Source organism: Schistocerca serialis, chromosome 6 (assembly GCF_023864345.2).
Source record: "Schistocerca serialis cubense isolate TAMUIC-IGC-003099 chromosome 6, iqSchSeri2.2, whole genome shotgun sequence".
NCBI classification, from domain to species: Eukaryota; Metazoa; Arthropoda; class Insecta; order Orthoptera; family Acrididae; genus Schistocerca; species Schistocerca serialis.
Window position 1 is genome coordinate 403053027 of NC_064643.1, and position 576716 is coordinate 403629742.

A 576716-nucleotide genomic window follows, 5' to 3' on the forward strand; every position below is an offset into this window, starting at 1 on the left:
TTACCGTGGCGTGCATGTTAACAGCGAGCTCCTGGACTAACATTAAATGGTGAGGCATTTTGTGGTGAAACTTTTGGATGTGATTGCTCCGTGTAGCCACTTTGATTTTCGCTAGTCATTCCTTAAACCACTTGGACGTGGGTCCGGGATGCTTGGTACTGCAAGTCCATGTAACTGCGCTGTGCCCTGGCCACATTGCATTTATCTTGAATTACAACTGTGGCCGGTATTCGGCGATTCCTTTTGTTATTATTGTTGTTAATATGTTAAGTGGTCAATTTTATGAATCAAAGTTTATTCCCTGTATAAAACTTCAGCCGCTATTTTAAACTGGAATTCCAACTTCTTCCTTGTTGGCAACTATATTAGCAACAATTTTGCACCGTCAAACGGTGCTTTGGTATTTAAGGTTGTGTGCGGATTGTCTGGTCATTACCACCTTGAGCTAGCTATGGTTTACAAACTTTATGAAGTGAAATTTCACGTCAATGGAGATTGTTTAATGAACTATTGCCTTAATAGTAACTGCGGTTGTCACACTACAACGTTTACCATGTCTTCCTGCAGTTGGCGCTACCCAGTGCTTGGCTGTTGGTTTTAGTATTTTAGTGAACTGTGTATTAATATTGGATTTATGTGTTCTAGAAGCCGTTAATGGTGTGCGCAGCACCTCCTGCCTCTTGTCACTTGAGCCCCGAGCACGGAATTCAGACGCTCGGCCGATGTGAACGCCAAACGCCGAGAATGTGCTGATTGCTGCGAAGATCTTTCAGGCTATCATAACATCATATTGCCGAATGTTTTCCATAGTAGTTAAGTCACGTATTTATGAAATCTTACTATTTGAGTATTTTTGAAACCTAATAGCTTTTACAAATTGTTATTTTTCATATTCACAAGGCCTGATAATTGACTTAATTTGACCACAGATCTGCAGTTATGTTAAAGTTATATTTGTGTGAAGTAATTTTTTATTAATTTAAAGTTGGCGCCATAAGGCTGTTTTACTTTTAAAATTTTTTGGATTATTCTCATTGCTTTTATACACTGAATAAAGGTGTAGATCACCGCAATTTGCAAATGCTAATTTATTATTGTGTTGTTACCAGTGCTTTGTTGTAATTAACGTGGTGAAAATAAATTTTTGTATCCTCAAATGGGGTCAGCATACCACTCCAGCAGCCCATTTGCCCTGGTTACCAATCCTATAACTTGTGTTGTATGGAACTGGGGACCTAGAAACGACGGAGAGGTTTCGTCCGCGCCGTAGCCCTCAGTGGTTCACAACCCCACAAGAGGCAACAGCACTCCACTCACCCCACCGCCGCCCCACACTGAACCCAGGGTTAGTGTGCGGTTTGGCATCCAGTGGACTTGTACCAGGAGAACGGTCTACCCGGCGGGAGGCCCTAGCCACACGGCATTTCCATTTCCACTTGAATGATAGTGGATTAAAGCACATGGACTGCAGGATAGGATGAAAATGTCAGTCTGCTTGTAATAATGTATTATTTTCTATGATGACTAATGGACTATTTGAAATTTCATCTACTGGAGCAATCACGTCAGCTGTGTCCATAAGATGGATGTAGCAGCGATATGAAATTAATTTTTTTTGCCAGTGATTCCAAAAGCAGAACGATCCCTGTCGCGCGTTAATTTCTAATTTCAAACTTGGAAATTTTCCTGTGCTGCCCAAGCTCTGATTTGTTATATTTCTCGATAAGAGTAGCAACAGTCTGGGCTTTTCTCTGGGCGCCGATTTCGGACTTATACTTTTTCCACGATGTGGGATATCTGTTTTCTGCTTTTAGTAGCATTATGTAGTGCATATGAACGCTGGTCGTGCTATTATATCGATTCCTCTTAAGGGATGTCACAACAGAGAAGAAAGTTTTAAACTGAATTCTCATTTATTACGTAGTGGTTAATTATTTACAGAAACTGAAAATTACTAGAGTGATTTACAAGTAATAGGTTGCAAATGTGGGCAAAGACGATAGGTATTCTTAAAATTAGAGCTCTGACGTGATAATTTGGTACACTCTTAGACGGCCAGTCGACTCTAAAACACTCATGTTGGTCTAGTACCACTGTAGTATCGGCAGTGTGCGTCAGTGAATGTATGTAGTGGAGAACAGATCAATGGAGTGGCCTCATTCGTGAATAAAACTGGAATGAAATTCTGAGTAGTAGTTTAGATGCAAAGGAACACAGATACTCTGCTCGTGGACATAGTCTAGGAATCACACACATATTGAACGGCTTTAACAACATGTTGAATGCTTTAGGCATTTGTAAAAAGATATGGTTCTAGTAAACGAGTCCGAGGACGCAGGAAACCGTCCAATGAAAAACTCTCTATGAAAGAAAAGTTCAATCCTCATGCGAGGAAAAGTACACCAGAGAACGATTTTACCTGAAGGAAAAACTAGCTGGAAAATCATTATGATGACTGTCTATATACGAGTAGTTCACCGTGTTTTAGTGAGATGTGGAATGAAAACAGAGCATTAATTAACGACATCATCCACTGAAACATATGCATTAATGCACTGCGCACCGTATGGTGGCTTTAGGAGTATGCATGTTCTCGTAAGTGTAGATCAGACCGTCATCTTTTGCTGTGGCATGTGAAATGAACTCAGCAAATCAGATTAGGTGAGGAATCTTCGAGTAGATCTGATCTGCTCCAGTATCCTCAAGATAGCATGTACTTCAGTGTCAGATGCGGTAAATACATACGGTTAGTGGAACTTGCGAATGTAGTTGCAGCAACCCACAGCACAATGAGAGCTTTCCCCCGGCTTAGATCCATCCATTTAAATTTGCACATAATTTTAGTTTGATGGAACTCTCCACGTTACTCCATCCTGTGCAAGCCGCCTCATCTCAGAATAACTACTGCAACCCACATTCATTTGAACCTGTTTATTGTGCTCGTCTCTGGCCTCCTCTGCTTTTTGTACCCCACAATTTCCTCCAATACTAAACAGATGAGTCCTTGAAGTCTCAGAATGTGTCCTATCAACCGCTCTTTTAGTCGCGTTGTGCCACAAAATTCTATCCCTCCTCAATTCCATTCGGTACCTCTTCATTATTTACACGGTCCACCCATCTAATCCTCAACATCCTTCCATAGCATCACAGTTCAAAAGCTTGTACTCTCTTCTTGAATGAACTATTTGCCGTCTAAGTTTCACTTACATACAAGGCCCCACTCCAGACAAATGCATTCAGAAAATATTTCCTAACACTTAAATTTATATTCACTGTTAACAAATTTTTCTTCTTCAGAATTACTTTTCTTGTCATTGCCATTCTAAATTTTATATTCTTTCTAATTCGTCCTTTGTAAGTTATTTTACTGCCCAAATAGCAAAACAGATCTACTACTTTCAGTGTCTCATTTCCTAGCCTAAATTACTCAGTAACGTCGATTAATTCTGCTACTTTCCATTATCACGGTTTTGTTTTTGTTGACGTTCATCTTATAATATCTTTCCAAGACACTATTCAGTCAGTTCAATTGCTCTTCCAAACCATTTGCTGTCTCTGACGGGATTGCACGCCATCAGCAAACCAAATCGTTTTTATTCCTTCTCCCTGAACTTTAATTCTTTCTCCAGATATCTCCTAGGTTCCCTTCCCTGCTTGGTCAATTGCATAGTGAATAACGTTGGCGATAGCGTATAACTGAGTCTCACTCCCTTCTCAACCACTGCTTCCCTTGCATGCCCTTTGGCTCTTGTAACTGCCGTCTGATTTCTGTACAAGCTGCAAATAACGTCCTGCTCTCTGGATTTTAATCCTGCTACTTTCAGAAATTTAAAACTTGTGTTCCAGTCAGCACTATCGAAAGCTTTCACCAAACCAACAGATGCCATAAACGTGGGATTGCCTTTCCTTATACTGTCCTCTGAGATTAGTCGTAGAACCAGTACTGCCTAGCATGTTCCAGCATTCCTCCGGAACCCAGTCTGACCTTTCCCGGCTTCTGGCAGTTTTTCCATTCTTCCGCAAATAATTCGTGCCAGTATTTTGCAACCGTGAGTTATTAAACTGATAGCTCGGTAGTAGCCACACCTGTGATCATCTACAGCCTTAGGAATTGGAATTATTACATTCTTCTTGAAGTCTCAGGGTATTTCCGCTACCTCATAGTTTAGTCATAGATGGCTCGCACAAGGAATTCAGTAGTTCTGAGGAAATGGCGTCTATTCCAGGGGCCTTGTTTCGGCTTAGATCTTTCAGGGCTCTGCCACATTCTTCTCGTAGTATCATATCTCCCATTTCATCTTCATCTACTTCCCCTCTCATCCTCTTTTTTATAATACTGCCTTCTATTTCATTTCCTTCGTACAGCTCCTGTATATATTCCTTCACTATTTCATTTCTCAAATATATCCATTCGTCTTCTACTGTACTCCTTTTCTCTGTTTCAGTTAACCATTGCCTAGTAGTCCCTCTGAAAGTTTTAACAACCTCAGATTCTTTCAGCTTCCCCAGGTTTCATATCCGTAATTTCTTATTTTTTGCAAATTCTTCAGTTTTAATCCACAGTTCATAACCAATAAATTACGGCCAGAGTCCATATTTGCTGCCGGAAATACCTTATTATTTAAAATCTGGTTCCTAAAACTCTGTCTAACCATTATATAACCAATCTGAAACCCTCACGTATCTCCAGATCTGTTCCACGTACACAATTTTCTTTCATGATTCTTCACCCAAATGTTAGCGATAATTAAATTATGCTCTGCACAAAATTCTACCACCCAGCTTCCTCTTTCATTCCTTTCCCCCAGACCACTATTTATACTTCTCTCCCTCTTCCTGCTACCGAATCCCAGCCACCCGTCACAAATAAGTTTTCCTCTCCGTTAACTAACTGAATAATTTCTTTTATCTCATCGTACATTCCTTCAATCTCTACATCTCCTGTAGAGCTAGTTAGCAAGTAAACTTGTATTACTGTGACGGGTGTTGACTTTGTGTCTGTCTTGGTTACGATGATGCGTTCACTATACTGCTCATAGTAGCTGACCCAAATTCATATAACCCCATTCATTATTAGACCTACTCCTGGATTGCCTCTATTTGATTTTGTATTTACAACCCGGTACTGACCTGGTCATCCTGCCACAGAGATTCGTTTTATTCCCAGTATGTGTAACTTTTACGCTTATAGCGTTTGTAGACTTAGAGAGAGCTTTTGATAATGTTGACTGGAATGCTCTCTTTCAAATTCCAAGGGTGACACAGGTAAAATACAGGAAACTAAAGGCTATTAACAATTTGTACAGAAAGCATATGGCAGTTATAAGAGTCAAGGGGCACGAAAAGGAAGCAGTGGTTGAGAAGGGAGTGAGACAGGGTTGTAGCCAATCCCCTACGTTATTCAATTTATTCATTGAGAACGCAGTAAAGGAAAGAGAAGAAAAATTTGGAGTAGGAATTAAAATCCAGGGAGAAGAAATAAAAACTCTGAGGTTTGCTGATAACATTGAAATTCTGTCAGAGACAGCAAAGGACTTGGAAGAGCAATTGAATGGAGTAGACAGTGTCTTGAAAAGAGGATATAAGATTAACATCAACAAAAGCAAAACGAGGATAATGGAATGTAGTCGAATTAAATCAGGTGATGCTGAGGGAATTAGATTAGGAAACGAGACACTTAGAGTAGTAGATGAGGTTTGCTATTTGGGAGGCAAAATAACTGATAATGGTCGAAGTAGGAAGGATATAAAATACAGACTGACAGTGGCAAGGACTATAGATTTAAGTGTCAGGAAGCCCTTTCTGAAAGTATTTATATGGAATGTAGCCATGTATGGAAGTGTAACATGGACAATAAACACCTTAGGCAAGAAGAGAATAGAAGCCTTTGAAATGTGGTGCCACAGAAGAATGCTCAAGATTAGATGAGTAAATCACGTAACTAATGGCGAGGTACTGAACAGAAATGGGGAGAAGAGAAATTCGTGGCACAACCTGACTAGAAAAAGTGATCGGTTGGTAGTAAATTATGAGGCATCAAGGCATCGCCAGAATAGCAGTTGAGGGAAGCGTGTGGAGTAAAAACCGTAGAGGGAGGCCAAGAGATAAATGCAGTAAGCAGGTTCAGAAGGATGTAGGGTGCAGAAGTCACTCCAAGACGAAGAGGCTTGCATAGAATATAGTAGTGTGGAGAGCTCCATCAAACCAGTCTTTGGACTGAAGACCACAACATGAGTAACTTCAACTTATTCATTTCCCTTTTCAATTTTTCTAGCGTACTTTTCTAATTAAAGGATCTAACGTTCAGCGCTCCGATCCCTAGGATGTCAGTGTTTTTCCTGCTGACATCCTCTTTACGAGTCCCCGTTCGAAGATCCGAATGTGGGACTACTTTAGCTCAGGAATATTTTCCCCATGAGGATACCATCATCATTTAACTATATATTAGAGCTGCGTGTATTCGGGAAAAGTAACGACTGTAGTTTCCCCTTGCTTTCAGTTGTTTACAGTACCAGCAGATCGGTCGATCATCAAGATTGTTGCCCGTGCAACTATTGAAAAGGATCCTGCCCGTCTTAAGGAACCACAGATACTCATCCCTTGCCGTTGCACCTACTTTACGACCACCTGTATCGTTGACGCACGCAAGCGACTCCACCTCGGCAATGTCTGTAGGTGATTGGGCAGAGCGCAAGCATAAGATATTATTATACAGAAACTAGATATAAAGCTCGTCTTATTGGCAACTGTAACCAGATAAATCTCTGTGTGGTGAATAGTATCCAGGAAGGTGTGAAGATCATATTGTGCCTTGAGGGACGTTGCATTCACATCCCGCAAAGAGCGAAAAAACTGTAAATTCTACAATGTATTTAGATGTGCACTTGCTGCATAAGTCGATTAAGCTGTTCGGTTTATCTGTGGATATGTACACAAGGCAGCCGTCATTTCGTACAGTGGTCACATTTCGTAAACCAGTACATGCTCTGCACTTCATGACAAGCGAGGTGGCGCACTGCTAAGTCGCAGGGGTCTTACTCTGGTGGCTAGCAGTTCAAATCATCATCCGGCTAAGATTTCATTTTCCGTAATTTCCCTGCTTCGCTTAAGTCGGAAGCTGAGGTAATTCCCTTGAAACGACACAGCCGATCACTTCCCCCGTCCTTCCCCAATCTGAACATGTGTTCCAGCCCTATTAATCTTGTCACCGACGAAATGCTAAATTCTAACTTTTTCTTCTTCTTCTTCTTCTTCTTCTTCTTCTCCTTCTCCTCTTCGTTCCTAGGCTCCATATACCCATCGCTGTTGTATCTGCATGGTTCTGGTGTGCTACTGGTCATTTTCTCTCACTGGATCTCGCTAACGTACTGATCTTGCATCCACTTCATCGGACGACTCTTTACTGTGTGACAATGGCGTAATATTGCACACTCAGGTCACCAAAGACAGGATACTACCCCATCCACGTGGGTGGTATTTCAGATCGGTGTAATATTACTTATTACTGAGTCACTGTTCTTAATATCCTCCAAATTCGTGTAATTCGTATCCCCATTCTGTATGGCGCAAGTTTTACAAACGATAACCAGCAACTGGGATGTGGCAGACGCCCCATAGGTAGCCCACAAACAACTCTTTCCTCTGAAATGAAATGTCGTGTGGCTGGGTCTCCCGTTGGGTGGACCGTTTGCCTGGTGCAAGTCTTTTGAGTTGACGCCACTTCGGCGACTTGCGTGGAGATGAGGATGAGGTGATGATGGTGATGATGGTGATGATGATGACAACACAACACCCAGTTCCTGAGCGGAGAAAATCTCCGACCCAGCTGGGAATCAAACCCGGACCCCTTTGCATGACATTCCGTCGCGCTGACCACTCAGCCACCGGAGCGGACACTCTTCCCTCTGTACACCTTGTAGCGTGTCGACAGATGGGCAGGCATGAAGAAGGGAGAGAATGCGTCTCTTTTTATAAGGGGCCCGTGGGAGAGGACAGAATCCATCGCTTGTTTGGTTTGTAGATCAACGGGGACAATGCGCGACAGGAACCACACGATATACCACCAAACAAGACGTGAAGTTTGAAAATTGTGAGAGAGATATTGGTAAACTACTTGTTATTTGCTAACGCTTTTGGAAGAAACGTTTTTGCAAAATGTATGTTAATTGGAGAGGGAATATCAGACATTACATATTACTCAAAGGTAACGTGATAACTAATGTTCAGGAAAATGACCCAGAGATTCGCCTGAATATAATGCAACGACATTGTTTTATTTATAACGTTTGCGAGTGATGAAAGATGTTAAATTGTTTGAGAAGAAGTTATTTAATAAGTTTCTAAAGGGTAACTAAAATCAGTTGGCTGTGGGCCAGAATAAGATAAATTTTGTAGAAACAAAGCACTAATAATGTGGTTCAATTACATTAATAGAGCTTTCAATAGAGCTGGCACACGTAATCTGTTTGTTTTTTATTGGATGAAAATGTCACACTTACGTTCATTTCTTATACTTAATAAGTGTAATTAACATAAATTATCTATCCAAATGGGTAACACGAATTCTTCATCACCGTATAATCAGCTTCCCAACGGGGGTAGCAGAAGTGTCTCTACATAAAAGTCGTTCTCAATATTAAATGTCCATATTTTGGTATGATATATTTCGGTAGTGTCAGAAATTTGATTCAAATTAAGTTCTTCATTATAGCGAAGAGGCAAGACGTGCGGTTACCAGAAAACCTACCCACAGTCTGCCTATGCGTACGTTGTTCACAGTTTACTTGTGCATGTGATCTCAAACATTGCTTGAACTGTGTTTTTTTTTCTTTTTGGTCATTCTGCGTCATTTGTGTCACCTTGTCGTCGCAGTGTTGAGCTGAAGTTGTCTTACTTTGGAAGAAACTACGGGTAGTGCTTTTATTTAATTGTTAGGAGATTACAGCGAACGTCGATGTCAAACGTAACTCTCGATTTTGAGGTCAAAGACAGCAATCAACAGAAATGCAGGTGAGGAAATTAGTACGCCTGTGGGAAGTAAGGATATACAAAACCCGACAGTTGGCTTGATAAAACGTATTGATAACAGAGGTATAAATCATTGGGCCACGAATCAAATGTGGAGTGGTATGATAACTCAGCTTTTGTCGACGGTAACTCAAACGCTAGATCAACAGCTAACAGAGAAGTTAGATGCCATGAATTTTATGTTCAGTGTCATCAGTTCCGAGACCGAGAACGCGGGGTCGCAGTTGGCTGAAGCACTGAAGAACACGAATTGGCAAATAGAACATACAAGTTTCCAAGTTATGGATATGCGAGAAGTTTTGGCAAGGACGTAAACGATTTCCGGACAAAAACTGATGAGAAGTTACCACAATTAGAAAGCAACGCAAAACGCAAAATACGCTGCGTGTCGCAATTTCACACAAGAAGTGAAGGAAAACAGGCAACAAGTAAGAGAGCGCATCTATGCAGTAAAATATCAAGTACAAGGTAATGAGAGAAGCGTAACTGAAGTTCAGAAAAAAATAGCTATGGAGCAAAGCGGCGAGGCCTCATCACGTGAGATCAGTGCATCATAAAGATACCATGGGGCATTATCAATTAAAATAGCATTATCCCTTCAAACCTAATCTGATTTGCTGAGTGCACTTCGAGCTGCTCAGTTGATGTAACTTATTGCAGAATCACTCCAGTTCGTCTAGGACACCGTCCTTTGTCTATGAATTCTATCGAAAGAGATTTTATCTTAATGGGTATCAAGGCGTGCAGGTATCTGTTGCAACGATTTGAAGGAAGCATCAGCGAAGGATGCCTGCGCAATGTCTACCATAGCACATTTTACAAACCCCCTACACGCAGTGACCTCAACGTCATGTATCATTCACACGAAGAAAAGCCATTTGCTTGACTGTGGTGTAGTTCCACCCAGCTTACAGGAGGGGACAAAGAGCTCTTGACGGTGGACAGGACACTGCTCTTTAGCACATGGTTATCTTCCCTGGGGAGAGAACCCATCAGTGACTTATGCTACTAATGTGTGATTAAGTGCGCAACATTCTGGAGGACTGTATTCAGGTTGCTAACGATAAAGTAAACCATGTTTTGACTGGAGCTTTCCTTCTTGTCACGTACGATGCGCAGACTGTCAAACATCTAGTAAATTTTTGTTCATCTTCCGTGTTTTGTATAGAATGTTACTGGTTGTCAAACTGATTTAAATCAACAAACCAGTTCCAACTTGGAGGTCTGTAGAGTTTTTAAACTTCTCGGACATTTCACTTTTTACAGTTTTGACTAACTATGTATTATGCTGACAAATTTTAATTTGTTGTACGGTATGATAATTTGAGCAATCAGTTGCCGTGTTCCTAATCCTAACAACAAAAGAGTGTAACGTTCCCTGGGTACGACGCTTTCAGTGTTGCTTCAGTATCGAAATACAAATATCAAGATGATTAATCCATTTGTTTTACAAGTCTGAAACGTCAGTGCTGTTTGACATTGTTGTATACAGACAAATCTTAACAAGTTCACGTGTTTTTGATAAATAAACGTGTGGTCCCACAAAAAAAGGTTGATAAATGCACCTGTTAATTGACTACTGCAGTGAATATAATGAAAACTTGAAAGGTGTGACACGCTATTTGACATTGTAGAAATCATATACTGCATTTAGATATGCCAGTGTTCTCTTAATCGGCATATGAAGTTATTGTGGCTGGGCTGGGTGGCGAGGAATAGAAAAGAGAGAGAGAGAGGCGGGGAGGGGGGGGGGGGGAGAGAGATGCATCTGCGTTATTCCATATTAGCAGGTGGGTGAAGGCCGGATTCCATGATCATCGTTATAGCACGAGTTCCTTACGGGTACCGCAATAATAAACAATAATAAGTGTTTCAACACCGTACGGAAGAGTAGATGGACGACATCAGATGTAATAACTGAAGGACATGCTGTGGATCGTTCGTTAATATCATCTTTAGCGTTATAGAAGGCACTGCATGGATATTCTGTGAGGTGTGTTTGATGGGGTGGTTTGTTTCAAAATTGTCCCAAGCTAGGAATGATGTCAAAATGTCCGAGAATTCTTGCAAGATCCACAACAAAAGTATGTTCGTCAATTGCTGCTGCGAACATTTATATGGTTTAATCCATTATCATCTTCTGAAAACGCTCATCTTGTGATGCGTCTTCTACGTGACGGTGTGGGACTAGCGCTCTATTCTGCACTGAAACGGCAAACTTCTTAAGAACCATGACTGGCAGTGTCGTTGTTGCAAAGTTGTGAGAGGTGCCGTTGTCACACTGTCCGATAGCAATAACAAAACAATAAGGTTAAAATTTCTCTAGTGCATGTTGCGTTTTCAGAGCTGACATTATACAAAGAAAAAGTCTCGTGTGATATCGGAGATTATTAACAACACTGAATTTTTATGTACTTTTCAGTCGTTTTGCCACTTGGCTCAACTAAAAAAAAAAATATTTCTTGTAACAAATATTATAAGCAACGAGTAATAAAGTCTTAGGAACACGTAAGATACTTCAGAATAGCCGAAGTTTAAAATTTTGTGGCCACTTTTAGGAAAGTCAACATACTCCCTATAAAATGACTTTTATCTTAATAATATGAATATTTATGTATGCGTTTGGAAAGAGAGATTGATTTTTGATTGAGACTTTACTTTAAGTCGTATCTGGTACCTGAATTTTGGTTGCGGCCTCCTTAAATGATCAGCTTCTGCACCAGTTGGTGACGTATTATAATTTGGAGGAAGTTATTGTTCTTTAAGATTTAAAGGACGACTATGTTGGTTACTTGGCCGTATTTTGGATAGCTTTGAGCCCACGTTTTCGTAGCTTTTCATACCTATGGGACCACTGTTGTAAATAAATAAAGATCAAACAGCACTCTCCTTTCCGTGAGAAATGGAGATTGCTTGGCACACAAACTTCCTTCAAACTACATGTCCTGTTGCAGCAAAATTGGTCAATGGAGTTCAGCACCATACTATTATTCAATAACACAATTGAATTACTGTAATTAAGTAATTATGAGACGTTGTTATGTATGGAATGAAAACTATAGAGAATGCATTTCCTTTCCAGTATTTTAGTGAACTTTGTACACTTACAATTATGTCCATTGATAGCCAGCGACGACAGTGAAGTTCACCTACTTTTCCAAAAACAAGATATTTCTATTCTTCACTTCCAGAAAATTTGTATACATAAATGTTTGGCAACTCTTACACATACTTTACTCGGTTTTATCACTAAAATAGCAAATTTCATTAAATGTAACAGTGCGTTCTGAGCGACGGCCTCGTAACACGCCCTCTTTCCACAAGATACAGATTAACAGTCCTCTTTTTTTTTTTTTTTTTTTTTTTTTTAATAAATCAGTTGGTTTTTTAGAGTCCATACCCAAACATTCACAACTACTATCGTTGCGGGGATTGCGCGCTAAAGAGTTTCTTGCTGTCCAGCTGCGCTTCACTTGGTATTTACATACATTACTGAGCGTCTCAGAATAAAATTAGGCACAAATTAGTTAAGAAAAGGGCAGTGAGGGTCACGTAACGTTACATCCCTCATAAATGTGGAATCTGAATCGAATTATTATCGGTAACTACAAAGCCGGAAAATTACAGAAAAATCAGAGTCTCCTGTGTTGTGAAAGTATCGCTGTCACTCTTTGTACTTGTGTTGCATTCGAAGTTATTAGAGCCACGAGAAAGTCTGAGAACTATCGATAAATATTACTAATACACATTCCCGTATATCCTTTACTGTTCGTTCTTCCTTGTTCTGAGGATTCTACATCACGAAAGATTACTGGAGGCCTCTCGACGGAAACTGAATGCTACAATTTGTTCCGTAAGCTTGAATTCAAGAGCAATACGGGGAGTGGGTCTAGTTTCTTGTTTGCAGGGAGTCCACAGTTACCTGGCAGTCAGAAGTCAGGAGGAAAGTTGACCAGCGTCTGGGGGCTCTATACCCCCTCCTCAATAAAAATTCGACGCTCTCAAGTGAGAATGGCCTCAAGATTTACCGACTATTCATCCGCCCCATTATAGAGTACGCCAGCGTTGTATCGGGAAATGCAGCCACAAAACATCTCTCCAGACTTCAAGCACTGCAGAACAAGGCCTTAAGAAGAATAATGCACGTGCACTCGCAGTTTCCAACGAGGTTTCTGCGTGACATAACACCTGAGCCAGAGATATTACCACGTTTCCAAGAAGTTGCCTCCCGCTTTTATGCGACGAAGGAAGAAGCCGGAAATCCCCTGATCCGGAACCTGGGAGCCCCTGATGAAGAAAGGGCTGTATATCAACGACCCGCAGCCCTGCTGCATAGATGAAAGCCCCAGCAGGCCACACCAATCACCAAACAGATGACAGATACACCCCACAAATAAAGATGCCACACCTCCTAACCAGATGTTTCAAATGGTTCAAATGGCTCTGAGTACTATGCGACTTAACTTCTGAGGTCATTAGTCGCCTAGAACTTAGAACCACTTAAACCTAACTAACCTAAGGACATCGTACACATTCATGCCCGAGGCAGGATTCGAACCTGCGACCGTAGCGGTCGCTCGGTTCCAGACTGTAGCGCCTAGAAACGCACGGCCACTCCGGCCGGCCCAGATGTTTCCTCTCCCGTAACAAACACAGAAGAAGTAGGGAATGCCCACAGGTAAACCCTACCTTACAAACAACGGAAGGATAGTAGTTAAGAAGAAGTGGGTAGGAGCAGCTGGCGAGAGCAGCAGGCAGGCGGGCCCTCAGCCTTGCACGCCTGCAGCAGCCGCCGCGCAGCGCAGCTGCGCCGGGTCTCCCGGGCTGCGTCTGACCTCTGGCATCTCCTGTCTCGGCCAGGGTGCGCAGCGGTTGCACGGAGCACGGTGTCCTCGTCGTGTGCAGAATACAGTACAAAAGGAAACCTCATGGGTGGCGGAGAGCTTCCTCTCAAGCTGGAGCGGCCATCATCAGTTACATAAATTTTTTTTATTCGTCTGGTTTTGATTTAGCCGCAAAAAAAAAAAAAAAAAAAAAAACAAAAAACAACTTAAATGAAAGTTATGAATTCTGAATTTAAGCTACGGCATCTGGAAATGAAACGAGTTGTGCTCCGTAGCTGATGTACGAATTGGGATTTCTCCCTTTCTATCACATCCTCTAATTTCATTCTGTTTAGTAGACTTACTTCAGCCCTCAACACGTTGAAATCATTTCTGAGAGCCAGCGTCGAAGCAAGAAACTGTGCATCAATTCTACTGAATACTACACTCTTTTCATAAATTTAAGATCAGTTGCAACCTCTCGAACTATAGGGATTGGACAAAAATATGGAAACACTGCGATAAATGCATGCTAGAACATAAATACAGATGCTAGCCAAGCTTGCTGGTTGCGCTGGTCACTAGCGACACCTGGCAATGTCCTCAATACGTTGCAAGTTTTAATCGTGGTCAGAACAGTGTTACGTGTAGTTGTGAGTGCATTATGTCGGAACTAAGTGAATTCGTGCGAGGGCAAATTGTTGGTGCTCGTATGCTGGGTGCTTCCGTAACCAAGGCAGCCGAAGTGTTTGGAGTGTCAAGAGGCACCGTATCAAAGATCTATACCGCATATAGGGGAAGCGGAAAAACGTCGTCCAACAGGTCCCAACGCGGACCAAAGGGTGTGATGACTGACCCTAACGGACGGTCACTGAAGAGGATTGTGACGGAAAATACGAGGACGACAGCTGCAAAAGCCACTGCAGAGCTGAATGTCGCACTCGCGAAGCCTGTCAACACCAAAACAACACGAATGGAGCTGCATAACGCAGGAAATTCTATGGAGTGCTGAAATTCCAAAATCACTCATCAGTGATTCAAATACCCATAACAGAAAAATATGGTGTCGAAGTCATAAAACTCGGACTATGGAGCAGTGGAAGAATTTGGTCGGATAAGTCTTGTTCAACACTGTTTCAAATATCTGGCTGTGTTTACGTCCCAAAGCCGCACGGGCTAGCAGCGCGGTCTGGGGCGCCTTGCCACGGTTGGTACAGCTCCCCCCCCCACCCCCCCACCCCCCCACCCCCCGTCGGAGGTTCGAATCCTCCCTCTCCAACATGGGTGGGTGTGTTGTCCTTAGTGTAAGTTAGATTAAGTAGCGTGTATGCATACGCACCGATGACCTCACTCAGCAGTTTGGTCCCATAGGAACTTATAACCAACTTGATGTCCCAAGGACGAAACATGGCCTGTGTTCGCTAATGATTTGGCAGCCCTATCGTTTTTTCCATTGGGCTTATGGATACTCTGGGAGGGCGCATTACTGTCAAGGATTATGTGACCATCTCGTGGTACAACGTTTGTTCCGTAGTGGTGGTCTGTGTTCCAAGGTGACAGGGCTCTTGTTTATATAGCTCGCATCGTGTAGGACTGATTTTGTCAGCACGAAGATGAACTGTCACACCTCCAATGGCCACCAGAGTCACCAGATCTCAATATTATTGAGCTTTCGTGGTTTATTTCGGGGAGAAGGGTGGTTGATCGCTATCTACCCCCATCATCTTTAGCTGAACTTGTCTCTATTTTGTAGGAAGAACGCTATAGGGCTCCCTTAAAAACCATAAGGAACCCATATTTATCCATTGCGAAGCGACTGGAAGCTGTTTTGAATGTCAACGGTCTTATGTACCGTATTAGGCTCTGAGCACTATGCGACTTAACTTCTGAAGTCATCAGTCGCCTATAACTTAGAACTAATTAAACCTAACTAACCTAAGGACATCACACACATCCATGCCCGAGGTAGGACTCAAACCTGCGACCGTAGCGGTCGCTCGGCTCCAGACTGTAGCGCCTAGAACCGCACGGCCACTCCGGCCGGCACCGTATTAGGAATGATAATGTGTTGTGTTCTTGGTGTTTCCATATTTTTGCCCACCACCTGCATATTTTTACGACTGCTTCAGAGAAAAGACCTTGACATAATTTTTAGCGCAATAAAATCTGGTTCTGATGCCGATTTTCGACTGAAAGATAAAATTTCTTCAAAGTGTTAGTTGGTTGGTTGGTTGGTTGTTTGGGGAAGAAGACCAGACAGCGTGGTCATCGGTCTCATCGGATTAGGGAAGGATGGGGAAGGAAGTCGGCCGTGCCCTTTCAGAGGAACCATCCCTGCATTTGCCTGGAGTGATTTAGGGAAATCACGGAAAACCTAAATCAGGATGGCCGGACGCGGGATTGAACCGTCGTCCTCCCGAATGCGAGTCCAGTGTCGAACCAAGTGTTAGTTGTCGTAAGTAGTACCTTGAAGTGTATGGTGTAGGCAGCTTAATTCACTGAAGTGAAGTAGCACAACATCGATTCCAGCTTCCAAGGGCGTAGAGATTGTGGCAAGTTTTTCGGTGATTTTGACTTGGTAGTGGCCCAAGTTGATGCCTTGATATTCTACGTCGAGGCAGCAGCAAGATGTCAGCACCAATGTCAAAATTGATTCAGAGATGGTCTGAAGATACACGTTGCTTGTTGAGGCATAAATTTGCTGTTGTATGCCTTTAATGATGGCGACATGGATGACTTCAGGTTGAACTCTGTTGCTGGGGAACATGGTATGGTCGTATGGCCCAACCACTAAAGCCTCATGTTGTTCTGCGACGCTCAGTAGACGTCGTCTACTGGCATTTGTAAATCTTGAGTGCCATGCGACATGCTTGGCGTTTAGGTTGGCTACGATGGAAATCCTATCGCGTAAGTTCAGCGAGGCTTCGAAATCATTGGGATATGAATACTGCGATAAACGTGATACGTACTACTGACGTATGGTCGACGATACAAGTAGCCTCATGCTTTGCCAACGGTGGGAAATGAACTGGGTACCTCTGTACCACCACCTGCCCTTGGTCTATCCGTGTTGAAACGTGTGTAGTTTAGCGCCATAAACACATACTTCGTGTTTTAAACGTCTTTGACTCACCAGGCTAATGTCAATAACTTCTTCTCTGACCAACTGACGAAGTTCGCCAGCTTGAGTGCGGACATCATTGGCATTCCACGCACCTATTTTCAGTCCATTAATGTTGTCCATAATGCAGCCGTTGTGGTTTAGATCCCCTGATTGCTTGCATAGCTTATAGCACTGCAGCACTAATTCGCTGCTGAAGCAGCTCTATCAACTTTGTTATGCTGATCACCAGGGCAGTCACCTGCGCAGTTAAGCTCTTGAGATCGTTTTGTGTAGCATTTGTTGTGACACTGGAGCTAGCATTATTTTCCTGCGCTTTTCGGTGGCGGCACTCGCGGATGGGCGAACTACAGTTGTGCGTTTCTTCTGATGTTCATTCCTTTTATGTGGAGACTCAGCGCTGGGCTGCAACGGTGAGGTGTCAAAAGTAAATTGTTGGTGGTACGAAGACGTGGCTGTATCTTCAGCGACTGCGGTTTTCTTGTGTGACGGGCTCGGGCATTGCTGGACAGATGCTTCTGCATTGGTTGGCATCGTCGACAAGGCATCTGCGGCGTAATATACGCCAGGTCGTGTATTGGCCTTCTTTTGTTGCAGCTCAGTGGTTAGTCCACGTTGGCGAGCTACAGCGCGCTACCATGCGGTGCAGCTGCAGTAGCTAGCCACACGTGTTTTCTCGTTGCAGAGTGTGCATAGCGCGCATCGCGGCGTCGAAGCACATGGGAGAGGGCAACCACGGCGTGTGTGGCTGCAGCACGCTTGACGCTCGTGTGTGGCACGAACAGTGCCGGTCAACGTCACTGATGCCCTGGCACAGGTAGTATGGCGCTGGGCATCGTTTAGCTCTTAGGCTTCCTACTCCCACTGTGAGATTAGTAAGACAAGTCAGTTGGAAAAGTCTCCTTTTTATCGGTTTGTCAGCTGCTACAACTGGAAATAGCGCCATATTCTCTATTGCCCTCGGAGTTCTGAACTTACGCCAATCCTTACAGAGAAGTCCAGAGCTTCCGGTTCTTCCTTTACATGATCGAGATCCATATCGAAGGACAGATAGCGGTGTACCACTTCGAGCACTTTGCCAGGTGTAGGCTCGTGGGTATAGTAGGGTAGCTTTCTTTTCGACTTTTGTTGTGTCACTCGTCGGAAATCTTAAACCACAGGCATTCCGGTTGGCCATCTTCACGTTGAACACAGTGATTGCGCAGCTTCGAAGAAGTTCCTGAAGCTTCCTGCAGTTCTCTTGAAATTGAGGTACTACGGGTGGAGGTGGTGATTCAGATTTTGGCGCTATGGAAACGCCTTTTGGGTCGTCTTGGAGCTTTGAGAGCAGTGCCAATGCGTTAGTGGTATCTGCTGAGGGTATGGTTCATAATTTTAGTGGTCGAGCAGTTCTTCTGACAGAGACATCGGCGATGGGTACTGGTGTTTTCCTCGCTTTCTTCCCCTTTGATTAGCTTCGTATATTGGCGGTGATAACAGGATCTCTCCTTTTGTTTCTCACGGCAGTTCCAGTTGGTGAAAGCCTAATAGGTTGTTCATCTTTCGAACCTGGGAGAATTATTGCCGAGGCGGTCTTGTCTAAGTCGTATTCAGTTGCACTGTCCATTGTCAGGTCTAGGTTCGTCATACTTGGAGGGGTCGCCAGGCGGGTTAGACTCACAGGCCGGCGATTGGCCGACTCCGCGTTCGCGTTGGCCCGTGTAGTTTTCCACATCGCTAACTCGGATGGTCCATGATAGCAATATTTTCTCTCTGACCTTTTTATAGCGGTATCATGCCCCGAAAAACATTCTTTCTTCCTTATCCGATGAGACGCCTCCCTTTACTTGGGTATTAAATCACAAACGTCCGCAGAAGACAGCAACTGGTTTTACATTCAGATAAATTCCAAATTGTAAATACTGTTATTACTAAGAAACTAGTAAACGGATTTTGGTGAGTGAAACCATTCTAATTCGTGTCTTCTGTAACTATGACTGTGCCAACAGAAATTACTATATTTCCATTTGAAAAGAAAGGGAAGTTGATATGAATACCTCTGTAATTAATATAGCTATGAAGAGAGACTGTAAATCGTTTAGTGAAGACTTTCTCACATTTCATTTGGGTAAAAATAGAATTTCGATATCCTAAACGGTTTCAGAAATATTTGTAGCTGGATCACTCAAAATGGCTCTGAGCACTACGGGACTTAACATCTATGGTCATCAGTCCCCTAGAACTTAGATCTACTTAAACCTAACTAACCTAAGGACATCACACAACACACAGTCATCACGAGGCAGAGACAACCCCTGACCCCGCCGGGAATCGAACCCGGGAACCCGGGCGCGAGAACGCTACCGCACGACCACGAGCTACGGACGGATCACTCTGTATATACAGTTTGGTCAGAAACAGTCTGAAAGGCTTGTAAGGGTGTTGCAGGGTAGTTTGTGCTGGGAAATAATTGTTAAGAAAAAAATTCGATACATTGTGCCATTTCTGAGTTTGCTAGCATCGAAGTTAGCCAATGAGGTCGCTACGCTCCCAGATTCAAGCTACCCGCCAGATACAAGTCGTGTCAGTTCTCACAGCGTAGGTGCCAGTGCACGAGATAGCTCCGGTTCTATCCTTACGACCATCCCATGAACAGTTTATGTGTTACTCTCTTGTTCGGTTTTAGGAAACCAGCCGAACACGCCTGGCGACACGATCTCTGGCGGGCCTCTCGAATTTGCGCGCGCAACAGCCTGACTGGCTGACTTTGGTGCTAATTAACTCGGAAACGGCGCAACATACCGAATTTTTTCTTAACAATTATTTCTCAGCACCACCTACCATACAACACTCTTACCAGATTTGCAGACTGTTTTTGTGTATTTTTAGCATTTGTATCCGTATAACAGGCCATTTCAGTCAGTAGATTATCGACATGACTTGCATACGAACATAACCACCAGTCTGTGAAGGTCCTTGAATTCAGTTTTGATCCACTTAATCATACTGAAAATTCCCTACCGGTGTCATTTGAAATTGTACATACGTTAACCAGAATGGAAAATGCTCCTATCACAGAACAAAAATGGCGAATATGTTCTGGGCAGAGTTAGGGACGTAAAAGAAGGGAACTTTTCGACTTACTTGGCAGCTTCAAAGACATTTAAATAAAAAATCTTGATATATTCGTGTTAGTACCCATGTCATGTAATGAAATGCACCGTCTCAAGTGAAGTAACATGATGAATGATATCGTACCGTATAACATGACACATGCCATCATGTCATCCAACATGGCATTTTTCATCTCGTGCAATATGACAAAACATGTCACTAAAGTTTAGGATGCATAAATTGTAAGATGCAGGTGTGCCAACGCCTTGTAGCTAAAAGAGTTCACTGCGCTGGAAAGTAGACTTAACTCGTAAAGGAGCGCCAATATGTCAAGATGTTTTGATATAAATGTCTTCGAAGCTGCCAGGTAAGTCGAAAGGCTACTTCGCTTCTTTTACATCCCTAACTCCGCCTACAACACATTCGCCTTCTTTGTGCTACGACAGGAGCATTTTTCATTTAGGTTCCCAATTTTTACTCTACCATAAGTATGACAATAGACCGCCATAGCCTGGCAACCGATGTAGACTTTTATTGACTCGGGCGACGACTAGTCCGGTACAGAATTTTTTTAGTCTTTCGAATCATGATGCTTATATCGTGGCGATAAATAAAGCTTTCATAAGACAACAGGACGACCATTAATTACTTCTATTTATCGAACTTCTTAGAAAATTTGAATCGGTTCTCACATGTTTGCAACATAGAAATGGCGCATGTAAAAAAACTCACAAAAGCGAGTTTTCAGTTTTATCGCAAGAATGCATTTTTTATTTATTCGATTCACTTCAAACTGTACGTGCTACATTTAGCTCGCCTTTAAACTATTGTATCTCGACAACGAATAAAGTTTATTGGTTAAAAAATTTCGTTTTGACTTTACCCATTTAGCTATATTAGAGCAAAGTTTGAAGCGGTTCGTACAAGTTTAAGGTATAGAAGTGGCGTGTTTCAAAAATATCCCATAAAAACTTGTTTTTTGCGCATAAAATCCAAACGAAGAAACATTTTTTTCAAACGTGTCTTCGAATAACGTCCGATACATCGGTGGTCCAAATCTGAACCATCAGTCTCGCTGCATTAGGAAGTTATCTAGGGGTGACTGTTTTTGCAAGTAAATTTCGAACGAGGGTGACTGTTTTTGGTCGTAAAATCTGCAAGGGACACATACAAATTGTGCCATTAGCTATTAATTCCAGCCCAATTAAAATCTTTTGCAAAAATAATTAATCGATTCGTATAAATTTGCTGGGGCACCAGCTCCGGTTCGTTGTTCAAACCTTGCTTAATACACTACTGGCCATTAAAATTGCTACACCACTAAGATGACGTGCTACAGACGCGAAATTTAACCGACAGGAAGACGATGCTGTGATATGCATATGATTAGCTTTTCAGAGCATTCACACAGGGTTGGCGCCGGTGGCAGCACCTACAACGTGCTGACATGAGGAAAGTTTCCAACCGATTTCTCATACACAAACAGCAGTTGACCGGCGTTGGTTGGTGATACGTTGTTGTGATGCCTCGTGTAAGGAGGACAAATGCGTACCATCACGTTTCCGACTTTGATAAAGGTCGTAATGTAGCCTATCGTGATTGCGGTTTATCGTATCGCGACATCGCTGCTCGCGTTGGTCGAGATCCAATGACTGTTAGCAAAATATGGAATCAGTGGGTTCAGCAGGGTAACACGGAACGCCGTGCTGGATCCCAAGGGCCTCGTATCACTAGCAGTCGAGATCACAGGTATTTTATCCGCATGGCTGTAACGGATCGTGCAGCCACGTCTCGATCCCTGAGTCAACAGATGGGGACGTTTGCAAGACAACAACCATCTGCACGAACAGTTCGACGACGTTTGCAGCAGCACGGACTATCAGCTCGGAGACCGTGGCTGGGGTTACCCTTGACGCTGCATCACAGACAGGAGCGCCTGCGACGGTGTACTCGACGACAAACCTGGGTGCACGAATGGCAAAACGTCATTTTTTCGGATGAATCCAGGTTCTGTTTATACCAGCATGATGGTCGCATCCGTATGTGGCGACATCGCGGTGCACGCACATTGGAAGCGTGTATTCGTCATCGCCATACTGGCGTGTCACCCGGCGTGATGGTATGAGTTGCCATTGGTTACACGTCTCGGTCCCCTCTTGTTCGCATTGACGGCATTTTGAACAGCGGACGTTACATTTCAGATGTGTTACGACCCGTGGCTCTACCCTTCATTCGATCCCTGCGAAACCGTACATTTCAGCAGGATAATGCACGGCCGCGTGTTGCAGGTCCTGTACGGGCCTTTATGGATACAGAAAATGTTCGACTACTGCCCTGACCAGCACATTCTCCACATTTCTCACCAATTGAAAACGTCTGGTCAATGGTGGCCGAGCAACTGGCTCGTCATAAGACGCCAGTCACTACTGTTGATGAACTGTGGTATCGTGTTGAAGCTGCATGTGCAGCTGTACTTGTACACGCCATCCACTCAATGCCCAGGCGTCTCAAGGCCGTTATTATGGCCAGAGGTGGTTGTTCTGGGTACTAATTTCTCAGGATCTATGCACCCAAATTGCGTGAAAATGTAACCACGTGTCAGTTCTAGTATAATATATTTGTCCAATGAATATCCATTTATCATCTGCATTTCTTCTTGCTGTAGCAATTTTAATGGCCAGTAGTGTATGTTTTAACATAGCTATGGTAAAACAGAAGCTCGAATCACTGTACAAAATGCCGCTGTTCCGAACTAATCCAAATACCTTTCACCCCATCATTTCCTAGCTCAAATAGGAACTGAGCACCAAAACTCCTCCGGCCCCTTCCCTCCCCATCCCTCCCCCCCTCCCCCCCTCCCCCCCGCCAGTTCCCTAAAACCGTGATTCTGCTTATGGCCCTTTCTTACATATTTGTTACAGCGTTTCCGCGCTGTAACGATTTGACTCGTATGACATTGCGCAGTTCTGACATAGGAATTGGCTGACCCCCATAAGAATGACGTCAAAACAAACATTAATAAAGGAAGCTGCAAAGTGTATAGCTGTGGGCAGTGCTGGAGAGTTTTCAGTGACTTACACCAGTTGCTAGCAGAGTAATGGACGGGACAGTTTCAGATGATTCTATTCTAAAGAAAGTATGGTGTCAACATTGAAGAGGCCATATTGAAATGGAGCAATATGATTTTATTTTGTGCCGAATAATAATAAACGACCATCATGCAAAGTTTTTGTTTGTTATTTATATTTTTAAAATCACCATATCCATTATGTGGAGCTGTAAGCCTGCAACCTTGGACAAACGAAACGACCAAGAGATAAATACACTCCTGGAAATTGAAATAAGAACACCGTGAATTCATTGTCCCAGGAAGGGGAAACTTTATTGACACATTCCTGGGGTCAGATACATCACATGATCACACTGACAGAACCACAGGCACATAGACACAGGCAACAGAGCATGCACAATGTCGGCACTAGTACAGTGTATATCCACCTTTCGCAGCAATGCAGGCTGCTATTCTCCCATGGAGACGATCGTAGAGATGCTGGATGGAGTCCTGTGGAACGGCTTGCCATGCCATTTCCACCTGGCGCCTCAGTTGGACCAGCGTTCGTGCTGGACGTGCAGACCGCGTGAGACGACGCTTCATCCAGTCCCAAACATGCTCAATGGGGGACAGATCCGGAGATCTTGCTGGCCAGGGTAGTTGACTTACACCTTCTAGAGCACGTTGGGTGGCACGGGATACATGCGGACGTGCATTGTCCTGTTGGAACAGCAAGTTCCCTTGCCGGTCTAGGAATGGTAGAACGATGGGTTCGATGACGGTTTGGATGTACCGTGCACTATTCAGTGTCCCCTCGACGATCACCAGTGGTGTACGGCCAGTGTAGGAGATCGCTCCCCACACCATGATGCCGGGTGTTGGCCCTGTGTGCCTCGGTCGTATGCAGTCCTGATTGTGGCGCTCACCTGCACGGCGCCAAACACGCATACGACCATCATTGGCACCAAGGCAGAAGCGACTCTCATCGCTGAAGACGACACGTCTCCATTCGTCCCTCCATTCACGCCTGTCGCGACACCACTGGAGGCGGGCTGCACGATGTTGGGGCGTGAGCGGAAGACGGCCTAACGGTGTGCGGGACCGTGGCCCAGCTTCATGGAGACGGTTGCGAATGGTCCTCGCCGATACCCCAGGAGCAACAGAGTCCCTAATTTGCTGGGAAGTGGCGGTGCGGTCCCCTACGGCACTGCGTAGGATCCTACGGTCTTGGCGTGCATCCGTGCGTCGCTGCGGTCCGGTCCCAGGTCGACGGGCACGTGCACCTTCCGCCGACCACTGGCGACAACATCGATGTACTGTGGAGACCTCACGCCCCACGTGTTGAGCAATTCGGCGGTACGTCCACCCGGCCTCCCGCATGCCCACTATACGCCCTCGCTCAAAGTCCGTCAACTGCACATACGGTTCACGTCCACGCTGTCGCGGCATGTTACCAGTGTTAAAGACTGCGATGGAGCTCCGTATGCCACGGCAAACTGGCTGACACTGACGGCGGCGGTGCACAAATGCTGCGCAGCTAGCGCCATTCGACGACCAACACCGCGGTTCCTGGTGTGTCCGCTGTGCCGTGCGTGTGATCATTGCTTGTACAGCCCTCTCGCAGTGTCCGGAGCAAGTATGGTGGGTCTGACACACCGGTGTCAATGTGTTCTTTTTTCCATTTCCAGGAGTGTATATACACCCGAGTTGTAAATAAGTGAGTCTATAAATAGGAGCTCGCCTGATACGTCAAAATAATACATAGTTCTGAAAACTTGTGTCATAGAAGCAATTTCTGTGGCATTTAATCTAGTTCCAGAATCAGAGCTCTTTCTTTTTTGCGTTCCTTCATGTCATTGTAGTCGATCTATGATGGTTATGTTAACTTGATTCTGTCAGCTCTGTCATCCTAAATTCCATTTTTGGCCAGTACTTTTGTCATTCACCATGTCATAAAAAGGACTGCCCACTGTATAGTTTAGGTGATTCAGCTGCGTTTACTGCAGTTTACCAATGCATCTACAGGTCTTTAATGGCAGAGTGAAGAGAATATTAAAACAATTGCAATTCTTCAGTATCAGATACAAGTTTCTGTAGTGAAAATATCTGTTCGTTTTTCTACATTTGTATGTGATGCTGACAGACAAAAAGTGGACGTCATATTTCTAAACAAAATTCTCTTTTTATGATTACGCAAGGTGTTTACTTCAAAGTCACTTTTGTTGGGTTAAAGTACGAGGTCATTTTTCATGTAGAAGGTGCAGGGTAGCTTCATTAACACAACAGAGAAAGTTTCGGAATGATAGCAATTACGAGCGGTGCTAGGTGCTACAGTCTGGAGCCGCGCGACCGCTACGGTCGCATGTTCGAATCCTGCCTCGTACATGGATGTGTGTGATGTCCTCAGGTTAGTTAGGTTTAAGTAGTTCTAAGTTCTATGGGAGTGATGACCTCAGCAGTTAAGTCCCATAGTGCTCAGAGCCATTTTTGATAGTTTGACAGTAACGAGATGGAAGATCCTTATTTGTATCAATGGGAATGGCAATCCTTATTTAAAAATGACCATGCAGTTCTATCAGTTAAGAATTACTTTTATTATTCGCTGTTAAGTGGCAGTGCCATACAGATCCACTTCTTCGTTGACAAAATGGGAGATAAGATTATAATTAGTTTATTTCACCTTAATTTCGTTATATATGGACTATCTACTTTTAAGATTTCTTGGAAGATGGTGAGCAAGAAATGTAAGCGTCCTATTGGAAGACAATGCAGGGTTGTTATGGTATGCATAATTAATTGAATTCTGTGTATTGTATGTGATTCCTGTGTACATTTATTTTATTAATTACGGTTTTTATACGATATCTGCACCTTGGAAGCTAACATTGGCCATGTTTCTCATTTTATGAACCGTGCAAGCAGATCAGCAGAAAGTTAATGGGTGCACTGTGGCTTTCTCGCTTTTCTGCTGAAGGACTAACACCCACGACCGTTGCCACTAGGCCCAGCGATGGTAGTGGCTTATCACCGTAGAGTCTATTTGATAGTTGTGCTAAACGTGCGATAGCGGTACTGCTCGGCATTCACCTTTCAGAAATTCATGATATGAAAACAAAGAGGCCCCTCTACATGTTAGTGAGTTGTATCAATCCTGTAAGTGCATTGTTGGCTACTCCGAGCGGAAAATGTGCTTTGTTGGTGGTGACCAACTTCCACAGTTTTGACTGAGACAAACTAACGCTACAGTTTTCATCTCCGTCACGCCAGTGCGGAAGTTGTCACAGAATCAATATCCATGAAACTCACATGCTAATTTCCGTATAAAAGGCGAATTTTACTTTGTGTGAGATTGCGAATACTACATTCGTGTGCCGATTCGGAATTCTAGTTCCTGATACTTTATTCTGCGCATCACTTTGACATCATCTTTCTTGAGTGCGACAATACTCGTGCGTACACTGATATATTGCGAAATTTCGAGCTTTTGTAAGTGCCGCGATAAACACATACTATTATCGTCAATTGAAGACCTAACTTAAATTGTGCTCTTTCAGCAATTTTTGGAAAAAAGTTGGGGTATCGTCGTTCAAAATAGTCGTTCGATAATTTCATTGCACAATTACATGGGAAACAGGTTTGTTTTTGGAATTTTCGGACGCTTAAAAAGGCACATTTTGAAAAATTTCATGGCGTCCGAGGCGTCCGAGCGGTTCTAGGCGCTACAGTCTGGAACCGCGCGACCGCTACTGTGCATGGATGTGTGTGATGTCCTTAGGTTAGATTGGTTTAAGTAGTTCTAAGTTCTAGGGGACTGATGACCTCAGAAGTTAAGTCCCATAGTGCTCAGAGCCATTTGAACCATTTGAACAATTTCATAAGGTACGAGTGCAGTGGCTCAAAAATGGCTCTGAGCACTATGGGACTCAACTGCTGAGGTCATTAGTCCCCTAGAACTTAGAACTAGTTAAACCTAACTAACCTAAGGACATCACAAACATCCATGCCCGAGGCAGGATTCGAACCTGCGACCGCAGCGGTCTTGCGGTTCCAGACTGCAGCGCCTTTAACCGCACGGCCACTTCGGCCGGCACGAGTGTAGTGGATAATTTATTTCGTAGCATATGAAACTTTGTTATTTGCAGTTACTGTCACACAAGAGTAATTCGCTTCGAATTTCAGAGTATATTAACGTGAATAAACGTAAATTTTTTCGGAATTTTCGGACGTTACCATTGTCTTTTGAATAAGGTATTTCGTAGTAAGTCGGCGTTGGTAATTTAGTTACTGTAACACACACTAAAACAAATGTATAGTGTTAAATCTAGTTTCCCCTTTCAAGGGGGCTATGTTATTGTTGTTGTGGACTTCAGTCCTGAGACTGGTTTGATGCAGCTCTCCATGCTACTCTATCCTGTACAAGCTTCTTCATCTCCCAGTAACTACTGCAACCTACATCCTTCTGAATCTGCTTAGTGTATTCATCTCTTGTTCTCCCTCTACTATTTTTACTCTCCACGCTGCCCTCCAATACTAAATTGGTGATCCCTTGATGCCTCAGAACATGTCCTACCAACCGATCGCTTCTTCTAGTCAAGTTGTGCCACAAATATCTCTTCTCCCCAATCCTATTCAATACCTCCTCATTAGTTATGTGACCTACCCATCTAATCTTCAGTATTCTTCTGTAGCACCACATTTCAAAAGCTTCTATTCTCTTCTTGTCTAAACTATTTGTCGTCCATGTTTCACTTCCATTCATGGCTACACTCCATACAAATACTTTCAGAAACGACTTCCTGACACTTAAATCTATACTCGATGTTAACAAATTTCTCTTCTTCAGAAACGCTTTCCTTGCTGTTGCCAGTCTACATTTTATATCCTCTCTACTCCGACCATCATCAGTTAATTTGCTCCCCAAATACCAAAACTCCTTTACTACTTTAAGTGTCTCATTTCCTAATCTAATTCCCTCAGCATCACCCGTCTTAATTCGACTACATTCCATGATCCTCGTTTTGCTTTTGTTGATGTTCATCTTATATCCTTCTTTCAAGAAACTATCCATTCCGTTCAACTGCTCCTCCAAGTCCTTTGCTGTCTCTGACAGAATTACAATGTCATCGGTGAACCTCAAAGTTTTTATTTCTTCTCCATGGCTTTTAATACCTACTCTGAATTTTTCTTTTGTTTCCTTCACTGCTTGCCCAATATACAGATTGAATAAAATCGGGAATAGGCTACAACCCTGTCTCACTCCCTTCGCAATCACTGCTTCCCTTTCGTGCCTCTCGACTCTTATAACTGCCATCTGGTTTCTGTACAAATTGCAAATAGCGTTTCGCTCCCTGTATTTTACCCCTTCCACCTTCAGAATTTGAAAGAGAGTATTCCAGTCAACATTGTCAAAAGCTTTCTCTAAGTCAACAAATGCTAGAAACGTAGGTTTGCCTTTCCTTAATCTAGCTTCTACGATAAGTCGTAGGGTCAGTATTACCTTACGTGTTCCAATATTTCTATGGAATCCACACTGATCTTCCCCGAGGTCGGCTTCTACTAGTTTTTCCATTCGTCTGTAAAGAATTCGCGTTAGTATTTTGCAGCCGTGACTTATTAAACTGATAGTTCGGTAATTTTCACATCTGTGAACACCTGCTTTCCTTGGGATTGGAATTGTTATAGTCTTCTTGAAGTCTGAGGGTATTTTGCCTGTCTCATATATCTTGCTCACCAGATGGTAGAGTTTTGTCAGAACTGGCTCTCCCAAGGCTGTCAGTAGTTCTAATGGAATGTTGTCTACTCCCGGGGCCTTGTTTCGACTCAGGTCTTTCAGTGCTCTGTCAAACTCTTTACGCAGTATCATATTTCCCATTTCATATTCACCTACATACTCTTCCATATCCATAATATTGTCCTCAAGTACATCGCCCTTGTGTAGACCTTCTATATACTCCTTCCACCTTTCTGCTTTCCCTTCTTTGAACTGGGTTTCCATCTGAGCTCTTGATATTCATACAAGTGGTTCTCTTTTCTCCAAAGGTCCCTTTAATATTCCTGTAGGCAGTATATATCTTACCCCTCGTGAGATAAGCCACTACATCCTTACATTTGTCCTCTAGCTATTCCTGCTTAGCCATTTTGCACTTCCTGTCGATATCATTTTTGAGACATTTGTATTCTTTTTTGCCTGCTTCATTTACTCCATTTTTGTATTTTCTCCTTTCATCAATTAAATTCATTATCTCTTCTGTTACCCAAGGATTTCTAGCAGCCCTCGTCATTTTACTTACTTTATCCTCTGATGCCTTCACTACTTCATCCCTCAAAGCTACCCATTCTTCTTCCACTGTATTTCTTTCCCCAATTCCTGTCAATTGTTCCCTTATGCTCTCCTTGAAACTCTGTACAACCTCTGGTTCTTTCAGTTTATCCAGGTCCCATCTCCTTAAATTCCCACCTTTTTGCAGTTTCTTCAGTTTTAATCTACAGTTCATAGCCAATAGATTGTGGTCAGAGTCCACATCTTCCCCTGAAAATGTCTTACAATTTGAAACCTGGTTCCTAAGTCTCTGTCTTACCATTATATAATCTATCTGAAACCTGTCAGTATCCCAAGGCTTCTTCCATGTATACAACCTTCTTTTATGATTCTTGAATCAAGTGTTAGCTATGATTAAGCTGTGCTCTGTGCAAAATTCTACCAAGCAGGTTCCTCTTTAATTTCTTCCCCCCAATCCACATTCACCTACTACGTTTCCTTCTCTCCTTTTGCCTACTACCGAATTCCAGTCACCCATGACTATTAAATTTTCATCTCCCTTCACTATCTGAATAATTTCTTTTATTTCATCATACATTTCTTCAACTTCTTCGTCATCTGCAGAGCTAGTTGGCATATAAACTTGTACTACTGTGGTAGGCGTGGGGGTCGTGTCTATCTTGGCCACAATAATGCGTTTACTATGCTGTTTGTAGTAGCTTACCCGCACTCCTATTTTTTTTATTCATTATTAAACCTACTCCTGCATTACCCCTATTTGATTTTGTATTTATAACCCTGTATTCGCCTGACCAAAAGTCTTGTTCCTCCTGCCACCGAACTTCACTAATTTCCACTATATTTAACTTTAACCTATCCATTTTCCTTTTTAAATTTTCTAACCCACCTGCCCGATTAAGGGATCTGACATTCCACGCTCCGATCCGTAGAACGCCAGTTTTCTTTCTCCTGATAACGACGTCCTCCTGAGTACTCCCCGCCCGGACATCCGAAAGGGGGACTATTTTACCTCCGGAATAGTTTACCCAAGAGGACGCCATCATCATTTTACCATACAGTAAAGCTGCATGCCCTCCGGAAAAATTACGGCCGTAGTTTTCCCTTGCTTTCAGCTGTTCGCAGTACCAGCACAGCAAGGCTGTTTTGGTTTGTGTTACAAGGCCAGATCAGTCAATCATCCAGACTGTTGCCCCTGCAATTACTGAAAAGGCCGCTACCACTCTTCAGGAACCACACGTTTGTCTGGACTGTCAACAGATACCCCTCCGTTGTGGTTGCACCTACGGTATGGCTATCTGTATCGCTGAGGCACGCAAGCCTCCCCACCGACGGCAAGGTCCATGGTTCATGGGGGGAGGAAGAGGGTATATATTATCTAAATTTATTGTGAGTTAACACTGTCCTAGATTTTGTTAGCAAAAAGTTAGGAAACTATTAACGATTGCACAGGTTTTTCCATTGCCTGGATAGAAATCTAGTTTGATGTACTAATTGCTTCAGTTCTTAAAGGGAATTAGTAATACTTTTAGCTCAACAGATTAAAAGCTAACAAAACTGTACTTTTTTCTATAACTGTTATGAAACAGGTCGACTTTAAGTTTTCGGGTGTGCAGATAGCGAAAATATTAATGAAAATGCAGGATTAGTTCTAGTTTTGAAGTTATGGTAACTTTACGTTATTGCCTTTATAAGCTTATGCGTGTATTTACTTAGGTGTTATCCCTTTGAGGAAGAGCCCTGAAGCCGCAACCGCCTTGCCTGGCTTTTGTAGTTTTCTGCTGGTGATTCCCTGATTAGTAACCAGCAGTAAGCGGCTAACATTGATGCACTCCAATTTCCCTGGTATGTCATTTACATGTCCGAAATTTACTGATGGAAGCGTTCTCAGTGCACCACAGTTGTCAGGAAAGAAGTCGAAGTGGGAATCTAGGAAATGTAGCTTTAAGGATATGTTGCATCTCAGTCTACTGTAGCAGTGCAGGAGATTTACCACAAGATCCTTATACTTTTCTGCCTGTTGACACTTGAACAAAGGCATCCCAAGCCAACTTTACATCACCTGTCAAGATGTTGTCGAAATTCTCTTTTTTTTTACAGTTTGCGTATCTGGGGACCCACGAAAATTCCGTCTTTTATATTCGTCTCATTAAGACGTGAAAATTTCTCGCGGGAATAGAGAAATGCTTCCCCAGCTTTGTGCACGACCTCAATGACGTTTTCCATTAGGCCCAATTTTGTATGAAGACATGGGGAATTATGTTCTTGGATTCGAGAAATGCTGTGTGCATAACGTTGTGAGATACTGGTTCAAATAACTGACCCTTAGGCCAATCTTTCTTTTTATAATGAAGTGCTTTGGCGCGACTGTCACAGAGGTAAAGTAAGCAACAGAATTTGGTGTAACCGTGTTGTGGTCCAAGTAATATGCCTATGACTTTCAGATCCACGGAAATCTGCCATTTAAACCTGTCATAGTTCAGTCGCAATAAGAGTTGTTTCACATTATCATATGTTCCTTTCACTTAAGGTGCATACCCAGTCGGAATGGTTGGTAACAACTTGGTATTATATAGTAGCACACACTTGAGACTTACTTTGGAGGAGTCAGTGAACACACTCTACTGATCACTTTTCTAGTCAATGCCCGTAGCCGCCATTAGTCCCTATGCATCACTAAAAAATACCAAATTCTTTTCACTTCCGAAAAATGGAAGAAATGGGATATGATGGTTACGCAACGAAATCACATTTACGGCCTTATCAAGACGATTCCAACTGTTATTGACAGTTCAGCTTTACCCTTCGGCAGCTCCAGATCTCTCACTAGGGCGTTAAGTTCACACTGCGTTATTTCGTGAATCTCTGTACACTCATTGTCACACACAAAATCAGGAGCATTCGAAGAACTGGATTTTGAAGCTGATGGTGCTGCCCTAGTTTCACTACTGCCCTCTCCATTATCACAATAACACAATCACGTAGGACAGGTCAGTCACTGACCGCATGGCTGACGGTATGTTAGGGTATGTGAAGGGAGACTTTTTATCTTGAAATTACATTGTATTAATGGAGTTGTCATGCAGAAGTAACAATCACTCTCATGGTTTGATAGTTCTCGCCATATCATGGGTATAGCAAAAGCCAGGGAATATCTTTTACGATTCAACCACGAATGAAGACTCGAGACACAAGATACGCAAGCAAAACACACGAGGAGCCCAGGGCTTGTCCTGGTCTCGATTTCACAGCCAAAGTACAGGCTGTAGGCCTTCCTAATATATGGCGCTATTCGCCTTCTTTGCGAATTCAATGTAGCCTTTCCGCAAGCGTAGCAAAAATTCTCAGCAATATTTATGTATTTGCGAGACGTATTGTATCACAGGAATTACAGTGACTACACACACCAGCTACACTTGACTACACGCACTGAGTACACTTCAGTAACACGTTCTTACAGCACAAGAACAGAACACAGCTTGAAACAGACTGAAACTACACTAAAATGAAACATGTTCCGCTCCTCCTTTCCTCTTCCCCTTTCCCCTGTTGCTACGAGCCCGGGCAAAAAATAGCTACAAAATGGGCACAGATATTGATGCTTGAAACTTGATCACTCTGCCTAACACCAGAGGGATTTCGGAGCCTATATGGGAAGACCGAGCGATGTGGTGCAGTGATTAGCACACTGGACTAGCATTCTGGAGGACAGCGGTTCAAACCCGCTTTCGGCCATCCTGATTTAGGTTTTCCGTGATTTCCCTAAATCGCTTCAGGCAAATGCCAGGATGGTTCCTTTCAAAGAGGACGCCGCTTTCCTTCCCCATCCTGTCATAATCCGAACTTGTGCTCCGTCTCTAATGACCTCGTTGTCGACGGGACGTTAATATCCTCCTCCTCCTGTATGGGAAGAGATTGACAGTGTATGCTAATAAAATACAATTGTAATTAAATGCACCATCTTTAACTTTTCGTTATCAGCGTGGTCGATATAGCTAACAAACACACTTATGTATTCACACTGTTGGTTAGTGTAATCAGCAGGCTTAGTTTAAGGTTATTTGTTTACTGTCCAATAAAATATTGCACCAGCCACCATGCAGCCACATAGTGAACACAGTTCTCAAATACAGATTAGTTAGTTGATGTTCGTAATTAGCTGGAAATTGCCCTGACTGCTGTCAAACAATTGGGAACTACTACGAACTGGTGCGTTGGGAGAGCTCTCGAGATTCACGTACTAGAGGCAGTAAAGGCATCTCGAGTACATCCCTCTCTTGTCAATCCTTTATCTTCTGCTGGATGTATGGGATGTGTCATTACTCGTCCACTTGACCGCGAGTGGCGTGTCAGTGGTAGGTCTAGGTGTCCCGTACAGAGTAGAAATGGATCAGGGAGATCTCAAAGTGTCCACCTAAGCAACAGGTTCGAAGTGCTCATTTCCACTGGAACCGAAACTGAGCCAACGGGAATCACTTCCGCTGTTGGGAAATCTGCCTTATCCTGTGTCAAGAGGAGGCAAACGCCTGAGGGTGTAGGTCGATTAATCGTCGACTCTTCAAAAATAGGACGAATTATAGTACCGCCTAGGGAAACGGCAGCAAGGGACAGGAAGGAACACCAGGTTCACTCTGTTGGTGTGCTTGGGGGCTTCCTTTAGCAGAGGATATTGTGGCAGCTATTGAGGGAACAAGACACAACCAACTGCAGATTGTAACGCCAGTTAGAACAGACAATGGCTTTTGCCTGGGCTCCTAGGTCATTCTAGGATCTTTGCAGCAACTGGCAGAGTAGGTTGCCGCCTTGCGCGCTGAGTTTCAATGAAGGTCACAAACTGCAGCATTGTTCCCAGAACTGATCATAGCACTTGGTTCTCAGTCGAGTGGAAGGATTGAACCAGAGACTTCGAAGGTTCAGTGACGAGCTAGCCTGTGACTTCCTGGAATTGCGCCGTGTGGTTGAGAACTACAGGTTCCCCAGAAGTGGGTCTGGATGCACTACACATCAGAGGTTGCTACACATGTAGCTGACTGTGTATGGGGTGCATACAGTTTTTTTTTAATTATTTAGTGACTCTCCATCCAGTCCAGATGACGACAACTGTGGAAGCTGCAGAAGTATTAGTGTAAGATCCGAAGGAATGCTCCCCCGCCCCTCCCCCAGAGGCGAGAATGTTAAAATCCTAGTAGTTAACTGTCGAATCTTTCTCAACAAAGTGCTAGAGTTTGAAGCGCACCTGAAAAGCAGCGAAGCTCACATAATACTCGGTGCAGAATGCTTGTTGAAACCTGAAGTTGACAGCAGTGAGATTTCTGGAGAAAATTTAGTTTATTTCGAAAGGATAGGCAAGTGGGAAATGGAAGTGGTATATTTGTCGCAGTAGACAAAAAAATGAAATCCAAAAAAATCAAATGTGTTTGAAATCTTATGGGACTTAACTGCTAAGGTCATCATTCCCTAAGCCTACACACTACTTAACCTAAATTATCCTAAGGACAAACACACACACCCATGCCCGAGGGAGGACTCGAACCTTCGCCGGGACCAGCCGACTCAAATCCACAGAGACAGAAATTGACGCTGCTTGCGGGAGTTTTTTGGGTGAGAGTCAGTATCAGGGGCGGGCATAAAATTGTAGTTGGAACCTTCTATCGATCACCAGACTCATCCCCTGATGTAATCGAAAACTGTAGAGAAAACTTCAGTTCTACTTGTATGTAAGTTCCCCAATTATACTGCGTTCATCGATGAAGACTTAAAACAACGATCAATCAATTGCATAAATCACAGATTTGTTAGTGTTGAGCATGACAAGACATCCTGTGAAATATAACTAAAGGCTTCTCTGGAAACTATTTAGAAAAGAAGGTATTTCGGAGTCCTATTCATGATGAAAATATATTAGATATAATGGCAACAGACAGACCTCATCTCTTTAAGGCTGAGGAACTCGAAACTTTAGCACAGGACCGGGGCATGTAGAGGAAATATGCTTCAAGTTTAAAAGAATAGTTGAATGCTTGACTATGCACTGGATAGATATGTACCCAGAAGAACAGTTCATAATGAGAGGAATCCTTCACGGTATACAGTCACTATAAAGAAACTTCTAGAGAAACAGACTATTGCATGATAGGTGTAAAAACAAAGCATTGGGCTATCGATAGATGCCGAATGGAACGCGTTTTGCTGTTAATAGCACCAAAGTTAGTGCTCAACCAATCGCAGATGATGCAGGAGTTGAAATTGAGGGTAGAAAAGCAAAAGCGGAAATACTTAACTCCGTTATCAAACATTCGTTGACATAGGAAAACCAAGGATAACTACCCAGATTCACTCTTCATATCAATGAAAAGAAGAATGATATAAGCGCTGGTGACAGTGTAGTTGAGAAACAGCTGAGACCATTAATAATTGGCAACCAATGCTGTACAATCGCAATAAAGTCATGAGAAGTTCAATTGACTCTTTTATTAGAACATGTTACGCGTTTCTTGATTACACCCATCTTCAGACATCACAAACTTCAACTCTTTCCTAATCAACCAGGCGTACAGCCTTGACAACTCAAAGTGTCCAATAACATATCAACATCTACATCCATAGTCCGCAAGCCATCTGATGGCGTGTGGCGAAGGGTACCTTGAGTAACTCTATCGGTTCTCCTTTCTATTCCAGTCTCGTATTGTTCGTGGAAAGAAGGATTGTCGGCGTGCCTCTGTGTGGGCTCAAATCTCTCTGATTTTATCCTCATGGTCTCTTCGCGAGATATACGTAGGGGGGAGCAATATACTGATCGACTCCTCGGTGAACGTATGTTTTCGAAACTTCAACAAAAGCCCGTACCGAGCTACTGAGCGTCTCTCCTGCAGAATCTTCCACTGGAGTTTATCTATCATCTCCGTAACGCTTTCGCGATTACTAAATGATCCTATAACGAAGCGCGCTACTCTCCGTTTGATCTTCTCTATCTCTTCTATCAACCCTATCTGGTACGGATCCCACACTGCTGAGCAGTATTCAAGCAGTAGGAGAACAAGCGTACTGTAACCTACTTCCTTTGTTTTCGGATTGCATTTCCTTATGATTCTTCCAATGAATCTCAGTCTGGCATCTGCTTTACCGACGATCAACTTTATATGATCATTCCATTTTAAATCACTCCTAATGCGTACTCCCAGATAATTTATGGAATTAACTGCTTCCAGTTGCTGACCTGCTATATTGTAGCTAAATGATAAGGGATCTATCTTTCTATGTATCTGCAGCACATTATACTTGTCTACATTGAGATTCAATTGCCATTCCCTGCACCATGCGTCAATTCGCTGCAGATCCTCCGGCATTTCAGTACAATTTACCATTGTTACAACCTCTCGATATACTACAGCATCATCCGCAAAAAGCGTCAGTGAACTTCCGATGTTATCCACAAGGTCATTTATGTATATGACTATAACTGCAACACAAACAGTTACAATCATACGTTATTGGACACTTTCTTTGAGTTGTCAAGGCTGTACGCCTGGTTGATAAGGAAGGAGTTGAAGTTTGTGAAGTCTGAAGATGGGTGTAATCCCGAAACGCGTAACATGTTCTAATAAAAGAGTCAATTGAACATCTCATGGCTTTATTGCGATAATACAGCATTGGTTGCCAATTATTAACATAAAATTTATCACAGGCCACAGACGGGATTTTATGTCCTGTATATCTGAAATTATTCAAATTGAACGAAGCTCCAGGATTACCTTCTATACTGAATTTGTAGTTGAGTTAGCTCCTCTTTTAACTATAATCTGTCGTAGATCCCGCGAGCAAAAAAAAAAAAAAAAAAAAAAAAAAAAAAAAAAAAAAAAAAAAAAAAAAAAAAAAAAAAAAAGGTGCCTAGTAGTTGGAAGAACACACGTCATACCCGTTTACAAGATGGGTAGTAGGAGTGATTTCGACCAATAACCTTGATATCGTTCTGCTGTAGAATCTTAGAATATATTCTGAGCATGGGTCACGTGAGACCCAACTCGAACTTTTCTCAAAAAACATATTGAAAGCGTTGGATCAAGGCAGACTGTTAGGGACGAAAAGCGTTTGACTCAGTACCACACCTACGCTTATTATTAAAAGTACAGTAGTATAGGGTATCAAGTGAAGTTCGTGAGCCGGCCGGAGCGGCCGATCAGTTCTAGGCGCTACAGTCTGGTAGCGCGCGACCGCTACGGTCGCAGGTTCGAATCCTGGCTCGGGCATGGATGTGTGTGATGTCCTTAGGTTAGTTAGGTTTAAGCAGTTCTAAGTTCTAGGTGACTGATGATTTCAGAAGTTAAGTCCCATAGTGTTCAGAGCCATTTGAACCATTTGAAGTTCGTGACTCGATTGATAGGGAGGACGCAACAAGTTATCTTGGATAGAGAGTTATCGTCAGATGTAGAAGTAACTTGGAGTGTGCCCCAGGGAAGTGTGTTGGGACCATTGCTGTTCACATTGAATATTAATGACTCTGCAGACAGTATTAGTAGTAACCTCAGACCTTTTGCAGATGATGCAGTTATCTGTAATGAAGTACTGTCTGAAAGAAGAATATTCAGTCAGATCTTGATAAGATTTCAAAGAGCTGAAAAGATTTCAAAGAGCTGAAAAGATTGGCAGCTTTCCAGAAATGATCAGCAGTATAAAACTGTACACTTTATAGAACGAAAAACGTATTATCCTTAGACTATAACATTGTGTAACATAATTTTTGTCTTTGGGGAGTAAATGCTATTTTCTGGATTATTATGTCCGAAGAGTTGGGAAACATATAATTATTTATGTCAAACTTTGTTTTCGTGAGTAGGATTTTGATATCTGTGAAATTAACATCAATTTATTTAGAATAGTGTCCAATTTGTCATTTCTTTCATTTATAACTAACAAACAAAGAAATATTATGTTGAATGCAAATAAAATTGATGGAAATTCATGGAACATAGTAAAAACATAGTAGCTAGTCAGTGAGAAGCAGCAGGCCTAGACAAAAGCAGCAACACGGAAGTAACCGATTTAGTCACATTTTACAAGTTCATAGCCAGGAGCGAATTTCATAGTTTCATCTGTGCGCTTTGGTAGTTTAGTTCCTTGACTTTCTGCATGTTAATTTAAGTTTTAATAGACACGTGTGCTGGAAAATAAACCGATTTTGTGACATATTACAAATTCCTAATCAGGAGTGGATTATTTAGTCTCACCAGAGTGCTTTGGTAGTTTAGTTTTTTAATCTCTGCACGTTAATTTAATTTATTAGACACAGTTTTTACGTTTTCGTCAATGTTTTATTGTAGAGTTCTGTAGTACGTGTTGATAGTGCTTTGTTTTTTGTCCGTGTGATGTAGTTCTCCACAGTATTTCGTATGGATAGGGACTGTGATGCTGTGTGTGGATGCAAACCGGGTTGGTGACACTTTGCTCTCAGCTCCAGATTGTGATGACTTCGGTTACACAACTTGAGGCGTCAGTGGATGGGCATCACTGTTGTGGGCTAGTCGTGGGAATCCAGCAAACATTCAGCATGGCACTTGAGTCCGCCGATCGGGTCTGCACCAGTGGCCAGCCCAGTTACTGTTTGCACTGAGGTTTACCGCCTCATCCATGGTCGAATGGGAAGGTCACTTCGGGACGTGGCAGGTGGCGAAAGGCTTCCCAGGGGACGGAACGTAAGGCCTCCCAGGTTAGTCTGACAAACGGGTTCCAGGTGCTGTCTGTGGCTGACACTGTCCCTCAGTCAGATGCAGTCACTTGTTCCGTCTCAGACGAAACCTCTCAGCCTGCAAGATCTGAGAAACCACAGAGGGTCAGATTATTGGTAGTTGGAGCTCCAATGTGAGGTGCATTATAGGACTCCTTACGGACAGCGCTGCCAAGAAGGGGAAGAAAGCCAATAAGCACTCTGTATGTATACGGGGTGGTGTCATTCCAGATGCTGAACGGTTCCTTCCAGATGCCATGAAGAGCACATGGTGCAGCCAACTGCAGGTGGTGGCTCATGTCGATACCAATGATGTGTTTTGTTTTGGGTTGGAAGAGATTCTCTCTGGTTTCGAGCGGCTGTCAGAAATGGTAAAGGCTGCCACTGTTGCTTGCGAGATGAAAGCAGAGCTCATCATTTGCAGCATAGTCGACAGGACGGATTGGGATTTCTCTGGTACAGAGCCGAGTGGAGGGTACGAATCAGAGGCTCAGACTGTTCTGCGACTGTGTAGGCTGCAGTTTATCTTGTAGCGGAATTGGAGTAGATAGTTACTGTGTGTTGATATCGGTAGAGGTCATTCTCGGCAAACGGAATAAAATAATAAATGGATCATTTTGCCGATCTTGTAGTTCAAATGATACAATTGCTGAAAGGTTCAGAGAAAACTTTAATCTAATTTCAAACACACACCCAGCTCATACAATTATAGTTAGTGGAAACTTCAGTTTTACCTCGATGTTTTGAGGAAAATATATATTTAAATCCGGAGGTACGCATAAAACGTCACCCGAAATTGCGCTAAATGCATTGTCTGAAAATTATTTCGAGCAGTTAGTTCATGAGCCCATTCGAAAAGTAAACGGTTGTGAAAAACACTTCACCTCTGAGCTAATAACGAGCATCAAAACGGGTACAGGAGTTAGTGAACACAGGGTTTCCTAGCGAAATTGAATACCGTAACTCCCAAATCCTCCAAAAATAAACAAAATATGTACCTATTCAGAAAAGATAAAAATTCGCTTGTCACCTTCCTGAGAGACAGTCTCCACTCCTTCCAAATTAACAATGCACGTGTAGACCACATGTGGCTTGAATTCAAAGAAATAGTATGGACAGCAGTTGTGAGATTTATACCAAATAAATTAACAAACGACGGAGCTGATCCTCCTTGGTACACAAAACGGGTCAGAATACTGTTGCAGAAATAACGAAAACAGCATGCCAAATTTAAACGAACGCAAGATCTGCAAGATTGACAATCTTTAACAGAATCTCGAACTTTAGAGCGGACATCAATGCGAGATGCTTAAAAATGTTTCCACAACGAAACCTTGCCTCGAAACCTGGCAGGAAATCCAAAGAGATTATGATCGTATCTAATGTACGTTAGCGGCAAAGAAACCAGCAATGCCTACTCTGTGCGATAGCAATGGAATAACTATCGAGGACAGTGCTGCTAAAGTAGAGTTACTAAACACAGCCTTCCGAGATTCCTTCACTAAAGGAGACGAAGTAAATATTTCAGAATTCGAATCAACAACAGTTGTCAACATGAGTAACTTAGAAGTAGATATCCTCAGAGAAGTGAGGCAACTTCAATCACTTAATAAAAGAAAGTCTTCCGATCCAGGCTCTATACTAATTAGGTTCCTTTCAGAGTATGCTGATGCAATAGCTCCATACTTAACAATCATATACAACCACTCGGTCGACGATAGATCTATACCCAAAGACTGAAAAGTTGCATAGGTCACACCAACATTCAGGAAAGGCAATAGCAGTAATCCAAAAAGACAAAAAGTTGTATAGGTCACAGCAGTATTTAGGAAAGGCAATAGCAGTAATCCACTAAATTACTGAATTAACGTATATTCGCAGCAGGATTTAAGAACATATATTATTTTCGGACATAATGAATTACCTCGAAGAGAACGGTAGATTGACACACAGTCAACACGGTTTTAGAAAATATCGTTCTTGTGAAACACAACTAGCTTCTTACTCACACGAAATGTTGTGTTCTATTGACAAAGGATTTCAAGTTTATTTCGTATTTCTAGATTTCCAGAAGATTTTTAACAGTGTACCTCACAAGCGGGTTGTAGTGAAATTGCGTGCATATGGACTATCATCTCAGTTACGCGAGTGGACTCGTGATTTCTTGTCAGAGATGTCAGAGTTAGTGGTGACTAACGGAAAGTCATCGAGTACAGAAGTGATTTCTGGTGTTTCCCAAAGTAGTGTTAAAGATCCTCTATTTATATAAACGATTTAGGAGACAATCTGAGTAGCCGTCTGAGGTTATCTGCAGATGACGCTGTCGTTTATCGTCTAATAACATCAGAAGATAAAAACCAATTGCAAAACGATTTAGAAAAGATATCTGTATGGCGCGAAAATTGGCAATTGACCCTAAATAATGGAAAGCTTGAGGTCATCCACATGAGTGCTAAATTGAATCCATTAAACTTCGGTTACACGATAAATCAATCACACCTAGAGGCTGTAAATTTTACTAAATACCTAGGAATTACTATTGTATTGTATTGTATGGGACTGGGGACGAAGAATCGACGGAAGGGCCTCGTCCTCGTCGTAACCCTCAGTGGTACACAACCCCACAACAGGCGACAGCAGTCCACTCACCCCACCGCCGCCCCACACCGAACCCAGGGTTATTGTGCGGTTCGGCCCCCAGACCCATCTGAAAACCCACGGTCTTGAGGACTCCGATAACTTCAAATTCATACTAGTCATGCTTCAATACTTGGAGTAAAATCTTGATACTGCTGTAATTCTCTTTGAGATGCACTGAGTGAGCCATAAGAAGAGATGGATACTTGTTCCCATTAACTAGTAGAACAGGTTTGAGGTTCTTTGATGAGCTGTCCATGCAGAGCTGACACTCAATTGGATTCGAGATTATTCCAGTTTCACCAAACAAACTGCTAATATCATGGCAAAAACAGAAACTGTTTTGATAGGAAAAAATCTGAGACAGTTTCATGTAATTTCCTCTCAGCTGTGATCTTCACACTTGCATCCAGCGGGTCCCTTTGCTTCAACCTTAATTTAAGCAGCTCAGCATTTGACTTTGTCAGGCAAAGACCTCAGACCAAATCATTTATGTCATTCTGATTAGGACAGTATGGATTCCTCTTGACTACAAAATCGGGATCTGCAACGTTAGCATGATCTCCTGAATCAGAACTTTGTTGCTTCCTCTCGGATCAAATGGGCACATGGAGGTCTGGACCAAGTGACACTGGGCAATGAATGAAGGAAGAGCTGGATAAACGGTACCAGGAGCATTCATGGCAGCTCTTTGTTTCGAAGGGTCCACGGTAAAGAGGTAACAATTGCTTAATGATCAGTACGCTCCCTCCAAATCATCAGTATACCAAACTTCACCCACCTCTTTTCCCCTCTGTACCGTCCTGAGGAATAGAACAGAATATTAAGTTGATCGTGGAATTTATTGTGTTCATTTCAATCCACATTTTTCAAAATAATGTGTTCTGATCTTCCAAAGTTCATTTACAGTTTTGACAGGCGAAATGAGACGTTTTGATCCCAAACAGGCATACCGAAATACGCTTAGTAGGCATCACAAATTTTATATGACGCTTGTACAGAGTACACTGCTCAACAAAAGTTTGTAATACTATAATAAAATTCCGTCTACGACACTGGAAGGCCCATTGATCTAGACACTTCATGCATTATCCAATTAGAACCCTTATATTGGACAGTGTTTACTACTGGAATGCTTTGTGGCCGTTCCCTAGTCGTGTGGACATACCGCTACCGCAGCGGTGCGCAACGAGCAGTCCAGTATCAACAACAGCGCCATTCAATTTGTGTTCAGGACAGTGACTTTACTTTCAACAGGTCATACACAGCAAGATGTTGGCGATCGGTTACGTGTCAGTCAGTTACGCATTCCACGATCAGTCTCCGGTGACCGCTATGATGCGGAACGTGTCAAGTGCATATGAAATGCACAGATGAATCAAGGTTCTTTTTTTTTAAGCTTAAAATTTTTATTACCTACCCCATTCCCCTAAACGGCACAAAATGCATATTTTATACCTATAGATTTATTTACTCCTATTTAAGAATTCATCTGTGGTTTAGGAGGAGTTGCCAAGGAGGTATGCTTTCAGTTTATTTTTGAAACTATTACTGCTGTCTGTCAGACATTTTATTTCATCTGGTAATTTATCGAAAAGTTTTACAGTAGCATATTTTACCCCTTTCTATGCCAAAGATAGGTTAAGTAGAAGATAGTGTAAGTATTTTTTTCTTTTGGTATTATAATCATGAATGTCACTGTTGTTTTCAAACTGGCCCATGTTACTGAGAAAAAAATCCATTACTGAGTAAATGTACTGTGAGGCTTTTGTAAGAATTGCTAAACTTTTAAACATATGCCTACAAGATGTGCGACTATGAACCCCACACATTATTCTAACCACTCTCTTCTGACCAGTGAATACTTTTTGCTTAAGTGTCGAGTTATCCCAAAAAATTATTCCATATGACATCAGAGAGTGAAAGTATGCAAAGTATGTTAGCTAACTGGTTTCTATATCCTCAAAATCGGCAATTATTTTGCAAATGTTGGTGAACCCAGTCGCCTTAGGAGATCCAAAATATGAATTTTCCAATTAAGATTCTTATTTATATGTACGCCCAAAAACTTAGTATGCTCTACCCTGGCTACTGATTTCTCTTAATGTGTTACATTTCTTGAAGAAACTGTACTTCCTACAGCAGAAAATTGGATGTACTGTGTTTTTTCAAAGTTCAGAGCAAGCCCACTCGCAGAAAACCAATTAATAACTTCCCAAAAACATTATTTGCATCATTTTCTATTGTGGTTTCTATTACTGAATTAATAATGATGCTTGTATCATTAGCAAACAATGTCAATTTAGCTTCTTGTTTCAGATAGGAAGGGAGGTCATTTACATATATCAAGAACAGAAAGGAGCCTATGATCGAACCCTGTGGAACACCTAACGTAATTTCATCCCAGTCAGATGAAGTGGCAAACTTTCTTAAATTGCCTGAACCAAATAAAGAAAATTTTTGCTTCCTGTTCTGTAGATATGCTGTTCCATTTATACCATAGAATTGTAACTTCTGTAACTTAATGTCAAGGTTCATACAATCAAATGCTTTGGATAAGTCACAGAAAATTCCTATTCGTGACATTTTACTATTTAAAGACTCTATTATGTGGACAGTGAAATTGTATATTACTGTCTCAGAGGAATCCGAACTGTGATTCACTAAGCATCCCATTACTGTTGAGATGGCTAACCACTCTTGAGTACATTACTTTTTAGACGATTTTTGAAAATGCTTTAAGGAAGGATACTGGCTGGTAATTATTGGCATATGCGTGTCCCATTTTCTGTAGAGAGGCTTGACAATGACATATTTTAATGTCTGGGCAATAATCTTGAGTTAGTGGTGCATTACATCTGTGACTCAGAACATCAGCTGCAACTGCTCCAACATTGTTTTATTATCTTGTTACAGATGTCATCTACTCCAACAGGACATTTATTTTTCAAAGATTTAATGATTTTCTTTATTTTAAAAGAGGTTGTTAGGTGAAAATTAACCTGACCAAGATTTCTCAAAACTGACGCTTCCATGTACTGTTTGGCTTTTTCTTTTGAACTATTGTCACCAATTTTTTCACCTAAACGTAAGAAATGGTTGTTAAAAATATTAGCTACTTGTGTACTGTTGGTTAGGTTGGTCTCATTCTCTTTAGTAGTAATGCTACCTACCTCAGTGGCTACTTTTCCTGTGTCCCTTCTAACAACATTACATGTTCTTTGATTTTCCTGCCCGAGTCGTTAATTTCAACTCTAACATACGAGTACATACTTCTTGATTTTCTGACAACTTTTCTCTGTATGTTAAAATAATTTTTGTAGTGCAAAATAACTTCTGGGACTTTACTAATTCTTGCTGTCTCATACAGCTTTATTTTTCTTTCTGAAGGCATTTAATACCTGTAGTAATCCAAGGTTTCTTTGAAAGCTGTTTGGTGCTACATTTGGAAAATTTGTTGGGCAATAATGTTCAAAAAGGGATATAAATTTATCAAGAAATATGTTGCATTTGTCGTTAGCATCTGGCTCATTATATACATGCCTCCAATTAACATTTCCTAAACTTTCTCTGAAGTGCTCTATAGATACCAGGTTCAGCAACCTTACATTTTTATCTAATGATATCTGAACAGTACCCCCTGCTAGGTTTTATAGGGCAATCAATTGTGCATCTTGGTCTGATAATCCATTTATCACACAGAAAGCATGTGTTACTTTTACATTCCCTTGCTGTACAAATACATTATCTGTTAGAGTGCTACTGTCTTGAGATATACTGTACTTTTAGGGAAAATGATCACTGATTCTAATTAATATGTCATTAATAACACGTCTAGTTCACTTTTGCTATCAGAATCGCTTAGGAAGTTTATATTGATGTCACTACAGATTAATAACTTCTTTTTTTGTCTGACAGACAGCATAATAGGGAGTCAAAGTCGTTGATGAATAGCCCCTAATCTCCTAATGGGGACCTGTACACTGTTGCTAATATCAACACTCCATTATCTAGCTGTGTTTCACATGCAAAAACTTCATAGTGCTGAAAATTTGCTTACCTCTACAGTTTTGCTTTCGTACCCTTGTTTTGTATAAAAGGCAAAGTTTCACTCAAAGCGATGTGTCTAAGGTGTGGAGGAAGTACTGAGAGACGGGAAATGTGAACGATAGACCTCACAGCGGTCGTCCTTGTATGACAACGTCAATGCAGGATCGTTTCCTCCAACTGTTGGCTCGCAGGAGCCCTGCATCAACTGCCAGGAATATTGGAAATTACTTCTCTCGGGTAATAGGGGTTCGTATCTCAGACCAAACAGTTCGCACAAGATTGCATCAGAATGGCCTTCTTTCCAGAATACCAATGAGGAGTCTTGCACCGAACCAATGGAACGGACGCCATCGAAGGACCTGGTCTCTTGCGCATCGACATTGGACCATTGCAGAAGGGAGAAACGTCATGTTTGCTGATGAGACCAGGATTGGTTTGCAACCGGACACTAGACGGGTTAAGGTTTGAAGAAGCGCTAGACGACACCAAAACGCCGATATCTTCAGTAAGTCCATTCGTTTGCAGATAGAAGTGTAATGTTCTGGACGCAATAATAACAGTGGATACCTCTAATTTTCATCTGTGGCAGTTTGACTGGTCCCCAATACCTCCAAGAGGTCCTACAAACGATTGTAAGGATCTACAGACGTGAAGTCGGTGACAACTTCATCCTAGTCGATGAGAATGCAGTCTAGTAGTGTCTGGGCGTCTTCAAAGGTGCAACATCAACCGAATGCACTGGCCAGCACAGTAACCAGACATGAATGCGATTGAGCTTGCACGGGACCTGTTGAAGGTGGCCAGAGCACAGTGTCCAATTCCACCTGACAATCTTCAGGATCTCACTGCAGCTGCTCTTGAGGAGTGGGAGCTCATACTCCAAGATAAACTTGGTAGTATCATCCACAGCACGCCTCACAGAGTGGAAGAACTCATCTGTGTGCGGGGCACATACTGACTACTAAAGATTAATAATGGTCATCAAGAGGTAAAGATCTTCACAGTTTTTGTTTACAAGATGAACAATTCTTCGTTTTGTAATGACTTTTTCTTGCAACAAACAAAAATCATTCTTGTTTCTCAGGCCGCAGATATAAGGAAAAGCATCTGCCAGATATTTGCAAGATCTCGATGCCATCTCTGCAACGTCCATTATTATTTTTAGAGTTTTAAAATCGATATATAATACACTAAAGCAGTTTGAAGCAATGCTTTAGCCACAAGAAGCAGTCGTATATCTAAACTTGAAAAGAAAAATCAACATCATATAACCAAAGTTTATGGAACGTAACAGGTATTTTTAATACTTTTGGCGCTGACAGTATCAGGAAATGGCACGTTCAACGCAAGGATAAACAAAAAATAAAATTTTTTATGTAGTGTAATATCAGTGAGTGTCAATTGGAACCGGTCAACTCATAAAAATACCTGGGTGAAACTTCTGTGGGGAAATGAAGTGGAATGAGCACATAGGTTCAGTCGTGGGTAAAGCAGATGGTAGAATTTGCTTTATTGGTAGAATGCTGCGGGAATTCAATCAGTCTACAAAGGCGATCACTTACAAATCACACATGCGGCCCATTCTAGAATATTGCTCAAGTGTGTGGAAACCGTACCAAACAAGACTGACGGTGGACACTGAACATATATAGAGAAGGACAGTAGGATTGATCACAGGTATGTTTGATCCATGGGAAATCGTCACAGAGATGTTGAAGAAACTGAACTGGAAGACTCTTGAAGATAGACATAAACGGTCCCGAGAAAGCGTACTTACAAAGTTTCAAGACCTAGCTTTAAATGAAGACTCTAGAAATGTACTACAACCCGCTACTTAACGCTCCCGTAGGAATCTTGAGGAGAAGATTAGATACATTACAGCACGTACGGAGGCATTTAAACGATCATTCTTTCCGTGCTCGACACGACTTGACATTTAACGCACTTTCAGCCACGAACTTTACAGTGTTTTTCAGAGTATAGATGCTGATGTAGATGTAATATACCATCTACTTCTGGATAACGTAGCTCTTCGTTTTGCATTGTTCTCAGAATGTTAAACTTGTTATGGTACATACAGATGTATATGTTGCTATGTTCTCGAAATATTATAGTTCAACTGCAAATACTTTGAAGTTAAATGAGCTGCAGACGGTAATGGTTTTGCCGTGAATTTGAGACTCAGAATATTCGCCCAGTATCCGAATAACAGAGGCGAAAACATTTTCGATGTCAGTGACGTGTACTTGACGACAGCCTGACAGTTTGTCGGCGGTGAGCGTACAGCACAACCCAGCAAGAGGAAAAAGAATGTATGACAGGGAACTCGGTGCGACGCGCAGTTATCGAGAGCACTTGTCAGAGGCAGCGTAAACTCTGCTCTGAAAGCTGCGAGCAGACGCTGCCTGCTAGAGGAAAACGTTCCGTCATGGAAGAGTTGCGTTAATTTTCCAGTCCTAACGAGAATGGGGAGGATGTAAAATGCCCCAAGCCAAATCGTCCGCAATCCTAATGGGCTAAACATAACTTTTTTTCGTGTTTTCTAGAGGTTCAAACGGGCTTTACACGGTCAAAACATGAGTTACAATTTTAGAAAATATTTATTCAGTGCCTCACCTTTATTAAATGTCTCTTCGATCTTCTTTATAATTATACACTACCACTACTACTGTTACTACTACTACCACTCTCTCACGACCGGTGATCTCAGCAGTTTGGTCTTTTAGGAACTCACACACACACACACACACACACACACACACACACATACACACTACTCTCTGATGATGATGATCTATGGTGGAGGGCGCTAAACAGCTAAGTCCTCAGCGCCCTTGCGTTAATGTTATACCGAAGAAGATTTTCATAATCTATGGAAGGAGATCAATAAACTGGTTCAAATGGTTCAAATGGCTCTGAGAACTATGGGACTCAACTTCTGAGGTCATTAGCCCCCTAGAACTTAGAACTAGTTAAACCTAACTAACCTAAGGACATCACACACATCCATGCCCGAGGCAAGGTTCGAACATGCGACCGTCGCGGTCTCGCGGTTCCAGACTGCAGCGCCTAGAACCGCAAGATCACTTCGGCCGGCAATAAACTGGAAAACTACGTTTGTTCCCACCACAGGAAACGTAAAGCAACACCAGGTAGGTAAGGTTCAGAAAAGCCTGTAATAAAACCCCAGTGAGACACAGCGGGATAACTAAACGAAATCATGGAGAAAGTACCTGCAAAGATGCTGTTAAGAAAGGGACAAATAAGCGTGGCTGGATGACGACTTAGAAATAATACGTCACCCAGCCACTCTGTGATACATTAAGATGGCACACCAAGTATTTTGGGATGAATTCCTGACACCGCGCATAATTTTAAGACACGAACAACACTCGCCTCGTTATCAGTTAAAATAGAGGGAAGATCCTGTGGGAGACCCAGTTCAACCCTCAGGTCGTCAAATAGAACACACTCGGTTAAAAGATGTCGTACTGACAGCTGTGTCCAGCACCTCTGACATACTGCAGGCTCCTACCGACGTAAGAGGAAGCCGTGTGTCAGTGGGCAATGTCCCACTCTAAGCCGAGAAAGGGCTACTTCTTCACACCGTCGCGGGTGGATGGAGGTGACCCACGGTCGCACTGAAGTTTTGATGGAACGTAGTTTATTGTTCCTCGATCCAGCCACTGGGACTCCCACCAACATATGGCCTTCCTGGTCACAAATGAAGTGACAGCCCACAGAGGGACCGAACAGCTGGCAGGAGGAGGAAGGGAGCAAGCCTCCTTAGCAGCAGCAGCAGCGAGTTCGTTTCCCTGGATGCCTATGTGCCCTGGAACCCAGCAAATATGATTTCCTTGTTTTGCCTGTGCAAGAGAAGGAGAGCGCCCTGCACTTGTTGCACCATCCGATCTGCTCGGTAAGTCTGTCCAACAGCGAGAAGGGCACTTTGAGAATCGGAGCAGATGATAATTTTTTTGTCACAGTGCCGTCTCATCTGCTCCATTGCCCTCAGGATAGCAAACAATTCCGTTTAATAAACTGAAAACTGCTCTTGGCGCCCTATCCTGAGGACAGTGTCGGGGAACACGACAGAACAACCAAAAACATCTTCCTTCCGGGGGCCAACAGTGTAAACTGGAATAAAATCTGGGTGGTTACGTAAAATTTCATTAAATTTAATTTTAAAAACACTGTCTGGGATACAATGCTTCTTGTAAGCAGTCAGTTCTAAAAGCAATCTAGGCCTTGGTAGTAGCCAGGGGGATGCCCTACTCCACCCCTGGCTTTGGACCTTAATGCCCACCCACCTGTAATGATTCAAGGCTCTCCCTTGCACGGATCCCAAATGGCCGTGTTGCTTGTGGTCGATGATCGAACAGCCGTTCCAGTGGCGGCTGAACAACGTAACTGGATGCCGCCGATGTGGGAACGGACAAAGCCCTATATTCTTGGCGTACCACGAGAAGAAGACGTCGAATAGACAGCGGAGGCTCACCAGCCTCTGCACACAAACTAATAACAGGGCTCGAGCGATAGGCCCCTGTTGACAGCCTAATATCCTCGTGGTGAACTGCACTTTAAGGTATGAAGGCCTTGCTGACCCATAAATCTGGCATCCATATTCAAACCGGGATCGCACGAAGGCCTTGTAAAGTTGGAGCAGACGTGCTCTGTCGGCTCCCCAAGACCTATGACTAACATATTTAAGGTTTTGAGACATCTCAGTTTCAGTTTTTTAAGGCGTGGCAACCATGTTAATTTATCGTCAAAGATAAGACCCAGATACTTCACCTTTTCTTTAAAAGTGAGATCGGTGTCCCCCAGTTTTGAAATGGACAATTTAAACAGCGTGCGGGAACGATTAAAAGCAACAAAAGCTGTTTTCTCTAATGAGAATTTCAAACCTGTGGTGCGAGACCATTCCACCAACAGTCTGATCGTCAGCTGCAATTGCCGAGTAGCCGTGGCGAGGCTGGAGGATGCACACAAGATGGAGAAGTCGTCCACAAATAAGGAACATAGTATTGGACGTCACACTGTTGTAATATTATTGATTGCGATGGCGAAATTCGTGTCACCTAAAACACTCCCTTCAGGGACACCATTCTCCCGCCCAGAACGGTCAGACAAGACATTCCCAACCTTGTATCTAGAATATCTGTCCGAGAGAAAGAACCGTATGAAGGTCGGTAGACGTCCACGGAATCCCCATTGACGGAGCTGAGACAAAATATTATGCCTCCAGGTAGTATCGTAGGCCTTTTCCAAATCGAAGAAAACACCGATAAAGTGTTGCTTACGAAGGAAAACTTGTTGAATTGCAGCTTCGAGCATGGCAGTTTATAGAGTGTGAAGCGATACTTCCTGAACCCGCACTGGGAGGGACTGAGTAGGGACCTGGTTTCCAGAACCCACACTAGGCGTCGATTGACCATACGCTCCAATGTCTTTCCTACGCAGCTTGTCAGGCTACTACGATAACTACCAGGTTCTGTCCGATCCTTTTCTGGTTTTAAAATTGGAATTAAAATAGATTCCTTCCACGAAGTGGGACAGTCGCCAGTTATCCAAATTTTATTGAAGAGTTGAAGGAGGACTTCCTTCGACCGTCTGTCCAACTGTTGTAAGATGCTGTAGGTTATCTGGTCGTTTCCAAGGGTCCTACCAGAAGCAACTGACAATGCAGAATCCAGCTCCCACAGAGAGAATGGTTGGTTGTATTCTTCCATGTTGGTGGAACGGAAATCAAGATCAGCCTTCTCCTGTGCCTCCCGATATTGACAGAAGGTGGGATCCTGGCTAGAATCGACCGTAATGGACTTATATCATTCAGCCATTGTCTGAGGTATATCCGTTGTCAATGTTGCAAGAAACTCCTGTATTCGTACAGCTGCTATCGGCGGTCGAGAGTTGTGCCTTGAAATCCTCCTAATGGCATCCCATACTTTGCATGTGGGTGTGGACCTATTGATGGAGTTCAGAAACTCTTGCCAAAACCTCTGATTACTCTCCTGAATTATTCTCCTCGCCTTAGCACGCGCCATTCGCAAGTTTGCAAGATTCTCATCTGTAGGGCATCGATAGATTCTGCGCATTGCTGCCTTCCTGTTCCTGACTGCAAAGCGATACTCGTCATACCACCAAGTGACAGGTCGCCTCCTAGGCACTTCCGCAGACTTTGGGATGAGTGCATCAGCAGCATAGTGAATCACAGCTATAATGTGATCCACCCAGTCCGTCACATGCCGGCACATTGCTCGAAAACAGCTAACTGCCTGTAAAGCATCCAGTTAGCCTTCTTGAATAACCATCTCGGTGGCTTTCTTTCAGGATCTGCTCCATTATGCAGATGGTTCAAAATGGTTCAAATGGCTCTGAGCACTATGGGACTTAACATCTGAGATCATCAGTCCACCAGAACTTAGAACTACTTAAACCTAACTAACCTAAGGACATAACACACATCCATGCCCGAGGCAGGATTCGGACCTGCAACTGTAGCTGTCGCGTGGTTCCAGACTGAAGCGCCTGGAACCGCTCGGCCACACCGGCCGGCCATGCAGATGGATCCAGACTGGGAATGGTCACTACCATGAAGGTTATCGTCCACCGCCCACTAAGCAGTGTCCCCAAGAACATGCGAGCAGAAGGAGAGGTCTATGGCTTTAGACGAACCTGTGGCGGTGCTAAAATGTGTGGCTTGACCCATGTTCAGCAGTATAAGATCTGTTGCGTGTAGCATATCCTCAAGTACCCGACTCTTGGGGCATGTGGTGTTAGAACCCCATAGTGCACTGTGCGCACTGAAGTTCTCCAAAAGGAGAAAGGGTCGGGGTAGTTCATCAAGAAGATGAGTGAGGACCCCACTATAAAGAGGCTCGTGGGGTGGTAAGTACACATAGTTCAAATGATTCAAATGGCTCTGAGCACTATGGGACTTAACTTCTGAGGTCATCAGTCTCCTAGAACTTAGAACCACTTAAACCTAACTAACCTAAGGACATCACACAAATCCATGCCCGAGGCAAGATTCGAACCTACTACCGTAGCAGTCCCGTGGTTCCGGACTGAAGCGCTTAGAACCGCTCGGCCACCGCGGCCGGCTACACAGCGTACACTGTGATGTCAACATGGGCCACTATCCGAACAGCAACCGCTAGTAGAGTTTTTGTTAAGGGAATAGGTGAGGAGTGAAAAGTGTCCTTTACGAACACTGCAACCCCACCTTTTGCCCTGTCACCAGTAAGCTCGTCGTTTCTATAAAGGTGATAATCTCAAATTACAGGCGTGACAGTCTCTTTAAAGTGAGTCTCTTGAAGGCAGAGGCAAAAGGGTCTGCCCTGGACAAGGAGTCTCAATTCCGCCAGATGAGTCCTGTATCCATATATATTCCATTGAAGTATGGGAGCCATTACGTCACTGCGGTCTTGATTTACCCCTGTCTTTGTGCCAAGGTGGTGAGGCGCTTGTAGATTGAGGCGGGGTTTTGGGGCTTTGGGGCATCAAAATCCATGGTGTTCTCACCATCAGTCAGATGTGCCAGAATGACGCCTGATGGCCCCCGGGGTTGCTTTCGACCCGTATGTTGGGATCCTTTCCCTGCTCCCTTCCCCAGCAAGGATGAGGGTAAAAGGGTGAGGTAAGAGCCACTTTTCTTTGAAGAAACTTGGCGTTGACTGACACTCAAATTTTAGAGTGCCTTCGGGCTGTGAACTATGGAGGCATTACTGTGTGTGTGTGTGTGTGTGTGTGTGTGTGTGTGTGTGTGTGTGTGTGTGTGTGTGGTGTAGTTCATCCATCCTGAGAATCTAGAATCTCGACGATTTTTGCCTATAACCCATATCGACACTGGCAGGTGCCGGGAATTCCAAGACTCTCAAGAATTTCATGCTTTCTATAGTAATTCCTAAAAAAAAGTAAAAAAGTAAAAAAAGTCTTAACAAACGGACAGACTGGCATACTGACAAAAAGTATTTTTTCATGCAATAAAATTAAAATTTAACAAATTTCTGAGTTTTCCCTTACTTTTTCTGTGTAACCGTGCTTCTTTCCAAATTTCAAGTTTCCAGCTCAATGGGAAGTACGCCATAGGATTTAGTGAGTGACATTATTAACGGCTACAATGTCTGTGTCTATTCAGTGCCCATATCTTCGCATTACTATGACACTGTTCTGTCATTTTGTGGATTTGGACTGATGTCAGCTGATTGCGATACAGGAAATTCGTGCTTGACCGTGTCTCGAAACCGGATTTCCCACTTATCGCTAGCATCGTCTTAACCATTTCGACTGTCCGACCACATCTCCAGGACCGATACAATCTTCCATATGTCAAGGTGCCCACAACCCTTAAGCTCGCACAGGGAGAGAGAAATATATTGCAGCCATTTATCCCGTCGAGGCATGCCACCTTCCCCGTGTTACCTGGAAATGGCGCGTGGGACGAATGGCAGTCGGTAAGCCTCTGTATTAGCTCTAATTTCTCGTAATGCGCATTTCGCGAGATATATGTGGGAGGAAGTAATATGTTGCCCGACTCTTCCAGAAAATTCTTCTCTCGTAATTTCGACAGTAAACTTCTCCGTGATGCACAACGTCTCTCTTGTAACGTCTGCCACTAGAATTCGTTGAGCATCTCTGCAACTCTCTCGCGGTGACTCAGCGATCCAGTGACAAAACGCGCCGCTCTTCGTTGGATCTTCTCTACCTCCTCTATCAGTCCTATCTGGTAAGGGTACCATATTCATGAACAGTACCCAGGAATCCTTCGAATAAGCACCTTATAAGCCACTTCCTACGTGAATGAGTTACATTTTCTTAACATCATTCTTATGAATCTCAGTCTGGCATCTCTCGTGTTTATTTATGTTCAGGGTCAACTGCCAGAGCCTGCACTATTCGCCATCCTCTGCACTTAATTCTGCTGATCGATACTGTCAACTGGCGTTACTGCTAACTTATAGACAACCACATCATCTGCGAACAATCAAAAGACATTCCGACGCTTTCTACTAGATCATTTATATAAATTGTAAACAGTAACGTCCTATTAGATTTCCTTGGGATAATCTGGAAACTATTTTTACATCTGTCAGTTTTGTTCCGTTAAGGGCACGTGATGAGTTCTATCCGCGAAGAAGTCTTCAATCCAGTCGCAACTCTGATCCGATACTGGATAACCTCGAATTTTTATCACTAAACGGCAGTGCGGGACGGTGTCAAATGATTTCCTGAAGTCAAAGAAAATGACATTAATTTGAGCATCGTTGTCTACAGCCCTATGGATCTCTTGGAGGAACAGAGCGAGCTGAGTTCCCACAAAATCTCTGCGTAATCCATTTTGATTTTTAGAACAAATTTTTGTTCTCCAAAAACGCCATAGTTCTTGAGTATGAGACATGTTCCATAATTCTACAACAGACCGACATCAACAATGTTGTTGTTGTGATCTTCAGTCCAGAGACTGGTTAGATGCAGCTCTCCATGCTACTCTATCCTGTGCAAGCTTCTTCATCTCCCAGTACCTACTGCAACCTACATCCTTCTGAATCCCTTTAGTGTATTCATCTCTTGGTCTCCCTCTACGATTTTTACCCTCCGCGCTGCCCTCCAGTACTAAATTGGTGATCCCTTGATGCCTCAAAATATGTCCTACCAAGCGATCCCTTCTTCTAGTCAAGTTGTGCCACAAATTTCTCTTCTCCCCATTTCTATTCAATACCTTCTCATTAGTTATGTGATCTACCCATTTAACCTTCAGCATTTTCTGTAGCACCACATTTCGAAAGCTTCTATTCTCTTTTTGTCTAAACTATTTATCGTCCACGTTTCATTTCCATACATAGCTACACTCCATACAAATACTTTCAGAAACGACTTTCTGACACTTAAATTATAATCGAAATCAACAAATTTCTCTTCTTCAGAAATGCTTTTCCTGCCATTGCCTGTCTACATTTAATATCCTCTCTACTTCGACCGTCATCAGTTATTTTGCTCCCCAAATAGCAAAACTCCTTTACTACTCTAAGTGTCTCATTTCCTAATCTAATATCCTCAGCATCAACCGACTTAATTCGACTACATTCCTTTATCCTCGTTTTGCTTTTGTTGATGTTAATCTTATATCCTTCTTTCAAGACACTTTCCATTCTATTCAGCTGCTCTTCCAGGTCCTTTGCTGTTTCTGACACAATTACAGTGTTGTCGGCGAACCTCAAAGTTTTAATTTCTTCTCCATGGATTTTAATTCCTACTCCGAATTTTTCTTTTGTTTCCTTTACTGCTTGCACTCCGTGTATTTTACCCCTGCCACCTTCAGAATTTGAAACAGAGTATTCGAGACAAAATTGTCAATAGCTTTCTCTAAGTCTACAATTGCTAGAAACGTAGGTTTGCTTTCCTTAATCTATTTCCTAAGATAAGTCGTATGGTCAGTATTGCCTCACGTGTTCCAACATTTCTTCGGAATCCAAACTGATCTTCCCCGAGGTCGGCTTTTACCAGTTTTTCCATTCGTCTGTAAAGAATTCGTGTTAGTATTTTGCAGCCGTGGCTTATTAACTAATAGTTCGGTAATTCTCACATCTGTCAACCCTTGCTTTCTTTGGGATTGGAATTATTATATTCTTTTTGAAGTCTGAGGGCATTTCGCCTGTCTCATACATCTTGCACACCAGATGGTAGAGTTTTGTCAGGGCTGGCTCTCCCAAGGCTATCAGTAGTTCTAATCGAATGCTGTCTACTCCCGGGGCCATGTTTCGACTTAGGTCTTTCAGTGCTCTGTCAAACTTTTCACGCAGTATCGTATCTCCCATTTCATCTTCATCTACATCCTCTTCCATTTCCATAATAGTATCCTTAAAAACATCTCCCTTGTATAGACCCTCTATATACTCCCTCCACCTATCTGCTTTCCCTTCTTTGCTCAGAACTGGGTTTCCATCTGAGCTCTTTATATTCATACAAGTGGTTCTCTTTTCTCCAAAGGTCTCTTTAATTTTCCTGTAGGCAGTATCTGTCTTACCCCTCGTGAGATACGCCTCTACATCCTTACATTTGTCCTCTAGCCATCCCTGCTTAGCCAATTTGCACTTCCTGTCGATCTCATTTTTGAGATGTTTGTATTCCTTTTTGCCTGCTTCATTTACTGCATTTTTATATTTTATTCTTTCATCAATTAAATTCAATATCTCATCTGTTACCCAAGGTTTTCTATTAACCCTCGTCTTTTTACCTACTATGTCCTCTGCTGCCTTCATTATTTCATCTCTCAAAGCTACCCATTCTTCTTCTACTGTATTTCTTTCCCCCATTCTTGTCAATCGTTCCCTAATGGTCTCCCTGAAGCTCTCTGGAACCTCCGGTTTAGTCAGTTTATCCAGGTCCCATCTCCTCAAATTCCCACCTTTTTGCAGTTTCTTCAATTTTAATCTACAGTTTATAAACAATAGATTGTGGTTAGAGTCCACATCTGCCCCTGGAAATGACTTACAATTTAAAACCTGGTTCCTGAATCTCTGTCTTACCATTATATAATCTATCTGAGACCTTCCAGTATATCCAGGCTTCTTCCATGTGTACAACCTTCTTTTATGATTCTTGAACCAAGTGTTAGCTGTGATTAAGTTATGCTCTGTGCAAAATTCCACCAGGCGGATTCCTCTTTCATTCCTCGCCCCCATTCCATATTCAGCTACTACGTTTCCTTCTCTTTCTTTTCCTAGTATCGAATTCCAGTCACCAATGGCTATTAAATTTTCGTCTCCCTTCACTGTCTGAATAACTTCTTTTATCTCATCATACATTTCATCAATCCCTTCATCATCTGCGGAGCTAGTCGTCATATAAACTTGTACTACTGTGGTAGGCGTAGGTTTCGTATCTATCTTGGCTACAATAATGCGTTCAGTTTGCTGTTTATAGTAACTTACCCGCATTCCTATTTTTTGTTCACTATTAAACCTACTCCTGCACTACCCCTATTTGATTTTGTATTTATAATCCCGTATTCACCTGAGCAGAAGTCTTGTTCCTCCTGCCACTGAACTTCACTAATTCCCACTACATCTAACTTTAACCTATCCATTTCCCTTTTTAAATTTTCTAACCTACCTGCCCGATTAAGGGATCTGACATTCCACGCTCCGACCCGTAGAACGCTAGTTGTCTCTCTCCTGATAACAACTTCCTCCTGAGTAGTCCCCGCCCGGAGATCCGAATGGAGTACTATTTTATCTCCAGAATATTTTACCCAAGAGGACGCCATCATCATTTAACCATACAGTAAAGCTGCATGCCCTCGGGAAAAATTATGGCTGTAGTTTCCCCTTGCTTTCAGCCGTTTGCAGTACCTGCACAGCAAGGCCGTTTTGGTTAGTGTTACAAGGCCAGATCAGTCAATCATCCAGACTGCTGCCCCTGCAGCTACTGAAAAGGCTACTGCCCCTCTTCAGGAACCACTTCTTTGTCTGGCCTCTCAACAGATACCCCTCCGTTGTGCGTGCACCTACGGTACGGCTATCTGTATCGTTGAGGCACCCAACCCCCAAGCCTCCCCATCAACGGCAAGGTCCATGGTTGATGGGGTGGGGGGGGGGGGGGGGAGTGCTCAACAATATCGGCGTATAATTATGTGCATTTGTTCTACGGTTCTTCTTGAAAATGAAAATGACCTGTGCTTCTTTCCAGTCCGCTGTTACCCTTCATTGCTCCAGCGATCTACTACAATCTTCCGCTCGAAGGGGTGTAAGTTCTTTCCCATAATATTTGTAAATTTTTATTTTTAGGAGTTGGAATTTGTTTACAGTATCTCTTCACATGAACTACTTTCCTACATAGTCTTCATAACTCTGTATGGTCTACGACAGCGTTGTGTTAGGACAAGCTATTGTCCTCTGCTTGCAGTCGTGTTTTCGCTGCACGAATTACACTTCCACTGTCTTCAAAGTGTGTCCCACGTAGAGACTGATTAAGTAGCGTGAACAGATGAAAGACTGTGGGTATCGGGCCTGGACTGAAGGGAGTGTGTACCATTGGTGTCCAAGTCAATTTGACGATATGTTCCCGGACTGTGAGACTCATGCGTGGGAATGGATTGTTGTGTCGGAGTAATATTTCTTTTAGGTTATTCTCAGACCCCGTACATCAGAAACGGATCTTATATTCGTTCTGATAACCTCACATGTGCCTCTGAATTAATGGTTGACCCTTTTGACAAAACATGTATGACTACGATCACTATTCCAAAAACTGTCATCATGATTTGGCCAGACCAGGGGGCTGTTTTAAATTCTTTGTTTCTGATCGCAGTAAGTGCCTCACCAGTGACTACATTTTTGTTTGCAGCTGAAAGTATTACACACAGGTTTGGTCACCTGTAACGATCCGTGACAGAAACGCTTCTCCGTTGACCTCGAACAGCCCCAACAGTGCAAATGAAATGACTTGTTATTGAATCTTGTAGCCTGTTATGAGCATTCATTCTAAAGCATACCTTTGAATGTCCAAGAGTCTCAGCCACTGCACACGCACTTCCAATCTTTACCGTTAGCCTTAAAGGCAATTGTCAGGTTGTGATGTGCCCGTCTGTACGAATAACAGCATCTGCACGTCACCATATCGGAAGTAGTGGCTCTGACAGGACTTCCCGAACGTGGCCGATGACGGAGCTCAGTTTCTACATTTCCTCATGCTTTAACTCTTTTACCCATTACCCAATAGTACTCCCATCTGCTGCATCATTACAATACACGGCACACAAATGCTTATGGATGTTCACCACGGTTTCTATTTCGTAACCATGAATCCAAATATAAACGTTGCTTGTAACGAGTGTCTGGCACAGACATCAATTTGGCGGTTCACTATGGCTCTGCCGTTTGTTGTAATTGTTCGAAACACCGCCCACGAGCAGAAGAAGTATCAATTTTGAGCCCCTAAACTGAAGTTTTCCCTTGTAACGAGTGTCTTGCACAGATATCAATATGGCGGTTCACTATGGCTCTGTAATCTCTTGGAATTGTTCTAAACATCGCCCACGAGCAAAAGAAATATCAATTTTGAGCCCCTAAACTGACGTTTTCCCTACATCTGCCAAAATCCTGTAAAGACAAAGCCTTTTGCCCGTAACGTATTTAACGACGCTCGAAAATGTTGGATTGCTCTCTAACCGTAATTATATGATTAACAATATACACAATAAAAAAAATTACTGCGAGAGAAATACTTCCCAAAGTGAAGGCTAGTGACAATTACTTGACTATTAATGTAGATAAGCTAGACGTACACTACAAGTAGACCAAATGACGCCTACTACAGACAAGTGTTACATTATAGCTTCTCCGGAATAGTGTATTACATAGGCTAGAAGGGCAGATCTTTTGATGTCCGCCTTAGACAACGTGCTTGGTAATAAAACAGGTTCTCATCTTCACAAAAAAAGAACGTAAAGTGTGACGTATAGGTCAAAGTCTTGACATACGCTATTATTTTACGAAGGGATTGCCACTTGGATAGACTTGGAGAGTTTGAAATTTTTATTAAATTAAAACAAATATCCACAACGGTTATTAAATGAAGGAAGATAATTCCAGGAAAATGCTTTTTCGAAGTATTTTCTGATTTGTTATGATGTCTCTTCTGCTTGCTTTTTGCCTTTTTCTTTGTTGGTGTTTATTTTCTACCGGCTTGAACTTGTCTACTAGTGGTTTGATGTAACAATGTCTCACACATTTTAAATCTTACAGCTGTATACTGTTGCGTAGTCACATGTAATCTTCAGTTCCAACAGTCAGCCTGGCGGCAAGTACACACGGTGAGTGCCTCTCCAGCACGTTCGCGTGTCGAGTTAATAAATAATGTATTAAAGTGCGTACAGTTGGGTATAAAAGTTAGTCTGATTTCCAACATAGTTTTCTAGTTTTTTGCTGCCCCAATTTATTTTTCTTTTTCAACGTATCATCTGATAGTGACCTCGCAGAAAAGCAAAACAGTATGATGAGTCACCTTGGACTGAAACACAACAAAAAGCTTGTTGATACGTTTCAGTAGTAACGTTGGTAGGTGCTTTCTTATAGCTGAGAAAGGATTTATTTTTACCTTATTCTTCCTCAGAAAGAAACATCAGTAGGTAGAAGTCTATATCGTGTAAGAGAATACTTTGGTATCTCTGCTAGAAATGGGAGAGTAAATAACATCTAATCGTGTGAAGGCTGCGAAAACCAACTGAACAAGTAACAGAACTTCAGTCGAGCATGTGTGAAGTCGTAAAACGTTTCAACGTAGGTAGGCTCACACGTTTAAAATTGAGGGGCGGCTCTGGCCCCCGGCTCGGGTTCTCCGCCGAGGCGCGACCGCGCGCATGTCATACACGCGCTAGGCGCTGTCGCCGCTGGGATCGAGTGGCGGGCACCTCCACGCTCCGCTGGCCAGACGCCACAGCGTTGCCGGAGCTCAGCGGCCCGCAGCATCCCGAGCCCCGCCCGTCGCCATGGTGACGGCCGGGAGAGTGACGTCAGAAGCGGGCGGGGTATCGATTGGCCGCGTGCGCCTCGTCGCCCCCCGCAACGCTGCCGGCGCGTGCCAAAGCGCGAGCCGCTTCCCAGAACCCTTCGCGCCACCCTTTATTTCAAATTATTTTCTTTCTTTTTTTCATCGACGCTATCTGCTCCGCTGACAACAGTCTCGTAAGTCTGCGTGCGCCCCTCCCACCAGTCACCCTCGCCCTGCTCCGGTAGATAGAGCCACCGGCGACAGCCCGCCCAGACGGGCTGCACGGTCAAGCGTCTGTGGAATTCCATTTTGCTAGCGCTGTTCGGTTTGTGGCAGTCTTTCTCCTGCGTTCGCCATCACTTACCAGATGCCCAGCGGACGGCACAAGGCGCCAATGATTTTCAGTAGCTGCACATTTAAGATGGAAGGTTGCCTTGGAAGTGGGAATCCACAGAATAAAAAAGAAATGTAAACATTTCCAGAGACGTCAGAAAATAAAGTGTGAAAGGACGGAAGATTCGGTTTCAACGTGGTAATCAGTAACGTAGCACAAGTTCGGACTGGACTAGCATAGGGACGGAAATCGGCCGTGTCTCTTTCAAGATTTAATGGAGGAACACAGTCAGGGAATTAAGACCAAAATAAATTTGAACTGAATGGGGCAAAGCCAACTCGGCTTTTGTGTTCAGTGATTTAGGGGGTCCACGAAGCACCTAAATCTGAATGACTAGATGCTACAAACCGCGTCATCTCATTCGGTAATGAACTTCAACGACTCGCAACGGGATTCTCTCATGTCCTACATCAAATTGCTTTCTTTATTTCTCCTGCACTGTAAGTAAACAGTTCTTCGAATACTGCCGAAAGTGGAACTCTCTCCAAATGACAGGATATACCAGGAGAGATCAGACCATCTTACACCAACGGAGTACACCGTCCATACTCTATTGTTATATGCCAGTTTCTACTTACTTCCACGCGTTGACTCTTTAACAGCTTTGGAAATATGGTATGTAGGGCATAAACAGAACTTAGAACATCCGGAGAATCGAAACCAAAATTTATGGACAAAAATACTTATTTTTACTTCCGAAAAAGTCAGCCGTTTGTTATTTGTAACCATTTGAAGTGATCGTATTCTTCATTGTGAACGATTTCCCGACGAGAAAGTATTGCAATATGATCACAGCAAGCGAAACGAACTTGCGTAGATAAATGAAAGTTAATCTTTTGAATCTCATTTTAGCTACCGGTCTGACAGCGTTACTGAATACTTGTTTCTGAATTTAATGCATAGAATACAGCTGCATGTGTTTCTTGAGCCCATAAATAATATCTTTATCAATTACGTTTTGGTACAATTGCTTTTTTTGTGATGACGCATCGCGTGAAATAAATTACGGGCAATTATTTTTGTTGAAGAGACATTACGCCTGTCATCAGCAAATATTTAACGTAATATTTATCTCTTACAAACAGTTGACACGAAGAAGACATTGTTAATGTAAGTGAGAAAGAAAATAAATAGAATAACTAGTCGGCAGTCAACCGAGACTAAGGATTTTTAAGCAGGAACATTATTCGCGTTAACTGGAACAGAGTTTAATTAATATCTGAAGGAAGCATCACATTACAGCTGCAGACATGAATGTATGGAATTTCTCACATTTATACTGTCAGACTAAAAGTGAAGAAATTGCAAAAAAGGAGGAATCAGGGACCAGGAAAAATGGAAGGCACCAGAGATTGTGAAGAGTTTAAGGGGGAGTATTAAGCAACGATTGATTGAAACAGCGGAAAATTAACTGGTAGCTTTGGGAATTGATATAGTGAAGGCATATGAGGATGAAGCTTGTAAAAAGATAAGGCCAAATAGAAATCTTTGGCTAACATAGGGGATATTAAATGGTGTTTGACATAGGAGAAAATGTAAAAGTATCGTAAATGAAGCAGGTAACAGGGAATATAGACGTCCAAAAAAATGAGAATGACAGTGCCAAATGGCTAAGCAGGAAAGGCTTCGAGACAAATGAAAGGCTGTAGAAGGATGCATAACTAGGCGAAAATCGATACTGGTTGCAGGAAAATCAAAGACACCTTTGCAGAAAAAGACAGCCACACAGACATCAAGAGCTCAGTACTAAGCAAAGAAGGGAACGTTGAAAGATGTAACACGTATGTAGAAGTGCCAAGCAAGGGAAATGATCTTCAAGTAGATGAAGACGAGTTGGGGGATGTGATTCTGCGACAGGAATTTGACTTAGTGCTGAATGGAGACAAGGCTCCTGGAGTAGGTGATACGCCATTTGAATTACTGAGATCAGCGAGAGTGCCAATCATGACAAAAATATACTACGTGCCGTGCGGGATATATGAGAGAGACTTCAGAGTTCAGAAAGAATGTGATAATTACAAATCGAAGGAAAACAAGTGCCGACAATTGTGAATATTACTGAGGCATCAGCTTAGTAAACCACGGTTACAAAGTGTTGATACGAATTAATTACAGAACAATGGAAAAACTGATAGAAATGAACTAAGGGGGAGATTAGTTTGCGTTTCGGAGAAATGTGCAAACACGCTAGGCAAATCTGACTCAACGATTTAGCTTTACTTCAGACTTTGTACATTTGTAGTAGTCCATTAGGACAACATAATACGCAGGCAGTAAGACGTATTACTTAGGTGATTTCGAGAAAATCGCCAGGGAAGTTTTACGTATCAGTGATGTAGCGGTGCGTTGCAAGCTTGAGCACGAGATGGCAGCGGTCATGTGCTTAATGTTCAAGCTCTTGTTTTAATTTATATTTTTTTCAACACTAGTCACATTATTTCATGCATATCACATTTGGAAGATAATACGATGAAGAGATACTTGTACTTGCATGAAATTTTATTGAATTTATAATGTTATTTGACTGTTCGCTAATTTTATTATCATAATAAATATTACATTTATAACTATCGGCAAGTAAACGGCCAAACACATAGTTTTTCTGAAAATGTGTGCCAGTCATCATTTGCGAAATCCACTACACCTGGAGTCTGGAAGGTACAATGAGACGTTTTGTATCTGGACAATTCGAACTACAGACGAAGGTACTGAAGAACGAGGGACAGGCCAGGCACGCACGAGTCAAACATCGATAAAAAAAGGTGCAAATAACTTTATTCAATAATGCAGTGAGTTGTAATATGCAAGAATATGAGGGTAATGTACGATTAATCGTCGAATGTGCTTTCGACATTACAAGTTGCAGGATGATATTTTTCACACACACACATAGGAAACATAACGCAAAACGCCATACACCACACCGAATGAATGCAATTTTCCCACATGGCAACCCTAGAGCCTCTAATGAATTACAATACTTGCTGGCATTTTGAAAAACTTCTCTTTCTTCTGATAATTTGGACGCAGATCATGCGTAAGGCAATATTTTCGTAGATATCGGCTCCGGAAATTGGCGATGTACGATTGAATTTTTTTTAATTGTATCTTCATGAGAAGCAATTTCTCGTTCGCTGTGAATCAAATATAAACAGGTCTGAAGGAGCTTGATAGAATTTTTAAATTGCCCACAAAATTAAAAGAAACATAATATTTGTTGTGATAATAAAAATTAATAAACAGCCAAATAACGTTGGAAATTCAATAAAGGTTTTGTAAATACACGTGTCTTTTCATCATAGTACCTTTCAAATGTAATAAATACGAAATAATATGATTACTATTGAAAGAAATACAATTTTTTTTTAAAAAGATGAGTGGGACTCGATCCAACGATTCATCAATTAACGTAGTTTGGACGCTAACAACATGGCCGCCGCCAGCTCAGGCTCAGTGTCCCAAAGCACTGGTACATTACTGACACATAAAATTTCTCTTGCGATTTTCTCGAAGTCGCCTAAGTAATACGCCTTATTACTTGGGCATTATGTTGTCCTAATGGGCTATTAAAATGTACGAAATTTGCAGTAAATCAGTGATCCCAACGCCTTGCCTTCCAGTTGTTAGAAGATAGGTTAAAGAAAAGCAAACCTACATTTATAACAACCTTACATTAAAAGAAAGCTTTTCACAACACTGACAGGTATTACACTCAATGAAATTATGAACGTATCATGCATAAAATACAGGGACGTGATAGAGAGACGGTAAAGAAGTTGGAAGAATAACTGGACGGAAGTAAAAAAAGGCAATGGAATGTAGCCGAATTGAATTAGCTAATACTGAGGGAATTAGAGTAGGAAACGAGACGCTGAAAGCAATAGGCCAGTTTTGCTCTTTGGGCAATGAAACAACTGATAATTACCGAACTAGAGAGGATATGAAAGGTGGACTGGCTATAGAGACTTATCTGAAAAAAAAAGGAATTTGTTAGCATCAAATACAAATCCAAGCGTTAGGCTTTTATCTGGGGTATATCCTTGCACTGAAGTGAAATGTTGACGGTAAGTGGTTCAGAAAAGAAGAGAACAGAAGATTTTGAAACGTGGGACTGCATGAGACTGATGAAAACTAAAATGCGTGGATCGAGTAAGTAATGAGGAGGTACTGAATCGAACTGAGAAACAAAAATACATTTATAGCACATATCCCGAGGCGTCAGGAGGGTAAAAATCGTTGAGGGAATCGTAGGCTTGAATACAGTACGCAGATTCAAATGGATGTAGGCCGAAGAGGCTTGCACAGGATAGAGTAGCGTGAAGAGCTGCATCAAACCAGTCTTCGAACTGAAGACCACAACAACAGTAACAACTGCCGAGTGCTTGAACCAATATATTATGTGTTTATATCTCTGTGATGCCTCAAAGGCCTTCTTAACGTAAAGAAATAAAACTCTACACATTGTAGATGGAAAACAAAGCTTCTTTATTTCAGCTTATGAATCAATATAATGTTTAACATTTTTTTTTCTAAGGCTTTCTTTCATTTCGTCTATTTCAGATATTCCGAAGGCAACCTTTCTGTCATTCAGCCCACATGCGTCGCGCTCCGGAAAAAGAATACTATTGTTAAACTGTATCTTTCTCCTTCATCAGAAGCATAGTAAAATTTCTAAACTGTAGGTTGTGGAAAGTACCTCTGAAACAGTGAAACGCTCGCTGTTGGAAGTTGTTCAGGTTATAGGAACTGGAATGTTCGTGTGTCCATTTTAAAATTTATATACAAATTTGTCTATTCTTTTTGCTCCACTGGTTCTGCTGAAGATGGAGACGTAGGAATGCCCAGTAATTTCACGTGTTCTATCATACAGCAGAACGAAGAATTACAAAATGGAGAGGGGCACGACGAAAAGAAGCTGCTTGAATTTTTAGTAACACTAATTTATGTATTAAAATCAACAAATTACACAGTTTAATGATTTTTAGAGATGTATTAACTTTAGTTAGCAGTACCTAGTGCCACACGAGGAAATATTACTTGAAAATCTAAAAATATTACTGGAATCCATTGGGAATAAAGCACTCGTTATAACTTAAAGTCATAATTCTCTTTAAGGTCATCGACATTTCTGTTTACGATACATCTGCAACCATTTTTCTGCGCTATTTGTAAGACAGCTATTTGTTTGTATTGATTTTCTTCATAACATTTATTTATCTTTAAATTAGAATATTTGTTTCTACTGACTAGCTGTAGATTACTGTTATGTATTCCACTATTTATTCCTGCTCGTTGCTGATACCTCGATATCCATAAATTTAATGGAAAAACATCCCTCCAAAACATGCACAACACATCTCAAAATTGGCCTATCGTGCCCTTTTTCCCATGTCTAAATTATCTAACATGTCTGACTACATTTCCCGGTCATGAAATGACTCTTCTGATAATATATTCGTTATAACGACTTTCCTCTTCGCAAGAACGACATTCCACATAGGCTGAGTTAGGTCTACGCACAAATTTATCGTTAAGTTGTAAGCCAAGTGTTTTGTGAGCACTGTATGAAACTAATATTCTATTAAAACGGATGCTTATATAGTTATCAGCCACTGTTAAACGGTAGTATGGGCGTCACACTTGCATGATTGCCTTTTACGTGGCTACTTCAGAACGTAAATGCTAAAACCATTGCGAAACAAGAGAGGCGCATTGTCAGAAGAGAGTACACGTTCCGCGTTTCCTGTAGATATAATTCTGCTGCTGTAGGGATAAGAGATGTATCAGAGGGTGGGAGTGAAATGGCGCGGAAACCTGAAACGCATTCCAAAGCTGAAGTATGTGAGGCAGTGCGGTTCTGGTTGGTAAAACGTCTAAATTGCTCACAGATTAACCGTGCAATTCTGGTGGTACAGGACCAACGCAATGACGTGTCTATCCGCAGTGAAATGGTGCCAGCAATATGACTAAGGCCGAACAGACGTGGATGTTGCTGATCAGGAAGGAAGGTCGTCGGCCGGCCGGAGTGACCGAGCGATTCTAGGCGCTACAGTCTGGAGCCGCGCGACCGCTACGGTCGCAGGTTTGAATCCTGCCTCGGGCATGGGTGTGTGTGATGTCTTTAGGTTAGTTAGGTTTAAGTGGTTCTAAGTTCTAGGGGACTGATGACCTCAGAAGTTAAGTCCCATAGTGCTCAGAGCCATTTGAACCAGCCATTTGAAGGCAGTCGGCGTCGACCACAGAAGACAATGTCCAGGCAATCGAAAAAGAACATCTAGAGGGGAAAGAGATTTTCCAAGGAAGAGGACGTTCACACAGTAGTTCTCAAATGGCTCCGTGACAAAGGAGTCGATTTCTTTCGCCGAGGATTTGAAGATTGGTAAAACGTTCCGATAGTTGCTTATGGGGACTATGTTGAATAGCAGTTCCGTGTATCAGTCTCACTCTGAAGCGTAGTGCAGCATTAAATAGAAGTGATTTGGCATGCCATAATAATGTGCAACTTACTTTTTGAAGTCCCCTCATATCTGCTCCCAACAAACCAACCAGATTTAAGGGCCGGTATTAGTCATGTGTGCAATAGTCCCTCACCCTAAGCTTAAGAGATCCGCACGGGTAGAAAAGGGAGGAAAATAATACGATAATAGCAAGGCTCCCGTTCTTCAGTGGAATATGAACACAGGTAGGATTCATATTGGAGAGCTAAACGTCTTATCACAGGATCACCCTATGTGCATATTTTTACAGAAGACACACTTCCAAGTTCTTGATGCTTAAGTGATGTGAGTTAATAGCCTTTACATGAAAGACAACCATAATGGACAATCACCCAAGTGTGGAACAACTGTTCGTCAGTAAAACAATCTCACCTGTCACCCACGCAATCGCTTTACAAAAGCCTCCTGTTGCTGGATACGCGACATTTTTATTAACAGTTCTGTGTGTGTATTTCAGAACAAGAACCTCTTGACAAAAGGTTGACAATAGAGCTCTTACCGACGTTCTGAAAGGACACTGTAGACCAGTTCTTTTACTTGGAGGCATCAATATGCACAATGTGCTATGGATGAGCTCCATTGTCCGCACCAGAGGTTCAGTGATTGAGAGACTGTTACTGTCACAGGACATTTGAATTCTTAATGGCGGGGGAATGACGCATTTACGATTCACTATACGGTCGGCATCATCTTGGGTAAAATATTCTGGAGGTAAAATAGTTCCCCATTCGGTTCTACGGGCGGGGACTACTCAGGAAGATGTTATCAAGTTAAGCAAATGTAGCATTCTAAGGATTGGGGCGTGTAAAATTAGCTCCCTTAATCAGGTAGGTAAGTTGGAGAATTTTAAAAGGAAAATGAATAGAGCCAATTAGCGAAGTGTAGTGGCTGGAAGAAAAGGACATCTGATCAGGCCAGTACGGGGCTATAAACACAAAATCAAATAGGGCTAATGCAGGCGTAGGTCTAATAACTAACAAGAAAGTAGGTAAGCCACTATGTTGGTTGGCTGGTTGATTTGGGGGGAAGGGACGAAACAGCGAAGTCATCGGTCCCATCGGATTAAGGAAAGATGGTGAAGGAAGTCAGCCGTGCCCATTCAAAGCGACCGTTCCAGCATTTGCCTGAAACGATTTAGGGAAATCACAGAAGACCTAAATCAGGATGGCAGAGACGCGAGTTTGAACCGTCGTTCTGCAAAATGCGAGTCCAGTGTGCTAACCAGTGGGCCACTTGGCTCGGTAGCTACTGTGTACAGGATAGTAAACACAAAACGGTAGCCGAGGTAGACACGAAGCCAACACTCGCCTCAGCATTACGAGTTTATACACCACCTAGGTCTGGAGATGATGAAGAATTTCAAATAATGTGTGATAAAACCATGGAAAACTAACAGAAGAATACGGACTGGGAAAAAGAGATGAAAGAGTGAGCAACCTGGTAGACCTTTACACAGAGAATCATCTGATCATCGCTAACACGTGATTTAAGAATCATGAAAGCAGGTTATAGACGTAGAGGAGACCTGCGGACACTGGAAGGTTTCAGATCGATTATACAACGGTAATACAGAGACGTTTCAAGCAGGGATGTGGATTTGATCATTATTTATTGTTCATGAACTGCGGATTAAAACCGAAAAAAGTGCAAACATTTAGGAAATTAAAGAGATGGACCTGGATAAATTCAAGGATAACTTGAGAATTTCAGAGGGAGCATTAGGCTACGTTTGACTGAGGGGGAAAGGAATACAATAGAACTGCGTTCGAAATTATAAATTACCTCGAAGAAAATGGCCAGTTGTTACATAGCACGGATTCAGAAAATATCGTTCTTGTGAAACAAAACTAGCTATTTTTTCACGTGAAGTAATGAGTGCTATCGACAGGACATTTCAAAAATATTCCGTATTTTTAGGTTTCCAGAAGGCTCTTGACATCGTCCCTCACAAGAGACTTCTACTCAAATTGGGTACCTATCCAGTATCGTCTCAATTATCCGATTGGATTCGTGATTTCCTGTTCGAAAGAGCACAGTACATAGTAATCGAGAGAAGGTCATCGAGTAAAACGAAGTGATATCTGGTGTTCCCAAAGGACGTGTTACAGGCCCTCTGCAATTCCTAATCTATATAAACAATTTATGAGACAATCTCAGTATTCCTCTTGGATTGACTGGAATGAAGTTGACATCATCGTCTAGAAGTCATCAGAAGATCAAAGCCAACTGGAAAATGACTTAGACAAGAAATCTGTATCGTGCTAAAAGTGCAATGGACTACAAGTAAGGAGAAGTGTGAGGTCACCTACAAAGTACTGAAAGAAACCCGTTATATTTCGGTTACACGATAAATCACACGATTCTAAAGACTGACAAATTAACGAAATACCTAGTAATTACAATTACGAACAACTGAAACTGCAACGATGACATAGATAATAATGTGAGGAAGGCGAAGCAAGGACTGCATTTTAGTGGGAGAACGCTTGGAAGATGCGATTGATCTACTAGAGAGACTGCCTACTTCAGCCTTGTCCATCCTCTGCTAGAATATTGCTGTGCAGTATGGTATGATTATCAGATAGGATAGACGGAGGATATCGAAAGTCCAAGGCTGGTTGGTTAGTTAATTAGTTTCATGTACCATGGTTTATTTGTACGATAAATCGTAAGGATGTGGAACGAGTCATTTTACATTCACATCACAAATAAACTTGTAAATAGAGCTATATGCTGAACATTAATAAGTTTTTTAAAATAAAATCTATATACAGATGTGAGTTAGCAATTTCACCCTGCATCTTTTATACATTACAGTACTAGAGATTCTTATATGGAACAGGAGAAGTTGCCAATGAGACACTTTTTCAGTGTTTTCCAATTTTACTTTGGTTTTGTCAGACATTTTATATCACTGGGAAAGTGGTAAAAAATTTGAATTGTAGATTGTACATCCCTTTTTGTGCTAAAAGCTATCTTCATGTGGAGTTATTTTTCTATCGCTTGCGTGTTGTCCCGCGTTGTGCGAGGGTTGGTGTGGTTACATCGGATTTGGCATGTCAATTTGAAGGGGTAGCCGGATGCCCTTCCTGCCGCCATCCGTTACCCCCCCCCCCCCCACCCCCCCCCCCCCCCCCCCCCCCGCGGACGGAATCAGAGTACCCAATCTGTCTGCATCTAGTGTAAATCGTGGAAAAGTGCGGGTGTGTGTCAAATGTCTGTGAGTCATGTAACTGAGGCGGGACATGGGGACGAGCCCGATATTCACCTAGAGGGATGTGGAAAACCGCCTAAAAACCACATCCAGGCTGGCCGGCACGCCGGCCCTCGTCGTTAATCCGGCGGGCGGATTCGATCTGGGGCCGGCGTGCCTACCTGAGTCCAGGAAGCAGCGCATTAGCGCTCTCGGCTGACCTGGCGGGTTATCTTCATGTGGAGTAATGAATGTAATTTGTCTTCTGGTACTGTAATGATGCATTTCATTGTTCCTTTAAACTACAGTGGATTAATTACAAAATACTTCATGTGGGAATAAATGTAATGGGAAAAGGTAGTCAAAGTGACCAAGTCTTGAACAGATGTGTATAAGGATGATCGTCCGTAATCCCCGCGTGGTATTCTTATAGTACTTTTCTGAGCAACGAAGACTTTCTTTCTTGAACATCATTTACCCCAGAACGTTATTGAATGAAAATGTGCCAAATATGTGAATTTACTGATTTGTCTCTTGACAAGATTTGCAGTGAATCTAAGTGCAGATGTGGCTGAAGTAAGCTATCTTAGGAGCTCCAAAATGTGCTTTTACCAGTCACAGTTCTCATCAATACGAACACCTAAAAATTTTGAAGTTTCCACCTTATGTATTATTCCATTATCATGCATTACACTTATCATTGGTGTAGTACCTTTAGATGTGCAGAACTAAATATGTTGTATCTTTTAAAAATTGAAAGTGAGACCATTCGCAGAAAACCAGCCAATGACACTTTTGAGAAACTTGTTTCTGTATGTATGTTTAGACTGATTGCAGTACTAGTGTCACCCGCAAAAAGAACTGACACTGCTTGTTGTACAAAGGGCGTTCAAAAAGTTTTGCACTGTCGTCTCTAATTTTTTTATTTTTTGCAGGAGGAGAATGAAATTCTTTGTGATCATACTTGGAACATTTAGCTGTAAGCTGGTGTATAAATGTATTTTCTTTTATTTACAAGTGAGCCACAGTGGACCGTGAAGTAGATGGCAGGTCGCGACAACGATCGGTGTTGGAGTTCCTCTTCAAGACCGGCGATGACTGTCACATCGATTCACAGGAAGTTGTTCCCTGTTTATGGGGAGGACACAGCAGTATACAACGGTGGTTGCAGAGGTTTAAAGAAGGTAATATCTCTCTACTGAACAATCCACGATGCGGTAGACCGTCGACGGCAGTGAGTGATGCGAATAAGGAGACTATTGATCAAATCATCCAAACTGATAGATGTGTGACTAGACGACAGCTTGGTGAAATGACTCGTTTGTCATTGGGTAGTGTGGTATCACTGTTACAGTCACTAGGGTACAGAAAAATCTGTGCACGTTGGGTGCCTAGATTATTGACAAGAGAAATGAAAATGATGAGGAAGAATGTATTCGAGGGTCTCATGAAGACCTTTAATGAAGAGTGGAAACAGTGTTTTGGCGTTGTCGTTACCCAGGATGAAACATGGTTGTTTTTGTCCGAACCTGAGAGCAAAACCGAATCCATGGAGTGGCGTCATCCGGATTCCCCTCGGAAGAAGAAACCAAGACGTTCACGAACAGCAGGACGAAAGGTGATGGCCTCCTTCTTCTGGGACCAGTGTGGTGTCATTTTCATTGACTTTTTGGAACCTGGCTCCACAATTAATCGGAACCGTTACTGTTTGTCATTGGACAAGCTGCGCCGTGCCATCAAGACACACAGACCACAGCTTCAGGGTCAGCTAATTAGACTACACCACGACAATGCCAAACCCCAAACAGCCCTTACGACGCAGGAGAAAATCAGGAAAATGGGTTGGAAAATTGTTCCTCACTCTCCCTACATTCCCGACTTGGCTCAGTCTGATATTTACCTCTTTGATCATCTGAAGGCCCATCTGTGCGGTAAAACATTTCATAGTGAGGAAGACCTTATTTCCTGTGTCAAGCGATGGTGTAAAAGTCAATCCCCAGAATTTTATCAAAGTGCATTTACATCATGGAAAGAATGTTGGCCCAGATGCGTCACAGCTTATGGAGGCTACATTGAGTAGACTCAATGTATAGCTAAATGTTTCAAGTGTGTTCACAAAAAATTTCATACTCCACCTGCAAGAAATTAAAAAAAATAGAGACGACTGTGCAAAACTTTTTGAACGCCCTTTGTATATTAGACAGAAGGTCGTTTACAAATATGAGAAACAATGGCAGAGCTAAGACTGAGCCCTACATCCTTCTGAATCTGTTTAGTGTATTCATCTCTTGGTCTCCCTCTACGATTTTTACCCTCCACTCTGCCCTCCAAGACTAAATTGGTGATCCTTGATGCCTCAGAACATGTCCTACCAACCTATCCCTTCTTCTAGTTACGTTGTGCCACAAACTTCTCTTCTCCCCAATCCTATTCAATACCTCCTCATTAGTTATATGATCTACCCATCTAATCTTCAGCATTCTTCTGTAGCACCACATTTCGAAAGCTTCTATTCTCTTCTTGTCCAAACTAGTTATCGTCCATGTTTCACTTACATACATGGCTACGCTCCACACAAATACTTTCAGAAACGGCTTCCTGACACCTAAATTAATACTCGATGTTAACAAATTTCTCTTCTTCGGAAACGCTTTCCTTGCCACTGCCAGTCTACATTTAATATCCTCTCTACTTCGACCATCATCAGTTATTTTGCTCCGCAAATACCAAAACTCCTTTACTACTTTAAGTGTCTCATTTCCTAATCTATTTCCCTCAGCATCACCCGTCTTAATTCGACTACATTCCATGATCCTCGTTTTGCTTTTGTTGATGTTCATCTTATACCCTCCTTTCATGACACTGTCCATTCCGTTCAACTGCTCTTCCAAGTCCTTTGCTGTCTCTGACAGAATTACAATGTCATCGGCGAACCTCAAAGTTTTTATTTCTTCTCCATGGATTTTAATACCTACTCTGAATTTTTCTTTTGTTTCCTTCACTGCTTGCTCAATATAATTGAATAACATCGGGGATAGGCTACAACCCTGTCTCACTCCCTTCCCAACCACTACTTCCCTTTCGTGCCCCTCGACTCTTATAACTGCCATCTGGTTTCTGTACAAATTGTAAATAGCGTTTCGATCCCTGTATTTTACCCCTGCCACCTTCAGAATTTGAAAGAGAGTATTCCAGCCAACATTGTCAAAAGCTTTCTCTAAGCCTACAAATGCTTTTCCTTAATCTAGCTTCTAAGATAAGTCGTAGGGTCAGTATTGCCTCACGTGTTCCAACATTTCTACGGAATCCAAACTGATCTTCCCCGAGGTCAGCTTTTAGCAGTTTTTCCATTCGTCTGTAGAGAATACGCGTTAATATTTTGCATCCGTGACTTATTAGACTGATTGTTCGGTAATTTTCACACCTGTCAGCACCTGCTTTCTTTGGGATCGGAATTATTATATTCTTTCTTGAAGTCTGAGGGTATTTCGCCTGTCTTATACATCTTGCTCACCAGATGGTAGAGTTTTGTCAGGACTGGCTCTCCCAAGGCCGTCAGTAGTTCTAATGGAATGTTGTCTACTCCCGGGGCCTTGTTTCGACTCATGTCTTTCAGTGCTCTGTCAAACTCTTCACGCAGTATCGTATCTCCCATTTCATCTTCATCTATATCCTCTTCCATTTTCATCTATCTTACCCCTAGTGAGATAACTCTCTACATCCTTACATTTGTCCTCTAGCCATCCCTGCTTAGCCATTTTGCACTTCCTGTCGATCTTGTTTTTGAGACGTTTGTATTCCTTTTTGCCTGCTTCATTTACTGCATTTTTATATTTTCTCCTTTCATCAATTAAATTCAGTATTTCTTCTGTTACCCAAGGATTTCTACTAGCCCTCGTCTTTTTACCTACTATGTCCTCTGCTGCCTTCACTACTTCATCTCTCAAAGCTACCCATTCTTCTTGTACTGTATTACTTTCCCCAATTCCTGTCAATTGTTCCCTTATGCTCTCCCTGAAACTCCGTACAACCTCTGGTTCTTTCAGTTTATCCAGGTCCCATCTCCTTAAATTCCCACCTTTTTGCAGTTTCTTCAGTTTTAATCTACAGTTCATAACCAATAGATTGTGATCAGAGTCCACATCTGCCCCTGGAAATGTCTTACAATTTAAAACCTGGTTCCTAAATCTCTGTCTTACCATTATATAACCTATCTGAAACATTTCAGTATCTCCAGGCTTCTTCCACGTATACAACCTTCTTTTATGATTCTTGAAGCAAGTGTTAGCTATGATTAAGTTGTGCTCTGTGCAAAATTCTATCAGGTGGCTTCCTCTTTCATTTCTTAGCCCCAATCCACATTCACCTACTAAGTTTCTTTCTCTCCCTTTTCCTACTACCGAATTCCAGTCACCCATGACTATTAAATTTTCGTCTCCCTTCACTATATGAATAATTTCTTTTATTTCATCATACATTCTGTAAAAACGTTCTGTAAAAACATTCTGTAAAAACTCATTTATGTAGGAAAATATTGTAATTCACGCAGCCAGATGCCTTAGATAGATCACAGAAAACATCAACCGCTGCTATTTTGTTATTCAATGCTTGTACATTTGGTGATTGAGTATATAAATGGCATTCTCAACAGAGCGAGTCTTCTGATATCCAGACTGTGACTTACCGAGGATATTATTTTTGCTTTGGTGGAATACTATTCTACAATACATTACCTTCTCAAAAATTTTGGAAAACGATGTCAGTAGTGAAACAGTTCAGTAGTTATTGTCATATCTTCTACCACTTTTCTTATAGAGAGATTTAGCAATGCCACATTTTAGTCTTTTTGGAAAAATGCCTTGTGTTAGTGATGCATCACATATTTCAGATACGTCATAGCTTATTGTATGAGAACAAATCTTTAGAAATCTTTTGAAAACATCATCAAATCCAGATGAGCATTTATTTTTAAGGTAATATACAATTTTACTAAATTTCAGAGGGAGAAGTCGGCGATACAGTCATACGACTAATTTTCTGAGAGTTGCTTTTTCAACATACTGCTGTTAGTTTTCTCTTGGAGTGTTTGCCTCTGTATTTTCTACTATAGTTAAAGAATGATTATTAAACAAGCCTGATACCCGTGACCAATCATTTATAGCCCTTCAATTTAATTCAATAATGATGATAGCCTATTCTTCGGCCATTTGTCCTGTCTCTTGTTTCACTGCATTCCATATGACCTTAAGACTGTTGTCGGAATTCCTGATTTCTGTCATAATGTGCGTGTTTCTTTATTGTTAATAACTGTTTTTAGTAATTTTGAGTAGGTTTTACTGTGTGCAAGTACAGTAGCAGTTCACTTTTTCTCGCCAACAGATACAACTTCCTTTTCTGTTCACAAGATACTTCAGTCCCTTTAGTGAACCGTTATATTTTACTTGGCTGCCGAATGGCATTCCTGAGTAGCTTATGCAGAGTGCTATTTTCAAATAATTATATGAATTTATGATGGAATAAATTAAATTTTATGTCGGCATTCGGTTCATTATAAATGTCATCCCATGTCACCTCTTGTAAACTCTTTTTAAAAACATTTGTTCCGCTGAGGAGTATCAATATTGTAAGGCACTATCTTGTTTATCCTAACTGCGTATCATGATGAGAGAGACAGCATTTGTTACTGAGTATACATTCATTTTTTTGCTTTGAGTTTTATTAAAGAAAATATTGTCGGTTAGGTTCCTCCGGTCACTATCCACTCATATTGGGAAGTTAATTACTGAAATTAAATTGTAAGATCGAAGTAAGGTTCCCAGATCATTTATTCTATTAGTTTTCTTTAGAAAGCTTACATTGAAATCACCGCAGACTATTAACTGCTTGCTGCTGTCTGACAGATAGCACAGCAAGGAAACAGAGCTTCTCATAAACAGTTAAAAGTTTCCCAGTGGAGGTCTGTATACAGTTACAATTAAAAGGGAACCATTTTTCAGTATCAATACACAAAATCTACGTGTCTCAATGGCTTTGAAATCGTGTTCTGTCTTAAAACATGGATCAGTCCTCCGTTTCCCGTATTAGTTCTAAACGAGTCAGATGCTGGAGTGCAATCTTTTGTATTTAACTTATCTAACCCCCTTGGTTGCTCAGACAAGCACAGGATGTCTATCTTTTTAGAGCTCTCTAAATTTTCCAAACAGGCAACAAGCTCTCCTACCTTTTTACTCTGTCCTCTAATATTCTGATGAAATGCATTCCTAAGCATTTTGTGGGGCTCTTCTGTTAATTTTACTTCTATCATAATAGAATGCCCGAATCCTGATTTTAACCTGAAGAAGGTACCTCTCTGACAGCAGTAGCTGCAGGGATCTTGCTTTGTGTGAGGGTGGCCCCCTGTTCATTTTCTGCAAGACGCTCAGCCAACCTACCTCTCTCTCTCTCCTATTCAGGTGTAGACCATGTCTAGTATATCTCAATCTCCAAATTGTCGCTACAGGCACTACTCTCATGTTTAATTTCATTTCAGGCACTAGCAGCCTGCTGAACTTAGCATTCACACACCGCTCACAGCAGTGGCTACGTAGAGCTGGCCACTGTGCTGTAGGACCTCCACAAAACACACGCTTGTGTGCGTAGTTGCTACTGCTCTTTCATCCAGATGACCCCTAATGCTTCAGTTTTTGTCTATAGCCAGCTGTTCCCTGCTCCACTTCTTTGTCAAATCTTTACACAAATGTCCTAGGCCCTTTGTCACCTGGCTAAGGGTAGCACGTGGCTTCACAATACTTGTGACCTGGTACCTAATTTGTCCTGTGCCACCTAGCCTACAACGCTCACATGGCTAATACCTAGCAACAAGCTACTTGTCTTCTTGCTCTCTTTTCGTACCGGCCTACATTTAACTGCTTTGCTAGAGTTTGATGCGCCCTAATGAGACCTCAAGTTGAATGAGGCTCTTCCTCTCCTACGTCAGGTAACAAACCGAACTTATTAGGTACTATAAGCTCAAATGTAGGTGAAGTTGCAGAGCTGTTCCCATTTCCCGCATTACTTGTTACCTTTACCAAATTCAAACGATGGTTTTCCTCCTTCAACGTATCTAGTTCAAATTTCGCATTATCTAATTCAGCCTGAAGGGTACAAATAGTTGCCTCCTGTTCAAAAATCCCATGTCTTTGTTTTTTCTTGCCGCCTCTTTCATGCAGATCACCCCTAATGCTTCAGTTTTTGTCTATAGCCAGCTGTTCCCTGCTCCACCTCGTGGAGTTCACCATTCAGTTCCACACTACAGTCGCCCCAATGGGGCATCAACGACTCTTCTCATGCACTGCAATACAGATTAAAGACTTAAACATAGAATTAAATACCTTAACATACATTGCGCTTCAAGAATTTTCATAATTTACGAGCCACAAAAAATTGTCCCGCAGGTTAGCGATTCAGGTGAATGCTATAGCGTAAAAATTTAGTTATTTCCGCTTCAAACAAGCCCAGCACTCATTTATCTGTTGATCAACTTATTCACAGTAAAATTAATCTTTTAATCGCTACTTATCACGCGTGTTACTTGATAATAGGCAATGTTTACTGTCGACAGAGATAATTTAAAAACAAAAACTCGGATCATAATAACGAAAAAAACTGGTGAAAGCTGATCTAGGGGAAGATTACTTTTAGTTCCGGAGGTGTATAGGAACACACAAGGCAATACTACTTATCCTAGAAGATAGGTTGAAGAAAAGCTAACCTACGTTTGTAGCACTTGTATATTTAGAGAAAGCTTTTGAAAGGATTGACTGGACTATACTCTATGAAATTTTGAAGATGGTGGGGATAAAATACATGGAGCGAAAGGCTGTTTATAACTCGTACAGAAATCAGATGGTCGTTATAAGAGTCGGCGGAGAGGACATAGATCGAACATCAGCTTCGTCATTCCGTATTAAGGTAAAATATTTTGGATTACGAAAGCAGCCTTTTCACACCACATACTTAATTTCTTGGTTATTCGAAACGTGAAACAAAAAGGAAGTTATGTTAACAAGACCAAGTGTGTCGCATTACTAGATCAAAAATGTTTTTAAGAACAGGAAAACTTCTGAAAATGTTTTCCTTACACTGTGTCATTCACGAAAGCACTGTAATATTTACTGTTCAAAACAACTGTTGTGTGGCCACGACAGAAATGAAGAACGAGAAGTAATTGTAAGTAATAGTCCGCTAATGTTACTTACGCTACCCACGCCGAAAGCGTGTTCATTTGAGACCATTCAAGGAATACAAAGCCGAACATAATCATAATAAAAGTTCACAGTGCAACTCAAAGCAACTCAGAGTTCACTTGGATTTCATTGAGGCACAGCTCATGTCATCGGCCCATACAAATAAGTCAGCTTGACGATGAGCAATTTAACCTTAAGTGGCACTGCAGAGTTTAACTCAGCCAACCACACACAACAGCTGTAAGGTAATACTTAAAACAATAAAACGCAGCGGATTTATGAATCACGTCCTCTCGAAAGTGTACCGGCCTCCCTCGGCGTAATTCGACTGTCAGCTCGAATAGTACACACCTCTTTTACTGCAGTCAGTACAAGTCTTGCATATGTTCCACGACGCTAAACTCTGACAGGATAGGGTGTTAGACCAGAGTTCGTGGACCCCACAACAGTTTCTTCCACATTCAGCAGAAATAAATGTCTCCCAATTAGCAACAACACATTATTGAGAAAATACTCAGGCAAGAGGATAATCCAGTTTCTAAATCCACGATATTAGTTGCACAGGAGACCACAGTAAACCACATTCAAAACTATGCAACGGTGGCATTGCGGTCGATACCACAGGAAATCATGCCTGAATGACCTGAGCCATTATTAGGGAAGCGCCAGACGGTATATCACATCGTCCTGCTGCAACCAACAGCACCATAGAAAGGCTGCCACTCGATATCTTTCTAGGTAACCTCCTGTCTCGCCGGCACCAGTTAAAAACAAGCTATCAACCGAGTATCGAAAGCAAGCTCTGCATTGTTGAAAGCCACGAGAGGAAAGACCCCATCCTCCGCTGCCATTGGACTCAGGTCACGACATCAGATGTGAAGTTACACCACTTCCAAGGATAGCGCACCACGCTGGAAACTGCGAATTTTCAAATTTCCCAAGATATGCGAAAAGTAGGCTCAATACAGCGAACTTTCTCCCAAACGCACATCGTTTGAAGTGCTTTACTGCCCAGGCTATACCCATTCTATCGTATTCCCTCTTCACTCCACTTCATTAAGCATTATGGAAGCACAGACGACTGGTAGATCATTTCTCACTTTGCCTTGGCTCTGTATGACTCCTAATACATTTTGGGCTGTGTCAGTGATGATAATGAACTCTTCTGTGAAGTCCAGACACTGCCGTATGTGAGAATTTATTGTCTACTCTTCTAACGTCATAAACACATCTTTATCCTTGTTGCCCCACTCAGATTTTTTTTCCCTTCTTCAACAGTTCATGCAACCAACTAGCCGTCATGCTGAAATCATTTATGAACTGTCGGTAATACTCGATTAACTCGACAAACGATTTAATTGTTTCGTGGCATGTGATTATGGGTACTCTCTCACATAATTTAGAAACAAAAAACTGAAGCACCCAGAAAGGGAGGAGGAAACAAAAAGAAATTTCTTAGTTTGAGAGGGTAAGTAATGTTATTTCAGCGATTACAACGAAATTTACAAAGAATTTAGCAGTGTGATCCCACTTATCATTACGACGTTGCACCCGTTCTGGCTTTGATGCAAGTAAGCGGCTGGTAAGGGTGCCGTTGTATCTTTTCCTGAGGCAAGCCGGCCCACAACTGCTATGGCTGGTCGTTGATATCCTGGGTACTGGTGCTGGGATAGATTTGACGTCAGAAACTGCTCCAACAATGTTCTGTCAGGAATGGATCTGAAGAGCTTGCTCGCCACAGGAATATCTTAATATCATGCAGACAGTTCATAGAGATATGTGGTATGTCCTGATGAACATTAGCCTGTTGAGAAATCGCACCATGATACTGTCGCATGAGAGGTAACACGTGAGGATTTAGGATGTCCGTGACAGTTTCTTTGTGTCGCCTGCGTTCCCTCAATTACTACTGAAGTCATACCCAATGGTTCTTTACACCAAGACGCCGGAAGTAAAATCGTTATTCCTGTCCAAAACCTTGGCAAAATGAGACTTCTTCCCAGGTAGCTGCCATACTCGGCGACAGTGGTAGTCTAGTGTAGTGCAGAGCAGTTTAATGCAGGGTCAGTCATCGACAGTCCATGCTTCCTGGTCATGGTACCACTCGAAAATCAGCCATTTGTATCGTGGTGCATTCGTATACTCCAGCCTACGCATGGGACAGCAATTACCCCGTGCAGCTGTTGCTAGTCTCTAACCAATGGTGGGGGAAGACACACAGTGTTGTTTCCAGAATGAAATTTTTTCTCTTCAGGGGAGCGTTGTCTGCTATTAAACTTCGGGGCAGATTAAAACTGTGTGCCAGACAGAGACTCGAACTCGAGACCTCCGGCTTTCGCGGGCAAGTGCTCTTCAAACTGAGCTACCCAAGCACAGCTCAGGACCCCTCCTCACAGCTTCAATTCTGCCAGTACCTCGTCTCCTACCTTCCAAACTTCACACACAGTTTTAATCTACCAGGATGTTTCGTATCAGCGCACCCTCCGCTGCAGAGTGAAAATCTCACTCTGGAAACATCCCCCAGGCTGTGGCTAAGCCATGTCTCCGCAGTATCCTTTCTTTCAGGAGTGCTAGTTTTGCAAGGTTCGCAGAAGAGCTTCTGTGAAGTTTGAAAGGTAGGAGACGAGGTACTGGCAGAACTGAAGCTGTGAGGACGGGTCGCTCAGTTGGTAGCGAACTTGCCCGCGAAAGGCAAAGGTCCCGAGTCCGAGTCTCGGTCCAGCACACAGTTTTAATCTGCCAGGAAGTTCCGTTACTTGTCGTCCACCTACTAAAGACTTCAGTTAAATGTCATGCGAATGCATACCGCCGATCAAACATTTATTGGTTGTAAATGTTGTGTCTTTGTGTGGCGTCAAAAGTGAATTCTAAGTGAGCTGTTTCATCATTATTATTAAAAACACTTTTAATAGGTTTAGTAAATTTTAAATTCACTCACCAACGAGTTTTATTAGAATTTTGTGATTATGTAATGTAGGATGTTTAAGAGCTTGATCAATTTATTGTTGTACTGTCTACATTTGTAAGGGCCCAATGAGCCAGGCAGTTACGCTGATAGTCCTTGAAACCTAGCATGATAATCATTTCGGTTTCTGTTGCAGAGCGAAGTTGTTTCTGTTTTCAATTGCTCCTGGCCCAAGCGCTCCGACAGTCGCACCTTTCCCGTCACGGACGTCGCGTGTCCGAGCAGCAACGATGTCCGGCGTGTGGTGTCTGGTTTCCTTCGAGGGACGACGCCGGGTCGAGATCTGGAATTTGGAATCCTTCCGTAATCGGAATTTTGAAAATACAAAATTAGGAAAGAAAGGAATTAATAAACGAATTCTGAGTCAGCACAACCTGCTCGCAGTAGAAAATCTCCAGTACTCCACTCCCAAATTCATTGGTTCAAATAGTTCAAATGGTTCTGAGCACTATGGGACTCAACGTAGAACTACTTAAACCTAACTAACCTAAGGACATCACACACATCCATGTCCGAGGCAGGATTCGAACCCAAATTCATTATGCTGGATTATGGGGGAAAGTGTATGGATAATAAGCGAATAAAATGGATAGCAAGTTTGTCACATCCATCCTCCCACCTAATGAACTTCAGACTTCAACCCGAAGAATTCAGTTACGAGATTGTGTACAACAGTGGAGAAAATAGCAGAGTAGCTAATGCACTGTGACGTATAAGGGAGGTACAGACTGTGGAAGAAGACAATGAACACATCGCCTGTTCTGGAGAGACACGTGTGGAACCAGAAGCAACTAAGGAAGAGAAACAAAGAATTTTCCAGTAATTTCATGACTCGCCACTAGATGGTCACTAAGGAATGAGCTGCACAGATGAAAGCGTAAAGAAATACCGAATGTGATCAGGTATGATGCGTGGTATTGTAGAATATATCCGAAAGGGCCAGAGCTGCCAGAAAAACAAAGTCACGCAGCACAACATGAAGATACCGTTAGAAGTAACAACTGCATCTGAGCAAGTATTCGAGAGACGCAAAACCGGCATGGTATGGGCACTGAATTAGACGAACAAAGACCATCGGTATATCCCTACAATCCAATATGCATTGATTAAATTCAAATGAAAAGGTCCTTTGGAGAAAAGAGACGCAGCTGTATGAATATTTCGAGCTCAGATGGAAATCCAGTATTAAGTAAATAACAGAAAGCTGTAAGTTCGAAGGAGTATGTAGGGATATCAACTTGGAAACAACATTATAGAAAGGGAAGAGAACGTAGGAAAGACAGATAGGAGATGTGATACTACGAGGAGAACTTGAAAGAGAACTGAAAGACCAAAGTCGAAACAAGGCCCCTGGAGTAGATGACATTTCCTGGGAGCTACAGATATTCCCGGAAGAGCCAATTATGACAAAACTATTTCACTTTGTAAGGGGTCCGTAGGCCCTTACTGTAAGTTTGCACTCGGCACAGGTCGAAAGGGCAAACAATCGATAGTGTTGGGTTGCGAGAGCGAGTGTGAGTTGAAGTCAGTTCCCAGGTTGCGGGCCGAGCGGTGTGGAGGCCGGTTGATGTATGCAAGGCTGACCGACAAAGGGAGTGGCCATCGCCACGGTTTAACCCCTTTGTGTTAGAATAATACGGGAAAGTGAAGAAGTATAATTACTAGAGTGATCAGTGATATTTCTGTGCCGATATTTTTGGTTTCGCGTCTACCGCGCCGGCATCATTTGGATTGCAGTGTTGGATTGCAGTGATTGAATTTGCGTGTGACAATAATGAATAACGAAGAGGCCTGTGCTGAGATAAGCCGTAATTAATTATGTATGACGAAGGCAGTGGCTGTCTCCTTTTTCTTGTGTTTTAGAGATGAATATAGGTTCTTGATTAATGAAGCTGTGTTGGCGTTCTTCTTGTCACCAGACATTTCATTATTACAGCATTTGAGAAGGACAAAATGGAATGTAACAACTCCGTAGCAGTCAAATCCGATTGCCAGCCCCATTAGGTACACAGTCACATTAATTAATATTTTCTTGGGCTGCTATTCAGATCCCGATTGAGCGGCATACATAAATCGGAGGTGTTACACCCTTGGCTTACCGTGAAAGGACAAGTGCAATTTTCGGACGAATCGTAAAGAACAATAGGTAATTTTACCTTGCTTACAGCGAGAAAATATTTTTCAATTTTGGATCGAGACAGAGCATAAACTTTGAAATCGCGACAAGAAACAGTGCATTTTGAACAATACGAAGTAATAGCATCTTACGATTGTGACTAAACTTTTTCCTTGCCATATTAGATAAGAATAATAGTGTCAATAAACTGTGTTATAATGTGCAAATGCGTAAATCCGCCTGAAAAACTGTGAAAAGTGAACACTAAAGAACGACAAGTGTGAACATTAAAATAGCAAAACGAGCCAAGAATTCGTCACGAAAGTTTTAAAGAAGTGTTTAGTGGTAATATTTTGACTGAAATTGCTCTTTGAATAGTGAAAATCGGACAGCTTCTTGTGGACTCATAAACTGATATGCGGACGACAATGTATTGTGGCGACGCAATTGTTGAGTGACGTCACGCAGACCCGTGTAGCAGTTGCGCCAAAGAGCTTCGATCTGCGAGGTGATTTCACACGTCATCCCAACTACCTGTGCAAGGAGTAGTTCAAGCACAGACGCACTACACCGACGCTCTTCAGCGCGACTTCGAGACACCGAGCGCCGACCCGGCATCTAGCGGCCGAACTACAAACTACGCCCGCCTGCAGCGCCACGGAGCAGCCGACGGAGAACTACGACGACTCGCCACAGATCTTCAGCGTGACTTCACGCAGCTCCGGCGGCAATAAAGCGCCACGCCCACTTCAAACGTCAAAACATCGCGACTCGTGGTAACGTCAGTTGGTGGGTGAAGACGACTGGTTGACATAACATTTAATTGCAGTGTGCAGTCTTTGCGGTAAATAAACATTTGTAAACTGAGTTTCGCGTTAGGAAAAGTGCCCAATTACAGTAATTTCCGAAAAGTTTGCGAAACATACTCTGAAATATAGCATACTTATTTATGCATACTGCGCAGTCTAAATGGTGATTATACAAATACGCTTATTGTTTTTGGGGATTTTACACTTATAGATTTAATGAGTGGTGTGATTTATCTTATTTAGAACATTTTACATAAACTGTGTATGTGGAAATCGTTATTTGAAATTATTAGGTTTTGAGGGTTGTTATGTTCGGTACTCATGCATATGGTATCAATTTGGGATTAACTGAAGGTACTGCAGATACTGTTTGATTAGTTTCATGGTAATTAAGAGTGTTTTGGGTTACTAGAGGTTATTCTGTGTTACTTGCCTGTGCATTAAAAGTAAACCAAACATGTCTATTGAAGATAAGCAGGTTTGTGAGGCAGTAGTTGAAAGGAAAGGGATAGGACAGGAAGACAGAGATGATTCGGGAATCAGTGATTATGGATTGTCGTTAGATAGCCCATCAGCACATTCAACTAGTTATCCTGAGACACCGGGACAAACGACGAGAGATAAGTCAATTTCAGAAGATGCAGGTAAGTGGTCAATGTTGGTAAACTTGATAAAGGAAAATAACGCATCACTATAGGAAGATTTACGAGAATCATTAAAGAAAGGTTTACAGGAAAATAACGCATCATTAGAGAAGGGTTTACAAGAAACAAGAGAATCACTAAAGGGTTTACAAGAAAATAACGCATCATTAGAGAAAGGTTTACAAGAAACTAGAGAAAGCTTAGAAAGGTCATTTAAGGAAACTCTAACACAAGAGCTCAAAACACTGGAAAGGAAGATAGAATATAATCTGAAGAAGGAAATACAGGAATTAGAAGAACGACTGAAGATGGACATCAACGAGAGAGAGAGAGTAAGCTACAGAAGAATATAGACCAAGTCCAGGGAGATGTGGAGAAGATGGAAGGAAAGTTAACAGAAAAGATAGAAGACGATACTGAAGAAATGAAAGCCGAATTGGGAGAAAGAATCAACGAAGTGGAAACAAATTGCAATCATCGAATCGCCGAGGTCACGCAGATGCAGAAACAATGCAATGATGTGGTTAAGGGGATAGGAGATAGGCAAAACCAACTGGCTGTCAATCTGAGAAATGCTATAGCCGTGCAACGAGAAGAGGATAACAAGAGGGTTGCAATGGAGGTCAGGCAATTACAACAGGGAGTGCAGCAATTGGAGAGCAAGACAGAAGAAATTGATAAACGAATTAGCAATGCCACTTTAACCGTTGGGGAAGGTAGAGTCGTTACCTTGATGAGCAGTGATAATTGGTACGTCCAAAATAATACAGGGCAGAAATTTAGACCGAAAGGAGGGTTGCACCCAATGATATTTATGAAATGGTTAAAAGGAGTTTTCCCAGCAGATCTTAAAGACTCAGACAAGATTCAATTTGCAATAGATAGAATGGAAGGTGAGGCCTTCACTTGGGGAGTCAGGAAGAAGGAAGGGACTACCAGTTATGATCAGTTTGAAGAGGAATTCTTGAAGAAATACTGGTCCAAAAGTCATCAATGTGCAGCAAGTGAGGACATACTCCACCACAAGTCACTTAGTACATGGAGAGGAACGTTGAGAGAGTTTGCCGAACATTTGTGGGAATTGAACGAGACCTTGGAACAACCCCTGAGTGATGATGTAATGATATCAGCGATAAAAAGAAGAATGAGCCGGAGAGTGCAAGAAACTGTATCCGGGAGCCTAATTAAAGATAGGGAGGCCTTGATGGAAATACTGGAACAGTTGGAATCTGTTCGATCACAGGAACACAATCAAGCTAATGATCAAATGACCCAAGGAATCATTTTGGTAATTCGTCTAATTATAGAGGAAGAGGTGGTGGCCATAGGTACAGGAACCATGGTGGTGAACGGCAATGGAGAAATGATTGGAGAAGGAGTGAAGAACCAAGAGATCATGAGAGAGGATGGGATAGGCGAATGAATGACACAGTGCATATAGAAGAGGCGGAGAGACCGGAAACCTGAATGACACTCCAGATGAGGTCCGGTCAGGAGTGAGAACTACAAGGACCAGAGTAAACCTACTAAGACACGACAATGGTGGAGATCTGAGAGAAGATCTACTGGAGGAAAGAAGTAGGATTCCCAAAGAACCCATACTACCTATGATAAGGATCAAGCTATGTGGACTGAATATCGAGGCATTAGTCGATACAGGGAGTGAAGCATGTGCAGTATCCAAGAGGTTATATGAACAGGTACTAAAAGCAAATATTAGCTTGCCTAGTTTCCCGGTGAGTGGAGTGAGAATTGTGAATGCGTTGGGTGCAAGGAGTAAACCTATTAAAGAACAAGTGTTGATTACCTTCAAGATAGAGGGAGAAGAATACGAAGCAACATTTTTGGTGGTGGCCGGATTGAACACATCAATTATTTTAGGGATAGATTCGTTGAATGAAGTTGATGCAGTAGTGAGTTTTGATGAAGGTACTATCAAGGTCAAAGGAAGAAAGGGAGAAGAGAAGAGATTAAAGTTTGCTGAGGGGAGTGCAATCGAAGAAGAGGAGGAATTCAGAAGGATAAGTTTGTGTCATGAAGAGGAACCCACCATGGGATACGGGGAAGAGGAACTAGAAGAAGAAGTGTTGATATACCTTGAGGGATTAGCATGAGAGGATAGACATAAAGAGGATAAGATCAGTAAAAAGTTGGAGGAGATGACACACCTAGATGAGGGGACTAAGAGGAAATTAGCCACAGTATTATACATGCGTTGTAAGGTATTTTCTCAACGGCCAGGTATCATGAAAGGGGTGGAGTGTAAGCTAAAGATAAAGAACCATAAACCGTTCAATATAAAACAGTATTCCATTCCCCAGGCGAAACGAAGAGCAGTAGATGAAGAGATACAGAGGATGATGGACCTTGGTGTTATACAAAGGGCCAACAGTCAATATAACAACCCCCTATTTGTTGTTGATAAGAAGGATGGAAAGGTGAGGATAGTCTTGGATGCACGAACAGTGAACAAAATCATCGAGCCGGAGCGGGACAAACCTGAGACTATAGAAGAACTGATTCAAAAATTCCGAGGAGCAAAGGTGCTTAGTAGTATCGACTTAACTGCTGGTTACTGGCAAATACCATTGGCCACAGAGTCCCGCCAGTATACAGCATTTACTTATGGAGGGAGGTGCTATCAATTTAGAGTGTTGCCATTTGGGCTTAATGTGTCAGTATCTGAATTCATAAGAGCGATGGATAAGATACTAGGCGAGGAGTTACTTAGAAAGATCACTGTCTACGTGGATGACCTCTTGATAGCAAGCGAATCATGGGAAGAACATTTGAATAGATTGGTTGCAATCTTGGCAGCTTTTGAAACCGCAGGGGTATCTGTAAACCTGGACAAGTCGGAATTTGGCAAATCAAAGATAAAAATTCCTAGGCCATATAATATCAGAGGAGGGTATCTATCCTGATCCTAGTAAAATGGAGGCTATTAGAAATTTTCCGACCCCCCATAGTAAGAAGCAGTTGCGAGCATTCTTTGGGGTTTGTGAGTTTTATAGAAAATTTGTCAAAGGATCTGTACTTAATGCCCCGAGTATGAGAGAATTGACCAAGGCGAGGATGCCGTGGCATTGGAGTGCAGAGTGCCAAACCGAGTTTGAGAATATCAAGGAAGCACTATATAGTGCAGACATATTGTACCATCTGGATTTTTCCAAGGATTTTTATTTAGGAGCAGACAGCTCTGACTATGGACTAGGAATACATTTGTACCAAATGGAAAGGAGCGGAAATGGTGAGAGTGTAAGAACAATAGCGTTCGGTAGCAGAAGTTTAAATGCTTGGGAGAGGAAATATTCGATTACTGAAAGGGAGGCATTGGCAATTGTGTGGGGGTTTAAGCGTTTCCGGTATTATTTGGCCGGGAGGCATGTGAAAGTAGTGACTGACCAGAAGGCCCTTACATTTCTGACTACAAGCAAGTTGAGGCATAGCAGACTAACGCGATGGGCCCTGGCATTACAGGACTATGACTTCGAGATAATTTATGAACCAGGAGCAACACATATAATACCTGATGCTTTGTCAAGATTACCAGCTGACTCGAGAGGAATGTTGGTGGACAGGCCAGAAGGAGAAGGAGTTAGAATTAACCTGATGAAGGGAGTACAATATGAAGAATTCATAAGGAAATTCCTAAAGAATGTGCGCAGGGAACAAAACGAGGACGAGAAATTAAAGACAATTAAAAACAAATACAGGTGTGCAGGAGAGCAAAGAATTCGCACATTTTATTATATTCATAATGGGATACTTTACAAAAGGAACAAGGAGAGTGAGGAGAACTGGAAACTCTGTGTGCCTGAGCATGTGGTAGAAAAATTAATTTGGTATACGCACTATAGTAATGCGCATTATGGACCGAAGAAGTGTCTGGAAAAGTTGAAGTTAGATTGTGCATTCAACAACATGGGAAAGCGTATATGTAAGATACTGAGTACATGTGACACCTTTCAAAAATCTAAAACGACTACAGTACAGCACAAAGGATATATGCATCCAATTGTACCAACAGCAATTAAGGACATAGTTGCAGTGGATCTCTTTGGGCCACTTCCTGCCTCACGAGGGAATTACACACAAATCTTAGTAGTGGAAGAACTGGTTTCCAAGTACATAAAATTTTACCCGTTAAAGAAAGCTACTAGTAGAGCCATCATTAAACATTTTAAGAAAGACTATTTTCAAAAGGTGTGTATTCGTAAGCGAATTTTGAGTGATAATGGGTCACAATTTAGGTCAAAGGAGTGGACAGAGATGCTAAATGAGCACAGGATAGAACAAATTGCCATTTATAGGTATAGGCCAGCTTCTAATCCGGCAGAACGGACAATGAAGGAATTGAACCTTTTATGCCGAACATACTGACATAGGAAGCATGGTTCATGGAAAGAATATCTGGAAGAATTTGAGCGGGTCAGGAATCACCTCCCACATGATTCTACAGGGTTTGCACCATGTGAAGTATTGCTCAATCAAGAACCCGACAGTATTTTTCGTGAGTTGCTAGTCTACCCACCAGGAAGTTCATTGACTTGGGAAAGGAAATTGGAGCTAGTGGAATTAAGTATGAAGGAGAAGGCTAGGAAAAGACAGGAAAGACACGACAAGCTAGTGAAACCGATAACTTACCGAGTGGGAGACTTGGTACTAGTAAAGGTTCATGCAAAATCAAAGAAAATAAACTCTGAAATACATAAATTCAACCACGTTTATAAGGGACCGTACAGGATTATAAAAATTGCTCATCCTAACACTGTGGAGTTGGAATATGCACGGACAAAGAGAGTGCATGGTAAAGAACATGTGGAAAACATAAAAAGGTACTACTCACACGAGAACAGGGATAACCCAGATGAGGAAAGGCAACTCGATTAGGGCGAATGTCTGAAATGAGAGTGTTCAAGCTCCTTGATGTAGTTGGGTAAGATGTATATTTAGGACATTTAGTTGTTAAACGGACATTTGAAAAAGGGGAATGTTAATTTGCATTGTATTTTCTGATGTATTGTAACTAGAACTTCATATTTCATATCGACGATTACCTGAGAATGGATGTAAAAACCTGTAACAACTAATTTGTAGTATAATAATTCATATGTCATGCGTTCAAGTAATAATTTTTGATTGTATGTTGTGTGTTTCATTCAATATTGGACTATAGAGGACTATTGCTGTTTGATATAAAAAATTGTAATTTGGACAATGCCATGTTTATGAGATGTAATAACCTTTTGTAGAATATTATTGTGGAGGCAGCCCACTACCGGAGTCGAGGGATTATTTGGTGAATTGTAATTTCATTAATTATTTACACTATGTGTTTTGTTCAGATGTAGCAATGTCTAATTCCCTTGCCGATTCTTTTACGCCAGTGGCTCCAAAGAAGTTTTCTAGGGCGGGGATGTAAGGGGTCCGTAGGCCCTTACTGTAAGTTTGCACTCGGCACAGGTCGAAAGGGCAAACAATCGATAGTGTCGGGTTGCGAGAGCGAGTGTGAGTTGAAGTCAGTTCCCAGGTTGCGGGCCGAGCGGTGTGGAGGGCGGTTGATGTATGCAAGGCTGACCGACAAAGGGAGTGGCCATCGCCGCGGTTTAATCCCTTTTTGTTAGAATAATACGGGAAAGTGAAGAAGTATAATTACTAGAGTGATCAGTGATATTTCTGTGCCGGTATTTTTGGTTTCGCGTCTACCGCGCCGGCATCATTTGGATTGCAGTGTTGGATTGCAGTGATTGAATTTGCGTGTGACAATAATGAATAACGAAGAGGCCTGTGCTGAGATAAGCCGTAATTAATTATGTATGACGAAGGCAGTGGCTGTCTCCTTTTTCTTGTGTTTTAGAGATGAATATAGGTTCTTGATTAATGAAGCTGTGTTGGCGTTCTTCTTGTCACCAGACATTTCATTATTACAGCATTTGAGAAGGACAAAATGGAATGTAACAACTCCGTAGCAGTCAAATCCGATTGCCAGCCCCATTAGGTACACAGTCACATTAATTAATATTTATTTGGGCTGCTATTCAGATCCCGGGATACATAAATCGGAGGTGTTACAACTTGATGTACAACATGTGTGAGACAGGCGAAATATCCTCAGACTTCAAGAAGAATGTAATAATTCCAATTCCTAAGAAAGCAGGTGCTCACCGGTATGAATACTAGCCAACCATCAGTTCAATAAGTGACGGTTGCAAAATACTAACACGAATTATTTACGGAAGAATGGAAAAACTAGGAGAAGATCAATTTGGAATCAGAAAAAAATTTAGGAATACGCGAGGCAATACTGACCTTACGACTTCTCTTAGAAGACAGGCTATGGAAAGGCAATCCTACAATTATAGGATTTGTGAAGTTTGAGAGATCTTTTGACAATATTGACTGGAATGCACTCGTAGAAGTTCTGAAGAAAGCAGGAGTAAAACACAGGAAGGGAAAGGATATTTATAAGTTGTACGTAACCAGACGGGAATAATAATAGTCGAAGGGCACGAAAGGGAAGCAGTGGTTGAAAAGGTAGTGAGAATGGGAGGCAGCCTATCCTAGATGTTACTCAATCTGAATAACGGTCAAGCAGCAGAGGACACCAAACGAAAATTTGGAAGAGGAATTAAAGTTTAGAACTCTGAGGTTTACCGATGACATGGTAATTTTGTCAGAGACAGCGAAGAACTTGGAAGAGAAGTTGAATGGAATAATAGACAGTGTCTTGAAGGAGGATATAAGATCAACGTCAACAAAAGCAAGACACAGGTAATGGAAAGTAGTTGAATTAAATCAGATGAGGTTGAGAGAATTAGATTAGGAAATGAGGTACTTAGTAGAAGAGTTTTGCTTTGTGCAATAGATGACGATGACTAAAGTAGATATTAATGTAGATGGGAATGGCAAGAAAAGCGTTTCTGACGAAGAGAAATTTTTTAACATATATTTGTCTCGAGTGTAGCCATGTATGGAAGTGAAATATGGACGATAACGCAGTTTAGACAAGAAGATAATAAAAGCTTTCGAAATGTGGTGCTATAGAATAATGCTGAAAATTAAATGGGCAGAGACCGTGCCTATTGAGAAGGTACTGAACAGAACTGGGAAGAAAATAAATTTGTGGCAAATGCTGACTAAAAGAAAGGATCGGTTGATAGGACACATCCTGAAGCATCAGCGAATCATGAATTTAGTATTGGAGAGAAGTGTGGGGGTTAAAAAGCGTAGAGGGAGACAAAGAGATGAATACAGCAAGCAGATTCAAATGGATGTAGGTTGCAGTAGTTATTTGGTTCAAATGTGTGTGAATTCATAAGGGAGCGAACTGTTGAGGTCATCGGTCCCTAGACTTACACGCTACTTAAACTAACTTAACGCTAAGGACAACTCTCACACCCATACCCGAGGGAGGGCTCGAACCTCCGGCGGGAGGACCCGCACGATTAGTGACATGGCACCTCTAACCGCGCGGCCACTCCGCGCGGCAGAAGTTATTTGGAAATAAAGAATTTTGCACGGAATTGACTATCATGTAGAGCTGCATCAAATCAGTCTTCCGACTGAAGACCACAACAGCAACAACAACAAAAGCACAATTTCGTGCTTGAATTAAAAGAAAAATGCAACAGATACATCAACGTGCAAGGGAATTCATGGAAGTAATGAAAATTAGAAAGTAAGTAATATTACGATCGAACACAAAATCCGAAGCAATTTATGGATGGAGATAAAGTGTCGTTGTACTATGAGTACACGCAAACGGTCACATTGAAGAAAATAGTTATGGGGAGAACTTTTTATGATCGTGCTAACAAAGTTGCCAAATATAGTCTTTAGCATTAAGAAAAATAAATACCTGACGATTCATAGAAATAGACTAAAGGAGTTTTTCTAAATTTCAGACATTTGTGGAAAATCATGTATTCAGTGTGTGTGGAATGCATCGTTACTGGCAGAAATCGAGGCATCAAAAGATTTATTTATGTATGTATCTCCAGTCTTCGTTATCATGGATCAAGCTACATGACAGTATGCTAACTTAGGAACAGAACAATTACAGTGTAAGGGAACTGACAAAAACAATAGAATTTGTAAACACACCCTTGTGCAATTTCAACATACGACGAAAAACTTGTGTGTCATAATGTTACAACCCGTACATGAAATTCCAACAGGCTATGCACGGAAGTTTTGCACATTGAATAAGAGCATTTGTATGTGTCTGGATAATAATGAGTGTTTGTTTGTAGCACCTACGAATGAAGGTCTTATTGTTTTTACAATGATAACAAACCAGTAAAATTACATTAATCCAAGGTACAGGTAAGCTGAAATCTATAGAAAAATGCAGGGGCTATGGAATACGTGTTTTCATTCATTGGAACAAATAATTATCTTAAATGTAACGAGTGAAGATACCGTACCTGACTTCAATATAGACATAGATTGTTTTACCATAGACCAGGAGAAAAATAACATTTCCTGGATGAAACTGCATTTGGCAGTAAAGCCTAATGTAAGACAATTAGACGATCTTAAGGTAGCAGGGCACAAAGTAAATGAAACTGAAGAGGAAGCAGGATCCCAAGCAACACACAATTCTGCATACATTTCCTTCTCACCCCATTCCTTATCAACCTATATTGGAGTCTTAATTGTTGTTATAGTGGTAACGTGTTGGTTAGGAAAACACTGCAAGTGCTGTTCAGAGTTTTCTGGATTTTTTTGGATCACATGCCAGACGACTGTAGTGGCCAAGTAGGTATGAACGATGTAGAAACGACAGGGAGGACGTGTATCCGTTACATTATTGTAAGCTGTCGGTTTTAAGATTTATTTTTGGCGGTGTTTTCAAAATATGAATCTTTAATTGAATATATTGAAATGACCCTGTATATATGACATGATTAAATCGTTTTAAATCGTTCACCCACGGAAACTTTGACAGGGGAGCAGGGATATGATTTAAATGAATGCGTATCTGGATAGTGCATTTACATTTGCGGAAACCGTACCGTTATTGCTGAAGGTTAGTGCAAAAGGATAGAGAGTACTACCAAGGGGGAAGTTTTTGCATCTATGGCTGGAGTTGCAAGCATGTCGAACCACTAACTGCAAACGAGTCTTGAAAGTGAAGACTGGAATTACTGAACATCGATAAAAATGAATCGACTTTTCCAGCAGTACGCCTCGCGGTTGCAACTGGATCTCACCATACTCACAATCTGCTGGTGGCAGCAGAATTGTCTGTAGAATCAGTAATTGGGCTCTGTGCCAGCAACTTACTTCTAAGTTAAGCTCCACCGGATGAGAGCCTCTCACCGCCAAAGTGAAGTCTGTCCAAGGTGGAGCCTGGCTGTAGGGCAATTTTCTGCCTGTCAAGACAATGAAAAAGAAGTAACTTCCTTCAGTGCGCTTCTGCAAGGAAGATTACTTCATATTATTTTACATTTTCTTACAACAGCCCCGAGTCTGGATGTCATGTCTCTGCTCATTTCTTATTCTTCTTATTCTCTAAATATCTTGACAATGAAATGTGGTGATTTCCGATTGATTTGCGCCTTTGTAGAGTCTCTAATTCTACAATGTTGTGATGTACAATTTTCCACGCTGTAAGGTCCACAAAATACATAAAAATTTGCTGATAAGTGTCGACTCTTCTTTGATCACTTCCTTGATAGTAATAAAACTTTGTCGCCCACAGTGATTTTCTTCTTACTTATTGGTCCTTTCTGATTTTCCTCTTGCCCCGTTGCTTTTCTCATTCTACTCAATTCCTTGTAGTAGCAACTTCGAACATTTCCAAACGTATAAAACGTCCTCACTCTCTCTCATGCCCTTTTCCTCTTCTGGTGCGTTCAACAGAGCATCAACAAATTCCGTCAAGTTAAAATTGGATAATCCTCTCCTGTTATGTTAAAGCGTGTGTATTATGTTTCTTTCTCTTCTAATCCGCTCGTCTACTCATTTTCCCGTTCTACGTCATCTTCATAGTCTTCTAAATCATCTGTTTTCTTCAAAACTGCGCCTGAAGCTAGAATCACATCTTCCATGATATCACCTGTTGTAGATTCTGGGCTAGCTTCGCCCAGTGCGTCTCCTACTTGTTCCACTTTGTTTTCTAACGCTATTCCTTCTTTGTTTTCAGTAATAATTAGGCCTAACGAGTAACTTCCTTCTATCAATATTTCAGCATTATCTACGAATTTTAATTTGGTTTTTTCATCCTTCAAATTCACGAGTCGAAACCTCTCCTTCAAATGTAACACAGAGTGGTGATGTTATAGAAAATCAAATGCTAATATGATTTTCACCAATAAATTTTCACAATCAAAAAGTTTGCACTGAATACGAGCAACTGGCACTCAAAATCTGCTCTCAATTGCTCCTTAACCTCTGCACAATTACCGTTTACTGCACCTCGTATTATAATATCCCACATTTTAAATAATGGTCACTTCTCCCTGTAATATAATTCATAGAGTTCCTTGTCCAACACTGACACCTGATTACCTGAAATGAGTATGCATTGCACTTCTTTTTCTCCCACGCTCACACTTATGACCGGATATGCAATGTCCCTTGTCCTACAGGCAAATTTCTTAATTCTTGGTACTAACATTTCCTTTAATTCCTTCAATTCGTTGCACTTTATAAACAGTGCTCCTGGTAGACTGGTCATAACTGACTGTGATGCTAGAGCATCCATTGCTAGTCAGCTTCTTGGTATGTTCCCTCGTTCTTCATCCCTCTGGTTATGTACTGGGCCAGGTCCACGAACTTCCACAATTTCGACTCCTCCATATTGCCTGTTGTCACGTTTCTAGTTATCTCGCTGCCCGTCATGTGCCCAGTTATTTCTCCTGCCATCTGGCCAGTACTGTAGTCTCAATCATCTGTTTTCATTTCGTCAGTCCTACCTATTTTCATTTCTTCACTGCAGGTATCTCGCTCTCTAGTTTTGGTTATCTAATTGCTGATTTTCAGATGGAAAGTGTGTCTGAATAATGTACATAGGTTCCATCACTTCGCTACTTCGATTGTAACCTAACTTTTGCAGTAAACTCTGGAATCCATGTACACTTGACAGCAAAAAAGTGGGTCACTGCCGAATACAACCAACATAACGTAGCTGTGTTGCAGGTCCTCTAAACACCAAAACCCCGTGGGGTACAGTCGTTTGACTATACACAATGGGGACCCCAAGAGACTACTAACAGACACAAGGTCTTTATGGCAGTCAGTCTAAGCGTCAACTAATATCGTCATACAAAACATATTAGAAAACACGGTCTTAGCGATGAGACACCCCATAACACTCATAAACTAACCTTAATTACAACAAGTGACATTCCAAAAGTTCTGAGAAAACGGATTATTTTACATATATCGTACAGTACTCCTTAGTTAAAATTAAATACTTGAGACAATATATTGAGTTACAAAGCTGTACGGCAATTGGAAAAAAGTTTTTCGCTCTCTAATAGGTTTTCCATCCCCGTGCTGAAGGTCGCTCAACGGCGAGTGGCTCTGGAAACTGGCTATTGGACGAACCAGTAGAAAAACGCGATTAACGGATTAAGAAAATCTCAACATTAACAGCGAATCACCAGTAATATCATTGTTCTCGTAACACATCAACAGCTACGTGTACACAAATTTGAACTTTAAATGACATGATCAACGTCGTCGTTCTGGACCTGGATTCAAACCCAGCACCGATAGCCATTGCTAACTAAGGTAAGCTTTGTTAGTGCCTTATTGAGACCGGATCACTAGGCATAAAGAGACGTCAAGTATAGACGTTTGCACCAGTATCAGTTATCAGTTCAGATCCTAAGTGCGGTAGCGTTCTCGCTTCCCACGCCCGGGTTCCCGGGTTCGATTCCCGGCGGGGTCAGGGATTTTCTCTGCCTCGTGATGGCTGGGTGTTGTGTGCTGTCCTTAGGTTAGTTAGGTTTAAGTAGTTCTAAGTTCTAGGGGACTTATGACCACAGCAGTTGAGTCCCATAGTGCTCAGAGCCATTTGAACCATTCAGATCCTGAAAATAAATGACGAAAATGTTTGCACTGAACTGGGAATCCTGTCATAACAGTCACCGTCCTGGGAACTACCCCCAACGACGTTTAATATGGTGTCGTTCACAAGGAACAAGGTATGCTCATGTTTAAAATTGAAATGCCATCATATCAAGCTTGTGACAGGGATGCGAGCCCAGCACCTAATCGGTTTGTTAACGAAGTACAGTCATGCTCAAAAATATCCGAACGACCTGGATTGCATTTTGCCTGATTCCCATGCAACCCACATAACGCAGCTGTCTAGCAGGTCCTCTAATCGCTCCTTGATGCAGTCGTTTGACTATTGAAAATGGTTCCAACAAGTCATCATTAGAAAACACTGCTCTGTATCGCAATAACTCAGGATGTAAAGTAATACCACGATACTAAATATATCAGGGAACACAGATAAGACTGTCCTTACGGCTTGTAAGCTAGCATTTATTGCAATAACTGACATACCTGAAATGTTAGCACTCTCATTATTACCTCAGATAGGTAATGCACGTAGTAAGTTCGTCGTATTCATGATTTCATCTTCAAAGTAACATACCATACTTGTTATTTAACACAGAATATCATTAAAAATTTACGTTATTCACGATCAGCTAGTTCAGAATATGTATGAACTTCAAATGACGCGACGAACCGACTCGATCTGCATATGGATTCAAACCCAGGTCATGCAAACTAAGGTCCGCAGCTCGTGGTCGTGGGTAGTGTTCTCGCTTCCCGCGCACGGGTTCCCGGGTTCGATTCCCGGCGAGGTCAGGGATTTTCTCTGCCTCGTGATGACTGGGTGTTGTGTGCTGTCCTTAGGTTAATTAGGTTTAAGTAGTTCTAAGTTCTAGGGGACTGATGACCATAGATGTTAAGTCCCATAGTGCTCAGAGCCATTTGAACCATTTTTTTGCAAATTAAGATTTCGTGACTGACGGAACTTAACAGTCATTCCTGACTAGGCATAAATAGAGTGATATACCTCGATTTGTTTCAGTTAACAAATATCAACTTTAAATTACATAACGTAAACATTTTTAACGGTCGCGAATTCCTACCCAGCATCTATTGTCCCTGTTAACGAACTACGAGAGATGTTAAATACTGCTTCTTCACAAGTAACTTACTTGAAATGCAGTGAGGTAAAGCTTTGTGTTGGACAGGGATCCGACCCCAGAACCTAATCGGATTATTATCGAAGTACAATCAACTTTGACATATCGGATTTTCTCGGCAGTAGCTAGATGTTTTAACTGAAATGACGAGACGAAACATTAATTTTTTCCTTCTCAGGACTCTAACCCGGCACGTATCGCTGTTATATTCTAGATAAAAGGAACGTTAAGTATGGGTTTGTTACACCAGCAGCGACATGTGAGCATGTTTGAACTAGAAATAATATGACGAAGCGTTTAGTGCTGACTGAGAATCGAACCCCAAACATATCGTTGTTGACTACACACAAAGAGACGTCAGCTACCGAATTTTTCTCCACCAGCAGCTCGGAATAACATCCTTGAACTTACAGTGATCTCGCAAATAGTTCTGTGCCTCACTGGGAGTCAAAACGTCAGATATCGTTAGTGTTGACAATGGATGAAAATGCGTCAAAAATAAAAATTATTATCCACCAAGAGATAGGTGTTCTCATGCTAGAGCTTGATAATATATAGTGAAAAGTTTAGTGCTGGGCCAGGATTCCAACCCATTCACGCGCAATATGTGGAGATGTTGAGGAATCTGCAGTTTTGAACAAACAACAAGTTGTAGTCGAGCTGTATTGTCACGAAGGGATCAAATTCCGCGTTAAGGGTAGTCTGTGTTGCATTCCCAGTTCAGAACCAATTTTATCGACATACAGAAGCTCAAATAAAAGACGGAATAAGTGTCCTGTGACCATACACAGGGTTTGTTTCGTCACTAGAAATAAATAATTAGTATAAGAAAGGTTACTGGTGATAGAGTTTCTACATGTCGCCACTCCTTACTTTATTGTGGTTCCACCTAACGTCTAATTGGTAGAGAAGGAATATCATGTTTAATGTGATTTTCAGAGCACAATGCCATTATACCTTCTTCACTTGGCGTAGCTAGAAGAGAATAGAACCTGCCTCTCCCTATCAAAAAACATATGCAGAAGCTCGAATCGAACCGAGACCAGCAGCATATGAAACTATCATCAGTCCAATAGACCACCAAACCCTCTGCTCTACGACCCATTTCCCTATCATAACACAGTTGCGGCACACAAGATGAGAATTCTGACACACAGGATCCCTGTAGTGGTTTGCAGGATGTTCAGTACATTCATTTACTTGGTTGACCGAATCGCCATGAACTAGCTGCCTTGGCTACGCAGTGCATACATTGGACTCTGTTTCGTAATCACCGAAATAAAATAACGTGACTGCCACCTACACAGAACTGCCAACAGTGTAGGATGCAGAAATAAAAATAGGAAGTGTTACTTTTCATTTGAGCTACTCTATTGCGGTATCTGTTTTTTGAACCCATCATGCAGTGCAAAAGAAATGCTGTAACTGTCTGTCTCTCAGAAGTCCACATCCGGCCATATGCATTATCTCATAGCGCTGTGGAATGCCTAAGTTCTGGAGGAACTGTTGTTCACTTTCAGTGGTGCTCTAGCTACGTCACAGCTAGTAGCGTAACGGTAAGCGTCGCGCATTGTTGATAAGACGTCACGTGTTCTATTACATTCGCTACTACATTTTTTTTTAAACGCAATTCTGCTGTCTGCTGAAGTTAACAAATTAGTGGAACTTTGAACATAATTCTCTTCACTTCTCAACCCAAAATAGTCACATGTGGAAAAAAGGCTAACTTCTGCCTCATTTCGTTCTTTTCAGGTTTAATAGACGGACAGCAGCAGATGCGCTCGAAGCTTTTGTATTATGTATGGGGAGAGCGCATCGTGCCAAAATAGTCAGAAAAGTATTTTCTACATTAGCTGTCGTCTGGTAGTGGCATTTTATTCTTCTTCAAACCTTGTTTGACAGCTTTAACTCAGAACAAGTTTTCTACATGCATGTAATCAATAAACTGCATGTGCATTGTCAGACTGTTATAGATAACATCAGAGAATTCGCATATATCGTTGATGATTAATTTCTCTCTCATGTTTAGCATTGTTTTAACAACACTAAAAGAAACCTTACGAAAACTGTGCACTGTATTGTAAGAAATGAAATAAAACTACCCACGATAATCGTGCGACGAAAGTCTGTTTTAACAAACTGAGTACCTGTACACAAGTGTGCCTCTATCTGCACGAATTAGTAAAACACTATTCACTTAGATTTCGATTGGGTCTGTGTTTAAATGGTATTCTGTGTCATACTCAACAGGTATGCAAACGTGGAATTTCATAAATAACGTTACGCATTCCTAGGAACCCAAAATTTGCTTGTCAGCAGCGGAAAGAGGCGTTACCTGTTGTGCAGCGTTGTAAGTTTTTCACCATTGCACTATGAGTTGAAAGTATTTTCTTACGATTTGCTTATCGATGTGTGATCTGCTTGCAGCTCTTACACAGAAGGGATAAAAACCTTACATTCAGCGAGGCTGTAACCGCGAACCATAACAGTCTCGTTTCCACAGGTCAGCACGTCAACGCAGAGCTAGCGAATAGATATGGTTTGTGCCTTCCTCTGACGAGGCCAATAGTGGCTAGATCTCGTAAACCGCTATTTACAGGACGAGATTAGTTGTGATTGCCACTTTCAATTACTTTGCTGGGCTGAAAACCGTAAATTTACAATCTTCTGTTACACCTCAAGCGATAACAACTCAGGTTATTCAATGGAAATGATACGAGAAATCAAGTGAACTTTGAGGCTTAATTCCGTGCACACCAGGAAGTAACTCGTCGATCACAGAGTTGCCAAACATACCTTGCGTTGTTACCAAATCTCAGTTACATTACCAGCAGGAAGAAGGCGCACCGATGTGATCCTACAGCGGGCTGGGAAGTGACCATAGCTGGCCCCTCAAAGACGCGGCTGCTACGGCCTGGAATACGTAATGCGTCTGATTCTGTAACTAGGTTTAGGGACTGGGGCTTAGTTGCTAATAATACTCAGAGCTGACTGCTACTAAGCGTCATAAATAAGTAACTCTCATAGTTGTTTTTATATTTCTTTCGTAGCTATACTCAAAACTAAGAAACTCAATCACGGACGTTTTCGTGCCTCGCCGATAGTCGAGCACAACAAACAAATAAAAATAAAAAGAGAATGTGTGTGTGTGTGTGTGTGTGTGTGTGTGTGTGTGTGTGAGAGAGAGAGAGAGAGAGAGAGAGAGAGAGAGAGAAAGAAATTGAATACTGGTATGTAAAGAAATCTTTCATTAAAATGACTCGTTCCACATCATTACGAAATGTCGTATTCATGATCTATAGAACAAGTATTAATCTAATCTAATCTAATCGTATCATATTGCTGACTATCCATGAAGAGTCATGAAGTACCAAAATTTTCGCCTATATCAGTAATCAAATCTAAACTTGAACATGAAAGACGACAGTTTTTGTAATAAACCGGGACTCCTGTCAAGACCCTTTCATCCCTGTTAACTAACCATGAAAGATATCTGATATACCTCAATAGAGAAGTAACGAAGTGTGTATGAATTTAAAGATGAAGCGCATGATGTGAAGTTCTGCGACGGTGATACGAACCCTAGACATAATCGGATTGTTAACTAAGTAAAATCAAATGTTACGTATCGGTTTTTCTTGCCAGCTGCTAGGTCATTAATCTAAAATAAGAACACAAATTTTTATGCCTGAGCGACAATCGAACCGCACTCCTATCGTTCTTCTTTATTGTCCACGAATATTGCTGAAGTATCAATTGCATACTCAGCAACAGTAAGATGTGTGCGTGTCTGTCCAGAAATTGTTGGCAACATGAACAGACATTAAAAATGCACGTTAATTTTCACTAGCAGGCCGGTGTGCACGTGATAGGGCTTGAAATGAAATTATGAATATTTTTGTGTTGGATCAGGATTCGGACCCACATATTTTCCTTTGGAGGAGACCTAGAGAAGACTGCAGTCTTGGGAAAAGGAATGAAATAATTGAACTACACTGTTCCGAGGGATTCAGATTCTCGAAAGAGAAGATACGAATTCGAATCACAGTCCAGCACCAAATTTTTCAACGTCTCTAGTTCAATCAAGTACAGTAAAATAAGAGTCCTGTTCCTTTAGACGGCTATCAGATCATCAAATAAAATAAAATTTTCTAATGTAAGTAAGTTTACTGGTGACAGTATTTCTGTTTACCATGACCTCCACCTATGTCATTTTCCAACGTAAACCGGCTCTGCCCATTTTGGAACGAAGAAACGTGATGTTTAATGCGGATTCTGGATTATAACAGCTTTCTCTTGAGGTTACCACAGGTAAAATAAATCTGTTTGTGCCTCTTAAAAGTAAATGCCTGAACCCACGCATTGCACTTGTGATAGTTCGTTCCACCAGACCATTGTGGCCACATTTCCCAGCCCAAAGAGTGTGCTGTAATGGATGATGTGCTTAGCTTACTAAACTAGTCACGGTGGAAAAAAACGCGAGTCTATTAAATGGTTAAGTAGAAGCAAGCTTCTGACGTGGAGATTATGCTATTCTCATGTCAGCAGGATGTAAAGACTCTTCTAGGCGTCATAGCCTCGATTTGAAGCCATTTTGAAATTTTCACTAATTCAGGAAATTTCTTAGTTCGAGAAAATCCACTGTGAAGTGTGAAGTTACCGGATAATTCGATTATCACCGTCATTATTACTATCATTTTCTTCATACCGCTGCTGGAGGAGGAGGAGGTAGTTAGTGTTTAACGTCCCGTCGACAACGAGGTCACTAGAGACGGAGCGCAAGCTCGGGTTAGGGAAGGATTGGGAAGGAAATCGGCCGTGCCCATTCAAAGGAACCATCCCGGCATTTGCCTGAAACGATTTAGGGAAATCACGGAAAACCTAAATCAGGATGGCCGGAGACCGGATTGAACCGTCGTCCTCTCGAATGCAAGTCCAGTGTGCTAACCACTGCGCCACCTCGCTCGGTGCTGCTGGAACACATGTGCTTGAAGATCATTTAAGTCCTTTTGGTCATTATAGAAGTATTTGCCCAAGAACAAGTTCTTTCCCTGTCTACGGAATCCTTTTTATGTTAATATCAAACATCAGCAATTACTCGTAGATCACATTAAAACTAAAGTAATTGATGAAGACGTTACTTGATAACGAAAACGCGCTGCGTTTCTTCATTTAATTGCGCCTAGAAATGGCTGTCGAATACTGCCAAACCAAAAGCCAGGGGGTCTTACTGCCTTCCAATATACGTCGCTGTCCTGTTCTTCCATATGATTTGGAAGACGTGACCTGTTTCAAGTTGTCTATGACACAGAATGTTTTAGAAAATCAATTGTTTTCCTTTGCAATAAACAGAAAGATTTTCATTCTAAGCTATCCAAGTCCAAAATTTTTGCAATATTAGTTCAAATTCAATATTCGCTTCCATAATGTAAGGAAAATATTTCACACTTGCAAAACCCGCATCCGACTCAGTGTCCTTATACTTAGTCGCTGGCCATAAATTCTAGCTCAAAGCGACGCCAGTTTAAGTAACCTAATGTAGCGAAGACTGTTTGCCAGTGCTCTTTCTCACCGGAAAATATGCAATTCACTCATTGGGCTCCATAAGTACACTGTATCAGTAACTTCTGTGTGTATGTAATGCATACGGATTGTAGAATTTAGTGGTGCTCTCTCTTCCACTTCTGTGTACAATATGCCAGATAAACGGGTCCTTTATCATTACAGGGCCTGGGCGGTGCAACATCGTATTGACAACAGTAATGTGCTTATACTGACAACCTCATTGATCGTTTTACCCGATTTCGTAATCATTTAAGTAAAACAACATGACCTTCGAGTGGGAGACATTTCGTCCCCCTTTTCCTTCTGTGAAATTTGTCAGTAAGCTTTTTACCTTCGAACCAGCGAAATGCGGCAGAGTACGGCTGGTAAACGATTTACAACCCACGATTTAGTGCCGATAACACGATTTCTTTAAACATTGGCGTAGCTGAAGGAATTTAGTTTCTTCTTAAATCGTCTTATGCAGCAACGTTCACAGATATCTCAAATAGGAAAAGCTCTTTATCCAGGTAAGAAGGTTGTAAAACAAACTTCCCACAGTTTGTGTCAGGTTGATCTTTTCGTCTGATAGCACTGCGTAAGTATTTTGTGTAAGAGGTATTAAAGTAGTGTTCCTGTAGCTGTGGGAATCATTGGTAGAAAACGAGTTTCACAGCAATGGGTACAGTACTGATAAATATTCAAAATGATTACCAACCTAAGTCTGCGTTCATCCACAAACAGAGGCGTATTTGTAATATTGAAGCTAGACTAGGTATCCTTGTCTTCTTTTAGTGGGCACTGGAAGGCGTTTACACACACGTATACGAGGGTAATCCCAAAGGCAAGGTCTCCTAAGGGACACGCAAGTGCCAACGCAGGCACAAACGAGAGATCCTTAATTTTAATGTCAAGCAGAAACCACAGTGTTGGCTGCATGGTGGCAACGTGATAAAGAGCAAGACTATGGATACGAAGGTCTCAGGTTCGATCCCTCACCAGTCACACGATTTTTATGTGCCGTTTTACACATTTTTCCCCTGGGGCAGTGTTTGTTGATGTGAAAAATGCGAGTTGCACTGTGGTCCGAAAGCCACGTAAAACTGTAGGTTCCCCTATTAATTGGCTAGGTAAGTCAACTCAAAGGTCGGATGAAAGCAACAGCATACCATCTCCAACAAGTCCGTGCCTATTAAAGCACTGTGGTGTTCAAACCACTCTTGCGACTGATGACTGCTTGACTTTCTATGGGTTCCAAAACTAATGATCTTCAGGTTATTAACATTTTTGTGTTTTCATGCTGTAGCTTTGATACCAGTAAACGTAAGTAACCGGCCGAGCACTGTCACCGTTCGATTTGTCAAGGTGGTAGACGACCATGCTGTCGACACCAGTTACAATTTTGGTCATGGCTATGTTTCAGTCGAATACCTCTATGGGCCTTTCTACGTATTTCAAGATATTCTTTTATACACTTGGTACGCTTCCAAATTGATATCTGATAGAGCTGTATTTAGCAACATGAATCAGATATGTTTTCCATGCAATATATCGGACAACACGTCAGTGCAGCGAGATTTCGTTTATGTGTTGCGCATGGTGCAAGAAATATTTATATTTTGCTTGCTTCTGTGATAGGTTTCACCCCACTGAATGCGAACAAGCCCACGAATAGACTGTCAATAACTGGAATTACGCAATAACACACTTAAAAGTTGTAGTTTTGCATTATGTATCCCGATGAAAATAACTGTGAACAGGTTATATGCCTACTTGCTTATTATCGCGCTTCTCGATGCTTTCCTCAAAAAATTAAAATAAAAATAAAAAGAGAGAGAGAGACAGAGAGAGAAAACAGAAATGTATTTCAAATATCAGCTCAGTGACGCCATGTTCGTCTCGTGACGTAAAACAAGGATAGTTGATAGGTAATATCTCGTTGTACTAGCGATATGTATGGCTACAGGGTTCTTTGTTTTCTCTCTGCAAACAACTAGAACAGAATTCAGTAACAAACTGGTAAGAACACCTACTCAGTGCGCCAATTAAACACTCAGCAATTCTTGGTTATTTTGTTAATCGTCTGTAATGCAGTAAACATCCTTGATTATTGATTTGTAATTACTACCATTGTTATTGTTATTCGTTACCCCACAACAGCTTTCCTATCACTCATTGCCGCCGTTGCACGTAACGAATGGATCAGGATGAATGGAATGTGGGATGTTTCGTCACGTAGAATATACACATTTATCTCGGCGTCTTGTATCAGTGTAATATGAAAATCTCAATAAGAGAAGACGACAATAACACCCAACAATTTCTGTCCACTTAACACCAAGACGACAGATAAATTGGTGTTTCACTGTATTTTGATTATAATTCGTTAGCCTTTTTGCGACCTCATTTTAATACCTCGTGGGAGAAGGCATAATATTTTGTGTTTTTAAAAAACAGAACAATAACACACAAAGATAGTAGATGGAAGGATACAAAGAAAAAATCAGACTCAGGGGTGTGGATCCAGTTCATCATAAGAAGACTAAACAAGAGGGAAACATTACGAAAGCAATGAATACGCTGGTTAGTATACATTATTTGTATAGATCTGAAGATGAAAAAGCGCAGATCTGCACAGTGTCCGCATCTGCACTTTGGTTTCTGTCTTTAGTTTCTTCTCTTCTGAATTATCAAATGAATTGATTATTACGTGGTACAGAATAATTAGGTAACTGTGTTTCTTACAGCTTCCATTCGCACCAACATTTTTCTACATTCTCGTGCAATTCATGAAATTCTACTTGTATGATCACAAGACTGCACATAGATGCAATCGATTTCGAGGTGCAAAGTGTTTGTTATCTTACTTTTCGTGACAGGTTGGCAAAGCTGATTTCCAAAGACTTTTTATTGTACTGAAATAATCTTTCGTAACAAAGTAACAAGGTAAGTGTTTTATTCGTATATATTTTGTGGGGAACTGTAATCGTGATGGAAGATTACACACCTGAATGTTTGACACAGCTGGTAGGAGAAAACGCTGCATGTTAACCAAACCCCGCGCCTCCTCTCCATATCCTCCTATGACACGAGCACAGGATTCTCCTCCTAATAACGCTACAGAGCTGTTCCTAGCACAGCTGAGAATCGGCAACATCGTCACAAACATTTGGCAACACTGTGACAGTGCAATCACTTCCGCGTACGGTACTGAACTGACTCGCTAAATTTACTTGATATTCCATTTCCATTTGAATGACTCGTGGTATATAATCCTCACGTAAACTAAGACACTGAGACAGAAATTTCAATTTTTTGGCTAAAGAAATGCTATTCTTCACATAAGTGACAACTTTTAATATCTTTCACGATGCGTTATGAGGCTGAGCGACCAATACCATGACGAGAGTGGCGTGCTGGCAGCAGTGTGTCCGTAGCCCCGTGGTACGTCTCGTGTTCCAACGGTTAAGAAAATCGTCAGTTCTAACCGTGGTAGGGGCAGCGTGTGCGAGCTTTTTTTTGTGTATTATTTCATGGAGCTACGAATTCCCAGAAAAAATTCAGTAACAAAATCAGAAGAAAACCTTTACACATCAAATCCTCTTGGCAGCTAGACTCAGTAAGTTGTGTTAATGGTCGTAGATCTCGGCTTTCTGACTGCCAAGCTGCTATACAATACAAGCGTCTCTGAAGAAATTCAAATCGACCGTCAACGATACGAAATTCAATGATGTTCTTCACTTAAGACTCCCATGAAAGGGTGATAAGTATGAAGGCAATAAATTGATTAGCAAATCGCAAGAAAATACTTTCAGCTGAAAGTGCAATGGAGAAAAACTTACAATGCTGCACAACAGGTAACGCCTCTTTCCGCTGCTGACAAGCAAATTTTGGGTTTCTAGGAATGCGTAACGTTATTTATGAAATGCCACGTTTGCATACCTGTAGAGTATGACACAGAATACCATTTAAACACAGACCCAATCGAAATCTAAGTGAATAGTGTTTTACTAATTCGTGCAGATAGAGGCACACTTGTGTACAGATACTCAGTTTTGTTAAAACAGACTTTCGTCGTAAGGTTATCGTGGGTAGTTTTATTTCATTTCTTACAATACAGTGCACAGTTTTCGTAAGGTTTCTTTTAGTGTTGTTAAAACAATGCTAAACATGAGAGAGAAATTAATCATCAACGATATATGCGAATTCTCTGATGTTATCTATAACAGTCTGACAATGCACATGCAGTTTATTGATTACATGCATGTAGAAAACTTGTTCTGAGTTAAAGCTGTCAAACAAGGTTTGAAGAAGAATAAAATGCCACTACCAGACGACAGCTAATGTAGAAAATACTTTTCTGACTATTTTGGCACGATGCGCTCTCCCCATACATAATACAAAAGCTTCGAGCGCATCTGCTGCTGTCCGTCTATTAAACCTGAAAAGAACGAAATGAGGCAGAAGTTAGCCTTTTTTCCACATGTGACTATTTTGGGTTGAGAAGTGAAGAGAATTATGTTCAAAGATCCACTCAATTGTTAACTTCAGCAGACAGCAGAATTGCGTTTAAAAAAAATGTAGTAGCGAATGTAATAGAACACGCAACATCTCATCAACAGTGCACGACGCTTACCGTTACGCTACTAGCTGTGACGTAGCTAGAGCACCACTGAAAGTGAACAACAGTTCCTCCAGAACTTAGGCATTCCACAGTGCAGTGAGATAATGCATATGGCCGGATGTAGACTTCTGAGAGACAGACAGTTACAGCATTTCTTTTGCACTGCACAATGGTTACAACAAACAGATAGCGCAATAGAGTAGCTCAAATGGAAAGGAACACTTCCTACTTAAATTTCTGCATCCTACACTGTTGGCTGTTCTGTGTAGGTGGCAGTTACGTTATTTTATTTCGGTGATTACAAAATAGAGTCGAATGCACTGGGTAGCCAAGGCAGCTAGTTCATGGCGATTCGGTCAACCAAGTAGATGAATGTACTGAACATCCTGCAAACCACTACAGGGATCCTGGGTGTCAGAATTCTCATCTTGTGTGCTGCAACGGTGTTATGATAGAGAAACGAGTCGTAGAGCAGAGGGTTTGGTGGTCTATTGGACTGATTATAGTTTCATAAGTTGCTGGTCTCGGTTCGATTCCAACTCCTGCATATGTTTTTTGATAGGGAGAGGCAGGTTCTATTCTTATCTGGATACGCCAAGTGAAGAAGGTATAATAGCATTGTGCTCTGAAAATCACATTAAACATGATATTCCTTCTCTACCAACTACACGTTAGTTGGAACCACAATAAAGTAAGGAGTGGCGACATGTAGAAACTCTATCACCAGTAACCTTTCTTATACTAATTATTTATTTCTAGTGACGAAACAAACCCTGTGTATGGTCACAGGACACTTATTCCGTCTTTTATTTGAGCTTCTGTATGTCGATAAAATTGGTTCTGAACTGGGAATGCAACACAGACTACCCTTAACGCGGAATTTGATCCCTTCGTGACAATACAGCTCGACTACAACTTGTTGTTTGTTCAAAACTGCAGATTCCTCAACATCTCCACATATTGCGCGTGAATGGGTTGGAATCCTGGCCCAGCACTAAACTTTTCACTATATATTATCAAGCTCTAGCATGAGAACACCTATCTCTTGGTGGATAATAATTTTTATTTTTAACGCATTTTCATCCATTGTCAACACTAACGATATCTGACGTTTTGTCTCCCAGTGAGGCACAGAACTATTTGCGAGATCACTGTAAGTTCAAGGATGTTATTCCGAGCTGCTGGTGGAGAAAAATTCGGTAGCTGACGTCTCTTTGTGTGTAGTCAACAACGATATGTTTGGGGTTCGATTCTCAGTCAGCACTAAACGCTTCGTCATATTATTTCTAGTTCAAACATGCTCACATGTCGCTGCTGGTGTAACAAACCCATACTTAACGTTCCTTTTATCTAGAATATAACAGCGATACGTGCCGGGTTGGAGTCCTGGGAAGGAAAAAATTAATGTTTCGTCTCGTCATTTCAGTTAAAACATCTAGCTACTGCCGAGAAAATCCGATATGTCAAAGTTGATTGTATTTCGATAACAATCCGATTAGGTTCTGGGGTCGGATCCCTGTCCAACACAAAGCTTTACCTCACTGCATTTCAAGTAAGTTACTTGTGAAGAAGCAGTATTTAACATCTCTCGTAGTTCGTTAACAGGGGCAATATATGCTTGGTAGGAATTCGCAACCGTTAAAAATGTTTACGTTACGTAATTTAAAGTTGATATTTGTTAACTGATACAAATCGAATTATATCACTCTATTTATGCCTAGTCAGGAATGACTGTTAATTTCCGTCAGTCACGAAATCTTAGTTTGCATGACCTGTTTTTGAATCCATATACAGAGCGCGTCGGTTTCGTCGTATCATTTGAAGTTCATACATATTCTGAACTAGCTGATCGTGAATAACGTAAATTTTTAATGACATTCTGTGTTAAATAACAAGTATGGTATGTTACTTTGAAGAGGAAATCATGAATACGACGAACTTACTACGTGCATTACCTATCTGAGGTAATAATGAGAGTGCTAACATTTCAGGTATGTCAGTTATTGCAATAAATGCTAGCTTACAAGCCGTAAGGACAGTCTTATCTGTGTTCCCTGATATTTTTAGTATCGTGGTATTACTTTACATCCTGAGTTATTGCGATACAGAGCAGTATTTTCTAATGGTGACTTGTTGGAACCATTTTCAATAGTCAAACGACTGTATCAAGGAGCGATTAGAGGACCTGCTAGACAGTTGCGTTATGTGGGTTGCATGGGAATCAGGCGAAATGCAATCCAGGTCGTTCGGAAATTTTTGAGCATGACTGTACTTCGTTAACAATCCGATTAGGTGCTGGGTTCTCATCCCTGTCACAAGCTTGATATGATGGCATTTCCATTTTAAACATGAGCATACCTTGTTCCTTGTGAATGACACCATATTAAACGTCGTTGGGGGTAGTTCCCAGGACGGTGACTGTTATGACCGGATTCCCAGTTCAGTGCAAACATTTTCGTCATTTATTTTCAGGATCTGAATTGATAGCTGATACTGGTGCAAACGCCTATACTTCACGTCTCTTTATGCCTAGTGATCCGGTCTTAATAAGGCACAAACAATCGTGGAGGGCCGCTGCTGAACAGATGCAGACTTGTGAATGGGAGAATGGTCCTCTTCCAATGTGACGTCCGCTTCTGCGTACAGCATTCGCACTGACGGAAGCATCACATTTTCCAATATGTGGGCATACTGTGCGCTGTCCAGAGTTCCTTCTATCCTGTGAAGAGTTCCCGCCCCTCTCGCAGAATTCCAACCCCAGCAGGTAACAGATAGCCGGCCACTTCTTCTCGTCGTGGTTACATATTCGCGTCGATGGCGAGTCCCTTGCGGCCTGTAAACGATTCGTGGACCGTCGTTATTGGTGGAAAACACCTTCTCATCAGTGAAAATGACGTTGTCCCACGACGCCCTCAGATGGAGAACCGCAAATGATAGCCGGTATAAAACGTTGTCTTCTCTGAGCTCTTGTTTCACGGTGGATCGTCTTGCATGCAGTCCAGCGTCCCTCAGCCTTCGGCGAATCGTGTCACTGGAGCCGGGGAAGCTGGTCTCCCGCCACAACTGCTTCGCGTTCAGAAAGGGATTTCTCTGCTCCAAACACTAGGTCCCTGTCTTCCTGCTGTGAGATCACTCTCTTCCTGCCTGATCCAGGAGCCATGTTGGTGGTGCCTCTTTCAGGGCAGATCCTCGACCATCTCGTTGCCGTGGTATGTGGTACGCCATACCGTCTGCCAGCTTCTCTGATGGAACATCCTCCTTCCTCAATGAGAGCGACGACTCTACCTCGGCCGGCCTGAGTGGCCGAGCGGTTCTAGGCGCTTCAGTCTGGAACCGCGCGACCGCTAAGTCGCAGGTTCGAATCCTGCCTCGGGCATGGATGCGTGTGATGTCCTTAGGTTAGTTAGGTTTAAGTAGTTCTAAGTTCTAGGGGACTGATGACCTCAGATGTTAAGTCCCATAGTGCTCAGAGCCATTTGAACCATTTTTTGACCTCTTCCAGTGAGCCATTACGGCAGACAGCCTGATGTGTACTTTTTTTTTCCTTTATTGAGTTTCGATTCCCCCTGAAGGGGGCGGGCTGGCAGCAGCTTATTACACCGCTCTTCAGCCTACAGAATTTGTTTTAAAAAGATGAAGATAATAAAAAATAACAGTTGGCGATAAAATCGGTGACTTAAAGGTAAAATGGCAGAAAATTCTGGAACTTAAAACATAAAACACAGGGTTGATGATGCTAATAAAATACACAGGAAGCAGAAAAATAATAGACAGACAATTAAAAAAGTCGGCGACAGTCTGGTTTCTGTTCGCAAGAGATATAAAATGCACACCCAGAGACAGCATGATTTCTGTTCGCAACACTGTGGAAAGACGCACAACACTGAACACTCACTTAAACACTGCACTAAGAAGTTGGCACAAATATGACATACCACAGCCAAGAGCGGTTGGGGGAAACTGGACAGATGACGGGAAAAAAAGGGGGGGAAGGAGAAGAAAAGTGAAGGGGGGAGGGGGGAAAGGAGCCAATGGAAGATGAGGATCCACAAGAGGGGTGGGGGGTGCTGAGCAGACGTGCCAGGGAGTGGGAAAGGCAGAGGAGGGGAATACAAAAGGACTTGGGGGGGGGGGAGAAAGGAGATAGGGAGAGGTTAGGTGGGGAGAAAACACAGGATGGAAGGGGGGAGGAAGAGGGAGCCCAGGGAAAGGATGGAGGAAAGGAGGGGGGTGAGGATCAGAGTTGATAGGAGGGATAAATGGAGGGAAAGAGGGCATCAACCGGGAGGGGGAGTTGATGGAAGCCACCTTGGGAAAGGAGATGTAGGGTGTAGAGATGGAGGGTAGGGGGGATACAACAGTGAAGACGTGGAAGGGGGCAGGGAGGGGAGAGGAGAGGAGCAATACAGGGTGAGGGGGTTCAAAGCGGCGGGAGGTGTAGAGGATGCGGATATGTTCGAGGAATAGGAGCAGATGGGGGAAAGGAATGAGATCATAGAGGATCCGTGTGGGGGACGGGAGGCGTATACAGAAGGCGAGGCGAAGTGCATGACGCTCAAGGATCTGGAGGGACTTATAGAATTTGGGGGGCGGGTATCCAAGCAGGACTGGCATAACAGAGGATGGGACGGATTAAGGATTTGTAGGTGTGGAGGATGGTAGAGGGGTGCAACCCCCATGTCCGGCCAGAGAGGAGTTTGAGGAGTCGGAGGCGGTTGTGGGCTTTGGATTGGATGGAGCGGAGATGAGGGATCCAAGTGAGGTGACAGTCAATGGTGAGGCCAAGGTAGGTGAGGGTGGGGGTGAGGCGGACAGGACAGGCGCAGACAGTAAGGGAGAAATCCAGGAGCCGGAAGGAGCGAGTGGTACGGCCTATGATGATTGCCTGGGTCTTGGAAGGATTGATTTTCAGGAGCCACTGGTTACACCATGCAGCAAAAAGGTCAAGGTGATTCTGGAGAAGGCGTTGGGACCATTGGAGGGTAGGAGCGAGGGCGAGGAATGCGGTGTCATCAGCAAATTGCAAGAGGTGTACTGGAGGGAGGGGGGGGGGGTTGGGGCATATCTGCCGTGTACAGGAGGTAGAGGAGAGGGGAGAGGACAGAGCCCTGTGGCACACCTGCAGAGGGGTAGAAGGTGTGGGAATTGGCATTATGGATGGTAACAAAGGAGGGGCGGCAGGAGAGGAAGGAGGCCATCAGACGGATGTAGTTGGTAGGAAGGGCGTAGCTTTGGAGTTTATACAGGAGACCGGGATGCCAGACATGGTCGTAGGCCTTTTCGAGGCCAAGGGAGACAAAAATGGCGGAGCGACGGGAGTTAAGCTGGAGGGAGAGGAGATGAGTGAGGCGGAGGAGTTGGTCATCAGCAGAGAAGGTAGGTCGAAAGCCACATTGGGTGTTGGGGAGGAGGTGGTTTTGGCGGAGGTGGTGATGGATGCGCCGGGAAAGGATGGATTCCAAGAGCATGCTGAACACCGATGTGAGACAGATAGGACGATAGGAAGAGGCATCAGATGGAGGCTTGTTGGGTTTGGAGAACATCGGGATACGGGAGGTTTTCCACAGGTCGGGATAGAAGCCAGTGGCAAGGTTGACATTGAAGAGGGTGGCAAGGATTGAAAGGAAGGAGGGAAGGCAGTGTTTGAGATGGCAGTAGGTAATGCAGTCGTGGCCGGGAGCAGTGTTGCGTTTAGTGCGGAGTGTGAGGCTGATGTCCTGTGTAGTGATGGGAGTATTAAGTTCAGATGGTGGTGTGTGGCCCAAGTACTGGAAGCTAGGAGCAAGGGAAGGAACAGAGGCATTCGTACGGTCCATGACGTCAGGGAAGAGGGAATAATCAAAGTGGGGATCATCTGGGATGGCCTGATGTATACTTCTGCTTGCCGCTCTTATACTGATTCCAGGAGAGGAGGTAAACATACACTCCTGGAAATGGAAAAAAGAACACATTGACACTGGTGTGTCAGACCCACCATACTTGCTCCGGACACTGCGAGAGGGCTGTACAAGCAATGACCACACGCACGGCACAGCGGACACACCAGGAACCGCGGTGTTGGCCGTCGAATGGCGCAGCATTTGTGCACCGCGGCCGTCAGTGTCAGCCAGTTTGCCGTGGCATACGGAGCTCCATCGCAGTCTTTAACACTGGTAGCATGCCGCGACAGCGTGGACGTGAACCGTATGTGCAGTTGACGGACTTTGAGCGAGGGCGTATAGTGGGCATGCGGGAGGCCGGGTGGACGTACCGCCGAATTGCTCAACACGTGGGGCGTGAGGTCTCCACAGTACATCGATGTTGTCGCCAGTGGTCGGCGGAAGGTGCACGTGCCCGTCGACCTGGGACCGGACCGCAGCGACGCACGGATGCACGCCAAGACCGTAGGATCCTACGCAGTGCCGTAGGGGGCCGCACCGCCACTTCCCAGCAAATTAGGGACACTGTTGCTCCTGGGGTATCGGCGAGGACCATTCGAAACCGTCTCCATGAAGCTGGGCTACGGTCCCGCACACCGTTAGGCCGTCTTCCGCTCACGCCCCAACATCGTGCAGCCCGCCTCCAGTGGTGTCACGACAGGCATGAATGGAGGGACGAATGGAGACGTGTCGTCTTCAGCGATGAGAGCCGCTTCTGCCTTGGTGCCAATGATGGTCGTATGCGTGTTTGGCGCCGTGCAGGTGAGCGCCACAATCAGGACTGCATACGACCGAGGCACACAGGGCCAACACCCGGCATCATGGTGTGGGGAGCGATCTCCTACACTGGCCGTACACCACTGGTGATCGTCGAGGTGACACTGAATAGTGCACGGTACATCCAAACCGTCATCGAACCCATCGTTCTACCATTCCTAGACCGGCAAGGGAACTTGCTGTTCCAACAGGACAATGCACATCCGCATGTATCCCGTGCCACCCAACGTGCTCTAGAAGGTGTAAGTCAACTACCCTGGCCAGCAAGATCTCCGGATCTGTCCCCCATTGAGCATGTTTGGGACTGGATGAAGCGTCGTCTCACGCGGTCTGCACGTCCAGCACGAACGCTGGTCCAACTGAGGCGCCAGGTGGAAATGGCATGGCAAGCCGTTCCACAGGACTACATCCAGCATCTCTACGATCGTCTCCATGGGAGAATAACAGCCTGCATTGCTGCGAAAGGTGGATATACACTGTACTAGTGCCGACATTGTGCATGCTCTGTTGCCTGTGTCTATGTGCCTGTGGTTCTGTCAGTGTGATCATGTGATGTATCTGACCCCAGGAATGTGTCAATAAAGTTTCCCCTTCCTGGGACAATGAATTCACGGTGATCTTATTTCAATTTCCAGGAGTGTATTTACGTCAAACGGAGCGGCAGAGGCAGAGGCATGCGGCGCAGCCGTGCTGGCTCGTCCCGGCCAGCTCGCTCACTTGCGTCTCGCCTCGGCCAGCCTGGCTGGCCCGTAGCTCGCGAGCCGCGGCTAGTACAGACCCGGGCCGCATGGCCACGATCACCCCTTGAAGGATCAAAAGTTATACCTAGCCTTCCCAAGTCTGTAGTACAAACTAACGCAGCTACAGCTATTATGCTATAACATGTGCAGGCACACCTACAGTTGACGATTTATTCATATATTTGACGAACAATACTTTCAAAAATACATTATTTTAAACATAGCTACCAAAAAATATTTCACCTAGCTAGCAATAGCATGGCGCAGGAAACAATATTTTCTTGTAAGCGCTGTGCATTAGAAAATGGTTCAAATGGCTCTGAGCACTATGGGACTTAACTACTGTGGTCATCAGTCCCCTAGAACTTAGAACTACTTAAACCTAACTAACCTAAGGACATCACACACATCCATGCCCGAGGCAGGATTCGAACCTGCGACCGTAGCAGTGGCGCGGTTCCAGACTGCGCGCCTAGAACCGCTAGACCACCGCGGCCGGCACTGTGCATTAGACGTAGCCTTAAGAAAACCTGTATTCAACCACGACAACTAAGCGGAATGTAAAAGTAAACAGGTTTGGCGGCAGATTGTCCAAATAAGAGTATATACTTAGTATATAATACACGTTTTGTGCACTTATAACATGCACTCAGTGTCTCTGAAACAATACGTGCTGCACGACGGAAATTACTTTCTGCTGAGGCACTTCATTTACATCTCAATGATACACGACTACTAGAGAACATTGCTCTTTGCGGCAGTCAATCCACTTGTAAATTAACGACATGATATCGCAGATATTAGGCAACACGTTACTAGGGATGAGTAAGGCCTTAAGGTTTGCAACTGAACATGCTACTCCTAGCTACTACTGCATATGAAGTTGATTGTTAACGTGTCTTCATAACCATGTGTGCGGCGTTCGACTCTCAGTCAGCATAGACGTTTTCGTCACCTTATTTCTAGTTAAACGTGTGCAGATCTCGCTGATGGTGGACCAACGTTGGACATTTCTCGTCTGTTCCTGGTTAGACAACGACGGTGGTAGGCGCTGGGTTCGAATCCCGGTGAGGCAATACAACTTCAGTCGTCATTTAAGGTTCCAACCCCACTACTAGTGACAAACTGTGATATCTACATTCTGATTTTAGATACTTATTCAACAATCCGATTAGGTGCTGGGTTCGCATCCTTGTCCCCAGCATTACATGATGGCATTTCAGTTTTAAACATGTGCATCCTTTATTCCTTGACAATGCAACACTATGCAAAGTCTTTCGAGGTTAATTACCAAGAAGGTAATTGTCATGTTAGGGTTCCTGCTTTCGTACAAACATTATCGTCATTTACGTTCAAGTTGAGAATTGATAACTGATGTGCAAAAGTCAATATTTGACGTCTCTTTCTGCCTAGTGATCGAGTCTCGACAAGGCACAAAGCTTTGCTTGGTTAACAATGGCTTTACGTTCTGGGTTTGCATCCAGATCCAGAGCGAAGACGTTGGTCATGTCATTTAAAGTACAACTTCCTGTACAAGTAACTGTTGGTGAATAATGCGAACAATGATATTACTTGTGATTCGCTGTTAATGTTGGGATTTCCGTCGAGTGGTTGCCACCGTTAATCACGTTTTCTTTTGACTGCTTAGTATTACATAAAGTTGATGCGAAACCACTCCCCGTTGAACGTTGAACGATGTTCAGCATGTGTTCAGTAAACCTTTTAGACAGCAAAGAACTTGTTTCCAATTGCCATACAACTTTATAAATCCATATACTGTCTCAAATAGCCCGCATCTCGTGGTCGTGCGGTAGCGTTCTCGCTTCCCACGCCCGGGTTCCTGGGTTCGATTCCCGGCGGGGTCAGGGATTTTCTCTGCCTCGTGATGGCTGGGTGTTGTGTGCTGTCCTTAGGTTAGTTAGGTTTAAGTAGTTCTAAGTTCTAGGGGACTGATGACCATAGCTGTTAAGTCCCATAGTGCTCAGAGCCATTTGAACCATTTTTGTCTCAAATATTTAATTGTGCCTAAGGATTACTGAACGATTTATGTGACAAAACTAGTTGTCCCATAACATTTGAAATGTCACTTATTGTAATTAAGTTTAGTTTACAAACGTTAAGGACTGTCTGATCTCTTCTGTTCTATTGTGGTGTTACTTTACATCTGGACCGACTGTTATAAAGACCGGTGTACTCTAGTAGTCTCTAGCGGTACCCATTGTGTATCTTACAACGACTGTACTGTGGAGGGTTGCGACTATGTACAACACAGATATGCTATGTTGGTTGCATACATTTAGGTGCCGCCTATACATTGGAACTCAGGGGTGACCCACTTTTTTTGCTGTCGAGTGTACATAGTGCAAGTTCCTGCATCCAATTATAACTCTCTCTGTATTTGACACGAAAGTATCATCAAACAAATAAGTACGGGTTCTGCTGACTCTTAAGTACATCCAAGAACTTATTTCTGTCGACCAGCTCCTTGAAATACGGCATGGGGTCCTGCATCCTCGAATATGCATAATTTTTCGTCATCAGTATTACTAGTTTCATTTTAGCTTATTTTCCCTTTGATCAATTTTCACGAAGTAAAATAGCATTAGAATTCTTCATACGTCTGACACGCCCTGCAACCACTCTCATTCTCGCTGCTGGCTCTTCTCTAAAGTGTATGAAAATTAATCTTCAGAACATGTGACCACGATCTAAGCAAAGCCTGTCGGAACTGCTCAGTCCAAATCTTTGGATGTGACTGATTGCTGCATTTGGAAACAACGAATATTTTGGCATTGGCACAAATGGTGTTTTGATTTCTTCTTCATCTACGCCACGTCATATGGCTCTGACGGTTGCGATGATGATTGCCGGTGAAGCTGAATGTGCCAGTACTTCCCTGAGGCAACACAACATCCCTGTTAGCTCTCTTAATTCTTCATCTACTTAGTTCTTCTCCTCCTCGCTTTAGTTCATCACATTTTTTCTTCCATTGCTGCTCAAAATTCTATTGGTCTCCTTCTGCTTCATTAGTACAGCTAATATTTCTCTGGTCTTCCAGCCAATGTGGTCTGTGTCTCCTTAAACTATAGCAGATATCTTATTTGTTTGTTCTTGCACAAGTTCACTGGTGGTGTCCTATCAGATATGGTTTCGTTGCGTGTCGACAATCATTCTGCGGCAGTAGTTAATACTTCGAATTGATTTATTACTTGCCCAAGTGTATTCTTCTGTGAGCTTTCATATTCTTCCTACCCTGACCTGATTGTTTCAGTATCTTTTCTAATTTGTCTGTAGTCCCATTTGTATGGTGTGTCAACGTATCAACCTTTGTATTAAAGTCTATCCGTTTCCGTACCTCGGCAACCTTGCTGTCAATCTTCTTGTCTAAGGATTTAAAATGCTCTTCGCAGGTCTTCATATGTTATCAAGTTTCTTGTTCACAGCCTCGACTTATATGCCTATCTTTTCATGCAGGATTTTAAAACGCTTCTCGTGCGTCCCTTTTCTCTCATTTTCTATAATAAATATTCAATTTTGTCAAATCGTTTATTCATTTTCTTGAACCGCAATCATATTTCTCTTCCCTTTTCTTTAATGTCTCTTCATTCTTCTTGAGTGAACTTCCGCTTTTCTTGAAATGTTCAACGAGAAAACTCTGCAGATCGTAGGCTGCACATTGTTGCGGGGTGGGCTCATGAGTCGCATCACTCTGAGCTGCGTGTTCGTGGCCTGCTATGTCGAATGTCTCCGCTACATATGACATTTCTCTATCATCGTTTCTTCTAAAATCAACTTCTGACATTTCATCGGTAACGTTTTCCTGACTTTGCTCATTTTCCACATTTGTTTCATTTTGCTCTTCTTCTCCCTCAGCATACTAAAATTTATATTCTGAATATTCTCCTGCTACATCTACACGTCTCAATTAACTAGAAGTTCTCTCTGTACCTGACTCATAGTTACTAAACTTCTAGCTCATGTCCTTGTATATTTCGGCGTGCCATAACAGTAACTCTAAGCTTCAACACTCTTAACACTTGAATGAAAACCACGGATCTTATATTAAACTGCTCATATCCCACGTACACACTATGATTCAATGTTCTCAAATCACAACACATGTAAAGGACACAAGAAACAATAAGAGTCCCCTCCAAAAGATCCACGATGGTCTTCAGGTGGACAACGATGGACATGTGCCAGCCTTAACTTACTGAAATAAACGCATGGAGTGGTTATGCATCGGCAGTTTAAAATAATTTATTTTCGTTAATTTAATGATTATTGAGATAGAAAACACAAATCACTTAAAGTTTAAATTGCAAAAAAATCTCCAGATATTGCTGTGAAGTCAGAAGTTCGCAAGTAAATGTATCCTGAGTAGAATTACCAAATTGTAAGCTGTTCGTTTTAGGATTTATGGCAGTGATCGTTTAAAAGTGTGAATCTTTATTTGGATATACTAGAATGACCCTTTATGTATGAGATGTTTAAATCATTAACTTATCAAAACAATGATCAAAGAAATCGGTACCTACAAAATTTAACAAAGATCTCAGTTAACTCAGTTTATTACATGAAAACGCGGAAGAAGTTGTTTGACAATAATTGACAATAACAAGGCAATGTCGTGGCAAAACCTGGACACGCGATCGGGGATGTGATTCAAATGAACGCGTCTTTGGAAAAAAACATTAACATTCGCGGACGCTACATCGTGATTGCTGAAGGTTAGTGTAAAACAATAGAGGACACTACCAAACAGTATGCGTTTGCATCTGCGATCGGAGTTGAAAGCATATTGACCTCTAACTGCAAGAAAGTCTGCAAAATGGAGACCGGAGTTACTGAACTTGTTAAAAATGACTCCACTTACCCCACATTTCATCTCGTAAGTTACGGCTGGATCTCAGCATACTCATACTCAGCAAGAAGTGGCTGAAGCGGCTGCAAAATCAATCGTTGGCTCTGTACCAAAAACTTGCGTCTGAGTTCAGCTTCGCTGGGTGAGAGCCTCTCGCTGCCAAAGTGAAATCCGCCCACACTGTTCTCTGCGTTTTTCTAGCGTCACGGAATTCTTATTTCTGAACGATAAATATTGCGAGCGCCACGAGTAAGAAATTGTCTAAAAAGGTACTGTTCTTCCTCCCTTACTCTCATTTCAGGTGGTTAGGCAGTTACAAAATTAGTTATATTTGGTGCTGCAAAATTGTCCCCTACTCTCTCCCCCTCTCTGTCTGCGTTTGTGTGTCAAAGTACAGCTGTTCTTCCTACTCCCACTTCTAAATTATTTAGGTTAAACAGTGGCAGCTGTTTTTACATTCGTTAAACATTCTCTCTTGGAGGACCTAAGCACAGTGGTGGTGTCTCACAATCGTCAAATGCGCCACAAACTTACAAACTTTTCTGTGTCGGTTCTACTCTCTAAGATAGTACCTTAACGGCCTATGTATTTCGGCGAATTCTCATTGCTTGTCGGACCTCGCACGACAGGTCTTCCAGGAGTCTGCCAAAATAGCATGCGTCCTCAGACCACACAGAGCTCGCTAAAAACAGTCTCCATTGTCCTCGCGCAATCTAGAGTAGTATTAGATTACTTTAGAGAGAATTTGGAGAATATTTTTAATACTTGTCGTGATCGTTTCGTTGCAATAGGGGGTGACTTCAACTTGCCGGGTGTAGACAGGGAGAATCATGCTACCGACATGTGAATGTCTAGTGCGAAAATTACTTCGAACAAATAACTAGAGAACAGTGTCGTGAAGGTAATTCTTAGACCTTCTGGCAACAAACATACCTGAAATTATTGAATCAGTTAACGAAGAGGTAGGTATCAGTGATCATAAGGTCGTGATAGCAACTGTGACTACGGGTATTATAAGGAATGTTAAGAAAGGTAGGAAAATATTTTTGCTTAGCAAGAATGACAAGATACAAATTGCAGAATATCTGAGTGGTAAACATCAAATACCTAGTCCTGAGGACGAAGATATGAAGCACAAATGGAAAAAATTCAAAACCGTCATTCAATACGCTTTACAAAAATACATTCCGAGCAAAGTCTTAAGAGATGGGAAGAATCCACCACGATTTAATAGCCATGTTAGAAAACTATTACGTAAACGAAGAGAGCTTCATCATAGATTCAAGAGAAGTCAAAACCTAGCTGACAAACAAAAGCTGAACGAAATGAAAATGCGTGTAAGGAGAGAGCTTTACTTTGAAAGCAAAATTTTATAAGACGATATGACTAAAAATCGTAAGAAGTTGGTCTTTCGTAAAACCAGTAAGTGGTTCGAAATCATCTGTCAGTGACTCTTTGACCATACTGACACCAAAACGGAAGGTAACAGAGAGAAAGCCTAAATACTGAACTCGGTCATCCGAAACTGTTTCACGGCTGAAGATCGTAATACAGTCCCTTCTTTCAATCACCGTACGACTGTCTAAGTGGCAGATATTGAGATAACCGATCACGGAATAGAAAAGCAACTATAATCGCTTAGTATTGGAAAGGGGTCAGGACCAGATGAGATATCTGTAAGATTCTACAAAGATCATGAGAAATAACTTGCTCCCTTCCAACAGCAGTTTATCGTTGTTCGCTGGAACAACGAAGGGTATGTAGTGAAAGGAAAAAAGCGCAAGTCATTTCCGTTTTCAAGAAGAGCCGTGGAACAGATGCACATAATTATAAGACTGCGTCACTGACGTCAGTCTGTTGTAGAATCATAGAACATATTTTATGCTCAAGAATTATGAGGTTCTTAGAGAAGGATAATCTCTTCTACAAAAATCAACATGGATTCCGCAAACAGAGTTCCTACGAAACTCAGCTGGCTCTATTCCTCCACGAGATACTCAGTGCCGTAGACAATGGTGCTCAAGTTGATGCCGTGTTCTTTGACTTCAGGAAGGCATTTGACACCGTCCCGCACTGCCGTTTAATGAAAAAAAGAAAAAAAAGAGCTTATCGAGTATCGGAGCAGATTTGCGACTGGATTCAAGACTTCCTTGCAGACAGAACCCAACTCGCCGCTCTTTACGGAACAAAATCGACAGATGTAAAGGTAATTTCCGATGTACAACAAGGAAATGTGATAGGACCGTTATTGTTTATAGCGTATATAAATGATCTAGTAGAAAGCGTCGGCTGCTGTCTAAGGCTGTTCGCAGATGATGCGGTTGTCTGTAACAAAGTAGCAACGCCAGATGACAGTATCAGTTTTCTAAATGACCTACAGAGGATTGATGAATGGGCTCTGACAATTGACCCTGAACGTAAATAAATCTAACATATTGCTCATACACAGGCAATGAAATCCACTGCTGTACAACTACATTATTGATGACAAAATACTGGAAACACTATCTACAGCAAAATATCTAGCAGTAAATATCGAGAGCAGCCTTAGGTAGAATGACTGTACAAACAGAAATAGTTGTAAAACCAGATGGCAGACTGAGATTCATAGGAAGACTCTTAAGAAAATGTAACTCATCCATGAAAGAAGTGGACTACATGGCGCTTCGTCGACCGATTCTCGAGTATTGTTCATCAATCTGAAACCCTTACCGGGTAGAACCGATAGAAGAGATAGAAAAAATCCAACAAAGAGCGCGAGTTTATTCGCGAGATAGTTCGGTCGGAGGGAGGGCGTTACAGAGATGCTCAAAAAACTCCAGTGGCAGACGTTACAAGAGAGGCGCTGTGCATAACGAATATGTTTATAGTTGGAATTTCAAGAGAGTACTTTTCGGCGAGGGTCGGGCTATATACACAATATGTTATATTTAAAGCTAAAATTTATGAAACGAAATTACTTTATTTTCGTTGTTACGATCGATATGTAGTAGCTCTGAATGTACAGTTAAAATTGTTTTTTAGAAACATTTGAAATTACGAAATATTTGGTACACTTAAAATTTCTATTATTAATTACGCAATCTAGTACCGTTTATTATGTTTATTTCTGGATTCATTTATGAAATAATAATTGAACTTAATAGAAACTCATTTGTCAAAAAAAAATTGTAGACACTTTGGAATAGTGTTGTTACCGCAGACTGAAGTAGTAGTAACATGCCTCTGATGTGCTCGGAAGTATTTCTGTATTATGGGCGAACAATGTAATTTCGGCTTCGTTAATGTGAAAGTTCAAAAGACTGTGATATAGTAAAATGTAACATAAGAAATCAACGTAAAAAAATTCTGCAACGACATTCTTCAAAATCATTTAGATCAATTGAACCGTGAGAACCTAAAAGGTGAGAATTTCAGCTACAAGAGTCAGACCCCTTTTAATGAAGGACTGGAACCAACTGTGCAAGAAAAGATACGTAAACTAAAAAGTTTATTGTGATCTTACTCCTGTCAAATCTTCAGAAAAAACTCTACCTCAGTGGAAAGTAAGAGCAACTGAGAAAGAGGGAGATTTCAACCGTCAAGAACCGCAGTGACTTCAGCGCAATTATGGACTTTGAAGAAAAGTATCATTTCGAGTCACTGCGTATTCCTTTCTGTTATCTTCTGTACTGTAGTTACTGTGTTGTAATGCACAAGACTTTTCCACGTGTAGTCCACGCTTCGTTGAGGTTTGTTGCTTAGCAGTTAGACATCACGCGAAACTTACTTTTGTTCTTAAGTTTGCACTCCAGTGTGTATGTCCCGAATCTCTTGTCGAGTCTTCTGTGAGACCTTTTCTACTCCTGCAGGTTCGTGCGTTTGCCTAGACGTATGAAATGTACAATTCTGTTCATCTTGCCGCATTTTGTGTCTAATTTTTGTATGTTTAATTTTGAGGCCTGGTCGTCTGCCAAAGCTAGGTTTGATATTTCTATGTTGCTCAGGGATTGTCCTAGTCGTGATGGTTTCAATTTTCTTGGATTTTCAGTTCTTTTTTCCCATTTTCTCATTACGACGACCAATAGTGGAGATCATGAATAGATTTCATCCATGAATTTAGCTTTCGATGGTGTGTCAGCCAATGTATAGCTTATTAGTCGTAGTGGTTTTGGGTTGAACCCCTGTTCTTCTAAGATGCTGAACAAGGATTGTCGGTCAATAGAATCGTATGTATGCTTTCTTAAAACGTATGAAAGTGCATTCCACATACATCTCGCGAAATGACCACGGCAAGAAAATTCGAGAAATTAGAGCTTATAAAAAGGCTTACCGACAAGAATTCTTCCAAAACGCCATTCGTGAGTGGAACACGGAAGGGGTTAGTGGTACCCTCCGCCACACACCGTCAAGTGGCTTGCTGAGTATCAATGTTCTGCTGTGTGACCTTCAATGTGTCCAGCACCAAGTCTGCTTTCCTTAAAGCACGATTCATTCTGATCACCCGGGGAGAGGGGAAATGGGGAGGGGGGGGGGAGTTGTGTGGGTTGGGGAGGGGGGGAGGAAAACCATTTTTAAACAAGTCCTTTGTTTTTATATTTAATAAAACTATGAATCTATGGTCCACATCTCCTCCTAAACCACTGGATAGTTTTTAACCAAACTCGGTACACGTGTTACATACTATATGGAAAGAAATACTGCGGGGGTAAGAAGCACCAACTTTCTGTTGGGGTGGTGATGACATCGTGGAAAGAGAAGGGGGGAGGAGGAGATGGACTGACAGAGGGGGAAGGAGCAGATGGACTAACAGAAGATCGGAATAAATACATAACTGAGCAACACCACATACTCAGATGATATATAATGATAGTTTGCCTACAGTGCGCAAAAAAGATATACACCATGATCAACACACATGTCCCCTGAACGGAGATAAGAAAACAGGCCTCAAATAAACATAGAAATTCTTGGCAAAATTAGAGACAGGGATGGCCGAGATTCCCAAAGAGACATAGATAGCCAAAGTACGCAAAGATGACCTAAAATTTTATTATGTGGTTTCAACGCACACACTGGCAGGGAAGAAAGTCACCCGAGGACTATGGGATGGTTACTCCTGCACAAATATACCAACAAAAATCGCCTGAGATTCATCAGACAACGCCTGCATAACAAACTGACAATTATATGAACATCCCTCAGGATATTCCCACAGAAACAGAAAACACTAAGGTCATCTATACAGTAGATGGGAGAATTCAAAATAAACCATGTAGCGATTTCCTACCCAGCCCATAAGAAGATTCTTGACGTTCAAGTCCGCATAGGTGTGAATGCTGATTCAGACTACAACCTAACCTGAATCAGAATCAAATTTACACCAAAGAAATTCCTTCAGAAAGGAACACATCTACAGATATTGGACACGAAATAGATTCAACATAAAGCAGGAATGAGAAAGACAACAAGGAAACACATCAGAAGAATTTTATACACTGATGACGCAAGACAGCAAAATAACTGATACTACGGAAGTGAACGTTAAAAACAATGGTGGGATTCTGAATGTGAAAATGCTGTAGAGAGATGCAAACAAATTTTTCAGGAATGTAGCAGTAAAATATCACCAGAAAGCCTATGTCGTTTTAACAAGTCAGAAAACAGGCTGCAAAACTTAACACGCAAACCAAGAGAAATTACATGAAGGAGAAACTAGATACTGTAGACGATAGCTTCCGCAACCACAACAAGAGAGGCTTCTACAGGACTTTCGCGTGGAAGATCCGTGGCTACACAACTGAAAACTTATTCTTACGTGGCAGGTTTTGTGTTAAACTCTCACGCAACATATTGCAGAATCTTATATGCACAGCCCCTTGATTTATGCAGTCACTCTCTTACGCTGCTTCACAGTCACAGATCAAATTTAGTACTACCAGTGATTATCCTGTTGATTGCCTTATTTTATCTTCTTAGTACAGTGAAGGAACTGCAGAACTAAGAGCCTACGAGCTGGCTAGCAAAAGACCAGACTCCTCTTAAAAGCAACAGGTTTGACCATTAAAATGTTCAGAGTCCAAGGCTGGGTCTCAGCCCAAGTAACAGACACGACATTCAGTTCCCCCAATCCAGCATTGCAGGCGATCGATGAGACAGCTGTTTCCAAAAGAAAAATACAGCACTTTTTTAAGAAGTCTTTTTGAAAGATATAGAATCTAGCCAGGTATTGCTTTCCAAAGCCCAGCCCGAGAACCGCCATTTGCTCAAGCGGCCATGCTGTGGAATAACGTTCTGTGTAAGTTACAGTAATAAGCGTTGTTACTGTTTCATAGCGTTGTTTTCCGGAGAGCACATGCTTCTTCATATGTGGTTAAGTGGGAGCTCTCTTATTTGTCAGCTTCAGAATCGTATCATTTGGTCGTAGAAGCCTCCTGGCTTTCTCACGCCACCACACTATTGGTTAATAATAACGAACTCTGCAAGAGTAGGAGTTTGTGTAACCTTACTACTAAAATTTTGCTAGACGAAACTCACAATGTCTGTTTCTATTGGTTGGCGAGATTCCTGCACTGATAGAAACAGAAAAGTCTCAGAGCAGTAAGACAGAGCGTACATGCTACTGAGAGATCACGGAATTGTTGTGTCTTGCTGTCGGATGACTGACGAGATGGGCCTTGCTGTCGTACAGAAGGACGTCTCCACCTGAGTACTGAGAACAGAGAGGAAGCTGAGAGCAGTCTCCAGCTGGTAACGCCACTGTCGTCTGCATTCACGCTACGAGTTTGATACGATGCGCCAGCGTCGCAAGCACCGATGTGACGGGGACACGAAGTTCGTTCACTCCCTGCAGGAGCCAGTTGTACAGTTTTAATGTTTCGCAGCCAGCTAGTTGCTCTCGTTACGTACTTTGGTGAGCATTCTGGTGTTTGTACCTATTGTTCCTCGTTCTTTATGCAATCAGCTAATCATTCTTGCAGTCATTGTTAGTATCCGTGCAATATTCTCATAATTATTCTTTTATTGTATTTATTTATTTAATTTGTGACGCGTTTCACTCTCACAGGAGCATCATCAGACATTTGGAGGAAAAAGAAGTTTCTTCAGTACAAATTTATGAGCCAGGAATCAGCTATGAAACTACATTGTCATTTAAAGAAAGCAACTGGGAAACCACGACCTGTGTTGTGAAAAGAGCATAACCAAGGTCAAATTCACCGAGTAAAAACACTCGAGGACCACTGGCAAGTGCACAGAAAGTTCCGCAATCACTAGAAATGGCACGTCATCGAGTAAAATTTACAGGACACATCCATCGGGTAAAATTATGACTTATGCATGTTTATTTGTATTATCACTTAAACATTATGTGTTCACACTACTCAAAAAAAAAATAAATAAATAAAAATAAATAAATAAATAAATAAATAAATAAAAATAAAATAAATGCATACTGTACGCACAGAACGCAATGTTTAAGCGTTAATATAAACAAATGTGATTAAGTGATAAATCGATATTTCGTTATGTTTCCTTTCAAATTGTTACCTAATAACTGTACTGCCTCACTCCTAATTCAATTCCTCAAGCAGGAGTGAATGAGGTAAACATCAGAACTGAAACCGTCATAGAATGGAAATGGTACGTTACCGGATATGTGTTCCTATTCCAAATAACATGTACGCACTCTTCTCTGCAAGTCATAGAAGTTTGTAACGGGAATTTCCGAACACACTGTAAACTTCTGGCAGCTAGAAATGTAATAGCACGACTAATTATCAAGCTTGTAAGAAAAAGTGATGGCTTGTATCCTTCGTATACATTCTAACAATACGAAGTTTCTGTAAAAGTGGTAAAGAAATAAGCCAGTTACCTAGGATGAAAAAAATTTGCTAACACAAAAAGTAGCATTCACAGACTTCTTCTCAAGGGGGGAGGGCAACTGTTCAGCTGCCAGTGTTAATGTTCGAGAAATCAAAAACAATTTTGCCTCTGCTGGTCACATCGAGACTTCCAGTGACAAAGATATATCATGTTCGCTGTAAGCACGAGGCTGCTAGCAACTCGTAACCCAGCAATCTTGCAGGCTTGGGAACGCTGAGCAAGGGAATTCAAGCTGGGGTTTCTCATTCCCCGAAAGAAGAAATGAAAAAGTCATCTCAGGCCCAACAAACGTCGTACCGGCGACAACTGTTTATATTATTTGCGCTAATAACGGCAAGGAACCGTTCCTCGCGGCGTTGCATGAAAGGAGATGAGCACACTTCGGCTAGTTCTGCGATGCGCCACACGGGATTGCTCATCTGTACCCACCTCAGAGGAACATGGAGAAGAGAGTTTGGAGCCTATAAAAATGTTCAAATGTGTGTGAATTTCTAAGAGGCCAAACTGCTGAGGTCATCGGTCCTTAGACTTACACACTACTTAAACTAACTTATGCTAGGAACAACACACACACCCATGCCCGAGGGAGGACTCAAACCTTCGGCGGGAGGGGCCGCTCAATGCGTGATATGGCGCCTCTAACCGCGCGGCCACTCCGCGTGTGCCTATAAAACCACACTTTATTTTCGAAAAGACATTTCTCTCAGCATCAGTCAAAGGTGTATCGAATTTCTGACGGTCGATTTCCACCAGTGACGCTGAACTTAGCATTTTCACGTCTCGCCTCACTGTAGTTAACACTGACAGTACTGTGCATCTGGTTGGTTGGTTTGTGGAGGTTGAACGGACTAGAGTACAAAGGCCTTCGGTCCCTATTGTACATCTCCTAGGACTTGAATTAGGACTTGAATTTTTGAGCAGTTCCTCTGCTAACTAATGAACTTCATTGTTGGTTCCTTGGGAGTTTGCTTTTCCAAAGATTTCTTTCATTTAGCGAAGTTCAATACAGCTATCTCTATCATAGGACACATAGCCACCTCAGTTTTCATCTTTAACCTTACAGCCAACGGTTAAAGGGACACACTGACCTTCCAGTTACAACAACTGCAAAGGACTTGGATGAGCGGTTTAACGGAATCGATAGTTTTTTAAAAGCACGTTATAAGACGAATCTCAACAAAAATAAACAAGGTAATGGAGTATAGTGAAATTAGGAAATGAGACACCAATAGTAACGAATGAATTTTGCTATTTGTACAGAAAAATAACTTTATATGTCCAATGTAGAGAGGATGAAATGCAGACCAACAACAGCAAGAAAAGTATTTTAGCAACCTGCACCCTAAACAGTTCAGACAAGAAAAGAAGTTTTCGAATTGTGGTGTGACAGAAGAATGTTCAAGATTAGATGGGTAGATAAAATAATTAATGAAGAGGAACTGAAACGAATTGGGCAGAAAAGAAGTTTCTGGTGTAAATTGTCTAAAAGAAGGGGTTAGTTGATGGGACGCCTACTGAGACATCAAGACATCGTCAATTTAGTAATGCTGAGAAGTGTAGGGGCCAAAACTTGTAGAAGGGTACCGTGGCTCGAATACAGTAAGGAGGGTTAATTGATGCAGGTTGCTGTAGTTGAGCACAGATGGAGAAAACTGCACGGTATATACTACAATGGAGAGCTACATCAAACCAGACCTCAGGCTGGACATAACAACAACGACGTCATGGATATTATTATCAGAAACCAAGTCCCTGTACACTACTGAAGTCATGAATGGCTGAAAGAATCCTCGGCGATGGTGCGTCTGGTGATGAGTGAAGGGTTTTGGCGTGTGGTGCCCGGAACTGGAACGTAATCCTGTCACACAGTGTCATTAGGTAGTAGGACTACTGGCTGGTAGACCCCACACATGTGTAATCCTGTTGGGCCTACCCGAAAGATTTCCTCTATGGAAGTCTCTTTGTGGTGTAGGCGCCACTGCAGAATTTGATGTCCTTGATTGTGGCGACGCAGCTGGGCTAGTCATCTGCTGGTGACTGACAGTGCTGTCAAAAGGATATTCTTCAGTGATATTGTTGTAAGTTATGTGGTCGTGGTTACTGTGGCTGGGGGGCAGGGGGGGGGGGGGGGGGACCATGGCCTGCTGTGGACCTGGTGAGTCCGCAGGGCGCCCTTGCTGGTGACTGTGGTGTACTTCTTCTAGCCATGGCTGGATTACAATAGGGTCAGAGATCAAGCCATTCATCTGTCAAGAATGGCTGGGTGCTGAACACGAAATGAGAGGTACATCTGTTGTGTGAGGGAGTGTATGGGGGTGAGGGGCACGCGATCTGTAGTAAAGTTTCTGGTTGTCTTCCGTGTAATATATCTGCTGAGATCCTGTTATCTGGTATATTATAGGGAATAGGTTCAATGCTTCTTCTGTTTGTGTTTCTCTCACTGATTGACCCATTTGAGGCTTGAACGTTCTCATCAGTCTCTCTGTTTCTCTATTACTCAGTGGGAGGAACGGTGTTAAAAGTACATATTCAGTACCATTATTGGTACAGAACTCTTTGAAATGATTTGATGCAATCTTTGGTGTGCTGTCTATAATGATCAAAGTAAGATTGACTTGGATTATGATGTCCTTAGTGGTAGAATGCATGTTAACAGAGTGCAGTAAATTAGGAAATGTGGCTATCACGACTAATCATGTGGGTTTTTAAAATGGCTACGTGACGTCCATATGTAAGTGTTTCCAGAGATGTCTAGGTATGGGATATGAGCAAATTTTGTTGGTGGTGATAGCTGATGGTGTGTGCGTTTAGAATATGTGTTTAAAACCTTTTCCATGAATTTTGCACATATAAGCGAACAAAGATGTTACCTAGCCCCCTGTTTCATCCAGGTCTCTATGTGATAGTGATGAGATGCATTGTTGCAGTTCTTCTGTAATGACAACAGAATGATGTTGTAGATTTGGTGACATTATCAACACTGCATTAATTAATATAGTGTTGCTGTGCAAAGAATGACCAAAGTGCTGGCTCCACAGGTTCATGTCGGGTCGCTCTTAACACAACGTTCCAGCCACTGTCACTCAGATATGATATTTTATGAAGTCCAGAGCCACTTTCTAATGAGCTACGGCAAAGTTCTCTATTGCTTCTTGCAGTTCTGAGTCTAATTTGAAATGTACAGTCTCTTTTTTTGTCACAAGCTCGAACATGTCTTTTTGGAAGTCTAAATAAAGCTTCAGCATTAAGATACCATCTATAGTACCTTTGCATAGGGAGCAATCCGTTTGGAGGAGTTTGGGAATCATTTATTAGTAACAGTGAATTGTAAAATTTTCTGTTCCTTCTCTCGTCCTGGAAGCTGTGCATGTTCATTGGATTGGTCCTCTGACTCCAGCTCTGGAAGATGCCTATGTTGCTGGCAAAGCCTAGTTTTCACATCTGGATACTGCTCACATGGAACGCTATAAAGCATTACCTGTAGCAAGCCAGCGATAGAAAACATGGAGGAGGTCACGCGGGGTTCCAGAGAATGCTGCTAGAGCGTGCATTCCAGAACTGTTTCGCTCTTTGTGCCTTCAGCCTCCACCTGACAACATGCAACCTTCCCTCACTTCTCTATAATTCGGTCAATAGGGTTCCTCCAAGGCGCTGGCAGCCTGAACACCTTTCTTAGTCGCGCCCTATGGACCACATATCCTGAATTACAAAATGTTATCTAGTTAGCAAATAGTCCGGTTCTTGTTTGAAAGTACCCCTTGGATGCTCACACCTAAGTTCACAATCGCCCAATTGAACACATTATTGCGTGGTTCGAATATGTCTTTTAATGACATGCATTGCATTACAAAAAGACTGTTGCTATAGAAATGTGTATGGAACTTCTTGATTACATATTCCATAGCCTGTGTCTCTTTTTTATTTTGTGAGTAATTAGACGATGATATGCTGAGCATCTTAAATGCAAACGCCAATTGTCATTCGGTGGTGTGCATATTACATTGTGAAAGTACTGTGCCTATTCCATATTGTGAGGTACCTGAAGCCTCTACCAGGTACACAATTGGCTAAACTATGCACTCAGTGCACCTTGCTCTCAGTAGTTTGGAAACATTGATTATATGCTGAAGCACATTCAAAGTTTACATTTTTGTGTCCAATTGTTGCACATGCTAGGTCTGGTGCAAACAGCAAAAGCTCACTGCAAAGGTGATCTAAGGTCTCGAAAGATATATCGTTTGAATAAAGGTTACTGTGCTTCAGTACCAAACATACATCGAATCAGATGGTGCTTTGTCAAGAAGCTTTATTTCTGAAATGTCTCCATACTGTTTAACGTGACTGCCACTTCGGTATCTAAAATTTTACGTATTTCTGATTTATGATGAGCGTTACTGAAAATTTTCAGAGGTTACTTATTCCTGAATGGCACTGCAAGCGAAGTACGTTCATTTTCATGTGCTACTGATCAGACAATTAAACGTTTACTGCTTTATTTACTACAGCAGGCACTTGTTATGTGGCAACTTTTGCAACAGTGATTCCACGCAGACGCGACAAATGAGCAGGTTTGCGTAGAATCACTTCTGAAACAGTCTAGACATAATGAAAGTGCTTATTTATATCCAGGGTCTTGTACATGCCTCTGAGTTTGCTGGTGTCGAGTTGATTGTGTTGTTATATTGTGACTGGACAGACTTTTTTCCTAATGCAGCTTAGGCTGGCTTGGAAGCAGCAATAAATGCCGTCGATTACTATGCTGCGTAATTTTTAACAAAACTTCGCAGGATTATGACGATAGCGATGCTTGGCCGGTTTCTGCTGAATTTACTACTGCAGTTTCAGTTTGTTTTTACGACTAGGTATGTCATGCTTTTGGCACCTCTATTTCTTACGGTATTTTCGGAAGTTCTTCCAATGATGAGCCTATTACCTTTATCGTCTCACATTAAACTTCCTGCTCACTACTACACTACTACATCACGTACTTATGAGTCAACTCACGATAGGTGACAGTTCTGACTTGTAACATTATATCTGAGTAGTTGGCCTGTGCAGACGTGCCACGCACACATTATGTGGCTGCTCTGGCTGCTTTCATGGAATTTCTGTCAGGGTGCTGTTAAAACTGTCTTTCTCAGAAAATAAAAGTAATATATTGCAGATTTTTTGGCATGTTAACAAAAATGAGTCTGATAACAGGACAGGATTCCTAAGCCACTGATACATTTCAGTATCAGACCACAAGAGAAAAAATGCATAGCGATTCCAAGATTCCTTTCGTTCAAATGCTTCAAAGTGCTAATTTAATAACTTTGTTTGATTACAAATCCTCTTTTGTTGTCTGGAGTAACAGAAATACTGGAGGCGGCGACACCCATGATGTGAACTGTGGTTGCGGTGTTACTGTGGCCTCTGGTGCTTGTTTCTGCTGAAGTAGTAACTGGAAGAATAGTTCTTGTCATGGTCCCTATAGTTTAAAGTAACCTGTAACGGCAGCTTCACGTCTTTAGTATACACTACAGAGGGTGTCCCATCTCCTCGTCGACTTTTTATAGTATGCTGACATTTATTGATTAATAAACGTTACTACACTTCTTTGAAAGAACAGTTTTACAAGTCCCAGACCTAATTGTGTGAGCAGGTTGTGATTCACTCCATCTAGGTATCAAAGAGCAAGGAGAAAGCTAAAGTATAAAATCAGTAAGCACAATAACAAGTTTTATAAGATTACAGGTGACATCGGTGGTACACTGGGGTTGACAGCAAGACGAGCAGACTATGGAGTACCTGAAGCACTTAGTGTCTGCAAAGGTAAAGAAACGGCGGTTTTCGTTCAGCGCCAGCACTATATCCTGGTGTCAGTGACGGGCCCACATCATGCAGGACAACTCACAGGAATTGCACTGCCGTCGTCTTCGGCGTTGGAGCGCCCTCTCGAGCAAAGCACCCTCCAGCTCTAATAGCATCTCTGGTCCTCCAAGGTTGGCTCTAAGCGCTATGGCACTTAACATCTGAGGTCATCAGTCCCCTAGACTTAGAACTACTTAAACCTAACTAACCTAAGGACATCACACACATCCATGCCCGAGGCAGGATTCGAACCTGCGACCGTGGCAGCAGCGCGGCTCCGGACTGAAGCGCCTAGAACCGTTCGGCCACAGCGGCCGGCAAGGATAGCATTATCGGACATCAGACATATGAAGGATAGAAGCGAGGTCGGTATCTCTATCAGTGTTATAGGGAATATAGACTAGGGTGTTTGGGAAGCGCGTCCACTATGATTAATGGGAGCAATGGAAGTAGGGGGCGCGAGAAAACTGGACAGCCAATTCTTGGAAGTCCAGCCGTCGTCCAGAACGCCTGTGAACAACGTGTTTGCGACTTTCGATGCTGCCTTTATGATATAATTCTCTTGAACTCACCTCGCTTTCCATAAATCTGAAATCGATTGCTGTGCGACCGATCGATCTATTTCAAGTCGATTGCTGCAGATGCAAACTGTGTTGTTCGTCATAATCTAAATTCTGCGTAATAAAAGTTGTTTCTGATATAACATAGAAGACATTTTCCACCCAACCCCCCCTCAAACCGTGGAGTCCATTCTACAGTGTGTACTCTGGTGCTACTTCATCGCTTGTGGTACTGGCCAGAGGACGGCTGACAGTGTCTGGTCCTACTGATTATGTAGCAGCTAAACTGCCACTCTACAGCGACAGGATTTATATACACCTATAAAGCTTGGTAATACACCCATCACTGGAAGAAATTCAGAAAATAGCGCAAGCGTTCGAGGTACTAAAAGCATTACGCAAATATTCGCATTCTCCAGGGCTTCACTTACTTGGATTTCATTCTTTTGGCTTCTCTGTTGCGAAATGAATGGGAAGATGGCGCACCGATGAGTTCTAATCTATTCCTCTGACGTAAGTCTGGAAAAATGGAAATGATTAACTGAAGAACATTGCCAAACACAATGCTTCTAGGTCCTCCAACAATGATGAATGTATGGGGGCGTTCAATAAGTATCGCGACACATTTCTTTTCGCGAGCGATTTCGCTCTGAAAAACACGGAATTTTTTTTAGTGTGGAATATTCCTGCTTGAGATCCTATAGTTTCACGGAGATCCGATAAGTGGCGACTCTATACGTTGCCTTCGAAATGACATTTGTAACAAACCTGTCTGGTCTCCCACGTGAAGGCCGGTCACACACAGCTGTGATTCCTGCAGCGTTGGAACGTGTGGACACTCTCATTCAAGGTGATCGACGGTTAATAATCGAACACCTCGCAGCTCAATTGGTCTCTGTCGGTAGTGCTGACACACTTGTCCACCAGTTGGAGTACTTCTCAAAGGTGTATGCCCGCTGGCTACTTTGCAGCCTAAGGAGCCATAAAGAGCAATGAAAGACCATCTGTGTGACTTCCATCGGTTTGGCCCAAATGAGGATGCACTCCGCGGGAAGCAGTACATTGCATCTCTGCATTAGTTACTGAACGCTGTGTCTGTAGAGAAAGTGATTTGCACCATGTCACTGGAAACAGTAATTGCTGTAAAATACCTAGCTGTAAGTATTTAGAGCGACTTAAAGTAAAATGACCACACATAACAATTAGTAGGAAGAGTAGATAACAAATTGAGTCTCATTAGGAGAATATTAGGAAAGCGTAATTCATCCATGAAACACTCGTTCGATCGATTCTTGAGTATTATTCATCAGTCAAAAGCTCCAACAAAGAACGGCAAGTTTCATCACAATATCGTTTACTCAGTGCGAGAGTGTTACAGAGATGCTCAGCAAACTGCATTGGCAGACGCTGCAAGAGAGGCGATATGCATCACAGAGAAGTTTTCTGTAGAAATTTAGAGAGCCTTCGTTCCAAAAAGAGTAGGGCAACGTATTATTTCCCCCCGCATGCATCCTGCGAACTGTCTACGACGAGAAAATTGGAGAAACTATAAGTCACACGGAGTTTTACCAACAGTCATTTTTCCTACACTCCATTCACGAATGGAACAGGAAAAGGGTGAAAAGTTAGCGGTACGTACAGCACCCTCCACCACACACCGTAATGTGGTTTGTAGGGTCTACACACAGATGCCGATGTACAGGGAACTCGACGTAAAGTCTGCAGCGTAGAGGTTTGTCGTGCTTCATGAGGGACCGAAAAAAAGGCTGTGTACATCCAATCGTATGGCTGCTGGGGTTTTTCCCTTGGTAGAAACTTTAATGGTATGCTACTGAACAACTGTGGACCACATTTTCAGTGTTCTCGGCCACTACATGCATATACTGTTCGGCCAGTTAGTTCATCTGAAACATGCTCCACTGGTGTCTCTGTAAAGACTCTAGACGTGGTAAGACCAACCTGTGTTCTTTTTTGTATAGTCAATAGAATGGTCGATGACACATGAGAAGAATAGATTTTAAGTACTGGGGGATGTCGTCTGAGTGATACTGTACCCAAACTGTTAGCATGTCGTCGCTGCTGAGAGAAGCAGTGAGTTGTTGTTCAGGTGACTATGCTGAGGGTGATGGGGGATTCTGCCGAGGATAATCTATATCTTGGAGTCTAACTGAGTTCGCGTTTTTTCCTCATGTGTGAAAATTAGAGCCCAGCCTGACAGCTATGCAAGTTTGTGCGTGTTATTGTGTGCTGACTTGTTGAGCTCCAGTGAATTTTGTAACTAGAGTCAGTAAGAAAGTTTAGCTGGGTTCATGATGAGCCAGGGTAGACAGAGAGACGTGAGGCAGTGATTGGATATCCAGTTGAGTGTTGAGTCCTCTCCCCCCTTCCCCTGTCCTTTCTCCCTAGGAGTTTGAGCTCGCTTTTAAGAGAAAGACAGGGTATAGGCGAAGTGTCCACTCAACGGCAGGTACACAGACACCTACGAATCGCAGTCCCGCAGTTTTTTTTTGCTTAATGTACCATACGCAATAAGTGACCCGGACCTCTATTCAAAGAAGTCGTATAAAGTATCGTGACGAGCACGTGTGTTAGTGCAGTATCTCGGCTTTTACAATATGTGAGATCTAGTCAAAATAAATTTCAAAAGAACTTCGTTTTTCGCTGTTGGGTCGCCTTCCTAGAACTCTGTGGAGGAGGCTGTCAGCCACAGAGACAGATCTCTGTGTTCTGTGAGAAACACTGGAGCTGCGCTGTATTCAGGAATTATTTTCTGTCTTTGTAAAAGAATGGGCCGACTTTTTGGTGCCGTTTTATGCGGTATCAACACACTCTCTTCTAAAAAATTCAAAAATTGTAAGAGAGATTCTGATTGGTTAATCTTAAAAAAAAAAAAAAACAGCAGAGGAGGGGTAGTCAGGAAGACAGTTTCCGAGGAAATCGGACATGGAGATTAGCATACTGGCTGAAGTGCAAGACTTAGCTGAAGATCATGACTGTAATAGAACTGTTTGAAAACTGCCTAAGTGGAAGTTACGTAATTGGTTAACACTTTAAAACTCTTGTTTGGTGAAGAATAGTTATTCTGTTAACAACAACAACATTGCCCAACATGTTCCAGAGCCGGTTTCATTGGTGCATGGAAATAGCATGAAGTTGTAATGAGAAGTCCGTTTTGGCAGAGAACATCTTGCTTGGTTGGTCCGGGCATTGTGAAGAGAGCACCTCAGGCGGGGATTCTGAAGAGAATACATCATCTGGAAATCTTAAAGGAGGTGCTAGCGATATACGAGTACTTCGCCCGCATATGTAGGGAACGGATGTTTTGGCAAACGGAAGCTGATGTGTTGCAGAATGCAACAGATCATGGTGCTCACAATTTTCCACGCTACTGAGCGCAGAATACGGTGAGAAATTGCAGCTTAGGCAAGCAGTATATGAGACTATCCGAACTTTTGTAGATGTATTGTTAGGATCAAGTAGATTCTGTGACTCTTATACTTTTCCGCAGTGATTTAAGGGTCATTTATGAATCAATCAGTGATGTTACTTGAATGTCGTAGTTTTTCATTCTTTTGGCGCAATCATGCAATCAATTGTCTTTCCGTAACTCGATTTGTAACCATCATCCTGATTGAGTCCCATTCACCTAAACTATCTAGTCTTTGCAGGTTAGTTAAATGTTACATTAGAACGAGTCTTCTCGATAATTGTTAGTTTTAGTGTTCTCTGAATTTTTCAAGATCGAATGGATCCTGTGATAACTTCTTGTTCATTTTTATGTTAATAGGGAACTTTATAACAAGTAGGGGTTTTCCTTTTATAGTTAGACTAGCTTGGTGCTTGCTGCTTCGCTAGCCTAGGCTTTATGGCCTGCGCAGTCTTTCGATTTTCTTTAATCGAATTTTTATGTTGTTCACAAATTGCAACATCTTCTAAATTTTTCACGCTAACTGACTCCGTAGAAGCATGGTCTTTTTCGAATGCCCTTCTGACCAAAAAGCGATCCTGGTAGCTGGAGTCGGAGGTCTCTGTTAATCCTGCCTTTTCAGTTCTTGTGGTGGTATTTCCATAAAAACTCTCATTCCGTAACACATATTTCTTTATAAGGCAAATACTAGTTTTCACAGATACAGCTTTAGATATGTTTTAACATAACACAATATTTTCATAAAAATTTTCATGCCCTATTACACCCTCTTATCGGTTGAATTTCTAAAAACCACTCTAACCGAGAAACGGAACACAAATTTTCAGGGATATAGTTTAAAATTGCTTTCGTAATAAAATGTTTCCATAAAAACTTTCATCACCTGTTTTGGCCCCTTAGGGGTTGAATTTCCAATTTTTATTTCTAACCGGGAAGCCAAATACAAATTGTCTTAGATTTAACTTTGTCTTCAAAATGAAATATTTTCATAAAAATTTTGAGAAGCTTTTTTTTAAAAATAAACTGTCACCTGCTGTTATATTGATTGAATATCCATAAATGCTGAAGTATGTATTTTTTTATTTCTGACCGAGAAACCAAATACCAATTTTCGTAAACCTAACTTACAAATTTCCTTAATAGCGACATAGTTAAAAAAAGATTTCATCCCCTACATCACCCTCTTGGGGATGGTAATTCGAACAATCGCTTACTAGACGATTAATGCGGTATAATGTCAACACCCTCTCCAAATTTCAAGTTTCCGTCTATAGCAGTTTGGGTAGGGCGATGATCAGTAAGTGAATCAGGCCCCATTTTACCTCTTTAGGGGATGAATTCCTAAAAATACTGAAATACGTAAGTTTTTATTTCTAACTGAGAAGCCAAATTCAAATGTTCATAAATTTAGGTTCAAAAATTATTTCATAATGATATATCTTCCTGAAACATTTCATCTTCTATTTCACCGCTTTAGGGACTGTATCTCCAAAAACATATTTGTTTTGGTTTGTAATTGAGAAGTCAAATACCAATTGTCATACATGTAAATTTAGAATCCTTTGACAGCTGTTTAATAATGATTTATTTTCAAATAAAAGTTTCACCCACTATTTCATCCCCATGAGGGTTAAATTTCCAAGGATGCTGAAACACGCATTTCTTTATTTGTGACAGAGAAACTAAATACCAGTTTTCGTAGTTCTAGCTTCACAATTATCTTAATAGCAACATATTTTCAAAAAACCTTTCATTCCCTATTTCACTTTCTTAGGGATGAATTTCCGAAAAATCCATCCTTAAGCGACGCCTATAGTATAAGTTCAACACAATCTCCAAATTATAATTTCGATCCTGAGCGGTTCGGGGTGGGCGGTTGTGAGTCAGTCAGTCAGTCTATCACTCGGTCATTCTATGTATTATATGTAGAATTGGTCCACCTGTTTATTACCTTTTGTGAGGTACAACACCAACTGTCACGTATGCTAGGGCCGCCATTGCATGTTAGTTATCTGCTGCGCTACAGTTGTATTAAAGCCTATGAACCCTTGGGGAGTCTTCTGACAATTGCCCTGTCCAATAGATGCAGATCTTTGTGGCATCCACAGTGGTATGTCAAAATCACAGTTGACCCCCCTTACACTTTGTCTTTTAAATAGTCAGTGGGCATAACTGAACACCTTTACTGCATACATGAACTCAAACGCAGATAAAGTTGAAGACAAGCATATGGATTTTGAATTTCTCTTTCACAAATGCGTGTCCTTTCGAAATATACCTGCGTCTTTTATCAAGCTTACTTTGTTGATACGAAATTTGTACTGGCACAGGGATGGATGAATTTACCATAATAGTTAATTTGGTATTAAGTTCTCTCAAGTTAACGGATTCTGCTAAGTTATCAATGACCTCCAGAAGTGTTTGTTGAGTATAGCTCGCATCTACTCAATACATGACCAAGATACATTACTTCGCTGCAGTCTGTACAGTTGACAGGTGTTGAACAATGTTTCAAAACTCTGCATACGTTGTTTCGTCGTGGTTCCGGTGAAAATAAAACAATCGAGGCAGCTGACGCAGTGAGGATCGACGTGAATAAGCCGTTATACGAATCGTTGAAAGTGGTTGGGGCACTCGCTGGTCCGATGGAAACTGTGCTCGAAACACAACATTGCTTTACTGGTCATGGTCTTATTGGAAGTAGTGGCAACTTACGCGGTGGAGCCGTTTCTGGATTGACAGTAGATACAACGCTGTCTTGTGGGGTACATGTCAATGTATTAGGTAAGAGATAATTTCCACGACTGATTTCCGTAAGTATTCCATGTAACGAAAGCGCTGTCAGTCCAATCCTCGCAGTTGCCTTTTATAGGCACCGAAAGATAGAGCTCCAGAAGAACTGCAGATGCTGTAGAAGGAATTATCAGAAAAAACAGGCACTGCACTCCTGATAGAACAAATGCCAAAAGTCAGAATACGTCTGGGCGTTCTCGTCAGAAGATAAAAGCCTGCTAGATTGGCAAAAATCAGCTTTTCATATCGCTACAGGGAACCGAAAAATCAAAAGATGTTTCTACAGATGTGTTATACGTAACGGAACATCATTAAGAAGTCAGAGAAATGGAGCGTCTACAAGATAGAGGCACTGACATTGTACAATCCCTTCAAGGGGAAATGTTTTAAACTTCACCAGGCAATTAGAGATAGTACTAATAAAATTTAGTAAAAGCAACTGGGTAAGATTTTTGTTGAATATATCAGTACTAATTTTATCTCGGGCGTCTGCAGCTCGTGGTCTTGCTGTAGCGTTCTCGCTTCCCGCGCACGGGGTCCCAGGTTCGATTCCCGGCGGGGTCAGGGATTTTCCCTGCCTCGAGATGAGTGGGTGTTGTTGTGTCGTCTTCATCATCATCATTCATCCCCATTACGGTTGGAAGAAGGCAATGGCAAACCACCTCCGCTAGGACCTTGCCTAGTACGCCGGTGCGAGTTTCCCGCATCGTCCACTACGTTCCTCGGCGTATGGGACCTCATCATCATCATTATCTCGGGCAATAATGATCGAAGGCATCTAGCGTTACTGACATCCATCTTAGTTTTTTTCCACAGGTACATGTCCAACAAAAGCAGAAAGACACATAGCAACATCGGTTCATAAGTAATATGAAAATCAAACTGTTTTCATGAAGCAAATGTTAGGCTAATAATAAAACATTTCCATTAACCAGTTAGTAAGGGAAAAAAGTGTTCCACAGAGTCATAAATGTTACTTCGTCACCCAGTTAAGAGGGAATTAATAGGACGAACAATGCGAAGTAGTTTACCGAGAGTGAAAATAGATGAGAACTCCCTCATGGTATTTAAGTTTAATAACACGAAGTGTGTAATTCACAATCATGATACTAGAAGTAGAAATAAGAATTTAAGGCCCTATCTAGACTTCAGAGTGGAACTTTATATTCTGGTGAAAAAGTCTTAAACAGGTTGTCAGCAGAGAATAGGCAGGAAATAGGAAAGCTCCAGATTTTCAAAATCAAAACAAGACAGTAGCTTATTAGCTACACCTTCTGTAATTTGTCCATGAATAAGCCATTTCTCCGTGATATCCTTACATGTAGGACTGCTAGTACAGCAAGTGAAGTTTTCTTCCCTGCACCTAGTTCCCATTTAACCGATCCACACAGACTTACTAACACAAGAATCACAATGCGACCTGTTAACAAGCCGCTCAACATCTGTATTACTCTGCGAAGGTCCAGTAAGAAGCACACAATTAACAGAGTGAAGAGAAGTCCGAGGTGTTATTGTAAGAGTACTTTAAGTTATCGACAGTGACACCACAGAGAGACTGTCTATCAAGTCCTCTTCTGACGTCATACAGGACACAGTGCGGATACAACAATAACTACATTTTTGTAAAGTTGCGTTATAAGTTGCGATTGATGGTGTATTTACCTCGGGCGCATACACTGCGTCTCTGCATCGTTCAGAGTGGGTTAGTACGCATTCTGTCTCACTCACGAGTGGCGAAGCGTTCAAAGTGCTGGACTCTAATATAATCCTACAACGAGAAGCATAGTTCCTGGAGTCACGACATGTATTGGGTGGAGTAAACAAAAGTGGCCCGGAGAACAGAGTTCCAGGGTACAAATAAACACAGCAGAGGAAAGGAGAAACAGTACTGATCATAGTAGATGTTGAAAGTGACCAGTTTCTGACGAACTGCAGCCACATTTTCTGGCGTCGGACACGTTTAGGAATGTTTTTTGACTTTTTGAAAACAGATCCTGTCTGGCGCCATTTTCAGAGTAAGCGTTGGCACGGCACTCTTTGCTAATACTTTGACACCATTAAATTTCTCAGCAAACAACTGACCACACAGCTTCCACGAATTTGTTGTCACGTAACTTTTCACAACGAACACCCGCTGCTCCACTATGAGAACCATCGTACCTTTGCACCGCTCCAATCACACTGACGCAGCCCACACAACGCTCTGAACTGGTGTGGATTATGTGGCGCGTACACGTGATGTGCGCATCAAGGGATGTGGTTATATGCTTAAATTCACGTCCAATCGATTCCACTCATCCGGGCCACTTTTATTTGCTCCATCCTGTGTTATGCACATATAAACCAGATGTTTAGCGGGATAATGCAGGATTTATACAACAAGAATGCCAAAATTACGTTTGTATATTTTCTTCTTGATGTAAACGTATCCAAGTGCGATTTTAACAAAGGGTAAGACAGGAAATTCATATCTTCAACCAAAGCGGATTACTGATTGATCGTAGGCTGGTAATATATCTTTTTTTCGTGGGCTCGCACTGATTCTAATCTGCAGCCTAAGTACTTTAGTATGTTGTGTTACATTTATGATTAAAATCTATAACTGATTATACGCAGTTGTACATTAAAATAGAAAATGATTAGCGTTTTGATACAACCACACAACAAAGGTAAGAGTAACTTTGTCTGGATTCCGTGTGTCAGAAAAGATTATGCAGCAGATATCTCATTCAGAAATCGCAATTGATGTTTTTCGTTTGTGCGATGATCACAAGTCGAAATTCGACAATGGCGGGATCGTAGACTATCGAAATTGCGGTTCATTGTTATACAATATTGTGACCCACATTGAACGAGATCCTACGACTGACATTTGAATACGAAATCGTTGGGTCCTGGAGGGCCGTACTTAACCCCAAGCAAAACCAAAACAGCCCGCGCGACCAACGGCACATAGGGGCGAGATACTCGTGTTGTTACCTCGTCCATGCGGAACGGAACAGCGACACTAAGTTCCTTGAGTCAGGGAACGAGCTTGTCTGCAGCAAGAAAAGTATCCGTGAGGACATTACGACAACGTCCGGACCACCGGCGACTGTCATCACGCTGATCTTTGGTGTGACGTCATAAATGCGTGACTGCGTGTGAGATCGCTCTCTAAGTTTTCATATATTTTTAGGTTTCAGATACATATTTTAACGGTTTTTGTGATAATATTTATTATATAAGTGACTTATTAGTGGTTTCTTCATTAACCTCTGCCTTTCTTGTGTTGTGACCTGATATTTGTGAGTGTTTCGTATCGAGCAACTTAACCTCTTACCTGTGTTTACATTCCGCGCTGACCAGTTGCAGCTGTAGTGGCACATCGAAAGATAAGTACTAATTAATTGTTTGTGTATTGTGGTTTATTTAGGACCTTTAGTAGTCTTCAGCCGGTGTTCTTGGTGTTTTCTGGTGAAATAATTTCAGAGGAAATTTTTGGGAACTGCTTTCAGTTTCGTTACTTTGTCATTAGATGTTTGGTTTTATTTCTGTGTTAGTCTTTTGTTGTATTCTCATTTGCTGTTGATTAATACTGCTAATAACAGTAGTTACTTCCCTTTTAGAGTAAGTTTGTGATTATTGTAGTCAGTTTTTAACATCTTCTTATTGTACTAGCGGAACTTAGAAAAAGTAGTTTTCTTGTTTCAATAACAGTAAAATTTTACCATGAGTGAGAAGTGTAGGCTTTGTCGTAGGTTCGTGAGTAGTGGATTGCGGTGTGAGACTTGTTCGAAGTTTTTTCATTGGGGGGAATGTAGTGGGGAAGCCAGTGGGCATTCTGGTGAGATCCTCTCCTGCAACTGCAGATTATGTAGCAAGAGTAAGTTGATAGAGGAGCAGGAGCGTAAGATCTGTGCCCTTCAGCTGCAGTTGAAAAACGCACAGGAGGAGCTAGATAGGATGAGGAGGGAGAAGGGGGTTGGGGAATGGGAGCTGGCTGTTGGCAAGATATCTGCTAGGAGAAGGAGATTTTCAGATAGTTTTAATATCTGTGTTAGCAATAGATATGACCAACTGTCAGAGTCTAGTGGAGAGGAATCTCTAGTAGATGTAGATGTAGGAAGTATGCAGCAGACCTCAGCAATTATGGTGGCTAGGACAGTTGCAAAGTCTAAGAGAAAGAAGAAGGTTCTGCTGCTAGGTAGTTCTCATGGCAGAGGTGTAGGCCAGAGTTGCAGGAAGTGCTGCGGAGTGAGTACCAGGTCACCAGCATTGTGAAGCCTAATGCAGGGATGGCTCAGGTGACTGTTAACATAGGGGGGTTATGTAGGGATTTTACTAAAGAGGATCAGGTAGTGATTGTGGGTGGGGCTGGTAATAGTATTGATAGGGATGGGGAGTATAACATAGATGGTGACCTGGAAAAGATAGCCACTCAGACTGGCAACACGAATGTGCATTTCGTGGAACTGTTTCAGCGTCACGATCGGCCTCATCTTAATACAGCCGTCAGGCGTAATAACATGAGACTTGGGGGTGCGCTGATGACAGAAAGCATGGGTCACATTTCAGTGGTGTCGGTGGAGTCTATCAGCAGGACGGGTTCCACTAGACATTGGCCTGCACCTCATCAGGTATGGGAAGGGGAGGTTGGCGAAGCTTATAGGTGACAGCATAGGTGGGGTTGGTGGGATCACTCATGGGAAAATTTCTGCAGTAGTGGGTGTTAGAGCTGCACCTTTATTAGATTGAAGTCAGCTGATAGGTATTCCTGCTTAAAGGAAGTCTCTCTGACAAGGGAATCACTTTTGACAAAGCTTAGGTATCCGAGTAATGAGGGAATTAGTATATTTCATCAAAATATACAAGGTATTAGAGATAAAGTTAGTGAACTGCTTATAGATGTTGACTCTGAAATTATTGGTATATCTGAACACTTCTTAAATAAGCAGATAATTCAGAGGCTTCCTTTACCAGGATACAGGTTGGCTGGAAGCTTTTCTAGGAGCTCTTTGCAGTGTGGGGGAGTAGCCATGTATGTGAAGAACGGTATCCCATTTGAGTCAATTGATGTTTCAAAGTACTGCACTTAAAAGGTGTTTGAATGTTGTGCAGGTGTGGTTAAATTTAGTGGAGTTAAACTTCTAACTGTCGTTATTTATAGATCCCCAGACTCCAGTTTCACAACATTTTTGCTAAAGCTAGAGGAGGTTCTTGGTTCACTTTATAGGAAATACAAAAAGTTAGTTTTATGTGGTGACTTCAATATTAATTGTATAAGTGATTGTGCAATGAAAAGGAGGGTGGTAGACCTCCTTAATTCACATAATCTTATGCAAACCGTATTCTTTCCAACGAGAGTGCAAGGGAACAGTAGAACAACCGTAGAAAACATTTTTGTTCATTCCTCACTACTAGAAGGGCATTCTGTTAGCAAAAAAGTGAATGGCCTTTCAGATCATGATGCACAAGTTTTAACTCTAGAAGATTTTTGTGCTGCAACACATGTTAAATATAGTTATCAACTTTTTAGGAAAGGCGATCCAGTTGCTGTAGAGACCTTTGTAAACCTTATGAAGGAGCAAGAGTGGCAAGATGTTTATAGTGCCGATACAGTAGACGATAAATATAATGCTTTCCTCAAGACTTTTCTCGTGCTCTTTGAAAGTTTCTTTCCGTTAGAACGTTCAAAACAGGGTACTAGCACAAATAGGCAGCCTGGGTGGCTGACTAGAGGGATAAGAATATCCTGTAGAACAAAGTGGCAATTATATCAAAACGTTAGAAACAGTCAAAATCTAAATGCAGCAGCCCATTACAAACAGTATTGTAACGTGCTTAAAAAAGTTATTAGGAAGGCAAAAAGTATGTGGTATGCAGATGGAATAGCTAAGTCTCAGGATAAAATTAAAACCATATGGTCAGTCGTAAAGGAGGTGGCTGGTCTACAGAGACAGGTCGAGAATATAGAATCAGTGTGTAGTGATAAGTCGCATGTATGTACAGTATTTAATTACCACTTTCTGAATATAGCAGGTGAACTAAATAGAAATCTAGTCCCAACAGGAAATCATATAGTGCTCGTAGGAAAAAGTGTTCCGAGACTCTTACCTGAAATGCTCCTCCATGATACTGACAAGAGGGAGATTGAGTTAATAATTAAATCACTAAAGACCAAGAACTCTCATGGATATGACGGGGTATCTAGCAGAATACTGAAGTAGTGTTCTCTGTATGTTCCTTTAGGAGTGGTCGGTTTCCTGACCGATTAAAGTACTCGGTAGTGAAGCCACTTTATAAAAAGGGAGACAGGGATAATGTTGACAATTATAGACCTATTTCTATGCCATCGGTGTTTGCTAAAGTTATCGAGAAGGTTGTATATACAAGGTTACTGGAGCATTTCAATTCACATCATTTGCAGTCAAATGTACAGCTTGGTTTTAGAAATGGTTTAACAACTGAAAATGCTATATTCTCTTTTCTCTGTGAGGTTTTGGACGGATTAAATAGAAGGTTGCGACCGCTAGGTGTTTTCTTTGATTTAACGAAGGCTTTTGACTGTGTTGACCACAAAATATTACCGCAGAAGTTGGACCATTATGGAATAAGGGGAGTAGCTTACAATTAGTTCGCCTCTTACTTTAAGAACAGAAAGCAGAAGGTAATTCTCCGCAATATTGAGAGTGGTAGTGATGTTCAGAAACTAAATGCTGCTTTATTTACCATTAGAAAAGTATCTGAAATAAGTGACAGTTCAACAAGAAAAGTAGTCTACTTCGCATATTTTCATACGCTTATGTCATAAGGTATTATTTTTTGGGGTAAGTCTTCTGATTCAAAAAGGGTATTTTTGGCTCAAAAACGGGCTGTTCGAGCTATATGTGGTGTAGGTTCGAGAACCTCTTGTCAACCCCTATTCAATAGCCTGGGAATTATGACATTGCCCTCACAGTATATATTTTCTTTAATGTCGTTTGTTGTTAGCAATATTAGCTTATTCCCAAGAGTTAGCAGCCTTCACTCAGTTAATATTAGGCAGAAATCAAATCTGCATGTGGAATGCACTTCCTTGGCTCTTGTGCAGAAAGGAGTGCACTATTCTGCTGCATCCATTTTCAATAAGCTACCACAAGAACTCAAAAATCTTAGCAGTAGCCCAAACGCTTTTAAGTCTAAACTGAAGAGTTTCCTCATGGCTCACTCCTTCTATTCCGTCGAGGAGCTCCTGGAAGAGCTGAAAAATTAAGCAAATTCCAGTGTTACATTGTTGATTTTCTTTATTTAAACTTACGAATTGTCGCCTGAATACGTTTCTTATATTTAATTTTATCTGTTTCTACTATCGTGTTATAATTTCATGCATTGACTCGTTCCATGACTATGGAGACTTCTCCTAAATTTGGTCCCACGGAACAATAAATAAATAAAAAAAATAATACCATTGTTGTGAATTCCCCAGATGCGGTAGCAGAGAGATGGTTGCCGACAGTGGTGCGTCCGACAACTCTGCACACAACAGTGGCGCCACGTCGTCTGTTCTCACACGTGTCGGGTCTGCGCACAGCATTACGATAGACGTATCTATCTGTGCAGGCTCCGAGGAGAGCGAAAGTTGTCAGTTTGCATCCGTCATCATCTTACGACCCCAACGTCAAGCGAGAAGGTTTGGGGTGCTATTGGGTACACAACACACATCCGGTTGACGTACCTAGTAATTTCTGCAACAGCCGTTGCATTTATAACGCGCTAGAGTGAGTGGACGTGACCTATCTTCGAGGTCCCTGTGAGGTTGTTTTCGGCAACATAAAACAAGACCGCATGTGCCTATGCTGTCCTGACTTACCTCGATACAGAGAGTGTTCGAATGTTGCTCCGATCAGCACATCTCCGTACCCCTCACCCATTGGGAACGTGTGCTCATGGGCTGCACGCCACCGCTGGCCAACCACTGCCATTTATGAGCTCTGGCACAGAGCTGAGGCAGCTTGTAATAACGTAAACATAACTGCCATCCAAGGTCGTTTGAACTCGATGGACAGCCTAGTTAGAGCCACGGCGCCACCAATGTGTACTAAATTTCGCACTTTGTTTTCTTCCTACTGTACTGTACAAGAAAAATGTGTAAAATTTCGTTATTTCCTGTCGTTCCTGGTGTTGCAGTTTTAATTGTCAGCACAATACATATCTTGAGGACTTAACACGATGATAATACTATCCACCTACGTTATGTTAGTGAGTCAGTATACCATAGCTACACGTCGAATGTTAGTAAGTTATAACGGAGAACTTCAATTTGATATGTAACTGTTATTAGTATATTTCAAATGGCGGATGCGCTGTTATATAAACAGTTTAAAGAAGTTTGGATGTTATGCGTATTTGAGAATGTGTTTAGGTTTGGATTCAAGGGGAGCAAGAAATGAATGAGTGATCCATACGAAACTAAAAAAATCACTTTACTCAGAAATTACACTGAAAAAATAGCCAAAATCGAGGCAACCTGTATTTTTGCACATCTGTAAAATAAAAACTGCGGTTGGATAAAATTCAGTAACATGTTGTACCAACCTGTGCAGTGCAACTATCAATGTTGGATCCTCTTTGACAAGTTGTACACAAACTAGTGGAGACGCTGTACCGCATCTTGTCACAGTCTTCGATGGCGGCTCTTCGATGGTGGCCTTACTGAAACTATCCAGTATGTGACGTAGATTCCTGCGTAGAAGCGGTGAGAGGTGTCCCACACATGTACATGATATCCACTCTAAATATAATCGAGCCACCTCCCTGCTGAACCCGTGGACCTGCATGCTTGAGAGATACATTGGTGCTTAGCCTCCTTCACCGTCTTATACGACGACCACCAAGCGTCAGACAAATCCTTCACCTGTCTGTCAAGAGAAAGTGACCCACTGATCCATATCACGACCACAGAGGTCAGCAAGACCTATCAGGTATAAACTAACTTACTCCCCGGATGTTCTCATGCTCACCTAACGTACAGCAACACAATCATGGAACATTGTATTGTTGTTCGTAATGGTCGCCTAGAGGCGTAATTGATACAATAGATATCGATGCGTATTATCTGCGTCGACATGATCCTCCCAATTGCTTCCAAAACGGTAGTGTTAAGTTCTGTTGCATTCTACTCGGGGTAACTACGAACTTCAATGTGTAGGCAGCGTTCATCAGCTGATGTTGTTGACTGCAGGCGTCCACTAAGCGGCAGACCTTCAATATTTAGAGTCTTTCGATAGCAGCTGAATGTTCGGATGACGTCGCTGTACCGCGTGCCAATTACGCGGGCAACTTCGCGTTCTGACAATCGTTATTCTAAACTTGGGATGATGCTTCGAGGCACGCTGAGAGACTGAACAGGGAACGTAAGCCGCATCGTCCTTTTCACGACAGGAGGCACAGATCTCTCAACTCTGAATGAAGGGCTACCTGTCTGTATGTAGCCATTGCCTACGGTCTAAATAGAGTTAAGAAAGGGGTTTCTGATAAGAAGAAAGTTGTTAAAACTAGTCATAATGATGTTACAAAACTTTTGTGCTGTTTATACTAATGAATTTTTAATAAATGTGTTACGTTTATTATCTAGTATTGTTAGATAAAATTATTATGATTCTGTGATCAAGACCCAAAAATGACAGTCTACAGTGAATCAGTTTCCTGTTTTTTCTTTGATTACTGTGTATTCGGGACCTTCTGGGTAATGGATTGACTCAGCGTCTTGACATACAATCCGTTAGCAGTGTCAGAAGTGAGCAGCCACACTGAAGCATACATATCTACAGCAGCGGAATATTCACATAAGAAACTTAACTGCTGATGTCATGCGAATGTTCGATTTTTAGTAAGTGCGATCTCAACCGAGATTGTTGCTGACCTACTGCAAAAGGCACTCGCGTTGAAGAGACAACTTACGAGCTCACTAAGCAAAAACAAGCTCGCAGGTAGAAAAATAAGAAACATTTTACTGGCAGTAGCATAAAAGACACTTCTCATCAAGCCTTAGAGGTTGCAGTTTATGTAGTCCACGTAAAACAGCTAGAGCTCTTGGATAAATCTGAAAATTGTTAAATTGTTCCGACAGTAGTACAATCACTGATAAATCTGTAAGTAGAGTTTCGTAGGTAAAGACTATCACTGGGAACCAAAACGCGTAATAATGTGCCCAGCCGGACTACAGTTTGGACGGCTCTCCACAATGCAATATCACACAATAGAGTCAAAGGCCATGGATACCAGACCCTGGAGCAAGAGTCCGATGAGCCAAGGTAGAAGAGCGTAATTTGTGTAGGCCTGTTGGCGAGTCGTTTGACGGCGTCATTGGCGAAGACGTCCATGGTGGTGCTTCGGATGCAACGGACCGGCGGTGGACGTACGGTGTCCTAAATACAGGGGCGGCAGATTGATAGAGCCCGAAATGCTTGCGGCCCCGTGATATTACGGACGCAAGTAGGACCATGATAGCAGCGTCTCCTAATGGCGAAGTGGACGTCACCTATTGGGGAAGCGAGATACCTCGGTTGTTGTGGCGACTGCCAGAGTTCCCACAACACGTCTTTCTTGTTGCCGCCTTTCCCAACATATGTTTTCGATTTACTATACCGAGGCACCTACCATGTCTATCTACGACCACCTGTCTCACGTGTCTGTTATGCTGGTAGACTACACATCTTGGCGTAGCACTTCACAGGCGAATATCAGGAGAAACAAAACTGGCATTGTACGGAGTGGAGCGTGAAATGTTAGGTGCCTTAATTAGGTAAGTAGATTAGAAAATTTATAATGGGGAATGGATAGGATAAAGTCAGATATAGTGAGAATTAGTGAAGTTCCGTGTCAGACGGAAGAGGACTTCTGATCAGGTGAATACAGAGCTGTACGTACAAAATCAAACTGGCGTAAAGCGGGAATATGTTTAATAATGAATAATAAAATAGGAATGCGGGAAAGCTACAACGAACAGTATACTGGACGGATTATTATGGCGAAGATAGATACAAAGCCCACACCCACTATAGTAGTACAAATTTATATGTCAGCTAGCTCCGCAGAGGATGAAGAGATTGAAGAAATGTATGATGAGGTAAGAGAAATTACTCAGATAGTTAAGGTAAACGAAAATTTAATTGTGATAGGGGACTGAAAGTCGATGGTAGGAAAAGGAAGAGAAGAAAAAATATCAGGTGAATATGAACTAGGGGAAAGTAATGAAAGAGGAAGCCGCTTGGTAGAATTTTTCACAGAGCATGATTTAATTGTCACTAGCACTTGGTTTAAGGGGAATGAAAGAAGGCTGCATTCGTAGAAGAAACCGGGAGACACCGAAAGATTTCATACTGATTATATAATGGTAAGACAGAGATTTTGGACTTAGATTTTGAATTTTAAGATATTTGCAGCAGCAGATGTGGACTCTGACCAAACTTTTTTGGTTATGAAATGTAGATTAAAACTGAAGAAATTCCAAAGAGCAGGAAATTAAGGACATGACTGGATAAGTTGAAAGAATCAGAGATTGTTGAGAGTATCACAGGGATCATCAGACAAGGACTAGAACAGGGGAGAGGACTATAGCAGAAGATGGGTGGATAGCTCCGAGAGATGAAATAGTGAAGGTAACACAGGATCAAATAGGTTTAAAGACAAGATCTAGTAGAAATCCTTGGATAACGCAGGAGATAATGAATTTGACTGATGAAAGGAGAAAATATAAAAACGCAGCAAATGAAGCAGATTGAGAAGTATATAAACGACTAAAAAACCAGTTTGCCAGGATGTGCAAAATGTCTAAGCAGGAATGACTAGAGGACAAATGTAAGGATTTAAAATCATAAATTATATCGCTAGGGGAAAGTTAAATAACACCTACAGGAAAATAAAGAGGCCTTTACAGAAAAGAGTAGCAACTGTATGAATACGAAGAGCTCAGATGGAAAACCAATCCTAAGAAAAGAAATGAAAGGTGAAAGGTGTTCAAAAAATGGCTCTAAGCACTATGGGACTTAACATCTGAGGTCATCAGTCCCCTAGACTTAGAACTACTTATACCTAACTAATCTAAGAAAATCACACACATCCATGCCCGAAGCAGGATTCGAACCTGCGACAGCAGCAGCAGCGCGATTCCGGACTGAAGCGCCTAAAACCGCTCTGCCACAGAGGCCGGCGGATATCAATGATAAGATGGCGTTTACATTGCTGTTCTCAGTGAAAACGCGGAGGAGTTACAGGACTTGTTGATTGGAATGAACGGTCTGATGAGAACAGCGTAAACGGAGCGTCTCAGGAGGAATGGTCAATTTTCTGGGATATGACAGAAACGATCATTAACGATCATTCGAAGCAAAATAGTCTGGTAATCACCGGTTTTAAAATGAAAGTCTTAAGAGCTATGAGCACTTCCTCGTATTCGATACTATGAAACAAATCTATCGCAAGCTCTTTGCTTTCCACATCATGGGAGGAGGTAGTTTTGGCCAAAACAAGAAAAATCTGTCCGGTAAACATCGGTTCTAAAATGCGTACCTTAAGAGCTATGAGCCCTTCTACAACAGAAGACATGTATTTCACGATAGCGAAGATGAAAAAGTGCTCATAACTCTTAAGGTACGCATTTCAGAGCCCATGTTTACTAGACTCTTTTGCTTCGAACGATCGTTCCCGTGACGTCCCTGAATATTGACCATTCCTCCTGGGCCCCCCTTGGTTTGAGAGTAAACCGGAAAAGAGGAAGGTAATGATGAGCCGGAAAAGTGAGATTAGCGATAAGTGTAACATCAATTTAAGGACCACAAAGTAGACGAAGCGAAGGAATTCCGCTACTTTGGCAGACGACGAACGAAGCAAGGAGGAGAAAAAACACAGACTAGCACAGGTAAAGGGTGCATTTCTGGCTAAAACAAGTCTACTGGTATCAAATATAGATCTTAATTCGAGGAAGATATTTCTGAAAATATACGAAGAAACTGTAGTGAATCATAGACTGTGGGAACGCCAGAAAAGAAATGAATCGAAGCGTCTGAATTACTGTTCTGTAGAAGAACGTTGAAAATTAGGTGGACTGATGAGGTAAGAAATGAAGAGTTAACCAACGGAAAAGGCAAAGAAAGCGAATATGTCGAAAATTTAGACAAGAATAAGAATCTTGGTGATACGACACTTTTTTAGACATCAGGAAATAACTTCCATTGTATAGAGGGAACTGTCGGGAGTAAAAACTGTATGGGATGACAGAGATTAAAATATATCGAACAATTAAGTTAGGGCGTTGGGTGTTAAGTGCTACTCTGAGATGAAGACGTTGGTACAGGAGAGGAAGTCGTGGCGGGCGGCATCAAACCAATCAGAAGACTGATGACGCCCACTCACCATGATGAATTCTAGATGACATTCTGGCCCCTCATCTACTGGATATTAACAGTATCGAAAATATATGAGAGTTAATAGATCACTGCTGACACAAAACTCAGCAAAACGCCTCTTCGCGATCAACAGAAACGGCATGGCCTTTGTGTGAACGTCTCGTGTCATCATCTTGCTGCGTGCCAAGGGCATGGAGGTACCATGTTACGACGAGCTGCAGAAATTTTGAGCAGCAAAAGTGAATTTCATGCGACCAGGCGAGTAGTGATAATGTTCTGGTAATCAACGGGAGCGTGACATAACATGAAAGTCGTAAAAAGTTGGTTGTGAGCAGGGAGGAGATATAGAAATCTATAATAGCAGCACCTAAAGAATTTTGTGTTCGGAGGAATACTAGCGGGAACTGAGATTGCGTTTCGGGCTGCACTAGCAGATGTACCACTGATTTATGGGGAAATACCACAGGAAACTGTTACAAGATAGCCGAATCACCCGCCCGAGCTAGTAAAGGGAAAGCGAGAAGCGTTAGCGGCACCGTACCTCTCTTATCGTGGCTGAAAGCAGAGCGAGCGCTGGTGGTACTCAGGCAGCGAACTAAAGGCGTCTGCAAACGGTGGCTCTTGGCGCCGCTCCGAAGCGCGCTCGCTTATCGAAGAGCGCTGCAGGAGGGGGCGGAGGCGGCCGTAGCCGTGCAGAATGGATGCTCTGCCAGCCATATGAAAGCTGCCGCTGCAAAGCAATGGCAAAGAAGAGTGACAAGCGTATGCTGCACCATCATGATGTTTACAGTATTGTTTTTGCAAGTCTAACGAATTACACGCCTCAGATGTATTTCAGTGTTTTTTTTTATTGTAACAGTAAAATAATATCACACCTTCTAGTAGAGGGTCGAGATGATTCCTTGACCGTTTGACTTGTATACTCATTTTCATCATTATCCTTTTTATTGCCTTCAATGTACTTGGTACAGATTAAGCAGTTCTTGTAAGCAGATAATACATTCTTATTTCATTTATGTCCTTAACGTCCCCGCTGCTTTGGCACCGAAAAACTGCCATCATTGCACGGTATGTTCTATCAAACTCAGCGTAAGAAAGCGAACTGAAGATGAGTATGGGTCGAAAAATATATATTACAGTGGTCGTTAAATTACGATTCCTTTTGGTCAAAAACTGCCTATATAAATTAAGTAAACAGCTGTTGTTTCAGTAGAGCAGTCACCTATGGCCTCACAAAACAAAAATTTGTTTCGTTGACTTATAAAACGTAGGACCAGATAATTAAACATACCTATTACAGTTAATTACATGTAACATCCACACTCCTCAGACCACCATGAAGCGCTTAGCCGAGGGAACTTCTCGTTGCACCTCATATTAAGTTTTTTATTGTTCCGTTTGGTTTTGGAGCGCATCAAGAATGTCGGATTAAATGTCTCAGTGCGCACTGTAATTAATCTAATCTAGCGTTCGCAGTCGCTACAGAAGCTGAACATATTGGCTGAAGCGTATTCCTGAATTTCTCGTTAATACTGGTTTCTGTAATTTGCAAACCCTTCGCCGTATAGTTGACATCTATCTCCACGTGTCTGTCAGCTCAGGTTTTCAGCATTTCCGTGACGCTCTCCCATGAGGCAAAGATATTTGGGAAAATATCTACTGGCATTATTTCTACACGTGCAACATCCGCTGTTAATCCTGTTCACTTGAGTCAGCATGTTATAGCATGGGCTCCAAGAGAGTTTTATAGGCAGTCTCCTATGACTGACTGCGTTTTCCAATTACCTTAGCACTAAGCCGAAACCCCTGTAGGGTGTAGAGTATTAACTGTATTCTGGAACGAGCAAAACGACCGTAGCTAAGCTTCTTAAACTATTTTTTTTTCTGGAGATGATCGTCTATTATAGTTGTAATGGAACTGATCAATAGGATCTCTTTCGCTACGTACAGTACTTGTCAATATAATTAAGGAAAGGGGCAATTCGATGCACTTTATAAATACCTTATACGATACAGACAGGATTATAACTGTAATTTTACATTTAGTATAATTTAATGATATCAGTAAAATAGTTTTGTACACTTGTATATAACATATTTATTCAGTTTATATATTGGATATAAATAATATTAATTTCAATTATTGTAAAAAAACTTAGTTATTTTCTTAATATATTGGATTAATTTCAAAATTTCGTTATTCAGTTTTATTTCCATTTAAAGTCAGTGACGTTAAAAATTTTAGTTATAAACTTCAAAAATAACTTAAATAAAAAGAATATTGATAAATAATTCATTTGTTACGTAAAAGAATTTCTTTAATGCATGTATGATCTTTGTTCTTCTTGGTAAGTACCTGGAAGTCGTATGTTGGCGGGAAGTAGATGAAGTTGTTAGCGCGTACTGTCATGTTGAACAGTTCTAATTTCATGACTTTACTCTTGGAAGTTAAATAAATGGTTTCGTATGATGAAAATTGCGAGTGTAATTACTTATTTATGTATCGTTTAACTTTCTTAAACCTTTTATCGAACAGGAAGTGTGTGTTTTGATTCGTGGAGCAATTACCATTTACCATAGTGAAAATGTTCTAAATTTGAAGACAATGTGGAATATGAAAACTACTGCATGTGAAATGAAGGCAATAAATCAACAGATGAATGGATCTTAACCACACATTGTTTTTACCTAGAAACCAAAACCTGGATCAATTTGTTCTTTCAGTGACCCACGTTTTCGTCTTCGTCAGTTGAGTATTAAAATTTTTATTGGGCGACTTTCTTTCTCAGACGTTTTGGCTGCACTTTACTAGCGTTGCCACTGCCAAAAAAGTGCATTAAATTTAAACGAGAATTAAACACATTTCAGAAGTTTGTATAGTTCTTTGTTTTATGCCTCAATTGAGGAGAGGGCCGTCGAAAGGGACATACGGTGACCTCTGTCGACTTTGGAAAAAATAGTGGGAAGTGAGCCATGGTTGAATAACGCAGCTAGCAAAGTTATGGCGTTGAAGAGTCTATCTTAAAATTACGCTGCTTCATACAGCGGAATATCAAGTATCACATCAGTACACACTAGATTTTAGAGTAAAAGTTTATTTCCGGACATGCGTAAAAGTTGCATCCATCAAACAACTTCAGAAATTTGCAAAATATAATAAACCAGTTGTTAAATGCCGTACTGCCGATAATTCACTACGAGTATTGCAGATGAATATCACTATGTTTGGTAAAATTAATGTCGTATAAAGCAGATCACACAGACAATTTACCATGAATCCAGCCTAAGAATCATGACTTCATGGACGTCATCAAATGGTTGTTCGTCGTGAGACAAGTTCCATAACTGTCCAATACGTTGAAAGAACAATTCAGTGCCACAGGAAACTCTCAGTTTCAGTATTTGAATACTGTTTTGATAAATTTAGTGTGTAGCCAATCTACTCAACAAATAATCCAAAACAGGGTAGCAACGTAAATGCTTGTGCTTCTTGGGCTGTACTTACAGGGAGAGAATCCAGTCTCAATGAATAAGATTTCTATCAAAAGAGGATATAAAAGAATAAGGACTTACTAGAAAATTTAGAAACAAGCATATAAATAGAAAGCTTTATGGAATCAGTTGCTTAGCTAGTTGTCTGTGTGACACCTCTGCCTTTCTCTCAGTTTCACTAGTGAAACAATGGCTCATCGATCTTTTCACTAAGACATTGTGCCTTTGTTCACTGTAAGACAAAACGTTAACTTGAACTAAATTCCTGAAAACGTAAGAAACGTCATACCAAGACTGAAAAATTTGTTTTTTATACTGACATGAGCGCAAAAAACCTCATAAGATACACAAACCAGTTTTTAAGAAGCGTAAGTCCCTTATTACTAATTTAAAGTCAAATATCGCATCCGTGTACTTTCGGTAATTTATATGTGTAGCGCATCTAGTTATTACGGAAAAAGGCTATGTCATCAACAGACAAATTCGTCTCTGTGTATCCTGACTCATATTCTGAAGCAGTTGATAAGAACAAAAACATGTACAGATACCATGTGCGTATTTCATTTATGAAACCGACGCATTTGGCCTCAGGTCTCTATTATTATAGTGCTGTGCGGCTTTACGCTTGCAATTATTTGTTGTTCTGTCGTAACGTATTATTAAAGATAAGAACTTACTTTTTGAGTAAGTGCTACGTGAAAATTTAAAGTCTTTAGTAATGGACTTATAATTTTAAAACGTTTCGGATTTAATGTAGTAAATTAGCATGCAATGACTGGAGACGGGAAAGAGTTCACCATTAACTCCAACAGGTCAATGACATTTACATCTGTTATAAAACGAATGACAAAGAAGCAAAGAGTGTAAAGGTCCAGCTACATAGTTTTTCATTTCCTAGTGAAATATTAATTTAAAATGTAAAAGAGAAGATAATGAATCTTATACTGTTACAGAGTAATAAAAAATAAATTTTTGAAAATTTTGTTGCATGTATACTGTGAAGAACGTCCGAGCCGCCAGCCACCTTAATTTTTTGAGCAATGAATAGTCTGCGGGACTACCGTGAATGCAGTAGAGGCGCGAAAAGGTGATTTAAGGACAAGAGGCACTGCATCCACAACCAACCGTTGGTTTTTCAGGAATCACGGCTTATATCTGTACAGGATGTATAAAAAAGAATCATCCTATTTGATTATGCTTATCCATTACGGATATTTTAGAACCGTGACTGTATATTGAATGTAAATAAATCATATGGAACTGCAACCAGTCTTTTTTTTTGAGTAATAATGCTTTATTCCATGAACCGGTTTTCGAACCTATTCAGTTTTATCTTCAGATGGTTTCGGGAGGATCCGGGAAGTTACATCATTACTGGTAGTAGCATAATGCTGGGTGATGGTTCTATGGCAGAAAGATGGGTCACAATTTCACGTATAGCCATGACTTATCTGTCGATATGGATGTAAATTTATTTTTTACTCACTGTGACAGTATAGGCGGCTTTTTTCGGTTAGTGTCCATCTGTATGCCTCCACTTTGGTGTCCAGAACACTTTCACACAAACTATATTAATTTATACTTTGACAGTGACACTTTTCCAGCATCCAGCATGCGCTTTACAATTGTTGCTTGTAACAAAGATCTTGACAGAAAGATATGGCGTAGGCTTACTTTGTGCAGAGATGTAATTTGTTGTTCTTTACATGAATTAAAGTCGATATAAGGGCAAGTATTTTAATCAGAATGGCGATAACATGAGAGCACAAGATAAAATAAATAAATAAATTACTACAAGAACAAACTTCAGGTGATCTGATATCTTATTTCTACTTGTATATTACAGGGAGTTTATAGTAATTTTTTTATAGCAATTATCATGTTTGGCATTAACATGAATCCCAAGGAATCAATAATACAGAGTTATTGTATCTGCAGTGACATGCAGCTGTCTGTGTGACTAGGACCTGTATATTTAAATTAATAACAAATCTTCAGATGAACTGTTGGCTTATTTCTGTTGTTACGTTAACATGATCTGGGGTATTATCAAGAGCAGATTCTGTTTATTTTAGCTAAAGGTATATATATAAGAGTTATAGTGATTGTAACGGACTAAAGCTGTTTGTATGGCTGTATATTTAATATTTAAAAAATCATGAACAAAAATTCTTTGACTGTTGACTTATTTTTATTCTAACATTAGGGTGATCTGGTATGTTGGTAAAGGTGTCTTCTGTTTGTACCAGCTAGAATTAATATGTGTAAAGTATTGTTTTATGTTAGCAATGGAGGGCTTTAACATTTAGAGATAAGATACAGGTTTTATTCTGTGGTAGTATATTACATTGACACCAGTGTGGTTAGGATGTAAGGAGAGGGAAGGTGTGGGTCATTGGGGGGGGGGGGGGGTTGTGGAGCCAGTGTAGGGTTCGTTGGGTGATTACTTGTTTTGAACTAGAAGATCTTCAAAGTTCTGAAGGAAAAATTTGATTCTCAGTTCAGTTTGATCATTGAGTAGGTAGTCAGGTGCTGTATTTGTGTAGATAAATATTTCATTTTCTTCAAGAAGGTCAAGTATTGTGCCTTTGTTGGCAAAATGTAGTATTCGGAGATTCTGTTCCATGTTGTTTGCAGAATGATTGTGTTGGGCAAGATGTGAGGCAAAGCTGAACTTGTTCAGGTTGTTAAGACGGAGTGAATCTATGTGTTCTTTAAATCTTGTTGTGAAGCTTCTGCCAGTTTATCCAATGTAGAAGCTTGGACATGAGTTGCAAGTGAGCTTGTACACACCTGACTTTTGATACTGTTGTATAGTGATTTTGGTGCTGTGTATGATTTTATTTTGTATTTTGTTGTTGGTGAAGAAACTTATTTTTATGTTGCATGCCTTGAAGAGGTTGGCAGTTTGGTGAGAAATCTTCCCTAGGAAAGGCAGGCTAAAAAATGTGGTTTTCTTGTTTGTGGGTGGTTGTTCAGCAGTTGGTTGATTTAGTTTTGCTGTATGGATTAGATTAACTATTATTGCAGGTTTGTACCCATTGGTGGAGGCAATTGATTTAATAATTTCTGTTTCATTTTGTCTTTCACTTGTGTCCATTGGGATTTTAAGCTTGTGATTAACCATTGTTCTGAAGAATGCTTTTTTATGTTGGTCTGGATGGCAAGAGGATTTGTGTATGGTAACATTGCTGGTTGTTGGATTTCTGAAAATTTGAAATTTATGCTTCTGATTTTTATTTGAGATTGTTAGATCAAGATACTTAATGCCTTCTGGTGTTTCATGTTCTACTGTGAATTGGATTTTATTGTGTATTTTATTAAATTCTTTGGCTAGATTATCTATTTCTTCTGTTGTTCCATTGAACAGAATGAGTGTGTCATCAACATAGCGTTTGTAATAAAGCAGCTTATCTTTTAGTTGGGTTTGGTACCTAAAAAAGTTATTTTCAAGGTTATTGATATATATGTCTGCTAGCAAGCCTGCAAGACTACTACCCATTGCCAGTCCATCTTCCTGAATGTAAAACTTGTTGTTGAACAGGAAGTAGTTGGGTGACAATATAAGTTCCAGGATCTCTATGAGTTCATAGATTTCAGCTCTCCCCGTTGTCCCATGTTTGAGTAAGTTATTCCTTATTAAACTAATTGTTTCCTTGACAGGTATGTTTGAATATAGGTTTACTATGTCAAGAGATGCAAATTTAGCTGTGACTGGAATGGGGATATCTTTTATACTATTGATGAGCTCATAACTGTTTGGTTGCAGTTCTATATAACTTATTTTCATCCTATTTGGCACGTCTATATTTATGGAACTAATAAACACATGCAATGAATTTTGTTTTTCGTTAAAAGGGAAACTCAAAAAGATTTTTTCATATCTTTTCATAGGTATTCAAAAAACCCAGCTTGAGATGCACGGCATATGTCAATGTGGTATTCAAATTGTTCCCACACTGCAGTGCGCATGTCTTGAGTTACAGCTTCCACAGCTGCTGTTATTCGACGTCTAAGTTCAATCATTTTCGTTGGTAACGGAGGCATATAAACAAAGTCTTCTATAACCCCCACAGGAAATAATGACATACCATCAGATCCAGCGATCTTGGAGGCCAGTAATGTAAGGCTGAATCATTTGGTCCAGTGCCATCGATCTATCGTTCAATAATCCTTTGATTTAAAAATTCCTGCACTTCCAGATGCCAGTGTGGCGATGCCCCATCCTGTTGGTAAATGAAGTCGTTCGAATCAGTGTCCAACTCCGGCAAAGGAAAGTCCTCAAGCATATCGAGATATGTGCTACCTGTAACAATGTTCTCGTCAAAGAAAAATTGGTCATACACCTTTTCCCGTGAAACTGCACGAAACACATTAAATTTTGGAGAATCTCTCTCATACCATGTAACACTCGGAAGTTTGCTCTTTCATTGTTCACGGACGTATCTCAAATAACATAATACTCATGATTTTTTTTTAAATCGGCTGATTCTTTTTAATGCACCCTGCGAATGCCTATAATGTTACTGCAAGAATATATTGTGTTTTCAATCAGAGAATCATAATTTATTTTTCTAACTGACTGGCGTGAAAGCGTTCTTGATTCGAAACATACTGGCAGATTAAAACTGTGTGCTGCACCTAGAGTCGAATCTAGGATATTTGCGTTTTGCGAGCATCTTCTCTACCAACTAAGCTACACAACCACGACTCCCACGCCGTTCTCACAGGTCAATATTCATATGACCCATTTACATAGAGCTCCATTTCACTCCAAGGAAAATGACACATCCGGCTATTTTAGCAACGGCGTCATCAGAAGAACAGAAAGTAAATATGTCCAAGTTGCCTTTAGAAATCACAGCGATAGCTGTTTGTAGCAGGGATCTAGGGGTATGTAACCCTGTTGCACATTGTAAAGCAGTGCTTCTTTGAAGCACTAAACAGATTTTATAGGGCAAGGAGAACCACATTACACAAATACTGTTCAACACAATGTAGCCACAAAGTCTGTGCCCCCGCAGGTATAATGGCCATCACTGAGAGGGCATCTAGTGCCAAGGTACTCGGAGGAGGAGCGCTGAAAGCTACCTTCTGTGGACATGTGAAGGGAACTCATGGTGGGCGCCAGTATATCATAAGAGTCTCAAACACCCGAATAGAAATTGGCAGCAAGTATGGAAGAACATTCAATACCTATTATTCCCTTTAAACATATGAAGCAGATATTATGACATGGTGAAGAACACGATAAATATGAAGGGATTTTTGTTATATGAAATTGACAGATTCTCCGAAGTGTGAGGTGTGTGGGTTCACAGCGCTGAGAGAGAAGTTATTAACAAGTTTGTTTGTGTGGCCATCCTCCGCAGCAAGCATACAAATATTTGTTCTGTAAATAAAACTGCCTTTTCCTGCTGCTCGTTACTTTATTTATCCCATACGAGTTTCGCCTCCTCCTGCCCTAAGGCATCATCAGTGGGATCTATAACGATACAGTTTTGTTAATTATAGAGTATCAGACAGTTCACTTTGCGATTTTTTTGTAAAATCGTAAGTAATTACTTTTTTTACAAAAAATCGGGAAGTGAGCTGTTTGATTATCTATAACTAACAAAACTGTATCATTACAGATCTCACTGATGATGCCTTAGAACAGGAGAAGGCGAAAATCGTAATTACTTTTTTTTACAAAAAATCGCGAAGTGAACTGTTTGGAAATCTATAACTATCAAAACTGTATCGTTATAGATCCCACCGATGATGCCTTAGAACATGAGAAGGCGAAACGCGTATGGGATAAATAAAGTAACTAGCACCATGAAAAGGCAGTTTTATTTACAAAACAAAGATAAGTTATTACTTTGTGGTGAGAAATCCCACATTGAGAGTGGGCAAGAAAAAACTAACGCTGCTAACCATGTCTGCGTGGGTGCATGTAACACTCGAAACAGTTCTTTCCAGCGGAAAAAATAATGGGTACACTTAGATTCGCGGACACTTCGTAACTTATACTTTACAGGCCCTGAAACCCTTGGCGAATGGAATGAATACCTCACTCACCGACAATTCGTACACTGGAAGAGTATACGAGTCAGTTACAAGAAACGCTATCAAGTATACCTTCACATGGCGTTAGTATTTGTTTAATTAAAGAATAGTTTTTATTTTTGCCAAAGAAAAGCTTTACATTGTTTCCAAAGACCTTTAGTTGTTTGCAAGGACGTGCTTTTTCAGGACGAGAGTTTTAATTTTTTGAAAGAAAATTAATTTTTTGACGAACTTTAATTTTCTGAAAACGTTTTAGTTTCACGAAGAAGTTATATTAGATTCTAAAAGAGAAGCTTCCATGTGCTTCGAAGAATAGTTTATCTGTTCTTAGAAGAGGAATGTTTTTGTTTGCATCAAGAGTTGTTACGTGTAAAAAGAAACCAAAAAAGGAAACAAAGAAAGATGTAGCTGAAAGGGTAGGTGCCAGACTTAAAAGTCAAACGTCTGTCGTTCAACGCGATGTCGGCTCTGGACATTTTCTCTGTCGCTTGGTGCGCTTCTATCTCCGAAAATCACTTGTGAATGTGAAAAATACCGAGTTGTACCTTGGTACACAGTCGGTGTTGAGCGGGATAAGTACTATCTAAGGTCGACGGAAGGCAAAGGCATGCCAGAGGAAACAGATCCATGCCTAGTAAAAGCACTGTAGTGTTCAAAGGAACCTTCAGAATGAGGACAACCTTACGTTTTCGTATCAAAACGTAGATCAAATGCATAGGTGTTGCTTTAAAAGGTGGAGAACCATTTTTTTCTGTGTTGAAGTGACGGTAATTTTTGAGTAACTCCAAGTAAATGTTTTCTTTTAATGTAACTGTACATAGCCGATAATTTTTCCTAGTTACATAGAGAAATGTGTATTTCACTGTTCCTAATTTAAGTTTCCTACTTTCCACGTCAGAAATAACTATACCTGTTACGTTAAATTCAGCTGAGATCTTTAAGGATTTCCATACCCTTCTGCGAGTACTAGTTTCATCGTCTTAGAAAATGAAATCTGCTAATATCCTACCAAACACAAAGCCAGTTACCACTATCATGAATTTGATGTTCTGTTCCCATGCATTCAAATGGTAATTGGGCAGCAAATTTTAAACAGTATTCTTCCGTCCCTACTTCTAATTCCTTTGAAGCATTCACGAATACGATAATTACTGAAGGTATCTGCAACGAAATGTATGAAAAACTTCTGACGGAAACAGCAAATAGCTCGAAAAACCTATTTGAATTTCGAGCGCTTTCTATCGAACCAAAGTAAGTTGGGGCCTCCGTGGCGAGCACCGTTTCGTAAGATGAACGTGGCCGGTAGTTGGCAGGGTTTAGAGCAGCCTCCGCCCTTCAGGACGAGCTACAGCAACGCGGCAACTGGTAGCGGAAGCTGGGAGCGGCGCCCGGGAGACGCGATCGATGGCCGGGTCGCGGGTCGCGGGTAGCGGCGCTCCAGGGCGCGGCCGCAGGTGGGCCGGGCCAGCCGCTGCCCGCAGTCAAGAACCCTCACTCCAGGGCACACAGCTGGATCCCCAGTCAGTCAAACAGTCTCCGGGCTCTGCTGTCACTCAGAGAGGGAAAAAGAACGCGTTCAAAGCGGTGTTCCGACTGTAAGAATTTTGAACTTTCTTTTCCACTAATTCCTTGTACTCGTTTCGTACAAATGTGTACCTAATGTTTGCTGTTGCATTGTCATATACAATTTTTCATTTTTTTATAATACTGGCTACTGATAAGTGAGATGAACATTTATATGATACTTAAAATATTTTTCGTAAATTAAGCAGCTGGTATCTTCGATTCTTACTAAATGGCGCGACTTGTTTCGTGCCCACACTGTAACAACCTCCGCGTGTGAGTTTGTTAGCGCGGTATCTCCTACTGCGTCTGTTACCTCTCACAGCCCTTATAGGCGTGTATCATGCTACGTCATGTAGCTACAGTTTTACTAGCAGTTTCCAGCTTTATGTTACTTTCAATTTCTTCTTAATGAAGTATATTCTGCGACGAGAGCGTTATCGCTCTTATATTTGTTCATCAGTTACTACATGTGAGTACAATATTCTTATAAACCTGTTCGGAATAAAAACTGTCTATTCCTTAGTTTTTCTCTATGTGAACGTTTATTTATGATCTTTAAGGCAATTGTGGATTTTCTCATGAAGACACGATAGTCAGTGTTGAAACCTCGCAAAAATAAAATTTTGTTGCAACCGGCTGCCTGTTTTATACCCAACATAACTTCTTCAAGGTCGGTTCGCAGAGAATCGTGATGTACCAATGCCGTGACGCTTTAATTCTATTAATGCGGGGCTAAAGGAGTGATAAGGTAGTTTTGCCAATCCAAAGCATCTTTCAGGAAACATAAATACCACAGTTCCATGTCTTATTGTAGCCGATGACGCATTTCTTTTTAGAACTTACATGATAAGAATTTATTCAGAGGACAGTTTAGATGATCGAAAGAGTCAGTTCACGTATGGTTTGGGTGGAGCCACAAGGGCATCAGAAAACACTTTCGGTATTATCACTAAAAATTTAGATTGTACATCTACAGATCCATCATTTCTAGAATGCAATACAAGAATGTATAATTAAGTTTCCCGGCAAGTGGACTTTAGAAACGATGGTCGTACGTAAAACCTATGAATGCTACAAATAATTCAATACCTTCGCTTGCTGACAGTATGGGTAATTTAACTGATGATGATAAATAGAAGGCTGAAATTCTAAACCCAGCTTTGAAAAACTCCTTTACGGTAGAGGACTGCAGCACCATTCCCCCTTTCAACTATCGAACAAACGCAAGGATGGCTGACATAGTGTTTAGTGTATCTGGGGTTGCAAAATAGTTAAGATCCTTAGACACCTGACAGGCATCTGGCCCAGAGGGTATCCCCGTAAGATTATACGTTGACTATGCTACAAATGTAGTACCATTCTTATCCATCATCTATCAGAGATCATTGCAACAGCGGAAAGTTCCACGGGACTGGAAGAAGGCCGAGGTCATAGCAATCTATAAAAAGGGTAGAAAATCGGATGCACATAATTATCAGCCAATTTCGCTGACATCGATTTGTTGTAGAATCATGGAACGTATTTTGTGTTCAGCTATAATGAGTTTTCTAGGCTCTGAGAAGCTCATCTGGAGAAACCAGCACGGTTTTAGGAAACAGCGGTCATGCGAGACACAACTGGCCCTCTTTGTGCACGATATACAACAGGCTCTAGATACTGGCTCCCAGGTTGATGCCATATTTCTCGACTTTCGAAAGCCGTTCGACTCAGATCCGCACTGTCGCTTGCTCCAAAAAGTGACTGCTTACAGTCTATCCGATGACGTATGCGGTTGGATAGAAAGTTTTCTAAGAGACAGGGAGAAGTATGTTGTCCTGAACAGGGTGACTTCAACAGAAACAAGCGTAGATTCAGGTGTGCCCCAAGGCAGTGTAATAGGTCCGCTGCTATTTACGATTTACATAAACTATCTGGCTGATCGTATTGACAGCGGAATTAGACTGTTTGCCGATGATGCTGTAGTCTACAGGAAAGTATTATCACACAAGAGTTCTAAAGAAATCAATGAGGATTTGCAGAAAATAGATGCGTGGTGTAATGACTGGCAGTTATCTCTCAATATTAGTAAGTGTAACCTACTGCGTATAACAAGGTGAAAATCCCCATTAATGTACGAGTACAAAATAAATGCCCATTCTTTGGAAGCGGTAACATCCGTCAAGTATCTGGATGTAACTATTCGAAATGATCTCAAATGAAATGATCAGACTACACAAGTAACGGGTAAGGCGAACTCTAGATTGCGGTTTATTGGTAGTATCCTGAAGCGATGCAGTCCTTCAACAAGGGAATAGCTTACATTACGTTAGTTCGTCCAGTAGAGTATTGTTCGTCTGTATAGGACCCTTACCAGTTGGGTCTGATTCAAGAGATTGAGAAGGTCCCGAGAAGAGCGGCAAGATTCCTGGCTGATACATTTAGCCATCGCGAGAGCGTTACAAATCTCATAGAAAGTTTGAAGTGGGACACACTTGCAGATAGATGGTGCGCTAAAAGGAAGTGTCTGCTCACTAAATTCTGAAATCCGATCTTCACCGAGGGTGTAAAGCATATATTATTACCGCCAACTTTCAGATCGTACAATGATCACCATTCAAAGATAAGGGAAATTAGAGCTCGTATTGAGCGTTCAGACAGTCGTTTTTCCGCGAGTGGAACAGAGGGGGGGGATATGACTTTGGCGCGAATTGTGCCCTGCGCCACACACCGCTTGGTGGCTAGCGGAGTATATATGTAGATGTAGATGTAGACCACAAAACTTACCTTTTCAAGGAAGAAAGGCAATGACAGATGAATTTTGTGTAAGAGAAATATTCACTGTATAGCTCAATTATGAGCCTTTCCTCGACTTTAATAATTAAATACTTAGATAAAACGGAATGTAAATTTCAATACACCATGTGAAACAGCTGAGAAACCTTTTAAAAAAGGTTAATAATCTTAAACATTAGATGTTGTTATTAATAGTATAATAAATAATACCATAAATAAGCATTAATTTCGTGCCATTTGTTTCCATTTCCATTCCAATTAAACTCCAGATAGAATTCGTACAGTCAGTCTCCACGCATATTGGATTGCGTAGATGATACAGTACGAGGTACATCTCACTGACTCCATAAGCTTTCCATCATTCATATGTCTGATGATAAATAAAACAACAAATAGCTAAATGAAAAAAGAACACTTCAGCACTCCATGAGCTTCGCCGCAGTGAAGCAGCACCAAAAATGGAACAGAAACACAGTATGTAGAAAATCGCCCACGCAACCTGCCACTGAAGATGCCTTGCAGAGAATAAAGGCGAAATGCGTATGGCACGAAAATTGCTTTTCATTCAGTTGTAATTAGATTGTGCAAAAGTAAAAATTATCGGTATACCGTAATATTCTCAGTCATGTTCACGTCAACAGGCTCTGCAGGGCACTCCGTTCATTCGCTTTCTGGCTCCTGGCGGGAGGTGTTCACAAGCAGGGTGTGTCGTGCACGATCTTTATTGTGTCTAAAAGCGAAGCCATCTCCGAAATGTTAACTCTTAGGCATTAGATTGGATGATCTCTTCCTGATACTGCAAAACACTCAATTTACCATCGGCAGCGGTTACATGCGCCTGACATGCCAACATGATTTCCACTCAGACTCCAGTGACCCACCTTCCTGGTGGCACAGCGTGTCTGAGGCGTGCATAGCTACCTCACCGACCCCACACTCCTCTACGACAATTATCAGGCGTCGGAAGAACACTTCACTCCCCGCCGAAGACACTCTGACGCCATTGATTCAGGTTCTATTTCAGGTATTTACTTGTCCATTTTCTTCACATACCAAGGTGCTGGGGGATTTACCATGTCCATAATTTATGCCTAGAGGCTAAATTCACTGTGTGTACATGGCTGTGCACTGTCTGCTTAAAAATGCAGCCTGCAGCTCTGTAGCTTTCTCGTTTGGGGTACCTAAGAAGCACAATTTGTAGGTAGTGGTCGTGAGCTGATGTTCTATGATCGAGGATGATCACTGCGGTACAAATGTTTGATGTTTCGTATCTAACGAGGAAGGTTGAATGTTTAAATGTCATTGCTGCAGTGTACGCCATTTCAGCCATAAGCATCCCTTGCTGGCAACAGTTCTTACCATAAAGACGTTTAAGCTTGAAATGACGGTTAGAGGGCTACTGACTGAAGTTCACTCAAGACACACAGCTACGTTTATTATTCGAGGTGTATGTCGATCTAATAAGTAGTATAGCTATGGTGGCTATGGTAGAGGTTGACCGACCTTCAACTTTAGTGCTGGTACAGCTGATCATTGACCTTGAACACATGACATTACAGGCACCGGTTACATAAATGCAGGCTGAGATGCTGGGTCAGATGTGACCTGATACAGAGTTATGTCACCAAAAATTTTGCCTTGTCAGCAAAAATTCTGCCTCATCAGCAACAAACATGTGCGACACACACACACACACACACACACACACACACACGCACACACACAGTGGTCACGTTGATGTTATTTCCATGTCAATATGTCCACATCTAAAATATGTGTCAAAAATACGGTGGCAACTCAATGTTTAAGTCAAGTGCAACAGTGTTACGTCCAGGTTTAAAAATCCATAAATATATTTAAGGGGTGTAACTTAAAGTAAAATGAACGTCAAAAATATGTCAGCAACAACACACATGATGTTTATCTGAAGTGTGACAATGGTGTCTCCACATCCAAAACATTTATGAAAACACATAAAGGGTGCTAGCATTATGATCATAGATTTACTCGAGGATGTGTTACTTGGGTACATAGATTAAATTATGAGTATCCATCATTTTAAGAAGTATTTTAGTAATGCTTCGTCTCAACAAACGCTATTTTACGAGGGAATAACATAATGCACCATGTTGTACACTAGAAAAATGTAATTGATGATATTGAGTGCTTATAACTGCATATCAGGTCACAGCTAACTAAGCATCTCTCCTGCATCGAGGCAACATGCGTATGTGACGTCATGGATTCAAGGTCAATTGCCACAAGTGCCAGTACTATGGTTCGCGGTTGGTCAAACTGCACCAGAGTCGCCATAGCTATTCTACTATCCTGAATGCGCTGAAAATGCAGGTTTACTTTTAATTCAATTACACAGGTAGATGTAGGCTGCTGTTCCATCAAAAATAAATAAATAAATAAATAAATAAAGTTGAGGAAAAGGATTTTTTGAGCAGGTTATGTTGTGTGATACGTTATTCATTGTTTGTACATTAATTCATATTTGAAAATGTTGATAAAAGATCTATCCGAAAGTCACTAAGTTACCATAAAGGTGACTGGAGGGCATTCGAGTTTTTAATGGGGTGAAAGGTGTAAGACAGTTCTGCTTCATCTATACAGATACATCACAAAGAAGAAATTGGCTGTAATGAGACTCTTGCGATTGAGGGAAGTAAGATAAACTGTTTTCACTTTGCTGGCAATACAAATACAGGTATACTTGTTTGCTGTGAAAAAGAGCTAGCAGATTTACTAGACAATGTACTCCTAAAGACAGTTTGCCTGTCCTATACACATAAGATCTATCCCAGAAATACCTAGTTACAGTTGTCGAGCGTGGATACTAGTTTCAGTTGTCAGACTAAGGAAATGAAGATGGTTACATCTTTGCTTTAGTATGTATTTTGATCCCGCAATTAATGACTAAGATATCTGTGAAGAAGCTATTCAGAGATGTGTTGTTCCGCGAAGTGTATTCCTGAACAAACTTATCAAGCCCTAGTGCATCAGGTTAAGATAAAAACCTACGAAAATTCTAAAGGTTGAATAAATAATATTCACTTTGCTGTTATACGGTTTGGGGACCTGAATCATGCAAGTAAATAACATAACAGGTACTCTTAACATGCCCAAGGGTTGCTAAGAGGGTCAGCTAATATAAATCACATCCCCTAATAATAATAATTAAATCCTGGAATTGTGTGCCAATAAAAAATTTAACATTGCTATTCAGTCATGCTACGGTGAGTGCAAACTCATAGACACAAGAAGGGGGGGGGGGAGGATACCATAAATACATTAATGAGATCAATGTTTAATGAATTTAATTAGGGGCTGGCAATGGATAACCACTTGATTATTACCTCATAGCTACCAGGGGTAGTTCAACAATAATACTCTCTTTAACTATGAACATGCCCAACAAGTATTCACAGAGCCAAACTCCAATCCAGATAACAAACAATGATTCGAACTAACAAGTTTCAGTGGGGGATCTGGTAGGACCTCCAAAAGCAGTAACTGCAGATTGCTAGCAATTTCCACAAGGGATTTATGTAACAATGAATGAGCAGATCCCGTTAAACATAAGGTACACACAAATTAATAAATCAAACAAGTTCCCACAGTTGAGGAAGTGATCAATTTAGCATTTATTCAAAAGGAGTGCACCTTCCTATACATGCATCATCGTTAAGAGTATTATATGCATCAGCGTACTGAGGACTGGCACGTGGTAGTACATGGTAGTGGTAAAAGACAGCTGTCATACGCGTGAGCATGCGACAGGCTACAGATAAAAGACTTCTCTTCTACAGTTCTGGATCGTGCAAAGACTATAACGTGCTTGACAAAGAGGTAGAACTGTGTTCACAAGAGAGGTACCAAAAACCCACAACAAAAATTGTTTAATTGAACTACAGCGCTAAGTGAGATATAGAATATGTGTAGGTATCAAATACTCAGAGAGTTGAGTTCCATTCATTTAGAAACATTACAGGACCCTACGCATTGTCTAACGGACATGTGACTGAACATGAGTGAAAATAGCGACAAGAAAAGACTAAGTATTTCAACTGAAAGTTACGTGAGAGTTGAGCTTTACACAAGCATTAAATGGCTGAACCACTTGTTAATGAATTAAGGTCTCTCAATATGATGTCTAATACTACTCATTTGAATATGTGATCGACACAAAGGCACAACTTCCTGAGTTCCCCAACTCATGAAATACACTCCTGGAAATGGAAAAAAGAACACGTTAACACCGGTGTGTCAGACCCACCATACTTGCTCCGGACACTGCGAGAGGGCTGTACAAGCAATGATCACACGCACGGCACAGCGGACACACCAGGAACCGCGGTGTTGGCCGTCGAATGGCGCTAGCTGCGCAGCATTTGTGCACCGCCGCCGTCAGTGTCAGCCAGTTTGCCGTGGCATACGGAGCTCCATCGCAGTCTTTAACACTGGTAGCATGCCGCGACAGCGTGGACGTGAACCGTATGTGCAGTTGACGGACTTTGAGCGAGGGCGTATAGTGGGCATGCGGGAGGCCGGGTGGACGTACCGCCGAATTGCTCAACACGTGGGGCGTGAGGTCTCCACAGTACATCGATGTTGTCGCCAGTGGTCGGCGGAAGGTGCACGTGCCCGTCGACCTGGGACCGGACCGCAGCGACGCACGGATGCACGCCAAGACCGTAGGATCCTACGCAGTGCCGTAGAGGACCGCACCGCCACTTCCCAGCAAATTAGGGACACTGTTGCTCCTGGGGTATGGGCGAGGACCATTCGCAACCGTCTCCATGAAGCTGGGCTACGGTCCCGCACACCGTTAGGCCGTCTTCCGCTCACGCCCCAACATCGTGCAGCCCGCCTCCAGTGATGTCGCGAAAGGCGTGAGTGGAGGGACGAATGGAGACGTGTCGTCTTCAGCGATGAGAGTCGCTTCTGCCTTGGTGCCAATGATGGTCGTATGCGTGTTTGGCGCCGTGCAGGTGAGCGCCACAATCAGGACTGTATACGACCGAGGCACACAGGGCCAACACCCGGCATCATGGTGTGGGGAGCGATCTCCTACACTGGCCGTACACCACTGGTGATCGTCGAGGGGACACTGAATAGTGCACGGTACATCCAAACTGTCATCGAACCCATCGTTCTACCATTCCTAGACCGGCAAGGGAACTTGCTGTTCCAACAGGACAATGCACGTCCGCATGTATCCCGTGCCACCCAACGTGCTCTAGAAGGTGTAAGTCAACTACCCTGGCCAGCAAGATCTCCGGATCTGTCCCCCATTGAGCATGTTTGGGACTGGATGAAGCGTCGTCTCACGCGGTCTGCACGTCCAGCACGAACGCTGGTCCAACTGAGGCGCCAGGTGGAAATGGCACGGCAAGCCGTTCCACAGGACTACATCCAGCATCTCTACGATCGTCTCCATGGGAGAATAGCAGCCTGCATTGCTGCGAAAGGTGGATATACACTGTACTAGTGCCGACATTGTGCATGCTCTGTTGCCTGTGTCTATGTGCCTGTGGTTCTGTCAGTGTGATCATGTGATGTATCTGACCCCAGGAATGTGTCAATAAAGTTTCCCCTTCCTGGGACAATGAATTCACGGTGTTCTTATTTCAATTTCCAGGAGTGTATTACGAATATTGATCAGACGCTAAGCGCATTTACTTTCCTCAAGATTCTTCTAGATCATAATAGTGACTTTGCTGTGAGAATCATTAAACAAAAGCATGATTCTTGTTTGATCAAAGCCCATAGCTACTTGACCTGAACATAAAGCAGTCCCTCGAAAATTACAAGAACTGAAGTAAACGCAATATCGTACTTATTTCAACAACTAAAACTGCTATTAACATCCTAGTACTGAAAAAGAGCCTATTAATCAGAATACTAATTCACTTACATAACATTTTAATACTTTCATCGTACCCAATCATCTGCCTTACTTAACATCAACGTGAAAAGTGCTGCTCAAAACCGTCTACCGTTAGCTAGCCCATTTAAAGCCATGGTGGGAGGAGCAGTACCCCAGAGAGGCTTCGTGTACTCTCGATAACTTAGCGGGACTATCCTTATCAAAACAGCTGTCATGCTGATACAGTTAATCTCTCTGCACACGCGGGAGTATTTCAAATACTGGCAAACCTAAGTCAGTAGATCACAAATTTCATCACAAGAACGTACGTCCAGCTCAGTTTACCATGGATTCTGATTCATATACAGGATTAGGATAAGGGAATAATGCTAATACTGCTTACACAGAGGTAAAAATAAAGAAACAAAACTCTGTAGTTCCCTCGAGGTCAGCTACTATCACAACAAGAAGATTAATTACTATGAAAGAGATCGAACAGATCCCTTCCAAAGCGGAATCATATCGATGCTTTGTGTATTGAATGTAGATTACTAGTTACGCTTCCGACAGAAGGAATAATTAATGACCGAAGCCAAAATGTGAATAGTTCAATGCGTTGTTCTACGTCTGTAGGATGTACCTGGAATATCCTGGTCGGATACTTTTTTTATTTTCGTTCCAGTTATTGTGATCCAAAATATTTGTAAAATTTTTTGGGGAAATTGTTCGGAACTATTTATTGTGTGAACAATAGCTACTTCGAAGAAAGTTAATTGAAGAATGGCACCGACTTGAACGAGACTTGCTATGATTATCGAAATTTGCACGTGCGTTATCGTCAGCATAGGTAGCAAGAAATGAAAGTCTCATTCACTGTTGTTCTTTTCACACTTTTCTATAAACAGGGAAAGAGCTCCCCCCCCTCTCTCTCTCTATCTCTCCCCCTGCCTCCCTCCCTCTCTCTCTCTCCCTCCCTCTCTCTCTCTCTCTACTCAAAGCAACCCACCCTCCCGCACACCCCTCCCCCTCACACACACACGCACACACACACCATCAAACTAAATCTGCACAGTCTATAGTCACCAAAAGATGATAGTCAGCAAAATATGACAGAAATACGCAACGTGACAATTGACAACGCTACAGGAGCGAAAACGCGTTTATAGGTGTACTGTTGAGACATTTAAATGTGAGGTTTTGAAATGTCCATGCAAATATTAATGCAACTGATGACACTAGAATGAATTGTACGGCTGTGTTCGCTGCAGTACAAGGGGAAGTTCCTCCATAGTTGGAAGGGATTTTTACCTTCGAGTTTACTGACATCTGTTCTCTGCGACGCGTGACTAACTAGTGTGTATCTGAAGAGTGTTGATGATTAATTTTTTGATGGGAAATGGATAAGGTAAACTTGGTGACTACACACGGTCTACGAATAACACAAAGGGGCCGCCAAGCTTATTGTCTCCATCCGACTGTCACATCACCATCTCTCGTATGATTTCATCTTTCCCCCATATGGTGTCCAAAACCCGGTAATGAGTACTTATTCCACTCTTTTTTACGATGAGGCTGAGCACCAGGAAACAAGCGAGCGCAAATAACTGCGGCCTTTTCTATAGGCGAATTGAGTCAACAAATTATTTTTTTCCTGATTAGCGATCTCATACCGCTACGGAGATACTGGAGCGGAGGCTGTGGGGCGGGGCACAGCGCACCTCACGGATGCACAGAGATACTGCGGAAACCTGTAAACACTTTACTTTCCTTTGCCTCAGGCGGTACAGGTGTCCGCCGTCCCCCTCACGTCGGCAGTTTGGTCGCTCTGCTTTGCTGAGGACGCAGCCCCGTTGCTCGTGGCCCAGCAGCGACAGCCACGGCAAGGCACACTACCCCGGCAGCGAACTCTTCCATGATGGCTGCGCGCTTGCCTCCGGTGACAAGTGGCACTCGCGTCACACCGCGCCGATCCACCACCCGCGACCGCGACGGCGGAAGGCGGACTCTCGTAGTGAGAATTTACTGTTTAGCTGTTTGGTCTGAATGTTTTTCTCTGGTAAGTAAGAAATTATGACCATCACAGTGTCGGCTCACATTGCGTGCAGCAGCCGGGATGCGACCCCCCCCCCCCCCCCTACTTTCTCCGGGCAGGAGTCGGTCGTGCTGCTAGACGCCTGGTCTAGCCCTCTGCTGGCTGACTGCGAATCCATTGCTACCGCTACGGTCGCAGGTTCGAATCCTGCCTCGGGCATGGATGTGTGTGATGTCCTTAGGTTAGTTAGGTTTAAGTAGTTCTAAGTTCTAGGGGACTGATGACCTCAGAAGTTAAGTCCCATAGTGCTCAGAGCCATTTGAACCATTTGAATCATTGCGAACTTAGATGGTCGAAATGTGCCTAGTCACAGACTGTTCACATTAAAACTAACATATACAGTGACATCTCTGTACGCAATGTGAGCCGACACTGTGATGGTCATAATTTCTTACATACCAGAGAAAAACATTCAGACCAAACAGCTAAACAGTAAATTCTCACTACGACAGTCCAACTGTTCATTGAATTTGTTCTGATAAATCCAGTGAGAGGATCTTATCATGGTATCACTCTCAGCAATAACTCGTACCCATATATTCTACAACGAAAGAAATACGCTTTGTTTTCATAATCGTATAATTACCCCCCCCCCCCCTCCCGCGCAGGGATAAATAAAAATATAGTCATTGAGGTACTTACCCTACACCGAGCCAACTCAAGTGATAATATTTTGCTGTGGTGTCGACAGTTGATATAATACGATGGTATTATGAATTTGATGAGAGATGTTCGAAGAAAGGAAATGAACATTCAAAATTATAACTTAAAATATAAATGCTTAAGAGTACATACGTGAGCGTCATTACTAACAAATTTACATTATTTTGAAAAAAAAAAGAATCAGACACGACACTTGTCCATGGGTAACCATCAGGTGGAAGGCGCCTTCTACATGAATGATGTCAGTGGAGAGCATTGGTCATTTTATGAAACACCATGTCAGGTAGCAGTGAGGTTATGCTGTGATCTTCATTGTTGATAATTGAGGGAATTAACCACAGAATTTATAGATTCAGCAGATATTTTAAAGAAATACTTACAGTGCAAGTGAAGTATTATTTGTGCCGCCTTCTGCCGCTGAAAATCGCAGTTGCTTCCCGATTTACATCAGTTACACAATGTTGTTGTTACGTACCAAATAAGTTCCATTTTTCGTCGAGAAATTTAAAACCAAAGAATATACATAACAGAATCTTTGCAGACAGGACACTGGTTAAGACATGTATGTACATTTGTTGTGTTACTGTGGCCAGTGACAAGGAGGATGTTTTATACACTGTATATTTAATAATGGTAGAAACCGATTACGTTATTTCTGAGTGTTGCAAAATTCAACTATTATAAATTTCTGTGTAATAACATAATGAAAATGAACTGAATTTCTATGTAGTAGCTTAATGAAAATGAAAATAACTACATAAATTGTGAAAAATCTTGACAGGTACACGAAAAGGCTTTGTATATATTGTCTACATTATAGTGTTTATGATTAAAAGTGTGACTATATGGGGATGTAAGATGTATATAACGAAATAGTTACATTTATGACAAGCACATGTGAATGAGTCAAATGTCTGAAAATGAATCAAATACCGTGACGAAAATCCTAAGCAAATTAGATGATTTACTTTCAGAAGTTTACGAATCAACTTATTGTAGTAATACTTAAAAAGCGTATTTTTTGTGTAAACATACATTTTTGAATTAACAGATTATAAGTAGGGTAAATTACAACGTCTGTGGTGTTTGTTGCAGGATTCTAGTGCGAGTCATTTAGGAGATATCGTATTTTTAGAAGTTCCCACACTGACACTTGTAGTACAATACCTGTGGTAGCTCACCCTGAAGAACAGCCCAAGTGCGTACACTCGTTATGTTGATTCTGAGCAGTAAGGAGACAATTGACCATTACAGGTTGTGTTAAAAATGACCACTGGCAGCAGCAATACATGATTTCAGTATGGTATGGAACGACAGCTGCACACGTGCTAGCATATCAGTGGAGACATCCGGGCGGACGCAGTAATGCGTCGTTGCATATCATCAGGTGTAGTTGCCGTATCCTTGTGTACAGTGTCTTTCAGCTTTCTCCACAAAAAAATGTCTACATGTGTCAAATCTGGGGAACGGGCCGGCCAAGGTACGGGCCGTCTCCTTCCAACCCAACAATTTGGAAACAATTCGTGAAAACATGCTGTAGTACTTCATGCCACATGTTGGTACTAAAGGTTCCTCCTGGTCCGCAGAGGAACCTCTTCTAGCATACGCTGAAGATGGTGTGCTAGGGAATTGTGACAATTGCGCGCGTTCAGTGTTCCGTTTATGAAAAGCGAGCCTGTAAGATGATTGTTCATTATCCCACACCACACGTTTACACTCCATGGATGCTTACATTCCACCTGACAAATCCAACGGAGATTTTCAACATACCAGTAGTGCATGTTTCGGCGGTTTACCTGGCCGTGATTGATAAATGTCGCTTTATCATTAAACAAGATACACGATATATCTCGTGTATTCTGTCTTAATACCCATGTACAGAAGTTAACACGAATCTTATAATCGTTTTCAGATAGCTTTTGAAGGAGAGATATGTGATATGGATGGAACGTATATCGATGGAGAATGCGTTTGACACTTGTCTGGCCATACCGCTTTCTCGTGCGATTGCGGGGAAGCAAATCTGCGGACCAAATGCTACAGCAGCAAGTACATTAATGTCCCCCTCTTCTGTCCTCACTTGTTTATTTCTGTTAAGTTGTCTAGACGTTACACTAACAGTTTCACGTAACTGATTGACGAGGTTGATAAATGACTGCCAAAGGGCTGACGTATATTGAGATATCTTGCCGCATACATTGTACAAGAACGAACCGCGTTACTCCTACACTCTCCGTACACCATGATCATGTTAGCTTTTTCTACATTGGTAAATTCCCATCGTCTCACACACTAACTGACTAACAAGTCACAAAGCGACTCAAGGAACACACACGCACACTGTGAGCAAATATAACATCGCACCTAGCAACTACGCAGGTTGAAGGGCACAAAAATAAACTGTCGCTGTGGAAAAGTTTCAAAATACGATATCTCGCAAACGACTCGCACTAGAATCCTGCATCAAATCCCACTGTCATTCTAATTTAGCCTATTTTATACTGTTAATGCCAAGAGGAATTGTTCAATTTAAAAGAGTGTATGTTTGCCCAAAAATTACACTTTCTAAGTATTATTAGTCTTTTGATTGGCTAGCAATACGAGCCCCTGATTATCAATCCATTCTGTGTAACTGCTCATGAATAACACTTCCCGTATCCGCAAGATTTGCGTGGCAAGTTTTAGGTGATTCGCCCTGTATTGTGCGGAGTAGGTAATTTTAAAAATACCAGATTTGCTGAATTTCTCATCATTAGGTTTAAGATTGAAGGACAGTCTGTGACACAGCTACTTGGAGGTTGAAGGTATGTTTCTTATTTTAGTCTGTTTATGGACTTTGGTAGCAAGACTGAAAAATACGAATATTGCCAAAATCGGACCCTTCGTAAAAATAATTAAAATAACACTAAACAAAATTAGGAAACGATAATAAGTCAGAGAAAACGTAATCTGCCTTCAAAGTGTTCTACGTCTTCCAGAAGGTTACAGGGTATCTGTTTCTTTTGCTCAATCCAAGAGACCTGATTTAGAATGTTCCCGTAGGCTTTCTTTCTGATAGCTTGATTTTGTGACGGTTAAGAAAAAGACTGACCTACTTTCCCCAGTAATTTCGTTTTGAAATGGGGTTCAGTGTTATGTCTCTCTACCAACTGTATGGCCATACTTCACAAACCATTACGAGTAAGCCCAAAGAAAGAAGTTATCATAGAATGACAATAGATCTTCTTCAAGATCTTTAGCCAGAATTTTAGGTCTGCCTCTTTCTGTTTTTGCTGCTTCTTCAGGTGTATTGTAGTTCATGTTGGACAACCTCATCAGTTTAGTTTTTGGAACATTAAGCTGTTTTCTATCCTCCTTCCAATCCATCTTCTTTTTCTGAACTGCTTTAATAACTTTAGTCATTCTAGACCGACACCACTTTGTGTGATGAGCCTTTACGACTATTCTCTTGGAATCTGAGAAAGAATCTGAAGACAATAAGAGTGTGTATTGACACAGACAGACTTTGAACACGAAAAAGTAAGCGGTCCGATTCAAGTAACTGAAGGAGATCTAATTTACGTGACTGTATCCTACATGTTATTAACCCAATAGATTTTTAATCTAAATGAAACGATTTATTATAAACATCAATCTTAAACATTATTATTCAAGAACAAAGTAGGTTGCAATGCTTACCTGCAAATATCTACGAAAAATAACGAAAAATGTTGCACAGTGAAAAAACTTTTTGCAATGTCAAAACATGTATTGGCGAACTGATAAGTAATAAGTGAAGTAGGCGTCTTGTACAGTCCACTAGAGCTTGGCAGAAGCCTAAACTACGATTTAACGCTTGGTCCGACTGGAGTTCAAGAGAACACAGGGCCAAGAGACCAAGGGGTCAGTCTTAGTTGTGAGGGGGGAATTCACTTTTGGGCACTTTCCTCTATTATTATTATTTCTTTTCGAAACATTAACAGTAATAATTTGTGTTTCACAGTTATTCTTACTGTACTTTCTCCAGCTGTGTTAATGAATATCTAACATTATTCTTGATGTTAAGAGGATTTCTGGAAAACGCTTTATTTCACATATTAGCGGCTTTATTAGCTCTTTCTTTGCGTGGTAAAATAAAGATGTAAATACTGTTCTAGAATATATTTGATATCTCAGTATAAACAGCCGAAAGATCATCGTGTTTAACCGACATAGGAAAGGCGGAGCTTTCATTCCTTGTACTGATAAGTATTTTTCTTGGAGAGTGGAATGTAATCGGGTTCACTAAGCTTTATGACGGCAGCTCAGGAGCTGTTTGAAGGAGAAGTACTGCATCCGGTTTCGAAAGCCGAGAATAATGAACAGGAGAGGAAAGTGCTAATCCCAAACACCTCTAATGCATCTGTGATGGCAAAAGGGAAATATGTGGACCGGAATCTCGCTCGCCCTCTAGGTCAGATAACATACTGTTTATTTTTTAAATTTTTCTAAAGGTTTGTCTTAGCGTTCTCTGGTTCTGTTCTGTGAACAAAGATTTCTGTAAAAAGACTGAAAAATTGCGCTGTGCGAATCAACATAGGTTTCCCAAGCAGCGACTGTTAGAAAATTAACTCTCTCTTTTCGATCATAATTTTCAGTGGTGCCTAGGTTGATGACATGTTCATTTACTTTCGGTTAGATAGATTTTCGCACTGCTCACTAGTGAATACAATTAGAATTTATAGGCAATATCTGACCAGCTTTGTGTCTAGGTTAAAGAGTCTCTAGGAATAAAAGTCCTTATAATGTTTTTAAAGTGGAGATTTTGTCAGGTTGTAATATACAGTAGATGGTGATTTTGTTACATCGGGACAAGCTGCCAGGAACAATCCCTGAGAGGATAATGAGCAAAAACGATCAAACGAACAAATGGTAGGAAATGCGTTCCAAGGGAGATACTCCAAATTGACAGTGGAGATAAAAGATATTTGACAGTGCAGGTTTCAAAAATTGAAAGTACACAGGAGAACGCACCAGGCAAGTGGGAACATTCTGTCTGTTCTGTTGTTTTAGCTCCATACTCAAAGAGGGCAGTAACGTTGTCCTTGACGGCAGCGCGCTCACACAGAGGCACTAGGGGGATCGGCGTCCGTGTTTCATTGCTGCTGACAACCAAGGAGGTTAAAATTGAAAGGAAGGGGAAATGTTGTTATATGTGCCGAACACTGACGTCAGTTGAAGACTGTGCGCCATCATGAGGAGTCTTAGAAGACTATTTCTCCGTTAAAGTCCTGTGCTCAACCTATCCTCTTAGTGTTAATGCCTTGAATTCACACTTACTTCTGAGTTTGTAGTTTGAAACAATATAATTTAGTGGATGAGTATCAACATCAGACGGTTGAAAACTTAATTTTTTAGCGTCAATTCTTACTGGTCGAGCACGGTGTACATCGCGGCAAAACAGCCGAACGTTGTATTCCTGTTTTTAAGTGAGAGAAAAGAGCAGCACTGCAATACGAATACTTCACCAAGACTCAGCAATATGGCGGAGGCAAGCTTCATTTTTTTTTTTTTTTTGGCGTAAGGGCGTCTCCCTACCAGCTCCTTGGCGACTCACACTGGCGTGGCCGTGTGTCGTGTACTGCAGAGCTGAGAGACCAGCCAGGAACAGACCGACATGGCCTATACACATGGACCGGCAAATGGCAATGGGAAAGCCTCTACAGTACTGTACCAGGAAACGTGTCATCACCGACAGCAGCTGTACCATAAACTGTTTTCAACAACGTTTCGTCATTTACGTGAGACCGCTTCGTTTACGGGAGTGCGTAACCGTGAAAGGTGGGTGCGCCCGGTACGTACACAGCCTTTCACGGAACAGGTGTTGAACATCGCAGATTACGAATCCTGTATATGCACCAGGCAGTTGGCCCGCCAGAATGTGGTAAGCCAGACGACCGCGTGGGACATTCTCCGCGACAACTGCCACTTATAACGCGTGCAGGCCTTTTAGCTACGGTCTTTCCCCCCTAACTGTTTTGTCGCTTGCTCGTCGCACAGGCCACGATAGTGCTGGATTTTTGTCATCCATCCTATTCAGCGGTGAGGCTACATTTATGAGAGGCGGTGACGTCAACTTTCACAACACCCACTTGTGGGCTGCAGAGAACCCCCATGGTATGGCGACAGCGAACCATAGGCAATGGTTCAGCCTCAATGTGTGAGCGGGGATAATTGGCGACCGCCTCGTGATGTAGGCGGGGATAATTGGCGACGGCCTCGTGAGATCAGTCATCTTTCAGCAAACCTATCACAGAAGGAAGGTAATTGCACTTCCTGTGGGTGACCCTGTCTACTCTGCCGGAAAACATGCCTTATGGGATACTGCCTGATGGTGCCCCATCTCACATCTGCATTTCCGTGCGGAGGCATCTCGACAACATTTACACCGGCCGATGGATCTGGCGATGTGGAACAGTTGCATGGCCCGCCCTGTCCTCGCATCTAAATCCTTTAGATTTGTACTAGCGGGGACACCTGAAAGAATTTGTATATGCGGAGCCCATTCCATACTTGTATAGATATTGGAACAAAACATTCATGTTACCTGGCGCTTTTCGGTTGCTGGCTGGCACATCTGAACATATGCGCCAGTCAATGCCGCTTCGTTTTCGCGCTACTTTGAGGTCTTTGGAAGTCACTTCGTATACCCTGTCTAATGATTGTCTCATCACAGCACACAGGCATGATGAAAAAACAAATACACCGCATCAGAGACACCGTGCATTTCCAGCCGTATGTTCATACGAAACCTCAGGGATTGTTTCCTGCAGTTTGTCTCCATTCAGCAAACTCAGCCCATGTAAATCTCCCTCATTAGCTACAACAGTCTTTCCGTTTAGTTTTGCGGGAGATTATGTTGTTTAATGACGATAGTTTTCGAGTAGGATGCTATCATTGAACAGCTGTATCGCTGCTAGCGTTCTCGTCTTATGTCTGAAGAACATACATAACTTTATCTAGGAGTAAACAGAAAAATTTACAGATGAGTCTATAGCATTTGCTTAACCACTAGTCATTTTTCTGAAGCAATGGATACATAATGTGGCAAAGTCGTTTCAAAGTAAAAAGAAATGTTACACTCTGAAAACGCAAAGGAAGAACGTAGAGGCGTGGATAAGTAAAAGAAGATAAATAAATAGAAATATTATAAGGTGTCAAGGAAGAATTATTGTTCACGATATGTAATGTAAATTAATTGATATACCATGCTGGAAGCCTCATGAGACTGCTACTAGGTAATTCTGTTGTACTCGTATGTAGGGAAGTCACAAATCGAGGTTTTCTTTTTTTTTTTTGCAAAATACAGTAAGACCTGTAATGGAGAGACACAGGTGCAGGGACCGGGAGCTGACAGTCAACCTAAGCAAATGTAATATGAATAGGTGTAATTATGCCATAACATTTATTATTGTTTGATTACACGATTGCTGATTAATCACTTGAACAGAAAAATCCAGGGCTTTTGAAAAAGATGGGTCCGATTTCACAAGGCTGTATCTTCTATTTGAATGATGATTGAAGCTTTGGGGTGGATTTTAACTTACCATAAAATTTTATTTCCAAATGAACGACCCTGTTTACGAAGGTATATCTTTTACATACATGCACATTCAGCCACTGCGTACTTTTTATATTTGAGTTTAGGATCGAAGTTTTCATTACCTCTCACAGGTGTTCAATTTAAGAGCATTTTTGGAGTTGAGCTCCATTCACTAATGTTGCTTTGTGGCATAGCAATTCAAAGGGAGGGTAGGTACACAGGGTGGTTCAGCCGCCCCTACCAATGTGTTTTGTGCAACCTGCAACGCCTTCAAATATCACGTGCAAGATTTTCATATTCTCTTGCACGCTAACGCTAACTGTTAGTACACAGAAAAAATGAACAGGACCTTTTTGTAGGAATTTTAATGTAGTCACATTTTGTACCGGGATACGTTTTTGTTAGAAACCGTAGTTTTCGAATTATTCAAGAAAAACGTACAAAACTGACCCCATAACGGGTTTTCCTTGAATAACTCGAAAAACGTTTCCACCATTGGTAACGTACCCCAGTACAAAATTTAACTACATGAAATTTCATACAAAAAGGTCCTGTTCATTTTTTCTGTAGGACTAACAGTTTGTGTGAAGTGAGTAAGAGCATCTGAAAATCCCGTGCGTGGTTTTTGAGGTATCTCAGGGTTGCAAAAAACCTTTCGATAGGGACGGCTGAATCATCCTGTACGGACGGAGTCTAACAACATCATCCCCCACCCCTCCACTCGTCGCCCATCCCAGCCTCCCAACCCAAACACTCAAAATAAAATCAAAAATAAATAGAAAATCACAATCAACGATATAAGGCAACCACGGAGGCCAATATTGCAGTGAGTGACGTGTTGGCTTTACCGTCTATCGATGGTTGATGCTGCTCTCGTGCCGCACCCTCGTCGAAAATCACGCTACACAGTTCTGATTGTATTGCAATTGTTGAAGCGTAGAACAGAATAAGCGTTTTGTTGCTGTGTCATCAGCATCACGGTTGGACGCGCATTAGGTAAGGAAGGCAGAGTGGGAGAAGGATAGGGCGAGCTAGCTGCAGTAGGGTACCCCTACTGGCAGCCACATGAGCTGGTAACTTAGAACTGGCACCAGTGTCGACTTTCAGTCCCGATGCGGAACTTAGATATCTACCCCAGAATTCTACCTTCATTCATGCAGAAGAAATCTGATGAAACGTTCTGTATTCGGAGGTAAGGTCGAACAAACACTGAAATTAGTCGCGCAACAGGTAGATGCCAGATTGACTTTCACTGGAAGACGTCGTAAGGAAATGTAATTTACTCACGACAGAAATATGAAACATCCTACCGAGTCTTGAGGATTGTGTGTCATCCTGGGATTCTTATCAAGTTGAAGAGGCTGAGAAGTTTCAAAGAACAGCCTCGCGTTTCGCCAGAGACTCGCTTGATTACAATGTCACGGTTATGTTGCTTCAGCTCTAGTGGCAGACGCGTAACAAGAAATGTGTTGGGCATCACGAAAGAGCCGAACTACTTTCGCACTCGTCCATCTGGTTAATCGTCTTTTCACTAAAGCCATTGCAGCCGGACTGTGTTATGTTTATGTTCGTTAATGACGTTCAAAATGTTCAAGACAATCTCTGAACCTGCTGACCGTGAAGTGCGTTCTATAACACGGGATTTAAACGCAAAGAATATTAAGCCAGCTGAAATTAATCGTCAACTTGCAGAGGTTTATGGTGAAAATGGATTGACTGATGGAATCATGAGGAAGTGGGTGAGACAATTCATGACCGAAGCACGGAGTGGGCGGCGTTCTGTTGTCAGTGACGATTTGCTTAAGACAGCGAAAAAGAAAATTCGTGAAAACAGACGGTGTACGATAAGAATGCTTTGTGGTGAGTTTCAACAAATTTTAAAAACTGTTCTGCATGAGTTTCTCAGAAACCGCTTAGATTTTCGCAAATTGTGTTCCCATTCAGTTCCGAAAATGGTTATGGTTGTCTACAAAGCGAAGCAAACTGGCTGTGTTTTGACAATTTTTATCCGATACAATGATGATGAAGACCAGTTCTTAAACAGAATTGAGACGGGTGATGAAAATTGGGTTTTTCATGTCATTGCAGTATCAAAACTACAGTTGATGGAGTAGAAGCGCACTGGGTTCTGCGACAGACAGGGCTTTTTTTCTGTTGAGTTCCTCCCCAGAGGTGAAACCGTTGAAGAAACATTGAGAAAAATTCGGCACCAATTCAAAATAAAAGGTCTGGAATGCTCAGTCAAGACATTGTGTTGCTTACCCATTCCTCTGGTGTCACTCAAAACCTTATTCAGCAATTCGGTAGGCAGCAGTTCGAGCACAGTACGGTCCCGATGTCGCACCTTCTGAATATTACTTGTTCTTGAACTTGAAGCGTTATTTTGAAGGACGGCGCCTTGACAGCGATGGTGACACAAGAAACGTTGTTCAACAGTGTCTGTCTTCACTGGCGGCATCTATCTATGAAGAGGGCACAGGAAAGTTGCTTTCCCACTATGACAAATGCCTGAACAGTGATGCCAACTATGAACAAAAATAGTTAAAAATGCTCTTTCTTATATAAATAATGTTTATTTGAAAAAAATATGTTTTTATGAGTTTCTTCCCAAAACGGTACTGACTTTCCGGACCTGTCTCATATAAGTTTTTCCAGAACGCTCTGAGGATAAGAGATTGTCTTCCACGTACATGTCACGAAATGGCGATGACAGCATAATCTGATTCATTCCCGCATTAACCAGATTATACTTTCATTGCCACTTCGTGACACGTACACTGATAAGCCAAAACTTTATGAGCACTGCCCACTGCGACTTTGGATGGCGCCTAATGGCGTTGGGGGCACTTGAAACGGTAACACAAGTAAATAACCGGAGCAGACACGGACGGGAGATCACCCTAACGAAGATACGGGTTGCAAATGGAGAAATCCGTTGAGACAAGCGACATTGACAAAGGACCGATTATCATTACGCATAGCCTGTGAACAAGTATCACGAAAACGGTGAAACTGGTTGTCGTGGTCACCTACGGAATGAGGCGGAAGGACAGTGAAACTACCACTAGGTGCTAAATGCTTGGAGGTACACGAGCCTTCACAGAATGTGGGATTCGGGGACTTGTCTGTGCTGTAAAGTAGGGTAGATGGTGATCTGTGGCATCTCTGTCAAATGATACAATGCTGGTGCACACACAAGAGTTTCGGAGCACACCGTTCATCGTACATTGTTGAACACGGAGCTGCGCAGCAGATCACCCCTATGAGTTTATATGTTGACACAACGACATCGTCAATTATCGCTGGAGTCGACTATTCGGGTGAATCACATTTTTGCTACACTGGATCGCTGGTCGTCTCCACAAACGCCATCATCGCGATGAACGGCGGCTCGAAACGTGCAGCGCACGACGGACGCAGGTTGGTGGGAGCAGTATTACGCTATGGAAGACATTCTCATGCCCTTCCATGGGACTTGCGGTAATAATCGAAGACACTCTAACAGCTGCGACCTACCTGTATCCCTGCACGCTTGACGTCTACCCCGACGGCGATGTCATCTTTCAGCAGTATAATTCTCCGTGTCTAGGGGCCAGAACTGTGCTACAGAGGTTTGAGGAGCATTATAATGAACTCACATTGACGTCTTGGCGACCATACTCACCTGAGGTAAACTCTACGAAACCTATTTGGGTCGCTATCGGGCGCCATCACCGTGTACGCAACTCAGCGATCCGTTATTTACACGAATTACTTGACCTGCGCGTAGACATCTAATGTCACATACCTCCACAAACCAACCAACAAACTGGTAAGCAGAAACAGTGATGTATTTCGTTCCACGGACGGACAAACAAGCTATTAAGCAGGTGGTCATAATGTTTTGGCGCATCAGTGTGTAAAGGGTGTATCAAAAAGGACTTTACAAATTTGGAATGATAAAGAAATTTATTGAGAGAACTTATAGACAAACAACCTCAAGTTTGACTCACGTAGAGCATCAGTAACCTATTCCGCCACTAGTAGCACCAGCGTTGTTCACAGTTAAATTGGTTACTTTCAGAGATGCGGTGCGTGTCGCTGTGTGTTCTGGTTTCGTGAAACAAATTCTGCAGCAACTGCTCGCCGTAAATTTCGCACCAAATACGCTAAAGAACCTCCAAGTGGGCCCCACAATTTACTCTTGGCACAAGAGCTTTGTTGAGACTGGTTGCTAACTGCGACATGATAAATCACCTGGTCGCCCGTATGTTTTCAAACTTTCTAATTCCACAGATCGATGAAGATGACAGAGATGGGATGGTCTACTACCAGCAAGACGGTGAACCACCTCATTTCCTCATGAAAGTTTGAGGTCTCCCCCATAATCGCCTTCCAGGTCGGTGGCTGGCCGTGAAGGGCCAATCCTACAGCGGCGAGGTGTGAGGTACTCGCAGCTGTAATCGCCTTTAAAAAATTTTAAGAGCAATAGTGTTGTTGTAATTATTGTGATTATCATTATAAGTTACTGTGCCTCATCATGTCCCAGTAATACACGGGATAATGCCGTATGCCGACTACTAAAGCACAATGCGCAACCTCGTAAAGATTAGGCCTGCTGAGGGATACCGGATACTTGGAAAATACTAGTTATTGAATCTACACGGATAAGGATAATGTTAAAGATTCCAATACTTAGAGTTTGACTCATATTTTAGGTCAATTCTACGATGCTTACTTTCAAAAACTTCTGTCATGTTGTCGTAGAATGACACTTGTTGTTTCACAGACTTGAGCAATCGTTTTTCAGTGGACAAGAAAGCAATCTGAGAAAGTCTGATTTATCACTGCGGATTTCGAGGATAAGTTTTGTGTCTCTTCAGTGCTGAAAATGATGTTTCTGCTCAATCACTGGTTGCCAGAGTGGTTAAAATTAATTTTATTAGCTTTGAGGTTCCAGACAGTGCTTCACCGACACCACAGGTGTTAAGACATTCCCAACAGTACAATTTGTATGTGTCTTTGCAGTCGCATAACCATTTTTAAGAGAATCTCTGGATAATTTTCAGTTACTGTATTTAAATATGGAAGATAAGATGTAGGCTGTCCCAATCTGATCGCATCACTGTTCCCCTCAAAACTATGTCCTCCAAATGGATGTTTGCACGGACTTTCCAGCATACGTTTACAAACTAACATGCTTTCATCGTTTGAGGAGCTCTGCATTTTGCCCATATTGCTTCAGCAACCCTCATAACACTTACGCAGAAACTACATTAAAATCGTTAAAAGTATACATGTTCACTAAAGCTACAATGAATAAATAATAATATGTACTAAACACTATGAAATACAGAAATTTGTACACCGATTTATATCTGAATACGTTCAGCACTGTAGTGCGCGAAAGAATAACATATGTTGTAAGTAGGCTGTTTATGTTTTCTTATTGGCAACGTTACGTAGCGCTCTGTATGAAAATCACTGGCTGTGCTGTGTGCAGTCTGTGGCTAGTTTGCATTGTTGTCTGCCGTTGTAGTGTTGGGCAGCTGGATGTGATCAGCGCGTAGCGTTGCGTAGTTGGAGGCGAGCCGCCAGCAGTGGTGGATGTGGGGTGAGAAATGGCGGAGTTTTGAAATTTGTAAGACTGGATGTCATGAACTGCTATGTATGTTATGATTTTTTAACACTATTAAGGTAAATACATTGTTTGTTCTCTATCAAAGTCTTTCATTTGCTAACTATGCCTATCAGTAGTTAGTGCCTTCCGTAGTTTGAATCTTTTATTTAGCTGGCAGTAGTGGCGCTCGCTGTATTGCAGTAGTTCGAGTAATGAAGATTTTTTGAGGTAATTGATTTGTGAAAGGTATAGGTTAATGTTAGTCAGGGCCATTCTTTTGTAGGGATTATTGAAAGTCAGATTGCGTTGCGCTAAAAATATTGTGTGTCAGTTTAAGCACAGTCATGTATAATTTTTCAAAGGGGACGTTTCATATGTCGACCCTTAGCCGAGGATACCTCATTGGAATCTTCTGATTTTTTCTTGTAGTTTGTGTAATTAGTGCAGCCTTTGTTTATTGCTAGCGCTTAATTGTAGAGAGAATTTCCTTTGTAGTTGTAGTTTTTCATTCTTCTACAGTAAAACAGTTGTGGCATGCATGTATATTTGCACCAAGTATTTCGCAGCTGCTCTTGCAATTAATGAGATATTATTTTCAATGCTATGTTAATGTGTTTTCTTATTTTGCTCTTCAAATTGTGCTTTTCTGTGTGTCGTGTGAAATATTGTGACAATAATGGCGTGTGAAAAACGTAATACTAGGCTCCAAAGTAAACTGAGAAATGACAGTGAAGACGAAAGCAGTGTGTTAGCGCCACCATGTAATGAATTAACCAATGTTCAAAGTAGTAATTTGGTAATTGTGCATAGGGAAATGGAGCGAGCTGCAAATAATGGTGTAGGCAGTGAAACAATTAGTGAACAGGGAAGTATTATCGATCGATCGGTCGGCAACAGCTTGCCTCAGGAATCGGGAATGACAGGACACAATCTTGCAAATACTGCAGATTCAGGTTTTGGGTCCTCACCGTTTTCTCAAATGAGTCAAGACACATTTTTTGCTTGTCAAAATGTGAATGTTGCCGGTGAAATGCACTGCCAAAAAGCATAGAGAAACAGATTCCAGACACTAATACATTATTATTGCAATTAATGCAACAAATGGAACAAAATTAGAGACAAACACAGCAAAAGCTTCAAAAGTTAGACACAATGGAACAAAATCTTCAAAAGTTAGACACAATGGAACAACACAAGAGACAAACACAGCAACAGTTAGACACAATGGAACAAACTCAGAGACAAACACAGCAAAAGCTTCAAAAGTTAGACACCACACTTGAGCAAACACGTGAAGATTCAACTACTGAGTTGCATAACATTGAATCGAAATGTCAAAAAGTCTGTAATGACGCAAAAATACAAATTTGTGAGCATTTTCAACCTTGAAAATGCATGAAAATGCATTACAGAATCATGAAGCAGCCATAAAAGAACTGCAAACCATTGTTCATGAAAATCATGAGACCTTGTGGGCTAAAATTGACTCAGTTACATCTACCGATTCGGTTACGCTACTTGCAAAAACTCAGGAAAACTTAAAGGACACAGTAGATACGATTTCAACACAAATGGACACTCTGAAACTTGGTTCAGAAAAACACACAGAGGAAATAATTTCACTATCGGATAATGTAACCGAACTTTCAGATCAGTTCACTAACTTATCTACAAAGGTAGATGATGATCTGAATGACACAAGACCTGTAGCCTTCACTGACACTGAAGAGTATGAACAAATTAGAAAATTCAAACAAAATCAAAATCAAATTAATACACTGTACAAAAGAGAAATCCGGGAAGTACAAGATCAGTTGGCACAAGTAATACAAGAATTACATATTTCAGAGGACACTCGCGCTCCAGTACGGGAAGAGGGACATAGAAATACGGAACAACCACAAAATAATAACACAGGACACTTCGGAAATTATGAAAGAAATTGGCAAGGCGCATTGAATTTTGAGATGGAATCGCCGAAACGACGTAACAATCAGCGATGTGCGACTCGACGACACGATGATTTTGACTATAAGCTGTTCATTACTACACGTAAATTCAAAACATTTAAGAATTCTGACAACGACATTCATCCACGAGTATGGCTTCATCAATTCTCTCATTGTTTTCTTCCCAACTGGTCATTGCAGCACAGATTAGAATTTATGTGTGGCTACTTAGAGAATGAACCAGCTTTAAGAATGTGATCAGTCATTCACGATTGTCACAGTGAAGGAGAATTTTATCATGCCTTCCTCTCAGCATATTGGTCTCAAGCTACACAAGACCGAGTAAAACATAGCATCATAGTGATGAAACATTTCGAACAATCTGAATTCTCCAGTCTTGTGAAATATTTTGAAGAAATGTTGCATAAGAATCAGTGCCTGTCAAACCCATACAGGCCCTCAGAACTCATCCGCATTTGCTTAATCAAATTACCTGAACATTTACGACGTATTATTTTAGCAGGACGTTGCAAAGACGACATCGAAGCTTTTCAGGGACTCTTACAAGAATTGGAAATTGACATGACAATAGTGGAATGCGAAAACACTAGCACAACAATTACAGGTCACATCCGTCACAATTCCGCGATAAAAGAAATAATAACTGGACACGACAAGGCTATTCTCACAACACAAATCGTGACCAAAGCAGACACCATCCGTATGACAACCGTTGGCAGAATAATAGTTACAGAGAAAGATCGCTTTTCCATAGTAATGAATATGACAGAGACAACCATAGAAACAGACAATATGGGAACCAAAATAATTATTATAAAGGGAGACAGAATAACCTCAGACGCAACGGTCCACCACGCAGTTACGATTCCGGGAGAAATTCTCCACCATATGACCGACAAACAAGAAACTATGTAAACTACCGACAAAACGACAGACCTGAATTCCATCAGAACTGCTTCAAACAGGGCAGGGCCTTCTCGTCAAGGTGAATTTGTAGAAGTTAGGTCTCCTAATCCCAATAACAGCGCGCGCCAACAAAGAGACAGACAATGACTTGCACAGCAGGCAGCCACGTGCGCCAGCCGGCTCAGCGAAAAATAACATAGACGCTAACCTTGAGAAAAAGTTTAGCATTCCTTACCGACGTATACGACATGATGATTGCGTTCAAGTTGATATTCTGTGTACTAGGAAGAGTAAAAAATGGTTCAAATGGCTCTGAGCACTATGGGACTCAACTGCTGTGGTCATAAGGCCCCTAGAACTTAGAACTACTTAAACCTAACTAACCTAAGGACATCACACACATCCATGCCCGAGGCAGGATTCGAACCTGCGACCGTAGCGGTCGTGCGGTTCCAGACTGTAGCGCCTTTAACCGCTCGGCCACTCCGGCCGGCGGAAGAGTAAAGGTTTGCATCACATTTCACATGTAAAACCGTTTATTGAAAGATAATCTGCTTTTTCACTTCACATTTCTAGTATGCATTGTCAGACTTAGAAACTGTTAACATGCAACAATGTTTTGAAGTTCACTATCCAGTCTAGAACCTAGGGAACATATTTAGACTGTATTTACGAGTGCATTGTTATAGTGAACAGACGACACAGTGTTATTGTGTGTGTAAATTCTTGCTTGTTAGTTGCACGATTACGTAACGACTATAAGGCTTACGTACTTAGAACATATACTGGTACTGCTAATGAGATTTTAATGCAACATTTTGGTTTACTTGAAAATACATTCTAGATTTAAAGTACTCTCTGAGAGATACCAGATGACACAGTGGTTAGTTTATTTGACAGTTACACAATTATATCGTGACGCTACTAATATGTGACACAATTTACATTGTTGCTTTTGAGGTGTATCTGTTTTATATCTGCACAGTTCTTCTGTATTATTCTGGAAAGTAAAAGATGTTTTAGTAGTAACTTCTGTAGTATAGTTACAATGAGATAGCCTTTTCCGTAGCACAACAATACGTTACATGATAGTACTTTCTTGATCAAGGTAAGGTACGTAATAACTACGATATCTATACGCAAAGCATTTCACTTTCGTTTATGATGAGGTAAGTACACTGACTTCAGCAGAACTTTGCTTACAGAGAACGATAGCTACGACACTTCCACGGAATTATCTTACAGCAAGACGCACATTTAGCGCTACAGGACACGAATTTGAGAGATTAATTTTGTACTTAAACCATTTATTTTTCAAGATTTTTGAATTGCAAAGAAAGTTTTCCATGATACATTTCATTCCATTGCTGTAATCTGTAACACCTGAGGGTATAATCACATTAACCCTCAGGGGGGTACACGCTTACTTTGTGTACCATGTGTTTGGCAAGCACAAGGAGCCCTAGCTAATATGGTATTTGCTTATACAACTTTACACATCGGTACCATATTTCTCTAACACACAAATTACACAGCTATTTGATCATTTAACTGAGAGATAAACATATTTTTTACTACATCAGTGACACATGTTTACACAATTACGCAGTTGGGTAACTTCACACTTATGAAATTGTATTTTGTCTGTACTTTGTGAACTGTTCATATTTTTTTGGAACCATTGTGATACTATGAGAGCTTAGAATGATGTATTTGGTAAGGAATCATGATTTTTAAAGTACGTTTGAGGTAGATGACACTATTGAAATGAGCAGAGAATTTTTTTTAGGTTTTGAAATTATTGGAGGAAGCTACGACGATTTTGAGAATTGACTGAGACGTTATGGTATTATTACGACGACGATATGTATTATGCTGTTGAGGTATGTTTATCATCAATAAGATGATGCTACCGTATATGAGGAATTTGATTATGCTACGTATTTCTTATGATGAAATATTGAAGAAGTGTCGACGAATATGTATATGTATAATAAGGTAAGGAATAATGAGTAGTGGTTAGGGACTCTGATTTGTGGAAAAGGATGTTGGAAACCAAGAATCGTACTTTAGAATTATGAAATGTGTGTACATGTGTGAATGTATTACAATGCCACTGAAAATTTTTTGGACACTGTTATATTCATAGGATTGTGTTTCTACGCATTTGCAACGCAAATTCTCGACCTGTGAAATTTTTTATATGAGACTGTCACTGTAAGCAAACTGGTGTCGTAAATATTTCGGTAAGAAAGTTAAGTGACCACCTGCACGTAATGCGTCGTGGGCACCCAACTGCGCGACAGTCACCTGGAAAAAAGCAATGCCTTTCAGAGGCACAGGTAGAAAAAAAAGAGGCCATTATCCTCGCTATTGACATTTCTTTGTAGAAAGCATCGCAAATACGACACGCTCAAACTTGAAAACATATGATAACACTGTGGAGCTCTTAATTTATGATATTTACTAAAATGCCTAATGAAATGATGAGAAACATTTTTACATCTATTGTCTTTCTAGTTGAGAGATTGCTCAATTTGTTTAATATCTAGTTTCTAGCTACCCTGCAGCATTGGTTAAAATAAAATTTTATAGATTTACTAATATAAATATTTTATGCCTGCAGACCCAGTAAAGAATAACTTTTTGATGTACTTAAAAAAAACAAAGGAGCACAAAAAGACATTTCCCTTCACAGGAATTGCATACAGAATTTTCTTTTCAAGTACTTGGTAATTTCTTTTGTAGAATAAATTGTGATGCATGACTCTAGTGTTAAGATGTGACATAGGTATTAGACATGGCCATCTTTAGTGTAATATTTTTTCTGCTTGAGCTTTGTCATGTTTAGATATAAGTAATTGCATTTGCTGCTGCTGTTTGCCAGGCATAGTGCTACTAAATTTCACTTTCTATTACTCTGTTAAGCTAGTTTTACTACTGATTTATTTTTCTTGTTTGCTGCGCATTGCCTTATATTAGTTGTAATATTGCGTTTGCTTTGCTAATTTATGCTGCTTGCTTTGCCAATTTGCATTTTTTATCATTGCTGTTTGTGTTAATTGTTTTGTGCTGCTGCATTGCCTTGTCCCTTAGTTTAGCATCTGAGCACAGTGGATTTAAGTTAGCTTAAGATGGGGTAGGCCATATAAGAGAACAAGTTGTGATGAATTGGAAGAAATACATTGAGAAGGTATAAGAAAATGGTTTGGCCAAAAAAGTATTTTGAAAGAGGATATGAACCAAAAAAGTAGGGTTTAGGGATAACAGGTTAAGGTAGGATTTTCTTGGAAATAAATGATGAGGTAAGATAATGGAAAATAAATAATGAGGTAAGAAATATGTGAACATATAAATACAGAAAGCATGCTTGGATAGGATTTTTTTTGGTGGAAACAAATGTTGAAATAAGACGAAAGATCTATGGAATGAAGTTTTGGGTTGGACTGCAGTACCAAATGTTACCCTGAAAACGAACCCTGTCTTTCCTTTCGTATTATTCCGCTATGTGTTTATGTATCCTTGTGTACTTGTCTTTTTCATATCTTTATGTGTTTAGGTAAAAAGATTTATGTTGTAGAATTTTTCAAATACTATGTTAATTTCTTTGTAAAGATGTTTAGACATTATTTATTCTGTTCTGTTATAATGCTCATGTGTGAAATTAATGTTTAGAAAACTATTCTCATTATTTTATATATTCACTTATGTCATAATTCCTGTAACACTGATGTATATGTTTATTTCTATTCTTTTGTAAAGTCTGTGTTACTACAAATGTTATCTGTACTGTTACGTTCTTTAATGATGTATTTTGTATCTTTGTAATTGTATTCTTATGTTATAAAATTGTAATTGACACCAGTTCATCATATTATTAACTTCTAAGTTCCATTTCACTGCACACGTTTCTGTTGGTCATACTATATGGACAATATGTGAGAAGTAGGGACTGATAGTGTTTGCACGTGTGTTAATAATTCAGCAAGGGACTGGATAACAGCATTGCTGGTTCTAAGGACAATTCCAAAAACTTTATGAGTGCACAAGTGGTGGTTATGGACTTGCTATATTATCCGCAAGACTCTTCAATGGTGATTGTGCACCTGCACAGTCACAACAGATGGCTGCTGGCCATCTCTACAAGGACTACAGTGGGTCTGCATCTTTGATGACCCACCAATACCATTATTTTTACAAGGACTACAGTGGGTCTACACCTTTGCTGACTCACCAGTACCATTATTTCTACAAGGACTGCAGTGGGTCTGCACCTCTGGTGGCCCACCAATACCGTAATCTCTACCAGGACTACAGTGGGTGTGCTCTGTAATGATCTACCTACCAATATTCTTCAAAACTTCGAATGACTCTGCTGTGGGTTTGCTCTGTTGTGGCCCATTACCTGTCTCCATGTGGAGAGTCAGCACTGTCTTTCCGTTGGAAGGACAACACTACTTCTTCAAGACTGCATGGAAATCCACTACTTCCGTGTGCATTTTCTTTTACTGCTCAGCCTTTGAGAAAAACACAGCAATTTTACTGTGATGAATGATCAGGACTGTCTTTATGGACTGTGAGAAAATTTTAGCTTTTGACCAACATTGTATCAATAAGTGTGTGCATTTGGTGTCTTTGTTATTGTAATTATGAAAAATTTTATCAAATCATTATTGGCCACTGCCCAAAACAATTTGTGAAATTTTCTGTGGGGAGCTTGGGGGCTATGTAAGTAGGCTGTTTATGTTTTCTTATTACGTAGCTCTCTGTATGAAAATCACTGGCTGTGCTGTGTGCAGTCTGTGGCTAGTTTGCATTGTTGTCTGCCATTGTAGTGTTGGGCAGCTGGATGTGAACAGCGCGTAGCGTTGCGCAGTTGTAGGGGAGCCGCCGGCAGTGGTGGATGTGGGGAGAGAAATGGCGGAGTTTTGAAATTTGTAAGACTGGATGTCATGAACTGCTATGTATGTTATGATTTTTCCACACTATTAAGGTAAATACATTGTTTGTTCTCTATCAAAATCTTTCATTTGCTAACTATGCCTATCAGTAGTTAGTGCGTTCCGTAGTTTGAATCTTTTATTTAGCTGGCAGTAGTGGCGCTCGCTGTATTGCAGTAGATCGAGTAACGAAGATTTTTTGAGGTAATTGATTTGTGAAAGGTATAGGTTAATGTTAGTCAGGGACATTCTTTCGTAGGCATTATTGAAAGTCAGATTGCGTTGCGCTAAAAATATTGTGTGTCAGTTTAAGCACAGTCATGTATAATTGTTCTAAGGGGATGTTTCAATGTGTCTTTAGAAAAGATAGAGAGTCGTAGGCGCTACACGATTATCAACTGCCTTTAAGAGCTGCACAGCCTTCCTTCTCTCTCTTCAGCGGAAGCGAGAGAGGGGATGGATCTTGCAATGGGATGCGCGTTCACCGTTAATCGCTGTTGCTTAGAAGTTACAGGATTGTAGCAATTAGCTGACCAGCCCCTGTGGCATTCCAAACTCTCCTGATGACAGCAGATCCTAACACGCCTCGTCCCTGCAATCGCGTGACCACCTCGCTCCCCAGACATGTCACACTGGATTTCTTTCTCTGAGGTTTCATTAAAGACCGTGTGTATGTTCCTCCCCTATCTAACAATTCAGCCGACATTGAATATCGAATCTATTCTCCCGTTGCACAAGTTACCCCCTAGTTGCTGCAACGAGTGTGGAAAGAAGCTGATTACTGATGGGAAGTTTGCCGCACCACAAATAGTAGTCACATTGAACCAAAATGTCTTTTCACACTTTCATGTGAAACTTGAGGTTGCATGCTACAAAATGACACATTTACCTATTATGTAAATTAGCTCAATTTCTATGTCATTCCAAAGATGTAAAATCTTTTCTGACTCAACCTGTACAGAGGCGTACCAACAATCGTTCTTTCCTTTTCCACAAGTGTTGCAAGGGGTAGGGGAGGGGAGTGTTGTTGAAGACATAGTGTATACTGGTTAACCAAAAGAGTATGACCACCTCTACAATAACTTGTTAGTATGTCTTTGAAACGAAATACCTCACTGATACGCAGAATCAGTGACGTATTTCGTTCCAAAGACGGACTGAAAAGTTATTATGCAGGGGGTCATAATCTTTTGGTTCATTAGTATACACTATGTCATCAACAACACTGCGTATCAGGGATCTGACAGTTCGTTGGTATGTCTGTGTGTGTAGATGTCTGCCCACAGGTCATGTAGTTTGCATGACTAACGGGCCGCTGATTTGCGTAGGCGATGATGACACCCGACAGCGACCCAGATAGGTTCGATAGGATTTACATCGCCGAAACACCAATGTGAGTTCACTATAATGCTCCTCAAGCCACTGTAACACGGTTCTGGCTCCGAGACACGGACAATTATACTGCTGAAAGATGGCATCACCGTGGTGCAGGTGGTACACAGCTGTCAGCATGTCTTCAGTTACTACCTCAGGTCCCTTGCAAGCGCAGTAGAATGTCTCCCATACCATAAAACTGCTCCCACCAGCCTGCGACCGTGGCGCGCTGCACGTTTCCATCCGCCGTTCACCTCGATAACGGGGTTTGTGGAGACGACCAGTGACCTATTGCAGCAAAAATGTGATTCACCCGAAGAGCCGACACGTTTTCGTAGATCTTCGGTCGAATCCAATGTTCCCGTGTTCACTGCAATCGTAATTTACTATGTCGTTTGGTCAGCATGTCAACACATCGTGGTGCTCTGCTGTGGAGCTCTATGTTCAACAATGTACGGTGAAAGGTGTGCACCAGCATTGTGCTCTTTCGGCAGAGATGCCACAGACCGCCATCTGTCCTACTTTACAGAGCACACAAGCCTTGGAACCCTATGTTCAGTTGCCGGCCGGAGTGACCGAGCGGTTCTAGGCGCTACAGTCTGGAACAGCGCGACCGCTACGGTCGCAGGTTAGAATCCTGCCTGGCGCATGGATGTGTTTGATGTCCTTAGATTAGTTAGGTTTAAGTAGTAGGGGACTGATGACCTCAGCAGTTAAGTCCCGTAGTACTCAGAGCCATTTGAACCAACCCATGTTCAGTTAAGAGTCATGGACCTCTAACCATTTAGCGTCTAGTGATAATTTCACTGTCTTACCTTTTGTGTAGATGCTCGCGACAGTAGTACGTGAACATTCGACCCTTTCGCTGTTTTCGAGATACTTGTTCACAGGCTCTGCCAAATAATAATCTGCCCTTTGTCAAAGTCGCTAATCTCAATGGATTTCCCCGTTTGCAGCCTATATCTTGGATATGGTGATCCTCCGTTCGTGTCTGCTCCGCTTACACAATTTTGTTACCGCGTCACGTACCAGCAACGCCACACGTCGGCATTGAACGTCGCGGCGGGCAGTGGTCTTTACGTTTTGCCTTATCAGTGTATACTCTCAAGCAAATATCGTAAGGTGATTGACAGAATGTAAATGTGAATATAGCTGAGAAAGCTGGTTGTGGCTGTGAATATCGTGAACCGCAGCTGGCACAAGTTCCGTGCTCGAGGCACGGCATCGAAACGTTTGGCATTTGGGCGGATGAAGCGGCCGGGTGCTGCACAGCGCCGCGCCGGTCCAGCGAGACCATCCTTTGTGCGTGGGTATTGATTGCTGGTGGCAGCTCCGGGACGCGGCCGCATCTGCGGCGGCGGCGGCGGCGGCGCTCGTCAAGGGCGGTCCCGGTCCCGGCAGCAGCAGCGGCAGCGGCGGCGGCGGCGGCGGGCAAGTGTCCCTGACCGCTGCCGCCCTGCGCTGCTGCAGAGGTCACACGGCGGCCGTACCGAACCCCGCCATCTGGGCATCCAGGAGCACATCGCTGTGCTCTACATGGCGTCTGCACCTTGTGTCCGTTCATGCGGCGCAGTGTGTCTCACTCACTATAACACTTGTACTAAAGACCTGACAGGCAGTTCTTACGTTGCGGTTGATAATGGAAGCAAGACAAAAGAAAAATCAAGACACGTTCATAGGATTTATCGATCTGTAAAAAGCTTTCGACAACGTAAATCTGTCCAAGATGTTCGAACTTCTGAGAAAAATAGGAGTAAGCGGTAGGGAAGAACGGGTAATATACAATATGTACAAGAGTCGAGAGGGAACAATAAGAATGGAGGACCAAGAGCGAAGTGCTCGGATTAAAAAGGCTGTAAGGGAGGGATGTACCCTTTCGCCCCTCCCCTACTATTCAGTCTATACACCTAAGACGCAATAATGGCAATGTAAGAAGGGTTCAAGTTGAAAGAATATCAATGATAAGATTCGCTGATGACATTGCTACCCTCTGTGAAAGTGTAGAGGAATTACAGGATCTATTGAAATGAATGAATAGTCTAATGAGTATAGAATATCGATTGAGAATAAACTGAAGAAAGACGAAAGTAATGAGAAGTAGCAGAAATGAGAACAGGGAGAAACTTAACATCAGGATTATAGACCACGAGGTAGATGAAGTTAAGCAATTCTGCCACCTAGGCAGCAAAATAACCCATGGCGGACGGAGCAAGGTGGATATAAGAGGCAGACTAGCACTAGCAAAAAGGGCATTCCTGACGAAGAGAGGCCTACTAGTATCAAACATAGGCCTTAATTTGAGGAAGAAACTTCTGAGAATGTACGTTTGCAGCACAGAATTGTACGTTAGTGGAACATGGACCGTGGGAAAAACGGAACAGAAGTGAATCGAAGCAGTTGAGGTGTGGCGCTACAGAAGAATGATGAGGTAAGGAATGAGAAGTTCTCCGCAGAATCGATGAGGAAAGGAATACATGGAAAACACTGACAATCTTAACTGAACATGGTTTGGTTCAAATGGCTCTGAGGATGACAGGATATCTGTTAAGACATCAGAGAGTAACTTCCGTGGTACTAGAGGGAGCTGTAGAGGGTAAAAACCGTAGAGGAAGACAGAGATGGCAATACATCCAGTAAATTATTGAGGACGTAGAAAAAAAAACTGACGATATATTAGGCCAGTGATTTAGTTGAGTGATGAATAATTTAACAACTAAATGTAGAGCAGAAGCCCAACCAGCGCTCTTCTCACATGACGTTCTGGATGGCATGGATCACGGCAGTCACATAGATGGACTGCTTCTCGATTTTAGAAACCCACGTCGCTCAATACCGCACAAGCACTTATTAATGGAAGCACAATCCTATGGGGCATCAAACGATATTTGTGCCTGTATTGGGAATTTTCGGTAGTGTGGATACAGCATGTTGTCTCGGGTGGAGAGTCGTCGACAGATGTATCAATAACTTCAGGCCTGCCCCAGGAAAGTGCGTTGAGATCCTTGCTTATCATGTTGCGCATTAATGTCCTGGCAGAGGGTACTAGTGATAAACTCAGAACATTCGCGGGGCAATTAAAAGAAAAAAAAATTATACAGAAATATTCCGTCAGATCCTGGTAAGATATCAAAGTGAGGCAAACATTAGCAACTGACTTTAAATTTGAAGACGTGTAAGACTCTCCACTTTACAAAACAAAGAAACGTAGTATCCTATGATTACAATGTCAACGAACCACAGTTGGATCAGGTCAGCTCATAAAAATGCCTGTGTGTAACAGTTTGTTGGGATCTGAAATGGACTGAGCACACAGACCTCAGTCGTAGTTGTAGCAGGGGGTAAACTTTGGTTCGTTGAGAGGGTATTAGGAAAACGCAGTCAGTGTAGAAAACACGCGTGTGATCCGTCCTAGAATACCGGTCAAGTGTGTGAGAGCGATAACAAATGGGACTAACAGAGGATACAGAAAAAGGGCATTATGATTGGTCACAAGTCTGTTTCACCGATGCTAGAACGTCAGAGGAATATATTGCAACTGCCTGTGTATTGTTCCCGATGGACCTCTAAGACAAGATTACACTACTTAAAACGTGTGCAGAGTGATTAACCAAATACTTCTCCCCGCTCTCCATACGCGAATGGAACAAGAAGAGGTCTTGATTCATGCTACACCGGGAAGTACCCTCTGTGATTTGCGAGTACGGATGTAGATGCAGAGAAGTTTAATGATACACCGGTGTGGAAAACTTTAGGACGAAAGTAACTATTTCCTGCTTTCAGCGAATATCTCAACTCTCCTGTTTGGGTCTAAGTGAGGCGTCGTTGTGGTCAATACGATAGAATCGCATTCCAAATTAGAGAGGTTCACATCCCTGGCCGGTAATTCAGAGTTCAGTCTCTCGTGGTTTCTAAAAATCACTTAAGGTGAATGGCATTGAAAAGCAGACGGTCTGTTTTCTCTGTCATGCTCGCCCAATTGTAGTCTGAACACCATTTCTCATGACATCACCTTCAACAGGACCTTAAGCTTGCATTTCCCCTCGGCTGCTTGCATCTGGTGTTTCGTTTCCTTACTTACCATCCAAGATTTGCTATCACAGATCGATGTTGGGTACGTATACAGGTAGATTTATCCGCAATTATCTTCGTTTCCTGTAACATCTCTCTATTGTTGAGGAAGCTTCGTCTGATAATGTTCAACAGATGGCTTATTATTTCGACTTCTTCCGTATCATCTTATTCCATCCTATCTACTTAAATTAGATTACGTGTTATAAAAACTACTGATTAAATTTAATGTTAGCCTTTCTTCGCGTTTTCTAATAATTATGGTCTTAGTGTTTCCCACATGCAGTCTAATGTTTTGTTTCCTCAGCTGCTCCGCCCAAAAAATAACGATGTGTTGTATGTTTTTCACCACAGGCTATATTCACCAGAATATCACAAAAGGACGACTGAATTCTGAATTCATTTCATCAGACTGTATTTTGCGGCCAGCTACTTCACTTTCGTGCTAGATACCTTCGTTATCTAGTCAAGATTTGTTACAAAATACAGGGTGCTGAGGCTACAACCTCGTCATTCTCTTTTCCCCGCAATCAATTCAGCACATTTCCAACATTCCGTCTACACATAGTTATAGCAATCTGTATGCAAATTCCTAATAATCTTATAACTGATATCCGATCCCTCTATGGATGTATGTAGTTGAACTCTCGTTACTCTGTCCATTATCTCCTTCTAGTGCAAATCTGCGCTATGTTAGGTTTTGTTTTCTCTAAAAACTATTGGCTAACCATCCTTATTCTGAGGATGAGAGCTAAATACCAGTACTTTGGCAAAAACCACAACTTTAACATGGAAAAGTTAACATATGAAGAACAATCAGGTTTTAGAAAAGGACGATCAACTATTGACAATGTTTTTACACTGCAACAAATTATAGAAAAGAGACGAGAGTTCAATAGGAAAAGCCATCTTGCTTTTGTGGATTTTGACGAAGCTTCCGATAATGATAATAGAGAAATGCTGTGGAACATCATGACTAAATGAGGTTATCCATCTCATTTCATAAATGCTATTAAAAGTCTATACACGAACACCGAAATTATTATAGATATCCGCAATAATATTATAAATATGAAAGTAACTCTGTCTCTTACACTTACATGACTAAACTAATGTACCGATTACGCTGAGTAAGAACACAGACTACTTGGTTCAAATGGCTCTGAGCACTATGGGACTTAACTTCTGAGGTCATCAGTCCCCTAGACCTTAGAACTACTTAAACATAACTAACCTAATGACATCACACACATCCATGCCCGAGGCAGGATTCGAACCTGCTACCATAGCGGTCACGCGGTTCCAAACTGTAGCGCCTAGAACCGCACGGCCACCCCGGCCGGCACACACTACTTCACGATGTGTGTAGTATAAAATATGAAACAATAATTAGTCTTTGAAAAAGCTATTTCCTTTTTTGACTAATGATCTTTATCATATTTGTGAAAATAATTTAATTATTTGATATGTTTTACATAATGCGATTCGACTTAATGAATACAATCCTCCAAGTCTTTAATCCGTACTTCCATACTAATATTAATTACAACACGCCACATTTCAGCCGTTGAACGTCATGCGTGACTTATACCTGCTTTCTTGCGTCCTCATTTCCGGGAATAGCTCGTGGTCACGCCTGTAGCGTTCCTGTTTCTTGATCGTGGAATCCCGAGTTCAGTTCCCGCTCGCGTCTGTTTCTCCCTGCTCGCGTCAGGATGTGTTCATTGCCCTCGTCATAATTTTATCCTCGTCGACGTGCAAGTTACCGAAGTGGAGTCAAATAAAAAGACTTGCACCATGCCCCCGAACATCCAACCTAAGGCCTCCCGGCCAAAAAAGCCATAAGTACATTTCATTTCATTTCACTGATAAGTGAGGGCAGCTGTGGGTAACAGCTACACTCAAGAGCCAAAGAAAGTGGGACATCTGTCTAATATCGTGTAGGTCCGCTGCGAGCACGCGGTGCCGCAACACGACGTCGCATGGATTCACCTGATGTCTGAAGTAGTGCTGGAGGGAATTGACACCATGAATCCTGCAGGGCTGTTCATAAATCCGTAAGGGTACGAGGGGGTGGAGATCTCTTCCGAACAGCACTAGTGCGAAGTATAACAACAAAGCCAATTAACACAAACAAAAGAGTACGACAAGGAAGCTGTATTTCTTCAGCACTCTTCAGTATACAGGATGTTAAAAAAAAAGTGTCTAATATTTTGGGATGTGGTAGTACTCATCGAGACACAAAAAAAAGTTCCGTGAACATGGATCCGGAAAAGCATACCTTTCGAGATAAACGTGTTAGAGGAAGGGTTGCGCGACGCTTGGTTTTGGATATAAAACAGTTGCTGCATTGGCACTACGTCAAACGTGTCGGTAGGGTATTATGATGTCTCACAGTACTGTGCCTACCATTAGGTGGTCTGTAGTCAGTTTGTGGCTCGAGTCGTGTTGTAGTCAACGTTACTTTTCGTCGTGTTAAGTGTCTTATTGTACAGTACTGGCAACCATGGCTACGTATCATGGTGTTAAATATTCTTCCAAATGCGGATTCACTAACGTGTTTACTCTTATTGCGCTATTTGTACGTACAAATGGTGTACTACATTCACAATTTCTCTCTTCCACCACTTGCTACCAACGGAAGCCACTACTCGACAAGCGAAATGGCGAAAACCATATTCCGCTATGGGTTAGAAGGAGCGTGTGCTACGTTCGGTGGAAGAAACCCCTGGGACCAGTGTGCGACGATTATCAGCAGCAGAAGGTGTGTCTCACTCTCTTATCTGTGGGGTACTTCGTGAACAATTGCTGTACCCATATCATCTACAGCGCGTTCAGACTCTAAGGCCACAAGATCATCACGGCAGACAGCGGTTCTGTCAATGGCTGTTGCAGAAGTATGTGTCAGGTCCACTGTTCACATCCAAGATTTTATTTACCGATAAGGTAGGGTTTACAAAAGATGGTGTTGTGACTCTCCATAACTTGCATGTATGGGCAGCTGTAAATCCTCAAGCAATTCAGGAAAGAAAACATCAATACCGATTGTCAATCTTCATACTGACGGGCGTGCTTGGCGATGGATTAAAAGGCCATACGTGCTACAACAAAGGCTAACTGTGGCACATTATCTGGACTTTGTCATTAATGTATTGTCTACCTTGCTGAAGGCTGTGTCATTGCAGCAACGAATACAAATGTGATTCATGCATGATGGTGCTCCAGCACACTTTTGTCACAATGTGAGCGAATATCTGACTCAGACATTTCCGCACCACCTCTGGAGGACGGGGGACGGGGGACGGCGGACGGGGGACGGCGGACGGGGGACGGTGGAGTTGGGTACATCTTGGCCTGCTCGTTTCCCATACCTCAGTCCCTAGAATTCTGGTTATGGGGACACTTGAAGGAATTCGTCTGTGTCACGCCAATCAACGATATGCGTACACCAGAGGGTCGTTCGGTCTTCAGTGCGTCCCAAACAGGTACAATAACAATCGCGTGTACTTGAAAGGGTGCGTCATTCCTTACGCCGGAGGGTAGAGGGCTGCACTGTCATGAATGGACGCGACGCTGAACACCTCCTGTAAACACGTGTTTATCGCAGAAAGTATGCATTTTCGGGCCCTTGCTTACTGGACTTATTGCAGAAAGTATGCCTTTCTCGACACAGGTTTATTGGACTTACTTTTCCTGTTTCGATGAATACTACCACTTCCCAAAGAATTCGACCCTTTTTTGTAACACCCTGTGTATAGATGCAGTTATCAGCACTTGTAAATGGTGAACATAAATGGATTTCTTTTATATCGTAACACTAGGCTATAGGTAATTTTATATGCAGATGACCTAACTTTGATTACAGAGAATGAAGATGAGCTTCAAATGGGAGTCTATAAGTTGCAGCAGATAACTTCAAATTACAACCTAACATTGTCGGTAGGTAAAACGATAGTGATGACATTTAAGGGGAGAAAACCAGTACGATCTAAAATAGTCTTGAATAATAAAATATTAGATCAAGTAAAACATTTTAAATATCTAGGATACGACGTCACTTATGAATACAACCATGATGGAGACCAAAAATTAAATAAATTCAGTTCCGTATGTGAAACGATCGTAAAAATGTTGCGGAATGAAACCAGGAAAGAAACCCAGCTGAAGCTTTATAAAACAATAGCAGTACCAACCCTCACTTATGGAAGTGAAGCATGGGCAACAAAAATACACCAAGAAAGTAGAATACAGACGCAAGAAATGAGATTTCTAAGGAGACTGGAAGGGTGTACAAGGGAATATCGAAAAAGAAAAAGAGACATAAGGAAACATATGGGAATGTATAACCTAAACGAGAAAATAAAGGAAAATAGGAGCAATGGAAGGAACATGTAGATCGGATGGGTAGAGAAGGCTCTGAATTATAAATGTTCTGGAAGACAAACGTACGAAGGCCTTGCAAGAGATTGGTGCCGTAATAGGCAATTTGCCTAATAAATGAAGCGAAAAACTGACGGTTCTTCATTCTCTCTCTTTGTCTCTGCCGGTTCACACACTATGAGCCTTGATCTTGCAAATTCTCTTCGTTGTTCTATTTCATTCTACTGTACATTGTATATAAGATATTCCTTTTCCCACCAGGTTGTCACTGAATTTATCAATCCATTTCAACTCTTTTAGAAACGTTTTCTTTGTGTTATCTAAGGTTCGTGAGGCATGGATCCACAGTACCTTAGAGCAGTGAAAAAGGGAATGGGGTGTGCTTGCTTTTGGTGCATATTTTCACTGAATTTGTCAATAAGGTTTTTTCCTGTACTTGGTTTGGCGACAATGATCTCGGATGACTTACCTTGTCCATGTTGTGGGGCACACTTCGTCTGACTCAATTTTCAAAACTTCTCCGTGTTTGGTGATCCTATTAGAGTCTAGGCTACAGCCAGTATAGACCTCATTTTCATCGGAAAACGTAAATTAGCACAAACAACTAATGATATCTTAAACAAAACGCTTTCCTCCGAAAGGCTCTTCAGTAACAACATCCTAACGTTGCGCCATTTTCGAACGTAGTTTCTCCTCACTCGTCAACGGTTCCAATTTTTGGGTCAGCTGAAAACAATCAAAGCAGATTCTCAACGGGAAGTCAAAGTTTGCTAAGCCATCAACTCATGTGTTTGTGAGAGGAATTTACGGACCGATAAATAAACTTAAGTTGAAAGTGTTACATTGTTAGGCACTACATGATTTCCGAAAAGCAGATGAAATCACACGTTTTTCCCATGGCGTAGTTTCCTGTGGAAGATACTAATTCTTGTCTGAATATTTATAGAGAAATTTTATCTTAGCTACGTAAGGACTGATGAAGTATACATAAAAGTCAAAGAATCTTTGATGAAATTAAAAGCAAAGGTATCAACATTAAGAGTGCAGGAGGAATTCCATTGTTAAAAGCAGAAGCTTGAGTAGATAGGTAGAAAGAGCACATTGAAGGTCTAAATACAAGGAGGAAGAACAGTCTGACTACGTGATAGGAGAAGAAGCTGCATTCGATCTGGAAGAGATAGGAAATCTGGTATTAGAGCGAGTTTAATAGAGGTTTGGAAGATTGCGATCAAATGAGGAGGAAGGCATAGACAACGTCACTGGAGGATGTGAGAATAAAACAACAATTAAAACTTGTTTTTGGAATCTATTAATCGGGAGACGTACCATGAGACTTTCGGAAAAACCTCATCCACATATTCCGGAAGATTGCAACAGCAGATTTAAGTATGAGAACTATCGAACAATCAGTTTAACATATCATGCATCTAATTTGCTGGAATAGAAAATTATGGATCTGTTAGAAGACGATCAACATGGATTTAGAAAACCTAAAGGAACCAGAGAGGCACGAAGCACTTGATAATGGGAGCAGGATTAAAAAAAAAAACAGAAATAAAGACACTTTCACAGGAGTTGTAGACCAAGAAAAAAGTTTGAAAATACAAAATGGTGCAGAATGTTCGAAATTCTCAGAAAAACAATTGTAAGCTACAGGAAAAGATATCTAACATACAGTACGTAGGGGAGAGTATTGTACCTGGAGGATAGTGTACCTAGGAACACGTGATGTTTCCTGGTCGCTGTTTCAGTCTAGTGGCTGATTTCAGAACCACGTGACGGAACACGTACTAGTGACCGTCATAAGTAGTGTCCAACCATTTCTACTGTTTTTTTCCTTGCCGGACAAGTTTTTGTGTTTTATGCAGCTTTTGTAAATAGTGCAAATTCTACCTATGTATGTCTTATTAATACTATTCGAAGGATATTGTTAATTCTTTAATTCAAGACTTTAATAGTGAGTGATATTCTGCAAATTTTTAAAACTAGCTACATAATGCGTCGACAGTTAAGTCATACTTCACCTGTCGTGCAGCGTCTTGTACCCTGTAACGGAAGAACATCGTCTATCGTGGAACACGTGTTATTTGGACCTGAACTGAGTTTATTTAATGTATTTATAATTTTTCCTATCTTGAAAATGGAAATTTGTCTTGATTTCCCACAGCTTCTATATTAAATGTTTTTCACTTGTAACTGGGATTTGATAATATTTCACTTAATTATTATTGGTACGTACTAGAGCAATAATATAACACATACGCTGTTAAATATATTTCGTTTACTGATTATTGGTGTGTAGTACAGTAATAATATAACCCAAAGGCTATTAAATACAGCAGTGACAAGCTGTTCTCGACTGCAATATTTTTAAATTTAAATAAGACTTATTACTAGGTATATGAACATGCTGAATCTTGGAACACTGTCACATTTGTAAAAATCTTACTTTCCAGTAGTTATTTTTGTAAACTTAGAAAAAGACTGAAGCATACGTAAAGTGAATGCTATAATTTCAAAATGGAATAAACCTGTATTACAAGGCTGGCCGAAGATGAAAGCGTGAAAAGTTTTTCAAGACAGAACCCTTTCCCCTACTAGAACCAAGAAGTAATACTAGGGTCCTTCAATAAATAGTGCCCCACAATGTTTTCTCAAAACTTTTTATTCTTAAGAGTTAGGATTTGGACACAGTTTCAGTTAACATTTCTTGTACATGTACTAGTTTTCTACATACTCTCCGTCACGTCCTAAGTGGAGAATCTTTAACAGGTCCGAAATGATGGCAAACCGACGGACTTGCGTAGAACATCCATTATTGAGTTGGAACAAGATTACTTTTGGATTGTTGTCAGATCGAACACGTCGGAAACTAGTCTTGACTTTGTTCAGAGTCTTTACGTATGATTCTCAATTAATAGTTGACCCTCTTGGCAGTGAATTCACGAGAATAGCACCATCACCAGCCCAAAATACTGACACAGTGACTTTGCCAGCCATCAATTTCTTCTTTGTTGGTGCCCGCAGGTAACGTCGTTCAAGTTACTCCATTGTCGGTTCCGGCTCAAAGTGATGAACGAAAGTTTTCTCAACTGTAACGATCCTTGACAGAGAGGCCTCTCCATTGGCTTCAGGCTGCTCCAGCAGGTCAGATAAAAGCCTTTTGTGAGTATTCATGGAACCCATCATGAGTACACCTTTGAATATCCAAGTCTCAATCATTGAACAAGCAATTGCAGTGCTCACCGATAGCAGTAGGACGAGTGTCCAGTTATGATGAGCCCATCTGCACGAAAAATGACATTCGTGTAGGGAACAGTGACTGTGGCAGAATGTCCCGAGAGTGGCCGACTATGGCGGTCAGTTTCAGCTCTTTCTCACGCTTTAACTCGCTTTACACATTGCCTAGCAGTACCCCTGTCAGCTGCATAATTACCACACACTGCACGCAAACGTTTATGCATGTTCACCACCCTTTCTTTTTCTCCAACCAAAAATTTAGGTACAACACATTACTTGTAATGAGCGTCTGGCATAGGCGCCATTTTAAAAGTTCACTAGGCTCTACCATCTGTCATAGCTGTTCGAAAGTTCGTACATATGCAGAAGGAACATCAAATATGAAGCAACTAAAAGGGCGTTTTCCTGTATCGACTAAAGGCTATAAAAATGGGGCATTAATTTGCGAAGTACTGGTAAAATTTTAAATGGAATTAATGAGAAAAGAACGCATTTGTTTGTTCCGTACGACACAAACTGTTTGCGACTTACTGGAAAAGAAGATCAGTATTGGGCAATATATGGCTCACATTAGATATATGGCTCACTATTTTTATATAGGTTGAGTCACATACGTCAGCTTTAACGCCCTGTGTTAGCTTGACTGCATGATACACATCAGTTGCCAGTGACCTTACAGCTTAATTTGCCAGATATTGGTTAGTCATTACTAATAATAAATAACATATAGCTCAGTTGGTTGCATTAAATAAAATAAATCATGTCAGGTGATGGTACAATTAAATAATGTAGCCGACCGAGATGATTTTAACTGAAACGGTTGGTTTGTTCGTTTGGTAGCTCTATGAAATAATTTGAGATAGTGGCTCTACATAAATTATTTAAATAATTAATAATGAAATAGATCATACATACTAGCTATAGTCCATAAAAACGAAAATTTATCAGAGGCCCAGGTACTAATTGTTCACAGAGCTCAACTCGACGGCACGTCTCAACCCTGAATTTTGAAAAAAATGGCTCTGAGCACATGGGACCCAACATCTGAGGCCATCAGTCCCCTAGAACTTAGAACTACTTAAACGGCCGCGCGGTTCTGGCGCTGCAGTCTGGAACCGCGAGACCGCTACGGTCGCAGGTTCGAATCCTGCCTCGGGCATGGATGTGTGTGATGTCCTTAGGTTAGTTAGGTTTAACTAGTTCTAAGTTCTAGGGGACTAATGACCTCAGCAGTTGAGTCCCATAGTGCTCAGAGCCATTTGAACCATTTGAACTACTTAAACCTAACTAACCTAAGGACATCACACACATCCATGCCCGAGGCAGGATTCGAACCTGTGACCGTAGCGCTGAATTTTGACCAACAACGAGAGGTTACCAGCGGTGAGACCCACTTTTTGAAACCGTCTACATGGTAACGTGGGTTAAGGTCCCAGTTATCGCACCCTGCAGCCATACAATCTAGTGAGCTTTCGCTTGCGAGTAATCGACGAAAAATTGTTCCGGAGTTTAGCGTGATGCCCCACAGCTTGAAAACGGTTAAGGTTTAGTCCACACACATGCAAAGGGTTGTGGGTGCTTTGAGATGTCTTATTTTCAAATCGTCATTAAAATGACCTTGATAATTATTTTTATTCAGTTAATTGTTTTAAATATAATTATTTTATTTCTATTCCTCTGCCACGTGATTTTAGTCATCATATTAACTTTTTCATTTGCTTTCATTTTTCTCCCTATCAATCATTTTCCACTTGTAATATTTGTTTACGTATTTTTAATCATTTTTAAGTATTAACTTCTATTTAATTTCTTCCGTTTCATCGTCCTATATTTTCGTCTATGTTATTGCATTCATTATTTCTATTCCTCATTTTTCTTGAATTTCATTTTGCTTACAACTCCTTTTTTGTTTAAATCTTCATCTGGTTTATGTCGTCCATACTGCAATCAGACTTTATGTTTTAAATGTTTATATGACGATTACCATTCAAAACAACGTATATCTTGCAACGAAAAAGATTATTAAATAGATTATTTCATCTTTTGCTCTTTGACTGAGAAATCTGAATTTTCAAATGTTTAAATATTAAGACAGATAAATAAAAATAATTAAATTCACATTCACGGAGACTTCAAGTGGAAAAAGAATGATACAAAAAAATCCGAGGAATGGAAAAAGTTAATATTGTAATCAAAATTATGTGACAAAGGAAAAGAAATAAAAAAATATTTAAACCAGTTAACTGAATAAAAATAATGATCAAAATCATTTCGATAAAGATTTTAAAATAAAAGATTTCAGAGGACCTGAAGAGTTGTGAACCTACAATCTCTTACAAGTGATGACCATACCTCAGCCACTACACTACGCAATCAGCAGTAGCGCATCAAACGAAATTTCGAAATGTTTTTTCGTCGATTACTCGCTAATGTGGGCACACCAGGGTGAAAGGCGGCAGAGTGACACCTAGGACATTAACCTACTCCTCCGTATAGACGGTTTCAAAAAGGCGATCCCACCACTGGGGACCTCTCCTTGTAAGTTCTACATCACAAGAATATTTTCAGAGTCCCGGCAGTTGTTAAAGTATTTAGCGCGACCACATGCCACCCAATTTATACCATCGCTTGAAAACTGTTCTTACGACTCTCCGAATATAACTGCCTTTTCGCTCTTGCAACGTGCACTGGCTTTTCACACCGTCCGCTGGCCTCCGGACACCTCACCAGTGTTGCTCAATGCCAATAAGAAACGCAACAGCATATGTAGTGGGCTACAGTCTACAATAATTCATCAATTTTACTGACAGTTGCGCCCTATGGCTGTGGATTATATTACTTCAATAAACACAGCAACTAGCCACTTTGATAGGTGCTTTTATTTAAGATATTTTGCGTTTTGGCTTTCATCCATCGTCAGTTTAGAGTAATACAGATTTCACTCTTCAGTCAGTACACAATTACAACATCGACAGCAAAATCGGATGATGCAGCTGCCCAGTTCAAAACAAAAATTTTGTTGACCTACGACACTTCGCAAGTTGTATATTTACAAAAAACTGCTTCTTGGGTGTATCACTCGTACTGTTCAATCTATACGCTGGGGAAGCGGAGGTTCAGGAGAGGTATTAAAATTCATGGTGAAAGAATATCAGTCATAATATTCACTGGTCACATTGCTATCCTAAGTGAAACTGAGGAAAAATTGCAGGGCTTGTTGAATTGGAGTAAACAATATAATGAGTATAGAGTATGGATTGAGGGTAAACTGAAGAAAGACGAAAGTAATGAGCAGAAGCAGAAATGAGATTAGCAATAACCTTAACATCAAAACTGGGAATCACGAATTACACAAATTGTAGGAAATCTTCTAGCTTGAAAGCAAAGTAACACACGATGGACGAACGAAGGAAGGCATAAAAAATAGAATATAACAAGCAAAGAGGGTATTCCTAGCCTTAATTTCCAATCGTTATTCGTATTTTATGTTATAAATACAGATTCTGTACCAGCAGCCTCTCCTTCTAGTCTACTCCTTTCCTCTTCATAGCGTCCATCCGCTGGTTACTTTGAACTATGCCGACAGTTTTTTCCAAATAATAAAAAGTCATAAATTTCTCAACCTTTTCCAAACTATTCAACAATTCTGTTGGAAAGTTATAGATATCACATGCTTTCTGATTCTTCACCTAATTCAGCGCCTTTCCTACTTCTGTTTCCAGAATGCTGTACATGTGTCCATCTTCCGGTATACAGGGTGGTCTATTGATCGTGACCGGGCCAAATATCTCACGAAATAAGCGTTAAACGAGAAAACTACAAAGAACGAAACTTGTCTAGCTTGAAGGGAGAAACCAGATGGCGCTATGGTTGGCCCGGTAGATGGTGCCATACGTCAAACTGATATCAACTGCGTTTTTTTAAAATAGGAACCCCCATTGTTTATTACATATTCGTGTAGTACGTAAAGATACGAATGTTTTAGTTGGACCACTTTTTTCGCTTTGTGATAGATTGCGCTGTAATAGTCACAAACATATGGCTCACAATTTTAGACGAACACTTGGTAACAGGTAAGTTTTTTAAATTAAAATACAGAACGTAGGTACGTTTGAACATTTTATTTCCGTTGTTCCAATGTGATACATGTACCTTTGTGAACTTATCATTTCTGAGAACGCATGCTGCTACAGCGTGATTACCTGTAAATACAGCATTAATGCAATAAATGCTCAAAATGATGTCCCTCAACCTCAATGCATTTGGAAATACGTGTAACGACATTCCTCTCAACAGTGAGTAGTTCACCTACCGTAATGTTCGCACATGCATTGACAATGCGCTGACGCATGTTGTCAGGCATTATCGGTGGATCACGATGGCAAATATCCTTCAACTTTCCCCACAGAAAGAAATCCGGGGACGTCAGATCCGGTGAACGTGCTGGCTATGGTATGGTGCTTCGACGACCAATCCACCTGTCAAGAAATATGCTATTCAATACCGTTTCAACCGCACGCGAGCTATGTGCCGCACATCCATCATGTTGGAAGTACATTGCCATTCTTTCATGCAGTGAAACATCTTGTAGTAACATCGGTAGAACATTACGTAGGAAATCAGCATACATTGTACCATTTAGATTGCCATCGATAAAATGGGGGCCAATTATCCTTCCTCCCATAATGCCGCACCATAAATTAACCCGCCAAAGTCGCTGATGTTCCACTTGTCACAGCCATCGTGGATTTGCCGTTGCCCAATAGTGCATATTATGCCGATTTACCTTACCGCTGTTGGTGAATGACACCTCGTCGCTAAATAGAACGCATGAAAAGAATCTATCAACGTCCCGTAATTTCTCTTGTGCCCAGTGGCACAACTGTACACGACTTTCAAAGTTGTCGCCATGCAATTCCCGGTGCATAGAAATATGGTACGGGTGCAATCGATGTTGATGTAACATTCTCAACACCGACGTTTTTGAGATTCCCGATTCTCGCGCAATTTGTCTGCTACTGATGTGCGGATTAGTCGCGACAGCAGCTAAAACACCTCCTTGGGCATCATCATTTGTTGCAGGTCGTGGTTGACGTTTCACATGTGGCTGAACACTTCCTGTTTCCTTAAATAACGTAACTACCCGGCGAACGGTCCGGACACTTGGATGATGTCGTCCAGGACACCGAGCAGCATACATAGCACACGCCAGTCGGGCATTTTGATCACAATAGCCATACATCAACACGATATCGATCTTTTTCGCAATTGGTAAACGGTCCATTTTAACACGGGTAATGTATAACGAAGCAAATACCATCCGCACTGGCGGAATGTTGCGTGATACCACGTACTTATACGTTTGTGATTATTACAGCGCCATCTATCACAGGGCGAAAAAAGTGATCCAATTGAAACATTTATATTTCTTTACGTGCTACACGAATATGTAATGAAAATGGGGGTTCCTATTTAAAAAAACGCAGTTGATATCCGTTTGACCAATGGCAGCGCCATCTAGCGGCCCAACCATAGCGCCATCTGGTTTCCCCCTTCAACCTAAACGAGATTTGTTCTGTGTAGTTTTTTTGTTTGATGCTTATTTCGTGAGATATTTGGCCCGGTAATCTCTTGCTCCTCTTCTTCTCCTAAATCCGAACTGTTCCTCCCCAGTCCATCTATTCTAGCTGCTCTTCACATTTATTGGTATTTATCTTTTTTCTGTTGGTATCATTATCGTTGTAAGAAAGTCATCAGGCCACTTGTTGCATATTTTATTTCAGAGGTTGAGTATTTCCTTCCTTCTCCCGTTTCCCAACCTCTTCAGCACTTCTGCTGGCAAGTTATCGATACTACATGTTTTCCAATATTTCATCTCTTTCAACGCCCTTCCTACTTCTGCTTCCAAGAAGCTGTACACCTTTCCATCTTCCGGTACATATTCTTCCTCTTCAGCCATGACTTCGCTTGGTATTTGATCCATCTTATATTCTTTCATCTGGCCAAAATTCCCTGTGGTTCTTCGGATAATGTTCCGTACACTCTTTCTATTTCCATGTTAGTTGTCCTTCTTTTACTTTCAGAAACTACTCACTAGTCATTCTGTACATCATTTCATACTTTTCCTCTGTCTCTATTTTCCCTATCTTCTCGCATTTCTCTTTCATCCATCTTTCTCTTGCTTCTTCAGATTCTCTTCTTTATTCATTCTTCGTTTCCTGCACCTCTTTTTTCTTTCTTCATTTTCCACATTTTTCCACTTCCTCCGTTCTTACATCTTTTTCAACATATTTTCTGTTACCCATTCTTTTCTGATACTTGTGGACTCTCTAATTCGTAGTACTTCTTTGGAGAAGTCCATGAGTCTTCTCCTCATTTTTATTATTTGTCATTTACAAATTCTTCAACTATACCTCTTCTCCATTTTTACATAAACCTGTCTTAACAGCTCTGCAGACTAACCTACCCCTTTCAGTGCCTCCAAGTTTAATTTTTCTTTAGCTTTACCTCTCCACATTTCTTTCTACTTCACTTGTATTTCTTCTACTTCTAGTTTGTAGTTCAAATTTAGTCTGCTTCTTAGTAAGCTTTGACATTCGTCAGACAATTCCGAAACCTTTCGTGTATCAAGTCTCTGTAAGTCCACCTTTGTACAACATGGTTGAGAGACTTCGGGTGTTCACTTCAAAATGTAAAACTAAAAATACCTTCAGCAGTGTGTATTTTGAATGTAATTTATTTATGCATCCAATTTCGACATTTCACTACGCCATCTTCTGGTCACCTGACCAGAGTGTAGGAGGAGTCCAAAGTCATATGCAGTATAAATAGGGGCCAGCCTTCAGTAACTGGTATCTATAGACTTCTGGCTTTAACGACGCGATCCCTTCAGTCATCGACTGAAGTATTCAAACCGAGCGAGCATCAACATTTTTCAAGCTCTGCAGTCTCCTTCAGTATATTGTGCATAGACAGTCAATATTATTTCTCAATATTCAGCATTGATCAACAAATATTGAGCGTATGAAGCCCCCTGTAGGCATTTTTACCGCTTATCAAACTGGCCAGCTTAATACGGTTGCCGAATCTTTCGACGATTAGTTTCTTCATTTCTCATTCATTACTAAAAATACATGCCTATCAGAGCGCTTTGTGTGTACTGTGTTCGAGACGAAAGTTATCGTCTTACGTCCCATCGATGACGCTGTCACTAGCAACGGACTCAAGCTCGAGAATAACAAGAGAAGGGATTAGGCCGTACACTTAACATAGAAACCACCCCAACATTGGCCATAATCGGTTTAGGTGAAAGTCAGAAGACGAAATCAGGGTGGCTGGAGGTGACTTCCCATCCTGATTCTCTAGAAAAGGTAATCCAGAATTTAATACTGGCCGCGCGGTGCGGCTACCCCCGTCGGAGGTTATAGGATTGCCTCACCTGAAGTTGTGAAAGAATACCTGTTGAACTTCAGAAGGAAATAAAAATGATAATATATGGACTGGCAACTACATTCATCTTGTCAACGCATCAGTCCACATGCGTGAATAAAAATATTATTCGATAGTGCCATCTGGAAATTTCGCTCCAAATTATTATATTATCGATAATGATTGAGTAATTAATGTGCAAAGAATGGGCAGCATCCTAATAAATCGATACCAGGTTTAGGAAATTCAGGCCAGTGCAGCGTAGTGTTTCAAACTTTAACTTTTATACACGATAGCTTGACTGGACCTCACTGTCATTGGACAATAGTTTACTTCTTCATTGTGCTTCGCTAGACATTCACATGTAGTGAATGTCTACCTATGTATCAGTTAACCCGTTCCTGTCAAAACTGTAAAAAGCTATAGCAAAGAATCTAATACAAAATTGTTAAGGCTTTCGTGGCCACTTGTTGACAAACTGCCTATTGGCTTCTGTCTCGGGTTCTTCGGCCGACGTTCATCTAATGATTTTTCTGACGTTTCGCCAGCACGAGTGGCTGGCATTGTCAAAGCTTCACCCTCCATTGCCGGTGGTGAACTGGAGCCGAGCTCGCGGGCGCAGACCATATGTACCTGGCGCGCCAACGTCCGAGGGCTTCTCCGCGGTCATTTCCAGTGCGGTTCTCCTCTTGCTACCTGCGACGGTCGTTCGCTGCAGCACGGGAAGTCAGGATCCGTTGACCTTAAGGCTTTCCTCTTTCTTGTTCAAACTGTTTGCGTGTTTTTGTATTTCTACAGCTTCTCTGAACAAGCGCGTGTGATAGTGCTTCTCTACAGCCAGAACTTCCGTGTCGACGAATTTTATTACGTGGTCGGTCTCATTGAGTGCGTGCTCTGCCACGGCCGATTTCTCCACCTGCCCCGACCTACAATGTCGCTTATGCTCGTTGATCCTGGTGTTGATGGATCGTGCAGACATTCCGACATAAACTTTTCCGCATGTGCATGGTATACGGTATATTCCCGACATTGCAAGTGAGTCTCTTTTCTCCTTCACCGATCTAAGACACTCTTTGATCTTCCTTGTCGGTTTGAAAATCGTCTTTACGCCATGTTTGCGCAATCTACGGCCGATTCTGTCCATCACTCTGGGAATGTATGGCAGAAAGGCCGTACCCGACATTTCTTTTTCTGATTCCTTACTTCGCTGAGTGTTTGGCTCTGTTACACTTCTAATATAATTTTTGGAGTACCCATTGCTCCTCAGGACAGTTTCCAGGTGTTGCATTTCTCGTTTGAGGTGTTGCGGCTCACATATTCGTCCTGCTCTCGTTACGAGCGTACTAATCATGCCTCTTTTCTGGCCCGGGTGGTGGTTTGACAGTTTGTGCAGGTATCGGTCCGTGTGTGTCGGTTTTCGATGCACGCTGTGTCCCAGGTTTTCGCCGTCCCTTGTGACCAGCACATCTAGAAATGGCAGTTTCTTGTCCTTTTCTACTTCCATGGTAAATGTTATGTTGGCATGGAGGCTGTTCAAGTGTCTTAGGAAGTCACCGAGCTGTTCTTCACCATGGCTCCACACCACGAAAGTATCATCGACGTACCTGTACCACACCTTAGGTTTGCAAGTCGCCGAGTCCAGTGCCTGTGCTTCGAATTGTTCCGTGAAGAAGTTGGCCACCACTGGACTGAGAGGACTACCCATGGCCACGCCTTCCAGCTGTTCGTAGAAATCTCCATTCCACGTGAAATAGCTCGTGGTGAGACATGCATGGAAGAGCTTTCTGATGTCCTGCGGGAAAATGGAACCGATGTGCTCCAGAGCGTCACTGAGTGGCACTTTCGTAAATAACGAAACAACATCAAACCTGATCAAGATGTCGTTTGGTGCAAGTTTCAGTTTCTTCAGCTTCTCAATGAAATGTCCTGAGTCCTTAATGTATGTGTCGGTCTTCCCCACGTGTGGCTGGAGCAGAGAGGCCAAGTGTTTCGCCAGTTTATATGTCGGTGATCCAGGAGCGCTAACGATCGGTCTCAGTGGAACGTTGTTCTTATGGATCTTGGGTAACCCATACAGCCGAGGTGGTAGGGCTTCTGTGTTGCGCAGGTTTCTCTCTATGTCCGCCGGCAGAGAAGACGCCTTGATTAATCGATTCGTATTCCGTGTGATACGCTACGTCGGATCTGCGCTTAGTTTTCGGTACGTCGTCCGATCTAATAGGTCTTGGATCTTTTGCTCATAATCTTCGGTCTTCATTACGACGGTCGCATTCCCCTTATCGGCAGGCAGTACCAATATACTCTTGTCGGCGTTGAAATTCTTAATGGCTTGTACCTCTTCTTTCTTCAGGTTGCAAGCTGGTGGTTTTGCTCGGCGCAGTATCCTGGCTGTTTCCGTGCGTATTTCCTCTGCCCTTTCACAAGGAAGGGTCCGAATGGCTGCTTCGGTGTTGGCAATGATATCCTCCATAGGTATAGTTCTCGGGATGATAGCGAAATTCCCTCCTTTTTGAAGGACAGACACTTCCTCTTCGGTCAATTGTCGTTCAGTGAGGTTGCCCACTGTGTGTGACATGTCGGGAATCGCCTTGTCGGTCTGCTTCCGGTATCTTTCAAACTTTTTCTTCTGTCGCTCGGTGCAGCGCTCGAGTTCGTACTGCATGTTCCTGTGAGTGATGCAGTCGATCTTGTCCCAGTCGTCTCGATGCATTCGGCTACTTAGTTGATAGAAAATGTCCAGAAGTTCCTGATCCGTTCTTGCCAAGTCTCTCCGTGTTGTATGTATTCGCTCACGAAGAAAAGCTCGTTCCACTCTGTCGTAGATACGATGTGCTTGGGCGGTAGTGAATAGGCGCTTACACCTCAAGAACTTCGGTGTAGCACATTCATCCCGGCACCGTGACAGAAAGGCGAGAGAGGACATCAGTCGCGCTTTCTTCTTCCGTCGTTGGTCAAGGCGTCGGTACAATCTGCAAATCTCCTCCCCGTAGAGGCGTAATACAAAATTGTTAAGGCTTTCGTGGCCACTTGTTGACAAACTGCCTATTGGCTTCTGTCTCGGGTTCTTCGGCCGACGTTCATCTAATGATTTTTCTGACGTTTCGCCAGCACGAGTGACTGGCATTGTCAAAGCTTTACCCTCCATTGCCGGTGGTGAACTGGAGCCGAGCTAAAAAAAAGAGATGGGGCCCCTCCACGCCCGCACCAACGTGGTGACCAAACCAAAAGTTCTACTGTCACCTCCGTAAACATGTTAGTTGTCTAGTATGTGGATCACAGGATGCTGGGCTGTGACGTTGTCCGTGCGTCTGGGTAAGGCTACGCATTAACACGGTCCATCAGGTGATAGATAGTGGACGAAACGCGAGTGAGGGTAGCGATTTGAAGAGCAGAGGAAAAAAAGTGCCATGGCTCGTGCCGTGGGGAAAAAACCTCTGCGACAGTGGGATGGGTAGTAAGAGCAGTAGTGGCTTACTAGCTGCGATAGTTCATGCAAGGTTGGATTTGTTAGTATAGGTATCATGCATCATTACCATGACAAGCGATGGCGATGTGTCCCAGTTGTTGCTGCTGCTGCATTCCTGGAACAATCAAGATCGTTATACAGTAGTGGGAGATCGGCCATAGATCATCTCACTGTGTGGGGGATGTGTGGAGCTTGTTTGCATGCAGTGTACGGTGCGGCTTCCCTGTGTGGTGCCAGTTATTCGGCAGTGTACTCCAATCCAGCTGGGTATCCAGTAATGGGTCTGATAAACAGGGGCTCGCCTGTGCCGTTATGTTTGCGTATGCTTGGCCATAGATGTTATGTCCTTACAAGTATGTCTTTTGGTCTTTTATGTTTCCATCTATGGTTGTGGTCGTAGTTCCCCAGATTCAGAATAAACGGGTTCTGCGAATGTCTGGAGTTTCTGTATAGTCTTGTGGTGAGTTTGTGGATTACCTCCGTGAGAGTCTCAAGTCGGTATTCCCGGTGAAGGTCCGCGATGCGTGTGTATCGTGGAGCATTGCTTATGATTTTGAGTACTTTGTTTTGTATGAGCTGCAGACGGCGCAGACGTGTAGGCGCAGCGTATCCCCAGACAGGAGCTGCGTACGTCATCAGGGGTCGGATAAGTGTCATGTACATGGACCTCGACACCCTTCTGTTCAGTGTGCTACGCCTGTTGAGCATAGGATAGAGCTGTTTGAGCCTCGCGCTAGCTCGGTTGGTCATGTGTTGTATGTGGTCCCCCCAGAGTAATTTCCGGTCCAGCCAGACACCGAGGTATTTGACTTTCTCGCGGAAACGTATTTGGCGTGCATGTAGAGTTATTGGTCTGCAGTAGCGGTGTTTGCGCAGTTGCTTCGGTCTTCTAGTGAACAGAACGGCTTCGCACTTGTCGACGTTTACTCTAACACGCCATTTCTCCAACCAAGGCTCGGCCACTCTGAGTGCAGTCTGTAGGCGTGACGTAATGTTTGATGGTTTCCAATCTTGCGCAAGGATGGCTGTGTCATCCGCGTAGATTGCCATCATTGTGTTGTGTGTGGTTGGGATATCGTTTATGTAGAGGTTAAACAGCAGGGGCCCTAGGATGCTTCCCTGGGGTACTCCCGCGTGTATACCGTGTTGTGTTGATTGTTTTCCCTGCACGTCAGTGTTGAAACTCCTGTCTGTGAGGTATGAGTGTATTAGACGCAGCAGCCCGTCAGGGAATCCCGCGTCGCTGAGTTTGCGGATGAGGCCGTTGTGCCATAGACGGTCGAAAGCCTTTTCGATGTCCAGGAACACTGCCCCTGTAGCTTTGTTTATGTTGAAGCCATGTGTTATATGTTCAACGACCCGTAGGAGTTGTTGTGTTGTGGAGTGGTGATTCCTGAAGCCGAATTGCTCCGGTCTCAGGATGTTATTTGTTATGCAGTGCCTAGTGATGCGTTTGAGAATCACCTTCTCAACAATCTTACTGAGTGAACTCAGAAGGCTGATGGGTCGGTAATTTTGTGGGAGGCTGTGGTCTTTCCCCGGCTTTCTGAACATCAGGACCTTGGCCGTCTTCCAAAAGGCGGGGAAGTGTTGGTGTTTTAGTATGGCATTCGTTATGTGTGTTAGGTACTCAGTTGCTTTATCCGTGAACTCCTGGAGGACACGGTTTTGAATGCCATCATGACCAGGGGCTTTCCTAGCAGCGGAATGCATTATAGCCCAGGAGACTTCGGCTGTGCTAGCATGTCGAATGTCGTCGCGCGATGGTTGGGCTAGAATGCGTGTAACCTCTTGGTCAGTAGCAAGTGTGAACACTGGATCTGATGGTACCAGGTTCGGTGTGAATGACGCTGCGAGTGTTCGAGCCATTAGTTCTGCTTTCTCTTCCGCTGAGTATGCAGGTCCGTCAGGCCCTTGAAGCGTTGGGGTGTATATTTTCTCCCTGGTGAAATGTCGGGCTAGCTGCCACACGCCAGGTCGTGCGGTGTCCAGCCCTTCGAGTTTTTGATTCCACTGTTGTGTTCTATGTGTTTGTATTTTATCGTGTATGATGCCCTGTAGTCTGTTAATGTGCCGTTTGAAGTACGGACGCCTGGTGCGCTGCCATTGTCTCCTGAGGCGATTCCTCATTGAGATTAGGCCCAGGATTTCCTGGGGCAGGGCCGCACTGCGTTGTTGTGAGGTGCGATCAGGTATGGTGCCTGCCATTGCGTCCCGGACGGCGTTAGTGAGGGTTTCCACTGCCTCGTCAATTTGTCCTGTTTCGTTAATTTCGTGTATAGGTGGGATGTGGCTATCAAGCGTTTGCTTGAACAATGTCCAATTCGCACGCCCGTAGTCCAACATCTTGCGTTGTTCTGTGTGCTGCAGTGTTTCCTCGATGTATAGTATTACAGGTTGGTGGTTTGAGGGCAGATCGTTTTCAACGGCAACGTTGAGTGTCGCTGTAATGCCCTTGATGAGGGCCATGTCTATCACGTCTGGCCTGTGTCCCCTCTGATAGGGAATGTGCGTCGGTTCAGCCGGCGCTAGTGTAATGTAGTTTCTACCTAGCGAATGTTCGTACAGTTTTTTGCCGTTGGGATTTCGTATGCGTGAGTTCCATTCTGGGTGTTTTGCGTTCAGATCTCCAGCGACTATTACTCGCGGTGAAATGTTGAGTAATGTGCTGATATCGCGTGTTGAGATGCCTACAGGGCTGTTGTATACCGATATCAGCGTGGTGTAGGCTCCGTTGAACTTGACTCTGACGGCCGTAGCCTCGATTTTTTCCAGTTCAGGGAGCTCTATGTTTGTGTGCTCAATGTCTTTGTGTATGACGATTGCAGTTCCACCTGCCACGGCGTCGCCCGGTCGGTCGGTACGATAGACACAATAGCCAGGAAAGTTTAATTGTTTGTGCGGTTTAAGTTTAGTCTCGCTCAGTAGCGCGACAAGGATTCCCTTGCGCTCCATGAACGCGGCAAATTCTGCCCTTTTGTTGTGGATCGAGTCTGCATTCCAGAACAGGATCCGTGATAGTGTATGCGGGTCTGCGTTATGGGCCGGGTGTGGTGTATTATTCATGTAAGAGTGTGAAAGAGTGTTGTGATGGCAGTGTGTATGACAGCCCAGTATTGCCCGGGTTCGGCGCTCATGAGCTGGGTGATGAGTGTAGTGACGGCCGTCAGCACCTTGGTAAGGATTTGAACGGTCGTGTGTCGGGGGAATAGTGTTTCCAGTATCCCCCCAGGTGGTGTGCTGGTGTTGGGTGTGGCAGCCTGAGGTGCTGTTGTGGAGTTAGCGGCCGCTTGTGCGGGTATTGGTGTGTTGTTAGGAGCGGCATTTGTGCATTGTGGCAGAGGTTGTGGCGCCTGTGTTACTTCTGTGGTGAGGGGGATGGTAGTGTGAGTTACAGTCTCGGTGTCTTGTTGACTGTTTTCCTGTGTGTTGCTGTTCCGTTGTTGCTGTGTGGCCTGTTGTGGTGGTTTCGTGTTCCCCGCCCTGTGTTTGCGTGTGCGTCTATTCCTCCTCTGGGTCATTTCCGGTGCGGTTCTCCTCTTGCTACCTGCGACGGTCGTTCGCTGCAGTACGGGAAGCCAGGATCCGTTGACCTTAAGGCTTTCCTCTTTCTTGTTCAAACTGTTCGCGTGTTTTTGTATTTCTACAGCTTCTCTGAACAAGCGCGTGTGATAGTGCTTCTCTACAGCCAGAACTTCCGTGTCGACGAATTTTATTACGTGGTCGGTCTCATTGAATGCGTGCTCTGCCACGGCCGATTTCTCCACCTGCCCCGACCTACAATGTCGCTTATGTTCGTTGATCCTGGCGTTGATGGATCGTCCAGTCATTCCGACATAAACTTTTCCGCATGTGCATGGTATACGGTATATTCCCGACATTGCAAGTGGGTCTCTTTTCTCCTTCACCGATCTAAGACACTCTTTGATCTTCCTTGTCGGTTTGAAAATCGTCTTTACGCCATGTTTGCGCAACCTACGGCCGATTCTGTCCGTCACTCTGGGAATGTATGGCAGAAAGGCCGTACCCAACATTTCTTTTTCTGGTTGCTTACTTCGCCGAGTGTTTGGCTCTGTTACACTTCTAATATAATTTTTGGAGTACCCATTGCTCCTCAGGACAGTTTCCAGGTGTTGCATTTCTCGTTTGAGGTGTTGGGGTATTTGGGGAGAATATTACCAAAGCTATAAAAACAGGCCAATGTATTGTAATACATGTAACTGTTTTAATTTATGTACAAAGCAGAAGTGGGACTTCTGGTGTCGTTCAAGATATATTTATCATACCTCATCGGGTTATTTACTTATTGTATTATTAATATCATTTTACATTAACTAAAACGATACGAACACCCCTTTAATGTCAGCAGGGTCCGTAAACTCTAATGACGAAATGAACAACACTGCGGTATCACAGTATGTCTTTTAATCCACCATGAACGGAAGGAAGATTAGGGTTTAAAGTCCCGTCGACGACTAGCTCATTAGACACATAGCACAAGCTCGAAATATTTCACAACTGGGAAAGGACATCGGCCTTGTTCTTTCAAAGCGACCGTTCTCGTACTTGCGTGGAACCACCATTGAAGTAATACTATAACTGATCTCAAGATCCACAGAAAAAGCAATAGCATACACTAAAAACTTACAGTAATGGAGAACTGCCATACGCAAAAGGATTAACTTAAAAAATGAACATATACGTAACACTATGGCACAAAAAACAATATTAGCAATACTTAACGAATTACACAAAGAAACTCTAGCATTCACACTGGACGAAAACAAAAACGATGAGCCGTGAGCGCCGACAATAATGTAGCACCGTTCGATTAGTGTGACATTATGAGATTTTCGTGTATCTCGTTTCTTGCATGGTAACATGCGAGAAAGGCGAAATTAAAATGGTGTGAAAAAAGGGTATATAATTAGAACCAAAGAAGAAAATGATGTGCAATATGATGGAAAACGTAACTACGGAACATGCACCACTGTTACTACCTCGGAAAAAAGTATTAAAAGATAATAAACCTTAAGCAAATTGGAGGAGGTAAATACTCCGCCACTCGGATCTCCGGGTGCGGATGGGGGGTGCTGTCATCAGGAGAAACAAAACTAATGATCTTCGGGTCGCAACTTTTAGGTAGGAAAGAATTTCAAAATGGTGGGAATGAGTGAAAAGGAAGGAAGAAGAGAACTGCTTGACAGATCAGTACAGAACTATAAATAGTCAGTAAAATAGAAGAAATTCAGGAATAGGTCTAATTACGAATAAAAAATAGGAATAAGGGTAATCTGCTGGGAACTGTATAGTGAACGCATTGTAGTAGCCAAGATAGACACGAAGCCAAAGTCCACCACAGCAGCATAAGTTTGTATGCCTACTCACTCTTCAGATGATGGGACTGAAAGAATATACGACGAGGTAAAAGAAATTATTCAAATAGTTAAGGCAGACCTAATTTTAACTTTGAAAGGAAATTGGAATTCGTCAGTATCAAAAGGGCGAGAAGAAAAAATAGGAAAACATGGACTGTGAGGAAAGAAGGAAAAGAAAAGTCGTTTGGCAGAACATTGCATCGAGAGAAATTTAATAATTTGTAATTCTTGGTTCAAAAAATCATGAAAGAAATTTGTATACGTGAAAATACCTAGACCCACCAGAAGGTTTCAAATAGATTACGTTATGGTAAGATAGATATTTCGAAACCGTGATTCAAATTGTAAAACATTTCTAGGTGAAGACTCTCACCGTCATTAATTGGTTCTGAAGAGCAGATTAATAATGAAGAAATTTATGAAAGATAGGAAATTAAGGAGATGGGATCTATGTAAGTTCAAAGGCCAGAGGTTGTTCTTTGAAGCTTTTGGTTGCGGTTGACTGTAACAGGGGTAAAGAATACATCAGAAGATTGGGTAGCCTTCAGAGATGAAATATTGAAGGCACCAGAGGATCAAATAAATAAAAACACTAGGCTAATAGAAAACTTGGATAACACAGGAGATTTATCTGAAGAAAGGAGAAAACATAAAAATGCACGAAATAAAACAGGCAAAAGGGAGTAAAGGTGTCTAAAGCACGAGATTGACAGGAGGAGTAAAAAGGCAAAGCAGGAATGGCTAGACGAGAAATGCAAGGATGTAGAACCATTCATAACTAGGGGAAAGGTAGATGTGTGTATAGGGAAATTACAGAGAGCTATGGGAAAAGAAAGGATACAGATGTATGAATATCAAGAGCTTAAATGTGAAGCCACTTCTAAATAAGGGAGAGAAATCTGTTAGGTGGAAGGTATGGTAGGCTACGCAAAGGAAATGAACTTAAAGGCAATATTATAGAAATGGAAGAGGAAGTATATCAAGATTAGATGGGGGATATGACACTGCTATGTACCCTCAGAATCAATGAGATCGTTAGGAGTGCCATCCATGACGAAATTATTCCACTTGGGGTGTAAGATATACGAAGACAGGCGAAATATCATCAGAATTCAAGAAAATTATAGTAATTCCAGTTCCAAACACTGCTGCTACTGACAGATGTGAACATTACTGAACTACCAGCTTAATAAATTATTCTTGCAAAATACTGACCTCAGAAAACATTAGTTTTGATTCCGGGCTAATGTACGAATACGTAGGCTACATATACATGATAACTTATCTTTGAAGGCAAACTGAAAAAGTGCAAACCTACATTTATTGAAATTGTAGATTTCTATTGAGAATGTTGTTTGGAATACACTCTTTGGAATTATGAAGGCAGAAGAGGTAAATGCAACGGGCGAAAAATTACCTATAACTCGTACAGACATCTTACTGCAGTTATAAGATTCGAGCGGAATGAAACAGAAGCAGTCGTTGAGAAGGGAGTGAAACAGGGTTTTAGTCTATCTCTGATGTTAATCAGTCTGTACCCTGACCCAGCAGTAAAGGAAACGTGGGAGAAACTTCAATAGGGAATTAAAGTTCAGGCGGAAGAAATAAAAACTTTTCGGTTTGCCGATGACTTTGTAATTCTGTCAGACAGCAATGGGCTTGCAAGAGCAGTTGAATGGAATAGATAGTGCCTTGAAAAGGTTATAAGATGAATATCAATAAAAGTTGAAAAAAAAGGGAAATGGACTGTAGTCGAATTAAATCAGGTGATGCTGAGGGAATTATAATACTAAATAAGATACTAAAAGTAATCAATGAGTTCACAGGTTTGGGCAGCAAAAAACTGTCGACGGTGAAATTTGTGCGGATATACGAAGTAGACTAGCAATTATGAGAAAAGCGTTTCTGAAACAGATGGATTTGTTTACATAGATCATACATTTGAATATTAAGAAGTTTTTTCCGAAGGTAGTTTTATGGAGTGGAGGATTGAATCGAAGTGAAATATGAACGATAAACAGTTCCCACAAGAACAGAATATGAACTTTAAAAATATGGAGCTACAGAAGAATGCTGAATATCAGATGGATACCGAGCCGAAGTGGCGAAACAAGAAATTTATGGCACAACTTTACTAAAACAAGGGATCGATTTTTCATGGTATATCTTGAGGCATCAACGAATAGTAAATTTGGTAAGAAGTGAAGTCTGACTCTCAATCACGGCCGCAGGTCACTGCCATAACCATGACAGCACAGCAATACCCCCTTTCTCATGACATATCACTGGTAGGTCACTGATCATGATTGCATGGTATATGGACGGTTGAAAATAAAATTTAAACTTTCACCTTTCGTGCTTCTATACCAGTGTTTTTCTTAAAACATCGACTCAACCTCTGCGTACTAATAGTTTTCTTTTTTTTTGCTTCAAAGACAACATATCGCCAGATTTCTTCTCATGGTGTAACGAATTCTTGTTTTAATTTCGTATCACTTTGCTTCTGCTTCTCTCTAAAAATAATTTTCACATCCTCTCCTTGAACTTTCTGGTTCAAAATACATTCCTGGTCGACTGGGAATACGTCTGAATCCGAAGCGAATGGGTACCGATCACGCTGAATACATAACTAACTTTTTCTCACCACTATTGCCATTCGCGTGTATCAAGAGGCTTTTTGTTGGGACGTTATTAAAGCTTTCCGCGATGATGTTAATTTTGTTTATATTACTCGTTCAGTAAGGATTTTCTAACTAAGAGTGATTTCACGTGCTTATGATTCCCGGAGAATGACGCCGTGGATATTTACAGGCAGAATAGATTTAATCCAATAGTGACCTGCTGCAGCAGATTTACAGTCGTGCAAACTAGTCTGAGACGAAAGAATAGCGAATATTCTTGTTGCGTATGTCCATGCTGATGATACACAAATTGTAAAATTTCCTTTCCAGAAACATCAGAAACTTGATTTTGAGAACGCTATTCATTTTGCCAAAGATACACCGGGTGGTTATTACTTCGTTGTTTATTTCTTTTGCTGCCCGTCCAATCATTGTCTTCAGCTTGCGTCGATACACTTGCCCTTCCGAGCGGCATCTGAGACAGTAGAACCTAAGTGAAGAGATTCCGTTGCGGGTAGCGTCAAAAGCGACGTTCTTGATCCTGGTTTATAGCTGTAAAATCGCATACCGAATAATTAAATTAATTAACCAAATTAATCATGGGAATACGAATGAACAGGAAGGGTCGCACAACTATCATACCACAGGGATGAGCATAAATTTTGGTTCCTACTTGCAACATATTGTATTATAATAATTTAATTTACTTAACTACTGACGGGCAAGTACTTCGCACGGAAACGAAGGGTAAAGAGTACACCAGCGTTGAACATCGGGATTCACAGATTATCTAAGACATTAGTTTAGAAAACGCTACTAAATGAATATCATCTCTTAGAAAGGAACTAAAAGGTTGAGATGCACGACAGAGAGAAGTGGCGTGTTACCTAAACTGAAGGTGGTGGTATCTAGAGGAGTAAATGCAGAATGTGGTTTGCGGTTCATCTTTCGATCACGAAAATATGAAAGCCTCGCGAACGATAAACGTCACAACCTATGTTAGTGACTCCTATTACTCCTCTGTGTGTGTGAACTCTCGGTACAATTATTTCCGCCAATATGGCTCCCACCACAAGGACTACTGTGATGGACACTACTGTGCAACGTGGATGCTACGGTTTTAGCGGCTTCGTAAAATGGTGCTCAGATGAATGTGCAGCAGGATACATCAAACATTCATCTCTGAAGCTGAAAATGTAGACCATAAACCGACAAGGTTAAGAGTAGGACGTAATTCAGTTTACACATGTATCCGCGAAGTGAAGCTGCGAAGGACTAGAAAGACCCGCTGTGGATCAAGCGAATCATTTGGCGTGTGACGAATTTTGTGTGGAAGAATTTAGTTAGGTCCATGTTTTGTACTATTTACTCTGACTTGTAAAAAAGTCGTCATAAAAAGAACAAGTATCAGCAGATACGGTTGTGGGAGCTCGGCTCGACGAATAGGGAGAAATTGATAGTGTAGTTTTCGAAGATTTCGGGTTTGAGGACATGACTTTGGCGGAAATGAATACAAGTAAAACTTCCACGTTACAGACAGCAAAACTTAAATCCTAGAAAGGACTCCATATAGTAGCAAAACCGAACATCAGCCACCGCCAGGTATCAGTCAGCGCTACTCAATGGGATAAAGAAAGCAGCAGGAAAAACTGTAAAAGAATGTAAGTAAAAACAAAAAAATGGGAGAATCAACAGAAAGCTGTAAAAGAATTTAAGGAAAGTCAAGAGAAAACTGCACAGGAAATAAAAGAAGTGAAGGAAGGTCCGAAGGAATGAAAAATAGAATTCAAAGAAGAATAAAATCAGTATTTCAGGAGAATAGACAGAAAGTCACGAAGATGTTTGAAAGGAAGAAAGAAGAGAAATTCACAGAAGTATGTAAAGAAACACAGAAGACACCTGTCCTTCTGTCAGAATGTTCGCTACCAGAGCCCACCTGAAAGCATCAGACTTGTTAACTAAGATATCTAGTTCTGAACTTAACATGTCGTGCAGAATGCCAGCTGCTGCGATCTTACATGTCGAAAAGAGTAGCACATATACTAATCGTGATAGTACAACTGGATGCTAACATTCTCAGCAGGGATTCAGATGTATTGCCAGTCGATCAGGATTTTACTTCGAAGCAGAAGGTTCAAGCAGAGGATGTGAAGAGTATTGTTACAGAGAAACTGAAGCATAATGATACAAAACTAAAACGCGAATTAGCTACATCATGAGAAGAAACTTGGTGATATGTTGTCTTTGAAGCAAGAAAAAAGAAATTGGTCGTAAGCAGAGATGAGACTATTTTATAAGAAAAACATTGGTATAGAAGCAAGAAAGATGAGAGTTTAAAGTTTATTTTCAACCGTCCATGTAACATGCAATCAAGATCAATAACTTGCACGTGATGTCATGTTGATGTTATGGAATAGAGGCTGTAGCTGTGATGTCATAATAGGGTAATGACCCACACACAGATGTCACGAATGTGACTGAGAGTTTTGCTTGTTGCAACATGTCTTTAATTGCTGGCATCTATATGTCTCAACTTTCTGACTAGTCGCTTTTGCTTGTTGGAACAAGTCTCACCTTGCTTAACTGACATCGTGATTAGACTTGGTGACATCTTCTCATGTACGTTGACGCAGTCTCCAAGCATGTCATACTTTACCGAGTCGAGATAAACGCACATGCTGGATCATGACAGTCATCTTTCAATTGACCATCATTGCACCACCCAATAGTATTTGGTGATAATGGAAATAACCACATCAACTGATCGTCATTACTCAGTTAGATTTGCGGTCCTAAATTTGAACAGTCTCTGTGAATGCAGTTCTGCTCCACACTGTGCTGTTTTTGAATGTAATTATGGAATTTTGATCTGTTACATTCTCTTCTTATTCGTGCCATTCCATTCGGTATTTTTTTTAATGAGACTCCAATCCGCTCATTTGAAATGACGCATTGCGTTCCAGTTCAGCTCTCCTGCCGTTGGTACATAGTATTGTAATACCACTAGCAGCCACAAACTGCTATTTCACTTTCGCATGTTTTCTACCTGTTGTTTCAACGTTCTTGGGACATCCTAACAACATTATTAATGATGGAACCCTTTCCCTTCATGGTCGAATACTAGTGACGATCCACGAAACTATCAGACCAACATCTGAGAGTTGAGCTGATGACCCTTTAGCTACAAAGCTACTAACTCAAATATTTTTGTGAACCCATTATATTAAGCTTCTCATTACTTCTACTTGTCCGTTTGAGAATTTTAATTTAGGTTGAACCCGCACCGCTGTAGGTTGTTTCTCATGTTCGTACGCCGTTAATTAGTTCTTTTGAAATATTTTTGTCGACAATTAAGCACTGAAGTAGGTTAAACATTTAATAGCGATCCACATCGGTTAGTATTTAGGAGCTGAAGTTATGGCTACTAAACATTCTTTCTATTGACGCAATTTAGATGAAGATAGTCCTACAGAATTTTGATTGACTATAAGCGACAGTTATTTCGCTAATTTGAGAATTGACCATTAAAAGTTGATCAAAACCAGTGACCGAGCGAGGTGATGTAGAGACTTGCACTCGCATTCGAGAGGACGACAGTTCAAATTTCCATCCAGCTATACGCATTTAAGTTGTCCGTGATTTCCCTAGATCGCTCCAGGCAAATGCGAGGATAGTTCCTTTGAAAAGGGCACGACTGATTTCCTTCCCCAACCTACTCCAATCCGAGCTTGTGATCCATCACTAACGATCTCGTTGTCGACATGGCGCTAAGCCTTCAAAATTAGTGAAATATCGCATTGTGGTTAGCCATAGTAGCAATCCCTGTTGTCAACGGGTGATCACGTTAATTCAGGCAGTTTTTACTAGGAACAGTAATAGTTGACTTACACATCTCCATACTGCCTGCAACTTTTGTTTACTTGCTATGATAAGTCATTAATTGCAAATACTTACCACTTGTCCTTGAGTCAAAGTGGATTGCATTTCAACAGTTCTAAATTTTATGATATCGTCGCTCCCAGTTTCAACCACTCTGCCCAGCTGGGATCCTCGCTGAATAGTAATTTTCAGCCATCCTTATGATATCAGCCCACTTTCACATTCAGTTTAGAACATCATGATCTATTGCCAGAACTTCCTAATTCTACTAACGACGAATTAATTACTTCTTTAGAATAGTTGCTACATAATGAGGTTGGGAAAATCTCATTGGAAAGGACCTGACCGCTCACTTCTCTTGAGAACCATGAAAAGGACCAAAATTTAATTATATTTTTGTTAATGCAGTTACTGTGTGTTATTGGAGATATAGGTCTTCAGCTAGGAAAGCCTGAAGTAGAGTGCAGAGCATCAATAAAAAGTAGTTTCTTATATGTTCTTTCTCTTGGCACAGTCGTCGTAGGTTAATGATTCCTTTATGCTGAAGCTGTCAAGAAGTGTCCAAATTCTGTTTGTGCATAGATCAAGTCAATATTACAATGAAGCAGGAAAGTTCTCTCTTCAATATTATTTTAATCCATATTTTGAAGTTTTCAGAAATTAACACACTTTTTGACAGGGATTGCTAACTTCCAGCCGATAAATCTCACAACAAGAAACTTCACAACTGCCTCCAGCCAAAACGTAACACACACTCCAAATGAATAAGAACGCAGATATATCAGTTTCAGTACAAAGATACGTTTACAAGAGCGATGTAATCGACATCCTTGACAAAGGAGTAACAATTTGACTAATATTTCATGAAAGCCAAAGATATATAGTATTCTAATGATTTATACCGTTTTGAACAACTATGGTGAAAAGAAATATGTTTATAATACCATATCTCATCATTCTCGACTTCACAAATGAACAAAACTATGAAGTACGTTAGAAATGCAAAAATAATTGTGATTCTCATAAAACAGTTAATTTTATATCAGCATTATACTTCATCGATGAGTATTTACATCAGAATTACAGAAAGTATAGAATTTCCAGTTTAGATCCCTTTGGATTGTGTTGTGAATTATAATGTATCGGGTATTTCGATGCTTGGAGAAATAAAAGGCACTGAAGATTTCCATTACAAAGGCAATTTACCTATACTGCTAATTTGCATGATGACAGAAAATAATGAAACTAAAGTTAAATGGTACCTCATTTACATTTGCAATTTTATAACTCATAGGCATGTTTGGACACCGTTGTAAACCAAAGGTTATTTTAGAACGAGAAATACCTCACTTGCAGATTCTGCCCTGCCCAACCAACGAACTGAAGGAAATTGCAATTCCCAAAGATCGGCATGCACTGCTGTTTGACTATATATGATTAATCCAAAATTGTTTATGCTTTATGTGTATTATAACAGCGTCAGTAAGAGTTTTGTAAAATGTGGAGTAACTTTTCAGTTTGTTTCGTGTTTCTTAGCTGTCGTACTTGGAATGTATATTTTTTCTGAGTACTTGATTTAGGGACATTATTCTTTGGTGTCTGTATTTTTCTATAAGAAACGGTTCATGTCGGTTTAGTTTTGATATACCTTGCGCTACCTCGCTGACGTGCTCATTTCAACGACAGGTATATCTAAAACTACACAGATGATATGGAAAGATCTAAGTTAACATTATATTATCTACTTTCCCTTTTCTCCCTTATTCATAAGAGTTTATTTTGCTCGTTCTATTATTATATTTACCTTTTGGCATGCTGAATACATGTAATGCACGTGGGAATATTATACTAGGTTCCACATTCCCACTGACATTGGTCTAATATCCATAGGCTACCCTACAATGCCTCACTGCTGTAGAGGTCATTTCGATGTAGTTCTTATTTTGTCTCAGTTATGACTGATCTCTTATGAATATGAGTTACTACAGGAGGATGTTATAGTTGTTATGATTTGTAGGAATCCTATTATCAGTTTAAACATACAGATAAAACTGATAATTTTTTATATGCATAACCTATTCTTAGAGGTCAGTCAGGTTCCTACTTATTTTAGTAGTCTAGTTTGGAGTAATTCGATTTGTCATTGTTATTCTTAATGTGTTAATATTCTCAAAGAAACAGTAGAAAGCAGAGTCATTACTGTAAACTTATACCTTCTCTTTTCACCAACTGCGACATAGTCGCGTATACAAACACTGATCCAGTACGGTCAAATGTTCTTTATTCCAGTCTTTGATCACAATATCAGTTCTTTAGACGATGACCGGTTTTAGTCTTTAATGAGCATCCTCAGATCTACAATATACAAATATGTACACCTAGTGAGCAGTATGTCTTTCAACATAGTACAGCAATACGTATCACAATAATGTAATGTAAAAAAGGTACGTTTTACTGTATTTCATCTGTACATTTCCCTGGTTACAGATAGTATATTGTGATACATATTGCTGTACTATGTTGAAAGACACACTACTCACTAGGTGTACATATTTGATATTGTAGATCTGAGGATGGTCATTACAGACTGAAACCGGTCATCGTCTAAAGAATTGATATTGTGATCAAAGACTGGAATAAAAAAACATTACACCTTCTCTGTTTCAGCTAAACAGTTGAAAGCTCACGTAAGTGGATCTGGTGCAAGTTTTAAAACATAATGTTTTACAGCTCTCTCTACAAGATGATAATGTAATAACTCCTCAATTACTGTGCTCGTACGAGTCATACGAGTTTAAGCTCACCCAGCACTATCATCCCGGTGGCTACTCTGTCCTGGTTACAGCCACTGTCGCGTCTCCAAGCTACAACCACTACTCATTGGAAAGCCAGTAACATAAATTCTGTTGTTATTGTTGTTCTTTAATGGCTTTCGCTAATTTTATGCGAGTATGTGCAGGATAGAAATACAATCATCCATGGAACCTGTACGTAGAATTTAAAATATTACTACACCATAGAAAAACCAACCACCAGAACTGTTTATAACCTATACATACATTGTCCCAAAATGTAAGTTAAATAGTAAAAATATGTACAGATTCCAGGTCACTGAAGATGCCTTGGAGAGAATAAAGGCGAAACGCGTATGGCACGAAAATTGTGTTTCACTCAGTTTCAGTTAGACAGTCAATAAGTAAAATTAACAATATACCGTAATAGTACACGCAACTGAGGAAGACAGGACTACAGAAGTTGAAGACGTTAATATAATCGAATTTTTTTTATCCTTCCTCCGCTGGTTGTCAGTCCCCCAAACAGAGCAAAATTACCACGTCACGTGGACCTTTGTGAAGGAGGAGAAAGGGTTCTTCCGTATATGCAAGGACAGTAAGCGGGCGTTCGTGTGCCGTACCGCCAGTGCCGACGCTGTGGTGTCAGCGCTGATGGTGTGGCGCTACAAAGGCGACCAATCAGCTCCCTCCAATCAAATCATATGATGTTAACAGTTAGCGGGCCTGGAAGCCTGCTTGCTCTCTCTCTGTTTCTGGCTCCGATCAGTGACGGATTGAACCTAAAGTCTGGCATCTAAGGGATGTCTCCCCCTATGCATTTCCCATGTACCCCTCTCTGAATAAACCAACTATGTGTTAAATATGTATTCTTATTAACCCTAAATCCTCCTCCTATCCTGCCGCCCAATGCCTAACTTAGACCCTCTGCACAGTAGTAGTGGTTTTATTCATCCTTGGACCATTTCTACAAAGATATTGAAAAGAGTTATAATTTAAGAACAACAAAAATAACATAATTCGTATAGAAAGATATAGTTTAACGAAGATGGGACAGATAGTCGGCCATGGCCATATAGCAGGAACCATCCTGGCTCTTGCTTAGAGTAACTTAGAAAAACCACAGAAAATTTAAATCAGGATGGCCGTATGAAGATTAGAGCCTCCATACTCAAGATTACAGGGCCAGTCTATTTAAAACAGTGCTATCTGATTCGGTTTATCTCTAGGGTACAATACTGTTTTGCAAAGAAGTTATTTAGTAACATAAAAGGCTAGTGCTGCACTTTTCAACAATTTCTCGCTTACAGTTCCTGCACACACTCATCTTCATCACATCACCAGTCGTGGTGCTTTTTTCTGAGCGTCGTGACCCCATGCAGCAAGCATCTCCGTCACGATCTGTTACCAGCTTCTCACAAATCCTGCTAAACAGGTACTCCTTGATTTGATTTGTCAGCCTGCTTGTTTCTCTTCACTCGGTCTTTTGTCCTCGATCTTCCATTCCACGATTATTTTCTCTAGATTTTTTCTGTTTCTTCTCGCAATATAGTCAAAGAACTGGAAAAGTTCTTGCTTGATTCGAGAAGACAGGCGCCTGGAGATACTGAGTTGCTCAATAATGGACACATTAGTTTTTCTTTATACATAGCATCCTGCGCCAGTTCAACTGCATTGATACGCTGCTTGTCTCTGTCTCTAAGTGTCCATGTTTTGCAGCCATAAGAGATCTGTTCTGCCAGGTCTTGGTGAGCTTATTCATAGCCACTCGCCCCTGCGTGGTCCGTCTTCTTATCTCAACTTTCCGTGTCGCAGATGGTTGATGAAACAATGCACGACTTTCAGTTCCTCTAATCGACCTGTGAGTCGGACCTGTGCTCCTCGATCAATAATAAGTATCATGATCTCCGACTTCCTGAGATTTATGTCGAACCCATATCATGGACTAAAGTCCTTTACTTTTGTTAGTAACTCAGCAAGTTCAATTTTGCGACTGGCTAAAACACGATGTCATCGGCAAATAGGATGTTGTCAATAGACTTTCCAATATTAGAGATACCTTTGTTCTAGCCATTAAGAGCTTTCCTGATAACATGTTAGGCATAGGTGTTATACAGTTGGTGGGGATAGAACACAACCCTATCTAACACCATTTCATACACTGAGGAAATCAGACGTGCCAGCACTTGTCTTCAAAGCTGCGAGGTGATTATTGTACAGACTTATAATTAGTGCTGTTATGTTTGGTGGTACACCGAGCTCTGCAAGCAATTGTCACAACCTTTCCCAGACTACATAGTCAAATGTTTTGCTATAGTCAAGGAAGCAAATGGAAACAGGAAAGCAAAACTCTCGCGATTTCTCGATTATCTGTCGTGCATTGAGAATTTGTTCACAAGTTGCTGTTCCTTCAACAAAACCTGCTTGTTCTGTGGGTATGTGTAGCTGAAAGTACGGCTTCAAACACTGTTTCTAGATGTAGAGAAAAATTTTGCAATTACAATATTCCTGTAGCTGAAGCAGTGACTGATTGAACTTTTCTTGTGTACGGCGTTGAGGAGAGTCTTCGAGCGCTCTCCTGCCCGCTCCCCAGTATTCCATATTCTTGTGCATAATGAATTCAGCACAACACCTTCCTGCCCATTGCTTTGATCATGTCCCCACACGTACGGTCTAGACTGGGGGCTTTATAGTTCTTCATATGCTGAGTTGCGTTCTTTATGCCGCTACGTAAGACTGTAGGTCCGATATCAGTTGTTTAACTGCTTGACTGTTCGTACTGCACACACTACATTACTCATTGTTTCACAATGTAACATTACATACAGTATTAGCTGACATCAGGACCACAGCCACCATATTTGGTACTCATGCCTGTTATCAGAACTTCCATTTGCTAGGCTGAATAAATGTCAGCATCCCACTATATTGAATCAGATGAAAAATGAAATGATCGTGTGGCCCCATCCAGAGAAGTTCTGCCGCCGGGTGCAAGTCTTATTTCAGGTGACGCCATATTGAGCGACTTGCGTGTCGGTAAAGATGAAATGATGATGATGACAGCGAAACACCCAATCCACGAACTAAGAAAATCTCCAACTCGGTCGGGAATCGAACCCTGGCCCACTGCACGGTAGGCAAGCATGTTACCACTCAGATAAGCAGGCGGTCTACTGAGTGAGATGTTGAGATCAGAAAAAAGGGGAGGTGATAGTATTATACATTGTACAGCTTTGGGAGTAACGTTTTCCAGAAAATAACAAAAGAAAAATCGTATCGCGAAAGTGTTATGTGAAACGACAGACATTTTATTACTATGAACATCACTGTTATTGTTGTTGTTTACATATATTTTAACAAATCCCTGTTCTACGTCGTCTAAGAAATCCTTCTCTGTATACAATATTTTCTTTATTAGGTACTTTTTAATTGCATTTTCAAATAGTTTCAGAAATCTCATTAATCCCCTTTGGCATTTTATTGCACAGTTTTATTCCTTTGTAGAAAATGCTGTTTTGAGTTTTTGTTTCTTCTCTCTTGGTAAATGCAAATTCAGTTTAGATCTTATTCCATGGCTATGGACAGAACTGTTCGTGTGATGTGTATAACTGAATGAAAAATGAGCTCACAAGGCGTCTTTCAAATCGCCAGTGTTTTGAACAAATATTTACAGTGATCTCGACTACTGTTTATGGTTTTTATTCTTGCAACCATTTTCTTTACTTTTAAATGCTGTTCATATTTTGTGCATTTATTTCCCAAAAATAATTCTACAGCTACGAACTCAGTGTACTCATAAATAATATCTTCTAAAAGACACTGGCTTTTACACACCAGTGATTGCAATCTAAGAGTATAACATGTTTATGACAATTAGTTTCCAAGTAGCTTTTTGTGATCACTTCACTCCAACTGAGAATCAGTATTCATTCGCATAAATTTAGTGTTCATCACACAGTATATAGAATTACTATATATACTTTTTTTAATAATGTGATTTTCCTCATTCAAACTGTTATTCATGACTTTTGTCTTCTTTATGTTCAACATCACTTTATTGCATACTGACCAACTGCAAACGTCCTCGAAGGTTTCACTGCTTTTCTTTTGTTATCTCAGTGACATTAATATCGATCTCATCAGAAAAGAAAAGTTTTCCCCATGATTAACACTTTCGGGAAAGTCATTGATGTATATCACGAGTCTTATGCTACCATGAGGAACTCGTATTAATGTATTTTGCTTGTGATAAATGTTTAATTAAAAGCTCTGCTTTATTTGCAGTTTATGTTGCCTCACTCTTTGTACCCTACCTGATAGGTATGATTAAAAAATAAATACCTATGCCTCTTATTCCTAATGATTCTAGCTTATTTAGAAACATTTTATGGTCAACAACGTCAAAAGCCTTAGAAATATTTAATAAAATGACTGACACACTTATCCTTGCCGAAAGCATCAAGAACCACTATTATGAAATCTGCTATGACTGATTATGTACTTCTGCTACATCGAAACCCAAACTGTGATTCACTCAAAAGCTTGTATTTATTCAAGTAATTAATTAATTTATCTTTCAAAATTGATTCTTTTATATTTGGGAATGATGACTGCAGCGAAACAGTCCAGTAGCTTTCTGTACCTTCCGCGTTACCTTCATTTAGCAGAGGCATAACCCTTGCCTATTATAGTTCTCTGAAAATTTTCCTATTGGAAACGACTCATTTATTATTACTCTGTATGCACTGTTTCAGCTCAGCTTACATAACAACAACAGAACCAAGGACATATCTGTTTTGGGAACTTTTGTTGCAATTTCTCTGTAGTGCTTGAAAATTGCTCATTTTAACAGTTAGCTATGATGTGGATCTTTATTACTTTATCCCCCTCGATTGTATTATCAGTGTGGTTTTGTTTCTCTCTCCATGTTTCTTGTTTAATGACATCCCAAATTGCTTTGCTTTCATTCTGTGCATTGTATATTATTTCCTCATTAAATGACTTCCATCCTATAAATCTTTTTGTATCTGTGATAGAAATTTAAGAACTCTGGCTCATTGTCTCACTTTCTCATGGAACTTATGTGCAAAGGGTTTGGGAGGACTCCATAATCCCTGCCATTATACGTCTGTTTTTGTGAGACATTGCTATTGAGGTGAGTAGTTTTATTAAATAGTGTGGAGAACTTTAAATATTTCGCAGTTACATTGATTTATCTATAGCCTTGATCCCAACTTTGGGTTAATAGTTCTCATACAAAATCTTGTACTTTGATTTCTGATAAATGCCTTTTGTGAGACTATAGTATGTGGATTGTTTTCCATACTTGATTTTATTTTTGTAGAAATGATCTGAAAGTGTAAGAACTTTTTTAGCTACCGTAGCCCATACTTATCCGTCCCCATATTTGTGGAGATACAGTCACGGTAGTTACCCTTGTTGTACTACTGAACGACAAGAACATGACAAAGCTGTGAAGGAAATTTTTGACGGATGTACTAGTTTCATTTGTGATTTTTGTGTTTATGGTTACGTCTTGATGCAAAATTATGAGACTTTATCTAGAACCTCTGTTAATTTACTGAAAAAAGTTCTTTTGAAAATCAGTGTCTTATGAAAGAGAGAGTCTTAACCCCTTAATCTCAACAGGCATGATAATTATTCACGAAGATGCAGGAAATACCCACAACTATCCATATGAGCAATAACGTTAAAGTAGTGGAATAATACGTTAGCTGGAATTTCAGCTACGACCACGACCGAAGTCGAGGCGATGAAAGGTAATAAACAATGGAAGTGTGTCCTGCAAACTATGAAGTCAATGGGAGACGAATGAAACCATTTGTGGTGGAAGCGAAAAGGCTTGCCGAAATATTCAGAAAATAAAATACACAAGCCAGCCAGTTTTTGTTAGTCTACTTCGCTTGTGGATTATGGAGGAATCACTTCGTCAGTTGTTGAACATATTTGTGACTTGGGTGATTTCGAAATGGAAAAAAAGGAACCTTTGAGTTCGAGAAACAGCCCGTATTCAGCCACATAATACACGGTTGACAAAAACAAGAAAAATACGGAGGAAGGGAGAAACAAACAAATGAAGGAGTATAGTATGGAAAAGTTAGTCCTTTTGAGGGCCTGTAGACCGTCGGCTGCCAAAACTGAAAGGATCACCAAGTTATTACACCTGTACGACGGACGGAATGGCATAAGGATCGTAGCGTTGCACGTCTACACATTGTAGACGCCGACTAGCAGACTGGGGCGTACGTACCCGCAGTTAACGAAATTTCTTTCAATCCTGAACTTACCGTGATGTGCACAGTTTAGTATCTGAATGTGTAGGAGCTGTGCATACAGCACAATATTCAGTGCTGTGTAATTTTGCATTTGCAGTTTCGCTCAGAAAGTTTATACGAATTCTTACTACTAAGATTTACATTCTTGTGCAGTCCCAGAGTGCCTGGTTGCTAGTACCGTGTCTTTATCTTGTAGTGTCATTATTTTTCCGCACTTGTTTTTCCAAGCAGTGAGTTTAATAGGTTAAAATGAAGTTCGTAGGTATTATAGTTGATTAAACATTTTGTTTGTATTTTTGGTGTGAATATCGGACGTCATCTAAATGTAATGACGTTTACTAATCTTCATGATGTCTTGTCTGTTGTCTGTTGTTCATATATCTATTGAATGTTCTTTTCCTCACAAATTTATTTTTGTTGTAAGATAACAGCCGAATACTGACAATGTTATTTTGTGCGTGTCGTTTAGAAAGTGAATATTGTCGGAATTGTTTAGTTTGTATCCATTACAGTTCGGTTGAATTTGTCTTTTCTCCTTGCTTATAATACAGTGATGAGACAAAACAATACGACTAGTGCTGTCCACGAGATTGAACTCAGCCTGGTGGCCTTTCGGTTTCATTATACGGCAAGCGAAGTATATAAGCGGAGCGGAGACGAACGGGGAATCATCCGCAAGTGGGTAAATACTCCGACAGCAACGACTTTGATAATGTCAGAGTGTTATGACCCGTCGCCTAGTTACGATATCTCGGAAATGGCGAAGCTGGTTGGCAGTTCACGTGCTACTGTCACGAACATCTTTAGCAAGTGCATGAAAGGTACTCGTAGATGCGAATACGAACAGTCATCAGGTGTATAACGCAATCACGAAAATGAAAATCTATGCCGGACCGGGAATCGAACCTGGCCTTTTCGCTTTATGCGAGCGGTCACTTTAACCGTTTGGCTATCCGTACACGACTCACGGCCAGACCCAAACTTCCGGGTGTCGTCGTTCCTGCGCGTCAACCTTTACTCATGCACTCGATGCATGCATGTCTGAAGGAACATTGCACAGCCACCATATTTGGTACTCATGCCTGTTATCAGAACTTCCATTTGCTAGGCTGAATAAATGTCAGCATCCCACTATATTGAATCAGATGAAAAATGAAATGATCGTGTGGCCCCATCCAGAGAAGTTCTGCCGCCGGGTGCAAGTCTTATTTCAGGTGACGCCATATTGAGCGACTTGCGTGTCGGTAAAGATGAAATGATGATGATGACAGCGAAACACCCAATCCACGAACTAAGAAAATCTCCAACTCGGTCGGGAATCGAACCCTGGCCCACTGCACGGTAGGCAAGCATGTTACCACTCAGATAAGCAGGCGGTCTACTGAGTGAGATGTTGAGATCAGAAAAAAGGGGAGGTGATAGTATTATACATTGTACAGCTTTGGGAGTAACGTTTTCCAGAAAATAACAAAAGAAAAATCGTATCGCGAAAGTGTTATGTGAAACGACAGACATTTTATTACTATTAACATCACTGTTATTGTTGTTGTTTACATATATTTTAACAAATCCCTGTTCTACGTCGTCTAAGAAATCCTTCTCTGTATACAATATTTTCTTTATTAGGTACTTTTTAATTGCATTTTCAAATAGTTTCAGAAATCTCATTAATCCCCTTTGGCATTTTATTGCACAGTTTTATTCCTTTGTAGAAAATGCTGTTTTGAGTTTTTGTTTCTTCTCTCTTGGTAAATGCAAATTCAGTTTAGATCTTATTCCATGGCTATGGACAGAACTGTTCGTGTGATGTGTATAACTGAATGAAAAATGAGCTCACAAGGCGTCTTTCAAATCGCCAGTGTTTTGAACAAATATTTACAGTGATCTCGACTACTGTTTATGGTTTTTATTCTTGCAACCATTTTCTTTACTTTTAAATGCTGTTCATATTTTGTGCATTTATTTCCCAAAAATAATTCTACAGCTACGAACTCAGTGTACTCATAAATAATATCTTCTAAAAGACACTGGCTTTTACACACCAGTGATTGCAATCTAAGAGTATAACATGTTTATGACAATTAGTTTCCAAGTAGCTTTTTGTGATCACTTCACTCCAACTGAGAATCAGTATTCATTCGCATAAATTTAGTGTTCATCACACAGTATATAGAATTACTATATATACTTTTTTTAATAATGTGATTTTCCTCATTCAAACTGTTATTCATGACTTTTGTCTTCTTTATGTTCAACATCACTTTATTGCATACTGACCAACTGCAAACGTCCTCGAAGGTTTCACTGCTTTTCTTTTGTTATCTCAGTGACATTAATATCGATCTCATCAGAAAAGAAAAGTTTTCCCCATGATTAACACTTTCGGGAAAGTCATTGATGTATATCACGAGTCTTATGCTACCATGAGGAACTCGTATTAATGTATTTTGCTTGTGATAAATGTTTAATTAAAAGCTCTGCTTTATTTGCAGTTTATGTTGCCTCACTCTTTGTACCCTACCTGATAGGTATGATTAAAAAATAAATACCTATGCCTCTTATTCCTAATGATTCTAGCTTATTTAGAAACATTTTATGGTCAACAACGTCAAAAGCCTTAGAAATATTTAATAAAATGACTGACACACTTATCCTTGCCGAAAGCATCAAGAACCACTATTATGAAATCTGCTATGACTGATTATGTACTTCTGCTACATCGAAACCCAAACTGTGATTCACTCAAAAGCTTGTATTTATTCAAGTAATTAATTAATTTATCTTTCAAAATTGATTCTTTTATATTTGGGAATGATGACTGCAGCGAAACAGTCCAGTAGCTTTCTGTACCTTCCGCGTTACCTTCATTTAGCAGAGGCATAACCCTTGCCTATTATAGTTCTCTGAAAATTTTCCTATTGGAAACGACTCATTTATTATTACTCTGTATGCACTGTTTCAGCTCAGCTTACATAACAACAACAGAACCAAGGACATATCTGTTTTGGGAACTTTTGTTGCAATTTCTCTGTAGTGCTTGAAAATTGCTCATTTTAACAGTTAGCTATGATGTGGATCTTTATTACTTTATCCCCCTCGATTGTATTATCAGTGTGGTTTTGTTTCTCTCTCCATGTTTCTTGTTTAATGACATCCCAAATTGCTTTGCTTTCATTCTGTGCATTGTATATTATTTCCTCATTAAATGACTTCCATCCTATAAATCTTTTTGTATCTGTGATAGAAATTTAAGAACTCTGGCTCATTGTCTCACTTTCTCATGGAACTTATGTGCAAAGGGTTTGGGAGGACTCCATAATCCCTGCCATTATACGTCTGTTTTTGTGAGACATTGCTATTGAGGTGAGTAGTTTTATTAAATAGTGTGGAGAACTTTAAATATTTCGCAGTTACATTGATTTATCTATAGCCTTGATCCCAACTTTGGGTTAATAGTTCTCATACAAAATCTTGTACTTTGATTTCTGATAAATGCCTTTTGTGAGACTATAGTATGTGGATTGTTTTCCATACTTGATTTTATTTTTGTAGAAATGATCTGAAAGTGTAAGAACTTTTTTAGCTACCGTAGCCCATACTTATCCGTCCCCATATTTGTGGAGATACAGTCACGGTAGTTACCCTTGTTGTACTACTGAACGACAAGAACATGACAAAGCTGTGAAGGAAATTTTTGACGGATGTACTAGTTTCATTTGTGATTTTTGTGTTTATGGTTACGTCTTGATGCAAAATTATGAGACTTTATCTAGAACCTCTGTTAATTTACTGAAAAAAGTTCTTTTGAAAATCAGTGTCTTATGAAAGAGAGAGTCTTAACCCCTTAATCTCAACAGGCATGATAATTATTCACGAAGATGCAGGAAATACCCACAACTATCCATATGAGCAATAACGTTAAAGTAGTGGAATAATACGTTAGCTGGAATTTCAGCTACGACCACGACCGAAGTCGAGGCGATGAAAGGTAATAAACAATGGAAGTGTGTCCTGCAAACTATGAAGTCAATGGGAGACGAATGAAACCATTTGTGGTGGAAGCGAAAAGGCTTGCCGAAATATTCAGAAAATAAAATACACAAGCCAGCCAGTTTTTGTTAGTCTACTTCGCTTGTGGATTATGGAGGAATCACTTCGTCAGTTGTTGAACATATTTGTGACTTGGGTGATTTCGAAATGGAAAAAAAGGAACCTTTGAGTTCGAGAAACAGCCCGTATTCAGCCACATAATACACGGTTGACAAAAACAAGAAAAATACGGAGGAAGGGAGAAACAAACAAATGAAGGAGTATAGTATGGAAAAGTTAGTCCTTTTGAGGGCCTGTAGACCGTCGGCTGCCAAAACTGAAAGGATCACCAAGTTATTACACCTGTACGACGGACGGAATGGCATAAGGATCGTAGCGTTGCACGTCTACACATTGTAGACGCCGACTAGCAGACTGGGGCGTACGTACCCGCAGTTAACGAAATTTCTTTCAATCCTGAACTTACCGTGATGTGCACAGTTTAGTATCTGAATGTGTAGGAGCTGTGCATACAGCACAATATTCAGTGCTGTGTAATTTTGCATTTGCAGTTTCGCTCAGAAAGTTTATACGAATTCTTACTACTAAGATTTACATTCTTGTGCAGTCCCAGAGTGCCTGGTTGCTAGTACCGTGTCTTTATCTTGTAGTGTCATTATTTTTCCGCACTTGTTTTTCCAAGCAGTGAGTTTAATAGGTTAAAATGAAGTTCGTAGGTATTATAGTTGATTAAACATTTTGTTTGTATTTTTGGTGTGAATATCGGACGTCATCTAAATGTAATGACGTTTACTAATCTTCATGATGTCTTGTCTGTTGTCTGTTGTTCATATATCTATTGAATGTTCTTTTCCTCACAAATTTATTTTTGTTGTAAGATAACAGCCGAATACTGACAATGTTATTTTGTGCGTGTCGTTTAGAAAGTGAATATTGTCGGAATTGTTTAGTTTGTATCCATTACAGTTCGGTTGAATTTGTCTTTTCTCCTTGCTTATAATACAGTGATGAGACAAAACAATACGACTAGTGCTGTCCACGAGATTGAACTCAGCCTGGTGGCCTTTCGGTTTCATTATACGGCAAGCGAAGTATATAAGCGGAGCGGAGACGAACGGGGAATCATCCGCAAGTGGGTAAATACTCCGACAGCAACGACTTTGATAATGTCAGAGTGTTATGACCCGTCGCCTAGTTACGATATCTCGGAAATGGCGAAGCTGGTTGGCAGTTCACGTGCTACTGTCACGAACATCTTTAGCAAGTGCATGAAAGGTACTCGTAGATGCGAATACGAACAGTCATCAGGTGTATAACGCAATCACGAAAATGAAAATCTATGCCGGACCGGGAATCGAACCTGGCCTTTTCGCTTTATGCGAGCGGTCACTTTAACCGTTTGGCTATCCGTACACGACTCACGGCCAGACCCAAACTTCCGGGTGTCGTCGTTCCTGCGCGTCAACCTTTACTCATGCACTCGATGCATGCATGTCTGAAGGAACATTGCATCGTTCTTCTTAACAACACAGACACTGCAGTTTGTGAAAGATTACCGCCTGATTATTCTATTTAAAGGTAATAAGTACTTGCTCAATGATAGACGTGCCCCTCGTATTTCTGACAGTTGTGTACCATGGCTTACAATCTGACTTTAATTATTTCAATGAGTAGGACCGAGAATGTACTCGTAATTGGCGTACGGGTAAATGCAAACCCTTCTCAAATTTGTGACAGAGATCAATTAGGAACGCAACGGATAACGCTAGAATGGCAAGTTACCCTGGCACAATACGCACAGCATAGGAGCTTGTAACATTTTCTTTGCAATTGATATGGATTGCTTTTCTTCAGGATTCCTACTTTGATTACCTAATTCACATAACACTTTCCTTATCGATGGCAACAATGGTGATCATGGGATTAAGTTACATTCTTTGGGCTTAGGTGAGAGGGAGGAGGGTAGCAATGAAATAGGTTTAGCTTTGCCGAGATTCAAATTTATTTTACTACGGCAAGAAAATAGTAAAGTGACAATTTGCCTCGATATTCAAGCTCACAGAACGTGGTAATGTCTTCAACGACCTTTAAATTTGGTCTCTCTAGGTTGGTTGGTTGGTTTGGGGGATTAAAGGGACCAGGTCTCTCTAGGAATATAGCTGTAGTCACACATGATTTATCAATGGGAGAGGGGTGGAATATGGACAATACAATCATCAACACAACAAGCATGTCACCTATCATCCACATGAATTCTATTAGTGCAATATAGGGCGTATGCCAAAAGCTACGTAATGTCGTAAGCAACGTCAGCAAAGTAACTATCTCCACTCGGATATTTATGGCCGACAAACACATATTCTCTAACTCTTTCGCTGTCAGATCCGTTTATGAAACCACTATTGGAACAATATGCAACAGGTTAAATTCATTTGGTCAATGTATGCTAATCCGCGTAATGTTCTCTCGGTAAATTTAATAGGATCACGAAGATACGCAATGAAATCTGTCCACACGGACCGGAGCCTGATACTGGCATATGAAGGCATGGACAAGTCTGAACGTGACAAGAAAAATCAAGATTTACCTCGGAAAATCCAGTGTACTTAAGCCTCAACATTGCTTCAATTTAGCGTGAATGCAAGAGAATTAATGATGATTGCCTGACCAACATTAAATACAAGTTGGACGCTAAAGACAGGACTGTTAGATCAAAACTGAATTTACAATGAAACCATATCAAAATTACCAAACAAAACGTGTTAGTGGCCATAAATAACACTCAAATAAACTACGGTGAGACACAAAATTATTAATTTGGATCATTAGGGGTACCTTAATCCGGCACACAGCAAGTGACTTGTACACATGGGTACTCAAAATGCAATAAAATTTCTCCAAAAATTGGTATCAGTGCACCGATATTTTATTTCTTAAATTTCTAAAGCAAGTAGATCGTGTTAATGTGTGTGAAATCTTATGGGACTTAACTGCTAAGCCCACCAGTCCCTAAGCTTACACACTACGTAACCTAAATTATCCTAAAGGTCCGCAGCTCGTGGTCGTGCGGTAGCGTTCTCGCTTCCCACGCCCGGGTTCCCGGGTTCGATTCCCGGCGGGGTCAGGGATTTTCTCTGCCTCGTAATGATTGGGTGTTGTGTGACGTCCTTAGGTTAGTTAGGTTTACGTAGTTCTAAGTTCTAGGGGACTGATGACCATAGATGTTAAGTCCCATAGTGCTCAGAGCCATTTGAACCATTTGACCCATCCTAAGGACAAACACGCACACCCATGTCCGAGGGAGGACTCGAACCTCCGCCGGGACCAGCCGCACAGCCCATGACTGCAGCGCCTAAGACCGCTCGGCTAATCCCACGCGGCAAGTAGATCGTGACAAAGTGCAATGTAGGGAGAATTAAGCCAGTATACCACTGCTAGCATAACCATGTGGTCAGACACTATTCACAAAGAAACACGGTAAAAAAATAATATTCTTGAACAAGAGGTTGCGGGCTCTGCTCATACTGTATTAATTAACTTTACAGTGGACGAAATATCACATGGAAACTGAAATGACACAGGTTTAATATAACAGGTGGGCACTGGAGGCCCTCATAATTGGTTACAACTCACACAGAAAACGGCACAAATTAAATAAAATTTCCACGCAAAAAAGCTGTTGCCAGAAAGATATTAAACTGAGTAAACTTCTACTGGAATGAAATTACATGTAAACGTAGTCTAAGGCAAGTTAGGATAGCACAAGACAATAATAGTGTGAACATATGGTCGAACGTAAGCACTAAAGTTTGACATGTTTTCCCTACAAACATACTTTGATTGCAATCAAGTGCTTTCAGTTAACTTTAAGGCACAATCGAAAACACACTATCTTGAGATTTAAGCATAGTTAAGCAATTTCGTAGCAAGTAGAGCTAACTTGTGGCCTAGTACTACATACAAAGAAAAGCGTGAAACTGTTATACTCGTAGTAATGAACCAGAGTTACACCCCTCCTGCAACAGAATATAATTTTACACCCAACGAAACATCGAGAAAACTTGCAATCGAAATAAGAGCGTGAACTATACATGAACTCGCGACTAAGTCCAGTTCATTTACCATCTAACCCACCAAATTAATGTTAATGAAAATATCATTTAAAATTTCTCTGCCGGTCGGGGTGGCCGAGCGGTTCTAGGCGCTACAGTCTGGAATCGCGCGACCACTACGGTCGCAGGTTCGAATCCTGCCTCGGGTATGGATGTGTGTGATGTCCTTAGGTTAGTTAGGTTTAAGTAGTTCTAAGTTCTAGGGGACTGATGACCTCAGAAGTTAAGTCCCAGAGTGCTCAGAGCTATTTGAACCACTTGAAAGTTTCTCTGACTAAACTGACTCTCATAGGTACGTTATTAGTGATTTTCAATCATCATCATCATCATCATCATTTAAGACTGATTATGCCTTTCAGCGTTCAGTCTGGAGCATAGCCCCCTTATACAGTTCCTCCATGATCCCCTGTTCAGTGCTAACATTGGTGCCTCTTCTGATGTTAAACCTATTACTTCAAAATCAGTCTTAACCGAATCCAGGTACCTTCTCCTCGGTCTGCCCCGACTCCTCTTACCCTCTACTGCTGAATCCATGAGTCTCTTGGGTAACCTTGCTTCTCCCATGCGTGTAACATGACCCCACCATCTAAGCCTGTTCGCCCTGACTGCTACATCTATAGAGTTCATTCCCAGTTTTTCTTTGATTTCCTCATTGTGTACACCCTCCTGCCATTGTTCCCATCTACTAGTACCTGCAATCATCCTAGCTACTTTCATATCCGTAACCTCAACCTTGTTGATAAGGTAACCTGAATCCACCCAGCTTTCGCTCCCATACAACAAAGTTGGTCGAAAGATTGCACGGTGCACAGATAACTTAGTCTTGGTACTGACTTCCTTCTTGCAGAAGAGAGTAGATCGTAGCTGAGCGCTCACTGCATTAGCTTTGCTACACCCCGCTTCCACTTCCTTCACTATGTTGCCATCCTGTGAGAATATGCATCCTAAGTACTTGAAACCGTCCACCTGTTCTAACTTTGTTCCTCCTATTTGGCACTCAATCCGATTATATCTCTTTCCCACTGACATTACTTTCGTTTTGGAGATGCTAATCTTCATACCATAGTCCTTACATTTCTGATCTAGCTCTGAAATATTACTTTGCAAACTTTCAATCGAATCTGCCATCACAACTAAGTCATCTGCATATGCAAGACTGCTTATTTTGTGCTCACATATCTTAATCTCACCCAGCCAGTCTATTGTTTTCAACATATGATCCATAAATAATATGAACAACAGTGGAGACAGGTTGCAGCCTTGTCTTACCCCTGAAACGACTCTGAACCATGAACTCAATTTACCGTCAACTCTAACTGCTGCCTGACTATCCATATAAAGACCTTCAATTGCTTGCAAAAGTTTGCCTCCTATTTTCAATACATTCTAATAATTTCTTTTTACCATAATATGAGGAGTCGCGTCTAGGTCGTCCACACAATTTTCCTGCCAGCCCAGGTCTGCCCAATATGGCGGAACTAGATGGCTTTTTGTTCAGACTCAGTGGATTCTCCTGGGCAGTGACAGACCTGACACCCTCGAATTTGGTTTATCTTTGGTGCTAACTTCCCTTTTGCTGAATTTGCTCACAAGGATAAGTTGTTACAAACTATACTGTACCACCACTGTCTCTGTTCAGCCATGATCTCGCTCTATTTTCCCAAAACTCACTTTAATGCACTCAGACAAACCAGGATAGAAATGGAGGGAAGGGAAAAAAGAAATGCGACATGTAAATCAAGCTCCAAAGACCCCACCTTTTCAGCCACAGGGCGTAATACGTCAATAAAAAGGAGAACGATTATCGATATCCCAACTAACGATATCCAATTACCATTTAATGAAAATGACAAACAGAGCGAAACAACAGTGACGTTTCAGATGTCTATAGAAAGTAGCTGAAGGATACTGAAACCACGAGTAGGCGACAACGTCATGGATGTCCACGCCTTGTCATGGAGCGAGCAGGTTGGACGTTTCCCCGCTCTATAAGCAGGCAGATCTGACGACGGCACAGTGCTGCTGCAAGCACACGTGTCTCGGAGCACATCGTTCTATGCACACTGTTGAACACACACATATATTGGATATGCTGTCGGAATGAGCAACATCGACATCACAGTAACTAGAGCCACAAGTATTAGCATGAACATCCCTTGACGGTCGTGCCACATGCCACAACCAGCGACCACATCATCACCATCACAGATGTTCAGCAGCATACAACAGACCATGCCACATACGACCGACTTGCTCTCAGTAAAACAGAGTGGAATACATTAAGGATCCACGTACAGCGGCAGCATTGACTACAGGGCACATAAATCAGCCGAGATACTACAGACAGCGTAACATGTTGCTACATCACATCCAACAAACAAACGTAGGACAACAGTACCCTGCAACACTGAACTAACCAGACCAAAACAGCAAGCCAAACGGAAAGAAGACTTTGCCAGAGGGAAAGACAGTCAGTGACAGACAAATCAGACTACTGAACTACCGAGATGCAAAAGATCTATTCAACAACAAACTACGGGAGACATGAAGAAATCATCTGGAGGAACATCTAGCAACACAGTTACAAATTGACACCTGGGGTCAACGAAATAGAAATTGGTTGAAAAGATCAAATCTTCGTTACTTCTGGCCACGTTAAGGGAGGATGATGGTACCATGACAGAAGAGTGGAGAAACACGGCACAGTTTCTGCTTAACAGACTACTCCTAGTAGATGACTCCACAGCGAACACAATACCGCAACAAAGACTAAGAAGTGAGCTACACAGTGAGTTATGCCACTGAAAACGTTACCTACCTAACAATATGGGAAGAGGTTGCATTGGCAATCGTCACTCTGTTTAAAAAGAAAGCTCCCGGCCCAGACAACATCCACGTAGAAACATTACAACAGACGATACCACTAATACCACCCTAACTGACGAACTTAGTAAATGAGGCTCGACGGCCTGAATCATCAAAAACAGTCAATACTGTCATCATCAAAACATCATCAGACTAAGACCTATCAGAACCTAAGTGTCATAGAGCTATAAGCCTCAGCAATTCCCTAGCTAAGGTGCAGGAACAGCTTCTAGTTTACCACCTATAGGAACATAAAGAACTTTACGGCATTGTATGGGTTCAGCGTAGGAAAATCAATAGACTATGTAGTAAATACAGTCTTCCACATTATCGGGCACGCTCTGCTTAAGTATGCTATCGCTGTCTTAATCGACATTGCAGGCGCCTTCGACAATCTTTGGCGGCCTGCATTGTTTGCTCGATTCCTTGATCTTCAGGTATCCACATTCCTCTACAATAGTTTCCTCGATTATTGCACAGAGTCGCACAGTGGCAGGCGAGAAACCGGAAAGTAGTCAGACAGATCACAAAGGGATGCCGCCAAGGTTCGATCTGCACACTCATCTTTTAGGATATCGCAACCGAACTCTTCCTGCATCTCATGGACGAGGACTCACTCACCGACGGGTTTGCGGAGTGTGCTGATGAACTGTTAGTAGTGGTTTCCACAGAGAAACGGGCGTCACTAGAGAACAAAGCCAGTGGTATCCTCAACAATATACAATATCGGTGCAACACAAACAAACTAACAATCGCAGCACTTAAGGCATCTGCTCACGTTGTCATGGGTATTCCGCACTACCTCAACAGAGGTGTCGTCCCGATCGATAAAACGATCAGATATCGGGCCGCAGCTTATTGGCTTAAGAGGGAAAGACAAGATAAGATAACGAAAATAGCTGGGGAAGACATCGAACACAAACGTCTACTAATCTCTTGGCGGTTGGATGCCTGGCAACAGAAATGGGACCAAAGTGGTACAGGCTGTAGAGTGTACCTATCTTTCCCGAACATCAGGGAACGGTTACGGAATAACCGCGCCAATCCTGGCCGTAGCGTGATTTATTTACTAACTGGTCATGGGCTATGTGGACCTAGTGCTATCACTTTCTGCAAACGGCAATTGCTAATATGGCGATCGTGGAACCCCTGAACACATCATGTCGTACTGTGAGCTGTACTGACACATACGGCGAAATGTAACAGGAATCACAACAAAAATATTACAGCACATGTTGTTACTGACAATTCGCAATTTTTAACAAACATAACTTTTACTTATGTAAGTTTCAAATGGTTCAAATGGCTCTAAGCACTATGGGACTTAACATCTGAGGACATCAGTCCCCTAGATTTAGAACTACGTAAACCTATCTAACCTAAGTACATCACACACATCCATGCCCGAGGCAGGATTCGAAACTGCGACCGTAGCAGCCGCGTGGTATGTAAGTTTACAAGGCTGATGACTGAACAACAAAAGAAAGGTAACAATAACGATTCCAGTAAAAGTCTCCTAATAGAGGAAAACGAAAGTTCACTACTAATTTTCCACAAAGGTTCGTGGTAACACACACACACACACACACACACACACACACACACACACACACACACACACACACACACACTAGTAAAAGTCCAATTCAGAGACGAAGACGTAATCTTCAGCGATCGACGTCCACGAAGTCGGCATCCGGAGTGAACTGAACTCTGGGGCTGGTTCTAGCCCTTAAATAGCTGTCTCCAGCCAATCAGGTTTTAGCATAGTGATACTTCCTGCAGGCCATAGCTCGAGCTCCCTCTGCAGGAAGTAGTGCTCGGGATGTCTGTTTCCATTATCTTGAATGTAAATAGTCGGTGTTTACCATGGTGCTTTTGGTACGCCTTGGACATTGACAACCCCGTCCTCTGTGGTGTAATATGGGTTGCCGGCCCTCAGGGCTACCTTGGCTCCATCATAACAGCACACACTCAGGGACTCACACAAATGGCGACAACTAAATGAACTAACAGGCAACATCTCCCAGACAGAACACACCACCTACAAATAAATGAGACCTTATAGGCATACTAACAGTAATCTACAAGACGACTGCATTAATTCAGGTGAGGACTCCTGTTCAAGGGACTCCTTCAACACCAACACTGATGATGTGACACATGAAGAAGAATATGTAGACACCCAAATATAGGGACATTAAACATCGATCAAACAAGAGAGACATATGTTATCATATAATCGTCGCCAGTTATTGTAACAGTCGCCACGTTAAACCTGTCACTATAATGACGTAAGTAAGTTACAACAAGAATACACCAGCATACACAACACACATCAATGGTAATACTTTATCACATAGTACGCAAACACCAAAGAACCTAGTATTAACATTCCTCAGTAAGTAATCTTGGGAGACGCTGCGCAGGGATGTTGGGTTCGAGTTCACATTCCGAGGCCTCCTCCGTGGGCAGTGTGGGGGGGGGGGGACATTTACTTCTCAACCCATCCTATCTTCTATTCTTAAATAAAAAATTCTTTTATTGTTTCATATTTCCAATCCGATGATAATAGTTTTAGGAGAATAATACAGCTACAGCTTTCACAAAGAAAGAGGACAAAAGATCTTCATGAGGCCCCATCTCCAAGTGATGCTGCATAGGCAACTAAGCTCTCAGTCTCAGCTGAGTAGCATGAGAACTGAATGGTGGGGGTCGTTGGTTCCGGCTAAGTGGACTCAGTCCAAATGCAGCATAGGAAAACAAGTACTACAGTGCAATAAGTTGAACGTGACGTTTCGCAGCAGGTAAACCATACAAGTTCCGTGCTGCAACCAGCATCATCAGTTACGAGTGCAGTGAGCCTGGTATCAATGAGACTGGACCGTGAATCCCTGAAAACGTGTCCATAGTTGGATGAATCATGTTTCGCATTACACCATTTCCGTTGTCGCGTGCAGATGCAGTGTCTTCCAGGTGAATGACTGCTCGAAATTGTGCACTGCGCCACGGGCGCAGGCATGTGAAGGCATTACACTTTGCCAAGCCGGAGTGGCACACTCTAACGTACATGCATGTGAAGTACAGTTGTTGGGGGAAAACGGAGCGACAGACTGCCAAAAGGAAGCGCTGGCTTCACAATCTCATTTCCAGAGAATGGGAGCTTACTGGACTTATTCAATTTTCTCGCCAGAAACAGTAATCATGAACTGTTATGGTAACAGAAAACGCATGGGCATGACAAAACTAGTTATAGAACAGCGATACATTGATAAATGGTATAACTTGTGATATAACTTGTGATATAGGGGTTGACTAGAGCCTATCTCACTCCCTTCATGCAATTCATGTCTTTCGATTCACATAACTGCAGTATGGTTTCTGTACGAGTTGTAAATAACCTTGTGATTGCTGTATTTTATCTCTGCTACCTCCAGAATTTCAAAGAATGTAGTCCACTCAGTACTGACGAAAGCTTTCCATAAATCTAAATGTACAGGTGCTGTAAATACAGGTGTGCCTTTCTTCACTCTGATTTCTATAATAAAAATAATTTCGTGTGGCTCAACGGCCGAGTGCAACTACTTCACTGGGATGCCACTTTGGGGTCATGCGTGTCCCTAATGTAGTCAGTTAGTCAAGTGGGCGAAGGGGACATTGTAGTTTAACGTGGAGTCCGAATCAACGGTAGTTTCTGTCGATTCTTCACATAGTTTAAAGGTGAGAACTTGATTAAAGGAAGGCTAAAAATTTCCGTGGTCCGACTGGGTCTTCTCAGTTTTGAGCCACACATTTCACCACTAACCACTAAACCCGACATCATCTATGACGGACTAGTATTGCTTCAAGTGTTCTTTCATTTCACCAGACCAGAACCAAAACTGATCTTTCCCTAGGTCAGCATCTACTAAATTTTCATTTTTCTGTAAATAATTCGTTTCACTATTTTGCCAATTTGATTTATTTCACTGATGGTTTGGAAGTATTCACACCTGTCACTACCTGCCTTCTTTAGCAGTGAAACTGTAACATTCGTCGAGAAGTCTGGGGATATTTCGTCTGTCTCATATACGTTACCTGATTAATAGTATCCAGACACCTATTAAAGGACATTAATATGGGATGTGTCCGTCCTTCGCCTTTATGATGGGTAGAGCTCTGCTGGGGGGCTGTCACTGGGGTGTCTGTACGTCTGTGGAGGAATGACAGCCTATTCTATCTCAAATGCCGAAACTGGATAAGATAGCGATGTAGGACGCTGGTGTCTGGAGCAAAGTAGGCGTTTTAACTGATTCCAAAGGTATTCTATTGGGTCCAGGTCGGGAGTCGGGGCGCGCCAGTCCATTGCAGAGATGTTATTGCCCACAGACCATTGCGTCACAGATGCAGCATACAAACAGTCATTGTCACCGAACTGCTTCACAGTAACCAATGCTCTAAAATGTATTCATATCCTTCTCCATTTAGCGTTTCCTTAAGTGCGGTAAGGGGACCACACTCTTATGATGAAAAACACCGACATCCCGTAAATCCGCTTTCTACATACTTCACTGTTGACATGAGGCATTATAGCTGTACGTTACGGCAGGTAACGTTTTCTAGTCATTCGCCAAACCCAAACCCTCCATCGGATTGTCACAGGGTACAGAAATATTCATCACTCCAAATCACTCGTTCACAGTCATACATTGTCCAGTTGAGTCTCTCTTTATACCACCTCATGCGTCACTTAGCACTGACTACAGAAACGTATGGCCTATAAGGAGGTGCTCGACCACTGTAACCAATTGTTTTAAACTTCCTACTCACAGTCATCGTGCAAGTTCAGCTGCTGGTAGCACTCTGGAACTCACGAGTGACTCCTTACGTTGATGTTATGCACTAGTTTGCAACTATCTTCGTCAATGCTCGACTGCTTCTGGCTGCACGTACATCAGACCTGCCCAGTCTTGGTTTACCTGCGGTTGTTCCTTCGTGTCTCCATTTCACAATGACATCACCCATAGTCACCGTGATCAGCTACAGAAGGCTTGAAACGTTGCTGTTGGATCTGTTGCTCAGGGGACATCAGATGACAAGTCCACGTTCGAAGTCACTGAGCACTCGTGACCGACCCATTCTCCTGGTACTGCTTGTCTATTAACAACACAGTACTCTCCGACTCCTTTTAGAACGGCAGATCCGCCTCTCGTGACGTCTAGAGGTGAGTTCCGCGTTACACAGGGGTGTTCGAGTACTTTTGATAAGATAGTGTATCTTGCACACTGGGTGGAATAATTCTGTCATGGCTGGCTCTCTCTCCCAGGGATCTCAGTAACCCTGAGGAAATGTAGTTTACTCCAGGTGACTTATTTCCACTTGTGTCTTTCAGAGCTGTGACAAATTATTCTCGCAGTATCATGTCTCCCACCTCATCTTCACCTACTTCCTCTTCTCTTGCCAAAATATTGTCCTCAATTTTGTTTCCCTTATATACACTACTGGCCATTAAAATTGCTCCATCATGAAGAAATGCAGATGATAAACGGGTATTCATTGAACAAATGTATTATACTAGAAATGACATGTGATTACATTTTCACACAATTTGGGTGTATAGATCCTGAGAAATCAGTACCCAGAACAACCAGCTCTGGCCGTAATAACGGCCTTGACACGCCTGGGCATTGAGTCAAACAGAGCTTGGATGGCGTGTACAGGTACAGCTGCCCATGCAGCTTCAACACGATACCACATTAGCGACTGGGGTATTGTGACGAGCCAGTTGCTCGGCCACCATTGACCAGACGTTTTCAGTTGGTGAGAGATCTGGAAAATGTGCTGGCCAGGGCAACAGTCGAACCTTTTCTGTATCCCGAAAGGCCCGCACAGGACCTGCTGAAATTTAGGGTTTCGCAGGGATCGAATGAAGGGTAGATCCACGGGTCGTAACACATCTGAAATGTAATGTCCACTGTTCAAAGTGCCGTCAATGCGAACAAGAGGCGACCGAGACGTGTAACCAATGGCACCCCATACCATCACGGCGGGTGATACGACAGTATGGCGATGACGAAACACCCTTCCAATGTGCGTTCATCGCGATGTCGCCAAACACGGATGCGACCATCATAATGCTGTATACAGAACGCGGATTCATCCGACAAAATGACGTTTTGCCATTCGTGCACCCAGGTTCGTCGTTGAGTCACCATAGCAGGCGCCCCTGTCTGTGATGGAGCGTCAAGGGTAACAGCAGCCATGGTCTCCGAGCTGATAGTCCATGTTGCTGCAAACGTCGTCGAACTGTTCGTGCAGATGGTTGTGGTCTTGCAAACATCTGTTGACTCAGGGATCGAGACGTGGCTGCACGATCCGTTACAGCCATGCGGGTAAGATGCCTGTCATTTCGACTTCTAGTGATACGAGGCCGTTGGGATCCAGCACGGCGCTCCGTATTACCGTAATGTACCAACCGATTCAGGATAAGTTCTGAAAAGACGATAATTCACCAGTGGACGCCAATGACGATGACGATGATAAGAAAAATCTTTGATTCCGCAAGCAAACTACAAAAACCATGTGACACCTTCCATCCTAAAGAAGCGTTTTATGTAGAAATTTGTAGTTTGCTTAGTGAAAAATAGTCATCTCCTCATTTGTGTCTATAAAAATCATTTCTATGTAGCCAGTGTGCAGCTATTTTTAAATAAAAATTGTATTAAATAACTGTAATCTGACTCATTGCATGTTCTTACGCTCTATTGTACAAATGATTCATGGAACTCTTGAACTACATAATAATTTCAAATACGGAAATCGCGATAGGCTACAATCCGGCCTTTATCAAAGTCGGAAACGTGATGGTACATATTTCTCCTCCTTACACGAGGCATCACAACAACGTTTCACCAGGCAACGCCGGTCAACTGCTGTTTGTGTATGAGAAATCGGTTGGAAACTTTCCTCATGTCAGCAGATTGTAGGTGTCGCCACCGGCGCCAACCTTGTGTGAATGCTCTGAAAAGCTAATCATTTGCATATCGCAAACATCTTCTTCCTGTCGGTTAAATTTCACGTCTGTAGCACGTCATCTTCGTGGTGTAGCAATTTTAATGGGCAGTAGTGTAGATACCTCTATATATTCCTTCCACCTTTCAGGTTTCCCTTCTTTGCTTAGTACTTGCTAACCACCTGATATTCATACAGTTTGTTATCTTTACTCCAGAGGTCTCTAAATTTTCCTATAGGTGACATCTATATTTCCCCTAGTTATGCAAGCTTCTACGACCTTGCGCTTTCTGTCGATATCATTCTTTAGGCGTCTGTATTCTCTTTCGTCTGCTTCATTTGCTGCATTTAAACATTTTCTCGTTTCATTTACACAAATCCTACATTTCCTACGGTATCCGGCAGCGAGGGTTGTCACAGCATAAAGCCACTGACAGAGGGTATCACAGGACGTCCAATGTCAAAAAACAGGGTTGTCAAATCGCAGATCGATGGCTACTGTGTTATCTTAGAACCGTGCCTTACTATTCAGTTGCCTTAGGAAATACAGCTGTCTGGGTGAGGTGTCGTAGAACTGAAATAAGTTGTAAAAGAGAGATAATATCACTATATTTCTAAATAAAATGAATGGGAAATGTTATTCCAATGCTAAACTTGGGACCAACAACATTTTATCATTGGATGAAATTCTGTTTCAGTTCATGTGACATTTTTCATGAGTTTTTACCCGTAGTAGAAACGAGGTCGTAACTCACGAAATAGACGATTATTGATGCCGTTCATCAGCCACGTCGCATAACAAGTTGCAGAAAACGGGAATGACATCTCGTGTTCCTTGCACTAAATTTGACGGCACGTGCGTGGGGTATAAGAGACTGCTTAGGATGGCACGCATCAGTCACAGGAGGTGACAGAGTGAGTGTTGAAATGGCGTATTAGAACGGTGGGCTGGGCGAGACGTGGAGTAGCGGCGGGGCAGCTCGGTGTGTGCAGTAGCGGCACCTGCGGGCCGTGGCCGGGGCGCGGCCTTTGTTTGGAGAGCGCCGGCCCGGGAGCCGGTCGATACGGCCGGGCTGCAGCGGAGGTAGGCTGCGATGGAGGCTGGAGGCTGCCGCCCGTCGCCTAGCAACGCGCCACCGCCCGGCTCGTGCGGCCAACGCCCACGGCGCGCACACCGCCGGGGAAGCGAGGCTCGCAAATAATTAATCACCGCTACGACTACTTTTAGGCTCATACTGTGCTCACTGTTTGTTTTATAGTGCACACTCCGATCTCCGTTAAGCAGAAATATACAATATGTTTTGAATGCAAGCGACACGTCCTTTCTGGAACAAATGAAATTCCTTATGACAACCATTTTGGATTTATAGTAATCGTAACACAAACCCATATTGCACGACTTAAATTTTACTACACAATGCACTATATGGTTTGTTTATAAGTTATGTGTAATGTCTGTTCTTTTGGACATGTCCGGAAGAACAGACACCACATATATAATAGTAATATCTAAGTATTGACAGCATTTCATGATATCTTCGTTGTGGATGCACCCTAGGTCCGACCTCTTGCGGGAATCAAGCGAGATGCTGCGAGCAATGAGGAAAATGGACTGGCGGAGCACTACAGACGTAGTGTGCGACAAATTTTGAGTTTGCGTCGGACAGAAAGTGTGCGCAGTCTGCCAAAGTGATTAAGGCAACCCCTTGTGTAAAGCGAGAAATCCGGGTTCGAGTCGCCAGTGAATTATTTCAGTGCCCTCATGTGGTTGAAGTCGGTATTTCTCTTTCATAATTATACCGTTTGTTAGGCTACAATACAAATTACCAAGACCCACTACGAGTTTTAAGCTTCTGACTGACTTATACGGCACATTTTATACTGCTTCAGGACAGAATTTTCAAAATTTTCAGAACAATTCCTTGTGGTTCAACTGGAAATCGTTTCCTAATTTCGAAAGTACCTTCACCTGCTTTTTTGGTACAGTTTTATGTTTCTGGTGTTCCTTTACAAACAGACCATTTTTCCTCAGGCGTAGTATCACAATGCTTTTAACACACTTATATATTCTAATTCACCCTGAGCGTAGTAGTTACCTAAATGCTAAATGCTGGCGAAGACAGGTATTTATGTTAAAATGTTTCCCGACGTGAGTACTAAATGTTTAGAACAGTGCGAGAAGTTTATGTCATACTGATTGATTAGCGAAGAACACGAAATTCAGGGTAGCTCAGGGCTTCAAAATCTACTCGATGAAAGCTATAAGAATGGTGTCTTCTTGTGAACGTGTATAATTGTGTGTTGTGTGTGTGCGTTTGTGTATATTCCAGAGCTTTTAAAAAAATGGTAATCGACTTTAGGCTGGATCCCATACATTCGTATCTTTGTTTTCTGTCACCTCTTCATGTCTCCGGAATGGCGATACCTTTAATAATCTTTGCAACATAGCTTAGTCGTCCTCTATAATTATCATTTCCGTTTTCTATTTGCTTGCTAATTTAATTAGTTCCAGTCGCTTGCACTGCCCTCGTTCTGGAAATAATTTTACATTAACTTCTTTCGTCGCATATTTTATGTTAAACATCACTGTTCAGTATCAATCAGAATGTGAAACTCACGAAAATATTGTTGATTTAAACAGTGATTTAAGCCGGGAACTTCAGTTGAGACAAAAAGATCGTGAAACCACTACGCAGATAAAGAAGGACACACCAGGAATTAGTATATTTGCTGTGACACCTTCTGAAGTTGGTTCATTGGACCATAAATAGGCTTAGATCCTGAAAATAATTATAAAATCTGCAGAGCAGATCATTGCTCATCTTTTATTTACTACACAGCAAGTACAGGAAAACAGAGCAACAGGTGACAGTCTCCTAGCGTTTGTAACACTCATTTAAATTTGTTTACGCATTCTAGGCCACAATCTACATGATTGGATCCCAAGTTTCATCGTATTATGTGTTGTTGGGGTGTCATTTGTGGAAACCTATAATTATTAAACATAAATTTCAATCGAAGGTTTTCGACAACATTGAGTGATGAATCCTAAATGAAATATTTATCAATCCAGTTTCTATTCATTAATGTTTGACAAAAGAAACATACCGGTCGTTTTAGTAGAATGAACTACAGCAGTAGTCAGAATGTGATGCTTAGCTGAATGGCATGATATACACAATAACATGTGCGACATTATCCTGTTGTGCAAAATCGAATCTTCAGGACATGCATTGTACCCCCTCTTTCCGTAATTGGAGATATTATGTAGTTAAGAGTTCCATGAATCATTTGTACAATAGGCCGTAAGAACATGCAATGAGTTAGATTACATTTATTTAATACAATTTTTCTTTAAAAATAGCTGCAGACTGGCTACTTAGAAATGATTTTTATAGACAGAAATGACTATTTTTCACTATGCAAACTACAAATTTCTACATAAAGTGTTTCTTTAGGATGGAAGGTGTCACATGGTATTTGTAGTTTACTTGGGGAATCAAAGATTTTCCTCATCATCGCTATAGTCATCTATTTGGCGTCCACTGATGAATAATCGTCTTTTCAGAACTTATCCGTTCTTTATTTTCTTCACCCAAGCGCATCAATATTGTTCCTACATGCTTTTTAATGTAATGTTCTCATCATTCATTACGCTGTCGTCTCGGTCGTTTCATAACTCTTGGAAACTAGAAAAAAATGTTTCTTGATCCATTCACCTAGATACTCGTTCCACTCACCTCTTAGTTCAACTTCTATCATTCCTACTGAAGCAATTTCATTTCTAAGTGTCTTTCCTTCCTTTATACCCCAAATGGATTTGTATATTCCATGTGACATTACTTCAGGAACATCAGTATTTCTCTATTGTCTATTTATTGTTCGTCTGTTGAACTATATTAATATTTAAGAAACTCTTCAGATGTTTGTACAGATTTGTTTCTGTTGTTACTTACATATCATCCACCATGTTAAGTGATAAGAGGCAGTGACTACCCAACGTAAGTTTCTCTTTTATTTTCTTCACATTTTCATTGTCTTCAGTTATTTTTCTTACTAAGTTTTCACTGTATCGTCTCTCATTACCCAGAAAATATTTGCCAATTTTTTGTTTAATTTTACAAAATTCGTCACATTCCTACTATTGCTTGTTTGAAATTCATGCCTTCTCTTCAACAGTTATCTTGTTCAATGTCAGAATTCATTTTTATTCTGCTTTCGTCATAGTTGCAGCATAGTTTGTTTCATACAAACCTTTGTTAAATAATTAGCTCCTTACCTTGATGTCTATTTAATCTCATAAGGTGCTAAATTTATGACATAATTTAATCCGCCATGTAATATTTCGCACGATAGATGTTCTTAATTTACATTCATAGTCCACTGTCTGATCAATGCGATATCTTCCAGGTTAGTTTCTGTTTTTACTCTGCAGCTTATCAGTCCACAGTCACTAAAATTCTAAAATAGTGTATGACCGTCATACGCTGTCTGATGTTTTTATCGTTTGATCAAATAATGTCCGTTTCATTTTTAGTTCCATTTTGTAATTTTCAATTCCATTGCGCTCATAAAATTTTACAAAATATACGATTTACGTAATTTTTTGTGTCACAACCAGCTTATCATTAAAGAAATGTACTTTAGCCCCAATTATCATTCTGCGGTAATTTATTAGTTTCTCTGATTCTTTAGTTAGATTTTCTATCTCCTCAACACAATATCAGCTCTTGGATGCTCAAATACGAATGATTTTTATGGAATATCTTTTGTTTATTCTTCGCATCACGAGTAATTCATTTAAGTACAGTACACTTATTGCATTGCCCCCGCTGAGCATCCAATTCACATGAGGACTCACTGAAACGTAATACCTCCGAATTTTTTGTGCCAAAGACTCATAAAGCTTTTTAAATAAAACAAACACTATTCGAATTCTAAATCTTCATTCTTTATGTCTACTTATTTATTTCCCAACATAGTTACCCTGGCGACGAACGCATTTCTCTTAACGACAGAGCAGTTTGTTGATACCGCACCGTAGAACGTCTGACTTTGTTGACGGAGCCACAACCTCGCCTCAGCTTCACCGCTTCGTCACTACCAAACTGAATTTTTCGGACAGTGAACCTAAGGCGTCGGATTATTGTAGATGTTGCAGCGCTCGTGTGTGGTCTGGTATTGGTATGCTGAAGGAGAGTGTGCTCCATATGTGGATAAACTCTTCGAATTCGAAACTCGATTACAACATCGTGTTTCTCATGCACCGACATAGTTAGGTTACACACAGTCATGTAACACGCTACAATTCGGAGCTCTCTATCGGCCGAGGGCTGCAAATATGTTGACACGAAGAATAAAGGGCTATTGTGCCAGTTATTGGCAGACATTTTTTGGTGGCTTACAAATATTGGTTTACATTTTCGAACTGAGATGGATTAAAAAAATTTAAAAAGAAAATGTATGTAGTGTAGTGACACAGTTAAAATGTCATAACTGTATAAAAGGTAGCCTGTTAAAGAATAATCTACATCTATATTCCGCAAGATGTCTTACACCGTAAGGGTACTTCTGGCACCACTACCTTTTCCCACTTACTTGTTCCATTTAGGAAGAATGTGCGTGTGAAGAATAATCGTCTGTAAAAACGTGCATCACATCTGATATCTCTGATTTTCCCGTCGCAGGAGGTTTGTGGGAGGAAGTAATATGTTGTTCAGCTCTTCTGGGGACATATGTTCTCAGATTTTCAACAGTAAACTGTGACGTACTACACCTTTCTTGTAGCGTTTGTCACTGGAATTCATTGAGGACCTCGGTAACGCCCTTGCGCCGACTACACGATACTATCAAGAAACTCGCTGCTGTTCGTTTGATCTTCCCTCTGTCTTGTGTTACTCTAAAATGGTATGGGTTTAAGAATGGGGAAAAATAGTCAGCAATCAGTCGAACAAGTGTTTTGTTGGCCACTTCATCCTGGATTAATTACATTTACTTAAGATTCACCCACTAATTCTGAAGTTGGCATCTGGTTTCCTACGATTTGTTTTATGTGCTCATTTCATTTTAGTTTATTCCGGATGTTACTCCCTACGTAGCTTATAGTGGTTACCGTTTCCAGTGATTTTTCGCCCTAGTGTAATGGAAGACTAGTGGATCCCTTCGTCTATTTACACGCATTACGTTACATTATTTTACATTTAGGATCAATTGTCAATCTCTCCACTAATTGTTGGTCCTCTGCAGGTCTTCCTATATTTCGTTAATCTTCTGCCGTTGCAACCGCCTTACAGGCAACATCAGTGTGCGTGAATCGCCTCACGGAACTGCCCACGTAATTCACCAGATTATTAATGTAAACAGTAGTGACCCTATAACATCCTCTTGGAATACTCCCGAAAACCGTAGAGAACGACATGTTGATTTCACTTCACAAGTAAGTTTTAAATCCAGTCGAAAATTTGATCTAATACTCGGTAAGCTTGTATTATTGACTAAACGACAGTGCAGAACTGTGTCGAATGCCTTTCTAAAGCGAATGAACACTAGACAACTAGACCCCATTTGTCTTCGATGTTCTGGATCCCAGAGCGGCTGAATTTCGTAATATCTCTGTTTCCGGAATATATGTTGATTTTCAGAGATTTTCGGCCTCCAAAAACGTCATAAGTCATGAGCATTAAACAAGTTCCATAATTATTCAATAGACTGACTTCAGCGATACAGACCCATAATTATGTTCATCTGTCCTATGACCCTTCTTGAAAACGGGATTGATCTGCGGTTTTTCCCAGTCGCTAGGTACCCTCCGTTGCTCCAACCGACCTAAGACAAACAACTGCTTGGATTGTAGACAGTTCTTTCGTGTAACCGCTGCAGAATCTCTCAGATATTTTATCCCTTAGAGACACCTTTCCAATGTTGAGCAGTTTTAGCTGATTTTCTATTCCGCGATCACTTATCTCAGTATCTGTCATGTCGGTGTTCGTGCAATGAATGAATGAGCAGTATTATAATCTTCACTGGTATAACAATTTCGGAAGCCTGAACTGAGTATTTCGGCCGTAATCTTTCATTTCGGTGACAGGATCACTAAATAGATGCTTTTCATAGGTTACTGACTTTACGTTTGGCAAACTCTTACGCTTCTCGCTTTATTCTCCTTACACGCATTTTGGCTCCGCTCTGTTTTTATCGACTATGCTTTGATTTCGCTTATATTTGTAATAAAACTCTCTGCTACCGTAATAACGTTCTAACACGATATTTAAGTACGGTGGGTATTTTTCATTCCTCACAACCTTACATACTGACTTAACACGTTTCATACGAGGTTGATTCATAAAAATGGGAAACTGAAAAAAAAATAATATTATTATGAAAAGAGATTTTAAAGAAATTCGTTTATGTCGTTTAATAAGAATGTCTGAAGTAAATTCATTTCTTGAAGAGGACATCTTGCATGCGAGCTCCATTATCGAGGATGCATTCCTGTAACCTCTCATATGAGTTGTGCATGCTTTGAAGTAATATTTCAAGAGAAATTAGGGCAATTGCTTCTCTGATGTTAGCTTCCATTTTCCCTGTTGTTACAGGTCGACTACGGTACACTTTGCGCTTACAGTAATGCCATAACAAGAAACGGCACGGTGACAGATCAGGGGTTCTGGAAGGCCGTGGAATGTTACGGTATTTCTAAATTATACGGTTGCTAAACAACTGACTCACGACAGCCATCGATATTCGTGGCCTGTGTGATGTTAATCTGTCTTACCGAAGTCAGCCGTTGTCAATAATCTGCGGAAATATCGGTAGTTTTTGGGCAATAAAAGTTCTGATGTGACTGTAATCGCAAGGCCATTCTTGCTCTCAATAATAATAGTAATAATAATAATATTGTTCCGTATGATGTCACAGGACGCAGTGTGTTGCGCAATGGACGTTGGCGTATTTAAGGTAGGATTTTCTTACGATTAATGACGAAAATTTTGTTTATTAACAAATTTATTTCCCATGAATCATGGACCTCGCCGATGCGAGGTGGCTTGTGTGCCTCAACGATTCATACGGCCTTACAGTAGGTACAGCTACGACAGAGGATTATATGCGAACAGGTCAAAGCTTTAAGGTTTTGAAACGGGTATTTGCCTGGTGGGATATTTTATGCGCCCATCGCTACCAGATATCAGTAAGTAGTTTTATATTTTCTTGGTAATCCAATCTTACTAAATGGGGTCAAGCCACTATTGCGGAATTTTGTATTTCTTGCGTAGGCGAATCCGAAGGTGCCTTTAAAAGTGAAACGCATCATTGGGGAACAATAATAAATTTTTAACACTGCAACCAAGACTGCCTGTCTCTTCACCTTGTACATACTGGTTACTGTATCAACCTTGTAATTAAGTGGAAAAAGAAACAGGTGATTCTGAGAGAACTGGATTAGGGAACGAGACTCTAAAAACATGGAGATGAGTCTGTGCAGCAAAATAACAGATGATGACCGAAGGAGAGAGGATGTAAACTGCAGACTGCAAAAACATGAAACCCATTTCTGAAAATATGGAATTTTTCTAACATCTAATATAAATTTAAGTATTAGAATTCTTTTCTAAAAGTATTTTTCTAGTGCCTAGCCTTGTACGGAACTGAAACATTGCCGATTGCCAATTCAGACAACAGCAGAAAAGAAGGTTTCGAAATGTGGTGCTACAGAATAATGCTGGAGAAAACGCTGGTTGATCGAAAGACACATGACGAAGTACTGAATCGAATTGGGGAAGAAAGAAATTTGTGATACAACGTGACTAAAAGAAGGGATCAGTTAATGGAACTCATCGTTAGGCATCAAGGAGTTGTCAATTTGGAAATGGAACGAAGTGTGGAAGGTAAAAACTGTAGAGGGCTCATTTGGACCATAGGTCCCAGTCCATTCCATATAAACACAGTCCACACCATCGTGGACCCACCACCAGGTTGCACAGTGCATTATTGACAACTTGGGTCTGTCCCACATTCAAACCCTACCACCAGCTCCCACCAACTTAAATCGTTATCATCTGACCAGGCGACGGTGACTCAGTCGTCTAGGGTCCAGCCGACCAGGTCACTAGCCAGGAATGGTGCTGTAGCGATGTCGTGTTGTTAGCAAACGCACTCGCTTCGTTCGTCTTCCGCCATAGCCCATTAATGCCAAATGTCGCTGCACTTTCCTAGCGGATACGTTCGTCGTACGTCCCACATTGATTTCTGCGGTTATTTCGCGCAGTGTTGCTCGTCTGTTAGCACAGACGACTCTATGCAAACGCCGCTGCTCTCGCTCATTAAGTAAAGGCCGTCAATCACCGCGTTTTCCGTTGTGAGAGGTAACGCCTGAAATTTCCTATTCTCAGCACACTCTTGACACTGTTTACCTCGGAATATTGAATTCTCTAACGATTTCCGAAATGGAATGTCCTATGCGTCTAGCTCCAACTACCTTTCCGCGTTCGAAGTCTGTCAATTCCCGCCGGGCAGCCATAATCACATCGGAAACCTTTATACATGAATCAACAACCAATGTACTGCCTTTTTATATCTTGTTTACGCGATACTACCACCATCTGTATATGTGTATATCGTTATCCCACGACTTTTTCACCTCAGTGTAGGTACTTGGGTTTTAGTTCCTGGACGATTAGCAACTTGTATGGATGATACTGAAAGTCTTGTTCCAGTATTCATCGAACACTTGAACTGTTATTGTCGTTGTGATCCTGAGTCCGTAGACTAAACTGATGATTTGATGCATCTCTCCGCGTAGTCTACATCTCTCAATAACCACTGCACCCTACATCATTTCAATCTAGAATGAAATTTTCACTCTGCAGCGGAGTGTGCGCTGATGTCAAAATTCCTGGCATATTAAAACTGTCTGGCGGACCGAGACTCGAACTCGGGATCTTTGCCTTTCTCCGGCAAGTGCTCTACCAACTGAGCTACCCAAGCATGACTCAAGAGCCGTCCTCACAGCTTTAATTCCGCTAGCACACTTGCCTGTGAAAGGCAATATTCGGGCTGTGCAATAGGCTTCCAGAGCAGACGAAGAGCCGTGTTCCTCTGTAGCTACAAAACTACAAGATATGCTAAAAAGCATCTAAATACGCAGTTGCCGACGCTTTGTACCGTACTACTCATGGATACAGATCACGCGCTTGATAGCAGGGCAGAGGTCTGCTTCCAGGTCGACACAGCCCATGGTGCTGTGCTAAACTTTTCCTTAAAAGCCTCCAAGATACCGTATGCCACAAGACAGGACGCAGTGCTTCAGCATGCTCTGCGCTGGTTTCATCAGCGCTGGTCTCCCATGTTTCTAGACTCCACAACTTCCTCAGTATGGATCTTCTTTCGTTTGAAAGCTCACCTTTCCGTATTTGATGGAGTCATATTTCTGATCACAAATAGCAACAACTTACAGGTGGCCATTTCTGAAACATGGGGTCCCAAGTGTTACATCTTCTACATCGGGGCCACCTAGAAATGACCCGTATCAAGAATATAGTACATCGACATGCATATTGGCCGCAGATCGAGAGAGTATCAAATATATCCCCCATCCGTGTACGAGATGCACTGAACATCAAGTAGCCTCACCAGCTCCACCAGCTCCACGACAGCCATCGGATAGAACATACTTTCCTAAATTTAGCATGGCTCATAGTGATGGACCCACTGTCGAACTAAGTCATGTGGTTAACATGACATTTACCATCACAAAAGGCACCCTCCGGATACTGACAAAAATACAACTATTAGCATCAGATGGCATTCCCTACAGCGAAGGACACTCCCGAATTTACATCCAAAACATACGCAGAGTTCTGCTTCCGGAATGGCATATCGCAGATCGCTGTGGCACCCTTTCACCTGGTATCCAATGACGAGGCAGAAAGAACTGTGTACAGAGTAAAGCAAACACAATCAAAGGCCATGGGAGAGATTTCAACGTAGGAAGGATTAACCTTACTTCTTATCACCTGCAGGAAAATATCAGTCGCAGGTCGCAGCCCTGTGGAAACCCTGCAAGTCCGAAAATAGTACAATCGTAAGATGTCGGTTGAGCAATTAAGCATATTCCATATATGCTACGGATTATATCCCTGGTGACCTACAGTGATAGAACAATAACAGAAAGAAAACAATGTCACCCAAAGGATTATCAAATAAAATTAACGACGGCCGGAGTGGCCGTGCGGTTGTAGACGGTACGGTCTGGGGCCGAGCGACCGCTACGGTCGCAGGTTCGAATCCTGCCTCGGGCATGGATGTGTGTGATGTCCTTAGGTTACATAGGTTTAATTAGTTCTAAGTTCTAGGCGACTGATGACCTCAGAAGTTAAGTCGGATAGTGCTCAGAGCCATTTGAACCATTTAATGAAATTAACAGGATTGGCCAAAATAAGCTTGAAAATAGGGGTACCGTAACCCACTTGTCACTCCAGGTATCATCTAACGGCATTTTGCAAACTGGACAGGTCAGTCTGTGAAGTATAATCTGCTCCTTGTCGAGAAATATTGTACCTTTGTGTGTGCGGAACTAGACTTTCCAGATCCTTTGTGCACTCAGATATATACCGTGAAGCAGCCATTGAGAGCGGATGCCTCAGATAGCCAGGAGACAATGGAGCGAACAGATGTATGTCTCGACCAACCAAGGGTCGCAGCTCGCGGGCAACTTCTAAAGTATTACAAAATATCACGATGTGCACTTTGTAAAGTAATACGGAATAAAGTATTTTTATACAGTATAACAACCTGTGTTCTGTCTATGTCTACTCCGAAATAGAAACTCCGCAAGCCACCGTAATGGCGCGTGGGACAGGGTACCCTGTACCACTACTAGTCATTTTCTTTCCTGTTCCACCAAAGAGAGTAAGGGGAAACAGACTGTCTACTTGCCTTCGTATGAGCGCTAATTTTTCGTATCTTGTCTTCGTGGTTCTTACACGGAATGTATGTTGGCGGCAGCAGAATCTTTCGGCAGTCAGCTTCAAATGGCGGTTCTCTAAATTTTCTCAGTACGGTTCCTCGAAAAGAACGTCGCCTTCCCTCCAGGGACTCCCGTTTGAGCTTCGAAGCATCTTCATAACACTTATGTGTTGTTCTAACCTATCTGTAACAAAGCTAGGAGCCCGCCTCTGAACTGCTTCGATATCTTCCTTTAATCCGACCTGGTACGGATCCCAAAACTTGAGCAGTACTCAAGAATAGGTCGAACCAGCGTCCTATATGTGGTCTCCTTTACATATGAACCACACTTCCCTAAAATTCTCACAATAAACCGAAGTGCACCATTCGCCTTCCCTATCACACTCCTCACATGTTTGTTCCATCTCATATCGCTTTTCAAAGTTACGCTCAGATACTTAAATGACTTCACTGACCCAAGCAGGAGACTACTAATGTCACGGATTTGTTTTCCCTACACATCGAACTGCATACATTTCATAGTCCTCCGGGCCGGATACAGTGAACACTTGGAATCATTACGTTCGCACCGTTTTCATTATGCCGATATTTGTGGAAAAAATCGCGAGAAACTAATCACGTTTGAGTTGTACACATTCTCTGTTTCGTCAGTAAGTGCTACCGAGTGTTCTAAGGCCTATTCGGATCTTCGAAAACAACAGCCTTATCACCAGTGTTCGGAGACATTTTTCGCGGACGTTTAATATATTTCGAACTCCAAACATGAGAGGTACAGACGTAGACAGTGGGAACCATCAACTTCTCTGATATCACCTCGTGCTCCCGCGAAACTGCGTTTCATCGGAGTGTAAGTGCACACAGTGAAATTAAACGTATTTTTTCTATGATGATGCTCAGTTGAAAGTGTGGTGAACTTTTGGACCTCAGAGGGTATCAATTGGAATTTTAATCCACTTCATGACCCTCACTTTGGAGGACTGTGGCAAGCAGGAGTCCAGTGTATGAAGTCAGATCTCATCCGTGTCATTAACAATGCATTACTGACATTTGAAGAACTGACCACAGCGTTAACTCAGACAGAAGCAGGCCAAAATTAGGGGCCACCGTGTGATCTCTCTGAAGACATAATTTCTCTATCTGCTCTCACACCTATGCATTTCCTAATTCGATGGTCAATTTGGACCCATCCTGAACCCTCCATTCTTGAGATTCCTGCCAACACGCCGCACAAGTGAAAACTTGTACAACAGCTCTATCAGTCCTTATGGAACAGATGGCACATTGAGTGCCTGTATCAGCTGCACAAATGCAGTAACTGGACATCAGAAAGAGCATGGCAGCCCCAGACCGGCGATCCCGTTCTGGTCAAGGACGATAACTTGCATCCCTTAGTGTGGAGGCTGGGTGTCATCAATCTGCTGGACCTGATAAGCGTGTGCGTGTAGTGATGGTGAAAACTGCTAATGGGTAGATGAAGAGACCTATAGCATAACTGTGTACCCTGCCTAAGCAGTGAATCAGGTGGCACATGATAAAAGCCCATCGCCAAGTAGTTATTTCAGCAGAAAATTTTAATTCATAATACCAGCTTGAGAAGCTGTGCACTTTGTCTTGTAAACTGGCTGTTGTCAGTATTGATTTTCTAAGTTTCACAAGTAGCGTGACAGTAATATTTTTGTTGCTTTTGTGTCTTAAGTGTTAGTATCTTTTATATTTCTTGTGGAGTGTAACAGTAATATTTACTGCTTTTTATGTCTTACATGCTGGTACTCTTCATGTTTCACATGCAGGTTGACAGTAATATTTTGTTGGTTTCGTGTATTTCATTTTTGTATGCTCTTACATTGTGTGTAGTTATACTTTTATCGTTTTTCTTGTTTGGAATTTACGTTTTCAAAATGTATGTGTGAATTCCTAAGGGAGCAAACTGCTGAAGTCATCTGTCCCTATACTTACACACTAATTAAACTAACTTATGCTAAGAACGACACACACGCCCATGCCGGAGGAAGGACTCGAACCTCCGGCGGGAGAGTGAGTTCCACAACTCACTTGTCACTCCAAGTACTGTCTAGTAGCACTTTGCAAACTGGACAGGTCAGTTTGTCCAGTATAATCTGCTGCTTGTCGGGAAATATTGTAACATTGTGTGTGCATAACTGGACTTTCCAAGTCCTTTGTAGAGGCAGGTACTGCTGAGAGACCGTTGAGAGTGGATGCCTCAGGTAATCTGGAAACACTGCATCAAGTAGACATATGTCTCGACCAGCCGAAGACGGCAGTTCACGTGTACCTCGTAAGGTATTAACAGAATATCACCTAGTACACTTTGTAAAGTAATACATAATACAGTATTTTTATACAGTATAACAAGCCGTATTCAGTCTGATTGTGGAATGGAAATAAGGGGAATGCAGTGAGTCCTCCTGTACCACACACTACAAACTTAAGTGTACAAATGCAGGACCGGAAGCCTGCAGGCGAACTGTGTACAATACGTCACACAGACACATTGATAATGAGGCCATCAAACTGTGAAAGGAAACTAAGGGTCACTACAACAATCTGATTTATTGCTAAAAGACGTAAAAGTTGTTTATGCACTGAATCAAGATTACTAAGCGAACAAAGGATTGAAAATACATATTATAGCCTTGGAACAGGTGAGTGGATACATGATACAAACGGTATAAAACTGTATCACGAAAATGACCAATGACTGCAGAATAAGTTAATGAGTGAAAGAAAGGTCAAAATGGTTCAAATGGCTCTAAGCACTATGGGACTTAACATATGAGGTCATCAGTCCCCTAGATTTAGAACTACTTAAACTTAACTAACATAAGTACATCACACACATCCATGCCCGAGGCAGGATTCGAACCTGCGACCGTAGCAGCCGCGTGGTTCCGGACTGAAGCGCCTAGAACCACTCGACCACAGCGGCCGGCGAAAGAAAGGTCACAGAAGAGTATGATTGAACACCAGTACGCTCACCTAAGCGCATTGTGGTTGCAGCTAGCTGGCTGTGAAATTTAGATCAAGGAGTCGAAACCTTGAAGCAAGATAAATCGTTTTGCACTCACCTTGTCTTAGCTGATGCTTACAATTCTAATGATGGACGAAGGCAGACAGTGGTTGCAGAAGTGGATGAGAGTTCTAAGTTCAGCCCTGGCATCAGAGTTCTGTTCTAAATTGGAGACATCTTGTTCCACAGCGCTCCGCAATGACCTATGGAGAAGTGTCTTCTACGACACTCCGAGGAGAAGTGTGTGCTTAACCTATCCGTGGCATCTTGCCAGCCAATTGCAACAGACCTTGCAAGTTCTGACCAGTTATAATAAACATGTTACAAATTACCTACTCTTACAGATTCTTCCATGGTTAACGAATGAAGTATATCTCTCCCTTGGCACGGTGAAGAAGGCAGAATATCTCCCCTACTATGTTTCAGATTTCTATTTACAGCCAATATGAAGACGTCTATGTACACATGTGCAAGAACTCTCCCCCACTATCAAAATAATTACTATGAGCCAATCACAGAACTCCATATTTAATTTTGAACAAACATTCCAGCTGGTTTCTTCTGAGCCTAACAGCTGATACCAAGCTTATACTGTCGTGTTCTCTCCTGTCCTTCAAATTTCTATCTTTTCTAAAACGGATTCTTTTCACTTTGAGCACAATGAAACTCTATGATGGACTAGCCTCCATCGCTCATTCCTCGTGCTGTGTTTGGTCGGCAGAGGGCTTTCCCCTGTGTTTACCTGCATGACACTAATTTTCAGCAGAAGCACCTTTATGACCTGTGCAGTTCCACAAAGTGATTCTTCCCTTTTGCCAGCCAGCTAAAACCCCTAAGGCTGCCGTATTTACTCCTTCACTATAACAAAAGGAAAATAGGTAGGGTTAATTAAAATTTCAGTCATTGACTTTTGTTATTATTGCTTGCACTTTTCATGCAACGTTAGTGATTTGATATCATTTGATTTGTTATCGAGATCTGCATATTGTATTATTAAATGGGTTATGTGATAGTTTTGGAAAAAGCTACCAGGTAACATAACCTATTGCATTTGCTTTAGCCATCCCTGTGAATGGTAGCGAAGATGCCCTCCGTATCATGGGCTACTGAGGTGTGGTCCCAAAACTCTGGGCTTCATACCAAGTGGACTCTGGTCACAATCATCCGGCATAATGGACGCCACATGGTACAGGGTCTGTAGTGAGGGCTGCAAGATGGTGTGCCGTCATAACCAACTGCAGTGCTGCAAAGCAACGCAGCTACCACCACCTCCCCAGGACTTGCACGTTGCATGGCAATGTTTCTTTTCGTCTTCCTAGACGCCACCAAGTACCAGCAGCACCTGCTCTCACAGTCTCACAATCACACCCTGCCATCCTTCCAGCCCTGCAACCACTATTAGATGCAGCACAAATGACACTCTTCAAGTATTAGTGAAGCCAAGCCTGGTCCAAGATCAGTACACCAGCAACTTTGGCTCTCTTCTATGGTACAGGCATATCGCAGGCGATATGTACCAATTAAAGGTGGGAGGGACTTTGTATCTGGCCTGAAACAGATGATGTACATAAGGAGATATTTCTGAACACAGGCTACAACAAAAAATAAAGCACCATGGAGACAGGAGTATGTTCAGCAGACATAAACATAGATACGATTACGCTGCAACTTAGCGTTAGTTGCCACACCATCACAAAATCGTCGAGAATGGTGATGATTGTGGTAATAGTAGTTGACGCTGCTGTAGTAGATGAACAACTATGGCAGACGTTGTAAAGTAAGGAAGATTAAGGTTTAATGTCACATCAACGGCGAGGTGATCTGATACGGAGGATAATCTGCAACGGAACAAGATTAGTGAAGAAATTTGGTTGTATCATTTTCAAAATATAACGTGGACGACTGGGCCAGAATTTTAATCACATTACTCTTGCATGTGACTCCAGTGTCTAGAGCACTGTGCCAGAGCACTGTGCCAACCTTTTTAGTGATACGTTGGGTGCTTTGGAGAGGGGTTATTTCAAGTAGTTCAGTACTAACGAAATAGCTGTATTGATTGTAGTGAATAGCAATAGTAAGCAGTGGCAATTAGAGTCATAGTGATTGTGTATAAGCACTGAGAGCATTAAAATGTTTACCAGATGATGTGGTTCACTTTAACTGCATATCAGCTTTTAATAGTTAATAAAGATATAAACCAATAGACTCTTGATGATTAATTTGCTTTTCCGATGGGGATTTACGCTTGGTGCCTCCTCTTCTGCGTCTAGGGGATGAGTAAAATAAGTATGGCTTCCTTAGAGTTCATTCTTTCTTTCCTTTTATTCCACAGTCAAACATATCAACGCAGACAAAAATTTAATCCACAAGCACTCTGCACGTTTGTACAGGTTGGACACAAACTGAAGGAATTTCTAGAAGAGTCGAAATAAAACCTTGAAACAAGGAATAAAATGATCGTGTGGCATTATAGATTGGGAGACCTGGTCTGGGGTAGTCGGGCCGCCTAGTGCAATCTTTCTATTTGACACCATTTCGGTGACTTGCGTGTCGATGATAATGAGATGATATGATGAGGACAACACAAGCATCCAGTCCCCGACATCTGTGGTATGATGTCAGCAGTACACGACGTTCGAAAACTCGAGTTCTCAAAACAGCTTCAAATAATTTATTTATTTATATATACACTCCTGGAAATGGAAAAAAGAACACATTGACACCGGTGTGTCAGACCCACCATACTTGCTCCGGACACTGCGAGAGGGCTGTACAAGCAATGATCACACGCACGGCACAGCGGACACACCAGGAACCGCGGTGTTGGCCGTCGAATGGCGCTAGCTGCGCAGCATTTGTGCACCGCCGCCGTCAGTGTCAGCCAGTTTGCCGTGGCATACGGAGCTCCATCGCAGTCTTTAACACTGGTAGCATGCCGCGACAGCATGGACGTGAACCGTATGTGCAGTTGACGGACTTTGAACGAGGGCGTATAGTGGGCATGCGGGAGGCCGGGTGGACGTACCGCCGAATTGCTCAACACGTGGGGCGTGAGGTCTCCACAGTACATCGATGTTGTCGCCAGTGGTCGGCGGAAGGTGCACGTGCTCGTCGACCTGGGACCGGACCGCAGCGACGCACGGATGCACGCCAAGACCGTAGGATCCTACGCAGTACCGTAGGGGACCGCACCACCACTTCCCAGCAAATTAGGGACACTGTTGCTCCTGGGGTATCGGCGAGGATCATTCGCAACCGTCTCGATGAAGCTGGGATACGGTCCCGCACACCGTTAGGCCGTCTTCCGCTCACGCCCCAACATCGTGCAGCCCGCCTCCAGTGGTGTCGCGACAGGCGTGAATGGAGGGACGAATGGAGACGTGTCGTCTTCAGCGATGAGAGTCGCTTCTGCCTTGGTGCCAATGATGGTCGTATGCGTGTTTGGCGCCGTGCAGGTGAGCGCCACAATCAGGACTGCATACGACCGAGGCACACAGGGCCAACACCCGGCATCATGGTGTGGGGAGCGATCTCCTACACTGGCCGTACACCACTGGTGATCGTCGAGGGGACACTGAATAGTGCACGGTACATCCAAACCGTCATCGAACCCATCGTTCTACCATTCCTAGACCGGCAAGGGAACTTGCTGTTCCAACAGGACAATGCACGTCCGCATGTATCCCGTGCCACCCAACGTGCTCTAGAAGGTGTAAGTCAACTACCCTGGCCAGCAAGATCTCCGGATCTGTCCCCCATTGAGCATGTTTGGGACTGGATGAAGCGTCGTCTCACGCGGTCTGCACGTCCACCACGAACGCTGGTCCAACTGAGGCGCCAGGTGGAAATGGCATGGCAAGCCGTTCCACAGGACTACATCCAGCATCTCTACGATCGTCTCCATGGGAGAATAGCAGCCTGCATTGCTGTGAAAGGTGGATATACACTGTACTAGTGCCGACATTGTGCGTGCTCTGTTGCCTGTGTCTATGTGCCTGTGGTTCTGTCAGTGTGATCATGTGATGTATCTGACCCCAGGAATGTGTCAATAAAGTTTCCCCTTCCTGGGACAATGAATTCACGGTGTTCTTATTTCAATTTCCAGGAGTGTATATATATTCTTCAAAATTACAGCCTGTTACTTGAGAAGCTAAAATAGGCCATGCAGTTCACATTTTCGTGGATAATAATAAATGCATGTGTTAATTATTTATTCCTGGTACTTGCTAAAAAATTCTAATTCTGCATAGAATTACCCCCTACGACGGTAAATCTAAAATAAAACCTCTAACCAATTACTCAACTACTTTACTACTACTGATTATGTTCCGTTTTCCTTCAATTATTTGGGTGAATGTAAACTGCAGATGGTTGTTTTCACCGCTGGATCCTCCCTCATACTACCATCGTCAACAGCCATTGTCTCCTGGATTCCTTGGGCATAAGGCAACAACACATCAGAAACGTTTCCGCCGTAACAGGCGATTCATAGTAACATCTTAGAATCCTCAGTTCCTCGTACAATTGTACCAACGAGATACAAATTTTTGAAAAAACCGTAATTCTATTTTAATTTAAATTATCTGCTTCAGAATTTGAAACACAGTACCAAACTATTTTCTTTTCATTGATAACCTGAAGATGGCAATCACGCAGAAACATGCCTATTGTAATAAACAATATAATCAAACACAGCAGCGTCTTGGTATCATAGTATACATAATATTCTTGAAAAACCATTTCATTCAGTGGTCGTCGACCTCAGTTGTGTTCTGTCCCTCAGCTGAGTACGTATTTTAGCCGGGATGGCAGCGTGCTGGCCTGTGGTTAAATGCTCCGTGAAGTCTTCCTCGGCTTTAGTGGAGATTGCAGCAGCAGCTGCTGACCTGTGGTTAAATGCTCCGTGAAGCCTTCCCCGGCTTTATTGGATATTGCAGCTGCACTATCGTCCAAGAGGTGCCAGGTTGACCCGTATCTCAGCACTGCTTTGGGATCCATCATCCGTAATGCCTTACGGCCATTACCTGCTGCATCTTCTTAGAGAGCACAGTCCCACAATGTATGCTCTGCAGTGTCCACACTAACACAGGCGCAACTATTATTCATCTGTCTTTTGATTTTGATCATGTACATTGTATACGGGCCATACCCGGTCAGGTAATGTATCAGTCCTTTCGATGAGTTAAGAAATCTCAGTTTTAGTCACCCACTGATTTTAGTGAGAAATTCGTGTGTTCTTCTGCCATTGCCTGAAGTGTCCCACTCATTTTCCCACAGTTGTAATACGCGATCTCGTACTAACCTTTTCGTATTGGTCTCAGTTCCAAGTGTTCTTCGTATTTCCATTTGACTGTCTTCTTTTAACCAATAGTGGGCTCTCCCTAATTCCAAGTCCAATGGCCACATCCCTTCAATTACTAATAATACATCATTCAGGAGAGTGCAACTAAAGCCCGTTAATTTTAGTAACATTTCCCGTTGAACTTTTCTAATGAAGCTAGCTTACAAGCCCGTACGCTCGCATCATATGCTACAATTGATGAACGTATAATTTGGTGGTATGCCCTGATTTTGTTCATCACGTTTGTATCTTTTCTGCGTGCCTCCTCTATAGGAAGTGCAAAATTACGCCATTCTTCCGGGAATATCCCTAGATATCTCTTCACTATGCTTCTTCTAATCGTTACATCGTTTAATGTTATTTTAGTATTCCCAGAAATGTCCCTTCAGCAGGGGGTACGTAGTATGCTGACGTGCTAGTGAGAATGAGACACTTCTACACCATCCTTCAAGTTCATGGAGCACTGCACTAAATCATGTGATCTGCAGATGCAACAGGTCCGCTTACGTTACTGCTGTCAGCTAACTTCTGTGGTATGGGTTCTAACGCTACATCCAAAAACTCAGATGATGCACTGATTCCTGCGGACACGTTTTCGATATGGTCTTCGTCATTTCCCTTCCTGGGCATATTAAAGATGAATGTCTCCAACGGCAATATGTTCCTTGCGGCTCATGGTGACACACTAGCTGTAAACTCTGCCCCGATTTTAGCCGTTGTCATATGTCCATTCGTCAGAGTCAGCTGAAAAATCTTACGACCTTCTCGTGGTATAGTCCTTCTCGGAGGACACTATTCCTGCCACGACGCTGTCCTGAGTCCATCTTGTACCACTCGCTCTGCAGTCACTGCACTATAGCCAACTGTGTATGCGGCCTGTAGGCGTGATGCTCGCATTTACCGCAAGCCAATGATTCGATCTTCCTCGAAGTCAAGATGTTAGCACGTGTATGTCATATGCACAGCCTATATTGGGATCTCCACCTGAAAAGTTTCAGAAACCTTAGAAACACCCGACACTATGGTGTAGTCATGTTATTCTTCAGGTCACGTAAGGATGAAATTTTAACCAACACACTTCAAAGGTATTGAATTACTGGATCATCAGTTTGTTAGATTTCTGCCAAGGTGTTCACTTATTAACACCTTTCATTTCTGTCAGTGCATATTCGTCTTTCAGTGGTTCTGTTGCCCTTGCCTTCCTCCAACTTGTCAACCCGTAAACGCACCCAGCCGTAGTGGGATCCAGAATTTAACGTAAAATGTGTGCAAGATGCCAACTTTATTTTCCGTTCACAAACTATTTTCAACGAAACTCTGGACTTGTATTCTCACACTTAAGCCAGAAGTCATCAGACAACTAGTTAGGGAAGTGTAAATTATCTTAATTAGTGTTTCTAATTTTTAAAAACTCCGTGTGAACCTCTTTCTGGAAGTACAGTATTGTATGTATCACTTTAGAAGATCATGAGAGAGTTAACGCTGGAAAATAGGGATTCTGCGAGAAAAACCGTTTTTGTTAAACAAATTAACATGTCCTTCGCAACGTATCAGCATATTTCAAAATTTCCGGAATTTCTACTTTTTATATTTGATTGTGGTTCATTGAACTATAATGCCAACAGCTGGCTACTAATGTAAAAACGTATACACAAAGAGATCACAGTATGAAATATTTGAACAATGCTTTTAAATTATTTGATAATGTCGAGGAATGTACAATACATTTATCTAATGAAATTTGACACATTAGCTCCGCAATACGTAATGAAGTGTCATAAAATACTTAGTTCCCACCCTTCAGGTATCTTTATGAAATTACAACTTAGAGACGTCAACGAAGCGAGGGACAGATTTAGTGACTAACTGTCACTTTATTAACGTGTTGTACTTTGCCGCCTTTTCAAAGCAAATAGATTAAAAGAGATTTATTGTAAACAAGAAACAGAGAAGCTTTAACACTATATGTTTAAAGAAGCCCGTGCCACGTCATTTACAAGAAGCAAGAACGGCCACCTCTCTAGCAGATTGGTTAGCGTCGCTGTCTTCGGAGGGGAAGGACCTTAATTCGATTTCCGGTACCTCCTCGGATTTTTCTGACGTAGGCAGTTCTGGAACGGGATCCCCTCAGCCAACTGAGGAGCTGCTTGGAAGAGGAAACAGAGGTATCATCAGGATTCACCTACGAGGAATAACGGCTGGACGGATTGGCAATTTGCTGATCGCATCTTCTATTATCATGGGAGTAGATTGCTCCTCCTACTGCCTTGTAGGCAGCAGTCGGCCGGTCGGGACAGGGTTAGGGCCAAATTCGTGAGTGGTGTTGGAAACAAGACGCAGTAAGAAGGCGAGTCAGTAACAGTGCGACAAGTGACGAAATCTGTTGTGATGACATGCGGTCCTTCTTGGCTCTTCCTGAACAGCTGGAGTCTTGCAGAGAGGTTCTTCTCAAGACGTCACATTAGAGAGACCCAAAGAAAATAAAGACAGTGCTATTCTTGAGTACGCATACAACAGCAGAGTCGAAATGATGCGCATAGGAGATCCATTCAATAAAAAAAAAAAAAACGCCTGAAAACTTTTTTAACTTTATTTTTTCCCGCACTGACGTCGGAAGTACCGCCATGAAAACCGATGGTGTATTCGTGCTTTGTTCTTGTATTTTACGTAAGAAGTTGATCTGAAATCGATTGTTGCAGTTCTCATTCGGAAATAATGATTTCTCTTTCTTGTGTTTTCAATTCTGTTGGCACGTAGAATCTGTTATCCCGTACCGAGTGAGTCTACATCGCTATTTTGATTAACTTGATTTTCCTCTATGACGGAATTTTAACACTCTAATTGTAGCTATACAGGGGAATTGACTGAAATTTCTTGTTAAAAATATTCAGGGAAACATCTTCCTGGATTAATTAACTTAATGTAGAGGGTTGTGCCATTTATGTAACTTCAGCAGTTACATAATTGACGTATGCTCTCCATCAGCATGATTAGTAGCAGTAGGAGCAACAGCAAACTGAGGTGGTACATGGAAGACTGATGATCCGCTAACAAGGTTTATAACTTTTAGCTATTATTGTTATTATTATTTACATGTACTGACACAAAGTAAATCTGTTTTACGATTAAACAGGAAGATGTTAATAATATATCCCTACAGGACAAATCCGGAGACTTTTGCGCCCCCCTCCCCAAAGAGAGAACAACAGTAGAAGACCTAAATCCAGAGCTGATTTTTTCTTAAAACATGTAATTAAACCTATTACTTTAATACAAGTAACAGTATTTCGACACAGTTAGAAAAAAATAGAAGTTCTTCTTAATCTCTAAATACAAAAGTTATAAGCATATTATTCTTTACCAAAAATTACACAAAGTTGTTTATATAGTCAGTACTCATTGAAATATAAATTAATTGAACTACAATTAATCACTAAAAATGGCATGCTCATGTTGGTTGGCGTTTCGATATCCGGACTACTGTAGAGGACGTACAGCCTTCGATAACCTCTACTGTTATCGCTTTTTTGTAAGACAACCTCGAGATAAAACGCTCTTCAGGCGGTTTGGGTGTTGGCAATGGTAGATAGAAAAGGAAGAGAAAAAAGTGAGATTGTTTTCTGAACAGCTGAAAGCACTTTTTCTTCGAGTACGTTACCTGTAAAGTAGATAACACGTTGTACAGTTTATCATTTCCCGTATCGTGAATTAGCTGAATTGGATACACTCTAAATCAGCTGCAGTGCGTAAGTTCTAGCGCTTCCTTTTCTAAATTTGGGGAATTGTGTGGCGGAAGTTCAGTACACAGCAGATAGTTATGAGCGAGGTAAATTGTTCTTCGTGTCGTTAAACGCAAGTTTTACAAGTTTGTATGAAAAATCACAAAAATAACGATAACTAAAAACATTTTGTGTCCAGTATGTCTAAATACCACCCCTGTATAATACAACACAGGCTTAGAACACATTTGAAACGAGCAAACTAGATGTGCAAGTATCGTTACAATACAGAAAAAAAATTATCAAAATGCAGAGTAATCATCCAGAGTGGTAGTATAGCAATCGCAGTGTTGTAAATGATACTGCGTACGAACTTCATCCGAAGAAATATTCCCAGCGTGTCCCTGGTCTGTGGAGCAAGAATGCGAGCAACCCATACCTCCTCTGCAGGTCTCAGGTCGACTGCCAAGCAGGGAACTGCGTTTACAGAACTTATTGTTGCTTCGAGAAGGGGCTTGTGCAGTCGATCATCGTCATTTTGAGCGATGAAACCATTAGTGTAAAGATGCACAGAATCACGGACGTCTCCTTGATTTTTCAACGGAATTTGATCGGCTTTGACACAACAAATACAATAACTTTGTTGCTGCGATGTAGGAAGTACTTTATAAAATCGTTTATGGAAATCCAAAGGCAGTGAATGGAAGGAAAACAATAAATGGGTATTATCAATATGAGTGTGAACTCAAATTTATGACTGATTAAGATCGGCCTTTGTAAAAATCGTAAAGAAGTTCAAGAAGCTGAAATATAAAATTCGCCGATGATAAAGGAAAGCAACTGAAGATGAAAATGCGAACAACATTTTAGCAGCTGTAAAGCACAAACAACATGCCATACGAGGCAGCTTGAATGTGCAAGTCAAATGAGAGTTCTGCCAATACTACCAATAGTTCATCCCTTCGACATTTCGTTACATTAGCAGCTTCATGGAAATGACCTCAGATCAGTTACAGCTGTCTGAATGATGTCTACAGAAACTGAAAAGTGGTGCAGCGTTCCATGTATGTTTTGTTTACGTATGAAACGTCGTTTACAAACCGCATGCAAATCAATGTTAGCAATATACGCTACTCGACAGTAGAAAATCCACGTTGGCTGCGAGAAGAGGGCAAACAACGAGCTAGGTGTTTCAGTGTGTGGTGCAGGCCCCTCAAGAATTGTCGATGTTTTACTGATGAGACTCAAAATACCCGCAAGGACTAATGCCCTGCCCACAGGTTTTGTTAACACTTTCTCTACTTCCTTTCTTGTGGATAACAACAATTATAGATTTGTTCCAACTATCTGGTATCGTCTCGTATGCAAACTTTTGCTAGTAACTGTTTTTCTTTTACTAGCTCTATCCTTGATTTTATCATTCTACTATTATTCAATAATTCTCATGGCTTTTTTCTTTCTCCATGCGCCGAACGGCTTTCCTCCTCCTGGTACATGTCCAGAATGCTCTCATCCTCTCAGTAATATCAGAATGTCCGTTTCCTTAGGTGCATTATACACATTTATGAGGAAATTTTCAATCATCTTCAGTATGGTGCTATGGTTCGCGCAGACAGACCTAATTAGACTTGTGATGTCTACCCAACTAAATTACATGTTTTGCTTTCTTCATATTTCAGAGGTTCTTCTCATTATAATTTTGTTTGTAATACACGCGTAATGCTGTAACTACTATGCTGACTCCACTGTTGCAGAATGGTCACTTCAGACTCAAAAGTGGCGTGTGTAGGGAGCTGTGGAATGGAATCTCTAGTACTGCAGCGCGAGTGCACAGTCACTAATGCTCACTCAACAACAACATTCCTGAATGAGATTTTCACTCTGCAGAGGAGTGTGCGTTGATACGAAACTTCCTGGAAGATTAAAACTGTATGCCGCACCGGCACTCGAACTCGAGACCTTTGCCTTTCTTTCACGGGCGATTGCTCATTTTATTTTTATTTTTTTTGTCGGCGCTGACCACTTTTTTTTTTGTCGCGATGACCACTTTTTTTTTTTTTTTTTGCTAATGCTCTCCGATCTTTCTTGTAACATTTATTTATTGGTATTTTATTTGGATACAAAATTACGCAGTTCACAAACACTAAATGAAATACATCCTCTGCAAAAAAAGAAAAAAATCATTTTAAAACAAATCACAAATTTAAAGGAAAAGGGACGTTTTTTTATTTATTTATTTATTTTCAATAAAGATCACTCTGTTAAAAGGAATATGTAGATCATTTCATCGTATAGTATGTGCACTACATATTGAGTGGTGAGAGAAGTGTGAGGTTCATTATCAGCTGTCAAATGTGCACACCGACTGCACCCGGCACATCCCAACTGCGTGGGGGGTCAAGGAAGACTGCCTGAAGATAGTTGGCAAAGGTTTTCCGATAGTGTGACCATCTATGAACCTCATTGTGGGCTTGCTGCAAGAAATACCATAAGTCAAGTCGCGACTTGGCAGCATCCCCATAGGGGTACGCGATCGTCCAACCTTTGATCCAGATGATCGACAGTGACTTAGTCGCCGGAAAGTAGTCACTCTCCGGATGTAACAAGGAAGCAGGGGTAATATGTTGCGGGGTCACACGGAGGTAGCAAGCCACCAGCTGTCTTCCTAGGAGCCAGACGTCCTCCACCGCGATACAAGTTAAGCGGTGACGGTCGTCATCCACTTGGTGACATTTCGGGCATAGTGGAGTGTCCACTAGTCCAATTGCATGGAGCCGTTGGTTGGTGTTGAACTTGCCACAAGCGACAGAGAACCACAGTGCCCGAACGAAGGTAGGAAGGAATTATTGGTGCACATGTCTCCAAATCCTCGGCCAATGCAACCTGGGGTGTTTGAGTTCAATGACATTACGACTTGTCCGTCGTAGCAGCCAAACATAAAAATCCTTCGCGCATGGTGGTCTCGTGCGCGGAAGCTCGTCTCTGATATAACTAAGTTCCACGATAAATGTTGAGACACGCGCAAAATGTGGCGTAATGTTGCCCACCGCCACCGGAGGTGTGAGGGACGCTGGAACCAGGAGATCCAGTAGGCGGGATGTAAGGGAATCACGTCCGCTACGCCATTGCTTGTACATCGTGGCTAGAAGGAGCGGCGTCGCTCGGCAGTGAACATTCGTAAGCCCGAGTCCCCCTTGTCCGTAGGGAGAGTGAGCGTTTCGTATCGCACCTTGAGGGGCGATCCAGTCATCACAAAATAGCCTAGTGCTGATTGAAGTCGACGTCTGAGCGTGAGTGGTAGGGGCAGGAGCTGCGAAATATGCACCATTCGAGAAACCACATAAGTGTTCAGACATTCGACTCGCTGCAAAGGATCAAGGCGCCGTAGGAGATGTTGTCGGACCATGGTACGTGTTGTCTGTAAAATACGTCGATAGTTAACTGCCGCAGTATGTTTTACAGATGAGGTAAAGTGTATGCCGAGATAGCGGAATCGTTGCACATAAGGAAACGGACTGATTTCTTCCGGCGTAAGGCCCCTTCCAACCGGCATTGCCACCGATTTGTTCATGTTCACTGCACTACCCGCCGTCACACTGTGGTCGAACAACAGTTCAAGGACCGTCTTCACCTCTTCCTCAGAACGAACGAGCAGCAGGAGGTCGTCCGCATAGGCACGACATTTGAAGGTGTAGCCCCGTAGTTCCATCCCAGAAAGAGAATTGGTTAGCCTCCCAATTAATGGTTCCAACGCTATCGCGAACAGCAGCATCGAAAGAGGGCAGCCCTGGCGAATGGATCGTCGAATTTGAATGGGCCCTGCTATACGCCCATTAACCTGTACCAAGGATTGTGCGCCCCCATAAAACCTTCTAATGAGGCCAGTAAAACGGTCTGGAAATCCCATTTATTCCAGTACAGCGTACAGATAGTTGTGGCGCACCTTATCAGAAGCACTGTCAAAATCAACCGCCACCATCGCCGCTTTAAGCCGCTACTCCTCCGCCAGCGCTATCAAATGGTTCAAATGGCTCTGAGCACTATGGGACTTAACATCTATGGTCATCAGTCCCCTAGAACTTAGAACTACTTAAACCTAAGTAACCTAAGGACAGCTAACAACACCCAGCCATCACGAGGCAGAGAAAATCCCTGACCCCGCCGGGAATCGAACCCGGGAACCCGTGCGTGGGAAGCGAGAACGCTACCGCACGACCACGAGACCAGCGCTATCACATCACGGCATTCGCCAGTAGCTGTTTGCACATTCACCGATCCACCCGGTGTCGTCTGTTATGGAGAGAGAACGCTACGAATTAACATACGACATCGGGACGCTAGCAACCGTGCAAAGATCTTATAGTCGGCATTAAGCAGGGTGATGGGGCGATAATGTGTGACCGTAATTCCTGGCTTCGGTTTATGTACTGGCACCAGGAGGCCTTCCATGAAAGCCGGTGGAATAGGCGCATCGGAATTTAACATCTCGTTGTACATTTCCGTCCATCGCGGTGCCATTTCGTTGCGAAATTCTCGATAGAATTCAGCAGGAAGCCCATCAGTGCCTGGGGACCGATTCAACGCACCTCGTGCGATCGCACCATGTACTTCCTCAGAGCTAATGGCTTCCAGTAAGGTTCCCGCGGCTTCCACCGTCAGTGTACGGGAGACGGACGCGGCTATACGGTCGAGGTCATCGACAGAGGCTGCTTCTTCCCGATAGATGTGTTGGTAATGCTCGACAAATGCAGGGACAATGTCCGCTTGACGTGTCACTCTTCGGTCTTCGCGGGTAATTAATTCCCGTACCAAAACGCGTCGTCGGTGCTCTCGTTCATTCACGACGTGGTGCATGGAAGGAATCTCATGCCTTATCGTATCGTGACATCTGGCGCGCACCATGGTTCCCTGAAGATGTATCCGAGCTAAGGCCACTAGTTTAGCTTTTATCCTTTTGCGTTCGATCCACATGTCCTGTCCCGGCGAACCATCATCCAGGTCGCGCAGTGCTGCAAAATAAAAGTCGGACGTACGGCGGCGCCATTCTGCCATCTCCCTGCTATATGAGATTAACGTACGGCGAAGCGCCGGTTTAGCACAAGTCAGCCACCAATCAAGCATCGTCGTATACCTTCCAACCCTTCGCTCGCACATCGTCCATGTCTCAAGGATCCGTTGACGGCATTCAGGATCATGTAGATGTTGAATGTTTAGTTTCCACGGAGCGTTACTGTTCCACACCTCTCTACGGGGAAGAAGCACCGTACAGATGTAAGCGCTGTGATCCGAAAATGCCAATGGCCAGCGTTTCGCGTCCTGGACATCATTTGCATGAGCCCGTGAGATATAAATGCGATCTAATCTGCTCGCCGAACGACTTGTCACATAGGTGTATCCCGGTGCAGCTCCATGTCGTAATTCCCACGTGTCACTAAGTACAAGGTCGTTGACAACGATTCGTAACTCCTGGCTGATGTTTGCTTGCGGCCATTGGTCTTTCTGGCTGAGAACACAGTTGAAATATCCACCAATTATTACACATTCATAACGTCCATGGAATAGTGGAGCAATGTCTTCTGCATAAAATCGCGCCCTTTCCCGCCGCCGATTGTTTCCCGACGGTGCATAAAGATTGATTATGCGTGTCCCAAACGTCGTGAAAGCCATTCCCCTGGCCGACGGAAGATAACACACGTTTTTCCACTGGGAAGCAATCTCGCACGTAAACTGCCACCCCACTCCCATTGTGATCTCCATGTGACGAATAGGATTGGTAGCCTCCGATGTATGGGAGTGCAGCTATGTGGACTTCCTGCGGCAAAGCAATATCCACATCAGATGCCCAAATCGTTTCCTTCAGTAGGTGTATTTTGGCCGGTGAACGCACGTCATTTATATTTAATGTCGCAATACGGTTCGCATGGCGTTGAATCCCACTCTGTCGAGGCGCAACAACATCTCCCTGCATCGGCGCTGGGGCCTGAGTTAGAAGACGTTCTCTCGCCCCTCTCCCTCCACCTTCAGCAATTATTAGGCCGTCTTCGTGAGTGCCGGCTGCCTCTGTATGACGTCCGGCGCCTCTTCAATATCGTCATACCACATCTTTCCTGGCTGTGATATATTCGTGTCCATAGCCACAGCATCTGCGTCTGGAGAGACAACTGGCTGTGATTCCTCTTCAGATCACCACGTCCCGGTACCGTCAATGTGACAGACCGCTGTGGGTCTGATCAAACAGTTCCCATCGCCTCATTCTATTTCGTAGAGGCTGTTGTGTCGTCTTGGTCCACAGGCACATCGTCGTCGGGGCAAGAGGAGTCATCCCGAGGAGATGTCGTGCGACGCCGCCGTTTCCTCCTTTTCGGGGAATGTTGTTTGCGTGATCTTCCTTCCGTGTCCTCAGATTGTAGGGAATCACGGCTGCCCGACAGAAAAGCATCCGTAGGAACTGGAAGTGTTCCGAGTCCCATCGTTGAACTTAGCGGGAGTTCGGTCGAAACTAATGTTGTCGTCTCAGAGTGCGTTCCAGACGGAACAGCATCCGTAGTGGCTGGAACTGCTTCTTGTACTATCGGTGTGCTTGGTGGGAGTTGGGTCTCATCTGATGTTGTCGCCGTAGATTGTATGCTCGATGGAGCAGCATCCTCTGTCATCCCGACGTCTGCGGCAAGGTTTCGGAGAGTGCCATCTTGATATTCCACCGGGGCTGTGTCCTTTCGGTCATCAGCGGACGGAGTGAGGGCTTTGGTATAGGTGATCGGTAGTACTGTCATCGCCAGCGACGGCTCCCGCACATCTGAAGGCAGTTGCGTAATCCGCCGTTGCATACAGTTCGACCTGAGGTGTCCCTCCTGGCCACAGCCAGAACATGTACGTGGTTGACCATTGTAAATCACCACCGCCCGACAACCACCAATTGTCAGATAGGACGGTACATGCTTCTGAAGATCAATAGTGATCTGTCGCACTCCGTTAAGAACGGGGTACGTGGCAAATTGTGTCCAGCGTTCTGCCGTGTGACCATGTACCTTGCCGTATGGCTTAAAAGCCTCGATAACTTCTTCAGACGGGAGCTCAAATGGCAGCTCAAAAACACGTATTGTCCGTACACCCAGACCAGCATGTTCTACAGTTGCCGTGCCGACATTCCCGTCACTATGGCAAAATCTGAGAACTGCTTTTGTCGCCTATAGAATTCTCTCACACGCCGCGTCATTTACCATCTTAACATACACCGTGGGACTAATGATGGACAGGTGAATTCCGACAATATCGTTTGGCGGTATCTTGACTTCCTCTCGAATGAATCGTTCCACTGCTAAAGCCTTTGGTCATTCGTAGTCTTTGCAGAAATTGAATCGTAGTGTAGTTTTCCTGTACTTGTTCGCCATGATCGTTGTTACTAGCCCGCGCGCAGACTAAGTCCACAAGTAACAAACACTCACACACGCCGCACAGGCGGAAGTATCGGACCTCCGCTTCGCACGGCCGCTAGCGCCGAACTGCGGACCAGCTGAACCACCCGAGGACGACTCATGACGCGTCATCACAGCTTCAATTCTGCTACCACCGGCTCGCGAAGGCAAAGGTCCCGAGTTCGAGTCTTGGTTCGGCACACAGTTTTAATCTGTAATCAGCCAGGAAGTTTCAACAGCGTTCCTTATTCTTTGATGTTTCCATACAGGAGGTTGATGTCTGTCACCCAGGAATCAACTGCGGCTGGTGGATAAGGAGTGAGTACACTGAAGCAGCTGAATGCTGTGACAACTTAACAGCGGCTGGTGTCGACGGCGGCCTAACTGAAGCAAGTCGGGCGTCAGCTCCATAGCTCAGTGAGCCTTACGGCTGGAGTGATGTACACTACACGCGGCTCGAGGTTGCTGACAGGGGTCTGCAGAAACCTTGAGCTGAACTCAGGATTCTTGGAGATTGGCTAAAATGTAAGACGATGACAGTCAATGGGCGGCCTCTGCGGATCCAGTTCAAAGCCCAGGTTCATGAGAATTAGCTGGCGGCTTGTAAACTAGCGGATTCGCTTAGTTGAAGATGCTACTCGTTGAGGCTGTAGTTGCTAGGCTACATATTTGACCAACAGCTGACGCAGAAGCTTCTGATGGAATACCGCTACAGTGGAGCTGGGAGTATATATGTACACTCCACCTGGGGTTGTTAGGGCATAAGCGAGGTTTGTGTCACGTTATCGGCTACGGACTTGCTGCTTGTTGCTACAACATGTAGCAACCATATCCATATGCCACAATTCAAAATGCTACACCAGCATTATTGCTACACACAGTTACAAAATTACGTTGTTACCTTCACCGAAGACCCCTTGGCTTAGTAGATATGCCTGCTCTAGGCCGATGCAGAAACATTTCCTCCCACTTTCGGAGAAACCGGTCCTCTAAATTGCAGGATGCTGCTCAACTTGTGAACTACTGAACTGCTTGGTACTATTGTGTCTACATTTTACCTTTGCACTTACCGAGAAAGATGGGGCAGTCGTTAGCACACTGGACTCGCATTCTTTTTATTTTTTTCACGTTTTCCGTCATTTCCCTAAATAACTTCAAGCAAATGCCAGGATGGCTCCTGTGATTACGTAGGCTTTCCCGGCGTAATAAGTCTTGAAAGTCTCTTCGGGTTTGCTGCTGGATCCTAAAATCAACTTGACTCGATATTTCGGCGATCCAACTGGTCGCCATCTTCAGGAAAATGCTGCTTCTGCTGATGAGTCCCGATGAGAACTCTTCTCTATGCCGACCTAATTTCTGATCTTAGCATTTATGGCAAGGTAAAGGCAGGCTGTGCAGGAGAATCTTGTCCACTTTGTCGTGCCCTTTATCCTTTCTTACCTCTTCCCCCACTTTTTAAGACCGACACCAGTAATGATGGTAAAACCTCTGGTGTGCCCTGAAATGGTCGTACACAGCCGACGTGGATGTCTGTTGTTCGAGTAATTATAATTTCACATTTACTAGTGAGATCCTCTCAACCACTTGGTACAGAACTTCGCTTTCGAGTGTAGCGGCTCGTCAACATCATCCATTGCCCAACAAAGTATGTAGGCACCATAGTATTTCGTTGACCAAAGCGCACCCGCCATTCCAGGGCCTACAATTCGCTTTATGCACTTGGTGCCATATGGGTTATAAGATATTCACAAAATTCCGCACTGATGAACCGTTTTCCTCCATTCTGGGATTCGCTGTCTCAAATGGTGATGGTATTTACATCTGTACACTATATAGTATTTTATATGTACTCTTATGAATTTTTGAATTATAAGTTGCAAGATTAAGGTAATGGTATATCCTAGTCGCTCAGATGAATGTTGATGTCGTGACTCAACATCTCCCCTATAGTCCTGTGAACCCATTCCATTCTTCCACTTACTTGTGGCTACATGGTTAATTTCTTTCCTCTTTCCAGTACACTTGCACAATCACTGTTATCCACTTGCAGATAAGTTGCGCTTAATTAATAATGATAGGAAATTGATTACTACGGACCCAATTCTCTTGTTAGATAACTTCGCCAAATTCTCAGTGTTTGTTATAATTTATATTCATGTTTCAATTAGATGTTCTTTGTGGTGTGCTTGACTAAATTTTGTGAAATGTCCCTATTAATATGCGCACATGAATATCTTTTAATAAAAATTGCTTTCACTTGAGATAAGTTTTTTAGTTCATGTTACTGAATTCCTTTTTCATGCAGTTTATTAATGATGCATTATGGAGGTGTCAATACCGAAGACTCAGAATCGTGCTACGGCAACCTCTTAAGATGTTGCATAACATGCACATGTTACACAGTTCTTTAAGTACTGCTCTCGATCCTACTTATGGGTTTGCCACAGTTATTTTTTGGCTATATATCATTCAGTTGTTCTACAAATTTATATCCTGCAAACATATGATCATCCACGTACTTTAACACTTCATTTGGAAACATACTGGTTGTACAGTGAGAGTTAGTTGTGCCACACACAACTGCTTAAATACTTCCCTTAGCCACAATATAGGTTCTTCCATTTCTTTCACAAAGACAATTATGTCATCTAAATACACCATACATTTGCTTAAGCTAAGGGTCCAAGTTTGCTCTATCTAATTTGTCTTCCTGCTGAATATCTAAACTGGTGAAAGTCAATCCCTTGGACAGTTTCACATTCATGGTTCTAATGGGCACCATCTGCTCACTATCTAACTCCTGTACATGTACAAACTCCTGCGTATGAAACACTGTGCATTACGTAATTCACAGTTTTTCTGTTGTGCCTCCACAATATGCCCTACCGTATGTTTCATGGTAAATTAAGTTCTACATTTATCCACAGTAGTCTTCCCATACCTTACAGTAAATTATCGCCAAAATCGATCCTCAGTGGCCGTGCACTCACTCTAAACAGTTTCCCGCATGCCAGTGATGTACCTTGGGGAGTGTGGCCCTGTCAGCAGTTTACCCCCAAATGAAAGAACACCCCATCAATTTCTACAATGTGCCAATGAAAGTTAATTTCAGGCAAAACTCTTATCCTAAGATTGTGCAATAGCCCCTGCCAACATGAGGCAGAACTTGTATGCAAATACCAAAATTTTTGTCCCAGCCCAAAACCTCAACAAAGCTGAGTGCAACAAATGCATTTCATTTCCACCACTCCTACTTAACCTGCATTCTTGTCAGCCTAACTTACCTTTCCCCATTAGGTCTGAACTTGCAAGAACATTGCTTACTTCCATCCACTAAACTATCTAAACTAAATTCCGTCATTTTACACATTTTTGCTATGCTCATATTCATTGGAAGCACAATGCAGCAGCCGTTGAGATCGCATTGTTTCTTACTCGTAATACTGAGTTACCATTTCCACCCCGCATTCACCTATCACACCCCTCTCAGGTGTTTGCCTGCAGTCTCATTCCGAATTTTTATCTGGCTGCATTTCTGACAATGCTGTTCACAGTGGTCCATTCATCCACATCTGTAACATCTATCACACATGATGCAGTTCCTTTTCCATCCTGAGCTTAAATCACCACATTTATCCTTTACAGTGTTGTTTACGGAATTAGGCCAAGGCAGACAGCCTCAAGTGCAATCAAGCTTCCTCCTCCACTGTTGTATTCCAAGGTAACATGCTGACGTTTGTGTAGTGCTCCTAGCACAAGTTATAGTTTTTCGTTAACAAAAGCGATTAACTTTTCTTTGTGGTTAAATGACGTAAAAACAGGGAAAGCCTTTGAATAGAGATATGACAGTCATGTTAAATTGTTAGCATTAGGGAGCAGAGGCAACAAACTACAGACAGTCCCATTATTTAGTAATCGTGGAACAGCAGGTTCTACGAGGATAAGAACAGCTTGGGCGAAGAGAATTGTCTGGTTATGTCAGACTTCTGTATCTGAAACTCAGAGATTCAACAGAAAAATTAGATACAAACAAAAGTAATACTTACCTGACGTACAAAGAAAAACTTTCAAGAATAAGGAATGAGTCTAAAAGAATAAATACTAATTCTGGTAAAGCAAAATGATAAAAAAGTGCTTGGTACTCTTAGGTTAACTGTAAGAAAAATATTAATAAATGTATTGAAAAACATCTACTACAGAGCTCAGAATTTTTGGAACCGCAGTCCCTTTGACAACGTCGCTTCAGATAAAATAGAGAGAATAATTCAAGATTGCATATATGGAACTCTTACCTTGATAAAAATGGTTGTGAATATTCAAAATGACGAAAATACCCCATTACTATGAAAATGAAATTTGTGCACGCAAATTGGGAACCACAGAACGGGATCATGTTCAAATGGCGAGGAATCCACAGCGCCATCTCCCTCCCTTTTCCCACTAACCAGTTAAATAGGTACAAAAACGAGAAACTCAAATTTCGGTAGAAAAATAGCCCATGTATATGTGCAATCCCATATTCTCTCGTTTTAATGTCTGATAATCAGTCTTCACTCTTGTCTATCCATTGGGCTCTGTTATGAGTCCGATATGATACTTCTTGCAATTTTCAATAACACTGAATTTTTTTCATTTTGTAAGTGACAACTATGTGCCTACTTTGATCCAATGAATATTTTTTCCCACCCACATAGACTTTTTCACATGTAAGGGGTATGTGGTATATGTCCGACATTGCAAATGGTTCCTTTTTGTCCTTTGCCAATCAGAAGCACTCTTTGATCGTCTTAGTCAGTTTGTAAATAGTCTTCACGTCGTGTTTGGGCAATATACGGTCGATACCGTCTGGATGTATGGCAGAAAGGTCGTGGCCGATATTTCTTCTTCCATCGTGTCACTTCGCCGACTGTCCGCCTCTTTACCTGAGTGGTCAGCGCGTCTGACTGCCAGCGGGTCTGGGTTCGATTCCTGCCTCTATAGGAGGTTTTCTTCGCTTGGGAACTGAATGTAGTGTTGACCTCATAATCATTTCATCATCATCGACACGCAAGTCGCCAAATGTGGCGTCAACTGAAAAGACTTGCAACTCGGCAGTCGAACTTTCCTAAGTGGAGATTCCTGGCCATCAATGCCATACAACCATTTCATTCCCACTTCGCCGAGTGTTAGACTTCGTCGCACTTCTTATGCAGCTTGTGGAGTTCCCATTGCTCTTCAGTACGCTTTCCAGGTGTTTCACATTGCGTCTGAGCTGCTACGGCTCACATATTCGTCTTGCACACGTTAGGAGCGTTTTCAGCTTCCCAATTTCCGGGCTCGGGTGATGATTTAACTGTTTGTGCAGGTATTGGTTTTCGATGCACGCTATGTTCCCAGTTTTCACGATTCCTCATAACCAGCACATCAAAGGGTAGTTGTTGGTCCTGTACTACCTCCATAGAATTGTTATCTTGATATGGAGACTGTTCAGATATATTAGGAAGTTGCTGAGTCGGTAGTCACCATGGCTACACACGATGATGGTGTCATTGACGCACCAATGCGACGTCTTAGCTTTCCAAGGTGCCAAGTCCAGCGTCTATCTTTTAACATGGCCTCCTGATGATTGATGGAGATTTCAACCACGCTCTCCTAGCTAAAGACCAGAGACAGAATTGTAATAAATGCTCTGAACTTGAAACTATTGTTAAGAGTCTTCAGCTGTTTTATACCTGAGAAATTCTCAATGAAAACAGCGTCATATTCACCTACTTCTCATACTGCGGAACAGGCAGGCTCGACCAAATATATGTGGCTTCTGCTCTTCATACATAGATACTGAATGATGACACAGACCCCGTCAATTCCGCCGATCATTGTGAATATGAAAAGCGTCTTTATTACCGCCAAGAGCTGCTGATAAATTTGCTTTACTGTTTTTTCCACAGATTCAGGTTCATAATTTTGTAAATGTTTTTACAAACCTGACCGTGTGTCTGTGCACTGAAACTAGTTCTTAAATAAAGAAATTTTATTACCAGCTTTTGGCGTTCATAATGGCATTCAAAAGTTCCAAAGCCGTAGTGTATCATTTTCCGAAAATACATCGTGCACATGCCCGATTCGACACTTACAACGTCAGCCATTGGCTACATCTACGGATACTAAACAAGCCTGCTACAGGATCCTGAAATCAGAACGGAAATAACGCAGGGATGGAAGCAAATCCTCACAGTTCAGATCCCTGTCCGGTCATGTGTCTGGAGCACAAATAAATAGGAGAAAGACAATCTTATTCTCACTCAGTGGAAGCGAATGAGGATCAGTAGCAGAACCCGCACCGGTCTCTTTGGAATACACTTGGATGCCTTCTGGAGATTCTGTGGCATTTAGTCCGTAGACTAGTCTGATGCAGCTCTCCACGATAGTCTGTCTTGTACAAGCTTCTTCATCTCCGAATAACTATGGCAACCGACATCGATTTGAACGTGCTTACTATATTCATCTCTTCGTCTTCCTCTATAATTGTTGCCGCCCCCCCCCTCCCCCCACTTCCCTCCCACACTAAACTGACGATTCATTCGTGTCTCAGATTACATCCTATCAACCTGTCTCTTCTGTTACTCAAATAGTGGTATAAATTTCTCTTCTTCCCAATTCCATTTAGCACCTCTTCATTAGTTACGCTATCTAACGATACAATGTTCACCATCCTTCTACAGCACATTTCAAAACCTTCTATCCTCTTATTGTCTGAATTGCTAATCGTCTACGTTTCATTTTCATACGAAGCTACACACCAGACAAATACCTTCAAAAAAATTTCTATGTTAACAAATATCTCTTCTTTTCCTGCCATTGAAAGTCAACATTTTATATCCTCCCTACTGCGGCGATCGTCAGTTATTTTACTGCGCAAATAGCAAACCTCATCTACTACCTTTAGTGCCTCATTTTCTAGTACAATTCCCTCAGCATCGCCTTATTTAATTCCTCCTTCTGGACGTGTGATTACCAAAAACTTGAGGGCTCTTTTAAAGAGGGTCAGGAATACACTGCATCTACACTCCACAGTCAACTGAATTTATTCCAGAAAATGCAAACTACCCGGATATAGACAGCCAGAAAGATATACCATCTGGCCCAAATTTTGGTGTACAGAAGCTTTTGGCAGCGGATATAAACGTGCGTTCAGCTGATTCCTTCTTGGAGGGTACATTTTTCAGAAAATGTTCTGCGCACTCAAGCTACTCCCTCGCGAGATTACCTCTGTCTTATCAGTGTCTTTCATCAATGCACGATTCTCTTGGTTAATGGCACGTGGAAAGGAACTCAACGGGCAGGCCCATGTCTTCTTCGAAACTTACTGATCATTACGAAATCATAGAGTTTGATAGCTATCGTTCGCCCCACAGGTATTCCCTCTGCATATATGCACATCCAAGTTCTTTGAAGAATTCAGTTACGATTGAGCAGCCATCGTAACAACAAACCAGCTTTCGAATTACGTTAAGCTAAAACAGCCATTAGCAACCCTGTCGAGCAAAATTAAACGTAATTTAACTGGTCGGACATATGGTGAAATACACATCAAAGTTTTCTCTCATCATGGGTCCGCTTGTTGTGGTACTTAAATGTTAATGACAAACTTCCCATGTATGATGAACTCTACAGCATTCATCTAGTCGTCAGTAACGTCCATGAAATATATAGAAATATTATTACACAATTCACTTGTAGAAAAGTATCAGCAATCTGGAAGTTTCAATCAGTTGTCAACCACCGGTCGAGAGAATCTATGCTCTCTCGGCACAAGGGAACTGCTTTGGTCCAACCCTGTGCGATATCCACGTACAAAAAATAATGCTACCCTCTGGATGCTGGGGCACACTGCCACATACTTCATCGCACATCGGAAAGTTCCACTTGCCGAATATCTGTGCTATAATAAGTGCGAATTTCGAAGGATAACAGAAGGAAGTAACCACAAAACAACATTTGGCAATGTATTACATATCGAAATCATCGTCAGTGTGATCGCTCCCAGAATAATCAAGTCAAAAACTAAAAACTATAATCTAAACTTCAGCCCATGATGTACATGACACCTATGAAAACTAGGTGGATACGAAACCTGTCGACAAAAGTTTGTTTCAGTCTGTTATATAGTTACTTATCACAAAACGTATAGTTTCAAGTCTACTGAAACTGAAGCAGAAGAGAAAATATCAGAAGCAACAAATACAAATGAAAGTTGTGGCCAGATGATTTCTCGGTGTTCCGGCCAGAGGCACACTCCTCTGATCAAGTGGCGAATGTGAGTATTTCTGTATAAGTTTTCTAGGATGTAGAGACGCCATAAGAACAATATATTTTTTATGTGATGTAGATTGTGGCTTCATTGTATTATATGTAAAATATGTTGTGTAACCGTTCTGATCTGATACAATAAAAAAGACTGAGTCTCACTGACGAACAGATTGAGATGGGTTAGTAGGATCGTTGTTTGCGGAATCAACGTTGAATCCTGCAAAGTAGATTGTCGTTCTTCATGATACAAGAGCATAAAAGTTGTACTGAAATCCTTCAACGGACCGATATTAAGGATAAAGGCATATAGTATAACATCTTCTCGACGACCCTTCTTGTAAACTGGAATGACCTCCACATTTCTTCATTTACTTGAATTCTTCGCTCCTCCAATGACCTACGATAGGCTGCTGCTATGCGAGAGGGAAGCTTTTCCGGATACGCTATGCAGAAGTGTGTAGGTATGCAATCGGGTCGAGCTGAGATCCCAGTGTTGGGCGACTTCAGTTGATGAAAATCTCGAGGTCACTTATTTAGATATTTGTCAGTTTAGTGTTCCTAAGACAACTGAATGGCGGAATACGTCAGTAACACAACTCATAAAACTACGGTTTTGAATTTCTCCTTGTCTCTGTTATTCACCGTTGTGGATGCCAGTACCGTCACTGATTGACTGGATAGATGGCCCTGATCCGGTTATTGAGTTAACATAGGACCAAAATTTCTTACGTTGTTCTGCCAAATGGGTAAATAAAATTTTAGTTTCCAATTCGTAAAACGAATCACCCACAGCTCTCTTTACGTTCATTTTGACTTCCTTTATTTCTCTTTTATTTAGGGCAACCTTCTAACGTGACGGTTGAATGAAAGTGGTTCTTCCCATCGCTCACATCCTTACTGGGCGCATACCAGTCTGAGATGTATTGTACAATTTTCAGAATTTTTCCCATGTATGCTGAATATTTTCAGTCTCACTGTCAGAAATGAGGTAATATGAAATCTGTTTCGTCTCGCACGTACGAAGCAGAAATATCTTCCTGTCTTCTTAACTTTCCTTCTGACAATCGTAATCAGCGACGCTATAACGAGTACGCGATCACTGAATCTCAGTTCTATATTAACGGAATCGAAAACTGCAGGCCTGCTAGTAACCAGGAGGTTTATAATGTTACCCTCAGGAGACGGTTCTGTAATTAACTGCTCAAGATAATTTCCGGACATTAGGATAAAACTCACACAAATCCTTTTTTCTCGCCACACTGCTGGGTTACTGGGTGCTTACGTATTACAGCACGAAAAATCATCACTTTGATCATCTCTAAGTACAGAAAAAAAATCACATTCATCGATTGAGATGTATCGTGTTGAACCTGACTTTGGGGAGTATTTGCAGTAAATTTCAATGACGACCTTGTCGAAAGCATTGCGAAATTCTGCAGAAATCATTATGTTGTCTACTTTTTTGGCGGTAATGGGTGCCATGGTTTCCCTGGATGTGTAGACAATTCGATGATGCTCTACCATGCACGGTGCAAGTTTCCATGGAGCTGATGGTCTTCATCTTCGTTTTCATGTATTACGTTGAGATCAAATTTTAGTAGCGTTAAGGACACGTACCAGACTACACCCTATCTTGGAATTATGGTTTCATCTACTACAGGGAATCCTTGTGCCACACAGATATTAGGTAAAATTTGGCATTATACTTCGATTAAAGTGACTATTTTGATTGATGTTTCAGGAGCCGAGTAGGGGGGCCAGCTGCCAGCCAATCATAATTCTTTCTCGAGCGCCTCGTGGTCGCAGTATTGCTTATTCTATAGGCGCATGCAGAGCGTTACGTAGTGCGGCTGGCTGCACGCCGGATACACTGTCCTGCCTCTCCAATCTGTCAATCACAAAGTTATTTTAATAGAATGTTAAGAACATGCATGATCGAGACATCGTGGGGAACCCGGCATGTATCTCAAGATTTTTACTCTCTCGTCAGACGAGTAGCTGTTAACCTCTTGATGTACAAATATACATAGTATTCGCTTAAACTGTATAAAAATATAGATTCATGAGATGGAATCTGTGTTAGTGTTGAGGTGTACGGGGTCAGACGTCTTTTGCAAGAAATGTTGAATATCTGGGGACAGTCTTTCAAAGTGATGCAGCACCTTGCACAACCACACACATCGTAGTACTAAAAATTCACCATCACACAGTTAACTTGATTACTACATTTTGTTGGATTGACATTAACATTCCAGCGTAAAGTCGCTTACCAAACTGCGTTATTCGGTTATCTTATTGAATTCCTAACCACAATGTTATCTTGTACAGTCTGACTAGTCGTTGCTTTCACAGATATATACCTGAAATCAACTTTGCTTTGTAAAGCTAATGATTTGCCAAAGACATCTTTTATGAAAAAGGGGGAATAAACGTGCTGTTCTGTGAACTTTTATTTTCCATGCCCATAGAAAGGGACATATTTCGAACAGTATGCTGAATATTAAAATCTTTACTTTATGTAAACCTTACTTCTTTTCGAAATTTTGGTATGGTAAATGAATACATCATTTTTCTCTACGTAGGTTATAATATCTTGTCTTCTGGTAAATCTGATTCCGTAACTATTGTCCCACGGTGGGCAAGGGTGCTAACTTCCACTGTTGTTTTTGCTGCAACGCTGACATGTTACTTGGAGGTATGAACCGTCAATACCTTATAGTCTTGTTGCTCTTGAGTTTCGTGCTCTGCCTTCAAGTTTACTGTAGAAGATCTTACCTTTGTCCTTCATATCCTTGTATTTGTATTGCAGAACACAGATACCACTAGTTCCATTTAAAAATTTAAGATAACATTCCTGGATTCATATTATACCTCTGCTCATAGCCTCTGTTAATTCTTTCATCACTCGATCTATCGCCAGCAGAAGTAATTTCGGGTGAAAGATTATGGGGTCGTTTAACTTACTCTCTTGACTTGATTCTTTCGGATGACTTGATATTCATATCCTTCACATATGTTTAACGTCTCAAACACATGAAATGTATTCGCAGTTGCGAATTCGAACAACCATCAGCTATGTAGAGGAATGACAACAGTGAAAATTTGCGCACAACCGGAACTCGAACCCGGATTTCCCGCTTTACGCAAGCGGTCGCCTTAACCACTCTGGCTATCCGTGAACGACTTTCGGACAGATCCAAGCTTCCGTATGTCATTGTTGCTGCGTCGCAATCTGTACTCGTACACGCATTATGTAATTCCCCTACAGTGGAGGAAATTTTAATTGAGAGTTGCTGCTGGTATCGGCGGATAAATACGATAGATTCCTTAGTCGTCATTAGGATGATTATTGCTTGTAACTGTCTTGTAACTGACAATAATCTGACGCCTGTCAATATGTACGAGCACTACTAACGAAAGCACAGATCGAGTGAATCTGCTTGTAGTAGTATTTCTTCACGAAACTTACCATTATATGGCATCTCCATGTTGTAGTCCTTTTTTTCCTAAAAGGAAAAGCAATTTAATCACTATAGTCTGTATTTATTCGTGGCGAAGAAACCTATTTTCTTTGTTTTTCTTCATAAGTGTACAGAAGCAGTTTAAAAATGTGTCACTTCGTATTTCTTATTCACTTTAGCAGACACGATAATTTATTGACGTTCCGTATAAATATGTGAACAATAAGCATAACGAACAACAAAATTAGTCAACTCCCAGGAGACATTCATCTAATTCAGTTATGTCACACCCAGCTAAAGCCATTCATTGTTGATTAGATCCCGTAGAGCTACCAGGTGTAGCTTCTCTGTTGATTTCTACATTTCGCTCGCGCTTCCAAACAGTCCCAGACATTTTCAGTGGGTTTAAGAACGGCCGATTTTGCAGGCTTGTCGAAATAATACAGGATGCCTGAATGTTCGTCAAACGACGAACGTATGTGCCGTCCTGTGACCGCGGTTATTATACTGGAAATGGCAGTGTCTACAGCAACCTCATCAGGAAGGTGTAGAAGAAAAGGCAACATTCGATTACCGGGTGTGCTGTAATAAACAACCTAGTTCACGTTCACGGTTACGTGAAAGAAACGGGCCTTGTCATCGTATTAAATACACCCCTAAAGTACCACAGACCCATCAAATGATTCAAATGGCTCTGAGCACTATGGGACTCAACTGCTGAGGTCATTAGTCCCCTAGAACTTAGAACTAGTTAAACCTAACTAACCTAAGGACATCACAAACATCCATGCCCGAGGCAGGATTCGAACCTGCGACCGTAGCGGTCTTGCGGTTCCAGGCTGCAGCGCCTTTAACCGCACGGCCACTTCGGCCGGCCCACAGACCCATCACCAGCCTTAATTACATCATCTACACACTGCTGTTTAATGTTTCATCGGACCACCCGTATACTCGACGCTTTCCACCATTTGAAAAGAGGCTAAATCGCGACTCATCGGACCACAGGCTACGCCTACATTCAACTACTGTCCGCCGGCCGGTGTGGCCGAGCGGTTCTAGGAGCTTCAGTCTGGAACCGCGCGACCGCTACGGTCGCAGGTTCGAATCCTGCCTCGGCCATGGATGTGTGTCATGTCCTTAGGTTAGTTAGGTTTAAGTAGTTCTAGGTTCTAGGGGACTGATGACCTCAGCAGTTAAGTCCCATAGTGCTCAGAGCCATTTGAACTACTGTCCGATCCGTCACGGTAGCTGCATAGTGCATGGTCAGCGAGGGTGAATGCTAACCGAACGGGTCGAGGTTTGATCCCCGGCCGGGTCGGGGATTCTCTCCGCTCGGGAGCTCGGAGTTGTTTTGTCATCATCGCTTCATCATCAGCGACACGCAAGTCGCGTCACTTACAAAGACTTGCACTCGGCGGCGTGGTCGTCACACGACAGAGACAGACGGGACAGCTCTCCAGTTTTTTTTTCTTTTTTTTTTTTTTTTGGCCTTCCGCAGATTTTCAGTTATATGTGCTGCTGTAAACAGTAGCCTTTTGAGAGATACGCAGTTCCAAATGGTCACTGCATTCAGTTCTCTTCGCAATCTTCGCTCGAAAACTGGTTGACGTGTACCTGGATTCACTGAAAATAGCAGTTCCTGTCGGTTCGATTATCATTAACAGGTTTTAACACTCAGTTCCAGTGCCTGGCGGTTAGGATGTTTTTACGACCACTGTTCATACTTCGTGTTACATACACTTCCTTGTAAACCATTGGACACTCCGTGTTGATATAGGAACAAACTGCGGTGTGGATATCAACACATCCAAACACGACAGCTCCACGTCGACCCATATTACTGCACTCATTCCTTACAGTTGACTGCAACACGCACACCACTTCATTGCCGTGACTTAGATCGCCGATGGATGTTCACACGATTGCCTGATATCAGTTGTATTTCGTCTGTCTTCACTGCTCCAGAGCGAATAGTGTTATCGTTGAAGCGGGTTACTAGCACTATTTCGTCTGGTGAGCTTATTCTCACACAAGAATGAGTAAGTTATTTACATAAGTTATGATAAGAATATGGACAATGCCCTTCCTAATTTAGTGGACTTTTTTCAGCTTACAGCCTTTAATCAAGTCCCCAGGTCATCTATTCCTCCTCGTGTACATGAAAGAGTGTCGTGGCTCTTAAAGCTGTCACTTCAATGAAGAACTTCACACCGGTGTTACTATTAGGCTGCGATGTTTTATATATAAACAAATCGCCAATGAATTAATATGCATACTGCGTGTGCTCAGTGGCCGCGTGCAAGTCTTTCAACTGACGCCACTTCAGTGACTTGTGTGTACCCAGCCTATCCCAGTTACACAGCCGGAGGAGGGAGACCTACAGTTAAAATGGAATACGAACCACGTGTCATTTCTGGCGACTGCTAACATCGTTGAGAAGCAAAGGCTAGATTACAAGGAGACTGAAAATTTCCGTGATCCGACCGGGATACTATATCGCGACCTCTCTATTTCCAGACACAAAATGGCTCTGAGCACTATGGGACTCAACATCTGAGGTTATCAGTCCCCTAGAACTTAGAACTACTTAAACGTAGCTAATCTAATGACATCACACACATCCATGCCCGAGGCAGGATTCGAACCTGTGACTGTAGCAGTCGCGCGGTTCCGGACTGAAGCGCCTAGAACCGCTCGGCCACAGCGGCCGGCTTCCAGGCACATGTTTCACCGCTATCCCGTCAAGCCCGACAGTAATTTAAGAGACATGATAAATGCATATACCTGAATATAGATGACGTAAAAATGTAATACGAAGTTGTGTAGACTTAAGATTTTTGTATTACGATTTTAACTGCTTTTTCAGTACTTTACCCACAGCCTAATAAAGTTATTCCTCGTAAGAATCACCATTTCTTGAAATCTAAAGGTGTTGTTAGCAGGAATACCAAGATGCATCCAGTGCACATATTTAAAGTTAGAAAACTCGCGTACACACAAAGCACAACTCAACTTGAATCTTCCTGGTAGATAAAAACTGTGATCCGGACTGAGCCTCTAACTCAAGACCTTTTGCCTTTCGTGGGCAAGTGCTCTTTCAGCAAGTTACATATCAGCACACATTCCACTGCAGAGTGAAAATTTCATTCTGACAACTCGCCTTGTTTTTAGGTGGACAGTACTCTATTAAATTTATCAGCAAACTAGACTCGTTGACGATATCCAGAAAAGAACAACAGCCGGACGGTTTAAAGAATGCAAGTACACCAAGAGCTTCACTTCTCAGAAATTCTGTAAAGCTGCAGCAGACTACGAAGTCTGTCGGCCAGGCGACAAGCGCTGAAGCAGAGATTTGATTGTTTGATGGATACATGACAATCTCTGTTTTCCCCTAGAGGTTTTGTTCATTACGGCTCCCTCTGGAAAAGTGTAAGTTACTCTTTAATGTCTTAACATAATCCCCATCATTCTCTTCCTTCTTTTTGTCACTGTTTTCTTCATATATCTTTATTCGCCGATTGTTTGGAGAAAGTATCAAATTCTTATCAGTCCACCTAATTTCCAGAATCCTTCTGTCACTGAAGACTGTCCTGTTACAGAAGTTACTGTACACGCTGTCAGTATGAGACTGAAAGAATGTGTCATAATAAAAGTTTACTTTTTTTGCGGAATAGCATTCGAAGGACAAGGACAGTATAAAATTTTAAACTGAAATTTAGTGGAAAAGTTAACTGTATGAAATTTGCTGTTTTTGCAATGTATCGCATGAGGAGGAGCTATACTTGGAAAAGGCATGTATACAAGGATTACATTGTGGTCAGATTGTAAAACCTATCCAAGAGCAGATATAGAGTCAGATCACAATTTAGTAATGATGAACAGGAAACTGAAGTTTAAGAGAAATGACAAAAGATCAGTGGGGAAATAGGTAGAATACCGAATTAGTACGGAATGATGAAGTGCGTTGGAAAGCTCTCTAAGGCTTTGGATGCGATAACGAACATCGCAGTAAGAAGTTCAGTTGAAGAGGAATGGATATTTCCATAAAGTTAAATCAAAGAAGTTGAACAGACAGTTATAAGAACAACAAAGGTAACTGTGACGAACCCTTGAATAACAGAAAAAATACTTCGACTGTTCGACGAAAGCAGGAAGACGCAAAATGTTAATCAAAATAAGAAAATTTGAAATTAAATAAAACGGAAGTGCAGGGAAACCTAGGCAAAATGACTGTAGGAAAAAATGCAAGGAATTTGAATAATAAATGGTAAACAGAAGGGTGTCAACGTTAAGAGCATAAGAATTCTGTTACACGCGGAGCAGAAGGCGGATAGTTGAGCTGACGACCTCAACACGAGGGGGACGGGGAGGGGGCGTAGGAAGGAGTGCTGTCTTCTGATGACATAAAAGAAGAAGAAACGTAAGCCGATATAAAAGGCACAGGGGTTCCAAGAACTGGCAAACAATCGACTAGCAAAATTGATTTGTAGAATCTGTGAGTCAGAAAGCACACCGTCACACTTCTGGAAAAAATCACACAATACTACGATGGGAATGCCAGATAGGTGCGAGAACTATTGCACAATCAGCTTAACAGCTCAAGCATCAATGTTTCTGATCATAATAATATAGAGAAGAACGAAAAAGTTGTCTAAAGATGTGTTAGAAGACTGTCAATTCGCTTTTAGGAATGGTAAAGGCACCAGAGAGTTCTGAAGTTGCTCTTGATAATTGTGGAAAAATCAAGACAAGTTCGTAGGATCAGTCGACCCAGAGAAAGCGTTCGCCACTAAAATGCTGGAAGATGATGGGAATTCTCAGGAAGAGATATAAGCTGTAGGGAAAGACGGGAAATACATGCCATGTACAAGAACCAAATAGAAATTTTAGAATGAAAGACCAAAGACGAAGGGTAGGAGAAAAGTATGTAGTCTTTCGCCCCTACTGTCTAATCTATACCTCGAAGAAGCATCGACGGAAATAAAACAAAGATTCAGGACCGCTATTAAATTTCAGCTTGAAAGAGTATTAACGATTAGGTTTGCTGATAGACTTGTTATTCTCAGTGAAGCTGAAGCAGAATTGCAAAACCTGTTGTGTGGGATGTACAGTCTACTGAGTACACACTATGGACTGAGAATAAACCGAAGAAAGACGAAAGTAATGAGAATTAGCAGAAATGAGATTAGTGATAATAAGAAAATAAAAACGGTGGAGTATGAAGCGACCGAATTCTGCTACTACGGATATAAATAACACACGAGGTACAAGGACCCAAAAGGCAGATCAGCAACAGGCAAAGAGGGCATTCCTGGCTAACAGAAGACTACTAGTGTCAAACACAGATCTTAATTTGAGGAAGAGATTTCCAAGAATGTGCATTTGAAGCACAGCATTGTACGGTAGTGAATCATGGACTCTGGGAAAACCAGACAGGAAGGGATTCGAAGCGTTTGGCATGTGGTGCCATAAAAGGATGTTGAAATTTAGTTGAACTGATAAGATAAAAAATAAGAAGGTACTTTACAGAATTAATGAAGAGAGGATCATGTGGAAAACATGGACAACGAGAAAGGACAAGATTATAGGACACGTGTTAAGACATCAAGGAGTAACTTGCACGGTACTTGGGGAACCTGAAGATGGTAAAAAGCTGTTGAAAGTGGAATGTAGCCAACAAATACTGAAGAATGTTTGGTGCAAGTGCTACTCTGAAATGAAGTGGTTGGCGCAGGAGAGAAACTCGTAGCGAGCAGCATCAACCTAATCGGAGGACTGATGGCTCAAAAAATAAATAAATAAAATAAAAAAATCGTAATATTTATTGTACTCTTGTACAATGTTTGGCTATTCAATACTTCATGGTTTCTGCTTGCACAAAATCATTCCAGTGAAACTTAGAATGAATAAAGTGAAATAGCAGCCTGAATAGAAACTGATTTTCCTGGAAACAAAATAACTAAAGAAGATTTATGTGCAGATAATGAGGCTTAGAATGTAATTAAATACTTCCAGAGGGTCATGCCACTGTTTAAAACTATAAAAAAGCGGTTCACCATCTTCAGATAGGCGTACGTATGAATATTGACGAAACGCAGTTGAATACACTGTGTTCGCCGTAAAATAATTTTTAGTCTTACTGCCAACATGACAAAAAGACGTTCATGAATAAAGAGACATGCTGGGCATCCGACTCGTCCACACAAAAAAACCACTTCCAGTGTCTTGCTCTATAGTTTAAAAAGTAGATTTTTTAGGACTAATAACAAGAGTGGATTATTGATTCACTGTTTCGACTCTGACACCACGCGGACGTAAAAGATGTTGACACTCTGTCACCCGCGCAAAAAGAAATATATTAATTTATATTCTAGGACGTGGACTATAGTTTTGCTGAAGAGGTAGTATTAAAAGTACTGTCATCAATCCATCATGTTACATCTATCTTCTGATAATAGAGGCGCATTTATTAAAAAGAAACTTCGTGGACATTTGAAAAGGTTTTTCTAATGCTGCATTTCGTTTATTTTCTTTGCTCTGCTCCGTCGTGTGTTAAGCTGTTTGTATACGATCATCCAGGGTCGCAGTATTCACCAGATGAACAATGCACACTTGGTTGCAGAGTGAAAGATTGATTCTGCACTAGAGCAACCGACTTGTGAAATTTTACAACTGTAGATATTTCCAAAATAATGCTCAGTTCACGTTTACGAATAAAGGCTTGTTTTCTTTCCTCTGCACACAGTCACTGGAAAAGAGATTTTAGGTCATCGGACTTGTGCTATTTCACAAGTAGTCTAGAAAGATTACGTTAGTCTAAAAGTTTACGGTTCTGTATGATTCGAGGATGTCGGGAAAGAAACCGTTTTAACAAGTCAAGGCACGACCAACTGAAGCGTTTTACTGGCTGTAATGTCCTCCACAACACAAATATAGCGGACATTTAGGAATTATGTACTCTGTTACTAAGTGGCAGAAGCTATTAATACTGAAACAGACGGCACAGGCCGCCTCAGGAAATGAAATATTTCACTCTCCGACAGAACTGGCAAACACACTACCAGTGAAAGATGACTTTAGATAACAGTATCGCTGAAAAGAAGATGGAGAAAAAAAAATTGATCTAGAAAAATGTCCAAAGATACGCAACCAAAAAGTAGTAGAATAAATGGCAAAATGATATCTTTATGGTAAAAGGACCATTGTGCTGTAGTTGAAGGAGCATTGGGGAGTAAGAGATACTAGAGCTGCCGCCATGCTTCCGAATGAGGAAGTTGGCGATGGTCAAATACATACTTCCAAGTGCGACACACAGATCTATAGCTGTCTTTAATACCAGCCTACGGGACTGCACCATTCGCAAACAGTCCCTAACACTCCTCACGATCGTGGCAGCATCTGGCCCGCATCACAGAAAGTTTCGCATGACTATGTTTGCCTCCACTTCAGTCGTGGAAGGCCAAACCAGCACCTAAATCGGTTACCATCGGCTGCATGACATCCGTGCGAGAGCGGCACAAAAGAGGACACCGTCCACAACGTCACTGGCTGTTCTTTGTGATCGCAAGGAACAAACTGTTTATCAGGTACAGGATCTTGTTATACATAGACAGTTACCCATTAGTGTGACAACTTTGTTAGTTATAGGCGATGCGCTGATATACAGATACACGTGCAACTATTTGGCCACTTGGAATTAGTAGTTACGTTGCAATTATTTCTAGATTTCATGTTGTTTTTATGTCATCAGTCTTCTGAATGTTTCGGAGTGGCCCAACATGTCCCCTACTGTAACAATCTCTTCATCTCACAGTAGCTCTTCCACTCAATGTTGTCAATTGTTTGTTGGATGTATTCCAATCTCTGTTTTCCGTACGGGTTTTACCTCCTATAGCTGCCTCCAGTACCATGGAAGTTATTCCCTGATGTCTTAACACATGCCCTTCAGTTACGTTCCCTCTCCTTGTAAGAGTTTTCTACATATTTATTTCCTCGCAAATTCTGCGGAGAACAGTCTCGTTCCTGATACAGGATGTCCCAGGAGTAATGGTCAATATTCGCGATACGTCAGGCATAATCATTTAAAGCCAAAATCTTCGTTTGGACATATGCCCTATTCCTAATGACTTCCGAGATAGAACACATTTCATGTACATTGTTATTTATTTTCTGAATTATTCAATGCATTGTCAGGTTTACACACGTACAACAGTTAATAAGCATTACAACATGCTTATGTGAACTGAGGGATATCGTGCGAAATTATGTCCGACTTGTGCGTTAGATCGGCAAAATCCCGAGATGGTTGGACGGTCCTGCCCACAACGTTTGAGGCAAATACATACCAGCAGCCGTGACTTTATTTACTAATTTTATTTAGCTACCAGTTTCGGCGCCTGCTTGGCACCATCTTCAGGCCCCTATACACGAAATTATGTAACTCATATAGTCGTTTGTGCTGTTATAGGGACCTTTCTATCCAAATGGATTCTATAGACTTATAAAAACTTCTCGGTCGACGCGGACCCTTTAAACGTCTAATGAAAACTCACAATAGAGGTGTGAAGGATCCACGTTGTACGAAAAGTTTTTATAAGTCTATAGAATCCATTTGGATATAGTGGTCCCTATAACAGCACAAACGACTAGATGAGTTACATAATTCCGTATTCATGGAGCTGAAGATGGTGCCAATGGGGCACCGAATCTGGTAGCTAAATAAAATTATTAAATAAATACACGGCTGTTTATATCTAGTTTCTTCAGGTCTTCAACCAGCCGCAGTCTCATTCCATTTACGCAAGATGGAATAATAGAAAGCGTCTATACTGCGCCAAACTTTCTGAACTGGGGAGAGATCCGGCGACTTTGTTGGGCAAGTTTGGGTTTGGTAAGCACGAAGAAAAGGAATAGAAACTCTCGCCGTGTGCAGGCAGCCATTATCTTGCTAAAATGTAAGCCTGGGATTGCTTGCCATGAAGGGCAACGAAACGACGCGTAGAATATCGTTTACGTACCGCTGTGCCGTGAGTGCGACGCGGATGGCCTTGCTAAGAAAAGAAATAGCACCCCAGACCATCATCATTCCTGTTGTCGGGCAGCATGGCGGGTGACAGTCACGTTGGTATCACATAACTGTCCGGGGCGTCTCCAGACACACCTACGCTGGTCATCGGGGCTCATTTCGAAACAGGAAGACTGTTCTACTCCAGTCAGTGTGAGTCCAGGCTGAAGACTGAAACTAAAGCCTATATTTCTTTTTAGTAGACATCTTTTAGAGAGGCGATATAAAAGCAAGAAATCGACGTGTCGATGAATCGATATAAGAGCATGTCTATGTAGTTATTACTTTTCCCCCTTGTTTTTAAGTATTAAAAGAAAAATGACAACTGAATCGAAAGCCTTATTGGTAATTCGAACGGCAGAATCCCTCAGAGAGGAACATGTTAACTGTTATTCGAAAAAGCGCGACTAGAGATCGATTGCCGGCGATTTGCATGGCGGTCGGTCCGGAGCGACGCGGGGCAGCGAGTGCGCCGACGCCTGGGGCTGCTGTCGGGTGGTGGGAGGGGCGGCGTGCAACGGGGGCGGCGCGCGCCGACATCGATCGCCGCGGCGGCGACCGGGCGGCGGTGCGCGCCGCGCCGCCAGTCGGACCACGGCGCCGCTCCCCGACGCCACGGCGCCACCGCGCGCCAGGCCCGACGCCCGCTCCGCCGCCGCCGCCGCCGCCGCCGCCGCCGCTGCCGCCGCCGCACAGGTGAGAGACGCTAGCGAGTCTGGCCGGCGGGACGCCGCCGCTCGATGCCCCGCGACAAACTTCCGACATCCGGCCGTCACCTCGGGAGCCCAGCGGGCGTTGTGTGATTACTGGAGCTTCTACATCTGCCGCACACGAATTCTTGGCGAATAGCGAGTTGTAGAACACATACGATGAGTGGCGCTCGTGTATGGATACCCGTTACCGTAACTGGTCAGTGGGAAGTAACGCCTTGCTTAGTTTGGAGATAGTCGGCAGTTGCCAGTGCGTTGTCGGAATCACGCGTGACGGTCTTTCATCACACGGAAGCCGAATCCTATGTTCTGCACAGGTGCTCCAAGCCTTCTGCTATTTTCTGTGTTTATCAAATGTGCCACCTGCAAGCACACTGCATCAAGCTGGAGCAACCCATCAACGCGGCATTACATTTCTGTTTGACATCACGATTTTTCACACGAGACTGTAATCACTCTGATTTTCAACACTGATAAATCTTACGTATGTAATATTGTAATTTCTCATAATTCTCCAATTTAGTAGAGCAATAGATGGTTTATATGGGGTTGACGACGCTAAAAGATAAATTGTTCCATGTCAAGTGAAAGAAAGTTGTTGAAATTGACTTCTGTGTAATGGATACGAGGAGGAACTACACGTCGTTCAGTGAGCACATCGTTACAGATCATCTTCGTGAAAACAGAATTGCGATATCTTCAACGGCTCGGTGACTACATTTCTATACGATTCAGTCGTAGGTACGACATCTCCTGAACATCGCTGCCTGTTATTGACCCATATTACTTAATTATTAATTAATTCCCCTAATAAATCTCACGACCGGAAGTGCTAAAGATCTAGAACTGTCTTCAGTACTGCATAGCCGATAAATAGCTAAAACTGTTTATATAGGAGGACAATAATCAGACTTCGGTATTCATTTTCCCAAAAAATGTCGATGAAGTGTTCTTTATTGCAGTTTTAACTGGCATTGGCTTTACTGAAAAGGAAAGGTTTCATTATAACACGAGAAATATGCGGTTATTGTTTTCTTTCATGAAAGCTTTCGTAGGTATGAAAACCTGTAGAAGTGTAAATCCATTATGGAGAGCTGAGTTTCTCCTCGTTACAAAGTAAACGTACTAATGGACAGTCATTCCACTAGCTGGCAATTTCAGGGTAGAATATTAAAAATTTCTTGTATTTCCTAGCATTATCAAGACGGCAGAAAACACTAACTGTTGCCTGAGAAAATGAAGTTCCACATATCGACGAGAAGTTTGCCACAGCAGCATTTCAATGTTAGAGGCTAGGGAACAGATTTTCAAGCACTGACGCGAAGAATTTCTCGAAAGCTTATAGTCACGGGGACATCCGTTACGGTTGTAATTACACTTACGCTACCAATAGCATTTGATATTGGTTGTAAATACACTGTATACTTGTGTGTCACCTATGAAACAAACGACGTTACGTTAAGCGTCCATGAATTGCTTACGATTGCCACTCAAGCTAGCACAAAACCAGTGCGCTATAAGTGTATGGAGGAACAGAAACTAAGCTGGTTGTGATTAACGAATCAGTGCGCGGGCCATTTGTTTTGTCAGCTAACAATCCGAACGTAGTGTAGAAAAGAGATCTCCCGCAGCCGACTCTAAGGAGAGACGGCAAAATCAGCGGGACGACATGTGAGGTTACGTGAGGCTCCGCACCAGTGGGAGGCAGTGACAGCGAGAAGAGCACGCCGGGTCTGGCCGTCAGCGTAGCTAATCTGGCGGCCTCTCCCCTCGGCCAGCGGCGCGTGCGTGCGTGCGAGCGTGGAGCCTTTATCGGGCGCGCGGCCGGCCGCCTGCCGCAGCCAGATAAGGCGCAGTGCGTGCGCGCCACGCGTGGCTGCGTGCCGATCGATGCCCGGCGCTGCTGTTCACCTGACGAGCAGGCCAAGGTCGCCCCGAGCCCCGTAGGCGCCACTTATTACTACATTCGCGATTCCTCGTCCTGCAAATCCATACTCTTTCGTCTGCACTGTGTACATCCCCCAACTGCTGGATGCGCGACTGAACTCTCACGACCGAGAGCTAAAAGTACTACACGCCAGAGGCAACCGTCAGCTCCCAAACGGCAAGGAGGTGAAACGAAGGACTTCAGTACGTGTACTATGCGTATACTTAGGGCTGGGTAAAGGACTGTTAGGGGGCATTGCCTCACCTGTCTTTTCCTGCAGCGGTAAAGGGAGATTGCGGGGAGAAATCCTTATTCAGGAGTGACGATGGAATAAAAGTGTTTTCCCCTGAGATCTTCTGGTTCTCCTTGTGTGATTTAATAGTGCTGCATTAATCGTAATAGATTTTAAAAAAACTAAATTACTGAATAGACGAGCAGCCATCCTTGTACTGTCTGTAGAACCCTTATCAAGTAATCATAACAACAGACATCGAACAACTTCAGAGAGGCACTGCTAAGATCGGTTAGCTCATACGAAAATTTAATATAAACTCTCGGGGAACGTAAGTAGGAATTCTTGGAAGAGAGACGACGTAGTTCTTGTGAAACCCTGTTGGTTGAATTCAAGCAACCTGTATTCGAAGATAACTACAGTCCCTTACGGACAATGAGAGAAAGATAAGAGACATCAGGGTGTATACAGAGGTGTAAAGTCAGTCATTCTTCCTTCGCTCAATATGTGAATCGAATAGGAAAGAAAACTGGTAATTTTAGTGCAGTGCATTGCGAAATGATACTGAAGACGTAGATGTAGTTCCGTAACAACCTAATACTTGAGTGATCAGCCAATTTCCTTACGAGGGTCGTCTGAATTTGTCTTTACCAGTTTTTTAGTGCTTACTCTCCGATTCTGTACATTTACGAAAATATTAACTATCCTCCAATTACTATTTGAGCCTTTAGGGTTATTAGATCGTTAATCAGAATTTATTTACTGGTCCTTATGTCTAGTCTATCGTCCATCTCTGTCTTTAATTAAGTATCATTTACTACAAATAATAACTACCCTTATATCCAGGTATGACACACGTTAGGTGCATGATTCAGTAAAGCGTCCACAGTTGAGTGTCTGTCGAGGATATTGAAGGGGCCGATTTTTGATAGCAACAGAAGTTGCCCTATACGGAGGACTTGAAAAATTTCTTACGAAAACTTGAGATGGTTTTCGTGACTTTAAGCAGAGCAAAATTTCCAAAAATCTAACTGTTCATTTCAAAGAAACTCCGTATAATGATCGTTACTATTTCTCTACATATCCATCGCCAGAGATTGCTCAAGTACATAAGGCATCGAGCCCTTTAATAGCTTCATGTAAATCAGCAACAGAGTTCTCTCCTCTACCACGCTTCGTGGTCTACATCGCAGCGTAGTATTTTAAGACTTTGAAAAATAAAGAAAAAGAATGGAAGAAAGCAGCATACACAAAGCTAGTTTAATACCTACGGTGTACTGCTGACGAGAGCAATTACTTTTTTAACATTTATAATTTGAGTATCACTTCTTTATTCTCCCATTTTCTCTTTTCCATTCACGCCCCTTCCATTCCTCGTCCCACCGACCCGCCCTTCCGCGCCCCACCCCACTTTCTCTCTCTCTCTCTCTCTCTCTCTCTCTCATGATATACTGATTAAAGTGGTTCACCTTAGTTTCTCCGAGTACCATTTGCCACAACTAAGTGGCAACATCAGTAGAGGAGAGAGTGTCCTACTAATCTTTCTGCGAGAAGGCTACAACAGACATTCTGACGCTATAGACCAATCGCTCCATCAATGTGAATCTGCCCAACACCACTCATTTTAAAGAAAAAATCGTATCAAAACTTCGTATTATACTGCTCATATCTTTTCTTTGTTGTTGTAACTAAAGCTGCAAGTACATTACCTACCTGTGTAATCTTATTAACATAAATTACAAAACATGTAGAAAAAAACCCAAAGATTAGCCTACCACTTAAGGACAATGACAAACTTTAGCGGAATTTTGACAAATTCCACCAGCGTTATTCCTTAAATAATATGACAGATATACATAAATAAATGTCCAACATGATTCTAAAAGTATTTACGAGACACTCTCATACTCTAAATTAGCGACTCCCTCACGTGTATATTGAAGGTAAGCTAAATTTACTCAGAAATTCGTAGGTATAAGACGCCAACAGAAAACGCGATATGGTCTCTCAACGCAGCTGGATGTAATCTTGTTTCAAAGAAAGAGTTAAGATACTGATGCAAAAAACATCATGTGTCGTTTTTTGATGGCACCAACAATCTTCAATATCTAATACTCACGAAAAGTAATATTTTGGCAACCATTTAACTTTTTAGAACACCTAACAGACTACTCACTCGAATTTCTTCTCTGAAAGTAAGAGGTCCTTTCATTTTTTAATACAACGAAAATGCAAAGGAGCAAATGAGAGTGAAATCGAAGACTGAATGCCATATTTAACTGGAAATAAGTGATCATCCAAAATGAAGGTCTTGGGAGCTTTTCAATTATTTTGTCATATTGTTAAAGAAGGACGCAGTTTCTGATTTTGGTTGCAAAAATTGGACGATATGTAAGGTGCAAAGAGTATTAATACCACTGAAAACGCAGCATGAAATAGAACAAGTTAATGCAAATGTAAAGCTGTTTATTATTTCGATACAAAATAAACAGAACTGTAACTAAATAGATTTGTTTGTTGCACAATTCTGTCTTAATAGAAGTCCTGTCTACCTATAAAGAAGTAGTCAAATTTAAACAATTAATGTATTTATTCGGTAGTAATTGCATACGTGGAAATATTTAAGATTATTCTTTTATAATGGAAAGAAAAAATATTCTAGAGATTGGCATGTTACAAATACCAAATGAAATATAATTTAAATAATGCAGTAAGTACTTTAGTTTCGGTCAATTTAAGCTACCGAGTGAGGACCGAACTTTTATTTGGAATAATCTCGGTTAAAATTGCCGTCCGCCCACTCTCATTTAAGATTTTCTTGGTTTCCCGTGACCTGTTCAGGCGAATGGCAGGATAATTTCTTAAGGCCATGTCGAAACTCCGTTACCTCCGTTCAGGGTGCTGCGACTCTAACAACGTCGATGTTGGCGGAGCAGTAAACTCTGAACTAGCCTCATAGCCTCAGCCTTACTTCCATTCCCAACCAAGCTGTTCACGCTGTGATTTCCATATGTGGACTGTTTGACGAAAGACCTGATTACCTGATGTACGGCAGGCTTCGGCCATGTTACTTTTTCACCTACGCTCCAATGAGCGACACACAGTAGCCACCTGTTTTTGTGATCCTCTGTCCTTGTGGACAATGGAGTTGACGAGCTGCGGCATTTAAGCTCTGTGTAGTACGAGCGCTGCAGGCGCCGTGACCCCGGCTATCAAACACAGTAGCAATGTCTGATAATGATTCACAAGTAGGTTTTCCTTTTTGCTTACTCTTAATAAACAATTCTCATTCAGAATTCCAACGAATTTCTAATGTTATAAAAAACAGCCATTGTCCACCAGTGAGCTTCTAGATAAACATAACATGTTCAATAATAGAAATAACCGATTCAAGGGCATGTAAACCGCGAAACCAGCCATGTTGTTATTCAGCGAGATTATGTTTATTGGTGTTGTTGTGTTGTTATGAAATTATCTGTGCAATTTCTTGCAGTACTTTGCCGAAAGCTTGGCGAGAAATTAGAGTGAGCGATGAAGGCCTTTTAATATCTTCGGGTTTTTGTCTCAGACCAATTCAGTTAGCCTACTTTCTATAAACGTTTACTGTAAATACATCCCAGAAGACTGAAAAAGACCTTGGGCTGCGCTTGGAGGTATCATGTATGGGCTGATATGAAACGCAGAAAAGAATTCTAGAGTCGGTCTACCATAATGCTTCGCATAAGCTGATAATGGTGAAATCATATGAATTTTTGTATTATCTTGAGTAAAAATACGTGCACTTACATAAGTATGTCCTTTTAAATCCTGCATGACAAGTTAGTAACATGTTACACACAGACATTCCCGAAAACATATTTAATATATTGCCGCTTCAACTCTGTCGGGCGGTTTGTAGGAAATAATTGGACGAGTAAATCACCCATGCTCTGAGGTCGAGATAGAGAGCTTTTTAGTCACAGTAACTATCGATAATTTTAATGTGCATTATTCTTCGTTCAACATTCACTTCCTTTGTTTAACTTCGCCTATTTGCTCCCATACCTAACTAGCAAGCAAGGATAGACACTTTTTTGCTAGCCCAAAAAATAAATGGCTCTAAGCACTATGGGACTTAACATCTGAGGTCATCAGTCCCCTAGAAATCAGAACTACTTAAACGTATCTTATTATAAGGACATCACACACATCCATGCCCGAGGCAGGATTCGAACCTGCGACCGTAGCGGTGCCGCGGTTTCAGACTGAAGCGTCTAGAACCGCTCGGCCACAACGGCCGGCCTTTTTGTCAGCTCTTTGTTTAATATATTAGGTGCATGAACTTCTAGTTGACAGGACTCATGTGAATGTCTTGGATATTTTATTTGTTAAAAAGAATTTCGTAGCTCGTATTGTAATACATTACTGTGAATTAAATAAATTCGTGATTTGCGATAGGTGCTATAATCAAAACTAAGTACTGAATTGACCATAGGAACCTACATATAACTATACTACGTCTTGCTTAAAAAACAATTGAAGTTGTACGGTCAACTACATTTCGCTGTGTAGCACGTGTCCTTCCTTTGCCATGGATGAATATTCTGACACATGATTCAACAGTAGTTTGTTATCAGGAAGCGAAGGTCTCCAATCGCCCATTACCGAGCAGTTTGTCGTTAGTGTGTTAGACATGTGAGTGCACTGGTAATTCAAGCTGTTGTAATGAACGTGTACAGAACATGTGACAAATCTCGCAGAACACATAGCGTAAATAAGACAAAACCTTTAGATATAACAAGAACTTTTTTGTGAGTACTGTTCAAAATTTATTAAGACAATTTTACTTTTTATGAGCAGAACATGTCGTAGGTATTGTTAAAGGAAACGTTACAGAAACGTATTGTACACGTCTTCATTCGGGCTTCCCAGAAACGAGATTACCATGCGACGAGACAATAGAGAACACGTATACAACCAGTTTCTCCAAGTACGACACAAGAGCTCACGCCCTCTCTGCTTACAAGACTATATATGCGCTTGGTAGCAAATGGCTTCAAATGGCTCTGAGCACTATGGGACTTAACATCTGAGGTCATCAGTCCCCTAGAACTTAGAACTACTTAAACCTAACTAACCTAAGGACATCACACACAACCATGTCCGAGGCAGGATTCGAACCTGCGACCGTAGCAGTCGCGCGGTCCCGGACGAAACGCCTAGAACCGCTCGGCCACCGCGGCCGTCGCGCTTGGTAGCCCGCTCACTTGCGACAGCTACACTGCTGAGAAATTTCCAAACCTTGGAGCACATATTCTTGGTATTAGTAAACAGAACTTCGCTTATTATTATGCTGCATTTGTTTACGCGAATCATCTACATAAATATTGTGCGGTATGGTAGTTAGTGATACGAAATTGAGGGGAAGGACGAATATTAACGCACTAACGTCAGCGATTAAACTACATAACAACTCTTTTCTAATGCAATAAACACACTTAAATAAGAAATGCGCACTGAAGAAAGGACACGCATTCGTTTCAAACGTGTTACAGGTAGTCATAAAGAAAGTGAACGTCGATGTCATCGGCAGCAGATGAGCGAAATACTGTCAGGATGCTTTATACAACAATCCAATGATAGAATGAATTTTGGTCTGTGTCTTTCAGAGAGAAGACTCCATGAATAAATGTATCACCAAGTCACTGGATTCATATTGCTGGTAAAGTGTTGTCACACACAGTATTGAAGTAGAGTGACTTGCTTGCCTACCACGCAAAGAAGCGCTACACAGCTTGTAAAAGATAACTGTTTACAGTGATGTAGGTCACGTCGAGACGAAAAAATTGATGTATGACACTTGTGTCCAAGGAAGGAAGATAAGGGTTTAACGTTCTATAGACGTCGAGGACATTAGATACGAAGCACAAGCTCGGATTGATTCAAGGATAGAGAAGGAATCGGTCGTGCCCCTTCAAAGGAACTATCCCAGCATTTGTTTTGGGGAAAACACGGAAAACCTTAATCAGGATGGCCGGACGTGGGTTTGAACCGTCGTCTTCTAGTCCAGTAAGCTGACCACTGTGCCACCTCTCTTGGCACTTGTGTTTTATTGAGCAGGAAACATCATGGAATTCGCCTAAAAAAAGGGGGGGGGACAGCGCATTTGCGCCGCGCATGATTTTGGCGAAAATAGTCCTTGAATATAAGCAGGCCTTTGTTCTACGTACAAAATTTAAGATATTTTGTGTAAATTTTACCTGAAAATATTGTGCATTTTAACAGCGTAGGATCAATAATTAAATCGTTTTGCTTTCTGGCCTTCTTAATACGACAACAAAGGGATAAGTTTAGATCGAATTGTAAACGTAATTAGTTTGTGCATAACGTCCCCAAAAGTCTTTTTTTCACCATCCTCATGGGAAAATTTAAATTATTAATGTTAACGAAGTAGCCGATTAAACCAGTGGCGTAAGAGAGCGAGAGGATTTTGAAAAACTCGCGTGATGTACATGTGCTGTAGCTTAGAGAATTTCTACAGGCCAGTTTGAGGTTGTTTCCCGGACTGATAGACCGCAAATTTCCTTAATCAAACTACTTGTCTCGAATAGCAAGCAGTTATCGTTTACACCCTGCATAAGAAATATGATACGTTTGTATCAATTGCGCTGTCGTGCACCTCCCTAATTTTGATATATCTGTCAGCTATTTGTATCATTTCTGGCAATGGCAAGGATAGCGTTTCTGAAGATCGGAAATTTGTTAACATCGAGTATAGATTTAAATATGAGGAAATCTTTTCTGAATGTATTTGTATGGCGTGTAGCCATGTATGGAAGTGAAACATGGACGATAAATAGTTTAGCCAAGAAGAGAATAGAAGTTTTCGAAATGTGGTGCTACAGAAAAATGCTAAAGATTAGACGGGTAGATCACGTAGCGAATGAGGAAGTACTGAAAAGAATTGGGGAGAAGAGGAATTTAAGGAATTGACTAGAAGAAGGGATCGGTTGATAAGACATGTTCTGAGGCATTAAGGGATCACCAATTTAGTAGTGGAGGGCAGCGTGGACAGTAAAAATCGTAAAGGGGGATCAAGAGATGAATACACTAAGCAGATTCAAAATGACGTAGAGGGTAATAGTTACTTGGAGATGAAGAAGCTTGCGCAGGAGAGAATAGCGTAGATAGCGGCATCAAACCTGTCTCTGGACTGAAGACCACAACAACAACAACATACTGTCATATCTTCATATTCATTGTCAAGTACTTATTATTTTTTAATTGATAATCACAGAAGAGTGTATCTGACTGTATCCACACGACCCACCGAGACAGCAAGATGATTAAAGTGAGACATTAATTACTAGCAGCACACTCCCGTTTCATTAAAATATTTCATTCAATACATCAGAGAGGAAAATGTATTACATTTGGGGTGCGTATCCAAGTACAGGGTAAAAGAAGGAGGATAATTATTTTTGTGTAGTTTGGTTTTGTATTTGCGCACAGGTATAAAATAGAAGATCTGATATTCTAGAAACTAAATAATATATATTTAAGGAATATATTTCAGTCACTCGTCGACATTATTTGAATATTTGGTTGCAGGTTTTGCAAATCCCTGTTAACACTGTGGGGGAAAAATGTTCATAAATATTCGTCACAAAATACAGGTGATCAGGTCTTCATTAAAGTAATCTAAATTTTTTCAACACAGTTAAATTTGTTATAGTCGATGAATAGTACCTGATTATCGTAATTAGAAAATTTCTGGTTTTTGGAAATGACTATGTTGTCTATTCATCAAGAAGGGAACTAATTATCACCCTTTTAAAGTGCAATCAGGGTACGGAATACGCTGTTATCTTTAGTGGAACTTACTGATTTAACCTGCAGAAAAAGTTCATCATAGCAGTATAAATGAAGAACTCTATATTTTCCTAATTCACAAACATACACATCCACACACACACACACACACAACACTGTATTTTGTTCTTCGCTCTAGGTGTTTCTCCTTCGTGAACACGATTTGTGAACGAGTGACCCCTAAGTTTGTACATCTATTCTTTTGGTCGCGCGCATTTTCTTTTATCTTCGTGCAACTACCTTAACAAGAAATGTAAATGGTTAGTGGATTACAAATTTCAAACTCCCATGAACCATTCGGGGTCAACGCTGGCAGCTGATTCTTAGCTAAATGCATGGCTTCAGTCGTGTCATTTCAAATATTGTTTTGGCATTTACGTGATTCTCTCCGAGGTATCGAACAAACTGGTGACGACGCCACTCTTTATTCGGGCGTCACATCTAGTCAATACCACCTGTTAGAGTTACTTTATAATAAGTGAGCAAATTCTATTTACGCCTAAACTGCCTATAATTAGCATTTGTCCTCTGGAACAATTCTTTCACACAATACCGTAAGCGTGTAGCTAACGCGATAAACTATGCAACAGATGTTAGAGGTAGTTCATTGATGCTACACGCTAGAGAGACTATGTTTTTACAAACCGGACTGCATGTTTTATAAAAGGCATAACCGTAGAAATTCCTTATTTGTAACCATTGTTGTTAAGTGCTTTTCCTTTGTGAGACTGCTAAATATTCATCGTAACTTCTGATCATCATTGGAGCAGATAGAAGTAGCGTTTCATTAACACGTTATGAACGCCTTCTGATTAATTATTACGTGTCAGATGTGAGTGTCTGGTGTGTGCCTTGTATGTATGTGGTGTGAAGTTTGCTAGGCTGCACCTGCACATTTGTGATCTTGTACTTCATCTGAAAAGACTTCATGATTCCTTAAATTTAAAATGAAGAGTTGCTCTGACGCTTTGATGGCTCAGCTAGTTGAGCCACCAAAAAGTCAACTACGTCTCATATTATGAGCCAGCGATTTTGGTACCGTTTGATTATTACAGCTAATTGCGAGGACAAAACATTATTCATTCGAGTGAATGCAGCAGTCTTTCTTAAATAAAGACTACAACCAATTAACTCCCCTCTTACTTCGAATCAACATACCCTCTCTAAAGAAGTCTAAAATATAATTTTATCGAATGTGGTAAGCCGAATAGTTATTTCCGTGGAATGAAATGTGCTGCATGAGTTACAAGACTTATTGCCACATCTATGTAAATAGCAGGAAACGACAGTGTTTTGAATGGCATGTAACTGAAAATGCACAAAGAAGGCAAGACTTCTTTAGCCTTCTGGCCTCGCATTATGGATCCCTGCAAGGACAGTTATGCCCAGTGACGTCATCGAGATTAAGAGGAGGACGGTCGAGCGCCAAAATGGCTTGTTGACCTTGTCCTAAGTTCACCTCAGAGATCGTATTACACTGTATGTTGTAAGCATGGTCACAGCCCTGGAATATAACTGACGTATGCCAATGCGTCTAATGTAGCTAATCTCGAGCTGTTATTACAGATTTCAAAGTTTCTGTTGTGTGGTGTACAATATAAATACTTATTATTAGCCAATGCAGTTCTGTTCTACGATCAGGAGGTTAATGCCTTTCCGGATACGTTTTCTTTACGTTTTCAATTTATTTTAATATATCTTTCAACCATTTGTGCTTGGGTATTCTACATATATATTTGCAGGCTGCATCGCTAACTGCTTCCATTAAAAATGATTACGTCTAGTCATTTAAAAATAATTAAGAGTAGAAAGAACCTTCGTGAACTCACCTGGCACTTTATGGATAGTTAAAGAGGCAAATGCTCGAGAGTCATTCTGAAAGAAAGGCTCTTGATCTGACGAGCCACGCAATTCTCACCACACCCGCCTCGGCATCATAGGCCCTCCCATGTCCCACTGTCACGCAAACAGTGAGCAGGGACGGTCGTTTACGATTCATTTGTCGATTTTAAAATGTGTGATAAAATTGACAGCCCGCATCTCGTGGTCGTGTGGTAGCGTTCTCGCTTCCCACGCCCGGGTTCCCGGGTTCGATTCCCGGCGGGGTCAGGGATTTTCTCTGCCTCGTGATGGCTGGGTGTTGTGTGATGTCCTTAGGTTAGTTAGGTTTAAGTAGTTCTAAGTTCTAGGGGACTTATGACCACAGCAGTTGAGTCCCATAGTGCTCAGAGCCATTTGAACCATTTTTTGATAAAATTGACATCCCCGCCTAGTGTGAAGTTTGCAGTTTAACACAGTTGCTGAACGCAAGAAGTTCGCCCTATCGAACTTTACAGAGAGGGAACCGAATTTTAAGGAACTGTGATTGTGATGACTGAAGTTTCAGTTCGAAAATAGTTCATCATGTTTAATGACGGATGAATCAATATTCACGGTGAAGAATGATCAGGTCGACCTTCACTTGTGACTGACGATCTCAAATCAAGGACTGAGTAAAGAATTCAACAGGGCAGAGTTTCACTGTTGATGATCTGGGATTGTGGTTTCCCGAAATTTCACGATTAGTTTATTACAAAATTGTTAATAGTGATTTGGGTTATAGAAAAGATTCTGCCAAGTGGGTTCCTCGATTTTTAACACATGAACATAAGAGACAACACAGAGCTGCACTGACTTTGCTCACTAGGTACAACAAGGATGCCAAGGAGCTTTTTTAACCTCGTTGCTACTGGTAACGAGTCTTGGGTTTCACATAGAAGTCCAGAAGCAAAGGGCCAGACAATGGAATGTCATCATTCACGTTTCCCTACCAAACCAAAAAATGCCAAACAAATTTTGAGCACGGAAGGATTATGGCCACTGTGGTTTGGGATCGAAAGGACGTCCCACACGTCGCCTAAAGGAGAGACCATACATAAATGCTGCGTCTTACTGCCAGACCCACCGACGACTAAGTCGCGCCTTTGAAAATAAACTGTGTGGATTGTTGCGGAGCGGCGTTGTGCTTCTTCACGGTAACGCTCACCCATGTTTTGTTGCGTTAGCAAAGGATTATATTGGAGGAAGTTTTTGAATATCTGACATATGGCCCAGTCTTGGCCCCGAGTGATTACCATCTTTATCAAATTGAAGAATTTTTTGGGTGGAAAGCGCTGTGGAAATGACAATAAACTGAGAGACCATGTTAACGACTGGTTCACCAATTTGGCAGCAACTGAGTATGCGAAAGTCGTAGGAAATCTTGTGGAGCGCTACGACAAATGTTTAAATTTGAACGGTGACTATGTATAAAAATAAAACCAAGATAAAATGGCTCTGAGCACTATGGGACTTAACATCTGTGGTCAGCAGTCCCCTAGAACTTAGAACTACTTAAACCTAACCAACCTAAGGACATCACACACATCCATGCCCGAGGCAGAATTCGAACCTGCGACCGTAGCAGTCGCGCGGTTCCGGACTGAGCGCCTAGAACCGCTAGACCACCGAGGCCTAAAACCAAGATACAAAACTATGTTGTAAAACAAGTTTTCTTTCATTATCTTGCATAAAAATGACTGGATAAACAAGCTTTCTTTAATTTTAAAATGATTCTCGTACTAGAAACTGAAGTGCAATATTTGTCTTTCAATAGTGCTATCGTCCGCCCCGATAGCTGAGTGGTCAGCGTGACGTATTGCCGTCCTACGGCCCGGGTTCGATTCTCGGCTGGGTCGTGGATTTTCTCCGCTCAGGGACTGGGTGTTGTGTTGTCTTCATCTTCATCATCATTTCATCCCCATCTGGCGCGCAGGTCGCCCAGTGTGGCGTCGACTGTAATAAGACCTGCACCAAGGCGATCGGACCTGCGGCGTAAGGGGCCTCCCAGCCAATGACGCCAAACGCTCATTCCCATTTCAATAGTGCTATCCACACACACACACACACACACACACAAACATGACCGATTTTGTGGCATCTCAGCGGTATTTGTGTCAATATAACTATTTTCATTACGCACACAGTTACAGCTGCGCGTCATTCGCCTTCTCCCAAAAGACAGTAGTGTTAATGAATAGTCGCTCCAATTGTTTTTTTAAGAAGTTCGCACGACCGGAGTCGGCCTGTGTACTATGCCATTATCAAGTGCGTATGAAAGTTAAATAATGACGTTGCTTCCCTACAGTATAACTTTGAGATGCACTTCATAACGGCCTGGTATAAAAGCCGAATACACTCCTGTGAACTTAATAAAGTTCTATAAAAAGCAACTGGAGTGGCTTTTCATTGATACTGAAATATCTTTAAACAAATGTTATAACAAACATCCTTACGGATAGTAGCGCGTGTTAAAGTGCCGCTTCCGTGACGGGGATGTACTCTGACTCGGATCGAATCCGCCCGGTGGATTAACGTCTAGGGTCGGTATGTCGCACAGTCTACATGTAGTTTAAGACGATTACTCACATTCCACTAGGTGAATACCTGGTTAGTTCCAAAATACCGGGTCAGCTACACGATTCGGACACATTTACGAAACTTTCAGTTACTTTACCATGAATTACACTTTCCGCAGGCAGTTAGGGGTTACATATTTCGTCATGGGAGGTAACGGGGTAGCGACAGGAAGGACATTAAGTCAACCCTTAAATTAACCATGCCAAATCCTTAAATAACGACGCCGAACTTACACCGATATGGGGCAAAGGCCCAAGAAAAAGGAGAACAAATATTTTACATTCTGTCCCCAGAACCTTAGTAAACCGACAACTCCGCGAAATCGTGTTATAATTTCTTTCTAGTAAAAAAGGGTTTTCTAACAGTTTTAGTCCCAGAACGCCTGTTCTCAAGCATCAGCAGTAGTTAAGAGAAACCAATGTATTACAATTCCTCTTATGTTTTATATGATAGCGTAAATAATTTGATTTTGGATAAGAAGACGAGGAACTTTTTTCGTAGTTGCATCAGAGAGAATGGAAACACATTCTGTCATACAGTTTGGCAGCTGAAAAATTTGAATTTTGAAACAATATGTGTGCTTGTCATTGAATGATGATCATTTGAAAAGGGAGGCGACACCGAATGCTTAGTTATTTATCTCCCTTCTTCTTTCCACTAACGCACTCTTTAAACTTTACCAGCCCCAAGTTATAGGGTCAGTGAAGTATATCTATCGTAATGCCAGTACGCTGTTTCGTTGTTAAACGCTAAAGACACCGCGAGGAATTAATCGATCTAGTTACTCCCTCCAAACGTGACTAGCGCGCGTTCTCCCGTTGCTCGGTGTAAGGCTTCGTGCCGCCTCTGTGGCCTTGTTGTGATACGAGGTGCCGCATTGCGCCTACATTTACTTACAGATTTGAGAACGTTTTGACTTATTGCAACCCAGTAACACTATGCCTACGTATAAGACGACGTTTAGAGAAGGAATCATGAAATAAAGTGATTGATCGTCTTCAGAGCATAAGGAATGAGCACAAGAAACGAAAGAGAACGCCTCACTAATGATATTACAGAACATTGCTTGGTACCTTGTACGAAATAATAAACTATTGATTTCATGCTGTTCATTTGCTGTGTCACTCGGACCTTAAATAAATATGTGGTCTATTTAGGGTATACAAACATCACACAATCTTCTGCACCTCATTTTCTCTTTGCTTGTAAATGTGGCTTTTTGGAAATTTCCAGATTTTAGGTATTTGTTAAGCATTCACTTCAGCACACGTCCTTTACCCGACGATAATCATCTAAGTCATAACAAATATGGGCTACATGAATCTTCTACATATGTACAAAGCAAGCCATTAAAATTTAGTAGCTGTGGTGAATTTTTCATCGGTTGTCATATTAGGATTCCATCGAATCCTGCTCCATGTTCCTTTGGAGTATCAACAAACGTGAGATTTATTTTATTTAAAAAAATAAGCTTTTTGTCCTACTCGATATAACGTCAAGAAAAACAGCTATGATGTTTTTAGTTAGATAAATGTCACGTCAGTATTGATTCAAACGGCTTCAGTACGTGATCGAAATCAAGCACAGTTCTGGCATATAAAAGACGGCGCGATAGAAGCCGAGAGAGTATTATTTTCGACAGTTATCTGCTAATTTTGAATTCTTGTATTCACATTAGGTTTGCTGTTCGCATGTAGACTATATGCATACTATTTACCAGTCTCGTTCACTATATGCAGTTAAACTAAACTCATCCCGAACAGGCCATGAAGGCTCAACGGTACTGACCGGCCGCCGTGCCATCCTCAGCTCATAGGCGTCACTGGATGCGGATATGGAGGGGCATGTGGGTCAGCACACCGCTCTCCCGGTCGTATGTCAGTTTCCGAGACCGGAGCCGCTACTAATCAATCAAGTAGCTCCTCAGTTTGCCTAATAAGGGCTGAGTGCACCCCGCTTGCCAACAGCGCTCGGACTATATGCAGTTACGAGATATAGAGTTAGGACACGAACTTTGATTAATATTTATGTGTAAGACTAGAGATGGTTGGGGCCCCCCTTGCATTTTCACACACACCATGTCTCCTCTCGAGGCAATTTCAACTGTTTATCTTTCCCAGAGCATTAAATTAGTCCTGAAATCCACCCATACCATCAACTATAACCTATCCGCTGTCTTCCATCGCAAATAAATGCTCCAAACCACGCTTCTGGTGCGTAGCTGCAATCGTGACCTCTCCTTGATCCTTCTCAGTACTTATCCCCCTCCAGTCTCTCACCCAGAAAATGTTAGCTGAATCTCAAATGACCAGCATCCTTATAGGTTTTTAAAACCGCACACAATAAGCTCACATCTTTTTATTCCTGCCCATGCATATTTTGTATATTTCAGTAGTACTAATTAAAGGATAAATATCGGCAATATGGCCATTACCAGCTCCCCTCCCCCTCTACTAATGGGTGAAGATAAAAGATGTCCAACAAAAAAGAAATGAATCACTTCTTATATCGCAAATACATCTTCACGCAATGTAAATAAAAAGACACAATATATTAAGCGTTCACTTCGGCAGACGTGGTTTGATACGAACCGTTGGGTTATGGTTCAAATGGCTCTAAGCACTATGGGACTTAACATCTGTGGTCATCAGTCCCCTAGACTTAGAACTACTTAAACCTACCTAACCTAAGGGCATACACACACATCCATGCCCGAGGCAGGATTCGAACCTGCGACTGTAGGAGCAGCGCGGTTCCCGACTAAAGCGCCTAGAACCGCTCGGCCACAGCGGCCGGCCGTTGGGTTATCTTTCACTCTCTTTATCAAGGTCATTTGGATTTCAGTGGAGTGTTTCCAATGACATTGAAAAACCAAGCACAAAAATAAGACAAAATGAACGAGAAATAGTTGTGACGCACACACATAATTTCCTGCCTCAGAATGTGAAATGGAGATAGTTGGAATCGGGCTATAAACATTGCACTTCATGAATCATAATGAGCCGTTAGAAAGCAGGATAAGACGAAAATGTCCATAAACGTCTGACACAACAAGAATAAACGGACACCGAGCAGCATCAAAACAGAAAAAAATGGTTCAAATGGCTCTGAGCACTATGGGACTTAACTGCTGTATTCATCAGTCCCCTAGAACTTAGAACTACTTAAACCTAACTAACCTAAGGACATTACACACATCCATGCCCGAGGCAGGATTCGAACCTGCGACTGTAGCAGTCACGCGGTTCCAGACTGTAGCGCCTAGAACCGCACGGCCACTCCGGCCGGCCATCAAAACAGAAGGAAGGAAGTAAAGAAAAGGACATCCGAAGGTGTGTGACTGGAAATGAATGAGGTTCAACATGTCCTAAATTTTGATGAGAGACATGTAAACAAGTACAGAAAAACATTAATACCCGTCGTGTTTGTGATCTTAGACTCTTGGAAGTAAATTCTCTTCTGCGCTGTGTGATGAAAGCAGTCTTGTAAATTAGCGACTACTTCAGCAAGAGGAACGTCTGTCATGTGATGATATTAGCCGGGAGGGAAGCGGATGGGAAAAGAGTGGACGGGGGGGGGGGGGGGGGGGGCGCGGCGGCGGCATCGCTGTCGGCTTGACTGCCTCGCGGCACGGCGCTCGCTCGCAATATTGATCGACGCTCGAAAATACACTGGCACGAGGGGCAGGAGCGCGCGGCAGCGGCATCAGCTCGCCAACAGCTTAGAGTAACAGTGGTGTGCCGTGCTCGGCCTCCTCAGGCAGCCGGGCTAGTTTGCCGTGCGCCTGCCGCCGCCATTCATTACAACAGCGGTACTTTCGTCCTCGCTACATGTACTCTACGAAACAGTCACGAATGCGTACCTCTGAAAATCCAGATGCATGTGTGTAGTTAAGTTTCTGTGTGATGCTGCTAGCTAAACAGGCCTCACTCTATCGACGGCGTCAGTGTAGAGATAGAGATTAGTGACCACGATGTCATCATAGCGATTGTAGTTACCAAAGTTAATAAATCAATCAAGAGGGCTAGGAGCAGATAAGCAGATGTTAGCATACCACCTGGACAATGAACTGGCATCGTTTAGCTCCAGTATGATGGAAGTAGAGAAATTTTGGGCAAAGTTTAAATAGATGATCTGGGGAAGTACGCGCAGAGTAAGTGGATTAAGAACAGCAAAGATCCACCGCGATTTAACAACGAAGTGCGGAAAATGCTGAGAAAGTAAAGGCTGTTGCACTCTCGGTTCAAAAGAGAACGCGCGAACGAAACAGGTAACAGTGAATAGAGATTCGCGCGTCTGTAAAAACATCGATGCGCAAAGCATACAGTCACTTGACCATGGCACAGACTCCTGTATGGTGGACGTAGTAATAGGCATCCCTGGATTAGAGAAGCAACTGAAACAGTAGAAAACAAATAAGTCCCGTCCCTGGGTCGGGATGGAATCCCAATTCGATTTTACGAAGAGCATTCTACGACACCGGCCACTGTCTTAACTTGCATTTATAGCGAATCTCTCACCCCGCGCCAAGCCCCAAATGACTGGGAAAAAGTACAGGCGACTGCTGTATATAAGAAGGGTAAAGGAATGGACCGGCGAAATTACAGAGCAATGTCCTTCCTTAACATCTGTTTCCTGCACCTTTCTTCCAAATATTCTCAGTTCGTATATAATACGAGAGTCACTCCAAAGAAATGTACACTATTTTTGTAAAAATACAGTTTTCATTCTGCATGTGTGAAAATTTTACAATGTGTAGATACACCCTTCCCGCGTGTTTTCAAACTTAGTCCAACCTGTTCCCGTAAGTGGCGCAGTCAAAGCAAGTCTATCAAGATAGCTGCTACACTTGACGTTCGTCAGAAGCAACGTGCTGTTATAGAATTCCTGTGCTGTGAAAACGAGACAGTGGGAAACATCAACAAGAGGTTGAAAAAGGTGTATGGAGATGCTGCTGTCGATCGCAGTACAGTTAGTCGGTGGGAAAGCAGGTTACGTGATGAAATCGTGCACGGCAATATTGATGATTGTCCACGCAGCGTCAGGCCTCGTACTGCACACACATCAGACAATGTGCAGAGAGTTAACGAATTGGTGACTGCTGACAGAAGCATTACAGTGAACGAATTGTCACGCTACGCTGGGATAGCGGAAGGGAGTGTTTGTAGAATATTGAAAGTGTTGGCGTTAAAAAGAGGTTTGTACCAGGTGGGTTCTCAGGATGTTGACAGTGGCTCACAAGGACACAAGAAAAACGGTATGCAGCGAACTTTTGGAACAGTACGAGAATGATGGAGATGAATTTCTTGGAAGAATTGTGACAGATGATGAAACATGGCTCCATCATTTTTCACCAGAGACGAAGAGGCAATCAATGGAATGGCATCATGCAAATTCACCCAAGAAAAAAAATCAAAACTACACCTTCTGCTGGAAAAGTTATGGCTACGGTGTTTTTCGATTCCGAAGGACTCTTGTTTGTGGACATAACCACCATAAATTCTGATACATATGTGACGACACTGAAGAAACTTCAAGCTCGACTGAGTTGTGTTCGATCACATCGGCAAAAGCAGGATGTTTTACTGTTGCACGACAATGCACGGGCACATGTCAGTAAAAAAACCATGGAAGCGATCACAAAACTCGGATGAACAACACTGAAACACCCGCCTTACAGTCCTGACCTGGCTCCATGTGAGTATCATCTCTTTGGGAAGCTGAAAGACTCTCTTCGTTGAACAAGGTTTGAAGATGATGACTCCCTTGTGCACGCTGCCAAACACTGGATCCAACAGGTTGGTCCAGAATTTACCGTGCGGGTATACAGGCGCTGGTTCCAAGATGGCGTAAGGTAGTTGAGAGGGATGGAAACTTTGTGGAGAAATGAAAATATCATTCCTAAACGATATATCTACACGCTGTAAAACTTTCAAACATGTAGAATAAAAGATGGATTAAAAAAATAGTGTGCATTTCTTTTGGAGTGAATCGAAAATGCCCTTGTAACGAAAAAGCATCTGTTCACGAACCAGAAAGGCTTTAGAACGCATCACTCGTACGAAACTCAGATTTCCCTTTCTCACATGTAATCCTGCGTTCGATGGGCAAGGCAACAAGCAGATTCCATATTCCTACATCCCCGTAAAGCATTTGACACGGCGCCACACAACCTACTGTTAACGCAGGTACAAGCATACGGACTAGGTTTTCGAACATATGCGTGACTCGAAGACTTCTTAAGTAATAGAAGCCAGTATGTTGTCTTCGACGACGAGTGTTCGTCAGAGGCAACGGTATCGTCAAGAGTGCCTCAGGAAAGTGTGATAGGATAGCTTTAATTTTCTGCATACATCAATAAGCTGGCGGATAGAAGCAGTCAGCAATCTGCGGCTGTTTACTGATGATGCCTTGGTGTGTGGGAAGGTCTTGTAGTTGAGTGAATGTAGGAGGATACAAAAGACTTAGACAAAATTTCTAATTCGTGCGATGAATGGCAGCTAGCTCTAAATGTAGCAAAATGTAAGTTAACTGGAATAAGTAGGAAAAACCCATAATGTTCGAATACATCATTAGTAGTGCGCTGCTTGACACTGCCATATCGATTAAACACCTAGGCGTAGCGTTGCGAAGCGATATGAAATGGAACGAGCACGTATGAATTGTAGCAAGGAAGGCAAATGGTCGACTTCGGTTTACTGGGAGCGTTTAAGGAAAAGTATGGTTCTTTTGTAAAGGAAATTGCATATAGGATATAAGCGGACCCTTTCTTGACTACTGATCGAGTCTTTGAGATGCGCACTAGCTCGGATTGAAGTAAGATATCGAAGGATTTGAGAGGCGGGCTGCTAGATTTGCTTATCGTGAAACTGGCTATCCTTTAAGGCACAGCTGCAGGTAGTGCAATAATATGTTTCATAGGCACGGAAAAAACAAACATTCAGAGGCTGAATTTTCCCAATGGTTGCAGGTGGTATGAATTGCAAATGGTTCAAATGGCTCCGAGCACTATGGGACTTAACATGTGAGGTCATCAGTCCCCTAGAACTTAGAACTACTTAAACCTAACTAACCTAAGGACATCACACACACCCATGCCCGAGGCAGGATTCGAACCTGCGACCGTAGCAGTCACGCGGTTCCAGACTGAAGCGCCTAGAACCGCACGGGCACCGCTATGAATTGCAATGTCACACACTTTTCAGGAGGGATAGATTGCCCTAAGGGAGTGTGACTTTTTATACTCAGACCAGTAATCAAGTAAAAGCAAGTTATTTTGTCCAGCTATTGGCCAAAAGCAGTGCTCACACCATAGTTGTGGTTGTCTTACATCCATTTTCCCTCTCTTACTTGCTGTGACGTAAATATTCTCTCTGTCCTTGCAAAATCACGCACACGAGAAAGAATCGTTGGGAACAGAGCGTCTCTAGCTTTTCGTGGTACAATTAATAACTTTCCAGCCAATTTGCTACCCACACTAACAGTCTGGCATAGTTGTTTACGAATGTGTTAAGGCACTGATGTTAGTTGATCTTGATACGACCCTCTTGGTACCACTAATTTCCAGTCTTCCTTTCATACGCATTGAGTCTTCCGATCCCGACTGATCCGAGTTGAAAACAAAATCCTTGCTGGACGATGGGATAAGTTTGTTTATCTCATCTACAAATTTTTGGGCCGATTCCGCACTTTAATGTGGATCGTCAAGTTGTCCACCACCGGTAGCTGAGTGATCAGCGTGACAGACTGTCAATCCTAAGGGCTCGGGTTCGATTCCCGGCTGGGTCGGAGATTTTCTCCCTTCAGGGACAGAGTGTTGTGTTATCATCATCGTTTCATGCCCATCGACACGCAAGTCGACGAAGTGGCGTCAAATCGAAAGATTTTCACCCGGCGAATGGTCTAACCGACGGGAGGCCCTAGTCTCACAACATTTACATTTTATCGTCAAATTGACGGTTTGTTTGAAATTTCGTTGTCTTACATCTTCCAATTCTGTAGCACTATTTGAAGTTATGGAACCATTCACTGCTTCCCTCAATATCACGGGAATCTACGACGCGAGCAGTTTGATGTGTATAACGTAGTATGTTACTACCATGCACATCCCGTAAATTGTATAGAGCCAGTTTTTGTAACATGTGGGTATTGTCCTCCCTTGAATATCCCTAGTTTTTCTTATGCACTATATGGTCATATTACTGAGGACTTACTCGAAATCTGTTCACTATTCGATTTTTACCATGCTGCGCAGCCATGAACGTAATTATGTTTAGTACCCGCTCGTTGGACTATGATTGTCCTTTACTACGAGTCACCAGAGACAGGATTTGTGGTTTCCTGTCCGACGAGGATGATGAACTATACGGTTCGACACCGTTTCAGTAACACTTCCACTTGTTAAGCATGTACCGTTATCTTGTACTCTTCATGTACATTGTCCGCACAGTCGAGCGTATACTACACCACACATATCACTGACTGCGATAATATTTCATCTGCAGTTCTTTCTCACTTTTCAAAGTGTCTTGTACTCGTTTCGGATGAAACGTCGCTTTCGCCAACTGTTGTTGTAGATATAATGCAATGTTTTCTTTGTTCATCGTTGTCATTGCTCTGCTTTGTATCAACATCACAAGGTTGTGAGGAACTCGTCGACTAAGCAGTTCAACAACGCTCCATAGCCTCATGCTGTGTTCACCATTGGATACCTCCAGCCCCGCGCCCTTTTGCTATTAGCATCCCATGCTGTGGTTGCATGGTAGACAATACCTGAGGTGTCGAATGCTGCAATTATCATTGGCCTTTTGCGACCTCGCACTCATGGAGTTCCTTGTCAGCTTTAGTTCGATGATGAATGGTGTAAAAGTTCTGAACATAGGTCTGAATCTGACTCTGTAAACGGTGACTGACAGATCCAATACGCAAATAGTACCAGTCTGGCTTTGCTGTCAATTTTGTCTCTGTTCATAACGCACAATGCGACACTCGGCGTATACTGCGACACTGTATGATGACTGCGGCAGCGTGATAGTTGTCCGATGACAACTGTTTAACTGATGGTAACCGCGACAAATGGCCGACTAGAGCTGTGCATCTGCTTTATCTGCGATTGGTGGATGAATGTTCGTTTGGGAACTATCTGTCTGACTTCAGGCGGAAACAGGACACAGTACGTGTCTTGAGCGCGCTCTGTGGCGTCAGGGCATAACTGTGGCGGACGGCTAGGACCGTCTATATGACTTCTGGCAGAAGCATAAAATAGTCTCTGTTAGGTGTGCCCTCTATCCCCACTAACCGTAATTACGAGGCGGCATTGCTGGATACTGGCCCTGCCATGTGCACACTGAGGTGACAAAAGTTTTGGGATATTTCCTAATATCGTGTCGGCCTCCTTTTGCGCGGATTAGTGCAGCAACACGACGTGGCATGGACTCAACAAGTCGTTGGAAGTGCCCTGCAGAAATATTGGGACATGCTGCCTCAATAGCCGACCATAATTGTTGAAGTGTTGACCGTGCAGGAGTTTTTGTACGAACTGAACTCTCGATTATGTCCCACAAATATTCTATGGGACTCATGTAGGGCGATCATGGTAGCCAAACCATTTGCTCGAATTGTCAGAATGTTCTTCAAACCAATCACGAACAACTGTGGCCTGGTGACATGGCATAATGTCATCCATAAAAATTCCATCATTTTTTGGGTACATGAAGTCCATGAATGGTTGCAGATGATCCCAAGATAGCCGGACATAACCATTTCCAATTCATGACCGGTTGATTTGGACCAGAGGAGCTAGTTCATTCCATGTAAACATAGCCCACATCGCTACGATGCCACCACCAGCTTGAACAGTGCACTGTTGACAACTTTGGTCCATGTCTTCGTGAGATCTATGTCACCCACGAGCCCTACCGCCAGCTCTTACCAAGTGAAATCAGGGCTCATCTGACTGTGCCACAGTTTTCTAGTCGCCTAGGATCCAATCGATATGGTCATGAGGCCAGGACAGGAGCTGCAGGCGATGTCATGCTGTTAGCAAAGGCAACCGCGTCGATCGTCTGCTGCCATAGACCAGTAACCCCACATTTTGCTGCAGTGTCCTAACGGATACGTTCAACGTACGTCCTACATTGATTTCTGCGGTTATTTTTTTGCAGCGTTGCTTGTCTGATAGCCCTGACAACCCTGTGCGAACGGCCTGCTCTCTGTCCTTAAGTGAAGGTCGTCGGTCCGCGGTGAGAGGTAATGCCTGAAATTTGGTATCCACGGCGCACTCTTGACACTGTGCATGTCTGAATGTTAAATCCTTAACGATTTCCGAAATGGGATGTCCTTTGCGTCTAGCTCCAACAACCATTCTGCGTACAAAATCTGTTAATTCCCGTCGTGGGGCCGTAAACACGTCGGAAGCCTCTTCACGTGAATTACCTAAGTATAAACGACAGCTTCGTCAATGCACTGACTTTTATACCTTGTGTACGCGATTGTACCGCCATCTGTTTATCTGCATATCGCTACCCCCATGGCTTTTGTCGCCTAAGTGTATAGCCGCGTACCATATCTGGCGGCGAACACAATAGTACGTGCGCACATGTGGGTACAATCGATCTGCTTACTGCACTGTTCCTGCTGAATACCGCAGGTAATGTCGCAGATACTCTCTTAAGAACAATAACTAATGTAATAAAAATAAACAGAAGAAACAAAAACATCCCTCTTTACGACGACTGTCACAGTGTCGAGGTCGTTATTAACGCGACAGGTGAAACTTTCTTTGAAAATATTTTCAGTAGAAACAACGAGTCTGAAATGTAAACGAGACATGATCGAGTGCTGCACCACATAACAGCTCCGTTTTATTTGCTCAACTCGCCACCAGGAATTGACAACCTGATAGTTACTTTCCAGTGTCGGATATATCATTCAATGACGAATTAACGCAGTACAAATTACAGTTAAATATATAAATGTAGCCGAGAGCCATGAGTTCACCACAGAACAAGAACTTAAAATGGAAGTAACAAATGAAAGAAAGGAGGAAACAAAAATCCTTAAGCAATTAATAAGCGGAAGGAATACGAGTTTGTTCTTACTGCAGCACCACCGTAAGTCTGTATCTCGGAAGGAACGTCAAATCTAGGACTTCCCAAAATGTCTGCTGTTGTATACTTATTCTCCCTACTACTGGAGTCCCCGTCCGTCCGGTCCAAGGCTCAGACAACACTTGGGCCTGTTCTGTCAAGTCGGCTCCACCTTACTATCCTGCTTGTGCTACGAATTGTATGGTCACTCACTTAATGGTGACTCCTAGCTAGCATCTCCTTTCAGGGAGAAGACGGATGAATCTGACTGACGATGATGTTACAGGGATCTGACGCTTCTTCGATGATATTGCGAAATACCAGGTGTTGCTTCTGTTTCTGCAAGTGGTTAGTATGCTTGGTCACGATAGACAAGGCGTTGGTGTCTTAAGGGAGATTTCAAATAGAAAATTATGTTTTCCATGGGCCATAAAGAGTCTATTACTTGTACAGGCTACAGTTGAGCGTGCCCAGGATGATTTCCGAGGCCGCCAGTCCGTCATAGCGGGGCCAACGGATGATCGCTTTATAAATGCAACTGTCTGTTCGTAAACAGGTCTTAACAGGAGTCAGGAAGAAAATGTGCCGCAGCCAGCTGGGTGCTGGTGAAGAGAGAGCTTTCGGCATGGCACGACGCTCTTCAGCGGCTATCAGCTGTCTACACGTGATCTTTCCCACGTGTTCTCTATTAGATATATCCAGCGGGTGCATACTTGGACCGATTTGTTGCCAGCAGTTCAGAGGAAACAATAAACTATGCTGAGGCGAGACTATAACTTCCCACATAGGGCACAATAAATTATAATTGAGCAATTGAAGATAATATTTCTAAAGAAAAATTCGCGGAAATAAAGTGCCTGGGTGACATGATCGCGGGCGACACGTGTTGGGGGTGAGGGGCTCCATGGTGGTAGGCGATATGCTAATGGTCAGCAGCGCAGTTTTTGAACTGAGACATTGGTAGGAAACAGTAGCAATGCTTCCTTGTATTAAGAAACTCTGTCTCTCAAATTGTACACGATGCAAGCTCTTCAGCATCCACAGGCAGCTAATGCCATCCAAGGTGAACGTTATTACCAAGCTGTCAGGCTGTCGTGGTCTCACTCTGGAAACCTGTTTACTGCAGCTCTCCTCGTTAATTTGTTCTGTGCAACTCTCTGTATCTCTGCATAACTACTGTAGACTGCATCAACCTGATCCTGCTACTGCAGTCAAGACTTTGTCTCCTCGGTGCGAAATTAACTTTTCCTTCATGCCTCAGAGTGTGTTCAACAACCTACCCGTAATTTTAGCCAAGTTGTGCCAAAGAGCTCCTTTCTCCCCGATTCCATTCTATACACTTTCATTTGTTATCCGATCTACTTGTTAATCTTCAGCATTCTTCTCTAGCGAAAGCTATACATCATCATGTACTTCATGATCTTTGTAACAATGGTCGTAACAATGAAAATATTGATTGATCTGTCAGTAAGATCGGTGGTTTAGTCACTACTAAGGTATTTAATCGTAGAGTGTACAATTTGTCGCCGTAATACGGGGAACTGACACGTTTTGCAACTATTCCACACTAGGTAAAATTGAATAGCTAAACGATTAAGTGTAGAGGTCTTTCCTCTACTGAGCATTTTAACTGATTTTCAATTCTAGCAACACTTTCTGCCATCTTCCTGCCATTGTCCGGTTCGCTACCAGCCCGAGCAATGAGCTGCTGGACAGGTGACTATGACATGTTGACTGACAACATAGACCAAAATTTATGAAGATTTATTCATCAGTTCGCTGAATCATATATTTCTATCGATTTCCTCGGATGCTTATCACATGGTTCCCCTTACACTCGTTTAAATTCGATGAGGTCTTATTTATCAACAAGGATATGGTTCTCTTTAAATCTGTGATGAAGTTTTCTTTATTTTTGTTGCAACTTTTTAACGCGACTATTTAATCACGACGGGTCTGTCTCACCCTTCACAAACTTGCGAAGCAAATAATTCGCTAAAGCGTGTTGCGGAAAATGATTTTTGCAATTCATCCTCGATATCTTCAGCAACCAAGATGAATTTTTGGCGTTTGCTGCTTTGGTATCTACTATGTGTAATGTGTTGCGCTTTCTTTTAACACCTTTAAACACTGACACTTCTACTTGGAGTTTTCTGGTTCTCACAGATGAGTCTGCTGCCTATCTGTTTATAAATTAAGTGTCCAATTACAAGAAAATATCAATCACTGATAATATTATTTTTTACCGGTATCCTTGTTCATACACATTACTTAATTGCTCTGTATCAGAAATTTCGAGTCTGCACCACTATACTGATCTCGTCGTATCTCATTTCATGATTACATTTCAGGCAGTACTCGGAGACAACCGATTTTCTTGACTGTTCCAGTCACGTGCCTGACTGATGTTCCTTGCAGATCTCTTCGAATGTTGTACTGCTCATGGTACATGGGTATGGAATGTTGTATTCACCCGATTTTTGTAGGCTTAGAACTTCTCCAACATACTAAAGCAGATATTTTATCTTTTTTGATGGGAGTGAGAAACTTGCTATTAATTATTGTTGGCATTTTGCTTTTCTTTCACGGTCCTGGTATCAATCATAGACATTCATAATCCGGGCCGCAAAGCTCACTCGAATTTCTTTGGGAAGCTGCTTGAAGGTGTCTTTAAGTCCACAGCGATTCACGTCTTATCTGACAGCGTGGGAGCTCTCTGAAACAGCGTGCTCATCACAGAATTTCTTTGAAGGACGGTGCTAGCTCAGGGCATACAAATAGAATATCGTGTGTATGGACTTCCTGCACACACCGCTGTGGGCTGGATGAGAAATGTTACAGAGGATTCGAAATTAAAATAGTACGCAGACCAGAGTGTATTGTAGCTGCAATTAGAGAAGTCTTGTGGAATGTTGTTCTCTTATATCAGTATTAGTACGGATATCAACTGGACTATCTTCGTTTCCCTCTGTTCTGTGACTCGTCCTTTATCAGATTGTACTTTCGTTCATTTTTATGTCGTTCAGCATTCCAGGCCTAATTTCTCTTTTCCTTCTCTTTCCTGTAATATTTCCTTCAATACACTTAGTTGCGGGGAATTCTATTTACAATATAAGTCCCAGTCATCTTTTTCTTTAAATTCTTTGCGTTTCTGCTACTTTGATTTCTTTTCATACTCTTAGCAGTACTACTTCATTCCTCATTCTGTCAGTCTATTCTCCTTTTTCTGCACAACGGCATTTCAGAACTATCGAATCATTTTTTCTTTATTTTTCACTCCCTGTATTGGTTTTCATATAATACTACATTCCAGACAATACACTTGGCCAATTTCTTTGTAGTTCTATTGGAATTCTCCTTGCTGCAAGTAAATCTTTCACCATTACAAAAATGATTTACCTATAGATTACCTACTTTTTACCTTAACATGGTTTCCATTGTCTGTCACCATGTTTCCTAAGGACCTAAAAGATTTTAATTGTTCTAAGGTTCTTTCCTTCCAATGATATCATGACGTAACTTCCACATTTGCTGTTTCTTACCCCTTATATCTGATCTACACTGGTGGTTTGATACTGATTTCCGTCTTTTTATAAGTTCTTAAACAATAGGATCAAAACGGAAATCACTTATGCAATAACAAATACAGTACTTTATCCATCTTCAGCAACTGAATTTCTATTTGTTGAAAAATTGGTTGCACTAGAGAAATTTTATTTCTTTATCAGGTTCAAGCACCTAGTGTTATATACTAGCCAGTAATGCCACCCGAGCCCGCTGCCAAAAGGTTGGCAGCATCAAAGTCCGGACGCCGTCCGCATAAGCAGCGCCAGCGAGACAGGAAATCGCGGCAAGTCTGCGCGCGCCACCGCTGGCTTCTGGTTTCTTAAGCGCTGGAGTCGCGAGCGCTAGGACAGTTCTGTATTCGCCGCTCAGTTGTATACTCGCCACCGAATTGTGTACTTGCTAGTCAGTTATGTGTTCATCGCAGTAGAGTTGTTGTTTGTCGTCAGCCGACGCTGACCTAGCCGCTCCGACTCGAACTAGACAGATTTCTGTAGACACGGAGTTCAATACTGTTTCTGTATCTTCGTTAATAAAGATAAGTATCGACTTTTATTTAATCAGTGTTTGGGTTTTCATCTTTCTGTTCACTGTTCCAGCGGACCGGTCGGCCCGCTATTAAAAGTGTGGCGGTGACTTCGTAAGCCGTTTCTACAGCGAATTGTTTGTCGCTACGAACGCCGCCACAAAACCTAGTGTCCTTCTTCAGAAGATTATAACTATCGCATTTTTAGCAATATTAAAAAGTGCCCCATGACGTTTGCCACCTCAGTGTACATTTTCCGTTTTCAGCAAGAATCAGATAAGGAAGAGAGTTCACTGCCAGGGAACATGTGCATACGAAGTGTGAGAAACTATTTACGATTAGACGTAGATGAAAAAAGTAAGCAGGCGTATGCAGCATATTACTGTAGCCAGAATAACACACACGACTACAGTAATATGGTGCATACACCGGCTTATTTTTTTTTTTACGCTCGCTAATAATGCGATAATTATAATGTTCTAAAGAAGGGCACTGGGTGCCTGAAACCAACCAAGAAAATTTCTTTTCTGCAACTGATTGGTGATTTTTCAACAGAAACAATGACAAAGTGTAAGGTGGTGGAGTGAAGAGTTCTTAAGAGGAACGAAGACTAGCTGAATAATTGACTCGTAATTTTGAGTGGTAGTGACGAATCAGACAAATATAATTTCGTCAAAGTTGGCTCACAAACGCTGAAAAAAGATATAATTTAGAGGGAGATTCTACTTTATTGCCATGCTCGGATACGTATGTTAAAGAAGCTACAGCCAAATGCCATTCGTAAAGCACGAGGTAGTGGTACGGGGAGGGCAGGGCCCGAAGTGGTCGCAAATGAGCAGGTTGGCCGCAGGGCAGAGCGGCGGCAGTGGGTCAGCTGAGGGCCGTATCGATTGCGGCGCTGAATGAGGGCGGCCGCCGCGGGCCATTGAGCCGCAGACATCGACCGCGGCCGCGGCCGCCGTGCCTGGCACGGCTCTCCTTCCCTGAGGGCCCGCGGCCTGCGCGCCAGACACGCGCCCTGCGACACCGGCCGCGCGGCAGCGGACGCTTCCCGACGCACGCTCCACACTATATACTATTTCACCTTCATCTACGTCTAATCGTAAATAGTTTCTCACACTTCGTATGCACATGTTCCCTGGCAGTGAACTCTCTTCCTTATCTGATTCTTGCTGAAAACGGAAAATGTACACTGAGGTGGCAAACGTCATGGGGCACTTTTTAATATCGTCTCGGACCTCCTTTTGCACGGCGTAGTGCGGCAACACGACGTGGCATGGACTCAACAAGTCGTTGGAAGTCCCCTGCAGAAATATTGAACCACGCTGCCTCAACAGCCGTCCGTAATTGCGGAAGTGTTGCCAGCGCAGGATTTTGTGCACGAGCTGACCCCTCAATTATGTCCCATAAACGTTCGATAGGATTCATCTCGGGCGATACGGTTTGCCAAACCATTCGTTCAAACTGTCCAGTATGTTCTTCAAACCAGTCACGAACACTTTTGGTCCGGTTACATGGCACATTGTGATCCATAAAAATTCCATCGTGGTTTGGGAACATGACGTCCATGAATGGTTCAAATGGCTCTGAGCACTATGGGACTTAATATCTACGGTCATCAGTCCCCTAGAACTTAGAACTAATTAAACCTAACTAACCTAAGGACATCACACAACACCCAGTCATCACGAGGCAGAGAAAATCCCTACCCCGCCGGGAATCGAACCCGGGAACCCGGGCGTGGGAAGCGATAACGCTACCGCACGACCATGAATGATTGCAGATGTTCTCCAAGTAGCCGAACATTACCATTTCCAGTCAATGGTCGGTTCAATTGAACCAGACGACGACCTACTCCATTGCATGTAAACATAGTCCACACCATAATGAAGTCACCACCAATTTGCGCAGTGTATTGTCGACAATTTGGGTCCATGGGTCTGCACCGCACTCGAACCCTGCTATCAGCTTTTACTAACTGAAGTCGGGACTCATCTGATCAGACCACGGTTTTCTAGTCGTCCAATCGATACGGTCATGAGCGCAGGAGAGGCGTTGCAGGCGATGTCGTGCTCTTAGCAAAGGCACTCGCGTCGTTCGTCTGCTGCCATAGACCATTTATGCCGAATTTCTTCAGCGTTCACCGCAGTGTCCTAAAGGATACTTTCGTCGTACGTCCTACATTGCTTTCTGCGCCTTTATACTTTTACACTGCTGGCCATCAAAATTGCTACACCAAGAAGAAATGCAGACGATAAACGGGTATTCATTGGACAAATATATTATACCAGAACTGACATGTGATTACATTTTCATGCATTTTGGGTGCATAGATCCTGAGAAATCAGTACCCAAAACAAGCACCTCTGGCCGTAATAACGGCCTTGGTACGCCTGGGCATTCAGTCAAACAGAGCTTGGATGGCGTGTACAGGTACAGCTGCCCATGCAGCTTCAACATGATACTACAGTTCATCAAGAGTAGTGACTGGCGTATTGTGACAAGCCAGTTGCTCGGCCACCATTGACCAGACGTTTTCAGTTGGTGAGAGATCTGGAGAATGTGCTGGCAAGGGCAGCAATCGAACGTTTTCTGTATCCAGAAGGGCCCGTACAGGACCTGCAACATGCGGTCGTGCATTATCCTGCTGAAATGTAGGGTTTCGCAGGGATCGAATGAAGGGAAGAGCCACGGGTCGTAACACATCTTAAATGTAACGTCCACTGTTCAAAGTGCCGTCAATGCGAACAAGAGGTGACCGAGACGTGTAACCAATGGCACCCCATACCATCACGCCGGGTGATTCGCCAGTATGGCGATGACGAATACACGCTTCCAATGTGCGTTCACCGCGATGTCGCCAAACGCGGATGCGACCATCATGCTGGTATAAACAGAACCTGCATTCATCCGAAAAAATGACGTTTTGCCATTCGTGGACCCAGGTTCGTCGTTGAGTACACCATCGCAGGCGCTCCTGTCTGTGACGCAGCGTCAAGGGTAACCGCAGCCATGGTCTCCGAGCTGATAGTCCATGCTGCTACAAACGTCGTCGAACAGTTCGTGCAGATGGTTGTTGTCTTACAAACGTCCCCATCTGTTGACTCAGGGATCGATAGGTGGCTTCACGATCCGTTACATCCATGCGGATAAGATGCATGTCATCTCGACTGCTAGTGATAAGAGGCCGTTGGGATCCAGCACGGCATTCCGTATTACACTCCTGAACCCACCGATTTCATATTCTGCTAACAGTCATTGAATCTCGACGAACGCGAGCTGTAATGTCACGATACGATAAACCGCAATCGCAATAGGCTACAATCCGACCCTTATCAATGTCGGAAACGTGATGGTACGCATTTCTCCTCGATACACGAGGCATCACAACAACCTTTCACCAGGCATGGCCGCTCAACTGCTGTTTGTGTATGAGGAATCGGTTGGAAACTTTCCTCATGTCAGCACGTTTTAGGTGTCGCCATCGGCGCTAACCTTGTGTGAATGCTCTGAAAACTAATCATTTGCATATCACAGCATCTTCTTCCTGTCGGTTAAATGTCGCGCCTGTAGCACGTCATCTTCGTGGTGTAGCAATTTTAATGGCCAGTAGTGTATGTTAGCACTTACAACTCTACCCAAACGCCGCTATTCTGGGTCTTTAAGTGAAGGCCGTCATCCACTGTATTGTCCGAGGTGAGAGGTAATGCCTGAAATTTGGTACTCTTGACACACTCATGACATTGTGGATCTCTGAATACCGAATTGCCTAACGATTTTAGAAATTAAATGACCCATTCATCTAGCTCCAACTACCATTCCACGTTCCAAGTCTGTTACTTCCCACGGTGTGGCCATAATCACGTCGGAAAACTTTTCACATAAATAACCTGAGTACTAATCACGGCTCCGCCAATGCACTGTCTTTTTATACCTTGTGTACGCGATACTACCGCCTTCTGTATACTTGCATATCGCTATCCCATGACTTTTGTCACCTCAGTGTATACAATTCCCACTTACGCCCCCATTTCTATCGTGAGAAAAATCAAGACTACAGTGTCCTCACAGAATACACTGCGTCTCTCACTACACCTATGGTCTCCCGTTATCTGTTTAGACTAGTTTGTCAGCTCTGGATTACTACAACGCTGCCTTATTTTCATTACATCGGACGTAATTATACACGCATACCTTATGACACTAGTATTCACTCCGTTTATTCTCTATTAGTTAGTTTGACATTGTGGGGCAACAACGCTAGGGACAATATCAATATTAAAGCTGAACATAAATTGACAAGAAGAAGGAATGCTTTCCTCTCATCACATTTAATCAAAGTGGTTGCATCGAACATCCAAATAAGTCAAGAATGAGGACAGAAGTGTAGTAACTTCATGATCATACCCATCTGTACTGGAATGGAGAATTGCCTTAATAATGTAAATTAATGATTTACAGACCCCCAGAATGAATCTTCACTCTGATGTGGAGTGTGCGCTGATCAAAAACTTGCTGGCAGATTAAAACTGTACTGGACTTGAACTCCAACCCGGAATCTTTGCTTTTCGTAGTGTTCTGCCGACCAAGCTATCCAAACATGGCTCCCGACCCGCTTCTCATTTCTGTGAAGTTTGGAAGGTACGACATGAGGTACTAGCGGAAGTACAGCGGCGAGGCTGAGTCGTGAGTCGTACTTGCATAGTTCAGTCGATAGAACACTTGCCCACAAAAAGCAAAAATCCCAGTTTCGAGTCGCAGTCCAGCACACAGTTTCGAGGTATCATTTAGAGACCTATTGCCAAAAAATATAAGAATCTTTAGATGGATGTTGTGCAATTGCGAACCCACACTCTAGCATGTGTTCCAAAACTAAATTGTCAAAATAACATGACACGATTGTTGAACTATCACAATCACTGCCTAAAAGCATGGAAAAGAAGTGTGAGAATTCACAAGTGAAACAAACGGACGTCATAGTTCACCAATTAGCATGTCATCACTTCTACATCTTCTTCCAAGTGGATTTTATCGAAATTGCTGCTATCATTTTTTTCCAATAAACTTGATATCGGTCACTATAAATTTATGTTTATGTTGACAATGATTTAAGTATATTATCTATCAGACGAAATTAAATAGATCTGAAAACTTTCTGTGGCATTAAAAACACTTAATAAATGTTTCGAAAAGAGTTGTTGCTACATTTAGAAGATTTGTTTTGCACTTCACGCAACCACTTGTTGAGAACAAAATAATGATTGATTTTCTAATTTACTGCAGTCCAGAATAATAACAAAAAGAGAGAAAAACATCCAAGATACTCACCAAAAGGGAAAAAAAGACGGAAGATAACTGAACAGTAGCTTCTGCATTGAGTAAAGAGAAGACACTACCATTGGTCGTTATACTGTCTTTCCTTAGAAAAGTAGATGACAATAGATAGCAAGCTTATCTATTGACTATTACCTGGCATGTATGTTCCTAAGACTATGACTCTACTAGAAAACTAGCTCTGTTGCTAGTTCTTTTGTAGATTATGTTAGGTATTCACAGACTATTAAATCCCCGGGTGTGTGAAACTTCTCTCTCCCACTCTCATAACATACAACTATACTGTAGAAGTTAGATTCGAGAACCACGCTGTCAATAATGATAAAGAAATATAGATTTTTTTGTCCTCAATATGAAACGAATAGGAAAGAATTTTGAGAGTGATTCACACACACACGCACACACACACACACACACACACACACACACACACACACAACGATATAAGATTTTCTTATTTTATATGAGCGCACAACACTATTGTCGAATTATTCAAATTACGCTAATCATCCTGGATGTAAAACCCGGGAGAATTATGATTTCGTGGGTACATAGTTTTGATGTAAGCTTTTTCAATACGAAAATGCTTCTCACCTGCCGACTAAATACTGAATGAATACTGCGTCTTTAAAATGGAGGCTGACAAATACGTATATCACTTATAAGGATCTTTACTGCTCTGTATAGTTCATCAAGCCTTTACTGCTCTATATGGTTCAATAAGCCACTAAAGCAACCACCTGGCTTCATGTTGACATAACATCAATTTATCCTCCTTATGCAAAAGTTAGATATGTTGTGATGGATACCAGATCGATGTAGTGGGACATACAGCCTACGAGGCATTATTTCCTCTACAGCCCAACCGAGATTGGTCTTTCACACGAGTCAAGACTGAGACGATCTCTACTTCTCCCCTGTTACTGATGTCGTGAACACATTAAATACGATCTATGAGTGAAGGTAAAACGAAAATCGGTTAATGTTACTTCCAGGTTCGCTAGTGAGTAAATGGTTTTGTCCGGTAACATACCATTAAGTTGACAGCATTAACCTGAAAATTTAAACAGTGATTAAAGAATGCTCGATGATTGTGAACATTGCGTTTAGCAGACAAAGCTAAATGGTGGTGAAAAAACAATTGCATATAAGAAGAGCTACAAATGTACAGAAATATTCTATGATGCTAATATTCACAAAATAGAAAAGATTTCCTTTCAGGAACAATTCTAGATTCTGAAGTAACAGCCGGACGGTGTGGTCGAGCGGTTCTAGGCGCTATAGTCTGGAACCGCGCCACCGCTACGGTCGCAGGTTCGAATCCTGCCTCGGGAATGGATGTGTGTGATGTCCTTAGGTTAGTAAGGTTTAAGTAGTTCTAGGTTCTAGGGGCTGATGACTTCTGATGTTACCTCCCATATTGCTCAGAGCCATTTGAACCATTTTGAAGTGACACTGTCCGTTGTATGCCTAGTGAAACTCATTCACATTATATACTTATATGGATATGGCGTCTGTTGTTTCGGACACGTCCGAAAGAACAAACACCATGTCCATATAAGTATATAGTTCTGGCAGTGACCTCCTTCTTCTGTGCAGATGCACAAATATTCCCCGAACTCTTACGGGACTTGGTAAGAATGTCTTCCACGAGTAATGACTGTGTTGGGGTGGGACACTACGAATGTAGTGGGTGGATATACAAGGTGAGAATATGGGTTTCGCGGGAGGCGTGCACGAGATAGTCCCTGCAGTCGCACTATCCTCCATGCCATCGATGGCTCAGAGGGATTGCCGGCACGGTAGCTCAGCGTGTTCGGTCAGAGAGCCGGTTGGCTTCTGTAATAAAAAACTGAGTGGAAGAAACAACCATCGAACTTGAACAGGATGTCTTGCGACGTCCGCAACGACCAAACACAACGATCAATAACGAACAAAATGTTGATATATATCAACGCCCGTTAGCAGCTGAAGGTATTTATATAATTCTAATTTCATTCACATTATTGTCGGCGAGCCGTTAGGAAGTTAGGAGACACTCGAACAGTGTTGCTGGCTGTTTGGAACTAAGAGCCAGTCAGTAAGGAATAAGTAGGAAAATTATTGTCTACAAATGGCAATAGTGAATTTTTTGCTATTTACTGGCTTTCGGCACAGAAAAACGAATGTTGTACGGTACTGCTGTCTCGCATATTTCTCAGGAGGAAAAGTTTTCTTCATTCGCACCCATTGTACACAATTTTCATGCGAGTATGGTGTCGTAACATTACCCATTTGTTTCGAATAGTACGAAGGGGAACTTCGAACGTCCGTTCTTATCTGATGGACGGATTGCATCAGTCTCACGATAGGAGACACCGCAGGGAGGTTTGAAATTTAATCCCGCACAAGAGGTAAGTATAGTGACCAGGAGTCGTATAGGATCCTAGCTGGCAAAATACATACTGGTGATGCAAATTCATTCCATCAGCAGGGTTCGAAACGGCAACAGTCGATCGTCACTGACAAGGGAGCGTTAGCTACTTCTGATATGGAGGCGCGGTGAGTACTCTATTATAGGGCAGACGCCTCATTACATGTGCACATTATTTATGTTGTTCTTTCAAACATATGTAGTTTCTCACTACTCTAAAGTGGATGGAGCTAATTTTAGACAAAAAAACAGTTTTGATTTGATAAAATATATTCTGAAGGATGATTAAATTTTGCCGCAGAAATTTTTTTCACAAAAGAGAAACGCAGCAGAAGTGAAGGCTATGTCATCACGGCGCTTTACAGTGTATGGAACAGCTTAATGAATCGTAGCATATGCGTGGGTAGAATTAAATGTCATTCACGAGTGGGTTGCGGTGGTGCAATAGTTCGGCCACTTACATGTGGACTGCGTCCTTTCACCCGAGAAAGGGCCCCTGTCACCGTGCAGCCACCATCGATCGCCGCGTCTGTCGCAAGGCTTCCAGCAGTGCAGCCGCTAGACTAGCATACGCCGCGGGCCACAGGTACAACAAGTGAAAACACGCCAGCCTCTTGGCACCAAAGACCGCCTGGAGAACGGCGCCGGGCGTGCTCACGAGTACTCTGCACTAACAACAACGAAGTGTGTAAAAAATGTTCAAATGTGTGTGAAATCTTATGGGACTTGACTGCAAAGGTCATCAGTCCCTAAGCTTACACACTACTTCACCCAAATCATCCTAAGGACAAACACACACACCCATGCCCGAGGGAGGACTCGAACCTCCGCCGGGACCAGCCGCACAGTCCAGGACTGCAGCGCCTGAGACCGCTCGGCTATCACGGCAGCGAAGTGTGTAAATGAACCACAGGAACCAACTAGGAATTCACCTTTATAATTGTATCATTGAATACAGTTTTCTTGAGTGGCAGTTATTACTACGACTATTGTCGAATGAACTGATAAATGCAATAATATTTTTGAAATCTGCAGAATAATCTGTACTTCACGCGTAACAGTGCGGAAGGTGCGGCAGAAGTAATCTCACATTCTGGTATTCAATAATGATCAAATGGTGCAGAAACACGTACGATGCAGTTATCTTACTCAAGCAGTTATGGAAATAGCATCGCTAACAGTGTTTTTTTAGCAAGGAGGCGCAATTTACTTATATATCTCCTAAAAGGGAAGAGACTTTGGTTATGGAACTTTATATCGTTGTCTGCCTGCTGCGTTGTCGCTGATTACAGTTAGAAGATGATGCGAGGATTCAACAGAGTTTCATATGTTTAGTCGATAATTCTGAATTTTGAAAGAAATGTCGGTTGTCTGTCTTCAGTATAACGTCCTGATTTGTCTCCACAGGAATTCAACGAGTAATTGTGGGAGATATAACAACAGTGAAATCTATGCACAACGATCTGCAACTAACAAACAGTAGAAGGGGGCAGTATGAGTTCAAGTAGCTACCATTGCGACCACTGTGACCTCAAATGTTACGAACAGATGTCGTGAACCATTTTAACAAAATTTCGTTATTGCTTAAAGCCTCCTGACATATTAAGACCTTGAGACGGACCAGTACTTCACCGCAGAACTTTTGGCTGCCGCAGGTAATGGCCTTAACCGCCTGAACAGTCCGGGAACGAATCACTACCTTCAGAAACCTTAAGTCCCCAAAAATTTCTCTCCTACATTCCTAAGTTCACAGAAGCTATCCTAATTATATGAAAGAACGAACATCACGGAGAAATAGGTTAGCCCCAACATAGTGGCGTTCTATCTCCAGAATTCATTCCATTTCCGCATTCGTTCTGAAACCATCAGTATTACCAGTTACTTGAATGAAGTTTCCTTGAGAATGTACTTGTTACGCTTCCTTGAAGTTGCATTAAACGTGGATTTTTACTCTTTATTTCTTATGATTTTATTCGTGTATTGTAATTCAAATTATCTGAGTTACTTCCGCCGCCGCATACATTATCAGTAATTCTATTGATCGAGTGTTGGTGGTTGGGGGAACTGGAAACAGCCTGGCTAGAACCGAAATCTTGAGTATTAAGGGCGACCTGGACGAAATAGGAGCAGTGCACATAGGTGTGGGTTTTGTGAAGGTTCTGTGGCACCACGATCAGTCTTGGGTTATCTCTGCTGTAAAGCCATTAAACATGGAGCTGAGTGGGCTCCTTTAGATGGTTGCTGAATCTCATATTGGTGCTGTTCCAGTAGTTACTACATGAAGATGGGGATATACTGCACTTAAATAGGAGAGATAACACCACGTTAGCAAATTTATCAGCAGGAAAGGACAAATCCTTGAGGCTATAGGAGTCAACTGAGATACCGACACAGAATTCGAACAGGCAGCATTAAAGGAAATTACACCGACAGACACTCCCAGTTCATCTTATAATTGTAGAGGGAAAAATGAATTCAACTTGGTTCGTCAGAATATTAGGGAGATAAAAAATAAGTGAATAAGTTTGCTAATTTGTTTGCAGTAGCTTAGTATTTGGCAAGAAATTAATGGTGTCTGTCTGTCTGAACACCATCTAACCCCAAAGACACAAAATGTTAGCGTAAGTGGTTGTAAGTTAGCTGCATATTCATGCAGAAATTGTATAAATAAAAGAGGAGTCGACCCATACATAATAAAGGGATATAAATATAAAAATGTGAAAATAAGTAAATTCTGTATAGATATGCACATAAAAGCATATGCTTATCAGTTGACAGTTGGAGGTGTGCTACAGTATACAGGTCTCCACTGGGTAACTGGAAATTATCACGAAATATTTTGATTAATTAATGTGGTCTGCGCTAGACACAAGGGAGGAATTAATAATCTGTGGTAACTTTAATGTACATTTCTTGAAGGAGGCTGACAGTAAAAATGATTTAGAGCTGCTTTTAGCGACTTATAATTTGGTATTAGACACAAATTTCCTACCAGAGTTGCTCGGAATAGTAATATCCTAAAAGATAATTTATCCACTCAGCAAGCAGAGACACATGGCTGTCAAGTGGTTAACAGATTATCAGATCACAGTGCACAGTTAGTCATAACACATAACTTAGCTCCATGTAGAGTTCGGTAATGCTCACAGAAAACAGAGAGGCTGATTAATGACAAAACTGCTGAAGATTTTAAAGAAAGCTTAAAACATGTTGACAGGTGTGAAGTACACAATAAGTCTCATGCTAATTTTAAATTGACCGTATTTTCCTTGCGTTTGTATCCATTTTTGATAGTAGTTTTCCTAAAAAGATAATTAAAACTTATTACAAACAGTAGTGTGACATATTGATAAAAGCCGCAAAAATATTCCAGGAGTATGCACATCTTGTCTGAAATTGGCAGATCAGATAAGAAAATAAAGTCAGTAGGGAATTTTGTTAGAAGAGAGACAGAGAAGTCATACAAGCTGACACTATTTTTGTTAAAAAGAACGGGAGAGTTATAAGAGATATTTCATGTAAATCAGGTATTTTTAATAATTGCTTTTTTTAAAAATAGGATAGAAAACTAGTGCAAATAGTTCAGAAGAGAAAGTAAAACAGTACATTGAAGACGCAATACTAAGGACGTTTAAAGAAATAAATATTGATCTCACATCCCTATCTGAAATAAGGAAGGTTATCACGTCCCAAAAAAGTAAATTTCATATGAGGTGGACAATATCTTCAACAGGGCACTAAGAAGTTGAGGACCTAGAATATGTGGAAAATGGAAATGAGCGTTTGGCGTCATTGGCGGGGAGGCCCCTTACGGGGCAGGTCCGGCCGCCTTGGTGCGGGTCGTATTACATTCGACATCACATTGGGCGACCTGCCCGCCGGATGGAGATGAAATGATGATGAAGACAACACAACACCCAGTCCCTGAGCGGAGAAACTCCCCGACCCAGTCGGGAATCGAACCCGGGCCCGTAGGGCGGCCATCCATCACGCTGACCACTCAGCTATCGGGGCGGACGCCTAGAATATGTAATGTTCTTAGTCACTAATGTAACGCTAATTTAGCGTGGTTTTCCAGAAATCTAAATATGCCACAGTTAAGCTCTCTATAACAACGGTAACTCCACTGGTTTCATTAACTTCTGCCCGATATCATCTAAGATTTTTGAGAAGGTAATGTACTCCAGGGTTGTATATCACAGTAATGGGATATTTAGCCAGTTGCAGTTTGAATTTAAAACCAGCAGTCAGCTATTTATACAGTAACGGAGCACATAATAAAATCCCTAAATGGCAAAATAGCAACTATTGGGATCTTTTGTGATTTGTCTTAGACATTCAACTGACACAGCCACAATATTCTATACATCGTCACAATATCCTATATATCGTTCAGCAAATAACTGGTTTAGTTACTATTTAAGAAACAGAATTCAGATAGTTAAGCTATGCTGCTCGAATAGTACAAAGAGGGATGTCACATCATCTGTATGATGAGAAATTAAAATGGCAGCTCCACGGAGTCGGATCTTTGGCCCACAACTATTCTCGCTTTAAGTTAACGATATTCCATTTTATTTAATTGGGGTGGGGGGAGTGATAGAGGGAAAGAACTAGTCCTGTTGGCAGATGATCCAAGTGTTATTGTGAAGCTGAACAAAGAAGTGTCAACAAGTAAAATAGTAAATAACGTTTTGTGAAAGCTATTCAACGGTTTTGCACAAATGGGCTAGCTTTTGGGATTTACAGTGTTCGTCACACTGATCAACAGTTATTTTACCTATCGTGTGATATCAGTAGCACCTCTACAATTACTTGACAAATTCTTGGAAAGGAAATTCTGCCATTTGTCACAACAATAGAATAGTCTGACTGAGGCTCCTCAGGAACGCTATTTTGTTAACAACAATCCAACGTCTGGTGAGTTCTTCGTGGATATGAGCACTCCCCCTCAGATTTTATGTCGCAGCTAACCGTTGATAATAAGAGATGTTGATAAAAATGAATTTGTCGACATTCTTCGGAGTTTGGGAAGAAAAAGTAGAATATTGGGAAATATTTTTAAAACATTTGAAGTAATATCAGTATAAATGCTATTTGATCCCCATTATGTGATTGAAAATAAGATTACAGTACAGAACCACACTTTATTAGATTTTCTTACATAAATACTTGTCATATTTTATCTATAATATTTGTACAACATTTTTCCCAAGTTAGAGATGAGAACACGCAATAAACACGTTTCTATACGTAGAATCAGGTTAAATAGTGATACAATGTTCCAGATTTCTTATTCAGCTTGAATATAGGACTTATGGAAGACATTTGATAACCCTATGAGTCGCAGAAATCTGTGATGACAGTAGGTACCTAACACCTGACTAATTTATGACTGTCAGAGATGTATGGTCAGATTGTCAGAGCGATTGGCTAATAACTCAGTATGTAGTTATGATTACTACTTACGATGATCGGCACAAAACTACAATAATTTATGAATAACCGTTATCTTTGTTAATTTTCTGCCTGCCACTGCTGCAATAAATCTCGTTCAAAAAAATATTCATCGTACCGAGTGTAGTCCAAACCGTCAAGGTAAGTTCGGAAGTTGACTGGCAATGATTTGGATTATGACCTGATAGAGAATCTAGGAAGAAAAAACAATTTGATTCGACAAGACAGAAGATGCAACAAAAAGTAAAAATCTCATTTTCTATTTTTCCAAACATCACAGAGTCCGAAAAATTTTATGAACAGAAAAATGACATGTGAGCACTTTTTTCTACGTTTATGGTCGGTTCTTGAAAGCTATAAATATGCACGGAATGCAAGAAATATGCACGGAACTAAACAATCGAGACAGACCGTAGGCATCCCCTCTGGATGCCATATTTCTTCTAACGGGTTTTTAATTTTTAAAATTAGGCAGATCTGGTGTATAAAAGAGTCACGAAAAGAAATTTCCATCAAAAGCCTTGATCACTTAAAATTAAAACACCGACTTTTCCGAATTTTTTGGGCATTTCTTTCTAGTTTTTTTGGAAGGAGACCAAAATTAATGCTATTTCTTGAACTCAGTAATTCGAGTTGGAACAACTGCAACTGTGTCCTTTGGGCACTATGAACCGGCAGTACACCAGTGGAAAATGTAAAATCGTTTGCATCTACATTTTAACAATATTTAAACCTCAATAAGGAAATGTAAAACCGCAAATATCAAATTATTTTCGTCTAACTTTAGATAAGAATGTTAAAGAAAATAATATTACTTATCTGCTCTCACATTGAACAGTATCTTCGTTTCTTTAACAATACAAACTAACATTCAGCACGGTCAACATCTAATTCATTTTGAACTTTATAGTATACATATTCTTTATCTTCGTTCAAGTAGTTATTCCACTCATATGTGTTAATTTTTTGAATATTCATCTTCGGACTTACCTTCCCAATCGCACATCAAATTACCATCACGTTTGTTTTCTACTGATGAATGCAGCTATAGCAGAGTCGGCGAAAAAAGATCCCTGGCAACTGCAGTGGGCTTGGCGCGGCTGCTTCGCGTGCCTATCTCAAACACTCACGCAACGCGATTTGTATACGTCGTTATGGTAACGTCTCAGTGCGGTCTCAACTCTATAGACAACTATTGTTTTCGCCTGCTGCCATTTGTGCTTCTCAGTTGAAATCTGTCAACTACTATGTCTTGTGTTGTAAAGCTTCACAGCAAGGAGAAAAGAATGTACTATCCCTTGCACTGAAAAATTTAATGATAGACTGAGTATTTGTACAGTAGAAAATTTAGTGCAATGGTGTACGTTAAGATTTTACCAGAAATGAATGAAATTGAACCGCAGACAAATCTAATGTTCGCTTCCGTTTTTATCGACCCTTAAAGAAATGTTCTTTTTCAGTGAGTGTTACAATTATAGTAAAACTGTCGCATACTCTCGACTGCGTGATCCACGCTGGTTGAAAGAATAAGTAGCTAGCTACATCCAGATGTAAATACTATGCCTATAAACAACGTTCCTACGTTTTCTCTTATTTACTTTTAGAAGGGGGCTCACAGAGCTCATCGGCAATTACAATATACCACAGGTAAAAAATTACAGTACTTTAAAAAACGTCACTCCAGGTCATTCCTTTGTGAGGTTAGGAGTACACTAGTTGATCAAAGATATGTGGACATTAATATGGGGTCCTTTCACACCTTCGCCTTTATGACGGCTTCAACTCATGGCAATCCGTTCTTCCTCAAGAGCCTGAACCACAGAAGGTAGTGATGACAGATATTGTGCTCTGGAGCGAAGGCCACGCTCTGGAGCATTTCATAGGTGTTCCTTTGAGCTCGCGTCGATACACTGGGCAGGTCACTCCATTTCAGGAATACTTTTGTCCACAAACCATTGCCTCGCAAATGCTGTGTTATGGGAGCTTACAGTATCATGCACAAGCAAAACATCATTGTCACGTTTCTTAAGAATATGCAGTACACACTGCTATAAGATGTGTTCAGATCCTTCCGTATTTAGCGTTTTTTCAAGCACAATAGGGGGACCACATCCTATCCGCAAAAAACACGCTTCTCCCGTACACTACCTACTCCGTATTTCACTTGTGTTTGTGGCAATATAACTTCTTAATATATTTATGAGCAATGTGATGGTGCAGTCAGATTTGATCAGAACTAATTTGGACTTCTATAGAACTAAAGGGTCATTTATTGCTCTAGCGTTAGTAGGTAAGAGAGACATAAGAATCTGAAATACGGAATATTTCGACGGCAGCCCAAAATTAATAATGTCAACTCAAATAACAGAGAATTATCAGATTTATTGACACTGGGGTACTTATTAATCTGACTTCAACTAAAGAGGTGATTTTGGAATTATATATCTACAGGATGGTTATAATAAAACTTTCGCTGCTTGAACCAGTGTAGACGGAAGACTATTGTGCGGATGGCTAACCAACGTTATAAGAAAGATGTTCAGACCATGCGTTGCAGGATTTGCGTTCTTAGTAGTGTTGGTGTCATGACTTGCTGTTTGGCGCCGGTATTGGTACTGCAACGTAGAGCTGAAACGCAGCATCAGTGTGTTTTACAGTTGTAGGCAGTCAACTCGGGTGCTGTCAGTGTGAGCAGGGCATCACTCGTAGAGCTGTTTTATCAAACAGCAGCAATAGTGATGCTACTCTTCGCGAGTTCGACGCATTAATAGAATACGGAGAGGTCCTCTTTACGCCCCGGAGTTGAAGAAAATGATTCGGAACTACTAATTAACTAGCGATTTGGATATTGCTCCTGGGAGAGGCTCATTGTCAATTGTAGAAATGTCACGGCAGCTGAACATTCCATGGCCGACCATTCGAAAAGTGCTGCGAGCAAGCCGGCCGGTGTGGCCGTGCGGTTCTAGGCGCTTCAGTCTGGAACAGCGTGACCGCTACGGTCGCAGGTTCGAATCCTGCCTCGGGCATGGATGTGTGTGATGTCCTTAGGTTAGTTAGGTTTAAGTAGTTCTACGTTCTAGGCAACTGATGACCTCTGAAGTTAAGTCGCATAGTGCTCAGAGCCATTTGAACCATTTTTTTCAAACAGGATAACGCTCTCCTACACAGCATTGTTGCAACCAAAAATGCTCTACAGAGTGTCGACATATTGCCTTGGCCTGATCGGCCACCATATCTGTCTCAAATCGAGCACATAATTATGGGACATCATCGGACGACAATTCCAGCGTCATCCACAACCAGCATTAGCCGCCCTGTATTGATCGACCAAGTGCAACAGACATGGAACTCCATCCCACAAACTGACATCCGGTACCATTTGATCCACTTTTTTGCTGCGAGCTATTGCGAAATGGGATCTCCAGTGTGGTTCCAGGCTGTTGTGGGTGTAGATGGTCGTCACGTTAACCCTCAGTTGGTAACATCCATCTCTTAGGCGGGTATAAAAGCTCTCTATGTATTGTTGACAGAAGTGCATTGTTATTTGGATCTGATATTTCAGCTATCTTCATTCGTGAGTTGAACTTGCTACTGTGTGGACGTCATTGTCTCATTTCCACGATAGTACTGTCTTACTGGGACACAAACGTCAGTCACACCGTCTCACAGGCGGATATTACTGTAGAGGTAAGATTTTTACTCCGTCTGACATACTGATATTTCTCTAACTTTCTTTCTGTTATACTCTTTACTTTTCAAATATCTCATTACTTGTAGATGGCTACTAGAGGAGGGAAGCAATAGAATGGTGCATTTTGCTTTAGAGCAGTTTGTAGAAAGCGATGATGATTATCATTCAGACGAATCTTATGATCCTGAGGAAGATCACGTATCAGATTCAAACAATGACAGTGATTCTGAAATAGATGTGAATGATATTCTCTGCACGTCCGAGAATGAACAAGATTGTGTTGGCTCTCTTCAGAGTAGGAAAAATGATGACACCGAAACTGACACAATTTGTCATGGCAAGATGAACTATTTCTTTGCATGTATATCACGATATTTGAGAAAACACACGTCAGGTTTAGAAACTATTTCACTTGAAACAGAAATATTAAATTTTGTGAGTTTTGCAAAATAATAACATCCTTTATAAGCTATTTTATGTAAAAACTAGTACTTAATTTTATAATTTTTACGTATTGTATTGCAAAATGTGATTGAAAGACAATAAAATATTAGTATTAACTTTTCGTCAAATCTTTAAATTGTCATTTATTTTCGGTATTCACTACAGTGGAAATTTTTTGCAAAATTTGGTCATCTTAGTCTCCCAGACGGATGTTACCTTAAACGCCATTTTTTCACATGTTACCAACTAAGGGTTAAGCAACTTTTGTAACCTGGAACGAAAACATGGTGGGGAATTAAGAAATGCTACCCTCTCATGGGGAAATTACAGTGTATTTCTTTCAACGATTTATTTGTTTTTTCCTTTCTGCGTGTCCTTACAAACGTTTCAATGAAGTTTCATTGTCCTACGATCCATCGTTTTTCATTAAGGCCCGCTGTCAAGTACTGAAAGTTTAATTATAACCACTCTGTCGTTGTGTTGCGAAGTTTGAATTATAACGCTTACAATTTGCAAGCTATGTACGACCACAAAGAGCTTTTCATCAAAGCTGTATGTGAAGGTGACTTACCCGATCACATGTCAGTAACGGTATGATTCTCCTACGCAGGGTCGATTCGAGAACGTCTTTCCAGACGGGTGACGAATCACATACCTTTTGGCGATGCCTCTCCCATTCCATTCTCAAATAGTAATATATCCGAATCTAGTGATCGTTAAAATGTTTTTCTTTCCTTCTAAAGCAAGTATTTTACAGAAAAATTCTCTGTTACAGAAATAAATTTCTCAATCTTATTCCAGTGCCAGATATTAAAATAAGAAAGAGATCATTACGAACTTTTAGAACTTTTACTGAAAATATAAACAGCTAGATTTACTGGACTGTTCTAGCTTAAATAGAGATATGCTATCTATTAAACTGAGTGCAAAGAGAGAAAATAAATAATTTCCGTTTTTTTTCAGCTTAATAGTGGAACGTTGTAATTATATAAGCTACAAATTATTTCACTTTCCATCTGAAAAAGAGAGACAGTAACATGAAAAGTATCGTTTAATTTTATACTGACATGTTAAACATAAGTTACCTTAAAGTGTGGGACAGAAACATATCATTTAATTTTATACTGACATGTTAAACATAAGACTCCTTTTATCTGCGTAAGTATTATATTACAAGTGAAAACAATACACCTGAAAGTATTTAAATTTTAGAAAATTTGCCGAGAAAGTAGTTGAAAATAGATAAACCTTGTCAAAATTTTTATGTATTCAATTGAAAAGGTAAACACAAAATTATGTGTGATACGTAAGAGAAAATAGTTCTGTTAAGAAAATCATGTGACGACGGCGTGTGCAACACAATCTGTAAAACGTATTGTGCTGAAGTAGTAATTTATTTCTTTTTAAGCGTGAAATTTGAGCCCAATTAGATGGGAACTTAACCTAAATATTTACATTTCGAATAATTTGTAATAGCTAAGTCAATATTTGGTACTGAAATCAGCGACTGCTCGTAGCGTCACATTTGCGATTATTTCGAAAACGGATTGTTTGCGGACCCACGATTACAGCAACGTTGTCGTATACTTTCAACCATGTCAGTTTTCGCTACTAATTATAACTATAACTTTTATAAAAAAAATTGACACGTGGAAGCTCCTTGCACCCCTCTCAGCTTCTCGCCCCAAAGCGGCCTCTTGTATAGCTTGCGCCTTGGACCGGCCCTGCTCCCATGTGACTCTATAGTTCTCACAGGAATGGTACAGAATGAATGAATCGTTTCCGAGATTTTGAGCTAATGAGTGCCATAAACATTTCTGTTACAGATAACCATTTGATTGAGGAAACTGTTTGCACTCAACAACAAGACGATGAGAATGTGCTGCATCGACCGTCCTCGTAAAATAGACTCACTAAGAGAGAAAAAAATTAAGACTGAAAGTCTTATTAATCCAGAACTAAAGTAACTCACCTACGATGCATCCAATTGCTCTTACTAGTGGAAACACAACTTCTTCTCCATCGACTCACTGTTCGGGCGCGGTATCTGTCTCTTGACAATCGAATCTTGCGAGTGTCAACCTTTGTCATCCTGAGCAAAGACCTATTAAAAGTGACCTGCCATTCCCTTCTACACACTCCTAATGAAGCAAAGAATATATAGTCGGTAAAATACAATTTTACTAATATATGTGGGTCAAGTGCAAAGATCTGAGTGTGTTCGTATGGAAAATGCAAGATCACTATATATTTGGACTCATTTGTCTCAAAATATTCGCAAATGGAATTCTTACAATAATCGCTCCTGTAAATGAGCGCTAGTGTTTTATGTATTGTCTTCAACACTCGATAACGGGCTAGTTAACGGTCGGCAGTGAAAATTCGTGCAAGGAATCAGGCTTGGGGAGTGGTACATGTGGAAACGAGAGGATACTTAGGGCACGAAATATCAATTTTATTGTGTTGAGGGAGTGTTTAAGAGAGGCAATAAAGCAGTCAGTTTGATACACGAAACAATGCTGTTGAGAGGAAAGTACGAGGATATAAAAACTGCATAAAGAAAGAAAAGTGATGATGGCGAATATAAAGAAGTTAGGAAATTATACGGAACTCACAAAACAACAAAATTCTAATCTCAATTAATTTTTGACTTATCCCGTCATGGAATTTGTTTTGTGATTATAAATGATGCGAATGTGAACTAAGTAGCAACAGTGCTGTGAAAATAAGATGATTCCAATGTACCCATCAATAATGTCTCTGCCCTCTAGTTAACAGAATTTTGTCTCAGACGTACGCTTTGAACGAAAGGAAACTGGATGAGGACGTAGCGACTTCACCCTTTTAAATTGTGCTTCGTCACTGGTTGTGCTATTTTTTATACCAACTTGCAATTTTCAAAGCTGCAGCTTGATGTATAAAGTTTTTCGAGCTCACTTCTAAGTGAGGGTGATCTTCTCTGGGTTTCGTTTATCATTGTCGTCCAATAACTCGCTTAAATTTTTACATACACCAAAGCGCACATTTTGTGAACAGAACTGGTAACTGCGAACGAATAGCTGAAGGTGGATAGAGGGCTGACAGTAAATGAGGTGGAATCATCAGAACAGATTTTTGAACCCATTGGGCTCAGAACATATGTAATGGTACTTCTGGTGTAAGTAATGATAAATGGATCTCCTGTTAAATCTGTTCAATAAGTAACCATGAAGGAGTGTGAGAGTAGGTACCGAAGATTATTTCTGTTTCTTGCACAATCTGCGTTCCATGATCTGTCTCTTACACTAGTTCCTGGTCTGAGTCTTTTCCCATACATTTTGACACACGCAGCATTGTCACATTTTTCGAACGTGGCACATACTCAGAAAAATAATAACACAATTGTATACAATATTATAAACAAAAAAATCACTAATTTCATGTGTAGTAAGTTCTTAGTTACGCAAATAATGATCATAAACATAGGGAAAATACGACAGTATTCACCAACAACCAGTGACGGACAAACTGTCGACTGAATCAGGAGAGCAGAGTACGAGATACGGTCTAACCGAGTTCTCAAGCTGTGGAGAATGCTCTGACATTTCAAAATTTGAAAAATCTATACTTTTGCCAGTGTTCCGTTAAAGCTGGCATCTCTGTTATTGTTTCATCCACCGGATGAAGACAATCATTCTGATAAACTTGCTGCAGTTCTCCAGGAGTGCTCCGTCCCAGCAACAAATCACATCTTTATCTTTCGCTAAGGCACTGGACTTGCAGTCGGCAGAAGGAGAGGTCAGTCTCCATCTGATCGTCCAACTTTACGATTTTCGAAGATTTACCGAATCGCTTAAAGCGGATGCCGCGATGTTCGTCTCAAAAGGATGCCACAAATTTCCTGCCCTATCATAGCACAGTCCAAGCCTGTGCTTGCTCGTGGTCCACGAGATTGACGAGATGTTAAACCATAATCATTCTCTTCATTTTCACCGTCCTTTCACACACATTTTATTCACAACGACGGTAACATAGCACAATTTTAAAATGGACTAATAACAGCGACGTACAATTTCTTAAACGCCTGTCACTTCACACAGTAGTATGAGGAAGACAAGAAAGAGCACCAGCACCTGGACTAAACTCAGAATTCAGTATGATATTCGGGCGTTTGCTCCGTAACGATAACAGAATTAATATGGTATCATAGATAACGTTGATCGTCATGGAAATGCTAAAAGTTCTATAATAGAACATAATTGCGTGAAGGAACTGAGGTCTTCGCTAAAGCACTAACATGAGCTGAGACAACTCTGAAAAGTCTACTGTTTGTGGCTCGCACGACGTAATTCCGATTCGTAACAACAGGTTTAACGCTCCGAAACCGTATTGTTACTGTATGGCTTCACAAGACCCGCCATCTAACACTCAGGGTAGTGACTTTGCGAGAACAATGATGAATGCCAAAAATCGTATATGTTTCGAATTTTGATGATGTGACATCCTGTTAGGCGATGCAAGTCTTTTCTTACTAATTCTCAACAACGCGTTGGAAGGGTTAGAGACAATTTTGACATACGTAGGAGAAAGAACTGCCGGTTTTGCTCAATGCAAAGATGGTCTGACTAATCCCTGAAGCATAATGCTATCGAGTCATAGATGTCACCCACCTCCCACTGTGGAATTTGGAATATAGAGTTTTTATTTATATATTGAGTGGATAATCATCAATTCTTTGGGATACTTGTTGTTTCACCTATAAAATTTAGATCTTACGCATGGCTTGTCTCGAAACTGAACAAATCATTTATACCAAAAATAACAAATTTCGAGCACAAATATATCGCAGCAACGTCTGACTTCCCACACAGTTACAAATCGGTGAAAGGAATCTATTAAATTAAGCACTCCAGGTGATGAGAAAGAATCGACGATTCCTGTTCACTTAACTTTTAGTACGTGGTCGAACGTAATGATTGTAAAGAAAAACGCACTTTTGCCGCTGTTTAATTGTATTATTTCCCTTAATTAATCCATTTTCTTGGAAGAATGAATTGAAATTGGTGAAAGTGAAGACGGTGGAATTTCTGTTTTACATTGAATTCAATGCGGAGTCAAACTCTTTCCTAGTTTATTTTTTATCGAGAACCTTACGCACAACAGAAGTTCTCCAAGTACTGAAAAGAACCCAGCTCACACTCATTTATAAAAATGTTAAGAGAACGAATGTTTAGATTTACAGACGAATATCCCTGACGATAGTCTATTACAGTATCTTAGGGGATATTCTGTGCTCCGACATTGTGACATTCCTGACGGAAAAGAAGCTTCTCATGTGGAATCATTACGAATTCATGAAAGACCAACTGTATTACAAACACCTTGATTTCTTAACAAAGAATATCTTGGAAATAGTAGACATACGTGAACAAGAATTTGTTGCCCTAGATATCCGTAAGGTGCTTCACGTGGTACCTCATGGCTAACTGATAATAAATATATAATTATTCGCAGTATAAAACTTCCTGGCAGATTAAAACCGTGTGCCGGACCGAGACTCGAACTCGAACTCGGTACGGAACACAGTTTTAATCTGACAGGAAGTTTCATATCAGCGCACACTTCGCTGCAGAGTGAAAATTTCATTCTGGATTCGCAGTATACTTTGCCCAAGGTATGTAATTTGGCAGAAAAATTTTGTCTGATAGAACCTAGTATGCTATATTATATGTAGAATGTTCAATAGATGCGAAAGGAACACAAAATGTGCCCCAAGAAGGCAGAATAGGATTGGTAATGTTCTTAATGTACATAATTTATTTATCAGAGAACCAACAGCGGTTTCAGATTGATTACCGACGATGCTGTTATCTATAGGAAAATGTACGCACGGAGTTAGCAGTAGGAACGGCGAATTTAAGACATAAAGTGGTTTGGAGGATTTTCATGAACTACGGTCTATCTGTTAAGGAAACAGGATTCAAGATACTCTTGCTATATATAAATAGTGCTGCTCAATTGTTAGAATCCTTGTCAAGTAGGCTTAACAGAAGACGTCGAAAGAATTCAGTGTCACATTGTTGTAAAGATACCAACAGATTATTTAAATACACATCAGGAATTCTGAGACACACTTGTTCCGTCGTGACAGGTCAGAAAACCGCGAGCAAATGCAACAGAGGTGCGCGGGGAACTTTAATGTAAATCTCTGGAAGCAAGCCGACGGTGTTCGCGCAAAAACCTGTCGGGTAAATTCAGAGAACTAACATTCGAAGGACATTGTTCAACAGATATTCTTCTTGCATTTTATGTCTTCGGCGGTGGTAACTGAGAATAAGGTAAGAGATATTAGGGTATGTGGAGGCATTTGGATATTTTCCCCTCAATTCTGCTGTGTACTACACAGTAGATTGAAAATTATATACGTAAATGAGGTATTTAACTCGATTTATGAGGAAATTTTCGAGGTTGGAATTACACCATTATAATATAATGTTGCGAAGAAGTAATTTACAACTAATAATTGTGATTCAGATACCTATAAGCAAGGTATATAATAAGAGAACCGACCGAAGTCATGTAAATGACAGAGAAAGTATTAACACGGCCTTGCACAGCGGGCAAAGAACGTGACATACAGACACCTGTGTCAAGAGTGTTATATATGCACAGGTAACTCTTTAATAAGCATCTCAGGAGAGAAAAACAATTTTACGATGGAGCTGATATATGTGAAAAGCTGTTTCAGCATCTGCTAGAAATAAGAAAATATAAAACATCGCGGGGTGTTGATCAGTCTGTACAGCTACTTACCCTCTGTGCCAAAGGAATGAAGGAAGTACGTAACACCTCATAAGTATTATAGACTGGCGTTCCGTGTAAACCTCATACTGGAGAGGACGACGCTTGTAGAAACGCATCATACTGTCGCTAGGCACTACACACTATCTCATTAGGCTAGTGTTAGGCGGAAGTCCCAAGTTTTTGGGCGGTATCCCATAATTTGAGAGATACACTACTTTGAAAACATTTATTCAAATGGTTCAAATGGCTCTGAGCACTATGGGACTAAACTTCTGAGGTCATTAGTCCCCTAGAACTTAGAACTAGTTAAACCTAACTAACCTAAGGACATCACACACATCCATGCCCGAGGCAGGATTCGAACCTGCGACCGTAGCGGTCGCTCGGCTCCAGACTGTAGCGCCCAGAACCGCACAGCCACTCCGGCCTGCGAAAACACTTATTACAGTTGCCATGTACGTATGTGGCTCTGTAGATGACTTAAATTTTCCCCGCCAAGAGGTGTCCAGTTCTTTTATGAGAGTTACAACAAGAGCTGGAACGAAGCTTCCCTGTGCAGCCGAGCACGATGCTGATGCTCCGAAACACCTGATAAACATCCATTCAATTCAGTCAGACTGTGAGAAGGCCAGTCCAAAAGAATGGCATTTTTGTATTCAGTCATTTTGATAAGCACAGTGATTATTCCGGTTTTGTTCTTCGACCACAGCTATAAAGTTAACGACTGAACCATCCTTTCTCGTGACACAACAAATAGATCTTCCCAAAAGAAAAAATAGATATGCTCTTCACTGTTGATGCTAAGCAGACGCGTAGAAGCCGTTCGCGAAATGTTCTATAAACTAGGACTCTTCAGTTACCAAGTAGGCTTATATGCCGAGTCATTATTGGTTTTGACGGTCCTGTAATGCTGTTCTATACGTAAAATGAGGCAGCCCCAGTTAGATGTGTGACTTACAGGCAGCCGTTCGACAAGAAAATCAAGTTTACGACTATCCTTCACAAAAGTCGCTATGTTAGAAACAGATATTGAAAATGGCGATGCAAGAATTTCGATTTGTCAGAAACCTTTTTCAATGTTGCTTGTTAAATATGCACGATGTATCTAGACACTTTTCCTCTTCACTATGAAAACAAAAGATAGATTCTGGTATGGAGAACGGTAGCTTCAGCAACAAGTAGTTACATTAACGATCGCAATACAGTGATCACGCTGGCAGTCCGTAAGACCCTAAGAATAATAAATTCTAAAATTAGTATTGAGTTAGCAGCATGCAATACTTGCCATCCCTATGTCTATATCACTCTTCTTGAGTGCGTATGCGCTGGTATAAAGATTTGCACATTCAGGATAGTGCCCCGGCAGTTGTCAAAAGCGTTCGGCTCCAGTATCTGTCGATAATAAATTGCGTGTCATACAACAGTAGGATGAATGGCAGAATGAAGGGAAGATATAGAATAACTACGTATATTCTTAAATTAGTTTTTGCATTCTGAAGGGAGCAATGAAACGGTTCTCCAGAAAGTACAACAAGGCACAATTAAATTTTGATAAACAGCGCGAACCAGAACTCTGCCGACAAACGTTCAGAGGTGATAGTATGGACCAAAACAAGGAAAAAAAGTGTGTAAACATGGGCCCTAAAATGCGTACCTTAATAACTACGAATACTTCTTCAGTAGAAGACATGTGTCTCATATTTACGACAACGAACAAGTGCTCATAGCTCCTGAGGTATGCACTTTAGAACCCTTGTTTGCTCGACATTTTCTTCTTGTTCTGGTTCATACTACCTACCACCTCTGAAAGTTTGTCGCTGCAGTTCTGGTTCACCCTATGGATTTAGATTACTCCATTACTTGTTTCGGGTGTATGCTCATCAAAGGACGAATGTCGCTCGCTACACAAATGAAGCCGATTCGAAACTTGGAGATAAATTATATTTCCATTTCCAACATTTGGCCACAAAAGAAGGGAAGAAGAGAGGGTGGTGAACAGTCCTTGAAGGCCAGACTGAGCACCACTGTTTTGGATTAAATCCTAAATCTTTCCGCTGCTTTTCACGGAGGGAATGCATATTGTTCACAGTGTTTCCCTGTCCGGCAGGGACCGTACGCTTGGCGGCCCCCTTGCTGCCATTTGAGAAGAGCAAGCTCTGTGCCGGCAGACAAGGAGAAACAGTAGTTTGTGGAGATGTCAATGTAGATTTCTTCTGATAACTGATTCATTCCACAGAATTTCGAAAGAAGAATCTCTAAGATGATCTATGAAATATGTAACTAACTAGCTACAAAAGTAAACTACTTGTGCATAATGGAAATTGAGAAATTCAATGAAATGGTACCGAGACTTACTATGACGAAATCCGTAACTCCAATAGCCACCGATGTCAAATAATCATGTAAGTGTGCTTCTGATTACTCATACAAAGACTGAACTAAAGAATGGCCAGACTTACTTCTATCTTCCTTGGTCGAGTCATGAGATAAAAGAAGATACAAAATAGTTTCAGTATGTTTTAGTACTGAAAGTTCAGAATATCTGATTTTCGTAGAACACTGGTGGTAGGGTAGTATCATAAAGATTAATGAATATTCAAAGTACGAGTATTCTGGGGTAAATTTTCTCCAAAGAAACCAGGTGAAACGCACAGTAAAAATATCTGGACGGGACATGGCAGTCTCTCTGTGAAACTACACCAGTGTCGTTTGTAACGCAATCTACGAGCAATTGTAAAAAATGGTTCAAATGGTTCTGAGCACTATGGGACTTAACAGCTGTGGTCATCAGTCCCCTAGAACTTAGAACTACTTAAACCTAACTAACCTAAGGACATCACACACATCCATGCCCGAGGCAGGATTCGAACCTGCGACCGTACCAGTCGCGCGGTTACGGACTGCGCGCCTAGAACCGCTAGACCACCGCGGCCGGCCGAGCAATTGTACCCTTGTGCATGATGGAGATGGGGGCTGATGCGCGAGTAATGCATTTGAAGGGCGAGATAGTGCAGTTGAAGGGCGAGATGCAATGGGCTGGAGTCGCTAGCTATCGATCAGCACTGACTCATACTGGAAGCGGGACGGGGAGCCGTCAGTGGCCAGCCGCTCGTCTCCGCCGCAAAAAAGTAGACCGCCACGGACTCCTCCATGTTTAGCGTGGCAGTAATCCGTAAGACCAAGCAGGCACGAGCCACTTTGCCGTTGACATCCTCCGACTCCACAGTGGGACGTAAACTTTACAATTTAAAAGACTGAAACGATTTCATATATCATCGCCTCGCTATTGGGGATGGATACAAACAGACATTAAAGTGCGTCAAGCCCGGAGCTGGAACACTATCTGCTCTCTCGAAAATCTAACCTGGCTTCCACATCGGACGAGGTCTCAACATCAGTACAATAAACACCCATATGCTACAACACACAGCTCAGAGGTTTGATACGTAACACAGCATACTGGGGGAAGACCTATATGCCACAACCTCTCCCTCGCTTTCCACTCACATTCTTCTGCTCAAAGTGGGCTACTTGCCATTGCTTGCACTCGGACTAAAGTCCTACGGTGCCATCTACTACCTTTTAGTGCGATTTAACGATTTCTTTTCTGTCGAGTGAAACCGCGAAGCGTATTTCGTAACTGTAAATGATTCTTATAAAAATATGGCGTCAAATTGATATCACTAATTGAATGGAAGTTAAGAATGTGTGGGTCTGAAGCCCGTAGAGTGTTATAGCAACGCATGAGAGGTATAATCGCTCAGCGAATGAATAATAATTCAAAATCGTCGGCGTAAGGTAATTTTCGTTTCAACTTTCGAACTAGTCACATACACTGAACAGCCAAAACATTATGACCACTGCTCACCACGACGTTGGATGCTGCCTGGTGGCGTTTCAGGCACATGACACTCCAAGGAAAGTATGTAAGCAGAGCAGAAACAGATAGGGTATCACCGTAGCGAAAATATCGGCAGTAAATGAGGAAATCGATTGAGATAAGCGACTCTAACAAAGGGCAGATTATTATCACGCAGATCCTGTGAACGAGTATCTCGGAAGCGCCGAAGCTGGCCGAATGTTTACGTGCTACTGTCGTGAGCATCTACAGAAAGTGGTAGAAGGACAGTGAAACCACCACTAGGCGTTAAGTGGTTAGACGTCCAAGGACCCCTCGCAGAACGTGGGGTTCGGAGGCTTGTCTGCTCTATAAAATAGGACAAATAGTGATCTGTGGTATCTCTGCCGAAAGAGCACAATTCTGTGGAAAGCAAAAGTACATTGTTGAACATGGAACTCTGCAGCAGACGACCCCGACGTGTTCACATGTTGTTCTAACGAGATCGACAATTACGACTGTAGTGGGCGTGGAACCATTGAATTCGATCGTGGATCATTGGATACGTGTCGACTCTTCGGATGAATCATGTTTCTTGGTACACTAGGTCAATGGTCGTCTGCACATACGCCGTCATAGAGGGAAACGGCGCCTCCAAACATGCACCCCGCCACGGGCGCAGGCTGGTATGAGCACTGTTAGGCTAAGGAATACATTCTCCTTGCATGGGACCTAAGGCACTAATCGAAGACATCATTTAAGCTGCGGACCACCTACATCCCTTCATGCTTGATGTCTTTCCTGACGTCGAAGTCATTTTTCAGCAGTATAATTGTCCGTGTCTCGAAGACAGAATCGTGCTACAGTGGTTTAAAGAGCATGATAGTGACATCACGTTGATGTCTTGGCCACCAAATTCGCTGATACGAATCCGATGGAACCCATCTGGGTCTCTTCAGGGCGCTATCACCTAGTTCACAAATCAGCGGCTCATTACTTACAGGAATAACATGACTTTTGTGTACACATCTGATGCTACATACCTCCACAAACCCACCAACAAATTTTAGAATCGATGGTACGCAGAATCAGTACTGTTTTGCATTTGAAAGATAGACCAACAAGCTATTAAGCAGGTGGTCATAATGTTTTGGCTCGTCAGTGAACAGAGCGAAAAAACAACTAGTATCGCGAACTTCCCAGCGTATTCGTATGAGGTCGCACAATAGTGATACACTGAATTTATCTAAGTGCTAATACCCAGAATCTGTGAGAACCTAATACATAGCACCATTGTTATTCTGAATAGGTACTGCAGCACTTTTCAGTTCAGTAGCTTCCTCGATTGCGTTTAGTTTTACGTTATCTATGATCGCTGTTTTCCACTTTCTAATAACTGTATTCTCGGATTACAAGAAAATACAACGTAATCTGAAATTCATATCTGTCAGGAAAGTTACAGAAATTTTAAAGATAAACACGATCTCCTGGAATTCACCTAATCCATGCGCGAAAGTTCAATTTTTCTTGTCTTTGATATCTTAAACACAATAATTATAACTTTCTTCAGGATGTCTAGAAAACACACATCTTCCACTTGGTTGCATGACCGTCTTTGTAGTTATAATTAACGGGTTGTCGGCGAACCACAGATCGGATCCTGTGTATTCAGTAATTAAAAATAAGGCTATCTATGGAAATTATACTCTCTAAACTTGTGTGGGATGCTAGCCTTTAACTTATCAGCAACGGTCAGAATTTTATTGTTACGCACATCAAGTGCATAACTGCTATGTGTTAGATCTTTTCTATAATTAGCACTAAATACAGGAACCTCACGAGTTTGTCAGTTCATCGTGACACAGGCTTAGAGGATGTTTCAGGCAAGTATTAATGAATGACAGAAATTTCGTCGTTGTCTACAATAAAATCTCTTCTTTTCCTTCCACAAAAGTGCAACTTGCATTTCAAAACATTCGTCCTAATGTAGGCCATACCGGTAGATAACTTCGAATAAGTTTTCAGGAACACTTTAACTTAAATAATATCCGATCTCTCTTAACAGCGCACTTACGCGAAGAGGGGTACTGCATCACGAGCCCTCCAGAAAATTTGAAAACACTTCATTAAAAAATAAAAAAGTCACATTTTGAATGTATTAGAGAAAGTAGAAATGGTTAGATATAAAAAAGAAAATTCGCAGTTCACACTGAATAACCTATTAGAATGGATACATTTGATTATTTATACTATTAGATATGGAAATGAGCGTATGGCATCGTTGGCCGGGAGACTCCATCCGGGGAAGTTAGGCTGCCAAGTGCAAGTTTTATTTCAGTCGACGCCACGTTGGGCGACTTGCACGCCGGTGATGAGGGTGAACTAATGATGAGGACAACACAACACCCAGTCCCCGAGCGGAGAAAATGTCCAACCCAGTTGTAAATCGAACCCGGGCCTGCTTGCGTGGGAGGAGAGCACTTTTCCATCCAGCTAAGCCGGCGGACCTACGATTAGGTATTAGTTCGTATTAAAATTCTGTATTATTCTCGCTTCTAAAGGTAGCGACCCAACGGTCCTACTCATGAGTATATGACGTAACACTGTCTACATGGATACTTCCCGTTCTGCCAGCTAGCTAGTTATATTAGAGGTTCGTGCAGGCCGCTTTTAATTTGCCCAACACCGGGTTGCCCTACCGTCGCACTGGTAAGACACTACATCCTGATACGTTCCACACAGTAATTTGAGTCGTGCCGTGACTAACGATGGTAGCAGTGACATGTTTTATCGCCAATCCGGCTCTTTTTTATAATATTTTTAGCGTCCTCTCACTACAAAATATTTTTCTTGTTTCCATTTTAGATGCAAGCCTATTTGAAATCATTGCTCAATAACTGCAAGTTTCACCCATTATCAATTCGTCCCAACTGAATGGAGCATGTCCTTGTTACCTCTCATTCGCCGTAGTATTGACACTATTCATTGACTAGTAAATTTTGACTAGGAGTGATGGTAATGCCTATGAGTGTGTTTTAAATATTTCTTTATTCATTTTAAAATCGCCCTAGTGGTGACACTGAACATTGCTCTTTACCATGTCTGTTGCACCTGATAATGCAGCTTTAGGCCGCGGAACCGATTGTGTTTCTATAAACAACAATTTTACCAGCGTTAGAGAAATTCTTACTAACATCATTTCCCCTCACGATGACTCCATCACAGTAAATATCACTTCTAATCTTAGTCTTCGTACCCCAACAGCTCTTGTCATTCGATATCTTATCTGGTCGCTTCATTTTTATACTGCACCAGAACTCAAATTTTTCAAGGTTTTTAACTTTACGTTTCCTCTCTGTTCAAGTTTCTAAGACGTATTGGTTCGTTTTTTTTTTTTTTTTTTTGTAATTTAGCATTCTGCAGGCTGCTTCTATTTACCTACCCGTAGCCAGCTCATCATCAGTCTCGCCCCACCGAGGAACGCAGCATTTGTGACGGTAACACCTTGTATAATTTGACTGTTTGTTTGTTATCAGATTCTATAAGTACTGTATGAAAGCACTCGGCATAATTTCACTGGTACTAAATATATAATTTGTCACCAGGTTCTCTAAGAACTCAAAATCATGAACAGTTTCTGGTGTCTGGTTTTCATTGTGATTAGAAGAGGTCTTTCATACTTATTTTAATCACTTCTGACCTTTTCCCCGGTAGAGCTCCGCATCATAATATTATTGCCTGCTTCAACCAGGCTGATGATTGTGTTTGCTTCCTCTCCATTAACAGTGCGCCTACAGCACACTTTATAGTTGTAATGAGTCACTCCCCCCTGCCCCCCCCCCCCTGAAAAATCTCTTGCTCTTTCAAAGCCATCGTCACTCATACTACTCTAGATTTGTAGCCCAGACATATTTCTACTTCTTGTCCTAGAACGTATTGACGATGAGCCTGTGGGCGCTCCCATCAATCCCAGTTTCTTCGATGACGACTGTCAAAACTCCTTTAGAGGTGACAAATATTATTTTTTCCTTTCGTTTCCTTTCCTTCCCTAGCCTCGATCTAAAACTAATTAATTATTATGAGCAGTCGTCTTTAGGCGTCGAATTTTGCACCAAATTATATCTAACATTAATCAATAGCTTATCGCAAGAGATCTATAGATCAATTTAAAATTTCAGTAAACGAATCTAACAGCTTATCAAAATGCAAGAAACATCACAATGTTTTACCCCGGTTTTGTCTATACGTACCTGGTCCTTTCTTACTGTTACCCTCTTTCAGGTTAGCATAGGACATGCATCTCTTTGCATTTATGGTAATTAGTTTGAAGAAAAAGAGATCAATTAAAAAATAAAAGCACAGAACTGCTTTGTGAGTTCTCTTCTATATAAATACGTTTACTTTCTTTTACTAGGACGGAATACATTTAGGGGGGTAGACCAGGGTAAAAAAATTTTTAGTCTCGTTTTCATTGGCTTAAAATGTTCCTTTGAGTGTCTCTTTTTAACATTCTTTCTTATAAAGTGTGCCACAAATGTTGAAATTTGCTACAACCGAGAATTACTGCATAATGTTCTGGCGCATCCGAGCGCTCGAATGCAACCCGATGTAATACTACTATTAAACCAGGTGTAGAAGTATGAAACCGGAATTTCCCTATAGACAGTGATAGCCGTCAGTGTAGGCCCCGTGAGATCGCGTCTGAGACGCCATCTGCTTCCTGTAACGGCTAACGACGAATGTCAACACACAGTAACCGCCGTTCCATACATCGGCATCTGTTCCAAACCCGTAGACATGTCAAATTTTGTGCCTACTATCTACGCTTTGCAGACAGCATTGGTTTTCTGTTATCTTTTGAAGAAAGCTGCTGCAGCATCGCATCGAATGCTTGTCGAAGTTTTCGGCGAACATGCTCTTGGAAAAACACAATGTTTCGAGTGGTTCAAAAAATTTAAAAGTGGTGATTTTGACGTAAGAAACGACGAGCGTGGCAAATCACAGAAAAAGCTCGAAGACAACGAACTGCAGGCCCCATTGAATGAAGATGATACTCAAACTCAACAGGAACTCGCGGAACAAATGAATGTGATACAGAAAGCCGATTCTCTTCGGTTGAAAGCTATGGAAAAGGTGCAGAAAATGGGTTCCGCATGAACTGAATGGAAGATAGCAATCGAATAAAAAAAAAAAAAAACAGTTGTGAAATGCTGCTCGTCAGACACCAAAGAAAGTGTTTTCTCCATCGATTAGTGATAGGTGATGAAAAATTGATATATTTTGAGAACCCTAAGCGCCGTAAATCATGGATGAATCCAGGCAAGCCATCGACATCCACCGTAAGTCCAAATCGCTTTGGAAATGCTCTGTGTTTGGTTGGATCAGAAGGGTGTCATCTATTATGAGCTGCTAAAACCTGGTGAAACCGTTAACACTGATCGCTACCAACAGCAAATGATGGATTTAAATCGAACATTACATGAAAAATGATCGAGATATGAAAAACGCAACACAAAGTCATATTTATCCAGGATAACGTCCCATCACACACAGAAAAACGGGTCAGGGAAACGATCGAGGCTTTCCGTTGGGAATATCATGGCGTGGTATTCATAGCCTGTCGGAGTCACACAACACAAAGTCATATTTATCCAGGATAACGTCCCATCACACACAGAAAAACGGGTCAGGGAAACGATCGAGGCTTTCCGTTGGGAATATCATGGCGTGGTATTCATAGCCTGTCGGAGTCGTGGGAAAAATGTATAAATAGGAACAGAGATTATTTTGAATAAAATATTGTTTTCAGTTTCAAACAACAGACGTGCAATTATTGCAACCAAATTCCGGTTTCATACTTCTTCACCTAGTAGTTACCGACGGAACAGGGATCTTATTAATTTCGGACAGTATCTCAGAGGGCACTACCATCAACTAAAATACTATGCTCAACAAGATTTCTGTTCGTAACATGATTGGTTTATGGTAAACAGTCTGGAAGCGAGTGCGTGCTTCGCATCAGCTTAACTTGTCATTTCGCTTGTTTTTTATACGAAGTAAAACCTGAGTGCTTGAAAATGACAAAGGAAGGTTCGGAAAGTAATCCTAATCGTGCAAAAAACGATTCGACCGGTAATCGGAACCCAGTTAATCGATATAATTTCGCCAAAATGAGATTAAAGATTTGTTCAGTTTCAATATTCGCAAATTGAAACTTTAAACACTTGTTTTTTCAAAACAACATTTTTCAAGTTGGCGAGAGCTATAACTCATGAAACGTACATGCAATTACATTATACTTCTTTATAACTTGTTAATTGGAGTTTTTTATATCGTAGTACGTAGGATTTTTTCCATATATTTTGATCTCGATTTCTTGTGCATGTTTTTAAAAGGACCTTTTTTGTCGGAAAAATTGACTTTTGTTTCAGAGTGACGCCGTTTTGTTAGTAATAATTTTTTTAATATCTCTATGTGCTATGTTAGACAATGTCATCAGTTTCACAGCAGTTTTCGAAATTTTGTTCTAGGTTGAAAATTGTGGCGTTCAGAGCTCCCACCAACCGACCCACCAACCGACCTCGCACTCAGCAAACGTCTTTCGTCGACGTTGTGTAGTGTCCTCTGCGTCCAAGTTTTTTACTTAAAAAATACGTAATACCATCTTAAGAGTGTACAATAAAGGTCTACAGTCAGTTTTGTGATATGTTTGTTGTTTTATTGAAAAAAATCATGAATAGCGGTTTCAAAACTGAGCGTTACCCTTGTCTACGCCCTCGAGGATAAATAAAAATATTTGTTACAAACGTGGAACGCCTATACCCTGGAGGAAACGTGATTACTCTTACAACTGTAGCATTAATCACAATGTCAAACTAGCATAAAGACCCCTCTCCAGATACAAATCATTAAATGACACACGACAGAATGTAAGAAGCAAATAAACTTGTAATGCACTAGCGAGTAATAGCCTTACTTTAAATTTCTGTCACCAGTCACTCTCTGACAAAGCTGTTTATTTATGCCACGACCGGGTTCCGCTCTTTTGTTCATCGTTATAGGTATACCATGTATATCTGACATCCAGATGAATGATTATGACGTCGTTAGCGAAGGCATCCTTGCATAAAACAAAACAAAGATACAAAAAATGATCATACCATATTTCCAAATTTATAAGCCTGAAAAAGTTAGCGGGAATATCTATCATGGAGTGCCACAATTTTCTCTTTTTGGGTAGTTCAATTAAATTTAAAGTCGCTGAGGAACTAACTACTTAAGAGGAAGGACTCACACTTAACATATTGGTAAACAGCACTATAAGCGGCCTAGTAATACGAGTACTTCAAAAAAGCTAACTACGTTTATATGAGCGACGCAGATAATAACTGCAATGTACTCTAAAACAAAATGAAGTTGTAATTAACGGTCTATACACATAAAGAAAGCAACTATGAATCTCAATGTTGAAATGTGCTCCCAAGGGCAATGGATAAGGGCAGTTGATGAACAAGAACGTCCATAAACTACTGAGTCGAAAGTTACCAACCCAAATGTGTCGGAGAATAAATCTACCAGCAGAAAACGACAACAGAAAACCGTCGTTTCCGTGGTGTAATAAACTGATTTATGATGTACGCAATTGCTAACTCTGTAAGGTAGGAAAACCTGACTAACATGAAGGCAAAGATGGATAATAAATTGCAATAATACACTGGAGGTGGCTTACTGACCCAATAAGTGTACTGCAACGTTCTTATCACCCCAGATCTGGAGTGGACTTGAGGGCGGGTTAATCTGCTGCCTTTCGGGCTTAGTTCACCACTGCACACTTTGCCTGCGAGAGACACTTCCCACATTATTGAAATATACAACAATTTATATTCTTGATCGTCTCTAGGTACAACATCGACTGTGTAACAACCTCGTGTTTATTTTAATAGTTTGTTTTCGTCAATAGTAGTGTTTGCTTGGAACCAGAGGAGTAAAAAGGGGTGCCAATTACATCCAAATACGTGTAGTGATATTGAATTTTACCGTGTCCGTGTACCGACCTACGCACTGTTTCCCATGCTAATAGGGATTTTACGGTGTCCGTGTACCGACCTACGCACTGTTTCCCATGCTTATAGGGATCTACATTCACGTGGCTACCTATTCCAATAACGCAATTCGATTTTGTAAACGTCTCAATGGGAAAGTCTCAGTGTCGTCACATCACTGTAGAGAACTATTGTTTTCGCCTGCCTGCAGCAGTTAGCGCTTCACAATTGAAAACTGGGGACATACTCCGAGCTGTCAGGAATCTTCTTACGCAGTCTTGACTAACGTGTGTGTGTCTCACGCAGTCTAACAGCACTCATTCTGTCCATCCACAACGAAAAGATGCATCTTGCAAAATTATGCGCAAGAAGATTCAACTGTCTCTTTAGCTCATTTCATAGATAAATATAACTTGCCCCAGTATCCAATAAAGATATGTTGAAACTCCCAAGTGGAATCAACGGCTGTCTTTCTCGTAATATTTTCTTTTTCACTTACAACTTTCGATACTTCACATGAAAATGCATAAAGCTTCTTCCTTGATTGCATATAGTCTTGCTCTATAATCACTGCACTTCTTTGAATATTAAGCATGCATATATTTCTTCAACAACGTAAGGTTTCTACGACACTAAGGCTCACCCCCACCTTCACCATCGGCCCTTCACCATCGACCACTCGTTCAACAATGTTTGCCACTCTCGCGTCTGCACAAGCACGCACAGTATAATAGGGTACTCTCCTCCTGTTAATGCGTAACTGTTCCTTCTCGAACCTTAAAAGGCCAGCGTTATAGTATTCACGGAAGTAAGTAGTTGTGATCAATTATCGTATGGACACTGATAATGGCAACCTTACAAGTGCCACGTCTCTTCGTACATGTCGTTGGAAGTCAGCTGCATCATACGTTCACTGAAAGATGGACAGGGAAAAGCGATCATTTTTCGTGGGCAGATCGTTCCTCAGTCTGACCCTATTCGATTTATTTATTTATTTATTTTTTGTGGGTTCATGCGAGATTGCTCAACAGGAATTAGAAAAGGAATTGCAATGGTAAGAGAAGGATTCAAGAGGAAACAGAAATTACTTTGTGGACCACTAAACAAAGATCCGAGGAAAAGACTTGCCAAATGTTACATCTGGAGCGTTGCACTATATAGTGCGGAGACCTGAACATTCAGGAAGGAAGATGAAAGAAGATTGGATGCACTAGAGATGTGGATATGGAGCAGAATGGAAAAAGTGAAATGGGAAGACCGAGTAAGGAATGGAGAAGTATTAAGAAGAGTTGTAGAAGAAAGAAACATGCTGAAAGTCATCAGAAAGAGGAAACGGAACTGGATTGGACTTTGTTTGAAGAGGGACTGTTTATTGAAGGAAGGAATAGAAGGAATGGTGAAGGGAAAAAGGGGAAGAGGAAAAAGAAGATATCAAATGCTGGACAATACCAAAGGAGACAAATGTTCAAAAATGAAAAGACTGGCTATGGACAGAGAAAAGTGGAAGAGGCTTATCCCATGACACGACCTGCCGTAAGGCAGAATACCTTACTACTACTACTCGTGTGAGAAGTTTTGGCCGATACTAATATATGATACATATACAGTACCCGAAGGAGAGCGCTGCAACATGTATAGCATAATTTTTTAAGACACACACCTAAGAATTAAATACAGAAGCCTGAAATGAATACTGAAACAAAACCATAGTGTCTCACGTTTTCCAATATATTACCAGGAAAAATTGGCCAAGGTTTTCAGGGACCATCCATGTGTATCAGAGACTCAAAGGTTACGGTATGAGTTAGGTATCTGACATTCGGAGCACGGGATCCTTTCTGGGTAACATCTTATTTTCTTTTTTCACACACACTATGTGGCCAAATTTCGCACTGGGGAAGTAACAATAGTATCAAAGAACTCTGTGACCTGCCCATGAAAGAGCTTAGTTAAAGGTAGAAAACAGGCAGGCCAATCAATCTTAGCGCATAGCATTTATAAATAGTAGTTACTGTTGGATGCAACACCAAGCACAATTCAACGAGCCGTCTTACTATTATCACTGGTCTATGGTGACGAGTCTTGCCGTTATATGATTTACATTAACTCATTCTTAGTGGTGACTGGAGATCCTGTTATTTTTGAAGATCAAACGTGACTGTGATAGCAAAAACAAAGCATTGATTCCTGGTATGAACTAACTCGCTCTGGTTGTATGGTTTTTCATGACAGACAGCTTCAACGTTTGATGAGCCTCATCACTGAAATATTCATTTCAGTTCAATATTTCTCTCCAATAGAGACGTTTCACCAAACATTCATTGCCAAATGGATACTGTCGCTTTTGATAGATTTAATATATTGCAAGATGCAGTTGTTTAACTGACAGCTCTTCTACAAATTACTTTCGTTACGAATAAGAGATGTCTACCATTCTCTTTAGTCTAAGCCTGGCCAGCTGCAGAGACGAATACATTACACAGCACATGTCACTACTAACTTCCTCCGGTGCGACTACATACGCAGTCGACAAGGCATTCTTTATCTGTGTGTGCGTAGAGATGTCCATAGAAATACAATAACCCAAGACCTGTGCCTCATCCGCGTAGCGGCACCACGCGAGCAGCGCTCGCTGCTCACCGCTCGCTGCACACGCGTTGCGGAAGCACACGGCCAGCACCTCTCGCACTCAGTATCACCTGGCGTGCAGCCACTAAATGGCCCTGACACATGGCTAAGGAAACATGGACTCTACAAAGCTTCGTCACAGAGCAGCAGAACTAATGGATCCGGCAAGCGTTGGAGTGCATTTCTAATTATAATTTCTTTTTAGCTGTCAATGTCTCATGATTTCTGTTATATCCTAGCCAGTAATGCCACCCGAGCCCGCTGCCAAAAGGTTGGCAGCATCAAAGTCCGGACGCCGTCCGCATAAGCAGCGCCAGCGAGACAGGAAATCGCCGCAAGTCTGCGCGCGCCACCGCTGGCTTCTGGTTTCTTAAGCGCTGGAGTCGCGAGCGCTAGGACAGTTCTGTATTCGCCGCTCAGTTGTATACTCGCCACCGAATTGTGTACTTGTTAGTCAGTTGTGTGTTCATCGCAGCAGAGTTGTTGTTTGTCGTCAGCCGACGCTGACCTAGCCGCTCCGACTCGAACTAGACAGATCTCTGTAGACACGGAGTTCACTACTGTGTTTCTGTATCTTCGTTAATAAAGATAAGTACCGACTTTTATTTAATCAGTGTTTGGGTTTTCATCTTTCTGTTCACTGTTCCAGCGGACCGGTCGGCCCGCTATTAAAAGTGTGGCGGTGACTTCGTAAGCCGTTTCTACAGCGAATTGTTTGTCGCTACGAACGCCGCCACAAAAATTTCTATGCTGAAGTATTACCACAGCGATTGAGCATGATATGTGTAACGAAAATTAAAATGATTATAGAATACTGAATGTTATTAAAGACCGAACTGTAAATTTGCGTGAAAGAATAGCTGATGTAATAATGCTCCTAAAGTCGCACTGAAATCGAGACGTATTTTGGACAAAACAGATGCAAAAGATTGATGTTGAGGAGTGTGACAGCAGATTTTAATGTCAAATTTGTTTATAATCAACAAAAGAACTTCAGTCCAGCTAGAATGTACGCTCTCGTGTGTAAGTCGAGCGAATGAACTTAAAGGAAAAATTATGATGATAGTATTAACTGTACTGACCAGAAAGGGGAAGGAACTCAACGATTTAATGGTATGCAGAGATGAGCTTATTCGAATAAATGTCTACCTGGATAATTATTCGAATAAGTGGAGCATCAAACAAATTTATCAGTAACTTAAATAAGGAATAACATAATATGCTACTGTATTTTCTTTGTACTAAATTCCATTACTATAGCCGGCCGGTGTGGCCGAGCGGTTCTAGGCGCTTCAGTCTGGAGCTGCGCAATCGCTACGGTCGCAGGTTCGAATCCTGCCTCGGGCATGGATGTGTGTGATGTCCATAGGTTAGTTAGGTTTAAGCAGTTCTAAGTTCTAGGGGACTGATGACCTCAGATGTTACGTCCCATAGTGCTCAGAGCCATCTGAACCATTACTATTGTTTGTTTCCTTTGCTCAGTGCTGTTTCTGATTCATAAATAACTTATTAATGGCTTGTTCAGAAACATGCCTCGGTGGCTCCAGACTACAAAGCTGAAGGTTAGGGGTTTAATACCCTGTTGGTCCTCTAATCTTTTTCTGTTACTTATCGCATATTTCGGACACGGCCGAAAGAACAGACACCATATATATATATATATATATATAATTATATAGTTCTGGCAACACCGGCCATTACCTTCTTCTTCTGTGCGGATGCACACATATTCCCCGAAATCTTACGGGAGGCCGAGCGGTTTTAGGCGCTACAGTCTGGAACCGCACGACCATTACGGTTGCATGTACGAATCCTGCCTCGGGCATGGATGTGTGTGATGCCCTTAGGTTAGTTAGGTTTAAGTAGTTCTAAGTTATAGGGGACTGATGACCTTAGAAGTCAAGTCCCATAGTACTCAGAGCCATTTGAGCCATCTCACGGGACTTGGTAAGAATGTCTTCCTCGAGTAATGAGTGTGTTGGGGTGGGACACCACGAATGTAGTGTGTGGACATACAAGGTGAGAATGTGGGTCTCGCGGGAGGCGTGCGCGAGATAGTCCCTGCATTCGCGCTATCCTCTGTGGCCTTGGTGGCTCAGATGGATAGAGCGTCTGCCATGTAAGCAGCAGATACCGGGTTCGAGTCCCGGTCGGGGCACACATTTTCACCTGTCCCAGTTGATACAGATCAACGCCCGGTAGCAGCTGAAGGTATTGATATAATTCTAACAGCTTCACTTCCTTTACAGTGTAACAGACGCAAAATAAAAAAAAATAAAAATCATTGGCTGGCAGCCTTAGCAGTAAAACTACCGATGCGACCCAGTGTCCCTGACCTTGCGCCTGGCAGTACTCCACCACACTCTGATAACATATAGAAGTACCCTACGTAAGTAACCAAAGACGAGAATGCAGCTAACAGAAACTAATAATATGCAACACTTTCCGCCATTGTACCAAGATTGCTAACACTATCGGATATGGATGTCTCACTGATATAATTATGCAATTCGTTCATGTTTCTTGTGCTAAAATGAGAGAACAAAGTAAGAACTGAGTGGTTGCTAATCAATACACTTTAAATACAAAGTCTCCTAAAAGGGTTTGTGGTTGGCTGCAGGACTTGCAGAGTCATCTGAAAGAGTTCAGAGCTAAGTTTGAGTAAGCTTCCCGTTACAATATAGGACAGTTATTCGATCCGTTATTTGTCAGTGTAGCTACATAGAGTTTTCAGATTGAAAATCTACGGGAGACATTAGGTTTGGGTACAAAATAGAATCCGTAATATTGGACCGCACTAGTAACCGTTTTATTGGGAAAGTGTCAAGAGACGATTGGAAGACTTTCTTCCGCTTTCTACACCAGTTGTAATTATTGCAGCAATGTCTTACACACGAATTAAAACAAATAGCTCACCTATAGTGCCGTCCATGAATAAGGGAGGCTTACAACAAATCATAGCCATGTAATAGTCAAAGAAACGTCAAAGAAAACGTAAAAAGAAAATTTATTTTGAAAGTGGTTTGCTAGTTGAAGCTAATGTGGAATCACATCGATGTTATTTGCTAGAGCTATAGCGGAATTGATGATTTCTCAGTTTTTGCCGAAGAAGGTTGTAATTAGAAATCGTATGTCGTTAACCCTCAAATAAAGACGATTATAGGAGATATAACACGCCGATAATCCTCCTTGAACGCGTAGAACGTACTTTCTTTAGTGTGTCACAATGTCAATTCATTGAAAATCAAATAAACGTTCTACAAGATGTTTCATAAAAGAGTTTCTCTGACCACTAATTTAAAAGCAACAAAACGTATATTTATTTAATAAGTGACAAAAAACCGGAGCCAAAAATGTCATTGGATTTCAAACTTTATCTATTACTCGTTATGCATTTTATTCACTGAAAAGGAATAAATGTTTTTATTCATGTAAGGGAATAATGTGTCGAACAACCGTTTTGTTTGTTATTCGCGAATAATGAATAATAATAATTTGTATCTCTATTCGTTATTCATTTTTCAAGTAAATTTTGCCTAAGTCTGGTGATAAGTGAAGCGCATCGCGCATGCACACATTGCAAATTCATAGCTTATGTGCAATTAAGTGCGAGCGCGTGATATTCGCGTTGCTGTGTACAAGTACTCACTCGTTCAACTGCAGCATTGGTCAAATTCGGCACTTAGCCGACGTTTGCGAAGTGTATTCGCACTCTGTCACACTCGGATGGGCCACACACTTGCAGGGCTCTAGCCTTCACCATTTGTTATTGGTGCATCTATTAAACAGTTAGCATGAAGACGTACAGCAGTGGAATAGAGAAGGGAAGACAATAGTTCTGGTAGGCAAATCTCTATATACCTCTATCACATGTCCATGTTAATAGGAGCAACTTTAGTCTCGAGGACGCTTACCAGTTGCGTAACTAATCAGAATATCATTCCAATTAAGAAACTATTGGAAAAAACTGGTGGATCTATTTATTCGCACTATCTACTACCACTTTAAAGTTAGGAGGCTTTGTTTTTGTAAGTACAGTAAGTCCAGAAACAAGAGCAGACTGCACGCAGTGCCTGTGATACAAACAAATGCTCAAGATGTTTGAAGGTGACACATCCGGCTACGTGGATAGTGTTATTGCCGCTGAAAACACATGGATTTATCGGCAAAATGTTCCAAGCATGCCAAACGTAAGTTTTCTGAAATTGATGGTTCACTGACACAGTCCGAAATCGCTTCTCTGTCAAAATGAGAATCTTCCACATTGTAATAATAAAACTGTAAAACAGTTGTGTCTGTGGGACAACGTATAGGCTTTCTTTCATCAAAATCGAAACACAGAAAAAAAGGTATCGTAATTTAAAGTTTTATCTAAAATCATCTGCCCGGCTTAGTAGTTCGGGTGTTTATCTCAGTGACACGATCTTCAGGGCACAGTACACCAAAGAATCAATAATGACGCTGTTAGTCTTTTATTGCAGTACTCTAAAGAACCAATAGATGGAACTGTTAATTTTTTTAAAGTACTGACATATGTATTTTCGGAAATTGGTATCAGTAATCAAATTAAGCGCCACAGTTTGACATTTAGGCATATAAATTAACAGACAATTTACTTGGCTAATATATAGGGATTTATTGATTTCGCTTTGCGTATTAAAAACAACAACATTACTTCGCTTCTTTCGATACGTTTTATTTATATTTGACTTCTTTCGTAGGTAAACTTTTTACCTCAGTGATTGAAGTATTTTCGTAAATTTATTTCAGTGACAGAATTAAGCGCCACAATCGTATCTTAACGAATGCGTGTCGTGAATCCAAATCAAAACTGATGTAGCATACGTGAGAATTAACAATGAGGTTGCCCCACGTTGGGCGCCAAAAGGTAGTAAATCGAAATCAGAACTGCTGTAACATGAACGCAAATTACTAATGAGTTCGGCCCACCACTGGAGCCAAAAATTTACTAAATCCAACGATCATACAGTGAAATCAAATAGCATAAGCTTATAAGTTCAAGGGATTGCTACGAAAATGAAATTGGAGGGTTAAATATGAAATACTAGCATTTATTACAGTTTCTTTTGTACAGTTACAAATCTCGAGGCCAAATTGATTCGGCATGGACACGACTCAGTTATCAAGGAGCAGGAGCGAGGAACAAATGAACGAACTTATCTTTCTTCGTAGTCATTGTTGTGATGTGGTGTCGGTGGCAGACGCTGGGTCGTTACGGCACGTCACCTCGTAGCTGTGCGGCGCGGCAGCGTGTTGGCAGTCCGCATCTGTGTTGCTGCAGCTTTGTATGAGGCCCGTGATGGATTCCGCATTGACTGGCCGTGGAGGGTCGGGTGGCAGAGGCAGCGTTACTGCAATGTTGAGAGGTGGATGTCAGGAATGGATATTGAAATGTGAAGGTGGATGCTTAATTCCCAAGCATTCGATAGTTCGGATTCGTTCACTGAACATTCCTTCCGCACTGTCTCATCCACTGTCCTCTCTCCCCTCTCATGACTTTTTAGCTTCCATACTTCTCGAATTGTTCCTCCTTTAAGCGCTGTTATTGACAGACAAAGTTTGCAATACCACCCAATGACTGATCGCCGTTTCGTCACCACGCCTTCCAGAGGAGAGGAGAGATTTCATATGTTGTGTGAGATGGTGTGTGACTCGGAAACTGGCGTTTTTCTCACGTGTTCTCGGTTTAAGCCGTTCCCAATGTCGACCGCAATCATCCCGGCATATTGTTCTGATATTTTTCCTTTTTTTTCCGCATTCCCTAGACGTCGTGAAAACAGCCACAACATACTTGTTTATAACTGCTCTTTCTGGGTGAGGCCTGGATATTGTTATGTTTGTGCTTCGTCCAAGAATCTTCTGGTGTTCGTTATTTATAAGCATCCTTGTTACCGTATAGCAAACTTTTCTAGGAAGGTACATTCTTCTTCAGCAGTTCCATAATTTCACCTACCTTCCTGTGCTGTGTGTATTCTTGATGGTTTTGTGTCTACGCTCCGTCTCAGCGCTTGCAGGGACGCATGAATTATCGACACATTTCTCACTTTATAAGGCAAGCCAATTCTTCTGTAGTAAGCCACAAGTTTCTCACGCACCCCTGTGAGCATTATTGGCGCTTTCGTGTTTAGCCTCCATCTCAGTGACTGTAGGGGCCCATGAATTATTGGCACATTTCCCATTTTTTAAGGGAGGCCGAATTCTTCTGCGTCAACCCAGGCTGCCTATTCTTGAGAATCTCCCGACATCCAATAGCATTCCCCCGTGACGGGTGCAGAACGCCCCGATGTCCGCATCTCCCAGTTCCAGTCACGGCCAGCAGTTCAAGGCGCTCCTCTCGTTCTGTGCCACTGATCCTGGGAGGCGGCGAAAGTGCCTGGCGATGAATGTATTTTAAGCATTTGTTCGGTGGAACGGACTTGATTAGATATGACTAACGTGACTTTAAGACAAGTCCTTTCTGTAAAAACTAACACGTTTGCATTTGTGTAATAAGAACTCTTCTTTGTCTCGTGATTATTTTGGGTAGTCATGCTAACTGACTGATGATTTGAATCAGTCGATTCAATGGAGGTACCAAATGGAATACAACTTCAGGGTCAGTAGTCTGTTAAAGGTTTTCAGACAGCAATTATGCAGCAACAACGTTCAAAACTATGGTACAGTAGTGAAGAGTAAAAACTCTGTCTCACGGATTAAAGAGAGGTTAACGACGCTTATTAAAACAGTTATATGCTATAGTGGGGAACTGCATCTTGCGGGATATTTACGTCACATAGCTGAGATGCATCAAAAATGTTCGAGAGCACAAGAAAGAACAGCAGGTAGCTCCCGCTGTCGACCATGTTGTGACAGCAATATTACAAATTTCTGTGAACCAATAGCTTTTGTAGAAGTAGTAAAAATGTCGTGTCCAGCTGAAAATTTGTTTTATGAGTGGAACTGAAAGATGTAAAGGAGCACGAGAAATAATTGTGGAATGCTTAACTAAGTAGGACTAAATTGAAAGTGTTTCATACCCTGTATGTTAAAAGTCCCCCATGATCCATTGACATTGGCGACGAGGGATGGCTGACGTGCCACAACAATGCAGATAGCTGTACAGTAGGTGCAATCACAACAGAGGCTTGAAGATAGGACAAAAAAAACTTTGGTTACTGTACAGTAGTAGCAGCCTTTAGAGTAGTCGCAAGGGCAACAGTCTGAACGACTGATCTGGTATTTTAACATCAGTTAACATGGCCTTGTTTTTCAAGTACTGTGAACGTCTGAAACCCGTAATTGCTTACATCTCTGCTGTACAGCTTAATTACAATGCCATCATATTGGGTAAACTATTCCGGAGGTAAAATGATCTCCCATTCGGTTCTCCGGACGGCGACTACACGGGAGACTGCACATCAGAAGAAAACAAGAATGGCAATTTATGGGTCGTAGGATGGAATCATCCATCCATTAATCGGGTACGTATTGTAGGGATTTTAAAAGGGAAATGAATGGACTAAAGTTAGGTAGTACGATAATGGAAATTAGTGAAGCGTGGTAGTGAGAAGAACAGGACTTCTGGTCGGATCAGTACAGGGTTGTCAACATAAAATAAAATAGGGATAATGCACTTGTGGACCTAATAATGGAGACGAAAAAAGGAAAGCGGGCTAGCCGCTATGAACAGCATAGTGACCACATTATCGTAGCCGAGATAGACGCGAATCCAGTACTCATCACAATGGTACAAGTTTATATGGATGTTAGCTTCGCAGATGATGAAGAGATTGAAAGGATGTATTATTAGATAAAGGAAATTATACAGGTAGTTAAGGAGATGAAAATCTGATAGTGATGGCTGACTGGAATTTGGCTGTTGTAAAAAATACCAAAAAAACAGAAACAAAAAAAAAACACGAAAACTTGGACTCGTGGAAATTAATGCAACAGGAGTCGTGAGTCGTCTAGTAAAATTTTGCACGGATCATCGTGGAAGACGATTGTGTACGATCTCAGATCCACAGTATAATGGTAAGACTGAGATTACGAAACCAGGTTTCAAACTTTCAATTTCCAGGAACAGATGTGGACTCTGATCATAATTTATTGGTTGTGAACAGCGGACTGAAACTGAATAAATTGCAAAAATATAGGAAATTAAGCGGAAGGGATGAGGGTAAACCGAAGGAACCAGAGGTTGTTGAACGTTTCCGGGGAAGTTTTAGCCAACATTGGACTGACCCAGAATAGGAACACAATAGAAGACGGACGGGTAGGTTTGAGAGACGAAACAGGGAAGGCAGCAGAGGATCACATAATTAAAAAGACAAGCCTCGTAGAAATCTCTGGATATATTATTGATACTGATATAGTGTTGAATCTAATTGACAATACGAGAAAATGTAAATATGGAGAAAATGAAACATGCGAAAAGGAATACAGACGTCTATGGAATGAGACTGACAGAAAGTTCAAAATAGTTAAGCAGGAATAGCTGCAGAATAAATGCAACGATGTAGAAGCGTTATAGCTAGGGGAAAGATATATGCCACTTATAGGAAAATTAAACAAGCGTTTGGAGAAAAGAAAAGCAACTATATGAATTTCAAGAGCTCACGTGGTATCACAGTAGTAATCAAAGAAAGAAAGCTGAAAGGTTGAGGGGGGCTATGTAACACCGGAACAGACTTGAGGACAATGTTGCGGAAAAAGAGAAGATAGCAGGTGAAAATGAGAAAGGAGATATGTTAATGCAAGAAGGTTTTGATAGCACATTGGAAGAGCTAAGTCGAAACAAAGTCCCTGGAGTTGACGACACTCCCTCAGAATTATTGAAATCTCTTCCAGAGACATGACAAAATTATACCACCTGATGTGCTATGTGCTAGATGTATAAGACACGTGAAATACCTACAGACTTAAGGAAAAACATAATAATTCAAATTCCAAAGACAGTAGGTGCTGAGAGGTATTAATAACACCGAACCACCGGTTTAGTAAGTCACAGTAGCAAAATATTTACACGAATTCAAAAAAATTTTCGAATGTGTGTGAATCCTTAAGGGACCAAACTGCTGAGGTCATCGGTCCCTAGACTTACACACTGCTTACACTAACTTAAACCAACTTATACTAAGAACAACATACACACCCATGCCCGAGGGCGGAATCGAACCTCCGTTGGGAGGGGCCGCACAGTCCGTGACATGACGCCTCAAACAGCGAGGCCACTTATTTACAAAGGAATGGAAAAACAAGAACTGGTAAAGCCGACATTGAGGAAGATCAGTTTTGGTTCTGGAGGAATGTAGGATCACTTGAGGCAATACTGACCTACGACTTATTTTAGAATATAGGTTAAACAAAGTCAATCCTACGTTTATAGCATTTGTATACAAGAGCTACTCGGAAAGTAAGGAACGATAGGTCGCGAAATGGAAACCACAGTGAAAATCAAAACTGTTTTATTTGCAACAGTTAGTTACAACTTCCAGCTACTTATCTCCACAGTCGCCGATCCGACTTAGACGTCTGTCGTAACGTTGTACCAACTTTCCAATACCCTCGTTATAGAAGGGTGCCGCCAGTGCTTTCTGCCAATCCTCTACGCTGGCCTACAACTCGTTGTCTGTGCCAAAATGTTGTCTTGCCCCTGTATAATGCGGCTGAGAATTGTGTTGAAGAAGAAAACGCACGACAGTTATGTAATGTTGGCTGCAAAGCTTCAGGCGAAATTTCTCACCAGGCCCTCGTACTTGGCGGAAAACACTATTCTTCTAGGTATCTTTATGTGCTCCCTGTGTGCTCAGAACTAAAAAGAACGACGTAACGCTATCGACGGGCATACTAGAGACACTGACCCGCACACCTGTGCACAACTTCATCAGATTTTCGCTGTGGTTTCCATTTCGCAACCGATCGTTCCTTACTTTCCGAATAACCCTCGTATTTAGAGAAAAGTGGTGACAAAATTAACTGGACTGCTCTCTTAGAAATTTTGAAGGTAGCAGAGATAAAATATAGTGACCGAAAGGTTATTTACAAACTTGCAGTGTCTGTGTGCACTGTAACTGTTCCTGTGCATATTTTTGACGTGGTTTTTGCATCTTCATAAATACAGTTTGGACTATATGTTACAATGATTTCAAAATGGGTCCCGAAACTAGTCATCGAGTGAGTAAAAAACATGAAATTTGGAACTTTGGCTGGTTTTATTTCCAACTTGTACAGAAACCAGACAACAGTTACAAGAGTCGGACACGAAAGGGAAGTAGTGTTTGAGAATGGCGTGAGCACTAAATAAGCTGTGAAGGAAACGAAGGAAAATTTTCGAAAGAGAAATTAAGTTCAGGAAGAATAAATAGAAACTTTGCAGTTTTTCCGATGACATGCAGTTTTGTCAAGGACTTCTAAGGACTTGGGAGAGGAGTTCAGCGGAATGGATAATGGCTTGTAAATACATAATATAATGAACAACAATAGACGTAAAACAAAGGTAATGGAATGTAGCTAAATTAAATCAGGTAGATTAGGAATTACACTGAGAATTTTCTTAGGAAATGACATGTTAAGATTAGTAGCTGAGTTTTGTTATCTGAACAGCCAAATAATTGATGATGGCCAGTAGAGGGAAGGAACAACATGCAGAAAGGCAATAGGAAAAAAGGCATTTCTGAAAAAGAGGAATTTTTTAAAATCTAAAATAAATTTAAGTCTGTTCTGATGGTAGGATCTTTTCGTCTGGAGTGTAGCCTTGTATGGAAATGAAACGCAGGGAAAAGATAATTAACACAAGTCCAGAATAGAAGCTTTTGAAATGTACGTCTGTTCAAGAATGCTGAAGATTAAGTGGGTAGATAGAATGACAAATGGGTACATACTGAATTGAATAGGGGGAAAAAGAAATTCATGGCACAAGTTTATTGAAAGAAGGTTTGTGTTGATACGACACATCCTAAGGCATCAAGGAGTAGTGAGATTAATGATAAAATGACGAATAAAAGCTGTACAGGTCGACCACGACTTGAATACCGTAAGCAGGTTAAAACTGAAGTAGGCTACGGTAATTATGCAGAGATAAAGAAGCTTGCACAGAATAGACTAGCAAGGGAGCCGCAGCAAAACAGTCTTCGAACTGAAGGCAACAACAACAATGTGTTGCTTTGTCCATATGCTGCCATCTCTAAAAAATAAAATTCCACTGCACAAACACTGAGACCACAAGGAATACGCAATCATTTCAAAACTTACGTCGAGGTTCTCACATGATACTTGGGAAAAGACGCACTTGACGCGCTTCTTGCCCCATAGCGACAAGCAGTGATGGCAAATATCCTTTTCGAAGCGAATGGACTGCCAGTGGCAACATATGTGACAGAAGCAAAATGTATTTTTTTTTAAACGTTATCAGCAATCTTATATTAATATGATAATTAAAAACCAGTCTTGATCGCAAATTTCTTTAAACGGAGTGACCAGTTTCAATCATTAAGAATCATCTTCAGACTCCAGAACGGCAGGTGGACTTTCATGGAGCAAGCTGCGCCGACCCACGACGCTGGACTGAGTGCTTCAGCGTCGTGGGTCGGCGCAGCTTGCTTCATGGAAGTCCACCTGCCGTTCTGGAGTCTGAAGATGATCCTTAAGGATTGAAACCGGTCGCTCCGGTTAAAGAAATTTGCGATCAAGACTGTTTTTTAATTAACAGAAGCATAATGCTTGATGAATAATTTTCCCTCTTTAGCAAAGCTTTCTCAAATCCCACTAGTTCACTGAGGACACACAACATTTGTCTAGAATGGCTTCATAAAGTTCCTTCACCTTACTGAAAATTCCAAACGTGTACTGACTGGCTAGTTATTTCTGTCAAACAGGTTACCCCACAGATCGCAATTGCTATCTGGTTCGTCTTCGTTGTTCTCTCCCTTCCTCTCTGTCCCTATCAGCAGCACACTTGAACATTTTGCAGCATCTGAAACGTGCTCATCCCTGCACGTGCCCTCTTCTTCTTCTGGTGCATTTAACAGTGCACATAAAAATCTTCTTAAGTAAAAAATATCTAATGTCAGACATCAATCTTCCATTGCACTGCATCCTAAATATTCTGTCTTTTTCTCTTTCGATTTGCTGGTCTACATATCTTCCCATTCTTCGTCATCTTCGTCACACTCTACATCCGAAGCTAGAGTCACATCTACCGCCAAATCATCTGTTTAAAACTCCTCACAATCTCCTGTTGGTTTTCGGCTAACTTCACCTACAGCTTCTCGCCCTTGGTCCCCTAACGCCATTCCCTCTTCTTTTACAGTGACAACCATGCTCACAGAATAACTTCCTTCTACCGGCGTTTCTGCACTATCTATGGGTTTTAGTTTGATCCTTTCTTCTTTCGAACTCACCAGTGTAAACATCTCCTTCGAGTGTAGCGCAACATGGCTATATTTCAGAAAATCAAGTACTAATATCTTTCACTGTCAAATTCTTCAAACTGAATAATTCTGCACTATATGCATGTGACTGACACTCAAAATCTGCTGTCACTTGCTCCTTAACCTCTGCACAATTTCTGTTCACTAAACCTCGTTTTCTTAAACTCTGCGTTTTAAATAACATTCATTTCTCTTTATCACATGTCACATAAACTTCCAACACCGACATTCTGCTTCCAGAATCGAGTATACACTATACTACATTTTCCCCACATGTGCACACTTATTACTGGATATATAGTGTCCTCTGTTCTACAGTGAAAGTTTTTGATTCCTGCTGCTAACGTTTCCTTCAGTTTTTCGCATTTTGTAAATAGGGCTCCCGTCAGACTTAACGTTACTAACTGCAATATTGGAGCCTCCACTGCTAGTCAGCTTCTTTCTTTAGGCCTATTCCTCTGTTCGTATCTTGGGTTATGACCACATACTTCCATTAGTTGGGCTCTTCCTTCTCGCTGATCTTTAAGTCTCCAATTGTTTCTCCTATAATCGTGCTTTTAATGAATATGGTGTGACTGTTAGCAGAAAAGTTAGAATTTGGACGGCAGCAAGTTAGTCGATATTTTGGTCCCATCATCTGTGATCAGTCTGGGTATCCTCCCCATTTCCTTTTCTTCATGGCGGGCGTCTCGTTCTCCAGTTTTGGCTATTCTTTTGCCGGCTTTCAGGAGGGAAATGCGTTTGTATCGTAACAATTGCAATAAATGTTGGAATCCTAACACATCTTGTAAGTTCCTTCTGGCTACTACAATTTCTCTCTGTATATACTCCAGGAGTATCGTCAAATAAATTCGGATTAGTTCTGCTGGCTCATAAGGCACGTCTAAGATTTGATTTCTGACGACCATCTCCTGCAAATATAGGCTTGGGTGCTGCCATTTCGAATTTGCTTATTGTTCCATCATCACTATACCCAGTTTAACTTGATCCTCTTTTGCTTTTGACCACTATTCATCAATAACAGCGCACTTAAACTCTTCGTATGTCTTACACTTTCTTGCAATCTACCACATTCTTGCTGCTGACTCTTCCCATGAAAAGTGTGTGCAGCAGAGTTAATATTCAAAACATGTGGCCACTATCTAAGTAATGCCTCTTGGAATTGCTCAGTCCAAATCTTTAGGTGTAAGCAGTTCGATACACCCAAAAACAATGAATATTTCTGCACTGATACAAACTGATTTCTGATCTCTTCTTCATCTACATCACACGATAATGTTTCAACGGTTGTGATGGTAATTACCGGTGAGGTTCAATGTTTCGGAACTCCTCTGATGCGACATAGCCTGCCTGTAAATTTTCTAAATTCCTCTCCTTCCATATTTTTCCCTTCTTTGCCTTGGTTCATCAAATTTTCTTTTCCGTTACTGCTTGCGTTTCTGCTGCCCGCCTTTTCTCTCATTAGTATATCTGATGTTTCCCTATTCCTTTTTTTATGTGAGTCTACATCTCCTCGAACTGTAGAAAGTCCTTAATTTCTTCATGCTCACGTAGGCTTACTGATACTGCCCTGTCAGAAGTGGTGTCACTGTGTGTCGATAACTGTTCAGCAGTGGTAATTAACACTTTCACTTGTTCTATTACTCTGCCTAATGTATTCGTCTGTGAGTTCTCATATTCCTCCTTCCATGATTTTATTACTTCATTGTTCTGTGTGTTGGCATCAGTGTTCTGTGGGTTGGCGTCTCTTTAAAATGTCCGCAGTCCGTTTTGTATTTTGTGCCAACGTATCTACATTAGTATTAAAATCTTGCGCCTTTTCATCTATCATCTTATGAGCTGTGTTTATATTTCTGTAATCTGGCCAATAATCTTTTTTTCTAATAATTTAACCCGCGTCTCTCCATTTCTTTACTTGATCGTCGAGTTTTTTTATTTATTGGCACAATCTGTTCTTGTATCTTTTTTAGATTTTCTCTAGTCTTGAGTCATTCTTCCAGTTTTTCGAAATGTATGTCCCTTTTTTCTTGAATCATTCATCATTTAATTTTTTGCCTCAGTTAACTTTTCACATCTCTTAAATCGTTCAGTCAGTAAACACTGCAGGTTGAATGCTGGAGGTTGTTGAGGAATGATCTACATCACTCTGTGCTGTTTTCGTGGCCTATTACCTTGAGATTCTCTGTTAGACGCGAAATTTCTCTATCACTGTTATATCGTCAGCTTATGACATTTCCTCGTTAATCTGTGCCTGACTTTATTCGTTCCCTACATTCGTTTCATTTCGCGATCTTTCGCCCTACAACTTACTGAAATTTACATTTGAACATTCTCCTCCTCACATTCCATACACACACTACACCTCCTAAAGCAAAAGACGCTAAGTACATAAAAAATGTAAAAAGAAATAAAATCCCTTTCAATTCCAACAATGGCCCTAAGGTGGACAACAGTGGACACATACTAACATCCTCTTCTTCTGTAATAAAACACATGAAATGATTATGCAGCTGCAACTTAAAATTAATTTATTTTAGCTAATTTAATGATAATTGAGATGTCAGCTGGAAATCCTTCTTCAAAAGTAAGTTATAATTGGGAAAATTTTCGCGGATCTAACTGCAATGTCACGAGTTCGCAAGTAAACGTATCCAGAGCAGAGTCACTACTTTCTAAGTTTACATTGTCTCACGTGGCAAGTGGGTAGAATACCTTAATTGGAATCTTTGATTAAATATCTGAATTTGATCCAGTATATTTGACATAAGTAGCTCATCACTCAACAAAACAATGATAAAAGAATTCATCTGACTACGAAATCAGATAACGGTATCAATGAACTCATTTCATTCTAATTACTTAGTTCAGTTCATTAGGAATGGTTTGACAATCATTGAAAATATAAAGCCAATGCCTTGGAAAATCTGGACAGGGGATCTGGAATGTGGTTCAAATAAATGCGTATCTCGACGAAGCATTTACATTCTCGTAAGTTGTACCATGATTGCTAAATGTTAGTGCATATAGACAGAAAATACTACAGAAGGATATGTGTGTGCTTCTATTTCTGAATTTGAAAGCATGTTGAACCCCTTAGTGCAAACAGGTCTTCAGAATGAAGACTGAAATTACTAAACTTCGTTACAAGTCACTCCTCTTTCCCTGTAGTTCGTTTTGCTGTTGTTGCTGGGTCTCATCATACACATAATCTGCAAGTAGCAGCTGGCATGGTTGCAAAATTCAATCATTGGATCTGCACCAACAACTCCTCCTTGTGTAAGTTCAACTAAGCTGGAGAGAAGTCATCCAAAAGTGAAATTTGCCATTGGAGAAGCCTGTGAAGACACCAGCCTGAGAAGACGCCTATCGTGGAAGTAACTCTCTGATGAGCGATTCCGACAAGGGAAACTCTGTGTTTTTCGGCGGCGCGTGATTTGTGATTGGCTGATAACTAACTCTTGTGAGTGCCAACCAGTGAGAAGTTATCTTACAAGAAGCTGGTCTCCCTCTCTTAATCTTGTTTCAGCTGGTTAACCAGTTAAAAAAGTTGTTAGTCTTGGGACTCCAAAATGTGCCCCACTTACTTCCTCTCTCTGCCTATTTTCGTGTGCCGGCCAACACGAAAGCACCTCTTTAAGTACAGTTGCACTCCTTACTCTCACTTCTAAATTACTTGCATGAGCCAACAGTAGTCATTTTTACATTTCTTTGAACGTTTAGTTTGGAGGCACCTCGGCTAGGAGTAAGCATCTCATGATCTTCAAACGAGACCGCCGGCCGCGGTGGTCTAGCGGTTCTAGGCGCGCAGTCCGGAACCGCGCGGCTGCTACGGTCGCAGGTTCGAATCCTGCCTCGGGCATGGATGTGTGTGATGTCCTTAGGTTAGTTAGGTTTAAGTAGTTCCAAGTTATAGGGGACTGATGACCACAGATGTTGAGTCCCATAGTGCTCAGAGCCATTTGAACCAATTTTTTTTTTCGAGACCTAAACGTTTCATTTTCGTTCCACTTTCTAAGATATTGTCTTAACAGCCCGTGGTTTTCGGTGAATATTGACGGCCAAATAATAGTTCTTCCAGATCTCTGCTGTTTAGTGGCACGCATCGTGTGACCAAACAGTTCAGGAACAACAGACTCTGTCGTCCCACACTTACCTGTGCATTCTGGCAATGGGGATGAGGGACTGACTCCCTGCAGTTTACGGCCCTCATTCTCCGCAAAGCCGAGCCGGTTTTTACAGTGGCTTCTCATTTAGCTATGCATGCAGTTTAACGCAGGAAACTGTAATTTAAGTAGTTGAGTACTGACAGTCACTGGTACAGATTCACATTTCATTTTCCATTGGGGATTCATTAATTCCAATTTGATTTGACTCTACAACAGGTTTTACAAAAGTTAGAGGACAGTTTGAAAAAACCAGTCGCATAACACTATCAACAGGACCTTAAAATGTAGTCATCCTTCCTTCGTTTTCGTGGTTAGAATAACCAGAGATGTAATGACAACTCCGTAGGGCAAGTAGGGGCAGGAATTGGCTGTCGTCTTATTAAAGGAAAAAATGTGGCATTTATCTGTATGGTTTTCCGAAAGCACAAGAAATCTAAATAATAACGACCATACGGGGAATAGAATATTATTTATGCCAGTTACGAAGTCACTGTGTTATCTCTCCTGGTCGAAGACATATAGGCCTAAATGAAGAAGTAGATATTCCTGTTTTGCAAACCATTCCCACAACTCTTATCGATAACTCTTCAGATCGTACGACGCTGCGTGGAGTTAGACTTACCCATAAGATCAGGGTTGCAGCTGAGTAGAGCACTTGCCCGCGAAAGGCAAACGTCCCGAGTTCGAGTCTCGGTCCGGCACACAGTTTTAATCTGCCAGGAAGTTTCATTATGTATTTTGACTGTTTAGCGGAATATATGCTGCAATGAACAGGGAAAGAAGCCGAGGCAAACTGAGGTTTTCAGTCGATCTCACACATACGCTCAGATAGTGTGTGTTAAATTCCTGGAGGCACACGTTGCGGACAGGAAACTTGTCGAGGGTTCCATTTAACACAAAGTGATGCGTGCGCTTCTTCGAAGCTTTAGAGGAGCCACCAGCGAGCAGTACATCTCATTCATTGATTATAGTTGACAAACAGGTGAAAAGAAACAGGTGGTATTTGCAGCAGCAATAACAAATACCGATAGGCCCTACTCGATCCATCAAGAGACGACAAAATTGATGACGACCGGGAATATATTCAGCTCAGGAAGACGCTGTGACAGAAAAATAGGGGAAAATAAGTTGAAGACCTGTGCAGTAAAGAAAGCCAGGCACCTGTAATTATTGCAAAATTTTGTTCTTGATGTGAAATCATGGAATCATGAAACAGATACCAAAGAAATGAAAAACAAAGTTATAAGTGTTACAATGGCTGGCCTTCATAGGGTCTGTCCAAATTAATTTATGTTAATTACAGAATTAACAAGTCACTGATCACGTGCGTTATTGAAGGTAAGAAGTTCCGGTTGTATATGCTCGAGGATGAAATATAGAATTTCCAATACGATATGCAATCTATAGATATATCTGCTTTTGATAAAATATAATTGTCATTCACAAGACCACTATTTTGTTTACAAAATATTGAAAGAAAATTATTCTTGCCACAAGAACTGCGCATTATTAGCATAGCTGACATCGGAAAATTATTGCGTTAGAGTCTCGATTCAGTACACAGTTTTACATTGTTGCTAACTTTCACTAGTGGATACGGCTTTTTAAGTCGTAGCATCAACGATCGGACGACTTCTCTGAAGTAGCGGTAATAGACGATATACACAAATCTTCTACATGAATAAATCTATTAGCAAAAACCATACCAAAATTCCTGCAGAATTTCCTGAGATTAGCCTTCACATACAGACAGTAAAACCTGGCAGGGGCCTTTAGTTTAGTGATATGAATAAATCTGACAGGGGTGGCCAGAACATGCTTCACGCGGCTCTTGTCTCAGTCTAGTGCGGCTCTTGCCAACCTGCCAGTGCTGTAAAGCACCAGCCGTTTTGTCGCCTTTGCACGTTGTACACAGCAGGCATTTTCAGTATCCACGGTGTACGCACGTAATCCTAAAGTAGTCAGCTTATTCCCTCCAATCCAAAACAGGCCATCAGTTCAAATTCTTAACAGAAGATAAGTACCTGGTGGTGCAGCTACTCACGGAAGTGTGGGTCGTGGTTATAGTATGGCAGTGAAACTTGTTAGACCCATTTACGCTGAAAAAATATTTGCACTTTTACCCACTGGGTGCAAATCTGGTTCTGTTCCCCATATTGCGTCAAGGCACGGCATCCACGCTGTCATTTGACAAACCATAACGCGAGGAAAACATATAGCTATCGACAAGAGAGACCTTGCGCTGTTCGTGAAACATTTATGCGAACGGTAGCAGTTACAGTGATGCATTGAGAGAGTACTGCCGACTGAAAGGTCTGAGGAGAGATCCAATGTCATTAAATGGTTTAAACAAGATGATAATGAAATTCGGAAACACTGGTGAGTTTTGTATGACACCTGGAAGAGGAAGGCGTCCTATCCCGGTAGAAGTTACTAACAAAGTGGCTGTTGTAACTGACCAAGCAGCAAGCCCCCGGGTACTGCTAGGGCTCATGCAGTGTCACGAGAATTTTCCGTTTCATAGTCTACAGTACGGAAAGTTTTGTCGACTATCTTACTCTAGTAACCGTAGAAGATCCAGATAGTGCAGCAACCGAAATCTCACGATACTCAGCAACGTTCCGAATTCGCTCTTCGGTTCCTGGCGCGGATCGAAGTTGATGACATGTGGCCGGGCAATATTTTACGAAGTGACAAGGCACTTTGCCATTACAGGGTGCAGTGAATACGCAGAACTGCTGAATTTGGGGTACTGTTAAGCCGCGTGTTGTGCACGAAGAGCCATTGCACTCGCCATATTTGACTGTGTGGTGTAAATTCACAAAACCATTATTCTCGGTACGTTCTTCTGTGGAGAGAATACACCCGGAGGGCTCGTCAGGTGTACCGTGACGTCCGCATGTTATCGAGACCTCCTTGTACAGCATTTGACTCCTGCTTTGCCAGAGCGCAACTGTATGGAAATGTCGTATCGCTCGCCCTTTGAAAGGTCTGCTTAATGCAACCTTGCATGACGTCCTATCTCCAGAACTTTTCCAGATGCGTCGCCTGCTAGATCATGTGACCTGAATGCATGTGACACGACTCTGGGGATATCTAAAAGAACGCGTTTACCAGGGACACGTTCGGTGTCTATCTAATCTGAAGACCAGTGTACAGGAAGACGTTGCTCAGATTCCACCGAAACTGCTGCGAGGAACTGCTGATCACGTAGTTTTACGGATGCAGCATCTCGCCGACCTCTCTGGATAACAATAAAATCAATATTATATCTTTCTCGCATGTCTGACCTCCTCTGCCCACGTCCCATTCTTAAGCCATTACATATGGAAATATTTCTATACGTATTTCTTACATTCTCAGCGACATATTTTCACCTGGTGGACAAAATTGGAACAAATTATTGTCCAACGTAAATAGACTGCGCATTAACACATTAGTGTATCTACCAAGTTTCGCTGCCATATGATACGAGGGTTGGAACTTAAATAGTAGCAACTATTTATTCGCAACTGATACAAAAGAGTTACATATTTGCACCTGTTACTGTCCTTCAAAGTAGTCACCAGCGTTGTGTAGAACCCGTTGCCAGCGATGTGGAAGGCCTAGTATACAGTTATCAGAGCCTGTTCTGTTGATGGTGCGAATGGAGCTGTCTACTGCCTGTCAAATCTCTGGAACAGTTCTGAAGCGAATGCCACGAAGTGGTTCCTTCATCTTCGGAATCAAATCAGAGTCACAAGGACTTAAGTCCGGAGAGTATGGTGGATGGTACAGTACTTCCCAGTCCCATCGAGCGAACAGAGCAGTCACAGCTTGCGCTGTATGCGAGCTCGCATTGTCGTGCAAAATGATGGGTGGGTTGCGCAGAAAGTGTCGCCGCTTCTTTCGCAAAGCTGGTCGGAGATGATACTCCAAAAACGAACAGTAATACGACTTAAGTTCTTGTGACTTCGATTTGATTCCGAAGATGAGGGAACCACTTCGTGGCATTCGCTTCAGAACTGTTCCAGAGATTCGAAAGGCAGTATACCGCTCCATTCGTACCATCAACAGAACAGGCTCTGCTAACGATATACTACGCCTTCCACATCGCTGGCAACGGGTTCTACACAACGCTGGTGGCTACAATGAAGGACAGCAACAGGTGAAAACATGTAACTCTTTTGTACTGGCTGTAAATAAATAGTTGCCAATATTAAAGTTCCAACCCACGTAATTACAGCCCACACTGGACCTATGCGCATAGCTGCACTTCAATTACAATCAGCCGTACAATGACGAGTTTCCTGGTGTATCTAGTTATTGCTTTAAGACAACTGTCGGTCTGCATTGTTCAGTGCAATAAGTTTGCGGATCCGAAAGGTAAGGTCAAATAACATCGAGGTATCAGAACTTGAGGGCAGGCTGTGCCGCATTGTGTTGGAAACAAGTGTCTTTAAAAAATAATTAAAGATATTTCTATTCCTAATAAATAATGTTTCGTGGTACGAACAAAACGCGCCGTAAAAAGGCAGCAGCTATGTTTGACCTGCGTGTATGTGAGGTGGCGGAATGGAGTGGCGCTGCGCAGTGGTTGAGAGCTTCTGGTGCTGTCAGCGCGCGCCGCCTGGGGAGGGGTGCGGGAACGAGGAGGGAGCAGTGCGACTGCGCCGCCGACGGCGGGGTAGGGCCAAAGGCCTCCCAAGCCGCAGCAGCCAATGGGAGGCTGCGTCTGGACCCGCCCAGCGCCAGCATGGCGCCGACTCGGCCCATCCCGGGGCCTCTGCAACAGGGGCGGGGTTGACAGCCACCGCCCTCCATCGGAATCCTAGAAACGTTACCCTCATCGACGGGAAGGGGAACGCAGCCAGCCAATCGGCGCACCGGTCAGTAATTGCGACGCTCACCGACGGTTGGAATCCGTCGATGAGCCGTCCTTTTGTGAAGAGTGGCTTCTGGGAACGGTACGAGATGCACAATATTTACAGCTCCTACCAAGTCGTATAGAAGGCAGTGGTCTCTATAGTAGTATAATTGTACACCCACATACCCTGCGCATCGCTCACATCAACAGAGAAGAAACACATCGAAAACACGTTATCAGGTAGCTAATTACGTCTAAATGTTTTACAGAATCTTACTAAACAGACCAGACAAAATCCATGCGATGTTCTTTTCTGGCAGGTATGTAAACAGTGTACAGCAAAAGTTTATCGTTTTACTACATTCTATCGTAAGGAAATTCGACATTGTGTAAGAGTTGAATCATTCATGATTACTGTATTTGTAAATGTATATTTTCTTTTCACAGCAGCACTACCAAGATACTTTGAAATAACTGGAAAATATTTTCAAGAGACTTGTTAACTAGCAGGTTTCTTCAGGAACTTTACTGGGGAGCAATGCAGCTTATTCGTTTCAGAACAACTCATTCAGCGAAACGGGCGACGGAGCACACTGTTCATTTTAGGTTTTTCGCTTTCTCTTGCAAGAATGTTGGCGCACGTCGCCTTTGAAATATATCTCAAATAAAGTACATTTTTCACCAGCGCACAAAGAATGAGAAAGTTCACATTTTTCCCATTGTTACATTCTGTCGGCAGGGAAAGTCTTCTCTAGAGATTCCTATAGCTTTACAATAAACATTTGTAAATGGCGTCGTTTTCGCAGCAAGGTAGAGTAGCGTACATAAGAAAGAGCAAGTGACGTCGTACAAATGTCGATGTGTCTCGCATGAACGGCCCCTTCGAGAAGAATGGTATCTCAATACCCTGCCCCGCTTTCCTGATTTTATTCTCTCCGCTTTCCTTAAATAACTTTAAACGGCTGCTAGGGTGGTTTCTTCCATGCAGTCAAGACAGATTCTTCTCTCTGTCCTACGACTGAGCAAATCCTCGCAATGACTTCACTTTCCGCGAAACGTCCATAATCACTGAAACGTAATGCGAGTATTTTACTGTAACAGGAGCCACCTCATCAGAGACAACTCGCAAACGACTCTGCATGGAAATATCGCTCTTTAGGAGAGTTATATGACCAATAGCCGTGCAGTTACCCATATAGCAGACGCTGAAGAGAGTTATAAGTGGTTGGTTGGTTGGTTGGTTGGGTTGGTTGGTTTGGGGAAGGAGACCAGACAGCGTGGTCATCGGTCTCATCGGATTAAGGAAGGATTGGGAAGGAAGTCGGCCGTGCCCTTTCAGAGGAACCATCCCGGCATTTGCCTGGAGTGATTTAGGGAAATCACGGAAAACCTAAATTAGGATGGCCGGACGCGGGATTGAAACGTCGCCCTCCCGAATGCGAGTCCAGTGTCTAACCACTGCGCCACCCCGCTCGGGTTATAAGTGGTCTGCCAGTTATAAACGAGCAGTAATTAAATTAGCAGAGCCATCATCGCATGCAGGAAGCTTTACATCCGACAACAGTGCCCGAATGAAGAATAACAACAGACTCGTAAGGTAAGCGATTGTCCGACACATTTCAGTGGCTGTATACCATTGCCTTCGCGTGTCGTCGTGGAGTTCTTGTAACTGATGCGGATTCGAACCGCAGGGAATGCTATAAAGCTCACAGATGGCAGTGTGCCAACGAGGGTAATGCACTTACAAAGTGAGATACCTCAAGCGCCATCGTTCGTCCCGTAGTCCCAACCAACACTTTTTACATCGACTATTGCATGAATCTTAGGTGGCAAGTGACATATAAAATGACAAAATAGATTAATAAAAAAAGTGTCTCTCACATTCAGCCCCTTACACAGCGTTGGCCCACTTCGTTCATTTTCGTTTTCGCGTGATTAGCGTAGACGAAATGCGATGCGTAGATTTTAAGTATTATCTCAACAAATTTTCTGAAATCGCTTCACATTTGACAGATTGTTGATTCCGAAGAAAGGTAATGCAGACTTCTCGTATATTATTGCAAAAATTCGTCCTTGTCGTTGTTTCTTAAAGAAAAATATACAAAGATCTAGCTGCATAAAGACGCGTTCTTTAGGGGGCTACGTCGATCCGCCTTTACTGAATTATATTTTTATGGTTCACGAAGTTACAATTACCTGTCGCGTTCAGCCTTATGGCGCATTGGATAAAACACTAGGTTCGCGTATTGGATGACTGAGGCCGCCCGATTTCTCCATGACTTCCCTAAACAGCTTCTGATGATTGCTTTAGTAGTTCCTTCAAAACGACAATGTCTTCTTTTTGTTGGCCTAGCCTTGTCTAATATGACCTTATGATCGGGCACTATTAACAAAACTGTGATCATATTACAGACCAGAAATGACTCCACATCATAAATGGCTTAGAACCCATTTATCACATGCACTGCGAATGAGAAATTTGGTGTTCTGTCTACGGGCGCAGCAAAACTGACATACTTCTGCATTTGTGGGCCTGCCGGTGTGGCCGATCGGTTCTAGGCGCTTCAGTCTGGAGCCGCGCGACCGCTACTGTCGCAGGTCCGAATCCTGCCTCGGGCATGGATGTGTGTGATGTCCTTAGGTTAATTAGGTTTAAGTAGTTCTAAGTTCTAGGGGACTGATGACCTCAGAAGTTAAGTCCCATAGTGCTCAGAGCCATTTGAACCATTTGCATTTGTGGTCGGAAAGGCTTTCTGTTTCTTATTCCAGAATACTCCGTGAAGTTGCACGCGCGATTCTTCGGTGATTTACAAAGATAACAAATAATGAAGGCGACGGCTGTTGGATCCAGTCAGCCGAATTTTTAGCTTGTCGCTTGAGGACCGTTGGGCAATGGCAGCTCCTTCGAAATCAAAAGCATATTTCTGCAAAGTATTACTGTGAATGTTATGATGAACATACAGTACATAATGCTGTAGAACCTCGATAGACTATCGTGCTGTCGCTTTATGACCTTAAACATACTCAAGGTCAGCATTAAGACCTGGTATAGTAAAAGGTCCAGTGGTGTCAAACGTACACAGCAGGCAATAAAGTTTAGGATTTTTGTATCTTATTACGTGATGCAAACACTATTTGCTTGAGTTGAAGCTACACCATTCGTCATGGAACACGGTCTCTGTATAATTCGTTCCATAGATCAGAACGTGTTCAACAGTGAAGAGTAGTAAAGGGACCCTATTGAGACAGTCGCCTCGTCCATTTATAACACGCGAAACAATTACGAGTATAATCAACGTCAGTTGTCAACAAGTCGATCATCAGAGACCCTGCATTAAACAATCCAACTCCATTTTGAGTTACTGAGAGCATGGTGTACGTATAGTTACAGCTTTGGTGGCATTTCGGTAAAGTCATATTCAAGACCGTATTTGGGATCTGTAGAGACCTAGGCTGAACCTCTGGTGCGACACCTACCAGGCGAGATTTCTTGACAACTAAGCAGCAAAAATTTAATTTCATAACAATAACAGTAAACCATCACCTCTTATTCTTTAAAGAACCGAAGTCCCATTTACCAATGAGCTTCAAATGTCTGATTACTTCAAAAATAAGTTAATCTATTAAACACTTAAAGTTAAGCATATAAAGAGTGGTTAGAAATAGTCTGAAAAGCTTGTAAGGATGTTGCAGGATAGGTTGTGCCGAGAAATAATTGTTAAGAAATAAAATTGGATACGTTGCACCGTTTCCGAGTTATTTAGTATTGAAGTTAGCAAGTCAGGCCGTTCGCGCAAATTCGAGTGGCCCGCCAGAAACAGTGTCGCCAAACGTTTCCTTCGTTTGGTTTCCTAAAACCGAACTAGAGATCGATACAAATATTGGGCGTGGGACGGTAGTTATCATCGAACCCGAGTCAGGGGCTCAGCAGTCTCGTGCGCTATGATCTATACTACGAGCAGCCCGCCCGGTTAGCCGTCGGTCTAACGCACACGTTTCCGGGCGGGAAGGCGTGCCGGTTCCCGGCACGAATCCGCCCGGCGGATATGTGTCGAGGTCCGCTGTGCCGGCCAGTCTGTGTATGGTTTTTAAGGAGGTTTTCCATCTGCCTCGGCGAATGCGAGATAGTTCCCCTTCCTCCACCTCAGTTACACTGCTGCTCAAACACTATTTCCACGTACGCGTACACCATAATTACTCTACCACGTAAACATTGGGGTTACACTCGTGTGGTGTAAGACGTTCCCGGGGGTTCCACTGCGGGCCGAACCACACTATAAGCCTGGGTTCGGTGTGGGGCGGCGGTGGGGTGAGTGGACTGCTGTAGCCTGAATGAGATTTTCACTCTGCAGCGGAGTGTGCGCTGATATGAAACTTCCTGGCAGATTAAAACTGCGTGCCCGACCGAGACTCGAACTCGGGACCTTTGCCATTCGCGGGCAAGTGCTCTACATTCTGAGCTACCGAAGCACGACTCACGCCCGGTACTCACAGCTTTACTTCTGCCAGTATCTCGTCTCCTACCTTCCAAACTTTTTGGAAGGTAGGGCAAGTACTCTACATTCTGAGCTACCGAAGCACGACTCACGCCCGGTACTCACAGCTTTACTTCTGCCAGTATCTCGTCTCCTACCTTCCAAAAAGTTTGGAAGGTAGGAGACGAGATACTGGCAGAAGTAAAGCTGTGAGTACCGGGCGTGAGTCGTGCTTCGGTAGCTCAGAATGTAGAGTACTTGCCCGCGAATGATGGCAAAGGTCCCGAGTTCGAGTCTCGGTCGGGCACGCAGTTTTAATCTGCTGTAGCCTGTTGTGCGGGGACGAAGCCTCTCCGTCGTTTCTAGATCCCCAGTTCCATAACATTCAATACAATACAATGCTACGAGCACAGCTGACACTAACTTATCTGGCGGTCTGCTCGGATTTGCGCAGCCTGATTGGCTAACTTCAATGCTAATCAACTCTGAAAAGGTGCAACCTATCAAAATTGTTGTTAATAATTGTTTCTGAGCACATTTTACCCTGCTCTCATTCTCAAATATTGGTTGAATATAGTCTGGGTAATTTGGGCGCTGAGAGTTAGGCTGCCTTAACACGTATAGCGCCACACAATTTCCAACTTTAACATTTATCTTCTTGTGTTAAACCTTTAACTTAATATTACACCTGTTAATGAACTAATAATAACAAGATTATAAATTTTTTAGTTCGGTCACTAATTAGACTACAAGGAGCACTGAAAATCAAATTTTTGTTGTCCTTGGAAGAAATTAGATAGCAACTGGCATCGTGCACCATGCACCAGGATAGCCATTTAGTAACATAGTTCTAATTAAAAGTGTGCACCATACCATGTAAAGTTCAATATTTTCATCTAACAAGCAAAGTTAAAATTAATGTTTTAAATAATGTTATTGCCTAATTGGTTTGCACACACACTTCATAGTAGCGTAGCTACTTATAATACCTTCATAACTTAGTTGTCCTAAATATCACTTTCAGTACAGATTGAAACCAAAATGTTGAGTCTGTCGTCTAAGACAGAGGTTCGAAATCTATTTTTGATCAACTTCAGCTTTGTAAGACTACCTTCTTCACTGATGTTTGTGATCACAAATAAGAGTCACGTTCTTAGACCGAACTCGATATTAGGAAAACACCTTTGAGGTTTCAAGGGCTCTGATTTGGATGAAACAAGGAATGTAGGAAATTACTTTTTCGCGAAATCTGTCTCACTTCAAACTGTCAAAGTTCCGTTAACTGTTCTTATAAAAGTCTTAAAGCTTTTTCCAAATGCAGTTTTAGGCGATTGACCGGATGCCAATGGGAAATTTACGCGAGAGTGGGCGGGGTTTGAGAGGGGAATGTTTATTTAATTCTTATCAGCTGTCAATTGAAGAACTCAACCGAATACGCCCATATAATTAACTACCTCTACATCTTTTACGATTGTGAGGGGCCCGAACCACAATATTAAAAGTAAGACGCAATGATATCCATGTCCAGCAGTTTCCTTTCTTTACGGGTAGTTACTTGCAGAACGGACTACGTTTACCACTAAACCATCTGTCTCTGTGCACAGAGGAGTGAGAGAGAAACTGTCCATCTGACTACAGTTAGAATGAGTTCAACTGTGACGTAGTAATGCCTTGTTGTATCCGAACCTACGTGTGGCTGAAAACGTGCCACTTTACAGAGACATTGAATCGTTACGACAGTTTAGTAGCTAAACGCCTCATCTAGAACACATGTTTGCCGGTAGACAGTGACGGTGTTCGTACTGCAAGAAGAAGCAGGAAGTAACTATTCGTGGTGACTTTCCCAGGAATTTCAATACGTTAGAAACATTACTGACAAAGAGAAACGTTGAAGCAGCAAGCCTACAACTTCTAAAGTTACCTTAGAATAATTTCACATAAAACTGGTGCGAAAGGAAGCAGCTGAGCTTTTGATGCCGTAAGACAACACTCTACGAAAATATCCACCCAGGCAATTCACAACTTTTAAGAGTAAGTGAAATGCGCATCATACGAGGGCTATTCGGGAAGAAAGGTCCGATATGTCGCGGAGTGGAAACCACTGTAAAAATCAAAAACGTTTTATTTGCAACAGTTAGCGACACCTTCCAGCTACTTCTCTACCTATTCGCCTCTCCGACTTAGACATTTGTCGTAGCGTTGTACCAACTCTCCAATACCCACGTTATAGAAGGCCGCCGCCTTTTATATCCACCAGTTTTCTACGCCCGTCCGCAGTTCGTTGCCCGAGCCAAAATGTAGTCTTCATAGCCAGCGGTTCATCTGAGCAGAAATGCCAATTACGGGCTGTATTGTGGTAGATCAAGCACTTCCCATCCAAAACGCTGCAAGAGTATCTACATTGCCCCTTGCAGAGTGTGGCCGAGTATTGCCACGGAAAAGCAAACGCATGACACTTACGTTACGTGGGCTGCACGAAATCAGGCGGAATTTTTCATCAGACACTCATACTAGCCGGGAGACACTATTTTCTAGGCATCTTTGGGCGCTCACTCTGCGCTCATAAGCGAGAGCGACGTCACGCGATCGACGGCATACTAAGAGACACTGTCCAACACGTCTGTGCAAAGCTTCATTGGATTGTCACTGTGGATTCCATTTTGCACCCGATCGGACATTACTTTCCGAGTAGCCCTCGTACATGGAGGTGCGGCTGCGCAGTAATAATAATAATAATAATAATAAAAATAATAAGCCAAGTAAATGTATAACCTACTTGCCCCATATGTGTATCAGTTTCCTTCCCTCGTGCACATTGGCACCTTCCTTTCGCGAAGTTTGTCTTAAGTGTAAATTGCTGTGACGAGTGGATGTAGTGTATCACTAATAACGATGAGAGAACAGAGGAAAAATTTTAAACCTAGTCCTGCTATAGTATGAAGCAGTCTGTCTTATGGGAACGTACCAATTTTGTTACATACGCTCATGGCTTTAGACAAAGCGGAGACTCTGGAACTTAACCCAGCACATCGGTGCAGTGTTTGATTACGAAGAAGTTAGCACTATCACTTCTCTTCTTCCCCTTACCAACCATACACTCACTATGAAAATATTTCAACTTCAAATATTCAAGCTGGTTACCTTAAGGAAATGGCACGAAAGCGCGTAAGCGACGTAAGACATGTATATGGAAAGAGTCTGGTAAAACTGCACATTGATATGAGGAGCGATCTTTTCTTTGCAGTTCTGAAACACCGTCACATAGCATCTTTGTTAAGTTCAAGATTTCCTGTGGCTCTTCCTGCTAGAAACGGTTGTTAGGTTTTCTAGACTCCATGTGACCTTTGATATGCCGACGGTGATTTGTTGACATCGGAAATTACATCTCAGTAAGATTAAGACACTGATAATGATGTATAATAAAGAGACTCTCTTTTTGTAAGACGGTACCAGCAATCGCAGCGTGAAATGGCTAGGTAGAAAACGTTTCCAACTATCCTCTCCATTCTCACACAGAATCACGAGTGACTCACCCCCTGACTCAAGCACAGTCCTGGGGCCACACCCACTTTCCAGAATGTTGAGCTGCGTGGGAGCATCTGTAAGGAGTCACATAGCGGCAGTAATGAAGATTTGTTACGCAAGATTTTGCAGCTATACTGTGTTGCAACAATATGAGGCACCTAAATAAATTAAAAAATCTATTCACACTTTACCAGGACAGATTCGGAAAATACCGCCATTGGGATGCACAAAATCTTTATTCACAGGAAGTAATGACTACCATCAACAGGGATTCTCAAGTTGATTCCTTATTTCTAGATTTCCAGAAGAGTTTTTATATAGTTTCCTACAAGAAGCTTCTGACTGAATTACGTCCCTAAAGAGTATCGTCTCAGCTGTGCGATCGGATTCGTGATTTCCTGTCAGAAAGATCACAGTTCGTAGTAACTGACTGGTAGTCATCTGTTGAAACCGAAGTTGCCTCAGGGGCTTCCTTGTTCTTCTAGATCTATATAAACGATTTAGGACACAATCCGAACACCCTCTTAGGTTCAATATGATTCTGTCTTTTACCGCCGGCCGAAGTGGCCGTGCGGTTAAAGGCGCTGCAGTCTGCAATCGCAAGACCGCTACGGTCGCAGGTTCGAATCCTGCCTTGGGCATGGATGTTTGTGATGTTCTTAGGTTAGTTAGGTTTAAGTAGTTCTAAGTTCTAGGGCACTGATGACCTCAGCAGTTAAGTCCCACAGTGCTCAGAGCCATTTGAACCATTTGTCTTTTACCATCGAATAAAATCATCAGAAAATCAAAACAAAAAGTTTTGTCCCCTCCGTTTAATTTCGATTATACGAAAAATCACAAACGTCATCATCATCATCAACAACAATAATGATAATAATAATACCTTAAAACAGTTATTATAATGGCTGTCTGTGCACACTCAAAAACCTTAGAAACACACAAATATTTCTGAAAATGCCAGCACCCAAGGAATGCCCCGAATGAATTCAAACGTACGGACGTGCAGAACATTGCCTTAGGAGTAGGGTCTAAGCTATTTCAGTTACTTCAGCTTTACTCTGCGAAGGACTGTAAAACATTGTGAAAACCTGCAAGCAAGTTCGGGAATGCCTCATCGTCGTCAATGAGTGCAATTACCAATCAGTATGTGAGTTAGTTCGAAAGGGCAGAACGACGGATTTCTGTGAAATTGATTTGTCGTTCGGTGACATTTCGGAAAGTACAAGGCACGTTATTTCCATAATAATGAGTGTACGAAACGAGTTAATAGAAGAGGATCGTATACAGCTTTGAGTGAGCTCTGTACAACTGTCATTTCGTCTGCAGCACGAAAGCGGTGTGTACCAATCTGGGTCGCTGCACCGACACCGTCTGGTGCGGACTGGCACCGCGAATTTTATTGTTTCAGCTTGCGAGGACCAGAAGCCACAAACGCGCCAGCCCTAGGCTACAATAGCCAAGTGAACGAACCGTTGACGTGCCGAGTGGCAAAATGCGGCATTCTCGAACGAGACCCCTCATCAGCCTATCAGACAGAGATGGCTATGATTAGAGTTTGACGCCTACTTGGGGACATAATCTGCTATTCTTGCCTGTCGGAAACGAACCGAACGTGTGTTACGAAGACAGATGTAGTGAGGGACAACTCTGCCAGCGGAAATGAGAAAACACGAATCGTTGTTTGAACCACGTAAGAAACTGATTTCATATGTTCGTAGTGGCCAGCTGTCAGTCGCATTTAGTGCAAGCTGTACAGTTAAATAAAATTATTATGAAAGTGGGTCTAATTGTACACTCCTGGAAATTGAAATAAGAACACCGTGAATTCATTGTCCCAGGATGGGGAAACTTTATTGACACATTCCTGGGGTCAGATACATCACATGATCACACTGACAGAATCACAGGCACATAGACACAGGCAACAGAGCATGCACAATGTCGGCACTAGTACAGTGTATATCCACCTTTCGCAGCAATGCAGGCTGCTATTCTCCCATGGAGACGATCGTAGAGATGCTGGATGTAGTCCTGTGGAACGGCTTGCCATGCCATTTCCACCTGGCGCCTCAGTTGGACCAGCGTTCGTGCTGGACGTGCAGACCGCGTGAGACAACGCTTCATCCAGTCCCAAACATGCTCAATGGGGGACAGATCCGGAGATCTTGCTGGCCAGGGTAGTTGACTTACACCTTCTAGAGCACGTTGGGTGGCACGGGATACATGCGGACGTGCATTGTCCTGTTGGAACAGCAAGTTCCCTTGCCGGTCTAGGAATGGTAGAACGATGGATTCGATGACGGTTTCGATGTACCGTGCACTATTCAGTGTCCCCTCGACGATCACCAGTGGTGTACGGCCAGTGTAGGAAATCGCTCCCCACACCATGATGCCGGGTGTTGGCCCTGTGTGCCTCGGTCGTATGCAGTCCTGATTGTGGCGCTCACCTGCACGGCGCCAAACACGCATACGACCATCATTGGCACCAAGGCAGAAGCGACTCTCATCGCTGAAGACGACACGTCTCCATTCGTCCCTCCATTCACGCCTGTCGCGACACCACTGGAGGCGGGCTGCACGATGTTGGGGCGTGAGCGGAAGACGGCCTAACGGTGTGCGGGACCGTAGCCCAGCTTCATGGAGACGGTTGCGAATGGTCCTCGCCGATACCCCAGGAGCAACAGTGTCCCTAATTTGCTGGGAAGTGCGGTCCCCTACGGCACTGCGTAGGATCCTACGGTCTTGGCGTGCATCCGTGCGTCGCTGCGGTCCGGTCCCATGTCGACGGGCACGTGCACCTTCCGCCGACCACTGGCGACAACATCGATGTACTGTGGAGACCTCACGCCCCACGTGTTGAGCAATTCGGTGGTACGTCCACCCGGCCTCCCGCATGCCCACTATACGCTCTCGCTCAAAGTCCGTCAACTGCACATACGGTTCACGTCCACGCTGTCGCGGCATGCTACCAGTGTTAAAGACTGCGATGGAGCTCCGTATGCCACGGCAAACTGGGTGACACTGACGGCGGCGGTGCGCAAATGCTGCGCAGCTAGCGCCATTCGACGGCCAACACCGCGGTTCCTGGTGTGTCCGCTGTGCCGTGCGTGTGATCATTGCTTGTACAGCCCTCTCGCAGTGTCCAGAGCAAGTATGGTGGGTCTGACACACCGGTGTCAATGTGTTCTTTTTTCCATTTCCAGGAGTGTATTTCTATTATTGTCGGCGGATCAACGGTTAATTTGAAATTTTCTCATTTTCGCTTTTGACATTCGGATGAACAATTTCCAGATCATTGTTCCTTACTCCATACTGATACATTTGACCTTCTTCATAACTTACAATACTACGTATTGTCTTCAAAGGAACAACTAGTATATGTTTGGGTTCAGAATGCACCACTGATAGTGAGCAATATTCATTTTGATCTCTTATGTGTTTTTTCAACAGGTTGGAAGGAAATGGTTTTCTAATACGTGACACAAAAATATACTTATTCGATAGCAGAATTATAGCTATTCACTTATGTTGACAGTTCACAGATCCTCCGTCGTGAGTAGATGTATACTGACGGAAAAAGTAGCTGTAACAAGATGGAGCTATGCGACTTAAACAAAAGTTGGTAGGCGTGATTCTGCATCTGAAAGATGATGTCGATTCAAATTTCGCACCAGTCGCGTAAGAGTGGCGCTACTATTACCACTATAAGATGCAAATCCCCTTGGTTTAAATACACGCTTTAAGGGTCGTGGGCGTTAGTTGCCTTTGAGACCGGACGTGGTGAGTTGATGTTAGTCAAGACTGATTTTAAGGTGACAAAGACGCCTTTATCGACACGTCGCTAAGTTTGAACGAGGGCTACGAGAAGCTGGATGTTCCTTCTGTGACACTGCAGAAAGACTTGGCATGAATGTAGCCACTGTACGTGATTGCTGGTAGCGGTGGTCACGAGAATGTGCGGCCGCAAGAGGACCGAGCTCCGGGCGGCCACGTGGCACTACCGAGAGCGAACGCTATCGCGATCTGCATATGACCCATAAATTGTTAATTTTAAGGTTTTCGTTTCTTAATTACTTTTAAGTCTGTAAGTATTCAAAGCTGCAATGTTAGTAATCCCTATAAAAACAAGGAATAACAAATAAGTTTCACATTCTGTACTTGTACAATTTCGTATTGCGCAAGTACGAACTGTCTTAGTGACAAGGTGGCAGGTAATTTGTAAATGGCAGCGAATAAATAAGTAAACTTCAAGGATAGCTCCGAACCGGGCGCTCTGTAGCGTGCATTCCACTAACCCCAGACCACCACCATTTGCGACTACAGTGGTATCGAGCGACAGCTGATTGGACGGCAGGGTGGAAGTCTATTGTGTTTTCTGATAAAAGCTGGTTCTGCCTTGGTGCCAGTGACGGACGTGTGCTTGTTAGAAGGAGACCAGTTGAGAGGCTGCAACCAGTTTTCCTGCGTACTGGATACGCTGTACCTACACCTGGAGTTATGGTTTGGAGTGCGATTTCGTATGACAACAGCAGGTACACTCTCGTGGTTATCCCACGCACCCTGACTGCAAATATCTACGTTGATCTGGTGATGCGATCTGTTCTGCTACCATTCATGAACAAGTTTCAGGGGTGTTTTCCAACAGAATAATGCTCGCCCACATACCGCTGTTGTAACCCAGTGTGTCAACACGTTGCCTTGGCCTGCACGATCACTAGATCTCTCTCCCATCGTGTACATATGAGACATCATCGGACGACAACTCTAGTGTCATCCACAAACAGCATTAACCGTCCCTGTACTGACCGACCAAGAGGAACATCCTAAAAACTGACATCCGGCACCTGTAAAACATAATGCCTGCACGTCTGCATGCTTGAACTAAACATTCTGGCAGTTATATCGGCTATTAATGCACCAGCATTCCACAAATCTCGCGCTTACATTAACCTGTGATATTGCAACGTTAAGTACTTAAATATTTTACCTAGACAAACGTATTCCCCATATTTCATTACTTTACATTAATTATTTTTTGGTGTTGTGATTTTTTTCCGTCAGAGTATGCCACGAAACACATTGCTGAGGTGCAACCGCTCTTATGCTAACAATTTACTGCGCTATATACGTATACAATACAGTAAACTAAAAGCTAAATTCAGACATTACGGGCACTCGCAGAATAGACGAACGTAAGAAATGTCAACACCAAGTCCGAACGCCAACCTGGACATATTTTTTTGCAACTTAGTGTCTGAGAACTGTTGCGATCTTTCAAAAAGTGACTAATGGTTCCGTGGTTTCATATAGTTACTTCGCCTGCCTTATACACAGCTGTTACTAAGTTCAGATGTTCTGTTGTACCTAGTCTGTATCTTAAGTGTTTATTTTGAAATCTGTAACATATTGTGTAACACCATCGTTCTTCCAAATGTGGAGAGAAGGATGTTATTGAGGTAAAATGCAAGAGTGTTTGTTACTTGTGAGAAACAGCTCTGAAAATCCGGAGTCGCTTGCATTCATGCAAAGTATACCCGTTCTCTTATAGCACAGGAGCCTGCTGACGACTGATGATTCCAAGGATCTACGAGACAAGGGCGCGGCGCACATGTGGCGTTGGCGCTTGTGTCTTGCTCCTCGTGTTCACTGTTGGCCTTGATGTGTCGTGTTGAGGATCATAAGGCACGCGGTGAATGCCAAGAGCGGACTGAAACTCAACGGCTGGCGGGCGCTTCGGCGAAGTGTAGGTCTAGTGCCGACGGAGGTGACATCGTACTAACTCCGAACACTGCCACTCTTAGTTCTATGTGTTACAGATCCTGCTGCATCAGATTTGTCGTCAGTTCAACGACCGTGCGGATGGCTATCACCAATAACATCGGTGAGATAACCTGCGTGTTCAATACAAGACGACCATAAAACTGCGAAAAGCGACAATTGTCGCTACAAATATGGTGAAGTGTTTTCTATTTTAAATTTCCGTCGAGGTGTCCCCAACTTCAGAACGTACATTAACAGCAAAGTATTAAAAGTCGATCTAGCCACTCTTCAATAAAAATTTATTATGTTTTCAGAACCATAAACCAAATATTTGAGATAAAAACTTAGGCAGACAGGAAGGAAACGGGACACTATTTCATTTATTGCAATTATTCTTCCGACTGTTTCCGTTAATTGCAATATTTCCTTATGCTTCGATAGTTTCTGCGCTAGTGACGTGATTGTTATATTTATAAGTACACTATCTGAACAAAAGTATCCGGACACCCAATGTAAAGTGGAATATGCCACGAACCAGTAACAGCAGAATGGGTCTGTCAGGAAAGCTCAGTGACTTAGAACGTGAACGCTCGCTGGATTCCACCTGAGTGATACACCCACACATGACCTTTCAGCCCTTCTAAATCTGCCCGGTTATTGGAGATGTGGTTGTGACGTGGAATAGCGAACGAACAACCATAGCGAAAACAATGTGTGGGAGACCTCAGGTACTGACGGACAGGAGCCATCGACTATTGCCGAAAGTGGTTGTAAAAAAAAAGCCCATGAAATCAGCAGAATGAGTTCCAAAGTGCCACCAGCAATCCCTGGAGCACAACGACTGAGAGCAGGAGTTAAAAAGAACGGGATACAATGGTCGAGAAGCTCCTCATAAGCCATAAATTTCTGTAGTCAGCCCTAAGCGACGTCTGAAGTGGCGTAAAGAAAAACGCCTTTGGATAGTGGGGACTGGAAACGAGTGATTTCGGGTGATGAATCACGCTACACCCTATGGCAATGCGACGGAAGGGTTTGGGATTGCCGAATGACTGGAGAATGTTACATGCCATCAAGTGTAGTGCCAACAGTTAAGTACCGAGCAGATGGTATTGCGGTATGGGGTTGTTTTTACGTTACAGGTGTGGTCCCCTTATTGCGCTTAAGAAAGCGTTAACTGTGGAAGAATATGAACAAATTTTACAGAATTGTGTGCTGCATGCAGTAGACGGACAGTTTCAAGACGACGTCTGTTTCAGTCAGCGTGACAATGCAGCCGGTCATGAAGCAACATCTGTGAGTCAAGGGTTTGCGTTTAGTAGCATTCATGAAATGTACTGGCCTGTCCAGAGTCCCGACAATTCAGTACCTTTGGGATGAGTTAGATCGTCGACTTAGCTCCAGATTCCAGCGTGCAACATCACTACCTTCTCTGGATGCGGCTGTTGAGGAAGAATGGGCTGCCATTCTTCCACAGGCATTCAAACACTTCATTGAAAGAATTCAAGCCGCCATAAAAGGGAAAAGGTGGACACATCCCACACTGATGTCCACTAACTGGTGTCGAGATGCTTTTGATCAGACAGTGTATAAAGTCAGAAAAGAAATCTAGGTACTGAACTGTTCCTCTAACAATTTCTCTACTAAAGTCGAATGTTTCAGGGATTTGAGATGACGAAAATTGGCAGGTAGCTCACTGTAAAGCACATTCTTCATCTACAGTTAAATTTCGCTAGTTACCAAACTTGACGGGAGGTAAGTAATGTAGCCTACTACTAGACAAGAGCTTTAATTCTTTTTCAAGCGTTACCATCCGAAATGTCATACGCTGAGCATGTGCTGAACGACAATAAAGGACGATTCAAACTGATGTACTTAACTTGAAACATTTATACTCCCTATCAGAATGATGCAGTCTCATCCAACCTTGTTGGCAGTCGTAGAAGTGACACACAATTGGGGGCTATTACGAGCCTCAACAAGGAAGAAAATAACATTGGGACTGATATCAATATATCCTGAGGGAGCAGGATAGAAACACCAGGCCTGGTTTACCAACTCATTCTGTCCATCTTTGAGGTGGAGATTACCTGAGGAATAGTCGAATGTCTTATTTTATTTTATTCCGTATTCGGTTTCAACTCTTGTTAGGTCTTTCTGAACTTCTCTAATCACTAAAAAGGAAAGAAAAGGTACGACAGCAGAAAGACAGACTGTAATATATGGCTATGGTCGGAACCTACTATATTGCCTTTAAAGGCAAGTTCTTTTCCGTTAATGGCCGATGTTTTCCAAGTCGATGCAGAAAAAGTTCTTAAACTTCTGCCAAGAGGCAACACCTTACAGGAGTTCTATTGCATGGAACGGTGAATGACTAAATAAACTAAGTGAAAGCCAGATTGGCTCAAAGGACTGAACGTTAAATAAGTTCGTGGAGCTGTTTGGAGCTCAGGGAATCGAGTAGTCGGCCGGTGGTTCTCATGGAGTATAGAACTCTTGTGCTCCCTGCGGCAAAAGTGGTGTTTTCGTTGTGTATTCCTGAAGCAGAGAGTAGGTGCCACTTTGTGATCAAGCACGTGACTGAGCGCAGTACGAAAGACTGAGGCTCCGAAGTGAGTTCCCGAGCGTAGGCGTGGTATCCTGCACAGGTGCCTTTCTGATTTTCTCGCAGAGTATTGCTTACTACACTGTAAAGACAAAGAAACTGGCACACCTGCCTAATATCGTGTAGGGCCCCCGCGAACACGCAGGACTGCCGCAGCACGACGTGGCATGGACTCGGCTAATGTCCGAGTAGTTCTGAATCCTGCATGGTTGTCCATAAATCCGTAAGAGTACATGGGAGTGGAGATCTCTTCTGAACAGCACGTTGCAAGGCATCCCTTATATGCTCAATAATGTTCATGTCTGGGAAGTTTGGCGGCCGGCGGAAGTGCTTAAACTCAGAAGACTGTTCCTGGAGCCATTCTGTAGCAATTCTGGACATGTTGGGAGTAGCACCGTCCTGCTGGAATTGCCCAAGTCCGTCGGAAAGCAGAATGGACATGAATGGATGCAGGTGATCAGACAGGATGCTTACGTACGTGCCACCTATCAGGGTCGGATCTAGAGGAGTATCAGGAATCCCATATCACTCTAACTGCACACGCCCCACACCATTACAGACCCTCCACCAGCTTGAACAGCCCCTTACTGACATGCAGGATCCATGTATTTATGAGGTTGTCTCCATACCCATGCATGTCCATCCGCTCGATACAATTTGAAACGAGACTCGTCCAACCAGGCAACATGTTTCCAGTCATCAACAGTCCAATGTTGCTGTTGACGGGCCCAGGCGAGGCGTAAAGCTTTGTGTCGTGCAGTCATCAAGGATAAACGAGTGGGCCTTCGGCCCCGAAAGCCCATATCAATGATGTTTCATTGAATGGTTCGCACGCTGACACTTGTTGATAGCCCAGCACTGAAATCTGCAGCAATTTGCGGAAAGACACTTCTCTCACGATGAACGATTCTCTTCATTCGTCTTTGGTCCCATTCTTGCAGAATCTTATTCCGGCCGCAGCGATGATGCCGGAGATTAGATGTTTTACCGGATTCTTGATATTCACGGTACACCCGCGAAATGGTCGTAAGGGAAAATCCCCACTTCATCGCTACCTCGGAGATGCTTTGTCCTAACGCCCCTGCGCCGACTACAACACCGCGTTCAAACTCACTTAAATCTTAGTAACCTGCCATTGTAGCAGCAGTAACCGATCTAACAGTTGCGCCAGACACTTTGTTGTCTTATGTATGCGTTTCCGACCGTAGTGCCGTATTCTGCCTGTTTAAATACCTCTCTATTTGAATGCGCATACCTATACCAGTTTCTTTGGTGCTGCAATGTAGTACGCGTTGGATTAATTTGGTAAAGACAGAGACCTCAGAGAGTAGCGTGGAGCGAATAGGTAGCGGGACGACAGTGTTGTAGTGAACGTGAGGGAAACTGTCTAGGGTTAATCCGTATCAATATATGTTACTGATTTCCGTGCAAATTTGACAGTGTTGCTTTTTGTGCGACTCTTTCCCTATTGACTCTGAACTGAGTTACTGTTTTGTTGTTGTGGTAATTACCAACAGGAATGGCTAACAGCCCTTTGAAGGTGCTGTACTGAACAGTGATGAACATCTTCCAGTCACACACAATTCTGCTGTTGTGCCCGTGTCGTTCAAAAGTACAATGCAATGTTCCTGCTGACATGCATGCACTGTCTCCCCTGTACAGGAGTATACGTAAAGGATGTAATGGTGCAGGTTGTAGACACATGATTGAAGGCCTATGGGAGTGTGTGTCTGGCTGGGCAGCATGTTCGGATAGCCTAGTAGTAAGACGACCGCACGCAGTAAGTGGAAAATCCGGGCATTGAGTGAAGTGTTGGCAGAAGAGCCAACACCGTGTTGCTAGAGGAGGCCGAAATGCACGCTTTTAGCTCACGCAGATTGGCGTGAGGTCTGGAACAAGGTAAAGTAATTATCCTATAAAGAAAAGAACGTAGTTCTTGGAATACTTAACTTTAATCCACAATTGGAGAACATCGCTCTTGATGATACATGCTTCACAATATAAATCTCAAATGCTATGGCGCCTTGCTAGGTCGTAGCAAATGACGTAGCTGAAGGCTATGCTAACTATCGTCTCGGCATATGAGAGCGTATTTGTCAGTGTAGCTTCGCTAGCAAAGTCGGCTGTACAACTGGGGCGAGTGCTAGTAAGTCTCTCTAGACCTGCCGTGTGGTGGCGCTCGGTCTGCAATCACTGACAGTGGCGACACGCGGGTCCGACGTATACTAATGGACCGCGGCCGATTTAAAGGCTACCACCTAGCAAGTGTGGTGTCTGGCGGTGACACCACATTGAGTCCCAGTCCAGCCCAAATTTTAATGATCGTCATTCCATTATACTAATGATGGTAGTCCATATTTGTAACTGTAAAGCATTTCATATACTTTATTCCAGTCAAGCGGTTGGACCTCAAAATCTTTCTTGGAAATATTGTAATTCTGAAAATAGTGTAATAGCTACAGGGTCTTTCCATATTGACTTTTGAGTTGTGAGGTTTAACGCTGTCTTGCGGGTTAAAGCGAAACTGGCGACCCTTGTTTATACTGGCGTGGTAATGTAACAGTGCAGACAAATAATGCAGGTCCGCCAATGAACGTGTCCGATTAAAACCGCGGAGTGGTACATGCGGTAACTTGTCTCACGCGCTGAACATTGCCGAGAGCGTGAGTGGGTTCTAGCTGTGGCCGCGAGAGGGACTTCGCACGAACCTCCAGAAGCTTCGAGGCAAGGACGAAAGGGACGTTTCAGGTCGAAACGTACATTGGCAGTATGCAAAATAAAAATAAAACAAGATGCAGTAAATCATACCCACTACTGCGAAGAGCACGTTGTCAGCTGACGAAGATTCAGTTGAAACTACTCAAATTATAGAAACTGAACTGCAGAGAAAGTTAAGCATATATTGCCACGTGACTGACAACATACTTCAGCACCCTCATATAATAAAAACGACCTCATAGCAAATTAAAATTTTAAAGCAATTAGTGGCTCTCAGAATGGCTTAGAAAGGAACATAACAAGTTATCCAGTCAAACAGAAAGTGACCTAGATGCTGTTCGTCTTTCTATGCTATACATCAATACTCGTAAAATGATGCTAAGAGAGTTTTGAGAGCAGCCTTCGTCATAGACAGGTTCCGTTTTCCAAGAAGTCCAACAAATATTACTCTGACATTTGCTTTCCCAACAACGAGATGCATGTTGCCGTTCCAAAATAAGGCTACAGAGAAGATCAATTCCGTCCCTGCCTTTTGCGATTGATCCAAAGGATTTGTTGAATTTACCATGGACATACGCCGGTGGACCTATTCGATTCTTAAATTTGCTTACATTGAGAGACAGTTGCACCAAGCACTTCCGGTAACAATTTGATACCGATATCAGAGCTCTAGACACGCGTTACGAAACTCAGAGCTAACTAAGTTTTACACGGTTCAGGTTCGCGGGATCCATATTAACTATTACAATAAAGTCTCCATGTCTCTGTTTGCCACCGAAAACCGTGTTGTATGATTCAACAATAAATCTATTTCAGCCATGTGAATCTACGCAGGGAAAGTACAAATTATTGAAACGGTTTCACAAATGTAAAGTAGCTTGATTTTTGGCAGGTCGTTGTAGTCATAGCGAGGAACTGAAGACTTTTGTAATGTTGACAGTAACGGTCATTATCCTTAATTGCAACTTAAATATTATTCCTCTTCCTTTCCAAATCTTTGGATAAGAAACAAAGTAAAATGCAGTTAGCTAATCACAGGTAATACCTATTCCTGTTTACAATATAGACAGCATCAAAAAGTGTTCTGCTGTGTTCCAGGATAATGCGGAAGTTTACGATTATTAAAGATGGCATCAAGCGCTCGAAAGGGAATGGTGTCCTTGATGTTAGTCACATCATTCTGTTACAAAAATGCAACGTCGCCCAAGGTCAAGGATTCATAACGATGCGCAGAGTCCCAATTCCATCGGCAAATAATATTCACAGTTTACAGTCACAAGGGGCTTCTGTGGTATCACCGCCAGACACCACACTTGCTAGGTGGTAGCCTTTAAATCGGCCGCGGTCCGTTAGTATACGTCGGACCCGCGTGTCGCCACTATCAGTGATTGCAGACCGAGCGCCGCCACACGGCAGGTCTAGAGAGACTTCCTAGCACTCGCCCCAGTTGTACAGCCGACTTTGCTAGCGATGGTTCACTGACAAATTACGCTCTCATTTGCCGAGACGATAGTTAGCATAGCCTTCAGCTACGTCATTTGCTACGACCTAGCAAGGCGCCATTATCATTTGCTATTTATCTTGTGATGCATGTACCGTCAGACCGATGTTCACCAATTGTGGATTAAAGTTATGTATTCCAGAAGCTACGTACCTTTTTTGCTAGTCTGTATTCCTTTAACTGTTACAGACCTCACGCCAGCCTGCGTGAGCTTAAACGCGTGCCTTTCGGCTTCCTCTCATAGTGGCTTGGCTGTCTTGCCAAGTCACAACAGCTTCTATAGGAGTAAATCGGCAGATAGACCTACAGCGACTGAATACGCAGTTGAGCTCGTGCTCGCTAGTTTGTCACCCAGTCCACAGAAGTAAAGCAAAAGATCAGACACGGATATGAACATTTCGCAACCGACTGATTTTGCAGAAACAACTGAAGAAAAAACATTATTGTCTACAAGTGCCACAAGTTCTGGTGGCCGAGGACAACGTTAGTTCCTTACAGTTGCTGCACAAATACAACAGCACACTAAAGTAGTTGTTAGTTATAAAAATCCCTTTATTGTAAAAAAAATTCGTGTATTCTTTAGGATAGTGAAGTACCAAATGACTGTACAAAGTGCCTGACATAATTATTCCGTCCTAAAAAAACCTAGTGTGCACCGAGATCCTTCATACCTCACTGTAAAAGTAGAAGTAAACTATTTTTGGACTGAATAGGACAGTAGTATTACTTAGATATCGAAGCAGGGTGTCGAAACCCGAAAACATTACAGTATGCGAGACATGCACTAATTTATTTTTTAAAGTATTACTGAGATCCCCTCGCGGCCATTCAGATTTAGGTGCTCTGTGGCTTGCCTAAATCGCTGGAAGGCAAATGGCGTTCTTTGGATCACGGATCCACGGTATTTATGAGTACAACACTTCGATCGATAGCTTTTTTGGGCAACTCATTGTAGCTGGATTAGTATTTAAATGTCGTGAGAGGCAGACGGAGATAATCGATCAGGCAGCCAGTGTAGTTATGGAACTAAAGGAAGAGATAAGATTAGCATTTATTCTTCCGCCGACGTTAACGTCGACAAACAGGATAGAAACACAAGCTCAATGGGGCAAGAATGGGGAAGATAAAAAAGGCGGAAGCACGGAAAGAAGGTTAAGGTTCCATTCCCGCAGATGATGAGGTCGTTAAAGACGGAGCTCAAACTTGGAATGGACACGAATGAAGAAGGAAATCGGCCGTGTCCTAGTTTAAGGAATCATCTCGACATTAGTTTGCTGAAGAAGTGGTACTGCGAGAATATAACCGCTGTATCAGTTACTCTGCAATTAAGAGTAGACTGTTTCAGGGGTATATACTCTAAACTCCTTTAAATGGTACAATTTTTTAAAAAGGACGACGTATCGTTGCACTCCATGAGAGACACTCAATGCTTCATTTTCAGTTTGTAATTCCTTTGGTCCGACGTTCAACCATAACCGTTTTTAGAGTGATGACTGCTGTTATTCCATTTTGTGATGTTTCTGTGGACGATGCTGTTAATTTCTTTAAGAAGAGAGTTGACGATACAAACTTGAGTACTTCAAAAATCGTCACTGTATTCGCTGTAACAAATGAAGCGCTTTTCAGATAGTTTCTAGGCTTTACCGACTAACATATGAGGGCATGGGGAAACACATCGAATGGACCCATGTGTGTATCCAAACATATTATAAAAATGTGTGTGTGTGCGTGTGTGTGTGTGTGTGTGTTCCACGACTTCTCCTAAACCATTGGAACGATTTCAACCAAACTTGGTACAAATATCTTTTACTGACAGGCAACAATCGATGAGGGGGTAAGAACCATCTACCTAATGTACTTCAGGAGATATGACGTCATAAAGAATAAGAGGCACGAAAAACTGCCGCATCATGTACGACATTTAAATACATTACTTCTGTGCTACTATCTGTATTCGCGATAAATTTCGCAGACAGTGTCCACATATATGAATGCGTTGAGAATGTTCCTTCGAACATGTCCGAAAGAACAGACAACACGCACTCGTGCAACAGACTCACCTCGATGGGCAATGAATCCACCATCTTCAGTGCGGATGCACACTTCGTTCGACCTCCAGCAGGAATCTAAAATCAACGACATTGAGGACACGGACGGGGACTACGGACTGTTGGCACTGGGTAGGAATGTGAGTCGGCCCGGGAGCGTGCCAAGACAGTCCGCGCATTTGTGATAAACACTGTGTGCGGATGAGACAGTGGTTAAAGCAACTGTCTAGTAATCAGGAAATCCCGGTCCGATCGTCCACACAAAGTCCCGATGCAGTTGATATCATCAGCTCCTTCCCTTTCCTTTCCTTTTTTCCCCTCCGCGTTCAGCATAGTAAGTATCCACATATACCCCAAACGCATCTACAAAACTATATCATTGTACCACATATAGTTCAGGACATATGACGACACAAACGTTGAGATATGTGAAAAACTGCCGCATTGTGCATAACGTATAAACTTATTACTTCTTTTCTGTTAACTCTAATCTCAACACCTTTTGAGATAGCATCAACATATGCTGCTGAATGTAGCTACTGTTGCGGGTTCATTTGGGGTCGGACCCAGGACTCCAGATGGCTGAGCTGAAGCCGGGACCCAACGCGCCATATTTCGTCAGCAGGCCGAACAAGTTCAAGAGCGTCAAGGGGCAGTGCAGAGTGATACAGTGGTATTCGGTAGCATTTCTTTATTCAGCTAATTTACTGTATGCGATAGGTGCTGTGTAGTGTCGGCGTGCCGCCCGCAACGTTGTCCCACGAGTCCAGCCGGCTCAGCAACTCCTGGTATGCCGACGCTGCTGCTGCCGTTATCAAGGCCGCTCTGCTAGAAGTCGGCCGCGTTCTCCCCGGTCGCCACCCGCCGATGCGTAGCGTCTTGCGACGCACTGCTGCCCGCGATTCCGGAGACTGCTACAGTCCCTGGTCCTCGCCGCTCTCCGCCCCGTTTGGCCTGCTCTGTCCGACCATGGGACGAAGGTGGATGTACTGGTCACCCGAAGCCCATGGCCCGCCGCTGTTCCTACGACAGGACAGGACTCTAACCCGCGCCCTCCTGGACGCTGGGCCGCAACTTGCCGCTAGTCGTGCTGGCCGGATGGCAACATCCGCCACCGTCTCTGGCGCTGTCACAGCGCTGCTGCGCCTCCCGCAGCGTACGCCTCGCCTGGACCTGATGTAGACCGCTGTCACTGCCCTCTTTCAGGCAGACCGTCCGATCTCCAAGTTCCAGGCTGCCGTTCCGTCCCGCCCCGGTGTTGTGTCCCCGGAGGCAGAATATAGCCCGAACAAGTACATAGAAATAAAATACATATTTATGCCGAATACTTATAACAGTGCTGCCAGACTGCCCCCTACAAGCGTAGACCAGCACAGGTCCGTCCCGTCGCTCGACTGACCTGGCACACTTCCTGTCAAGCTAAAATTGCCCATCTATTTACATTGGTTTCTCCCGCGCCTCTGACGTAGTGTCAGAGAGAGACAGAAACTATGGCAGGGATAAATTCCCACACGTCAGCCATTTACAGATAGCCACTCCTGGCTCTGGCCTAGCGCCCCGCCTCATACATCGCAATAACTTAAAGCAACGCTGCAGTTTCCTGCCTCGTTGTTGCTCCACTCAAAACAAATCGTTCGTGCAATACCGCCATCGCTGCTCCGTGCCCACGAGTGCCATGTTTACCTTTCCTGGCCTGCTGGCTGTCGTCTGTTGCTACACTCTGCCAGCAGCCCCAGATTTCATCGTCCAACCGCACCTTCATTGAATTTTGATAAAATTTCCCTTTTCCTCGACTAGGACCGACACTAGCACAGCACTACACAATTACACCATTGTACGGCACATAGTACAAGAGATGTTGTTGTGGTCTTCAGTCCTGAGACTGGTTTGATGCAGCTTTCCATGCTACTCCATCCTGCGCAAGTCTCTTCATCACCGAGTAACTACTGCAACCTTCATCCCTCTGAATCTGTTTACTGGATTCATCTCTTGGTCTCCCTCTACGATTTTTACCCCGCGCTCTTCCCTGCAGTACTAAATTGGTGATCCCTTAATGTCTCAGAATGTGTGCCACCAACCGATCCCTACTTTTGGTCAGGTTGTACCACAAATTTATCATCTCCCCAATTCTATTCAGTACCTCCTCATTAGTTACGTGATCTACCCATCTAATCTTCAGTATTCTCCTGTAGCACTATGTTTCAAAAGCTTCTGTTCTCTTCTTGTCTAAACTATTTATCGTCCATGATTCTCTTCCGTACATGCCACACTCCATACAAATACTTTCAGTAATGACTTCCAGACACTTTAAATCTATACTCTATGCTAACAAATTTCTCTTCTTCAGAAACACTTTCATTGTCATCGCCAGTCAGCAGTTTGTATCCTCCCTACTTCGACCATCATCAGTTATTTTGCTTCCCAAATAGAAAAAAATCATTTATTACTTTGAGTGTCTCGTTTCCTAATCTAATTGCCTCAGCATCGCCTGATTTAAATCGACTACATTCCGTTATCCTATTTTTGCTTTTGTTGACGTTCATCTTACATCCTCCTTTCAAGATACAGTCCATTCCGTTCAACTGCTCTTCCAAGTCCTTGCTGTCTCTGCCAAAATTGCAATGTGATCGGTAAACTTCAAAGTTTTTATTTATTCTCCCTGGATTTTAATTCATACTCCAAATTTTTCATTTGTTGCCTTTACTGCTTGCTCCATATACAGATTAAATAACATTGGGGATAGGCTACAACCCGGTCTCACTCACTTCTCAGCCACTGCTTCACTTTCATGCCCCTTGACTATTAAAACTGCCCACTGGTTTCTGTGCAAATTGTAAATATCCTTTCACTCCCTGTATTTTACCCCTGCCATCTTTAGAATTTGAAAGAGAGTATTCCAATAAACACTGTCAAAATCTTTCTCTGAGCCTGCAAATGCAATAAACGTAAGTTTGTCTTTCCTTACCCCACCTTCTATGAGAAGTGGTAGGGTCAGTATTGCCTCTCGTGTTCCTACATTTCTCCGGAATCCAAACTGATCTTTCACGAGGTCGGCTTCTACGAGTTTCTCCATTCTTCTGTAAATGATTCGTGTTAGTATTTTGCAGCTGTGGCTTATTAAACTGATAGTTCGATAATTTTCACATCTGTCAGCACCTCCTTTCTTTGCAACTGGAATTATTACATTCTTCTTGAAGTCTGACGATATATCGTCTGTCTCGTACATCTTGCTCACCAGATGGAAGAGCTTTGTCTTGGCTGGCTCTCCCAAGGCTATCAGCAGCTCTGACGGAATGTTGTCTACTCCCGGGACCTTGTTTCGACGTAGGTCTTTCAGTGCTTTGTCAAATTCTTCACGCAGTATCATATCTCCCTTCTCATCTTCATCTACGCCCTCTTCCATTTATATAATATTGGTCTCATATACATCTCCCTCGTATAGACCCTCTACATACTCCTTCCACCTTTGGCTTGGTTCAAATGGCTCTGAGTACTATGGGACTTAACATCTGTGGTCATCAATCCCCTAGAACTTAGAACTACTTAAACCTAACTAACCTAAGGACATCACACAACACCCAGCCATCACGAGGCAGAGAAAATCCCTGACCCCGCCGGGAATCGTACCCGGGAACCCGGGCGTGGGAAGCGAGAACGCTACCGCACGACCACGAGATGCGGGCTTTCCACCTTCCTGCTATCCATTCTTTGCGTAGGACTCGTTTTCCATCTGAGCTCTTGATATTCATAGAGGTGGTCCTCTTTTCTCCAAAGGTCTCTTTAATTTTCCTGTAGGCAGTATGTATCTCCCCCTAGTGATATACGCTTCTACATCCTTACATTTGTCCTGTAGCCATTCCTGCTTAGCCATTTTGCACTTCCTGTCAATCTAATTTTTTTTAGACTTTTGCATTCTGTTTCGCCTGCTTCATTTATTGCATTTTTATATTTTCACCTTTCATCAATTAAATTCAATCTCTCTTCCGTTACCCAAGGATTTCTACTAACCCTCGTCTTTTTGCCTACTTGATCCTGTGCTTCATCTCTCAAAGCTATCGTTTCTTCTTCTATATTCGTTTCCCTATTCTTGTCAGTCGTTCCCTAGTGCTCCCACCGAAACCTTCTACAACTTCTGGTTCTTTCAGTTTGCTCTGGTCTCATATCCTAAAAGTTCTGTCTTTTTGCAGTTTATTCAGTTTTAATCTGCAGTTCGTAACCAATAAATTGTGGTCAGAGTCCACATCTGTCCCTGGAAGTATCTCACAATTTTAAATCTGGCTCCTAAATCTCTATATAAGGGTTATGTAATCAATCCAGGTCTCTTCTGCGTATACAATACTCTCTCATGACTCCTAAACCAAGTGTTAGCTCTGATTAAATTATGATCTGTGTAAAATTCTACCAGCTGGCTTCCTCTTTCATTCATTTCCCCAGTCCATATTCACCTACTACTTTTCCTTCTCTTCCTTTTCCTACTACCGAATTCCAGACTATTAAATGTTCGGCTCTCTTACCTATCCGAATAAGTTTTCTTCTGTCATCATACATTTGCTCAGTCTCCTCCTCATCTGCGGAGCTAGTTGGCATATAAACTTGTACTTCTGTGGTGAGTGTGGGCTTCGTGTCAATCTTCGCTACAATAATGCGTTCACTATGTTGTTCGTAGTAGCTCAACCGCGTTTCTACTTTTTTACTCATTAATAAACCTACTCTTGCATTACCCCTATATGATTTTGTATTTATAGCCCTGTATTCACCTGACCAGACGTCCTGTTCCTCCTGCCACCGAACTTCACTAATTCCCATTATATCTAAGTTTAACCTATCCATTTCCCTTTTTAAATTTTCTAACTTACGTGCCCGATTAAGGGATCTGACATTCCACGCTCCGATCCACAGAACGCCAGTTTTCTTTCTCCTGATAACGACGTCCTCCTGAGTAGCCCCGCCCGGAGATCCGAATGGGGGACTATTTTATCTCCGGAATATTTTACCCATAGGATGCCATCATCATTTAACCATACAGTAGAGCTGCATGCTCTCGGGAAAAATTTCGGCTATAGTTTTCCCTTGCTTTCAGCCGTTCGCAGTACCACCACAGCAAGGCCGTTTTGGTTGATGTTACAAGGCCAGATGAGTCAATCATCCTGACTGCTGCCACTGTAACTACTGAAAAAGTTGCTGCCCCTCTTCAGGAACCACACGTTGGTCTGGCCTCTCAGAGATATGATGTAAACATTGAGATGTGTGAAAAATTGCGGCTTCATGCATCATGTTTTAATGCATTTATTCTGTACTACTAAGACACTCGTATAGTCCAGTCAAATTAAGGAACTTCCTAACAACTGGTAGCGCTTTTGACGGCTCTCAAATATGAAGCGCAAATGGCTGTACCCGAATACAGCCGTCTATATGACTAAGAAGAGGCGTTGCCGTAGAGGCCTTCACAAAATCGCCTCGCACATTGCATGAAGCAGCTGTGCCCGGCGTACAGAAACTCCGGTATCTCATGTCTTAGTAATATTTTTATACCTTTCTACATTATGCATATTTCTTTGTTCGCCTGTTTCATAACGCCAACTATACTTTCACGAATACATGGAAATGAAATGTATCCGATACTTCATTCAAACACAGTTCATTTTTTGTTTTCGTTTCTAATAGAAAATTGGAAAAATGAATACCCGGGCAATGTAGGGCTTGTCAGTTACTGTACATTTATAACCAGGCCACTTAGCTTCTACGAGTCGATTAAACCAGCAAATTACATTTACGTTTTTCGTGCTCGTCGTATTAAAATAATGGACTCCAATATGACAGCTGAGTGTGTCAATAGCATATTCAACTTTTAGATTAGCAAGTCAATGTACACTGAGTTAAGTTAGGCCAGTGTTCATCGCTTTTACATCAGTGCCCTCAAGCATTCTCATCAAATGAAGTTGAATATTTATTCGTGTACATATTATTTTAATAAATTGTTACTAATTATTTCTCATAGTGTTGCCCACATTATGTGTGTTAGAGTTAAGCAATGTCCTGTTGCCAGACAGTCTCTATGTTATGGGGTTTCCTTTCTGCTGTCTTTATGTTGGACGCCAACTTATTTACGAGAACAGAAAGTAAACTGGTGACGAGGGTATAAGAGATAGATACACTTCAAATTCCGCAAAAAATTAACGAAGAGAAGGACGGGGTTTAAGGATTCATGCCAACATAAAACCGGTGATTAGATTTCACAAAGGATTAATTATTAACGCCAAACATAAACTGGCTACAAGGATTTACGAAGTGGAAAGCGCAAGCAACTATTTTTGGCAAAACATTGATATAGAGCTTGGCATTTAATATTTGAACTGTTCATACTGTGGACTGCTAACCCCGTTTCCTTTTCAGGTGGATTTCTAAGAACTTAGTATACTCTGCCGACTTTTATTTTTCAGAAACGGCTCAGCCTGAAGTTTTGCAGCCCATTGTATTATTATTGCAATAGCTATCTGCCACTCAAGAGTTTTTGGTTGCACGACTACTGAAGTTGAAGCAGAGAAAGAAACTATCCAAGGAGATTTTAAGATGCCGTCGCCATCATTTCCGGCTTTAGATCGGAAAACAGAAACTTTGCAAAATTACATTTCCTTGCTGAAGCAACATTTCTACAGACATCATTTATCAAGTGATGTCAAACGCGGAGCTTTTCTTATTAAGAACGCAGGTACGGAAGTATTTATAATCATTCAAAATTTATGTACTGAAATATATCTGGTGGCGATTTCATATTCATAAATTAAATATAAGTGAGAATCATATTTTAAGCATAAGTGCACATTGCAGCAGTCAAGCATAAATACACTGACGGAAAAAAAATCGCAACGCCGAGAAATAGTTCTCCGACATAAACGAAAGTTAGCAGGAGTGTTTCTATATTTTAAAGATGATGTCTATTCAAATTTCGCGCCAGCTGGGTAAGAGTGACGCTACAAGGGCCACTCTGAGAATACCAATCAGGTTTGTTTCAAATACAAGCTGTAACGGTCGTGAGCTTCAGTTACCTTTGAGACTGGACGTGAATAGATGATGTTACTCAAGAAAGCCTTTAAGGCGAGAACGACGACATTATCAACACCTCACTTAGTTAGAACTGACGCCCACGTGCCACTACCGAGAGAGATCATTGTGTTCGGCGTATGACTCTGGCGTATCTTACTGAATCTGCAACAGCAATCGGAGCAGCAGTTGGAACCACTGTGACACAAAGAACTGTTACAAACCTGTTACTTCAAGTATAGCTCCGAGCCAGCCGGTCTGTAGCTAAACTGATTCTAAACCACCGCGGTGTCAAGCGAGAGCTCATTGAAGGGCTGCGTGGAGGTTTGTTGTGTTTTCCGCTATAACCTGGCTCTGGCTTGGTGCCAGTGTTGGCCGTGCGATGGTTACAAGGAGGCCACCCCAGGACCTGCACCCAACCTCTCTCTGAGCTAGACACACTGGACCTGGGGTGTGGTTTCGTATGACAACAGAAACACTCTCGTAGTTATCCCACGCAGCCTGACTGCAAAACTGTACGTCGATCTGGTGTTTCGACCTGTTGTGCTGCCATTCATGAACAGCATTACAGTGGGCGTTTTCCATCAGGATGACGCTCTGTCACTTACCGCTGTTGTAACCCAACATGTTCTACAGAAGGTCGACATGTTGCCTTCGCCTGCTCGATCACCAGGTTTGTCTCCAATCGAGCACGTAAGAGACATCATCGGACGAAAACTCCAGCGTCATCCACAAACAACATTAACCGTCCCTGTATTGACCGACCAAGTGCCACAGGTACGGATCATTAACCCGTAATCTCGCAATGTTAATCACTTAAATATGTTACCTATACAAATGTATTCCCGAAATTTCATTACTCTACAGTAATTGTTTTTTGGTGTTGCGATTTCCTATCAGTGTATTTTTGGTGCTTTCAGAAATGAAAACGATTTCAGGACTTAACTAGAGATCTCAAATTTCTGTATGAAAATGGCAAGTGTAAACTTACGCTGTTCCTTTCATTTGTGACATGCTTATCATACGCTCACCCGATAGTAAATTAAGGGAAGATCCGTTTAGTTTGAAAATTCTTTCATTTGTTTGCTTTTAATCTGGACACATGAAAAACGCCAGTATCAACAGATACGCTTCAATAGGAAGACACTGGTACGTTACATTGCAAAAACAGCCTGTACGGCCAAGTCGTGAGTGCGACTATCGCGGAGGAGAGAAAACACGAAAACACCACCGGACCAACTGATCGTAAAGAGATTACTCCTGGAAAATTACGATCTCGTCCACGCTTTGGTGTTAATCGCAATCGAGAAGAATGTTTCTTTCGAAATGCACAGCGCACTTACTGTAAAAATGTAGGTCACAAATCTAAAGTGTGCACACGAAACAAATCAGGCTACGCAGTAAGACAATGATGCAGATAAAAGCGAGTCATATTAAATATTAAATTTATGTTCACAATGAACATTATCTAATCAATAAAGTTTTACGGGCCAAAAGTAACGTGATTTTTTTTTTCAGAAAATGAGCAAGGTTTTAACTGTGACGTTCAGAGTAAATATTGTGCCAATGAAATTTCAAACTGACACAGGCTCTTCAGTTTCTTTAATTAATTTATAGGCATACAAGAAATTAGGACTGCCAAAATTAAATGGAGTGAAGAGTTCCCTCTTTAGCTATAGCTACCGACAAATATCAGTCAAAGATCAGTGTATAAAGGAAATTGCACACAAGCAATTCATCAAACACCAGATTTATAGCTGTGAGTCACAAAAAGCAACAAATTTGCTGGGTCTTTATTTATTCAATGCATTAGGTTTCACAGTTCGTGAAGGAGTGAACCAGATTCACACTTACGTTCCTGCTGAAAAATTTCAAAAACTGTTGCAGAAATATGATACAATTTTTTCAGAAGCAACAATTGGCATTAAAATTAGCATTAAAATTACAATGAACAAATCACGTTTAAAATAAGTGCAGTGCCAAAATACGTTAAAGGACAAAATGAAACTGGAACTTGATCGCCTAGGACACAGTGGCATTGCAGAATCCCTTACCAATAGCCAATGGCCAAAGTCAGTATTGCGGCAGCACAGAGAATAGGCACATTTTGGATCTGTGGGGATTTCAAAAACCGTCAATGCTCAAATATATCATAGGTTATTATCCAATTACAACATAAAAAACTAATGTCTGCATTTTCTGGTGGTTCATAGATTGTTTCATTTGGACCTCAACTACACAAGCGGCTGCTGCTTGGTTTACCTCTGCACCGAGTTCGTTCCATAGACTCGTGGAATAGTTAATTAGGAAATCCCCAGATGCAGTGAACTACATGGATGACTTCACTATATTAGGGAAAACTCCAGAAGAACTTATAACCAAACCCGTCGCTTCTACACGTGAAACCGATCTGAAGGATCTCTAAATATTGTTCACATAATAACAAACCATTAATTATTCCGTATCTGGGAATGTAAAGTTAACTACAACATATTAAGCGTAAACATCTTTGTATTTGTTGCTGTTGCTTCAGTCAACGTTTGAACCAGTACAGAATTGAAAATTAGCGACCGGAAATCATCGCTTAGGTGCGGTCTATGAACGCAATAACGGCCGATATCCTGCCCGTTTCTTCATGTTAACGTCATCTCACCACAAAAACATCCGTCATCTACGCACACTGCATGCCATGAGTTACTGTTTCTCGCTATTGGCATCACATTCTGCACTAAACAAACCTGATATTATTTGCCCAATAAATATCCTTTAAACTTTTGAATTAACCTTTTCACCTGTGCATCCTAACAGAATTTATGTTTCACGTAAGGCAATCAGAGTTAAATGAACTTCTATTTAAATCACGATGATGATAGGAGTGTCCGATTTCTAATAACGGTAGAGACAAAAAAAATTCATTTGTATATTACACTGCCTGCCAAACTCATAGTCTTTACAACCGGTTCCATCATCATCGTAACAATATGTAGACTCAAGGAGAACTGGCTTTAAATTCACCTTCTGACAATCCCTCTGATATCGCACTACATATACGAAGATATGGTCGCCAGGTCTGAAGGAGCAAGTTTTAGAAATGAATCTGAATTTACTTTAAACTGAATAATAATTTTGTTTAGTCTGAAGGGCTTCCATTTAGAAAATCTACATCTACATCTACATTTATACTCCGCAAGCCACCCAACGGTGTGTGGCGGAGGGCACTTTACGTGCCACTGTCAATACCTCCCTTTTCTGTTCCAGTCGCGTATGGTTTGCGGGAAGAACGACTGTCTGAAAGCCTCCGTGCGCCCTCTAATCTCTCTAATTTTACATTCGTGATCTCCTCGGGAGGTATAAGTAGGGGGAAGCAATATATTCGATACCTCATCCAGAAACGCACCCTCTCGAAACCTGGCGAGCAAGCTACACCGCGATGCAGAGCGCCTCTCCTGCAGAGTCTGCCACTTGAGTTTGCTAAACATCTCCGTAACGCTATCACGGTTACCAAATAACCCTGTGACGAAACGCGCCGCTCTTCTTTGGATCTTCTCTATCTCTTCCGTCAACCCGATCTGGTACGGATCCCACACTGATGAGCAATACTCAAGTATAGGTCGAACGAGTGTTTTGTAAGCCACCTCCTTTGTTGATGGACTACGTTTTCTAAGGACTCTCCCAATGAATCTCAACCTGGTACCCGCCTTACCAACAACTAATTTTATATGATCATTCCACTTCAAATCGTTCCGCACGCATACTCCCAGATATTTTACAGAAGTAACTGCTACCAGTGTTTGTTCTGCTATCATGTAATCATACAATAAAGGATCCTTCTTTCTATGTATTCGCAATACATTACATTTGTCTATGTTAAGGGTCAGTTGCCACTCCCTACACCAAGTGCCTATCCGCTGCAGATCTTCCTGCATTTCGCTACAATTTTCTGATGCTGCAACTTCTCTGTATACCACAGCATCATCCGCGAAAAGCCGCATGGAACTTCCGACACTATCTACTAGGTCATTTATATATATTGTGAAAAGTAATGGTCCCATAACACTCCCCTGTGGCACGCCAGAGGTTACCTTAACGTCTGTAGACGTCTCTCCATTGAGAACAACATGCTGTGTTCTGCTTGCTAAAAATTCTTCAATCCAGCCACACAGCTGGTCTGATATTCCGTAGGCTCTTACTTTGTTTATCAGGCGACAGTGCGGAATTGTATCGAACGCCTTCCGGAAGTCAAGGAAAATAGCATCTACCTGGGAGCCTGTATCTAATATTTTCTGGGTCTCATGAACAAATAAAGCTAGTTGGGTCTCACACGATCGCTGTTTCCGGAATCCATGTTGATTCCTACAGAGTAGGTTCTGGGTTTCCAAAAACGACATGATACTCGAGCAAAAAACGTGTTCTAAAATTCTACAACAGATCGATGTCAGAGATATAGGTCTATAGTTTTGCGCATCTGCTCGACGACCCTTCTTGAAGACTGGGACAACCTGTGCTCTTTTCCAATTATTTGGAACCTTCCGCTCCTCTAGAGACTTGCGGTACACGGCTGTTAGAAGGGGGGCAAGTTCTTTCGCGTACTCTGTGTAGAATCGAATTGGTATCCCGTCAGGTCCAGTGGACTTTCCTCTGTTGAGTGATTCCAGTTGCTTTTCTATTCCTTGGACACTTATTTCGATGTCAGCCATTTTTTCGTTTGTGTGAGGATTTAGAGAAGGAACTGCAGTGCGGTCTTCCTCTGTGAAACAGCTTTGGAAAAAGGTCAAGGCTTCTGAATGTTTATGTAGCACTGTAGCTGTCAACTCAAAGTTGAAGTTTGGCAACATGTGAAATTCGTAGTTATTGAAATTGACTGACTCAAATTCTCAGATGAAATCACTCAGTGGCAAAACTGCAGGGTAACAATGTGAGCGTCATATACAAATAAAACAGATTATCTCTGAATAAGCAATTGATTTACGACTGAAAACTGAGCAGACGGCAAATAATCATTGTTGTGGCAATTTCAGCTCTAAAATCACTTACAAAATATTTATAAAGCATTATGGTCAGTGGACAGGACATGTATTGACTTAAGGTAATTAACTTCAGAAATAACTTACGTAAAGTGCATCTCTTAAGATTGCACCACGTGAATCGAAGTGACTGACTGTACTTCTCAGCAGTTCTAAGTTTCCTAAAATCACGCAGAAATTCTTGCCTTATGTCCAGGTGGTGTTGCAGCACTACCAATGTACGAGGGCCATCAGCATAATCTCCGTTCAATGCGACGATCTTACGCCACGTTACTTGGGAGGGCCTTTATGCCCGCATGGTACCACTCTACTGGTCGACGTCGGATCCAAAGTCTTGCTGCATCAAGAACTTCCCAATCACCCACATACTGCTTTCTGTGAAGTGCATCCTTCACTGGGCCAAAGATACGGGAGACGGAGAGTACGAGATCGGGACTGTAGGGTGGTTGAGGAAGAAAATTCCAGTGAAGTTTTGTGAGCTCCTCTCAGTTGCGCAGACTTGTGTGAGGCCTTGTGTTATCCTGGAGAAGATAAGTTCGTTTGCTTTTTTGTGACGACGAACAAGCTGAAGTCGTTTCTTCAATTTCCTGAGGGTAGCACAATACACTTCAGAGTTGATCGTTTGGACCATGAAGGAGGACATCAAACAGAATAACCCCTTCAGAGTCCCAGTAGACCGTCGCCATGACTTTACCGGCTGAGGGTGCGAAGTGATTAACCCATATTTCATCGCCAGCGACGATATTCAACAAAAAATTTTCACTATCATCCTCGTAACGCCCAAGCAATTCCGCACAGATAGCTCCTCGTTGCTCCTTATGTAATTGTCTTTGGCGGCGAGGAACCCATCAGACACACACCTTTGAGTACCTCAACTGGTGGACGATTGTGTCAGAACTACGAACGGAGGCGTCCAGTTGTGCAGTGAAGTGTGATTGCGATCCGTCGATCACTCCGAATGAGATTGCCCGCAAGTTACAACATTGCAGGAGTCACAGCTGTGTGCGGCCGGCCGGCATGCGGAGATCGGACAGGTTTCTTGAATACATTTACAGCTGTCGATTCATTCTCCCTTTGGGCTATAAGCCTTCAGTGTCTATCTTTGGACCAAATAATGTTGTTACTTCCAGGATATCTTATCGTTTGCAGCGTTAGTCACTGCTGTTGTAGTACTATGAGTATGAAATAGTTTTCAGATCCACAGCTAGTCAATGTACACTGAGTTAGGTTAGACCATTGTTTTCAAAACTTTCACATCAGTGTCACCACGCCTCCTCAATAGACTGAAGTTGAGGATTTATTTGTGAACATATTATTTTCAAAATTATTATTATTTGCTTCTCACAGTGTTTCTCACATTAATTATGTTATAGTCGCACAGTGTCCGCTGAACAGACAGTTTCAGAGTGCAAGTACGCCACCTAAACACAACGACTGATTTTTATTGTAGAGAGTTTGCTTTCTGCTACCTATATATTGGACACCAAACGCATTTGGTGAATACAACAGCTGATATAAATGGTCTGAATTTTATTTCTATTGTTGGAGGCAGCCCTTACTTCATAGGTGCAGTTTCTATTCTATAGGCAGGATTTTCAATGAATACTTTCTCCTGAATGAAAAAAAAATTGTCTGACAGTATTTGACGTATAATTCTCAAGGGAATCTCTTCTGCCTCTACTAAAAGGGTGTTTGTAAACGTCTAACGCTTGGCTGCAAGACAGATACAATTGTGTCTGTACTGAAGGGTATCTAATTTCGTGAGATAAATCTTAGGCATATTGTGATACAGTGTATAGCCACAGGCCAGTCTAAATATAATCCACGATGAGCAGAATACGTAGAGACTTCAGAAGTAAGTTACACATATTGTCCCACGCTGAGATCACTGAGCAGTAAGAGTGGCACATGGTCAGGTGAGAGTACATGTTCCGCGCTTCCTGCAAGCACAGTTCTGCTGCGATTACGGATAACAGATGCATCACAGAATGCAAGTGAAATGACGCAGTAACTGCAAACGTACTCGAAAGTCGAAGTATGCGGACAGTACGATTTTAGTGAAAGAAACGTCTAAATTGCACATACGTTCACCGTAAATTTCTAGCGGTATGTATGGACTAAATGCAATGTCGCATCCAGCAATAGTGAAACGGTACCAACAATTTGACCGAGACCGTACAGACATGGGCGATGCTGATCGGGAAGGAGGCCATTAATATCGACCAAAAGCGACAACGTCCTGGTAGTCGAGGAAGAAAATCTTGTGGGAAGAGATTTTCCAATGATGAGAACAGCAACACACCGGTTCTCGAACGGCTCCGTGACCAAGCAGCGGATTTCTATAGACGAAGAATAGAACGACTAATACAATGTTCCGACCGTTGTTTACAGAGAGTTGGTAACTATGTTGAAAAACATTGTTATGTATCTCAGTCAGTTTTAAGTGTAGAGCAGCATTCAGTAAAAGTCACTTGGCTTAACCATACGTGGTGGGAGAGCGTATTAAATTTCATTCTTCTTCACACTTGTTAACAGTAGATCGTGTACGGCGTGCCCAGCTTAGCTGTGAACTCAAATAAATCCGAGGACCCGAACAAGAGATTTTATCTGGAAAGTATACTTCCCACATGCGGCGTGGCCGTTAATGCGAGCAGCTTTTGATTTCCAAAAAGTATGATCGCCCATTTCTCAACCGAAATCTACAGCCCACTGGCAGACAGCCATTCGTGGATGTGTTCTTTGATAGAGAGTAATTGCGTTTTGCTCTGAAGATACGAGTCTGCAGTTGAATAAACATATACATCGTGTGTATACTGTAATACTGTTTAATAATAAACAGAGAATACAAGAGGGGGCGGCTTCGAACTGCGCACAGCGGTAAGACCTGGGAGACAAGAAAAAGCCCGAGCATTTTTCCTTTTAATCTGATATAGATTGTTCTACTGACAGCACCTATCACCCTCGAAGGAAATTCTGTAAGCCCGTCCATGAGAATCGGTATGTGAACATAAGCATAAGACCCCTTTTTGTGTCTGGAAAGTTGAAGTGATATCCACAGCAAGAGAATACAGATTGCCCAGAGTCTCTTTGCCTTTTGTGTCTCTTCAAGCTTTCCCGGCGGATATGTTGTAAACAGTCTTCACGTGTTTGCCGCCTGATCACTTTGTGCAAATTCACAACACTTCCTCGCAGCAACTGTCCGACATCTTCAGGTGGTTCAACCTTGCTGGTGGCTAGTTACAACTGAACTTTGCCTTTGTTGAATCCGGTTTACTCCGAGGCATCAAATTATTATTTGCAAGCCACAATGACATGTGCGTACATAGCTATTATTTTAAAATTGACGTGCCGACTTCCAGTATAGCTCACGATACTAACATGGACATACATTGTACAGCACCACTTACTGTACTGAAGGAGCAGAGGGTGTAGTGATGTAAATATAGGTCCGAAGTGGCAACAGAGAATTGCCGAAACAGGTAATGTATATGAATAAATGATTTTAGCTACCTCCAAGTTGAAAATTTGTTTAATGTTCATATCAGGATAGCTGTCACTCGATGATTTAATAACATTAATTAGTTCCCCTTTAGAGAAGGGATGAAGCAGGATATGGTGATAGTCAACCTCAACAAGAGATGGATGATTCTGGAATGGGACAGTGGGGGAAGCCCGCATCTCGTGGTCGTGCGGTAGCGTTCTCGCTTCCCACGCCCGCGTTCCCGGGTTCGATTCCCGGCGGGGTCAGGGATTTTCTCTGCCTCGTGATGGCTGGGTGTTGTGTGCTGTCCTTAGGTTAGTTAGGTTTAAGTAGTTCTAAGTTCTAGGGGACTTATGACCACAGCAGTTGAGTCCCATAGTGCTCAGAGCCATTTGAACCATTTTGAACAGTGGGGGGAGAGAGCCTTTCGATAAATTGTCTATGCACGCAGTGGAAGTAGAAGAGGTGATATCGATTGGCTGTTTCCAAAAGTCTTCGTTTTATACCAAATGCTTGTCGTTCTGGTTGCTTTATTGCGTGTAGAACAAAGTTTAATCCAATTTTCCATTTTTTCAGGAATTCGTAAACTTGAGCATTTACTTTTCTCACCTCCAAGAAGGTGTCCAAGTTAGAATTCTAGTGATATGTTTTCGGGGCAAGTCTGTGTTTTCAATTTTTCTAGAGCATTCAGGATTTTACCAAGGAGGGGAATGTTTATTCATAATAATAAACCCTTGTTTCTTTGGAATGCTGAAATCCGCTGTGACTTCCATAGTGACTGTTAAAACGGGTTATGCGCCTTTTTCCTATACGTCATGCTCCATAATTTCTAGTTTGCTTCGAACTTTCCCTCATATCTGTCCCAGTTGGCTTCTGCAATTTTCCACTAACTACTAGCGTAATCTGTTTGTTCAGTATGGACGTTTACGTTATTCTAGAACTCTACTGGGAGATGCTCCTATTCCGTTGTATCTGTTTTAACGTCAGTTAGAAAGTTCAGTAAAGAAGGGGATGCAAAGTGTTACATCTATTGCGCAGCAGAACTTCTACTGAAAAGTGAATATACAATGGTAAAAGTTCCATCGTTGACTGGCACTAACTTATTGTTTGCGATGAAATTCACCAAAGCCCTGCCGTTCCTATCTGTCATGTATCCTCCCTACGCTACGTGAAGGAAACTCAGGTTACAATCTGTTAAAAATGGAGGCCGAAGGTGGCTTATGAGATGTCTCCCCTCTTCTTCCACGATCCTACCGTGGAGAGTTTGACACACTGAGGCAACTCTAAAGTTTTCTGAGAGTAGATTTTGTTTACACGAAGATGAATTCGATTTCATCGTTTCTTACACTCAGCGGATATTTTTTTATGTGCAAGCAAATTTGTACAAATATAGCAAAGCCATCTTTCTCATCGGGACCGTCCTCCGTTATTACAAGATAATTTTTAAGTCTGCTAATACGTGAACCATGGTCCATATAACAGTATTGTATCAGGCTCATATACGAATATTTTTCTTTGTAAGACTTTCTGTTGGATTTAACTGATCTTGCGTTCCACAGCAATAATTCTATAGGCTTCATAATTTAGGCTGAAAGAGAATTAAATGTGCCTGATATCGTTATTGTTTGTAACACTGTCTTGCCGCATTCCTGAATGACGATGTCAGTAACATTTATTATCTTATAGATCAGCTCAGCGTGAACTAAAGGCTGTCGTTGATTTGGTACTTGCGAAGTGGCCAACCGTTGGCACTAGACTGATTGAGACTGTGACTTATAGGTATGGCTACATGTTGCGTGGAGTATAGCAGGTTTCAGTGCAAAAACTAGTCATGAACGTTACGGTGTTTGCTGGCGGTAAGAACAGTGAGTGATGTTTGCTTGCAGTGGCACATCCATATATTGAGTTTCGTCCCTGTTTATGCGCTATTTACCCTTACGTTCGTCGCGGGGAAAGTTGATTACTTTGGAAATCTGGAGCACTGAGTTTTGCTTGAGCGATAATGATCGGCGCAGGCAAGAAAGGTTTTACCCTCGACGAAGGACGCGTAGGCTGGTACACAAATAATGTTGTCAAACGTACCTGGTTCTTGAGATCTTCACCGTTTATAATATTCACGGCAAGACCGAGCCTTGCATGGGTTTTATACCCCATAGTGAGCACAAATAGCAATAGCTGAGGCACAGGATTCAACAGAATGAGGCCCACTACATTTGATGTGCCTCATTTGGGGCCGACATTGTTTGCCGATGTGCTTGTGTATGCACTTCATGACAAGTGCGATATAACGATCTACAGGACATCTACTACTTCCATGAATAGACATAGCTCACGGTGAAGTTTGAGGGCTGAGCATCGAAAAGCATATTTGCAGTTTGACGATTTCTTCTTAGAAGGTTTACTAAACAATATGTTGCCCATGTAACATATTGTTTAGTAAACCTTCTAATACCTATAGCGGGAAATACAGATTGCACAATATCCAAAATCTCCGGTTGCCCACGTTTTGTATCAACTTTTCTTATTACTCCCTGTTTGTGGACAATGCGAAGGAATATAGGGTTCTACATTTTTAGATTTTAATACTTCGCTGTTTACTAGGAAATTTAACTATTCTGGAGTTTTTACTTCGATCGTCACTTTGGTTTTTCGAACGGAAGATACAGTAATTACAGCCTTCTTGAGCTCTGGTAAGAAAAGGTGGAAGGTTTTCCCTAACATAAGGTGAGTTTTTATCCAGATATTCGCTATAACTACGTACAGACCAATCGTACAAGTTAGTACACTGCTGAGTAGTTACAGTTTCCACGGGAGAAACATTTTGCTGTCAGGGATCAGAAGCAGAAGCTTCATTTAGAAGGTATCTGTTAAAAATGAAACATTGGTACCAGATGACATTTGGTTAGCTTCTGCAAAGTAGGTTGCTGAATTCCTTAATTCGAAATTAACATCTCTCCACCACTTATTTCTCGTGTTGGGGAGGGTGGAGGGCTCACTGTCCTCTTCAGGGTGTATTCTACATTCACCCCTACCGACCGATAATGAGCGACTGACAGCATCCATCGAATTGTCCAAAGTGGTTCCACAGAATACTTGGCAGGGAACTGTGTCTTGTAACAGCCGTCCCGCAGCCGGCTGTTGTCGCTGTTAACCAGCAGGGACGAAGAAATCACCACTCCCTTCGCCATTTATCAGCTTACCGTCACCAAGAAGAATGGTTCAAATGGCTCTGAGCACTATGGGACTTAACAGCTATGGTCATCAGTCCCCTAGAACTTAGAACTACTTAAACCTAACTAACCTAAGGACAGCACACAACACCCAGCCATCACGAGGCAGAGAAAATCTCACCAAGAAGAAATTCAAATAATGTACTTGTTACAGGTAAACGTAAGACCAGTATTCCAGCACTATTAGGTAAACTCAGGAGTCACACGGAAGAGCGCTATCGCAATACGTCTAAACGCGGCCGCGTGAGCGAGCTTAATGGGCGTTGGTTTTGATCCACTGCAGCTATGTGACCAAGTTCACCGTATCTAAAACAGATTACACGTCGCTGAGGATAGTTACTGCGGTTTTTCTTCTTGAATTAACGCAAAAATTATTCCTACTTGAGTGCCATCAGCTAAAATTTTGGTTTGCATAGGTCAATGCAGAGGGTGCCTCGAAGCTTTTACTTATTTATTGAACGTCATACTGAGAACCAAAGCTTTTCAGACAAATACTTTATTTGCAACCATTTTTGCACTCCAAACATGACCTCAAAAGCTGTGCAGATATTCATGTTTTGCTAAACATCTTGTAACCTAATTAAAAAATATCAATACGTCGAATCCGAAAGAGTGAACACTGACATCAGTTACAGTGACAGTGTCGTTAAATGATAATGGTATGCACTACTCACTTTTTTCTTCAAACTTGAGTACAAAGTTTATTACTTCGCAGCAGAACAACAAGTAAATTACAGACTTCTCCACAGGTCCCATAGATGCTGAATTTATACTATACAAGAGTGTCGACACATTTCCTGATAGTACCCAGTGGTATTTAAAATACATATACAATGAAGTGACAGAAGCCATTGGATAGCGATATGCACATGTACAGATGGCGGTAGTATCGCGTAAACAAGGTATAAAAGGGAAGTACATTGGCAGAGCTGTCACTTGTACTCAGGTGATTCACGTTAAAAAAGGTCTCCGACGTTATTATGCCGCGGAATGGTAGTTGGAGCTAGAAGCATGGTACATTCCATTTCGGAAATCGTTAAGGAGATCAATATTGCGTGATCCCTAGTGCCTAGAATGTGCTGAGAATATCAAATTTCAGGGATTACCTCTCACCACAGACAACGCAGTGGCCGAAGGCCTTCACTTAACGACCGAGAGCAGCGGCGTTTGCGGAGAGTTGTCAGTGCTAACACGCAAGCAAACACTGCGTGAAATAACCGCAAAAATCAATGTAGGACGTACGGCGAAAATATCCATTAGTGCAGTGCGGCGAAATCTGGTGTTAATGGGCTATGGCATCAGACAACATACGCGAGTGCCTTTACTAACAGCACCACGTCCCCTGCAACACCCTTCCTGGGCTCGTGACCGTTGCTTTGTCAGTTGAGTCCCCATTTCAATTGGTTCGAGCCTTGCGCAGACCCCACGAAGCCCTGTACCCAAGTTGTCAACAAGGCTCTGTGCTACCTGGTGGTGGCTTCATAATAGTGTTTGCTCTGTTTGCATTTAATGGACTGGGTCTCTGGTGCAACTGAACCAACCATTGACTGGAAATGGTCATCCAGGACTAAGTACACAGCCGACCTACACTCTTCTGCTGGGCACCATTTTGGCACTCCCCATAAACATTTTCCTTTGAGTTGTAGGCAAGCAGTGCATGCAGCATGAGTTCGATAAAACACTAGGATAATGAACCGTGAGGAGAAACATGCTTAGCAAATAAATGAAAGTTTTACGATGAGGCCCAGGTCGGTCAAAGCACACTTAAGATGGGGTATTAGACTCAGCCCAGTGACTTTTCGGAAGGCAGATGGAATGGGGAACAGCTTGAAGAGATCCCTGCCTCTTCCCCTCCCGAAAGAAGCGACGCTATTCAGCTCATTGGGCGTACTAAAAAATACCACAGGATCGGAAGCTTGGAGTTGGCATTCTGGAAAATTTTGTGTGCAAGAAGATCCCGCTATGGCGCGCTAAAACGGAAATCGATGATGCAGAAAAGCAACATAGAGCGCTCTAGAAATGACCTTGATTGGAAACCGACTAATTGTAGAACACATTTCATAGATTCTTTCGCACGAGAACATACAGTGCCTTTAAAATTACGTCACTGGCCGGAGTCTGATGTACCTTTGTCATTGGAGGATTATGTTTTGTGGCACGGACTTTGCTTTGAGCAGTACACACGTTCAGTGTTAAGACTTGAGACTTCGGTGTCAGGATGCAGCAGCGAGCAGAACCTCTGATCTGAGAGGCAACCTGTGGCTGCCACCTGCACCACATGCTGCTCATTAATTTTAATTGAAGATATTTAGGTTATATGCTGCTCACTTTTCTACACACCGATGATGTTGAGATTATTTGGCGACATTGGCCAGCTGTGTAGGGTAGAAATAAGGCATTTCCGACACTTCATTAAATTCATGAGGGCTCATCCAAGTCCAGGCGAGGACGGAATGTTGCATGTTGCTTTTCATTTTACCTTTTGGTATGATCCTACAATCACTGTGTAGCCATACGTGGCTATTTTTCACACGATTAATTTGTCAGGAAGATAATTATGTCTATTCCCTGACTCTTTTTCCGAAACTTTGCCAAGTTAATCGGAGTAGTTGTATCCCATTTGTCTGTTATAATTAGATATTGCTGTTACCGTGTGCTTAAGTAAGATCCATGTTAACATTATCTGAACCGTGGTCACTAACACTGTAATGAACTTCGATTCACTTGGGCCATGATTTTAATTCAGCAGTTAGTGAATCCCTTTTCCATGCAGTATTCTATTAATAATTTATGTGAGGACCAACACACAGAACTCATTTACCAGGGGCACCCCTTTGATATCGTTAAATCTGTTGGGCATCAGTTCTAAATTCAGTATCTGAGTTCATCGGGGAGTCATCTTACTCTCAGCAACCCAGCTGATGCAGATCCTTTAGCACCCGTAAGGCTTCGCAAACTATTTTCTCCCTGATTATCGTAAGATAAACACAGGTATCGCTCTATATACCTCAGGCGTTAGCAACTGACAGATTACCTAATACACCGAATGTGATCAAGATCTTGTTCAGTCTTCGAACTGAAAACTCAAGTTGATGGCCTCTTCCTCACCGCTAAACGCTAGCATATTCTGTGGTTGTAAATATGTCCACTACTGTTCTACTTGGAGCTCAGGACCAATAATGTTACCACTGGATAATGGCTTCGAGGCCGTAACCAAATGTGGTGTTTGAAATAAAATAAAAGCGCAGCCGAGTTTTTCCAGATCTGCTACTTCCCACCTCTCAGTGAAGATTTTCATCGCACCTGGTGACTACATTTGCATGATATTCTTGAATATGTTAATGTTTCACTTATGAAGAGCAGGTGGATGTGCCCGAACTAATTTGCTGCGAAAAATTTTCCAAGGGCTAGTTTGCCTGATGAAGTGGGTAGTAAGGAAACGTTTCTTGTTGAATTGTGATTACTATTCAGCAGCAAGATTTTGTTTCAAGAAAGAAACGATGATTGGATGAAGACGCTCTTGTACAAGGAGTAATGACAAAGTTCTATCACCCTAAAACCCAAGCTGCGGATAACGAAATGTGATGGTGTTTGAGACGTGGTACTTCGGGAAGGCAGGAAAAGGTGTGGACGGGGCCTAATCAGTTACCGTTGGTTGCACAGTAAACACGTACATTTTATTTACAGAAATAATTTTTTTTAAAAACAATCATTTAAAAAAACTGACCATAACACAAGCTACACTGACGGCTGAAGGCCTTATTAACAAAGAATTCAAATTATTTGTCGGCTGAAGGCCACGAGCAATTCTTCAGAACAATTAACTGATGAAGGCCTGAATTACAAATGAGGAAGATAATTACACGTTAAAATAACAAAAGAATTTTTAAAACAATTATTAAAAAATTGACTGTAACACAAGCTACACTGACGGCTGAAGGCCTTATTAAGAAAGATTTCAAATTATTTGTCAGCTAAAGGCCACAAGCAATAGGAATAATTTAAACAAAATATTATTTTTAAAAAATTTACACAATCAGACCAAATAAAGAAGAGAGTGATCCACAGACAGTGCTCCAAAGATCGACCTGAGAAAAGTCCCTACAGCTGCGTAAGCGGTGAGACAGGCAGCCAAGAGTTATGCTCACTTAACGGGATGGCAACTCAAACTAGGGACAGCTTAAACGTCGACCAATACACTCGCAAAATCCACCTAAGAGGCGATAACCAATACCACGATAGAATAGCAGTATTACCGTCAGATGACAAGAATTTAATTACACAAGTTGGCTCCACCAAATCCTAGTACGCAGACAGGGTTAAGACCAAACTGCCTATTCAAAATCTGACTAGATACACATGAAACCGCAAAAAACAATTCGACAAACAACTCAAACAATGCTAAAACAGTCACTGTACGGCAACAAGACGAATTGCACGTAGACATGAACGATAAGAACACAGAAACGGTCGAAAGACCAGATACACGTCGTCCACTGAGACGACCGACCGAATGACCAACCGTCGGTCGTTGTCAATCAAGTCAGGCAAGGGAAACGTCGGAGTATAAAATCGCCAACTGACAGCTTGATGGCATGAGATTACTTCGACGGACGGACACCCACACAATGGTGGAGGTTTCGCTACTCGGATTTAACGATCCATTCAACTTGATCTAGATGAATCGGGTCCCCGACGTGGTCGTCCTCTATGGCGACCACATCCTTCGATCGAGCAGTGCACTTGTCGTCAGCGGTGGCGCCAAGTACCAGCGTTGTGCGGACCTCACTGCTGCCCGTCCTATCCAACTGCTTAATCCAGCACGCAGACAGCTCATTCAAACCACACAAGATACACACGGATCCCCGAAAACAATTCCACAAACAACTCAAACAATATTAAAACCAGTCACTGTCTAGCAACAGGACGAATTAAAAGTCGACACAAACACAGAGGAGCCAGAAGGTGGCAGAAAAACAAATACCCGTCGTCCACTGAGACGACCGACCGAACGACTAACCAACGGTCGTTCCCGCTCAAGTCAGGCACCGAAAGGTCCCAGTATGAATCGTCGACTGACAACTTATTGCCATATGGTCACTTCGACGGACGAAGACACACACATCAGTGAAGGTTGCACTACTGGAATATAACGATCCATTCAAGTTAAACTCATTGAATTCGGTCCTTGACGTGGTGGTCCACTTTCACGACCACATCCTTCCGTCGGGCAGTGCATGTATGGCACCAGTGATGGGGCGATTACTGGCTGTGCGGACATCACTGCTGCTCCGTCACCCCAACCGAACTCCGATACACGACGACCAGGAAACACTTGAGGTCGCTCCAAAGATAGTAGCACAGTACTCACTATCGATAAACGCTGGTGCTGCCACTCACGGACAGACAAAGCGAGACCCGGAAACACTTGAGGTCGCTCCAAAGATAGTACCACAGTACTCACTATCGATAAACGCCGCTGCTGCCACTCACGGACAGACAAAGCGAGCAAACGTAGTGGCGCCAGTGAACGCACTAAGAAAACGAGAGGTCACAATCCGAATACACGATGCCAACTTGTCAACGGCACAAACGCGAGCCGGGGCACGGCTCAGTGTTAATGCTTCTGTATAAATTCATTCTGCAGTGCGATACACTTAACCCAACCATGGATGATGGTCTGTTCAGGAAAAGTTCCACCTCAAAAATCACTTCTTCCTCAATCGAAAATGTTGCAACGCAATGAGTCGCAGGCTGCGAAGTCATGACAATGTGGGGGGATGGGGGGGGGGGGGGGACGAGAAAGAGGGAGGGGGGAAGAGAAATTTGATGCCCCAAGAAGCAGCTTGTGTGACTATGCTCCGTGCAGAACGAGCTGGAGCGTTGTCGGGGAGCAAAAACTCGCTTTTGGACAACTTCTCACGACGCTTCGTCTTGATAGCCATCCGTAAGCTCAGCAGAACATTTCCTTAGCACGCTTCTCTGACGGGTGGCTCCTTACGAACATAATCTATTATACATACAATATTTTATTACTTTTGCTGTCGATGGTGCCTGTTGGGTATACTGTACGTCGTTTTGTACTTGTACTTTGTCTTAAGATACTATTTGGAAAACCACCGGATAACGGCACTGGGGCCCGCAACTGGTCGTGGTTTTGAAAATAAAATAAAAGTGCAGCTCATGCTAGTATTTCATTCAAAAACAATACTACATTTGCAGAACTAGCATCAACATACTACTCAAGCTGCACAAAAATGAAGCCAAAATTTGCGTATGGGGAGCCATGTGTGAGACGTTCAACAAATTCCAAAGTAGATTTAGCCTGCTGATGTGACAAAAAGTCCTAAAAAATTATGGTCTTCGGCCAACTCAGCAAAAGGAGTGTTGCGGCAGCAACCGCACACCAGATTTCGCAACCCGTCGTGAGTCGTGCTACCGAACTGTCTACGAAATTCCGCTGCCGTGTGCTAGAATACTGCTGGCTCAGTATGCTTCAATACCGTAATTCATCGTAGTGGTTGTCTGGTTTTCCACATGTCACGGCACAACTCTGCGATTCCGTAGCCTTCTATGTGACCATACAAAGGCTCATGTCACAACATAATTGGCCAGAGCCACTATAAATACTCGCTGCTCAACCCCTAGCAGGGCTTGTATTTGTACTTCGACTGGTTCCGGGACTCCCGACTGCATCCGACGCCTCGACAATCTCCATGCCAGAATTTTTCAAATTTAAAACTTAGAAAAAGTAGTACCTTTTAAGTCTGAAGCTAATAACGGTGCACGATTATTTACTGAGCGTGCTAGAAGGACAACCACTACTGCTCTTTCTTTAATAATTGAAGACAAATGTGTTAAAACGCATAAAATACATTAGACTACAGTTCAGAAAAACCCTTTTCACTTTCTCTCAGTTTCCCTTACGTTCATTCATACTACTATACAGAATGTTCAGTTGTTTACTCCATCAATTTTACAATATTCTGTTAAAAATAGGGCGGATTAACAGAATGAAAGCTGAACCTGACCTTTAAAATGTTTGACACTTATAATGGGTACTAATTCATAAAACAAATCTCTCAAACGATTTAGAGAACAGGTAAGACAATCCACAGAAATGTAAAATTCGTACCTATTTGTCTCTTTATCTGCTAAAGGAGATGGCAGACGAGATGGTAAAACGACCTTCGTCCTCTTATTTGAATACAAAAACAATCTGTTGAAAGTGGTTGCATAACGGAATCTGCACATCAGTTAAAAGTGGCCGCACGATGGAACCTGCACATCGTAAGTGACGCATACTGGAACATCCTCCTGAGATCGGCAGAATACTCGTATAACTGAACTATGACTTTCTCCCATCCGAGTGGCAGAAAAGAATTGTATCTGCGTGTATCTGAATTATAGCCTCTGATAAACGAAGCTTAAAACGTGCAATAATGAGTAGTAATAATTATGTTGTTGTTGTTATGGTCTTCAGGACAGAGACTGGTTTGATACAGCTCTCCGTGTTACTCTATCCTGTGCAACATTCTTCATCTCCCAGTACCTACTGCAACCTACATCCTTCTGAATCGGTTTAGTGTATTCATCTCTTGGTCTCCCTCTACGATTTTTACTCTCCACGCTGCCTTCCAATACTAAAATGGTGATCCCTTGATGCCTTAGAATATGCCCTACCAACCGATCCCTTCTTCTAGTCAAGTAGTGCCACAAATTTCTCTTCTCTCCAATTCTATTCAATACATTCTCATTAGTTATGTGATCTACCCATCTAATCTTCAGCATTCTTCTGTAGCACCACATTTCGAAAGCTTCTATTCTCTTCTTGTCTAAACTATTTATCGTCCACGTTTCACTTCCATACATGGCTACACTCCACACAAATACTTTCAGAAACGACTTCCTGACACTTAAATCTATACTCGATGTTAACAAATTTCTCTTCTTCAGAAACGCTTTCCTTGCCATTGACATTGTTTCCTTTACTGCTTGCTCAATATACAGATGGAATAACATCGCGGAGAGGCTACAAGCCTGTCTCACCCCCTTCCAAACCACCGCTTCCCTTTCACGCCCCTCGACTCTTATAACTGCCATCTCGTTTCTGTACAAATTGTAAATAGCCTTTTGCTTCCCGTATTTTATCGCTGCCACCTTCAGAATTTGAAGGGAGTATTCCAGTCAACATTGTCAAAAGCTTTCTCTAAGTCTACAAATGCTATAAACGTAAGTTTGCCTTTCCTTAATCTATTTTCTAAGATAAGTCGTAGAGTCAGTATTGCCTCACGTGTTCCAACATTTCTACGGAATCCAAACTGGTCTTCCCCGTCTGTAAAGAATTGGTGTTAGTATTTTGCAGTAGTGGCTTATTAAACTGATAGTTCGGTAATTTTCACATCTGACAACACCTGCTTTCTTTGTAACTGGAATTATTATATTCTTCTTGAAGTCTGAGGGTATTTCGCTTGTCTCATACATCGTGCTCACCAGATGGTAGAGTTTTGTTAGGCCTGGCTCTCCCAAGGCTGTCAGTAGTTCTAATGTAATGTTGTCTACTCCCGGGGCCTTGTTTCGACTTAGGTCTTTGAGTGCTCTGTCAAACTCTTCACGTAGTATCATATCTCCTATTTCATCTTCATCTACAGACTCTTCCATTTCTATAATATTGTCCTCAAGAACTTCGCCCTTGTATAGACCCTCTATATACTCCTCCCATCTTTCTGCTTTCCCTTCTTTGCTACGAATTGGGTTTCCATCTGAGCTCCTGATATTCATGCAAGTGGTTCTCTTTTCTCCAAAGGTCTCTTTAATTTTCCTGTAGGCAATATCTATCTTTCCCCTAGTGATATGTGCCTCTACATCCTTACATTCGTCCTCTAGCCATCCCTGCTTAGCCATTATGCACTTCCTGTCGATCTCATTTTTGAGACGTTTGTATTCCCTTTTGCCTGCTTCATTTACTGCATTTTTATATTTGCTCCTTTTATCAATTAAATTCAATATCTCTTCTGTTACCCAAGGATGTCTAGTAGCCCTCGTCCTTTTACCTACTTGATCCTCTGCTACCTTCACTATTTCGTCTCTCAAAGCTACCCATTCTTCTTCTGTTGTATGTCTTTCCCCCATTCTTGTCAATCGTTCCCTAATGCTCTCCCTGAAGCTCTCTACAACCTCTGGTTTAGTCAGTTTATCCAGATCCCATCTCCTCAATTTCCCACTTTTTTGCAGTTTCTTCAGTTTTAATCTACAGCTCATAACCAATAGATTGTGGTCAGAGTCCACATCTGCCCCTGGAAATGTCTTACAATTTAAAACCTGGTCCCTAAATTTCTGTCTTACCATTATATAATCTATCTGAAACGCATTATTCCTATTTGATTTTGTATTTATAACCCTGTATTCACCTGACCAGAAGTCTTGTTCCTTCTGCCACCGAACTTCACTAATTCCCACTATATCTAACTTTAACCTATCTATTTCCCTTTTTAAATTTTCTTACCTACCTGCTCGATTAAGGGATCTGACATTCCACTCTCCGATCCGTAGAACGTTAGTTTTCTTTCTCCTGATAACGACGTCCTCCTGAGTAGTCCCCGCCCGAAGATCCGAATGGGGGACTATTTTATCTCCGGAATATTTTACCCATAGGATGCCATCATCATTTAACCATACAGTAGAGCTGCATGCTCTTGGGAAAAATTTCGGCTATAGTTTTCCCTTGCTTTCAGCCGTTCGCAGTACCACCACAGCAAGGCCGTTTTGGTTAGTGTTACAGGGACAGATCAGCCAATCACCCAGACTGTTGTCCCTGCAACTACTGATAATATTTATAGGCAGTGCTTATCCACAATTATTTTTTAAGCAATTATGTTAGGAGCCACGTATTTAGTATTGTAGAACGGTGAATTGGCCAGTTTGAAATATAAACATAAAAAACAAAATTTATTTCCTAACGTTATGTTCCCTACGTTTATTGCATTGGGACTTCCATCAATCCATTCCATTATTCCTAGGTCGGGTCATTTGTTTCCAATTCCAACACAGCACAGGTAACCATTTCCAGTGAAACAGTTTTTTGAAGTTATGAAACAAAATATCACCTGGTGATAATTTAGAAAGTGGGTCAGATGGCTAATTTCACTAACGTTTGTGATAATGGCTGTATCGAGAAACAAAGGTCGGCGTAGCACAAACTAGGGGATGTGAAGAACATTTTAGCAACAATGAAGATTGTAGGAATATGGTGCCTTGCTTTCTGTAAGGCATAAAGATTCGGGATACGCCAAGTTCTGTCACTAAAGAACTGATAAACGATTTGTAAATGTGAAAGGAGCTAACCCATGACAAAGTGAATAGTATCACTATAATGGGTACAAACAGGACAGAATGAGGGTGGAACACAAAGTACGTCAGATACTGAACGAGGACTTGCGATCACAACATGGGTGGGTCGAGATCTTGTCCTCGTAGTTGTAAAGCACTAGGCAGATACGTAATCATCGACATCTGGTTCACAGGAACTTGTGTAGATACGTCTTCATCAAAGACCTGAAACCTTTTGTAGCTAGATGGACAGGTGGCACATTGGCCATCATGTCGGCTTTCATCGACAGGGACCATAAACGCCTCCAGCTGGAATGGGGGCTTGAACGCCATAACTAACATACTCTCTTCCATCTGGCAAGCATATTATCTGTAGTATGATTAAGTTCATTTCAGTCCCTGATGTAGCATAATCCGTTTTTCGTAGGGTCTTCTGAAGCGCAGTGCATGTACTTTAGGCAACTCAAAGGTCGCAAACAGAGAGTAATGTGCACTTTAACGTCATCGCTGACCTGCCTACTGGCATGATGCAGAAATACAGTATTCTCGAACGAATTTAGTTTTCATTCTGTTTTATAGTGATGACACACGCGTGCTAGCCACTGTGCAGAGACTGGAGTTGTTATCATTTCTTCGTACATGCGTATTTAAATTGGATGATGGTGGGACATCAGCTGGTATAATTTTTATTAAAAATGGAACTCCTCCAGCTGTACTTAAGATTTAATATATATTTTGTTGGTGCGAACTCTGGACTGCCTGTCATGTTAACCGACTGCTATCTGCATCATACACGATACTGCTCCTTGGTGATGGAGAGACAGCCGTAACTTACGCGTTGCGGCTGCTCAGGTAGCGAAACGTCTGAAATCTTCAGACGAGTACAAACTGCTGAGAAGATCTGTTTTCTATGCTTCCGTTACCTCTGGCTGCACCCTCAGTATGCCTCTGCTGCAGTTGAAGATATGCCCGGCGCTAACATAACTTGGGGAGGAGGCGCAAACGGTTCCTGCGGCGTCAGACCGGCGCGTAGCGGACAAACTCGATTCAAAACATGGACATAATAGAAAAATGGATATAAATTCCTACAAAACTGTGTTCTTGTTCAATTCTTTGTGTCGCTGATCAGGAATCCGATGTCGGAACTACGACAATCAAAATGGCAGATCCAATTTGGCGAATCAAAAATTATAAATTTAGCGGATTCGGGTAAAACTTCGGATATAAAGTATTTTGAGGTCGCCGATAACGTATTAGAAGTCGAAAATTGCCGCCCTGAAATGTTTTATTCGACATTTTACGTTTTTTAGTCGAAATGAGTCATATTCGTCGCTTGTTATTATTGCTTTCAGAAGGGCCGCTGTCGTTTGTCCACTGTGAGATGGTTCGGAAAGTCGATCTTTTAACTCAGGTGGCATATTTTTATTTTCTTCAGTTGTCATTTTCTGGACTCCCGAGACGAATGTATCCGCGTGTAAATGTGCTCTGTAACGTCGGGTATGCTTATTCAAGCTTCCCGGTCATCTTCGTATAGCCGACCCATAGGCAGTGGACCAGCTCCGATTGTGACATATCTGTAAGTCATAGCTATGTGGATTGATGTCGGCATCTGGCATTATTCCAGAATAATGTGAGTACTGAGTACTTTTGAGAAGTATTTATTTTTTACAGTTCTTGATAGATACGTTTTAGCTCTAGAGTTCTCTATACTAAATTTGAATACTTCTGCGGCATTTCGCGAAAAATAAAAATAACCATCCATAAAAAACGTGCAAATTTGTGCACGCAAATACGCTTGAAAACGTTAACTTCGGATAACATCGGTGGTAGTTCAGTTTTAAGTCGATGTATGTCATGACACTGGTTTAAAATGTCATAAACATACGTTCTGGAGTGCTACCCATCTTATTTTATTCTGGTAACTAGGCAGGATTGCTGTCACATATTAAACAGGCCATACGAACAATATCTGAAAAATGTGTCGTTGTCTGATTCACTGTTTACCATCAACTGTCACGGTACGTATCATATCGACTTGAGACGGGAACGTTCGCTGGACTTAAGTCAGAAGGCTCACCCGCCTTTTTTCTTTATTGTTCTGTCCAGGTTTTGAAGCGGGTTGACCCACTATGCGGCGGTGAGGCTCGGCCGTTTGAAGTTTAAACTACCGGTCCAATTTGAGCGCCAATTCTTCAAACTCGCTGTCAATTGGTGTACCTACGCGGTGGCGTGCTCTCTGGTCAGATCTGAAACCGACGGATCCATCTTCGAGAAAACTCGTCATCTTGCCTGACTTTAATATAAATTCAATGGTGAACGGAAAAAATACTTACAAGGGGACCGTACATACTTGCCCCCTTCGATTTCATTCATGTTGACAGAATGTGTAGAGCATGGCTAGGACTTCAACTTATGTAAAGAGAAAGGCGCAACTCTCAACCGTTTTCGAGAAATTCGAGTTTGAAAATTTTAGGCATGAGTACATATACCACTGTGTGGTCGCTAACAGGCAAGGAGTCCGTAACCAAGTGATTAAGTGCGCCGGCACGGTAGCTCAGCGTGTTCGGTCAGCTGTTCTCTGTAACAATAATAAAAAAAAACTGAGTGAATCGGTGAACTATGAATTTGAACTGGTGTAATGGGATGTCCGGCGCGAACAACCGAGTAAATACACGAACAATAACGAACAACATGAGATCAACAAAAAAATACTTAGTTTCATAAGCACAAGGTCTCTGGATCGAATCTCGTTGCTGGTGCTTTTTCTTTACTCATAAGTAACTCTAATAACAGATTTATTATAACTATCCAAATCATCAGTATTTGGTGAGTCATTTATTATTTACATAATATTTATCCCGAAAAACGGGAATACAAAATATTTTTGTAAGTTCATTGGAAATAAAAAAGGATGCACGGCCATTTGGAATCAAATCAGTATAGTCTTTTAATTGACATTATTGCACCTATATTTGTGAGACGTATGGAGCACTGCAGGAAACAGGATGATACTGATCGTAGAAACATGTGAGGCAATAATTAGTGACACGCAGCACACGTATTGAAGCCGAGCTCTTTTCTTTTTTTTTTTCTTTTAAGAAATTTATTCAACAAATAATATTAATACATCATAACCCACCACCTTACACATTAGTGGGTCGTAATTATTTACAATCATTTTCTTAGCACCATTTAATATTATTGCTATGTGTTAGATTACCAAATTTTCTACTTACTACAGGAAATAAGTTACTCTATGGGCAAGTGTATTCTGTCTACCGATATACTGTTCTAACTATCCTACCAAGCTAAACTCCTGCAGCGTTATAAGTGTCCCAGTAGATCTATAAACCAACTTGTTCTTGGCCGTGCCTACCGAGCTAACCCCTGGCACTGGGCTAGCTTTAACTAGAAATCGCTGCAGATACTGTTAGTGATTTGCAAAAGGCTACATCCTACTTAAAACTAACTAACTACTACTACTGGTCATCACTGGTGTGCATTGAGTCAAGTCCGGGTTTGTTTCGCACCTTCCCCCTGTTCCAAGACGTGGCGGTTTCCGACTGTCACGGCGATCGGTCAGTCCACAATCCGGTGGAATGGCATAGGTGCGAGGCATGTCATTATATCTCCTAGAATTCATTGATTCTCCCTGCGGTATTCTTGCAAGACTTTTGATGATACTCCGCTGGCAAGACTGTCAATGATTCTGAATGTCATTGGATCTCTGATTAGATGATAGGTGTCTCTATTTGATAATTGTTGTCTGAGTTCGGTGGATATGTCATCGAAAAGAGGACACTCGTAGATTCCGTGGTCCGGAGTGCCTACTTCAGCACCACAGTCACACGAGAAGGTAGCCCTCTTCCCGAACCGGCAAAGATATACCGAGTATGGTCCATGTGCAGTAAGGAAGTGCAGCAACCCTTTACTTGGTGAAAAATGTGTGAGTTGGAACCGTACCTTGATGTTAGGCAGCAGCTGGTAAGTCCTTCATCCCGTCTCTCCTTTATCCAAATATTCTTGCCACAATTCTTCCCCCCTTATTTTGATTGTGAATTTATCCCCTGCCCGAACCCCCAGAATTTGTTCAGTCTTTTCGATTTCCCCTCTCTTGGCCCAACACCAAGCTGCTTGTTCCCTAATTTTTATGTCTAAGGGACACAGCTCCATGAGCACCAACAATGCCCCCCAGGAGATGTTCGGTAAGCTCCAATTGAACGCAGAAGCATGTTGCGCTGCACCCTCCTCACGGCCATGGCAGGCACGACCCTCATGATCCTGAGCGCCCAGACTCTGGACCCGTAGCCCACAATGGAGGTGAGAATGGTGTTATGATATAGTTTGATCAGTTCTGTGGGTAGGTAGAATCTCGTATGCCTGATCATAATGAGGTTCTCCATTACTTCTAACGACCTTTTGGTCACCGAACCGATGTGTTGGGCAAAACTCCATTTTTCGTCTATGATGACACCCAAGTATCGGGCTTCGTGACGCCAAATAACTGGTAAGCCTACGATCTGTACCGTTTGATTCCTGGCCAATTAGCCCTTTAATAATAAGTATGTCGATTTATTGGGTGCAATTTTCACTTTCGTTCTTTGGAACCATTGTGTCAGAACGGCCATCGCCCTTTCAATCTTAGGCTCCAGATATTTGCGGCTACGGCCGCCCACCAGCAGGAGGAGGTCGTCCGCGTAGGCTATCGCCCTAGCATGTCTTCACTGCCCTCCAGGCTGTCCAGGAGAGGTTCAATGTTTATGTCCCAAAAGAGTGGGCCCAAGACCGTGCCTTGAGGACACCCCTTCATGATCTTCTCGCCAACTCTCACGCTGGGAACGATAGTCAGCCCTCCCTTCCCATACAATAGCTCCTAAGACAGCCATATAGCGGCCCTGGACACTCTTTTTCCCGCAAGCAGGAGAAGAGTGAAAGTCACCACAGGTTGTCAAAGGAGCCAATGATGTCAACCAAGATGCCAACTGTGTACTTATCTGGGGACGATCCACGGACCTCCAGGGCAATTGCGTCAGATGCAGATCGCCCCAGCCGAAAGCCGAATTGCCGCCAATCCCACTCAGCACTAGGGGCACTGTCAGTCTGTCAGCCAGTAACCGCTTTTACAATCTGCCCAGCAGGTCCAACAGACAGATTGGTCTGTAGGATTTTACTTCTTTTGGATCTTTGTCCTGGCCTTTCTTGATGATGGCTACATTGGCCTGTTTCCAGATGGAGGGAAACATCCTGAGGCGCAATGCCTCATTGTATATCCTTGTCAGAGGTGTTACCAATTGAAGAGCTAGGTATTACACCACTTCCGCTACAATGGCCTCTGGTCCTGGGACCTTGCCTCTCTTTACAGATTTTATATGAGCCCCCACTTCTTCCTCGGAGAAAGGAAACACCTCAGTGGTTTTACATATTCTCCCTAAACTGCCTGCCTAATTAGGCGTTGCTCTTCTGTATCCTCTTCTACATTGTCGTCAGGGAGCTCTGGAGATTAACTGTTCTCAGTTCCTTCTGGAACTGCTCCTTAGCGTCTCTACAGATCCGCAACGATCGTTGTTTTTCTTCTCAGATGAAACTTCGCTGGTAGTACATCCTCGCCCTCCTGACAGACTGATGCATTTGCCGTAGTTCTGCAGGCCACGGCGACGGAGAGGCCGCTACAGCTCTCCTCCTGGTTGGTACAGCTCCCTTCACCGCTCTGGTGAGTGCACTGACCAGTTCCTTGGCGTGTCTGATGACGTCTTCGTCACCTTCCGGCCATATCGGGGAGTCAAACTCTCTTGCAAGACGCTCCCTGTCTGTTCTATTGTAGTTGAGCTGCACTTCCCACCCTATGTTCCAGGAGGCACTCTCTGTCAGAGCGTGAAAGTGATTAGATTGTGGTCACTTGTGGTGACCCTGTCTCTGACCATCCAACTTCGAATATTGCCAACAATATTTGCTGACATTAACGTGATGAAAATGTTCATGGCCTCACCCCCTCCGCCAGTATAGGTGGGGGGTTTCTGGCCTATTGGCGATAATAAACTGTAAGGACATGATGGTCTCCTCCATTTTTCTGACTCTTTCATCCCGAGTGCCACTGTGCCATACGGGGGGATTTAGGATTCACGTCTGCCACCATAAAAATCTTGCGCCCCCTCAGCTATGTAGTTACCTGCACACATTGGTCAAGGTATACTTCTATATTGGTTCCGTACTGGAAGTAATGTTAACCAGATATATGATGCCTATTGGCGACTGGAGCTCTACAACATTACAGTGATCACCGGACAAATGTGAAAGCACTGTGATTCTTAACGCTTTGTTAATCACTGTGATGGTGGCCTTCGGGTCATCCCCAAAGCTTACCACTTGCCAGTTTACAGTGGCAAATGCTATCTTCCCTGCAAGAGAGTATGCCTCCTGTAGACAGAGCACATCAAGGCTCCTCATTTCCTCCACCACCCTCCGAACTTCCTGCATGACCAAGATACTATTATGTGCAGTTAACTGTCCTATCTGTACTGCTGTTGTCATGGGAAATATGTGTGCACATATGATTCCGGAAAGGCCTTTCTCCAATCGAAGGCTATTCTTCCGTTGTATAGGATAGACTGATTGTAAATTTCATATAGGTCGAATGTTTCATTACGTCTTTCAGAAACCTTCTTCACAAGGTCACGCAGGTCACCGACGTCAGTGGGGAGATTCCTAGCCTTCACCCGTATCCTGTCAACAGCCTCCATGACCGAGAAGGTGACTTTGCGCCATGCTTGTGTCCTACACGCACCACGCGTCGTAGTGCTGTCGTCAGGACAGCCGGCTCCTCCAGGCGGGATAACTGCATGGAATGTTGGAGATTGGGATAGATTCTCACAGGATCAATTTCCAATCCCCTAACTAGCGGCTGATTTGGCATTGTGTCAGCATTTGTGCTACTAACTGCGCTAACCTGCACTGGTTGTCTGGTGCAGAGTTCTCTTGCATAAACACCGGTCGGCCCACTGCAACAGGACTCCTATCTTGCGTTACCAGATTGCTGGCAATCTGTGTCCCTGGCAGTAGGGAGAGGGAGCGGCCGCTTGTTCCCAAGGGTCTGTCTGGACGCACGCATTCACCATTTCCATCCTTCGTGATTTGCTTCTGCAACTAAAGTTAGAAACTGTTTAAACCCTGCTGCCCTTTCCGCATCCCTTCGCCTCTTGCGCGGGGATTTTCTTTTTGGCATCGTGTATGCTGTCATGGCCTCAGTCATAATCGGTCCTTGATATCAATCTTTGCTCCAGCATCCTATATGTTTGGCAGTTTCTTCTCGTAGCTTTGCACGTCTTTTTGCCCCTCTTAGTACAGGGAATACAAATTCCTGGTCTCGTGCAACTTCTCTTTATGTGATCTTCCACTCCACACCTGGAGCAAGCCGGCTTCCGATCACAGTACTTATGTACATGATCTAAGTCTCCACTATTGTGACAGCAAGGTACCACCAAATAGTCCCGCACATTTATGTAGTGGAAACCGATGTAGATCTTTCCCATAGTCCTTAGCTTTTTCCACATTTTACCAGATACTTCAGCCACATGATGAAATACGTCTCTCTCTCTTAATTTGAATTCATTCTTAAACTCTTCTGTACTCATGTCGTCAATATTTGGGTATCTTATGGTATCACATAGCTCATTATGGTCTATGGTAACTGGAGTATCGTACATGATAACAAGTGGGTTTTTCTTTTTGGGTGGTTCACATTTGACGGCTTTACATAGTTTTTGATTGTTCAATATTTTATTTTGTCCTCCTCTATCGCAACATCTACTATTACTACGTTTTTGGTTGCTTTAAATTTAGTGACTTTTATTTTTTCTTTGACAGGGTTGATCATTGTCGTGAATATTTCTTGAACTTAGTGTCTTGACCGCGCAAGGGTCTCAGGAACACAGCAGTGTCCGGTCTTTGCGACACCTTTACTAATGTCTCACTGGTGGTTTGAGCCGAGCTTTTGCAAGAGCACGGTTTTTTCAATATTTCTACTGCAAAACAAACTTGGTTTACGTTCATAATCGGTTCTTGGTCATCACACACTTTCGCGGTGTACCACACATACCTGATCATATCTCCGAATATTTGTGCCGACAACTGATGTTGTAGGATTGATTTAATTTTTATACAATCTTCTCTTGAAGCTAACTCCCTATTGTGTTCGATGATGTACGAGCAATTTTGAAGTCGCTTTGCAAGCTTTTTCAGCTGCCTGTAAAAATAAACGTCGCAGTGTTGCACCAAAAATGTCGTTGTACAAAACAGGGTTCGTTTGCCCTCCCCATGAAACAGGGAGCAAAAGTAATTTTTCTTCTCTCACACATGGCTTCAAGACTTCAATTAAGAATTTCTTATAAAGTACGGTTGTGAGTTTGCCGGACTTTGAAGATGTTTTCATAACGTTTTTATACTTGCGTGCGTATCATCAACTGCTTTTTGTACTCTTGGTCTAAATGAGCCAGTGGTCTCTTGCAAGCAAACGAAGACCGTTGGTAGTAATTTTACAGATAAGGCGACAGCATGTCGAGCAGTGCACGAATGCGTCACGTTGTGAATGTCTTGCGCTGCACGTTTTAATTTGCTGCTGCATAAATGACTTGCTGCATTGAAGCGCTTTCTCTCAGGGATAAAAATCTAGTTATTTTTCTCTGATCAGTGCGATTTTTTCGTTTGAAGAGCACTACCCACGAGTCAGAACCTTGAAAATGTAAATCAGGAAATTGGCTAGTAGCTGCAAGAGCGCACTGCTGCAGGTTTCTCGTCCTCACCTGCTGATTATATTCTTGAGCGTCTACGAAACGATCATAGGTCTACGAATCAACTGTTTTAGGTTGCTCATGTGTTGTTTCATCTTGTTTTATATGATCTTCCCATCTTTTCAAACCTTTCATGATTTTGAGTTGTGAAGGTCCCCTTCTACGAAAAGTGGCCAAACTCTATCCTCGATCTCTCTCGCGAGAGTGCCAATCCTAATCTTGTAATATTGTGGAATGTAATTGCTGTGCATTTCCGACTGCTTCTCTTCGGCCTCGTAACTGTCTGTTGAAGATGAAGCGACTGCTTCTGTTTCTTCAAAATTCAGCGAAATATTTGTTCTCCAATTTCCAAGTATTGTGTTATTACCGCAGAAGATTTCGAAGCGATGAGAATGTTTAGAAGAAGGAGTTGTTCAATGCACACAAGTGCCGTTTTTAATCGTACTTGAAATTTCACTGTGAAGCGATTCACTTGACAATGAGGTTCACGTTCTCTTTCTGTAGAAGTACCAGGAACATCAATACATTTGATTGTAAAATCAGACATCTTGGAGCGTTGTTAGCGGGGGCTAACATACGAATAAAGTATTCTCCGTGTTTGTAAACGCAGTTCCCTTTCTCCTTCCACCAACAGAAAGTTGTTTGTGCACATGCAACTGTGTCTGGTGAGTCAAAATTAACTGCAGGATTACCGGGAAAATGGGTTCATAAAGTGAGTCGTACCGTACCTGTACCTATACCGGGAAAATGGGCTCGTAATACGGCTATAAATGGTAAACTACTTCCAAAATGTTAGAGAAAAACTCGAATTTTCAAGGTGAAGATTACGTTGACAATAAATGATTCTTTAGATACTGAAAATCTGCATAGTTATAATAAACCTGTTATTAGAATTATGTGGGAACGAAAAAAATAGTTCCGGGAGCCAGATTCGATACAGTCCCCCAGCTTTCGAAATCAAGCGCTTACTCGGTCGGCTCGGGAGTTCTTCGCTGTTTGCAACCACAGACTGGTATATATGCACCCTTAAAACTTTCGAACTCGATTTTCCCGAGAACGGTTGAGAGTTGCGGCTTCTTTTTCACATATATCGAAATCCCAGCCATGATCTACACACCTATCAATATGAATCAAATCCGTGAGGGCAAGTATTTACGGTCCCGTTGCTAGGTCCAACAGTCCGCCATCCATGCATGACGTCAATGGTGTTTGTTGGTCGAAGAAAATTAGTTTTGATTCTGAAAGTAATTGATTTGATAAGTGGGATTTTTAATTCGCAGTTGATAGGTACTTGCTTGGTACAGATGAACTCGTCATCTTGTCAGGATAATGAATCTGTAATCGGATTTTCGGAATTAATTTTATTTCATTATTTTTCTCTTTCTCTCTCTGTCTCTCTCTCTCTATTAGTAAAATCAGACTGTGCGGCTTCGCCAAGCGCTGTCTCCCCGTGAAAAGTCAGTAGGGTACAACAGTATGGTGATCGATACCTAGCAACCACATAGTTGTGTGGAACAGTGGACATAGTCGAAGTGTGATGGTTGGTGGGCCCATTGGATACAAAGTTCTCGACTTGTGTATGTTGAGACAATGTGCAACATCAGTCGTTACGGCAGGGACGCTTTGGAGGCCTATGTTCTGGCCTTCAGTCATATATCAACGGAACAAATACACACTGTCTTCGAAGAACGATAGGTAGCAATGCTTTCTCGGCATCCACTTCTGGCTGACATGACACCTGAGTGTCTGGTGTATTGTTGGTAAATATACTGTTCATTCTATCGTCCAGTAATTGCGTGGAGAGAAATTACCTAATAATATATCGAAGCTACCTTTGGCTCCAAGCCACAACGTTTACAAGTTCTAAATGAAAAACTCCGAAGTCGGCTATCAAGTACAGCTTTGTAATCCTAATTAATTTTCTGTTATCATCTCTCTCAAACATGGTTCAGAGTTCACTCTTATATATCCCCACAAATTTTGTAGTTTTCATTAGCGTATTAAAACGAAGGACTCGATTTATCAGAATTCAGCTACTTCTCATTGTGTATCAGTTCAAGAAATGGCTGTGTGATGTGCACAAGCGCTTTGGCACCTTCCCTTAGGCGTGACTCTGTTAGCACTTTTGCGCCGATCCTTTCCTCGCGTCTGCTCTGCGTGAAAACAGGCACCATCGCCGCAGACACACTCTCGCCGCTTCCTGGCCAGGACGTGAGGCACAGGAAGCTCGTAACTGCACTCTGCTCTCTGACGTTTTAGTGCTTCCGTCCTGCTGTAAACGTGTCAGTAGGTGTCAGGTGATAGGCAAAGATCCTGCACGTCCGAACCGTTTTCTTCTTTCCAAAGCTGTTTCTAAGGTGCGAAGATTGATCGGAGGAAGCCAAATAAGAGCAAGTATTATATCCTGTTTTAGGTATGGAGGCCTGTCCATGTAGTAACTATAAGTGAATAACGGAGTTCATGCGTCAAATTCAAGTTATCAGTAAGAGTTTTCATTTTTGTATGATGGGCACTACTGGAGACTCGTCATTCTCGTTCCTCCCATGTAAGCTGAGCTGAAATGTCTGATAAAATTACCTTCTTCGTAACAGTTGACCAAATGGTAACATCGTAACTACAACTTGGGAAATAAATAAGACAAGTGTTTTCTTGCACCAGAAAAATTACCCTAATTGCAAAATTCCTTTTCAAGAAGCCTGAGTATGATAGAAACTGGACTACTGGTAGCTAACTGGTTATAACCCTACTTAATTCACGTTAGTGCTAGCAATGGGACAACGGGCTGCCACACTTTCAAACGTCTAATTCCGCACATGGTATAGACGGTTGTATCTGTGTCTAAGTTCACTTTAACCATCACTTGATTCCCTTTTGCACTCCTCAACATAATCATGGAATATTCTGTCTAAGTAATTATATACACAATGTGCCAAACGTACTGCACTACCAAGAACAGTTAGAAACGTTGACTAAATACTGTTGTAGGTTTTTAAAAATTGATATGTTCTTCATACCACTGATATATTACTAGCTATTTGGTTCATTACAGTCTAATCAGTAGCTTCCATCACTACACAGCATAATAGAAAGAAACAACGGCTGCTCAATAACGAATGATTATATTGTTTTGACCACATACCTTCACTCATCCCCATAATTTTTATGGTGCTTCTCAAAATTGTCTGCTTTGGATGCGAAGCTCTTGTTCCAGAGTTTTTGCTAGTCTGCAAGGACAAGCTGGTAACAACTATCTGGAAGATCCTTCAGAATCGCTTTTGCAGCTTTAGTTACTCCTTCATACGAATCAAGATGCAACCCACGAAAGTTAGTGACTAGAAAAATGTCACGCGATGCTGAATTCGGACTATAGGGAGGCTGAGGGATGCAGTTCATATTGATACCTGCAGTACGCGGCCGTGCTTTGTCGTGGTGCATCATCCAGCCTATTTCACGGATAAGTCGTCTCTTGCGCCAGATACGGAATTGCAAAGTTCTCAGGAAATTGTATAGTTATTTGTGCGTGCAGGCACAAAATATTGTTGGACCATTACATAAATATTAAAAAATTATGTCTATAATTTTCTCAGTAGAAGCAACCATATTTGCATTTTTGGGAAGTTTGGTAATGGAGGATATTTCCACAGAGCTTTGTTGTTTGCTCTCATGATCAAAATGATGTAGCCATGTTTCATCAGCATCTACATCTACATGGATACTCTGCAAATCACACTTAAGTGTCTTGTAGAGGGTTCATCGAAACACCTTCACTATAATTACCTATTTTTTCAATCTCGAACAACGCGGGAGAAAAATGTACACTTGTATCAGTCCGTGCGAGCCCTGATTTCCCTTATTTTATTATGATGGTCGTTTCCCCTATGTAGGATGGCGTCAACTAAATGTGTTCGCATTCAGAGGAGAAAGTTGGTGATTGAAATTTCGTGAGAAGTTTCTGCCGCAACGAAAAACGCCTTTGTTTTAGTGGTGTCCACCCCAAACCCTGTTCATGTCAGTGACACTCTCACCGCTATATCTCGATAATACAAAACTTCTACTCTTCATTCAACTTCTTCTATGTACTTCATTAATCCCATCTGGTAAGAATCCCAGACCGCGCAGAAGTACTCCAAAAGATGACACTACATTTTCTAAGTGTTCTGCCAATAAAACGCAGTCTTTGGTTTGCCTTCCCCACAAAATTTCCAATGTGTTCTTTCCAATTTAAATTGTTCGTGATTGAAATTCCTAGGTATATAGTTGAATTTACGGCCTCTAGATTTGACTGATTTATCTTGTAACCAAAGTTTAACGGATTCCTTTTAGCACCCATGTAGATGACCTCACACTTTTCATTATTTAGGGTCGACTGCCAAGTTACGCACCATACAGATTTTTTTCTAAATCTTTTGAAATTTGTTTTGATCTTCTGACGACATTAATAAACGAGAAACGACAGCACCATCTGCAAACAACCTAAGACGGCTGCTCAGATTGTCTCCTAAATCGTTTATATAGATAATGAACCGCAGAGGGCCTATAAAACTACCTTGCGGAACGCCAGAAATCGCTTCTATTTTACTCGATTGTTTTCCGTCAATTACTACGAACTCTGACCTCTCTGACACAACTGAGACGATATTCCATAAGCACTCAACTTCACTACCAGCTGCTTGTGCGGTACAGTGTCAAAAGCTTTTTGGAAATCTACAGAATCAAGTTGAAATACCTTGTCAACAGCACTCAGCACTTCGTGTGTGAAAAGAGCTTCTGTTTCACAAGAAGGATGTTTTCTAACTGCATGTTGATTGTGTGTCATTAGAGGTAATTCATAATTTTCGAACACAAAATAAGTTCCAAAATCCTGCTGCATATCGACGTTAATGATATGGGCCCGTAACTCAGTGGATTACATCTACTACCGTTCTTGACTATTGGTATGACCTGTGCAACTTTTCTGTCGTTGGGTACGAATCTTTCGTCGACCGAATGGTTGTATATGATTGTTAAATATGGAGCTATTGCATCAGCTTACTCTCAAAGGAACCTAATTGATATAGTCTGGACCAGAAGACTTGCTTGTATTAAGTGATTTAAGTTGCGTCACTACACCGAGAATACCTGATTCTATGTTACTCATGTTGGCAGGTGTTCTCGATTCGAATTCTGGAATTTCTGCTTCGACTTCTTTGGCGAAGGAATTTGAAAGGCTGTGTTTAGTAACCCTGCTTGCGCAGTACTGTCGTCAATAGCATTTCCATTGCTATCGCGCAGAGAAGGCATTGACTGCGTCTTGTCGCTAGCATACTTTACATACGACCAGTACCTCTTTTTGGATATTCTACCAGGTTTCGAGACAAGGTTTCGCTTTTGACACTATTATAAGCAATTCGCATTGATGTCCACGTTAAATTTCGAGCTTCTGTCAGAGATCCCCAATCTTGTGATTTTGCATTCGTCTAAATCTGACATGCTGTTTTCGTTGTTTCTGCAACGGTGTTCTGACCCGTTTTGTGTACCAGGGTGGATCAGCTCCGACGTTTGTTAATTTATTTGATATAAATCACTCAATTGCTGTCGATATTATTTCTTTGAATTCAAGCCACATATAGTCTACACTTACATTGTAAATTTGGAAGGAGTGAAGATTTTCTCTGAGGAAAGCGTCAAGTAAATTTTTATCTGCTTTTTTCAGTAGGTATATATTTCGTTTATTTTTGGAGGATTCGGGGTTTACAATACTCAGTCTCGCTACGACAATCCTGTGTTCACTAATCCCTGTATCCGTTTTGATGCTCGTTATTAGCACAGGATAATTTGTTGCTAAGAAGTCAAGTATGTTTTCAAAACCGTTTTCTATTCACGTTGGCTCATACACTAACTTCTCGGAATAATTTCGAGAAAATGCATTTAGCACTATTTCGGACGACTGCCTTTGAAAGAAAAGAAACTCTGATCTCCCTCTAACATCACATTCTACTGCATGCAGCACAGGATTGTTCTTCTGTTCGGTAATCAACGGTCTTGAAACTCATCGTCCGCAAACAAATCTAACATGCGAAATTTTTGTTCCCAACTTGTGGGTGGCACCCAGAGCAATTTTCAACACTTTAGAAAGTGTTCATAAAGTTATTCGTAGGTCCTCTCTTAGAATAAGAGCAGAGGTGTTGATGTTATCTCCCGTAAGAGCCGTAACTGTAACGCCAGGTCCTTCTCCTTTGAAATTGATTGTCTCTCCCAATTTAAACACATAAAACCAGCCTAACAGCTCAGGTCAGAATCCAGACATGTCAAAAATTCTAAAATCTTGACTAGACTCGCCATCAGCTAAATAGGGGACAGATTTTCAGTGAACACGATTTAATGAAATTCAGATTTGTTATTAAAAGGCACTTACAAGTCAAGGATACAGATGATATTAACGGAGAAATTATATTGTGTGGTATATTTCCGTTTCTTAATCGAGACAGCATACTCTCATTTTTATTGCGGTTCTAAGTCAAAACTGGAGCTTCGCGCTCAATCTCCAAGATTATTTTTGCAATACTTTGTAAAACAATTATACTTCATTTTTGCCTCGTTCCCCCCACATAGGTCAAGCAATAATAATGTCAGTTATAAACCTTTAATACAATAATGTCAGTTATTTTTGCTTCCGAATACGCGACGTATTATCCCACCTCCAGACAGCAATTCTCCGCGCGCATCCCGCCGGGCCCTCGTCGGTACGTGTTGAGTATGAAGAGCTTTCTCATTGGTGGCCGACAGCGGTATGGTATGCAGGTGCGTGTGGTGTGGACAGTGTTTTATAGACTTGGTGCACAACGGTGAGTCGTGGCCTGATGTGAAGGAGCAGCTCACTAGCCTCAGCGCAAATCTTCGGCGTAACGTTGCTTCCAAAGGCCCCAGTGGTTAGCCGAATTCTTCATGGTGCACCAAGTCCAGCATTTTAAAATAAGAGTGTCGTGCTGAACCACACACCGAGCTCCAATAATGAATCCGAAATAGCACGAAGGCCCTCTAAAACTGGAGCAGTCAAGTCTGGTCTGCTCTCCACGAATTGTGGCTACAATATTTTAAAATACCAAATGCATTTAGGAACTATCTTTCCAGGCTTCTAAGGTGCGGCAGCCATGTAAGTTTCGAGTCCAATGTGGGTCCAAGAAAACTCATTGTGTCTTTATAATTAAGAACGGTGCCCCTCACCTTCAACTCAGAAAACTTTCAAACAAAGCATGAAGTGTTAAAAAGAACGCAAACACATTTCTCGATTGAGAATTCAAAAGCACCTCTCTCCGCCCATTCACCCAACCGTTGAAGAGTCAGTTGCTCCGGACGATTTGTTGCTTCAAGGCTCGAAGGGGTACAAAAGACAGAGAAGTTGTCAACAAACAAAGAATACCAACGTAATATTATTAATAGCTACAGCAAAGAACGTCACACTTAGAACACCACTTTTCAGAACACTGTTCTACTGCTCAAAGCGATCGGAGAGGATGTCACTGACTCGATATCTAAAATAGCAGGATGAGAGCGGGGCTGTATAAAGATGGGAAGACATCCTCGAAAACCCCAATCGTAGAATTGCCTCCAAGTAGTGTCTTAGGCCTTATCGATCTCAAAATATGTATCCAGGAGGTGATGCTGGCGCAGGGAAGCCGTTTGTATAGCCGCTTGCAGGAGGGCCAGGTTGAAAAATGTTGTGCGATACCTCCTGAACCAACACTGGAAGCGACTAAGGAGATATCTGAATTCTAAGATCCAGACAAGGCGGCGGTTGACCGTCCGCTCCTAGGTATTTCCCATCCTCCTAGTAAGGGTAACACTACAATAACCACTCGGGTATGGTCGGTCTTTCCCAGGTTTTAAATGTGAAATAGAAATGGCTTTTCACCACGAGTGAGGAAAGTGACCTGACACACAAAAGAGGTTTAAAAAGTGAGAAGAGGATTACTTTGCTTCGCCGTGTCAGATGCCGTAACACACTATAATGGAACGTATAATGATCAGGTGATGTGCAGATAACATAGAATCCAGCCCCCATATCTAGAAAAAAAAAAAAAGTAAAGTCGTATGGCATGAATGGCTCGGAGACGCCGAAGGCCAGGTTTCTCCTATCCTCTGCGCCCTTCGTGAAGTGTAAGAGCTGTGTGTGTAAGTGTATCTATTAAGTGTAGAGTGCTGCAATGGCGGTGTCGTGTTCATATTGGAGATGATGAGAGATGGAAGAGCGTGAAACAAGGTTCCGGCACATAGGCTTCTCCTCTCGAAGAGCACCAAGGGGCCCTCCGAGCCAGATGGCCCCTTCTGACGGACGGATTACCATAAACAGTGTCGCATGCTCTCTCTTCATGAGACATTACAGAGAAGTTTGGAACTGAAACCAGGACATTGGCGCAAAGACTGATGATCAGAGACATCACGTCACTATCCTTCTTGTCCCCTCTGTCGTAAACGCAAAGGGAAAATTGTCAACAGTAAGCGGCGTATCTGGACGGTCACCTATCCAAATATAGGCCACGCCCTGTGATATTTAACTTCTTTGGTCTGACGGGAACCGGTATCCACTTCGTGACGGCCGTTGACCTCTCACATGGAGAAGTGGCGGTTGTATTCTCCATCAGTGGTGGAACTGAAGTTCCAGTTGCCCCACTCAGTAGCCACTCTGTTGTACCAAAAAGCTGAATCCTCACTGGCTGTGGCGGTAACTGTGGCACACTCGGCCGCCATAATCTGGGCAATGTCTCGTGGGTTGGTCTGGAGACTACCATTCCCTATTATAGCAGCAACATAGTACTTCACTTCCCTCCCAGAAATGCTCCTGATGGCCTCCCACACGACATTACTCTTAGCGGATCGGTTTATCGTGATCAGGAATTGTTACCATGACCTGTTCTTCCACTCCCTTATAATTCGGCGACATTTCGCCCTCGCTACCGGAAAGGCTGCGAGGTTCTCTGCAGCTGGCCGGCATTTGAACCTACGCTGCTTCGCCTTGTCTGGTCCTGACTGCTGAGTGACATTAGTCGCTCCATCAAGGGCAGGCTGCCTTTTAAGCTGGCCTGAAGACTGTTAAATGCACTTGGATAACAAGATCCAACCATTCTTGGACGCTGTCACGGTGTTCAGACACAACAAGTCGGCTGTAAACCGAAGCTTTCTGCCCTACTGAGCAGCCGTCGTGGCGGCTTTCCTTCGGGCACCATATTGTCTGGCAGGTAAATCCAGATCGCGAAGTGATCACTTCAGTGCAAGACATCAATCATTTCCCATTAAGCGGTGTGTGTAAGACGTGGAGGGATACCCATAGATCGATAGCAGTGAACGGCCCTGTTGCAGTGCTGAAGTGTGTGTTCTGCTCCATGTTTAACAAACACGTAGATGAGGACATGACAAGATTCACAATTACTCTACCCCTGGCACAGTTGACGCAGAGCCCCAAAGCACATTTTGTTTTGCAAAATACGTAAAAAAAATCGCAACACCATTGCGACATAAACGAAAGTTAGTGGGGGTGTTTCTACATCTGAAACCTAATGTCTCCTCAAATTTCGCACCCGTTGCGTAAGAGTGGCGCTAATAGTGCCACTATGAGGATGCAAATCAGGTTTGCTTTAAATACACGGTCTAACGGCCGTGAGCGTTAGTTATCTTTGAGACTGGACGTGGTGAGCCTTGCGGTTACATCGGTTATTAATGTACCAGGCTAATACATATGCAATGACTTATCTCTTGCTTACATTAACCTGTGTCTTGCAATGTTTATCACTTAAATACGTTACGTAGCCAAATATATTCCCAAAATTTCATTAATCTACATTAATTATTTTTATATTCCCAAAATTTCATTACTCTACAGTAATTATTTTTATATTCCCAGAATTTCATCACTCTACAGTAATTATTTTTGTGATGTTGCAACTTTTTCCGTCAGTGTATTTGCTATTAATAGATTTTTTTAAGGTAAGACATTAATCTATGGTGAACTATCGTTTCAACCAATTTAGTAGAGACTGCTTCGTAATTACTTACTTATCTCCTGTTACCTTTCTTATAAGCAAGTTCACCAACGATCTAATTTAATCTGACAATAAATACCCAGAGCTAGTGGGACACTTCAGAAGACATGTATTATCACTATTTATCATGATAACTGTTTTGGTTTTCTATTACAATTATTATGACCCTCAAACTCGCTTCTATTTCTGAGAGAGGCGAGTATGTAGCATGAAAGAAATGTTTCAAACAAGTATTACATGTAAACCAGTGGCAATGTTTTTTTCTCAGCATCAACTTTACTTAGAAGACAGCCGCATATTGAAGGTATGTTGCGGTTGGTACTGTGACAGATCATCGCTTGAATACTAATTCTATTGGTCAAGTTGTGCGATAAATTCCTTTTTTCCCAGATCCGATTGATTACCATATCGTCAATTATTCGAGTGACACATCTAATCTTCAGCGTTCTTTAGAAGCATCACATTTAAAAAACCTCTATTCTCTTCTTTTATGAACCTATTACTGTTCACGTTTCACTTCCACAGACAAATACCTTCAGAAAAAACTTTCTAAGACTTGAATTTATATTATATTTTAAGAAATCTCTCTAATGAAACTTCCTGGCAGATTAAAACTGTGTGCCCGACCGAGACTCGAACTCGGGACCTTTGCCTGTCGCGGGCAAGTGCTCTACCATCTGAGCTACCGAAGCACGACTCACGCCCGGCCCTCACAGCTTTACTTCTGCCAGTATCCAGTATCTCGTCTCCTACCTTCCAAACTTTTCAGAAGCTCTCCTGCGAACCTTGCAGAACTAGTACTCCTGAAAGAAAGGAAGTTACATATCAGCGCACACTCCGCTGCAGAGTGGAAATCTCATTCTGGAAACATCCCCCAGGCTGTGGCTAAGCCATGTCTCCGCAGTATCCTTTCTTTCAGGAGTGTTAGTTCTGCAAGGTTCGCAGGAGAGCTTCTGTAAAGGTTAGAAGGTAGGAGACGAGATACTGGCAGAAGTAACGCTGTGAGGGCAGGGCGTGAGTCGTGCTTCGGTAGCTCAGATGGTAGAGCACTTGCCCGCAAAAGGTAAAGGTCCCGACTTCGAGTCTCGGTCGGGCACACAGTTTTAATCTGCCAGGAAGTTTCATATCAGCGCACACTCCGCTGCAGAGTGGAAATCTCATTCTGGAAACATCCCCCAGGCTGTGACTAAGCCATGTCTCCGCAGTATCCTTTCTTTCAGGAGTGCTAGTTCTGCAAGGTTCGCAGGAGAGCTTCTGCAAAGGTTGGAAGGTAGGAGACGAGATAGTGGCAGAAGTAAAGCTGTGAGGGCCGGGTGTGTGACGTGCTTCGGTAGCTCAGATGGTAGAGCACTTGCCCGCAAAAGGCAAAGGTCCCGAGTTCCAGTCTCGGTTGGACACACAGTTTTAATCTGCCAGGAAGTTTCACTCCGCTGCAAAGTGGAAATCTCATTCTGGAAATATCCCCCCAGGCTGTGGCTAAGCCATGTCTCCGCAGTATCCTTTCTATCAGGAGTGCTAGTTCTGCAAGGTTCGCAAGAGAGCTTCTGTAAAGTTTGGAAGGTAGGAGACGAGATATGGCAGAATTAAAGCTGTGAGGGCCGGGCGTGGCTCGTGCTTCGGTGGCTCAGATGGTAGAGCACTTGCCCGCGAAAGGCAAAGGTCCAGAGTTCGAGTCTAGGTCGGGGACACAGTTTTAATCTGCCAGGAAGTTTCATATCAGCGCACACTCCGCTGCAGAGTGGAGATCTCATTCTGGAAATCTCTCTAATTTCAGAAACGCTTTACTTGCTATTGCCAGTCTGCATTTTATATTGTCTCTGCTTCGATCATCAGTGATTTTACTACCCGAATAGGAACTTCATGTACTCGTTTTAGTTGGGCGTTGTCTTCTTGAGTTCCTTAGAGATATCTTAACGGTGTATGATTGCATCTTCTTAATTAAGTGTTCAGCTTTAACAGACAATTGTTTGAGAACCACTTATTTTAGCATTCACTTGCATTAGCAGCCAGGGTGCTACTTTCTTCCTCTATACGGGCTACGATCGGTGGTTTGCCTTTTCCCTTGCATCAACTCTGCTTAGCAGACAGTTAAATATTGCGGATATGTTGCAGTTGGTACTGAGATAGATGATAGGTTAAACACTCAGTCGGATCAAATGCTCGTATGGTGTCCTTCATCAGACAAATTATTGTTGATGGTAATTGGAAAATGAGAAACAGTTCACATTCAATCAGTTGGCGGGGTGGCAAAACATTGTTCACAGGCCACGACAGCAATTTATGGCCATCACTTTATCATCCAAATGATTTAGCTGGGGATAACAGAAAGCTAAAAGGTATGGTTGTACCTGGTATTTGCTGTACTGCATTGGAAATCATAGAACGAAGATGAAGACCAACTATGATATGTACTTATTACAGTTCAAAATAGGTTGTATTCGACGTTAAATTAAATATGGTGGATGAAAAATGGTGGAATTTTCAATTAAAAAATTCATTCATTTGAGAAAAATAGTTCCATAAAGGTTTTCAAAATTGTTAATTTTGAAAAGATGCTACTACAAGAGGCGTTTGAAAAGTCCGTGCAAAGTCCCAGAGATGGCACCACCGGCGCGTATCGAGGTCATGTTTAGTTAAGCATCTTTGGAAAGAACGCACACCAAGTTTCAGCCATATTGGTCTATTTCTTTGTGCTTGGCATTCGTGTGAATCAATGAAGTCGAGTGATTGTCAAAAAATGGACGAAAAAGAATTTCGTGTGGTGATTAAACATTACTTTATAAAATGCAAAACGCCTCAGGAGACTAATGCAAAGCTTGATAAACATTACGGTGACTCGGCACCTTCCATTAGAACAGTTTATAAATGGTTTCAAAATTTTCGGTGTCGCCATATGGGCACAAGTTATGCTGAACGTTCTGGACGCCATGTGGAGGATACGACTCCAGAAGCCATTGATAAAATTCGTGGTATGGTGATGGATGATCGAAGAGTTAAGGTGCGTGATATTGCTAGTGTTGTGGGCATCTCGAATGAATGGGTACAAAATATTTTGCATAAACATTTGAACATGAGAAAGCTATCCGCAAGATGGGTTCCGCGATTGCTCACGCTTGACCAAAAATAGAATCGTGTGAAGTGTTGCAAGGATGGTTTGCAGCTGTTCAGGAAGAATCCCCAGGACTTTAAGCGTCGTTTCGTCACTGTGGATGAAACATGGATACATTACTATACTCCTGAGACCAAATAACAATCTAAATAATGAGTTACCAAGGGAGAATCTGTACCAAAAAACGCGAAGACCATTCCTTCGGTCGGAAAGGTTATGGCGACTATCTTTTGGGATTCGCAAGGGGTAATCCTCATCAACTACCTGGAAAAGGGTAAAACTATTACAGGTGCATATTTTTCATCGTTATTGGACCGTTTAAATACCGAGCTGCAAGAAAAACGCCGGCAATTGGACCGCAAAAAAGTCCTTTTCCTTCACGACAATGCACCAGCACACACCTCAGCAGTTGTGGTCGCAAAATTATTGGAAACAGGATGCCAGGTCGTTTCACATTCCCCCTTTTCTCCAGACTTGGCTCCCTCGGACTATTATTTGTTCCCCAATTTGAAGAAATGGCTGGTGGGACGAATATTTTATTCAAACGAGGAGGTGCTAGCAGCAACTAATAGCTATTTTGCAGACTTAGACAATTCATATTAGCGGATGGGATCAACAAATTAGAGCAGCTTTGGACGAAGTATGTAAGTCTAAAAGGAGACTATGTCGAAAAATAAAAAAAAGTTTACTCCAAACACGTAAGTTGTTTTTATTTTAGCACGGACTTTTCAAACGCCCCTCGTAAATAATGTAATTCGTTGTATAAAAAATCATCGATTATTTACACTCGCTATCGCAGCTAACATCAAAGTCGTCCGGTTATGATTCAACTATTGCGAGCGCAGAAGAGAGTAACACTAATTTTCTAGACCGGATGACAATAGTTTACATTTGTTTAGTGGTTTTAATCGCTAACTAAAATCTGACGATTTAATGACAAACGAAGCCCAATATACGTCATCTGTCATGATATTTTCTCTAGAATATTTTTGCGAATACCTTTTTCGGTATTTTTCATGTTTTTTTTCACGATCCTTGAGCTTCCTCGGATAGCTGTCCTTCTGGCAGTGGTACCCATTCCACAATGTGGAACTATGACACAGTACCTTAACATCGAATAAGCATGACAGAATTTTCAGTGCAATGTCTGCGTGAAATATGAATGTTTTCTATGTCTTGATGGAAAACAGTTTCACCAAAGTTTAAACTTTCTCGCCATGTTCCCAATGAAATTGCATATTTAGAGGCTCGAAGATTTCCCGCCGATGCACTCCCCAGTATTTAATAAAGTATAAATTTAGTCATTTGCAACTGAAAGTAAGGCAAACACATTGGGTCTGAATTTATAATTACGTAATAAACCAAATTTACATGGCTGTGTAGCGTGCGTCTCTTAGCTAGCCCAACGTTGCCAGTCGTGATATTGAAAGTGATGTTAAAGAGGCTGTGTGGCTCGTGGTATGAGATCTAGGAAAAATCAGAAGACTATACCCTAAACTCTGTGTTAAAATAAAATAGACCATCGAACTCGATTATACCCGCAGCTAAACTGTTCAACTTGAAATATTAATGCGGAACCACAATAAAATAACAGTCATTTTTTTATATAAATGCTTATACCCATGAAAAATAAATCATGTTACACCAGATATGGAACAAATTAAGCATACCTTAAATAATATTTTCCGTTAAAATTACTCAAAATATTCACTTGGAACAAATATAGTTAAGATTTTAAACACCGCCTCAATCTAAGCTGTGAAAACGTGACCAGAGGGTTGCACAACTGACTACTTTAAGCTCGCCTTATACCCGAAGGGGCAAATGAGTGTCGTTGGACACAGTTATGTAGCGGTGCGTCTATATCAGATTACAAGGTGTTCCTGATGAAATTAAGGACTTCGGTTTTCTGACTTTTGTCCGCTTTTATTGGAAAATACGCGACTGTGCAGCGTGGTGTTTTGATGAGTATACTCGTCAAAGTAACCAGTTGACTTTTCCAGAAGATAATAGAGTCATACTCAACGAAACGTAGGACCATTTTGGTGAGCTCACCCAGCTGGAAACCGAGAAATTTAACTCACTGGGAAATACAGCTAAATGATATCGCAGTACGTTAAATAAATTTAAATCAAGCAGACACGACTACGAACGGAGAGAAATGTAAATTATGTACTATTACCACAAGGCCTGACGACATCTAATAACCGGTTTCAATCAGAAACTCATATTTCCTGAAGTCCGATGGAAAAGCGTCCTAGCTAAAAATGAACATGGCTAATATCCGTTGTGCTGGAAAAGGGACATCCATCGGAAATTGTAAGCTTACGTCAAACACAGGCAACTAGGCATGCGCAGTTGACCATGATCCTCTCTCCGTCGCTCTCTTTTTCTCTTTCCCCTTGCTTTCAACTTTTCCTTTATTTCTCTTTACTGATTTATTATAAATGAATATATGTTTATTATAAATGTTTATGTATTTACGTGTCACTGTTTCAGAGAAAAAGAGAAATGTTTGAGAAATGGGATGGTACAGATCTATGCCGATGTACGCATGTGTCACGTGGACTACAAAAACGGAAGTTAATGTATGTGACAATAAAAATGAAATAATGAAATGAGATTAGAAACTGGGAATAACGAGAAGACTTCCTTATCTACATGTCGACTGTACTAGTCTAGATGCGCATTTATGAATTCGTTCGAGATCTGCTGACACATTAAGAGAAATATGTGCCTGTAGTAAAAGTTGAAACGATCAATTAAGAAAATCCACTTATTACTCAAGGACTATACGTTTAGTGAATAGAAAGGATGCAAATATGTGAGAAATATCTTCATGCTTTCCTCGTTAGAGGGGAGATCTTTCAGCGAAGCACCTACACACTTCCAGAGATGTTCTATTTCCATATAACCACATACATATTCATTCTGGACATGTTCCTTTCTTCATTGCGAGAAACGCCCGCAGGCCCTAGCACATACAAGCAAAAGGCAGATAGTAACTACCTTACGGTCACTGATTGAACGGAGTCTCATTAAAGGAGAAATAAGGTTTACGCAAGAACGTTGACGCCTTTGTTTGTGTACATAAGGTGCTCCCTTTGCGTACATCAGGTGTTGGTAATGTAACATGGGTAAGACCAAAAATTTTAATTTCTCAAATTCATTTTAATATTTCGCTTTAAATCCGCATTTCGCAAGCAAGTCATCGTAGTCTATTTAGCCCAGTCACTTGGTACTCTCATCCGAAAAAAGACTATGACAATTGGAGAAAGAAATTTACAGTACTTGCACATAGTTTAATACCTGAAAGACCGGATGCAATAATTTCACCAATTCAGATCGGTTTGGCTTTGTTTATGGAACTATGTATGGCTGGTGGAAACTGATTCATGTATATTATCCCTAAAATGTTATGTTCCTTCCACAGAAGCTGCACGGTTGGAAGTGTCAACCACTGTTTTTCTCAACCAGTGCTCTACAACTTTGATTTGAACGTTCAGGTTACTGATGGACACGACACTTTTCATGTAATAGATGACAGTAAGTACCACGCCTAGAAGTTATCTTTCCCCTGATCAGTATATTTCCTGGCTATGGCAGAGACCTTTAGCAGAAGACTATGAGCGTTTTGGAGCTGGTAATGTGAGAGATTCTAAGAGAATAAATGCAGAAGGGTTCGTATTAACGTCTTAGTGTTTCGTGACATACAACATCCACTTATACTGTAATTCTATCTGTCCCTGACCCGCTGTGGCTGCATGGAAAAAAGAAATAAATTACAGGCATTACTATGTGGAGCGGATACGTAACAGACATCACAAGAATGACAAATGCAGAACAATGTTGGCTAATTGCAAGCCGTTTGTTAATGAACCCCCTAGTGATTATGATGCAGTCTACACTCAATAGGTGGTTGAAGAAGGGTCACTAAATCATTAAATCAAATTAACTGCATTGTAAAATTTAATCAGCCACAGTATCCCAAGGCACGAGAGAATCTTGTAAGTTGTGAGGATGGTTATGCGCTGTTCAGTATTGCATACAGCTTGGAACTTCTCATTTGTTGATGTCCTTCGTAGCAGTATAGGTCATGTTATACAATGGAGTGGTTTACTGAACTCATCAATATGATTTATGTTGTGAATTCAACAGAAAAAATCATGACTATGCACCACCTTCGATAGGGACGTTTGAGCTCATAAACCGGTTCATAAACTTCAGCTATGATACACTGCCTGACAAAAAAACTGATCCACCAAGAAGGGGAGGATCAAACGAAATTAAATTTCACGAGTTGAGAAGGGATGTTATATTATTTCAGAGATCACAAAACCGTGTCAGATTTATGTTTAACTTCGCATTAGGAGCCCACTTCTTAGTACGACTTAGCACCCCCTCTAGTCTGGGTGCATGTGCTGATTAGATTGGGAAGGGTGTCATAAGGCGTTGTATCCTCTCCTACACCTAGACCTACGAGCGTGTACTGAAAAGTAAAAGTAATGCCTCTGAACTTTTTATTCTGTTCTCAATATCGGTTGAATTACATGACATCCTTCTTACTCGGTCGACATTTCCGCTTCACTGATTCAAGTTGCAACTCTCTACCGCTAGTGGGCTCCGAATTGTAGCATATAACATGGCGATGTGTAACGTAACTACGTCGGAGCGTGAGACACAGCGTACCGTAATCGAGTTTCCTACCGCCGAATAGTTTGTCCACACATGGAGCACCCTTTCTTTCAGCATGACAATGCCAGATCACACACGAGCGTTTCGACATTTGCAACAATCCGACCCTTGGGTCCACTGTCATCGATCATCATCTATACAGTCCTCACTTGGCCCCATCCTATTTTCATCTGTTTCCAAAACTTAAAGAACACTACGAGGACTTCACACTGATACTGATGAAGCGGTGCAAGCAGAAGTGATGTTGTAGCTCCGCCAATAAAGTCGAACATTCTACAGTGACGGCAGCTACAAACTTGTCTCTCATTTGGAGAAATGTTCGTCACCAGTGTGACTATGTTGAGAAAAAATATATAGACATGAAGAATAAAGATCTAGAATGTTAATAACATCTGGCATATTTAAAAAGCATTAAGAGTTTTCAATGAAAAATCGGAGGTGTTGTGGTTGGCAGGAGAGCAAACACCGTGTTACTAGAGGAAGCCGAAAGGCACGCGTTTTAGCTCACGCAGGCTGGCGTGAGGTCTGGAACAGGACAAGGAAATTAGAATTTAGAAAAAACGGACGTAGCTGGTGGAATACTTAACTTTAATCTATTAATGGTGAACGTCGCTCTTGACGGTACATGATTCACAGTGTCAATAGTAACTGGTAATGGCGCCTTGCTAGGTCGTAGCAAATGACGTAGCTGAAGGCTATGCTAACTATCGTCTCGGCAAATGAGAGCGTATTTTGTCAGTGAACCATCGCTAGCAAAGTCGGTTGTACAACTGGGGCGAGTGCTAGGAAGTCTCTCTAGACCTGCCGTGTGGCGGCGCTCGGTCTGCAATCACTGATAGTGGCGACACGCGGGTCCGACGTATACTAACGGACCGCGGCCGATTTAAAGACTACCACCTAGCAAGTGTGGTGTCTCGCGGTGACACCACATTCCTCCCCCGCAAATCGGCGGACGGTTGTGGCATAAGGCTTCCGCCCGCCGTCGGGAGGACCCCATGTTGACGTATGCGACGAGGTGGGGAGCCTAAACACAGGCGAGGCTGTGCCACCCGCACCCTGCCATTCGGACCACGGGGAGATAGGAAACGCCTGAAAACCTGCTCCAGGGTGTACGCCAACATGCGGTGTATGCGCCCGCAGAGAGGCAGGAGGGGCCGAAGGGTCGACCTCCATCGGGCCGGGGCACCCGACGGGCGAAGACGACAGACGGTCCGGAGCGGGCAAGAGTTCCATGTCGGAGGACAACTGGTCACGGGAAGCGATCGGCGGCGCGTGGTCCAGGCAGGCGCCCGGCGGTTGCAGCGACGCGTCAACTGCGGGCGTCGCCGGCGGGAGAACAGGCGGCGGCGGCGGCGGCGGCGGCGCGTCGCCATGGGGCAAAATGGAAGGCAGCGTCGGTAACACCTGGGGCCGAGGCGCTGACCGGACGGCACCGTCGCTGAAAGCAGACGGGGAGCGACAGATCCCGTGCGACGACAGAGGCGCAGCTGATTGAGATGCCGACGCACCTCACCAGAGGCCCCCAAAACCAGATACATAGCGCGGCCGAGGCAGCGGAAAATGCGCCCTTCGAGCCAACGCCGTGAACCTCGATAGTGGCGGTAGTAGACAACGTCACCTGGGGCAAAAGCAGATGTCTGCCGCTGCACAGGAACCTGATGCGGCGGATGTAGCAAAGTCATCAAGGTTCGATGAGGGCGACCGTGGAGCAATTCAGCCGGCGAGCGACCATCTCGGGGCTGAGAGCGATACGAGGACAAAAAGAGCAATAACGCGTCCTCCCGAGAATGCGACTCCTTCAACTTCAACATCTGTTACTTGAAAGTCCTGACCAATGGTTCAGCGGCACCGTTTGACTGTGGCGAAAATGGCGCGGACGTCAGATGTTGAATACCATTGGCCTTGCAGAATAACTGAAATTCTGCGGACATGAATTGTGGGCCATTGTCGGAAACAATAGTCTGTGGAATACCTTCAATGCAAAAGATAGCAGATAACGCTTGGATGGTGGCAGATGACGCCGTGGAAGACATCTGGACAACAAAAGGAAAATTATTGAATGAATCTACCACAACCAACCATAGAGCATTCCAGAATGGACCAGCAAAATCGATGTGTAAGCGTTGCCAAGGGGAAGTTGCTTTTGGCCACGCAAAGACTTTCCGCGGTGGTGCTGATTGTTGTTCGGCACACATCATGCAAGAAGAGCACATATTCGTAATCGCGGCATCGATTCCGAACCAAGTACAGTGCTGACGAGCAAGTTGTTTCATTCTCACTATACCCCAATGTCCTTGGTGGAGAAGCTGTAAGACAGAGGACTGTAACGACCGTGGGACCACGACCCTGATCATTAGCAGAAAGCAACAGCAAAACACCAAGTCGTACAAAAAGTCTCTCCTGGAGAGCAAAAAATCGGCGAACCAACGGATCCCCGATCCGTGACATTCACAAGGGCCATTGCGTAGCAACAAAACGCAGAACGGTAGCAAGGACAAGGTCGGCAGCTGTGGCTGTAGCTACACGACCAAAATCAATCGGAAACGATTCGACCACGTCATCGGTTTCCGAATCAATGAACATGCAAGCAAGTTCGGAGGAATCAAATGCTCTATCCTCAGCAACAGGCAAACGGGACAACGCATCGGCGTTTCCGTGCTTAGCAGTGGACCGATACAAGATATCGTAGCGGTACTGCGAGAGGAAAATTTGACCAGCGAATGAATTTCTGCGCTGTACGTGGAGGTACAGGCTTGGTCGGATGAAAAAGCGACGTCAAAGGTTTGTGGTCTGTGAGGATGGTAAAGTGACGACCATACAAGAAATCATGAAACTTTGTAACACCAAATACGAGAGCCAATGCTTCTTTCTCGATCTGTGAATAATTTCTTTGTGCAGACGAGAGCAATTTGGACGCAAAGGCAATAGGGCGATCGTGCGAACCATCTTTGTGCGCAAGCACAGCACCGATCCCGAAATCTGATGCATCCACCATCAACAAAAGGGGCTTCTGGGGATCGAATGGCGTAAGGCAAGTATTGGAAAGCAACGCCGATTTCAACTGGCGAAAGGCGCGTTCGCATTCCGGCGTCCAGACGAACGGAACACCTTTACGGCCTAAGCGATGAAGCGGAGCTGAAATGGAAGAGGCATGGGGAACATAGCGATGATAATAGTTTATTTTTCCCAGCACACTCTGTAGCTGCTTCAAATTCTGCGGCGAGGGCAAGTCTTGTATGGCACAGAGGTGCTCGGGACTGGGATATATGCCTTTGGCATTGAGTACATGTCCCAGGTAGGATAAGTCACGAGCAAAAAACACACATTTGTCCTTCCGCAAGCGAAGACCATTTTGTCGCAAGACCTGAAATAATGTTCTGAGATTGGCTAAATGTTCTTCTTCCGTCTTTCCGGAGGTCACAATATCGTCCAGATAGTTTGCTGCAGTAGGGACCGACGCACAAACAGTTTGTAGATATTGCTGAAACAATGCAGGGGCGGATGCACACCCGAATGGCAGTCGTTTGAATCGATACAAACCAAGATGCGTGTTAATGACCAAAAAGCACTGGGATTCTTCGTCCACCGGTATTTGCAAGTACGCATCTGCTAGGTCCAACTTCGAAAAATATTTACCTGGGCACAGTTTGTCAAAAAGATCTTCCAAGCGGGGCAAAGGAAAAGTTGCAATCACTAGTTGTGGATTCACTGTTGCCTTGAAGTCCACACAAAGTCTCAATTTTCCGGAAGGTTTTGGCAAAATTACTAAGGGTGATGCCCAGAGAGAAGCCTGCACACGTTCACTTACACCTTGTGATTCCAAATGGTGTAATGTTTTTGCGACCTCATCACGCAATGCGTGGGGAACATTGCGCGCTCTGAAAAATTTCGGTTGCGCGCTTACTTTCAGTTCCAAATGTGCTTTATAGTTCTTAGCGCAACTGAGGCCCGGTGCAAAAATGTCTGCAAATTCTTCATATAGACGAGAAACACTGTCTGAAGGCAGAGTCTGGTTCACTGATAGGACCTGATTTACTATAGACAAGTTAAACAACTGAAATAAATCGAAACCAAACAAGTTCACTGCAGAAGAAGAACGAAGGACGTAAAATGACACAAGTTTTGTTTGTCCCCTGTATGTTGCAAGAAGGCTGCACTGTCCTAACACAGGGATCTCTTGACCTGAATAGCTAGTTAACTTAACAGTTACGGCACGCAACGGAGGTGTGCCCAGCAGTTTGTAAGTGTCTTGATTGATCAGTGAAACTGCAGCCCGGGATCGAGCTGGACTGGTATCACTTTGCCGTTAATGTCCAAGTCCACAAAAAGTTTATTGCCCTGTTGACGACAAGAGCGACTGTCTCGTGCAACGTGAACTGACACTGGTACAAAATCACTTGCGACTTGACGGGAGTTCCAGCGATGTCGACGCACACTATTTGTGGGACGAACACAGTCACTGTTAGAGAGAGTGGCACTGAGCGAAGTGGAATGAACTATATGAATTTCCATGGGCGAAGTTTCGCGAGCCTGAGTATCCTTGGTTCGATTCCGATTCCGGCAAGTGTGGTGTCTGGCGGTGACACCACAGGAGGCATTACTTTTCAGCACGGACTTGTACAACGCAAGGCACATACTGGCCTATGCGAAAATTTCCAGAATTTTCGGGGGGCGAATGTGGGACTAACTAATACGCCTCTCCTGAGGCCTCTTTTAACTGGTCCTTGATATCCCGAATTCTGGCGCTGGAATGAAGGTGACGTTCGAGTGGTATCAAAAGTTGGAGATCTTGATCATCACCGGAGTACCTCATCATCATTCAACAGTTCATAGAGACATGTGTCTTGGGTGAATGAGTATCGTCTTGTTGAAAAACAGCTGGCCATTCTTCCCAGTCACAATATCGCTCCAAATGTGGACGTTTGTGTTATGATGTTAATGACAGCCTACGCATGGGACAGTAATATCCCAGCTGCACCTGATATACAGGAACGATTGGGTCATATCTTGTTCGACGTGGCTTCAGCAGCGATATTTTCAGCTCATTTACAGCAGTTTGTAAAAAGGGTCCAAGACAAGTTCAAGGCTAAACAACGACGAGAGACCTTGCAAAAACGTGGGAGACTCTGCTTGGACTGATGAAGACAAGGATGTTTTTCTCGACATCTTTGATGAGGAGCCAATAGAGAACCAACCACTAGATTCTTCAAAAGATACCTATTTCTCTTGTATTTAGTAATCAATAATCATACTTGATGTATAATTGCAATCATATTGAAGTTAATGATTACATGTTTTATGTCGTTACTGTTTTTCCACACCACACAATTTTGCTCACAACAGAAGATAGACAGATTGAGACATCAATCAGTATGGACACTTCTGAATAAAGACACCAAGACTATGAAGTCACAAGGCCTAACTGTACATAATTACATTTTATTCATCTATGCATTTATTGCATCGATGGTTTTTACTGTTATATGCTATGTTGCAGGTGCAACAGTCTGGATGATTGACTCATCTAGCCTTTTAACACTAACCAAAACGGCCTTGTTGTGCTGGTACTGCGAACGGCTGAAAGCAAGGGAAACTACATCCGTAATTTTTCCTGAGGGCACGCAGCTTTACTGTATGGTTAAACGATGATGGCGTTCTCTTGGGTAAAATATTCCGGAGGTAAAATTGTCCCCCATTCAGATCTCCGGGCGGGGACTACTCAGGAGGAAGCCGTTATCAGGAGAAAGGAAACGCGTTCAACGGATCTGAGCTTGGAACGTCAAATCCCTTCATCGGGCAGGTAGGTTAGAAAATTTAAAAAGGGAAATGGATAGGTTAAAGTTAGATATAGAGGGAATTAGTGAAGTTCGGTGGCAGGAGGAACAAGACTTCTGGTCAGGTGAATACAGGGTTACAAATACAAAATCAAATAGAGTTAATGCAGGAGTAGGTTTAACAATGAATAAAAAATAGGAGTGCGGGTAAGTTACTACAAACAGCACAGTGAACGCATTATTGTGACCAAGATAGACACGAAGCTCACGCCTACTACAGTAGTAGAAGTTTATATGCCAACTAGCTCTGCAGATGACGAAGAAATTGATGAAATTTATGATGAGATAAAAGAAATTATTCAGATAGGGAAGGGAGACGAAAATTTAATAGTCATGGGTGATTGGAATTCGATAGTAGGAAAAGGAAAAGAAAGAAATGTAGTAGGTGAATATGAATTGGGGGTAAAAAATGAAAGAGGAAGCCGCCTGGTAGAATTTTGCACAGAGAATAACTTAATCATAGCTAACACTTCGTTCAAGAATCATGAAAGAAGGTTGTATGCCTGGAAGAAGCCTGGAGATACTAGAAGTTATCAGATAGATTATGTAATGGCAAGACAGAAATTTAGAAACCAGGTTTTAAATTGTAATACTTTTCCAGGGGCAGATGTGGACTCTGACCACAATCTATTGGTTATGAACTGTAGATTAAAACTGAAGAAACTGCAAAAAGGTGGAAATTAAAGAAGATGGGACCTGAATAAACTGACTAAACCAAAGTTTGTACAGAGTTTCATGGTGAGCGTAATGGAACAATTGACAGGAATGGGGGAAAGAATTACAGTAGAAGAAGAATGGGTAGCTTTGAGGGATAATGTAGTGAAGGCAGCAGAGGATCAAGTAGGTAAACAGACGAGGGCTAATAGAAATCCTTGGGTAAAAGAAGAAATATTGAATTTAATTGATGAAAGCAGAAAATATAAAAATGCAGTAAATGAAAGAGGCAAAAAGAAGTACAACGTCTCAAAAATGAGATCGATAGGAAGTGCAAAATGGCTAAGCAGGAATGGCTAGAGGACAAATGTAAGGATGTAGAGGCTTACCTCAATAGGGGTAAGATAGATACTGCCTACAGGAAAATTAAAGACACCTTTGGAGAAAAGAGAACCACTTGAATGAATATCAAGAGCTCAGATGGAAACCCAGTTCTAAGCAAAAAAGGGAAAGCAGAAAGTTGGAAGGAGTGCATACAGGGTCTACACAAAGGCGATGTACTTGAGGACAATATTATGGAAATGGAAGAGGATTTAGATGAAGATGAAATGGGATATATGATACTGCGTGAAGAGTTTGACAGAGCACTGAAAGATCGAAGTCGAAACAAGGCCTCAGGAATAGACAACATTCCTTTAGTACTGCTGGCAGTCTTGGGAGAGCCAGTCCTGACAAAACTCTACCATCTGGTGAGCAAGATGTATGAGACATGCGAAATACCCTCAGACTTCAAGAAGAATATAATAATTCCAATCCCAAAGAAAGCAGGTGTTGACAGATGTGAAAATTACCGAACTATCAGTTTAATAAGTCACGGATGCAAAATACTAATGCGGATTCTTTACAGACGAATGGAAAAACTGGTAGAAGCCGACCTCGAGGAAGATCAGTGTGGATTCGGTAGAAATATTGGAAGACGTGAGACAATACTGACCCTACGGCTTATCTTAGAAAATAGATAAAGGAAAGGCAAACCTAAGTTTCTAGCATTTGTAGACTTAGAGAAAGCTTTTGACAATGTTGACTGGAATACTCTCTTTCAAATTCCGGAGGTGGCAGGGGTAAAATACAGGGAGCGAAAGGCTATTTACAATTTGTACAGAAACCATATGGCAGTTATAAGAGTCGAGGGACATGAAAGAGAAGCAGTGGTTGGGAAGGGAGTGAGACAGGGTTGTAGCCTCTCCCCGATGCTATTCAATCTGTATATTGAGCAAGCAATAAAGGAAACAAATGAAAAGTTCGGAGTAGGTATTAAAATACATGGAGAAGAAATAAAAACTTTGAGGTTCGCCGATGACATTGTAATTCTGTCAGAGACAGCAAATGACTTGGAAGAGCAGTTGAACGGAATGGATAGTGTCTTGAAAGAAGTATATAGGATGAACATCAACAAAAGCAAAACGAGGATAATGGATTGCAGTCGAATTAAATGGGCTGTTGCTGAGGGAATTAGATTAGGAAATGAGACACTTAAAGTAGTAAAGGAGTTTTGCTATTTGGGGAGCAAAAGAACTGATGATAGTCGAAGTAGAGAGGATATGAAATGTAGACTGGCAATAGCAAGGAAAGCGTATCTGAAGAAGATAAATTTGTTAGCATCGAGTATTGATTTAAGTGTCAGGAAGTCATTTCTGAAAGTATTTGTATGGAGTGTAGCCATGTATGAAAGTGAAACATGGACGATAGACAGTTTAGAGAAGAAGAAATAGAAGGTTTCCAAATGGACAACTACATGAATTTTCACGTGGCATTTAAGTCCGACTATTCACAAGGTACAAAATGTCATAGAAAATCAATTTTTAAGAAGTTTAATCTCCTTCATTTTTATACTAACTCGTTTTCCACGAGATGTGAGGTATAAGCCAAATACTGACATAAAACATGGTTTTTCACTTGCTCTTGCGTTTTTTATAATATTCCGTCAGGTTTTGTTGGTGACACACCACAAGTTCGTGACCAGCACTAAAAGGAAACATTGGTATGAAAATGAAAATAAACTGCCATTAAAATTTCGTGCAAGGGTCTCGTATTTTCTGCACAAAGCCATTACTAAGCAATCAATGGAAGACTGGAAGGTGGAAGGAACGTAGAGAACTATATAAAAAAATAAACTTGATGACAATTTCATGGGAGAGAAGATGTAGATGATATGGGAAATGCGATACTGCTCAACAATTTGACGCCCGCATCTCGTGGTCGTGCGGTAGCGTTCTCGCTTCCCACGCCCGGGTTCCCGGGTTCGATTCCCGGCGGGGTCAGGGATTTTCTCTGCCTCGTGATGGCTGGGTGTTGTGTGCTGTCCTTAGGTTAGTTAGGTTTAAGTAGTTCTAAGTTCTAGGGGACTGATGACCTAAGATGTTAAGTCCCATAGTGCTCAGAGCCATTTGAAGCCAACAATTTGACAGAGGAGTGAAAGACTTAAGTCGAAATCAAGCACCTTGAGTAGACGTACTCCCTTAGAATTATTGACCTCCTTAGGAGTATCAGCCATAACAAAACTGTTCAACCTCGTTTGTAGGGCATATGACGCCGGCATATTGTTCTCAGACTTCAAAACGAATGTAATAATCTCAGTCAAAAAATAAAAAAAATGTAATAATCCTATTTCCAAAGTAGGAAAATTATGATACGCGTACGCACGAAAATTACTGATCCACTAGATACATAAGTTGTGATTGCAAAATACATAGATGAATCATCTACAGGTTCAAATGGTTCAAATGCCTCTGAGCACTATGGGACTTAACTGCTAAGGTCATCAGTCCCCTAGAACTTAGAACTACTTAAACCTAACTAACCTAAAGACATCACACACATCCATGCCCGAGGCAGGATTCGAACCTGCGACCGTAGCAGTCGTGCGGTTCCAGACGGTAGCGCCTAGAACCGCTCGGCCACCCCGGCCGGCCATCATCTACAGGAAGTTGGAACTTCTGGTAGAGGGCGACCTGAGGAAGACCAGTTTGGGTTCCGAGGAAAAGTTGAAACACGCTAGGTAATCCTATGAATTATTTTAGAAGATATGTTCAAGAAAGACAAATTAACATCTTTAGCACTTGAGGATTTAGAGAAATCTTTTGTCACTGTTGACTGGAATACACTCTTTGAAAATTTGCAGGTAGCAAGAATAAAATATAGGAAGCAATAGGTAATTTACAACTTATACAGAAAACAGACTGCAGTTATAAGAGCTGAAGGACACGAAAGGGAAGCATATCCTCAATGTTATGTAGTCTGTGTATTGCGCAATCAACCAGGAAGAAATTTGGGACAGGGATGAAAATTCAAGGTGAATAAATAAAAACTTTGAGGCTTGTCGATGTCATTGTAATTGTGTAAGAGACGGCAAAGGACTTGGAAGACCAGTTTAACCGAGTGGATGGTGTCTCGAAAATAACTTAAAAGACGAATAACGACAAAAGTAGAAAGAGGACAACTCAGTGCAGTCGAAGTAAACCATGCGATGCTGAGGGAATTAGAATAAGAAACTGGACACATAAAGTAGTAAATAGATTTTGCTATTTTGGTAGTTAAATAACGGACGATGACAGAAATAGGTTCAAAATGGTTCAAATGGCTCTGAGCACTATGGGACTCAACTGCTGAGGTCATTAGTCCCCTAGAACTTAGAACTAGTTAAACCTAACTAACCTAAGGACATCACAAACATCCATGCCCGAGGCAGGATTAGAACCTGCGACCGTAGCGGTCTCGCGGTTCCAGACTGCAGCGCCTTTGACCGCACGGCCACTTCGGCCGGCAGAAATAGGATATAAAATTCAGACTGGCAGTAGAAAGAGAAGTGTTCCTGAAAAACATAAACATATTAACATCAAACAAAAATTTAAGCGTCAGAAACTTTTTCCGAAAGGTATTTATTTGGCATACAGCCTTGTAGGAAAGTGAAACGTGGACGATAATCAGTTCAGACAAGAGATAAACAGAAGCTTTTGAACTATGGTGGAAGAAATGGGTAAATTAGATAGCTAATGACGATACACTTCATTGAAATGGAGCTAAAAGAAATTTAAAGGAAGGGATCGGCTGATAGGAAACATCCTGAGACGTCAAAAAATCGTAAATTTGATAATTGCCGGGATTTGTGTGTGTGTGTGTGTGTGTGTGTGTGTGTGTGTGTGTTCCTGAGTTCTAATGGATGTACGGTGTAGTTGCTGTTCGTTCGATGGGGTACCACAAACTATCGTCACCAGCACCCGTCATAGAATATGACCAAAATGACCGAAAAATCGTGTTGTCTAAGTTTTTATTAGCTTTGTTGCTACAAACAATGAATATATATTTAACCAACTTACAAGGTCTATAAAAATTTCTCTTGTAATCAGTCAACCAATGTTCCTCTATTGGAATTTATCCGTTAATTAATACTTCAACGTTTTTCGAGCAAGTATGATGCTAACTCGTTCGTAATCGCTCAGTGTCGGAGCACCAGCTGCAGTTTTACATTAAACGAAGCAGTAGTGGTTGCGATTTGAAAAAACCGACTTAACCATCGGGGAGAGTGTGTTCCTCCGCTTGATGTCTAAACTACCTAACAAACAGAAGGATGACACAGCAATCGGTTAGCAAATAATTCATCATTAAAATAATAAAATGGAATGAGAGCGAAGCTGCTTTCAGCTAGAGAGCGGATAATTTAGGCTGCTTAGGCCAGGAACCAAAATCCATCCTACAATAAAGACTATTCGTGGCAGCTTGAGCTAAAAATTTCTTCTCCTTGCATCGGGTAATCTTATTCTTCTCTAGGGAGTAATCAATTATATTACGAACTAATCCTCAACCGTTGTCTAAAATTGAACTGAATATCGTTTCTTCTTTGATACTTATTGTTTTCGTTATGTATCCTTGGAGTTTTTCACTGCAACATGTCTGAATAAAATCTTCTCGATATTCAGGTCACGTCATTTCGAATTAAATTTTATGCCAAAGGTAGCTTGACGACCAAGAGAATTTTATTTAGGATTCTCGTTATTCTTCTGTTGCTGGATTCTCTTACGATATTCATCGGTCTCCTTTTCGCAAAGTACTAACTGACATTTTTCTCTAATTCATCTTTGTGTCTCTCTCTCAAGGACGCTAGCTGTCTGTTAATATTAAGCTTACAGAAAAGTTTACTCTCAGGATGTGGAATCAGTATTATCCGTATAAGAAATTATTCAGTGAATCACAAAATTATAAGTAAATTTGTTGTAAGTCTGGACACAGATTTTTACTTCTTTAAACACGCAGTCCCACCGGTAGAAATCCCGTATTTTAATATCAGATTGCATCTGAAGTGACACATTCTGTGACAAAAAAGGCAGCAGCAAGAAAGAAAAATAGCGAGGGGCAGAGGGAATAAGACTGATAGCAAATTTATAACGTGAAGATTAGTCTGGTATCCTATTTAGAAGCAAGACACAGAAATTAACTTAAATCGGCGAAAGTTCTCTACAGAAGTTCCAAGTGGCCAGCTCTTTAGTTATGGGCGAGCTGCAGTGCGTCTTCATACAACAAAGTAGGACTAAACAGGAGTTAAAAGTGGTCGTCTAAAATGGGTGCACTTAACGGAAATTTATGTAGAGTTTGTTCTCAGTGAATGCCATCCATCCAGTTAAAGAAAAGTAACTTTTATCGTGCATAAGGCAAATAACTTACAGAAATGTTTGATACAGCACTGAATGCAGTGTATCTTCAAGAGTTATTTACAAATGTTCACTGTGACTGTCTTTTGAAACACGATAAAAATCCTATCTGTAGTCAGTTTATCAATTCCCTACCAAATCCTACAAATCGACTCTTCATGTATGTAGGCATATACCGTGACGTCGTTGTGTTGTATTGTAAGGCGCCACGTATACCGTTTGTATATGTATACATGTATGTTGTCGTTGTCGTCTCTTCTTTCCCTCGTCGATGTTGGAGAATGAGAAATGTTTATGTTTGTGTTTACCTATTTGTTGTTGACAACACACAACTACACGGCCACGATACCACCTGATTCCATAATAGCTTGCTTAATATTGTATAAAGATAGTGGGTTTCGATGTAGCGTTATTTAGGCGTGATTTTATTCTTCACTTAATCTTTGAGACTCTAAGAACCAGCTACTCTTAATCAGGCCCAAAACTCGACTTGTAACGAGAGCACTTACGATCAATCTGTCACAATATTAATAATACGTAAGGCTCTACACCACTATAAGAAAATATCACTGTTCAGGAAATAACAAAATATACAAATAAACTTCTTTATGTCTTTCCTTTTATTCAATCAAATGCTTTCAAATGATTATTTCGCAGTCACAAATCATTCACACCTCGATGTAGAGTGTAAACGTGTGCATGAAAAATAGTACACTGTTTCTGCTGATAACCACGTATGAGCTTTTGTGTTGCTAGGCTACTTCGATCAACACGATTTATATTGGATTTTGAAATTGATCTTTCTATCCAAACTTACGTCCTCCACAATGGCCCATCAATAGTCGGAAAACCATCAAATATTCTACCCTTTCGCGATAGTTAAGAATTCGAGTAAATTGTATTTTCGCGAGTTTAAAGCAAACCATCGGCGGCGCGAAAGCAGTCTTGATACCGCGTCACACTCGCGACACTTACTAGCCCGTCACGTAATTGACCTGCATACATCTACGATCAATTCCAAGGTCATAATTCGCCCCACGCGATTGTGTGCAACTGAGCTTCGTCAAATCAATTATTCGTCTAATCGTAATAACTGATCCCGACACAGACCGTTCATAAAAGCACAATTAACACTTTTTCTAAGAGTAAAAGAATGGCGTCACGTCATCTACATAGTTATTAAAATATTATTCCAAACGACCTCAAACATTTATCGTTATTACATTTTAACGGTAATCAGAAAAAATATGATTTATTATCGGAAAATAAAACATAACAGATCGCAATGCGCACGTAACTAAATGACAGCTTTGCATAGCGTCGGGACTTAATCACGCAAAACTGTATATAAAGTAATACCCGAAATTTCAATTTCTTCGTATCAGCTGACAGATACAAATAAGATATTCAAGACTTCATAGATCAATCCCGACCTGTAATGTTATAGGCAACTGTTTGCGTTGTCCGTCGCGTCGACGTTTCCCGGAATTAGAGCAACAATCGCTATGTCCTTAATGTAATCTCATACATAAAGGTCCATTGGCGTTAAGTCAGGATATTATTCCTCCACACTCAATCCATGTCACCACATTCCTACGGAGATAGGGACAACTTCACGAAGATAATGTGGTGGCACGGCATCTTGCTGGAAAATAAATTCTATACCCATATCCTGTTGTAATTGAGGCATTAGATAAGGTTCAAGCATATCCAGGTACGTATGCCAGTTACAGTGGACTCTGCATGAAAGAAAGTAGCGTAAATTTTGTTACAGCTTACAGCAGAAAAGACATTTAACTTGAGAGAGTTCCTGCATGTTCGTTTATGTAACGTGATTTCTGGTCACCCCAATTTATTAGGAAAATCATCGTCTGTTTGCATTTTGTTAAACATTTCTATACAAAACTCAGCTCGTTTTTCTCTGTCACTTTCTCTTAAAGCTTGCAACAGCTCCAATTTAAAGAGTTTAAATGACAGACATTTCCGTAATACCTTCCACACTGTAACATTAGCCATATTCAGTTCTAAGCTAGTACGTCTCGTTGATTTACCTGGACCACGACTGTAACACCACCGAACTTGGCCAACTCCTGCGTCAGATACTGCTGGCCGACCCTGACTTGGCGTCCTATGTGGTATACAGTCTGTGTTGATGAAATAATTGTACCAATTAATAGTAGTTTGTCTTTGAGGAGTGGCCTGCCATATTTAGTCCTGAATTGTCTCTGAACTGCACCAGCGGATTTGGATTCATAAAATCATAAACAATACTGCGCAAGCCCTGCACCATTATACCATTCCATGGTGACTGTTGGAATAAACATTCGTGAATACCACCTAGCAGGAAGGTCAGAAACTAACTGTGCTAGATGAGAATAAAACTTGAAGATACTGTATTCAGTGTTGTATCAAATATTTCTGTACGTTATTTACCATTTTCGAAATTAAAGGTTACTTCTGTATAACTAATTTATAAACGCCCTGTTATTATTCTATCGCCCAGGTCAATCGTACAAATTACGATTCAGAGGGGTAGATCAGCTGTGCAAATAAGAACAATTAACATGAAGTTGTTGCTTTTCAAGGAGGTACTATTACTATTGTTGGTTCTTCCTAAGAAATCTACATCAGAGATCTCACATTTCAATTAACTACACGATGATTACCATGCAAAGGTCGTTTTCCGTTGACTGATAGACCACTTCTTCATTATTTTGCAGTATCCTTTTTCTATGGGATCTGCAATGTACGCTCCCTGCGCCCGAAATTATTTACTTACATCTTTTTCCACTACTGTTAAAAACTTGAATTTCCATGCCATTATGTAGTGACTCCTGTAATTCTTTTTTGAAATCATAAGAGTGAGTTTTTTTAACAAAGAAAGCATGTATGTCCGACAAAAATTTGGCAACATTTGACATAATATCTTAAGTGTCTATTCTTCTACGTATTATATATTATTCCAGACGTGGAAACCGATTTACTGGGTTCATATGGTATTCGTTGGTTCCGCCATGAATTACGTCATCCTCAAGTAATTATCCACTAAGACTTAACTCTGCTGTAATATACCATAATCCCCTGTTACTGAACATTTTAACTTCTCTTTTCTTGCTGATACTGTAACTGTCAACAACGTCCTTGGATATAAGTAAGTTTATAATATAATTGTTAAAAAGCCTACTTCACTTTCTTCTCGCTTCTCTTACAGAGCTATTCATTCATGTTCAGAAGTTAGTTGCACCATAGCCTAAATATCGTTAGTATAAAATGCAGTAAGACAAGTGGCAAATTATTCATTTGAAAAAGACAAATATGTCTTGGCAACAGGTGATATTTACAAGTTTGTTTCTCAATGCACACTATCAAAAATGCCTGGATTCTGCTGCAACTGAAACCGAGCAGTGAGGGAAAAAGTGGTGACATAGCACACGAACAGTCTATTAAGTAGACTATTAGCATACTACGTGAATTGTCATTGTACTCAACGGGGGTATCTATTTGCTGCTGTCAAGGGAGAGCCATACGACAAGGAGGCAGACTGCAGGCGGTGTCCACTACCGGATCGCGGCGATATTCCCGATATTCACAGCCAGCATGCCCCGTTCCGCGACGTCACAGATGTGCTACTCTATGTGTTGAGATTGGAAGCGTGGAGGAGGAGGAATGGTGGTGGTGGGGGGGGGGGGGGAGGGGGTGTAGTTGTAGCAGACCAGAAGCGAGACGCAGGGCCAGATCTCGAGAAACGCTGTCTTTCTTCTTCGCGGTTGCATTGCCGCAGTTACATTACAAGATCAGCAGAGGAGAGGAAATAAAAACATAGTTAAACCTAATTAAGAGAAACTAGGAATGTTTTCTTAATAGAACTCAACATCACGATGCCTTGATTGTAATGAAAGTTTTTGTACCTCCCACTTGTAAGCTCATCTCGATCAAAGACACTTGAGCTACAGCACTTGGAATATGATCTTGTACCACCTTCAAACCTCAATTTATTCGTAGACTTCGTGCCTCTCGCTTTTCTTTTAGTTCTTGTTCCCTTTTCTTCGTATGTCTACCGAATTTTACTTACTTACTCATAGTTTGCTACAACAATTGCGTTACACTAAACGAAATAAATTGAGGCAGGCTTTAGTAATAAGATACCTGCTTGATTCGATATAATTTATGTGCAACATCTTGTTCCTGACCAATTTTCTTTCGTAAAAGTTAATTACTTTCATTCAAAAAATGGTTCAAATGGCTCTGAGCACTATGGGACTTAATTTCTGAGGTCATCAGGCCACTATAACTTGGAACTACTTAAAGCTAACTAACCTAAGGACATCACACACATCAATGTCCGAGGCAGGATTCGAACCTGCGACCGTAGCGGTCTCGCGGTTCCAGACTGTAGCGCCTATAACCGCTCGGCCAATCTGGCCGGCTACTTTCATTCAAAAGATTTGTCTAAGAAAATGTAAAAAAAACAAAAGTGGATCCCTAATGACGACAAAGGCAAGAACAAAGAACTAACGGAAATAGATTACACACTATAAGGGATCCGCGACGTGGGATTCGTGAAATACAGAGAGGATGTAATTGAACTTTCGCAACTTGAGAGGGCTCCCATGACAAACGAGTAATCATAGAATAATGAAACACTGTGGAAGTATTTGTAAAGACATGCAAAAGAGAAATAACGCATAAACTGTTGAAAGAAACACGTTATAGTTTCCACATGAGAGGTTAACATTTCTTAACTGCGTACCATATTTACATTCCAGGTAGAAATGTTACTGAAGATGATGATCGTTGCATCCATAATATCCTGGAACCTCACTAGAAATACCAATTCACAACTGCTCACACCATTTTTCGAACAGAGGACCATTGAATGTTGAGTTGTCTTGACATAGCTCGTGCACTGCTTGAACATCACAGCGTCCAGCTTTCTAAGAAATGGCAACGGCTACTTCTTCAGTAATCTGTGCCCGCATCTCGTGGTCGTGCGGTAGCGTTCTCGCTTCCCACGCCCGGGTTCCCGGGGTCGATTCCCGGCGGGGTCAGGGATTTTCTCTGCCTCGTGATGGCTGGGTGTTGTGTGCTGTCCTTAGGTTAGTTAGGTTTAAGTAGTTCTAAGTTCTAGGGGACCATAGATGTTAAGTGCCATAGTGCTCAGAGCCATTTTTTTTCAGTGATCTGTGGCGCAACTGGCCTCCCACAGGAGTAATTCTCTAATCTCAAGTTAATGCGAACGCTCCAAATCATGTTTTTCAAGCCCGGTCGATACTCGCCAAGAGCAGCAGCACTTTTACATTGTTTTGATAACACAGCTTTAAGAGTATAGCTCACCTTGTCCGGACCCACGTCTGCAACTGTAATGCATACTGATGCTAAGTCACCGTACAAGTACAGGCGCCTAACGGTATGTCATGTCTCTAGCATTACTAACGACGCAGACTGCAGCGCACAGTCTGAATATCGTTGCTACAGAGTTGGATACATATACAATACATAGTTTTCCCTTTACGCAAGTTGAATTAACGAAAATTTAATTACATAACCATTTTGCACTGCTTGCAACACAGAATGTTCCGTGGTACAAAATATGAGGCCAAAAAAGGTTAAGAAGGTTTTATCGGTGGTAAATGGGAAAACGTATAAAAATAATGAACATATACACATCAAAAAAGTTATGCATCACCTCGATTCTGAGTGTTCCGGAACCTGTACAGAAAATTGGAATAGAGATCAACATAAACATCATTTCCGCCCTTTTATAGCTCATGAAAACCACACATTGCATGTTGTACCACCACACAGCGAGACCTTCAGAGGTGGTGGTCCAGATTGCTGTACACACCGGTACCACTAACATGCAGTAGCACGTTCTCTTGAATTGATACATGCCTGTATTCGCCATGGCATACTATCCACAAGTTCATCAAGGTATTGTTGGTCAAGATTGTCCCACTCCTCAATGGCGATTCGCTGTAGATCCCTCAGAGTGGTAGGTGGGTCACGTCGTCCATAAAGAGCCCTTTTCAGTCAATCTCAGGAATGTTCGATAGCGTTCGTGTCTGGAGAAGACACTGGCCACACTAGCCATGTTGAAGGAAGTCATTTACAAGATGTGCACGATGGGGACGCGAATAGTCGTTCATGAAGACGAATGCCTCGCCAATATGCTGCCGATATGGTTGCACTATCTGTCGGAGTATGGCATTCACGTATCGTACAGCCGTCACGGTGCCTTCCATTACCACCAGCGGCGTACGTCGGTCCCACATAATGCCACCCCAAAACAGAACCTCCACCTTGCTGCACTCGCTCCGACGATTGTTTGGTTGAAGGCATATGCGACACTGATGGGTGAAGAGAACGAGATACCGATCCTGAGCGGTCTATTCGGCATGTTGTTGGGCCCATCTGTACCGCGCTGCATGGTGTCGTGGTTGCTAAGATGGATCTCGCCAAGGACGTCGGGAGCAAAGTTGCGGGTCATGCAGCCTACTGCACACAGTTTGAGTCATAACACGACGTCCCGTGGCTGCACGAAAAGCGTTATTCAACATGGTGGCGTTGCTGTCAGGATTCCTCCGATCCGTAATCCGTAGGTAGAGATCATCCATTGCAGTAGTAGCCATTGGGCGGCTTGAGCGAGGCATGTCATCGACAGTTCCTGTCTCTCTGTATCTCCTCCATGTCCGAACAACATCGCTTTGGTTCACTCCGAGACGCCTAGACACTTCCCTTGTTGAGAGTCCTTCCTGGCACAAAGTAACAATGCGGACGTGATCGCACCGCGGTATTGACCGTCTAGGCATGGTTGAACTACAGAAAACAGGAGCCGTGTACCTCCTTCCTGGTGGAATGACTGGAACTGATCGGCTGTCGGACCCCCTCCGCCTAATAGGAGCTGATCATGCATGGTTGTTTACATCTTTAGGCGGGTTTAGTGACATCTCTTCACAGTCAAAGGGACTGTGTCTGTGATACAATAACCACAGTCAACGTCTATCTTCAGGAATTCTGGGAACCGGGGTGATGCAAAACTTTTTTTGATGTGTGTATAAATAAAAGACTAAGGTGGTAATCAATAACATAGAACGAAGTACCATGACTCTGATTAAAGTAATTGTACCAGAATAAGCTAAGAATAATTAATAAGTAACCTATTATGGACGGCTTCAAAATATAGTGAATGGTTTGGTGGCCACAGTGCAAAAGTTGAAAATGATTTTACACCAGATGTTATACGGTATTTTCGCAGAAACCACGCGCAGAATTCATGGGACATTCAGTTACTTAAAATACGTACAGTACGGTAAGGTAAAATTCTACGTTTTGGCCTTAGACGGGCCAATAGCGCTCCGACCGAACGCCGTGTTAGCCTCTGCCAATGGCGACATCGTAATCGGGATTGAGGAGGCGTGGTCAACACACCACTCCTCCTGTCGTCGTTCGGTAACTTGGTCTAGGAACGATTAGTAATCGTTCGAGAACCTCCTCAGTTGGCCAGACGAGGCTGAGTGCACCCTTACCTAACCACTCTCAGTACTGGTAATCGAACCCGGATCCTCCGCATGGCTGTCACTTGCGCTGACTATTTAGCTACGGAGGCGGATATCGAAAAATGGCTAATATATAATTCAGAAAGAAAGACATACAAGTGGACAGTGTGGGCTTACGTATCAATACTTGATTTTGTTATAGAAAATAGGAAACTACGAGTACAAATTAAAAAGCAAAATTCCAGGGATATTCATAAGTACTTCTGGGGTTAAATTCTTTGTTTGTGTGGCCATAATGTCCGTAGTTGCTGTATAATTCTTGGGGTTATTTTTGTTCTGTCGTTGCAACTATAAAAATGCGTGATTTTTTTCACCAGACGGGCTTCGCTTTATTGAGGTAAAGCATGATCAGTGGTCTGTAATTATCTACATTTTGATTTGCTTTCAGATCGAAAAACAGTTCATTAAGAATAAATTAATTACCTCTTACGGTGATTTTCGGTTGATTTCTCGCTTACATCGGGAAATGCCGTCTGCTAGCACATGCGTTTTAGTTGGAACGACAGAACAAAAATAACCTCAAGAACGTCTGGGGCTGCAGAATATGACTGTGCGAATAGTATATGATACATATCAATACTCGCTGTGACGTAGTTGCACACGGCATAGAGGACAGGCATGTCAAAATATACAAATCATCCATTCTGCATTGTCACATCGAATTATTTTGTGCCTGCAGATAGGTAATACAATGAACAGATTTCCAAATGAGCTACTGCCGCGTCTTTCCAAGCCATTCAAAGTAGCATCTTCAATAAATTGGATGCAAGTTCTGACGTTTGCCGCATTGCAAATGGTACCCATTTGAGCATCTGTAACGTGAGTTAAAAAGTTGGAGAGATGCTGTATCCATAGGTATGTGTCATTTTTATGTTTGCCCTTCTAAAACCATGGAGGTATTTATGAATAACTCTGTACAGAACAGATTTTTGTGTACGTGTTCTTATTTGCCTACGCCCAAATTTGTAAAGTGTATCTCATCAAGAAGAAAGCATTGATGTTCGTGTTAAAACACGTTAACGAACTAAATAAAGTATCACAAAATTTATAATGATTTAAGAGACAAGTACTCAAACATTGGAAATGGAACAAAGAAAGCAGCAGATGACGTTTTAGGAAAGGAAAAGAAATATCATAAGAAATTAAGTTTAATAATTTGGTCTCTAGAAAATACCTGAAAGAATTGTAGAGAAACAAAGGACATTTATAAAATACCACACAAAGCTCTACCCCATAATGTGCTGTGTTCTGACTCTTCCTGGTAAATGAAAGTGTTCTTCGTTCAAGGACAATGCTGGCCTATCCAGGTAAGACTCGTGGCTCGCTCTGAAAGTTTCACTTCCGCCAGTACCTCTCTCCTACTTCCGAGACTTGTAGAGAAGTAGCTTAGCGACATTATAGGCTAAGGATAAGCCATTTATTCGGAATATGTTTTAATCTGGAAATGCTAGTGCAGCAGGGTATGCAGAAAAATGTCTGTAAAGTTTCTAAATTTGGTGAGAAATACTGGCGGAAGTGAAGTTGTAAGGATGGGTCATGATTGGTGCCCGGATAACTCAGATGGAAAGAGCATTACCCACAAAAGAAAAAGTTAAACCTTTGATATCACAAACGTTTTCAAAATAACGAAGAAAAAGTGTTTCGAAAACGACTTCAACAGCCTGGATATAAGAAAATTGAAACAGGAAAAAAATAAAAAAAACACTAGAAGCTTTGAGAAATGGAGAAATGCGAGGTTTACACAGTTTTACATAGTATTAATGCCAAACGGACTGAATACAGAGAAAACTTTTATATGAAAACTATTTAACTTTGATAATACATGTTGTACGCAGAAAATTAGACCAATAATACAAGAAAAGGCAAGGGTAGCATCGCTTAAAAAAACTGACTGTAATAGCTGTAGAGGCAAATATGCATCATACTTTTGGTAAATTATATGTCGCAGTTCTAAACAGCAACGTGAAAACGATTGCTTAACATACAATATGAGATAAGGAAATACGTTTTAGAAAAATATTTTCCCTTAATGACACAGTATCACTTTCTATTTTAAAATAAAGGATATTTACCTGGGAAATGCACTCTGTTTTCAAATATTTTGGAAAAAGCGTTTGACAGCAGTGTTATAGTAAAGATTTGAAATTTAATTATATGTAGAGAATACCACTTAAACATTATATTAGCCTTTTGAAAATATTTCTGAGACTATGTCTACTGTAATAGATACAGACAGAAAAATGTTGCCTGCAGTGCCAATAAGTAAACATGTGATGCAATCTGTTTTCTGTATTGTCTAATACTTCTACTGATAATGCAGGCAGAATTTTAAAACTAACACAGGGATTCAAAAGAGTGACCCAGCACTACTGAATTGATTTAGTGATACTCATGACTTCGCCCTCAAATGCACGAGGGGTGTTCAATAAGTAATGCAATACTTTTTTCTCGGCAAGGAGGGTGGTCAAACCATCATATTATTCCCCACTCTTTTGGCTACCCAATCCTATTTTTCAATTTAATCTCCGTTCAGTGCGACGCCCTTACGCCATCTTCCTGTGAGGGTCTGTGTGCTCATCGTACCACACTACTGGTCGACGTCGGAGCCAGCGTCTTGCTGCATCAATAACCTCCTTATCAACCACGTACTGCATCCCGCAGAGTGCATCCTCCATTGGGAGAAACAGATGGAAGTCGGAAGTTGCGAGATTCGGGCAATAGGATGGATGAGGAAGAAAAGTCCAATTAAGTATTCTGAGCTCCTCTCGTGTGCGCAGACTTGCGTGAGGCCTTGCATAGTCACGGAGAAGGAGAAGTTCGTTTGCATTTTTTTTTCTTTTTTTGGCGACGAACATGCTGATGTCATTTCTTCGATTTCTTGAGGATACACGGGAAATCGGACAGGTTTGCGCGACATTGTTGCAACGATGACACACGCATCGTTTAACGAATCACCGTGTTTCGTTCACTGCCAGGTCTCCGTAGACATTCTGCAAGCTCCCATTAAAATCTACGATGCACTAGTTTTCCACCAAAAGGAACTTAATGACAGCTTTCTGCTTGCACCGCACCTCCATTACAGACACCATTCTGAAGGCTACATATAGCGCTGCCATCTGTCGGAACTCCATGAAACTATCGGAGCTGAAGTGGGAATATTTCGCACTGTTCCACAACAAATTCCACATTTTTTTCAAGCGAAACTGCCCGACAAAAAAAAAAAGATATGTTGAATTACTTACTGAACGCCCTTCGTAGAATATGAAGACCTACACACATAAAATTATTAAAGTTGATGATAAAATATCAACTTTTAAGTCGTCCTGGAAAAATTGTATCCTAATTAAACCTCTTGATAATAATAGAATAATAGACCAAGTAAATCATTTTAAGTGCCTTGGCCGGTACTTGTATTAAGAATAAACTAATGAAATACAAAAATTCAGCAGATAAGTTTATTATAATCCGTAGAACAATAAACAGACCTAAACAGTAAATCGTAAAAAATATAATGTATTAAACTTTATCATACGAGTCATGGGCTTTTATAGAGAGAAAAATGATACAATAGAATCTGTGGTGGGTGCCAAAGCAAAAAAAAAAGGACAGATAGAATCAGAAATCCGCACATTAAAGAAGATTGTCCGACACTCTACGTCTACGTCTACGTGATTACTCTGCTATTCACAATGAAGGGCCTGGCAGATGAACCACCTTCAAGCTGTCTCTCTATCGTTCCACTCTCGAACATCGCGTGCGGGAAAGATGAGCACTTAAATTTTTCCGTGCGAGCCCTGATTTCTCTTATTTTATCGTGATGATCATTTCTTCCTATGCAGGTGGGTGCCAACAAAACGTTTTCGCAATCGGAGGAGAAAACTGGTGAATGAAATTTCATGAGAAGATCCCGTCGCAACGAAAAACGCCTTTGTTTTAATGATTGCCACTCCATTTCACGTATCATGTCTGTGACACTATCTCCCTTATTTCGCGATAATACAAAACGAGTTACCCTTCTTTGTACTTTTTCGATTTCATCCGTGAGTCCCACCTGATCGGATCCAACACCGCACAGCAGTACTCCAGAATAGGGCGGACAAGCGTAGTGTAAGCAGTCTCTTTGGTAGACCTGTTGCACCTTCTAAGTGTTCTTCCAATGAATCGCAGTCTTTGGTTTGCTCTACCCACATTATTATCCATGTGATCCTTCCAATTTAGGTTATTTGTAATTGTAATCCCTAAGTATTTAGTTGAATTTACAGCCCTCAGATTTGTGTGACTTATCTCGTAATCGAAATTTAGCTGACTTCTTTTAGTACTCTTGAGAATAACTTCGCACTTTTCTTTATTCAGGGTCAATTGCCACTTTTCGCACCATACAGATATCTTATCTAAATCATTTTGCAAGTCGTTATGATCATCTGATGACTTTACAAGAAGGTAAATCACAGCATCATCTGCATCTATCTAAGAGGGCTACTCAGATTGTCTCCTATGCCGGTAATATACAGTACATCAGGAACAATAGAGGACCTATAACACTTCCTTGGGGAACGCCGGATATTAATTCTGTTTTACTCGATGACTTTCCATCTATTACTACGAACTGTGACCTTTCTGACAGCAAATCACGAATCCAATCGCACAAACGAGGTGATATTCCATAGGGACGCAGTTTGGTTAGAAGACGCTTGTGAGGGACGGTGTCGAAAGCCTTCTGGAAATCTAAAAATATGAAATCAATTTGACATCCCGTATCGATAGCACTCATTACTTCATGAGTATAAAGAGCTAGTTGTGTTCCGAAAGAACGATATTTTTTGAATCAGTGCTGACTATATGTCAATAAATCGTTTTCTTCGAGGTACAACATAATGTTCGAATACAGTATACGTTCTAAAGACCCTACTGCAAATCGACGTTAGTGATACGGGGCTGTAATTCAGCGGATTACTCCTACTTCCCTTTTTGGGTATTGGTGTGACTTGAGCAATTTTCCAGTTTTTAGGTACGGATCTTTCTGTGAGCCAGCGGTTGTATATAATTGCTAAATATGGAGCTATTGTATCAGCGTAGTCGGAAAGGAGCCTGACTGGTATACAGTATGGACAGGAGGCCTTGCCTTTATTAAGTGATTTAAGCTGCCTTGCTACACCGAGGATATCTACTTGTATGTTTCTCATCTTGGCAGTTGTTCTTTATTGTAGTTCAGGAATATTTACTTCGTCTTATTTGGTGAAGGAGTTTCAGAAAACCGTGTTTAATAACTCTGGTTTAGTGGCACTGTCATCAGTGGCTTCACCGTCGTTATCGCGCAGTGAAGGTATTGATTGCGTCTTGCCACTGGTGTGCTTTATATATGATCAGAATCTCTTTGGGTTTTCTGCCAGATTCCGAGACAGAGTTTCATTGTTGAAATTGTTAAAAGCATCTCGCATTGAAGAACGCGCTATGTTTCGAACTTCTATAAAACTTTGAAAATCTTGGGGTAGAGTAAAATAAAAGTCAGAAGACAACAGAAGAAACTGGGATGAATATTTATAGAGAGTAAATTATGAAAGACTTGCAACAATGTTAAAAATCTCAAGCTTAAAGTGGAAGACTGTATTCTGTGAAAATGGTACTGCATAGCTATTAAGTAATAGAACGCCGTCATATTTTAACTGTCAAGAGCTTCTGATAATTAATTTTTATTAACAACCAATTTCGATCCACAGGTCATTATGGAATATCCTGTGTACCAAGGTAGATAACACATGAGATACATTTAATAATTAACTGCCAGCACAACGTTACGTTGTTTATATGCTCAAGTAAAATTTCACAACACCATGTCACATACTCGCTTGAAGTCATATACAGCAGTTCACATGGTAAGATCAGAATTTTGGCATCAAATACCATAAAATCCATCCTGTTGTTGTTGTTGTTGTTGTGGTCTTCAGTCCTAGGACTGGTTTGATGAAACTCTCCATGCTACTCTGTCCTGTGCAAGCTACTTCATCTCCCAGTACCTACTGCAGCCTACATCCTTCTGAATCTGCTTAGTATATTCATCTCTTGGTCTCCCTCTACGATTTTTACTCTCCACGCTACCCTCCAGTACTAAATTGGTGATCCCTTGATGCCTCACAACATGTCCTACCAACCGATCCCTTCTTCTAGTCAAGTTGTGCCACAAACTCCTCTTCTCCCCAATTCTATTCAATACCACCTCATTAGTTATGTGATCTACCCATCCAATCTCCAGCATCTTCTGTAGCACCACATTTCGAAAGCTTCTATTCTCTTCTTGTCTAAACTATTTATCGAACATGTTTCACTTCCATACATGGCTACACTCCATACAAATACTTTCAGAAACGACTTCCTGACACTTAAATCAATACTCGATGTTAACAAATTTCTCTTCTTCAGAAACGCTTTCCTTGCTATTGCCAGTCTACATTTCATATCCTCTCTACTTCGACTATCATCAGTTCTTTTGCTCCCCAAATAGCAAAACTCCTTTACTACTTTAAGTGTCTCATTTCCTAATCTAATTCCCTCAGCATCACCCGACTTAATTCGACTACATTCCATTATCCTCGTTTTGCTTTTGTTGATGTTCATCTTATATCCTCCTTTCAAGACACTGTCCATTCCGTTCAACTGCTCTTCCAAGTCATTTGCTGTCTCTGACAGAATTACAATGTCATCGGCGAACCTCAAAGTTTTTATTTCTTCTCCATGTATTTTAATACCTACTCCGAACTTTTCTTTTGTTTCCTTTGCTGCTTGTTCTATATACAGATCGAATAGCATCGGGGAGAGGCTACAACCCCGTCTCACTCCCTTACCAACCAATGCTTCCCTTTCATGTCCCTAGACACTTATAACTGCCATCTGCTTTACGTACAAATTGTAAATAGCCTTTCGCTCCCTGTATTTTACCCCTGCCACCTCCAGAATTTGAAAGGGAGTATTCCAGTCAACATTGTCAAAAGCTTTCTCTAAGTCTACAAATGCTAGAAACGTAGGTTTGCCTTTCCTTAATCTTTCATCTAAGACAAGTTCTAGAGTCAGTATTGCCTCACGTGTTCAAACATTTCTACGGGATCCAAACCGATCTTCCCCAAGGTCAACTTCTACCAGTTTTTCCATTCGTCTGTAAAGAATTCGCGTTAGTATTTTGCAGCTGTGACTTATTAAACTGATAGTTCGGTAATTTTCACATCTGTCAACACCTGCTTTCTTTGGGATTGGAATTATTATATTCTTCTTGAAGTCTGAGGGTATTTCGCATGTCTCATACATCTTCCTCACCAGATGGTAAATTTTTCTCAGGACTGGCTCTCCCAAGGCTGTAGTTCTAATGGAATGTTATCTACTCCCAGGGCCTTGTTTCGACTTTGGTCTTTCAGTGCTCAGTCAAACTCTTCACGCAGTATCATATCTCCCATGTCATTTTCATCTAAATCCTCTTCCATTTCCATGATACTGTCCTCAAGAACATCGGCTTTGTATAGACCCTCTATATACTCCTTCCACCTTTCTGCTTTCCCTTCTTTGCTTAGAACTGGGATTCCATCTGAGCTCTTGATATTCATGCAAGTGGTTCTCTTTACTCCAAATGTCTCTTTAATTTTCCTGCAGGCAGTATCTATCTTACCCCTAGTGAGATAAGCCTCTACATCCTTACATTTGTCCTCTAGCCATTCCTGCTTAGCCATTTTGCACTTCCTGTCGATCTCATTTTTGAGACGTTTGTATTCCTTTTTGCCTGCTTCGCATACTGCATTTTTGTATTTTCTCCTTTCATCAATTAAATTCAGTATCTCTTCTGTTACCCAAGGATTTCTACTGGCCCTCGTCTTTTTACCTACTTGATCCTCTGCTGCCTTCACTATTTCATTCCTCAAAGCTACCCATTCGTCTTCTACTGTATTTCTTTCCCCAATTCCTGTCAATTGTTCCCTTATGTTCTCCCTGAAACTCTGTACAACCTCTGGTTCTTTCAGTTTATCCAGGTCCCATCTCCTTAAATTCCCACCTTTTTGTAGTTTCTTCAGTTTTAATCTACAGTTCATAATCAAAAGATTTTTACCCAGCCGGCCGGGGTGGCCGAGCGAATCTAGGTGCTACAGTCTGGAACCGCACGACCGCTACGGTCGCAGGTTCGAATCTTGTCTCGGGAATGGGTGTGCGTGATGTCCTTAGGTTAGTTAGGTTTAAGTAGTTCTAAGTTCTAGGGGACTGATGACCTCAGAAGTTAAGTCCCATAGTGCTCAGATCCATTTTAACCATTCGACAGCACAACAGTAACTATATAATGGTATATAATGGCTACTACACTGCTGAAGGACCCACCCTGCATTGTTATTATTAGTAGGAGTGGTCAGATACAAAGCACTGGCAGCCTGAAATCTTCCAACTTCTGCCAGTCAAAAGTATGGAGTCCAGAGACCAAGTGATTCAGAAACAGCAGTCCTAAATATAGGGTACACATTTTAATTTGGTTGATTTAAATGGAAAGTGCCTAGTGTCAGTGAAGAAAATGTCGCTCGGGAGTAGGGTGATGCAGAGGAAACATGTTTCGTATCAAGTATTGATTGTTACCTTTATTTTCTGAGAAGTAGTTGTAGATAGCACTCGCGATGGTCTGAGACTTACTTCATCATTCTATAAGAAAGAGTTGTTAGGAATAAACAGTACTAATTGCTTCACTGACTCACTAGTTCACGGTTTAACAAAACACCTACAGAAACTAACTATCATTTAACTTCCGTCATTTCAAAACTGAAATTGTGCAAAGAAATTTCTTCGTGGTTCTAACGTGTGTTGATGATGTTCTTGGGGGGGAAGGAGGGGGGGGGGGGAGGGTTAATGGCTGGTATCTGATTGCACTCAGGAGCAATGGTCTCAAAAAAGTTTGTAACTACAGATGTAGACGAGGATTAGCAACTTTGGTAAATCCTACTGTTGAATAAATAAGTAATGTATTTTACTAATGACGGCAGATAATACTGTACACTTGCGTCGAATTTAAATATTTCGTTATATGAATGAATACTATTATTCTGATTACTAATGTGGTCTTTTAAAATTCAGTGACGCACGATAGAGCTTATGTTATTTGTTCCACAGTAATAATATAGCAATGTTAAGTGCTATACACGATTTTAAGTGATTATCTGAATTGTGTTATGAAAGTTTTCGTGAATATGTACAGTACATAACGTTGCATTGACATTTAAACATCAAATTTATCTCATTTATTCTCTGCATTTTTATGCAGGATACAGGAAGATGATCTGAAGATCTAACGCGGTTGGGAACAGAGACTGACTTATCCGCATCTCGTGGCTGTAGAAATATGACATTTCTAGAAGTAAAACGTATGCTGGCATACGAAGGAAAATCGTTGAAAGTAACAGGCAAAAAATGGATTAATATGAAATCGAAGAAGAGTAGTAGAAGAAGAGGAACAGCTTGCTCTTCCCTAAGAAGCAATTTATCGTAGCTCGTTGCCGAAACGCAGCATTCAAAGCTATTGGAAAAAGGGAGAGATCACTCACTCAAGTTTTGAAGAAGGATGAGACAGATGCGTAGAAACTAACTACATCGATGAAGTGAGTCCAACGTCGGATAGTAAAGAATGTTTGATACTCCCGTGTTATGACTTTTTTGAGTACTGAAAAACTTCTTTGTAAGAACCATACTATATTCCGCACGCAGCGATCATGTGAATTTCGACTCATTCTGATTCTAAGTGAAACATTTTCTTAGTCCATTCAGTTCGCTCAAAAGATTCGGAAAGCAGAAGACAGAAACCCCCAGATTAACTATAGTCTAGTGAACAATATACCAGTTACAATGCGAGCGGTGCCTGTAGTCAAATGCCAGTTTAATGTTCCGTCACGGTGGTCCCTTCTCGCAAAATTAAACTAATTCCGATCTCGAACTACAGCCATCACTATTGCTTTGAACACACAAAATATGGGAGTCACATAGTATTTACAAATGAATAAAAAACGCACAGGAAATAAAACTGTAGATAAACTTTTTCTTCGTGTTGGGTTCTGCAGCTGCTGAGTATTGAGTAAATGGTAAAATCTATGAGGCGTACACCATAGCTGCAATGTTTAAAAAAAAATAATAAATTACGGCACACTGCTGTTACAGTGTACCCCAAGTTTCACTGTTTCTACAATATACTTGTTGGGGTTGTGCTGCGAATGGCTGAAAGCAAGGGGAAAGTGCAGCCGTAATTTTTCCCGAGGGCATTCTGCCCTACTGCATGGTTAAACGATGATGGCATCGTCTTGGGTAAAATATTCTGAACGTGAAATAATCACCCATTCGAATATCTGGGCGGGGGCTAGTCAGGAGCATGTACTCATCAGAAGAGTCAAAACTGACGTTCCACGGATCGGAGAGTGGAATATTGGATTCCTTAATCGGGCAGGTAGGTTAGAAAATTCAAAAAGGAAAATGGATAGGTTGAAGTTAGATATGATGGGAATAAGTGAAGTTCCGTGGCAGGAGGAACAGGACTTGTGGTGACATGGATACAGGATTATAAACACAAAAGCAAATAAGAGTAATGCAAGAGTATATTTAATAATGAATAAGAAAATAGGAATGCGGGTAAGCTATTATCAATAGCATAGCGAAGGCATTATCGTAGCCAAGATAGACACGAAGCCCACACCTATCACAGTACTTCGAGTTTATATGCCAACTAGCTCCGCCAGATGATGAAGAGGTTGAAGAAATGTATGACGAGATAAAAGAAATTATTCAGATAGCTAAAAAGATGAAAATTTAGTTATGATGGTAGACTGGAAATCGATAGCAGGAAACAGAATAGACGGAAAAATAGTAGATGACTACTGAATGAAGGGAAGGATGAAACAGGAATCCGCCTAGTAGATTTTTGCACAGAGCATAATTTAATAATCGCTAACACTTGGTTTACGGCTTATAAAAGACGGTTGCATACATGGAGGTGACCTGAAGATATCGGAAGTTCCCAGATAGATCATATAATAGTAAGACAGATATTTCGGAACCAGATTTTAAATTGCAAGACATATCCTGGGGCAGGTGAAGATTCTGACCACAATTTATTGGTTGCGAGCTGTAAATTAAACTGAAGAAATTTCAGAAAGGTAGCAAATTAAGGAGATGGGACCTGAATAAGTTGAAAGAACCAGAGGTTGTTGAGCGTTACAGAGGGAGTATTGTACAACGATTGACTAGAACAGGGGAAATGAATACTGTAGAAAAAGAAAAGTTAGTTTTGAGAGATGAAATAGTGGCGGCAGCAGAAGGCTAAATAGGTAAAAAGACAAGGTCTAATAGAAAACATTGGATAACAAAAGAGGTATTGAATTTAATTGACAAAAGGAGAAAACATAGTCCGAAGCTCGTGGTCGTGCGGTAGCATTCTCACTTCCCACGCCCGGGTTCCCGGGTTCGATTCCCGGCGGGGTCAGGGATTTTCTCTGCCTCGTGATGACTGGGTGTTGTGTGCTGTCCTTAGGTTAGTTAGGTTTAAGTAGTTCTAAGTTCTAGGGGACTGATGACCATAGATGTTAAGTTCCATAGTGCTCAGAGCCATTTTTTTTTTTTTTTTTTTGAGAAAACATAAAAATTCAGTAAATAAAGCGGAGCAAGCGCATAAAAAGTCTAAAAAATGAGATTGATAGCAAGTGCAAAATGGCTAAGCAGGAATAGCTAGAGGACAAATGTAAGGATTTAGAAGAGCGTAACACTAGAGGAAAGATAGATAAACCTACAAGAAAATTAAAGGGGCCTTTAGAGAAAACAGAAGCAGCTGTATGGATATCAAGAGCTCAGGTGGAAAACAAGCCCTAAGCAAAGAAGGGAAAGCTGAAAAATGGAAGAAGTATACAGTAGGTCTATACAAGCGAGATGAACTTCAAGGCAAAGTTATTGACCTGGAAGAAGTTTCGGATGAAAATGAGATGAGAGATACGATACTGCGAGAAGAATTTGACGGAGCACCGAAAGACCTAAGTCAAAACAAAACCCCGGGGTAGACGACATTCCGTCAGAACTGCTGATAGCCTAGAGAGAGCCAGCCATGACAAAACTCTTCCATCTGGTGTGTAAAATGTATGAGGCAGGCGAAATACCGTCACGCTTCAAGAAGAATATAATAATTTCAATTCCTAAGAAAGAAGGTGCTGACAGGTGTGAATATTATCGAACTATCAGTCATGGTTGAAAAAAATACACGAATTCTTTACAGAAGAATCGAAAAACCAGTAGAAGCCAACGACGGCGAAGACCGGGTTGGGTTCTGGAGAATCGCAGGAACACGCGAGGCAATACTATCCCTACGAATTATCTTAGCAAGTAGGTTAAGGAAAGGCAAATTTACATTTATAGCACTTAGAGGAAAGCTTTTGACAATATTGACTGGACAGTGTCTATGAAAATTCTGAAGATAGTTCGGGAGCGAAAGGCTATTTACAATTTGTAGAGAAACCAGATGGCAGTTACAGGAGTCGAGGGGCATGAAAGGGAAACAGTGGTTGAGAAGGGAGTGAGACAGGGTTGTAGACTATCCCCGATGTCCTTCAATCCGTACATTGGGCAAGCAGATAGGAAACCAAAGAAAAAATTGGAGTAGGAATTAAAGCACAGGGAGAAGAAATAAAAACTTTGAGGTTTGCCGATGACATTGTAATTCTGTGAGATACAGCAAAGGACTTGGATGAGTAGTTGAACGAAGTGGACAGCGTCTTGAAAGGAAGACATAAGATGAACGTCAACAAAATCAAAACAAGGATAATGGAGTGTAGTCGAGTTAAATCAGGTGATGCAGAGGGAATTAGATTCGGCAACGAGAGACTGAAAGCAGTAAATGAATTTTGCTGTTTGGGCAGGAAGATAACTGATGATGGTCGAAGTAGAAATGATATAAAATGTAGACTGGCTACTAGCAGAAAAGCGTTTCTGAAGAAAAGAAATTTGTTAACATCGAAAATAGACCCAAGTGTTAGAAAATCTTTCCTGAAGGTGTTTGTCTGGATTGTAGCAATGTATGGAAGTGAAACGTGGATGGTAAACAGTTTGGACAAGAATAGAGTGGAAGCCACTCTGATGTGCTGCTACAGAAGAATGCTGAAGATTAGACGGATAGATCACGTAACTAATGAGGAGGTACTGAATAGAACTGAGGAGAAAGGAAATTTGTGGTGCAACCCGACTAGGAGGTAGGACACATTCCGAGACGTCGAGGAATCACCAGTTTAGTTCTGGACGGAGGTGTGGGAAAGGGGGGGGGGGGGGGGGTAAAAATCGTGCAGGAGACCAAGAGATGAATACAGTAAGCAGATTCAGAAGAATGTCGGTTGCTGTAGTTATGCACCGATAAAGAAGCTTGCGCAGGGCAGAGGAGCATGGAGAGATGCATCAAACCAGTCTTCGGACTGTAGACCACAATAATAAAAAGTAGCTGTAGGGGTTAATTTATACTAAATCAGACAAAAACATGTACATTTCTAACTTTACAAAATTTCTGAATACCATATGATCACAAATGACCATAATGATCAAAGATAGATCGACTTACAAGAAAAATCGCGAAAGACACAGCTGCTCACAGAGAAATTCAGGTAATTTTAATTACCATCACTACACTAATCTGATCAAGCTCTTTTAACTTTTAGGATTAATTAAATAAACAAATATTAAAATGTAACTATTTTTAACGAGGGACTCACCAGTAATCGTGTGTTTGGAAGTGTCTCCACCAGGTCCATTTGTAGTATACCAATAGGATGTTAGTCTCACCCACTTATAAGTCCACCTTTGTTCAGCAACAGGTTTCGGTAATTCACCCTTCGACTCCCTAAAGGACAATGCGCTCGCATGGCCTGCCTATCAACTGAGTCCAACAATTGGCATTATATACAGGGTGTCCCGCTCAAACTTCCCTGATTTCAAGGACCCAGGCGAAAAACACCACAGTAGAAATGACAATGAAAAATGCACCACATTGTAGAGCACTCACTCCGTCTTCACGCCACGAGTGACCTACCGGGAGCATCCGACCGCCGTGTCCTCCTCAGTGGAGGATGCGGATGGGAGGGGCGTGGGGTCAGCACACCGCTCTCCCGGTCGTTATGATGGTATTCTTGACCGAAGTCACTACTATTTGGTCGAGTAGCTCCTCAGTTGGCATCACGAGGCTGAGTGCACCCCGAAAAATGGCAATAGCGCATGGCGGCCTCGACGGTCACCCATCCAAGTGCCGACCACGCCCGACAGCGCTTAACTTCGATGATCTCACGGGAACCGGTGTATCCACTTTTTTTTTTTTTTTAAATGGAACTAAAAAAACAAGTGCCACCGCCACTTTTCATCCTATAAAAAAAAATAAAAAAAAAAAATAATCTGGTCCACTTCAGGCGTTGGCTCCTGACTAAACCTACCCCAGAGAGCTGCCTATATACCAGGGGAAATATGGGAAATCAAGGTTAGGGCTATCCTTACAAACAAAAGAAAATCTACCTTTTTCTGAAGTTTATTTTAATATTTTTTTGTTTTATATTTATTTATTTATTTTATTTTATTTTATTTATTTATTTATTTTTTTTTTTTTGTGTAATTGATCAGAGGCCTTCTGCGCCCCGCTGGTAATATGTTGAGTCACGTCTTCTCGAAATTGATGTGTTCCGTTCAATTGTTCAGAAATGTTCATTGGTTCAAACAGGAAACCTTCTCCTCTCTTGGCTTAACACATTCCAGCTGCAAGGCGGCTCGTGGAAAGCACTCCCAAGGAAGTTCGAGAAAAATTGTCTGTATTTTGGGTGACGGACAACGACATAATGACGGTCATTGAGGTATGTCCAAAAATCGAGTACAGAGTCTACAGTTTGTCCAAATAAGTAGTGAATGGCATGTCCGCGAATCCAATTCACAGCATTGGTCTTTGTCCGAGGAAAATAGTCACGTTCCGGAAATAATAATGAAAGGGGAGTAATCCGATCCGGAATGTCCCGCGTTAGAAAAGCCACAATACGTCGAACCAAGTGCCAAACCTCCGCCGCCGGTCCGCAAACAAACCGATGTTCATGATTGTCTGGCACTCCACACGTGGAGCATAGAGGTGATTGGGCGAGGTGGATACGATGAAGGCGAAATTGGTTGATTTGCTTACCATTGACAGTTATGTACCAGACAGATTGAACATTCGTGTCAAGGTAACAGGCGAACACCGCGCGCCATACATGACGCCAGTCAACCTGTGGGAACTTTAGTTCAATCGGGTTGGGTGGACGACCTAATTGGAGGACATTGTATACTGCCTTTGTCTTGAGTAAAAGCTGTCTTGGTAAGGTGAGGCGTAGATAACTGAGTTCCAGAAAGAAGTACCGTATATAATGGAACTGGGCCGGAACATCCGAGATCATCACTGGGGCTGACAGTGAGACCGGCGAGTATGCCGACAGGAGGAGACCAGTGAGGCTCGTTGGGCAACGTGTCCATACCGTCATCTGGGAGCTGACAAATAGGGCGCGAGTTCTATCCGGCACGTGAAACAGACCTATCCCACCTCGTTCACGGGGAAGAGTAAGGGTCGCATAGTTAACTTTGAACAACATCCCAGAGCTGACGAAAGATGCCATCGCTGCCAACATGCGACGTGCCACAGTAAGCGGGAAAGGTAGAACTTGCGCTACATGGGGAACTCGGGATGCGATATATGTATTGACATATCGAGCTCGTTGGAGAATATCTAGGGATCGAAGGCGATGGTCCATAAGACCTGCTCTGATCATTAAAAGGAGGCGTCGGCAGTTGATGGTGGCTGAACGCCGGAGATCAGATGAAAAATCTATTCCCAAACAACGAATGGTATCAACGGTGGTGAGAGGTGTAACGCACTCCACGGGAAGTCCCGTGCCAATGAACATAACTTGTGACTTACGTACGTGTAAAGAGCTACCCGACGCCTCACCATAAGTCGCTACCCACGTCAAAACAGCTCGAACTTCGTCGGCATTACGTAAACAGATGACGACATCGTCAGCATAGGCCGTGCAACAGAATCGGAAGCGATCTATGGACAACCCTACCAAACGTTGTCTTAGTCCACATAGCAAGGATTCCAAGGAAAAGGCGTACAAAATTGCTGATAGAGGGCAACCTTGACGTACGGATCGACCTATTATTATCGGTGGAGTGAGTCTGCCATTGTACATAATCCTGGATGAGGCACCCCGCAGAAGGCGCATCACTACCGTGATAACGGCGACCGGGAAACCCATATGGTGGAGAACGGTCGTAAGGAAAGAATGGTCAACCCTATCAAAAGCTTGACTGAAGTCCAAAGACGCAAGTGCCCCAGAGAGGCGTTGTGCCTGGGTAACGGCGATCATATCCCTGTAGCAGCATAAAGCCGTGCGAATATTTTTGTCGCCTCCCAAAGAGGCTTGGTCTGGCGACACAACATATCGGGCAACGTTTTTAAGTCGTGGTGCCAAAAGGCGAGTGAAGATTTTCATATCACTGTTAAGGAGGGTGAGGGGCCGATAATCACTGATATTGTTGCCACCGTGCGGTTTATGTACAGGAATAATAATTCCTTCCATGAAAGCGTCCGGCACAGGTACTTCCGGAGACATCAGTTCCCGACAGATGGAGGTGAAGGTGGACTGTAACAAATCACGGAAGGTGCGATAAAATTCGAGGGGAAGACCGTCGGGGCCCGGGGAGCGATTGATGGTTCCTGCCCGGATCGCATCGCGGACTTCCTCATCAGTCACCTCCGACATCAATTCAATCGCCGCATCTCCTGGGATACCACCGAAGTTGAGCTGTGAGACTTCCTCGATCAACTCTGGGGAATGTGGAACTGCGGCGTAGAGCTGCCGGTAGTGGGCGTGAAGCACATTCCCTATGGCAGATTGGGTTACGTAGCGACGCTCTTCTTGATCCGTTAGGACGTGAATCAATTTTCGGCGTCGATTTTGTCGTTCTTGGATGATATGGTACATCGACGGATGTTCATGAGGCATGCGATCAGCAGTACGAGATCGTACTATCGCCCCTTCCAAATGCCGTCGCATGAGATTGGAGATTTGGGCCTTAGCTTGGTTCATCCTTGTATGGCGCTCAGGGGAGGCTGGCATCGTGGAGCATTCTCGTAGGATCCTGTAGTAAAAGTCCATAGTGCTCCTCCTCCAGGCGACAACATCTTTGCCATACCGGATTAAAGTTTTTCGAAGAGCAGGTTTTGCACACTGGATCCACCAGGATATGGTAGACGGATACGTGGGTCGGCGTCTATTACATGTGATCCAAGTGTCTTCTATTAGAAGTCGACAGTCAGGTGAATTAAGAAGTGCCGTGTTCAGTTTCCATAAACCACGTCCGTGCCATACTGCCTGTCTTGTGAGAACAACATCACAGAAGTAAGCCTCATGGTCTGAGAAAGCAACAGGCCAGATTTCAGCCTGTCGAGTGTGTTGAATTAGGGATCGCGAGATGTAGATGCGATCCAGTCGGCTAGATGAGTGCGCAGTGTGGTACGTAAAGCCCAAAAGATCACCGTGAACATGTCTCCACGTGTCGACAAATTGTAGCCGCGTGACGACTGTTTCCAGAGCTGCGCATGGTGAGTGACGCGGCAATTGATCCTGAGGTCGCTGGGTGCAGTTGAAGTCTCCACCCATGATCCAGTCATCGTGTGGTCCCATAAAAAGGGGTGTGACTTCATTCGCGAAGAAGGCATTGCGTTCACGACGGTAGCTGGAGCCCGACGGCGCATAAATATTGATGATGCGTACACTAAAGAGAGTAAGAGTCATACCTCTGCCGCTGGGGAGGTATAGGACATCTTCGGCAGGAAGACCTTCGCGTAAGATGATGGCAACACCACTACCGGTGTCCGAAGCGGGAGAAAGATGCACCGTGAAGCCATGTGGTGGTGAAAAATCGGCGACATGCACTTCCTGAAAAAGCGCAATATCTATGTCCGCATCATAAATCATATCGCGGAGCAGCGCTAGTTTGTGGGGCGCACGAATGGTCGCGAGGTTAATCGTTGCGACACGATAATGCTGGTGTTGGAGTCCCACAGGCACAGGCGGGGCTTCTTCTTCAGGAGCGAGAGGTCGTCGATCTTGCCGGTCCGCTGAAGAGGCTGCTATTGTGGAGAGTTTGCGGGCGCGGGCGCAACTGATGGGGGTGCCCCATCATCAGCAGCATCCACCCCAGTCCCTTCGATCTCCACGTCGTCTGCCCAGGAGACTGATGCTGCGGTAGGGCATCGGCTGTGCACGGCATCCACGTGGAGAAGAGACGTAGTTTTCGTCTCATCGGATAGGCTCTCTTCAACGTCGACCTGTGGGGGCGACGGCGTCAGTAATGAGGGGTGTTCGTTGCCAGTGGTCGCCTGTGGCGGGTCTGTCGCATCAGCCTTTCGGTCATCAGAGATCGGTTTGTCGTCCATCTTCGGGTCTGCATCCCCGGTATCCATCCGTAGAATGGATTCATCAGGGGGTGTACGGCTACGTTTCTTTCTCTTTCGTGTCGACCCTTGTTTTCGAACAAGTCGTTCAGAGTCCGATGGCGGGTGGCTTTCGTCTGACTCCGGACCAGTCTGAAGGAAAGCAGAAGTAGGTACCACTCCCGGATCAACGTCCATCTCAGTAGCATTTTCAGTCACAGTGCTGCGATGATTCGGCAGGTTAGGATCTGGCGTCTGGGGCACCTCAGAAGGAATCTCAGGAGCGGTTGCATCTTCCTGATCAGACGACGTCAACGGAGCAGGAAGACTCTGTGTAGAGGTGCTACCTTCCTGGGCAACCTTGGCGTATGTGACAGGGATCTGAGTCATCACCGCTGGGGACGCTTCCTCGCCGACCGGCGTCTGGATCAGGCGGCGTCGCATGCAAGCGGATCTGACGTGGCCTTCTTGTCCACAACCCGCACATGTTCGGGGTTGGCCGTCGTACATGACAATGGCTCGCACCCCGCCAATGGTCAGGTATGATGGTATATGCTTTTTCAGTTCAATTTTGACCTGACGCACACCATTAAGGACATGGTAGGTCGTGAAGGTTTGCCATTTTTCCTCTACGTAACCGATGACGTTACCGTATGGTTGTAACGCAGAGACAACTTCGTCCTTCGGCACTTCAAAAGGTAGTTCAAACACCCTAATCGTGCGTTGACCGTACTCTGCGAGTTCAAGTGTTACAGCTCCGACGTGACCATCAGAGTATTTGAACTTAAGTCCATTGGCATGGCGGCGAATAACATCTTCACACACCTCGGTGTTTGTCATTTTAATATGAACGACACTACTCGTGATCGAAAAATGGATTCCGATAACGTGGTTAGGATCTAAACGAACTTCTTCACGTATGAACGTTTCAACTTCATGTGCACGAGGTCGCGCATGTTCAGCTGGGAAGGAAACTTTAAGGGTCGCACGGCGGTAAGCGCTCGACATGTTGTTCACGGTGGACGGACGCAAGCCTGGAAGCTACGACGCGGAAGTAAACAACGCCTGCAGCGGAGCACTGGCCGGCGTGCGGGGCCGTCCGCACGCTGCCACGGCTGAGAGCCGACTGGCGGTTGCCCACCACATTGTAGAGCATCTCAAAGAATTTAGATTCCCGCATCAGAAGTGGCAAATATCGTCGCTAGAGTGAAGCATGGACGCATGAAATGAAAACGGCGACTCCACAGCAGCGCACTAGCAGTATTGTAGTTTGCAGAAACAAAATCGCCGATTACTGTGCAAAGAAATTATCGTCGTATGTATGAATGTGATCCACCTTGTGCGAAAATAATTAAGGAATGGTATAGGAAGTTTCTGGCAACAGGAAGTGTTCTGAAACATTCTGGCGGTGCACGTTATGGAGTTTCAGAAGAGACAGTGGAGGACAACAGACTAACGTTTCTCAGAAGCCCACGTAAGTCAATTCATGAAGCATCTAGGCAAATGGATGTAACTCGATCAACATTACATCGTGTAGTTCACCAGCGCCTTCGTATGTGTGCTTACAAAGTGCCAATTGTGCAATATCTGACGCCGAACAGAAACCCGCGCTGACAACAGTTTGCTGTGGATATGCTGCAGCGTACTGATACGGATGCCAGCTTCCTGAAGAGATGTTTATGCTCAGATGAGGCAATCTTTCTCCTATCAGGAAGGGTTAGTGGGCATAATGTTGGGATTTGGGGTTCGCAAAATCCGCACATTGTCATTCAACATGTTCGTGATAGCCCTTAACAAAACGTCTGGTGCGGGCTAATGCACGAAAGGATTGTTGGACCGTTCTTCTCTGCGGAACAAACAGTGAATGGGTCAGTGTATCTGGACATGTTGGAGCAGTTTGTTTACCCTCAGATGCAAGACTTGCAACCCAACATCATTTTTCAACAAGATGGAGCTTGGCCGCATTGGTCAACGGCTCTTCGGAAGTTCCTGGATAGGAAATTTCCCAATCGTTGGAACGGACGCGGAGGACCCACTGCCTGGCCACTACGTTCACCCGACATTACGCCGCTTAATTTATTCATGTGGGTATTCGTGAAGGACTGCGTGTACGAGACCAAAGTAGACGATATTTCTACGTCGTGATATCGTATCAATAATGCGATTGCAACAATAACAAAGGAAATCTTACAAAGAATTTGGCAAGAAATTGAGTATAGACTCGATATTCTTCGTGCTACAAATGGTTCACATGTAGGGGTGTATTGATGATAACTAAATAAATTATTTGAGATGCTCTACAATGTGGTACATTTTTCATTGTCGTATCTACTGTGGTTCTTTTTTCCTGGGTCTTTAAAATCAGGGAGGCTTGAATGAGACACCCTATATGTTTCCTGTAGGTGGAGGGAAGGGGATTGAGACAGGACGGGTTTGATCGTGGATTACGGTGTGGACATCATAATGCAGACGAAATTAAGAAATGTGGATGTGTATCTCCTCCGTAGTCGCTTCATTACAAGGCAATTATGATGTTAAAAGTGGACCCTGAAGTCACCAAGATCAGAATGTGCATTCTGTAGAGTATAGTATACCAAGTGACCATCCAGATGAACGTAGCCGTAATGTTTGGCTCATGGGAAGAGTTTGCAGACTGGGTACAACAAATGTGATGTCGTGACTGTGGGGGCGCCGTCCTGCTGATGACAGCCAGTTTACTACACGTCCAGTTCCAAATTACGTTTTGGTCATGACGGTATCCGGAATTTGCCATTTATTACAGAGCCGTCTGTGTGCAAGGTTGGTTAGTGTCAATGCCTTACACGGTCAATGTCTTGAACGGTATTGATGACAGCTTCATACTACGTTTCCTTTACGATGTTGAGTACCATTCGATGGGGAACATTGGTCCGTACCCTGGGAAAAATGAACAGCGGAAACTTGTTTGCTAGGGGGTGCAGCGGAAGAAGGCTAAGCAAAAGGACGAGGAGCTTCGAGGCACTCCCTCCTCCAGTTAGTCCAGAGGTTTGTATTAGATGGCAGTACAGTAGCAACGACGTCTGGAATCAGCGATGGATCGATTTCCTAGTGGGAGGATTCATAGACGTATTTAGGTACTCTGTTGTTAATATAGCTGATGATTTTGTACGACCTTTTGAAGAGAGTCATCGTTACGCCAGGATTGCTGCGTGATCGCGCTAGGCGTGGGCAGCACTCCTGTTGTATGCTACAGCCGCTTAAGAATGAAAAGAGAACTTTTTGCAAGCGATCAAGCTACCGTATGTGTTGACTACGTTAGATGGCTTTGATATTTTTGATATTTTGCACTTTAATGCGCCAGTTGATACTTATCACATCATTTAGGCAGGCAGTAAAGAATGTCCCCAGATGTTCCCAGATGACTACTCGTGGAAACCAAGGATAATGTAGTTCGTGCATTTTCCGACCTATATGTAAGATGGCAGGTCTTTATATGTTCAAGAGTGCACCGCTGTGCTATTGGCAGTTACATAGGCTCTGCTGGGCGAACTGAGTGTCTCAGTCGTCTTAGAATATCAATATGACATCCTCTGCGTTCGCTCGGGTGACTTTCTTGAGGCCACATAGATTAATGCACGACAGAGTGTGGTACAAATGTCGTAGCAGGGTTCTATGGCGACTGCGAACAAACTAGCGGATAAAGGTCATCCTGTCGAAGCCCTGTTTGAAAAGGAATTGGTGTCATGTGCGTTTCATTTACTTTTAATATCGACGATTGTCCGCTGATAGATGAAGCGAAGGAATCAGTGAACGTGGATTGAAAACCAAGAGAAGATATTGTGCGCAATAGGTAAACATAATCCATTTGACCATATGCTCCTTCTAGGTCTAAAAAAGCGATGGTGATCGACGCGTTCATCAGACAGGTCTTGTACACTACTAGCCATTAAAATTGCTACACCAAGAAGAAATGTAGATGATAAACGGGTATTCATTGGACGAATATATTATACTGGAACTGACATGTGATTACATTTTCATGCAATTTGGGTGCATAGATCCTGAGAAATCAGTACCCAGAACAACCACCTATGGCAGTAATAGCGGCCTCGATACTCCTGGGCATTGAGTCAAACAGAGCTTCGATGGCGTGTACAGGTACAGCTGCTCATGCAGCTTCAACACGATACCACAGTTCATCAAGAGTAGTGACTGGCGTATTGTGACGAGCCAGTTGCTCGGCCACCATCGACCAGACGTTTTCAGTTGGTGAGAGATCTGGAGAATGTGCTGGCCAGGGCAGCAGTCGAACATTTTCTGTATCCACAAAGTCCTGTACAGGACCTGCAGCAAGAGGCCGTTCATTACCTTGCTGAAATGTAGGGTTTCGCGGGGATCGAATGAAGGGTAGAGCCACGGGTCGTAACACATCTGAAACGTAACGTCCACTGTTCAAAGTGCCGTCAATGCGAACAAGAGGTGACCGAGACGTGTAACCTATGGTACCCCATACCATCAAGCCGGGTGATACGCCAGTATGGCGATGACGAATACACACTTCCAATGTGCGTTCACCGCGATGTCGCCAAACACGGATGCGACCATCATGATGCTGTAAACAGAACCTGGATTCATCCGAAAAAATGACGTTTTGCCATTCGTGCAACCAGGTTCGTCGTTGAGTACACCATCGCAGGCGCTCCTGTCTGTGATGCAACGTCAAGGGTAACCGCAGCCATGATCTTCGAGCTGATAGTCCATGCTGCTGCAAACGTCGTCGAACTGTTCGTAGAGGTGGTGGTTGTCTTGCAAACGTCCCCATCTGTTGACTCAGGGATCGAGATGTGGCTGCACGATCCGTTACAGCCATGTGGATAAGATGCCTGTCATCTCGACTGCTAGTGATACGAGGCCGTTTAGATCCAGCACGCCGTTCCGTATTACCCTCCTGACCCCACCGATTCCATATTCGGCTAACAGTCATTGGATCTCAACCAACGCGAGCAGCAATGTCGCAATACGATAAACCGCAATCGCGATAGGCTACAATCCGGCCTTTATTAAAGTCGGAAACGTGATGGTGCGCATTTCTCCTCCTTACACGAGGCGTAACAACAACGTTTCACCAGGCAACGCCGGTCAACTGCTGTTTGTGTATGAGAAATCGGTTGGAAACATTCCTCATGTCAGCACGTTGTAAGTGTCGCCACCGGCGCGAACCTTGTGTGAATGCTCTGAAAAGCTAATCATTTGCATAACACGGCGTCTTCTTCCTTTCGGTTAAATTTCGCGTCTGTAGCACGTCATCTTCGTGGTGTAGCAATTTCAATGGCCTGTAGTGTATATTAGGTCTCTATAACAGGCTAGAAAGTTCGTCTTGATTTGCCCTCAGTGACGTGTTGCTTCGATCCCAGGACACACGATAAAAGAGATTTCAGTCTGCAGTTAAGCACACATCAGCAATTTGAAGTCAGAGCTTAACAACGCATTCAGCCGCAGGGCTTTTATGGTTACAGCTTTCGTCGTTTTGGGAATGGATACTGTGATTCCCTTGATTAAATTCGATGGTATGGTCACCCCGTAAAGCAGTTAGTTAATTATCTTTTGAATAAGTCGCCGAAGAGATGCCAGTAGCGCACGTAGAACTCTACCCGTAGTCCGACCGCGCCCAGAGGTTACGCCAGGGCGGCGTTTTAAAATTTAAGTGCAGTTCCTCTGTCGTGAATCTTGCGGTTAGGTTTCTATTTCGTTCATGGGTGATCTTTGTGAATTGATAAGGTGCTCGTAGCCATGGCTCGATGTGTATGAGGTCTGTGATTTCTTTAGGACACAAAGCAGTGTAGTGCTCTCCAAAGAAAGCTTTTACATCAGCCTGTCTACTGTATTGGGTGCCCACATCATCCTGTACGGTGACGATTAAGTGAGAGCTTGGTTGCTGCGACTCTAGGATCACGTGATGAATGGAGGAAGGGGTGTACATGCGGTCAGCAAAGTCCCGGTCACGAACTTTTAAACCGGTGGATGTTGAGATGTACTACACTTTTGATCTTTGCTTTATTACTTTTGTTTGCGGTTACATTTTGAATAGAACGTTATGGTTTCTGAATATTCTTGCCTCATCGCCAGAGAAAAACAGTCTTTCGTCGTCTTATTCTGTCTATCTCGATTAACTTCGTAGATTTTTAAGCAGTTTCTCAATTCCACCATAGCGTGCCTGGTCCAACAGTATCGACACTGCGTCACTCTTGTCCATGAGAGAATACGAATCTAACCGTGGCTGGCGGTTTTCTTAGATTTTGAGACACACTAAAAACGAGATTACGATGACCAAATCTCCAATATATTGCACATCTGGAATAAAACATTGTAGATTGTTAATTTCGGCTGGTTTTCTCCGTACATAATCAAATCCAAAAGAAAGGCTACGTAATAAAAGTAGATTTTTTGATGCACAGTAGATGATTCCGTTAACCATTAATCTTCAGTTTTTTGTCCTTGCGCAATTAGCCGCGTCTTTGCACACGTTTGATTTCCAGGGGGTTTGAAAGTATAACCGTAATTTTTTGCTTACCACATTCGCATAACAATCTTATCGTTGATGCTCTTATTCCTACACTCATATTAAGCTCAGCAGTCACTTCGTGATAACTGCCATTTTACGAGAAGTACACAACTCGCATTAACGCCTTTCTATCTAGTACTAGAGAGTTTAATGCTCATACCGTTACCATGTTTCTAAAACAAAATTTTCTCGCTGGATGCAGCATACGTGTCCGAACGCTATTACTACATCTGCAACTACTGTCACGGATTTACCAAATAAGAGGAGCCCAACATTTTACGCTCGTTCGAAGTTCGTAAAATCTGACAGTACACTACGTTACACAATACTTCCAAGGATCACATACGTGCGGTGACTCAGACATCGACAGTGTGGTAATACAAAGGGAAAAACGAAAGTGGGTGAGTTGGAGGTAATCCAGAAAACGGGGTACGAAAATTAGCTGTTTAGAAAGGACGTTCAAACAGTTATCGTTTTGACAAAAAAAAGCACAAGATTTGATGTTTGGTTATACTTTTTTTATTATTCAACACATCACTTTGTAAACCAGTACGCTTGTCCAAGGATATTTCAATTTGTGTTCTCGTCAATAAAATAAAAGGTACAGTCAGAGCTTCAACTTCAGTTCACGTGTGTCTTCACCAACACAGGTATTTATTCAGATACTGGAACCAAAAGTAATTGCTAGGACCAAATATAGTGAATACAGAAGGACTTCTAAGCGAAAGAACCACCTGAGACATATTGCATGCGTGTCATAACGCTTTATTTAAAAAAAAAAAAAGATGAAGGAGATGGATAAGTAGAAGAAAAGAAAAGAAACACGTGAACACTCCCCGGTGACATTCTGCCCTTACAGAGGCAATCTGTGAACATCATACCGCGTAAATTTAAAAATAATGCCCATCACTCTACGCGTTGTTATAACTGATTTTGCTTTCTTTAGCACACTTTTGGTGGTTTTCATGGTAATGCTATTTCGACTATTTCTCGTCCCCAGATGTGTTACAACAAATCCGTACTCTGTACGTGTTATGAAACTTCGAACAAAGTCACTGGGATAGCATTTAAACTAGTATAACTTGAGCAAAGTTGCTCCAGATACCATTTGGCCTATGATTAACAGATGCTACACTTCTGAAGCGGAAAGCTGCGTAAACCCAAAACATCCTGTAAGATATGGTAAATGTGGCCTTCGATATCTTGGTAATAATAGCGTGCTCGCGTATCTTCACTGAGTGATCACTGAGTGAAGCACTGTGATATTTTGCTACAACCTCATCAGCCGTACAGGCTACTGGGAGTCCTGGACGCTCATCATTTTCAGTGACTACATTGGCAGATATAAATGCAACACGCCATTCCTTAACCGTTGAAAACGAAGGAAAAATATTCTATAATCAATACCATCTGTTTTATATTAGTTGAAATTATAAATAATTTTTCGTAGTTAGTTATAAAATTTTTCGGCTTTTCATGTGAAACTAACCACTTTATTGGTTACACGACTGCTATAAACAAGCAACTAAACTTTGCAGTGCACTATCAGTACTTTATAAAGAATCAGAGAGCTTGTTGAACGTCCCTCATACGCCAGAGAGCTCATATAATTTTATTCGACACCCTACAGAACTGCATGTTAAGGACGCGCCAATACGAATGCCTCCGTGTGTTTGGCCCGGACTCGCTTGTGCAGTCTTGTCGCTGGAAGTGTCTGGGCCTCGGCCGTGGCTGGGGCTGGGCTGCAGCAGCAGCTAGGGATGCTGGTATCGATCCGGTTGCCTGAGCGACGCGCGCCAGCGGCTCGGCAGGGGTGGCCGCGGGCCTGGCGCATGCATATTCATGGCGGCGGAGCTCCTCTTGTGACCCACTTGCGCCGCTCGCCTCGCAGCTCTTGCGACCTCTGTGCAGGGTCAACCCTGCTTCTACGTACAGGGTGCCACCTGCCTTCCCTTGCTCTACGACACGACTGTAGCAAGGAGCAAATGCCTCAAAGTACGAGGCTGTCCGAAACGCCATACCTAAGTCAGCATCTCATTCAATTCAGCACCATAAAATATTCCCTTATAACAACACAGCGTATTGTACCGAAAGTGAATTTGGTCCTCCTTTAGAAGAATAGAAATCTTTGACCTTCGGTCGGAGTTGTGTGGTAATGCCAGATACGAAACAGAGAATCAAGAACTCATCACGTCTTCCAGTGGGGTATCAGGACAAATGACAGACCTTTAATGAACATTTGGAGCATATCCAACCATTTCAGTTACGTATGGTCGTGATATCTTGACTTCTCCGATCATCAACGATGAGAAAGAGCTCCGACGCTAAAGTCGAAAGAAATCGTACCTGACAAAGAAATTGCTACTTCGGCTCTCAGGATGTACAGTTTAATACTTTAGCAACCTCAGATGAACAATTAGCCAAATTTTTAACTCCAGAAAGCATAGTTAATTTAGTCTACAATTTTACTTTACTAATCCATCATCAGTTAAGTCGGAACTCATCAAATACAGTGGAATGTCAGGTCTTAAATGGCTACACAGGATAATTGAAATGGCGTGGGAGTCGGGACAGGTTCCATCAGACTGGAAGAAAGCAGTAATCACACCAATCTTTAAACATGGAAACAGAAAAGATTGTAACAACTACAGAGGTATCTCTTTAATCAGCGTTGTGGGTAAAATCTTCTCAGGTATTGTTGAAAGGAAAGTACGAGTATTAGTTGATGACAAATTGGATGAAAATCAGTGTGGGTTTAGGCCTCTTAGAGGTTGTCAGGACCAGATCTTTAGCTTACGGCAAATAATGGAGAATTCTTATGAGTGGAACAGGGAATTGTATCTATGCTTTACAGATCTAGAAAAGGCATATGACCGGGTTCCTAGGAGGAAGTTATTGTCTGCTCTACGGGATTATGGAGTAGGAAGCAAACTTTTGCAAGCAATTAAAGGTAATTACACAGATAGTCAGGCAGCAGTTAGGGTTGACGGTAAATTGAGTTCATGGTTCAGAGTAGTTTAAGGGGTAAGACAAGGCTGCAACCTGTCTCCACTGTTGATCATATTATTTATGGATCATATGTTGAAAACAATAGACTGGCCGGGTGAGATTAAGATAGGTGAACACAAAATAAGCAGTCTCACATGTGCGGATGACTTAGTTGTGATGGCAGATTCTATTGAAAGTTTGCAAAGTAATATTTCAGAGCTAGATCAGAAATGTAAGGTCTATGGTATGAAGATTAGCATCTCCAAAACAAAAGTAATGTCAGTGGGAAAGAGATATAAACGGATTGAGTGCCAAATAGGTGGAACAAAGTTAGAACAGGTGGACGGTTTCAAGTACTTAGGATGCATATTCTCACAGGATGGTAACATAGTGAAAGAACTGGAAGCGAGGTGTAGCAAAGGTAATGCAGTGAGCGCTCAGCTACGATCTACTCTCTTCTGCAAGAAGGAAGTCAGTACCAAGACTAAGTTATCTGTGCACCGTTCAATCTTTCGACCAACTTTGTTGTATGGGAGCGAAAGCTGGGTGGATTCAGGTTACCTTATCAATAAGGTTGAGGTTACGGATATGAAAGTAGCTAGGATGATTGCAGGTACTAGTAGATGGGGACAATGGCAGGAGGAATTCAAAGAAAAACTGGGAATGAACTCTATAGATGTAGCAGTCAGGGCGAACAGGCTTGGATGGTGGGGTCATTTTACACGCATGGGAGAAGCAAGGTTACCCAAGAGACTCATGGGTTCAGCAGTATAGGGTAGGAGGAGTCGGGGAGTCGGGGCAGACCAAGGAGAAGGTACCTGGATTCGGTTAAGAATGATTTTGAAGTAATAGGCTTAACATCAGAAGAGGCACCAATGTTAGCACTGAATAGGGATCATGGAGGAATTTGATAAGGGGGACTATGCTCCAGGCTGAACGCTGAAAGGCATAATCAGTCTTAAATGATGATGATGAATCCATCTTCATCGTTTATAGTCAGAAGTATCCTAAAGTTACTAAATAGTAATTTCAGTTTGAAAGTTATCAGATCATACACGGATACAACCTGTTTGAACGTGACTGAAACTGGATGATCAAATTTTAATATGACCGTAATACGTACGCTACATGAAAACTTGTGGCATACCATGAGCTATAAATTCTGAAGTTCAAGGTCTTTTTCATGTCTTTCCTATGATTCATTCTGGGGCTTGAAGTGACTTGCACTACTATAAGTAACAAAGATGTAAAATGCACCGTAATTGAAATTTTACTTTACGCTACAGTTCCCCTTATAAATAGCTCGACTAATAAATTTTCAGGTTGGACGTAGGCAAACATATACCAGCTACAACAGCCGGCCGATGTGGCCGAGTGATTCTAGGCGCTTCAGTCTGGAACCGTGTGACCGCTACGGTCGCAGGTTCGAATCCAGCCTCGGGCATGGATGTTTGTGATGTCCTTAGGTTAGTTAGGTTTAAGTAGTTCTAAGTTCTAGGGCACTGATGACCTCAGCAGTTAAGTCCCACAGTGCACAGAGCCATTTGAGCCAGCTACAACAACATTGTGTCTAGCGATGTACGATGTTCTACGGACAAACAATATGATTAATGGTGATATATGTAATCTAAATTACGAGGAGATATCTAGAACGTCTACAGATTCATTAAGAGGCCGCAATGAACCGAAATTATTACCATTAGATAACTTTATAAAAAGCACGTAATGAAAAGCGTTGCAAATAATTTCAGTGAGATAGCGTAGGACAAACAGGTACAATGCAGTCTGTCTTTGGTGATATGGCGTGACAGGCCAGTATGGCCTTCTCTTACATTAACTAATTAAATAATTGTTTACACAACTTTTCTATGTGTTGTTCCATTTCACTCCTCCGTGATACAATTTTTAAGGCTAATACTAACAATGACGAGCCTGGGGTTCCACATGTTTTTATTGTGTGTGCAGTATATTCTTCTAAAGCCACAATTACACTAAGTGTTGACTCAACATTTACCATAATTCCTTAATAGTTTTAAAAATGATCAATAACTTAAACGTTGTGAATTTGAAGATAACTCTAATATTATAACAAGTTAATGGCAACAGTAGAATGAGGTGTGTGGTTGTTTGATCATTATTCCACCCAAATACGAGTGCAGTGTTTTTCTGTTGCGCCATCTCATCTTGCTAGTCACCCACAGATTCTTTAGCTGAATTGCCCATCAAAATAGTTCAATGGACAAGATGTGACTCTTACTCGTGTAGAGTGAGTTTTAATCACAGTTCGGTTATCCTAACTAAAGCTTTCATAGTTTCACTAACTCACTGTAAGCAAATGTCGGTAAGGTTCTCAATCAGCCAAGCATGCTTCTTTTTCCCAGCACTCCCTAACTCATCACATCAGCTAATTATACGATACTGACGAGACATAAAAAATACTATATTCCTTTCTTCTTCAAACTCAGATAGGTCGCGAAATTGAAACCACAGTGAAAATCAAAAATGTTTTATGTACAACATTTAGCTGCACCTTCCAACTACCTCTCTATATGGTCACTGCTCCGAGTCAGACATTTGTCGTAGCGTGGTACCAACTTTCCAATACCCTTCTCATAGAAGACAGCCGCCTGTGATTTCGACCAATTCCCTGCGCTGCTCTGCAGCTCGCTGTCTCTGCCAAAATACTGTCCTCACAGGCAGCGTTTCATGTGAGCGAAGAGGTTACAATGAGAGGGAGTAAAATCCAGGCTGTAGGGTGAGTGATCAAATACTTTCCAACGAATACGCTGTAGGAACGCCTTCGTTACACCTGCAGTTTACGGCCAATGATTGACATGACGAAGGAAACGCATAAGAGTTACGTTGTGTGGGCTTCTCGAAATCAGGCGAAACCCCTCAACAGGTGCTTCAGATTTAACAGGACATAACTGTTTTAGGCAGTTTTACCTAATCACTGTGCACTCAGAACTGAAAAGTGTGATGTGACGCGATGGAGGGACATACCAAAGACACAGTGCGACGCATCAGCGCGAAACTTCTCACCAGATTTTTACTGTGACTTTAATATAATTGAGAGATTAATCTTTACTTTAGTATACGCCACTGCGAATGTTTGTCCAAGCAACAAGCTGTGCGCTGCCCTTTACTTTGAATACCTGCTTCTTGTGGATACGTGTAGCTCAACATCCATATAGTCTCAAGAATATTACGGAGATAAAATGTATATTCACTTCATAGGCGTGTGCTGGTCTTGCAGCATTGCGACGTTGCCTCTCCAGAGTTTGAAGGTATGGAGAGGAATTAACGCAAGTTGAACCTTTGAGTCGATCCATCGAGCCTCCTCGGGTAACACAATTTCTTTTCTTTTAGTATACATATCGGAGTTAGAGCCCCGACCTGTTACACAGTCGTAGTTTATCAGTATAGCCTTTTCATTGCATGGTGTCCCAAAATCTATACTAATACTTTGACTGCCCATAACGTGCTGAATTTTTTGTTTTCTCAGGTGTAACTAATGGAATAGAATGGCAGGAGAACAATTCAGCTTTGAAGAGAGAAAGTTTGTCCTCAAAAGTCACTGGAAAACCGAAAACACCACGGTTCAGAAAGGAGTTCGGTAAACCGCCATAAACGCATCGGACCACTGCTGGCACCAGAGATAAATCTGAAGCAGATGGGACCATTCATAACGTCAAAAAGAAACGTTCTGGACGACCACCCACATCCACCAACCCTAGAAAAGAAGAAACCTTCATTCGATCCCCGAAGCGTCTGTGCTGAAATGCTACATACCAACACTAATCCATAATCTCACTGAAGAGTTCAACTCTGTGAATTGTACCTGATAACAGATGCAGAAGATGCAAGGTTTCCACAAAAAATTGCCTGGAGCGAGGAGGCCACTTCAAATTAAATGGCACAATTAATCGCCATAGTTGTATCTACGTCCGCAGCTCTTGGTCTCGTGGTAGAGTTCTCGCTTCCTGAGCACGGAGTCCCGAGTTCGATTCGCTGCGGGGTCAGGGATTTTCACCTGCCCCCGTGATGACTGGGTGTTGTTGTGTCGTCATATCATCATTCATCCCCATTACGGTCGGAGGAGGGCAACGGCAAACCACCTCCATTAGGACCTTGTGTAGTACGGAGGTGCGGTTCTCCCGCATCGTTCCCCTACGCTCTGTCAAGAAGCAGGGGACCTCATTCCCATTTTTCCAATTGTAACTACTGTGGTCCTATAAATCACCATGTTACAGCTGAACAACATGTAAACTTACCAATGATAATAGTGTGCTGTGGGATATCAGCACTGGGCATCATAGGACCTGCAGGTGTCCGTCGGTCCTCGCATTGACGTCTTTGCTGATGACGAGATTTACTTGCATCAAGATGGAGCACCTCCCCACTAGCATCGCAATTTAAAAGCTCACCTCGATGCAGCTTTTCCAGACACATAGGCTGGAACTTGGGTAGCATTGAGTACCCTGCGCTTTCCCAAGACCTTATGCCAGTGGACTTCTTTTTATGGAGATACCTTAAGAACAGAGTTTATCGCACAAAACCCAGAACAATTGACGCACTGAAATTTGAAAATGAACGAAAATCTCGCGAAATTCCGAAAGAACAGTGTCGTCATGCTTGCGAATCCATCGGTTCACGTTGTCAATTTTGTCTGGACAATGATGGTCATCAATTTGAACATTTTCGAACACGATTCTTTAAGTATATTTCTCTTCTGTAATTCAAGTCTTTAAACTTGTCTTTATGTTCATAAATATTTTTTTATTCATTCAAAGTGTTAGAAAATTTTTGAGAAACCCTGTATTTCAATTACATCGTACTTCCTTTGCCTCTCGTGAACTGCATTGCTTAATTACAACATTCATCCCCAGTTCTAAGCTGGCAAGTGTTCGTACCACACGCTTTGAATGGGTCCTATATGAATAAAAGAAAAGGGCAGGGTTGTTTTTCAAATAAATTCCTACTTCCCATTTTCGCCATTAACTTTGTGTGGGATTTGATGAACTATAATGGGATCCCTCATGCAGATGCTGAACTGTTACAAGTATCTCACACGATAGGGCCTAAAACGTTGAACCACACAATTTTCCAAAATATTTTCGTACGTTACTTTATGTTTCAGCGACAGATTTTTGATGCATAATGTACTGACTAGGTTATCGATTTCCCTACAGAGTATCTGAAGACACTTGATCCAACTCAGTAACCATTACACCGTCTTAGCGATGGCACAAGGCTGCATGTAAGGAAGCTGCAAATCAATTTCCTGAAAACTAAATGGAGACGATGAAACAGTTTTTATCAGGATACCACTTATTCCTACAGACATCCCTATTAATGTTAAGAGATCGTAGTTTTAGTAAGAATTGGGTTCTTAATAACGACCAAAGAATCAAAGAAAGTTATTAAGTAGTGTGGAGTGGATCTGAGAGCACCATGTTTCCTCCAAGGGTGACTTTATACTAACTTGCTCAGAAGTGAGTTCATCCAAAAAGTTATTTATTGTTGCACCTGGTGGAGGAGCTAAAAATAACATACATAATTAAACTAATTGTTAAATTAACGTCACAATGAACATTTAAAAGAATTTAGTACACTTTCAAAATCGTGTAAATGGTCTATGTTTGTTTATACACTATACATACATTTCCTGCCATACATATGTAACAAAGCAACTGTAACGCCCTATTTATGAATCGAGCTTTGTCACTGAGAAAAAATCTTGTAATATACTAAGACGTTCGCGTCAGGAAAATACAAGAAAGGGATAGATATTTTACTGAAATGATAAATATGTAACGTAAATGATGTAAATCTATTTAGTGGCTGCACGGAGAAACGTCTCGCGGCCATGACGAGAATCACAATCTGATTCACTGCAGAGGTGGCGGTGACTGTCGGACAGTAAGAAAGTCAACTAATCTCACGTCTGCGGTAATCAGAGCTGGATGAAGATGATACGTATAAATACTAAAGATACCCGATCACCAGTTGTTGTAATGGATTTACATTATGTTATAATGATGTACACTGTTGGAAGGGGGACGAAACGTTGTTCAGTTTGATATATTGAGGAAGAAGACGTGAAATTGGTGAGAGTCGCCGTTATGCAGGGAGAGTCACTAACTATTACCACCTAGAATAACTCCAAAAGTATGATAGGAGCTGAAAAGTTTGTGGGACAGATGTTACATGGGACAACCGGGGCCCATAATATGACGTTGGTTTCTAAATGCTGGGTGGGGCCGCTTCAGAGATATGAAGGTCAACTTTGTTTTTTTATATGGGAAGCTATCGTTAAGTACTTATTTTCTGACAGCGGCTATCGAGACGAATCCTATGATGTGTAATAGTAAGGTGTTTGAAGGTCAACGAAGTTCACGAAGGTGGCATGAACGTCCAACAGAAGGTGTTCGAAGTGATGACCATTGGTATCAGTGTAGTGCTGCAATCTTCATATCATGGATTGAGTGGTATTCCTTATCACATCGGCACTTATCGAAGCACATGCTCTGACAATTGTCTCCCGTGTATCGTGCAGATAGTAAATATTCGCCGAATACGGCGTATCCATAGAACGTGGCATTGACATGTAAACACCATTTGACGGTGTCGCAATACCAACACTAATAGGAACGGTAAGACTACTGTCGTCGAATCAAGTGAATGTGAATGCTGTATTCCTTCGAAGAACAAGTCATTTACGGAGAATGCCAACGAAATGCCGGTGAGGGCTAGAGACTTATACGGTGAAAGACACCCTCAACGTACTCAACCTACACGTCGTACATTTAAATATGTGTATGATAAATTGAGAGCAAATGGATCTTTAACGCATCGGAAACACTTCCGGCAAAGGAAAGTTACTAACAAGAAAACGGAAATCGGTTCTCTTTCCACTGTGGTTCGAGCTCCTTGTGTTAGTTCGCGTAAAATCGCAAGGGAATCTGGTATGAGCCACAGTAGTGTTGTTCGTGTTCTGCGTCGCCATAAACATCATCCTTACCGTATCAGTCTCCACCAAGAATTAACTGGTACGGGTTGTATGCGTCGCATTGAATTCTGACGATGGGCTCAACTTCAGATTCAGAGGGATGAAACATTTATTAATATGATATTATTTACTGACCAGGCTACATTGACGAACCATGGAAATGTTAACTTGCATAACATACATTATTAAGCAACTGAAAATCCATGTTGGCTGCGGCAAGTTGCACACCAAAAACCGTGGTCGGTGAATGTATGGTGTGGGATTCTGGTGGACAGAATTATAGGCCCCTATTTCATCGAAGGAAATCTTAATGGTAGGAAGTACACCACATTCCTGTAAGAAACATTAGGTTTGTTATTGGAAGAAATACCTTTAGGAACAAGGAACAGAATGTAGTATCAACACGATGGGTGTCCGGCACATTTTTCGCTGATGGCTAGAAATGAGTTGCAGAGACAATTCCCAAATCGTTGGATTGGACTGGTAGGAGATGTGTCGTGGCCGGCTCGTTCCCCAGACTTGACGCCTCTGGATTTTTTCTTGTGGGGATTCGTAAAAGACATTGTTTATAAAGCTGTTCCAACTACACCTAAAGATATGAGAGAGAGTATTGTCAGAGCATCCATAATATGAAGATTGCAGCACTGCATTGATACCAATGGTCACCACTTCGAACACCTTCTGTAAATGGACGTTCATGCGACCTTTGTGACCTTCGCTGACCTTCAAACACCTTGGATTCGTCTCGATAGCCGCTGTCAGAAAATAAGTACTAAAGATAGCATCCTATTAAAAAAAAAAAAAAAAAAAAAAAAAAAAAACGTGACCTTCATATCTCTGAATCGACCCGACCTAGCAACTAAAAACCAACGTCGTATTATGGCCCCCGTTGCCCCATGCAACTTTTGTCCCAAAAACTTTTCAGCTCCTATCAAACTTTCAGAGTTATTCTTGGTGACAATAGTTAGTGACTCACCCTGTACAGCAGTTTGTGGCAACGTGTATCAGAAACACAACGCTTCGTCCATCCTGAGTTATTGTGGGTAGCTTCTGAGCTGGGTACTATGTGTATTTATGTACTGGGACGGGACTAGGATTGAATGATCGCGCTTGGAGTGGCAGAGTATTTTTGTTAGGTAAAATGGCGCTTTTCAGTAGTAGTTATTTATGTCTTGTCATTTGGAAGGGAAACCGCTAGGCAAAGGCTGTAGGCTTACATAGGAATGAAATATTTAAGTAGCTCAGAACGGTATATCACGACTGAATGAAAAGTAAGTAATAGACTTGTTATGTTAGTTTAAAATTTAAAAAAGATTGACTTTTCAGTGAATACTTAGCAATTAAAGATATATATTACTGAATTTTAAGGTACTTGAGCTGATAGTTTCTTTTGTTTTGGCTCGTACGAGTAGGTCATTCGAAAGTGAAAGAAATAGTGATAACATTTCGAGCCAAAATATGATAAAAATGTAATTTAGAACTGATTACAACGATGAAAAGCAAGATTTGAATGTCCATAATTGAGGTGTTAAAGTTAAAGGGTTTTATTAATTAAATGGCAGTTAACTGTTCATAATAAAGATAGTCTTTCGTAAAGACGCTCCTGAAATATTATTAAGTTCTTCTTCAACCCTGCAATGCATCATGTTGCCGTAAAGTTCGTCCCACGGCTCATGAGTCAAGATCAGAAAGACCTTCGCCTCGCAATTACGAAGAGCTTTTGGATCGCGCAAATGAGAACGAGATGTTCCTTAAGCGAATCATAACAGGTAATAAGAGGTGAATTTACGGCTATAATGTTGAGACCAAGCTTCAATCTTCACAATGGGTCGGGCAAGGTTCTCCAAGATCAAAAAAAAGCTCGTCAGGTCAGATCAAATGTCAAAGCCATGGTGATAGTTTTCTTTGACTTTGAAGGATTAGTTCATCACGAATTCGTGCCGCAGGGACAGACTGTTAATCAAAGTTACTATCGGGACGTGTTGCGACGCCTGAGAGAAAATGTGAGAAGCAAACGTCCTGAAATGTGGCAAGACAATTCATGGCTCTTGCAACACGATAACGCACAATAAACGAAACCACTATGCTGCCTCATCCTCCGTACTCCCCAGACGTCGCCCTTTTCGACTTTTCTTCCATTTCCAAAGCCGAATACGCCGTTGACAGGACAAAGAATTGCAACGATAGACGACATAAAAGAAAATTCTCAGACGGCGCTTCGCGCGATCCAGCAAGAAGCGTACCAAGACTGCTTCCGGAAACGGAAACGGCGTTGGGAGCGATGTATCAATTATGGAGGAGAGTATTTCAAAGGACACCATGCACAGTAAGTAAAAGATAAGCGTAGAAAGATTTTGGCCGGCCGGTGTGGCCGAGCGGTTCTAGGCGCTACAGTCTGGAACCGCGCGACCCCTACGATCGCGGGTTCGAATCCTGCCTCGGCCATGGATGTGTGTGATGTCCTTAGGTTAGTTAAGTTTAAGTAGTTCTAGGTTCTAGGGGACTGATGACCTCAGAAGTTAAGTCCCATAGTGCTCAGAGCCATTTGAACCAAGAAAAATTTTGTGGACAAAGTTCGGGAATTTTTTGAACAGACCTCGAATATCATGTTCACTAAGCTTTTACTCCTAGTTGTGCAATAACTGATGCTGTCTGTGAATTTTGAAGTAATTCACCCAACCGTACACCCCTTCGCTATTGGCAGACTATCAGTCGTAACATATTTCTAGCATAATTCATTTATTTTCTTGCCGACATTCTAGTATACTGCGATACACACATTACTGGAAAGATTTTTCTTTTTTTATCATATAAATTTATTGACAGCTAATTGATTTATGTGTGCATTCTCATCTTTTCCCTAATTAAATCTGTTACTCTTAAATTTTCACATATGAATTACTTTGTTCGCTCCACTGTGAATACACTCATTCACGGTTTAATAACTAGATGCATCGTCATGCTCTATTGAAGAACTAATAATTTTAGGATAAAATCAGTATAGATTTTTTAGCGTACTACAAGCTCTAAACGGGAAATGATCAGTATTTTGATACTAAACAAGGTGTTGCAATAGTTAAAACACTGGACTTGTAAGCAGAAACAGTAAGATTCGATTTACCAATCACTCAACCCTAAAAATGTTATCTGCCATTTCCGCAAATTATTTCAGGAAAATGGCGGTGTGTTTCTTTCTCTTTGTTCCATCCTTCTGCATGTGTCTAGTACTCTGTCTTTAATGTGCCGATGTCAACGGGAGGTCTTCTATAACTTTGTTGCCATATGAAGTTAGTTACTTTCGTCAATGTTACAGAGAACACTAGAAAAACTGTTATCAGACACTGGAGCTGCGTCTATTACAAGGCTGTTGGACTTACATGCTGGTCACTTTATTGTGAGGGAGAGTTCTTTGCTATAGGTCCCGTAAAAGTCTACCAGTCTTCATGATTACTAATTTGGAAACTAAATTTTTAGTTCAGATATCCTCGTTGCTTAACGACAAACCACTGGGTTAATACTACTGAAAAATGTGCCTAGTGTGGTATCACATATCGATACCATCACAGTGACGTCACAGCAAGCGAATTAGAAGTTTCCGTGAGACGTCGATAGCGGTCGAGCAGGGTCCGGTGGACCCACTGGAGCACGCCCACCGAGCTACACCTCTAGCGGCTCGATACCATGAGCGCCCTCTGCCGTCGCGATCTGGGACAGCCGGCGGCAGCAGCTCAGACCCACTCGCGCTTGGAGCAATTTCGCTACGAGTCGCCATGGAGTCGGCGCCTTCTCGCGGCTCCGATCTCATCGTTGTTGCATCGTTGAGCTGAACTCTGTTTCTTGTTGTATCATTTATAATGAATCTTCATACATTTGGAGAAATGAAATTTACGAAAATCACTGTTTGTTGTGATTATTTTTTCGTTAATCATTTATGCTTCTGTCCAGCTGTCCTGTGACGACAGTAGTCGTACCACCCTGTAGCCTATTTCTCCTTACCATTGTGTACGAAGTCATACATAGGACCTAGAGTTACGGCTACTTCTCTCTGTATCTATAAAATAAATTATAAGTTTCCACAAACAACAATTTATGAGTAATGTGACAAACTTTTACGGAAATTGCCTCTGTTTTACTGCATTTACCAAGTGCAAACTATGGGAAAAGATTTTCATTGTACTTTGATACTATGAAGAAGGAATTTGTTTCGTTTCTCTTGAAACGCAATATTACGCTGTTACAGAAAATATCCTATTCTAAACTATTGCCTGGTCACCATACTATTATCTACAGTGATTCCATAAATCTTGTGATTATACTGTCAACAACCAATTAAGGATAAACATACCCCCACTAACAGTCCACAGTCAGTAAATTTCACTTTTCTCACAACAAGATTAGTTTAACAGCGTTGGCCAGGCGTCCAACGGCTCTATGGAAATGCATTTGAGTGCCACATTAAATACTGTGCCCAAACTCACGGTAAAACCTCTTTCCACCGGGTCACAAACTAATGATAGAGTCGTTCACATCACTCTAAACAATATCTCACATTTGTTTTAGTGTCCAGTGCCATCCTGGAAACACGGCCAAGGAAACTGAGTCATGCTGTCTCTCAACGAATCAGATTGTAATTAATTATTATCTGAGCCGCACCTGAGGCTCAGAGTTCTCTCCCATGCGAAAAGCAAGAAATAGAAACAAAAGATCCGTATCACACACATTTTCCCCCACACCTGTGATCGGCTAGAACTGAGGCATGCGACATCAGTCGAGGAATGGTTCATTTATTGAAAGGACATCCCGCACAACTTCATCGTGTTCCTCTCAGTCAGAGGGTACAATGTGCTTGAGGGAAGAGAAGTTTCCCAGAGTGCATCGCAGTACACTAGAAACTTCACACATAACAGATGACTGCAGCACACATACGAATTCTTATATGATGCAGTTAGAGAAGTAACAGTTTGTAATGAACTCGACAGCACAGCAGATTCAATCTCTAAGGCCCTGCAACTACAGTACACACATGAATGACAGAACAGACCTGAACAAAGACTCAGGATAAAGCAGACTAACGACACGATAGACATCTCGTAAGAAGATGATAAAAACGAGGTAAATGACAACACAGAAGAGAATGACGACCATAAAATAAACAGAATGCAGTTTCATCTGTAAACTGTGAGGCGTTATTGTAACTGGAATCTCGATAAACCTGTAATATAGAATCAAGTAGAAGAGATCACTAAAAAAGATTGTCCATCAAGGGGTGTATGGCTCGATTTCATACCAAGTATGCCTCCATGTTGGGACATGGTAGCTGGAATCTTCAATCTTTCCTGTCATTTTTAAACTTTCTTCCATTTCAATAATTATTTTGCAATTCTTCAATTGTCAATAGATTGTGAGATTGCAAGGCACTCTCACTTCTGATATGGTGTTATGCTGCTTAAGGTTCTTAGGGAAGTTGATCTTTATTACTTGGTTGCTATATCTGGATACGATCTGACTTCATTCATGTGATGAAATGGTTGGCAGTAGTTAACTCTCTCGCTTGTGTGGTCTAGTGAAGGAATAGTGGTAAGCTTTACCTGCACTCAAAGGAAGAGGATGCCGATTTAAATGACTGCAGTAAAAGCGTACGGCGGCTGAGAGCTGAAGGGAGCGTTCTTTCTGCAGAACCTGGGTGAAAGCATTTATGGACTGCCCAGTTCCTCGGTCTCATTGTGCAGACACATTGGATGGCATCTGTCGGTCTATGGCTGCGTCCATGTAGGCTGACTAGCGCCGAGGAATCGCTGCTGCTAAGGGCAGAGCGTTGAAGACTGGCAATAAAGCGGAGGATGGGCCATTGTTATGCAGGAAGCAGATGATAAAACTGTGTATTTCTGCAATTTCCGTGGGACAGGTCAGTGACGTCCATACTATGCTACAAAACATATTTCTGAAGGCACGAGACTTTTTACGAGTTTATGGCCATTCTTTGGAAAGTGCGAAATGGACACAACAGGGGAGATAACGATCTTTTTATGGAGGATTGTGGTTCCATCCAGGTCATGCTTTAGCAAAGACACGGCGTAAACGCGTGGGAAAGAGGCCGCGAAGCTGAATCTTTCTTCCTTCTCTCCCAATTAATTTTTAAAGTCACTGATTGGTCAAATCTGTGTATGCAGAGGAAGGGCCGCTCTTCAAGCTTCGAATGCCGCTCTCCAGCTCGTGATTGGCTAGTGCTAAAGTGGAAGTAGTCTAAGACGTAAAATGTGCTAGGCTATCGATCTGGCGAGGAAAGCTGAAAGAAGGAGAAGAGAGCAGTCTTGTATTGGGGCTTCGCTAGTAAAGAGCTGCAAGTCTTTATCTAAACGGTGAGACTTGTGTCCTTTGCTAGTGTGCCATTTAGAGGCTGTGCCAGTCACCATCTGAACCATCAGAGGTACTGCTTCTAGCATCATACACTCAATGAGTGCTGCGTGGATCTACTTATTTGTTTTGAGTCGGCTGTCTAAACATTTGACATATTCCGTCACGCATAGTCGAGGCACGGAATCAAATTGGTTTGGCAGACCAGCAAACCGGTCCACCTGCACACTGGAATCCACTGGGGTTTTGTAGGCTCATAGGGAAGTACCTGCGTTCCGAATTAGCCGAACGCGAGACCGCGTACTTACATTTTTCGGGTGCGGGCCATTAATAACAGATTGCTGCCGTCCATGACTCCAGTCGCCCTGCTCAGCAGGAGAGTAAAGTATTCGTTGCTACGGGGTAGGGCTCCAATATATGCTTCTCAGCAACCTGTTCTTTGGAACCATATATTTCTTTATGGAATAGTAGAGTATAGCGTAGTTTTTGGGCCATACCACGGATTCACATGTATGAACTCAGGTAAAGTGATTAGTTCTGGTTAGTGTTGGATGATGATCACCACCTGATCACTTTGTTCACGATAGGTCTCATATTAGTGAAAGCGCATATTAGTTAAAGCGTTCACCAAAAAAAAGTTCAAATGTGTGTGAAATTTTATGGGACTTAACTACTAAGGTCATCAGTCCCTAACCTTTCACATTACTTAACCTACATTATCCTAAGGACAAACACACACACCCATGCCCGAGGGAGGACTCGAACCTCCGCCGGGACCTGCCGCACAGTCCATGACTGCAGCGCCTTAAACCGCTCGGCGTTCACCATAGATCGCATATTAGTGAAAGCATTTGTCGAATGTAAATGTTTGTGTGACGTTGCTGTAGTCATTTTTTTGTCTTGTGATTTTAAGAATGAATATACCTATTGTCATTTAGACCACAACGCTTCCCAGTGTTCTGATTAACATTCCCTTGCCTTTTTTTATTAAAGTCTTGATTACAATTGAAAGTAGCAAGCTTGCAAGATGTAAATCTCTTCTGTTATGTTAATTAATTACATAACAGCTGCGGAGAAAAGAACAGTTAACAAAGTAACATCCAGAAGAAAATATGTGGTCCACCTCCACGTTGATAGGACCTAGACTACGTTGCGTCCTGATTCGGAGAAAGGCCCACATTTGTCAGAGGCCAGTGAGAGAACACGAGCCGTCATAAAAGTTAAGGCGGCGGGTCCGATGCTGGTAACAAGCTATCCCTATGCCTGTCAAAATGGTTCAAATGGCTCTGAGCACTATGGGTCTTAACATCTATGGTCATCAGTCCCCTAGAACTTAGAACTACTTAAACCTAACTAACCCAAGGACATCACACAACACCCACCTATGCCTATCATTTAATTTCTAAAGCCTACTGGGCCGAAGACTGATTGCGATGCTTTTAAGTCATTTTCACTTCACAATAACCTTTCAAGCTGTAAATTATGCCATATGTATCCTCTGTGAAACCTCTCTGTCGTAATTCTGCAACTTCTGGGTTCCTACAGTCAAGTTCCATTGAAATCCGAGCAGCTTTCTCCGTTACTTCTTTATTTATTCAGTATATGGTAGAAGAAATGGTGTTATCAGACATTATGTTACAGGTTGTAATGAAAAATAGGTAAACAATGACTGCTAATATACTGCACATCTATGGTTCAGTCACATTAACTCGACCACCGTCTACGTTCGACATCAATGTGCAATAACCACTCACAGACGGCAGGTGGCAGCACCAGCAATGGAAGCTATATACACTGAGATGAGAAAAGTCATGGGATACCACCTAATATCGTGTCGCACACCCTTTTGTTCAGCGTACTGCACCAACCTGACATGGCAGGGTCTCAACAACTGCGTGGAAGTCCCGTGTGTTGTGCCATGACGCCTCTAGAGCTGTCCATAATTGCGAAAGTGCTGCCGTTAAAGGATTTTGTCCACGAACTGATCTCTCGATTACGTCCCATAAATATTCAATGAGATTCATCGGGCAACCTGGGTAGCCAAATCATTCACTCGAATCGCCCAGAATGTTCCTGAAAACAATCGCGAACAATTGTGGCCTGGTGTCATAGGCCATTGTCATCCATAAAAATTCCATCATTGTTTGGGTACATGAAATTCTTGAATGACTGAAAATGATCTCCAAGTAACTAAACAAGATGATCCCTCCAATTGGACCAGAGGACCCTGTCCATTCCATGCAGGTACTGCCCACACCGTTATGAAGCCACCATCAGCTTGCACAGTGCATTGTTGACAACTTGGGACCTTGGCGTCGTGGCGTCTGCGCACACTCGAGCCTTATCATTAAATCTTACCAGCTGAAATTTGGACTCATCCGATAAGGTCGTCGTTTTTCAGTCGTCTAGGGTCCAACCGATATGGTCACGAGCCCAGGAGAAACGGTGCAGGCGATGTCGTGCTGTTCACAAAGACACTCGCGTCGTTCATCTGCTACCATAGCCCGTTAAAGCCATATTTCTCCTCACCGTCCTAACGGACACGTCCCTCATAAGCAGTGTTTCTTATCAGTGAATACTGACAACCGTATGCAAACGTCGCTGCTCTCGATCGATAATGTGAAGCCCGTCGGCCATTGCGTTGTTCGTGGTCAGAGGTTATGCCTGAAATTTGGTATTCTCGGCACACTCTTGACGATGTGGATCACGAAATATCGAATCCAAATGGCTCTGAGCACTATGGGACTCAACTGCTGTGGTCATAAGTCCCCTAGAACTTAGAACTACTTAAACCTAACTAACCTAAGGACATCCCACACATCCATGCCCGAGGCAGGATTCGAACCTGCGACCGTAGTGGTCATGCGGTTCCAGACTGTAGCGCCTTTAACCGCTCGGCCACTCCGGCCGGCAATATCGAATCCCTCACGACTTCCGAAATGGAATGTATCATGCATCTAGCACCAACTAGCTCTCCGGGTTCAAAGTCTGTTAATTCACGTCATGCGGCCATTATCACATCGTAAACCTTTTCACATTAATCACCTGAGAACAAATGACAGCTCTCCCAATGCATTGCTCTTTTATACCTTGTATACGTGATACTATTGCCAGTTGTATACGTGCATACTGGTGTCCCATGACTTGTGTCAACTGTGCAAAGCATCTCGCGGGGACGCAGAAAGCAGTGCAGTATTTATCGCAATGCGGAAATGGAGTGATTGATATGACATCCACAAGGGCATGGTCATTGGCATTCGTGCCATGGGTGGATGCGTTTTCGAAACGGCGAAGTTTGTGAACCGTTCGCGTGTCGCCGTGGTTAAGGTACACCGTACATGGCAAAATGATGTTATCCAAAACCGGCGCTAAGGCAACAGTAGTGCACAACAGGCCATAGATGACAAGGGTGAATGGCCACTGTGGAGATGTGTACGGGCGAATAGATGTGCAACGGTTGAACAACTGACCCCCCAGATGAACCAAGCGGCTAACAACAGTATCTTCTCATCGACCGGTCAGCGAACGTTGCTATGTATGCGCCTCCGCAGCAAGCGCCTTGTTAATGCACCAATGCTGACTGCTGTTTATCGGTGAGGAAGGCTGGCATTTGCAGGCCAATACCGCAACTGGACGTCCACTAAGTGCAAACAGGTGGCCTTTCCAGATGAACCACGTCTAATGGTTCATCGGACGGTTGCCATTGGCACGTATGGCGTGAAATGTCTGAAAGCAAACACCCTGCAACAATCGTCGGAAGGGTCCTGGCTGGAGAACATTACCTGGATGATCTCGTCATTCTCGAAGGTACAATGCAGCATGCATCTGTCCTTGGGGGTCATGCCTACCCCTCCATGCAATTTGCTTTTCCTCATCACGATGACACCACCCAGCAGGAGAACGCAACGTGTCACATAGCGCGCAGTGTGCGTGTTTGAAGAGCACCAGGACGACTTTACTGTACACCTAAGGCCACCGAATTTCCCGGATTTGAGTCCAAATAGAGAAACTGTGTGACTGCCTCGAGCGGACCGTTCGCGCCATGGATTTTCAACCGAGGAACCTTGAGTCGGCATGGTTCCACAGCCCTGTCCCTTTCCACAACTTCATTGTCTCTTCCCGCGCGTCTCTCAGAAGTCCGCGCTGCGAAAGGTCGTCATTCAGGCTTTTGACAGGTAGTCACATTAATGTGACTGGACAGTGTGTAGAACAATGTTTAAGGGAGAAACATTTATAACATTAAATTTAGCTTTTAAATCCAGCCAGATGGTGATCCCCGTGTGATATAACACAGCTTTTGCAGGTTATTATTCTTAATGACAATTTAGACTGTAATCACTCAAGTGTGATCGATAGGTCAAAGATCTGTCAAGTGTGAAAATCACATATTTTGGGGTAGGGTTGTATTTTACAGACGGATTTGCAGTTGACGGTTCGTCTCTCTATTATTCAGATGGAAGCATGTGCATTCTGATTTACTTGAGTTGGGTCTGAGGCGCCGCTTACGATGGGATGGCCATAAAACTGAGAGATCATTTGTAGATATATTTTCAAACTACTCTATGGACTTTCAATGGATGCTAACGGCTAGGTCAGTAATAACAGCTGCCGTCAGTAATACGAATATCAGTGTCATATATGTTGAAAGGAATTCGTACAAGTACTAAGATCTGTGGGCGTACATTCTTCTGAGTTCTTCGGTTGCTGATTTCCTTATTAAGAATAAATTGGAAATATATATCGGTTAGCATATTATTTAATAGTTGACCTACACTTCTACAAGGGATCACCCTCGGAAACTTCAGAAGGAGTACCTTTCTCCATACAATATAGCTAGATACATTAAGTCAAGAGGTACTGCGGATGTTTTCAAGGTTTAATAAATAATTTATTCCATAAAAGTTGTGAGACTGGGATGTTGATCTGTGCAACTCCAGGCTGTTTGAAAACCAGGTTGTTTAACTGGGATGTAGTCCGTAATTTTTCTACCAGGTCGATTTAGGATCAATCTTCCCAGCACGTTGCAGCAAGAACGAAGCGAGTTACACGTAGATTGTTTTCTACGGTTTCTGTTAAATTTCCTTGTTTAGATGTTGTGATTGCTTCTGTCTCGTTTGACTCTTTAGAAATGCGTCCAGTCTTCAAAACGTTGATAACCAACAATGCCAACCACTATTTAGCATGAGGAAAAAGTTCAGTAAAAATTCGTTATGTATTCCATCAGAAACAAAGAGAGTCGCAGCTTTTACGCTCTTTTGCGTTACACCATCATCCTCCTGTGAGGAGCGTCTGGAATATTTTCCGTATTCTTCGAAATTAGCTTCGCTCTTCCAAAACTTCTGTGTTACAAGCCTTGCAGCCATCTTGTCTCTAGGAGATACTGCTAAGGGGACAATTCGGTCAGCACCTCAATTTAGTGTTATTAGACTGGTCTTTTTCTGACCAGGCGGACTTGTTCCAAGCTACTTCGGTAAGGTGTTTCAAATCGCAAGTTCTGGTAGTCCCCACTCATTTTTCTCTGCGAACGAAATCTAGGGTTGGGCCAGCTCCTCGCCGATATCATTGTTGGAAATTCTGATAATTCTTCATATTCGTGTGGATTCCAATTGATTCTTTATTCCAGTAAGTTATATATTTAGTGTAGTAACTTCTGGAGCTATACATTTTAGCTGTCGACATAACTCCATTAACAAACTGGTTGTAATTGGATGATATTGGTGTATCTATGTTAAACATTTGTCTACGTCTATGACAAAGCTACGCCACTCGGCTTCCTGGAAATTGCAGCCCAGTCTAGGAACACATGTGACGATTAGCGTGGAGCAGTTGATGTGCTGTGTCCTGTGAGACGAAAATCAAGTCGGGGTTGAAATCTTTATCTCAAATACATGACTTGAAGATGGCTGCATCTTTGACATCAAAAATTAACTGAAGTCTGTACTCTCTGCTCAGCTGGATAGGTTCTCTCCATTGGTGTCGATCTTATTGTACTACCAGTCAGAGTGAGGAATAAATTTGTTTTTGGATAGATTCTGCTTCGAGCACAAAACTATTTTTCTTCTTTTTAGAAACATATTTCGCAGAAACTGCAGCATCCTCTGTGGGTTTTTTAATTTGCTTTCTGTCAAATAACAGACAGAATTTCTTTTTAGTGGCTGTACGCACAGAATTTTGTTTTTTAGTAAAATATTCACGGATTGAAACAAAAAGGTTTATACCTTGTCAACACATGCTGTGGCTTTTTTAGGTTTCTTTAGAGACATTAAAATGGTCGCTGATTAAAAATTGTAAAAGAATAACAGCTATACTGCAAAGGATAGAAACCTACGGAAATCGCAGCATGCGCGAATATGATATCTTGTTTGTTTCAGTTTATGAATGCTTTATTTAAAAATTGAAGTTCTGTATTTACAAACAGTAAAAACCAATCTTTCCTGTTATTTGATAGAACGGAAGTAAAAACTCCACTAAAGATGCTGTAAGTTAAGCGAAACGTGTCTGTGCAAAATTAAGAAACATTCTGTTTGCTCAAGCGGAACCTATTCAAAAATAAATTTATTTGTAAGCAAGAGTGAGCTTCAATCTCAAACAGAATTATGACTGTTGAAGTTACCGTAGGAATGAGTACTGATGAACTTGCCGGATGTAATGTTCAAATAACTAAAGAATTTTTGCATACCTTTACAATTTTCATTTCCCCTACTCTGATATTACATGGATGTCATCATCTGTTGATTTCGTTAACAGGATATTCCTTCGATATCAGTTAGCACATATGTTATAGTTCCATGACGTCGCTGGTATGTTATCCCTGGGAATCTTTGCTCTTGTTTTATGCTGATAGTTTTCCAAGAGAGATTCTTGGATAGGAAGTATGTCCACCTCATGTTTATGTTGAAGCCTTGACATACAGTTGCATTTAGATTTGCTTTTCCCCTTTATGTTCAACTGAAAGATTCATTTGTTCGTCCTACTTTAATTATTTTCTGAATTAACTGAAAACTTTTCTGATGTTGGTGCATTGCCCAAATGTATGTAACATTTGCTGATAATCTAACAAGACACAATAATTTTTGTGGTGTTTTCTGACAGTACGAGGTATTTCGGTCTGTATTCTTCTACAGCAGAATCCCTCATGTCTGTTTCTAAGCTGAATTATAGGTATCTCCTTTGTGACAGAGACAAATGATAGCCTATTGTACAGAGGGATATTGTCTTATTTCAATTTTTATATGCAGCACATGCCTGGATTTTATAATTTCAATTATTAGTTAACTACTCTCTTGATATTAACAAATGAAAAAACTGGTAATTATCTTCTTATTCCAATAATAGCCTCTTCGTCGGACAACTTCGCACCAAATTCGTTCCATTATTTTTAAGTATAAAGGCGTGTAAATCATTCTTATGAATAATGTGACTTCCGTTGACTTGAATTCCATCGATAGACGTTTAGAAGAAGTGTCATTATTGACGAAATTCAAGTTGATAGTCTGATTAACATAATATGGAGGAAACTAGAATTATTACTCAGGGTATACTCGAAGATCTGCAAACGGTAGTACCATGAGCGAATAACCATCTTAGAATGAAACTAGGATAAATGAAAGAGAATGGAAATGCATTCTGAATGCTCGACTATTTAATTCGCATAGCCCACTGAACATTAGTGTCTTCTTCTTTTAGAAGGCTAAGACTTGGCTCTGCAACACAAATTTCTCTCTTCAGGAGTCCTCTTCATCTCCATTTACGAAGGCATCCCGTCTCCCTGATCACGTTTAAAAACAATAGGATGTTCCAGGTCGTCCCCTCGTTTTCCTCTCTGCGATGTTCCCTTTGAAAATGTTTTTTAGAACAATAGCACGTATAATTAAGTGTCCAGAAAGTTTCGTTTTGCATTGGCATATAATTTCAATAGTTCTTTTTTCTCTCCTATTTCATGTAGAACCATCTTATTCGTTTTTCAGTCAATCCATCATGTAATTCTTCTTCCGCAGCTTCAAGGAGAGGTTTTTCCTGCTTTGCTAACGCCTAGGTTTCACATACGTATGTCAGGACACTCCACGCAATGGTCTTTGCATATCTTAATGCGGAAACTGAAGTGCTTGTTCAACAGGTTCTTCTTATTTTTGAAGGCGTTCTAGACCAGTGATACTCTTAAGTCTGTCTCTACTGCAATGTTATCGGCAGATCTGATACAGTGACTATGAATACCACTTTAATTTTGCTTCCAGTTGTCTTTTATTTTTTATTTTATATTTTTTTATTTTTTATTTTTATGTTTGTTATTGCCTTCTCAATGAACATAATAAATAAGTAAGGTGATAGAGGGTACCCATGTCATACTGTCGTCTGATTTTTGCTTATTTCTTGCTACCCTTAATGTCCAGTTCAGTACTTTGACTTTCGTATGTAGTCAAAATTAATCGCCTGTTCTTCCAATCAAGTCCTATTCTGCGCATTACTTTAAATAATAACTTCCAGCCAACCGTATAAAGTGCTTTTCTAGGTCAATAAGAGCTATATATGTTTTTTTTCTGTTTACTTCTAATCTTCTTTCCAAAATCTGACGTAGTGTCAGTATTGCTTCTCTCGTTTCTTTCCCTCCTCTGAAGCTAAATTGATCATTGGCTAAGCTTCAGGCTAGTTTCTTTTTTTTTTTTAACATTAGCATGTTGTAGATGTAGGCTACACGAAAAAGGGACTACGAACCAGAAACGTAAATTTACTCACATTTCATACTTCAAGGCGATTTTGTACCGATGCTGTCACACAACAGAGACTGCATAAAGTAAACATCGGCGTTCTAACTGGAAATACCGCACTGTCGAACGAGTCCTGCTTGATCTAAGACTGTGGCGTTGGACATTTGGTGATACTGCCGTGATAGTACATTTTGCAGTGGCGTACTAGACTAATGTTCAGATTGTGGCGTTGGACATTTGGTGATACTGACGTGATGATACATTTTACAGCAGCGTACTAGACTAATGGAAGATAGAGTTCTGGAAAACCACTGGCAAGCATTAGCAATTAGCTCCTGCTTGTAATCTCAACAGTAATGGGTCAACTGCGAAGTAAAAAATGAATCCTTCTTTTTTCACGCCTCCGATATCCCAAGAAAAGACTCACGCAACTTGTATCCCGGCTTGTTCAAAGTTTGTTAGGAACACCGGGCGACCCCTTTCGCCACACAGGTTGCAAGCTAAGCATTTGTGGTTGTGGTCACTATGCAACTTGCTAATCACTATTCTCCACGCAGGTAACACAATGAACTGTGGTTGTAGATCGAAAATCCCAATAGGAATACCCCAAAAACGTGTATCACTCTTCATCGAGTCGATGCAAGGGAGGGGAAGTTCTTAATGAAAATTAAGTGATCTCGGGAACACTGACGGTACCAGGAAAATCTTTATTAGGCAAAAATAGTACTCAGTTATTTACTTGCCTTGTATTCGTCTTTAACATACATTTTAAGTTTTTCGTATTACTTGTAGCTCCCCTGTAGTTCTTACAAAAACTGTTTATATTTGGTGTACAATTGAATCTGTGTGACAATCCTGAAATAAGAAGGTAGTTTTTGAAAACGGCAATCTAAACATAGTTCACGTTTCATAATTAGCTACTTATATTTCTTAGCTGATTCTTACAACTCGCGACTAATGCATATTTTAAGTACACTTTTTTATTTTACAGGGAATTCCAGTAACATTGGGTTACGGTTGGCAGAAATTCTTCATTGACTAACAGTGTAACTGCGCTAAATAAACCTGCCAAACTGCAGACAGTCTAGGCACGGAGATGTCAAGTCGCAACAAGTTGGTACAGTGCCAGAAGAGCACGTCAGGCAACGTCCCTACGAAGAATAACAGCTACTGAAATGAGAATGGTTTTTAAGATTCGAGCTGTTGGAGATGACTGATGTTGTTTACATGCATGTGAGACATCGACTCGATCTCGGATTTATGCTGCTTGCTACTATCATCCCGAATGGGCACCAGTGTACATTAACTAAACACAGGGTTCTTTTTGCAACAGTGCTACTGTTAGTTTGTGAAAATGTACGACGATTTTCATATATGAAGAAGTAACTTAACATTAAACCATTTATTATGCGGTTTTTTGATATATAGTAGTAGCTGTTTATGACTACACTGCACTACGCCATCACAGAAGACGTCAAGCATTGCCCTAAAACTGAATCCAGTAATAACATTTAAATCCACCAACCTGATCTCTCGCGTGGCGGACAGATTCTGCCTGTCACGACCCAGAGTAAAGGGGAATGATGGAGTGGCAACACCTCGTAGTCCGCCCCTGGTAGCTGAGTGGTCAGCGCGACGGAATGTCATACCTAACGGCCCGGGTTCGATTCCCGGTTGGGTCGGAGATTTTCTCCGTTCAGGGACTGGATGTTGTGTTGTCTTTATTATCATTATTTCATCCTCATCGACGCGGAAGTCGCCGAAGTGGCGTCAACTCGAAAGACTTGCACCACTTGCATATATATATATATATATATGTGTGTGTGTGTGTGTGTGTGTGTGTGTGGGCGCACGCGCGTGTGTTGGTCCAACTGGCCCCACTGGTACTACCGTATAAGGTGTCTATGAGGCAGAGGGAACCAGGCGCTTACCAATACACCTCACAAAGTGGAAGCAGTAGCGTGCGTTTACATTTACGCACACTGATGAGACGGAACATTACGAGCACTGTCCACCATGAAACTGAATACCGCCTTGTGACAGCGTGGGCACTTGATGCTATAAGCAAAGTAAATAAGCGGGGCAGAGACGATTGGAGAATTATTCTAGCGAAAACACGGGCTACAAATGGGAAAATTCACTGTCAGAAACAACTTTGACAATAGGCACATTGTTATGGTCTGACACCTGAAAACAAGTATTTCTGAAACTGTGAAGCTGGTCGGCTGCGCACCTGCTACTGCCGTGAGTATCTATGGAGTGTGGTTAAAGTAGAGTAGGTGACTGGTGTTGGGCGTCCACATCTTATAACAGGAATGTGAAGCGGAGCCTTGCTCATTCCGTAAAGCAGTATCCGTGGCAGATCTGATGACAGACTACAATGCTGATATAGGCACAAATGTTTCGGAACACACCATTCAGCACACTTTGCTGGACATGTGACTCCGCAACTGACAGTCTCTATGTGTTCCCATGCCGACCCACATCTATCGCCAGTTACGATTGCAGCCAGCGCAAGATCATCACGTTTGGACCATGGATGGATGGAAGTAGTTACGTGGTTGGATGATCGTGTTATTTTTTACCCGACGTCGATGGCCGTATACAGATACACCATAATTCATTCAAACGGTAACTCCAAACATGCGCTGCACCACGGACGCAGGCCGGTGAGGGCAGTATTATAATATGTGGGACATTCGCCAGGACCTCCATGGGATTTGTGGAAGTAATCTAATTCGCCTGATCTGAACTCGATGTAAAACATCTGGGGCGCTATTGGGCGGCAGTTTCGCGCCCCCGAATCACCGGCCCGTAATTTACGAGAACTACGTGACCTGTGAGTAGATATCCAGTGCCACATACCTCTGGAATCTTACCAAGGACTTATAGAATCCATAGCAAGCAAAATCACTGGTGTATTGAAAGGTGTACCAACAAACAATTAAGCAGGTAGGGCCTGCCGGAGTGGCCGAGCGGTTCTGGGTGCAACAGTCTGGAACCGCGCGACTGCTACTGTCGCAGGTTCAAATCCTGCCTCGGTCATGGATGTGTGTGATATCCTTAGGTTAGTTAGGTTTAAGTAGTTATAAGTTCTAGGAGACTGATGACCTCAGAAGTTAAGTCCCATAGTGCTCAGAGCCATTTGAACCATTTTTTTAAGCAGGTAGTCATAATTTTTTGGCTTATCAAAGTATACTCTCCACAAAACACTTTACAGTGTATGACAATGGTTCCTCGCACAAGTATTAACGATTTTCTATTCCATTCCTTTCGCATACTGAGCGACGGAAAACGAATATAGATATGCCTCTGAATGCGCTTTAATCTTATCTCACTCTCATGATCCCTGCATGAGATCACCGTCATGTCTGCAGAACGATTGCAGTCTTCCTCGAATACGGATTCTCTAAAATTAAACAACGAGATTTCGAAGGAGAAAGTCGCTCTTCTTCGAAAGACTCTCTTTTAAGTTCGCCTAGCAATTTTATTTCACTATTGTACTGGCTAGACCGATCTGATACGCTCCCAGAAGCGCTTCTCAGAATTCGTTCGATGTCTGCTGTCGTGCTCCAAATACGGTAGCACTACTCTATAAATGGTCGCACTCTTGTGTTGTATGTGCTTTAATTTACAGGTGCACTGTACTTCGCAAAACAGTTCCAACAAATCTAAGGTTTTCATTCGCCTTCAGCACTATTGGTGATGTTCGAGCCATTTAACATTGCCTCTTAGTACTACCCCTAAATATTTATGCGATGTAACGTGCTGAACATGCTCACCACAAATCATGTAAACAGATACTACGGAGTTCTTTCTTTTTGTTGTAAGCATTGTTTTGTATCTATCTACACATAAACAGAATTGCTATTCACTAAGGGCATATTTTGTCCAAGTCTTTCTACGTTTCCTGAAGGCAACAACATCAGTAGCAAACAATCTGACAGTGCAGCTGATCTTATCTGGTAAATTGTTTATGTGATGTGTGTGTATTTGTGTATTGAACCGAGGACCTAGAAACGACGAAGAGGCTTCGTCCCGCCATAGTCCTCGGTGGATCACAACCCCACAATAGGCCACAGCTGTCCACCCGCCCCACCGCCGCCCCACACCGAACCCATGGTCATTGTGCGGTTCGGCGCCCCAGCAGTGTCTCATACCAGACGAGTGTAACCCCAAATGTTTGCGTGGCAGAGTAATTATGGTGTACGCGTACGCGGAAAATTTGTGGTAAGGTCTTATGGAACAAAACTGCTGAGGTCATCGGTCCCTAAGCTTACGCACAATTTAATCTAACTTAAACTAACCTACACTAAGGACAACACACACACCCATGCGCAAGGGCGGACTCGAACTTCCGACGGGGAGAGCCGCGCGAACCGAACCGTGACAAGGGGCCCGAGACCGCGCGGCTACAGCGCGCGGCTCGCGTACGTGGAGACAGTGTTTGCGCAGCAATTGCCGACATGGTGAACTGAGGCGGAATAGGGGGAACCAGCCCGCATTCGCCGAGGCAGATGGAAAACCGCCTTAAAAACGATACACAGGCTGACCGGCACACCGGACCTCGACACTAATCCGCCGTGCGGATTCGTGCCGGAGACCAGCACGCCTACCCGATCGGGAAGCAGCGCGTTAGACCGCGCGGCTAGCTGGGCGGGCTAATGTTTATATATACTGATAACTTTAGAAGTCTTATTAAATTTCCTGTTACCCTCTCTGTTGCCGCTGGTACACAGAGAAGATTCATCCTGCAGGAAGGCCGCAGTTCTTCCATTAGTCTCATTTGGTGAATATGAAGAAGATTGGTACAGCAAATGTGACTTTCTTTCTGGTGTGATTGGGACTACCAGGTTACCACTACAATATCCTCCCCTAGCAGACGCAGTTGTCTGCTAAAAATGTCATAATGTCTTCCTCCTGTGAAAATAGTCTTTGGGTACAATAGCCTCTTATTCAGATTTCCGGGCGCTAACTGCTCGGAAACAGCTACGAGAAAAACGGAGAATGGTAATTTTAGGGGACTCGAGGAACATTAGAACGCAACGCTGCGTAGGAAGCCATAAAATCAAATAGTAGAAATGAGTAAGAATGTAGATAGTTGTTTTAGGGATCAGTGAGCTGCAATGACCAGAAGAGGGGGATTTTTGGTCTGGAGATAATAGGATGACTCATACTGGGTCAGCCACTATTAGAGTAGGAGTATGAATAATTACGAACAATAAAACTGGCAATTGATATTGAAATTGCAACCAACCATAGATATGACTGACAGTGATATTGAAAAGTGTATGATAATATTAAGGAACACGTAAAATATATAAAACGGGACGAGGCTACAGTCATAAAGGGAGAGTGGAGTGCAGTCGGCTGTGAAGTTGGAAATAGAAAATAACGTGAGAGTTCAGTCTCAGCAAGGACTATGAAGTAAGGCAAACATTAACATCTCTGTTGGATACGATTTAGTCACTGCGAATACACTTTCGGGAATATGTTGGGAAAAAAGTATACATAGAAAATGCCAGGAGCTGAGAGCGGACATCAGATTGATTATCCATACATATTATAAACATATACATATGCATGTGTTTATCTGTGTGTGAGTGTAAATATGTTCCATATTTCCCGTGAAATTAGTGGGCTGATTTCAAGCAAACTTGGTATACACATCATTCACTGTCTGCCCATAGTGACTTGCTACAAACTTTACACATCACTTAAACCCTTTATGAAGCTTTTCCTCGCTGACAACAGCCAATAAATTATGAGAGGAAAATAGTTTATTGTTTGTATTGTATGGAACTGCGGACCTAGAAATGACGGAGAGGCTTCGTCCCTGCCGTAGCCCTCAGTGGTTCATAACCCCACAACAGGCTACAGCAGTCCACTCACCCCAACGCCGCCCCACACCGTTATTGTGCGGTTCAGCCTCCACTGGACCCCCCCCCCCCTCCCCGGCGAAAGTCTCACAGCAGATGAGTGTAATCCAATGTTTGCGTGGTAGAGTAATTATTATATTGTACGCGGATGTGGAACAAGTGTTCGGGTAGCAATCGCCGACATAGTGTAACTGAGGCGGAATAAGGGGAACCAGCACGCATTCGCCGAGGCTAATGGAAAACCGCCTTAAAAACCATTCAAACTGGTTGGCACCCCGCACCTCGACACTAATCCGCAGGGCGGATTCGTGCCAGGGACCAGGACGCCTTCCCGCCTGGAAAGCAGTGCACTGTCTTTTGTTTTTTTTATTTATCAAAGACATTACCTCCCTCTTCTTAACCACTACACTTTTTTTACACAAATAGATAAAGGAATGCCGTTTCTCTTCGGCTACATAACCAGAATAATAAAAATCGTCCCGTTACAACGTAAGGATGTTCAATGCTATGGCCTGCTGCGGATTCTTCGATGATTGTCGTCTCGACGCTGTGCTGTTTCCTTTGTTTGTTCAATCTCATTAAAAAAGAAACTGAAAAGAGGTTCGAAGGTTATCTTCTCATGTCATAGATCATCCAGCTGTGAGGCGGGTTATGGAATGCCCTCCAAAGAAAATTAGAAAAATATTGTCTGTATTTAGGGTTCTTGACGATCGCACAATGTCGTTCGTTGAGGTAATACCAAAAATCGGGTACTGTCTTTTCGCCATTACCGAATAGGTAGTGAACAGCGTGCCCGCTAATCCACGTCACAGAGTTCGCTTTTGCTCTTGGGAAATACACCACGCGTGGGAAAAGAAGTGATCGTGTAGTTATCCCGTCGGGAGTCGTGCGTGTGAGAAAAGCCAATATCTGACGCACCAAATACCAAACGTCATTTGCCGACCCGCATCCGAAACGATGTTCATCCGTAGCAATCACTTGGCATGTAGCACACACTAGTGAGTCGGCGAGGTGGATGTGACGTAGGCGAGACTGGCGCAACTGTTTCACATTTACAGTTATGTACCATGTAGATTGCACGTCAGTATCAAGGACGGTCGCATTCACTGCTTGCCACACAGCACGCCACTTTGTAGTGTGGTGTTTGCTTTCAATCACATTCGGCGTCCTGTTCAGTTGCAAGGCAGTATATATCGCCATCGTCGTTATCAAGCGTGTAGGTAGTAGTGCGGTGTGGATGTAGCTTAATTCAAGGAAGAATTGGCTAATGTAGAAGAAAGGTGCTGGGATGTCCGACGTCACCACAGGGGGTGTGTGAGAGGTTGGTCATAAGGCCTCCAGTAATAGACTTGCAAGGCACGTCGGGCTTCGTCGCCACAGATGCAGGTGACGGCTGACGAACAAGGTTTTCGCTCTGTTCTGAACATGACAAAGGCCTAAACCCCCTCTCCTCCTCGGGAGGGTTAGAGACTCGAACAAATCTTAAATAACATGCCCGTACTAACAAAGTATCCCTGAAACCGCCAACATCCAGCAGTTAGAAAACTGCTGCGGAAGCAAAGGGAACTTCACAGCAAACATAAACATAGCCAAAGCCTTGCAGACAAACAAAAATTACGGGAAGCGAAATGTACTGTGATGAGGGCTATGCGAGAGGCGTTCAATGAATTCGGAAGTAAAGTTCTATGTACTGACTTGGCAGACAATCCTAAGAAATTTTGGTCTTATGTCAAAGCGGTAGGTAGATCAAAACAAAATGTCCAGACACTCTCTGACCAAAATGGTACTGAAACAGAGGATGACAGACTAAAGGCCGAAATACTAAATGTCTTTTTCCAAAGCTGTTTCACAGAGGAAGACTGCACTGTAGTTCCTTCTCTAGATTGTCGTACAGATGACAAAATGATAGATATCGAAATAGACGACAGAGGGATAGAGAAACAATTAAAATCGCTCAAAAGAGGAAAGGCCGCTGGACCTGATGGGATACCAGTTCGATTTTACACAGAGTACGTGAAGGAACTTGCCACCCTTCTTGCAGCGGTGTACCGTAGGTCTCTAGAAGAGCGTAGCGTTCCAAAGGATTGGAAAAGGGCACAGGTCATCCCCGTTTTCAAGAAGGGACGTCGAACAGATGTGCAGAACTATAGACCTATATCTCTAACGTCGATTAGTTGTAGAATTTTGGAACACGTATTATGTTCGAGTATAATGACTTTTCTAGAGACTAGAAATCTACTTTGTAGGCATCAGCATGGGTTTCGAAAAAGACGGTCGTGTGAAACCCAGCTCGCGCTATTCGTCCACGAGACTCAGAGGGCCATAGACACGGGTTCACAGGTAGATGCCGTGTTTCTTGACTTCCGCAAGGCGTTCGATACAGTTCCCCACAGTCGTTTAATGAACAAAGCAAGAGCATATGGACTATCAGAACAATTGTGTGATTGGATTGAAGAGTTCCTAGATAACAGAACGCAGCATGTCATTCTCAATGGAGAGAAGTCTTCCGAAGTAAGAGTGATTTCAAACGCGCCGCAGGGGAGTGTCATAGGACCGTTGCTGTTCACATTATACATAAATGACCTTGTGGATGACATTGGAAGTTCACTGAGGCTTTTTGTAGATGATGCTGTGGCGTATCGAGATGTTGTAACAATGGAAAATTGTACTGAAATGCAGGAGGATCTGCAGCGGATTGACGCATGGCGCTGGGAATGGCAATTGAATCTCAATGTAGATAAGTGTGATGTGCTGCGAATACATAGAAAGATAGATCCCTTATCATTTAGCTACAAAATAGCAGGTCAGCAACTGGAAGCAGTTAATTCCATAAATTATCTGGGAGTACGCATTAGGAGTGATTTAAAATGGAACGATCATATAAAGTTGATCGTCGGTAAAGCAGATGCCAGACTGATATTCATTGGAAGAATCCTAAGGAAATGCAACCCGAAAACAAAGGGAGTAGGTTACAGTACGCTTGTTCACCCACTGCTTGAATACTGCTCAGCAGTGTGGGATCCGTACCAGATAGGGTTGATAGAAGAGATAGAGAAGATCCAACGGAGAGCAGCGCGCTTCGTTAGAGGATCATTTAGTAATCGCGAAAGCTTTACGGAGATGATAGATAAACTCCAGTGGAAGAGTCTGCAGGAGAGACGCTCAGTAGCTCGGTACGGGCTTTTGTTAAAGTTTCGAGAACATACCTTCACCGAAGAGTCAAGCAGTATATTGCTCCCTCCTACGTATATCTCGCGAAGAGACCATGAGGATAAAATCAGAGAGATTAGAGCCCACACAGAAGCATACCGACAATCCTTCTTTCCACGAACAATACGAGACTGGAATAGAAAGGAGAACCGATAGAGGTACTCAAAGTACCCTCCACCACACCCCGTCAAGTGGCTTGCGGATTATGGATGTAGATGTAGAACATGCGGCGAGCCAGAGTAAGTGTATCGGGAGTATCTGTTCAAAATGGGGGATGCGTGACGCCAAATAGACGATAGCATATCGCGTCCGTTGCAGGTGGTCTAGACTTCTAAGACGGTGGTCACTTATTCTTGCTCACATTTTATTCAATAAATGCCTGTAGTTAAGGGCTGTCGAGCGCTCCATGTCAGATGTGAAATCAGTGCCAAGACAGCGGATTGTGTCACTGATTCGTAGCGGTGCGACGCTTTCGTTGGATAGATCTCTGCCTACAGACAGGCGTGCGGTTTGTGTACATTGAGATTGCTCCCCGATGCCGCGCCGTAGGTCGCCATCCACACCAGTACTGCATGAACATCGTCATGACTGCGAAGAAGGAGTACCAGATCATCAGCTCAGGCAGTGCAGCAAAAAATGTGTCCACCAAGAGACATCCCAATCAGGCGTTGTCGGAGGCCACAGAGTAGTGGTTCCAAGACGAGGGCGTACAATATCCCCGAAAGAGGGCAGCTTTGTTGCACCGAGTGCTGGATCTGTATCGGCGGCGTGAGACGGCCATTATATAACACCTTGGACGTCGCGCCGCGTAGGAGACGCATCACTACCTCAACTATGATGTCCGGATACCCCATGTGTAGCAGTACCTCCAACAAAAATATGTGGTCGACTCTGTCAAAGGCCTGACTAAAGTCGAGTGAGGCCAAAACTCCTGGCATTTGGCGAGCGTTGGCTAGCGCGATCATATCTCGATATCGGCACAGTGCAGTGCGAATATCGTGTTCACCTCCTAACGATGCCTGGCCCTGCGCCACAACACAATGGACCGATCGCTTTAGGAGTGCTGCCAGAAGCCGGGTGAAAATCTTCATGTCTCTGTTGAGCAAGGTCAAGGGACGATAATCACTGAACCTGGATCCGCCTCGCGGTTTGTATATAGTCACAATCAGTCCTTCTAGGAACGCCGCAGGGATCTGCGTCGTAGGAGACATAAGATCGCGGCAAATATCGGTCCATGCTGGCGCCAGCAATTGCTGATATGTCCGATAAAATTCCAGAGAAAGGCCATCAGGTCCCAGGGATTTATGAGCAGCTCCCGCCTGTATTGCCGCAATGATTTCCTCCTCCGTTACATCTGCAGTCAAATCCGCTGCCGCTGTCGGAGAGATCGTGCTATAAGTGAGTTGAGATATTTCGGCGATCACCTCTGGGGGATGTCGGTGTTCCGAATACAGTCTAGTGTAGTGAGCATGGGCGTTTCCTATATCGCGCTGGGTATCAAGGCGTCGTCCGGCTTCCGTCGTGATAGCTTGGATCAGTGTCCTGCGTCGCCGCCGTCGTTCTGCAATGGACATGGACAGCTCCTCCTGAGCCACTCTGTCTTGAGTGCACGCTCTTACGATCGCACCCTCTAGGTGGCAACGTGTAAATCTAATGATCTCTGCCTTGGCACGGTTCACTGTCACCTGCCTTGCTGGTGAGTACGGCAATGTTGTACATTCCCTTAAGATGCTGTAATAAAAGTCCATGGTATGTCTCTTCCATGCTGCTACATCTCGACCGTAGCCTATCAAGGCCTTCTGGGGGGCAGGTTTGGCGCAGAGTAACCACCACGACAGAGTAGACCGGTAGGTGCCACGCTGGCGACTACAGGTATCCCACGTGTTCTGTATAAGGAGGCGACATCCCTGAGGGGCTAGGTGGACGACGTTCAACTGCCAAGGACCACGGCTGTGCCATACCTTCTGGTGGCCGAGGGTAATGGCGCAGATGTAGGCCTCGTGGTCAGAAAACGCTGTGGGCCAAACTTCGGCAGCTCGCGTCCCCGCTGCTACGGAGCGCGAGATGTAAATCCGGTCGTTGCGGTTGGAGGAAGGGCTAGTGTATTGCGTAAATCCGGGCCGATCACCACAAACATGTTCCCAAGAGACCACCATTTGAAGATTATTTATAATTGTCGCACCGGCCGGTGTGGCCGAGCGGTTCTAGGCGCTACAGTCTGGAACCGCGCGACCGCTACGGTCGTAGTTTCGAATCCTGCCTCGGGCAAGGTTGTGTCTGATGTCCTTAGGTTAGTTAGGTTTAAGTAGTTCTAAGTTCTAAGGGACTGATGACCTCATAAGTTAAGTCCTATAGTGCTCAGAGCCATTTGAACCATTTTATAACTGTCGCAAGTTATGTGCAGGGAGAATGGTGTGGTAATTGATTCTTAGATGGTTGACTACAGTTGAAGTCCCCTCCTAATATCAAGGAATCCTGATGGCCCAGAAAGAGGGGCGTGATTGTATAAGCGAAAAAGGTGGAACGTTCGCGACGCCCACCAGATACCGACGGCGCATAGATGTTAATAAGTTTGACTCCTTGGATAGTAAGAGCCATGCCTCTAGCGTCAGGGAGGTACTCTACGTTTTCTGCGGGTATACCTTCGCGGAGGAGGATCGCCACACCACTGCCATTGGCCGATGCATGTGAGACCCAAGTCTCGTAGGCATAGGGTTCCCTGAAATCTTCGATAAATATCTCTTGAAGGAGCGCAATGCCGATGTCTGCTGCATTGAGCAGATCCAGTGGCATGGCTAGGTTATGTCGGGCACGTATGTTATTGATGTTAATCGTTTCTAGACGGTATGTTTGGTCAGCCAGGTCGGCAACTGGGTTGCTTAGGAGGCCAGGTGTAGGCGGCAGGGGCGGCCCCACAGAAGCTGACGATACAGCCGTAGTCACTGTGGCTGGTCGGAGCTGGGTATAGCCGAGGAAACATCTCTGCCCTCGGCATCCTCCGGGCGCTGTGGCTCATCCTCGACATCATTCGCCCAAGAATCAGATGTAGCAATTAGTAACTGTTGTTTAGTGCTGTCATTAGAGCACTCGCGCGCATGTTCAGTAACAGAAATGGTGTTGTCAGTCTGAGGCTCAAGAACTGTATTCGTCGTAGCATCGTGACGGGACGGGTAGGTTGTGGTGGTAGAGCCCTGTGTGACATCCGACGCCAGATCTTCGTCCGGATCACACATCCGAAGCAGGCAATCATCGGATGGCGTATGGCGTCGTTTCTTGCGCTTTCACGGGGGCCGTTTTTTCGGACATGTTGTTCTGTGTCAGAGTGCGGGCGAAAATCGTCGGATGCGGTCTCCATTGGTAGGAAGGCAGAAGTCGGGACAATTTCTGTTTCTACTTCCATCTTCTCTTTAGGCTCGTCTTGGTGGCACAATTGATCACCGTCTTGTGGTAATTCTGCCGATGACGTCGTGGAGGGGGATATGGTGTCCGCCACACTGTCATCAACCATTGACTGCAATATGGTGTTTCGATCCTGGGCACGAAGAGCTGTTGCGGTTGCGGCCGTCGCATACATGATGGGAAGTGAAGTAGGTGTCGCTGGGGATGGAACTTCACCAACCGGTGTCTGATTCAGTCGACGTTCAGTACAGGCTGGTCGGACATGTTCTTCCTGGCCACAGCCGACGCAAGTACGTGGTTGTCCTTCGTACATGACAATGGCTCTGCAGCCTCCAGTTACTAGATAGGATGGCACATGCTTCGCCAGCGCAATCTTAATTTGTCTCATTCCGTTTAAGACGGGGTAGGTCTCAAACGTTTTCCATTTTCCAGCCAGGTGGCTTAGCACGTTGCCGTACGGTTTGAAAGCTGTCATCATAACATCTGGCGGGACTTCGAAGACCCTCAGAGTGTGCAGGCCTAATCCAGCGTGCTCGATCGTTACTGTTCCTATGTGGACATCAGGATGCTTAAATTAAAGTCCTTGAGTGTGTCTGCACACATCAGTGCACGCCTCTTCATTGATCAGTTTTATGTATACGACACTGTTTGTTACAGAAAAGTGGATCCCAAAGATATCTTGAGGTGTAATATGAAGTTCTTCTCGGATGAAATGTTCAATTTCAAGTGCTCGAGGTCTTGCGTAGTTCACTTGAAGTGCGATCTTAATTGTGGACTTGCAGTACGAGTGTGCCATGGCACTACCGGGAGAGGTACGCGTTACACTCACCGCAGCAGATGGTAAACAGGAAAACACTCGCTCGCGCGGTACGCAAACAGGCGCGACACAGGCACGACATCCTTGCCCCACCACTGCTAAAAGCGGACTGCGGACCGCACGGCTAACCGGGCGGACAGTTTATTGCTTACTACATTTTCACTCTTCATAAGAGTAAAACTGCCGCATCGGGCACGTCTTCTGAATTTACTACTTTTTTATCACTAATAGTATTTGCGACACATTTTTCAGATAGTATTCACATACTCCACTGAATGTATCTGCAAAATTATATAGTTGTACGACACATAATTCAGGAAATAAGAAGTCACAGACATCACCATGCGTGAAAAATTTCCACATAATGCGTAACGTTTGAATTTATTACTTGTCTGCGACCAAATCAATTCGCAACACATTCCGCATACAGAATTCACACCTGCCGTAGAATGTATCTACAAAATTATATAATTGTTCGTCAGACAGTTCAGAAAATACGACTAGATAAACAGTGCGGTGAGTGAATATGAAACGCCTGGACAAAATTCGCTAGAGATACAGGTGAAATACGTGTACAAATATGTTGTTGCTGTTGTGGTCTTCAGTCCTGAGACTGGTTTGATGCAGCTCTCTATGCTACTCTATCCTGTGCAAGCTTCTTCATCTCCCACTACCTACTGCAGCCTACATCCTTCTGAATCTGCTTAGTATATTCATCTCTTGGTCTCCCTCTACGATTTTTACTCTCCACGCTACACTCCAGTACTAAATTGGTGATCCCTTGATGTCCTACCAACCGATCCCTTCTTCTAGTCAAGTTGTGCCACAAACTCCTCTTCTCCCCAATTCTATTCAATACCTCCTCATTAGTTATGTGATCTACCCATCTAATCTTCAGCATTCTTCTGTAGCACCACATTTCGAAAGCTTCTATTCTCTTCTTGTCTAAACAATTTATCGTCAATGTTTCACTTCCATACATGGCTACACTTCCCACAAATACTTTCAAAACGACTTCCTGACACTTAAATCTATACTCGATGTCAACAAATTTCTCTTCTTCAGAAACGCTTTCATTGCCATTGCCAGTTTACATTTTATATCCTCTCTACTTCGACTATCATCAGTTATTTTGCTCCCCAAATAGCAAAACTCCTTTACTACTTTTAGTGTCTCATTTCCTAATCTAATCCCCTCAGCATCACCCGACTTAATTCGACTACATTCCATTATCCTCGTTTTGCTTTTGCTGATGTTAATCTTATACCCTCCTTTCAAGACACTGTCCATTCCGTTCAACTGCTCTTCCAAGTCCTTTGCTGTCTCTGGCAGAATTACAATGTCATCGGCGAACCTTAAAGTTTTTATTTCTTCTCCATGAATTTTAATATCTACTCCGAATTTTTCTTTTGTTTCCTTCACTGCTTGCTCAATATACAGATTGAATAACATCGGGAAGAGGCTACAACACTGTCTCACTCCCTTCCCAACTACTGTTTCCCTTTCATGCCCCTCGACTCTTATAACTGCCATATGGTTTCTGAGCGAAGTAGCCTTTCGCTCCCTGTATTTTACCCCTGCCACCTTCAGAATTTGAAAGAGAGTATTCCAGTCAACATTGTCAAAAGCTTTCTCTAAGTCTACAAATGCTAGAAACATAGGTTTGCCTTTCCTTAATCTTTCTTCTAAGACAGGTCCTAGAGCCAGTATTGCATCACGTGTTCCAACATTTCTACGGAATCCAAACTGATCTTCCCCGAGGTCGGCTTCTACCAGTTTCTCCATTCGTCTGTAAAGAATTCGCGTTAGTATTTTGCAGCTGTGACTTATTAAACTGATAGTTCGGTAATTTTCACATCTGTCACACCTGCTTTCTTTGGAATTGGAATTATTATATTCTTCTTGAGGTCTGAGTGGATTTTCGCCTGTCTCATACATCTTGCTCACCAGATGGTAGAGTTTTGTCAGGACTGCCTCTCCCAAGGCTATCAGTAGTTCTAATGGTATGTTGTCTACTCCCGGGCCCTTGTTTCGACTTTGGTCTTTTAGTGCTCTGTCAAACTCTTCACGCAGTATAATATCTCCCATTTCATCTTCATCTACCTCCTCTTCCATTTCCATAATATCGTCCTCAAGAACATCTCCCCTGTATAGACCCTCTACATACTTCTTCCACCTTTCTGCTTTCCCTTCTTTGCTTAGAACTGGGTTTCCATCTGAGCTCTTGATATTCATGCAAGTGGTTCTCTTTTCTCCAAAGGTCTCTTTAATTTTCCTGTAGGCAGTACCTATCTCACCTCTCGTGAGATAAGCCTCTACATCCTTACATTTGTCCTCTAGCCATCCCTGCTTAGCTATTTTGCTCTTCCTGTCGATCTCATTTTTGAGACGTTTGAATTCCTTTTTGCCTGCTTCACTTAGTGCATTTTTGTATTTTCTCCTTTCATCAATTAAATTATGTGTGAAATAAATTACATGCGCGCATATCGGCAAAGCCACGGGTAACTAGCTTCTTTCAACCCCATGAATCGATTTCAACCAAATTTAGTACACATATTACTATGTGGAAAGAACTACTGTACGAATAAAAACCACCACCCTCTATTGAGTTGCAAGCGAGTTGAGATCATGGTGAAGGACAGAGAAGAGGCAGGGAGGAGATGGACAGATGGAGAGGAGGAGGAAGGGACTGAGAGAGGGAGAGAAGGAGACAGACGGGGAGAAGGGGCAAGAGGCAGATGGAAGGGGTGCAGTCGGCCAGGTGGCCGAGCGGTTCTAGGAGCTACAGTCTGGAACCGCGCGACCGCTACGGTCGCAGGTTCGAATCCTGCCTCGGGCATGGATGTGTGTGATGTCCTTAGGTTAGTTAGGTTGAAGTAGTTCTAAGTTCTAGGGGACTGATGACCTCAGCAGTTAAGTCCCATAGTGCTCAGAGCCATTTGAACCATTTTGAAGCGGTGCAGGATGTAATGAAGGAGGGGGAAAGGGGGAGAGAGGAATGGAAAGGGGAAGGTAAATTATAGGAAAAAATTAAATTTTTTCGATTATTTTAATCAAATAGCAGAGATTACAGCATTTATGTGTCATATACATATCACTCACTACCTGAAAAGAGACACTGTGACTGTGTAACGAAGGTAAAAGAGATAGAGAAAGATGGGAGAGGAAGGATATACAGAGAGATGGGGGAGAGGGCAGGAAGATGTAGAGAGGGGGAAGAAAGTTATAAAAGGGGATTTGGATGGATGATATAGAGAGAAGGAGGAGGGGAAGAGGTGTACAAAGAGACGGTGTGGTGAAGGAGATATAAAGAGAGAGAGGGGAAGGGAGATACAGAGTGAGGGTGGTGGGGGACGGAACAAACACAAAAAAGGGGAAAGGGGAAGAGAAAAATAAGATAGTGATGGCGCGAAGGGGAGAAGAGGAGGGAGACAAAAGTGAGCGAGTGAGTGGCAGGGAGTGAGGGGAAGGGGAGAGAGAGGTGGAACAGAGACATGAGACAGAAAACGAGAGAGAGTAGTTTTCTTAGAAAGTTTAATTATAATCAAGTTTGAAGTTAAATAAATATTACAGTGAATTTGTATTTTGCATACTATTTTTCTTAATTTGGATATGTACTTAGAGATTTGTACATTTATTTATGCATATTTATTTGACTGTTTCATGATTACTAATTACTATGCTATTTTCACGAATACGTGGAAATGAATCTTTTCCAATCTTTCACTGCAAACATAGTCCATCTTTTTTTTTCGAATAGATGAAGATTGGATTAAATGAATGCCCAGGCAACGCATGATTTTTCAGCTAGTATTTCGACAAAACAGAAGTACAGAAGTTAAATTAAGGACAAGAAGGGTTTTCCAAGTGCAGACGTCGATTGTACTAGTACTAGTAAAATTCTGGTTGAAACCAAAAAATGTAAAGAGAAAGGAGGTAAAGTATTGGAACCTAGACAAGATGAATGGAGTAAAAGTTCAGAGATTCTTGGAGGAACATGTGAGAAAACAAATAACGGCGCTAAAATTTCCTATGACGAGGCTCTTAGCTCTTTTATTGATCAGAACTGATAAGAGTCTCAGGTCGTAGAGCCAGTTCTTGAAACTAAAGACCGGTCGATCAAGTGTTTTATAAGCAGTTTCTTCCATGAATAATGACTGCAATTTTTTTAAAATCCTGCCAGTGAAACTGTTTAGGTTATCTGAATCTCCTGCAAGTGCCGGCCGCCGTGGCAGAGCGCTTCTAGGCGCTTCAGTCCGGAACCGAGCGACTACTACGGTCGCAGGTTCGAATCCTGCCTCGGGCATGGATGTGTGTGATGTCTTTAGGTTAGTTAGGTTTAAGTAGTTCTCTGTCTAGGAGACTGATGACCTCAGATGTTAAGTCCCATAGTGCTCAGAGCCCACCATTTCTCCCGCAAGTTGTGCTATTTAAACATTTTACATTAAGGCAGTATACGCTCGTTATTGATCCCAGTGCCTTGTTACCAATAGCGTAATCGAACAGCAGTGGACCACTTCGTGTCTTTATATACACGATATGTTACATTTATTTACAGCCAGTCTCTATATCAATTGGAAATTTGTTGTAAGGTTTTATGAGACCAAACTGCTGAGGTCATCGTCCCTAAGCTTACGCACTACTTAATCTAACTTAAACTAACTTACGCTAAGTGAGAACGTATTCACAATTTAGTGCCGGAGAATGCAGCTTCTCTGATCGACTTTTTAGCAACAATACGGGGGCTGTTTGTGCGCCAGCTCACGACGCTAGATGCGCTGAAACCTTTTACGCATGCGCGGAGCGAGCTTTGTCGACCAATCACAGCGCTCGCTGGCACGTATGCGGCCCCAGGCATAATTAAATGTTAAACTTGCCTTGTCAGTGCACTACCTGTTTCATAAGTCGACTTTTGACCAGTTTATTACTTTTAACATGGATCGGTGGCTGATGTCAGGATCAATGAAGAAGGCTGCAGTTTCTCCATTGCCTTCACAACAAGGGAAGTTTCCAGTTGAAATGAATGAAGAGGGAGGACGACCAAAGGAAGACTTTACATACATTTGAACATTTTTCTTTGGATTTCACGAAAACCACACACACACACACACACGACTGTTACGAAATATGCATGCTCCTTACACAACAGTAGCCAAGTAGTGGAAGTGAACAGCGAACAGTTTGGACGTGATGTTGATTGCTCTTGGAGGAGGAAAGCTCCATCGTGTGAAATTTCAATTACCAAGTAATTTTAATCGGGCTATAGTGTGTTGAACAAAGGGAGTAAATCCACTAGTCTGGATACAGTGGGAGTTCAAATGGGATCGTTAGTTTCAAGTCGTTTTCATTCATCTCTAAACCAAAGACTATTGATACTGGAGGGAGGGGGGGGGGGTCATTGGGAACATGGCACCTGCATTCCTGCATTAAGAAGCTTTTAGTTCCCATGGGTTTCGCTCTGAAATTTGAAGTTACTGTGCTGTTGACTGACTAGGGGTCCGCCATAGATTTTCGACTGAAGAAGGGGTCCGCCAGCTGAAAAGGTTGGGAAGCCCTGGTCTACACCATCGTACAAACATGTACTATACAAGCTGCCGTGCAGTGTATGGCGGAGAGTATACTGGAACAGTATTATCGAACTTCTTTCCTATTCCACACTCCTTACTGATCAAGGAAACAAAAATGATAGTCTAAGTGCCTCTGTACACGCATTAATCCCTCATATGATCGCTGCAGTGGGTATGGTTACGACGTAATGGAATACTATTTCTCTCAACAGTGTTTCATGAGAAATACATTGTCTTTTTCTGTGCTTTTTTCGTTACATAATCGTGTTTTAAAGCGACATTTACATTACATCTTTGTACAGTAAAGCGATACCTACAGCAAATCTCCATCCATGCATCTGCACCCTTTTTTTGAATGATTTTCTTCGCTTTGTCTCGTGGTATCCTCACCAAAAGCATAGAGCACATGTTGAGTATGTGTATACAAGTACATAAGATAAGCCATATGCAGCAAAGAGTGCTATCACCTATACAACAGTGTATAGGTCATGTGGAAGAGCAAACCAAAGACTGAAAAACGCTTAGGAGACGTATCAGACTATTAACATTGTCTGTCCTCGTCTATGGTATGGCTGTGCGGTATGGGTTGTTTACCATACAGGGTTCTTAGAGGACACAGCCGATTTACCCACTCTTATGCTTCCTCTGTAGTAAACGTCTCAGTACATTATTTTATATGATTACGCCAAATGTATGCGTTTGTGTAACCTGTTCCTAAGTTAAATAAGTAAAACTATAGGGAGATAGAAAATGTACCTTCTTGGTTGCATGTCAGCAATTCTTTACTCGAAACCTTTAATAGGGAAATGGTTTAAGTCTGCTCGACACAATGGTTCTTTTAAGCATTATCTATCTCGATATTAAATTTGGTGCCTGTGATATCACTTTAACAAGGACCGTGACTGAGAAAAATATGTTTCCCCTGCTAAAATATAGCACTTACGTATAACATCTATGTTGCGTGTGTTAACAATCTCCTCTGAGTTTATAGGTATATAATTAAAACTATGGGTAGACGGAATATAGCTTATAACCAATTTTGGGTATCGATAACTGTTAAGTGGAGTAGAATATTCTCCGTGGTATACATGCAGTACAGCCTTCGACGGCATATGCATCCACCCAACTTCCATCCTCATTATTTTGAAATGCAATTTGCTTACAAAGTGTAGCCAGTACTCCGGCAGAACAATGGTATCGGATACGTAACGTAGATTTCTATCAAGAGATAGTTTAAAATACACATGCCATTCCCCCGTTTGGTACTGTCTCCGCCATTAACAAATGTTCCATTAAAAATTCTAAGGATATACACTCCTTATAAATCTGAAATGCAATTTATTTACGAAGAGTAGGCAGTACTCTATCAGAGCAATGGACTCAGATGAGTGATATCGATTTCCACTGGTTTTCGCACAAATAACCAAGACTATAGACCAACAGAGTATATGTTACCTTTCCTCAACCATAAATGTCTGTAGCCAAGTTTCGGGGGTTCTTATTACCACAGTAGATAAATTTCAAAATGAAAGTACTGTTACTTAGGCGTACAAGTTTTATACTCGTAAAAAGCCAATCCTAATACAGTAATATTCATATTTGGATTTTAACGGGGAAAACAATATCCTGAATCGAGAAAAAGTATTTCTACAGTTTTAACGCTAGGAGGACCGTGATGACCAATCTGATCCGTGAATGCTTTAACGTTTAATAAATACTGTATATTTCAATGCAGCCGGCTTATGTTTTACGACTTTCAGTGTGCTTTGATGGTTTATATTTTCTGTAAAAGATAAAACTCTAGTACAAAAACCGAATTAAACATAACATTTTTACCGTCAAGCAGTGCAGACAGTCATTTTGACATTGAATGTCTCTAAAGGCACAATAATGGATTTTTACATCCACTTAGCTTATTCTATTTCACTGTTGTAATGTGATTCCCTCTTTTTCCTTCCATTTTACTTTATTTAGTGGAACAACAGACATACATTAGTTGCTGTTCCCTGCCACTGGGTTGTTGTGCTCTGCACAAGTTTTGCTCTCCTCATTATTATGGTGCATCGATGTTTTCGTTCAGACGAGTTTTTAAAATTCCACAAAATTTGGAGTTGATATTCTATGCCAGACGTCTCGTCTGTACACTGTTACGTTAGGCTGCGGCAGATGGCCTATGCACATTCTATTCAAAGTGCTAGATTTTGATGGTATCAATGCCTGGATCCTTTACAGAGAAACAACGGGTGAACTAGTTACCTGGCGAATGTCTCTTTTTCAGATTACCAAATAAACTCTCCTCTGCACATGTACAAGGGAAGGGCCTGTTCACACATGCATTGTAACCACTGAAATATGTGAGGTGCTGGTACAGAAGACTGCCAGATAGAAGGATGCGAAAGTTCAAACAAAACTAAAAATATGTGTAGCGTAAGAAATTCGAATGTGATCCTAGAAATGCAAGTGTTCAGTTCGTCTTTGCAAAGTGTTTTGATAAAGATGGTGGCTTTGATTGAAAACATGTCGTAGAGAAAAACGATGTTATTTTCTCGTAAATGCCACAGCAATTTACGTCAATTTTTCTTTTTATGTCCCAGTAAGTATATGTACATGACCTGTTTGGAGCTTTGACTGAAAACAAGTCATGGTCCTTGGGTGGATCGAGTCCAGTATTTATGCCTGGATGGTGGAATAATCTGGATATCTGTCTGATGTTTGCGTCGTTGAATAATCGGGATCTCTGCCGGATGTTCGCGTACCATCCAGGCATAAATACTGGACTCGATCCACCCAAGTACCATTCTCAGGTAGCACCTGAAGAAGGCATCGAGTTACGCCGTCGAAATATCGTGCGAGAACGAAGCGAACATCCGGCAGAGATCCCGATTATTAAACATGTCAACAGATCGCCGGGAAAGCCTGAAGAATTACGTAAAAAAAATTTATAATTATATGCATTATATTTCATCTGTAATTTTAGTGTCAAAGATTAGTTCCAATGAATATTGTATTTACTGTGTGTTCGGTTTTTTCTTAATTAAAGATATTTTCCATAAAAAAATTTAAGCATAGCACATTTGTAGGGTAATCATAATACACTAGTGACATTTAAAGACATAATACTGGATTAATTTAACAAGTAAAACTGAAAAAAGAAAGATACGCATCGTCGGTCATAATGACCAATAGCTGTCTTCCCAAGTAGTTCATACCGGAATGGTTCCTTTGAAAGGGCACGGCCGACTTCTTTCCCCATTCTTCCCTAATCCAAGGGTACCGATGATCTTGCTGTTTGGTCTTCTCTCATGAATCAACCAACCAACCAAGTAGTTCTCTAATGCCAGTCCTCCTAGTGTTAATAATACGACACTTGGGTTTATACTTGTCTAGTCTTTGTATACACGCAACTGTTGCGTTAGTCCGGACTGTCAGTCCATTAGACCACACATTTTAACGCCAATTAGTTCCACTTTGTAGAAAGAGTGTAACTGTTTGTTTAAATAATTCACTGTGTAATTGTTAAAACTATGGAACACCGACTTCCATTGGCTGGCTGGCTGTTAGATAACTTTGTCGTTCTGACATAGCTCTGGCAAGTGGCCGCAGACAGCCTGACATACCACACAGCGATGTGATACAGGCAGGATTCACACGGAACACATCTTTGGCCACCCCTGAGGAACTAACTTTACAATCTGCGAATGTATATCTCTAATAAAATGTGAACTACGCAGAATATCCTAAATTCCAACTTATCTTTTATGTCACTCACGTCTAAAGTATCATGTAAATTAATACGTATATATGAAAACCAGAAAAAAAGGTTAAAAATTTGATGATTGCTTAAAATTAGGCAAACACGATCAGTAGTATTAGTTCCTAATCTAAGCCGTGAATATGAATGTAGACAAAATGTGTGCGCGTATTATAACTCAGACAGGTAACGGGATGGTAGCCTACTTTTTGTGTAAGTTAATTTGGATCTATCACAGTCAGTAGCGGTATCTAAATGGAGGTAACCTATTTTTTGCTTTATAATCTAGCTCCTTACCAGATGAGCTATAACTTCTGCACATGTTTACAGCCCTTGTGGATGTATTTTATCTCTCCGCCACTGGATAGTGACCTAAGAGGAATGTAACTACAATGGCATTATCAGCATACATTTATTTTCTCGTCAACCATATTTCCCACATTACTTCCGTATTTTCTATATTCCATATTTTTCCATATTATATGTGTAAATGTACAATAACATTGGTCCTCTTATTGCCTATTGCTTCTTATTATACAGGGTGGTCCATCGATAGTGACCGGGCCAAATATCTCACGAAATAAGCATCAAATGAAAAAAAACTACAAAATACGGAACTCTAGCTTGAAGGGGAAAACCAGATGGTGCTATGGTTGACCCGCTAGATGGCGCTGCCATAGGTCAAACGGATATCAACTGCGTTTTTTAAAATAGGAACCCCCATTTTTTATTATACATTCGTGTAGTACGTAAAGAAATATGAATGTTTTAGTTGGACCACGTTTTTCGTTTTTTTCATAGATTGCGCTGTAATAGTCACAGACGTATAAGTACGTGGTATCACGTAACATTCCGCCAATGTGGACGGTATTTGCTTCGTGATACATTACCCGTGTTAAAATGGACAGTTTAACAATTGCGGTAAAGGTCGATATTGTGTTGATGTATGGCTATTGTGATCAAAATGCCCAACGGGCGTGTGCTATCTATGCTGCTCGGTGTCCTGGACGACATCATCCAAGTGTCCGGACCGTTCGCCGGATAGTTACGTTATTTAATGAAACAGGAAGTGTTCAGCCACATGTGAAACGTCAATCACGACCTGCAACAAATTATGATGCCCAAGTAGGTGTTTTAGCTGCTGTCGCGGCTAATCCGCACATCAGTAGCA